At 38.2% G+C, this 576,716-nt stretch overlaps 3 protein-coding genes and 1 long non-coding RNA gene across 12 annotated transcripts; 2 read left to right on the forward strand and 2 right to left on the reverse strand.

The window, feature by feature from the left end:
* Positions 1–90,669: 90,669 nt before the first annotated feature.
* STXBP4 (syntaxin binding protein 4) lies at positions 90,670–274,036 on the reverse strand. 6 transcript variants are annotated; one of them, XR_007473320.1, is made up of 19 exons: positions 273,951–274,036; positions 262,337–262,413; positions 261,730–261,857; positions 257,873–258,005; positions 241,865–241,971; positions 241,472–241,691; positions 240,083–240,161; positions 234,552–234,646; positions 215,067–215,163; positions 212,628–212,719; positions 189,946–190,035; positions 186,586–186,651; positions 163,672–163,848; positions 157,134–157,250; positions 156,601–156,650; positions 154,905–155,038; positions 154,480–154,641; positions 114,935–114,992; positions 91,016–91,092 (listed from the first exon to the last, which is right to left on the reverse strand). XR_007473320.1 is itself a non-coding variant. In XM_004271799.3 (18 exons), the coding sequence occupies exons 3-18, from the start codon at positions 261,774–261,776 to the stop codon at positions 90,978–90,980; spliced, it is 1,677 nt and encodes a 558-aa protein (XP_004271847.2). In that variant the 5' UTR covers positions 261,777–261,857; positions 262,337–262,413; positions 273,951–274,036; the 3' UTR covers positions 90,670–90,977. The 6 variants fall into 6 exon arrangements, 5 of the variants coding, with proteins under 5 accessions (XP_004271847.2, XP_033287675.2, XP_033287673.1 ...); XM_004271799.3 differs by lacking the exon at positions 154,480–154,641 and having other exon boundaries at positions 90,670–91,092; XM_033431783.2 differs by lacking the exons at positions 91,016–91,092; positions 114,935–114,992 and having other exon boundaries at positions 150,178–154,641.
* A 30-nt stretch (positions 274,037–274,066) lies between these two features.
* LOC101276845 (cytochrome c oxidase assembly protein COX11, mitochondrial) lies at positions 274,067–283,365 on the forward strand. Of its 2 annotated transcripts, XM_004271803.4 has the most exons (4): positions 274,070–274,459; positions 277,681–277,836; positions 281,146–281,271; positions 281,663–283,365. In XM_004271803.4, exons 1-4 carry the CDS (start codon positions 274,109–274,111, stop codon positions 281,843–281,845), a joined length of 816 nt encoding a protein of 271 aa, XP_004271851.2. In that variant the 5' UTR covers positions 274,070–274,108; the 3' UTR covers positions 281,846–283,365. The 2 variants fall into 2 exon arrangements, with proteins under 2 accessions (XP_033287676.1, XP_004271851.2); XM_033431785.2 differs by lacking the exon at positions 281,146–281,271 and having other exon boundaries at positions 274,067–274,459.
* Positions 282,489–335,199, reverse strand: TOM1L1 (target of myb1 like 1 membrane trafficking protein). 2 transcript variants are annotated; one of them, XM_004271800.3, is made up of 16 exons: positions 335,060–335,193; positions 332,544–332,628; positions 330,570–330,648; positions 325,515–325,664; positions 323,660–323,785; positions 322,662–322,763; positions 321,583–321,699; positions 303,491–303,624; positions 299,062–299,122; positions 298,559–298,676; positions 297,163–297,259; positions 289,907–289,958; positions 287,590–287,695; positions 287,073–287,154; positions 283,813–283,877; positions 282,489–283,216 (listed from the first exon to the last, which is right to left on the reverse strand). In XM_004271800.3, the coding sequence occupies exons 1-15, from the start codon at positions 335,115–335,117 to the stop codon at positions 283,814–283,816; spliced, it is 1,431 nt and encodes a 476-aa protein (XP_004271848.1). In that variant the 5' UTR covers positions 335,118–335,193; the 3' UTR covers positions 282,489–283,216; position 283,813. The 2 variants fall into 2 exon arrangements, with proteins under 2 accessions (XP_004271848.1, XP_049557584.1); XM_049701627.1 differs by lacking the exon at positions 332,544–332,628 and having other exon boundaries at positions 335,060–335,199.
* A 140-nt stretch (positions 335,200–335,339) lies between these two features.
* LOC117202108 (uncharacterized) lies at positions 335,340–341,285 on the forward strand. Of its 2 annotated transcripts, none has more exons than XR_004484297.2 (3): positions 335,340–335,487; positions 335,584–335,770; positions 340,969–341,285. It is a non-coding gene; the product is annotated as an uncharacterized LOC117202108 (long non-coding RNA). The 2 variants fall into 2 exon arrangements; XR_004484296.2 differs by having other exon boundaries at positions 340,980–341,285.
* Positions 341,286–576,716: the final 235,431 nt, after the last annotated feature.

Consider the following 576,716-nt stretch of genomic DNA (forward strand, 5'->3'; position numbering starts at 1 on the left):
TTATTTTTTTCTTTCTAAATACTTTTTGTTTTTTTTTTAAGATGTTGGGGGTAGGAGTTTATTAATTAATTTATTTATTTTTGCTGTGTTGGGTCTTCGTTTCTGTGTGAGGGCTTTCTCTAGTTGTGGCAAGCGGGGGCCACTCTTCATCACGGTGCGGGGGGTCTCTCACTATCGCGGCCTCTCCCGTTGTGGAGCACAGGCTCCAGACGCGCAGGCTCAGTAGTTGTGGCTCACGGACCTAGCTGCTCCGTGGCATGTGGGATCCTCCCAGACCAGGGCTCGAACCCATGTCCCCGGCATTAGCAGGCAGATTCTCAACCACTGCACCACCAGGGAAGCCCCTAAATACTTTTAAAACTGGGTAATTGTTTGTTTCTGGCTTGTGTCCCCTACTAAAGTATAAGCTTTATGCAGCCAGGAATCATGCATGTCTTGTTGATCAGTGTAACCAGGGCACAAGGTCAGGCTCCTGGAAGGTGCTCAATATATATTTTGTGAATGAAGCCCTTGATCCTTGGCTGTCTCGGGGCCTGTGCGGAAGCTCCGGCCCAGGGCGTGTGTGTGGCCGCAAGGAAGAGAGCAGAGGCACTGGCCCAACATGCGGATTGGGAAGCACTTTGTGTCATTCCTAACCAGCTGCAGGTTCCACAGCCTTCTTCCCACAAGAGCCTGAGATAGTCTAGCTCAACCCCAGCACCCACGGCCTTCAGATGAGGACACTGAGCCCCGAGTGCCTGGTCCTGAGAACCCCTTTTCCTGGGCCCCACCCAGAACTCACATCCCTTCATCACAGTGTCAGAAGCCTGTGGGTGGGGGCAGCGTGGGTGGATAGAAGGAGCATGAGTTTTTAACAAACGCAAGAAAATCCGACTTCATAATTTCCTTGTTCAGCACTTGTGGACAAATAGCCCAGTCTCCTAAGCCTCAGTTTTCTCATCAATAAAACGGAGATCGTAACGACAATTTTATCCGGCTCTTGCGAGTAATGAAGGAAACAACGTGTGTAAAGCACCTGTCTCATTCTTGGTATTTAGTAGAAACCCTGTTGGCTGCCTTTTCCTCTCTGTAGTGGCAGCAGCTGGTGGAGGCTGAGCAAGGTGAGACCTCTCTTCACTATTCCACGGATTTTCTAGTCAGGGCTCTCACTGTTGCCCAATTTAATTAATGCCCTGGCAGTGGGCTGACATTCACAGGCCTTAACAGTGTAAGAAAAGAGCTTGTACCATCACACGGGGCTAACACATCAAGCTTCTGCCACTGAATGTCTAATGAATTCATTCCTGCAGGCGTTCTGAGAAGTGTGAGAAAACTAAGGCTTAGATTGGATGAAGAGCTATCTATGACAGTTATAAGGCATGAAATCAACAATGCCTCACTTTCCCAAAGAACTGGAAACTTTTTAATGTCAAAAATATAGCAAGATTTCTCCTGGCAAACATATGTAGTGATGCTATCCTCTTAAGAACAACCTTTTGTAGTTATCGGTATTTAGTTTCCCATTAAAACGTAGTCACATTGACCTTGGGGTTTCCAGGCATTAAAATGATGTGCTGAGTGAAGTGGGGGGAGGGGCAGGGCACTCATATTTTTAGTGCATACTTTGTTCCAAACACTGTGCTAGGTGTTGACCTCCCTATGCATACTGGTCTTCTCATTAAGGACTTCAGATTTAAGTGTGAAAGGAAATATATCAGTTAGGTAGGATCTAAGATGATGTAACAAAGAGACCCCAACAGTATAGAGGTTCCAACAGGTTAGAAGTTGGAAGTTGATTTGATTTCTCTCACAGAACTGTCCATAAGTAGGAAGCCTAGGATCAGGAGGTGGCCAGGCAATCCTTAAGACAATGCTTCTACTTCTGAACCCAAGGTGGCTGCTCCCTCCGCTGTTGTTGTGTTTGCATCCCAGACAGCAAAGTCAGGGAAAGGCAAGGTGATCTTTTCTTTACTTTATTCATTTTATTTATTTATTTTTTTGCAGTACGCGGGCCTCTCACTGTTGTGGCCTCTCCCGTTGCGGAGCACAGGCTCTGGACGCGCAGGCTCAGCAGCCATGGCTCACGGGCCCAGCCGCTCCACGGCACGTGGGACCTTCCCGGACCGGGTCACGAACCCGCGTCCCCTGCATCGGCAGGCGGACTCCCAACCACTGCACCACCAGGGAAGCCCTGATCTTTTCTTTTAAGGGCATGATCCAGAAGTACCACACATCATTTCTGCTCACAGCCCTAAATAGCAATGATTTAAGTAACACAGAAGTTTATTTCTCCCTCTGAAGGTAAGAGAAGGTATCAGTCTGAAGGTAAGCAGTCCAAGGACCTCCATGGTGTCAAGAACCACCTTTCTGGGCTTCCCTGGTGGCGCAGTGGTTGAGAGTCTGCCTGCCGATGCAGGGGACACGCGTTCATGCCCCAGTCCGGGAAGATCCCACATGCCGTGGAGCGGCTGGGCCCGTGAGTCATGGCCGCTGAGCCTGCGCGTCCGGAGCCTGTGCTCCACAACGGGAGAGGCCACAGCAGTGAGAGGCCCGCGTACCACACACATACAAAAAAAAGAACCACCTTTCTTCTTGTTATCCTATTCATCCCTCATAATTTGCCATCTTCTACATGGTAGAAGGTAGCTCATCACCATATGTTCCCCATGGGGACCAGAGGAAAGGAGAAGGAAAGGACAACTCTTTTCGTTTTAAGGGCACAATCTAGAAATTGTTCACATCGATTCTGTTCGCATCCTATGGCCAGAATTTGGTCACATAACCAAAACTGGTTGCAAGGGAAGTTGGGAAATGTGCCTAGCTAAAATTAGGTAATTCTATTAGCAGCGGAAGAAGACATAAATGTTTTCTGGTTGAAAATAATGCTCTCGGGCTTCCCTGGTGGTGTAGTGGTTAAGAATCCTCCTGCCAATGCAGGGGACACAGGTTTGAGCCCTGGTCTGGGAAGATCCCACATGCCACGGAGCACCCAAGCCGGTGCACCACAACTACTGAGCCTGTGCTCTGGAGCCTGTGAGCCACAACTACTGAAGCCCGTGCACCACAACTACTGAAGCCTGAGTGCCTAGAGCCTGTGCTCTGCAACAAGAGAAGCCACCACAATGAGAAGCCTGTGCACCGCAACAAAGAGTTAGCCCCCGCTCGCCACAACTAGAGAAAGCCCACGTGCAGCAACGAAGACCCAACGCAGCCATAAAATTAATTAATTGTTTTAAAAAGAAAGAAAATAACCCTTTCTGTCATAGAAAGTCATTGTAGGGATTTGTGCAAGGCAGTGACACAATGTGACTGATTCTTCAGAAGTTGTTATGGATACTAGAGGAAAGTAGATTCAGGAGGGAAGAGTGGAAACAGAGACCAGTGGAGAAATAAAGATAGCTTGGTCTAGGGTAGTAGCAGCTGAGGTGGTGAGAAGTGACCTGATTTGAGATATATTTTGAAATCTACTTTCAAAAACCCTCAGCTGGGCTTTCTGAAGGGTTAGATGTGAAGTGAGACAAAGAAAGAGGAATTGAGGGTCTTTGGATGAATGGCTTCTTCAGGTCATTCAGGGTTCAGCTCAAACACTAAAGTTACCCTCGATCCACTGCTTCCTGGCAGTCACACTGTTAACATCATCCTGGTTTTTCTTCCTAAAACGTATCTCTATCTGAAAGGATCTTGTTTAGTTTTCTGTTTAATTATTTACTACCTCCTCCCAATAAAAGGTATGTTCCATGGGGTGGAAACTTGGTCCATCCCATTCATTCCTCTACTGTTGTCATCTAGAACAATGCCTGCCACATAGAAATATTGAGTGGTAACCAACATTTAATATTTGTTGAATGGATGAATGAGTTAAGACAGATAGTTGGTGTATCTGAAGATAACAGAATAAAAAGAAAAGTTAAACAATATAACAAGAAAATGGAATGATGAAAGCCAATGAGCTACACAATGAAGGGTCTATGGTGTTTTTTAAAATGATTAAATATTGACCAATGCTATCACATAATCTTTGTGAAGTTGTTATTCTAAAGTTTACAATCTATAAGTGCCCCAGCAGAAGTCAGGTTACTCTAAAAGAAGTAGTAATCAGGCTGATCTTAAACCTCCCTTCAGCCCAATAGATAAATAACAGATTAAAAAAATCACATAAAGAAAAAGCAATCCCCAGAGACCTAAGCGGGCAAGGGAGTGACTCAAGAATTCTAAAACAATCAAATTGTCATTCTCCACCCAAAAACTGTTAGAACTAATAAATGAATTCAGCAAGGTTACAGGATACAAGGTTAATATACAGAAATCTGTTGCATTTTTCTACCCACTAATAATGAAATATCAGAAAGAGAAAGTAAAAAAAAAAACAATCCCATTTAAAATTGCATCAAAAAAATTTTAAATACCTAGGAAAAAATTTAACCAAGGAGACCTATATGCTGAGAACTTCAGAACATTGATGAAGGAAATTAAAGATGATTCAAAGAAATGGAAAGGTATCCCAGGTTCTTGGATTGGAATAATTAAAATTATTAAAGTGGCTATACTATCCAAAGCAATCTACAGATTTAATGCAATTCCTATCAAAATTCCCAGGACATTTTTCACAGAACTAGAAGAAATAATCCTAAAATTTATATGGAACCACAAAAGACCCAGAATTGCCAAAGCAATCCTGAGAAAAAAAGAACAAAGCTGGAGGTATAACCCTCCCAGACTTCAGACTGTACCACAAAGCTACAGTAATCAAAACAGTGTTGTACTAGTACAAAACAGACACAAAGATCAATGGAACAGAATAGAGAGCCTAGAAATAAACCTACCCACAAATGGTCAATCAATCTACAATGAAGGAGGCAAAAATATACAATACAAAAAAACCAGTCTCTTCAACAAGTGGTGCTGGGAAAGCTAGACAGCCACATGTAAAAGCATGAAATTAGAACATTCCCTCACACCATATACAAAAATAAACTCAAAATGGCTTAAAGACTTAAATGTAAGACATGAAACCATAAAAATCCTGGAAGAGAACATAGGTGAAACAATTTTGTACATAAATCATGGCAATATTTTCTTGGATCCGTCTCCCAAGGCAAAGGAAACAAAAACAAACAAATGGGACTTACTTAAAAGCTTTTGCGCAGCAAAGGAAACCATCAACAAAACTGAAAGACAACCTGCAGAATGGGAGAAAATATTTGGAAATGATGACGAGCGGTTAATATCCAAAATATACAAATAGCTCACACAACTCAATAGTAAAAAAACAAACAATCCAATCAAAAAATAAGCAGAAGACTTGAACGGATATTTGCCCAAAGAAGACATACAGATGGCTAACAGGAACATAAAAATGTGATCAACATCACTAATTATAAGAGAAATGCAAATCAAAACTACAAAGAGGTATCACCTTACCAGTCAGAATGGCCATCATCAAAAAGTCTACAAATAATGTTGGAGAGGATATGGAGTAAAGGGAACCCTCGTACACTCTTGGTGGGAATGTAAATTTGTGCAACCACTATGGAAAACAGTATGGAGGCTAAAAAACTAAAGATAGAACTACCATATGAACCAGCAATTCCACTCCTGTGTATATACTGGAAAAAAACGAAAACACTAATTCAAAAAGATACAGGCACCCCAGTGTTCATAGCAGCACTATTTACAATAGCCAAGATATGGAAAAAACCCATGCCCATCAACAAACAATTGGATTAAGAAGATGTGCAATGTGTATTTATATATATATGAATATTGCTCAGCCATAAAGGAGAATGAAACACTGCCATTTGCAGCAACATGGATGGACCTAGAGAATATTATGCTTAGCAAAATAAGTCAGACAGAGAAAGACAAATACCATATATCACTTATTATGGAATCTAAAAAATAAAACAAATGAATGTACAGAAACAGACTCACAGACATAGAATACAATCTTGTGATTACCAAAGAAGAAAGGGAATGGGGAGGGATAAATTAGGAATCTGGGATTAACAAATACAAACTACTATACATAAAATAGATGAGCAACAAGGATTTACTGCATAGCACAAGGAACTATACCTATTATCTTGTATAACCTATAATGGAGTATAATCTGCAAAAATACTGAATCACTGTGCTGTACACTGGAAACTAATACAATATAGTAAATCAACTATATTTCAATTTTTAAAAACTGTCATTCAAATATGAAGAACTCTGGGAATATATCACTCATATATCCCTTTTGGAATGAAAAGATACCACCAGGGCCACTGGGCATGATTAAGAATAAGGTATTTATGAAAGGGGTGATGTTGAGACACATAAGGATTATTGGTGAACATTGAAATATACTAAGCATAAAGTGAATTTTTTTTCTTTTTTTTTTTTTTTTGCGGTACGCGGGCCTCTCACCGATGTGGCCTCTCCCGCTGCGGAGCACAGGCTCCGGACGCGCAGGCCCAGTGGCCATGGCTCACGGGCCCAGCTGCTCCGCGGCACATGGGATCCTCCCGGACCGGGGCACGAACCCGCGTCCCCCGCACTGGCAGGCAGACTCTCAACCACTGCACCACCAGGGAAGCCCTAAAGTGAATTTTTTTAATATTTATTTATTTATTTTGGCTGCGCAGGGTCTTAGTTGTGGCATGCAGGATCTTTTTAGCTGCAGCAGGTGGAATCTTTAGTTGCGGCATGCAAACTCTTAGTTGTGGCATGCATGTGGGAATCTAGTTCCCTGACCAGGGAAGGAACCTGGGTCCCCTGCATTGGGAGCACAGAGTCTTAGCCACTGGACCACCAGGGAAGTTGCTAAAGTGAATTTTTAAATAATTATGGTTATAAAACATAATGTAAAAGTTACAATTCTCAAAAGAAAAGCTACACAATATAATAACAGAATATTGATTTAACAGATACCAACCTAATAGTGGTTTAAATAATATAGAAGTTTATTTCTCCCTCTTACAGAAGTCTGAGTGCAAACAGTCCAAGGCTGATCTAGGGCTCCATGGCATTAGGAACCCAGGTTTTCTCTCTCTTGTTGCTCTCTATTCCCTACAGGGGGGCCCTCTTTGGCTTGGTTGAATACGGCTTCCCACCATGTCCACTGGTCCGTATTCTAGCAGCAGGAAAGGTTAAAAGAGGGAGGAGGGGCAGAGGTTGCACTGACATCTTCTACTCACATCCAATTAGTTGGCTATCTACCGGCAAGGGGCAAAGGAGGCTGGGAAATCTTGTCTCTAGCTGTGTGGTGCATGTCTACCTAAAACTTCTATTATTATGGAAGAAGTAGAGAAAAGATATGTATGGGAAAGGGAGATGCCATCAATCTTTGCCATACTACTTCAGGGGTTCTTGTGAGGATGAAATGAAATGTCAGGACACATGCTTAATACCTATATCAACACAGTAAGTATCCAGAAATTATTTGGTATTATTTTTAAATGAAAATAATCTTACGTTTTCTTATAAAAATGTTGGTTATAAAGTATTCGAACAATATGAAAGAACACAGAAAAAGTAAATGTCACTCCTTACTCCACCTTTAGAGTTAACCACTGCTAATACTATGTCCATATCTGATAATTTGTCAGAGCCCAGTATGTATTTTTATAAATGTTTCAACACTTTAAAAAAAAAAGAATATGTATAAGGAGGGTGGGAGGGAGACGCAAGAGGGAGGAGATATGGGGATATATGTATATGTATAGCTGATTCACTTTGTTATAAAGCAGAAACTAACACACCATAGTAAAGCAATTATACTCCAATAAAGATGTTTAAAAAAAAGATAAACACAACAACAACAAAAGAACACGTATTCTCTATTTACAGGGTAAAACACTGATGTTTGTCTATGTTATTTCAACCATATTAGTTATGTTTTACATTTTTGTATTATGTTATTTGGTGCAAAAAGATTTATGATAGTTATACTTTGGGGTAGTTATACTTCCCCTTGGTTTTGAACGTCTGATGTTAACATCATTACCCTTCCTTATTTTCTACTTCCACTTGCCTGGACACTCAGGCTGTTATAAGAATTTGACTCAAGCAAATTCAGAACTTTAACAGGTTAATTTTTTTAAAGGGCTCAATTTTCTTCTTCCCTTTCCTCTTAACAACTAAGGTACAGTTTACAGCCACCTGCTTTGTACTTAGTAATCTTGGGTTCTATAAGAATCTGAGATCATGTAAATACTACATATCCTAGTTGAATCCACTTCCCCCATATTGAAAAAGATTGTGCCTAAACTCCAGGGAGTTTGAGTTTTCATTAGATTTCAAGTGGAGCTATCAATTCACAGCTAATGTGCAGTTCAAAGGAAGTTTAAGGGCTTCTTTTCACTCCCTTGAGAATGTCACATATACCATAGTATATGTAGACATTTTGTGCTTCATCTATAGAGAAGCAGCCACTTCAGAGTTGGCAGCCCTGCTTACCAAGAGGCAAGTCAGGGCTTTCCAAATTTATTCTCATTCCTTTTGAATTCCTCTCATTAAGGGGGAACTATGAAGAAAAAGTAAAGCCTTGCTTATTTGCACCTATTTTTTTCTTTCTAAGAAAATAATAATGATGATGCCAGGAACCGGTTGAGGGTACCTATTATGTGCCAAGCACTTTACATACATCATCTTTACTCTGATGCTCATAGCCACCCTGCCACATGAGTGTGATCTGCCATTGTGCAGATTCAGGAGCGCTGAAGCTCAGAAGGTGAAGACACAAATAGTTACACATGTAAACTAGTTGTAGCAAGAAGGAGCTGGAGTTCGAACCAGTTTTGTTTGACTCCAAAATATCTGCTTATTCCACTGCTCCAGGAGCTGGACTTCTGGGGGAAGCAGAAAATTCTTTGTTTTTCGATGTGTTGAGTAATGTTTCCTCTTTTTCTCTACTTGGATGCTTTTTACTGGAGTCCAATGAAAGCAAATTCCATATGCAGCCAGAGAGATGCAAGTCTGAAGGAGTGGAAAGCTAGAACCTGTTTAATTTACAGTTCAGCAAGCAAATATAATTTCCTTACATAAACCCTCCAGGAGAGTTGATGGAATCAAGCCTCTTTTTATTTTAGTGCTGCAATTCCAGAATGTAACTCAGTGATTTAACAAAAACATTGATACCAAATATTGCTCTGCAACTATTGCAAATGCCATACAAAGTTTTGTTGTTGTTTAGAGTACATCAGCTCTGTAGCAAAACATTACCCCTAGTTTCAGAAATGCTAACTGCATTTACAATGGCAAAATAGGCAGAATTTTATGAGTTACTTAGATTATTTTTCTCACAACCAACTAAAATTCCTAATATGTAACTTTGGGAAAAAAGAATTGTCCCTCAATTGCAGATATATTTCCATTAACATGAGCTGTATTTGTAATACAAGGTGTTTTAGCATCATTGGCCAAAAGGAACTGGGAATGGCTTATGGGAAGAAGGAAAGTGTTTGGATCAAACCCGCAGTTCGGAACTGGTTATGTGTGGCATTATACCTGTAGATCTTTCCACAAATTCAGGCCCTTCTCCAGAATCACTGATTCAAAATATTGAGAAATGGAGTCACAGGCATGTGTACTGAAAAACTGTCACAGGTGATTGTGATGTTCATCCCTGGTTAAGAACCTCTGGGATGGAGCATGCCTTCCTGGGATGGTACACTGAGAAGCAATAACAAAATATTCTCCTTAGAATGCTGGCTTCCACTATGAACAATTCTTCTTCCCTCCCCTTTCCTCACTCTAGGAAAAAAAAAAGTAAAATAATTGTACAATGAGATAAACATGGGCAGATGTTCAAAGATGGGATATCTGAATCATCTCATTCTTAAGAAATGTGCCTTCGTTATCTGTTGTGAGTACCTGATGCAGGTGGTGTTAATAGCCACTTGCTGGACTTCCTCGGTGGCGCAGTGGATGAGACTCCGTGCTCCCATTGCAGGGGACGTGGGTTCAATCCTTGATCAGGGAACTAGATCCCACATGCATGCCGCAGCTAAGAGTTCACATGCTGCAACCAAGGAGGCTGCCTGCTGCAACTGAGACCAAGTGCAGCCAATAGATATTTTTTAAAAATAGCCACTTGAATGCTGGGAAAGAGTTTTTGAGAACACTAAGTACAGTTTTTACTAATAAAGCCCAACAAAGAAACCAAAATACATTCTTTTCATCTAATCCTATGATAAATAGACAGAAACAACGGAAATCATGGAATCCAACTGCTTCACTTAACATTCAGAGAAACTGAGCCCAAAGGTGGGGAAGTGTCGTCTATGTCCCACAGCTTTTCCCTATAGTACAAAGTATGCAATTCAATGACCAACCTAGGAATACAAACTGAGCTCTCCATTCTTTTTTGGAATGTTGCCTTACTGAAATTAGAACACAGAAACAGCTTTTCAAGCAGGTCCAGAAATCAGATTCTACTCTTCAATAAAGCACCAGCAGTTTAGCCAAGAAGTGTTAAGGGAGGAAAAAAAAAAATCTGCCTGAAGCATATTCTTTAGCAAAGTCGCCCATCTTCACAAAGAGTAAAATAATCAAGGCTTCCTTTACCTTTGCTTTCCTGTCCTCAATGTGAATTGTTCTTTGAGGACAGATATTTAAGAGTAGATCTAGCCTGAGCTTCATTGCATGCAGTTTTTCTGGATCTATACCCTCAGGCATGCTCTTCCAACATCAGTCTCTCTCCCTTCCTGAGCCCCTACACACACACACACACACACACACAAACACACACACAAGCAGTCCTGAACAAAAGCCTTGGAGAAGAGAACTAGAATAAGAACTAAGATCTGATATTAAATAACCCATATTATATCATTAATGTCTTGTTGGATGTTATGAGCTGAATTGTGCCCCCCACCACTAAATTCATAAATATTAAGCCCTAGTCCCCAGTATCTCAGAATGTGTCCGTATTTGGAAATAGGACCTTTAAAGAGGTAATTTAGTTAAAACAGAGTCATTAGGGTGGGTCCTAATCCAATATGAATGGCATCCTTATAAGAAGAAGAAATTGGGAGACACACACACACTAAGGGAAGAACATATGAAAACACAGAGAGGGGATGGTCATCTACAAGCCAAGGTGAGAGATCTCAGAAGAAGTCAACCCTGCCAACACCTTGATCTGAGACTCCTAACCTCCAGAACTGTGAGAAAACAAATTTGTGTTGTTTAAGCCACCAGTCTTACCATCCAGTGGTATTTTGTTATGGCAGCCCTAGAAAATGAATATTTTGGGTCATTGTATTCATCTGCCATGGAGGTAAGATTTAATCCCATTCTTTAACAAGTTCATGCTCAGAATGGAATGCCAGTGTCATCATTTTAACCCTTTAGTTAAAATAAGGACCTAGGCATGGTTTCAGATAAGATGCTTCTGCTGGCAAATAACAAATAACCCAACTCCAGTGACTGAAGTAACAAATGGGATGTGTTTGGCTCAAACAACTGAACTGTCAAGAGGTGGTTGGTGCAGGCTACAACTGAAGTTTGATCGGGGTGTGGCCTCCTCTGCCCCCCTTGTTTATCAGGTGTGTGGTGGGTTGGCTCCCCTCAAGGTGGATGGATGGCATCAGTGGTTACACATGCTTCTTTATCCCCATCCTAGGAGAAAGAATGTCATCCTGTAACCACTGAAACAAGTTCAGGCTTTCTCTCATTGAATAGTCATTGTTACACTAATAATAACAACAGTATCAACAACAAATGTTCATTGCGCACTTAACATGTGGCAGTCACCATTCTAAGTGCTTTTGCTGAATTAACTCTTCTAATCCTCATAAAAAGAGCAATGGTACTACACTGATTTGTTAATTCAATCAAGGCCAGCCCCTGAAGCTGAGGGGAGGTAAGCCCTGCCCCCCAAAGTATAAGGTCATTACGCAATGTGCAGAATGGATATTAGGGAGACAACCACAGTATGAACTACAGCCACGTCTCTGCAAAATCATAACTGCACCATGCTTCTGTTTTCCTTAACCATCTAGCTTAATACAGGCAAAAAGTAAGAAATGTTCTGCTTTCATAGTCCGTATTACCTAAATTACTTTTCTCCTAAATGTCCTTTTCAGTGTCACAGTATTGTTTTCTCCTTGCAGGCACAGATGCCAACAGAGACCAAGCGGAAGCATGTTGGTTTCTGGAACTTCGTTCCCAAACACATGACCAGCCTTCCTCCTGTAAGTTATAGTGGCCTTTTGGGTCAAACTCAGGGCCTCTTTGATTCTGCTGCTGTTCTGACATTTGCAGAGAGGCGTGGAAACTTCTTGTCTTGTTCTGGCTTGTGTGGAGCTACTTTCCCTTCCTCTTGATTCACAGCAAGAAAGGAGTAATCAGAGTAATCAGGTATTTGTGCTGCTTTAGTATCACTCCTCTCCTCCCCTCCTCTCCCCCTCGTACATGCTACCTGGTTTCCTGTAAGGATGAAATGCATTGATCTGATATTTTCCATTTTTCAAACTTGAATTCATTCAGAATTTTATCACGAAAACTAGAAATGCATGTATTATGATTTATGGCATTCTAGTAAATCAAGTGTTAATCTCATCAGGCTACGTTGACTTGAAATAATTAACAGGCAACTTACTGCCTGAATGCTAAATACTTACATGCCACCTTGGTACAAATTTACAACAACTTTTTTGGAAAATAATTTGACAATGCTTTACAAAAGATACAAAATGTTTGTGTCTTCTACGCAGCCATCCTGTTCCTGGAGTTCAAAGTGGAGGGGGGAAAGTATCGTGCATAATGATGTTCATTAAACACTGGTTTAGAATAACATAAATGGAAACTATATACATTCCAACTACATGCACGGCTAAAACAATTATAGTAAAGAACTCCGTGAGGGAAACATTATGTAACTATTAGTAGCTCCCTTTGTTTGGAACACTTTTCCACCCCCTCTGCCTTACTTTTCTGCCAGCTAACTCCCACTTAGCCTTCAAGGCTCAGGGTACCCAACCCTGCGCTCGGGTGCCCCTCCTCCTCTGGGCTTATGTAACACCTGGGCACACCTCTATCGAAGGATTTACAGTCCACCACGGTGTAGACCATTGACTTTGCTTGTCAGTCTCTTCCACTGGATTGCAACCCACTTAGGCAGAGCCTGTCTTTGTGCAACAAGTTTAAAATCAGAAAGGATGGCACGAAATAAAATGATTCCTAATGCATAAAATTCAGACTTCAGTTGATTCAGGGCTGCCTTCACACACACCCAGCCCCATCGGCACCACCATCACCTCTGAAGTCTCTTGTAGGTGAGAAATGTGCCTACAATCCTTGTAGGCGGGTATATTTGGGCGGCGGTGGGCAGGAGATTAGAAATGGGGCCTGTAGAACATTCCTGCAAATGTTCAGGAACCATTCACATTCTTTTCTATTTCCTTTGACAAAGTTTGTTTCCTTGAATGTCTGTGTTCCCTTATAACATGGGGACCGCAAAGGATCGGTGGGATTCGTCTGACACCGAAACGCGACGCACTTCCCTTCCTTCCAGGCTGCAATGCTTCAAAAAGCCGCGTGCGGGTGTCAGGGACGCGAGGCCGCTTTCCTTTGCCGTGTGTTTCCACCCCGTTCTGGGAGGCTCAGTGCGGCGCTCCACTTGCCCGCCCGACTTCGGAGCGGAGAGCCCCAAAGGGAGGAGAACCGGCGAATCCTCGCGGGCGCCGGGCGCTCGCGGACCCCGCCCGCCCCGCCGCGCCCGGCCGTCACGTTGGGTGCGGAGCGCCTGCCGGCTCTGCCCAGGCGGCAGGCGCCGGGGTAGCTGAGGGGAGCGAGTCACGTGACAGGAGGAGTCTGACCTGCTTTTCCTGCGGCCGGCGCAGGCGCACTCCTCCTCTGCGTGCCGCTAGGAGCCTCACGTGGAATCGCACGTGCCGCTCCTCCGCCGGGGGCTGCGGGCAGGTCGCGTGCAGGGTGGGGCGGCGGGCGAGTGGGCCGGGCGGGGCGTGGCTCCACTTTGCTCGGCCGGAACCAGGGCTCGCTCTGCGGGTCTCCTAGTCCTCGTCCCAGTATCTAACCGGCAGCTTTAGAGAAGTGCTCAGGCTCCCCACGCGGCTGCCCGCGAAGTCATCGAATTTAACATTCATGAATTCAAAAATGAAAAAGTTACTGTACGTAAGCCCTTTGAATCAGCAATTCCACGACTCGGAATTTATCCTACAGATGGGTTCCCACTTCTGTGAAATGTCTCCCTAGAAGGATGATCATGACATCACTGTTTTACATCCCATTATCGTTTCCGCAAACGATGGGAAGCGTTCTAAGTGTCCAAAGGTAAACATGGTCTAATTCATGGAAGGAGAAATTACGTTTGGGCTATGTTTGGAATTCTCTGAAGTGGTTAAAAAGAAATGGACAGCCCTACAGACACTGATGTGGAGTAGGCCTCCAAAATACATTATGTGATCTAAAAAAAAATAAAATGGAGCACGGCAGTGTATATGGGATGCTACGGGTGCGTACAGAATAGCTCTAGAAATATGCACAAGAAATGCAAAGGAAGGTTTACCGGCTACTGAGGGCTAGGGGAGGAGAGAGACTACACTTACACACTTCGGTAACTTCATTACCCTGTATGATTAGTTTGTCTTTAAAAATAAAAATAAAATTTAAAAACAAAGAGTTATTTAGCACTGTGTGCTGGGCACCAGGTTTTATGTAAATCATTTCCTTCTAGAAAGTTCGTCATGTGCAGTACTTTTTATTCTGTTCAGCTTGTATTTTAATGTTTCAAGCTTTCTGATAAATTCTGTTGAGAAAAATGTTTAACTCCCAAGATAGCCACCCAACAAGACTTCTGCATCTTTAAGATCCTCTCCATATTCTATCTCCTAAGAGAAGACATCTTAACAGAGGGACTCTCAGCAACAAACATTTGCATGATAAAGCCTACACAGCAGTTACACATCCGTGATTAACTTTTACTCTCCAGACTACTCTGTGAGTTTGTAATGCAGCTATTATTGTCATTATATGTATACCAGTTATAATATATTTGGTTGCAAGGAACAGGAAATCCAACTCTAAGTGGATTGAGTTGAACTTGAACAGGTACCTCATTTAACTGAAGTCCAGGATAGGACGGACTTCAGGGATAGTCTGATTCAGCAGCTGAACAATGTCACCAAGAGCTGGTTTCTTTCCGTCTGCCATGCCTTCTATGATGTCAGCTTCCTCTAAAGCTTTGGGAAGGTCTTACTTAATGAAAATACTTCTCTTCCAGAGTCAGCGAGCAAATGTCTTCCCCATACTCTTTGGCCTGAGTTGGGGAAAGTGCCCACAACTGAGTCAACAATGGTAGCAGGAGATCGGATTATTCATTCATTTGGGTTAATCCATTATCCCACTTGCTTTGAGGGGAGCTACAGAGAACAAGCAAACATACTGGATGTAGATCTTGAGGAGGCAAACACAGTGCCCCTCACATCACTTTTATTACTACTATTGCTATTACTGTCCCCTTTTCCAGGTGTGGATTGGGTGACAGATCTTGGTTTGCCCCAAATTATGCAGCCAGTGTATTTGCAGTTTTTCCTGCAATGTACATCTTCCCATTGAGGGTGTGAGTAAGAGCGTCAGTACATCAGGGAAAATCTGTCTCCACTACTACAAAAACAAGTTATGGTGAGAGATTAAGTGGTGTCATTTTGGCAGAATCATATAAAGGAAGTATACAAACACCACATTTATGTACTATTTCTTCATCCACACATCCAATAGGTATTAGACTCCTACTATATGTGGAAGCACAAGGGCTCTTAGAGAAAAATCGAAGACATTTATGACCCCTAAACTCAAAGGAAATATAGTCAACTTAGGCAAACAAGATAGACACTAGGAAAACGTTAAAATAATGATATGAGACAGCATGCAATTAAGTGCCTAAGTGGATGATAATGCAGTGTGGCAGGTATTCACAGCAGAGAGAGACCACACAGGTAGATATTAGTTTAAAGAGATAAATAGAAGAGGGTCTTGGAGGATGGCTCAGATGGGGTCAGATAAACAGGGGAGAAAGGAAGGGCTATATAGATGGCCATACACCATATGAGCAAAGGAGTGGAGGTACAAATGAATCTAGCATTCTCAAGATTAGCGACCAGACTTACTGGCATGGGGAAGGGTTGTGTTGGAGAGGAGTGAGAGATGACGGAGTGTAAGAAACCAGGTTCCCCAGGTTTATATCCCTTGCAGATAAAGATGCACAGTAATTATTTGAATTGCACTGGCTCCTGCTCTTACCTGCTCATCCTTTCCAAATCTCATCCAGTTATATCAAAGAGTACTCAAGGGCCTTTCACATGTGCTCAGAGGTCAGTCAGCCAATTATAGTCACCCCACAGCAACTGCCATGCATTTCCTGTCCTGCTCTGTTCCCCTTCATATCATCCTTTCCTAGGAAGCAGGATGAAAGATGTCTCACCACCACTTGAAGGAGAAGAAGGAGTCAGGAATGATTCCAAATATATCCACTGTGTTTGTGGCGTGCTATGTCATCACATAGAGAACGTTACATTACACGGAGAACATGTCCATATAATTGGCATGTTCACACCGTAAGGGGAAGCTTCTCCTCCAGCCAACTGAATGTTCAAATATTCAACAACTATCAATTCAATATCAAGGCACACCCTCAAGGGCGGGGCCAGGGCTAAACTGAGGCAAATGAAGCTGCTGGGAGGACCTCACTTGGGATCTTGCAACTTTACGGGAATGGTGTGCCCCTGTCTTTGTCTTGTAATCGGGACAGGCCCAAACTAGAAACCTCAAAGTGTCCATCTGAGACATTAAGACTCACAGCATATCAAGGAAGTCAAGAGTTGGCTGTGGTAGATGTTGATTTTGACTCACATCCATGTATTTATTTGTCTGTTTTTTTTCCTCTTTCTATTTCTTTCTTTTGAAAATCTTTCTCATCCATCCTTTTTTCCTACATCCCAAATCATATGCTACACTTTGGATTATTAACTTGGTGTGTGAATTTATGTGGATATATAAGCTGTCTGTCCACCTGATAATTAAACATACATGCATTAATGGTCTGCAAGGGTAGACCAGGGATGCATTAGTTGTTAGGACTATGATGAAAATAAACAAAACTCAATGAAATGCTTGCTTTCCAGGAAATTCCACCTTAAAAGGAGGAGACAAGTGTGTAAACAAATAAGGGCCATAAGCAAGTGTAAAATTTTGCCAGGGTCATAGGGATACAAGAGAGTGAACAGCTCCCTCTACCACAGTTGGCAGCGGGTGGGAGGTAGAGGAGGTCAAGAAGGGCTTTCCATAGGATGTGACACCTGAGCTGCATCTTCTCCGAAGACACCACCCCCACCCCCCACCCCCGCATAAGCAATTTGGGTAGGGAAAGGAAGTGTATTTAAATCTCAGCTATTGAAAGCCTCACAGCCCTCTTGGGGACAGACCTGAAAACAAAAAATTGCAGAGGTCCTGAGAAGTGGTCAACAGAGGTTTCTGCCCAGTGCTATGAAGAGCCAGGAGAGAGAACCAGATGCCTGATATGTGGGAACTGGGAGACACATTTGGTGTGTGACAAAGCTACCCATTCTCCCAGTATAGAGAACTAAAAGATTACCCGACGGGGTTGAGCATATTTGCATGAGGAGCCAAGTTTTGAAAGGGCGGGAAACTCCCTTTTACTTTCCCTTTTGATGTTCAACACTGTTTGAAAAGTTCTGATGATGTAGATGGTACTGACTGAAGGCAGAGTAGAAAAGGGCACCAAAATGTCACGGTGACGGAGGGGTGACTTGGTTGGAGACAGGGCATTTGTCAAACCAAGGACGAAGCATGTGTTCGAGGCTGGACCAAAGTATCACCAAGTGAACATTAGCAAGGAATGACCATAACACCGGGAGCTGATAGTTGAGCAAAATACTGGAAGGGGGAGCCTTATTTCCCCTTCCCCCATATTTTCCCAGAAACCACCCAGCACCCCCCCACCCCAGGGAAATGCTGTGGCAGAAACAGCCACTGGTAAAGAACCTTTTTGAATTTTTGATAAGCCATGTCCCCCTTCTCTGGTGATATACTTGCAATGCAATAACTTGTGTTGGGATAATCGAGATACTGGTGTGTCAGTCAGGATAGGCTAGGGTGGGTCACAGTAACAAGCAAATCCAAATCCCAGTGGCTGAAAGAGTGAAGAATTATTTCTCGCTCATCCTATGCATCCATTGCAGGCTGGCAGGAATTCTACTCCATCTCGTCATTGTTCTCAGCTGAGGACAGAGACAGAGGGAGCAGCCCTCCTCTGAAACGTTACTGGTCTTCTGGCAGGTTCTGCATCAGCAATTAAAAGCTCCAGCCCAGAGGTGACATGCGTTGCTTCCACTCACAACCAGCAATCAGAACTAGTCATGTGACCCCCACCCAACCACAAGCCATTGAGTGAGTCCAGTTCTACCTGGTGCCAGGAAGACCAGGGAGCTGGAATACTTAGGAGCAGTTTCAACAACCACTGTGCCCGTGACATCCTTTTCCTCTAGCTGGCTCACCAAATTCAGCCTCCGATGGCAGACTGAAATACTGGGAATGATATTGATGGTGGGAATAATAACAAAGAATATTTATTGAGTGCTTGCTATTCTATTAGAATTGAGCTGGACACTAATGTAAACACTTTCCCTATAATAACTTATTTAATTCTCCCAACAACCTGGAATCACAGAAAAAGTAATTATAGGGCAGGAAGGAATTGTCTTTCAGCAGCAAGTGTAACCTTAGAGCCATATAGATTTTATTGTTAACAGAAAAATGAACTTATTTTATAAACCCGGTTTATGAAGTGGGATGTATAGATTTCACATATACATCCATTTTTGCTTTGTAAAAGATCGATTCAGTGTGTAACAGAACAAGGGAAGTATACACTCAAAGGCCTGAATAGATCGTTTCTTGTACTCCATTGTCCGCAGTAATACTAGTTACTTTATCAGTTCATGCACAGCATTTTATGACAGGCTTTCCTCATCCCAAGGAACCACAGGCTTCTCAAGGGAAACGGTGATGAGAATGCCTTCCTCCACATTGGCTCAGGAATCATCCCTGGAGGGGCAGAGCCAAGAGTGCTTGCTATGACATATTGTTGGCAGAATTCTATCCAAGGGACACCTGGAAAAGGGGAGTGTGTGTGTGTGTGTGTGTGTGTGTGTGTGTGTGTGAGAGAGAGAGAGACAGAGACAGAGACAGAGACAGAGACAGAGAGACAGAGAGACAGATACAGAGAATCAGGCAGGCCTGTGTATCCCTGGGTGTGTTTTTCTTTTTATGTCTGCACACCTTCCCTGCTACAGTTTGAATGTTTGTTTCCCCCCAAAATTCATATGTTGAAATCCTATCCCCAAAGGTGATTGTATTAGGAGGTGGGCCTTTGGGAGGTGCATAGGTTATGAGGGTGGAGCTCTCATGAATGGGATTAGCTGTCCATAAGAGAGCCTCCAGAGAGCACCCTAGCCCCAGCCATCATGTGAGGACACAGAAAGAAGGCATGGGCTATGAACAAGAAGGGGACTCTCAGCAAAGGCAACCATGCTGTCACCTTGATCTTGGACTTCCAGCCTCCAGAACTCTCGAACTGACTAAGACCCTGCCCAACCATTTATAAGTAGTTTATTGAGAGTCTTTCCTTCATAGCTATTTTCAGAGCCCCCAAAGGGCACTAGCTATCAAATATTTCTGAGAAATTGCTGCTCATTTGGGAAAATGTTTTATGAATTGCACACACAAATAATGACGTAATGGCTTGAGAGCTTATTATGTGCCCAGCACCGTGCTAAATACTCTACACGCATTACGTTGTTCATCCTCAAAAGAACCCTAGGAGGTGAGTAATATTATCCACTCACGTTGGCAAATGATGAGTTGAGGCAGAGAGAAGTTACACTGCTGGTCACTAGAACTCCAGGGCCCACACTTAGGACCTCAGCACTATTCTGCCCTCAGGAGCCTTCCTTTTGCCCACCTGAGGTTTGGCACTGTGTTCTAACCCTGACCCACAGTTGAAACTGATCATCCTCTACCCACTTAAACTTCCTGCTGCTGGCTCTTTGGCTGCTTTCTCAACACCTCCAGGTTGATTCACCTGACTTTTCACCCTTGGCTCATTCTGTCCTCTGTGCCTGGTTGGGATGCAGAGGTGAATAGCCTACTATCCATGCCCTCAAGTATCTTACAGCATAGTGACAAGACTCATGCATGACCAACTAGCTTAGATGCAAAGCAGGGTAGAATCTAATGCTTTGCCAGAGGAGGTGTGGAAAGCAACTCATATTCATTGAGTCCTTGAATGTGATGGAGAAATGGCAGCTTTGATCCAGCCACATGCTAAGTGGTGAGAATGCAGAAGTTGATAAAATACAGCCACATACCCTGCGAGGCCTGGGACATTGGTACGTGGCCCGTGTGCACACAGTGACCACTTTCCTGGATAGATCTCAGGTTCTCCTCAGTAACGAGCTTTGCTCCCCTCAACTCCCCTCCATGTCCGGCTGTTGCTGCTGTCCAAGCTATGAATCAGAAACGCAGATTAAGAGGGGTCCTCAGTGACCATCTGTGCAATGGATTCAGACTGTCCTGTGGGGCCATCGGAGGTTCCCAGGGGCTCTCACGGGGGCAGCTGGAGGTGAGGAAACCAGGGAAAGAGAAATCAAGCAAAAGGGATTAAACCACATCCCTTTCTATTTCAATCAGGACAGCTCTGTCTTTACTGCAGGTCAAGGTGGCATTAGGTGAGCCTGTGGAACATGGGCATGTGCTGGGAAAGAGCCCAGAGGTCTCTTCCTGATTCTGAGAAAGAGAACTCAGTCCGGGGTTCCTGGGAGCCAGAGAGTTGGAAGGTGGCAGTGTGTTTGGAAACAGGCATCGTTGACAATGTGTCCCAGAAGAAACAGAAGTAGGCAGCTTTACCCAGGGCACCAGGAACTCAGGCAGCTTTTAGGATAATGACCCCATTCTTCATTGATTTGCTAAGTGCGTCTGGGGGAAATAAAGGTGAATCGGTCATTTTCTGTGCCATAAAGAAGCCTACAGTCCAGGGAGGGAGTCAAGGTATCTACAGTGATAAGTATAACACGAGGGTGAAAGAGAGAGGGCCCCGCGCGCTAAGGCAATGGGTGCCAAGCGAGCTAGGCACCGGTGAAGGGGACGTGGTTGATGCTTCTTGGGGCAGGGTTGCTTCGAGCTGGCACTTGAAGCAAGCTAAGCCCTCAGGAGCTGGGAAAGGGGCTCCATCCAGAGGCCCCAGCAGGAGGCCTGCACCGAGGCAGTCCTCACTGGCTCTGAACGGGGAGTGGGAGTGCTTTAGTCTTGGGGGCACACTCTGGAAGGTTGTTTTCTTCCCAGAACCTGAGGGGGTGCCTCAGGGGGCCCTGTGCCTGGGAAGACTAAGTGGGCCACGGCCGACACGGGTAGCTTTGGGGGACTTGGTTTTGCTCCTCATGAGAGGAAGCTGGGATCAGATAGAAACAGTAGAAGTGTCCCAAGTGACATCACTGCTCACTATTCTTTGCCTCCTTCCTGGAGGGAGAAGCGGAGATGATCTGCAGGGCCCAACAGTGAGTCTGGAAGGGCGGTGTGTGGATGGCATTCACTAAGATCTCTGTCTTCCCTCCTACTTTGGCAAACAGCTTGGAAACCAGCCTGAAATCACCAGGAATTACCAGCTCCTGAGCCAGTTTGAAAACAGCGTTTATTAATCTTTGGCACCTCCCCAAGCAAGCCACCTGACATAACTCGCAGAGGAGAGAGGGAAGGGAGGGCACCTTCCTCTCGCCTGGAGAGAAGGTGGAAAAGGGCCAAAAATGGGGGTGGGGAGACATTAGAGCAGCCCTTGAATCCAGCAGCTGTGGCTGGATTCTGATGCATTTCATTTCTTAGAAATTAAGTCATTATCAAAGAAAACTTGGAGATAATGAAATGCCTTCCAACATATCTGGTTGCCCTTGACAAGACATACAAACAAAATAATTGCATGTCCCACTATGGATGTGTGACCAGGTGGACAAGGGTCACCATTCAGAGAGCCTCAAGCTAGAGATTCAGCTACGTGGACATCCTTTTGAACCAATTTTGATCATTTATGTTTTCCTTCAAAAAAATCATTGAAATTAGTGGAATGATGTGTGATATTTTTTTAAAGTTTAGAAATAAAAAAACCCTCTCTATACTTTTTAAAAAGTTCTAACGTGCATTCTTCAATGAACCTGCCATAGAAAAATATTTATTTTCATGGTCAAAACATCTTAATATATTATAAAGTACAAAAAGGCAGCAATAAAGTATGGATGAATTTTTATAAACATATATATGTATAGAATGAAAGAAAAAATTAAGATATATATACGTATCTATATGTATATATAGATATGTATATGTATGTATATATATATGTATGTATGTATCTATCTATCTATATATCTACTTTTGTGCTTATCTGTCTTCTCCATAGGTATGTGTCTTCATGGGTGCCAAGACTGGTCAGTGCTTGGAATGTTCTGTCCTTAAGCTATCTATTCTCAGAGAAGGTGCTGGTATGGGTCCCAGAGACCAGACTCAAAGGAGCTGGAGAGGTCAAAGCAGGGGAAATGGGATCATAGCAGCAGAGGGGAGCCTATGGTCAGAGCCAAAGGGCAAGTGTTCAGCCAGAGCCAGGGAATGGAGTAAGGGGTCAGGAGCTGAGGTAACAGACCAGGTCAAGAAATGAATTAGCTGTGACCTTGGGCAATAAGGCTCTAGACTTGGGCTCTGTAAGGTGTCAGGGACTGAGTTTTCCAGGATATTGGCTGTGCAGCTTGGGAGTGGCTTGGATGATTTAAAAGAACTCAGCTGGGTCAGATGTGTGATTGATTTGTTGAACCCAGGTGCACGACTTGATCTTTATCTCTGTTAAATTCAGTCTTGCTGTATTACATTCATTGTTACAGCTCAATAAGAGATTTATGGGACCTGATTCTGTCACCCATGTGTTAGTTCTTATTCCTAGGTATATCTGTGATCCACAGATTTGATCAGAATACATTCCAGGTACTTGTACAAAATCCAATGAAATCCATCACCAAAGACCCCCTCCTGCATCCTTCAGGGATGGTCATTCAACATTCAACCATATGCCAATTCACCTGTCTTTTCCCTTCTTGTCTGTGAGAATAGCCTGAGAGATCCCACAAAATCCTTTATTGTAGAACATTCCCCCAGATCCATCAGCTTAATGACCCTCACCAAAAAAGACATGAGATGAATTTGACAAGGCATATTTTAGTGAGCAGATTGTATCTCATCTCGGCATTTTATCCTCTAGGCTAAGTAATCCCAAGGGCTCTAATCTTTTCCTGACACCAGGACAGGGAATAACGAATTGTAATATAATTGAGTGACAGTAAGCTAGATTCACCTCCCCAGAAGTAATGTACACATTTCCATTCCCAAATGTTTTGTGGTTGTGTAGAGTCACTTTACCTAAAGATCCCAGCTGTCTGGATCCCCAAACAAGTATCCACAAAGTAACCTGATCTTGGTACCAGATCTTGTCAAGGCCCCAGTAATTAGCTTTTTTGGTCTAGAAATTCTTTCATCAGTTCCCCATAAATGAAGATATTCAGGGAAACCAACCTATGACAAACATCCATTCGTTCAACAAATTCATGTATTTATTTGAAAAAAAAATGTGCTTCTTTGTATCTGCTTTGTGAGTGGCACTGTTCTGAATGTTGGGATATAGCAGCAACAGGATAGTCTCCATCCTCATAAGCTTACATCAGGGGGAAGAGGCAGATAATAAATAAGTAAGAAAATAAATAAAAGATGAAATTTCAGATAGCTGTAAATGCCATGAAAAAATAAGGCAGGATGGAGGATAAAGAGTGACTGGAGTGGGACTGGTAGATAATTGATTTATATATGCATTGGTAATATGGATTTCCTTTTCTGTGGTCAATGCTTGTCCTCATTCCCGGGCTTTAGTTTTCAGTTATAGAGGGCAGGAAAGCTAATCGGAATACATGTTAGTTTGGAAATCAAGGAATTTGTACAAAGGAAGAAGGATGGTAGGATGCAGTAGGTTATAGCTTGTTGTGTTGCACTGATACCTCTAGTAGACCCAGTGGGGCAATAAGAAATGAAATATGGAAGTAAGAATATTATATAACTATGGTTCAGCAAAAGATATAAACCTAAACTCAAATGACATCTTAGAGAAATGATCTGAGACCCCCTCTCTCCTCTTCACCTACTAACCCAAGCTAAAGTGTGTGAAGGCTATTAGTCTATAGTTCTGGGCTCTTCTGACTTGACAACACCCTTGCTCTGTGTGGGTTGTTGAGCCCACCCCATCTATCACTTGGAAAGCAAGTATTGGAGACCTGCTCAGTCATGTTGGCATATATTCATCATCTCATTTATACCTTGTGTAGTGTTTTTTGGCTTATACGACAAAGAAAAAATGAAGAAATTTCAGCTGAGTCTGACATCAATTTTGTCATCTTCAAACTTGCACCAGCCCTAAAGGCATCTGGTTTAGCTCAGAATAAAAATAATAGCTATACATTTTAAGCACTTTCTATATAGCAGGTACCATCCTACAGGTTTTACATGGACTCATCTCTTTTTATGCAACAAAACAATTAGTAGTATATTAGTTAAGATGGCTAACTGCTGGAGCAAATAAGTCCCCAAAGGAATAATAGTTTACCCCACAGAATTTAATTTTTTCTCCTACAAATAGTCTAACGTGGTTCCAGATTGGTAAAGGGGCTCTGCTTCACACAGTCATTCAGGTCCCCAAAGCGTTGGAGGCTCTGCCACATCCAGCCAGTGGGAAAGTAAAGAGGATAGAAGATTGCATATAGGAAGTTTTTAATGGGTTGGGCCTGGAGGGGTTTCATGCCACTTTGGCTCCTATTCCATTGGGTAGAAATCAGTCACATGACCACTCCTAAAAGTTCAGGAGAGGTTGGGAAATGTAGTCTCACTGTGTGCCCAGGAAGAAGGGGCAACAAGGAACTATTAATATTATCTTGGTTTTACATATGAAGAAACCAAGTCTCACAGAACTTAAGTATCTTGTTCAAGACAGCAATTAAGTAAGTAAGTAAGTAAGCTATGGTCTTAGTGTTTGAACTACGTTAGTCTGACTCCAGAGACATCCTAAACAATGCGCTCTGTGGCCTCTTGAAATATATGCAGGTTGTGACGAATCTTCCAGACTTACAATCTCTCTCCCCTGGGTACTGTGCACACAAGGCCGAATTTTGCCTCTCTGATCCCCATTTTTCTACGCTTTTCTGGCTCACCAACTCTCTTCTCTTGCCATAGTCTTCCTTCAGATAGGTTAATATCAATTAGGCTGGGATCAACTTGCCTTTTCCCTTTGTCCAGGAAAATTTTCCATATCAAATTTCTGCATTGATTTTGTTGACAAAATGTCAGAATTCTCAGGTGCATTTCATTGTTTCTTCTACTTAGATGATTCTGCCTTTGGTCAATAGTCACTGTAGAGAATCAGGATACTTTCTAGGCATCTAGGTGTAACCTGTACATTCAAGGCTGTCAAGCCAGCTCTCTCTTTTGTGGTCATTGCCAGGATGTCTTATTTGCAGCTGCTACTCCTCTGAGATCCCTGGAAAACATGTTTCTGTCTGTCTGTCTTCAGTCAATTTTACTGACCTCATGAGCACACTCTCAGCGTGGGAGAAAGCAAGTGAATGACAGCTCAGAGGATAACACTTTCACAAAGGTTTATAATTGTTCACACCCTGTCCTGTCCACATTGCAATGTCTTTCTCAGTTCCTTCCCAGTTCTTCACACATGCTCTGCCAACCATAAAACCTACAGCCCATAATACATAAAAGGACTATTTTCAAGATAAAGAGGAGGAATGAGCCTGACTTTTGACCCCAGTTCAGAGGTGTTTGTCATCAGGTCCTCAACTGGTGGCAGGGTGGTCTGTGATACGGACTGACTGACCATTGACTGAAAACCAGCTCCTTCCTCAACTTCCTCCCCTTCTGACCTCCTTGAGACCAAACATTTCAGCCTCTGCATCCCAGAGAATGATGCTCAGAACCACAGATGTCTTTTCCAGCATGAATAGAGTCTGCAACTATGGACAAAGGAAAATTATAGCTCTGACTATAGAACTATTTTTTGACCAGAAAACCCTTTAAGAAGAAAGGGAATGCTGGTTGTCCCTGCAATGCAGGATTTTAGGAAGGATAAAAGCACTACCCTGAAGAGAAAAAGGTAAAGAAATTAATTGGATACCTTTTCTCTTTAAGCTGGAGAGTCACTATAGTTCATCCCAATTCCGTCTAAATATTCCCAATTTCAAAGCTCCCTAGATAGTAAATAAATTGTATATGATGGAAAGTACAAACCTGATCTTGTTACTCTTTTCTAAAATTCCTAATGGGTTCCTTACCATTCAGCTATGAGGAAAAGTGTGCAAAGTATAAAAAATGCATCCTCTATTTATTATTTCAACCAAGAACTTCAACTGTCCATTGCCTATAAAGTTTTTTTATAATATGAATATTCAACTCTTAAGGTTGGATACTCCTTCATATCTTCTCATATATAATCAGTATAGCTCTGGCCCACTAGGGCTGAAGAAATTCCACTTTCATAATGTCCCTCTATACCTCTTGGGAAAAATGGCAAGAAATGGATTGGAGAGTTGTTTTCTGTGACATGGTGATTAAAATATTTGAGAAAGGGACTTCCCTGGTGGTCCAGTGGTTAAGACTCTGAGCTCCCAATGCAGGGGGCCTGTGTTTGATCCCTGGTCAGGGAACTAGATCCCATATGCATGCCGCAACTGAAGGATCCCACGTGCGAAAATGAAGATCCTGCATGCCGCAACTAAGACCTGGTGCAGCCAAATAAATAAATATATTTTTTAAACTTTTGAGAAAGGTAAGTAGAAAAAGGCATTTGGGAGAAGTACCTGCGTGAACAGAAAGTTTGTTGCAATGTGGAGAAGTGAGAAGGTTCTGAGATGCTGGGCAACCAATGCCTTTTTTTTTTTTTTTTTAATTTTTAAAGTTTTGGCTGCGTTGGGTCTTTGTTGCGGTGCGTGGGCTTCTCATTGCAGTGGCTTCTCTTGTTGTGGATCACGGGCTCTAGGCACGTGAGCTTCAGTAGTTGCAGCACGTGGGCTCAGTTGTTGTGGCTCGTGGGCTCTAGAACGCAGGCTCAGTAGTTGTGGCGCACAGGCTTAGTTGCTCTGTGGAATGTGGGATCTTCCTGGACCAGGGCTTGAACCCATGTCCCCTGCATTGGCAGGCAGATTCTTAACCACTGCACCACCAGAGAAGTCCCGGAACAAATGCTTTTGAATGCCAGCCTGGAGAGTGCCCCCCAGATGTTCCTTGGCACTTGAGGAGGTTTTCTGAAGTTACTCGAAAAGGAAGAAAAGTGCAATGTTAGATTCTGTGCTCCACAAAGTCAGTGACCATCATTGTCTTGTTGTCCACTGTGCCGCCAGTCCCAACCCCAGTGCCTGGTATGTGGCAGCTGCTGATTAAATATTTGTTGAACACATGTCGAATGAATGAATGAAAATGGTGAGAGCCAAGCTACCCTTTGGGGTTGCTTGTAAAAAAGTTACATTATTGCTGAAGAGAGAACCTTCTCCCATTTCACTGGCAGTGGGAAGGTCAAGCTAGGCAGTGACAGCCCAATGTTAAGAATGCAACAGAGGTGGCAAAGAAGATCTGATGGTCAAGGCCACTACAGGGAAAATTGAGCTCACCTGACAACACGACAGAATGTCAAGCTAACAGCAAGAAGCAAATGAATGAATCCTTCCTCTCCCAGTACCTGCCATGGGAAAGCAGGAGACCAGAGAATTCAAGGGCCGATGATTCTACTGGAAATGTGATTTCAAGCCACTGTGGATTATTGCTTGTACCCTTAGCAGTGACTCAGCCTCTTTCCTCTTATCTTCTCCGTGCTTTCCACTCTGCTGCCTCCACACTAGCATGACTTGGGAGAAATGAGGGTAATTTGATATTTTAAAGTCTTCCTCCTTGAAAATGAAGTATAATTCTGCCTTGTGGGCCAAGGACCCCAAATAAATCTAATTTTTTCCCACCTGTTAGCCCTTCTAACAGAGAATATGTGATAGGAAAGAATTCCATTTTCCTTTTATCTTGGAAAGATCCAGAGATTATTTCTCCCTACTTATATTATATTGTGGTTGTTGGAGAATTTGGTTCAAGTTATACCTTCCAGTCTCACCATACCTTCTCGAGGCTCAGAAGAGAATTTAATTAAGACATTGCAAACTGATTAGTAAATAGAGGTGGGACGTCACACTCCCCAGTTCACTTTTCTGAGAATTCCAAAGTCATTTCAGGTTGGAGGCATATTAATCTGGTTTCATTTGTTACAAAGTTAAAATGTATTCACTGTCCAACGTATAGCACCTAGGTGGATAGACTTTGTCATTCATTTCGCGTTGTCAAATTCATAAAATTAAAAATGCAAGTAAACAAGTAATTTTCTGAATGCTTAAAGCAGATTCTGATCTCAATAATAATCCCCTCTGGGTATGATTGCCTTTATTTCTACCCTTTGTTTCCAGGGATACTTCTGATGTAGGAGAGCACAGATCTGCTAGAACCTCTCCCAGCTGACCTCCAAAAAGTGCACTTTTTGGTAAGTAATGGGCATATATATATGCCTGCTGCCGAGTTTCTTTCCCCACCCTTAGGCCCAGGAAACTGTAGAACTATATGTTTCCTCCTTGTTGGCTAGGGGTAGAGAAGAAGTGGGTGTACGTGTGGTGACTTTTGTTAGATAACTGAAGATTTGAAACACATGTATTACAGATTAAAATGTAGAAATGTTAAGTAACGTTTGTCTCCTTCCTTCACACCATGACCCTCTCTCCGTTGACTTAGCGGCATTAACAGCTCAGAGAGTACTCACTGAAAGGAGCCACAAAGAACTTAGAGAGAATAGGGGCAAATTCTTTCTTTCCTTCCTTTTTTAAATTCCAAACAGATTCTTGAAACTCAGAGCAGAGGCATTAGTCTTGAAATCTAAGGTCTTTTATTTTTGAGGCAAGAGAAGAAGTTGTTGGTGGGTTTTTTTTGGTTTTTTGTTTCTAGGCTGAAACGCTGATGGAAGGCAGGTATAGCGTTAACTCCTTCTATAGCTTTCTATAGAAAAAGGTGACAGTCTACATAAGGAGGAGTTTCTGAGAAGGATGAGGAAGCTTAGCTGCCAGTCGGTACCCGAGATGAGCCTGGCCCTTTACGCCTGCCCTGAATAAGCCTGGAAAAGCTAGATGACAGCAGGACACAGCCCAGGGGTGGGGGTGGGGGGGGCGCAATAACCAAAGTAGAGAAGATCTGTATCCTGCTTCCCAGATAAGTGTGAGGGGGTGACAGTGCTTTAGCGAAGTCTTTTACATCTGCTTTTGAAAGTGGCTGTACCACGTAAACGGGGATAGGGCAGGTCTAGGCAAAGAGAGCTTGAGATAGCACCAACCCCCCAACTCAGTGGCTCTTATGACACTGGAGAAGCATGAAATAATGGCCAAAAGTTCCACGTGCCCCTTAGAGCTACACAGAGTGGCTGACAGAGGATGTCTCACCCAGAGGACCAGGATGGCTCACCCTGGTCATCAGAATGAAGACAATGACCTCCGTGACCCTGTCAGCTGGAGGCAAGTCAGGATGGAGCATATGCTGGAAGACACAGAAGGGACCCAAGTAATGACAGAGTTTACACAGGGTGCTTTGTATCCCAGCAAACTCTATCAGATACAGGAGGAAATCTGCAGACCAGACACCCGTTCCACTGAAGCTCCTCTCAAAGTTCGATGCTACTTTAGGATTAGGATAAGTCTTAGCTTAAGGTGCCTGGAGAAAATCACTTAATTAATTGACAGTTTACCTGGACTGAATAGATTATGTTTTTTACATCAGATAGAATGAAGGCCCTGGATGAGTTATATTGGATGAGTTAGAGAAAAATTTTACAAAATTATGTTCTTTGTGTCCATGAGTTTTATGGCCTGAAAATTAATATCCACTATTTACATTAGGGCTCTTGGTGGCAAAGGGCCTGCTCAGAAACGGTTTGATTTTATTTAATTAAATCTCCCGTACAAGTTCTTAAATAGAGGGAATTTGCATATGACACAGATGGTTTAGTTGTCCTTGGTCTGTAGGCAGAGCAATGGACTAGATGGCCTGGACTGTTCGTCCCTAGGGTTTACTGGTTTGATCTTTGAGCACTTAAAAACATACCTGCTGCTATATAAACTCCCTAAGATAAATAATTGAATGTCACTTTCCTAATTTGCTTGACACCCTTCATTACTTTTTATGCTTATTATTAAAATAATATTGAAATTTGAACAAATGTAACTGTCATGTTGAACATCAGAATTAGAAGGATACAACAGAAAATGACTTGCTTCTGTTCTTACCACTGTTCCTGTATACTGATTTTGGAGGGCTAATTCTTTCCTAATCTCTTGGATAAAATCCAGGGCAGAAACCATGATGTTCTGGCCTCTCTGAGATAATTAATAAGGCTTCGGTCACTATAATCCTTAAAACATTCTCATTCCAATTCCAAGTCCAAACTCTCATTGAAGTTAAAGCTTTTCCCATTTCCCAGCTTTGGGTGTGTGTTTCCATTCCTCCACCACTCTACTTGCTGATACCAGTTCTCACCCTTCTAAAGTCAAAATGGGTGGCGGGAAGGGGTGGGAAAAAAGGAGGAGAGGAAAAAGGGCAGAAAATGTCTTATTTGGTTCATATTGTGCATTGTCACTCTCTGGGCTCAGATACTTCAAGGGGACTTTCTTTGGAGCACTTTGTGGCTTCTTTGAAAAGCCCCTACCACTGAGGATCTCATGTCTACTACCATGTACTGACATGGAGGATGTACACTCACACAGTCATCCCAACTCTTCCCTTGGCTGCCCACTTCCAGCATCTTGCTGATCAAGTCTTCTTTTTTTAAAAAAAAAAAAACATCGACCTCATGATTCTTTTTTTTTTTAAATTTATTTATTTTTGGCTGCATTGGGTCTTCATTGCTGCATGTGGGCTTTCTCTAGTTGGGTTGAGTAGGGGCTACTCTTCATTGCAGTGTGCAGGCCTTGCATTGTGGTGGCTTCTCTTTCTGCGGAGCACAGGCTCTAGGCGCGTGGGCTTCAGTAGTTACAGCACGTGGGCTCAGTAGTTGTGGCTTGCAGGCTCTAGAGCGCAGGCTCAGTAGTTGTGGCACATGGGCTTAGTTGCTCTCCAGCATGTGGGATCTTCCCGGACCAGGGATCGAACCCGTGTCCCCTGCATTGGCAGGTGGATTCTTAACCACTGTGCCACCAAGGAAGTCCCTGATCAAGTCCTCTTGTGCCACCAGATAGCTCCACTGATTCTATCTGCGCTCCAGGAGAAACAGATTTCTTAGATCTGCTGTTGGTGGATGCAGTTTTATTCTACCGTAGCTCTCTACTTTCTGCCTGAAGCTGCTTCAGACTCTCATCCTTTAGATTCCTGAGGCCTGACTCAGACGCCACACCATCATGCCGCCAGCTCCAGGGCACTCTTGACCAGTTCTCTGAGTGGTCCCAATGCATCCACTTTCACTTGACTTGTGTAGAGAGAAAAGCATCCTACACCTTTTACCCATGGGACCATGTGTGTTGTGTGTAAGAGGGAGGGGAGTGGAATGGGATGCATCTTTCAGACTATTCTCTTTTTAAAAGTCTCCATTTCCAAACTCTCCTCACCTCTCCAATTTAACCCTTGTGATGTTTGAGAAGGTAAAAAGACAAGGATCGTAAAACCGATTTTCATTGTCTCCTCTGCTAGTCCTTGAAGGTGAAGGTGATCTCACTTTGGAATACAGATGCAGTTGACACCTATCGTTTTGAGGTTTCAGCCATTTTAACAAATAACAATTAAAAGATGTAGTGAAAATGTCTTTTTTTTAACAGTACACGAAATACCTAGGAATAAGCATAAGTAAAAATGTATGGTATCAATCTTAAAAATGTACTGAGAAATACAAAAAGTATTTGAACAAGAAACACTCCAAATTCCTAGATAAAGGACTAAAGATCATAAATATAATATGACAATAATAACCAAGTATTGAACATAAAGTGTGTATCAGCCACTATGCTAGGAACTTAAAATTTGCTATGCTGGGTCTTCGTTGCTGCACAACGGCTTTTCTCTAGTTGTGGTGAGTGGGGGCGTCTCTTGTTGCGGAGCACGGGCTCTAGGCACGTGGCTTCAGTAGTCGTGACACGCAGGCTTAGTTGCTCCGCAGCATGTGGGATCTTCCCGGACCAGGGATGTGTCCCCTGCATTGACAGTCAGATTCTTAACCACTGCACCACCAGGAAAGTCCCTGGATTATATATATATTTTTAATTTAAAAACAGGAAGAAATTATTGGCAGGCAGTAAACTAATTAAGGATAGATGAGGACTTACAAGCATAAAAGCAACAGGAGAGACCTTTAAAATAAAGATTGTTATATCTGGCTACCTAAAAATGTAAGTAGTTTGTCACCAGCACAAAAAACAAAATTAAAAGGTAAATGACAAATTGGAAAATCCATTTGCAAACAAACAAAAAGAAGGGCTAATAGCCTTAAATTTAAAATTTAAAAAATTTGAATTATACTAACACTGGTATAAAAATGTGCAAAGTACACACACGAATTGACATAATTGGATGATGCTCAAGGCTGGTGAGGGTGGGGGGAGTGCTTGGCCCATATCCCCTCTCATGGCAGTCACACAGTAACAAATTTCATGGGGAGACATTTTGTAAGAAATATCCCAAAAGCTTTAAAATGAGCACTTCTTTGAATATAAAAATTCCATTTCTAAGAATCTAAAGCAATATCAGATTCCAAATTTATATTTAAACATGGTTACTTCTCATACATTACTGACAAGGATGATCAACTGGAAATGGTCCCTACAGACAATGACAGAGGCCTCTTCAATTAATAATAATTTATGCCTTATCTATAGTTAAAAATTGTTTTCAAATAACATTCAGTCAGAAGTAATGATAATAATATAGGATTAAGTGGGAAAGAGCAGGATACAATTTATGTATGATGTGTGATATCAATTTTACCACATACATGAATGTCCATGGATTTGCATGTGTATCTTTTCATAGAAAAATGCTAGAAGAAAACACACAAGGTCTATGCATATTTTAACTGGGGAAAAAACTACCTATCAAGAATTAATCTTTTTCTTCTTTATCTAATTTTGTGATTTTGTAATCTGATGAAAACATTATAAATTAGCACATCAAGCAAAACCATAATCTTATTTTTGGCATTTGTTATTTCTCCTTTGAACCCTGTCAAAGGAATACATCTAATACAGGCCTTTCAGATGGCAACTTGCCAACATCACAGATCAGGATTTTAATGAATTCCCTCCTTCTGAGGTCTAATTTAAGCCCAATTTAAAGAAAAAAAAACCCCAAACATATTACTCCAAAAAGGGGAGTGAGTGCTTCTTTGTTGTGTAGGCTTTGAATTTGAATCTCTTTATAAAATGAAAAATAGACCCAAAAATGAGCTTAATAAGCTAGACTTCTCCCCTACTCAGTCTTTTCTTATTAAGTTTTAATAATGTAAAATGCCATTAGAAAATTTAGATTTATATAAGACGTCAGTGATTCAGCTTTCTTCTCCCTGATGTTTAGAACAAGTGGATATTCTAGAGGCAGGGGTTTGGGATGTTTGTGAGATAATCTGTGGTTCATCAGTGACCTCAATCCTTTTCATCTCACTTTTTTCTTCTCACGAAACACACATGCACACACAGGTAAACATTTTTGCGTGCACACACACACACACACACACACACACTCACACGCTTACCCGGACTTGTTTTGTGGACCTACCCACCGCCAGGGGTGTTAGACCTTCCATAGTCAGCCTGCCTCTTGAGAAAGCACTGAATCCCACAGAATGAAAATTCAATGACCCTACTGACCCTGCGATGGGCATCCTCTCAGAAAATGGGCATAAACTGTGGGATGGAGAGCCATATTCTCAGCAAGCTGTCATTTCAGTACATGACATGTCCTACAAGGCAACACTAATGTGATGTGCTTTGTCGTCTTAGTCCATTTGGGCTGCTATAACAAAAATACCGTAAACTAGGTGGCTTAAAAACAACAGACATTTATTTCTCACAGTTCTGGAGACTGGGAAGTCCAAGATCATGGCAAGGGCATATTCAGTGTCTGGTGGGGACCTGCTTCCTCACAGACAGATGGCTGTCTTTTCGCCATTACCTCACATGGTCAAAGGGGCAAGAGAGATCTGTGGAGCCTCTACTATAAGGGCACAATCCCATTCATGAGCGCTGTACCCTTATGATGACCTAGTCACTTCCCAAAGACCCCACCTCCTAATACCATCACATTGGGGGTTAGTATTTCAGCATATGAATTTGGGGTTGGGGACACAAATATTCAGTCTATAGCATTGTCCAAAGCATCAGCAGCAGATGTGAGAGAGCACAGATTAGTGTGACACAGGTCCCAGACTTCTCATTCTTTATAAGAACAAATGTTTCAACAAAACAATTGACCCTGGTAAGGAAGATGCACAGCTGCCATAATTGTTTCTTTGAATTTTCAGCTCACACTGTGAGTCTTTTATCCCAAATGAGCAGGTGACGAAAGTGAGGTTCAGAGAAGGTTAAACCAACCCAAGTACTGGGCTGGCCAAAAATTTTGTTCGGGTCTTTCCGTATAATCCTATGGAAAACCCGAACGAACTTTTTGGCCAACACAATAGTTTGTTCATGTCTTTTATTCCCCAGCTCGAGTACTTTCTCCTCTGAGCTGAGCAGTCAGGACTGGATGAGCCTCAGCTGGGTCTGGACATGAAATGGCATCTCTGTCACCTCCCTGCAGCTTCCAGCTCAACACTTGACCCAAAACTCTACAGCTCTCTTCTTTACCCAAACTGTTGGAAAGAACTTCGTTTCCAGGGCATTTCTTCTTTGATGTACCGTTGTGTCTGTCAAGAGATGAAAATAAACAGAATTATTTTCCTTCAAAAACTTCAGCCTTCTCTTCCTTCCTGATAGCTCTCCATCATTCCCTTTTTATGACTTGAAATCACTAATTATAACAACTAAAACTCCTTTATACAGATATACTACTTCCCCGAGGTCTATTTTATTTTCAAGCTTCATGTCATTAATTGTGAAAAAGCTTTATGCACTCTACAGAAATTTGCAGGACAATAAAATGCCATGGATACATTTTCTCGCTTCTCTCCTATTCCCTCCCTGCCCTCCTTCTCCTCCCCCCTTCCCTCTTTCCTTCCTTCCTTCTACCAACAGGGTGACCATACCGCCTTGTTTTCCCAGAATGGTCCTGATTTTCATGTGCTGCACCTGTGTAGCTGTGAGTAGCACTCACTTGCACTATCAGAAGTGTCCTGGTTTGGATGATAAATTATACGACCTCTCAATCCATTCAGCTAGCATTTACCGAACACCTAATATACATCTATTACAGCTAGGACACTGTGCTGGGTGCTACAGATGAAAAGAGGCAGTTCACGGCCTGCAGTCAATCAACCACTACTGAGTGGCCTACTGCCTGTCACCCTGCTAAGTGCTAGATTAGAATATACCAGGAGAACTGTTGAGGATTTCTGGAGGTAGACTACATTGGTTTCTAAGCCCAGCAAAACTTAGAACGTTGGCCAAGTTGGCCTCAAAGAATCCTCATCTATCAAAAAGCCATAATCATTGTGCTGTGAAGAGGATTAAAACAGATAATGTTAACAAAGCATCTAGCACTGAGCCTGGTACTTTGAGACTTAAAAATGATAGCTATTATCAATATTTTATTATTATTATTAGCATTACTATTTTATTGTTTTCTTAATTACAAAGGAATTGCATGCTTATTGTAAGCAAATTCAATGATTGAGAAATATAGAGTGAAAAATGAAAGTCACCACTCTCACTGCCCCCCATTCCACTGCAGAGGCCACCAATGTTCACAGTTTGTGGGTATCCTACTCCTTGATCTCCATTAGCAAAGCAGATATATGTATATCTGTGTGCATGAGATTGTGTGTGTGGGGGTATAAATGTGACAGGGTGCTAAATGGGGTATTTCCTATTGTTTTGGATTTGCAGCTAATGCACCAAAGCTGAAGATAATAGGTAAAAAGTGACCCATATTCTAAAGAGAGGCATGATAGACACTTAGACAGGATTTACTAAAACAAAGCAAAATGAGACTAGTGACATCATTGCTAACAGCCTATGTAAAGGCACCTAGAAAGTAATTTGGAATACAAGTATTTGAAAGGAATTTGTAGATCTTTGGCTTTTCTCCTCTCTCTCAGACCCAGTAAGGGAGTTCCCTATGTAAATGGCTCATGCCCATGAGAAAGGAAACAGAGGTTCTATTTGCTGGATGAAGGCCTACTGAGCTGCACACTTGGTAAGGGCAGTGACGTGGAGTGAGGCTGGCTATGTGTCCCTCCAGGAGAGAGCTAGACTGTATGCCTGCCAGGGCAGAGGTCACTGACAGGACACAAGGATTATCACAGCAGCGGTCAGGTAAGACATCTGGCTCTTTTCATTTAAAACCTCCTTTTCTGTCACTTGACCCTATTGAAACCATCAGCAAGGGTGGGAGGAAAGGAAGACAGAGTAAGAGGATAGACATTTCCCCCCATCTCACTGCTGGTCTCCAAACTACAGTTAAGCCTTTGCTAGAAAGAGGGAGAGGTTTTAAATTGGATACAAAATTGAAGTTTTGATTTAGACTGGCTATATTTTTTAGTACCTTCAAGTGATCAGAAAAGAGGCTATGGGGGTCTGCCTGTTACAGTATCATACAAACTGGCATACATGAAAACAAATGCACGGGCATTTTCTGTTGATTACTGAATTCAACTCATTTAGTAAGCTACGTACACACACACACAGATACACATAACATATATATAATATTCACAGAAGTAGAATTTTTAAAACAAATCATACTAAAAAATTTTTATAACTTGCTTTTCTCACTAGCCAATATATAATATGATAGTAAGTATAGAACAACTTGTACGTAAAAAAAAAATTATTATTATTATTTTTGGCTGCATTTGGTCTTCATTGCTGTGCACAGGCTTTTCTCTGGTTGTGGTGAGTTGGGGTTACTCTTCATTGTGGTGAGTGGGTTTCTCATTGCAGTGGCTTCTCTTGTTGTGGAGCACAGTCTCTAGGCATGCGGGCTTCAGTAGTTGTGGCTCATGGGCTCAGTAGTTGTGGCTTGTGGGCTCTAGAGCACAGGCTCAGTAGTTGTGGCACACGGGCTTAGTTGCTCCATGGCATGTGGGATCTTCCCGGACCAGGGCTTGAACCCATGTCCCCTGCATTGGCAGGCAGATTCTTAACCACTGTGCCACCAGGGAAGTCCAACAGCTTGTAGTTTTTAATAGATTTATAGTATGCTATTTAACAGATGTGCAAAATTTAATTAACCGTTCCTTTACGTAGTGGACATTTAGATGGTTTCCAATTTTACACTGTTAGAAATGGTGCTTCAGTATATTTCCTTTTACCCAAGTGCCAATATTTCTGTAGGAGAGAGCCCTAGAAGTGAAATGATAAACATATTTTAAAGTTTGATAAATATTGCCAAATTGTCCTCCATAAAAATTGCATCAATTTATCTTCCCACCAAAAGTATATATGAGCTCCTATCTCCTCACACCCTTGCCAAGAATACATATAAATATTCGTTCATTTGAAAGCTGAAACAGACTTTATCTTGTTATTTTGTTTTTCATAATTTTTTTTTAAGTGTAGTGAAGCTGGGCATCTTCAAATAGGTTTTTGAAAAAATTAGTAACGTAGATTGTCTCTTCACCTTGCACACTTTTGTATTGAATCGTTTTAATCTTTTTATTGATTTGTGTTAGAACTGTTTCTCTGCCTCTCTCTGTCTCTATCTATAAATATCTGCCATTTATACCTTTCCCAGCTTGTTGTTTCCCTGTTTATTGTTACCTGTTTAACAGGTAACAATGTTTATGATATCTTTTGTTTAAATTTTATTTAATGTAGACAATCTGTTATTTGTTTTCTACTTTGTGTGTTAAACTAGGAAGGATTTCTCTACTTCAATTTTATGACTATTTGAAACTGTTTGAAACTTAGATCTTTAATTCATCTGGCATTGATTTTCTATGAGGTGAAATTCCTCCTTTATATGTAATATATAATACATATAGTATAACCAACATTTCTAGATTGTTTTCTGTTATTTGGATCTGATACTATTCTTCTCTCATCATCATACGGTTTTATTACTAAAACTTTATAGTATAAAGACTAATTTCCCTTAATTCAGAAAAATTTCCATGGCTATTCTCTTGCATTTACTCCTCCAGATAAAGTTTAAGGTTTACCCAGTCAAACTTTAACCTCACATAAAATCCTATAGTAGGATTTTGATTCTGGCAGTGGTAGATAACAAGTCCTCCTGTTAAGAACTACAGAAAGGCTGGACAATGTGTGTGTGTATAGATATACATAAATATATAGATGTAGATATAGATATAGATTTTTTTTTTTTCTGGCTGCACTACACGGCATGTGGGATCTTAGTTCCCCAACTAGGGATCGAACCTGAGACCCCTGCATTAGAAGCATGGAGTCTTAACCACTGGACCACCAAGGAAGTCCCAGGACAATGTATATTTTTTAAAAAACATTTGAAAGTATTGGAAAATTATCAAGATGACAAGAAATATAAACATAGATGTAGAAGTAGATATAAAAACTTTGGGAGGTTTTATATATAAAGTATGTGTGCATGTGTATAATCTTTTCGAAGGTATTGGAGAGCTACCAAAGGAGCAAGTACTGGAGGGAGCAGGAACTCAGAGAAGATGAAGTCCATAGAATTGAGCCCAGTTGGTGTCAACTGGTGGCTGAGAGGCTGAGAAGCTATGAGAATTTTCTTTTGATTCATATGAAGGGGGCAATGCCAAAAATTGAGTACAGAGTCCACCAAGGAGGACAGAACTTGGTAAACAAATATCCAAGACTTCCACCTGGAATCCTTGAAGGGCTATACTTTGGGATTAGATGAAGCCAGAAATAGACTAACCCTAGCTCTCACAAAGACTGAAGCTCAGCTATAAGAGATTAAAGTGATTAAAGTGATCTACTTCTAACAGTTGTCACAAGCAAATCAAACCTTTTCTGAGGAAGATAGCATCTGTTATAGTCTTGAATTATCTCTGTAATTTTTCACACACGATATTTAGAATTTGACAAAAAATAACCAGTCAGAGAAAGAGGTAAGAATTAACAAAAATTTAGATTAAAAAAAAAAAAACAACAGAAAGTAGAAATAAATCCACAGATGATCTAGATGCTGGAGTTATCAAGTGTGGACTGACTTTAAGTATGATTAACATGTTCAAGAAACCGGGTAACAAAATGGAGAATTTCAGCAGAGGTCAAGAGACTATGAAAAAGAATATAAAAACCGTGGAGGGCTTCCCTGGTGGTGCAGTGGTTGAGAGTCTGCCTGCCGGTGCAGGGTACATGGGTTCGTGCCCCGGTCCGGGAAGATCCCACATGCCGCGGAGTGGCTGGGCCCGTGAGCCATGGCCGCTGAGCCTGTGCGTCCAGAGCCTGTGCTCCGCGACAGGAGAGGCCACAACAGTGAGAGGCCCGTGTACTGCAAAAAAACCAAAAAACAAAAAAAAACTGTGGAAATGAAAAATACAGTTACTGAAATTAAGAACTAAATGGTTTAACATCACATTAGCCACATCTAAAGAGACAATTAGTGAACTGGAATATAGGTCAGAAGAGAATATCCGGAATAATACAAGGAAAGAATAGCATTAAAAAGAGGAGGATAGAGGGACATGGTGAAAATGTCTATCATACGCATATATAGCTGTAACCCTAGAAATAAAGGGAAGAGAAAATGGGTCAGAAGCATATTTGAAGACATATTGACTGAGATTTTCCAAAAATGACCAAAAAATAAATTACATTTTCAAGAAGTGCTATAAACTCCAATCATAATAAGTAACAAGTAAAACTACAATATGCAGAACATAGTAAAACTGATAAAAACCATAGACACACAGAAAATACTAAAACCATGTGTTTGATAAAAAACTCTTTTCTTATATTGTGGTAAAATATATCTGCCTATAATTTTCACTGGTTCTAGTTTTACCCATGAGAATTTAAGAAATTTTGGAATTTCTGAAATTTAAAATTTCCCTTTATTTCCTTGTGGAGGATAATTCTCAACAGCTTTTACAGTTTGGGAAACAGTTTTCAAGCTCACCTAATATCCACTACCATCCATACTTTTTGCAAACACTGAGCATCTATTATTACCTGTTACTTTCCCAAATGATGTGAATGCAATGTTAACCATGACATGCTCACTCTGTATGACAATCTCATCATGTAGAGAATGGGAAAGACAGTAGATAGTAATAGCAATGCTGTGTGATGATTTCACTTATAGGTGTAAGTACAAGATGCTTAGAGAGTATAGAGCAGGGGCATCTAACTCAACATGGGGAAGGAGGACAGAACTCCTGAAGGAACTGATACCTGAAATGAGATAGGAGTTAGCTATATTTTTTCTTTTTGAATGGAAAAGCAAAAGAGGTGTTCTAGATGTAGAGAATCATACATGTAAATGCATAGAGAAGGGAAATAGCATGCCATCTGTTCTTTCTGACTTATTCTCAACTACAACAGAGGAGCTCCTTCCTGTAGCTAGGAAATATAAGTTCCAGCAGCTCCAGAATTGCATTGTTCCAGCTTAGCAAACTCATTGGAAAGAAGCTTTTGCCTATAGTCCATTTATCATTTTCCAGAAATGGAAGTTAATTGACCTTGCTTGGCTCTTGTGTCCACTCCCTAAACCATTTGGTTTAATAGAGGAATGTAGTACCAGGATTGGACAGTCCTGAAGCATGTACCCAGCCTTTGGAAGATAAGAGGGTAAGATTAGAGAAGGATCAATAATTTCCATCTCCAATGGAATCACATGGAGGAAGAGAGGTTAGAATCCCAAGGCATAAGATGTTGGTCAGAAATAAGCAATGGCTATTACACTTTCTCAGCCTAAACAACAAGGGCTATCTGCAGTCCCATTCTTGAGAGTTCTTCTGTGTTGCCATGGAAAGAGCATTAAATGTGGAGTCTGAACTCCTGGACTGTTTCATCACTTACTACCTTTGTCACCCTAAACAAGTCTTTCTTTCTTTTTTCTTTCTTTTTTTTTTTTGTGGTACGCGGGCCTCTCACTGTTGTGGCCTCTCCCATTGCGGAGCACAGGCTCTGGACGCGTAGGCTCAGCGGCCATGGCTCACGGGCCCAACCACTCCGTGGCTTGTGGGATCTTCCCGGACCGGGGCATGAACCCGTGTCCCCTGCATCGGCAGGCGGACTCTCAACCACTGCGCCACCAGGGAAGCCCAACAAGTCTTTCTTTAAACTTCAACTTCTGTGTTTATAAAAATATGTGCAATATCAAACTGGCTAAACTCTTGAAAAATTCGTAACAGGTCATCCATATATAAGCACCTGACACAAGTTCTGATACTCAGTACCTACTTAGATTTCCTTTGTTTTTCCCTGGGACTCTCAGACATCTAAGAGATCAGGCCTGGAGGTGAGAATTGTATATATAGAGATCAGGTATTCCCAAGATTGAAGGACGTCAAAAACAGACTGTGGAAAGGGCTGAGTTGGTGGGAGAGGACCAGAGAGTTGAGTCATGGTGAAGAGGATTTGGGTCTGAAGCACTGGGTGTCTTAACTTACGAGTAAACTCTGTCACCATTTGTGTGTATGTGTGTGTGTGTGTGTGTGTGTGTGCGCGCGTGTGTGTCTATATCTATGTGTCTTGATTACATTGATCAAGTCAAATGTAAATTATTGATATAAATACAAATGATGCTGAAGAATAAAGAACAAAAGAAAAAAAGAAACATCTTGATTTAACAATGTAAATGTAATTCCACCCTTCATGTGAATTGTTTACCATTTATGCTAACTACTCTGTAGCATAATAACTCTGAACAGTATGATATATGCTTCAGATTAAATTCGTTGCAAGTTGCATTTGGTGACAACAGTCAACTGTGTTTATGCATGCTCAGCCTTGCAGCTGGCTCTCTGCTCAAAATTTTGAAACAGAAAGAAGACTGCTGAGGAAGCAAATACAGATAGAGCAGATATCCTCGTGCTACTTATCTTGGTCTTCCCTGTCTTTGCTGTGAACATTTCCTTCACTATGACCTTAGCAGTTGCATCTTGATTAGACTCTTTCTTCCCCAGAATATGTTTAGGTTTCCTAGGCATACTGAGAAGGGAATTGGAAGTTGATGGCAATGAGAAATGCTATAGTTACAAAGCATCTTCATATTGAAAAAGAAATTGGATCTTTAAATTTACTTTCATTAATAGCACAAGACACTGGCATTCTGGAACATAGCCCCCCTCCCCTCTCCTCTCCTAACCCCTCCTATCCTCTCATTTTCCCCTTTCCCCTTCCCTCCCCTTCCCTCTTTTACCTTCCTTACTCTTTCTTAATTTTGATCTTTATTGTTTGAATAAGACATAATAATAATAAAAATAATTTCTAAATGAACATTTATTATTTAAATAAAAACAGTACAGTCATTATGTGAAAAAAAATAAAGCTTAGCTGACTTTTAAAATTGCTCTTGTAATTACTGCTTTAATTTAACAGTCAGTGTGACTGTGGAGGGGAAGCTTATTTCTGCAGTCACAGCTTACATGCTGCCATGGAAGCATCTGGGTTAACAGTGAAGCTTGTCATAAAAATCAACTTTGGTGTGGGTAAATAACAATGAATGGAACAATTTTGACTATGGGGGTACTTTACTTAAGCAAAGCCTGTGTACAACTGTCTCCAGAGAAAAAATATGAATGAGTCTTCTCCTGCGACTATCCTTAATACGGATAGCAGTGGATTCCCCACTGGGTTAGAGAGAGAGTGTGGTCTCTGTTTACTCGGTCTCTTCCACTGTCCATTTTTTTATGGTTTAGTTTTGTTTTTAACATATGCACTGTGTTTATTAATTGTTTAAAATGTATGCTGAAACTGCTCCTAGAAGATGAATTTTCTCCAGCAACTTAATTTAGCTGTACATTCAATCAGATTTGAAATCAAACTATATTTCTCCTTCAGGGTAGATTCTTCCGAAAATCATCTCCAGACTTTGGCAGGAGTAACTCGACTGCAAGACAGAGAGACCAATGAGGCAGGGAAGAAAGACCAGTAAAATTAAGTACCTATTGACCTGGGTTTGAGTCCTACTTCTGTCTTTAATTAATTTGTAATCTTGGGCAACTAAGGAGGTACAGAAACTCTGTACTTAGTGTTTCTTTTTTTTCTATAACGTAGGGAAGATAACGGCAAAAGTACAAGGAAGCTTTGTGAGTTATAAACTGCTCTACAAATGGCAGTTATTATTATGGGTTTTAAGTTGCTTTGAAAATTTTCACTTCCTTGTTACAGAGAAAGATCCTTATTTAGGAAGACCTTCTTAGTTTCATTAGCTGTGACAGAGAAAAGATATCTGTTCCATTGTAAAACATGGTTTGATCACATTGTTAATTAAAATGTTAACATTCATGTATTCATTCATTTCTTATAATAGCTATCTGAAAATTTTTGAGATGCTAGTAAGTAAAAGCACTGTGTTAGGCAGTGGATATACTATTACATGATGAACAAGAATAACTTAAGCTCTGTCTTTATCTAGAGATTTCCTTCCACTAAGAGACAAAGGCCAAAGAAAAGTACACACAAAAAATGAATTACAGGGCTTCCCTGGTGGCGCAGTGGTTGAGAGTCCTACTGCTGATGCAGGGGACACGGGTTTGTGCCCCGGTCCGGGAGGATCCCACATGCCGCGGAGCGGCTGGGCCCGTGAGGCATGGCCGCTGAGCCTGCGCGTCCGGAGTCTGTGCTCCGCAACGGGAAAGGCCACAACAGTGAGAGGCCCGTGTACCACAAAAAAAAAAAAAAAAAAAAAAAAATGAATTACAAACTGTGATGAGTGGTACAAGAAATAGAAAAGGAAATTAGAAGGGCTTTACAATAGGAGGAAGGTGGAGCCAGATAGATATGATCAGGAAGGACTATCAGAGGAAGTAAAGCTCTAAAAGACAGAGAGGTAGGAAAAGTATTCATGAGAAGCAGCATGTGTAAAGGCCCTTGGGTAGAGAAGATGATGGCTTAATGGGAGACAGAACTAAAATTAGGCCAGTGTGTCTGGGGCATATGGGCCAAGGGGAGAGAGGCACAGTTTGAGAGTGGAGACACAGCTAAAGGCTAAATCATGCTGGGCCTTGGTAATTTTATTCTATGTGAAATGGAAAACCATTGAAAATGCTTTAAGCAGTGGAGGAACACAAATAACTTCTTGGGCTATTCTACTGTTGAGCCTTTTTGAGTTAGAATTCTAGATATCTTGCTGAGTACCTTGGCATACTTGAACATATAAGTATAAAGTGAATTCTGGTTACCACCATTAAGGGAAATCTGAAAAGTAGGTTGAGTTCATTTTCCTCACCTTAGAAGTTTAAACTGAAAACAAGAGATGGTTTTATTGGTGGAACCATCTTCCATTTGTAGTGGATGGCAAACTTAGGATGTTGATGGTCTTTTGGAACTGAGGAACAGGAAAGAACAGAGCGAGGCTTTTCATCAGGAAGACACGCATATAATGAACTGAAACTCTTTGAACTTAACTGTTTTCAGGGAAGAAACATTGTTAGAAAACTTTGTTAGCTTCCTATAGGTTTTTGTTTGGTTTTGTTTTTTCCCTAAGAAGACATTCAAGAATTCACAGAGTACTGTTTTCAGCAAGAATACCAATCAAACTTTCTGTTCTATTGTACTTTCTGTTTTAAATTTTTTGTTCTGGGCAGAATCCTGTCACTGAGCAAGAAATGCTAATTGGACATTTGATTCATCTGGACAGCTGTGAATGGAATTTTTGCTAACCAGCAGCAGAAGTAGACATGAAACAGCATGGCAAAAGGCCATTGGAATAGATGTGATGTTAGCTGCATGTGTCCATGCTCCAATCCACAAGTATCTCAAAGTCCTTTTTTCCCTTGAAAGATTTTATTGCATATTTCTATAAATGAATCTTCGTAATTCTAAGAGGCCAACCCAGTTCATTGGCATGGAAAGAGAGAATCTGTCATAGCATGTATAATACTCCAAAGAGTGAATCAGCAGAGTTAGATGGGAAATACTTGCTTTCCAGTTGAAAATGCAGAACAGATGCTGGCATTATTAACAGAACATTGCCTACTTGCAGTTCATGTCCTGGATGGAGTTGTATGCCACTTGGTCTCCAAGTAATGCTCTTTATTTTATTTAGAAATAAATATGCCTTTGGAAAAAGCAGGAATTCAGTACATTCAGAAGATGATATTGATCTTTCTTTTTGCTTTTCATTTTGATACGCTGGTGAATTGATTTTATACCAGATGCTGGTTCATTTAAAGTGCTTATATTTAACCAGGAGGGAACCCTGGAAATCACCCATGGAACTGACAATAAACAAATGCAAAAACAAAATGGATTCTACCTCCAGAGATTTTTATTTCAAAATTCTTCTTTGATGATTCTGATATACACCCCTAGCTGAGAATCTCTCATCAAAAAAAAAAAAAAAAAATAGCACTTGAAAACTAGTTTCAAGAGCTTAGTCGTTAGCTCAGTGCAGTGTCTATGATCCATCATGGCACACACACGTGGTATAGTTCCCATACTGAAGAAAGAGGTGGGAGGAAATCAAAGTGTTTGGAAAAGCTTATCACAAAAGAATGGATGATCAATTCTCTAAGGTAAATAAGGGAATACAATCATCCCTTCTTATTGGCGAGTTCCCCATCTGAGGATTCAATCAACAGCAGATACAAATTTAAAACACATACACAAATTTGCAGATACAGAAGGCCGGCGATGGGACTTGAACATCCTCAGATCTTGGTGTTCGTGGAGGGTCCTGGAACCAATCCCCTGCAGATACCGAGGGACAACTATATATTTATGCGGGAAAAAAATCCATGTATAAGTGAACCTGTGCAGTTCAAACCCCTGTCCTTCAAGGGTCAACCATACATAAAAGTAAAATAGGACAAGTTGAACCACGTGAATGGAAGCTCAAGAAGTAACTATGGTATAGGGTTGTATAGAAAATGCTAGGCAAAGGGAAGACATTTTGCAAAGCCATGAAAATTCTACATAGCAGTGTATGTATGTGAGCTGAATATAATTTAATGGAGCTGGCTGGCGTATGGGGTATGTGGTGGGGAATGGTACAGGGTGGGCAGGGATTGATCATGGAGGGCCTTGTCTGCCATCCTTAGGAGTATGCATTTTAATTTATAGGCAATGGAGCACCATTGAAGAGAAGAAAGAAGCAGACAGGTCATGTACTATCTTACAAAATGCAACTCACTATGACTGACCATTCATCCAAAAACAACCAGTTAAATTATCTGTGAGCCAACCCTTACTGAGGGGCTTCAAGCAAGAGATGAGCTACTTAAAAAATACAAACTGGGCTTCCCTGGTGGCGCAGTGGTTGAGAGTCCGCCTGAAGATGCAGGGGACACGGGTTCGTGCCCTGGTCTGGGATGATCCCACATGCCGCGGAGTGGCTGGGCCCGTGAGCCATGGCCACTGAGCCTGAGCGTCCGGAGCCTGTGCTCCACAACAGGAGAGGCCACAATAGTGAGAGGCCCGCAGACCGAAAAAAAAAAAAATACAAACCATTCATTCATCCATTTATTCACTGAACAAACATTTATTGAACACCTACTATCTGCCAAGCACTAGGGATACAGCAAGATTTCTCAACCTTGGCACTGTTGACATTTTGGCCCTACAGGACATTTGTGTGTGTATGTTGGGGGTGGTGGTGGCTGTCCTGTGCACTGTAGGATGTTTAACAGAATCTTTGGCCTCTACTAGGTGCCTATAGCACCCTCCCCCCGCCCAACTTGTGACAATCAAAAATTGCCACTGGTTGAGAATCATTGGGATACAGGGATGAATAAGGCATCCAATCCAGTAGGAAAGAGATGTGCGTTTAAAAAGCGTAGTTCAGGGTAAAAGTATAAACGAGATACAAACTGTTATGAGGGCTTATATAGAAGGGAAACAATTTAGAGTAAGCAGGGAAGGCTTCATAGGGGTGAAGAGGCTTTTGTACTGGGCCTTGTAGAGGTTCTGGATGCATGAACTGTAAAGACATGTTCAGAATACCCCTCAGCTCCACCATCCCATCTAAGGTGCTCCTTCTGTGTAGGTTGCCATGTGAGTACTGGCCAATTTGGGCTTTGCTTATTGGACCAGGGGTGAGCACCCAATCACCACTGTACAGACTGACTGTTGACCCAGAAGGTGGTCTAACAAAAATACTCTTCTCTTGTGCTTTCCACTAGATTTTAACTTTTCTCACCCATTTTCCCCTCCTGGTTGGTTTAAAGGTATGACTACTTAATGTCCAGGTCCCATTTTGATTGGTTGATACTTGAGCTGTCCAAGTCATTACATATTGCGGATATACCCCTGACCCTTCCACCCAAGGGCATCTCTCAAGTGCCCCTAGAATTGTGCAGCTCACTCTGCTTCTACCTGCCTCTACCAGCTATGTGTATGGTGGAGTAGAAGAGGGAAAGCCTGACATTTCTCCACTGGACAGGTTTCATGAACAGCTAAGCCTCTTGTCTCTGGTTCTCTTGACCTTTGACCCATCTGAACCTATGATGGGTGATTGTACCTTCTATCTGTACCTGCATCAGTAGACTGATTTAGTTCAAAGAGGAAGCTGGAAGACTCCACAGCTTTTTCCAATCTAGCCATTAGCAGAGGCCCATCAATAAAGCTGATATTTCAATCTGTGCTTTTCCTTGTGTACATTCTTAGAAGAGCAGGAAGGGCAAGTAATGAGCTGCTTTGCACTGCAATTGTGTTCTGATTGGGTTTCCATGGACAACCCAATGTCCGTGGAAACAGTGAGGGACAAGAGACAGGCTCCAGATTCCTTACTCTCACTGTGTTCCTTCGACCTGGAATAGTTCATCTCTTTTCCTTCTATTATCTACCTATCTATCTATCTATCTATCTATATCTATCTATCTATCTATCTATCATCTATCTGTCCATCTCCTGGGTAAGATTTAACTAGGAATAAAAAAAATAAGAATTTCTACTATTTAAAAACGTTTTAGAAGTGCTGATGTAATGGTTTGTTCATATTGCCCCAACTTCTCATTTTGTCGTTAGGACTAATCCTCTAAGAGCCACCTTGCTGGTTGAGATCCAGCTCGGCCACTTCTTGATGCTGTGACTTGGGGCAAGTGGTGTAATCTCTAGAATGAGAATTATGGTGTCCGCTTTGCAGGGTTGTTGTTAGGGTTGAATGAGGGCATGTATGTCAGTGTTCAGAAGGTTGCCTGGAGTGCCAGTAGTGCCTTACGGTAGGAAGCCCCACCATGACACCAGTTCCTAAGGCAGAGGGTCCTCCTTTCCCCTCAAATTCCTCCTCTGTTGGCTGCTTCTGCCTGGACTTCTCTAATTGGAATAATTAAAAAATATTTCCTTTCAAATGTCAATGTTTTTTCTTTTTTTCCCTGAGAGTACTGATGCCTTAATCCTTGCCTGTCATACATACCTCAGTGGGGGATTAATGAGGCCCTTTCCTGAGATCAGGTCTTTGTTAAGGTGATGACCGTGGGCCAGGAACAAAAGACACTGGGTTCCAAAGCCAAATTTTTATTTCTCCAATTTCTCCAAATGATATTTTCAAGTCTCTTAGTTTAGAAACAGGTATTAATTTTAACTTTTTTCCCTCCTCTTCCTCCCTACGTCATTCCTATCACCAAATTGCAGATGGCTCTCAGTCACCACTTCTTTCCAGGTGTGTTTTACTACCTTGTTCAGGCCCTCATCACTTCCTTTTGTTTGTTTTGTTTTCTTTTTGTCTTTTGGCTGCCCAGCATATGGGATCTTTGTTCCCTGACCAGGGATGGAACCTGCGTCCCCTGCAGTGAAAGCGTGGAGTCTTAACCACTGGACTGCCAGGGAAGTCCCGTCACTTTCTTTTTGTATTGAGGTCTCCACCCAGTTCTCACTGGGTTTCTTAAATTCTGTCTCGTCCTTCTCCCTGATGAGAATCACTGACAGGTTCTGTGGCAGGTTGTACTCTCAAACTGTGCTCAAGAATCTTACAATCCTAACTTTTTTGCCTGGTTTAAAATCCTGTAACTGGGATTTCATCTATTTCATCTACTCAGCTTTGGTTCTGATTCCCCGACATGTGGTCCTTTCATCTAATCATTGCTCCCTCCTCTACTCACGACACCTCCTAGGTCTCTGTTTCTTCATCTTCCTCATGGACTCAGTGTTTTATAAGCTCACTTCTAGCCAACAACCTAGGATTTGTTCTCGTCTCTTGGATTGAAATGGCTTCCTAAAAATATATCCCACCTACCTTTAAATATCCAGCTCCTAACACCAGCCCTCCATGTAACTTTCGTGAGTGCTCCAGGCTAAATTCATGTTTCTCTTTTGTGAGTGCCTCTGGTACTCAAACTTTTCTGAAATATTTTGTGTATTTGTATAGTGGTTAAGTACATGGTGTTTGCAATCAGATAGATCTGACTGCACATTTAAAACCTGGCTCTACCAATTCTTATATCACTGAGTTAACTTCTCTTGGTGTCAGTTTCCTCATTGGAGAGGATCTTCAGGGGCAGTGACATAAGACACAAAATCAAGGGTCATACTGTTCAGGTTTGAATCCTGGCTTTACCACACACTAGCTGAATCTTCTGGAAGGCTAGTTAACAGTCTCTAAGCCTGAGTATCTTCATCTGTAAAATGGGCATGCTATTAGTAGATACTTCAGAGAGTGATTGTGAGGATGAAATGAGGTAATCCATATGCAGTGTTTAGCAGATTCCTGGAAAAATAGGTAGGATTGTTAAAATGTGAGCTAATCACTCTTGGGAAGAGTGATTCTTCCCATCTCCAGATATTTCCTTCTGTGCAGAAGGAGCTTAATTGGTGTAAGAGCCCTCGTGTCTCTCCTCCCCTTTACTTATTGCAACTTAAAGGGGGTGAGTAGAGTGGGGTAACTGACTTGATTGGTAAATTCAGGAAGAACAAATGGATCAGGCTTGGCTCAGTTCCTCCCTTTCTTCCTCTTGAGAGTGAGTTGCCCACAAGAAGAATGTTTACTTCTCTGTTGCTTCATGCCATACATTTTATAGAAGATTGCCTCTCCATTAGGAGGTCTGTTCTGATGCAGGATACCTGTGCAAGTTCATTTACTTCTAGGATACAGTATTGGGAAATCCATTCATCTGAAAATATATACTCTATCAGTAATAAAGATAATATGTTTGGGATCTTTGTCTTTTTCTTCGATTCATTCAGAACTCAGAGAGCAAGAATATTCCTTATTGGACTCAACAGCACCTATGTCTTTTGATTTTGGAGATGATTTAATTAAACCTGCATAAAAGTACACAGCATAGAACCTAGCCAAATACAGGTGTTTCTGAATTAGAATTCTTTGATTTAAACAACACTCTGGCCAACTTACATAGAATAGGAATCTATTGGAAGGCCGTGGGATTGCTCATGTAATAAAAGGAGAAGCTGAAGAATGAGACTCAGAGAGGACAGGAGACAAAGTGGCTCTGGCAAGAACTGGTGGAGAGCTCTTGGGGCACTGCCATCCAGGGTGTCAGCTCTGGCTACTTTCAGTCTTCTTGTCACTCTGCTCAAAATTCAAATTCTAAGGAGAGAGCCTTTGATTCACTTGGCTCAGGTCACATGGTCACGCCTTACCAGGTGAAGCCAGCTTATCCTTACTGGGAGCCCATCATACAGTGACCAAGGAGGGGAATGTGGCTCCTGTCCACTTCGTCACAAAATGCTGGATCACAAAACAGGACAAATATACTAATAACTAACCTCTGCCATCAATAAAAATGAGCGTAATTGTTCTCATCATCAATTCCCCAGCTAGATTTAAAGCATCCTAGAGGGAAATAACTATGTCTTACACTTTTTTCCATACTTTACAGCATTGAACATATTTTCTTTCTATTCTTACTTCCAAGAACACACTTTAACTTATTCTGAATATCCCCTTATCTTATTCCTGATGCCATGTTTTTTTTGTACTTTTTGGTTTTTTTTGGTTTTTTTTTTTTTTGTCTTAAATCATCTTGTGTCTCGTTTCTAGGCAGGTCGTCTTGAAGCATAGTGCCTCCTGAGTACCTTGGAGCAGTCAGTGAGTAGGTATTGATTGATTAATTATGAAAATGAATTGTCATTGCCTATTATATTGAAAGGCAGCATGGTGAGTTGGCCTTTGCCCAGCAGACAGGACACAGTGGAGATGTGAGCCATTACTTGTCACTGTAATTCAAGAACATGGATTGATGGTCAAGCATCAGAGAAGGGGTAATACAGTCAGAGTCAGAGACTGAGATAGACCCAGCAAGAGACTAGAAGAGACCAAAACAAGGGTGAGAAGTGAGATAAATGAACTATAACAGAAGTCTTCCATGACCCACAGACGTCAAAGGAGACTACTTATTGCTTAGGTAAAATTGTTGAGGGACTGCTACTTGGTATTTTGAAAAAATAAGAAGGACCATCCACTTTCATAACCATTTGAAATAATTTCTTCTGGGAAACACAATTATGATAATCTTTTCTTGTGAAGAGTGCCCTTTCTCCAGCAACATCAGCATCATGGAGCCAGCTGGAAATGCAGAATCTCAGGAATCACCCCACACTTAGGACTCCAACTCTGCATTTTTGACTCCCAGGTGGCTCATGTGAACATTAGAGTTTGAGAACTGCCTGAGGGCATCCAAAGATCATTAGAGGGAAAATCAGAAGACTTGGGCGCTAATATTCCCTTCACCCCTCTCTAGCATGTGACTCTAGAAATGGCTTATTCCCTGAGTCTCAGCTTTCCCATCTGTATAGTGGGAATGACATATCCCCACTCCTTGTTTTCAGGACTTGTGGGGCAGAACCAATAAAATTTGAACGTAAAGGTATTTTGAAAACTGAAAAGCGCCCTGGAAATGGAAGCTCTTCAGTCACTCAGTACATGAGGATGGAGAGGAAACACTGATCTTTCCCCTGGCTGTCACTTGTGGGTTGTACTTGACTGCTGTATTCTTTCTTTCTAGCCCCGAGTAAACTTCACCCTGTGTGAAGGAGATGTGAACAAGTCAGCAGATGATGCATTTATTTTTGAACACATTAATTTCTTTATCAGCTCTATTTATTTTCTGAGGGCATCATTGTATTACATTAATGTCTCAAGTTGTTAACAGTACCAGCTGGCACTGCAGGCATCACTTATCCTCACCATGTAAAAGCTCAGAGGGTAGAATGGAAATTGCCACCAAAGCCCAATGCTGGCTCTCCTTCTTGGTGTGCTTTTAATCTCCCCTTGGGAGCAGATCCACCATTCCCTCCTTTGTTTCCAAAGCCTTTTATTCGTGATATCATCTGGCATCTCTGTCATTTATTTTGTTTTTCTTTGATGGATTTTGAGGTTTGAGGGGAGCAGAGACTGTTCATAGTTTCTTTTTTATTTCTGTCTCCTCAGGGCTTAGCACATAGTAGGAATGCAAGAAATATCTGTGTAATTTGAGTAGTGGAGGAAGATACAAAATCTACCAATTTGTCCTATTCATCCATTTTTTCTCAGCATAAATGGGGCTTTCAGATAAGCTACATTTGAGTTTAAACTAGACCCTGTGCTCCCACAGCACTGTTTCAAAACACTCATCACACATGTACCTCTTGAATGAATGTCTTTCCTGATAGCTTGTGAGCTCTCTGACAGGAGGGATTGTGTGTCTTATTCTTGCCCATATTCTGAAGGCTCAGAATAATGTCTGTCACATAGTAGGTATTCAATAAATATACGTAGAATTAAAGTGAGTGATTTGATATAGATTCCAATTTTTGAGGATTCCTACTTTTGCTGTTCCTTTCCACAACCAGTTTTTTTCAACAGTAAACGTTCCCCAGTTGGAAATCTGGGCAATTTCTTCCCAGTTTAGGAAGTTTCCCTCTCAGTTCTTTTTCCCTAGCGGCTGACTACATGGAGAGAAGGAAAGTAACATTTATTGAATGCCTACTTTCAAGAATATGTAGTAACAAGTGTTATTATCTCTACTTTTCTACTGACAAAAATGACGCTCAGGAGGCATGACCAAGGTCATAGAGTTACTAAGAGGCAGGATTTCAACCCAGGTCTAACTGAAGTCACAGTTACTCTTTTGCTGAATCACACTTCTTGTGCAGAGTTGCTTCAAGGTAGCAACTTTTTCTGAATAGAGGCCACAGATCTGGTCAGTGTTTGAGAACACAGATATTCTGAATTTAATTCCGTGTATAGATTTATCTTCAACAAGAACCGCTTCATAACTCAACCTTCACTCTTCCACATTAAGTCATCTCCTTCCAGCTGGCACCTGTAACTTGACCGTGGCCTTGTTCCATCTTTCTCAGATCTAGGGCAGTGATGGTCAGCCTGTTTCTCATAGACGTGTGTTGGTGATTCTTTCATCCAGTGGTAGGAACTGGGTTAAGGTTCAAAGTAAGCTCTGATGCAAATGTATTTGGATTTTTAAGAAGTACATCTTCCTCTCTCCCAGATAAACGATCTGTCCTTGGTTTCTACTTACACAGGGCCTATTCAAGTCACATAGTTCATAAAGCCTGAAGAGCAAAAATAATCATCAGTATAATTACTGTTGGGCTGTAGACCCACTGATAAGCGTCATCATGTTCTTAACAATATTCATATCATATTCTCATATCACATATCCTTGTAATTTATATTTTGTTTTATCTATTACTTAATGTTTTAATTGATTTTTTTGAAGCATCCTTTCAACATTCATTCACCAAATACAGGAGGGCTGGCATCCCAACCTCCCGCATTGTTCAAGGGTCAACTATACAGTAGTCCCTTGACATCAGCAAAGAATTAGTTCCAGGACACCCATGTGGGTACCTAAATCCACTCAAGTCCCTTATATAAAATGGCGTACTATTTGCATATAAACTATGCACATACTTCCATATACCTTAAACCATCCTGAGATTACTTACAATACCTAATACAATGTAAATGCTATGTAAATAGTTGTAAATACAAGGTAAATGCTTTGTAAATAGTTACTGATGTGCAGCAAATTAAAGTTTTGCTTTTTGGAACTTTCTAGAACTTTTTTTTTTTTTTTGCGGTATGCAGGCCTCTCACTGCTGTGGCCTCTCCCGTTGTGGAGCACAGGCTCCAGACGCGCAGGCTCAGCGGCCATGGCTCACAGGCCCAGCCGCTCCGTGGCCTGTGGGATCTTCCCAGACCGGGGCACGATCCCGTGTCCCCTGCATCGGCAGGTGGACTCTCAACCACTGAGCCACCTGGGAAGCCCTCTAGAACTTTTTATTCCAAATATTTTTGATCAATGGTTAGTTGAATCATGGATGTGGACCCAGCAGATATGGAGGGAGGGCTGACTGTGCCTACCTAACTGTGTGGATGCCTACCTTACATCAGGTGCTTTGCTAGGTGAGAATGCCAACTGGAGATATCATGGGCCCTGGCCTCAAGTATAATTTATTCATATGAAAAATGCCCATGTCTACCTGACAGACTCAAGAAAGGCTTTCTAGAGGAGGAGGCCTTGTTGGAGACTGGATAGAGAAGAATGAACGTGTCTGGGAGCAGTCAAGTGGTAGCTGAGAAAAGGATGTGGTGTAGTAAGGTCAGGGTACATAAGGACAAAAATAAAAACAACCAACTTTTTAGTCCAATAAGTTCTGTCCATGCAATCTTATTTAATGCCTTAAAGACAAAAAAAAAAGAATTTTAAAGGAGAGAAAAGGAGCTGTTGAAAACATTCAAGATTATAGTTTTGCTCTGAGTACATTCTAAGAGGTTTTTCCTGTCCTTATGTTGTAGTTTTGGTGGAAAAGAACCCTGCATTTCAATTGCCAGGAAAGAGCCATCCGGCTGAGCAAAGAGAGAAGCCCTTCATGGGGTCATTTAACATCTTGACTGAGACAAATGGGACAATCTGGTCACTGATAATGAAATGGCAACTGTGATAAGGCCCTTTTGTTAATGGCAGTGTCCTCTCCAACCAAGCCACAGGGTGCTCTAGAAAGATGTGTGTATTTTCCCAGCCTAGATGCATTCTTTCTCTTGGAAAAGAGACACAATTTCACACAGCTGAAGGGACTTGGGACAAAGTTACATTGAGAGCTCTGGTTTAGTTAGACTAGATGGATAGTTTTGTTTAAATGCTGGGCTCACCATATGACTCATTAATCATATCATATAACCCAGAGAGCATCTAGTCTAAACTTCTTTTTAGATGAGGAAAATGCAACCCAGAGAAGACAAGCAATTTCCACAAAGACACAAAGCTGATTAGTGCCAGTTCTGTATTAATCCAGTGCTGACCTTATAATAGCATTTGTTATTTAGTTAATTAGTTATTTTATTAATAATTATTTACTGAATACTTATGGTGTTACCGAACTCAGGTTCAGCTTGAAAGCAAATACTTGAGAGATGTATGTTGGTTGGAAAAGAAAGTTTGCTTTTTTCAGGAGGCTGGCAACCTGGGGAGAAGATGGCCTCATGTCCAACAATCAACTCCAAAGATTCTGCTCAACCACGAAAGTTTTAAAAGGGAGAATCATTTGGGAAGGGACGCAGAGTGTTTTCTTCCACTGTGTGAAGACTTTCTTCTGATTGGTTGCTGGTGAGGTAACAGGGTGGAGTTCCTGGAATCTTGTGCTCAGCCTGAAGTTACCATCCTCCACCTGGGTGCCAGCCTTAGTTTTTGCAGAAGAACTCAAAGATATTGTTATGTATATTCCCTGAGCAGGAACCAGGACCTTGCCCCTAGGCTGCACTATTTTTTCTTGACTGCTCCTCCTTTGCTTATGCATTCCTTCCCTTCTCTGATTAGCAGCTGTTTGAATCTGCCTTTTGGAACTTAGGGAAGGTCAAGGAGGTTGAATGAAGCCCATTTCCTATAAATAAGAAATGGGGAACAGGGAAAGGATTTGTACCCAGGAAGGCCCCAGAGGGTCCTGCTCCATTTCAATGGTGTGATAAATGCTTTGTTAGGATTATTTTTGTCATGGATTATTTTCAATGGAGAGGCAACATCCAGTTATGAGTTCAGTGCTCACTGCTGTTGGGTCTGGGGCTAGTTGCCCAGCCTCACTAAGCCTCAGTTTTCTGTCTATAAAATGGAGGCGGTAAGAGTCCCCGTTGCAAGCACATCATGAAGATTAAATGAGAGAATGCACGTAGAGCTCAGAACAGCATCTGGCTCACTTAATACCCAGCTCGCTAGGATTTAATCTTTCTGGGCTTTCTATCAGAGCACAAATCTTTACTCTGTAATTCTTATATCTGCCTGCCCTAAAGATGATTATGAAAGGTTTATTTCCTTTGAGTGCTTTCATTCTCTCTAGGTTCCTCTAAATCCCTGATTGACAAGTCTGGAGGGCTGGAGCTTGTCTCTCTCACAGTCATCCCCTCTCTCTAGATCCCCTTCCCCTCCTCCAGGTTCTTGGCGGCTTCCCCTGGAGGGAATTCAGATGTGTTCCATTAGAGCCTCAACCTTGGGAGGGAGCTTCATCAGTGGTGTGCCTGCATCTCCTGATCCATTCAGAGAGGAACAGGGGCCAGCTCCTGGATGGCGTGTCATCCATCTCTGAGCCCAGCCAGGTTTAGGTTGGCTCACAAGATCTGGGACTTGTCAAAACCTTTGGCATTCTAAGAATGGGTTCCATAGAGCCCTGGAGTTGAAACAAAACAAAAAACCCCAACATAATAAGCTGGACAGTACATCAGCCCTTTTGGCAAGAAGCAAGGGAGGAGCAGTTAAGCACATATCTGGCTATGTATGTTCCTAACAGCATAATAGAGCTTTCTTGGTTCCTTCCGAAGCTCGATCACTTCTAATGTCATAAGTCATCTTCTGGGCAAGGTTTTTGCAGATGCACGAACACCTTGCTTCTCTGCTCTCCTTTTGCAAATCATCCTCCCTATGAGTGAGTATGCAATCTACTTCTGTACACAACTAGTTGGGAGGAAAGCTGGCCATTCAGCATGCGTTTATGAAGGCAATACGTTCTGAAGGGAGGCAGAAGCTTCAGGAGAGGTCTGGAAAAGATTTTTAAAATACTCTATTTGCATAAGACAGTTCTAGCCATCAGTGCATTCCTTAGACCCTCAGTCTCTGAGGCTCATTTGAATTGTAACCTTTTGTGGTTTCTTTGTTCCTTTTGGTTTGAGGAATGAGCTCTTTTTATTTTGGATATCTTAAGGGAATTTTGGAGAATCTTGTCTTGCTCTTTTATTGTCACCTGTGAAAATGAAGATGTAGCTTTGAAGTGGGGCAAGAGGAATGAATGGAGACTTTTTTATGGGGGGAGGACTTACATGACAGTACACCCATTTGTCATTTAACCTTCATGGCAACTGGTCCTCAGAGAGGTTAATTGATTGGCAGAAGATTACAAGGGCCTTGTTTATTTCTCCCCAGGTTTGTCTGCCTCCAAAGACCATGCATACAACACAGATAAAATGATTTTGTCATTTTACTACCTCTTCTCCAGTTCACTTTTTTTTTATCCTGAAATTTGCCTCCTTCTTACACTTCTGTGTTCTTTTGATCTAAACCTCATGCATCCTTTAGGATCTGGGGCACTGCATGTTTTTCCCATTTGGATTCCAATACTTATTTCCTTACATACTTATTTTTTTTACAACACTACGTGCTTTGGTTTACTAAGCAAAACCACCCAAGTTTCTTCTAATTTTATTATTGTTAGAAGTATTAATATGTAGCAGAGCTATTAATTCTTAAAACTTCTTTTCTTATTTCTGTTAACAGCTAGAGCTTTTCTTTCCACGTATCGTTTTTAATCCTGAAAACTCCAATTCATGGCATTCAGTGTTTCAAGGCATTTATTCCAAACTAACTGCTTAATTCATATTTTTGTTCATTGATTTTAGTGTTAGCAACAATGTGAGAGATACTTGTAGACAAGTAATTGTACAATGGAAGTAGAATCTCTGTTTAATAAGAAATGTGTGGAATGAGGTTGGCCTACATCATTTTGCAGTTTGGCAAGCTGCAAATGGTTGACCATGGCTGGGACCCAGGTTTCATGTGTGGAGCCAGCAGACCACAAAGCAGCTTGGACTTATCCTGAAAGTGATGGTGCTTCACCCATAAGTATGATTTTTGCTGTAAATTTTTTCTTTTTGCCGTTCGCGGGCCTCTCACTGTTGTGGCCTCTCCAGTTGCAGAGCACAGGCTCCGGACGCGCAGGCTCAGAGGCCATGACTCAAGGCATGTGGGATCCGCGGCATGTGGGATCCTCCCAGACCGCGGCACGAACCCGTGTCCCCTGCATTGGCAGGCAGACTCTCAACCACTGCGCCACCAGGGAAGCCCAGCATCCTCTCTTGATTGTCCTGCTATTGATATTTTAGAATTTCCGTCCACAGGGAATGAATTCCAGCTGTTTACCCTGGAGGGGCCCATCTGTCTCCTGCCTCACTATGAGATTCTTAAATCATAAAATGGAGACAACTTCTGTTAAAAGCTTTTTCTGCACTGAGAAGACAATATGATAATTAGCCTTTATTTTGTTAATGTGGTGAGTTAATTGTTCCATTTTTTTTTGACAGTTAAACCAATCTTGCTTCCTTGGAATAAATCTTTCTCAGTCATAATGTATTAACCATTTTAAATATTGCTGGATTTTGTTTGCTTATATGTTTTGCATCTTCATGACTGAAATCATTCTGTAATTTTCACTTCTTGTAATGTCCTTGTCAGATTTTGGCATAAAGGTTTTGCTGGCCTCATAAGTAAGTTTTGAGAGTGTTCCATTTTATGCTGTTCTCTGAAACAGTTTGTGTATAATTGACTATGCCTTCCTTAAATGTTTGGTAGAATACACTGGTGAAACTCTTTGGTACTGGGTTTTCTTTTTAGAGAGTTTAAGATTATGGACTCAATTTCTTTGATGTTATAGGATGATTCAGATATTCTATTTTTCCTTGTGTTAGTTTTACATATTGTATTTTTAATGTAAGTTTTTCTATTTTTATCAAACTTTAAACTTTAATGACCTAAAATTGTTTTATAGTATTCTTTTGTGATCTTTTTAATATCTATAAGATCTTTAATGATTTTCCTTTTTTCTTACCTAACATTGGTTATTTTTCTTTTTCTCTTTTTTCTTGATTAATCTTGCTAGATAGTTATTAATATTACTACTTTGTCCAAATAACCAACTTTGGTCTTTGTTGATTCCTCTCTATTGTAAATTTATTCTCTCTTTCCTTAATTTCTGCTTCTACTATTTTTCTTCTTTATTCCATTTTTCTTTGGTTATAACTTGCTCTTCTATTGCTAGTTTCTTGAGATGATTACTTAGTTCATAACTTTTTAGTCTTTCTTCTTTTATAATGTGTACATTTAAAGGTAGAAATTTTCTGTAAGATGCATCCTATAAGTGTTTTTATGTACTGTTTCCTTGATCTTTTAGATCTTTTATTTAAAATATTTTCTAATTTTAATTTCCTTTGAATAATGTGTTATTTAGAAGGATATGCTTTAGTTTTCAAGCACATGGGAAATTATAGTTTTGGGATTATTGATTCTTAGCTTAATTGCACTGTGTTTAAAAATATATTCTGTATGATTTTAGTCCTTTGACATTGGTTAAGATTTGTTTTATGATCAAGGATATTGTTAAGCTTTATAACTACTTCATGTATATTTGGAAAAAAAGGTGTATGCTACAGTTATTGAGTAGAATATTCATATATGGTAATTAGGTTATATTTACCAATGTGTTGTTCAGATTATCTTTATCTTCATTAATTGTTTTGACTACATATACTATTACTGAAAGAAGTATGCTAAAACATCCACTAAGATATTGGATTTGTCTATTTCTTCTTTCAGTTCTATCAGTTTTTGTCTTGTATATTTTGGCCTATGTTATTTGGTGCATATAAATGTATAGTTGCCATACCTACCTAGTAAATAAAATCTTTTTAAATTATAAAGTTTATTTTTTATTCATTTGTAATACTTTGACCTTAAAATACATTTTTCTGATATTAATTTAGCAACACTAGCTTTTTTTTTCAGTTATTCTTTACATGGTATATCTTTTTCATTCTTTTATTTTTTATATACTGTTATAATACCTCCATATTTTAGATTACTCTTGTGAATAGTTGATAGTTGAGCTTTTTTTTTATTATAAAGCCTGGCATTCTTTGCCTTTAATTGGAAAATTTGGTCTGTTTACATTTAATTTATTACTGATATATTTGGTTTGAATCTCTCATTTTATTGTTAGCTTTCTATTTATGCCAAACAACATATATTCTTGTATTTCTTGTTTCTTGTCAGAAGACAAGAATATAAAATAATTTAGATTGTTTGAATTTTTTCATCATTTTCCCTCTTTTGTTTGCTTAATAATTATATACTTTTACTGGAGTTTTGATGGTGTCTTACTCAGTTTGGGCTGTATAACAAAACTAAGTGGCTTATCAAAACAGAAATTTATTTCTCACATTTCTGGAGGCTCTATGTCTGAGATCATGGTGCCAGCATAGTTGGGTTCTGATGAGAGCCCTCTTCTGAGGTGCAGATAGCAAATTTCTCCTTGTATATTTACATGGTGGAAACAGAGAAAGGAAACAAGCTTTCTCATGACACTTAGAAAGGCACTAATCTCACTTATGATGGCTCCACCCTCATGACCTCATCAGATCCTAATTCCCTCCCAAAGGCCTATCTCCTGATATAATCACATTGAGGTGTAGAGTTTCAGCATATGAATTTTGGAGGGACACAAACATCCAGTCTACAAGTGGTTACTCTAGAGATTACTACATGCATCCATAACCTATCAAAGGCTAGTGTTATTTGGTACTTTTTACCCTCTTTATGTTCAGTACAAGGATCTTAGAATATTTGATCTCTATCTTTTAACTTATTTACTATTGTTGCTGCATATAAATAAGTTTACAGATATTTTAAATCCTATCACAGATAATAATTATTGCTTTTCACAGTCAGTATTCACCAAGCATTAATCACAAATTTACTCTTTTTGTTGATGTGTGTTCCTTCCTTCACCTCTAAGCTTCCATTTGGGCTAATTCTTTTTTCCTAAAAGACTTCATTTATAATGGGTCTGCTGAATTCTATTTTTGTCTGAAAATATTTTTATTTCATCTTTATTCTTGAAGGCTATTATTGCTGGATATAGAATTCTAAGTTGACAAGACACTTTTTCCTTGAATACTTTGTTGAAATAATTCTGTTGTCTTATTTCATTATTCCTGTTGAGATGGTAATGTGTCTTTTTCCTTTCTGTTTTTAGTGTTTTGTTTTTGTCTTTGGTTATCAGCAGTTTGACTATGATGCGTCTAGATGTGGATTTCTTTGTATTTATCTTGCTTGAGGTTTGTAAGAATTCTTGAATTTATGACTTAAAACCTTTCATCAGTTTTGGAAAAAGTTCAGCTAATTGTTTCAAATATTTCTTCTTCTCAATTCTTTCTGTATTTTCTTTCTGAGATTTATTATACATGTTAGGCTTTTTTAGTGTATTTCATCTGCACTTAAGTCTCTGCTGTATTTTGTTCCCTCTTGCATAATTCTGGATATTTTCTTCTTTCTTCCTGTTTTAAGTTGTACCTAACTGCTGCTAAACACATCCATGGAGTTCTTACTTTTGCTTATTGTATTTTTTAGTTCTAATATTTCCATTTCATTATATATATATATATATATATATATATATATATATATATTTTTTTTTTTTTTTTTTTTTTTTTTTTTTGCGGTATGTGGGCCTCTCACTGTTGTGGCCTCTCCCATTGCGGAGCACAGGCTCCGGACGTGCAGGCTCAGTGGCCATGGCTCACAGGCCCAGCCACTCCATGACATGTGGGATCTTCCCTGACCGGGGCACAAACCCATGTCTCCTGCATCGGCAGGCGGACTCTCAACCACTGCGCTACCAGGAAAGCCCTCCATTTCATTATATTTTTGTAATTTCCAATTATCTGCCAAAATTCTGAATCTTGTCTTTTATCTCCTCAGAAGCATTATTATTCTAAAATCTATGACTAATAATTTTATTATCTAGAACTACTTGGATCTTTTTCTGTTTTCTTTGTTCTTGTGTATCTTGTCTTCTTGTTATGCCTTGTTTCTTTTGATTATGTGCTGGACATTGTTAGATAAAAATTAGAGGAAAAAAGCTTATCATGATGTTCTCTTTCTCCAAAAATGATTTATGTTTGCTTATGGAGGACAACTAAGTGCACTTGCAACCTAGGGTCATGTTAATCCAATTTCAGGGACTGAAATGGTTTGAATTTTGGCTTCAATTTCTTTAAGGGTTATTCTTCTTCTATTTTACCCTTACTCATAGGATCTTGAGCCTGTAGAGTTCCACAAGTTTATCAGTGTCCCTTTGGTGACTCTGGACTCCAATTTCTCTCTAACTTCAACTAATCTGTTAAAATTTCTGTTCAGTAACTCAGACTCTCATTAACCTCTCCTGAAATCAGCGGATACACAAAGGGTAAAGAGGTCCAGTTGTTGAACTTAACTCTGTTGGTTTCCATCTTCTTTCAGATCTCAGTCTTATGATTTCTTATTGCTTTTTAGCTCTCCATTGACTGCAGGCAGATTAAAATAAAATGTTGTCCAGATTGTTTAATTGTCCTCAGTGAGTGTGTTGGACAGACTACTTAGCTCACCATTTCAGAAGCTATTTAATTAGCTTAAAATGAAATTGCCCCCTCCCTGTTCTGCCTAAAGGAACCAAGGAGAGAAATTAGATCCAAGCTTGTGCAGTGGGTTTTAAGGTAAACATTTTCCAGGGTCTGGGCAAGATAGTGGCAAGAAGAATTATGAGAGCACTCCAAAGGGAAGGTGAAATTTATGTAGAAAAAATTCAGGACCACTGCTGTAATTTCTCATTTTACCATAGATGCCTCTGTTTTTCCTATAATAGAATACAATTTAATTTCAGGTTTTGTTTAAATTTTTTTCTATCTAACCACACTTTATCTAAGAAATATAGTTATTAATAGCAGGAAGACTTTTTCAAATTGTTAAGTACCTTGATAGATTTGGATATTCAAGAGGGGAGAATAACTACAAAATAGGATAAGGATTTGGAGTTTTATGTGGCAATCATAGATGGAGGAGGTGAGGGGAAACAAAGGGAAAGGTTGATAAAGATAGATGCCAGTGTGATAGAGGTTATGAGCTTAGTGGTATGGTACCTGTACCTCTACTTCCCCTTCCACCATCCTGCCATCTTCAGTAAGATTGAATAAACTCAGCCTTTATAATAGAAAGCAAAACATGGCTTATTTTGTGTCAATCAACATGGTATAGGATGAGTCTTGGAATAGAAACCCAGAAGGGGGTTTGGACTTCCATAGGCATGTGAGGCAACCTAGATATCCATCATAACCTCTGGGCTACAAGAAAAACTGTCTCTCCTCCCCTCTGGAGTCTCTTCATGGGACACTCCCCTCAATGTAAACCTTGGCCAACTCTGTGTTCCCTGTGATGATGGAGGCTCTCTTTCCACACCACATTACCATTCCCACATCAGTCATAGTGAGATGCTATAGCTTAAAATGACAGCACAGTGACCTAGGAGTCCAAGAACCTGTGTTTTAATTCTGACTCTGTCTCAAATGGTTGTAGGGGTTGTTACCTTACCTTTGGAGTCTTTGTTTCCTCATCTCTAAAATGGATTTGCATTAGATCAGTGGTTTGCAATTATTCTCTGAGGAATCTTTTGTTAAAATGAAATCTAAAATGGAAGCAGGCATACACAAAGCAAGTAAAATGAACTCTAGTTGAAGTGGAAGGTTGGGTAGGGTGGAAATCTTACCCAAATGTGCTCCCTTACCCCACAAGCCTTAAGAAGGCTCAGTAGAATATGGTTTGATAACCAGTGGAGTTGATGTTTTATTCAGTTCCAGCTATCTCCTTATACAGAGAAGAATGAATGTCATCTTTCAGTCATCTAAAAGCAGCAGTAACTTAAGAAAAGTTTACTTTTTCCCTTATTGAGGTGGGAGATGGAGAGTGGAAAGGAAGCTCACATTTATGGAGGCCTTATTAAGTGCCAGATACAATAAGTAATTTCCTTAACCTTTCTAAGGGCTCTGTGATGTTTATGCCCAATCGAGGGAGTCTCTGAAGCTCAGAGATGAGTATTTGGCTCAAGGTAACATGGCTAGAATGTGGCAGGGCTGCATTTCAAGCTCAGCTCTTTCTAACTCCACCATCAGAAATGAAGGTGGTGGGACTTCCCTGGTGGCACAGTGGTTAAGAATTCTCCTGCCAGTGCAGGGGACACAGGTTCAAGCCCTGGTCCAGGAAGATCCCACATGCTGCGGAGCAACTAAGCCCGTGCACCACAGCTACTGAGGCATCACTCTAGAGCCCGCAAGCCTAGAGCCTGTGCTCTGCAACAAGAAGCCACCGCCATGAGAAACCTGCGCACCACAATGAAGAGCAGCCCCTGCTCCCTGCAACTAGAGAAAGCCTGCGCACAGCAACAAAGACCCAACACAGCCAAAAATAAATAAATAAATACATTTATTTTAAAAAAAAAATGAAGGTGGTGAGTAGAAAATGGGCACCTCAGTAAATGAAATATAAGTTTGGGTGCAGAAAAATGCCATGGGACATTTTGTGCAATGGGTATATATATATACATATATATATATATAATACATACATATATATGTCTTTTTGTCTTCAGATTTAAACTAATTTTTTCCTTATTACTTAGGGTGATATGGGAGCATCTAATGAGATGCCTCAGCCCAAGGAAGTGCCTACTTTTAATTCATGGTCTAAGCTTTTCCTTGCTTGGTTATCTATACTCACAGCCCTAGCCTAGAGGGTTAGAAAGCTGTTACTTAGGCCTTTTTTTTCCCTTAGTGCTCTAGGGCTCAATATGTGGCATTCTCCTATTTCTGAATTACTAACATGCCTTCCCACCTTTTCCTGAGTTTTAGGGAAAACAGTCCCAGAGCTTGGAACCCTTGCCATGAATTAAATATGCAAGACGTTGAAGAATTCCCCAAGGGAAGAAAAATTTTATGTGGCTTTTGATTTCATTATCATTATACTGGTGACTCTTTTTGATTTTGAGGCAAAGTGAAACAAACAGTGGCTAGACAGGCATAGAATGCCAAGCATACAAAGCACCATTTAGTAAGTGTGATGGTTAATTTTATGTGTCAACTTGACTGGACCGCAGAGTAGTCAGATACTTGGTTAAACATTATTTCTGGGCATGTCTGTGGTGATATTTCTGGATAAGATTAACATTTGAATTGGTAGACTGAGTAAAACAGATTGACCTTCACAATGTGAGTGGGCCTCATCCAATCCACTGAAGACCTGAATAGAATAAAAGGCTGAATAAGAAGGAATTCTCTCCCTTCACCTGTTTTCCTGGACCCTGGACATTGGCTTTCTCTTGCACTCAGACTGGAACTTGGCACCCCTGGTTCTCAGGCCTTTGGACTCAGACTGGATCAACACCTCTGGCTCTACTGAATCTCTAGTTTGCAAATGGTGGAACTTCTCAGCCTACATAATTGCATGAGCCAGTTCCTTACAATAAATCATATTAGTCAGTAATCATTACTGACTAATGCACTAAGTGATTACTGTGTAGCAGGCCCTGCAGTAAAGTGCTGCACATAATATCTCATTTAATACGATCTTCTACACTCTTATGAATTCAGTATCTTGTTATTTCCATTCTGCAGATGAGGCTTAGAGCAGGTAAAAGTAACTCTGCCAAGGCCATAGAGCTTAAGTGGGGGGGACATTCACACATCCACAAGTCATGTGGCTTTGAGTAGGTCAATGAGTTTGTCTGCATTTATGTGTTAAATGGAGATGATAATGCCTACCTTGAAGGACTCTCAGGGACATTACATGAGGTGATAGGTGTGAATTACTTGGATAGGGTAGAATGCATGTCAGGGACTCAGAAATAGTAGCTTTTGCTATTTTATTTCTTACTGTGTTAAAAAATTCAGAGGATTTATAGCTTGTGGAAGAGATGTAATTTCTCCAATGTAATATATCAGTAACATCTGAATTTAATCTTTTGTTCATCTCCATTAATCTCCAATGATATTTCATGTTATCCTGGGGAAAAATGTGATCACTATGACATTTAAAATTCTGCACAACCCAGGGAGAGGGAGGAGGCACACCCCTGGAAACACGAGGATATCCTGGTTAGACTGCCCTGAGACTCCAGGTTGCTGTGCTTTAGGAAGCGGAACAGCTGCAAAGGTCATCAGGAGGTGCTTGGTTTCCCAAAAGGTGTTTGGTATTTACTTTCACTCATGCATGTTCCTTCTGCTCTGATAACCATTGTCATCTTCCATTACAATAAAAGATGTCAGAGGGATTTTTACAGTCATATGGCATTAATTTAGCTTTCCCTCTGTGGTCATAAGAGAGTTTGCAAAAAAGAAAATAAAACAAAACAAAGCCTCACTCAGCCATTCATCAATTCATATTTATTGAACAGTGATCATGTGCCACACAACAAGGAGGACAGGATCTCCATTTCAAAATCCATGGCATGCACACACTCTTTTCAGTGTGCTGGCTCTGGGGCTGCTTCATTCTCAATTTCCTCTCTGGTCTTTGGGAAATGGATCAGAGGACCACGCAGATTTCCTTGGGAAATATAACAGTATCAGCCACATTTTCTTTTTATCACGATGCTGGTGGGAATTCTGACTACACTTTATAGTTGCCAGAGCCCGTTCATGTCCCTCTGATTCTTGCCCCAATCTAGTGAGGTCAGTTGGGCAAGGCTGATTATTTTTGTCATATGGGTGAGGGAACCGAAGCTCAGGGCTGTTAAGGCACTTGGCCAGGGTCTCAGCCAGAGAAGGGGTCAGGCTGTGAAAACTCCTTCCACACTTGTTCCTTGCCCATCTGTCCTTCACACCTTGGAGAGCCTTAAAAAACATCCGATTATGCCATTACCCTGCTTATAATCTTTCCATTCCTCACAACTATTCTTAGCATGCGCACAAGGTTTTTTTGAGATCTGGCCCTTCTCACCTCTCTAGACTTCTTCCAGGCCATTCCCATTGCCCCCATCCCATTGTCCACTCCCAAAGCTATGCTCTGGCTATACTGAATCCTACCGTATCATCCTCGATCTCACCTCCCTACCATTACTCAGGAGGCCCTCTCTACTTACGCATTATTTAAATCTCCATTTAGATATAACTTCCTCCAAGAACCTCTCTCTGATCTCTTACATCTGGGTTAGCTGGCTCTACTCTGTGCATCTGTCACACCCTCTGCTGGGTCTATTTGACTGCCACTCCCACTGGGCTATAAGCTTTGTGAGAGTGAGGACTGTGTGCATCTCATTGATGGGCGACACCTATGCACCTAGAAGGGGGGCAGGAATTATCCATCAAGGAATGAATGGTTCATTTACTCATTCTGATGAAATTTCTCAGATAGCAGATCTTCTGTTGCACACAGATCAGGAATCCCTGGATTACTCCTTATGCTGGTTGTTTTGGGCTGACTTCATTCCAGCAGTGAGAAGTACCCACAGAAGAAGGGAGGGTGGGAGGAGAGAAAGGTCAGGACAAATCTTCTCCCTTTCTGCCCCTTCTTGCTTTCACACCATGTTCTGAGAGTAGCTGCATCCCTCCAGCAGGGAACCTTCTCCTCTACTGCCCGGTGCTCAGACTCCAGCAACATTATGTTTTCCTTTATCCCTCAGCCCTAAAAGTAGAAATAGCTTCTAACTCTTGTTAGTTTCTGTGTGCTTCACCATCACTTGCTTCTTCCCTGAACCCTCACCATATCTCCATAAGTAGCATCTTCATTTGGACCACCTGTGGTGGCTTTTGTTTCCTGCCAGGTTTCTGACGAAGTATTCTATTTGGTACAGGTAAGATTAGGATTTTCAAATTCTCTGGGATGGTTTCTAGCAACTTTAGATTCTTGGAGGTAATTCTCAAGACAGCTCCAGGTTGCTCCCTTATTGTACAGTTGTAGACAAGAATTTCCAGAAGGCTGGCAATATAATTTCCTCCCTCTGCTTAATTTTCAGTGTTTCATCTATGGGCATCACCAGGTATCCTTAGATCTGAGAAGTCATATTTGTTCTAAGCAGATTTGGTGTCTATATATCTATTTAATTCACTGGAAAGGAAAATCTCTCCCCCCTGCTTAGGAATGGTTCTGCAGTGTTCAAAAACGTTCCTTCTAGTTCACTTTGACTTCCTGTCATTTGACTCCCCTAATGGTTCTTTGTGAAGGCCACATCCACAGTCACACAATGTTTGTTAGAAGGGACACTGGTGTGAAAGAAGTTGTAGATGCCATGAGGTTAGGCTTCAGGGTTTTCCTTTAAGATCATGTAATCTTTTTATTTTTTTAAATTTTTTTAATTTTTTGGCTGTGTTGGGTCTTCTTTGCTGCGCCCGGGCTTTTCTCTAGTTGCGGTGAGCACAGGCCACTCCTGTGTGCGGGCTTCTCATTGTGGTGGCCTCTCTTGCTGTGGAGCACGGGCTCTAGGCATGCGGGCTTCAGTAGGTGTGGCACACTGGCTCAGTAGTTGTGGCTTGCAGGCTCCAGAGCGCAGGCTTAGTTGTTGTGGCACACAGGCTTAGTTGCTCCAGAGCATGTGGGATCTTCCCGGACCAGGGCTTGAACCCGTGTCCCCTGCATTGGCAGGCGGATTCCCAACCAATGCGTCACCAGGGAAGCCCCAAGATCATTTAATCTTAATAACAATTTTTTTAATAGAGCAAAAGTCATATTCTCTTAATGGAATATAGGGATAGATTAATTGCCCTTATAAGTGTGGGCTCATTTCTGGGCTCTTGACTCTGTTCCATTGATCTATGTGTCTTTTTGTGCCAGTACCATACTGTTTTGATTACTGTAGCTTTGAAGGAGAGTTTGAAATCAGGGAGCATGATACCTCCAGCTTCATTTTCTTTTTCAAGATTGTTTTGGCTATTCTGGGTCTTTGTGTTTCCATATAAGTTTTAGAATTATTTGTTCTAGTTCTGCGAAAAATGCAGTTGGTATTTTGATAGGGATTGCATTGAATCTGTGGATTGCCTTGGGTAGTATGATCATTTTAACAATATTAATCCCTCCAATCCATGAACATAGTATATGTTTCCAACTCCTTGTGTCATTTTCAATTTTTTTCATCAGTGTTTTAATAGTTCTCTGAGTACAGGTCTTTACCTCCTTAGTTAGATTTATTCCTAGGTAGTTTATTCTTTTTGATGCAATTGTAAATGGGATTGTCTCTGTAATTTCTCTTTCTGATATTTCATTGTTAGTGTATAGAGATGCAACATGTTTCTGTATATTAATTTTGCATCCTGAAACTTTTCCAAATTAATTGATGCACTCTAGCAGTTTTTTGGTTGTGTTTTTAATATTTTCTGTGTATAGTATCTTGTCATCTGCAAACAGTGACAGTTTTCCTTCCTCCTTTCCAACACGTATTCCTTTTATTTCTTTTCCTTGTCTCATTGCTGTGGCTAGAACTTCCAATAATATGTTGAATAAACGTAGAGAGAGTGGGCATCTTGTCTTGTTTCTAATCATAGAGGAAATGGTTTCAGCTTTTCACCATGTTACCTGTGGGCTTGTCTAATGTTACCTGTGGGCTTGTCATTATTATGTTGAGGTATGTTCCGTCTATATCCACTTCGTCAAGAATTCTTATAATAAATAGATGTTGAATTTTATTAAAAAGTTTTTCTGCATCTATTGAGATGATTGTATGATTTTTTAGGTTTAAAATCATCACATATTTATTGATAGGAGAATGATTTATTTAATATTTATTTTTGTATTTAAAATTTTTATTTTATTATTTTATATCATATTTTATAATATTTATTTTATAAATATAAAATATATATTTTATATTCATTTATTTTACAATATTTTATTTTATTTTATATTTATTTATTTTATTTTATAAATTTTATTGGATTATAGTTGATTTACAATGTTTTTTTAGTTTCAGGGGTACAGCAAAGTGATTCAGTTGTACATACACATATATTCATTTTTTTCAGATTATTTTCTCATATAGGTTATCACAGAATACTGAGTAGAGTTCCCTGTGCCATATAGTAGGTCCATGTTGGTTATCTATTTTATATATAATAGTGTATGTATGTTAATCCCAAGCTCCTTATTTAACCCTCCCTTTCATGTTTCCCCTTTTGTAACCATAAGTTTGTTTTCTATATCTGTAAGTCTGTTTTTGTTTTGTAAATAAGTTCATTTGTATCACTTTTTAAAAATTAGATTCCACGTGTGAGTGATATCATATGATATTTGTCTTTGTCTGACTTACTTCACTTAGTGTGATAATCTCTAGGTCCATCCATGTTGCTGCAAATGGCATTATTTTGTTCTTTTTTATGGCTGAGTAATATTCCATTGTATATATGTACCACATCTTCTTTATCCATTCCTCTGCTGATGGACATTTAGGTTGCTTCCATATCTTGTTTATTGTAAATAGTGCTGCAGTGAACATTGGGGTGCATGTATACTTTGGAACCATGGTTTTCTCTGGATATATGCCCAGGGGTGGGATTGCTGGATCATATGGTAGCTCTATTTTCAGTATTTTAAAGAACCTCCATACTGTTCTTCATAGTGGTTGCACCAATTTACATTCCTACCAACAGTGTGGGAGGGTTCTCTTTTCTCCACGTCCTCTCCAGCATGTATTATTTGTAGACTTTTTGATGATATCCATTCTGACTGGTGTGAGGTGATACTTCATTGTAGTTTTGATTTGTATTTCTCTGATAATTAGTGATTTGAGCATCTTTTCACCTACTTTTTGGCCATCTGTATGTCTTCTTTGGAGAAATGTCTATTTATATCTTCTGCCCATTTTTTGATTGGGTTGGTTTTTTTTTTTTTTTTTTTTTTTTTTTGACATACAGCTGTGTGAGCTGTTTGTATATTTTGGAGATTAATCCCTTGTTGGTCACTTCATTTGCAAATATTTTCTCCTATTCTGTGGGTTGTCTTTTGGTTTTATTTATGGTTTCCTTTGCTGTGCAAAAGCTTTTAAGTTTAATTAGGTCCCATTTGTTTATTTTTGGTTTTATTTTCATTACTCTAGGAGGTGGGTCCCTCATATTGGGTTGGCCAAAAAGTTCATTTGGGTTTTTCTGTAAGACATTACAGAAAAACCTAAATGAAAATTTTGGCCAACCCAATACACAAATTGTTGCTTTTCTTCTGCTGTTTTTAATGTTCTCTTTACCTTTAATTTTTGCTCTTTTAATTACAACTTGTCTTGGTGTAGTCCTTTTTTTTTAAATTTTTGGCTGCATTGGGTCTTTGTTGCTGTGCATGGGCTTTCTCTAGTTGTGGCGAGTGGGGGCTACTCTTCATTGTGGTGTGCAGGCTTCTCATTGTGGTGGCTTCTCTTGTTGCAGAACATGGGCTTTAGGCACACAGGCTTCAGTAGTTGTAGCATATGGGCTCAGTAGTTGTGGCTCGCAGGCTCTAGAGCTCAGGTTCAGTAGTTGTGGCACATGGGCTTAGTTGCTCTGCGGCATGTGGGATCTTGCCAGACCAGGGCTTGAACCCGTGTCCCCTGCATTGGAAGGCAGATTCTGAACCACTGTGCCACCAGGGAAGCCCTGATGTGTTCCTTTTTGAGTTGATCCTGTTTGGAACTCTCTGTGCTTCTTGGACCTGGATGTGTGTTTCCTTTCCCAGATTAGGGAAGCTTTCAGCTATTATATCTTCAGATATATTCTCTGCTCCCTGTACTCTCTCTTTTCCTTCTGGGACCCCTATACTGTGACTGCTAGTATGCTTGATGTTGGTCTCTTAAACTGTTGTCATTTCTTTTTATTCTTTTTCTTTTTTTCTGTTCAGCTTCAGTGATTTCCAATCCTCTGTCTTCCAGCTCATTCATCTGTTCCTCTGTATCATCTAATCTACTGTTGATTGCTTTTAGTATATTTTTCATTTTAATTATTATATTCCTTTTCTCTGCTTGGTTCTTCTAAATATTTTCTAACTCTTTGTTAAAAAATTCTAACTTCTTACTCTGTTCATCCAATCTTCTCTGGAGTTTCTTTGAACATGTTTATGATCATTACCTTGAATTCTTTATCAGGTAGATTGCCTAATGCCATTTCAGTTAGTTCTTGTTCTGGGGTTTTAATCTTGTTCCTTCATTTACATATTCCTCTGTTGCCTATTTTTGCTTAATTTTCTGTTTTTATATCTATGTATTTTGTAGGTTGGTTACATTTCCCAACTTTGGAGAAGTGGCCTTTTGTAGGAGACATCCTATGCAGTGCACTCCACTCTGATCACCAGAGATATATGCTTTAGGGGTGCCTTATTTTGGGGCTGTATGGGTCCTTCTGTTGTGCTGCACTGACTACTCTGGGTGGTCTAGTAAGTGTGGCTGGTCCCCAGTCTGGTTGCTTGCCAGGACCTGCCTTGTGGAAGCTTCTGGCCACTGGTGGGTGGGACTGGGTCATAAGCTGCTGGCCGCAGGCCCCAGGGAGTCCTGGTGCTAGTGATGGCCCTCTGGTGGGCAGAGTCTTATTCTGAAGGGTGCGGTTGTGGGCTGGTGGTCCTGGATCTAGTGTTGGCCTGATAGTGAGTGGGTCCAGTTCCTGACGTGGCTGGCTGTGGTGTCTGGCATGTCCTAAAGCTAGTGTCCACCTGCTGGTAAGTGGGGCTGGATCCTGGGGTGGCTGACTGAGGATTCCAAGGTGTCTCAGATCTGATATCCACCCGCTGGTGGGTGGGGGCTGCGGTCAAGGGGGTCCTGGGGCTGGTGCTGGCATGATGTTGCATGGGCTGGGTCCTGATACAGCAGGAATTGGGGATGTGGTGGCCCTGGGGCTGACGTCCACCCACTGGTGTGTGAGGCCAGATCCTGGGGCTAGTGCCTGCCCACTGGTTGATGGACCCAGGTCCTGGGGTCTCTGGCTGCAGGGCTCAGGGTTTCCCAGAACTGGTATTGGCCTACTGATGGGCAGAACCAAGTCCCAGAGGGTCCTGGGGCTAGTGCCAGCTGACTGGTGGGCAGAGTCAGGTCCCAAAGTCTCTTGCTACAGGACCCTGGGTACTGGGGGTGGTGTTTTCAGCCTGCTGGTGGGCAGGGTTGTGGCTCAGGGGGTCCGAGGGCTGGTGCCTACACATTGGTGTGTGAGGCTGGTCCCAGAGCTATTGCTGGCTCACTGGTGGGTGGAGCCAGTCCCAGAGTCTCCTGCTGCAGGGGTCTTGGGGTTCAGGGCATAGTGCTGGTGCACTGGTGTGTGCGGCTAGGTCCTGGGTCCTGTTGTGGACAGGGCCAGGTCTGGGCAGCCACGAGCTCAGGGAGTCTTAGGACTGCTGGTTGGTGGGCCAAGCTATTTGCTTGGCCTGAGGTGTCCCAGTATTGGTGCCAACAGTCTAGTGGGTGGGTCTGGATCTCAGAGCTAATAAGCTAGAGGTGGGATTCCAAAATAGGGCTTGCCAGCACCAGTGTCCACATGGTAGGACAAGTTCCCCAAAATGACTGTCACCTGTGTCTATGTCCCAGGGTGCGCTTCAGTTGCTTCCTGCCTCTTCGGAGGCTCTCTAAAATCAGCAGGTGGGTCTGAACCAGGCTCCTTTCAAATTACTGCTTCTGCCCTGGGTCCTGGAGTGTGTGAGATTTTGTGTGGGCCCTTTAAGGGTAGATCCTCTAATTCTCATAGCCCTCTGGGTTGCCCACAGGTGTTCAAAGCCAAATGTTCTGGGGGCTCATCTTCCTAGTGCAAGACCACTGGGCTGGGGAGCCCAATGTGGGACTGGGCCACTTGCTCCTTAGGGACAACTTCTGCGATTATAATTATCCTCTCATTTGTGTGTCACCCAACAGGGGTATGGTCTTGACTATACCCCACCTCCACCCTTGCTACCCATCTTATTGTGTTTCCTTCTTTATATCTTTAGTTGTAGAAGATTTTTCCTGCTCGTCTGCTGGTTTTTCTCATCATTAGCTGCTATGCAAATAGTTGTAATTTTCGTGTGTCTGTGGGAGCAGGTGAGCTCAGGGTCTCCCTACTCTGCCATCTTGTCCACTCCCCAGGGTGTGGACTTCGAAATGGTGACATTATCTTGGATTATCTGGGTGGGCCCAATCTAATCAAATCAACTGAGTCCTTAATAACGGAGACTCTTTCTTGTCTGGGTCAGAGAGAGACGTGACGTTAATGGCTTTGAAAGGGCAGCAAGGGGGCCATGAACCAAGGAAGTAAATAGTGTTCTTAGTTCTACAACTTCAAGGAACTGAACTCTGCCAGTAACTGAATGAGCAAGACAGTGAGTTCTTTCCTACAGCTTCCAGAAGGGAATGCAGCCCTACTAACAGCTTGGATTTAGCCTGCTAAGACCCATTTTAGGCTTCTGACTTATGGAACTGTGAGATAATAATACATTTGTATTGCTTAATCTACTAAGTTTGTGGTAATTTGTTATGGCAGCAATAAAAAGTGAACACAACACATACTCGAGCAATCTTGCCTCTGGATATTTCCCCTAGAGAAGTGAACTCTTATGTTTATACAAAAACCAGTATACAAATTTTATATTATGTGGGGTATTTTTTTTTTTTTTGCGGTACGTGGGCCTCTCACTGTTGTGGCCTCTCCCGTTTTGGAGCACAGGCTCCAGACGCGCAGGCTCAGCGGCCATGGCTCACGGGCCCAGCCGCTCCGTGGCATGTGGGATCTTCCCGGACCGGGGCACGAACCCGTGTCTCCTGCATCGGCAGGCGGACTCCCAACCACTGTGCCACCAGGGAAACCCTATGTGGGATTTTTTTTTTTTAACCACAATTGAAAAACAAACACCAAGACATGAATGTTTATTACAGCTCTATTCATTATCACCAAAACCTGGAAACAGCCCAACTGTCTTTCAGTAGGTGAATGCATGAATAAACTGTGGTCCACCCATACAATGGAATACTCCTCAGTAATGAAAATGAACAAACTTGATACATGCAATGACCTGGATGAATCTCAGAGGCATTATGCTGAGTAAAAGAAGCCAGTTTCAGGAGTTTACACACTCTATGATTATTTATATATTCTCAAAAAGACAAAAATTATGGAATTATTCTCTAAAAGTTATGGAGACTAGAGCAGTGATTGCCAGAATTTGGGGATGGGGCAAGTATGTCTACAAAAGGATGGAAGGAAGGGGCTTGTGGGTCAATAAAACTGTTCTATTTCTTCATTCTGGTGGTGGTCAAATGTGTCTATACATGTTACATTAAAAAATTCATAGAATTGTTACACCCCCCAAGAAAGTCATTTCTCTGTATGATTATTTAAAAATATCTTAAGTAAACCAAAACTATGAGCCCAACAATAACAAAACAAAACAGAAGCAAACTTGACACAGCTTTCTGCTCTGTGGTCTGGGAATTTTGAATCCTAGGGAATGTACCATAAATAGGGTTGGGGGAGGAGACCCCATCACTTTTCTTTCTTTGTGCCCTGGCAGCCCCTCTACATCCATCTCAAGAGTGGAAGGAGATCCAGCAGGGGTCCTGGAGACTCATACAAGTCTTTCCTTCTCCCTGCAAAAGGAGGGATTGGCTTACACATGCTCTACAGTCCTTCAGAGCAAGTAACTGGGACTCATCTCAGCCTCTTGCTGTAGGTGCAGGGTGACCAGCTACCCTGGTTTGCCAAAGACTGAGGGGCTCCCGAGATGTGGGACCTCCAGTTTTTAAAACCAGGAAAGTCCCAGGGAAATTGGAACAAGTTGGTAACTGTAACATGGCTTGAGAAAGTCACATAACTTAACTGAGCCTCAGTTTTCTCATATGCAAAATAGAAAGAATGCTTACCCTGACCACTTCACCATGTTATCGTGAGATGCAAACTTTAAATTGTAAATTCTCTATAAATGTGAGTTGGTGGCATTATTATTGACGTTTAAAAAATGGAGTTTATATATACACTACCAAACGTAAGGTAGATAGCTAGTGGGAATCAGCCGCATAGCACAGGGAGATGAGCTCAGTGCTTTGTGACCACCTGGAGGGGTGGGATAGGGAGGGTGGGAGGGAGGGAGACGCAAGAGGGAAGAGATATGGGAACATATGAATATGTATAAGTGATTCACTTTGTTATAAAGCAGAAACTAACACACCATTGTAAAGCAATTATACCCCAATAAAGATGTTAAAAAATAAATAAATAAATAAATAAAAATGGAATTTAGGGCTTGCCTGGTGGCGCAGTGGTTGAGAGTCCGCCTGGCGAGGCAGGGGACATGGGTTTGTGCCCTGGTCTGGGAAGATCCCACATGCCACAGAGCGTCTAGGCCCGGAGCCATGGCCGCTGAGCCTGCGCTCTGCAATGGGAGAGGCCACAACATTGAGGGGCCCGCGTACCGCAAAAATAAAAAAAAAAAAAAAAGGAATTTAGTGGCAGTTTTCAAATGCGCAAAGTGGGGAAGTTTTATCAGATGAAATCATGCAATTGAAGAGTACGTATGTGTATCTGATTGTAAGCATTGTTGAGATTGCACTTTCAATTTTGTGACTCTAAGAATATATGCACCAAGAATGTAACTTTCGTTTTCGGCAGGCTGCTCCCTGGGAAGTTTCAGTTACCTGGATTCAAAGATAGTCTAGGGCAATAATTCTCAACCTTGGCTACACACTGTAACCCCTTGGGGATCTTCAAGACATAGGTGCCTGGGTCCTACTCCCAGGGATTCAGTTTAATGGATCTGGGGTCTGGCTAGGCTTTGTGATTTTTAAATTCTCTCCAGGTGATTCTAACATGCAACCATGGGCCTCTTAAATATTGGCCTGAACATCACCCAAATGGGCCCCTTGGAGGTTTGTTCTTACTGTTACCCCAGTGGATCAGCTGGTGGTCTGTCTTGTGAGCTCACACCGCAAGGGAAGAGGCTGAGATGTGCCTCCAGGAGAGCTGACTTTTGATCTCAATAGGACAGAAACTCACCTCCACAAAGAATGACCAACAATATCAGTCACTCAGGTAGCTAATACTGTGATTATTACTGTTTTTCTAATTTAGAAGGGGCAGTTCTGGATTTGGGGGGTGTATTAGTCTGCTAGGACTGTTGGAACAAAGTACTACAAACTGAGTGACTTAAACAACAGAAATGTATTGTCTCACATTCTGGAGTCTGGAGCCAAGAGATGGAGGTGTTGGCAGGGCCATGCTCCTTCTGGAGGCTCTAGGAAAGGCTCTGCTTCAGGCCTCTCTCCCAGGGTAGTTCCTTGTCTTGTGGTAACATCAGTCAGTCTTCACATGGTGTTCTCCCTGTGTGTGTCTGTATGTTTCAAAATTTCCCCTTTTTATAGGGACACTAGTGATATTGGTTAAGGCTCACCCTAATGACCTCATTTTAACTTCATTATCTTTGTAAAGAGCTTATCTCCAAATAAGGTCACACCCTGAGGTTGGTGGCATAGCGGTTAGCCTAGTTGCCTTCGGGAATTTGGGGAGGGGGTGTGATTCAACCCCTGACATGAGAGGAGTCACAGTTTCCGTGTAGATGGCGCCATGTATCTTATTCACACGTACTATAAACACCACAGTGGGATGGGGGTGAAAGGGACTGGCATCCAGCTTAGTCTCCAGTGGGGAGGCATCCCCATCAGCAAAGGAAATCCATGTGAGGAGGTTAAGTCACAGGTTAGTTCTTGTGGATAGATCAATGTCTTTGTTGAATGTTACGAGATGACTTTTTAAAAAAATCATCCTTAGGGAAATGAGAAGTTTTGTAAGGAGTTAGTAAGTGCCTCCTCAATAGGAGTATCCCAGCAAAGCTCTGAATACCTATTGGTCAGGAGTGCTTTAAAAGACTCCTTTCATTTGAAAGATGGTTGGACAAAGGGACTTACAAGTCCATATAGACTCTAAGATTTTGTGCTTCCTGCGAAGACGTTATTCAGAGGCTCGGTTTTTAGGGCAGAGTCCTGTACCAGGCACTGTGTCCAAAGGCAGAATACTTCAGACCCGGCTTTAGGTGCAAATAATCTGAAAAACTTAATGACACATCAACTCTGCTAGAATCTGTTGCTGTTTTTACTGCATAAATATTTTCAGTGGAGAGAAAATAGGTCCAGGATCTTTGAAAATGGCAAGATACAGATGGCAAACTCGGGGTGTCCTGCAGGATGGTTACTCAATACTACTGCTCAGGAATATTTTAATTGACATCCACAATAGCAGTGAAGGTCTCAGTCTTTATGCTACCATCAAACTTGGCCCACCCTAGAGAATGAAAAAGGAAATATCACATCTGTGACAATCCTATTTTTCTAGCAAGAGAAAAATCCAGAATAAGCGTTAAGGCAGTGAATCTGGCCACACAAGTGCTGTAGAGAGAAATTTTAAATGCAATTTTTTGTTTGTTTGTTTCCACAATAACCAATTTAATTATTGAGGATACAGGTCAGGTCTCATTCATACCAACAACCCAATCAGTCTTTTTCCCAGCCCTTATGTTATAGCATTAAAAAATTTTACCTGGGTTTCCCTGGTGGTGCAGTGGTTGAGAGTCCACCTGACGATGCAGGGGACACGGGTTCGTGCCCCGGTCCGGGAAGATCCCACACGCCGTGGAGCGGCTGGGCCCATGAGCCATGGCTGCTAAGCCTGCGCGTCCAGAGCCTGTGCTCCGCAACGGGAGAGGCCACAACAGTGAGAGGCCCGCGTACCGCAAAAAACAAACAAACAAACTTTTACCTGGGCTTCCCTGGTGGTGCAGTGGTTGAGAGTCCACCTGATGATGCAGGGGACACGGGTTCGTGCCCTGGTCCGGGAAGATCCCACACGCCGTGGAGCGGCTGGGCCCGTGAGCCGTGGACGCTGAGCCCGCGTGTCCGGAGCCTGTGCTCCGCAACGGGAGAGGCCACAACAGTGAGAGGCCCGCGTACCGCAAAAAAAACCAAAGAAGACAAAAAACTTTTACCAGATTGTATACAGAGTTCTAAAGCAAAACTCTCCTAGGGAATGAAGGGGAAATAAAAAATATCATCAGCTCACATATACTTTTTTCCATACATACCTAAAATTACTAACATTTATTTTTTCTTATAAAATACTTACTGTAGAGAATTTTTAAAATATAGAAAAGTATAATGAATAAAATAAATATCACTAATAATGTCACCTAATATTTTCTTCAAGTTCTTCTATGGTACGTATATATAAAATGCTGTTGTATCATACTGTAAACAGACTTCTGTTTTCTTTTATTTCCACTTAATGTTATATTGTTACATTTTCCCTGGGTCATTAAATATTATTAAATATTTTCCATCATGTTAGATCTATTTTACTTATCAATAGATATTCTCCTGGTTTGAGGTCTATAGGTATTTATTTCTATTTTAAATAGTGCTTCAGAAAACCTTTTCAATACAGTTTTTTTCTGGTCTAAAATTGTGGTTATTTGTGAGGAAAAATTCATAGTAGTAGAACTATAGGGTCAAAAAGTTTGAATATTTTTAAGGTTCTTGATAGGTATTCCAAGACTGATTTCCAGAAACTTTACAGTGATTTATAAATGCCCTAAAAATACTTGAGAATATTGACGTCATGTACCCTCCCCAACATAGAGTATTACTGTGTTTTAAACATGTTTTTTTTATCATATCTTAGGTAATTAATCAATAATTCTAGGAACGTCTCATATCACAGGTGGGGGAAGTTTGTTTTTAATTTCTTTGAAATTGGCAGGAAAGACGGCACTGGTATAGATTATTGAGGGAGTTTGAATAGGCTTAAAGATTGACTTCATAGAGTAAATTATACGGTTTCTGTCCTGGATAGTTTAGACATTCAACTCCTGTCAATGTGGGGGTACAAATCACTTGATCTCTTCCAAGTATTTTCCATTAGGATTTTTAGGAATAGCTTTTAAAGTAATTTTGATTGAATTAAATAAGTTTTTAGAAAGGCCATTCTGTTTTCATTTGTTAAGACATTTCATCTTTAACTCAATTTCAAGGACGCTATGAGATGAGCCAGGAAGAAGGAAATTTGATCCTCAGTACCACATTTCATCAGTTCTAAGGCATATATTTTTCACATATAAATGTCTGAAACTGGGATGTGTAACAGTCATGGTCAGCGCTCTCGGATCCCTCTACAACTCTCATGAACATTAGCTCTGTGTGACTTTACTCCCAACATGCAGCACCTACATCTCTTTGTTGTAGGGCTGCATGAACCCACTTTGCCTACACAGAGCTAGAAGGACCTAGAAATTCATATCTCTCTCCCGGGCCTCCCATGCTTAACCAATGACTGTTGGTTCAGGGGTATAAATACTCCAGCTCCCTGGCCTCTACTTGGAAAACTGAAGCAGGACTTACACTTTCCCCAGAGCTCCCTTGTGGGACTGAGCCAAAGTGCCATCCCCGCCTCCACACCTTCTGATGGATGGGCTTTGCTTGACATCACACCCTTGTGTGGGCTTTTCTCCCTTCTCTATGTGTCAGTCCTATTTCTCTATTTTCCTACCATGTTTTTTCCCCCCACTAGTTCAAACAAATTCTCACCTCGGGGAACCGAACATACGACAAGGTGTGTCTTACAACCCATGATGTCTTCCACTTCCTGTTGGCCAGGAAGGCAGTTAGGTTCACCCTTATACCACCAAAACTGCAAAAGGCAACTATAATGATACAGTTGTCTTTGCCTGGGCATGCATGAACTTGGTTGTTTTTCTTGTGGTATGAATGGACTGTTACTTTACTTTTCAGTAAGTAAAGCATTTAACGACTATTTGAGGAAGGAATATGAATCCTGATTATTGTCTAAAAATCTTCTATTAAGTCCTTTTGAAAAGATCAAAAAAAGTACCAGCATCAAAACTCAGAATAGATGTCAAGACCTGGGGAGAAATTCCTAGGGATAGTAGTGGAACAGTCCTTTAAGAAATGCTTCATTTTGATGGCAGGATGTTATTGTGAAAAATGTGGATGAAAACTCTGATTTAAAAGAGAGGTTCAGAAGAGTTCCACTCTGAATATACAGAAGTTTTAGGAATATCACAATTTATTTGTATTTCATTTTCCTTTATATATATACATGATAAAAACTATGTTCAAATAGCTCTTAAGTTTACTTAAAAAGACATAAGACAAAAATCCAAAGTACTATGTCATATTTTAGATGCTTTTAAACAATTTTTGGTGATAGAAAAAATAATGGAAAGTCTTATAATTGATAGAGTCTTAAACTTGGTGAAATACTAATCAGGAATATGCTACTCAGAGACAGAAGGAATATAATCAATGAACAATCTTAGCAACGGTGGGAAAACTGAGATAACTTCATAGACTTTTCACCTAGTATGAGTCGTCGTAGGGGTTACATTTGTGAGTGAGGGGCCACCATTTCGTCACATTCTTGAAATTCTGTAGACGTTAGTCTGTTAAATATTTCTTATTCCTCTAAAGTGTGTATGTGTGTACATATACACATATAAATGTATGTGTGTGTGCACACACACATTACTCAGAGAAGTAATCCATGCCTTTAATTTGGTGCCAGCTTTTTATTTTTTAGTGGTGATCACAGAACTATATATAACTCATGTGATCACTGCACAAAAATAAAAAGCTGGCATTAGATTTAATGCATGGATTACTTCCCTGACTGATAAAACTACTCAGCATATAGAAGGAGGATCTCCCCACAAACATCTTTTCATATTCCATTTCAGAGAAATGCCTGACCTGAACTGTCTATATGCCAAGGTAACTTTATTATCCACCCAATTTGTTTTGTCTTCCTGTTTTCTCACCCCATATTTTGCTGATGAAAGATGTATTTCTCTATTGCGAAACAGCACACACAAGTAATTCCAATGGACTTATAGATGGGATAATTTCTGCACCTTCAAAGTACTGTGGCAATACATAACTCCCTTGTACCAAATCAACTCTTTAGCAACATGATTAATTAACCTGTAAGAATAGAAGTTCAACACTTCTATTCCGTAAGAATAGAAGTTCAACACAATTGAAATGCACATGTATTTTGGTTTTAGGCTTTACCTACCCTTCCATACTAAAATCATTCTGTTGTATTTTTCAAAATCTTGGGTAAATCAATAATATTTGTGTATGTGCTTTACAACCCTTCCACTGCAATCACACTGTGAGTTTTGTGGTCAAACTTATGCAACATACACTTCCTTCTTCTAGAAAAATCCATTACATCATTCCAACTCTAGTAGAACTAGCTGGTGTAGATGTTCTTAAACTCCCATCTCGTTTTCTTTTTCATTCACTTTGTTTTTTTCTGCCAGAAGCAGGAAACAGCCAAAAGAGTTTTTGAAAGCAATGAATCACTTTTAAAATGTATCTGTAAGTATTTATTGAACAATACTCTGCCATGTTCTGTGACAGGGGTAAAGAATAAGATATGGACTCTGACTTAAAGGGCTCAAAGTCTAGTAGGAGAGACACATGCCCCCCTTTCCCGCCCAAATTAATTGCAAGTATAGTGTGACAGAGGCTTTATTAAAAGGTTTGCAGCGATAGGGGGATGGGGTAGGATTTTAGAGCATGTCTCCTCCCAGTTAACCTTCTCACCCTCCAGGCTGTAGATAAAAATACCCCAATGTAACAATATATAAATAAGAAACAACGGACTATCTGAGCCAATCTTCTATCTTCCCATTTCCCTCCCAACTCCCCTGATTTACTCACCTAGCTGTGATGTTGAGTGGGACAGCCACAGTGAGAGGGACTAGTTGGCTTTAACCAGAGCTCTGATGCTTGTTACCACATGGAGACAGGAAGCACACAAGAGAGGATAGGACCAGACCTCAAGCCTTGATGACCCAGTAACCCAGTTCACGAGATAGAAATAAATTAGTAAATAAATGTAGTACCCCAATGGGTGTCTGGACAAATAGGTCAGCAACTCCTCTTGGGATGGAAGTTCGTACTCCACCACCCCCGAGTGGGAAGAGGGGCTGGACAGAGGTATGAACAAGAGATAGTACCTAGAGTGCCGGTGCTGGCTGGGGGGAAGCAGCATGTGTTAGGATCTTCACAGAAGAGGTGTATCGAGGGGTGTCTTGGAAGGATGAGAAGGAATCTGCTGAAGGAATGAGGCAGGAGATGTTCCCTAGACAAAACAGTCTATCTGAGTGACTGTTGGGTGAGAAATGATGCTGGAGGAAGAGAGGAAAGGGTCAGTTAATGGCAGGTGCTAGGAACTGAAGAGCAGCAAGGGGGCAATAGAATCAGATGTGTGTTTCAGAAAGATAATTCTGACAGAAGTGTGGTGGGTAGGTTGATGGGGACAGGTGTGGTAGAGAGAGAGAAAGGTATATTGCCTCCATGCCATTATGCAGGTAATAAATGAGAAAGACCTGAAAAACAAATAGGCAGTGTTTGCATGGATCAGAGAAAGGGGAATATATTAAGAAATGTTCTAGAAACAGTACATGTCTTTTTCTTTCTCCCAAGCTCACCAAGCATGTCAGTTACTACCTGTGAATGCGGAGGCAGACAGGCCAGAAGACATCAGGGGTAGGGAATAAGTGATCTCGACCAATACTAATCTCAGTCAACTTGCAGTTTCCCTCCATTCTGGGGAGTCATTGCTAAACTCTGGGAGGCTTACTTAGTGCCAGGGCACTCTGGGTTTAGATGGTCTGTTGTCACTATCCAAGTTGCATTTCACTGAGAGGCCATGTGGACTGAATAGAAAAAATCTTCATTTAGGTCCAGTGGGTCTTCCTGTTACTCCTGTGATCCTTTTGGGTTCATGGGAATCAATATGATGTTCCAGTTTGGACCACACTGGGCTAGAGGAAGCTCACTGAAGTTGTCTAAGCTCACTGAAGTTGTCCAAGGCTGTGCCTATACACAGCATGCAATCATTTCCATCCTAGGGTACAGTGAGGAATGGGTCTCCTCTGCTCTCAACACTAACTCATATAATTGTGTTTTGCTGCTCCCAAGAAGGTGGTCCAGGAAGTGGGGCCCAGCCCCTTTCTCTGAGTCACACCAACATTTTTGTTCTTTTTCCTCTCCCACAGCCAAGGGAATTATTTCCTAGACAGGGAGTAGAAAAGCCTTGCTCTTCCACATCATATGTGCTCTCAGATCTTTGATCTAAATCATGAATCCTTTCCAATTCCCTAAGGAGTCAGACTTTTGAAACTTAAAAGAGCATGTGCTCCTCTGCTTTCTGATGCCACACAGCTTTCTTGAGACAGTGAGCATTAAATGGACTAGAAGTTCAGCTATGGAATAAAAAAGGGGAATAAAGAAAATAAGTGTAAAAAGCTTTGGTTAATTTCAGTTGAATGTCCTTTGCATAAAATATAAATCACGGGCTTCCCTGGTGGTGCAGTGGTTGAGAGTCCGCCTGCCGATGCAGGGGACACGGGTTCGTGCCCCAGTCCGGGAAGATCCCACATGCCATGGAATGGCTCGGCCCGTGAGCCATGGCCGCTGAGCCTGCGCGTCCGCAGCCTGTGCTCCGCAACGGGAGAGGCCACAACAGTGAGCGGCCCGTGTACTGAAAAGAAAGAAAGAAAGAAAAAAAAAAAAATATATATAAATTACATAGGGGCTAGGATCACATATGTTTTGAACTGTATCTCTAGGACTTTGCAGTGTTTGCCATCTGGTAGCACTTGTGTTTAAAGTGAATAAAGGAATACAAGGGCATGAGAGTTAAAGTGGGAACTAAGCCTTAGCTATGGACAGCACATTATACATTCAATTTGGCAAGTATGCATTGAACACCTACTATGTGACAGGCACTGTGTTAGATCCTCCTCCATGGTGCTAGATCCTTCCTACAATGGTGAATGAGACAGATAAATCCCTGTCATCAAGGAACATACTCTCATTCTTACTCCCGTTATTAAGGAAGACAAAACACAAATAGATCATTACAAATTGATAAATAATGTATAAGGAATAAACAGGGTAAAGTGACAGATAATATTTTAGTGATGGGGGAACAGGAATGAAGAGGGGTCATAGCTACTGATCTGATTGCACTTTCCCTCAGACCACCCCTGTAAGCTGAGAGTGAAATTCAAACTTTAAAAAAAAAAAAAAAAAGTAGTATTAGTTAAATGTTAAAAAGTCATATGAAGAAAGCAAATACAGAACTGCATTTAATATTTACATAATCATCATGCAGGCACAATGATATTACATGTGGATAGCTATAGTTAAAACATCTTGGGATTTTATTTCTAAAGTTAAGTTTCATGGGTGTATTCTATTTAAAGTTCTTTTCATCCTCAAAATTTATATGCAATAAAGTATGTAAGTTGTTTTAATGTTAGCTTAGTTCTTTTTGTTCTGTATATTGTAAAATTCAAGTTTGTTGACTTTTGAAATAGTTGCATTTTACTTAGCAGAGAAAATTAAAATGTCCATTTCCCCCTAGAAAAAGGATAATACTTTCTAATTTTGCAAATACTTTATGAAAGTATCATTTGACTCTGTATTTTTACAGCTGCTTAGAATTTATTATTGGAGAGGCCCTTCATACAGTATGTTCCTTTTCTTTTATTTCTAGTCAAAGGGTGTTGTTAATATTATTTTGGAATTATTCAAATTTAAGAGAGTGATAAAGGGCCTCTCTTCAGGTGTTCTTATTAACCAAACCCCTAACTTCTCACTCCTTTAAGGAAAAATACAAGGTTTTTGAGAAAAAAGGAAAGAAAGGAAAAAAGGGTTTTAGACTATGAGCTTCTTGATTTGGGAATCAGAACTACTCAGTGTGTTATCTTCAAGACCTTGCATCTTGTCTGGCATCTCGCAGGTGCTCAGGAAATGGTTGCTGAGCTGAACTGGTTTGGGAAGAGTCAGGGGAATATTATCCCCTCACAGAGATGGGGAAACCAAGGCTCAAAGTGCATTTGTATCGTGCTTTGCACTTTACCAAGGCCGCATAGCACAGGGAGATCAGCTCTGTACTTTGTGACCACCTAGAGGGGTGCGATAGGGAGGATAGGAGGGAGACGCAAGAGGGAGGAGATATGGGGATATATGTATACGTACAGCTGATGCACTTTGTTATAAAGCAGAAACTAACACACCATTGTAAAGCAATTATACTCCAATAAAGATATTAAAAAAAATAAAATAAAAAAATAAAAGTTGGTCCTCACCACCATTATATATAAAGTAGGAGAGGTCAATACTTTCAAATAAAAAGATGACAGTAATTACGTGTTTGACATACAGTGAATTGGTCACTGCTAGACTCCCCTATATACAGAGTCAGCCTCTGCTGTCAAGGGACAACTAAAACCCAATGATGAAAAAATTCAGGTCTTTAGATAATGATGGAAAAAGGATTACTCTAAGGACAAAAACAATCAGAAAAGTTATTGGCAGTCTTTCGACTAAAAAATTGTTCTATAATATAGAGAAGAAAAGCTCTTACACACTATTGCTGGTAGTGTAAATTGGTCCTATTTTTATGGAGGAGAATTTGTGAATTTATACCAAAATTAAAATGAACATAACTTTGACGTAGTAATTTACTTTTATGAATGTATCCTCACTATAGACATACTGGCATAAGAGTACACAGATGTATGAGGAAAAGGATTTAATGAATATGAGAATGTTCACTGTGGCATTGTTAGTAACAGAAGACAATTTATTTTTATTTTTTTAATTTTTATTTATTTATTTTATTTATTTATTTTTTTTGCGGTACGCGGGCCTCTCACTGTTGTGGCCTCTCCCCATGCGGAGCACAGGCTCCAGACGCGCAGGCTCAGCAACCACGGCTCACGGGCCCAGCTGCTCCGCGGCATGTGGGATCTTCCTGGACCGGGGTACGAACCCGTGTCCCCTGCATCGGCAGGCGGACTCTCAACAACTGCGCCACTAGGGAAGCCTGACAATTTAAATTAGTCTAAGTGCTCATCAATAGATTGTTGGCTACAGAAATTAGGTGTTATTTGGGTAGTGATATTTTATGGAGACATTTGAGGTATAACATTAATCTATGTATCACCATGAAAAAAATGACCATAATATATTAAGTCAAAAGAAAGATACTTAACAGTATGATTTCCTTTGAGTAAAAATTCTCATGAAAGTATTAGTTATAGCTACCTTGGGAAAGTGAGATAGGCTATCTTTTGACTTTATTCAATTCCATACTACTTGATTCTTTTTTTAATGGAAATAGATTATTTTTAAAATAAAAAAATTAAAGAGAAGCTATTCAATTCTGACTACCTGAGAAGCTTTTAACTTCTCAGCCAACAGTAAGTAGACGCCAGGAAATGGTCGGCTTTTGCCCTACTTCACCATAGTGCCTAGTACTGTGCTTGGCTCATTGGTGCTCGGTCAATATTCTGAGATTAAATACAGAAGGAAGGCTAAGCCAGGTCACTCTTTAGTAAAGTGAGATGGAAGCATGTAAGAACATTGAGATTTCTAGATCCTACAATCTGAGTCAGTGGGTCAACAGAGAAGAGTTTACAATGACCACAACAATAGAGTTGACTTAAAGAAAGATGGGCTATATAAATGTCAACTCACTCTGAAATAATTGGGGGATTCTACTTGCATTGAATAAGGATTCTTAATGACTCCCCACCATATGTTTCTTTGAGCATCTCTTGGGGCATTCATCTGTGGGTTCAGAGGTCACAGAAGCATAAAGAGGAAGAAATCTCAGTCAGTGCTCAAATGGTCCAGCCAGTTCAGACCCTGAACTCCTCAGCAACAGTCTTGCAGTAAGGAGTTCAGCCTGACAGAACACTTCCTGGGACATGGTTTCCACTTACTCCTGGGGAATTCTTTCCTGATGTGTTCTGACTACGAGGAAGTTCCTTAGCACACTGAACTTGAATCTGCCTCTTTGTAAAACTGACCCCCGGACCCCAGCTCTGCCGCCAGTGTCACACACAATGGCTCTAACTGGCTCTGCAGTGGTTTAAGAGAATGGGCCCTGCAAGACTTGCCTTGAGCCCCAGTTTCCACACGTAGGTGATAAATCACCCTGAGGCAAAGATCAGCAACTCTCTCTAATCCTAAACTTGTTTACAAAATGAAGATGATCATAGTTTCTACCTCATGGGGTTGTTTTAAGAAGATAATGAAATAATACATGCAAATTATCCGTCACGAATGTATGGTACAAAATGCCCAATAAATAATTTCATTACGGTTTTTGCAGGCCTTTTCCATTAGGTATTCGATTAGGAAGCAGGAAGGAAAGTGGCACCAAATGGTAAAGTTAACCTATGAGGCGTCCGCCAGTGAACTGCTTCCTGAGGATCTTGATGCCAAGTGACTTGAGCATCTTCTGTGTCTTCCTCACTAGAAACAAATTAGAAAAACACTCCCAGGAAGGGGAGGGACACTTCATACCATTAATTTGGCAACCACAAATAGTCTGTACTTTCATAATTATAGATAGTAATTTATAAAAGTAACCTGGTGTGTTTGAGAATCTCACTCACCTCTGGGGGACACAAGGAAAGAGCTCCTTCAGGGCCTTCTCTCAAAACTTGTCTCCCTGCAGCTTCCTAATATTCAAAGAGCTGTCAGAGGAAACACAAGTTTCTCCAGCCATTCTGAAACTTTTCTCAGGGCTAATGACTACCTATCAGCCTGGATTTGACTTATGTTATCATTCAAGACATAAATTATAAATCCTACATATATTCAGGAATGTGTGCATGAGCATAATGTACACATATATTTACCACATAGATCTATATAATATACCATATGCAATGTAGTAGACTAGGAGACTCAAGATCTAGGTCTAAGTTTGACCTCACTGTGTGAGCTCTCAGGATCTCAGTTTACTCATGTATATAAATGGTTACAATGGATGGTTCTGACACTATATTCTAAGGAGTTTTAGGTTTGCATAGCAGTGCTGGGGGCTGTTTTAATTGGGCCTCCATCTTGTTTGAAGCAGGACAGCAATATTTAAAAAAAAAATCTGTTACAAATATTGAGATTCTGCTTAAGAATTCATTTGAAAAATGAGTCTTTTTCACCGAAAGATGTTTGAAAATCACTGAGTCAAGTGATCCTCAAAGCTCTGAGTTCCTTTTTCTTACTTGTATTTCAGAGGTGGGGAGGGCAGGAGAGAGAGAAAGAGAGAAGGGAGTGAGGAGAGGAGGGAAAGGAAGAAGAGCAGTGGTGGTGGTGGGGAGAAGAGGAGGCCAGACAGACACGGTAACGTCTCTGTGTTATCACGGATGGTTTGGGAACAGTATTCTGATTAATTAATGATTCTTGCTCACTGCTTCCTCAGTACAGTACATCACCTAACTATATAATAACACTGCGTAAGGATAAGTCCCTTTTTGTTATTCAGCTGGTACTTAATGCCCAGAGCATTTAAAATGACTTCCTCCTCCCTGCCCACCCCCCACCCCAACTTCCCAGCCCCAGGTTTAAATCATTAAACGGAGAGAAAATCTTTAGCACTCCAAGTCAATGGCTCATTCCTTCCAAAAACTGTCTAGTAGCATTCTTACAATAAGATGAAATAAGATCGGAAGCATAATCGGTCTGGAGGCTGATATCAGCAATAATGAGGTCAGTCTGGAATGCACAGCAGAGGAGTTCAAGGATGTCTCTTTTGATACATAGATTCCGGATGCCCCTCTATTCATCAGCTCCCCTCAACACTCCCTCTGGCAAGGACAACCCAGCAGGGCAAATCCCAAGAGGGAGTCGGTCCCTTTACTTGAGAAAAATGTGAGCTGCTGAAAGAAGCCCATTGAATCAACATCACAAAGCCATGCCCCTGCTTGGTGAGTGTTTGGGGGAAGGGTTTATAGGAGAACCATGAGGTTGGGTGGGGCCCATGTTTGAATGAACAAGTGCCCTCTGAGTCTCTGTGGCCCCGGGGGTACACAGCTGTGGAGCTCAGCTGCATCAACAGAGATATGCGACCCTGTGTGTCGGGCTGCGACCTGCCTCTGCAGGGACAGCAGGGTGTGGGGCAAAGGGGCCTGGACATGGAATCGGAAGGTGAGGGTGTGAGCCTCAGCTCCAGGACAAGGTGCTTTATTTCTCTGAACTGCTCTTTTCCTAACTGAAAAATACCCAGTGGAGTTGCCTCACAGGCGTGTTGTATGGTTTACACAAAACAGGGTCTGAAAAGCATTTTGTAAATTAGAAAGCATCATAAAGATGTAAGCTATATATCCAGTGGCCTGTGGAAAAGCTTGCTTAAATCACTTTCCTAAGGTACGCATATAAGAGATTAGTGAATTACCAAATAAATGAAGTGTTTCACTATGTTCACGTAATTTTCAATGTGTCTTAATTATAAAAACCACTGTGTCTGATATTCTATAAAGAACTAACTATAAAATTACATAATTACATATGAAAAATTATATATATTATAAAATCTAATTACATATGATTTCAAAAACAGGACTAGATTATTCCTAAAGAACTACTGTAGTGGCAATTAATTTTGTAAATGTATACAGTTATATCAGAAAGTTTTACAAAAATAGCTTAAATCCAATCTCCATTTCACTTCACTAAATAGTGTGTGGTTTACTCCTATTTTAGATGTCACGTGTCAGAGTCCTCCACGTCGACGGAGATGCCAGAAGACCATGGACCGCAGCTTCCCACAGAAAACCATCAATTCTTCTGGTCAGGAAGTTCTCTGGAGCAATCCTCTTCGTTCTCCTCTGAGCAGGACAGGGTCAGTGCGCTCATCACGGGATGCATCCAGGATGTAGTCTGTGTTACGTGACTTGGGAAGAAAAAGGGATACAATTACAATCTGAAAGACTGTACTTCTACCCACCATGCAAGCAGTGATCCCAGCGACACTGCTTCCACCCTACTGCAGTCTCCTGAATTAGGAAGCAGTTGGAACTGGATCCAATAGTTTTTAAAAGTCTTAGATACGTTTTTAGGTTCAACAAAACCCATTTTTTTCTTTATTCTTTGGTAAAAAGCAAAACCAAAAACAAAAGAATGCAGGAGAATGTGTCATCTTTGACTCCTCACTCTTCTTTATCCATCAGCAAGTCCTGTGATTGTCTTTCTGTAACATCTCTGGAATCTTTTCCTTTCTCCTTTTCCAATGCTATGGCCTGGGTCACTGAAACAGCTTGTCTCTTTGCCTCTGTTCTAGTTTTTTAATTCATCCTCCACTCCAGCCAAGAGATCTTCCTAAATGACAGATCATACACTGCTGCTCACCTGCTAAAAATTCAGTGCCAACTAATGCCTTCTGGATAAAATACATATTCCATAGTACGAAATACCTTGTTTCTTACCTGCCTCAACAATACTTTCTTCTCTGCTACAATCTTCCCCCTTCCCATCTTGTTTATTCAGCTAACTCAAACTAATTCTAAAGAACCAAATCTCCCTCTAGATTCCTCCAATCTGTGCCCATGGACTTATCTCTTATACCATATTACAAATGCCTGTTTATTTTTAGGCCTTTGTACTGCATACAAAGCTCCTTTAGGGCAGGAGCTGTTTCTTATCTCTGAGTCTATGGTACCAAACATATTCTCAGAACAAGTAACTAGGCGTTTCGGGGAAGAACACAAGCAGAGGTAAGGAAGGACATACAAACATATGGGGCATGTTCAGGAACTGGTGAAACATCACTACTTGTGCCCCTACCTGATGCATGGTGTTTTTTAGATCTAGTATCCAACTCCCAGCCTTCAGCTGGATGACTCACCTAAATCCACCACTATCTGCCCAGCTCCTGAGTCCTGGACAGACAGCTTCTGGAATAGGATGACTTATTCCTTCTCCTTGGATCCTTGTTCTAGCCCTGGCTTACCTCGCTGCCCTATCCATCCTAGATCAGTTTCCCCTGCCCCCATCCTACCCAAACTCAACCTCAGAGAAGCATCATGTCTTAGATCAAGTCCATCTGAGGGTTGGCACTTATGAGGATCAAATAAGATTGTGGATCTCAAAGTATCTCCTACTTCCTAAAATATTACAGAATAACATTTCTGAAGTGTGTTATAAGGGTTTTTAATACATATTATGTGAAGAAGAGAATTCTATGGTCAAATAACTTTGAGATACACTAGTTTAAACATAGTTAAGTAGGTTTTTTTTTACTGTAGGATTTCCCAGAGCCCTAAATATACTAATGTGTCTTACGACTCTCCAAGAGTTTATAATATTACTCAAACTAACATGCCCTATTAGCACGCATGGGACGAGTGTGCCTTTGAGCACAATTTGGGATCTGTCACAAAGAGGCACTTACTTTAGTGCCTGTTGATGACAATAACTGAAATGTTGCACTTAGTACCAATGGTCAGTTTCACTGTTATTACTAGATTTGGTTTGTTTTCAGTCCTATATTCTAAATTCTATCCCTATCCCCCAAAACAAATTGTTCCACTCTTCTGTTTAAATATTGAAAATGGAGCTTTCCATGGAAGAAGATCACTTATAGTTTCACGATAGAGTAAATGCACTTAAGTTGTTTAAGATGGAGGTAGAGGTGGCAAGGCCCAGATATCTTCATAGTTTCAAAACCTCAGAGTGTGGTTAAGTGATACAAAGAATAGTTATTCTCTTGACAGTAATCCATGTTACTATTACCTCTTTAAAATGGTTTAGTGCGATTTCTTATTATGCAGGCTAAACTTACAAAGCATTTGATTCTGCACAGGTTAACTTCATTTCAAGGCTTTTGTAAAGCTGGAAAGCTGCCTAAATTGAAAGTGGTTTTAAAGAATTACCAGTGAGTGTAACACAGAGGGCTAGAATACCACTGCAAGGGGAAATGAGGACACATTGTCCCGTACAACGTACCTGTTTAAAACTGAAAGGAAAAAACTTGATGGGATATCTTAGTATATTTACTTTACTGTTTATCAGCACATTTATAATATGTTAATCCAAAGAAGAGACTTTAATTTAGATTATTATAAATCCTTCCTCCCCTACAATGCTCCTTAACTGGGGAGGCTGGAAAGGAAGAAAAACAGGCACAATTAATTACCTGAGGGGTAAGGTTGGGTACACACTTTCTTATGTGACTTAAAAAAAATTCTCATGTTTGAAATATTATAACTGCCCATATATGGACATTCTACTGAATTGATAATATAAAATAAGCAAAAGTAAAATGTTTAAGAAGAAAATGTAGTTATAGACTCTGAACAATGAATATTAGAAAGTTCTGCCAGAAAGTCATCCTTGACAGCAAACTTCATTTGGCACTTTTTTTTTTTTTTTTTGCGGTACGCGGGCCTCTCACTGCTGGGGCCTCACCCCTTGCAGAGCACAGGCTCCGGACGCTCAGGCTCAGCGGCCATGGCTCACGGGCCCAGCCGCTCCGCGGCATGTGGGATCCTCCCGGGCCGGGGCACGAACCCGTGTCCCCCACACTGGCAGACGGACTCCCAACCTCTGCGCCACCAGGGAAGCCCCATTTGGCACTTTTTAATCAACAAATCAACATCTGATCTTTCTCCAAATACAAAATAATACCATAAAATATTAATTGGTTAATCTTATGTTCATAATACACTTCTCTGTACACAATTGAAAAACACACACCTTAGCGCCAAACATGCAAATACAATAGCCAATCACTAGAAAAAATAAAACACATCCAGAACCAATGCTTCTAAAACACAGGTAATGCATGTAAAGTGCCTGGTGAAGAGTAGATATTCAATAATGATCATGGCTGTTTTTTTGTTTTTTGTTAATAATTAGGGCTTTCTGAATATTGTAAGTAAAACTTGGAATTCTTCCTGTGATGCTGGAACGGGGCCATTTGTGTGTATACGATTCAATTTTATGTCCTGGTGAGCTTGGTGACTAAAGAGCTTTGACATAATCGGTATGATGAGATAATCCCAGATTTACTGGCTTGGAGAACATTCTACTATTAGAAATATTTCCTCTCTGATTTGTGTGCTTGGTAATTCAACTGAGAAGAGAGAGAATAAATCAACCCTGTTGACTCTGTTTAATTAATAAAGACCCCATTGTTCACAAAGTGAGATGCTGCTACTTAGTATGAAAAATTTAGAGGTCTGGAAAATAAATGAGGCTGTCTGTGAAACATGAAAATCTTCCATTTGAACATACAGTACCTCTGGGAAATGTTCCTGCAGAGAGTGTATCTGACCTGATTTGGGGAGCAATCAACAGCAGTTCAGATATATTTGAAAATCTAAAAAGCCTAATACTACTTGCCTCTGAATGACTGCCAAATCTGCTGTTGGAAAACAGTAATATTTGAGCTGGGGAGATGACAGTGTTGTGTGGTTTCTTTTATAATATTAGTAATTTGAAAGACATATTTTAGCACTTATAAAAAAATAAACCCTAAGAGAACATGCTTTATTTTATTGCCAAAGAAATGTAAGTGAATTATTTAAATTCCATTATAATTACCTTCCTTATGTTTCTTACCTCCTAGCATGCAAAATGCTTTCTTCCTAAATGAAAATTTAGGACAGCCAGTTAAGAGAAAAGTGGTTTAAAGACAAAAAGAACACTCGTTTTGTAGAGATTCATTCTTATAATAGTCTGTGATGAAGAAAGAGGTTCTTTTGTTAATCTTCCATTGTAAATGATACTATTTATATGTTATTGTGAATTTAGCAAGATTGCATATATTATCTATTTAAGATAAAGCTGCAGAATAATAAGCCAAAGTAATTAACTTACAATGTCCTTTTTTTACAGAGAGCAGGGTAATCTTATGTATATAATATTCATATGAGCCAGAAAATAAAGACAAATAAATATGTTAATCCAAAATGTTTCTGGTATCAGTACTTGGAATCACTGAAAAATTTTACAACTGGCCATAAACTTCAAGTAGTAATGAAAATAAAAGATTTAATAAGAAATATTCCCAATTGAAAACAAATCAGAAGGGAAGAACAGAAAGTGAACCATGTCAATAAAACTATAAAAAAGTCACCAAACCTTGGTGAGGCAGCATGTAATCTTGTCAGACACTGGTTATGAGAATGACTACAGATTAGTAATAGAAAATATCCATTCCAAAACATGTTTAAGAGAAAATTGCAAGCAGTTTATTTCCACAGATATATAAAGAGTTCCCTCTTACATAACTTTGGAAATATACTCCTAAAATCAAAATGAGTATTTCCCATTAATGAATTCTGTAAATATCACAGAATACTTTGAGAATTTTGTAATTAGGCATTTGGAAATCCAGTGAGGCTCTGATCAAACATTAGCAGGATCCCATTCAAATCTTTACATTCTTGAAGACAAATTTTATTTCTATTCTATATTTATGGCATTCTCTATAAAAAACATATCAGATATATTTTGCAATTAAATAATCCAATTAATTAAAAAATCTTTAGGCCTAGATAGTACATTATGTTACAAGAATCTAAAGCTACAGTAATATATTACTTATGCATAATATTGGAAAAAAATTACATCACTAGACTTGTAAAAAATGAACGCTGAAAAGTCCTGAAAAAATATGAATTCTATTTTTTGAAGTAATATACACAGGCTTAGATTGCTGTCAATTATTGTACAGAGGCAAAAACATACCAAGTCCAAAGGTGATACATTTTTCAAAAAAAGAAAATGTTTCTATGGTCTCAGACTATAGCTTTGGGTAACTTTTAAAAATTGATGCTGTTTTGGATTGTGATAGAATAAAAAAATTCAGAAGACCTCTAAGAACATGTCCTACTGACACTGGTGCCTAGACACTGGACTATTAGATAATAATAAGCAATTTTATAAAATTCTTTAGTTGGTGTATTTGTACATTCTCATATACCCCCTTTGGCAGTGTCCACCAAAATTTATGTTCTCCATTCCACACTGTGGAGTTGTTATCAGGAGGCTGCTCCCAGGCAGAGACTACATTTCTCAGCTCCCCCTACATCCTTATGTGAGCATGTAACTAATTCCCACCAGTGGAAGGGGAGAGAGTTGATGTTTACGTCTTGTGGACCAGGGGTTTTCAAGAACAGCGCTGGAATGCCTTCTCTGTTCTCACGCCTCATCCATAACTGAACGCAGAGAACTCAGAGGCCCTAGGGGATGGCAGAGCCATGAACTGGAAGGAGCTGGGGTCTCAAAATCACTACCCAAAGAAAAGAAAAGCCACCCATCGACCAGGGATTCCCGCACTGACTAGTGTGTGAGTGTTAAGCCACTGAAAAGCAGGGTTTGTAACAGCAGCTAGTGTTACTCTAAATGACTTCAAGAGAGTATTTCAAGATGAAGCCATGACTATTACTTTCCCATTAAATATATGTACAACTTTTTACAAACCAAAGAGCTTGTCTTTCTAAAATACAAAAAGCAGGCAATAAATATTATTTTCAGGCTACTTGAAATATGTTAGTAATCAAAAGACTGTCAGAATATAGATTAATGGAAACTAAATTTAATTAGAAGCAAGTTTGCAAGACCATTGCCAAAGTTTCCATATTAAATTCCCACTTAATGAGTAGAAGTGCATGAAATGTAGAAGATGTTTAAAATTTTAATGTTCTTACTAAAATGGTAAGAATTGTAATACAAGTTATAAGGCTTTCATTTAATTTATACAATAAAATAAGTTTAATAAACATCTAACTAAATGTATTTTTTTAATTGCCAAATTTGAAATCTTAAAAAAAAACCTAAAATTATTTGAAACATACAACTTCAACTTATTTTATACTTATCCTAATATTATTTTTCTATCAAAGTTAAGCTGATTACACTAAAAATATAAAGCTATAAATATACATATGATATTAGAAAACTGAGCATCACAAAACTGGGGACTTGGAGGGGTTCCACATGAGATCATCTTTAAACTCTTGAGGTATTTTGTCAGTATTATTGACTCCATAATGCTAAGTGCAAAAGCCACTTGAGAGTGAGTGCTATAACACAGAAACCTTCAATTACAGTAAAAAATTATGGGATAAAAACCATATATGCCATCAACCTTTACAGTTCTCTCATGAACTTTACATACTGATTGCTTCTAATGGTGCCACCTTGGACTTGTGAATAAATGGGCTTAACTGTTTGTTAGAACCTTATTTTATACTTATATTTTGTAAATATTATATATCCTAATTTACATATTTATATTATGTTTATATTTTATATATTTATATTATATATATTTATATTTTAAAGGAGAGACAGTTATATTTCTTATCCTCATTTTATATATGAGGAAGCTAACACTGAGAGAGGTGAAATAACTTACTCCAGGTCATAAAACTGATAAATGTTAGAGCCAGCATCTGGATCCAAATCTGACTTCTGGGAATTTTACCATTATGTTATATTCCTCTCTGAGGCTCTATTATATGGGTTGGTTTCAACAATATATATGGAGGCTTTGGGTTAGATTAAATGAGACCACCTGAAAAGAGGTCTTTAGCTTTACAAGATGAAATAATTAAAGATGTATTGACTGATTAATTCAATGATCATAGATTCTATCTCTAAAGCATTTTTAAATAATTTATCATAAAATTCATAAAACCTTTATTCAGTATGAATAAAAATTATTTGTGTGACACCTGCTTCTCCAGCAGTCTTAAACTTTTCACATCATGTGGCAATTGAAGAAATTGAGGCTAAGAGAGTCCCAGTGCCCTATCCAAGGTCACACAATAGTAGATCTCAGGCTTAGATGCAGACCATGGTCACTATCTTTTTGTATCAGCTTCACGGACCTGGTCTGAAATTCCGTATTGCCCAGGCACTAACTGGGTTACTTCTATGTCTCTGGGAAAGTTACTTAAACTCTGAGTCTGTTTCCCAATCTAGAAAACATGTAAGACCTTCCTCGATAGTGTTAAGAGAGAAAACATATAAATCCCCTAGTTTTATGCCTGACACATTCTAGGTCCATCATAAGCATCACCCTCTCTCCTCCACTTCTAACTTCCTGTATTAGTTTTCTCTTGGTGCAGTAACAAATGACCACGAATGTAGTGGCTTAAAACAATGCTAATTTACTGGCTAACTGTTCTGTAGCTCAGAAGTCCGCCACGGTTCTCACTGGCTCAAATCAAGAGGTTGGCAAGGCAAAATTTCGTTCTGGAGGCTCTAGGGGAGAATCCGTTTCCTTGCTTTTCCAGCTTTTAAAGGCCACCCACATTCCATGGCTTGTGGCCTCCATCTTCCAAGTCAGCAACACAACATATCTCTGACCCTGCTTCCATTGTCATATCTCTTTCTGACTCTTTCCTTCTGGCTCCCTCTTCTACTGCTGAGGACTCATGTGATTAGACTGGACCCACATGGATAATCCAGGATAATCTCCCTATTTTAAGGTCAGCTGATTAGCAACCTTAATTCCACCTGCAACCTTAATGCCCCTTTACCATGGAACCTAACATATTCAAAGATTTTGGGGATTAGCTCATAGATATTATCAGGGAGCCATTATTCTACTTACCACACTCCCTTGCCCCTCAGCTATTTCTCGCACTAAAGCCTAGAGCTTGAGGGAAGGGGCACTGGTTTGTATTAATTCTTGCAATTTGCCTGAAACTTGGCAAATGTACAGGAAGAAAGATTATATGCTATAATACATTGTACTGGAGATAACTGACTGAAGAAAAAGGTGCTAGAGATCTATGGAAAGTAATTTAAGGAAGAAGCAACTGTTACGGAATGAATTGTGTCCCCACCCCCCAATTCTATGTTGCAGTCCTAAACCCTAATGTGGCTGTGTTTGGAGGATGGGGCCTTTGTGGAGGTAATTAGGGTTAGATGAGATCATGAGGGTGAGGCCCTGGTCCAATGGGACTGGTGTCCTTGTAAGAAGAGGAAGACACATCAGACCTTTCTCTCCATGAACACAGAGAAGAGGCCATGTGAGGAGGTAGTTGTCTACATCCCAGGAAGAGGGGCCTCACAAGAAACCAATCCTGATGGCATCTTGATCTTGGCCTTCTGTCCTCCAGAACTGTGAGAAAAATAAATTTTTCACCCAGTTTAAGCCACCCAGTCTGTGGTATTTTGTCATGGAAGCCCTAGCAGACTAATCCAGCAACCAAATTTGGAAGGGAAAGTGACAAAAAAGTTAGTATTTGTTGAGAAATTTAAATAAAGGGTCTTGGAGGCAGAGAAAATGCCATATCCGGCTGAATAAAAGTATAACCCTAGAAAGGTGATGAATTTCCAAAGTACTTTACACAGTCCCAAAGGATTTTCTTATATTATCCCTCCAAAATGCTAAAAAACATGCTTCCTGCCTCAGTTATATCTGTTATTGGTTAAATAGGGGAAAAAAGAGCTTGATGTTGGCTGTCTAGATCTGGATATTTTATTCATTTCAGTGGGCTTTCCATTCTGAGTAACCTCGGTCAGCTGGCTGGCCTTCTGTTTAGATGACAGTTGCTCATACAGAGTTTCATATGGCTACACCCCTTTGTAGGTATTTATAGAAGATCCAGAGCAGGCTGTCTCAGGCTCCTGAGCCCTGCAGCCTCTTTGCTCCTGTCACAGGGCTGCTGACTGGCTGGGGAGAGGTATAAGTGTAGGTTTTGGTTGCTGGTTTCTATTTGCAGCTGTGCAAATGCTGTCGTATAAAGCTCCTCCACTGGCAAATAGCAGTAGAATAATATAAGGGAAGGGAAGGGGAATGAACATCTATTAGGCACTCACCTTGTGCCAGGTGAGTTATTTTGTTAAATTCTCAAAACAAGCCTGGGAGATATAAACTACTATCCTTGTTTTTTGATGAGAAAAGGGGTTACAGACAATAGAAATACTACTCATTATACCAAGGTCACACTCAAAAGTGGTGGTGTAAACATTAGAAACCAGGTCTGTCTGATACTAAAGCCCATATTTTTTCCCTATCAACTGCTTCCTCAATGACCGTATTCACTCATTTGATAAATACTTATTCAGTCCCTACACATACCAGGCACTGTACTAGTTACTGGATATTCTAAACCAGTTATCACATAGATGGGTACATCCAGACTAGTGGTTTTAATACCTTACAATTTAATCATAGCTAGAAGTACTTGGGAACAAAATATTTTAATAAGCTCCATACTTCTTCCTTCAAGTCCTCTGTTGATTTCTTCATTATAGTCTCATTAAGAATGAAATGCTCAGGATTGCCATACATGCAAAGGCAGTGAGGGGCTTACCCCCATTTCCCTTATCTACACTGAAGTTAGGTACATAGAAATTGCCCTGACATCTCATCAAGTGAGCCCTAGACTTCAGTAGTCTGCCCATGGCTATTTCTTAACTCATCTAAAATTAATCAAAGCAGCCAAATTAACGAGGTCTTAAGCGGGAGGGCTCCTGACAGTACCTACTAAAGTGGAGCTAAAATCATCTGCTAAGGATTTAGGAAAAGTTAAAAGTAGTAGCTTTTTATTTCCCATCCAGAAACCATCCCTCCCTCTCCACCCTCCCTTCCCCAGTCTCCTTAATTTCTAATCACATTAGAATTACCTAACATGGACTCTACGTGCAAAATAAGGTTGGAGGTAAGAAAAACAATCTCAAATTTTTCCTTTTGTGTTTTCCATTTTTTAATTTATTTTATAAATGAGATGATACAATGTAACTTAAGCCTTTAATTAATACAGAAGGCTGACAATGACAAATTTCATTCATATATAGGTTATGATCTACATTCTTTCCTACCTGGAAACAACCTAATAGGCTGTTCTACCCCAAGTTCAGACAATCATTTAGGGTTGTTAATGAACTCTGTCTGGAAAGATATGAGACAAAACATGCCTATTGGAAATCAGTTTTCCTTTGAAGTCATAAAGGCAAAGCTCTTAAATACTGACTATCTCATAAGAACTATTGGGGGGGAATGTCACTGTTTATTTTGTCATTCCAACCTACGGTTTGCATTATTACTGTTCATCCTGGCAGAGTTCCTGTGTTGGCAATATGCTCTAGAAGACCAAAGACTGAAAAAATGTGGTATGTGTCCCACACATCTCTTCCCCCGGCACCCACAGCAGACATCTCTGATGCATCAAGACAAATATCAGGGACTTCCCTGGTGGCACAGTGGTTAAGAGTCCACCTGCCAATGCATGGGACACGGGTTTGATCCCTGGTCCGGGAAGATCCCACATGCCGTGGAGCAATTAAGCCTGTGCACCACAACTACTGAGCCCATGTGCCGCAACTACTGAAGCCCGTGAACCTAGAGCCTGTGCTCCGCAACAAGAGAAGCCACCGCAATGAGAAACCCATGCACCACAAGGAAGAATAGCCCTCACTCACTGCAACTAGAGAAAAGTCCGTGTGCAGCAACGAAGACCCAACGCAGACAACAAAAAAAAAGACATATCAGTGAGGTTGAATATAGCCTCAGAATTCTTCACAAACAACACTTGAGAAAGTGAGTTGAAATCTATTTGCCCTCTCTGTTCTAGACAGAAACTTCTGTTTTATTCAGAAATCACAGGCTCCCTAGGTTTTACTGGTATGCATTTGTAATGTAAGTATAATACTTCCTATGTAATGGAGAACAGATTTTATAATACAAGGTGTGCTATCTCAGATTTCAGAATGTGATATAAAGGTGTATCAACACAAAGGAATTATAAGCCAGGTGTGAGTAACTTTTAAAAACCAATGAGTAGACGGCTTCATGATGGCGGAAGAGTAAGACGTGGAGATCACCTTCCTCCCCACAAATATATCAGAAATACACCTACATGTGGAACAACTCCTACAGAACACCTACTGAACATGAGCAGAAGACCTCAGACCTCCCAAAAGGCAAGAAACTCCCCACGTACCTGGGTAGGGCAAAAGAAAATAGAATAAACAGAGACAAAAGAATAGGGACGGAACCTGCACCAGTGAGAGGGAGCTGTGAAGGAGGAAAGGTTCCCACACACTAGGAAGCCCCTTCGCGGGTGGAGACTGCAGTGGCGGAGCGGGGAAGCTTCGGAGCCATGGAGGAGAGCGCAGCCACAGGGGTGCGGAGGGCAGAGCGGAGAGATTCCTGCACAGAGGCCCGGTGCCGACTGGCACTCACCAGCCCGAGAGGGTTGTTTGCTCTCCCGCTGGGACGGGTGGGGCTGGGAGCTGAGGCTCGGGCTTCGGTCAGAGCGCAGGGAGAGGACTGGGGTTGGCGGCGTGAACACAGCCTAAAGGGGGCTAGTGCGCCACAGCTAGCCGGGAGGGAGTCCGGGAAAATGTCTGGAGCTGCCGAAGAGGCAAGAGACTTTTTCTTCCCTCTTTGTTTCCTGGTACGCGAGGAGAGGGGATTAAGAGTGCCGCTTAAAGGAGCTCCAGAGACGGGCGCGAGCCATGGCTATCAGCGCGGACCCCAGAGACGGGTATGAGACGCTAAGGCTGCTGCTGCCGCCGCCAAGAAGCCTGTGTGCGAGCACAGGCCACTATCCACACCTCCCTTCCGGGGAGCCTGTGCAGCCCACCACTGCCAGGGTCCAGTGATCCAGGGACAACTCCCACAGAAGAACACACAGCGTGCCTCAGGCCGGTGCAACGTCATGCTGGCCTCTGCCGCCGCAGGCTCGCCCTGCATCCTCATTCCTCCCTCACCGCGGCCTCAGTGAGCCAGAGCCCCCGAATCAGCTGCTCCTTTAACCCCGTCCTGTCTGAGTGAAGAACAGATGCCCTCAGGTGACCTACAGGCAGAGGTGGGGCCAAATCCAAAGCTGAACCCCGGGAGCTGTGCGAACAAAGAAGAGAAAGGGAAATTTCTCCCAGCAGCCTCAGAAGCAGTGGATTAAAGCTCCACAATAAACTTGATGTACCTGCATCTGTGGAATACATGAATAGACAACGAGTCATCCCAAATTGAGGAGGTGGACTTTGGGAGCAACGATATATATATATATTTTTCCCTTTTTCTCTTTTTGTGAGTGTGTATGTGTATGGTTCTGTGTGTGATTTTGTCTGTATAGCTTTGCATTTACCATTTGACCCAGGGTTCTGTCTTTCCTTTTTTTTTTTTTCTCTTTTTTTAGTATAGTTTTTAGCACTTGTTATAATTGGTAGATTTTTTTTCCAGATTGGTTGCTCTCTTCTTTCTTTCTTTTTTCTTTTATTAAAAAAAATTTTATTTTAATAACTTTGTTTTATTTTACTTTATTTTGTTTTATCTTCTTCTTTCTTTCTTTTCTCACTTTTATTCTGAGCCGTGTGAATGACAGGCTCTTGGTGCTCCAGCCAGGCATCAGGGCTGTGCCTCTGAGGTGGGAGAGCCAAGTTCAGCACATTGGTCCAGAGGAGACCTCCCAGCTCCAAGTAATATCAAATGGCGAAAATCTCCCAGAGATCTCCATCTCAACACCAAGACCCAGCTCCACTCAACGACCAGCAAGCTACAGTGCTGGACACTCTATGCCAAACAACTAGCAAGACAGGAACACAACCCCGTCCATTAGCGGAGAGGCTGCCTAAAATCATAATAAGGCCCAGACCTCCCAAAACACATCACCAGATGTGGACCTGCCCACCAGAAAGACAAGATCCAGCCTCATTCACCAGAACACAGGCACTAGTCCCCTCCACCAGGAAGCCTACACAACCCACTGAACCAACTGTAGCCACTGGGGGCAGACACCAAAAACAACGGGAACTACGAAACTGCAGCCTGCGAAAAGGAGACCCCAAACACAGTAAGTTAAGCAACATGAGAAGCCAGAGAAACACACAGCAGATGAAGAAGCAAGGCAAAACCCCCCAGACCTAACAAATGAAGAGGAAATAGGCTGTCTACCTGAAAAAGATTTCAGAATAATGACAGTAAAAATGATCCAAAATCTTGGAAAAAAAGTGGAGAAAATACAAGAAACGTTTAATAAGGACCTAGAAGAAGTAAAGAGCAAACAAAAAGTGATGAACAACACAATAAATGAAATTAAAAATTCTCTAGAAGGGATCAATAGCAGAATAACTGAGACAAAAGAATGGATAAGTGACCTGGAAGATAAAATGGTCGAAATAACTACTGCAGAGCAGAGTAAAGAAAAAGAATGAAAAGAATTGAGGACAGTCTCAGAGACATCTGGGACAACATTAAATGCATCAACATTCGAATTATAGGGGTCCCAGAAGAAGAAGAGAAAAAGAAAGGGACTGAGAAAATATTTGAAGATCTTACACTTGAAAACTTCACTAAAATGGGAAAGGAAATAGTTAATCAAGTCCAGGAAGCATGGAGAGTCCCATACAGGGTAAATCCAAGGAGAAATATGCCAAGACACATATTAATCAAACTATCAAAAATTAAATACAAAGAAAAAATATTAAAGGCAGCAAGGGAAAAATGACAAATAACACACAAGGGAATCCCCATAAGGTTAACAGGTGCTCTTTCAGCAGAAACTCTGCAAGTCAGAAGGGAGTGGCAGGACATATTTAAAGTGACAAAGGGGAATAAACTACAACCAAGATTACTCTACCCAGCAAGGATTTCATTCAGATTTGATGGAGAAATTAAAACCTTTACAGACAAGCAAAAGCTGAGAGAATTCAGCACCACCAAACCAGCTTTACAAGAAATGCTAAAGGACCTTCTCTGGGCAGGAAACACAAGAGAAGGAAAAGACCTACAGTAAGAAACCCCAAACAATTAAGAAAATGGTAATAGGAACATACATATTGATAATTCCTTTAAATGTAAATGGATTAAATGCTCCAACCGAAAGACACAGACTGGCTGAATGGATAAAAAAACAAGACCCATATATATACTGTCTACAAGAGACCCACTTCAGACCTAGGGAGACATACTGACTGAAAGTGAGGGGATGGAAAAAGATATTCCATGCAAATGGAAATCAAAAGAAAGCTGGAGTAGCAATTCTCATAGCAGACAAAATAGATTTTCAAACAAAGACTATTAGAAGAGACAAAGAAGGACACTACATAATGATCGAGGGATCAATCCAAGAAGAAGTTATAACAATTGTAAATATTTATGCACCCAACATAGGAGCACCTCAATACATAAGGCAAATACTAACAGCCATAAAAGGGGAAATCGACAGTAACACAATCATAGTAGAGGATGTTAACACCCCACTTTCACCAATGGACAGATCATCCAAAATGAAAATAAATAAGGAAACAAGCTTTAAATGATACATTAATCAAGATGAACTTAATTGATATTTATAGGACATTCCATCCAAAAACAACAGAATACACTTTCTTCTCAAGTGCTCATGGATTATTCTCCAGGATAGATCATATCTTGGGTCACAAATCAAGCCTTGGTAAATTTAAGAAAATTGAAATCGTATCAAGTATCTTTTCCAACCACAACACTATGAGACTAGATATCAATTACAGGAAAAAATAATAACCTAGAGATAACTGAAGAAATCAAAGAGGAAATCAAAAAATACCTAGAAACAAATGACAATGAAAACACGACGACCCAAAACCTATGGGATACAGCAAAAGCAGTTCTAAGAGGAAAGTTTATAGCAATACAATCCTACCTTAAGAAACAAGAAACATCTCAAACAACCTAACCTTACACCTAAAGCAATTAGAGAAAGAAGAACAAAAAAAACCCAAAGTTAGTAGAAGGAAAGAAATCATAAAGATCAGATCAGAAACAAATGAAAAAGAAATGAAGGAAATGATAGCAAAGATCAATAAAACTAAAAGCTGGTTCTTTGAGAAGATAAACAAAATTGATAAACCATTAGCCAGAGTCATCAAGAAAAAAAGGGAGAAGACTCAAATAAATAGAATTAGAAATGAAAAAGGAGAAGTATCAACTGACACTACAGAAATATAAAGGATCATGAAAGATTCCTACAAGCAACTGTATGCCAATAAAATGGACAACCTGGAAGAAATGGACAAATTCTTAGAAATGCACAACCTTCCGAGACTGAACCAGGAAGAAATAGAAAATATGAACAGACCAATCACAAGCACTGAAATTGAAACTGTGATTAAAAATCTTCCAACAAACAAAAGCCCAGGACCAGATGGCTTCACAGGCGAATTGTATCAAACATTTAGAGAAGAGCTAACGCCTATCCTTCTCAAACTCTTCCAAAATATCGCAGAGGGAGGAACACTCCCAACCTCATTCTATGAGGCCACCATCACCCTGATACCAAAACCAGACAAAGATGTCACAAAGAGAGAAAACTAGAGGCCAATATCACTGATGAACATAGATGCAAAAATCCTCAACAAAATACTACCAAACAGAATCCAACAGCACATTAAAAGGATCACACACCATGATCAAGTGGGGTTTATCCTATGAATGCAAGGATTCTTCAATATACGCAAATCAATCAATGTGATACACCATATTAACAAATTGAAGGAGAAAAACCATATGATCATCTCAATAGATGCAGAGAAAGCTTTTGACAAAATTCAAGACAGATTTCTGATTAAAAACGCTCCAGAAAGTAGGCATAGAGGTAACTTTCCTCAACCTAATAAAGGTTATATATGACAAACCCACAGCCAACATCGTCCTCAATGATGAAAAACTGAAACCATTTCCACTAAGATCAGGAACAAGACAAGGTTGCCCACTCTCACCACTATTATTCAACATAGTTTTGGAAGTTTTAGCCAGAGCAATCAGAGAAGAAAAAGAAATAAAAGGAATCCAAATTGGAAAAGAAGAAGTAAAGCTGTCACTGTTTGCAGATGTCATGATAGTATACGTAGAGAATCCTCAAGATGTTACCGGAAAACTACTAGAGCTAATCAATGAATTTGGTAAAGTAGCAGGATACAAAGTTAATGCACAGAAATCTTTTGCATTCCTATACACTAATGTTGAAAAATCTGAAAGTGAAATTAAGAAAACACTCCCATTTACCATTGCAACAAAAGACTAAAATATCTAGGAATAAACGTACCTAAGGAGACAAAAGACCTGTATGCAGAAATTTATAAGATACTGATGAAAGAAATTAAAGATGATACAAATAGATGAAGAGATATACCATGTTCTTGGAGTGGGAGAATCAACATTGTGAAAATGACTATACTACCCAATGGAATCTACAGATTCAATGCAATCCCTATCAAACTACCACTGGCATTTTTCACAGAACTCGAACAAAAAATTTCACAATATGTATGGAGACACAAAAGACCCCGAATACCCAAAGCAATCTTGAGAAAGAAAACCGGAGCTGGAGGAATCAGGTTCCAGGACAGTAAATGACAGTAATCAAGACAGTATGCTACTGGCACAAAAACAGAAATATAGGTCAATGGAACAGGATAGAAAGCCCAGAGATAAACCCATGCACATATGGTCACCTTATCTTTGATAAGGGAGGCAAGAATATACAGTGGAGAAAAGACAGCCTCTTCAATAAGTGGTGCTGGGAAAACTGGTTACATCTAAAAGAATGAAATTAGAACACTCTCTAACACCATACACAAAAATAAACTCAAAATGGATTAAAGACCTAAATGTAAGGCCAGACACTATCAAACTCTTAGAGGAAAACACAGGCAGAACACTCTATGACATAAATCACAGCAAGATCCTTATTGACCCACCTCCTAGAGAAATGGAAATAAAAACAAAAATAAACAAATGGGACCTAATGAAACTTAAAAGCTTTTGCACAGCAAAGGAAACCATAAACAAGATGAAAATACAACCCCCAGAATGGGAGAAAATATTTACAAATGAAGCAACTGACAAAGGATTAATGTCCAAAATTTACAAGCAGCTCATGCAGCTTAATGTCAAAAAAACAAACAATCCAATCCAAAAATGGGCAGAAGACTTAAATAGACATTTCTCCATAGAAGATATACAGATTGCCAACAAACACATGAAAGAATGCTCAACGTCTTTAATCATTAGAGAAATGCAAGTCAAAACTACAATGAGATATCATCTCACACCGGTCAGAATGGCCATCATCAAAAAATCTACAAACAATAAATGCTGGAGAGGGTGTGGAGAAAAGGGAACCCTCTTGCACTGTTGGTGGCAATGTAAATTGATACAGCCACTATGGAGAACAGTATGGAGGTTCCTTAAAAAACTAAAAATAGAACTACCATATGACCCAGCAATCCCACTACTGGGCATATACCCTGAAAGAAACATAATTCAAAAGCAATGACGTACCAAAATATTCATTGCAGCTCTATTTACAATAGCCAGGATGTGGAAGCAACCTAAGTGTCCATAAACAGATGAATGGATAAAGAAGATGTGGCACATATGTACAATGGAATATTACTCAGCCATAAAAAGAAAATAAATTGAGTTATTTGTAGTGAGGTGGGTGGACCTAGAGTGTGTCATACAGAGTGAAGTAATTAAGAAAGGGCAAAACAAATACTGTATGCTAACACATATATATGTAATCTAAAAAAAAAAAAAAAGGTCATGAAGAACCTAGGGGCAAGACGGGAATAAAGACACAGACCTACTAGAGAATGGACTTGAGGATATGGGGAACGGGAAGGGTAAGCTGGGACAAAGTGAGAGAGTGTCATGGACATATATACACTACGAAATGTAAAATAGATAGCTAGTGGGAAGCAGCCGCATAGCACAGGGAGATCAGCTCGGTGCTATGTGACCACCTAGAGGGATGGGATAGGGAGGATGGGAGGGTGGGAGGGAGGGAGACGCAAGGGGGAAGAGATATGGGGACATATATATGTATATATATAACTGATTCACGTTTTTATAAAGCAGAATCTAACACACCATTGTAAAGCAATTATACTCCAATAAAGATGTTTAAAAAAACAAACAAAATAAAAAACCAATGAATATACCTACTTGAAAAATCACCAACAGTATAATATAATGTTTGAAGCAAGTATATGATATTGAGATTTTTGTATCGTTTATAGAGATGTATAGATTATATATATAATAATTTAATTATTGATTAATATATTATATATAGTACATTGTGAAACAGCCTTGTCATAGGCATCCTCTAAGATAGCTCCCAGTGGTCCTTACCTTCTGGCATGCACACTCTTGTATAGCTGCCTCCTACACTGTACCAGGGTGCTCTGTTTGACCAGTAGCATATGGCAGAAGGTATGTCAATCACTTCTGAGATTGGTTATAAAAGACACTACAGGTTTTATCTTGGTGTTTCTCTTGCTTTCACTTTTTCTCTTGTCCCTTGCTGTGGGGGAAGCCAGCTGCAATGTTTGTGCAGCCCTATGGCCCTATGGATGGAGAAAGGTCCACTTATGGTGAGGAACTGAAGCCTCACATGTGAGCCTGGAACAAATATTCCAGCCCCATTAAACTACTCTTCAATTCCCAGACCTGGCTAAGAGCTTGATTGCAACTTTATGAGAAACCCACATCGAGAGAGAGTCAGAATGATCCAGCGAAACCACATCCGGGTTCTTGACCCTCTGCAACTTGGGTAAGAAAATAAATGTTTATTGTTTAAGGCTGCAAAATTTTGGGGAAATTTATTAAGCAGCAATAGAGAATTAATACATGAAATCATGGCCAGTGATCACAGTGAATCTGAAACCTTCAATAGAAAAAAAGAGTTCAACGAAAGCAACGTAGCAGTTATGTCTAGTTTGTAATATTAAGTTCATTTTTACTCTCAAACATAGCTCATAATAATTCTGTTAAATTATATAACATACATATAAAGTATATGAACTTTTAAAGTGGAATCATATCAAAAGATTGTTATAAATCTGTAATAGTATATAACTGCAAAGGGAAGATAGGAAGTTGGGTGGTAAAATGGTCAGGTTTACCAGATAATTTCATTACAGCGCTATCAAGATAACTGGCATTTTGTCATTGAATTTAAGAACGCTGCAACTCTCTCTCTAAGGAGAAAATAAGAAAGTTTTCCCTTGAATGCACTGGTATTTATATAGCAAGTGAGTAAGCCCTGCCTATTTGCATATGTGCATACACATATTGGTGTATACACATACACATATATAGATGTATACTTTTGTTAGTTCTATGAGACACTGGCTCTAGCAATGCCAATATTTTGATTATGTTTGTTTACACAAGATAAAATGCTTTCTTCTCTTGTGTCAGAAGGTAAGTAGATGACTACACAGTATTAATGGGTGTGCAATGGACATGTGGGTGGATAGGAATATTCAATGAAGACCGTCTTTGTCTAGGCATTCTTGGGACAGCACTGACAGTTATTCCTTTGCCCAAGGCTTGGCTTCCATCAGATTTAACAATTCAGTTTCCGGGAAGATAGTGACAGGTGTCAATCTCAGACATTGTGTATACGTACACAGACCGGCATCTCCTCCAATGTTCTGGAAGAGGGATCTCAGTCACTGTTCTTTTTAAGCAAAGGTGACAGAGGCAATGAACTGAGTTCATTACTTGTTATTTCTTGCCTCCAAATTACCATTCACATGGTAAATGAACTACTCCTACCCAAAAGCTAACACAGGCTAGCCAGGCTCAAAAGTTTGGTTGGGGTAGTGAGAGGATGAAAAAACAAAAATCTAAATAGTTCCAAGAAAGACATATAGTGGATGCTTGCTTATGCAGACATTACTTATTTGGCATCCTATCTGAAGGCAGCTAAGAGCTGAGAGGAAACCCTCATCAAAATGTTAGGAGCAAGTGAAGAGGCCTAACCTTGGCTGAAAGTGTCTACTTTGGGTCAGGTGTTATGATAGGCTTTTTACATACATAAGCTCATTCATTCTGGGCAGGAACTCTATGAAGGGCTAATATTCTTTCCATTCTATACGTAGAAATTAAAGCCCAGAGAGGTTTAGTAAACATGCCAAGGTCATTCAGCTATTCTGTGGAGACACCAGCATTGGAACCTACCTTTCTCCAAATCCAAAGCCCATGCTCTTCTTTTCCTTATACCAGATGGCCTTCCTGGAATCAAATCCACCTGCACCAGAACTTATGCACTTGACTCACATATAAACACTTGTAGATGCACACTCCAGGACTATTTACAAGCAATTCAAATTAGTCTGATTATTTGGCATCCTGTCTTCCTCAAATAAACTCCTGGGGAAGATGGTGAAGTGTGTAGAGGATTGAAAAGGAGAATGGAGATGAGGAGATGGCCAGGCATGTTGAGATCGGGGAGAGATGACAGCTGTGTCTCTATTCTAGCTTATACAGCTTAACGTCACCTGCAGAACTCACTGTATTATGTATAAGATTGATGTTTATAATGATTTTGTTCAGGGGCCTCAGTAGAAGAAGGCAGGAAAGCACACAATACTTGTAAAATAAGACTTCCATTAAGAATAGTTAAACTAAAATAAATGTTGGTGCTTGAATGGGGTTAATGACTAGCAAAAAAGCCAACTCGGGCTTCCCTGGTGGCGCAGTGGTTGAGAGTCCGCCTGCCGATGCAGGGGACACGGGTTCATGCCCCGGTCCGGGAAGATCCCACATGCCGCGGAGTGGCTGGGCCCGTGAGCCATGGCCGCTGAGCCTGCACGTCCGGAGCCTGTGCTCCGCAACGGGAGAGGCCACAACAGTGAGAGGCCCGCGTACCGCAAAAAAAAAAAAAAAGCCAACTCATGGTAAGCAGTCCATTCCTCCATGAGACAAGATAAAGAAAACACTGGTATATTGTTAGATTTTCTTATCTTTACTGTTTGACCTTTCTAGTCTCCAGGAGATGACTACTTGTGCTTAGAACTAAGTTTCTATTCTGCTATTTAAAAATGAATAAAGTATAGAATTCTAACAAAATCAAGATCAGTTTAAAATATCTTTCTTGTCATATGTAAACATGCTACGTTAAAATAAGGAGATGGAGATGGTGCAGCGTGGGTGTGTGTTTTGGGGGGATGGCTTTGGACTCAGACAATCCTGGAACTGTATCTTGGCTCTGAAATTTTACTACGGCCTGACCTGGATGAGTTTAGCCTCTTTTCCACAGAGTTTCTCCAACTGTAATGGTGAGACAAGGATGCCCACCACTGTCCTTTAACAAATCTATCTTGCCTCTTTTCTGCTTTCCTTAGGAGTCAAGATTAAGGTCAAGGAAGATAACTCCCTAAAGAGTGTACATTATTTTCTATGACTGGAGTGGATTATACAAATGTGGTGCCGCTTTCCATTCCTTCTACGGGACTGAGTTAGATCTCAGGGCAGTCAAAGGGCTTGCTACTACTTCTCTTCTCTCTTCTCCTAGGATGCTGTTCTCCCTTATAGTAGGAGCCCAGCCCAAGGCTACTACTGTTCCAGTCAGCAAAGGACAGTGGCTTAAACCACTGGGTACCAGGCAATGGGACATGCTCACTCTCTGACTCACACTCACGTCTCTTTCTCCCTCCTTTTCCTTGGTAGTTGGTGATGGTGCCCTTATCCTTTCCTTTCCTGGTTAGGCTCTGACACAGCTTTGGGTTAGGATACTGACAGATGGCTAAGGCTAAGCCTTGGTGAAAGAGTTCCCCACAGGGTCCAGACTCATTTACTGACATTTTTCAAAGGCCTCTGACTTCAGAACCTGGGTTTACAATGAATGCCAGTTTGCCTTCCTTTGATGGGGCATTTCTTTTGGGGACCTTCTAGGAGACAGGCATGGCTGAGGGCAGGATGCAGCTCACCACCATCATAATATCGTCCTATTAAGAGCTGAGCGATGCCCACTTTCTACAGTGTTAAGAAGATTAGAGAATACAATGCGTAGAAAAATACCCCTAACATATGCCTGGCTGTTGAGCATCACCGCCCCCCCCCCCCGCCCCCACCCCACAACTCTCCCCTTATCCATTACAACGTGAACATAAGAAAGAAACCCAGTGCAAATTTGGATGTGGTTTTTCATTTTCTTGTCACCCCTACAGTACAGTGTTTCAAATCTCTCAGGAACTAAACATAGTTAATACAGCATATTGAAGTGAAACTTTCCTTCCAGAAGAGTTATGATTTGGGAAGTGAATAGTATGGCGCTAAATGTAATCTGTTCATGGAATTCCTGGGTCCTTTGCTCCAAAAGTCCCTTTCTCCTTCATGTATTATAAACTACACCTTTGCTTTATTAATTACTTTTTGCTAGAGACCACAAGAAAAAAAAAATCAAGAAAATACTTTGCCAGGTTTACCCCTAGCTTTTCCTTAAATCTTTTCAAAATATGAAGCTTCTGAATTTTCAATGTCTTTAATGGTCATACGATTTTTCCTGTTCTTTTTTCCACCATGATGTTTTCTCCATGTTGTAAATTAATGATGACTATTTTATTAGGTATCTACTGTGTTCCAAATTTTATGCTAGGTGCTTAACATTTAACAACTCTATAAAGTAGGTACAATTCACCTTATTTTTTGATGAGAAAACTGAGATGAAGAGAGATGGAGGAACCTGTGTAAAGTCACAGAGTTTGAGAATCCAAAATGTGGATATTGCTTTGAAAAATACTTGCACATTTGAAAGAACAGCAAGGATACATCTCTCTTTTCCTCCCCAAATGCATACCAAGTATCATTTGCTAAAAAAGGGTCATATAAGGAAGTCTCGTGGGATTTTAAGAGGATGCTGGGAATCCCCCTTGTGTTCTCATAACTCCAACTCTGACATGAAAAGAGCTACTCAGAACATAGTGGAAGTATACCAGATTGCCGTGTCCAGAGTAAAATTAACCAGTCCAGCAGCTAGAAAATGTATTTCTGTTGAGGCTTTCAAAGAGAGGTCTCTAACAGTCTAGTATACTAGAGAGAATCCTAGTGTCAGAAGACTTGGGTTCCCTTCTGGCTTGGTGATTTAGTTAGCTGTGGATTTTTTGGCAACTACTCTAGGCTTTTATTTTTTTCATCTATAAATGAAGGATGTTCTGAGACTCCATTGAGATGAGGTTTGTTCATATACTGTCTCATTTATCTCCTCAGTTATATATTGTATGTTTTTCCTCACTATTAAGTAAATTCCTTGATATCAGAGAATATATAGAATATATATAGTCTGTATATCTCACTGCTGTATCTCCAAGGTATGGAATACTGCCTGGTGCACAGCAAATGCTCAAGAAATATTTGCAGGGCTTCCCTGGTGGCGCAGTGCTTGAGAGTCCTCCTGCCGATGCAGGAGACACGGGTTCATGCCCCGGTCCAGGAAGATCCCACATGCCGTGGAGCGGCTAGGCCCGTGAGCCATGGCCGCTGAGCCTGTGCGTCTGGAGCCTGTGCTCCGCAACGGGAGAGGCCACAACTGTGAGAGGCCCGTGTACCGCAAAAAAAAAAAAAAAAAAAAAAATTTGCAGAATAAATGAACTGTGTACACTGCAAAGCATGAAAAAATGTTGATTATTATTACTATTATTGTTAATAAGTTTTGAGACAAAGCAGACTTTTTCATTAGATATTAACTTTGCATAAATATTAATACTTTTAGCCAAAAGTGAATTGAGGCAGCCAACATTTAGGTTCAAATGACAATCCTGTTCCAATTTTTTGATGTTTCCCTTGAAATAATTATTAGGTTTTTTTTTTTTCTAAATAATATCTGATATTAGCATTTAAATCACATGAAATGAAAATGGTGAAGTTTCACTTCTTGTTACTAATTTTTGTAACCTCCAAGAGGGTTTCTTGGTATTACTGATTATTCTGCAACTTCCAGGTTCTCTCCAGATGTGAAGAAAATTGCTTACTTGGTTGAGATGCTTGTACTTACTTGATGAAGTACTTGATTCCATCTGCTGTGTAAGCTTCCTCCCACCCGTAAGGTAGACCTTGAGTGAAAGGAAACCAAAAATACATTTAATAAGATGATAAAGATAACTTTATTTCCTGGACACAAATTTCCCACAGCTTTACAATTATTTGAGTACATTTCTTGTACAAAATAATTGTCTAGAAAGGAGGAATTAAAACAATTCAGATGAGCTTTCATACTCAGCATCTTAGAACACAATAAATAAGTCTTGAACAGTTAACAATCTGCTTTAGTTGCATTAAATGGATCATGACTTGTCATTTACATGTGGTGAGCATTTTTTTTTTTTTTTTTTTTTTCGGTACGCGGGCCTCTCACTGCTGTGGCCTCTCCCATTGCGGAGCACAGGCTCCGGACGCGCAGGCTCAGCGGCCATGGCTCACGGGCCCAGCCGCTCTGCGGCATGCGGGATCCTCCCGGACTGGGGCATGAACCCGCGTCCCCTGCATCGGCAGGCGGACCCCCAACCACTGCGCTACCAGGGAAGCCCGGTGAGCATTTTTGTCAGCAGGATTCAAGCAAAAAGTTTTGGTGCAGGGGATGTTTTTTTCCTGGCGGCAGAAAGATGGACAAGATGGCCTCTGCTTGTCTATTCGGGCTCAAAGTTTCTTTAATCGGCTCCCTTTACATTCTTTCACTCAGCTCCACAGGGAATCGACATATGAGTACCAGATCAGCAAGCAGTTTGAAAGTAGCTCTTGGACAAGACAAAATTCCTTATGAAGTCTAAAATTTAGCAAAGTGATTTACAATGGATTGTAGTATTTTATTTTGTTAATTAAGAATTTTGTGCATTAAATGTTAACGGCCAAACAATTTGCTAAACTCAGCTTCCATTTCAGTAATGGGATTGAGAATAATTAGTTAGCTATAAAGAGATGCAGACTGAAGTAAGCAAGCAATCATTTGGCCATATTTCTATAAATAAGTACATTTTTGTCCTCACCAACAGAACAGGCCCAGGTTGAGGCAGCCCATTCTCTATATTCCAATTATGGGTGGTACTCCTTTAGAACACAAGGGTTTCCATCCCTTGGCTCCACCCCTGAATACTGTTAAGCAGAGGTCCCCAACCCCCAGGCCACGGACCAGTATTGGTCTGCGGTTTGTTAGGAACGGGTCACACAGCAGGTGAGCAGCGGGAGAGTGAGCGAAGCTGTGTAATTGTCTTCCAGGAAACCGGTGCCAGAAAGGTTGGGGACTGGACTTTCCTGGTGGCACAGTGGTTAAAGAATCCGCCTGCCAATGCAGGGGACACGGGTTCGAGCCCTGGTCCGGGAAGATCCCACATGCCGCGCAGCAATGCCTGCTGAACCGGTGCTCTAGAGCTGATGCTCCACAGCTGGTGCTCCACAACAAAAGAAACCACCACAGTGAGAAGCCCTCGCACCGCAACAAAGAGTAGCCCCTGCTCTCTGTAACTAGAGAAAAGCCCGCGCGCAGCAACAAAAACCCAACGCAGCCAAAAATAATAAGTAAATAAATAAATTAAAAAAAAAAAGGTTGGGGACTGCTGCTGTAAAGGATTGTAATTGACCTTTTGGATCAGTCTTTGGTATTGACTTATCAAGGCTCCTTTGATGAGTATAAGAACATTAACACATCAAAGAACAGACTCCTGGTGCAGGTAGCCTACTTTAGAAAGTAACTGAGCTGTAACAACAAACCATTTCCCCAAGTCTCAGCAAGGGGCAGAGCAAAAATGCAGGAACAGCAACTATGAACAAAATAAAACCTTTCTCTATCATCATTCACTTCATATTCTTTGAGAATAGCTCTAATGATGTTATTTTTATAAGAAAAACAAAACAAGCTTTACTTTATATTTACCTCCAGTCTTTTAACACAGTTGTATAAAATAAGAGCCTGGCCCAGAATTCTGTAACTATTTCCTTTGTGGATTAACACAGGCCACCTAGGAGTTTCTTTTTTCCCTTAATGAATAAATGTTCCTATTTTAAGCACAAAATAAGCATATCTGGGAACTCAGCATAAGCAAATGACTGGCTTCTTAAAAGCCCCTGAAGTGACACTGTATATATCTCTGATAGTAACCATGGCCAGCACACGCTCAGCCAGACAGGCCATGATCAACTGCTGCTGCAGTTCACGTAGATTTATCGCCTTTACACTTTCTACACCTTTGTTACAGATCACTTCATTTTTCGCTGACAAGCCCCTCACCTGAAGGGAAGAATCTGATGACTGTACACAAAACCCCTGCTTTTATGACAAAAAGGTTCAGAAATTCCAGGAATGATGATCAATAGGGCAAAGACACGCTAAAAGTAGAAAGTCATTCTAATGTGACTAAGATTTTTGTTTAAATGACTTGTCTCTTCAGTGCAATTATAGCCATATTTCTAATTTATTAATTCACAGGTCTTTTTTTTAATGAGGAGAAAAAAATATGTATACTTTAAAGACACTATCTTTTAATCTATAGGATCATTTGAGAATTGAGATTGACATTGGGATACCACATCCCCATGCCATCAAAATAGAGTTCCTGCCCTGATTATTTTCTTACAATTAGTAAACAAGGACTATAACTTCACAACGGTCTTATTAAATGTACCAATTCATATCCATATAAGTCAAAATGGTTATTCAATGACTGTAGCCATCAAGATATTCCTGTTTATTGAACAATATTTGAGGATAAATTCTCTGTTCTGAAAAAATAGCATTTCTTTTTAGAAGACTGAGTGGTTTCTTCTTCTTCATGCAGTTAATATAGTCTGTAAAAAACAGACTTGGGGACTAAATTGATAGCGACTATCTTTCAGTGATAGTTCAGTAATAGAAAACACAATCACTGTCCAATTAATTATAAGTTAAAAACCACAATATATTGATACACCAAATAACCTACTTTATAGAAAAAGGGCGCTTTTGATTTCTACAAGCTTATATAACTATGATGGACGCAACTGTCCTTTAGTAAAGATTTTCATCCCTTCACAATAAGTGATTTGGGTATAATTACAACATACTATCTAAATACTTTTCAATAATCGTTATAGTCCCAAGGCATTAAAATTTTTCTACATTCCCCACATCTTTATACTTGCAAATATATAATGCTTCTATTTTTCCTTTTCATCTTTGCTTTAAAACTGTTATGACAACTATTGTTTCTGATTGGAAGTATTTGTTTATGAACCCTCACATAACATTCTTTCCATCAGAGATCATTTGTTTCAAAGTACTCTTCATGAGTATTTTGCCAAAGTAGGAGTCTCGTGCATATTCAGCTTAGAACACTGGCTGTCACCTAACACTCCACATATCCAAAGCCAAACTCATCACATGTCCATACAAAATACTTTCCCTTCTATTTTCCCAGTCTATTTACGTAGGAAAGTTCTCTTTGTCATATTTGGCCCTTTCATTAAATATTTATTGATCATTTTTTTTAGTGATTATTTTTCTGTGTTTAGCATTTTACCTGGTGTTCAATACATAATGATTAACAAATTAACATGTACCTTGGTCTTATGAAACATTAAAAAGTAATCATAAATAAAGACACCATTAAAAGTAGGAATAAGTACTAGGAAAGAAAAGTATTGAATACTATGAAAGAGTAACTCATAGCACAGACAAAGGTTAAACTCCTTAATACATAAATAACTCCTACAAATCAGTAAGAGAAAGGAAATGACAAATAGGAGTCTGTGAAACATGTGGAACATTCAGGACATAAATGTACTTAAACATATGAAAATAGGCTTAATTTCACTCTTAACAAGAGAAATACAAATTAACTAGTATGAGAGGCTGTGTTCATCATGTTAGCAAAGAGTAAAAGATAGTTTAATAAGACACTGTGTTGAGGGTATGAAGAGGCAGTCATTCTCATACTCATGGGAGTATACATATGATAACATATGTATGGGGAGAAACTTTTCAAGATCTACCTAAAATTTTAAATGCTAATAACAACAGTTCACATTAATGGAGTGGCCATGTGCTAGACATTGCATTACACATGTACCAACTCTCTTAGGCCTCACAACAATTTTATGAGGTACTATTATTATCCCCATTTTACAAATGAGGAAACAGGCATGGAGAGGTTCCATCACTTGCCCAAGGTTACACAGCTGGCAGGCAGTAGAGCCCAGACTCTTAACCACTACGCTGAACTGGCTCCATGGACCATTTAATCCAGCAATTCTTCCAGGAATTTATCTTATAGATAACCTTTATGTACAAGATTATTAATTGTAAAAGTAAAAGATTGAAAATAATCTAAATAACCACCAATGGGGACTGATTAAAGACTATATATCAGATAACGGGATATTGTCCAGCTGTGAGAAAGAATGAGGAAGTACTTTATGTACAGTGTGGATAAAGGGATGTAGGATGAAGGAAGGATCTCTGAAATTGCTGGAGTTATCCAGGTACAGATGTGGGCAAGAACACTAGGTTGAGTGAACAGCAAGTGCAAAGGTTCTGGGATGGGGAAGAGCTTGGCATGTTTGAGGAACTGAGAAATCATTGTTCCCAGAGAATAGTGAGTGAGTTAGGAGGGGACTGATACAAGAGTGAGCCGGAGAGACAGGCAAATATGACTATGCAGGGTTTTGCAGGCCATGTTAAAATTGTTTGAAAGTTTCTTAACAGGAAAGCTGGAGATATGCTACTGTTCAAGATGAAGAAAGCTGCAAGAGAATGTTGCTCCCACCATATGTGCGGAAAGCTGCACAACCTAAAAAAAATTTTAAAAATTTTGTTTAGTTCCTCAGAGACTGAGTTCCTCACCTGAGCTGACCCTCAGGTGAACCGAATTCCAAAGGGTGACAAGCCCCTCTGAGGGAAGATGGGGCACGTGAACTCTTCCTCTCTTGGCAGAGCACAGGAAGAAGTCTTGCCATAAAAGTGGGTAGGAAGAAAATATCTAAAACTGTAATAAATTTGTAAAGCCTGCTTATGGGCTAGCATGATAGTTTGGTGTCCCCGGGAGCCCTAGACACAAGGAGAGCCTGCTCTCCCTGAACAGCTCTTTGCTCATGAGAAAGACAAGGGGTAGGCAGGAGACCTGAGAGAGCCCCTGGGTAGTGTGGGCTCATGCAGGACCTGCAAAGGTTCGAGGGTGGAGCAGAAGTATCATCCATGACCTGGACCCTCCTCTGATATGAAGTAATAGCCGGCTGCAGTTCGGGGAGGAACAAGGGACACTCCCACATGTGGACAGGAATCTGAGTGACAGAAGGCAAGTCATCTGCTCCTGGGGGAGGGGCAAGAAACTGTCACACCCCCAGTCCCTCCCAGACTTCACAAAAACCTCATTTGTCCTGGTGGGGTGAGGTGGGTAGAAAACCTGATGTCTTCACCCTGCACTGACACTAAGTCATGGAGGGGTGAGGGCAGGAAACCTTTCAAATCCAGAATCCTGCACTGATGTGACGCAGAGTTTGACTTCCACAAGGAGCGGGGCAGGAAACCCACTTGAGCACTTAGTAGGAGGTAGGGTTGTTTGCCACTAAGGAGGGACAGGAAGGCTGGGAAAGTCCTACCCCTGAGACTTGGGTATGGGGCCTGTCTGAAACCCAGAGACCAGAGTAGGAAAGCCAAGAGTCTCCCCACACCCCGTCACTCCCCACATGCACCACTCACCTGACACTGAGCTGCCTACTCTGGGAGAGGGCAAGAGAGCAGACAGTAAGTGTCCACTGTGATGCAGGTGTGTGGAGCCTGCTGCCTGCTGAGGATGGGGCAGGCATACTGAGAACCCCTACCCCCAGCACCCCAGACCTCACATGAGCACAAGAGAACAGCAGACAAGCACTAGAGGAATTTGAAGTCTGTGGTAAACTCAATAGAACCCTAGAAACAAAATGCAAATCCAGCTTGCCTACAAATGAGAGTGAATAACCACCCTCCCCCGCAAACGCACACTAAAGGCCTGACAGAGAAGAGACAGACCCATTTCAGGGTTTAAATAACATTTACCCCAGTCTCTACAGTTCTGTACCTCCAAATACTGACAATCACAATTATGAGACACAGAAAAGCAAGAGAAAAAGATCCATTGCCAAAAGATAAAACCACCAACAGAACCAGATCCAGAGAAAATATTGAGTTTTAAAATAGTTATAATTACACATTAAGAGATCTAGTGGAATCTAGTGAACTATGGTTGTGTGACTGCAGTGATGCTCGTTACTTGGGTATATCACGCAGAAGGTAATGACTGAGCTTGTTGAGGCCCAGAGTCTTGTTAAACAGCGGGAGGAAAGGAGAGAGTGCCAAGTGAGCTGAGGGAATGTGTAAGAGTGATTGGAATAATGGACCCCAGGCTTTAAGCTGAATAAGAAGACAAGTAAAAATAACAGTGGAGGCTGAAGGATAGAGAAAATAGGAGATCTTATTGAGGAAAATAAACTATGTAGTGAGCTGGAAAGGTGGGAGGTTTGAGAGGGAGAGTCAGGAGTCTGAACCACTGTCTGTGGTGCCAAGGTTTGTGGTGGAATTGGAAGACCATGGTAAAGTGGGAAAAAATGGGCATTGGACAAAAAGAACTGAAAAGTAAAGGTGGTGGACTCACATGGCTGATAGCAGGAGCTGGGATGGGGAGAAACACTGGAGAATGAGAATTCCAAGAACACAATAGAGAAAGACAACACCATCAGTCTCAGAGGGCTCAAATAACCAAATTTATCTGAAAAACATTTTCTAGTGTAGTTGTTATGAAAACTCAAACACATTTAACTTTTAGCATCTGATATCTTGAGAAAAAGGGAAAAGAGAGGGAAAGAGCTTGGGCGGAAGGGTGGCTATAAGAAAGAAAGAAAGAGAGAATCTAACTCACAATTAATAAAGCTTCACTAAAGAATATGATATATATCACAGCGAAATTTTTTGCAGTCACAAAATCTGAATCTATATGTAATGTTCCTCAATTGTAATTGAAAAACTATGGGAAAGTAATAATCTTGTGGAGTCTATATGATAGTGATAATAGCAGTCAGCTTGCCTAGCTTACAGCGTTATCGTGAGACTCTTATTAGAGAATATATAACTATATGATATATATACAAAAGGAGACAATTATTATTCAGAGTAAGGAAAATAATAGCTCCTTCCTTCTCCTTTGTTTATGGTTCTAGAGATATAGAGAAATTTGGATGCTTAATATAGGAAAGGTGTTTAAATTATCTACAGGGGAAATCTCCATTAATATACTGGGATATTTTTTAGAATCCTCTCCCAGTACAGGAAATTACATAGTCTCTATTTCACTCATGATAACACCCAATAAAAGAATAACAGAAACCAGTGGGACACTCTGACCCTCAGTGAGTGGTATGATGATAAATGCGTAACAACCAGCTCTTGGGGGCAGGAGGAGCCCTAATTTGTAGCATTTGCTGATTTCCGTGGTGTAAATACTCCTACCATAACTGATTTCAAGCTACTTATGTGACGTCAATGACTACAGAGTTGGGAAGAAATATGTAGTAGTAAGCCATGATATAGTATTCCCGGATATGAGACATAAATAATCTCAATGATAAAGATAAGGAAAATAATTAGGGAGTGGTAAGTTTTGAGTATTTATTCCTCTTTTAAATGTTTAAACTGAAAATGTAATACAATTTTTAATTTTTAATAATGACTATGTTTCACAATTAGCTCACAGACTTCTTGTAAGCCAGTACTAGCCAGGTCCGGTATAACCACCATGGAACCATCTTACCTCCCTGGTCCTAATAGAAAGTTCAAAAATCAAAGGATACAAATATCGTTTTATCCAAAAGATGATAACATGAAACTGGTATCAGTCTAAAATGATGTGAGAATTACTGTCCTAATCATAAACTGTGTGTTTATCAAATGTTTACACAGAGATTTCTATATGCCTGGCATTTTTCTAGGTATTTAAAAAATATTAACTCATTTTATCCTAACAATCATTTGAGATAGGTGTTATTATTAACCTCATCTTACAGAGAAGAAACTGAGGGATAAAGAGGTTTAAGTAACTTGCCCATTGTCACACTAAAAAATGGTGCAGCCACAATTTGAACCCAAGCAATCTGGTGCTACAGCCTATGCTTTTAACTATGTTCATGCTGCTTCCATTTCCCTAATTCCTGTTAGCATTGCTAACAATCAACATTTTTAAATGGTCCAAAAGTATTTTGCTTAACTTTCTGAAGAACAAAAGAAAAAAACTCTTAACATTTCAAATTCTGCATTATTACCTAGAGAAATGCTCTTTTGAAAGAAACTGAAATAATGTTTATGCTTAAACACAAAGCAGTCTATTTTAGAGACATTTTAGTGTTAGAGTTACGATTGTACAAGTTAATTTGTAGGTATGAACTGCAGTGCCAATTTTTAAAGAACTACTAGCTAATTTTCCTATGAAAGATGAACCTATTATACTGACAGATGGTTGTAACCTGTAAATAACCAAATAATGCAGTATTTTAAGTATAAAAACTTTCTAAGGACATAATTTATTCAAAACCTATATAGATTTTGTGAATTGTGCTTTAAACTTTCCTTAAAATTAGACTTGCATAAACTCTATATTAACAGACAATTTAGGATCTGTGATCTGATTTTTTACACACGGTTACATACATCATCATTTGAACAAACAAACAAAAAATCAAATGACTATATAATGTAGGAAGATTTTATGTTTTTATATTAGTATGCCTTAAATTTAGGAGTTCAAATGTTAACATAATTAGATATATAAGTCCTTTCTAATTAGAGGTCATTCACTGAGCAGGTTAAAAGCTGTAATATATTAAAGAACAACATGGTAAAAATATCCCTAGAGGTTATTTGGTGGTTCATAATCCTCTTTATCTTGTCACTCTTTTTGGGTAAATACTACAATAATACCCAGTTAGGAGGAGGGAAAAAGCTAACATTTACTTTCTACATTTCTTTTCCCAACAGATGCAAAAGTCAGGATTTTTACAGCTGAAATTTTAAAGTATTTTACAGTTAAAATCATGGGGTGATTTCCTTGAACTCTGATATGCAGACATTCGAGAAGCCAGCTGAAATGTTCTTTCTTAGGCAGCTAGCTTTCAATCCCGTGACCCAGACTGAAGGTGAGAATGCAGAATTTCACTGGATGTTGTCTCTGGGCATTCAGACGATGCTGGGGGAATGATCTGGTTAGGTTTGTTTGGCTTAAAATCAATAACCTACAACAAACTTCATTTTATGCACTAATAAAACAGCATAAAACCTGCTGAAGCTTTCTTCACTGGAGTATGAGATCTCCCTCTGCATAATCAGCCTAAAGAGGTCACGTGTGTGTGTGTGTGTGTGTGTGTGTGTGTGAGAGTGTGTGTGTGTTCCTAATTCCCTTTAGTGTACAAAGATAAACAGGATTTCTTTAAAGCACCGCTATTGTTACAATAATAAAGATATTAAGAGGTCAGTGGCTGCTGAACATGAATTAATTCATGTATTAGAAGGGAAAAAAATGAACTGCCTCTTCTTTCTTCTCCATTCAGCAAGACTGATTTTAGTAATTAGAAGTGGCAAAGTTGCTGTCAAGCAAGCTTGATTTCCTCTGGTTAAGAGTACCAGCAATATGTTGGGTAGTCTAAAATGGATACTACTATTTGCCTGCAACTAACAGTTGCCTGAGAGTTATAGGTAGACAGACTTGAATTAGGAAAATAGGAACAGAAGAAGGGAGAGAGAGATAATACATAAAAGGGATTATGGCATCTTAAATTTAGGCACAGTAAACTTGGGCAGAAAAAGTGAGCTTGGAGATGGTGGACTCAAATCTCTAGATCCCATCTATCAATCTGATTTGGAATCTCATCCAAGCTATCCCTGATCCAGCTGGTCAAAATCTCCCTCACGCTTGGTAACGCATGGTAACCTCTTGAACATTCTCAGCAGTGCTTCTGGCTCCTTATACCTAGCTAGGCTCTGGATCTGTCAGAAACTTTACTCGACACATTTGTTGAGTGACTACTATCCGAGGCCCGGTAGAGTGGTGACCAGATTCAGAACAGTGCCTCACACATACAGCCTGGGCACCCAAGAAATATTTGTTGACCCACTGAAGAAATCTGCTTCCCATGAGGGCTGATGGTTCAGTGAATCCTGTGCATATTTGAAATTTTACTGTTGTTATAAGGTCTTTGTACTCACCAGGGGAACTTTCTTACAAATATTTGCACAACTGTTACTTGTGGATTTTGACAACAGGATAGTGGAGGACCAACAGACATGCAATTTTAGAAACACTATCATAGAGCAGATGAAATTAGGTCAAGATCATTTATGTTCCCACCCTAAGGACAAATAATGCAACTCTAAGCATCACTAGTCCCTAGTCATGTAGCATTTTGCTGTTAACATCCTTCTCTTTAAATTTTTAAAAAATGTGATTATCTGAAAATCTATTAAAGATCTCATATTACTTTCAGATAAAATTTGAAAAAATCATAAAAACAAGAACTCTTTTGGATATTTGCCTTTAAAAAGATTTGTTTAAATTTTTATTAAATGCATTTTTAAAAATATGCAAAGGAAAGCAATAAAAACACATTAGTAGAGCGGGTAAAATTTTGAAACAACAGCCTTCATGCAGTCAGATAAACTCAATACTGATTAAAGAATTATAAACTCTAATAAAAGATAAAAGATCTTTGCTTTTTTTCCTCTTCACAGAATATTAGTGCTCACAGAAGAGTTGATTACCACTTAAAAAAATCAAAAATCCATAGTGTGGCATTTAAAATCCTTTCAAAACACATTTCTTACAGAAAGACACATACTGGAATGTGCACAGAAACTTTACTCATAACAGCCCCAGCTGAAAGCAATTCAAATAACCATCAGTTGGTGACTGGATAAATAAATTGTGGAATATCAATCAATGAAATACTGCTGAACATTGATACAATTGCACACAACACCAAGGATGAATCTCAAAAGCAGTATACTAAGCAGTATACTAAAAGTATATAAAAGCAGTATACTAAGTGTAAGGTGTTACATTTATATGAAATTAGAAAAGGCAAAACTATAGTGACAGAAAGCAGGTCAGTGGCTGCCTGGGACCAGGGGTGATGGAGGGGACTGATTACACAGGGGCACATGAGAAAGTTTTGGAGTAATGGAAATGTTCTGTAATACAATTATGGTGGTATTACACAACTGTATATATTTGGCAAAACTCAGTGAATTGTACACTTACATTTTATTATATGTAAACTATTCCTTTTAATTTAAAATTTTAAAAGGCAGCGGGAAATCTCTCTGGGCAGCCGTATAAAAAACCTCATTAAAAAAAAAGAGACTTTAAAATACAGCTTTAATCTTTTTTTTCATTTTCATGTCCTATTAATCCCACCTAGTGTCTAGCCTCCTAGAATTATTGACTTCTTTCCTTCTGTGGATTTTTAGATACTGTTTTTCTACCTGGAATGCTCATCACTGTGGGATATATTCACTCAATAACCACTTTTGAATGAACTTCAAAGACAATAGTCATGTACCACAGTCTCTTTGTCAGGTTATAGGCAGTTCTCTAATTTAGGGACTTCTTCAGTTGTTCCCAACTATCTAGAAATTTTTCTTTGATGTACAATTTACATACAATAAAATGCACAAATCTTAAGTGTACATTCACTGAATTTTGACAAATGTATAATCTAAAACTCCATCAAGATATAGAACATTGCCATCACCCCAGAAAGATACCTTTCCAGTTGATTCCTACCACCATTCCCCAGGCTATCATTGTTCTAATTTTTAAAAATATTATGTTTTTTACTTTTAGAAATACCATTTAGTTTAAAAAAGGATTTCTGTTTCTCTGCTTAGATATCCTATCTTTGCATTCATTGTGAATATATTTTCCTCTACTTCATTGCACATAGTTATAACAAGTACTTTCAAGCCCTTGTTCCAACATCTGGATCTTTTGGGAGTTGGTCTCAGCTCATTGTCTTTTCGCTTAAGAATGGTTACATTTTCCTGTTTCTTTTTACACTGGTAATATTGTTTTATATTCTGGAAAGTATGAATGTTACACTGCAGAAACTGAATTCTGTTATTACTCTGAGGAGTGTTGATATTTTTGATTTTGCAGGAAATTTACTTGGTCGGACTCAAGCTATAGGATATATCTATCTCTTGGGCACAGGCTCAAATCTCAGTTCAGTTTTTTTTTACCCCTTTGGCTGGACTGTTACAATCTTCCCTGAGCTTGGGGTCAGGCAAAGAGTTGGGTGGAGTTTATATACAGAATTTGGGGGTCCTGTATCTGGCTGTCTGCTCTCTAGGCTTTCCTCCTTCACTTTCTGGCAGTGGTGGTTGCCTCAAACGTCATCTTCTAGTTCCACACGTCATAGAGATTTCAGGTTATCAGAGTCTTACTGTCCCATGGGTCCTGTTAGGTCTTGGAGTAGGGTGAGGCAAGCAAGGTGTCCATGGTGCAAAATTTACGAAGGTACTCATCCTCAGGCTCATGCAAGTGCAGTCAGCACACAAGAGTGATTGCCTCCTTAAGAAGGCCTTGCTTGCCTCACGCTAGTCCCAACCCTGGGTGCTGCCCTCAATCTGAAAGTGGAACAAACAAGAAACTTATGCCATGTTTGTTCCTTCTTCCAAGTTTTGACTATTGTCCAGAACCTGCCTGATTTTATTTACTCTCCAGAGCCTTCAGGTGGTTGTTTTTCTGTTTTGCCCAGGGTTTCTTTTTTTTTTTTGAGAGTTGTTTTATTTGGCAGGAACTTTTAGGATGCTTCAAGCAGTATCTCAAGTAACCCTGAGGGAACTGCTCCGAGAGGAAATGGAGGAAAACTATATAGAAGTTTTGCAACAAAGAGCAGGTAGTCAGGAACATCAAAAGATTATTGTTAATTAAAGAAAACCAGATATCCCAAGTTAAGGAATTTAGCACTTTTCTGTGTATAGGGAGATGCAAGAGTCTGGGCTCACTGGAATCATTCCTTTGATATGCACCTCAGCTATCTGGGGCCAGTATCCTGTGTTTTCACATCCTGAGTTTCCTCAGGGCTCACCATGGGGAGTGGCTGCAGTCTGATGGCTGCTAGATGGCAGGTATTCTTCCTGAGTTCCCTCAGGGCTCATCAGCTCACCATAGGCTGTGGCTGCAATCTCTGATGACTGTGACATCCTTTGTTTACTGATATGGCAGCCAGTATATAATTGAGTTATGAGGGATGGTTAGTCTGTCAGGAGATTATTTGGTCATACTGGAAGTGGAACTCTCAGAATCAAAGAATTTTTGAGTGGAAAGAGATCTTAGAAATTCTCTATTGGATTTTCTTACGTTAGAAATTGGAGACTGACACCAAAAAAGGTTAAAAACCTTTGTTATAGAGTCAATTATAGGGAAGGAAAGTAATGTAACTTCTAATCTAGTGATCGTCCTCTATGCCACTCTGTAATAATGCTAAAAGAGCAACTTCTGTGCAGAGTGTAAACTGTTGCACTCAGACCTCTTTCAAATGTAAACAGTGTATTAATTCTCAAATATTAATTACTGCCTACTTAACAGTTTGCTATTGTTATGGACTGAATGTTTGTGTTCCCACAAAATTCATATGCTGAAACCCGAACCCCCAGTGTGGCTGTAGTTTGATCTGATAGAATTACTGTCTTATAAGAAGAGATTCTGACCCCTCTCTTCATCGCTGTATGCGCACAAAGAGGAGATCACGTGAGCTAACAGAGACGGTGGCTGCCTACAAGCCAAAAGAAGAGGCCTCAGAATAAAACTTACCTTGCTTGTACCTTGACATTGGACTTTCCAGCCTCCAGAACTGTGAGGAATAAGTTGCTGTTATTTAATTCACTCAGTCTGTGGTATTTTGTCATGGCAGCCCAAGCTGGCTAATGCAGCTACATAAATGGATCCAAATTTTGCACACTGGTAAATCAGCTTACTTGACAGCATTGCTTTAGATTGACCACACAGAGGGAAATTCATACTCTTCTTTAAAAGAGCTTGAACTCATTTAAAAATAAAATCTGCCAATCAGTACAATAAAAATAAATTTCTTTTGAGTGCTAAACCCATCACTTTAGGTAAATCTGCTTTGAAGTGGGAGGGCAAAAAGTGTTTCTAAAATGATTTATCCTATTGTTTTTCCTACCTTATTTTTAAATGCATACATTTAAAATATATATATATATATATGACTATTAATATATATCAGAGTCTATTCTGCAAATGCCTTATAGACTCATACCTTCCAAAACAGCATGTAAACAGGCACTGTGTACAAGTAAGGCCCAAACACATACCCCTTATTTGCATCTTTCCATCTAGCAGCACTTAGTAAAGATCATCGGTACCATAAGAAGTTAAGAACTAGGAGAATTATGTCTCATTTGACCAGTGATGATGATAATTTCTGATAATTCAGAATACAAATACTTACATGCAATTATAAACAACTTTTATTTCTATATATTGATTTGGTTTGACTGATGTAGACAATGATTCCAAGTAAATCAGATGTCAATTCTGCCAACTCTCCCCTTAACTTTATACCATCATATCCAGCTTTAGTAAGGCCCCCAAGTATTTCTTTCTCCTTCATTTAATTATCTTAAGTTACTGAACAAACAGAAAAGCTGCTATATTTGGGGATCCTGATAACAAAAGTACTTAGGTAGGAGATAATCCAACTACTATGTTGGAATTTGGGGTCCTCTGGACATTGCAAGTTTTAGGACTGGAGTTTGAGCAAACCTCTCCAAAACTGTATGTCTGCTTTAATTAATAACAGAAAAGAAGAGGGATAATAAATAAACACAAGGAATATAAATTCAAATTTGAATTAAAAAAGGAGGAATCACTGAAATCTCTGAGACTTCCTAATTAAGAAAAGTTAGTTTCCTACTTTCAAGTACACTTTGATTTGAGATAATGATCTTTAATGATATATTTTAATGATTGTATACAATACTTTTAACTAAAAATGTTAAGTATTTATAGCTAAATAAGTGCTTCAAAAGTGCTTAAACATTTCTTTTACTTTTGGCAATCTCCTTCTAATTTTAATGGTTTAATTTGCTTAGAAAGTCATACATCAACACATACATCTAAATATGTGAGTTTACAATCTAAGGAGAAACTACTGATTAGCTCATGTTAATATTTTAATAAATTCAAGTGAGATAAAATTTAAATTAACTACCTTCTATTAATTATACAAGTATCTTCATGGGGTAAAATCTGTCTTATTTTAAAATAGAGTCATTCCTGAAAAAAAGCAAACTTAAAACATTCCATGGGCTTCCCTGGTGGCGCAGTGGTTGAGAGTCCGCCTGCCGATGCAGGGGACATGGGTTCATGCCCCGGTGTGGGAAGAGCTCACATGCTGTGGAGCGGCTGGGCCCGTGAGCCACGGCCGCTGAGCCTGCAAGTCCGGAGCCTGTGCTCCGCAACGGGAGAGGCCACAACAGTGAGAGGCCCGCGTACTGCAAAAAAAACAAAGAACAAAGAAAAACATTCCCACCACTCGCAACTTTTTGCTTTTCCCCAATACAGGCCACGTTCCTTCAACTCATCACCGCATTTGCACAGGCTATTAACTCTGCCTAAAGTTACTAACACTTTCTTCTCTGCCTTGTAAACTCTGCTCACGGATCTGGAACCAGCTTAAATTGTATTTCCTCTGTGCATCCTCCCCTAATTTCCTTGGCAGAGTTCATCTTCCCCTCCTCTATAGTACTTCTGTGGTTTGTACCAGTCTCCATCACAACACTTATCACTTTTTCATGTTAAACATGAGTTCCTTGAGGGCATTGGCCATGTTTTATCTTTGTACCACTTTCTGGTACACAGTACAGTCTTCAGTGCACAGTAAATGTTCAACAATGGTTTGTTGAGTATTCACATCTCAAGAAGTAAGCTTATCTTCAGATTTTTAAAAGTAAGATTGCCTGGAGAGATTTAGGAAAAATGTTGCATATTAGTTACGAATGTTTTCAGGTGAAAGTGACTGACTACCCAATTACAGGCGCAAACAAACAGGAGTTTATTTTTAAGGAGCCTGGACTTTACCCAACAATAATATCAAGGTCCCAGGTTTTTTCTCTCTTTCTACTCCAGCATCCTTAGTGCAACCTTGTAGTTGCAAGAAGGCCTCCAAAGCTACAGACATCATATCTATACTGAAGGCAGGAAGAAAGGAAAAAGAGGTAGTCCCAGTTCCATCTGTCCTTATCTATTAATTAAAAGTTTTACAGAAGTTCCTAAGAAGATTTTCCTTCATATCTCATTGGCCAGGAATGGGCTGTGTGGCTACTTCCAGATTCAGCAGGCTGAGAAAGCAAGTGTCTGGCTTTACAGTTTCTACTGTGACAGACTTGGTAGGGCAAACATTAAGTCTGCCATAGATGACAAAAACAAAACTAAAAAGACAACAGGAGAGTGGATGAAGGTTAGTTAAGATATTAAGGTACCTGGTTTGTCAGAATGAGAGTGCCTGAGAAATTGGGGACCCTAGGGTATCAGTGCAAATGTGCATACAGTTAATAATTCATGTTGCGATATTTTCTCAAGACTGTGTTGCTTATAATGGCATAAATAATGAAATAGCTGTTTCAGTCTTGTATCTCGCAATTCTTCCAGTGCTTTTAAATTATGACAGTTCTTCTTTATCTTCCATTTGCTCCAGTTTCCTTTTGATTCCATCACTGCCATTCAAAATTTCTCAGAGCCAAATCTTAAATGTTTCGTTCTCTATAAATGCTTTCCTGGTTTTAAAACAATTTCCCTCATTGTTCTTTTGAGCTATTAGCACTTTTTTACCATTCATAAAATACTTCATATCTTCAATTTAGCATTATGATAATTTGCACAGTTACTTTATTCCTCTCCTTTCATAGACTTCTAGCTCCTTGAGGGTACTGAGTCTTACTCAGACATTCTTGGTTCCAAAAAATTTATTTTCTGCGTTGAATATTTAATTCATTTCCTTTCATTTGCTTAGTCAGACTCTTAGTGTTGGAGGGAAGGAAATGGAAGGCAAGACTAACATGTATAAGAACAAGGCCACTGCTTGTTCTTTTAATGGTGACATTAAAAACTAGAGAAAAAAAGGTTGCATTCTGGGTTGAAAATGTGCAAGTGCTAGAAAATAGAAGCTCCTCTGAGCTGATGTAACTCAGGTATGGAGCTTGGAAGCTGGTGGTCCTGTGAAGATTATAAAATAACACTCCTTCCTCTAGAAGATGTGGTGTTGTACCACAGCATCTCCCTTGACTTGCACGAAATACTCAATGCTCTGTGGCAGCCATACGGAGGAATTTAAGAAGTTCCATTTTCATCCAATATATCTACAAGTCTTTCATGATTTCTCCAGGCTCTGTAGTGATGGGAAACATAGGACTTCACATTTTTGGATAGGTCTAATTGTCCAAGTTTCCTTCTCATAATTGAGCCAGAATTTGTCTTCCTGTTGCTCCTATCTGATGGCCCAAAGACTTAACTTCTGATGCTGTATATAATAACCATGTCCCAAAGCACTATACATGTCTCTGGCAGGAAGCTACCTCCTCGGCAACACGAAAGTAACAGAAGGGTGTGTAGCTATTTATAGGTAGGGACCATGGACATTGTATTTGGTTATTAGACATTTGTGCATGTGTACAAAACCCGGTATTTAAAATCCAACAAATCAAATCTACTTTAAGAATCTAATTTATAAATTCTGGGAATCTTAAACTTCATTTCTATTTTTCCCCCATTGGATCACTGTCCTCTATTATACTTTATTTTATTACCTACTCACTTTAATCACTTGCTGTCCCACATTGTTCACTGACAATTTGACTATTAAGTATGGAATTTTAATTTAAAAATATTATTATTGATAATTAAATACTTGCAGCTAAATTTATAGAGCAGTAAAAACTGATATTGAACATGTAGCAATACTAAATATTATTCTGTTGTCTTCTAAGTATCTTGGGTAAGTTCTGAAGTTAATTGTAAAGAGAATTTCAGAAAATAAGGGTTAAACCCTTTCAATTTATAATATTCTCTACTTGAGAAGTACACTTCAGTAACCTTAACTGTGGTTATGTTTAAGAATAAAAGTGAGACTATAATGTTGGTTGAAATTAATAGGTAATCAATTACATTCTTAAAAGTTATCAGTATGATTAAGGCAAAGAAATAAAGGCCAGGTGCAGAAACAAAGACTAGGTGCAATATACATATGCTTAGCAAATTCAAAACACTCAAAGGCTCATTTTCCTTGTTTGAGGTATTTAAATATCGAAACCATGAAAGAAAAGGAATAAACTTTTATTGTAAGATTCCATTTATTCAATGATAGTTTGTTAATGCATTTTGGTAATGGACATAGGCTGAGTTAAAGTTTATCTTTGTATTGTTTACAGAAGAAGATTAACCATCAGTTAAGGTATCATATATATATGGATATATTTTTATTTTATACTTATATATTTTATTTTAAATCAAAACATATAAATATATATTCATCTGCCAATCTTTATTAGGCTAGAGGCTTTTCTTTGTTGATCAGTCCTCTGATTAGGGTTCTGTGTTGTTTTTCTTGCAGAAACCACACCCAAAATGCAACAGCTATCATTTCCAGTTTCAGGTTCTTCAGAGTGGATTGAGAGTTAACAACAGTTATGAAACAACCCGAGAGCAGTAGAATCCTTCTAGACTTTTATAATTTCCCTCCAATCTTTTACAGGTGACTCTTTTACATCTAATCGATAGCATTATTAACTCACCTTTATTAAATCTCTCTAAAGTATTCAACTTAGTTTTTGTAAAATCAACTTTTTCTTTCCACTTTCACATTTCATCAAATTACAAAAATTGCAATTAATTTACAGTGGCAAATACAACTAGTATTAATCGTTTTGGAAACAAACACAACCAACTCTGAAATACATTTTAACTGGCAGCAGTTTAAATTCATGGTAGTACTAGAGAGGGGCCTATTAAGATTGGTTAAGATAGTTTCTAAATTGGAGAAAGCAGTTCTGAAATATATATACACACATATATATAATATAAAATGAATATAAATATAATATATAAAAATATATATTGGTTCTATATTTAGAACTATATTATAGTTCTATAAAGTAGTTCTAAAATATATATAAAAGAAATATGGAATAATTATATATCAGGTACTATGTAATATAAAATAAATATATAAAAATTTAAAAAATATATTTAAATATTAATATAATATAAAAATTATATAAATTTTAATATAAAAATTTTAATAAAAATATATAAATATTTATATAACATAAAATATATTATATATATTAGTGACCATGGGGTCTTTTATAATTTGCTGAGAATAATTTTTTAAAATTTATCTACCAGGACAATTATTTAAAAGCATTCAGTTTTGCTTGGTTTCCACAATACCACACACACCTAATTTTCCACCTAAATTTAGAAAATGAAAAAAGCCATCTAAATTTTTAAAAGATCATTCCTTTTTTGTCCAGCTTCTTCTTTCTCTACAGATCTCTAAATGTTCCTAGGGTTGAGTCTTGCATCCCCTTCTCTTCCCTACTAAGGAGAGAATGCTCTCTCCTCAGCTTGTTAGATAGTTGGCTCCTAGCCATTTTTCAAGTCTCAACTTAAATCTTACCACAGACCATTCTTGTCCTCTTCCAAATTTCCTCTATGAGGGCAGGAATCATATTGTTTCATTCATTCCTATCTACTATTAATATAGCAAAATGACTGACACATAGTTGGTCCTCAAAAATGTTTGCCGAATAAATAATACTTTATTCCTGTTCCTTAGAACACTTACCATAATTTGTACGTATATAATTAAACTTTAAAAACTATCCAGTTACCCCCTACCAAGTATATGCCCCAGGAAGGCCATGTCTGTTTTACTCTCCCACTCAATATACAGTGTCTGACACATAGTGGGTACTCAGTCTGAATTTGTTGAAGAAAGGAAGGGAGGGGAGGAAGGAATAGAAGTGATGATATGATTGAGTGAGAGAACAGAGGCTAAAGGAGAATGCTTTAGAGTAATACTCTGAGACTATGGTAAAAATTCAAACACAAGCTCAAAACATTCAATTAATCATTCAGTTGTTTTGCTCACATAAATGTAAATGTCTGTACCTTTGGAAACAGCTAGATGAGTCAATGTTTCATTTGTAATACAGATGTTTGATGTCATTTAGATACAGTTGTAACTATCATTTTATTTTCTATTAGTGCAGCCAATTTGGATAGACCTATATTTCTTTAAGATGCATAATACTTAAAAGACTGCTGTGCTATTTAGTCAAGGCCAGAGAGTCGGGAAGCCTTGACCATGTGATGCACGTTCAATGAAATAACCTGGAATTTGTCCAGTTTCCTAGCAGTAATGTTAAAGCATAATGGTTGCTATTTCACAACTAGTCTTTTTTATACTAATGGCTGAGCCAAGAGGAAAGGCTATACTATGGCTGAAATCTGCCAATATCACTTCACATATGACAGAACTGGATAGGTGTTTGTTTTCCAGAGTGTAAATACTCATTAAGAAATAATTAAATTATAATAGTAGATTGTAATAAGAAAAATTCTTTGAATAGATCAAAAAATATTTGTTTAGTACAATATTAAAAAAGTCACAGTTTCTGCCTACCAAGAATTCCAAGATTACATCAGACTTAGAAATAAGAAATTTCTTCATGCATAAAAAAGCATATTATTAAAAAAATTAAGAGTGAATCTTTAAAAATTTACCTCTTGAGAAATTTCTCTTTAGAAAGGTTCTTAATTATACTTAACTTATTAGCTCATCTGCATTATAATAGCACTTTGTACTTGTTTTTATTAATAAAAGGTTTTGATTAAAAAACCTTACACAGATAGTGCCTCTGCATAGCTGACTCATATTTTATTATTAGTGGAAGGTGCACAGAGAGGGAATACACTGGTTTTATACAGGAAATACTACAGAGATTTGAAATCTAGGTCACATAACAGAGCGCTGCCAAAACAGAAGAGCACAAAGGCCAACATTTTTTCGTCTTCCACCCAAACAAAAAAAATAAACACCTTTAAACAAAAGTTAACAACTGCTTTGTAATTACATTTGGTTAACTTACATGATAATTAGGTACAACCATAATTATCCTTTTTGACCTCTTCACAGTCTTAACATGTTACCTTCTTATTTAAGGAAGTTTATATTCAGTGTGTACTAAGAAGAACCACTAGACAGAAAGCCAGATAATAAAATTTGTGCTTCTGTGAAATTTTTTATCTATAAATCTCAAAACTGTTTTAAATACCAATTAATTTTCTGTAGCATCGTTAGGCATTAGAGTTAAGATGGGGGAACTTGACTTGTCACGTGGCAAGTCAACAACTAAACAAAAAAGAGAGCACACTTGCTGCCCTGTGCATTCCAACAGACTGCTTGCCTTCACGGCTTTCTGAATGTGGTATTATGGTAAACGTATCTCTGTGTTGTGATTTAGGCACTAACGGCCTTTGGAAAGAGTAGAAATACCACAAAATACTTTGGCTATAAAATATTTAAGCTATACTCTTAAATGCAAATATACTCCACAGTAATGTTTTGAGTGCATTTATAACGTCTTTGGGAAACAGCAATATCTCCTTTGAGCATTTAAAAAATATGTTTATAAATGTGTATGTTTCATTGAATTTTCTAGCTCTTGAGACATGAGAAAGTAGCTCAGATGTTTTAATTTAGATATAAACAATCGGGCTTCCCTGGTGGTGCAGTGGTTGAGAGTCTGCCTGTCAATGCAGGGGACACACGTTCGAGCCCCGGTCCGAGAAGATCCCACATGCTGCGGAGCAATTAAGCCCGTGCGCCACAACTACTGAGCCTGTGCTCTAGAACCCGCGAGCCACAACTACTGAAGCCTGTGCACCTAGAGTCTGTGCTCCGCAACAAGAGAAGCCACCACAATGAGAAGCCTGGGCACTGCAATGAAGAGTAGCCCCGGCTCACCGCAACTAGAGAAAGCCCGTGTGCAGCAACGAAGACCCAATGCAGCCAAAAATAAAATAAATAAGATAAATAAATTAAAAACATATATATATAAACAATCAAACTAGGCATTATTTCCTGGAGTTTGTCTTTATTCCTATACTGGACTTCCAAGACTAAGGTAGGAAGCCTGAACTAAATCCTTCGTTAACAATTCATAAAAGGATTGAAGAAGTCTTAACTCTGTCATTTCCCACCATGGTTAAGCCCAGCACATGAATCACTTCTGATTAATCAAGTTTAGTTCAGATTTGACTCCTGAATTGTAAATTTAAAAAGTAATCCAGGGGCTTCCCTGTGGTTGAGAGTCCGCCTACCGATGCAGGGGACACGGGTTCGTGCCCCAGACTGGGAAGATCCCACATGCCGCGGAGCAGCTAGGCCCATGAGCCATGGCTGCTAAGCCTGTGCGTCCCGAGCCTGTGCTCCGCAACGGGAGAGGCCACAACAGTGAGAGGCCCGCGTACCGCAAAAAAACAAAAAGCAAAACAAACAAACAAAAAGTAATCCAGGTGCTGGAAGATGATACCTTGCCATCCTAACAAATGTTCTCATTATTTAGGTCTGCTTCCCTTTGCAACTGCTTTAGAACTCTGAACTTCAGATTCACTGATGGCAGAACTCTGCTCATGAATTACTACTGTAAACTGTGATTGGGCTAGAGATCCAAATATTCTAGTAAAAGCTTATTTTTAAATAATCGTGTCATTGCATTTCATTAAAGAGAAAACAAATAAACAATGGTTTCCACTCCAAAGAATAAAAAAGAGGGTACAGTTAAAAATTCAGAAAATATGTAAATAAAATTTGCTTTTCTATTTGGGAAGAAGTACATAATTAGTCACTCTTTAAAAGAAAATTTCAAGACCATGAACTGAGGCAACACAAGTGGTCACACAAATGTGACCTTCCTCTTAGCCAACTCCTAACAAATGAAAACACACAAAGAACTAGGAAACTGACAGCTCTGCTGGATTAAGACCGTCCAAGCTTTTTGTTATCCAAATCTCTAGGAAGTCATATTACAAATTGATATATTTTTCTTATCTTTGGATTGAAAAAAAGAGCTAGATGATTTAAGAACTATGTTTAATATATTGCATTTATATTTTTAAAAAGAGCCAATGTGTTTCCTAAGGAAGTCTTTGAAGGTTGATTTACTGCAAGATACTTAGAAAAACCTGCAGCAGTCTGTTTCCTTAAGTTAATGTCAATTCACCATCTTCTCAAGCAACAAAACAATAGCACTTTGACGTTTATAAAAACTCTCCAACCCAAAGCACAGCGATGCACTTCACAGAACCTTGTCAGTACCTTATCAATAAAGACAGATCCACCTTTGGATAATAACCTACATTACAGTACTAGAACGGAGAAAAGAGGTTTCAGAAAAGAGTAAGGTTGATAAAAAACTTGCTCACAAAAAAAAGAATATTATAGATACTTCACCTGTTTTTTTCTGAGCCCCTAAACAGGAGAGTAATTGAAAGGGTGCCAAAACACTCAAAAGCAAGGTTGGCTTTGGGAAATATAACTATAATTGTCATACGCAAATGACCCATTGAGTTTGATTGGGAGAACTCAGGGCTTACTTTTGTTTTCGATCATGAAGCCATGAGAGAGGTGTTGCAGCTTTTATGGCCATGTTCTTCTGCCTTGATGCTATTTGACCAATTATTTTAACCAAGAGGCTAACAAGGCGATTTTTCTTAATCTCCCCTTTCTTTAAAGATACTTGAAATCAATTATTCGAATCCTTTCCTTAAGTAAACAAAAGAAGAAACTGCTTTCCCTTGGGTTCTCTATTACTTAAATAGTTCACATTTAGCCTAGTCTTAGAAACGTTTCTGTCACAATAGTCTGCACATAATGCACACAGTTGTGATGTGGTGCCCTAGGGACATATTACTGTTAATGGCCCATCCAGTCATTTGATTATCATTGTATGGTTAATGGCTTCAGGATAATAACTCTGATACAGACAATCAAATGCTTTAATTAGTTTATTATCCTTTTTAATTTCAGAACAGAGTCAGGCCATGTTTGACTTTAATGTGGGGGCACAGTGCAGTGCAACTTTAAGGCCACTATAGGCAAGTACAATCCTCAACAGGGTTCCTCAGTTTCTCATATTAGCTCAGTATCCAGGAGTAGAGGTGGCTCCCAACCTATATTATATTTGGAAACAATATTTGCATCTTAAAACCAATGAGAAAAGTAGAGAACATTAGGAAAATGATAACTAAAATAATGAAAGTGATGAAAAGTCTTGCAATTGAGTGCCAGTGGAGGGGGAAAATAGAACAAGTAAGTTTGGAAAGGTGGAAAGAGTATGAGATCAACTCTGTTTTATATGCCAGATATTAGGACAAATAAGCTTATGGAAGAATTATTTGTTCCTGCATTTTATAGATGAGGAGACTGCGGTGCAGAGTGGTTATGAAACTCATCAAGAGATGGGATTTGAACCCAGGCAATCTGATTCTCAAGCTCATGCTGTTGGCTACTATATTCCTCCTCCCATTATAGAAAAAAATAACACAAAAGTGTTAGAAGTTTTAAAAATCTGAAATAAAGGACTGAAAGTAATTAGGTCAAAATGCAAACAATGATTGCCTTTTGGTGGTGGAGTGTGAGCAATTTTCCCTGCTTATTCATTCTTTTCAGACCTTTTCAAAATAACAAAAATAAAGTTTAACCCATTTTTATGTCAGCAGATAACAAAATAAAAATATTGTTGGCTTAACTAACATTTTCCCTTTTATCTTAGCACTTCTCAATTTAAAAAACTATGCACACGCTTAATGACACTTTGTTGACAGCTATCAGAGCACACTGCATTCCTCACTAGAAAGTCACAGAAACCTGGGCACAGGCAGTAATTTGTTTAAATTAAGGAACTTCTACCATATGCTGTAAGATCCGTATAGATCCAGTTCAATTTCCTTTACCTTTTTTCCTTAATCCAATACTTTTTAAACTACTGAGTTACATAACTGATATTTATAAAATGACCAAGAGGTCCTTAGAGATGTTGAAATGCCTTATGAATCACAGAGGAAAGATTAAACTGACATTCAAGTCAGTGTTGGTGTAAAATGTATTCCTGCCCTCGCCAATCTACTGAAGCTTCTCTCTTAAAGGTCACAAATGCTTACAATCACAGCCAATCCATTTTTCACATGTTGTCCTCTTGTTATCAGCACTTAGAACTGCTTAACACTCCCTTTGTGAAATTCTCTTCTCCCTGAGCTCTTTTTTCTTAAGCTCCCCATAATCTCTTTATTCCTACTCCTGTCATCCTGACTGCTCCCCATCTGGCCCCTCTTCTTCTGAGCTGTCCCCAAAGGACTTTTCCTTCTTCTCCTTTCTCTGCCATCTTAGGGCTTCAACTATCAGAACTACATGAATTGCTCCCTAAACAACATCTCTAGTCGTGACCTCTCTCCCACCTCCCTCTCGATGTCTACCAGCATTTCTAACATCTAATACAGAACTGGTCCTTCTGTCTTTCCTTCTGAGTTCCTTGTGACGTTTAACGGTTCTACCACCCTCCAATAATCCAGGCCTGAAAATTCGTGTTATTTTTACCTCACTTCCTTGTTTCTCTCTTCAGCTGATGTTTAGTCCTACACAGGCTACCTCTATGATCTTAGTTTTTTTACTTAACACATATTGAATAACTGCTGTAGTAATTTTTGGGGCTACAGTGGTGAACAACACAGTGAGGACCCTGCCTTCCTGAAGTTTATGTTCTGGGGGGGCAGACACAATTTCAGATGGCAATCTGTGCTATTAGAAAAACATGAGTAGAGGGATCATGAGTGATTGGTAGTGATGACTGGGCTAGTATTTTAGATAGAGTGGCCAGGAAAAGCGTCTTTCAAAAGAAGACATTATAGCATGGACCTGAATGAAATGAAGGAGTAAGTCTTGTGAAGATCTGAAGGAAAACGATTCTAGGAAGTTGGAAAAGCAAGTGCAAAGGCACTGGGGTGGAAATGAGTTTGGCATGTTTGAAGAATTATAAAAAGATCAATGTGACTGGTGTAGCATAAGCAGGGGAAGAGTAGTAGAGAACTAGTCAGGGCCAGAAATGAAGGACCTTTCAAGCCATGGTAAGGAGCTTGGATCTTACTCTAAGTGTGATGGGAAGTGATCAGAGAGTTTTGACTTGGAGAGTGATGTAGCATGATTTATGTGTTAAAGACCACTAGACAACAGACTGTAGGGAGAAATAATATAGTGCTTGTTAAATTTTAAAAAAATAACCATGTTCTTAGGCATTACACATGACCCCTGAGCACTTATCAATTCATTTTTAAAAAAAGGTTTCAATTCTACAGGTATGTAATTTCCTAATTCATAAATAATGACATTATGAGTTGAAATAGTTTCATTTCCTTAGTTTAGATTAAAAAATTACCATGTTTTTGAAATGGACATTAAAAGCAATGGAGTATACATTTTTGCCCATTTTATACTTATAGGTTACATAAATGAAACTATAACAGGGCATTTGTCATCAGTAATATCCAACAAAGCAATTAGGAATTAATTAATGAAAGTATTTATAAAGAATTCACAAATTGTTAGTAATGAGGTACAATGTATCATGCATTCAATGTACCAAACAGAAATGAATAATGTTAAAATTATGTTTCCACTGGAGGTCTACAAAGAAGGAAGCTGACAATAAAATGAATGAAAGATAAAGGCATTCCAATTATTGTCAGGTTATAAAAAGTTTGTACTTTTACGTGATGTGAAGATAGAAAATGGAGACATAACAAATGAGTTCATTATGTCAGTATCATTTGGAATCAGACAATTAAGCTTTTGGCATTTACCAACACTGACCAAGACTCATAAAACTAAACATGTCAAATATATCTCAATTAAAAAAAAAACTAAACACAACTCTGTAGACTGAGAAGGAGAAAAGAGAATTATAAAATTATCAGTATTCATGTTAGGTTTTATAGATTCCTTTTATGAACAAAAAGCAATTCGCTCATCTCTGTACTCTCAGCATTCATTCATTTACTTCCTTGTACACATATAAGTGTCATGATTGCCTTTTAATTCCCAAAAGTCTAAGAAGGAAAAGGACCATAGTAGGGAGGGATGACTTTCCTTCTTTCTCATTGGATTTATAGATGAGGTAACTTAACAAGGAATTCATTCATCAGACAGTCACTGACCATCAACTTATGTGTCATGCACTGTGATAGGTAGTGGGAATGTGACTTGTGAGTGAGACATCACATGGGGAGGAGGAAGACCTGTTTCTCTCAGCTCATGCCACCACTTCTAGCATAACAGCAGCTGTCTGCTTCTGGAGGCCCTTGTTTTAACTATGCTTGTAAAGGAGTATCCTTCAAATTCCCCCAACCTTCCTTTGACTGGATAGAAAAGAGTTAAAGAGGTGGCGGAGATAGAGAAGAGTCATCTCATGGGGAGTCTGAAGGTTGACTCAAAGCTCTAAAAATGTAATTTGTATCTTTAACTCTAATAGAAGGAATTTTTTTTTATTCCAGGGAAAATTCTAGCCTTGCTGCTTTGAAGGTCATTTTCTCAACTAGGAAGGTAGAAGCAAATGGCAGTAGTTATGATATTCATTTTCTATTGCTGTGTAACAAACTACTGCACACTTGGCAGCTTAAAATAATACATATATATTTTTTAATCTCATGGTTTCTGTGGGTTGAGAGTCTGGGCAAGGCTTAGTTGAGTCCTCTGCTTAGTGTCTGGTAAGACTGTGGTCTCATCTGAGGCTCGACTGGGGAAGGTTTTGGTATTGTTAACAAAATTCAATTCCTTGTGGTTATAGGATCCAAGGCTTCAGTTTTCTGGCTGTCAGCCTGAGGCTACCCTCAGCTCCTTGCCATGTGGGTCTCCCAACATAGCAGTTCACTTCTTTGAAGCCAGGAAAGAGTGAGAGACTCCAGCAAAACGAGCACTAAAATCTTATGTAATGTTATCGTGTACATCCTGTCATCTTTGCTGAGTTCTACTGGTTACAAGTAAACCACAGGTCCTGCACATACTCCAGGGGAGGGGAATCACACAAGGGTACCAACACTGGGAAGTAAGGACCATGGAGACCACCAAAGAATCTGCCTAACACACTACTTAGACTTTTCCCCTCTCTATATTAACTTAACATAACAAATCTTCTTTCTCTTTGTTACTGCTTCAAATATAGCTTTTCTCATCTTTAATTAAAAAAAAAAACAACTTAAGTTAATACTGGCTTTAACATTCCTGCCACTGTTCCGAAGAGTTTATGTTAGTTCTAGGTTGTTTCTTTGTCCAATATTTGTATACTTTTTAAACATCTAAGCTCATCAAAGAGTTCTGTGAAGTTTCCCTTGATTTATTTGTATATCACTACCTTTTCTTTCCTACTGAGACTGTAAGTAATTGTGTACAATACAGTTCTTCTTTTAGGATTTCCTACCCCACAAGCCACATTCCCATTGATGGTTTCTAAACATGAGAACAAATTCATTTTATCTAAATTTAAAACAAAACAAAGCAAGACAAAACTGCTTTCATGGAATCTGTGGTATATGTCCAAATATGTACAAACATAAACAATCACATCCTTTCCATATTCTTTTGGAAGAACTACAATTCCAGCAGATGTTACACAAAACAGTTGAAGTGCTTCAGTGTTACAACAGCTTGGCATGCACTAGTTAATGATCTACTTTGAGAAAGTATCATTCATACTCTTTTTCTGCCTGGACTGTTGAGGTCCACTCTTACAGATTTACTTTGGTTTCTTTCTTTCTCATCTCTAATGCTCTTTGTGGTGCATCACTCACAGTTCATGGCTTTCAATAGTATTACTCCCCATCTATCAGACTTGTTGCTTTGAAAAACAAGGTTGTAGCTGATGATGTGTGGTACCCCACCTAGGGTCTGCATGTACAAGAGAGAAGAGGTGATTCCGCTGTTCCTCAAGTCTCACCTGCCTCATACCTCAGCCTCAGGGACATTCTCAGCGTTAGCAGAGCCAGCCTCTCTTCTCAGTGCCTGATACACAAGTATGTAATGAATATTTGTGGAAGGAACTGACTATTTGATATCTGTTTGCACATACAAGTGGATATTTCTGTATATTAGATTCATGCATATGAGTAGGCATTTATTTCCATAATAGGTTCCTAGAAGTGAAACTGAAGGGTCAAAGAAAATGTACATTTTAGATTCCTAGAGACACAGACAGACCGTTCTCCAAAAGAGCTGAACTGACTAGCATCTATCAACATTGTGTGAGTGTGCTGGTTTCCTCATATGCTCAACACTACAGACTGAGGGTCATTGTTAATAGATGGCCCTCTGGTGAATAAAAATGAGACCTCATTAGTTTAAGTTCACACCTAAGAAAATGATATTAAAACATATATGTTAAACATATACATTAAATATATATATTAAATAGATATTAATCACAATGTTGAAATATTAATATTTCATGAACCTACTGTGTGCCAGGTACTGCTTTAGGCATTGCCTAAATTGTGCTGAACAAGACAGTCAAGATCCCTGTTCTCAGGGAGCTCATATTTTAATAGAAGAGACAGAAAATTAACAAGAAAATAAACAAAAAATAGATAGTGTACAGTCGTAAGGAGAGAATAAAATAGGGGAGTGAAATAGAGTATTTGGAGGGAGAGAGAAGGCCCAAATTAAATAGGTAGTTAGGAAAGGCCTTGCTGAGAAGCAGACAATGAGCTGAGGACTGAATGATACAATGGGCTGGACCTCTGTGTCCAGACTGCTCTCTTTGTTTTTCTCAAACATACAAGGTACCTTCCTGCCTCAGGCCTTTGCACCTTTTGTCTGGAACATTCTTGCACCAGATATCTATATGGCTTACTCCTCCCTCATATGGGTGAAATGCCTGTCAAAGTTGTGCAGAGAACTGATGCCTAGTTATACCCATCCATGGGTACTTTCAGTATTTCTATCATCTATAGAAGGTCGGCAAGGCCTCCCTCTCCACGGACAAGACAGTATGAAATATGAGAGTCCTCGAGGCTGCCAGTTAGATACAAATTTTCTTTATTATTTCAAACTTTATATCCATGAAAAAAAATTGAGTTGAAGCTGGGTTTCCTATTCAAATTTTTACTGCTATATTAAAGAGTAAAATGATACTTTGGAATTGTTTTCAGGGATTTTAGCACATCATTTTTATGTGTGCTCAGTGATTTAATAATGATAAATTATATAAATCTACATTAATAGAAATCTTTCTTCACCTTCCAAGGTTTCCAGCTTTCCAAAAAAAAGAGGGAGGAAGAGAATAGTTGATCATATCAGATTAGGTTGCGAGGACAAAACCCTTTTACATAATGACAATGAATGATGAAGATTATGACTATAATGAGATAAAATAATGATATATTATAATGATGATATGAGCCACTTTATAAACATTAACTTTAATCAGCTAGTTACTTCAGTTAACATTATCTTTAATCCTCATAACAACCCTATGAGTTGGTGATATCTCCATTTTTTTTTTGCGGTACGCGGGCCTCTCACCGCTGTGGCCTCTCCCGTTGCGGAGCACAGGCTCCGGACGCGCAGGCTCAGCGGCCATGGCTCACGGGCCCAGCCGCTCCGCGGCATGTGGGATCTTCCCAGACCGGGGCACGAACCCGTGTTCCCTGCATTGGCAGGCGGACTCTCAACCACTGCGCCACCAGGGAAGCCTTCTCCATTTTTATAGGTGAGGTAAATGAGACTCAAGAGAGCTTACATGAACCTCTTTTGGGGCTTTTGCACAAATCTATTAGGTGTTAGAGCTGGAATTTGAATCCAGCATATGGTCTTTTCACTATGCTATTCTGCCTCTATAATAGTAAAAGTGAATCTATCTTTTTGACAAAGATATTCATTTAGGGTGCAAACAACTACTTTTTATGTAAAAACTAAGACAATTTCACAAATGTTACTTCATTTCATCCCGTAATGTAATAAGCTGTGATGCTCATTCTTTTCATTTTGTAAATGGAGCAAAAGTGCAGTTGAGGAAGTTACCTAAGGTTTAAAAAATCTTATCCAGGAATTAGGTTTTCTCACTCCCAATGCTGTATCTACTTTGACTTTAACTTTCATTAGCATTTGGGGGTTATTATAAAAGAAATGAGAAACATCAATAGTATTTATAGTCCCAAGATCTAATCATTTTAATGTAATTGGTAATCTTGGTTGGATGAGTTCAGAAGGTCATAAATTTGTGGAAAATATTATTAAAGATTTTAAAGTTTTTGTCTAGGTACATTTATTATTCTCTCTTTATACAATATTTTGTAAATGATTCCAAAGAGCTTTTATTTATTTACTTTAATTAATTTATTTTATTTTTCGCTGCACTGGGTCTTTGTTGCTGCACTTGGGCTTTTCTCTAGTTGAGGCGAGTGGGGGCTACTCTTTGCTGCGGTGCATGGGCCTCTCACTGTGGTGGCCTCCCCTGTTGGGGAGCACCGGATCTAGGTGTGCGAGCTGTAGAGTGAAGGCTCAGCAGTTGTGGCACACAGACCTAGTTGTTCTGCGGCATGTGGGATCTTCCCAGACCAGGGCTTGAACTTGCATCCCCTGCATTGGCAGGTGGATTCTTAACCACTGCACCACCAGGGAAGCCCAGAGAGCTTTTATTTTTTACTGTGAGGTTTCCATGGTGTTTAAAAATTTATTTTACTTAAGGATGCTTTAAATTTTAGAAGTAACAAATGCTCACTCTAAAAATAACAAAGAAAAAAACAATCAAACAATACAGAGATTTCTAAAAAAAAAAAAAAAAAAATGATACTCTCCCAATCTGACCTCCTGAGAAAACAACTATATCACTGAGTCAGGTATCCATCTATACCTGATTGAAATTTATTAAAGCTTCCTGAACCAATGTAATCTGTTGCTTTATTCTGAATATTTGTAAGACATGAAAATTAGTCAATGATTCTAATTAAAATAAAAAATGAACTCTAAAACATATATATATATATTTTTTTGCGGTACGCGGGCCTCTCACCGCTGTAGCCTCTCCCGTGGCGGAGCACAGGCTCCGGACACGCAGGCTCAGTGGCCAGGGCTCAAGGCCCAGCCGCTCTGCGGCACGTGGGATTTTCCTGGACCGGGGCACGAACCCGTGTCCCCTGCATCGGCAGGCGGACTCTCAACCACTGCGCCACCAGGGAAGCCCTAAAACATAATCTTATCTTTACATAGCACTTTATATCTTACAAAGTGCTTTTATACTAGTTCATTTAATCCTTGAAACAATCTTATGAAGATTGTATCCCCAGTTTAGAGACAGGAAACCAAGACTCCGAGAGGTTATCATATTTTATCATATCTAAGATAACAATGAATATAAGGCATCCTGCCATTTTAGATGCTCCCAAGGAAAAAAAAAAATTCTGCCAATTAATTGCGATATAATGACTTAACTATACCCCTGTGAGACTTATAGGACTTAATAGTAGAAGGCCTAGGTTAGGGTCCTGGCATTGTCCTTTCCAAGCATGTGACTTAAGTAAATTAAGTTCTCTGAGCCTTAATCTTTTCAAATCTTTTAAATTAGACATAATAATGCCTATCTCACAGGGTTGTGTGAGAACATATTGATGTAAAATGGTACTTTTAAACTGTAAAACTCATAAAATTTAAAAAATCTTCTATATATTTGGTATTATTATTTTAAAATATATTATTTGTAATAGTAATATGAATATTCTGTTGTTGAAGGCAGGAACTTCTGGATCTAAATTGATATTTTATCATATTAAATAATCATTAAAGCTGTAGCTGTACACAAGTGCTACTGCTGCTTTCTTGAGATGAGTTAATACTTTGTCCTCATATGAACTCTGGAGAACACCTATTCCATTAACCTAAAAGAACACATTCAGTTTGAATGAGGACAGTTTCAGGTCTTGAGGGAAAATATTTCTTTCTGCCACCATTTACATTTTGCTTGTCAAGTTATAGGATAGAAACATGAACTATACTTTAGACATCCTATTATTATAGTGAGTTCTAACTGTGCAAGGAATTAGTTTCATTTTTTGGAAGAGAGCAAATTCACTACACTTTACCATCTATGCCTCTGTAATTTCTGAAGCATTCCTTGTATTTTTTCTGCTTTTGTGTTGGAAATCATTTTATGTTATAGTCTGTTCACCATGTTAGTACTAAGGTATACAGCCTTTTACTTAATTAAATCCTAGATATTGTGCATTCTGCAACCCCCTTGACAACTATATTCCTGCTTTGTGTGAGAAATTAGGTCTTGCTTGTCTAGCCATGCCTTCATACCTTACGGCTGCTGGCAGTATATGTGATTAAAGTATATATCTGAAATACTGTCCTGTAAATGATCTTCTATGAAAATACATACGATGTGGTAGCTCTGGGATTGACTCACCCTGGATATCTGTTTGTGTATACTAAATACTGGAAACATGGTGGCTTCCTGATTTTTATGACTGACAAACTGTATTATGTTTGCTTCCTATGTACCAGTAGAGAATAGCAGATGGTTACTACAGATTTGGTATTATTAAATCATTTCAACACTTCAATTCTCAGTAACTTGTTTAATGAAAAAGGCAAATACCCGACACTTAATTAATGTGCAGAAGGGGCAGTAGGGAAATATGAGGTAGTCTGAGATCCAAGATGATGACAGGCAATTGCTTTGTGCTTGTGGACTTTTGGTTACTCATTGACCCGATATGCAATGAATATCAAGTTTAAACATTAATACTGAATTTCAAGTGTTCCAAAAAATTATACATGCTGACCAACTTCTCTTTTTAAAAATGAACATTTGTTCCTTGCTACTCCAAACCTAGCCCATGCTACTACCATCTCCTATGTAAATCATGTAATAGCCAACTAGTCTTCCTGCTTTCTTCACTCTTCGCTACTCCTACAGTCCAGTTTCAAAAAACTGCCTGAATGATCTTTTAAAATATAGACCAGATCGATCACGTTATTCCTTCTGCTTAAAACCATTAATGGCTTCTATAATACTCAAAATACAATCCAAACTCCTTCCTGTGGTGTTCAAAGCCCTATATGATCTGGCTGCTTCCTAAATCTCCACCCTTACCTCCTGCTACTCTCCTGCTTGCTCATATGTATCAGATACCCAGGCTTTTTTTCTGTCCCTCAAATATGTCAAGATCACTCCTATCTCAAGGCTTTTAGAGTTGGCCTAAAAAACTCTTTCCATATAGGTTTCCTCCTGGCTGGATCTTGGTTCAAATGTCACCTCTTCAAAAAAGGAGGAGTAGCATCCCCACTTACTCACATTCCCTTACACATCATCTGGCTTATTATATGCCTCACAGTCATCACTGTCTGGAATTGTCATGTACTTATTTGCTAACTTGTTTGTCCATCTCTGCCCTTACAATTTATTTAAGCAGCTTGATAGCAAGGATTTTGTTTATGCTGTTATCAAAGGGTCTACGTCAGGGTCTGGCACATTGTAGATACTCAATAAATAATTCATGAAAGAACGAAGTAATGAAACTAAGTGAATCTAAATGATTACCTCTTCTTAAGTGATATATTTTTCCCTCACTATTTTTTTTTTTGGAAATAAAATTGTGCCAGGAAAGAAATTACTTATTTTTCTTGAGGCTAATAATAATTTTCCCACTTAAAACAAAATTGAATAACTCAAGTATAGTTTATTTTCCAGAAATGACCCAAGATTAAATTTGATATATTTTCTTAATGGAACATTATAGCAGTAACTTACTTTCAATTTGCAACAATATAAGAGAATATGTGAGTTTGCCATTTTCCTTGAATGGTAAGACACCACAAATATTTACAGTGGTTATTATCTGGCTCTGAATAACCAAGTCACTAGAGAATAGGTCTGTCTAAAAAAACAGGTGAAACTGTCTCTTAAATGGCATCAGATCACATAACCTATTCCCTATGCGTGAAACATTTTCCCCAATTCTAGGAGAAGAAAGATATATAAATAATATGATTACTTTATGGGAAGTAAATACCATAATACCCATTCTAAATAGTATAGCTGACTTCCAAAGATATATATATATATATATATATATATATACACACACACACACACACACACACATGGCTATACACACATGGTATATATATATACACACATGGTATATATATATATACATGATAAATTCATGTTGGTTAATAAAAATATGCTTTGAAGGAAATAAGGAAGGCAAAGATGAGAGTCTGAGACCTCGAATAAGTACAATGAGAAGATGCTATATCAAGTGTGAGCTTTGGATCCAAAAGAAAAATTGTGAAGGCCTTTAAATATTGCAGTACTGCATTTCCCCTTTTTCTCAAAGAGCCTTTTTCCATCTGCCTAAATAACTTCTAATTAGCATCAGAATGTAAAGACAAAAAGCAGCTATTACTGACATTCTAATTTTAAAAGTTAAAATATTGCTAATTTCAGACAGGAATATCTAAATTGAGACAGGAGTCTTACATAGACAAATATGTGTAATCGGATGGTTGTTGCTTGGTAGGGGAAAAGTTCATCTTTATTTTCAATGGGTTGAGTAAAAGCTATATAATTATTCAACCAATATGTAACAGTTGAACATCCATACTTCTGCTTTTATAAGAAATGCCACAATGAAAATACTTGTATATACATTTTTAAGCACATCACTGATTATTTTCTTTGCAAAAATACTAACAGGTGGGATTATCAGGTTAAAATATTTGACCATTAAAATTTTCTTTTGACTTTCAAAAACACTTTTCAAATAGACATTTTAAAAGCTCTTGATATATACTGCAAAACTGATTCCCAAGAATGTTGTGTCAAGTTATATTCCCACCTGTAGTGATGAGAACACTTATTTTCAAATTTAATTGGTGGCAGGCCCAGATGGCTCCTAAACTGAAGGGATTTTTATTTTTGTTTAATGCCTTATATGTGAGTAAGTTGAGAAAAGAAAGTGTATTTTATGCTGGAAGGTTCCTGCTCCTTGCTTCCTTCGCTCTGGCATCATTTGGGCCCTCGTGGGTGTTTGAACTTTTGCTCCAGCTGCTCACGTCGATCCTGTGTATCTCAGAAGCTGAAGACCCCAGTTATTATTATAGTTTTACCCTCTGTTTTTGGTGCAGGGAGGCGTTCCTTTCTCGGTTTTTATCTTTTGAACACACACAAAATTTTAAACGGCATTTCTAAGTGTAGGAACAGAATGGCATGAGATCACCCTACCATCTTGATCCTGAAGTCTATTCTGAATCTTGACAGCTATCTCCTATTTTCTTGAAAGTGGACTTTTTCATAATCATATATTTCTATGTATACATATATATCTATTTGTTTATAAGAGCTTGAATGAACTGTGTGTGTGTGTGTTATATGTTTCTCTTTATACAAGCCTTGAATGTAGAGAGCTCTCTACTCAGAATTGGTTTTCGACCCTTGCAAGAAATGTGGATCTCTGGCTGCCCTGACACTCAACCAAGTTGTTGATGAGGGTATGATCTAAAGCTCAGGCTGGAGGCTGGCCCATGTGCATTGCATTGCAAGTATAAGGACAGTGCATCAGTCTGAGGGGAGTGAGTCGTGAGCCAGGACCAGAGGCGGCTGTGCAGAGCAATGTGGCCTGTGGTACAGAAGCTGCTGTGCCAGTTTCCCTTTATATTTATTTCTTTACATACATTTCTTGTATGCCCCAGTGTGTGTCAGGTCTAAAGTGTGTCTAGGCTGCCTAAAGGACCAAGCCCCAGATGGCCTTCTGCTTGACACAGAAACTGTGGGGACCCTGAGGATTTCAACAAATGACACTGACTCACCAAAATAATAGAGTAAAAAGAGTCCATCTACCCCCTAGCCAGTCTTTGACTTTATTCATTACCCCTTCAAATTAGAATGCATTAAGGGGTGCCCTCCTGTCAGGGTTCCCTCCAGTTATTCCCATAATTGCTATTGTTGTTTAGCAGAGGACCTTCATGCTTCTCTTCTATGTGGTCCTACCTGCCCTATGTTGAAAAGTTTTGGGGATTTGCCTGTAACTGCTAGTGCTTTTGAAGACTTCCCCCCTATTTTTATATTCCATTGATCATTTCCATGGGAAGGAAGGTAGAAGCCTGTGTTTACTCTGCCGATTTACCAGGGAGTCAATAAGTTCTCTTTTTATAAAAAAACCTCCTATTGGATATCCAGCCAGCTATTGTTTGTTTTATTTTTTTTTCAGATATTGTTTTAATATGCATTTTTATAAAATAGAACTGCCTCTTCCTGCTTTCATTACAGAATTTTGTTAATCTAGATGTCAATCAAATGAAGATTACACTTTAAAACATGTAGTTATTTCAAATAAAGATGACACTAAAGCACTGCAATACTGACCATGTAAATATTGATGGAGATCAATATAAGGGCCTCCAGGGGTTCCAGTACTGATTGAAAATGCCTATTATGTCTACATACTGTTTCACTGAAGGTAATGTAACAGAGCAGATCTAAGTTTCCTTATAGTTAGCAATAAACAACTGAAAGATAAGCTGCTGATTCAGACATTTAACCGCAGTTTCCTGTGATGATTACGTTCTAACTCAAAATCAATAATAGCAATAAATGTTATATATTAAGAAAAGGTCTCATCTATCACATTTTCAAATGTATCAAAGTTAAACAAAGCTTTAGAAAATAATTATATAATACTTACCATAGAGAAAAAGTATTCTTTAAATTAATTACTATAGATAGTAATGTGGTACCAGCAGCAGTAACAGCCATTTATAGAACATCTTATACTTTAAGGTACTTTACATGTATCTCATTTAATCCTCCAATCCTGCCACTTCAGATATTATAATCCCTACCTTTTATATGAGGAAACAGGCCCAGAGGTTAAGTAATTTGCCTAATGAAGTTGGATGACCAATTGAGGTGCTCTCTGGGGGACCTCCAGGGAACATCACAGATTCTGAGGCACATTGTTTACGTGGATTCAAAGTGCTGCTTGACTCTTGGCTGCCTATGTGATTCATATACTTCTCCACTGCTAGAGGTATTCTTGTGAGAGATGGATGGCCATGTTTGCAATGCTGTAGAAAGCATTCGTGTTCCCTGTAATTTTACATCAGGGGTTCTTAAGTTGGGGTTCATAAACACTCTGAAAATGCATGAAAAAAATGTGCTTAATTGCATATTTCTGGGAAGAGGACTTTCACCAGATTTCCATGGAGTCCATGATCCAAAAATGGCTCACAATTGTCCTCTAGATATTCCTTAGTGACTGGTTTTAACCTATAAGACCTAAGAAATCTTAATTTCATTTCTGAGGAAATTCCATAATATAACATCCTGGAGTATATTTAAATTAACAAGAAAGTGGAGGCAATTACCCAAATGAAAATTTCAAATTGAAACTTGAAATAATCGGATAGCCATGGCAAAGGAAATGAGATGGAGGCTGTGGCTGAATTATCTACCACATGATAGCAATTTTCTCCTTTTCATTACAGATGGAAAAAGCTACTGCTTAAAGAGAAAGAAAAATGAGCTGAGCTTATCTGAATTATCACACTGAAAAAGATATGTCACATATAATTACAAAAGTGCTGGGAAATATGCAAACATTAGCAATTGTATTTCTAAATAGGAAGACAACTTAGAAACAATTTGCTAGTTTTAAGCAGCGGAGTGGGTATAATCTTATGACAGATAAAAAGTGAAGATGTAATTTTCCACTTTTCTTCCAAAGAAGTTCTGCTGAACTTCAAAAATTTTCTTTGAATAATCATGTTTGACAAATATAAAGGTTAATGCTAGCAAGGTAATTAAAATTAATGATTGCAATGTCCACTGGGCTATGTCTGTGCAGGTGTTTTCCTCCACTGTTCCCATCCTAGCTTAAAAATGTCTGATATATAAAATTCTGATCTTACACATAATACATTAGTAGTGGCTATTTTCATCCCTCCTAAAAAATAGGAGCAATGTGGCCTGTGGTGGTTACTGAGAACACGGAGGTTACTGAGAACACGGCTGACTCTGGGGGTGTCCAGTGGTTACTGAGAACACGGCTGTCTAAATAACTTCTAACTAGCATGAGAATGTAAAGACTAAAAGCAGCTATTACTGACATTCTAATTTTAAAAGTTAAAATATTGCTAATTTCAGACAGGAATATCTAAATTGAGACAGGAGTCTTACATAGACAAATATGTAAGCAGGTTACTGAGAACACGGCTGACTCTGGGGGTGTCCAGTGACAGATCATGCAGTCCCTTGAGAGAGGTATTCTCTCAGCTCTGAAGAGTAGGGAACTCGTTCAGCTGCTCTACAGCCCTTTAATTCGTTACCCTGCTGACTGCCCCAGGGTTTGTTCCTAGCTTTCCCTGCTTGTGATCTTGAGGGTTTTTCATGGTTCTACTTAACTCACTGTCTTTCACCTTTATTGTGTTCTGGGGTCTCTTGCACAGCTGGGCTGTATCTTCAATCTTATTCCATCTGTTGTATATTATTAAAAATTTCCTCAATGTTGAGTCCAACCTTCTAGGTTTCCAGTGCTGTTGTGGATTTATTTTTATATTTATTCTTCCATTTCAGAGAGACTTTAGATGGAAGTAGAGGTAAAAAAAAAAAAAAAGGTCTTAATCAGCTATCTTCTGTTGGAAGCCATTTTGAGCACTTTAAATAAAGCAAGTATTCTCCCCCTACAATTGGTTGCATTAAGATTTTTATCGATAAGCTATCAATTTTACTGCAGGCAAACCAATGCATTTAACAAGATTAAACTATCAAACTTGAAATTTTCTTCTTTTGTTTTGCTAAATAAGTTATTTTTAAGCGCATGAAAAAAATGCAGAAAACTTACAATCCATATCAAGTATGGCTCGGACAGATTTAACAAGTTCCTTAGATTCAAGTGCCAGCGTTGCTGGGATGTTACGTCCACTCCTTCCCAGTGGTGTGAGGGACGTCTGGGAAGCTAACATAACTCTTCTTTCACTATGGAAGCAATAAAATAAAGCTAAACTTATTACACAATGAATAATATCTATCTTTGCTAAGTCTGAATTCTTCGTAGTTATGAAATTGTACAAAAATTTTTGATTTCTGGGAACATTGTATTCTTGTAGCCATAATCGAAATAATTCCCACAAAATAATATTTCTGTTTTCAATTCTTTATTATATAATAAATAGGCATATTTAAAAAATTAGGTTTACCTTATATATAAGGAGGAAGGGATAGAAGGATAGCTTCCTCCTAAATCATTTGTTTGGCTTATTTTGTGAGTGCTTGTGTTATGCTAACATGATTTGGCCTTTTATTTAGTTTTGTAAACACTTAAATTAAGCACTTAAACATAAATTTGTTAAAGAGACATTTACTACTACTTCTAGTAATATTAAATATAAATTCAATATGTATATTTGCTCCTGAAATTCTCTCTTAAACTCTTCCATTTGCTATCCCTAAATCTAAAAAAGCCTAGAGCATTTATACCACTTTTAAAAAATGCGAAAGTCACCTGAAATGAATGCATTCTGATACAATTAAAATGCAAGGTTTTACTTTTACCATTATGCTGAAACTTTTACTTGAAAAGAGACAATTTTAAAGTGATGACAAAGCCATCATTACTTATAATGCATCTTCCTAAGCATGATAGTATTAATTCACAAGGAGAAACTAAAGCATCAATTCTCAAATTCAAATACAGAGCCTTTATTCCGTGTAGAATACCAAGGCAAACATCCATTACAGATGATATAGTATATTAAAAAGACTGAGCCAAATTTTACTAGTGTTTAACTTTCCAAGATGTAGCAAAAAGTTGCTTAATGTTGCTTTTTTTTTTAAAGTTGATGTATAGTTGATTTACAATGTTGTATTACTTTCAGGTGTACAGCAAAGTGATTCAGTTACATATATTAATGTTGCTTTTTAAAGTTACTTTTGTTCTGTGAACCTGCAAGGGCAGGCTCTGGCTTTTAAATAGTCATTTTTAATACCAAAGCTTTTGAATTATTATTCAAGGTCACAATGAAACCTTGGGTGGTGGGAGTTTGGGATATGTCTAACCCATACAAGCGGAATCTGACTGCTGAGTATTTTAACATCATACTGAAAATAATCGTCATGGTATTCACATAATTATTTTACATCATAAGCAGCATAGATAACAATAAAAACATCAGATTTCACCTGAAGAAATAAAGTATTACATTAAAATGAGTTTAAAGGTGTACTACCATATGTACTACCATGTACTACCATATTTTTCTAAATTCAAAAATGCTATGTGGAAACTTAAAATATAATGAATCATCTTCATTTATTGAACTGCTGTTTTCACAGAAAAGGGTGGAGTGGAGTTTTCCTATGTTTCTGCAAGCATACGTTGCTAGAAGTAGAACTACATTGCTAGTGGTAGTCTTTATAAAAGGAAAAAAATTGCTTTGACTATCTTAAGACTTTAAGAGATTTTAGTATTTTAGCACAAGTACCAGATGAAGAATGTAATCAGTGGCCATACTCTGCAGAAAGCACTTAAATTTTCTTACCTTAAATTTGACAAAGGAAGAGAATTATCACAAAACACTTCTTGAATAGCCTAGAGACAAACAAGAGAGTGAAGGTGATAATGTAACTTTGATAGCTTTTAAAAATGTTTTCTCTTGCTTAAATAATATTTATAACCCCCTCCACCCATATGATTAAAAAGGTGTTATATAGGGGAAAAAATCAATTACATTAACATACAATTCTACTCAGAATTATAATACACAGAGAAACATTTCTTTATAGGGTAGTTATCAACAAATGTTTACATAGTATCAAAAGTTAAGAAAGTGTTCATTAAAACATAGTATATATTTGGGATCATATTACCCTGTCTCAATTATTTCTCTTAATCTGTATGTTAGCTGGTCTTTTCATTATCTAAGCAATTTAAAATCTGACTGTAAGTCACCATTGCTGTTTTGAGCCCAGAGAATGTTTCACTAGCCATCAAACGCCATGACATTTACCTGTATGTCAGTCGTCTATACATTTCTTAAAAATGGACATAAAGTGATGTAACAGGAAAATTTACCTCTACAAAATGAAGAAGCTTTTCAGTGGATGCCTCAAAAGTTTTTCGAGCCATTTCTGATTTTCTCAATTGGCAGTCAAGTACTGTGATTCTCTTTCTTAACTCCTGAACACTTTCCTGGACAGAGATATCAAAAGGAACATATTATACATTTCTTCAATTTTATACTAGTGGCTCCTATTTTCATTTTTTATTAACTAACATCCAACATTACTATATCATTTATTTTCTCTCTTCTTGTACATATCTTCTTGTTTTGGGGGGTACTTAACTAATTGCATATTTTTAAAAGTTAAACTGCACAGGAATGCTGCAAACTTTTTAAGATAAGCTACAAATAACTTTTATTCTAATAAAAGTTATATAATAATACATTTATTATATATAATGTTATATATAATACACTTTAATTAGTTTATATTATATTCTTATATTAAAATACATTTTAATTAGTTTATGGCATTTCTTGACAACATGGTTACCAGAGGCTGACGGAAACCCCTATTAGTGTGGCACAATCCAACATGCTGAAGATATACATAAATATTTTTTTTTTTTTTGTGGTACGCAGGCCTCTCACTGTTGTGGCCTCTCCCGTTGCGGAGCACAGGCTCCGGATGCGCAGGCTCAGCGGCCATGGCTCACGGGCCCAGCCGCTCCGCGGCACGTGGGATCTTCCCGGACCGGAACCCGCGTCCCATGCATCAGCAGGCGGACTCTCAACCACTGTGCCACCAGGGAAGCCCTATACATAAATATTTAATGTAATATGACCCAATGTAAAGCTGAGCTGACGGGGAAGTAAAAGAATTCCAGGAAAAGTGAAGGAATTTCATGAAGATAAGCAATAGCAATGCTGAGTGAACCCACTGAAGTTAGAGTACACTGTAGCACAGTTTGATCTCAGGGTATTTGCTGATCCTTGGAAGCCTATAGTTTGGGGTTTCATCAGGCACAAATGGCAAACATTGGAGAACTTTAATGGGTGAATTAGGGAGAAACAAAACTTTTGATTTCGCCTCTGGTGAATGGTTAAAAAAGTGTCCCCTGAATAATTGCCAACCACAGTCCCCCAACTCATGCAGGTTCCAGGTCAGAATTTATATTACCTGTGTGGTCTGTACATTCATAAGCTGAAAATTTAGTTTAAATTGGTCCCTGGCTGGTAAAAGCAAACAAAAAATTTCTCTAGTGGGGTTATTTGCTAAACTCAGACATCAAAGAATGCCTACATTTAATGTATCAAAAGAACATGATCTCAGCAAATAAGCTACTATGGATGAAAAGTCAGCTGAAGGAAACAAATTATAGGATCAAACCTGTAGAGATAGCAGCTACTGAAGTGATCAGATACAGAATATAAAGTTATGTTTAATATGTTTTAAAAATTAAGAATTTAAAGCATAATAAAGAAACAAGAAACTATCAAAATAGATCCAGGTGACACAAAAAATAGATCTGAAAAGTAAAAATACAGGGAGGGTGGGAGGGAGATGCAGGAGGGAGGGGATATGGGGATATATGTATATGTATAGCTGATTCACTTTGCTATACAGCAGCAACTAACACAACAATGTAAAGCAATTATACTCCAATAAAGATGTTAAAAAAGAAGCAGTAATAATTAGAAACTCAATTTATGCATTTACTATCCAATTAGATACAGATGAAAAGAGAATGGGTGAACTGGAAGGCAGAGGTAAAGAAACTTCTCATAATAGAGCATAAAAATAAAAATGGAAAATATGAAAAGAGAAAAAATAACCGGAAGAAGATCTAGCATACATCCAATCTGAATTACATAAGACAGACTAGAAATAATGAAAGAGGAATAGGTCAGGATAAAAGCTTAGGGTTTTTCAGAAATGGTGAAAGACACTGTTCCTCAGATCAGGAACCTCATTCCATGAACCTCAAGCAATATAAATAAAAATAAGTGAACACATGACTGATCATAGTCAAACTGCTGAACACTAAAGATAAAATCATCTAAAAAGAAACAACAGATAGCAAACAAATGACAGACTGACATCTGATATCACAACCATGGAATAAAAACACTGAAAGAAATTCAGTGCCAATTTAACAATCTAAATGTAGCAAAAATATATTTCAAGAACAAGAGTCAAAAAAGAAGTTTCCAGACAAACAAAAATAGAGTTTATTACCAATAGATACTCACTATTTCTAAAAGATGAACTTCTAAAAGATGTACTTCAGGAAAAAAGAAAGTAATTCTAGCAAGGATGTCAAATGAAAGGAAGAATGTTGAACAAAGAAAATGATAAACATGGAGGTCTATCTAAATGAAGGTTGACTGCACAAAATAAACTGTAATAGTATCTAATTTATGATGTTAAAAGTCAAGAAAGAACTACTTAGTTAATAGAAATTAAGCAGAAAGGGATGATTGGATTTATGTTTTAAAGTTCTTACAATATTTAGAAGAAGTGGAAAGCCAGTGATTAGTTTTATAATTTAAGTTAAAATAGATTGTTAACATTTCTAATATAATCTTTAAAAATTAGAAACCAAGTGTCTAACTTCTAAACTAGCAGAGTAAACTAAATGAAATGGGAGTAGGGGAACACAGGAGAAGTCTGACCCAATCTAAAAAAGAAAAAAAAAAAGGGAGGCAAGAAATGACAAACAACTAGAAAACATGGGACAAATAAAATGCACAAAATAAAAGGGTAGAAATGAAGCCAAGTGCATTTGCGAATAAGAACGTAAATGGAAAGACCTTTCCAATTAAAGGTCAAAAATCAGTAAAATGGGGAAAAAAATCCAACTACCAGTTGTTTATCATAGACACAATTAAAATATAAGGACACTGAAAAGTTGAAAGTAAAAGGATGGAAAAAATACATAGGTAGATACCAAAAGAAAGCTGGTATAACTATTTTAATATCAATCAAAAATAAGCATTAAGGGGGAAAGAAGATTGAAGAGTCACATTTTCGTAAAAGGATGATAACATAATTCTAAGCTTGTATGCAATTAAAAACATTACTTCAAATATATACAGAAAATTTTAAAAAGTAATCACAAGGGAAATTTTAACCTATTCCCTGACAAAGAAATTAATATGACTAGAGAAGAATTGAACCCCACAATTAATGATCCTGATCTGGTGGACTATATAAAACAACACATCAAATGATTGCAGAATTCTTTTCAAGCTCTCTTTGAATATTTGTAAATATTGGTCAGACAGTAAGCCATGAAGCAACCATCAATGAATTCTGGAGTTATCTATAGACTAGATTCTCTGGCCACATGCAATTAACCTTTCTGTTCCTCAATGATGTTTATGAATCAAGACACAATCATAAATATGTAAATTTCCCCCAAATTATATATTTAATGCATTTTCAGTAAAAATGGCAATCGTATTAATTTCTTTTGATGGAATTTATAATCTGAGTCTAAAATACATATAAAAGATCAAAGGGTTATATAGCCAACACACTTTTAAAGAAAAAGAACTAGACAGGTTGATCGGATCAAGATTTAGAGTAAAAGAGACTTTTGAATGAGCGGTGCTGGTATAGTTGGTCATTCACTCAGAATAAAAAAGAAAGAATGAAATGAATCCCCACCTTATACAATGACATAAAACCATGACAGAAGGATCAAAGTTTTAAAACTTTTAGAGACAAATATAAAAATATCTTTGGGAATGGAAGGACTTCTGGAAAGACACATGAGAGAAAAGACTGAAAAGTTTGATTACTTGAAAATAACACCTGTTCATTTCACCAGAGGGTGAAAAGGTAAGCTATAAATTCCAGAGAGGATTTTAACAACATAAAATATAAGATAGGTTAGTAACCAGAACATGCAAACAATCACTACATGTGAATATAAAAAAGACAAATAACCCAGTGGAAAATGGTTAAAAGATATGAAGAAGCATTTCACATAGAAACACAAATGCCTAATAAGTGCATAAATATTAACTCAACTGACTATCTGGGACAAGGGGCAAAGCCCTGGTTTATTGCATTTGGGGGTGTAAATAACCCCACCATGGCTGATTTCAAGCTAACAACATGATGTGTTGAACATGCAGTTAAGAAGAAATGCACACAGTCAGCTCTCATAAACTAGTACCAGCTGGTCCCAGCACATCAGTAGCTCAAAATCATTAGAGAAATTCAAGTTAAACCACAATGAGATACATTTATTACACCTAACAGTTTGATAAAAATTAAAAGTAAAAGAAAGCAAGCATCAGCAAGGATTTGGGGTAAACGGTAATTCTCATTCATTACTGTTGGGAGTAAAATTGGTTCAAACACTTTCAAAAACAATTAGGAATTGCCTAATTGTAATTAGTAAAGTTGATCATACAATCACCATTCAACCTAGCAATTCCACTCCAAGATATGAACCCAAGAGAACTGTTACACATGTGGAGCAGGATATATGTACAAAACTGTTTTCAGCAACATTGTTCATAACAGAAGAAAACTGAAACGATTGGACTGTCCATCAAATACAGAATGGACAAATATACTGTAATATATCCACTCAATGGAGTACAAAAAAGCAATGAAAAGACATGAACTAGCTATAAACTTCAAATAGATGAATCACAAAAACAAAATTTTGAGTGAAAAACCAAGTTGGAACAATAAAAGTAGTATATTTCTATTTACATAAAGTTGACAAACAGGCAAAATTAAACAACATATTGTTAAGGGATATATACATAGGTAGTAAAATTATCAAGAAAATCTTTAACACTAAATCCAGGAAAGTGGTTTGTTTACCTATGAGGGTGAGGGAGGGGGATGCAATTGGAAAGGGATATTGTGGGTCTTCGAAGGTACTGGTAAAGTTTTATTTCTTAAGCTGAAGGTGAAAAAAAAAAGGGAAATAAGTAAATATAGAGATAATATAAGGGAAAACTTGTAAGAAAAATAATATTGTTACAAAAAGAATATGCCTTAAAAATGAATATTGAATCTGAATCCTGTAATATCTTGGTCAGTGTCTCTTCAAGCAATCTCAAACAATTAAAAACAAATTTCCTTCTATTTCTCCACTGGTATTGGGTTTGGAAAATGTTAAGATGCTCATGTATAACATCTCCTCTTGGGAAAAAAAAAAAAGATTATCTTCAGAGACAGGTTAATGGTTTAGTTTAGGATTTTGTTAAGAGGAATGGCATGAGACACCATTATGCTAAAAAAGAGAAGAACTGAATTAATTATATTACTACACGACTTAGGACAAAAACGTTTCTCAGCTAGGAGCTGGAAGAAAGAATAGCAAATAACTTATGCTTTTAAAAAAATGAATAAATTCATGTGAACTCCTTGAATGTTATATTATTTAAAAAGTATTTTTAAAGACTTGATTATCCCTCCAAAAGTAAATCAAGTTATTATTAAAAAAAAGTACTTTTAGTGTTTTGAAAATTCCCAAAATATTTTCAGAATCATGTTAAAGTTACTCACATGAAATAAGCACATATCTCTGATTTCAGAATGTAAACACTGGGTCAAGAATAATAAATACAAGTAATATTCCTAAGTATTTCTGCTGTCTCAAGTAATGTTTTCCCCTTGGCCTTGTGGTATTATCAAAGGGTGACAGGAATGTCAACCTTCTTTTGGGATTGGTTTAAATGGACAGATGTGAGAAATATATTAGCGATTCTTAAGAGCTAACCGAAGAAAATTTCAGATTTTCTTCTGTATTTTGCTTTTCTAAAACTGGTTTCATTTCTACTTGGTATATTTAAAGTATTTAACTCTTTTATGTTTAAATAAATACACAAATTTTTCAAATTTGTTTTATGTTCTCTTGAAAGATGACTGTATTAGAGAGATATAAACACTATGGTTATAAATGAACTCTATGAAGTTATAAAATATCTATTTCAATTTATTTAATTTTCTACCTTACTTCAGTGAAATAAAAATGTCTGCTACAGTTTTTGAAGACCATTCAATGAGTGCAGTATGTCTTAAAAAATCACATAATGAAAAAATTCACATTAAAAAAAGTTCACATTGCCTTCTGGAAAGCATTCAGTATTTCACTATTGAAATTGGAGTCTGCTAAATTCAAACTCAAGTTTCTTTCTATTAATTATCTTGGGCCTTGAGCAAAAAATTCTTTAACTTTCACACTTCCTTGAGTGCTCTAATCAAAGAGCAAACCCCATCCCTAGACTCTCCTCCTCCCATCCCCACAGGACAAATTAGCAAGTTTAGGAAAAAGGAGGAAACCAATGTAATCAATTAAATGTTAAATAGTTCCAGGACTCAGTGCCTGAGCTGTACAATGTTGACCAATGACCTGAATAAATTTGGGCACATACTTTTGCATCCCAAAGCTATCTGGATAAACGGAGGCTCATAACCTTCACATTACCCCCATCATGACACATCATCCTATCACTGAATTACAGAAGACAAACACTGACCTAGTTTAGAAGTGCAGATGAAAAGAAAATGAAAACAGGATACATGACAACGGCAAGGAAACCATGGTAACTAGAAGAGAGAACTGTTTTGCTTACTTTATTTTGGTCAGAATAATCAGCAAGCTGAGCCTTCAGCTCTGTAATCTCGGCCTCTAACAGACGGATCACTTCTTCATAATCCATTTCCATTCCGTGTGCCTGTCTCTGTGCAGCTTCGGCAAGATGAAGCCGACTTCGCAGGGCTCTTGTTTCTTCGACCACAGCTTTGGCTTCCTAAAAATTTCAAAAAATAATGTCATTGAAAAAAAAAACATGTAAAAACAATTCAGTGGTTTAAACAAAATATTTTCCTCCTTCCTGGAAGTTCTAATTCTAAAAGTGAATCAATTATACATATGTTTCTCACATCTCAATTTGAAAATTAATATTCACATTATTTTATTGTACAGAGTAGCTGCCTGACCTTACTTTTCCTTTCTTGATTTCTTAGAAAACTTTCAGTATGGAATCTCCAACTTCACACATCTAGCATAGAATTTTGAAAATAAGAGAAACAAAGGAGAATTGAAAGTGGAAAATAGAAGATTAAGAATTAGCTGAAAAGATAAAAAGAGTAGGCTTCTACAAAAGTCAAGCAGGTGGTAGGCTCATGTTCTAGGAAGGCTCTTGCAGCTTCATCAGATACTGCTGAGAGATTTATAGTGTTGAGGGCTTCTCCGTGGTCCAAGTGCCAGGAGCCAAAGCTTATTCCTAGACATCAGTCTAACTGCTACTTCTCCATTTTGATTTAAGCCAAAAGGTAGCAAAATATACAGCTATTTCTATGGGATGCAATGTTCACAATACATTTATTAACCACATGTTACATCTCAGGTAATTCATGCGTCTTCTCCCATTTAACATTTAGAACAACACTGAGGGAAAGGCATTATTAAAAACCATTTTATACATAATCAAACAGAGGCTCGGAGAGGTTACATATCCTATCCAAGGACACATACTAGTGCCAGAATTTAAATCCAGGTTTACCTGACTCCAACATTAATGTTCTTTTCACCATTTTATTCCACCGCTAGATGACAAACAAACACAAAAACAAAACAAAACTATATAATAGCTACATTCTCCACCTTAGGAAGAGGATGGTATGGGCAAAACCACTTGCTCTCTCAAAAATGTGTGGTGTTGGGTCAATAACAGTCCCCCAGGACACCAATATAATTTAATATGGCACTTGTTATAATGTAAACCGCTTCTTTTTCTTCACTTGATGCAGAAATCTCTTTTCTCTGCAATGGAACTTTCTGCTACAATTGCCATGGCTAATATTCAACTGTGGCTATTTTAATTTTCTGGGAGCTATTATAGGATACTTGCTTTAGTTTGAGCCTAAGGGACGGTTAGAAGTATTTTTACTATAGGACATATATATATATATATATATATATATATATATATATATATATATGTATATATATTTTTTTTTTTTTTGCGGTACGCGGGCCTCTCACTGTTGTGGCCTCTCCCGTTGCGGAGCACAGCCTCCAGATGCGCAGGCTCTGCGGCCATGGCTCACGGGCCTAGCTGCTCCGCGGCATGTGGGATCTTCCCGGACCGGGGCACGAACCCGTGTCCCTGCATTGGCAGGCGGACTCTCAACCACTGCGCCACCAGGGAAGCCCTAGGACATATTTTTAAGGGCCAATTTTTCATTCATATATTCAATAACTATTAAGTACTTATTATGTGCCAGTTTCTGTTTCAGGTACTGAGGACAGAGCACCTAACAAAATAGACAAAAAGTCCTCCTTTTGTCCCCCAGAATTTACAATCTATTGAAAGTTTGGGAAGATAGACAGCAAATTAGGGATAATCAATGAAGATCTCATTGAGAAGACATTTAATTAGAGAACTGCAGGAAGGATGGAGCCATGAAAGTTTTCCAAGGAGGAACTTTCTGGGCAGAGAGAACAATTTGTGCAAAGGTCCTGAGACAGGATTGTGCCTTGCATCTTCAGAGAACAGCAAGGAAGCCAGTGTGGCAGAAGTGGACAGTAGTAGGGGACAGGAAGAAGGGAACAGTAGGAAATGAGGGCAAAGTGGTCACAGGTTTGGGCAGGGATGGTGTTGGCATGGAGTTGCAGATCTCGAGAGGCTTTGGAGGCCACTGAGAGGACTTTAGTTTTACTCAGGGTGAGAGGGGAAGTGACTGGAGAGTTCTGAGCAGAGACGTGGTATGATCTGACTTAAATTTTATGTGGGTTACTTTCACTGCTGTGTTGAGAGCAGACAACTCATCACAGGAGTAGGCAAGGGTGTAATAGGGAGAAGAGGAATGGGATAGGCAAGCTACAGTTACTTTAGCTTGGACAGGGTGACAGTGGTGGAGATGGTGTGAAGTGGTGAGATTCTAAATGTAGTCGGAGGGCTTCCCTGGTGGCACAGTGGTTAAGAATCCTCCTGCCAATGCAGGGGACTTGGGTTTGAGCTCTGGTCCGGGAAAATCCCACATGCCGCGGAACAGCTAAGCGCATGCGCCACAACTACAAGCCTGCGCTCTAGAGCCCGCAAGCCACAACTACTGAGCCCATGTGCCACAACTACTGAAGCCCGCGTGCCTAGAGCCTGTGCTCTGCAACAAGAGAAGCCACCACAATGAGAAGCCCACGCACCACAACAAAGAGTAGCCCCTGCTCACCTCAACTAAAGAAAACCCGTGCACAGCAATGAAGACCCAATGCAGCCAAAACCACATAAATAAATAAATAAATTTATAAAAATAAAAGAAATAAATGTAGTTTGAAAATAGAGCTAATAGGAGAGTTCTTCATCATTAACAACTTTTACTTAGCACTTACTGCATCCAGGCAATCATGTTATGTGATAAAAAATACAAAGGGGGTAAAAGACACTTTCCCTTTTTTGGCTCAGCTTAGAACAGAAGGTGTGACTTAGATAAGTGGAGGAAGAGAGTAGGACATATTAGACAAACGAACAGTGTGAACAAAGGAAGAGGGAAAATTAGGAATCTGAATGCGGTACATTTGAGAAATGACTAATTTTGAAATAGATCAACTTTGACTGGAGTAGATGCTTCCTCTAGGGGCACAATGGATAAAAAAAGATTGGGGAGAGGGAGGGAAAGGGCTGGGCTCTGGTAGAAATGGCGTGATAGGCAAAGGTGCTTGGATCTGGGGAAGGCTTGAAACCTTCTGAGCAGAATTTGGTATGAGAACACAGTGGTTTAGAAAGCTAGATCTGGCAGCAGCTGCAGGATGGAGACATGGCCAACCAACTGCCTATTGTACCCTTGACTCAAATAACTTTGCTTCCTTATTTTTAAAAGTAAGTGTCTTGTAATAAAAGGTACTTTTAGAAAGAAATATCTAAGGAAATAAAAGGACATTTACCTAACTACCACATCAGTCAGTTCAGCCCAGGTGATCAAGGGTCACCAGTGTCAGCGCAGGATCAACTTCACATTAGACTGTGCATACAGGAGGTAATGGCTTAGTATGTGTTGACAGAGCTCTAGATGTTTTACATGGATCAACTCAGATAAGCCACCTAATGCTGTGAGAGGTATGTCTATTATTATCCTCATTTAATAGATAGGAAACTGAAACGTTAGGGAGCTTGCTCAGAATCGCAAACTTAGTAAGTGGCTGAGCTGGGATTTGAACCCAGGCAGTATAGTTACAAAGTTCGGGCTCTTGGCTACCAACTACAGAAAATGTTAAAAAACCAAATCACCTGTAGATGACAATATCATCAGTGTCCAGCCCTGCATGAGCTTTTAGGATGTGGTCATTACAATAAACTCAAACACATTCGAGGCTGCTACACTGTTGCCCATTTTCCATTCACTCAGGCTAGGAAAAAAAAATATTGCTACTGAAGAGAAAGGGAGGGACAGAGAATTCTCCATAGCTGCAATAAAGAATAACTAATTTGGTGATTTGTCTCCTTCACACTCGCTTCATGCAGTTTTTATTCCTCTATAAAAACAGCACTTTTATTTTTGTTCAAAGAATACTAGTTAATTAAAAGAAGAATCTGGATGGAATTTATATAGCCATTATAGTGCACTGATGGCAATATGGTGTGAAAGGCAGTTGGGTGGTAAAAGATGCAGAGGTTTTGATGCTGAATAAATTCATGCTATTTCTTTAGTAAACGTATAATTGTCAGGTTGGTAAATGTGACCCCTTAGCAAAGTTCTAGCCCAATTCCCACCGAACGGCTGTTTAAAAGATTAGTGCATTGAAATGACTACTCTTAGAGGAAGCAGTAAAGAGAAGATAGCAGCAGTGTGCCGTATTTAGCAATACAGGATCACATAATCCATTTTTTCTTTTCCTCCTGGGCTGTCTTCTAATAACTGTAAAGCCTCCTATGTCAGTAACAATTGAGCCAGAATTTTCCCAGTACCTTACCATGAGCCTGAAATCCCATCAGGGTAAATGCGGCAGCCAGTTCACTGATTTACTTTGTATTAGGTACAGATTAATTCATTTTAGAAAGTTAGGAAATAAGAGAAACTAAGATGTAATAGTAAATAGAAAAATCAACATAAGCATTATGCTTTTTAATACTAAGCAGTACAAACAAATGCACTAGAAGGGAATCATGAATTATGAAGGCAGATCTCTGACTTAACTTTCTTTCAGTGACACTGAGGAAATGCCTTCAACTCACACTGTCTTATTGTAAAATCAGGATTTTCCACCTCACAATTTCACAATGAACCTTCAGGGAAGATCAGACCACATTCTTCTTTGAAAATATAGTTCAAACAAATGAAAATCTTTGTAGGCTACAAATACTTTGAAGTTAGCTATGTGATTGTGTTGAAACAAAGGGCAGTATAAACTCAAAGGGGAGCGTAAGCTCAAACAAAAGACAATATATTATCTGTTTTTCCACATATAGCACGTTTTCCCCCTTAAGGCATTAACATGATATTGAATTAAAAATATGGGCGTTTGATGAGATATACCTCAGAATCTTAGATATGTGATTTTTTTCATTTTCTGGCTCTGTAATTCTCCAAGACTCTGTTCATTTGTACAATGGTAAATAACAACACCTACTTTATAAGATCAAAACAACTGTCACAATAGGGTTAAAGAAACCACTACAGTTCTTGGTACAGTTTTTTTCCTGTTCATCTTTACTGCTTTTGAAATATATTCATAATCACCAATGTGATTAGAGGGCTAGACTACATCAAATGATTGAAGGCTTTCTTGAGGCACTGAAATAGTTGTTCAGAAATATAATGTGCACATGTCTTTTTTAATGTTAGCAACAATTATGTAAAACCTTTCCTCCTCTAGTTGTGAGTTTTTAACGGCTCCCTAAAGTAGAAGGAAAAAGCACTAACTGCAGTTGCTCATTTGTAATTAGGTAGTACATCCACATCACTAAACTTAGAAGTTCTGTAATTTTTAAGCTAATCAGTAAATCTTTCAAAATGTCAATGGTTGACAGGAGAAAAAGGAGACTGCAAAGAGATATATGTTTTAGTGTAATGTAACTTATGCTACCAAGCCCAAAAGAATACTTCTCTTATCAGCTTCCTACATCCACTCATTGGAAAACCCTTCTTGGTCTTGGTCCCATTACAGCTTGTGAAAAAGATTAAGGGTTACTGCAGGAAGAGGGCTGTTGAAGGAAAGCGTTTAAAAGCAAGTTATATCTAGTTTCCTTAACTTATGTGTCAAATTTATTAAAATATGTTTCATATTCCTCTCAATGGATGATCACAAAGTAATTTGCTAGATGTTCACAAAATGAACCTACAACTCATCCCTTAACCACGATGCACTTGGAGGAGAAAATGAATTCACAGAACTTTATATACGTCTCTGATATGTGCTCTCTCCTTTCCCTTTCTTTATGCCTTCTCCGTGCATACATCCATCCCACTACTCCACCTCCATACCTAACCAGTTATTAAGCACCTGTGAATTCTTCATTGATGATGTATTTGTACCATTCCTTAATATCCATTCTTACCATCATGTTACTGTTCATGTCTTTAACACCTCGCACTTAGGTACTATGAAAATCACAAAAGTAATCACTCTGCCTACTGTGTTCTTCACTCTAATGTATTCTGCATACTTCTGAAGGATCAGTTTTCCTGAAATACTGCTTAGGTAACAAACCTAAGGTAACTAGAGAAAATGTTGCTTAGGTAAGTACATGGTACATGATAAATACATCCTCAACCTCCATACTTCAAGGTTCTCCACTATTTGTTCCAAATCAACCTTTCCAGTTTTAGCACATTTGACTCTCTTACAGGACTACCATATCCAAGTACATTCACTTACCAAATTTCCCAGACTAAACTCTCCCACCTCCAAGATGCTTTTGAGCACATTATTCCTTCCACTAGGTGAATGCACTTTTCCTCTTTTTTCTTCATCCAGTTCTCATCTATCCTTCAAAATCTACTTCAGATTTTACTTCCTCTAATCTTTCCAAACCACGTAAGCTTACAATGATTTCCCCTCCTTTTATTCTTAATAATAGCTGTTGTCTTTAATTAATCACATACTACTTAATATCTCCTATGGCTATGTTGAACTGTCATTAAAATAGTATTTTACTCCCAAACTTTCTAATGTCAAAAGGTCTTGACTGCCCAAACTAGAACACAAGCTGTCTGAGAGTAAAACGCTATCTGATATTAACACATGCTCCATTCAGCATAAATATGAGATATAACTGAGTGGACAAACAGTGAAAATGACTATTTTGTTTTTCATATATAATAATTGCCTTAGAGAACTTTATTAGGTAAGAAGTTTTCACAGGAAGGTTTCAATTTTATGGGAATATTTGAGAAATGTATTTCATTTAAATAATTACAGTAAGAACCATAAGCCATGCTATGAAAAATACCACATAATGAAAAGCAAATCATTTCATTACACTCTCTTTATATATAAACAAAATCCTTTTATAGTATTTATCAAGTAAATGAGATTACATCTAAACCATGTGGAATGAAGACTACCAAGGTCGAAAAAGGACAGATAGCTACACTTTATTTGTGTTTGACAATTTTATTTCTTGCTTTTTCATTAAATAGATTTAAAAATTTAAAGATTTAAAAATTATGCAGGCTAGTTTATATTTCTCTAAAATTTACAATTTTCCACCATAAGTTTATATAATAAATACATGCTCCCAAGGACTATATAATCTTGAAAGTCCATTCCAATCCCACCCATATCCCTGATTCTGTGATTTGTGTGGTGACACTCCTTTGTAAAGTAAAAATGATAGATATGTGTCAATCCAAGAAACAAAGATTTTCTTTACTTTGTATGAAAAAGCAAAATCCTAACTTTGCAAAGGAAGACTTGGTTAAGCTTTCTGGAGGAAAAGCAGGTCAATCAAATTATAATTATCTCTAATTAACCCTCCCAAGAGCTGTCAACTTCTTTACCTGCAGCTGCCTCATCCTCCAAAAGGTGCAAAATTGAATTCTGCCTCTGAACATCAAAGAAAATCAAAGAAACAATGTTCAATCTCTGTTTATAAACAGAAATCCCTAATCAAAGACAGACACACAAGTACATCTATCTAATAAATTTTACCATGTGAACTTTGTTCAAAATATAAATTAGTTAAAACTCTGTTTTGACAATACATTTAACCCTGAACACATATTTTCCGGTTTAGTGACGGTTGACATAAAAGAAAAAACTATTTTCCTACTTCTCCAGTTCTGGTTACAAATGTACCAAAAGAGAACATTTACAGTATTAGAAATTCCTTTCATAATCAGAATTTATATCCTGTTCATTGAAACCTAGTACTGCTCAAAGGCTACTTTTGTAGCTATCAAATATTTAGAATTCATCTGAAGTTTGGAGTTTAAAAACAGAAATTTAGTCCTTCCAAATTAACTTTTAGAGAATTCAGTTAGAAAAAAAATTTTATCAAATTTTGTTTGTTTTGATGGCACTTGACCAAGAGTTCCAAATTTGAATCTAGATATAATAAGATCTAAATAATAAATAAGATTCTTAAATTGATTTGGAAGAAAAAAAATCAGTGAGAACTGGTAAGCAAATTCTGAAAAAACAACAATAAGAAGGAAAAAAAGAAAGAAAGAAAGAAAACAAATAACGTGGGACATGGCCCAAGAATTTAAGGCATATATAAACTACAAAAGTTGGTGCTAGCCAAAGAAGAGTTAGATAAAACATTCATTCGCCCAATATTTATTGACAAAGCAACTGGAAAGATTAGATAGCCCAAACAGACCCCTAGATTATATGAGAATTTAATTTATGGTAATGGAGATACCACATAACAATGAGTGGTTGTGACAACAAACTATTTGGAAAAAAAGTGTAAAGTGTAGACACTCATCTCATACCATATACCAAACAGAGTAATTTCTTAGGTGGGCTAAACAAAAACAGAGATGGGAGGAAAACCAGGTAAATATGTATCTGAAATTGCTAGAAATGAAATTTTTTAAAGTTAAAAAAAGGGGGGGGGAGAAATCACAAAGAAAAAGATAGATTTGACAATACAAAAACACCTCTGTTTAAAAACTTTTAAAAAATTAGAAAGACAATTTGTATATAGGGGAAAATATTTGCAACAGATTTGGTAGATATAGGGTCAATAACTACAATGTAAAGAGATCTTATAAAATGATGTGGGGAAAGTGGGAAAACAGTTATTGATTAAGAATAGAAGTGAAGAAGAAAAAGCAAGAGTGGGAAGGGGATACAAATGACATAAGGGGCATATATGGTCAGGAGTGGCAGAATGTCATGAGCAATCATATCAGGAAATCAGCTGCCTTGAATATGAAGAATTGTGATGGAAGTCACAATTTTATTTGAAACCCATGGTCATAGACAATCTTTGCTATCTAATGCGGATGACAATGAATCAAAGTACGTACAATATTTTCAAATAGGGTGATTTATTTATGTAAGGTTAGGTAGGACTAGAGAAGTCTTGTTTTTAGTTCTAAAGTAGTTTGTGAATAAATCATTTAACACAACGTCATGAGTCACACAGCAAAGTAAGAGTACTGAAAGTGTTTCTCACAGGTTAAACTGCCAAGACAGGAGTTTTATAGTATCAACTGCCTTATCACTACTTCCTCCTTGGGTAAAATTTACTAGTTTGTCAGCCAAGTTAATATATATTGCTCTTACATTAAGAAACATAAAATGTTTGGCATCTGCATAGATGTTTAAAATATACCCTGGAAAGGTGCTCTCTTAGCAACTGACTTATGGAATTTTACAGATTTATATTTGCTTGTTTTGGGTTAAATAAGGAAAATTATAGGGAGTAATGCCTACTTTGGTATACAATCATGTCTCTGACAACTCACCACCAATAGGGCACCTATTCTGAAGTGCTTTCTAGGAAGTGATGGTTTTCCTCTATTTTTCGTTTTTCTTACTAGATTGAGAGCTCCTTGTAAAAAGTATATCTAGCTTTCACAGTGCATTCACACAAAACGAGCATTAAATAAAAGAAGCTGAAACATCTCCCTTGCCAAGTTGCCCTTATAAGTTACCGCAGGCATGTGTGAAACAACTGATGAAAGAATGCTGAATGTGGTCCCTGAACAGCCAGAAAATAAGTGGCTCACAGTATGGAAACCAGAACCCTAACATCAGTTCTAACTAAGACGACTGATATAGAATATACTGTAATCAAATTGAACTGAAAGGTTTCTATGAAGAATAAGATCACTTTCCTCCCAAACTTCTCTAACATTGAAAATTCTGTGAGTCTAGTTAATCTAACACAATTAAAACAGTTCTATAGTATCAATAGGGTAATAAAATTTCTCTCAGAATTCTTAAAATGGTAAGAACTTTTCTACATTAAAAAGAAACAACTATTTGGAAATGGGTATCTGAAATAGACATCTTTGTTTGCCAAAGGTAGTTTAGAATGCTACATTCACCTCCAGTGAATCACTAGATAATGGCTGCTGTCTGCAAATAGGAATGACAACTGGGCTGTCTTCGTGTTCCTTTTCCAAGCAAGCTGTCTTTAACTAAGGAAGTTACTTGGGCAAAATTTAACATTGGAGAATACACGGGCCATTTCTTTGATTCTCATAAAGGGAATTAAAGTTGAAAAATAAATCCAACCAAGTTTGCTTAACAAGTTTCTCCACTCAGATTGCTATCATTGTAGGAGCTTTATAATCTTTTTTCTCAAAGAGGGTCCTTTTTTGTTTGTTTTATTTGCTTTTTAAAAATCATTTTAAGATCATTGTAGACTACACATGGTTGTAAGAAATAATACAGAGAGGTTTCCTGTACTCTTCACTCAGTCTCCTCCAATGGTTATATCTTTCGTTAGTATAGTAGAATATCACAACCAGGAAATTTCATTGATATGATCCACCAACCTTAATCAGGTTTCACCAGTTTTATAAGCACTCAGCAATAAAAAGGAACAACATAAATACACAAAACAACCTGGATGGATTCCAGGGGAAGGATGTTGAATGAAAAAAGCCAATCCCCAAAAGTGACATATTGTATGATAACACTTATATAACATGCTTGGAAAGACAAAATCATAGATACAGAGAACAGATTAGTGGTTGCTAGATGTTAAGAGATGGGGCATGGAAGGAGGTGGCTGAGACTATAACAGAGTAGCAGGAGGGATCCTTGCAAAGAGGGTTTTTAATAGAAAATACAGGTTGACATTCTGAGGTTACAAGTGACCATCTGAAATGGGAACACAGGAACATTTTACTACAGTCCCCTTTCAGAACAGAAAAAAACCTGACAAATACATGTATTTTTCTTTTTTTTTCCTCTAAAGATGAGATTGGCATCTTGGAATATCTACTAGTTCCATACAGAGCTATTGTAAAAAGTTCAGATCACTAAGAAGAATAAAAGGGGTGTAAGAACTCATATCAATTCTAAAAATTAGAGGCTTTACTGTTTCTTTAATAAATGCACAAAATTAACAAATCTCTTCAAGTGTGAAAATGTGAATATTCTTTAGTAATCACATATTATTCTTCCTTTTAGAGATATATTTAATCTGTTCTTAAAGTTTCCGTTGTTGCTTAATCCATAAACCAAAATAGTGCACATGCCAGCTGTTCCAGCTGTATCTAAGTTCATGCTCAACTGTCCACAGAGAATCCTGTGCTGATCTGACCTCGTTTCAGCCTCGGGACTTCACGCCCTCCTAAGGCGTTCAACCCAACCTTTACACAGGTGAGGCCAACTACAACTGGGCTTATCTGAACTTGGAGAAATTTCCCGTGTTTCTTTAGGGCAGAGACTGGTTTAGACAAGCTAAATATTTTGGCTTTGGACTGTTCACCAATTCATTGCTGCCTTAGGTCATAACACTGTGCTGAAAGAAACTTTAAAAACAACTTGTATGAGAGTAGGCTTTAGAAAGCTGTTGATCAAAGGAAGTTGCTAGAAAAATGGCCCATGCCTGTTAAAAGTTGTTAGAACTTGAAGAAAAAATAACAAGCAGTATATATAATTTCATGGGAAACTGTGCTCATGATTTTAAACAGTTAGGTTGGATTATTCTGTAAGGCATGAAAACTCATCAAAAATACTTAGATTTTAGAGAATAGTACCACCAATTCTTTACAAAACAGTGAGTAAAGTATTATGGTCACAACCAGGCCATCCCTGGTTGAAAAAAATACAAATGTACCTGATCCTTCTAGTGGAAAAGGATCCCTTCACAGCTTGTTCTTTCATTCTTTTAATTTCTTCCTTCCCTTGCTCTCCCTTCCTTTTCCCCATTCTTCCTATCTCCCTCTCTTTAGTTCTTCATTGCTTTCTTTTTGGGTCATTACACTAAATAAAGGTAAATTAATTTCCATAATTTAAAATAGCTATTGTACCTTCAAAAGGAGAGATTATTCTGCTTTTATGATCAGGTCTCACAATAATTAAATTAAAAGTTTTAAATGAACAAAGGATATCAAATTGTGCTCTCTTCTCCTTTGGAAGCAACTGGAAACAGCACTGTAAAATAAATTGAAAGTCAATCTAATGGTGTTTTAATAATTAGGTTACCTATGTATTTAAAGGATTTATATGGCATAATTATTAGTACTGTACTGATTTCATATCAAGATCTTCAAAAGGATACTAAAAAAGGAGAAAGAAATTTTGCCAAATTTCATACGACTCAAATTACTGGTTTTTAAAAGTTTTTAAGAGAAGAGTTAATCACAATTACTTTGTAATTTTTATTTTTTTTTACATCTTATTGGAGTATAATGGCTTTACAACGTTATGTTAGTTTCTTCTATACAACAAAGTGAATCAGCTATGTGTATACATATATCCCCATATCCCCTCCCTCTTGAACCTCCCTCCTACCTTCCCTATCCCACCTCTCTAGGTCGTCACAAAGCATCGAGCTGATCTCCCTGTGCTATGCAGCAGCTTCCTACTAGCCATACATTTTACACTTGGTAGTGTATATATGTCAGTGCTACTCTCTCACTTCGTCCCAGCTTCCTCCCTACCCCCGTGCCCTCAAGTCCGTTCTCTACATCTGTGTCTTTATTCCTGCCCTGCCACTAGGTTCACCAGTACCGTTTTTTTAGATTCTATATATATGTGCTAGCATACAGCATTTGTTTTTCTCTTTCTGGCTTCACTCTGTATGACAGACTCTAGGTCCATCCACCTCATTACATGTATTTGTAATTTTTAAAGACTTGCTAATTATGAAAAAAGAAATTAATCCTTGGAAAAATGGAGAAGTAGTATTTTCACTAAAGCATAGAAACTCTTTCATTAACAATAAGTCTGAAATCCCCTTAAACCGAATAATAACATTCTACATGAATAAGAGAAGATGAATGGTATGCAAGGTCAATATACTAAAAAAAAGGACAGTTTTGGGTTGATTTTGGGTGGCATATTTTTACTGCAAGTGTGTGTTTCTGAAATGAGTAGTTGTGCCAGTATGTATGCACATGTTTGTACACACATATATATTTTAAAAATTATTTTTGCTAAAACTGGAAAATATGCATTAATCTATACTATGAATTAAAACATCTTTACACTCAATCTCATTTCTCTTGCTTTGTTAATTGCATTATTATAGACTCTTAATCACCAAATTAAAAAGCCTCGACCGCTTTTTCTGATTATTACTGAACATGCTATCCCTGTTAAGTCTGGTTGACTTTACCCTTGTGGTATCTTTCACACTGACCGCCCTGGTATACTTGGTATAATTCCATTGCCACTACCCAGTTAAATCCTGCATTGCCTGTTATCTGGACTTCTCAAATTTTAAGGTGCATTCATATCACCCAAGGACTTGTTAAATGCAGATTCTATTTCAGTAGGTCTTGGGGTAAGACCCGAGACCCTGCATTTCTATGTTCCAGATGTTGCTGACACTGCTGGTCCTCAACCGCTCTTTGAGTAGCAAGGATGCAGAGTTCTAGACCTGCCCTGTCTAATATGGTAGCCACTAGCTACATGTGGCTATTGAGCACTTGAAATATAGCTAAGTAGGCTGAAGAACTGAACTTTTAATTTAATTTTCTTCAGTTTGCATTTAAATCTAAAAATTTTTTGTTTTGGTAGAATTGTATTTCACTTTTATCACTGCATCATTTAGGATATTAGTGTTGAACTGTAGTGTTTGTGTCAGGCATGTGAGTCATTTGAGTTGTATACATAAACACATAACTGATCTGGTCACTGTTAATGAATGAATTAATTTCAAAAACTTTTTACACAACAGTGTGCTTATCTGAATATTTTATACAGACAGCATGAGTTACAGTAATACTTGTGTAAATCATGATTTGTAATTAAATTGAAATACTTATTTTTATTAGAATATAGTTAAATTATTTTTGTATCTAAAAAAGTAGGTGAAGAACAAAAACATAACAAGTATAAAATATATAAGAAAGCAATCAGGAATACCAAAAAACTTATCCACAGACAGTGAGAGCTGGAGCATTAGTGGGGTGATGGTGCAGGGACGTCAGAGGGGCTGGAGAACTAGTAGGGGAGTGGGGGGAAGAGTGGTAATTCTTGAGGTAATTCATTGAGGTTAGAGGGGTGTAGGGATGCGGGATAGGACTGGCTTTTATTCTGAGTGAGATGGAAAGTTCTGGAGAGTTCTAACAAGTTTTAAAAGGCTATTTCTGGCTGCTGTGTTCAGATCAGACTGTATGGGGGTGGGGCAAGGGTAAAAGCTGGGTGATCTGGTAGGAAGCTATAATTACAACACAGGCAGAAGATGATGATAGCTTAGACCAGTGATGGAAGTGATAAAAAGTGGCAGAATTCTCCAATTTTTAAAGAGTAGGGCCAAGTTAGATGTAGAGTGTGAAGGAAAGACAGGGGTCAGATTATAGGTGGAACAAGTTGATCTTTCTTCTCCTCTTGTCAAGTATCTTCACTGGCAGTCCACTGTCTCAAATCTTAGATTGGTATTCAAGTGCCTATATGCTTTGGCCCCAACACAACACCTCCCCACAGCCCCCAAATGTTATTTCCTAATGCTTTCATCTTTCCATGTTTCCCTTATCTTCCTAGGCCTTTAATAATGATAAGATAAAAGAATACAAATCAAAACTATTATTTTTTAGGAACTTACTATATTACTGATAGTTTTAGGCTCTTAAACGCTAAAGAACTAGGAACAAATTATAAGACAGACATTATCATCACATTTTTAGATACAAACATATTAACAAGTAATAGTAAAATTAGCATACAAAAGAGGGCCCATTTTGACTCTCAAGATAAGACTTTCCCTTTCATACCACGATTTTCATGCTGCACCCTCTGCCTGGAATGCTATCCCCTTTCCATGTCTGGTCCACCTTCTCTTTAATAAAAGTCTCCTTATTCCGTCAGCCAGAATTAGGTTTTCTTCCTCTAAATCAAATCGTTAAAACAAATCATTTCCACCTCTTTCTCCACACCTAATATTACTTCTTCTATTATTAATAATAATGACCATAATAGTTAACATTTGTTGAGTGCTTACTTCGTGCTATATACATTTATACTATCATATTACCTTACTTTACTAAGTATGCTTGATATTCTAAAGCTTTTAAGATCCAAGCATTTAGGAGAAAACAAAATTTTAAGTAAAAATGTAGAAAAAACCCTACCCCTTAATTTATTCTACATGTAAAAATTAACAAAGAAGATTTATAAATGTCCACTTTGAGCATTCAAAGAAACACTAAAATGTAAATCGGCCTGGCCATATAAACTGATGCAAGTATTGAAGATACAGAACTAAAAAGGCATATCAATCAAAGTACAAAAAAACTTAATAAAATGGGGGTCTAAAAACTGGACAAAAATAGAGGACTTTTAAACACTTTTAATTTGGAAATAATTTCAAATTTACATAAGGGATACAAGAATAGGAATAGTACAAAGAACATCTTTATATCCTTGGCCCAAATTTACCTAACTCACAGATTCACCCTTTTGCCAACATGTCCATGAGTGAGAAATAAAGTATTCTTGTAAACCACTGATATTTCAAGGTTGTTGTTACCAAGATTTTGCATGTTCTCAATCTCTCACTTATATACATATGTACACATATATGTATACATATACATATTTATATACACATATGTATATAAATATATATACACATATACACACAATTTTTTCTAACCATCTGAGGGTGAGTTACATTACACTCATCATGGTTCTTTACCCCTACAAACGTTAGTATTTCCTAAGTATAAGGCTATCTTATACAACCATAGTACAGCTATCAAATTTAAGAAATTTAACATTGAACCAATACTTTTATCTAATCTACCATCTGTATTCCAATTTTGTTAATTGACCCAATAATATCCTTTATAGCATTTTCCCCATTCCAGTGCAGGATCCAGTGTAGGATCAGCTTTTTTTTTAGTTTTCATGTCTGTTTACCCTCTTTTACTCTGGGACCTTCCCTCCCTCTCTCCTTCCTCCCTCCCTCATCCTTTCTCTCTTTCTTTCTTCCTGTCTGTCTTTCTCTCTCCCCTGTCCATCTCTTTCTTATGTCCCTCCCCTCCTCCCTCCCTCCCTCCCTCCCTTCCTCCCTCCCTCCCTCCCTTCCTTCCTCCCTCCCTCCCTCCCTCCTTCCTTTCCTTTTCATTCTTTTGTTTCTTTATGTCATTGACAGTTCTGAAGAATATAACCCACACCCACACCCCCAACACACACACACCTTTAAAAAAAATAAAGCTGTCCCTCATTTGGGGTTTGTCTGATGCTTCCTCATGGCCAGATTCAGGTTTATACATTCTTAGCCATAATGCTACATAACTGATGTTGCGTCCTTTTCAAGGTATCACATTTGAAGTCATACATGCCCATCTGTTCTTCACTGGTGATATCCATTTTTAGCACCAGTCTAGGAGTTGTCTGATTTCACTACTGTATAATTACTATTTTCCCCTTGCAATTAATAAGCAGTTTATAAAAAGCCACTTTAAAACCATGTAAATATGTAAATGTTCTGCTCTTCATAAAAAAAAATGCCCCCTAGATTTAGCATTTTATGATTTGAGTCTGATCCAGCCATTACTGAAACAGATGCAAAATGCTGACTTCCCAAATCTGGCAGCTTCTCTGATAACTGTAGTTATCAGTCAGCACTCAACAGTCTATAATGAGAAAGAGCCCTCGGTTATCCTCATTAATTAATTCATCTCTTTACTATGGTATGGACTCATGAATCACAATGTTTTCAATGGTTCATTACTGTATTTAATTATTTTGGTGCTCAAGTACTTCCAGATTGGCCAGTGGAAGGCCCTTCAAGCTGGTTCCTTGTGACATGATCCCATCATTTTGGGCATTTCCTTATTTTCTAGCATAAGATGTTTCAGGCTCATTTTGTACTTACCCACCCCTGGCCCTGAAATCAGTCATTTCTCCAAGAAGCCTGGATTCCTATTAGTGGGAAATGGGTACTTAGATATGCTATATGCTCATTGCTATTGGGTTGTCTGCTTCTTGGCTCTTTCAGCTGTCAGAGCTAGGATTATATATATATATATATATGTATGTATATACACACACACGTGTGTGTGTATATACATACATATATATATGGGCACGTATTATTCATATTCACATATATACATATATATTTTAGAAATGATGCATTCACAATGATACCTCCAATTCTAGTACATCCACAGGATTCTTTTTTGACTTCCTTCATTCTGCTTTGAATGTCTTTGCTTTTTCATTGAGATTCTGGCTCTCAACAACAATCAACACATTTGCTGAGACCTATATTACATCTTAAAATTGTTTCAGAATGGCTTTGGCCACACCTCTAAAATAACAACAAGACAACAAAACATACTATAAAAGTTCTGGAATTTGTTTGCAATTCTTTTCTAACTCAACCCAACCTGTCAAACACTGAACATAAATACTGTGTTCATAGGTTACTGAAATTGATTCTTTCTTTTGTTTTCCTTTGGTATATTTATGGTATTCATTTGACATGCAAATGAATTAATTTATTTCACTTTGCTTGTAGTTTTAAGCTCATTTTCCCTTTCCCATCTTTCCTGATTTCTTTATATATTTTAAAAATATGTAGAATATTAACATGTCCCCCAAAGTAAAAATTACATAAAAAGGTATTCTCAGAGAGGTGTCATTCCCTCCTGCATCTTGTCCACTCTGTGCCCACCCGTGTTGTAGATAACCAATTTCATTGCTGCGTAGTTTATCCTTCCTTTGGTTTCTTTTGTAAAGATAAATAGATACACATGATAATTTCTCTTGTTTATAAATGATAATACTATATACACTCTTTCATCCTTTGCTCTTTTTTACTTGAAAGTATCTCTTGGAAATCACTTTGTACTACTGAGGAGAGATCTTCCTTCTCTCTCCTGCAGCGGCATAGAGCTCCATTGCACGTATGGACCATAGTCCATTCAATCACCTATGCTTAGGAGATGAAGGTAGTTTCCAATATTTCCTAATTACAAATAATATCACAATAAATACTGTGCACATGTATTTTAATATTATTAAAGGTATATCTTCAAGGCAAATTCCTAGCAGTGAGGTTGCCAGGTTGAAGTGTAAATGCATACATAGATTTGTTAGAAATGCCAAATTCTCCTTCATAGCTGCACGCCATTTTGCATTACCACCAGCAATGTATGAGGATGCCTGTTTTGAAACAGCCTCACCAACAGCGCACTGTCAAGCTTCTGAATTTTTGCTAATCTGATGGATGAAAAGTTGTACTGGCATATCTAAAAAAAAAAATAGCTTTGCTGAGGAATAATTTATATATATAATAGTAAAATTTACTAATTTTAGGTATATGGTTTGATAACTTTGCTTAACCCAATGTCACAAAAGTTTCTTCTGGAATTTAAGTTTTAGTTCTTACGTTTAGATCTGTAATCATTCAGAGTTAGTTTTTGAATATGAAATGAGGTAGTGGTTGAGATTCAATTTTTCTCACACTAATATTCCCTTGTTCTAGCACCATGTATTGTAATGAGCAGCTTTTCCTCATTGAATTGTCTGTGAATGTTTTCAAATACCAAGTGACCCCAAGTGAGGGTCAATTTCCACTGGTATCAGATTGCTGTTAGCTCCAGGCTTAAAACACTCGGAACAAGAAATGTAGTTCACATAGTTCCCCGCTTCCCAGAGGAGCAGCTTCTCTGCGTTCATTTTCCAGTTCCTTTGGTTGTTGCTTAGTGTGTAATGTCCAGGTTTTAGAGTTGTTCTCTTGGAAAATGTCCTCTGCAAGTGTCTTGCTCAGTACTAGAAGCTGGAAGTCCTGTCTCAATGTAGATTTAATTGGTATTTCTCTTATTATGAGAAAGACTGAATATCTTTTCATGTTTCATATGACCTTTTTATAACTTTTTGGTGAGTGGTCTGTTCATGTTTTTTACCCATTTTTCTATATAATTTTTGGTTTCATCTAAACTGTTAAAACTTCTGCTTATAATTTGTGTATATGGATGCAATTGAATTTTGCATATTAATTTTTTTAAAAAAATTATTTATTTGGCTGCATTGGGTCTTCGTGGCTGTGTGTGGGCTTTCTCTAGTTGCGGCGAGTGGGGGCTACTCTTCATTGCAGTGTGCGGGTGTCTCATTGCAGTGGCTTCTCTTGTTGCGAAGCGTGGGCTCTAGGCACAGGCTTCAGTAGTTGTGGCACACGGGCTCAGTAGTTGTGGCTCGTGGGCTCTAGAGCACAGGCTCAGTAGTTGCTGCACACGGGCTTAGTTGCTCTGCAACATGTGGGATCTTCCCGGACCAGGGCTCGAACCCGTGTCCCCTGCATTGGTGGGCGGATTCTTAACCACTGCCCACCAGGGAAGTCCCTTGCATATTAATTTTATATCTTGCTGGCTTGTGGATTTTTCCAATGAGTTAGTTTTATCATTGATTCTCTAGAGTTTTCTGGATTACTATTATGTTATCTGCAAACAGAGATAGCTTTATTTTTTCTTTTCCAATTTGTATGTCCCTAGTTGTCTTTCTAGTCTAACTGCATTTTCTTTTTTTGTGCTACTTTTATCAGGTTTACGCATCAAATGTTATACTTGCTCCCAGAAAAGAATTTGTAAATTTTCTTTCTTTCTTTTCTTTTTTTCTTAATACTCTGAAGCCATTTATGGGAGATTGATTGCCAGAGGTTTGGTTAGATTCCCCTGTGAAACTATTTGGTCTGGTCCTTTTCTATAGGGTGGCTTCTTGGTAACTTTATTTCTTATATGGAAATTGGTATATTAAACTTTCTATCTCTATTGAGGTCAGTTTTGGTAAACGATATTTTCCTAAAACATTTTAATAGGTGAGTTAATCCCAGTTATGTTAATTAAGATGACTATTATGTTCAGTCTCAATTTTGTCATACTGTCTTTTGTTGAAATTATTGTGTATATTTACTGCATTTCTTCATTCATGTGTCCCTTTTACTTCTTTAAAAAGATTTCTTTTGGTAATTAGGAAGATGTGTATTTTCATTCTACAGGTTACATTTGTATTATTGCTTTTTATAGTGCCTGATATTCCCTCAATCTTTACCTCATCTTTTTAATATTTGGTGTCAGTTTTAAATAATATTCAGTGACTATTATACTTTATTCATACAACAGAATGATCTTATGCTATTTTCCCTTTTTTTCTCCCTTCTCCTCTCATTAAAAATAAAATTGCATCTTTGATTTTTGTCAGACATGTAATGTTTACACATTATTCTTTCACCTGTGAACTCACTCTCATTTTAGTCCCAGCTATAAAATAACAGATAGGAAATGCTCACAGTTTGGAAATTCTTGTCAAAGTTATCCCAGGCATTTTTTGGCTGGGTGAAACTCACCTCTCCCAGATTCCTCAGGAATACTACATGTGTACATTATGCTCTGAATACTGGCACATTTTAAACTGTTTTTCTATGGCCTTGATATCTGGGAGTCAACTTGGTGGTATACAATATTCTTGGTTTACACATTCTTTCCTTTAGTTTCATGAAAATATTGCTCCACTAATGCCTTACTTTGTATGTTGTATCAAGAAGGCTGATGCTGGTCTAATTCTATTGCCTTTGTAAGTTATTTGACCTTTTCATTTGAAGGCACTTTGCATATTTTTTTCTCTATCTTTAAAGTCTACTAGTTTTACTAGGATAGGTCCTATAATTGATCTTTCCAGGCCAAATTTCCCCACTATCCATTAACAGTGTCAGGTCATCTTATTTCTGAAAAGTTTTCTTGGATTATAGTTCTAAATATTAGTGTTGTTCAGCTGTTTTGATTTACTTCTTTAAGAAAATCTTTTACTTCTTTATTTCATTCTTATTTTTCTGGTTTTCTTCAATGCCTTTTCATTTGATTATGTTCTTCCTTGGGAAACCTGTAATTTAGTTTTCATTTCTGGTATCATTTTGTCTTTTTCTTCTCTTTCTTTCCTAAGTTTTATCAACTCTCATTTCATTTATTCCTGTTTTTTGTCATTTTCTAAGTCAGTTTTAAATTTCTGATTTGAGGTGCTTTTCTTTCTTAATGCCAAATGCTTGTTTGAGGATATTAAATTGAGTTTGCAGTGATGTGTTACAGTTTTTGTCAGCTTTGTGGTAGAATTGTTTTGGAGTTTTCATTAGGAGGAAAGCTTTAATTCATATTGTCTGATTTTTACAGTTGTCTTGTAATGACAGGGACAGATTTTTTTTTTTCCAATTCCTTTTTCTTTCATAGAAAGAGTTCTTAGTTCAACAGCACCCTCTTCTGTGCAATTTCTTTTATGGATCATGTTGTTGACGGTCATAGTGGAGGGTAGATAGAGGAGGTTTGGTATGTCTTGTTTCTCTTTCATTTCTGCAAGATCCTTAATTTTCCCCTCTTATTTCCTTGTTTCTCTTTATTTCCTAATCTCCAAGGGATACCACCCCTTCTCTATTTGATTCTTCCCCAGAAGCAATGATTCTCGAAGGCTGCCACTTCTGGGTGCACACACTTTCTCAAGTCCTGAGAACCACAAAAACCTGGCCTCTGTTCAGTATTTTGGCATTATATAGTGGCATTTTTCTCTTTCTGGGGGTGATTTTATTTGTAGTATTTCATCTAATTGCTCTGTTTCTCCTTATTCTTTTTCAGAGTTTTTCAGCCGTAACTCCTCTGCTCTTTGTACGCCAGGTTTCAGTGGCAGGCAAGTTGCAAGAATTTGTTGGAATTTTTAAACTATTTGTATGTAGTTTGAAGGTTCTGGTGTTCCCTGTCCAATAGCCATATTTAAGGTATGGATCCTAGGAATTCCCTGGCAGTTCAGTGGTTAGGACTCGGTGCTTTCACTACCATGGGCCTGGGTTCAATCCCTGGTTGGGGAACTAAGATCCTGCAAGCCAAGTGGCACAGCCAAAAAAAACCCCAAACAAACAAACAAAAGAAACCAGTATGGGTCCTGTATGGTTTTATTTTGCTCTGTAAATTTTATGTTTTCTGGGAGGATAATGTTGGGGAGATTCAAAATCAGGTGATTGCCACTGATCTATAACAATGGTCTCTTAACTTCCTACTCTTATTAATATTTTATTTGTTTGTTATTTGTATCTCTATTTCATGATGATGCTGTTGTATTTTTTTGCTGTAAGTTACTTAAAATTCTCTGAAGAATGATGCAGAGTGAAAATTAATTTTTTAAAAATTAATTAGTTAATTAATTTTTTAAAAATTAATTAGTTAATTAATTTTTGGCTGCGTTGTGTCTTCATTGCTGTGTGCAGGCTTTCTCTAGTTGCAGCGAGCGGGGGCTACTCTTCATTGAGGTGCATGGGCTTCTCATTGCGCTGGCTTCTCTCATGGAAAATGGGCTCTAGGCACGCAGGTTTCAGTAGTTGTGGCACACGGGCTCAGTAGTTGTGGCTTGCAGGCTCTAGAGCGCAGGCTCAGTAGTTGTGGCGCATGGGCTTAGTTGCTCCACGGCATGTGGGATCTTCCCTGACCAGGGATCAAACCCGTGTACCCTGCATTGGCAGGAGGATTCTCAACCACTGCATCACCAGGGAAATCCCAAATTTTTACTTTTCATTATTAAAAAATAAAATTAAAAAATGCTCTGCTTTGGAGGATTTTGTTTTTTGCTTGTTTTGTTTTTATCTTTAATAAGATGAGTATGAGTAACAGAAGAAAAGAAAAAGGGAAAATAAAAGAGAAAGAAAAAAAGAAGAGAAAAGCAATGAGATGGGTCATTTCAGTCCATAGATACCTGGCTTTGAAAGCAATTTCCAAGAGGAGTTTTAACATTTCCTTTGGTAGCAGGAATTCAGCATGGGTACAGCCCCTATGAGTGATCGCTTTTAAGATCTATACATTTTATACTATACTGTTTACATCTGTAAGCTCTGGGATATTATACAGCATCAATACTTTGTAATTATACCTCATATGTTTATGCACACATATACAAAACACATATACACAATACATACACTTACTTGTTTCACATTTTGGAGTTCTTCTGTCAATTGTTTCCTTTGCCTTTCCGATTGAAATAATTTTTCCTATATTTAAAAACCACTGAATTAATAACTTGTTATGAAGGTATCAATGGGTATGATATTTAGGGCTTTGTTTCAAAGCTTATAAATTCCCCAAACATCTAATTTCTACAATTTGAAAATGTAGTTCCCAGTCATTTTTCTGGCTTTACACATACCATCTAAAAGTAATTAGTTATTTACAGTATAATTGTGGTGATGTAAACATATTTTCTGTTACTATAATTAGTCACTTTTTTTGGAGGGGGGTCCGGCACCATGCAGCTTGCAGGATCTTAGCTCCCTGACCAGGGACTGAACCCGGGCCACAGCAGTGAAAGCCCGGAATCCTAACCACTAGCTACCAGTGGACTCCCTGTTAGCCGCTTTTTAAAACCTCAAAATCCAAGGTCCAAAATAAGTCAATCAGGATCAGAATGTATAAATATTAACTAAATGTTGGGTAATAGCTATCATTGCCAAAGAGCTTGCAAATTGAAGAGCATTATTATTACAACTTAGAGTGTCTCTTACTATACTAAAGAGGACTATGAAACTGGGTTAACTATTATTTTCTTAATTTAGTTTATTTTTGGAAGATTATCCATAAAACTGAAGATATGACTGGTGTAACCAAAATATGAAATAACAGTTACTAAGGAAGAATAACATTAGGCATGTCAATCAAATATTAAAATCTTTGAACTTAAAATTCAGTTGAGCAAATATCCTAAAATGTTCAATTTTGTTAAGTATGTCATAAATAAATCTACATGTTTTTGATCAAATCAGAGATACTAAGAGTAATTTAAGAACCATTTTACTATAAACCCAAGCAGAGGAATTGCTGGAAGATTATATTGAGTGGTAAATATTCATGGCAGCATTGCAGGGTTTACAGGAAGCAATTCGCTTTCTGTTATACTTCAGCTCATTCTTGTCTAACAGATGAAATGAAAGTACATGACAATGAATATCATATAGCAATCTAATGAATCTGCCACAGACCAGAAGTCAAGAAACTGCTGGCTCCTGGGTTTTATGCAAGTCACCTTCACTTTTTGTGTCCTAGTTTTTTGCATCTGTAAATGGAAAATATATCTATTTTCATTCAGCTTTGCAAAGCAGTAGCAATGTGAACTCTGCAGAAAGGCTTTAAGTTAAATGAGGCCCATGGCACTTTTAAAAATCATTCTTGCAAAATAAAAATTAACCATTGGTATCAAATTTTCTTGGCTTCATTTTTCTTTGTACCTCAAATCAGACATGAAGAATAGAGATGTCACAGGATAATGGGAAGTGATGAGAGACCACCTACACACTCCATGAACTTCATTTAACAACCTCTGCTATTTGTGTGAGTGTGTGTAATATCAATACAAGCAGAAAAACTCAAAAGTGCAAACATTATCTCAAATGAAATATTTATTGCTTTGTACAATCTTTTCTATAGTTAAACAAGTGGTTCTCAGCCAATAGATAGGTTCTCAGTAAAGGAAATTATAAAATATAGAATATATTTCACCCGTGCTTTTAGGTTTTGTCACAGTAGGATATGCTCAGTTACATCTCAAAAATTTTAAATGTGAATCCTGATTTACTGAATAGCTCCTCAGGAAAACATTGTTTAAATGTTAAATTAAATTAAAATTCTAATAATTACTACTGATATTCCAATAAAAAACAGGAATATATCACTAAATTTAACAATGATAAACATTAGGGAAATAAAAAAGATCTGAGAGCCTCAGAAAATTCTGATGAACTGTAAGACTCAACGACTTATGCAGAGGAAATTATATAAAAATGCTGTCTTACCAATGTAACCAACCCTGGAGATGTTTTCTAAGAGAATATGAGGAAACTACTGTCAATATATTTTTAAAACTAAATTTATATTTTTCATCTTAACTCTTGTTACACAAAAAAATGTGGATAGTGGTTTCAAAGATGTAAAAAGAAATATAAAATATTCCTTTAGTAGTAAAATGCTTACATTTGGACGTAACATGAATTGGTAATATCTTTTGAAAGGGAATTTGGCAACATGTAAAATTTTATGCATCCATATTCTTTGATAAAAGCAATTCGGCTTTCAGAAATGTATTCAATTTGTACTTTTACAACTGCACAACGGCCCAAAGATACATCTACAAAGCTACTTATGATGGACTTATTTTTAATAATGGAAAACTGGAAATAGCCTAAATATCCATCAATAAAGAACTGGTTAAATAACCTAGAATAGAACCTTTTGATGATAGGAGAGGCATTAAAAAGAATTAGGTAGATCTGTATATGTTAACCTGAAAAGTAACCAAAGATCTAATGCTAACAAAGAGAAAAAAAGAAGGTAAGTTGTAAAAAAGTTGTATGCAATTTTGTAAAAGTTAAAAAATATATACACATGTATTTTTAAACATATGATTGGCTACATAGAGAAAGTCTCCCAAAGGATAAACAAGATATGTTAAACAATGGTTTCCTCTAGAGGTCAGAATTTAAAAACTAAGGTAGCAAGGGAATTTCTTTCTTTCTTTCTTTCTTTTTTTTTTTTGGTGTAAAGATTTTGCTTTAATAAAAATTAAACAAATAATAGAATTTCACTTATTTAAGAAAATAATTAAAAGTAATTTAAAAATATATTCCTATGGTGAATTAATGGTAAATCAAGTAGTTATATTGCTTTTCTTGAAGATTTGAAAAATATAATGGCTTTCTGTAAAACTTAGGATATAATGTAAATTTAATATTCTTCTAAACATGAAATGAAGACATATAAACAGAACGAAAATCTTAAAGTATATTTGGGATATACTGTGTTTTTATTTCCCTTAGATCACATTGCCTTAATTCTAAATTATGTTAGCGAAACAAGATGTCCCTGAAGCATTCCCATGAACATGGGAGAAAATGTATTTCCCAATGAACATCTGAGGATCCAAAACTGTCATGGCTTGTTTTGTGGGCTTCTCATCTAATCTTTGTTGGCTCCTTATTCTTGCCATCAGCGTAAGAAAAAACAGGGGTGAAAAGTAGCTAGATCAGAAGGGATAACTAAAAACCACTGTTCACACTGAATCTTAGACGGAGACTGTGAAATATAAATAAGTGTGTGAACTAAAAAATTAATTCTCTAAAGGTCAGCTGAAGAAATAAATATCAAATTACTTGGTATTAACAGTCAATGCTAAGTTATTTGATATTAATATTCTTTAAAAAAAAACTAAGCCCCGATACTGCAGAATTCAACAGAAGGTAATTTTCTTTCTTTTCATTTTTCTAAAGAAAATATAAGGAAGCTAAATTGGAGATTACCTTAAGTGTATTCACTTCTTCCAAGGCATCATTTCTTTCATGCTTAAGCCTTTCCATTTCATCTGCTTCTAAGGAATCACAGGGAAGAAGCTGTCAACATTAAAATATAAGAGAAAAGTTATACATTAGATACTAATTATGAGAACATAAAAATCCTTTTTGATGAGTCTTAGGCTTTTGCATTCCAATAACAAGATTCAGTTTCTTACTTTGGAGTCATTTCATTAGATAAAAGAGAATATTAAAATAATCTGGGGTAACTTAATTCATTTAAGCTTAACCTTATATTTTTGTTACTAATACAGAATTTAGATGATTATGAGATACATACACTCTGTTCTCATTTTTATTATTCTTATTTTAACAATATAATTTTTCCTTAAAGTCCAAATTTTAAGACTGTGTTTATAATGTATGTGTTTATATATATATATATATATATGTGTGTGTGTGTATACACACACAATGGAATATTACTCTGCCATAAAAATGAATGAAATAATGCCATTTGCAGCAATGTGGATGGACATAGAGAATATTATGCTTAGTGAAATAAGTCAGAAGAAAGGCAAATACTATATGATATCACTTACATGTGGAATCTAAAAAATAATACAAATGAATGTATATGTAAAACAGAAACAGAGTCACAGATACAGAAAACAAACTTGTGGTTACTGAAAGGGAGAGGGAAGGGGGGGAGGGACAAATTAGGGGTATTAACAGGGATTAGGGATTAACAGATACAAAGTACTATATATAAAATAGATAAGCAACAAGGATATACTGTATAGCACAGGGAATTATACCCAGATTCTTGTAATAACCTATAACGGAATATAATCTGGAAAATACTGAATCACTATGTTGTATACCTGAAACTAACATAATACTGTAAATCAACTATACTTCAATTAAAAAGACTTTATGAGTTATCAACATAAACTACTCCTTAAAGATGTCCACACCAAGTACATGGTATATAAGGCTAACAAAATGCTGGACATTATCAACCAAGATAGTTTACAGGAACCCAGTAAAGTACATTAATTGATTATGCCTATTATTGTTTTAACTAAATGAAATATAATGTAACAGTCAAAGTGGCTTAAAAAGATTTCTGCACAGGGCTTCCCTGGTGGCGCAGTGGTTGAGAGTCCGCCTGCCGATGCAGGGGACACGGGTTCGCGCCCCGGTCCAAGAAGATCCCACGTGCCTTGGAGAGGCTGGGCCCGAGAGCCATGGCCGCTGAGCCTGCGCATCCAGAGCCTGTGCTCCGCAACGGGAGAGGCCACAACAGTGAGAGGCCCGCGTACCGCAAAAAAAAAAAAAAAAAAAAAAAAAAAAAGTTTTCTGCACAGAAACTGTCTTGAAGATAATATTAATAATTCATGCACAGGTGAATAACAACAACAAAAAATAGCAGAAATGACAATTTCTCTTACTTCTAGCTTGAACTCTGACAGTTAATTATAAGGTAAAAAAAATGGCAATCTTATCAGAGATAAAAATCCAAGTCTAATTATAGCCATCTTCTATGCAGAAGTTATAATAGAACTAAAAATAAAGTATAGAAAATATGATTTATAGGACCAAATAGAGAAAGTGATTGCTATATAAGTATGAGCTTTAAAGCAGGGACCTTCAGATAGGAGAGGTGAATGCAGAGTAGGAAAAGATAATACAAATAGTTAATAATATCAACCATTTATTAGGAACTTTGTGCAGATACATTGCTAAGGACTGTATATATTCAATATTAAATCCTTACCATAACTTTGTGTCTATTTTACATGAGGGAATGGGCTCAAAAGGTTAGTAAAATGCCTAAGGTTTCACAGCTAGTAAGTGGCCATTCCAAGATTCCCACAGAGATCTGACATTAGTCTGTGATTTTTTACTAACTGCTCAACAAAAAATCATGGTGGTATGGATATGATAAACTCAGATTTGCTTTCCAAGTCTTAGAATAACAGAAGTTGGGGTCATTTCTCAAGTTTTTGCAGAAATATTTTTCCTAAAATTATTGGTTCCTTTTGTTCTGACACATTTGCTTTTGTGTATCTATGGCCATTGTCCATAATAACATGATCTCATATTCTTCATCTGTCTTTGTCATTCTATTTCATAAGTAGTCACAGAATTCATTCTTACACTGTTTTAGGTTACTTCCAAATACAATTTCGAATGTAGCAATATTTCCCAAAATGTGTTCCAAAGGATATTAATTAGATTTGTAGAAAAGCATAACTGGGTGATGGTGATGGTGATAGTGGTCCTGTAGGTCAGATAAGTTAGAGAAATGCAGGATTTAGAAAAAAATAACTTTCTTTCCTGCAGGGCTTCCAGTAGCTTTGATATGCTAATAAGCATTTTGAATATCCCAAAAGGTAACATAATGACTTGTTTTCCTCAAGTTTTCCAACCATATTACACACACACACTCTCCTTTATTTTGTAGTATCTCGTGGGACTAATGTCTACCAAGCACATTCTGGGAAACACTGCTACTATACATTCAGATGATCTTATTCTATTTTGTTATCTTAAGAAGTAAAAATAAACAATTCAGGAGTTTAAATGAGAATCTAGATAACAGAGCTATCATAATTTACTAAGATAAATTATGGATTGGGATTTTTAGGGATGCAATCGTAAATTTTTGCATTTAAAATGAAGGTAAGTCATGCATAAAAGAGTCCATGGTACCATTTTGGGAGGCAAAACACTAGGCGACAGACATAGAACACACCATGAGTTAAAAAAAAAAAAGTTTTATAACTTTATTGCTATTTTAGGGCTAAACAGAAAAAAACTGGCCATAGATATTACTTGTGAATTCTTTGAAAAGCCCCTTTGTACCCAGTGACTTTCCAAATATGCTTCAACTAAGGAAGCAGCAAATGAGATAAATACATTGTTGCTATTTAACATGAATGATTCCAGACAGATACCTATTTTCTAATATACCTCCAGTTCTTGGACTTTATCCTCCTTTGCTGCCTGGCTCCCATGATATAATTTTTGACCCTCAGGCCCCTTGACCTCTGCGATACCTGGCACATAACATTATACATCATTTCTACTCTGCTTTCTCACGTCTCCTATGGAGATATCAAGAGATACTTCAGAAAGTCACTGCACTGAGCTGAGCAAGTCTGACCTCAACTCTCTCTTCACTGTGCTCCATCATCATAATTTTTAAGTTATTTGACTTGTGCCAATTCTGGATAGCCACTATTGCACTGGCCACCTTCCTAGCCTCAATTCATTTTAGAACAAAACAACAACCTCTGTTTCAGCCTAATTTTATTGATAAACCCTTCCATTACGAATCCATCCAATTACGTCCTTTCCTTAAAATTTCTGTGTATTCCCCTTTTTCCCCTTCCATTTCCCCTGCTTACTCCTTTTACTTCTTATAATCTGGTTTACGTATCTTTCCTCCCATCCCCACATTTCAAAAATAATTACTTGTAGTGTCACCAAACAACCTGCTATTTGACAAAATAAATGCCTCTCATCAACTTGCTTAACCACTTTGTTACATATAACATTGCTCAAGCCATTTGTTCTTGAAACTTTCTCTTCCCTAGGTTTTTCATACTCCACTATCTCATCTACCCTCAGAATATTTAGGCTGTTTTGACTTAATTTCACTTCTACTCCTTAAATGGGGGAAAAGGGAGCTTCCCCAAAGTTTGTCCCTTTCCGCTGCCTTCTCTACAAGCTTTCCCTGAGTGATAACATTCACTGCCATGCTATCATAACTATCACCCTCCAGATCATTCTCAAATCCCTCTCCTGGTGTCCAGTTCCTTATTTCCAATTGCCTTTTGGTTATTTATACCTGTCAGCATCTTGAACTTACTCTTTCCAAAACACAACCCATCATCTTCTCTACCTTTCTCTTCTTATTCTCTTTCCAGTAAAAGTAACAACATGTCATTAATCATCCGAATAAAAACTTCAGAGTTATCTTTAACTCATTCTCCCTTGGTTCTGACATCCAAATGCAAGCCTCATTGACGAGATACTTGTTTCAGTAAATATCTTAGATCTGTCTCACCATTCCTTTCCATTCTCCTCATCTTCACCATAGTTTAGCTCTTTATTATTCCATATTTGGTAGTCTAGACTACCAACCACCACGTTAATCCCTTCCAAGATAACCAACACTATTTAAGATTACTATTTCTAAAATACCACTTTGATCATGTCATTATTCTCCTTAATGGCTCCTTACTTACCACAGGTACAAATTTCTAAGTTTAATATTTACTCTTCCTTCACTGACCTGCATGTACCCAATTATCTTATTTAAAACATAGATTACTCTCTGCTTACCAACATATTATACATATTGTTTTTCATGCTAATAAAAACACTTATCATTCTCTGTTCACCTCTTGAGCAGATAAAATCCTACTTATCATTCAAAACTCACTCAAATGCCAACTCTGTTATGAATCCTCTCTTAATGTTCTAAGGTCTATTATTACTATGGCCTTATCACACAATGCATTTTTAAATTTTATTTGTAAATTTCTTTACATTATACCCTAAATTCCTTGAGGGGCAGGCTCCAGTTTTATTTATCTTAATAACATGTGCTGGAGCACCTAACACAATGCCACACACACTGTAGTTGTTCAATATACATTTAATGTTTTACGTATGAGTATATAGTGAAGTGGCTATAAAGTATTTACTGCTACACATAGTGAGAAATACCATTTATATCAATGAAATATTATCATTCTTATTATATACAGTTCACTTTGATATTTTCCATTCTATTCTATTTCACTTGTTAAAATGCAATCCACTTAATTGATTTAGCACAAACCCCAATTGTGAAAAGTCTACATTCAGATACTTATGGTGTTCTGTGATTTTAATATAATCCATTTATGATACTTGATTAGTGTGGTAAAGCCATCACAATATCATGGACTACAGTCTGCTGTTGCTAATTTTAGAATACTGATAGATGTAGGCTCCAACCTTGCCTTTTCTGGGTGTAATCTTGTGCCAGTCACAGGTATAGCACTGTGTGAATTTTTTAATATAGCAATGATGACTAGAATCACAGAAAGATAATTATATTTTTGCTTCTAAACGCCATATTATTCCAAAACCAAAAGTTTTTTGTCAACTAAACAAAAGTAGGACTGACTATACTGACTCAGCAATTTTTTCTTCTTAAAAGATAGTATCTCAAGAAATCTTATGAGTCAGACAGAATGATCAGCAAATGAAGCTAGTTACAAAAGAGTACATACTGTATGATTCTTTTTTACTATTATTAATTTTTATTGGAGTATAGTTGCTTTACAATGTTGTGTTAGTTTCTGCTGTACTGCAAAGTGAATCAGCTATGCGTATACATATATCCCCTCTTTTTAGGATTTCCTTCCCATTTAGGTCACCATATAGCACTGAGTGGAGTTCCCTGTGCTATACAGTAGGTTCTCATTAGTCATCTATTTCATACGTCGTAGTGTATATAAGTCAATCCCAATCTCCCAATTCATCCCACCCCTCACTTACCCTCTTGGTGTCCATACATTTGTCCTCTACATCTGTGCCTCTATTTCTGCTTTTGCAAATAAGTTCATCTATATGATTCTATTTATTACTGTGTCCATTATGCTTCCATAAAAATATTTTTAAAAAATAAATTAAGAAAAATACAAGCCAAAAAAAGGGAAACATATGGGTAAAAAACAAGCATCCCTAACAGATGGATTATAAAATCTGACTCTGTTGTTTAAGATGAGATGGTTGAGGGAGTGACCAGAGGGAAATTTCCTCACCTTCACAGAATGTCATGTCAGCATCATGACCTCAGATTAATTGATATATTATTTCACATGAGGCACTATACTGTTTTTCAACTAAAAAAAAAAAATTGGGAAAAATACTAAAAAATATATTTTTAAAAATTTGTTTCTGGTGAGCTGTTTGACAAGTAATGATTTTTACAGTATTTTCAAACTGTGGTGCATAACTCATTAGTAAATTATAAGACCAAATATTTAATGAAATAAAATTGAATATTAAATAAGAACAGAAGGATGTAGAAAAGGTAAGTAATGCTTTGAGACTTTTGTTTCAGTTACATATGTGAGTGTGGTGAAGTAAAATGCATTCTTACTATGGATTTGTGGATTCAGGTCATTTTATGGGGATTCTTTCGTGTGTTGACAAGCAGAATACAACAAAAGAATTCTTGTAAACTGATATAATGACTCTTGCACAATATCTGATTTGAAGCCACAAACAGGAAATTATTGGCATGTGGGCCTTGCACCATTACCACCAGCACTTTGCTTTTGCTATCAAAATGCCACAGATTGAATACATTCTTATCTGCCCTAAAATCATATTGGCAAAAAGGAAGTAAATTACTAATTTGGAGCATGAGTATTTCTTTGCAGTTGCTAAGAAAGTTTTGTATGCTCATACAAAGTACTCTGAATTCTCTACTTGACTTATATTGTAAGCCACCCAACAACCTTTGCCTTTCCTCATCATAAATGGATATGGTAGCTTTTAATACTTTTTGGCAATTAGAAAACAATGTTCTGCTATCAACATTAGGTAGATAAAAACAAAACACCTGGATGAGTGGAAGGAGAACTGTGCTCTTACAGCTTCAGTCTTCCCACTCTAAATGCTACATTTAGAGTAAATCAGATCTGCTAAATCACTTCAATTCTGGGTGAACTAGGTAATCTCCTGAGAGTTTCCAAACAACCAGGTCTTTGGAAACTCTCATTCTCAGCAATGGGAACTCTCATTCATTGCTGGTGGGAATGCAAAATGGTACAACCACTTTGTAAGACAGTTTGGCAGTTTCTTACAAAACTACACATCCTCTTACCATATGATCCAACAATTGAGTTCCTTGGTATTTACCCAAAGGAGTTGAAAACTTATGTCCACACAAAGACCTGCACATGACGTTTATAGTAGTTTTATTCATAATTATCAAAATTTGAAGCAACCAAGATGTTCTTCAATAGGTAAATGGGTAAATAAACATCCAGATAAGAGAGATGAAAAGACACAGAGAAACCTTAAATGCATATTACTAAGTGAAAGAAGCCAATCTGAAAGGGCTATATACTGTATGATTCCAAGTATATGACATTCTGGAAAGGGCAAAACTATGGAGACAATAAAAGGATCAGTGGTTGCTATGGGTGGGGGGCAAGGTTGTGGAGAGATGACAGGCAGTGAACAGAGAATATTTTGTGTAATAAAGATATTCTGTATGATACAATAATGATTGATACATGTCATTATACCTTTGTCCAAACCCACACAGAATGTATACACCAAGAGTGAACTGTAATGTAAACTATGGACTTTGGGTGATTATGATGTGTCAGTGTAGGTTCATCAGTTATAATAGTCTATAAATTCAACGTAGCAAGATTTTGGCAAAAATGTATACAGATAAGATAAGCCAAAGTAATATTTGAAAAGAAGAACAAGGTGGGAAAGTGTGTCTTAGCAGATATCAAGACTTATGAAACCAAATAAACCAGCAGAATAAAGAGCTCAGAAATGCCCATGTAAATATGGAAATCTTATAAATGACAGAGCTGGACTGAAAATAATCCTTCCATCCCACTGAAATATGAATTTACGTTAAAAAAATTACCTTTATAAAAATAATTTAACAAAATTTATATCATATTTATATTTTTTGACTGTGAATCAATAATATAATTACTACTCAAATCAGAAGAAAATTTTAATATGTAAAATCTAATGAACATAGTAAATTGAAATAAATATATTACAATTTACCTAAATTTTTTGGTAACAAAATGATAGGGTGATCAATGAAAGATTTTTAAGCTTGAAATTATAACATATCAGGGTAACATTCTAGGGCAATATAGAAGAGAAGTAAGAGTTAACAGAGAAAAAGGAAAGATGACAAATTTCTGAGAATAAGAACTGATGCCTGAATTTTCTTTTAAAAGATAATATGGGTACCAAAAACTATAGTATTAGATTTCATTAGATATATTTAAAAGAGTTATATAATAGGTTTCCTTATAAAAAGAAAAATATTTAAGAGGGGTCCAAGATGGTGGCATAGGAAGACCCTGAGTTCACCTCTTCCCACGAACACATTCAATCTACACCTACATATAGAGAAATTTATTTTGAAGACCTGAAGGCTGAATGGACAGCTACTGCACATAGAAGGACCACATAGAAATGCGTAGTAAAGATGGAAACATGGTATCCATGAGAACCCCACCCTGACCTGCAGTAGGGAGAGATTTTCTGAGGGGCCTGAGCACAGACTCGCCCACCCTGGGACACGACCAAAAAACAGGAGTTTAAAGGGCACCTGGACTAACCCTAGAGCTTCTGCAAATGAGCAAGGAACTGCTGGAGATCTCTCTGGGGTCAGAGGGGCCAGCAACTGCCATCATTTGAGTTCCCCCATGACTTCCCCGGCCCATGCCCACTCCAGCCCGAGCTGCCCCACCAAGGCAGATTTGAGTGCAGCACTCCCCTGGGACCAAACCTGGCATGCAACAACTCCAACCACAGCCAACCCACTAAGGTGGTCTCAGATGCAGCATTCACCAAGGCCTTCCTCCAGCCTGTGCCTATTCTAGCCCCAGCCACCCTGCCGAGGTGGCCTCAGGTGCTGCACTCTCCATGGACTGCCTGCTCTAGCTCTATCCAGCCTGCCAAAGCCACCAGGCACAAGCAGTCTACACAGGGAATGCTCCTCTACAAGCCATTCTTTCAAAACCACAGAGGTAGCTGTTTTGCCCAATTTATAGAAACAAAAACTGAAAGTCAAATAAAATGAGGAGACAGAGGAATGTTTCAAACTAAGGATCAAAATAAACCCCCATCTCCCCCAAAAAAACCCTTAATGAAATGGAGATAAATAATTTACCCGATAAAGAGTTCAAGGAAACGGACATAAGGATGCTTACCAAACTCAGAAGAATGAAGGAACACAGTGAGAACTTCAACAAACACTTAGAAAATATAAGAACTAATCAGAACTGAAGAATACAATACAATAGAGGGAATACAATAGAGAGAATAACAGCATACTAGATAATAAAGGAGAATAGATAAGTGATCTGGAAGACAGAATAGTGGAAATCACACAATCAGAACAGCAAAAAGAAGAAAGAAGTTTTTAAAATGAAGAGAGTTTAAGAGACCTCTTGGGCAACATCAAGAGTACCACATTTACATTATAGGGGTCCCATAAGGAGAAGAGAGAAAGGGCTAAAAAACTTATTTGTAGAAATAAAAGCTTATTTGAAGAAAAAAATGAAATAAAAATTTCCCTAACCTGGAAAAGAAAACAGACATTCAGGTACAGGAAACACAGAGTCCCCAAAAAGATGAACCCAAAGAGATTCTCACTGAAATATATTATAATTAAAATGGCAAAAGAGGGAATCTTAAAGGCAGCAAGAGAAATATAGCTAATCACATACAAGGGAAACCCCATAAGACCATCAGCTGATTTTTCAGCAGAAAATTTACAGGCCAGAAGGGAGTGTCATAATATATTTAAAGTTCTGAAAGAAAAAAATAAAATAAAATATAATATCTGGCAAGGTTATCATTTAAAATTGAAGGAGAGATAAAGGGTTTCCCAGATAAACAAAAACTTAAAGGAGTTCATCACCACTAAACCAGTCAGACAAGAAATGTTAAAAGGTCTTCTTTAAGCAGAAAAGAAAAGGTTGTAACTAGAAATAAGACAACATATGGAAGGAAGAAAAAAATCCTGCTGGTAAAGGCAAATATATAGTGAAGGCAAGGGATCAGCCATTTAAAAAGCCAGTACAAAGGTTAAAAGACAAAAGTAATACAATCAATTGTAACTACAGTAAGTAGTTAAGGTATTCAGAGAATAAAAAGACGTAAAATATGACATCAAAAACATAAAATGTGTGGAGAAGATAAAAACGTAGTGTTTTTATAATGGCTTCAAAATTAAGTGACTATCAGCTTAAAACAGATGGCTATACACAGGTCAATATATAAGACCCTCACAGCAACCACAAACCATAAACCTTGAATAGATATACAAAAAATAAAAAGAAAGGAATCCAAATATAAACTAAAGAAATCCAACAAATCACAAAGAAACAAACCAAGAGAAGAAAATAGGAACAGAGAAGAACTACAAAAACAACCAGAAAACAACTAAAGTGATAATAAATACATACCTATCAATAATTACTTTAAGTGTAAATGGACTAAATGCTCCAATCAAAAGCCACTGATTAAAGAAAAAAAAAAAGACCCATCTATATGCTGCCTGCAAGAGGCTTACCTCAGATCTAAAGCCTCAAATAGATTGAAAGTGAAGGGATGGGAAGAGATTCCATACAATGGAAACAAAAGAAAGCTGGGGTAGCAATACTCATATCAGATTAAATAGACTTTAAAACAAAGACTATAACAAAGACAAGGGGTCAATCCAACAAGAGAATATAACACTTGTAAACATTTATGCACTCAACACAGAATCACCTAAATATACAAAGCAAATGTTAACAGACATAAAGGGAGAAGTAGATAGCAATACAATAATAAGGGACTTTAATAACCCACTTACATCAATGGACAGATCATCCAGACAGAAAATCAATAAGGAAACCCTGGCCTTAAACAACACATTAGATCACATGAACCTAACAGATATATACAGAACATTCCATTAAAAGCAGCAGAACATGCATTCTTTCAAGTGCACATGGAACATTCTCCATGACAGATCATATGTTAGGCCACAAAACAAGTCTCAGTAAATTTAAGAAGACTAAAATCATACCAAGCAACTTTTCTGACCACAGTAGAAAGACTACAAGAAGAAAATTGTAAAGAAAACAGGTGGAAACTAAACATCAGGCAACTAAACAACCAATGAGTCAATGAAGAAATCAAAGAGGAAATTTTAAAAAATACCCTGAGACAATGAAAATGGAAACACAACTGTCCAAAATCTATGCAATGCAGCAAAAGCAGTTCTAAGAAGGAAGTTTATAGCAATAAAGGCCTACCTCAGGAAACAAGAAAAAATCTCAAATAAACAATCTAAGTGTAAATTTAAAGGAAGTGGAAAAAGAAGAACAAGTTAGTAGAAGGAAAGAAATAAAGATCAGAGCAAAAGTAAATGAAATAGAGATTTAAAAAGCAATAGAAAGGATCAATGAAACTAAGAGTTGGTTCTTTGAAAAGATAAATAAAATTGACAAACCTTTAGCCATCAAGAAAAAAATAAACTCAAATAAATGAAATCAGAAATAAAAGAGAAATTACAATAGACCCACAGAAATACAAAGGATCATAAGAAAATGCTATGAAAAATGATATGCCAAACTAGACAATCTAGAAGAAATGGATAAATTCCTAGAGACAGACAATCTTCCATGAAAGAGTCATGAAGAAATAGAAAATATGAATAGACTGATTACTAGTAAGGAAATTAATACATAATCAAAAAACTCCCCCAAAACAAAAGTCCAGATCCAGATGGCTTCATAGGTAACTTCTACCAAACACTGAAAGAAGAGTTAATCCCTATACTTCTCAAATTACTCCAAAAAACTAAAGAGAAGGCCACACTTCCAAATTCATTTTACAAGGCCAGCATTACCCTGAGACCAAAAACAAAGACACAACACACATACAAAAAATTATAGAACAATGTCCTTGATAAACACGGATGCAAAAATTAATAAAATATTAGCAAACCAAATTCAATAACAGATTAAAAGAATCATACACCATGATCAATTAGGATTCATTCCAGGGATTCAAGGATGGTTTGACATCTGTAAATAAAACAATGTGATATACCACATGAACAAAACAGAGGATAAAAACCATGTGATCATCCAAAAAGATGCAGAAAAAGCATTTGACAAAATTCAACATCCATTTAAGATAAAAACTCTCACAAAGAGGATATAGAGGGAACACACCTTAACATAATAAAAGCCATACATGAGAAAACCACAGCCAACATACTATTCCACATTGAAAAGCTGAAAGCATTTCTGCTAACATCAGGAACAAGACAAGGATACTCATTCTTGCATCCACTTTTATTCAACACAGTATTGGAGGTCCCAGCCAGAGCAATCAGATAAGAAAAAGAAATAAAAGGCATCTAAATTGGAAAGGTAGAAGTAAAACTGTCACTATTGATACTATATATAAAAAAACCCAAAGATGCCACCAAAAAACTACTAGGATTAATAAATGAATTCAGTAAAGTTGCAGGATACAAAACTAATATACAGAAATCTGTTGCATTTCTGTACACTAATAATGAACTATCAGAAAGAGAAATCAAGAAAACAATTCCATTTACAACTGCATCAAAAAGAATAAAATATTTAGGAATAAATTTAAACAGAGAGGTGAAAGGCCTGTACTCTGATAAGTATAAGACACAGAGGAAAAAGTTGAAGACAACAGAAAAAAAAATATACTGTACTCATGGACTGGAAGCATCAATATTGTTAAAAGGTCCATACTGCCCAAAGCAATCTACAGATTCAGTGCAATCCCTATCAAAATATCAATGGCATTTTTCACAGAACTAGAACAAATAATCCTAAAATTAGTATTGAACCACAAAAGACCCCTAATAACCAAAGCAATCTTTTAGGATATATATATAAAGGATATATATATACTTTCTTATATTCTTTTTACATTGTGGTTTATCCCAGGACATTGAATATAGTTCCCTGTGCTATACAGTAGGACCTTGTTGTCCATCCATTCTATATATAATAGTTTGCATCTACTAACCCCAAATTCCCAGTCCAACCCTCCCACACACCCCCTTTGGCAAACACAAGTCAGTTCTCTATGTCTGAGAGTCTGTTTCTGCTTTGTAGATAGGTTCATTTGTGTCATATTTTAGATTCTACATATAAGTGATATCATATTGTATTTGTCTTTCCCTTTCTGACTTACTTCACTTAGTATGACCATCTCTAGTTGCATCCATGTTGCTGCAAATGGCATTATTTTGTTCTTTTTTATGGCTGAGTAGTATTCCATAGTATATATGTACCGCATCTTTATCCATTCCTCTTTTGATGGACACTTAGGTTGTTTCCATGTCTTGGCTACTGTGACTAGTGCTGCTATTAACATAGGAGTGCATGTATCCTTTGGAATTAGAGTTTTGTCTGGACATATGTTTGACTTCCATACTGTTTTCCATAGTGGCTGCACCAACTTACATTCCCATCAACAGTGTAGGAGGGTTCTCTTTTCTCCATACCCTCTCCAGAATTTGTTATTTGTAGGCTTTTTAATGATGGCCATTCTGACTGGTGTGAGGTGGTACCTCATTGTAATTTTGATTTGCATTTTTCAAATAATTAGTGATGTTGAGTATCTTTTCATGTGCTTATTGGCCAACTGTATGTCTTCTTTTGAGAAATGTCTATTTAGGTCTTCTGCCCATTTTTTGATTGGGTTGTTTGTTTTTGTTGTTGAGTTGAGTTTTATGAACTGTCTGTATATTTTGGAAATTAAGCCTTTGTCGGTTGCATCATTTGCAAATATTTTCTCCCATCCCATAGACTTTTTGTTTTGTTTTTGGCTGCCTTTGCTGTGCAAAAGCTTGTAAGTGTGATTAGATCCCATTTGTTTATTTTTGTTTTTATTTCTATTGCCTTGGGAGACTGATCTAAGAAAACACTAGTACAATTTACCTCAGAGAATGTTTTGCCTATGTTCTCTTCTAGGAGTTTTACGGTGTCTTGTCTTATATTTAAGTCTTTAAGCCATTTTGAGTTTATTTTTCTGTATGGTGTGAGGGTGTGTCCTAACTTCATTCATTTCATGCAGCTGTACAACTTTCCCACTTGCTGAAGAGACTTTTACCCATTTTATATTCTTGCCTCCTTTGTCGAAGATTAATTGACCGTAGGTATGTGGGTTTATTTCTGGGCTCTCTATTAGGTTCCATTGATGTAAGTATTTGTTTTTGTGCCAATACCATGCCACTTGCATTACTGTAGTTTTTTAGTATTGTATGAAGTCTGGGAGGATTATGCCTCCTGCTTTCTTCTTTTTCCTCAGAACTGCTTTGGCTTCCTTCTTTTTCTTCAGAATTGCTTTGGGAATTCTGAGTCTTTTATGGTTCCATATAAATTTTAGGATTATTTATTCTAGTTCTGTGAAAAATGTCATGGGTAATTTGATGGGGATTGGGTTAAATCTGTATATTGCTTTGGGTAGTATGGTCATTTTAACAATATTAATTCTTCCAATCCAAGAGCATGGGATATCTTTGGATTTCTTTGAACCATCTTCAATTACCTTTACTAATGTTTTATAGTTCTCAACATATAAGATTTTCACCTCATTGGTTAGGTTTATTCCCATTTTATTTCTTCTGGTGTGATTTTAAAAGGTATTGTATTTTTATATTCCCTTTCTGATATTTCATTGTTAGTGTAAAGAAATGCAACCGACTTCTGTATGTTAATCTTGTACCCTGCTACCTTGCTGAATTCATTTATCAGTTCTAGCAGTTTTTGTGTGGAGTCTTTAGGGTTTTTTATATAGAGTATCATGTCATCTGCATATAATGACAATTTTACCTCTTCTTTTCCAACTTGGATAACTTTTATTTCTTTTTCTTGTCTGATTGCTGTGGCTAGGAATTACGATACTACGTTGAAGAGAAGTGATGAGAGTGGGCATCCTTGTCTTGTTCCAGATTTTAGTGGGAAGGCTTTCAGCTTGTTACCATTGAGTATTATATTGGTTGTGGGTTTGTCATAAATAGCTTTTATTATGTTGAGGTATGTTCCTTCTATAACACTTTGGTAAGAATTTTTATCACAAATGGACGTTGAATTTTGTCAAATGCTTTTTCTGCATCTATTGAGATAATCATGTAGTTTTTGTCTTTTCTTTTGTTGGTGTGGTGCATCACATTGATTGATTTGCATATGTTGAACCATCCTTGTGAACTGGGGATGAATCCCACTTGGTCACGGTGTATGATCTTTTTTATGTATTGTTGGATTCAGTTTGCTAATATTTTGTTGAGAATTTCTGCATCTATATTCATCAGAGAAATTGGCCTGTAATTTTCTTTTTTCGTGGTATCTTTGGTTTTGTTACCAGGGTGATGGTATGGTGGCTTCACAGAATGCCTTTGGGAGTGTTCCCTCCTCTCCAGTATTTTGGAAGAGTTTGAGAAGGATCAGTAAAAGGTCTTCTTTTATGTTTGGTAGAATTCAAACAAGCCATCTGGTCCTGGACTTTTCTTTATAGAGAGTCTTTTTAAATTACATATTCTATTTCATTTCTAGTGATCAGTTTGTTTTCATTTCTAGTGATCAGTTTGTTCAAAGCTATCTTGAGAAAAAGAAGAGCAAAGCTGGAATTATCATGCTCCCAGACATGAACCTACACTTCAAAGCTACAGTAATCGAAACAGTATGGTACTGGCCCCAAACAGACACATAGATCAATGGAACAGAATCAAGAGCCCTGAAATAAACCCACACTTACATAGTCAATTAATCTATGACATAAGAGGCAAGAATATACAATGGGGAAGAGACATCCCTTCAATAAATGGTGCTGAGAAAATTAGACAGCTACATGCAAAAGAATGAACTGGACTACTTTCTTACACCATACACACACACAAAAAAAAAAAACACAGAGTGAATTTAAGACTTAAGTGTAAGACCTGAAACTATAAATCTCCTAGAAGAAATCATAGGCAGCACACACTCTGACATCAGTCTTAACAATATTTTTTTGGATATGTCTCCTCAAGCAAGGGTAACAAAAGCAAAAATAAATAAATGGGACTACACCGAACTAAAAAGCTTTTGCACAGAGAATGAAACCACCAACAAAACAAAAAGGCAACCTACTGAATGAGAGTCATTATTTGGAAATGATATATCCAATAAGGTGTTGATATCCAAAATATAAAAAGAACTCATACAACTCATTATCAAAGAACAGACACCCCAATTAAAAATGGGCAGAGGGGGCTTCTCTGGTGGCACAGTGGTTAAAAATCCGCCTGCTCATGCAGGGGACATGCATCCAAGCTCTGGTCTGGGAAGATCCCACATGCCACGGAGCAACTAAGCCTGTGCACCACAACTACTGAGCCTGCTCTCTAGAGCCCATGAGCCACAGCTACTGAGTCCATGAGCCACAACTACTGAGCCCGTGCACCACAACTACTGAAGCCCGTATGCCTAGAGCCAGTGCTTCGCAACAAGAGAATCCACCACAATGAGAAGCCCGTGCACCACAACGAAGAGTAGCCCCTGCTCGCTGCAAGTAGAGAAAGCCTGCGCGCAACAACGAAGACCCAACACAGTCAAAAATAATTAAATAAAATAAAGTAAATTTATCAAAAAAAGAAAAAAAAAAGGTGGGCAGAGGATCTGAAGAGACATTTTCCAAAGAAGATATACAGATGGCCAACAGGAACATGAAAAGGTGCTCAACATCACTAATCATCAGGGAAATGCAAATCAAAACCACAGTGAGATATCACCTCACACCTGTCAACAATGGTTATTATCAAAAAGACAGCAAACAACAAGTGTTGGGGAGGATGTGTAGAAAAGGAACCCTCATGCACTGTTGGTGGGATTGTAAATTGTTGCAGCCACTTTGGAAAACAGTATGGTATGGAGGTTTCTCAAAAAACTAAAAAGAGAACTACCATATGATCCAGCAATTCCACTTCTGGGTATTTATCTGAAGAAAAATAAAACACTAATTCAAAAAGATATATGTATTTTGTTGCAGCACTATTTACAAAAGCCGAGATATGGAAGCAACCTAATTGTCCAGAGATGGATGAATAAATAAAGATGTGGTATGTATATATAAACACATATATATATATAATGATATAATGTTATATATATTATACATAATATATACATACTATTACTCAGCCATAAAAAAGAATCTCGCCATCTGTGGCAACATGGATGGACTTGAAGGATATCATGGTAAGTAAAATAACTCAGACAGAAAAAAATAAATACTGTATGATCTCATTTACATGTGGAACCTAAAAAACAAAACAAACAAACAAATAAAATGAACAAAATATAACAGAAACAGACTCATAAATAGAGAACAGGTGGTTGCTAGAGGGGAGACAGAGCAGGGTGGATGCAGAATAGGTGAAGGGGATTGAGAGGTACAAACTTCCAGATATAAAATAAATAAGTCACAGGGCTGTAATTTATACATAGGGAATACAGTCAAAAATATTGTAACAACTTTGTATGGTGATGGGTATAACTGGTTTTATTGTCGAAATCATTGCATAATGTATAAAAATATCATTCTCAATGTTGTACACCTGAAACTAATATTGCATCTTAATTATAACTTTAAAAACTATATTTATGGGACTTCCCTGCTAGTGCAGTGGTTAAAAATCCATCTGCCAGGCTTCCCTGGTGGCGCAGTGGTTGAGAGTCTGCCTGCCAATGCAGGGGACATGGGTTCAAGCCCTGGTCTGGGTAGATCCCACATGCTGCGGAGCAACTAGGCCCGTGAGCCACAATTACTGAGCCTGTGTGTCTGGAGCCTGTGCTCCGCAACAAGAGAGGCTGCGACAGTAAGAGGCCTGCGCACCGTCATGAAGAGTGGACCCTGCTTACCACAGCTGGAGAAAGCCCTCACACAGCAACAAACACCCAACACAGCCATAAATAGATAAATAAATAAATTTAGAAAAATGTAAAAAAAAAAGAAAGAATCTACCTGCCAATGCAGGGGACATGGACTTGATCCCTGGTCTGGGAACATCCCACATGCCACAGAACAACTAAGCCCGTGTGCCACAACTACTGAGCCTGAGCTCTAGAGCCTGCAAGCCACAACTACTGAGCCCACACACCACAATTACTGAAGCCCGTGCACCCTAGAGCCTCCACACAGCAACTACTGAGTCCATGTGCCAACAACTACTGAGCCCGTGCCCTGCAACTACTGAAGCCCGTGCACCTAGAGCCCGTGCTCCACAGCAAGAGAAGCCACTGCAATGAGAAGCCCGCACACCACAAAGAAGAGTAACCGCCACTCCCCGCAACTAGAGAAAGCCCACGTACAGCAACAAAGATGCAAGGAAGCTAAAAAACAACAAAACTATATTTATAGTAATTGGAAACCAAACCAAACCACCAAACATTACACAATTAGACTAAGTTGATTTTAAGGCAAGACACATTCTAGAAATGAAGAGATTCAATATCTTGTCAGAATACAACAATACTAAATAGTATACACCTAATAATACAGGCTTAGGATATGCAAGGCGAAAATTAGCCGAACTAAATAGAGATTATAAAACACCTCTCTCTCAGTAACAGACAATACAATAAAAGGTGACCAAAGAAAGATTAATGAAATAGAAAATTCTAAAAGTAAATGGAAAATGTGAACCACATGATTAACAACTGTGACCTAACTGACATATAGGAAGCACTGCACTCAACAACTGTAGAATATACATGCTTTCCACAAGATGGGAAACATTCCATAAAATTGACTATATGCTGGGTATATGGTCAAAGGATCAATACCACATAGAATATGCTCTCTAAACTCTGGAATTAAACTGGAAATCAGTAATCAAAAGGGAACTATATAACTAGAAAATATTTAAAACACTTTAAAATAAGGAAACATTATATAATGTTGAATCATTATTAAAATATGACCTATAGAAACTTATGGGTGTGATTACTTGTAAAAATTGTGTTGTGAGTTCCCTGGTGGTCTAGTGGTTAGGAATCAGTGCTTTCACTGTGGAGGCCTGGGTTCAATACCTGGTTGGGGAACTGAGATCCCAGAAGCCATGTGGTGTGGCAAAAAAAAAAGAAAAAAGAAAAAAGAAAAAAGAAAAAGAAAAAAAAAAGTGCAGTACATCTATGAAATAAAAAGCAATATCATCAAAAATAAGGATTAAAAATCTAAAAAAATTCCATGTTAATGTTTGATAAATTTTAATATCTTGATGAAAGGAAAAATTTTCTAGGAAGATGTACATTAACAAAATTATTCAAGAAGAGAACAAAACCCTGAATAGAACAACCTTAGAAGACATTAAAATAAGTAGGAAATATCTCTTCTCCTGAAAGATCTAGGCCCAAATCACTTGGTATATGAAACATTTTCAAACCTTCAAGGAACAGATAACATTTCTATTACTTAAACTGTTTCACAAGAATTGGAATGGGGGCTTCCCTGGTGGTGCAGTTGTTGAGAGTCCACCTGCTGATGCAGGGGACACGGGTTCGTGCCCCGGTCCGGGAGGATCCCACATGCCGCGGAGTGGCTAGGCCCGTGAGCCATGGCTGCTGAGCCTGCGCGTCCAGAGCTTGTGCTCTGCAACAGGAGAGGCCACAATAGTGAGAGGCCCACGTACCACAAAACAAAACAAAAAAACAAAAACAAACAAACAAACAAAAAGAATTGGAATGGTATACAGCTGACCCTTGAACAATGTGGGGGGTTAGGGACACTGATTCTCCACAGGGTGGAAAATCCAAGTATGACTTTACAGTAGGCCCTCCACATCTGTGGTTTTGCACTTAAGGATTTAACCAACCTCAGATTGTATAGTATTGCAGTATATACCACTGGAAAAAAAAAAAATCCGTGTGTAAGTGTACACATGCAGTTCAAACCTGAGCAGTTCAATGGTGAACTGTAAAACTTATTAATTAAGTAAGATAATGCTAGCTTCTTTTAAAAAATTAAAAATGTAAAATGACTCAAATATCATGGAAATTAATTTCTTGTTCACTTTTGTAGCTCCTATTCAACAGTATTTAGAAAAAGTAAAAATTTGTGAAGGAGACAAAGTAATTAATTTCAAATGTCTACCTAGAAAACCTAAGATAAATAACTGAAAAATAACTGGAATAAGGGAGTTCAATAAAGTGGCATCACAGAGAATAACCATTCAAAAATTAATCTTTATTAATCATCAATTAGAAAATATAATGGTAAAAAAATTCCCATTTCCAAAAGCATCAAACTATAGCATACTTATTCAGATCTAACAAGAAATACTTAAGACCTACATGAAGCAAGATATATTTTTTCTTTCCAAAACATCAACAAAGATCTAAATGAATGGAGAAAAAAATCACGTTCGCTTCTCCCAAACCACCCTCTATATTCAATGCAATTCCAATTAAAAAAAGAAAGTCCCAATTGAAATTTTATTACCATGGCAAAATGATTCTAAAGATCATGCAGATGATCAAAATCAAGAAGTTAAAAAAAATTAGACTTAACCTAACAATAACAATGAACCTAGAACTAAACAATGAACCTAGAACTAAAAAGCTAGAGTAATTAAAATAATAATGTAGTGGCAGAGAGAAATGGATCAACGGAACAGAGTGGTTTGTTTAGAAAGAGAGCTATGTACATGTAAAGGAATGAAATTAGAACACTCCCTAACACCATACACAAAAATAAACTCAAAATGGATTAAAGACCTACATGTAAGGCCAGACACAATAAAACTCTTAGAGGGAAACACAGGCAGAACACTCTATGACGTAAATCACAGCAAGATCCTTTTTGATCCACCTCCTAGAGAAACGGAAATAAAAACAAAAATAAACAAATGGGACCTAATGAAACTTAAAAGCTTTTGCACAGCAAAGCAAACCATAAACAAGACGAAAAGACAACCCTCAGAATGGGAGAACATATTTGCAAACGAAGCAACTGACAGAGGAATAATCTCCGAAATATACAAGCAGCCCATGCAGCTCAATATCAAAAAACCAAACAACCCAATCCAAAAATGGGCAGAAGACCTAAACAGACATTTCTCCCAAGAAGACATACAGATTGCCAACAAACACATGAAAGAATGCTCAATGTCACTAATCATTAGAGAAATACAAATCAACACTACAATGAGCTATCACCTCACACCGGTCAGAATGGCCATCATCAAAAAATCTACAAACAATAAATGTTGGAGAAGGTGTGGAGAAAAGGGAACCCTCTTGCACTGTTGGTGGGAATGAAAATTGATACAGCCACTATGGAGAACAGTATGGCGGTTCCTTAAAAAACTAAAAATAGAACTACCATATGACCCAGCAATCCCACTACTGGGCATATACCCTGAAAAAACCATAATTCTAAAAGAGTCATGTACCACAATGTTCATTGCAGGACTGTTTACAATAGCCAGGACATGGAAGCAACCTAAGTGTCCAGTGACAGATAAATGGATAAAGAAGATGTGGCACATATACACAATGGAATATTCCTCCACCATAAATAGAAACAAAAACTGAGTTATTTGTAGTGAGGTGGATGGACCTAGAGTGTGTCATACAGAGTGAAGTAATTCAGAAAGAGAAAAACAAATACCGTATGCTAACACATATATATGGAATCTAAAAAAAAAAAAAAGTTTCTGAAGAACCTAGGGGCAGGACAGGAATAAAGATGTAGATGTAGAGAATGGACTTGAGGATATGGGGAGGGGGAAGGGTAAGCTGGGACGAAGTGAGAGAGTGGCATCGACATATATACACTACCAAATATAAAATAGATAGCTAGTGGGAAGCAGCTGCATAGCACAGGGAGATCAGCTCGGTGCTTTGTGACCACCTAGAGGGGTGGGATAGGGAGGGAGGGAAGGAGACACAAGAGGGAGGGGATATGGGGATATATGTATACGTATAGCTGATTCACTGTTATACAGCAGCAACGAATACAACAATGTAAAGCAATTATACTCCAATAAAGATGCTTAAAAAAAAAAAAAGAAAGAAACAGAGCTGTGTATCCAGATGCAATTTAGTATGTATTAAAGTTGTATTTCAAATTAGTGGTAAAAGTGGAAAAGGATGGTTATTGAATAAATGACGTGGAATAAGCGCACATGGTTATCCATTTGGGGCCCAACCTCATGAATAAACAAAAATAAGTTATCTATATATGATATGTTAATACATAATATAAATTGGGAAGACCTTCTTTAATAATGTAACAGTATCAAAAATTCATAACAGAAAGGACTGAAAGATTTGGCAATATAAGTGTCAAAGGTTTGTAGAACAAACTAGTTACAAAGTTAACTGACTTCACAATTCCATTTTATGTAAAGCACAAAAAGAGCAAAACCAATCTATGTTGCTGGAAGCAAAAGAGTAGCTGTTACCTTGACTGGGGGTGGGGAGGGCAAGCGCTAGTAATTAGAAAGGAACTCGGCGAGTAGGAGACAGATTTCAGGGTCCTGGTAGTTTCTTTAACGTTATGTTTCTTGATGTGGATGCTGATTACACAAAAATGGTTCAGATTGTAAAATTTCAGAGGGTTTACACTTACGATATGCGTACTTTTCTGTGGTAAATTTAAAGATGGGAATAGCATGAGGGAATAGTGAGAGAGGAGGATAGAGGAGATCAAGGTAAATTTTTACTTTTGATTATCTGTATTTTATATATTTATCCAAAAAGCATGTATCATCTGCATAATTTATTTTTTTTAAAAATAAAAAAAGCCTATATATGTGACAGATAACATTTAAGACTTACGATTTAAGTACAATCAAGACAATTCTATAGGGCATACTCTACCTGTGAGTCTAATATGTTGGAAATTTCATGTGCACCAACATTTGCTTCACCCAAATGCAAGGAAAACAAGTTTCTGGCAACCTGGACAAAATCTAAAATAGAACACATTTCAGTAAGAATACAGCATTTAACCTCATCTAAGCAAACCTTACCTTTTTCTACATGAAGCTGAAGCTATGTGTTATAACTAATGCTTAAAATTTAACTTACTTAAATTACCTTAAAATAGTGTTAACTGAAGTGACAGATAAATTTAAGTTCACATAAGAAGTAAGAGATAAACTGGTTTTCGCTCATTTCATTTAACTTTGCTGAAGTTAATAAATCAGATACGATAATGAAGCAAATAAATGTCACAGGCATAACTATCTCTCCAACTCTTTTATTATGAATAGTACTTTTTCTAAAACATATGATAATATTATGATTTACAGCTTTTCTAGCTGAAAGAACCTGTGGTTTAATAATGATAATAATAATAGCAGGAAATGTTTCTATAACAGCCTCTATATGCTACGCATGGCCCTTTGCGATTTCATGTTGAGAATTTTCTGCGGTAGTTCTTCTCATCCTCTCCATTTTACAGTTTGGGCTAAGATAAGTTAACTGTCTTAAACCTCCCAAGGCTACTTGGCAAATGAGTAGCAGAGCAAGATTCCATTGAAGTGTGACTCGAAGGCATATTCTCTTGTTTGTTATATAACACTGCCTGATGCCAACCTAGCAAACTATATGCTTCTTCAGACATGGAGTGTGACCTGCTCATCCATCTAACTTCAGTTTTTTTTTTAATTTGATTCTTATATTTTTAGTTTCCAGTAATCCTTTTAATTGTTCCTATTTTACAGTACCCTACTCTTATTGCGGATGCCTTAGTTTCGCTTATCTTTTTAAAAGATGCTAATTATGGTTTACGTGAAGTTCTTTTTTGCTCTTGTAATATTTCCCTTTTTCTGAGTTCCTCTTTTTCTATTTGTCTGATACTTTGGGGCTTTATATTTTATGTTGGAGGATTTCTCCAAATGTCGGGTGTTCATATTTAAGACGAATCAGGCACTAAATCGTTGATTGGAAATTTTGTGTGCATAACTCGCTTTGTCAATTAGTAGGTTTTACTACAGAGCAATAACGTGGTCAGCTATTATGATACTTTGTTCAGGTTCTTCAGAGAGAATCTTACAACCTCTTGCCTACAGAGCATACACATGGTTGCAAATATCACTGAGCAATCTGTGTGTGTTTTGTAAGTGATAATTCACCATACACACCCCCAAATTCCTTAGCTGCTGGCAACTATAGGTCCAGAATCAATCTGGTTTAATTTCTCAAGGGAATATACTTTTTTTCCTCTGCAAGGGTAAGGGATGGTAGTTGTGGATTACTTGAGAGGGGGCAGGGAACAGCATTTATAATTGCTCCTTAACACAGCCTTAAGTACTCAATGTTTTCAATTCCTAAGCCTTTCCAGGAATCAGCTTGTTTCCCATTGTGATTCTCCTATCTCTTCAGACACTTGGACTTTACATGCCTCTGCTCACTAATTCATTTATTTTCCTCATCTACTTTGTCCTTATACATTGTGGTTTTACATGTATTTTTGTTTCTTGTTCTCATTACACTGTATGATTTCAAGAGCAGAGGGGAACAAATACATCTTTTTTCATCACTTCAAACCCCCAAATTTCTTTTAGCAATGCAGATGCTTTTAAAATGATACAATGTTGCATCTACTCTATAAGAAAAAAATTAAATACTTAATGCTGTAAAGGATACAAAAAAACTGTTACATTCAAACATTACTAGTGGCAGAACAAATATGTGTGTAAAATGTCTCTGGAAAAAAATTTATCAATACATATCAAAAGTCTAAGCCACTTATGGGGATTTATCCTAAGAGAAAGAAGAAAAAAAAGCTATATTAAATATAGAATTATTTATATTGTCAGTTAATGAAAAACCATCAAAATTCCCAATAGTGGAAAAGCTTAATATTATAGTATATCAATGGAGTATGTTCACAATTTGCTATCTTTAATAATAATTATAAAATAAAAATAAGAATAATTATACAGCATAATGAAATATTTATTATATCGTACTGGCTGAAAAAAAATTAGAATTTCACAGTAGCAGAACTAGGGCTTCTATATATTGTACTGTTTCTTTTGTTATTACTAAAGCAAAGTTTGTGGAATAAATTAAAAATAAAAAAAGAATATGATTGAATGATATTTTAAAGCTGAAAGATTCTAAGAAAGTTCTCCTTTCTGCTGACCCAGTAAGACCAATAATTCTATCTGAGTCTTTAGAATACTGATTAAGGAACTTAAAATAGATGTGGTTTTATTTTTCTTTCTCTCCTTCGAAAGAAGAGGCACTCAGTGAATATGGGCCACAATAAGTTTCTGTGATGACACACATGATGAACCTAAATATTACCTCCAAAAGACACTGTCCCCTTTGGGTCTACTTGCACTTGCTGTCTCAGGGCTTGGTGTTGTTCTTTTGTGGGCTGAATACCAAGATAATTTAGAGCCTGGAAGGAAAAGGATTCATGTGAAGCAATTTTTCAAATCTCCAAAGAATAAAACTTTTCATTACAACTTTATTTTACAATCCAGTGAAAAGAATCAATATCAAGAACAGTGATCATGATCAAAGAAAGTCTGATGACTATTTATGGATTAATTTTCCATAAAATATTAGCTTCTTGATCTACCACCACCTCATTTTTTCCCCCAAGGCTAGCACTTTGGCCAATGCCAAATAGCATATCCCTAGAACCAAAATTCAAACCATTTCTTAGTTTAAAATATGTGACATGGCAGAAGAAAAACAGCAAGGAAATCCTAATAAATCCGATTTAACATTAATTTTTCTAACTAGCACTCTAAAACACTGATATTTTGTTGATATCTTCTTGTATTTGAGACCAAAACTAAGGATGACAGGAATTGGTTGGAATACAAAAAATTCTAATTTTTGGCTTGTTTATGGGCAGGCTTACATAAATAATAAACTAAAAAGCTTTCTCTGGAACCCTCTTCTCTCTACCTTCTCTTTTTAGTACCCATAGCTAATTAAAATTTCAGAGCCTGCTAGTTATATTTCAGTGTCCATTCTCTCCTTGTTCTTTAGTAACAGAACCAAAATCTTTAGCTAGAAACATTGTCATTCAGCTAAAAGATATTTCCCAGCCCGTTCTGCAGCTTGATAAGGCCATATGACCATGTACTACCCAAGGAGACATAAAGCAAACTTGCAGGGAACTTCTGGTAAGTCTTTCAAAAGTGGGGTAGGTACTTCTTGTCCCTTTTTTCCTTCTCTGTCTCTTTTCCTTGTCTCCTTTCTTCCTTCTCTCTTTTTTCCTTCTCTCTTTCCTTCTCTCTTAAGTAGTCATCTTGGTTCATGAGCCACCTCAACAAAGATGGTGGAGCAGAAAGATACTTAAAAGCATGTATAACCTCCATGCCAGCTCTGGATTACTTTCTTTCAGGTTTCCTTTTGGTGTAAGAAAAATAAATTTCTAATGGAAACCACTGTTATTTTAGGTTATCAGGTTATATACAGCAAAATCTAATCTTAACTAATGAATAAGGACTGACTAGATGCCCTATTATCGGATTCTGGCAAGAACATCAAAACTAAAATGTAGGTAAAGGTTAATACTAGTAATTGTCCTTATATATTCCTTCCTCCTTTGAAATCTGTTCAGTCATCCATCACTTCACTTACCAAGTATTTATTTAGTGCTTACTATTTGTTAGGCACTAAACTATACAAAGGGACACAAACAAGATATAGCCACTACCCTCAAAGAGCTATGGTCTCTAGGGAGAGGATAACATGTAAATAAATGTAATTAGTGCAATATGTAATTTAATAGAAGTGTGTACAGGATGTACTGTGGCAAAACCAAACTGGTCAATGTATAGGTGGCTGGGCACAGTGAGAAAAGGAGTCAGAAGGAAGGGAAAACATCAGGAAAGATTCCTTCAAAAGTGATTCTAGAGCATTTTAACCAAGCGTCATCTGCCTGCCCTATCTACACAGTCATTGCCTTGCATAACATGGAATAATGATTCTTAACTTTTGATATTCTTTTTTTTTTTTTTTTTTGTGGTACGTGGGCCTCTCACTGTTGTGGCCTCTCCCGTTGCGGAGCACAGGCTCTGGATGTGCAGCCTCAGCGGCCATGGCTCACAGGCCCAGCCGCTCCGTGGCACGTGGGATCTTCCCAGATCAGGGCACAAACCCGTATCCCCTGCATTGGCAGGCAGACTCTCAACCACTGTGCCACCAGGGAAGCCCAACTTTTGATATTCTTTTCCTTCAGTCATAGAAAATGTTCCAAATACACCCCCAAAAAATAAATAAATAAAAGGAAAGAGAATAATACAAAGAGCACCCATTTACTTCTTATCATCAAGTATCATCAAGTATATATTAGTATTTGTTTGAAATTTATATATATATATTTTTAAGAAATAAACATTATAGACTTGGTTGAAAGCTTTCTCCATTGTTTCTCAGCAGGAACCACTATCCTAAGGTTGGCATATCCTTCCTGTCCATGATTTGATGCCACTACTACATTTGTCCCCTAATAACATGTACTCTTTTATCAGTACATAAAAGAGTATTTTGTGCATTTATGATTTTACCTGCATAGTATAATACAAAAGGATAACCTTACAAATTATTTTTATTTTTTACCTCAATGTTAAAATTTCACAATTGCTCAATATTGTTAACCGCAAAACTACTTCACTTATTTTAAATTTAAATGGTATCTAACTGGATGAATATATTATAATTTATTATCCATTCTCTCATTGATGGGCTTTTTATAATTACTCCACTCTGTTTTTTATAATAAGACATTTTACACATCTCCTCATATAGATGTGTAAAAATTTCTCTACAGTACACCCCTACAAGAGGAAATGCTGAGTCATAGGGTATATATACTGTCAAATTTCTTAGATATTATAAAATTGCTCGCCAAACTGGTTGTATCAATTTATGCGCAACACTAGTATATAAGCAGCTCTATTTTTCTACATTCTTAACAGCATTTGCTGTTTTCACACTTTAATTTTTGTCAATACGTTGAATATGAAATAGTATGTTGTTTGTTAATTTGAATTCTCCTAACTACAAGTGAGATTTAGCTTCTTTTATATGTTTATTAGCAATGTTTTTGACATAAATTATTTAGCAATATGTTTTAAATTTTCATATATAAAGCTTGAGGAAGTATTTTTTGTTAGTGATTCTTAATTTGGTGGCATTCTCCCAATTGTAAAAACCCAAAATGTCCCCAGACATTGCCAAATGTCCCCTGAGGCAAAAAATGTCCCCTGAGGATGTCCCCACATCCCTGCTTTTGAGAAACACTCCTCCAGAGACAAACACTATTAATCGCCTGGTGTATAATTTTCCTGATTTCTTCTATGTATATAACACCTGTATATGTAAAAAAATAAATTATATATCTTTTGCAAGAATTAAATTATACTATATACAGTGTTCTATGTTTTTAAAAGAATTATCAATATATAACAGCCTTCTATTCTGTACATTTTAGATATTTTGCATGCTTTTAAAACTTGTTATAATAGTACATTAAACCTTAGTATTTAAGTATATTTACTTCAGATTTTGAATGTAACAAAACATTGCAAAAGCCCCTTCTGTACTTCTCCCCAAGTATTTTATTATATATTTGAAATATACTAAAAACATACATGTAACAAATATATGTTTTAAAACATCTATGAATCCATTTAAGAATTACAAAATTGCTAATACTATTGATTTATGTAACATACTCCTCTCCTACTATACTAGAGGTAACCACTACTAAGGAATTATGTCATTATTATTCCCATACTATTTACTTTAAAATGGTTTGTCACATACTATGTATCCTTAACATGTTTTTTTGTTTTGCTGTTTTTTAGCTTCATTAAAATGCGACTGATAGTCTTCTAAAACTTGGTCTTTTTACCCTACAGGATTGTTTTATCATTCATCCACGTGGTTATATGGTCTTGTAACATTAATACATTCACTTTGACTGAACTAATATTTGATTAGATGAATATGCCACAATTTATTAATCCATCCTCCTCTAGATGAACATTGGGGTTTTCTGCTTACCAGCAATGAACATTCTTCTACACATGTACTACAGCACATGGGTAAAAATTTCTTTAGGGTAGGAAGAAATTCTAGGAATTTCTTCCTACCCTAGGAATAGTATTGACACGTCTTTTTCTAATTTATTTCTAGGAGTTCTTCATATATTCTGGATATCAAAATTGTATATGTTATGTGCATTACGAATATTTTCTCCCACTTTTTGGCATAACTTCACTTTCTTACAATCTCTCTTTATGCAGTTTCTCATGGACAGTTCCCAAGTGTGCTTTTACACCATTACTTCATATTTTTATAAATATATGTGATGAATAGTTTTAAAAAATATTTTTAAGTTTTAATTTTTATATAAATGGTACCATACTCTATATCTCAATGTGACTTTTTTAAAAAAATAATTAATTAATGTATTTATTTATTTTGGCTGTGTTGGGTCCTCGTTTCTGTGCGAGGGCTTTCTCTAGTTGCGGCAAGAGGGGGCCACCCTTCACCGTGGTGCGCGAGCCTCTCACTGTCGCAGCCTCTCTTGTTGCGCAGCACAAGCTCCAGACGCGCAGGCTCAGTAGTTGTGGCTTACGGGCCTAGTTGCTCTGCGGCATGTGGGATCTTCCCAGACCAGGGCTCGAACCTGTGTCCCCTGCATTGGCAGGCAGACTCTCAACCACTGCACTACCAGGGAAGCCCCAATGTGACTTTTTATTAATAACAGATATACTGAGATATAATTCACAAAAAGTTCACTGTTTTAGTGTACAGTTAAGTGGCTTTTAGTACATTCACATAGTTGTACATCAATCACCTAATTCTAGAAAATTTTCATCACCTCTAAAAGAAACCCCATACCCATTAGCAGTCACTTGCTATTTTTCCCTATCCCACCAGCCCCAGTCAACCACTAATCTATTTTCTGTCTATATGGATTTGACTATTCTGGTCATTTCATATAAATAGAATCATGTAACTTTTTGTGCCTAGCTCCTTTCACCTAGCTTAATGTTTCAAGGTTTATGTTATAGCATATATCAGAACTTCATTCCTTTTACAGTCCAATAATAGTCCATTGTATGTATGTACTACATTTTGTTTATCTTTCTTAAGTTAAAAAAGGTGAATCAAGAATAAAATTAGGAACAAGATATTATTATAAAAATACTAGGTAGAAAATAAATTAGAAACTCAGTGGTTATGTGACTGAAATAGCAGGTGACTACAAAGAAAGACTGTGAATTAGAAAAAACAATGCATCACTAAAACTAAAATACTGGGCAATAAGAAGCATATAAGTTCGGTAGAGGTTAATCAGAGTTAAAGTATTATAAGCACCTTGTATATTTGAAAGAAGGGTAAAGATTCTGATTAACTTTAGACTAAGTTAAAGATGAATGTTAAATTTTTAGGGTAATCCTTAAAAGATTAGCAAGAGAAGGTACAATTCCTAAATAAGATGGGGGAGAAAAAAAATAAAATGCAAAAACCACCAACCAAAAAATCAAACATAATCAAACGAAAAAAATACAGTAAACATGGGGTAAAAAAGGAATTAAAAACAAGAACAAAGAAAAAAAATTTTAAATAAGATGGCAGAAATAACTCAAAATGCATTATAATTAGACTAAATATAAAGAATGTGGAGCAATGGGAACTCTTGCATAAGACTAGTAGGAATGAAAATTGGTAGAATTACTTTAGAAAACAATACACCAATCGAACAATTATTTTCTGAGCGTATACTATGAGCCAAACATTTTTCCAGGAGATGAAAAAACAGGAGGAAAATTCTAACAATACCTTAAGTTAGGTTGAAGATAAATAAACTCTTTGACCTTATTAATATTTTAGTAATCAACTTTTAAAAAGCATATAAATGATACTCAACATTTGGAATAGAGTTACCTCTTGGGGAAAGAGATATATACAATCAAGAAGAGAGACACAGGCAATGTCAAAGATTCTCATTCTTGGCTCGGTGCTTTGTGACAGCCTGTGTCACAATGTTTTGTGACACAAAACATTGCTAACTAAATTAGGGAAAAGAATCGATCTAAACACAGATCATCTTAACAGGAACTAGAAAATATAAAAAAGACCCAATTGAGGGAATTCCCTGGTGGTCCAGGGGTTACAACTCTGTGCTTTCACTGCCGAGGGAGGGTGGGAGGGAGGGAGACGCAACAGGGAAGACATATGGGAACATATGTTTATGTATGACTGATTCACTTTGTTATAAAGCAGAAACTAACACACCATTGTAAAGCAATTATACCCCAATAAAGATGTTAAAAAAAAAAAAAAAAAAGATTCTCATTCTTAGCTGGGTGGTGGAGTATATGTGTATTTGTTTTATTAATCTTTAAACTCTACACATAAAATATAATCATTCTTGCATATGATTAATATTCTCATATAAAGAAATAAAATAGAAATATTTTATAAAGAAATAAAAACAGGGACTTCCCGGGTGGCGCAGTGGTTAGGAATCCGTCTGCCAATGCAGGGGACACGGGTTCGAGCCCTGGTCCAGGAAGATCCCACATGCCGTGGAGCAACAAAGCTTGTGCGCCACAATTACTGAGCCTGCACTCTAGAGCCCATGAGCCACAACTACTGAGCCCATGTGCCACAACTACACACAAGTCTGTGTGCCTAGAGTCCGTGCTCTGCAACAAGAGAAAACACCACAATGAGAAGCCCGTGCACCACAATGAAGAGTAGCCCCCACTCACCGCAATTTGAGAAAGCTTGCACGCAGCAGCAAAGACCCAACACAGCCAAAAATAAATAAATAAATAAATAAAAATAAAGCTTCCTTTAAAAAAAAGAAATAAAAACAATTTTATAAAAATAATGCAAACAAAAGACCTATCATAGAAGGTACTCAATATACAGTGATTCTTATTGTATTAAGTAATAATAAAATTGCAAAATGCAGTTAACTACCGTGTAAATTTTTCCTGAGTTAAACTTAGTAACAGATGGAAGTTTTGTTGAAAGAAAAATTTACAAGAATACAGCATGTCAGTGAGGTAAGCTCATAAATTTAAATTGAAAGTAATTTGATGGGAGATGAAGATGGCAGAGTAAGAGGACATGGAGCTCACCTTTCCCCACAAACACATAAAAAATACATCGACATATGGAAAAATTCTCATGGAAAACTAACTGGAAACTGGTAGAAGGACTCCTGTACAGCCAAGGATGAAAGAAAGATATGCTGTACCTGTATAGAACGGGAAGAAAAGTGATTGGGTTGGGACCTGTGTCCATGGGAGGGAACTCAGAGGAAAGGGGGGATCACATGGACGGACATTCATCCTGGGGTGTGAGTGGGTTGAGCCACAGACTGGGCGTCCCAGTCCTGGGGTGCTATGCAAAGGAGACAAGCTCCCTTGGCCACTTGGAGAACTGCTGGAACAGACAGAAAGGCTGGAGAAGCCTAGACTCCACTCATGAGGAGTGGGTGGGTGCTAGCCTGCTCCCAGGCAGGGTGGAGAGAGGTCTGCCCTAGCAGCTGCCACCTTGACATGCTCCCCAGTCCAAGCAAAGAGAACACCCCACTCACTCTCCGCCACAGCATGGCACTGGATCTAGGGCACCCAGGACCTGGGAGAAGACTTCACTTAGGGATGCAGAGGCAACCTGGGGGAGCGGGGTGTAGCCCAGATAGGGCAACAGTAGCCATCGTTGGTGCTTACTCAAGAGATGTCCCAGAAGCAGCCCAGATTTCTTATAGCAGCGTGGTGGCCAGATTTCCTGTGACTGCCTCGCTAAGTTTGCCAGCCCAAGCTGAGTAAACACTCCAGCCCCACTAACTCCATGCTACCGTACAACACTAGATCTCAGGTGATCACAGCCAGGGAAAAGATGCGACCACGGATTGCATCTGAACGAAGCTGTAGATGCCTACACAGGCAGAGTATCAGACCTCTGTGAGCACACAGGCCCCATTCGCTTCAGGACTCCCCTCCTTTGGGGCAAAGGCCCCAGTGCAGGGAGAAGGAAAAACACATACTTAAAGGGAACAGAGCCAGCTCTAGCCCAACCCTCAGGGATTCTACTCCAGCAACTTGGGAGCAAATCTTGCCCCTGACAGGGTGATGACAGCCAATGAGCAGAGAAGTCCCACCTCACACCCTGCACAGACTTTAGCTCCTCCATCACCAGCCACAGGCCCTATCAAGGTGACAGCTGTCAGCACACCCTGAGGAAAGATGTGACTGGCATCCACATCAAATCCAGCCCTTCCATTAAAGGCACTGGGAACATTCAGTCAGCACAGCGATGCTCTCAAATAAGAACATGCCCTCAAGACCACAATGGATAACTGTTTCACCAAAATTCCTAGAGACAGAGAAAGTTAACTAAAATGAAAAGGCATAGGAACTACTCTTAATTGAAAGAGTAAGAGAAAACCCCTTAAAAAATAAATAATGAAACAGAAATAAATAATTTACCAGATAAAGAGTTCAAAACATTGCTAACTAAATTAGGGAAAAGAATCGATCTAAACACAGATCATCTTAACAGGAACTAGAAAATATAAAAAAGACCCAATTGAGGGAATTCCCTGGTGGTCCAGGGGTTACAACTCTGTGCTTTCACTGCCGAGGGCACAGGTTCAATCCCTGGTGTGGGAACTAAGATCCCACAAGCTGCATGGCTTGGCCAAAAAAGAAAAGAGACCCAATCGAAAATAGATAATTAAATATCTGAAATAAAAAACACCCTGAACACCCTAGAAGGAACAAATGGCAAACTAAATGACACAGAAGAACGCATGCATGATCTGGAAGATAAAATAATGGAAATTATCCAATCAGAACAGCAGTCAGAAAGGCAAATAAAAAAAAAAAGTAAAAGTAACATATGGCATCTCTGGGATACCATGAAATGTACCAATATTCACATTATAGAAGTTCCAGAAGGAGAAGATGAAGAGGAAGGGTATTGAAAATGTATTTGAAGAAATTATGGCTGTAAAATTTCCCAAACTGAAAGAAGGAAACAGATATCTAGGCACAAGAGGCACAGAGATTTGAAAACAAGATGAACCCAAACACACCCACACTAAAATATAATTAAAACAACAAAAGTTAAAGAGAGAATTCTAAAAGCAGCAAGAGAAAAAGAAAGAGTCATAAAGAAGGGAATCCCCATAAGGCTATCAGTTGATCTCCCTGTAGAAACGTTGCAGGCCAGAAGGGAGTGGCATGATATATTCAAAGTGCTGAAAGGGAAAACTCTGCAAACTAGGAGACCCTACGGAGCAATATTATCATTTAGAACAGAAGGAGAGAGAACTTTTCAGACAAACAAAAACTAAAAGAATTCAGCAATACCAGATCTACCCTAAAATAAATCCTGAAGGATCTTTTCTAAATGGAAGCGAAGTAAGAATCTATAGGAAAGGGTAAATCCCACTAGAAAAGACAGATATATATTAAGGATTGAAGATTACTTAAATAAGTAGATTAAAAGACAAAAAATTGTAAAAGAAACTCTGACTACAATAAACAGTTAAGGGATAAGCATTAAGTTGTAAAATATGACATCAAAAACACAAAATACAGGGGAGGGGAGTAAAAAATGTATATCTTTTAGAATGTGTTTGAACTGAAATGACTATCAGTTTAAATGAAGTACATATAATTATGGATCAACATATATGAACCCCATTGTAACCAGAAATCAAAAATTTACAAAAGATATACAAAAAATAAAAAGAAAGGAAACCAAGCATACTACTAAAGAAAATCATCAAACCACAGTGGGAGAAACAAAAAGAAGAAATGAACAGAGAAGAACTACAAAAACAACTGGAAAACAAGTAATAAGATGGCAATAAGTACTTACCTATCAATAATTACTGTAAATGTCAGGGGAATAAACACTCCAATCAAAAGACATAGGGTGGGGACTTCCCTGGTGGCTCAGTGGTTAACAATCCGCCTGCTAATGCAGGGGACACGGGTTCGAGCCCTGGTCCAGGAAGATCCCACATGCTGTGAAGCAACTAATCCCATGCGCCACAACTACTGAGCCTGTGCTCTAGAAACCATGAGCCACAACTACTGAGCCTGTGAGTTACAACTACTGGAGCCCATGCTCCACAACAAGAGAAGCCACTGCAATGAGAAGCCCATGCATTGCAATGAAGAGTAGCCACTCGCTGCAACTAGAGAGTGCCCGCACACAGCAATGAAGACCCAACACAGCCATAAATAAATAAATAAGTAAATTTATTTTTTTAAAAAAGGGCATAGGGTGGCTGATTGGATTAAAAAAAAAAAAAACCTTTCAATATGTTGCCTACCAAAAGACACACTTCAGGGCTAAAGAGACATACAGACTGAAAGTGAGGGGATGAAAGAAAGCTATTTCATGTAAATGAAAATGACAAGAAAGTGGGGTAACAATATGTGTATCAGACAAAATAGACTTTAAAACAAAGGCTATAACAAAAGACAAACAAGGACATTATATAATAATAAAGGGATCAATATAAGAGGAGAATATTACACTCATTAACATAAGCACCCTATAACAGGAGAACCTAAATATATAAAGCAAATACTAACAGACATAAAGGGAGAAACTGACAATAATACAATAACAGTAGGAGACTTTAACACCCCACTGACATCAATGGACAAATCATGCAGACAGAAAATCAATATGGCAATAAGGTCCTAAATGATACAATAGAATTGGATATAATCAATGTCTACTGCATACCCCCCCAAAAGCAGAATACACATTCTTTTCAAGCACACAAGAAATGTTCTCTATGATAGATCACATACTGGAACACAAAACAAGTCCCAACAAATTTAGAGGTAAAAATTATATCAAACACCTTTTCTGACCACAACGGTCTGAAACTAGGAATCAACTACAGAAAGAAAAAAAAAGTGAAAAGAACAAACACGTGGAGAGTAAACAACCTGCTATTAAAAAAAACAATGGATCAATGATGTAATCAAAGAAGAAATCAGAAAATACCCTGAGACAAATAAAAATGAAAACACAACTTTACAAAATCTTTGGGATGTAGAAAAAGCAGTTCTAAGAAGGAAGTTCATAGTGATACAGGCCTTGCTCAAGAAACAAGAAAAATCTCAAATAAACAATCTAACCTACCACCTTCAAGAATTGGAAAAAGAATAAACAAAGCCAAAGTCAGAAGAAGGAAGGAAATAATAAAGATCACAGAGGAAATAAAATAGAGATCAAAAAGACAATAGGAAAGGTCAATAAAACCAAGAGCTGGTTTTCTAAAAGGATAAACAAAATTGACAAACCTCTATCGAGGCACCAAGAAGAAAAGAGAGGACCCAAATAAACAAATTAAGAAATCAAAGAGGGGTAATAACAACTGATATCACAGAAATACAAAAAATCATAAGAGAATACTATGTACAGTTATATGCCAACAAATTGGACAACCTAGAAGAAATGGACAAATTTCTAGAAACATACATCCTGCCAAGACTGAGTCAAGAAGAAACAGACAATTTGAATGAACAATCACTAGAAGTGAAATAGAATCTGAAATAAAATAACTCCCTGCAAACAAGTCCAGTACCAAGAAGTTTCACTAGGGAATTCTACCAAAACATATAAAGAACTTATACCTATCCTTCTCAAACTATTCCAAAAAAATTGAAGAGGAGGGAGCACTGCCACATTCATCCTAGGAGGCCACCATTACCCTGATACCAAAACCAGACAAAGACGCCACAAGAAAAAGAAAATTACATGCCAATATCTTTGATGACTATAGATGCAAAAGTCCTCAAAAATATATTAGCAAACCGAATCCAGCAACACATAGAAAGGATTATACACCATGATTAAGTTGGATTCATTCCAGGGGCACAAGGATGGTTTGACATATGCAAATCAATCAATGTGATACACCACATTAACAAAAGGAAAGACAAAAACCACATGATCATCTCAAAAGATGCAGAAAAAGCATTTGACAAAATACAACATGCATTCATGATAAAAACTCTTGCCAAAGTGGGAATAGAGGGAACATATCTGAACATAATACAGGCTGTTTACAAGAAACCCACAGCCAACATAATACTCACTGGTGAAAAGCTGTAGGCCTTCCCACTAAATTCAGGAACACGACAAGAATGCCCATTCTCACCACTTCTACTTAACATAGTATTAAAAGTCCTAGCCACAGCTATCAGACCAGAAAAAGAAATAAAGATTATCCAAATTGAAAGTGAAAAGGTAAAACTGTCACTATTTGCAGATGACATGATACTCCATAGTGAGAGCCCTAAAGTCTCCACAGAAAACTATTAGAACTAATAAATGATTTCAATGAGGTAGCAGGATACAAGATTAATATACATAATTCTGCTGTGGTCTAAAAACTAATAATGAAATATCAGAAACAGAAAGTAAAAAATCAACCCTCTTTAAAATCACATCAAAAATAATAAAATACCTAGGAATAAACCTAACCAAGGAGGTGAAAGACATATACTCTGAAAATGATAAAACAATGATGAAGGAAACTGAAGCTTATATAAAGAACTGGAAATGTATCCTGTGCTCTTGGATTGGAAGAATTAATATTGTTAAAATGGCCATTCTATCCAAAGCAATCTACAAATTTAATTCAATCTATATCAAAATACCAGAACATTTTTTACAGAGCTAGAACAAACAATCATAAAATTCATATGGAACCATGAAAGACCCCAAACTGCCAAAATGACCTTGCAAAAAAAGAACAAAGCTGAAGGTATAACTCGTCCAGACATCAGACTATACTAAAAAGCTACCGTAATCAAAACAGTGTGGTACTGACACAAAAGCAGAACATATATCAATGATATAGAACAGACAACCCAGAAATAAACCCACGCAATTATGGTCAATTAATCTACAAAAAAGGAGACAACAATACACAATGGAGAAAAGACCATCTCTTCAATAAGAGGTGCTAGGAAAACTGGACAGTCACATGTAAAACAATGAGATTAGAACATTCCATCACACCATATACAAAAATAAACTCAAAATGGTTTAACGACCTAAATGTAAGAACAGAAATCATAAAACTCCTAGAAGAGAACATATGCAGAATACTCTTTGACATAAATTATAATAGCAATATTCTTTTAGATCAGTATCCTAAGGCAAAAGAAATAAAAGCAAAAATAAACAAATGCAACTTAAACTTAAAAGCTTTTGTACAGCAAAGGAAATGATCAACCAAATGAAAAAAACAACGTATGGGATGGGAGAAAATATTTGCAAATAATGCAACTGAAAAGGGGTTAATATCTGAAAGATACAAAAAGCTCACAAACTCAATATCAAAAAACAAACAACCCAATCAAAAAATGGGCAGAACACCTGAATAGACACTTCTCCAAAGAAGACATACAGATGGCCAACAGGCACATGAAAAGATACTCAGCAATACTAATTATAAGAGAAATGAAAATCAAAACAATGAGATATGACCTCACTCCTGTCAGAATGGCTATCATCAAAAAGGCCTACAAATAACAAATGTTGGCAAGGATATGGAGAAAAGGGAAACCCTTTTACACTGTTGAAAGTAATGTAAATTGGTGCAGCCACTGTGGAAAACAGAAAGAAAGTTCCTAAAAAAACTAAAAATAGAACTACCATATGATCCAGAAATTCCACTCCTGGGTATCTATCTGGAAAAAATGAAAACGCTAAATGGAAAAGATACATGCACCCCAATGTTCATAGCAGCTCTATTTATAATAGCCAGGACATGCAAGAAACCCAAGTGCCCATCAAGAGATGACTAGATTGACTGTTTGCAGATGACATGATACTATACATAGAGAATCCTAAAGATGCTACCAGAAAACTACTAGAGCTAATCAATGAATTTCATAAAGTAGCAAGATTAAAAATTAATGCACAGAAATCTCTTGCATTCCTATACATTAATGATGAAAAATCTGAGAGAGAAATTAAGGAAACACACTCCCATTTACTATTGCAACAAAAAGAATAAAATACCTAGGAATAAACCTACCCAAGGAGACAAAAGACCTGTATGCAGAAAACTATAAGACACTGATGAAAGAAATTAAAGATGATACAAACAGATGGAGAGATATACCATGTTCTTGGATTGGAAGAATCAACATTGTGAAAATGACTATACTACCCAAAGCAATCTACAGATTCAATGCAATCCGTATCAAACTACCAATGACATTCTTCACAGAACTAGAACAAAAAATTTCACAATATGTATGGAAACACAAAAGACCCCAAACAGCCAAAGCAATCTTGAGAAAGAAAAACGGAGCTGGAGGCATCAGGCTCCTGGACTTCGGACTACACTGCAAAGCTACAGTCATCAAGACAGTATGGTACTGGCACAAAAACAGAAATATAGATCAATGGAACAGGATAGAAAGCCCAGAGATAAACCCACACACATATGGTCACCTTACCTTTGATAAAGGAGGCAAGAATATACAGTGGAGAAAAGACAGCCTCTTCAATAAGTGGTGCTGGGAAAACTGGACAGCTACATGTAAAAGAATGAAACTAGAACACTCCCTAACACCATACACAAAAATAAACTCAAAATGGATTAAAGACCTAAATGTAAGGCCAGACACTATCAAACTCTTAGAGGAAAACACAGGCAGAACACTCTATGATACAAATCATAGCAAGATCCTTTTTGACCGACCTCCTAGAGAAATAGAAATAAAAACAAAAATAAACAAATAGGACCTAATGAAACTTAAAAGCTTTTGCACAGCAAAGCAAACCATAAACAAGACGAAAAGACAACCCTCAGAATGGGAGAAAATATTTGCAAATGAAGCAACTGACAAAGGATTAATCTCCAAAATATACAAGCAGCCCATGCAGCTCAATATCAAAAAAACAAACAACCCAATCCAAAAATGGGCAGAAGACCTCAACAGACATTTCTCCCAAGAAGACATACAGATTGCCAACAAACACATGAAAGGATGCTCAACAGCACTAATCATCAGAGAAATGCAAGTCAAAGCTACAGTAAGGTATCACCTCACACCAGTCAGAAAGGCCATTATCAAAAAATCTACAAACAATAAATGCTGGAGAGGGTGTGGAGAAAAGGGAACCCACTGCACTGTTGGTGGGAATGTAAATTGATACAGCCACTATGGAGAAAAGTATGGAGGTTCCTTAAAAAACTAAAAATAGAGCTAACATATGACCCAGCAATCCCACTACTGGGCATATACCCTGAGAAAACCATAATTCAAAAAGAGTCATGTACCACAATGTTCATTGCAGCACTATTTACAATAACCAGGACATGGAAGCAACCTAAATGTCCATCGACAGATGAATGGACAAAGAAGATGTGGCACATATATACAATGGAATATTACTCAGCCATAAAAAAATGAAATTGAGTTATTTGTAGTGGGGTGGAATCTGTTATACAGAGTGAAGTAAGTCAGAAAGAGAAAAACAAATGCCATATGCTAACACATATATATAGAATCTAAAAAAAAAAAAAGGTTCTGAAGAACCTAGAGGCAGGACAGGAATAAAGATGCAGACATAGAGAATGGACTTAGGGACACGGGGAGGGGGAAGGGTAAGTTGGGATGAAGTGAGAGAGTGGAATCGACATATATACACTACCAAATGTAAAATAGATAGTTAGTGGGAAGCAGCTGCATAGCAAAGGGAGATCAGCTCTGTGCTTTGTGACCACCTAGAGGGGTGGGATAGGGAGGGTGGGAGGGAGTTGCAAGAGGGAGCAGATATGGTGATATAAGTATACGTATAGCTGATTCACTTTGTTATACAGCAGAAACTAACACAACAATGTAAAGCAATTATACTCCAATAAAGATGTTAAAAATAAAAAAAGAAGAGATGACTGGATTAAGAAGATGTGTGTTTGTGTGATTGTGTGTGTGAACGTATATATAATGGAATACTACTCAGCCATAAAAAAGAATGAAATTCTGCCATTTGCAGCAACATGGATTGACCTAGAGAATATGTTTAGTGAAATAAGTCAAAGACAAATATTATGTGATATCACTTACATGTGCAATGTAAAACACAGTACAAATGAATGTACATGCAAAACAGAAACAGAGTCACAGGTGTAGAAAACAAACTTATGGTTACCAAAGAAGAGCGGGGTGGGGGGTAGGGACAAATTTCAGGTATGGGATTAATAGATATAAACTACTATATATACAATAAATAAGCAACAAAGATTTACTGTACAGCACAAGGAATTATAGCCATTATCTTCTAATAAACTATAATGGAGTATAACCTGCAAAAATACTGAATCAGTATGTGGTACACCTGAAACTAATATAATACTGTAAATTGACTATACTTCGATAAAAATAATAAATTGGAGGTAATTTATTTTTGATTAAAAATAGGTTCCAATAATTTCTTGTATAACTAATGTCATGTTTTCACCGTAAACAAAAATGCAACTTTGTTAATTGGACAAATAAATGTCCTTAACTTTTTCTGATATCTAAATGATGAATCTAAAAAATGTCACTTCCTTATAATATTAGTCACCTACTTCCCAATCTAATACAAAGAACACCTCATTAACTGTATTCAGACATTGGGTATATCATTGCTCACTACAGCTTTCTTCAAATGTTACATAAATGGCAAGAGGTAAAGTAAATATCAGCGAAATGGCATCTGTATCCCAAAGCATCTTTCTCAGATACAAAAACATAGATAGCGAGAAGGTGCAGTAATTCTTCTTCTTCAAGCCAACTAAAAGAAAAATCCCGGGCTTCCCTGGTGGCACAGTGGTTGAGAGTCCACCTGCCGATGCGGGGGACACGGGTTCGTGCCCCGGTCTGGGAGGATCTCGCATGCCGCGGAGCGGCTGGGCCTGTGAGCCATGGCCACTGGGCCTGCGCGTCCGGAGCCTGTGCTCCGCAAGGGGAGAGGCCACAGCAGTGAGAGGCCCGCGTACCGCAAAAAAAAAAAAAAAAAAAAAAAATTCCTATTTGCTATGTTTACCATACCTACTTATAAGTTTAACAGTGGGATCAAAGGAGATACATAGTATTAGTTCAGTGCTAGAAATTATTTTTCAGTATATACTGATACAAAATTGTCTACCTCAACTACTAAAACATGAAAGATTTCATGAAGTCAATGCCCCACAAACATACATCTTGAAGGTAATTTCCTTCATCAAATTCTAACCTCTTAGCCTTTCTTAAAAATTGTACTGTGTTAGCTAATGACTTAATAACCACATAATCAGTCAACACCTTTTCCTTGTGAAACCTTTTATATCACCAATTTCCTAGATACTATATGCAATATACTTATAAGCGATAAAGTAAAAAAATGTAATTTTATTACATTTTAAATACTTGAACATATTGGCCTTATCTATTACTAAATAGGAAATGTGTTAAAAATGTAATGGACAATAAAGTTGAATTTGTCTACAAAGTAGCAACTAAAATAGAAGGATCTATTTCAAATTAAAGTGATACAGATATTATTACATTAATATGTAACTATTCAAAAAAGTAAGAGTAGCTTAGGAAATGTATGGGCAGATAGAATCTAATATGGATTTTAGAAAAAAAATTATTAAGTGAAATTTAGTTTCAAACTCTGAAAAACAGAGAATGCTCTACTAAATATAGTCACTAAAAATATTTAGAATAAAAGCAGGGAAGCTGAATTTACACAGAATGTAGGTTTCCTTTGCTGTAAAACTGCCATTTTTTTCTACAAAAATCAATTTGCTAAGGCTCAAAGGAGGACCAAAAGTGGAATACTCAATGTGCAAGCAACTCATATTTCTCAGAATCAATATAAATTTAGATGATTTTCATATTTCTAAGAAAATTAATCAGATTTTAAAAATATCATGTGCTAGGGAAATTTAAACTGAGTCAAAGAATAATGACTGCCAGGTAAAGTCATTAACTGAATAGTTTTCTCCTTATCCAGAGGAATGGTTAGTATTAAATCTTGGATGTTCAGAAATATATATTACAGCAATATCATTAAAAAACAGTAATTATTTATTTTTAGATATTAATAGATATGTTTTTAAACCTCAAACATTCTATTTTTTTAAAATGTTATTATTAACTGATTGTAAAGCTTGCTATTATCCAGAACTTACATTTCAGCCACAAATAAAAAGAGAGTAAAACATAGGGAAAGATACTCAGGATTTCGAAGATATGAAGGAGACATCTCAAGTGCCTAATTAATAAGAATTTTATAGAGTACAAACCAGGTGTTTAAATGGTGGTAGGTACACAGAGATTGTAAGCTTTGACTTACTGATAAAACAAAACACAGAAGATTACAGGGTACTGCAAAATAATCTTCAGTGCTACAGATGTGCAAAATATGGCAATACTGGCCTGAACTATAAAAGTTAGCAAGAAGCTGTACAAAGGAGTTGGAATTGAGTCAGAATTTGAACAAAGAGTAAGATTCAAACTGGCACTGAAAACGGTATTACTATAGGACCATGCAAAGGTCTGAATATGTGAATGAATGGTAATGCATATTTATTCCAGCTATGCATTTTCATACTGTTCCTAAAAGTGTAAAAAATCATTATCCAGGGCTTCCCTGGTGGCGCAGTGGTTGAGAGTCCGCCTGCCGATGCAGGGGACACGGGTTCGTGCCCCGGTCCAGGAAGATCCCACATGCCACGGAGCAGCTGTGCCCGTGAGCCATGGCCACTGAGCCTGCGCGTCCGGAGCCTGTGCTCCGTAACGGGAGAGGCCACAACAGTGAGAGGCCCGCGTACCGGAAAAAAAAAAAAAATATTATCCACAAAAACTGATAGGAAAGTAGAGGCTGTGAACCTTCGGCATTATATCCATTTTCATATTAAAAAAAAAAAAATCATCTTTTTGCTGTCATCTTCCAGGTATCCTGAGAGGAAAAGTTTTAAAATCATTTTCTGCTTATAAGTTTTCTTTCTCTCTTTTTTTTTTTTTTTTTTTTTTTTTTTTTGCGGTATGCGGGCCTCTCACTGGCGTCTCCCGTTGGGGAGCACAGGATCCGGACGCGCAGGCTCAGCGGCCATGGCTCACGGGCCCAGCCGTTCCGCGGCATGTGGGATCCTCCCGGACTGGGGCACGAACCCGCGTCCCCTGCATCGGCAGGCGGACTCTCAACCACTGCGCCACCAGGGAAGCCCCCTAATTTTTCTTTTTTAATCATCTTATGTTTCTTTTATATACAGAAACTCTCAATATAATACTATTTGGTACATTGCTACCATCTTCTTTATATCTAGTAGGCTTCTATTTTGTTCTTTAAGATTTAGTTTCTCTTCACTTTTTAAACAATTGAGTAATAGAGTATTATTTCCTTGCACTTATTGCCATTACATATTTGAAGTCTACTACACTTTGTCATAATTTATCCCATGTTTCCTTTGATTCTATATTGTAAAACGTCACATTTGTCTCATTCCTACACAGGAGGAAACTGATTAATTTGAAGGTCAATTTAGTTACAGAAGGTTTTATTTCTATTTTGTACTAATGAACCACCATGAACTGCCCAAATTAAACATGAATTAAACAGTTTAAACCCAAACTGCCATTCATTTAACTGTAAATCGATAACTCTTCAAGAAACTAATGGCTCCAATCCCTTATCCTCTCAAAGAATGAGAATATTTCCTTGCTGTTGTTTTATGGAAGAAAAATGAAAATTTCAAGTATTTACCATTTCCAGTTTCTCTACTTTAAGGCGAACAGAGGGATTTAGGGAAATCTTCTTTCCTTGTGGTCCATAATTATCAGTCAAGGCAGGGGCAATATCTACGAGGCAACAGGGTACACATTAATTGGAAATTTAATTGGAATAGAATTTTTCATTTTACAGGATGTGTTCTGGGCTCCTGAGGTTCAGAAAGAATTCTGGCTAATCAGTTAGCAGTTTTCACTTTTGTTTTCATGATTTTTTGTTCTTTAAATCTAAAATGTATTATATAAACCAGCTTCACTTAAGCCTTAAAAGACATGATATAAAAAGAGTGGCCAATTATGCATTAAGTCCCACAGAAATATTAATACAACAAACATACATCCCACCAGTTACCTTGTCATCACAACAGCTTACTAATTGCAAAATGAAAAGTTTTTTTTTTCTTCCAAAATAAGCAAAATCATATTAGAAAATTTAAAAGGTCATGATTTTTCTCTGGCAAAAGTGGTTTTGCTACATGAATTCTGGAGGTACTATGGAAAAACTCACAAATGCAAACTGTTTCAAGTTTGCACATAAAGTATGATATAGGCTCAGAACTTCTTGAACTAAAAATCCTATTTCTTATTTTACAGAAGTTATATTCCAAGTAGCATAAATGGATTCTCAAGAGTTGAGTGTCATACACCTCTCACCCATTCTCTAACGCCTTCTCAGTCTACCCTGATTATTTAGACGAGCTTTGTCCTTGTTGCATGAGTAAAAAACAGGTGTCACAAGGGACTAGAACTTGAAAAATTATTTGCCTTAATATGCCAAAGTTTCTCAAGCAAATTCCTGTAATTCATGTCAATCCTTATATCTAAATTGTCACCATTCTAAATACACTTTTAAATGGTATTTTACTAGTTCTACATAGAAACAAGAGGAAGAGAAAAAACTTTTTAAAATGTCACATTTTTATGCAGCGTTTTAATTTTTTTTTATTTCTCAGAGCATCTGTCTCTAAGTACAAAATGATTTGCATTCTCTTTCTTAAGAACATAAGAAGTGCATAGGAAAATAAATAGTCTTCCTCTAAACCTTTAACGCTTCCTTAACATTCTATGTAAAATCTTGAATATAGCTTATAGGTGTCAAGATCATGAAAAAAAAATGGTTACTGACTTTTAGCTTTAAATGGAAGTCAAACCTAGAGAAAGACTGATTTTAGTATAATAAAATTTTTACAATTTTGACATAAGCAACAAAGACGCCTTAGTTGCTGTGATACCTAATTGTTGGCCAAGGGCTAAAAATACATTATACATATAAAATTTTTTTCCTCTTAAGAGAAATTTTGTGCCAAACCTAAAGTGTAGCATAAAATATCAGCATGGAGTGAAGTGGTTTGGAAGCCCAAAGAGCGGGTAAGTCAAACCTTATCTTTCATTTTTAGGGTTTGGACATGTGAGGCTTGACAACGACTTTCAGTCTGGTGCCTGACCTATCATTAAGGCACAGTAACACAAGGTGGACCCAAGCTAACCTAATTATGATCTCAGACCAAGACTAACCCTGGGTGTGAATTACTCAATTCAAGTGTGTGTGGAAGGCATAGAGAGAAGACAAAAGAGAGGGAGGGATAGGGACTCACACCAAGGCGTGGGTTCTCACTTATGTTTTCCTACATCTAAGCATAAAAATTTGCTATGTGCAACAGTGGAAATAACAGATTAACTCTTATTTATGCTTACTTTTAGCCAGGCATTACACTAAGTACTTTATATATATAAGCTCATTTAATCTTTACAATAACCACAGTGACACAGGTGTTATTATTTCCAACCCAAGAATGATGAGACTAAGGCCCAAAAGGGTAAAGAAACTAGCCCAAGATCATACAACTAGTAGGTGACCATGTTAGGATTCTAATCTCTTATGACCCCTGAAGACAATTTCTTAAATGTGTCAATATCTTTCATCATCAGTTTTCTCATCTGTAAAGTAGGAAGAATAAAACAGATCACCTTACAGGAATTGTAAAGGTAAATTAAAAATCATAGAAAACTACTATGAAAACTATAAAGTAGCGTTAATAGTAACACACACAGAGATTTAATAGGAGATTTAATGTAAACTTATAATAATCCCCCATTTAACAATATGCAATCATGGCTTAACAAAACCTCACTTTCTTCTAGCCAAACTTCCCCTAAATCTTTACATTTGAGCCAAAACCTTAGGAGGATGTGGACATAAATCCAGCAGGCTTCGGTAATTCAAGGTAACTTGACCTGAAAAGCTCTCCCACAGACAGTTTTCCTCATTTGCCAGTGTCCTCTCTCACTTTCATCCTTGGGCTCTTTATTTGCTCCTCTCTGGGAGGGGGTGAGAATTTTCAAAGTATGGCTTATTATTCCCTTGGCTCTTCTCTTCCTATTCCTATTTTTAGGAGCAGAAGAAAGGAAATGTTTTATAAGGGTAGGATCAATACCATTTAGTTAATACCATGAACCCTCACCATGGATATTTTTCCCCATCACTAGTTTGTTTTCAGTTTTAAAAGCCTTATTGCAGGAGAATTAAGGCTTGTCTGGTGGTAAAGTTAATGATCGTATTCCTTCACATAGTAATTCTTTACTGATTTCCTTAGGAATGCCGTTAGCATGTTTTTAGCTCACAAACTCACGCATTATTCAGCGTATGGCAGTAGTAAACAACTCTGGATTCTGAAATAAGAAATTTATATAACAGAATAGTTTCGAAAAACATACTCAAGTATAATGTGAATTTTAAACATTCTAACCAGTTTTACACTTTGGAATGCTTTTGAGATGAGAACAGGGGTAGACTTGCCTCATTAAGTTTATTTTTGTTGAGGTTAACATTAAAACTCATTTATGTTTTTTAATAAATACCAGCTGGCTGAAGGAGTCTAGATGTGATGGTTAAGGATCTAATTTGGGAACAATCTATAATTAACTACTTAGACAAATCACAAGGTATATAAGTTACCTAGAGATAATTTAGAGTTGACTTTGCTTTATTTTTCTACCCAGAAACATCTGGGCTACTACATTTACGTGGAAGAAAATGGTACTGAGTCAATTCCATTTCTACTCTAGAAAAATGTTCCATTTTAATTGCATTTTAATATTTATATACAGTTAACTCACTCAAATATGTTTTTCACTAAATTATTTTTCTATTACAAAATCTAGCATCATTTCTTATAGTCACTGATGTAAATTTACCTCAGTTTGTTCGTTACTACAGGATCTCCTTGCTCTAATCACATTTGCCTCCTAGGGTCACCTGACATGTAGCTTGACCTTACTTCTTTGCATTTGATGATGATGCCTCCTTCACTTAGGATGATCTGTTACCTTCATCCATCTGTTGATGTTTATCACTTCTTTCAAGATCCAGATGATGTCTGACTTTTGCCAAGAAATTTTTCTCTATTGATTTCTGCATATTTTGTGACAAATTCTTTACTATGTACTAGCTTCTGGGGTAGAGGGGGAGGATGCAAAATTGAATTAAAGGACAGAAGCTTTCACTTCTGCTCTAAAAAACATGCCCTGGAATATTATCTGAGCTATACTCTAAACTTCAGGTTCCGTAATATTAATAATAATGACAGCAAAATGTACTGAGCATATTCTATGCACCAATTACAAAGTGCTTGACATACATAATCTTGTTTAATACTCATAACAAAACCATGAGGAAACTATTTCAATATAATAAGCTAATTCAGCCAATAAGTTGGGAGCAAAGATCTGAATCTCTACGTTTGCATTCAGAGCCTGGTGACTAACCACTGTGTTTTCCCTATATCACACTCAGGTCACTTACTACTTCTTCCCTTAATCTACTTTGCTCATGTCTTTACACATCTTGTGCAAATGTGTTATTTGTCCATAAGACATATACTTCTTAGAGTACCAAAACCACCCACCCCCTGCTCTAGTCAACACAGAACACTGCAAATAGTCGAGTATTTATTCAATAAAATAATCACACACGCACACACATAAATAAACACACACATATATGTGCTTTCTAATCTGAATAATGAAGGTTTTTAATCCCATATTTTATTTCACAATATACTATTAAGTATCTCATGGAAAAAAAATATCCCAGTTCCTTCATATTTTCTACCGAACTATGACGCACATGACATACTCAGTAAATACTTACTGAGTAAATAAATTGGCTAAAAGAGGCATCAAGAGAATTAACATTAATTATGTAAAGGAAATAATACTAATAAAGTTTCTAAGGGTCAACAAATTCCACTAAGTAAAAAGGCATATAATTGACAGCTAAAGATTTTTCCTAACCCACTGGTAAATATTGCTCCAAATCAGAGAAACTACTATGGAATTCACTATAAATTCCTGTTAAGTATAGGAGCTATGTGCTATGGTCTGAATGTTTGTGTCCACCCGAAATTCATATGTTGAAATTCCAACCTCCGGAGTTGAGGCCTTTGGGAGGTGCTTAGAGCATGAAGGTGGAGCCCTCACGAATGGGATTAGTGTTATTACAAAAGAGGTCCCACAGTGCTTCTAAGACCTTTCCACCATGTGAGGACACAATAAGAAGCCTGCAACCACAAGGAAGCTCTCACCCAGACCATGCTGGCACCATGATCCTGGACTTCCAGCCTCCAGAACTGTGAGAAATATTTGTTATTTATAAGCCACCCATTCTGTGGTATTTTGTTAGAGTAACCCACACAGACTAAGACACTATATAATTGCTGCTAACTCTTCCTTATTTTGCAGTTTTGATCTACACAATGCTATTAAAAATTAAAGTATACGAGTAACAATTTGCTTTATAATTTAGACATGTAATTAACTCTTCCTTTCAATAAGTATAGTTTTTTTTGTTTGTTTGTTTTTATTGTTGTTCCCTTTAACTTTTGGAGATAATTTAAGGGAAGGAATTTTTTCTTGATATTTGAGCCTACAAACACTTTACAGATTGATAAAAATCCTTTTTTTATGGGTAGCTTACACAATTAATCCTTTACTGTTTTGAAAAGTCAATAAATCATTTCATGCTAATTAAGAACCAGTAATACTGAATTCACAATACTGATGTTCTTTCTAATTTATATCTATATAACCTCTTCCAAGAAAAACAAAACATACTTCTTTTCTTAAGCTATGTCCCTTCTATAATTTCTCTGAAAGGTGCATTTAATATACCTCACGAGGATTTCACTAAAAGGGCAAGGGAGCCTAATCTTGAGTTATAGAAGAGTTTTCATTATTTGGTTTCAACAGTTCATTGATTATTACAGCTTCATAGACACTGCAATGATAATGCATCTTTTAAAATTTCAACCCTTTGTTCAGGAAAATTTCCAATAAAAGTCATAATCTAACAGGGACCGCTGCACAATGGATTCATTTTGCTCTTTTATTCAATGAAGGAAAAAGGCATAATGCACCCTTCTTTAAAGTCTTTTAAGTCACATTATGTACTCCTCATTGAGAGAGTAATTGAAAAAAATAACAGGAAAGAGGAATTAAATGTGCATTTACCTGTATTAGGCATATCTGTAGGGCTGTTGTCTGAAGAAGTAATTGGAATCTGTTCTGTTTTCTTGTATCCAGTTTTTATCTATGAAAGAAAATGAGGAAGGTGAAATGTCATTTTCTAAAGTAGGTCAAAAACCACATGAGAAACTCACGTTAACATAAAAAGAATGATTAAAGAGATTAAAGCAATAGTCCCCCAAATATAAAACCTTTAAAATTTTGGTATATTCATCTTCAAACACAGCAATTCAGAATGAAAGTAACAACTGCTTTCAGCTCTACCATACCCAAGGACAACAAAATATAAGGCTATGCACTGTGTCTCTGAAAAGGTATTATAACCCCAAATGAGAAAGTATAAAGGGCTAAGAGAAAATCTTAAACTCTGTATCTGATTAGCATGGGCCTGAAACTGAAATTACTTTTGATGAATTTTATTGCACTAACTAAAAGCCTACCTGATTTTCAAGTTTGTTTTATAGGGTATACACTCTATTTTATGACTCATTATTTATGGCACCGTTGCAATTAGTAATTACAGTCATCCCTTCATATCTGCCATTTCTGCATGTGCAAATGCAACCAACAATGGATTAAAACTATTTTTTAAAAACTCTAAGAAGTTTCAAAAAGCAAAACTTGAATTTGCCACATTGGCAACTATTTACATAGCATTTACACTGTATTTATTTACAACTATTTACATAGCATTTACATTGTATTAGGTATTATAAGTAATCTAGAGATGATTTAAAGTATATGGGGAGGCTGTGCATAGGTTAAATGCAAATACTACACCATTTTATATAAGAGACTTGAGCAGCCTCAGATTTTGGTATCTGCTGTCGGGGTGTGGGGAGGTTATCCTGGAGCCAATCCCTCCACAGATGATGAGGGATGACTGTAATTATATCGATTTTGATGTGGGAACTCCCCCTTTTGTGTGATTCTAGGGTGAACTATTGATATATTCCAGCATACACACATGAGGGAACAAAATCCACCTACACTGTACAGGAAAGAGCTGAGCAACAGAAAGGAAGATTGCCTGTCTTCAGTCAAGCAGAAAACAGAAAAAATAATGAACAGAACCATATTAGAGACTATCTGAAAATAAATATAACTTTCCATATCATAGTTTTGAGTGATATCTAGGCATATCTTTGTGATGCCATTCCTGATCATGATTTTCTGGACAAACAATATATTGACTTGAAAAACTGTATTTATTGACAGCATAGCATAAAATCTTAAACAAAGAAAAGATCTTTCAAGGAAATACCAATCTGTTAACAAACTATATTACCAAAATTATAGTTCTATATGTATATGACAAACATAATGACACATAGGGGATTTGTGGACTACATAAATAGAAAAAGTTAAGATTACCTGATTTATCTTAAAAGAAGATAAAATGGCATCTGTAGATTTGGGAGTCGATGAGGTCTTTGGAATTAGTATTTCAGGGGAAGAAGAAAGAAGACTAAATTTTGAGGCTTGAGGTCCATATTCTCCTGTAGCTTGTAAAAGGGATGAACACGATGGATTTTCTAAATGACTGCTGTGAGATTTCTGTCTTATGAATGCTATCTCCCAAGCAGATTCTGACCTAGCATTAAAAAGAAATCACTTTATGGATATAGTACTATTGAATTCTAAGATATGTTTCATATATTATCAAAAAATACTTCTTTTGGGTCTAAAGTACTAGGACAACTTAAATTTCTATTTTTAGGGACACATGCTAAATGACTCATTCTATCTTACAGATAGAATAGTTACCTCAACTTGGCTCTGGTAATTATGCTTTTTGCTTCTTCAAATGATACACCAATCATAGACTCCTTGTTTATTGAGACAAGTTGATCTCCTGGCTTCAAACGTCCATCCTAACAAAAATAGTAACATTTGTAAAGAAACTGATTAAGGTGTTTCTTAAAAAGTTAATTGATGCAATTAAAGCAAAGCACAGTTTTAGTAAAGAATGTCTTAAAGAAAAGAGTAAAAAGAAAATTTTAGACAAAGAACCTCAACAGCAAAATGGTTTGATTAAAGTCTGGTTTGGTAATATACATGAATGAAATGGAAATGTTCAAGTACTCCTTGAATAAACTTTCAGCCTAAGGAATCCTGAATATATGAAGACATAGTCTGGTACACTAGGAAAGAGGCCTGTTTTAAAAGGTCAGTTGTATGAGACAAACACAGCTCTGAATGTGATAAAGTAGGTTAAATAATTCTGGTATATTTCAGAATATAAGCCTCATTCACTTCAGTTTCTGAGCATTCCTTTATCTTTCATCCCACCAAACACTGAGTTATTCCACAGGTAGAATTTTTAAAAATTCAGTCAAGGATCTTAATTATATTGATTCTACCCACATTTCTGTTCATGGTGAAACATCTTCTTCACTGGACCTACTGCCCCTCCTGTGACTCAGGCCCAGTTGGTTGGACAGGTAGCTTTATTCACATCCTACTAATAACGACCAATTCTAATTGGTTGCCTGGCATTGTCTTTGTCAAGTCCTGGCTCTGCCTGTAACTAGCCTAACTGAATAAGACAAAGCACAAAAGTTACAAAATTTAATGTACATGTTAGGCAAGTTTTCTCAGTCTTCATTTGCCTTTTTTTTTTTGCGGTAAGCGGGCCTCTCACTGCCGCGGCCTCTCCCCTTGCGGAGCACAGGCTCTGGACGCGCAGGCTCAGCGGCCATGGTTCACGGGCCCAGCCGCTCCGCGGCATGTGGGATCCTCCTGGACCGGGGCACGAACCCCTGTCCCCTGCATCGGCAGGCGGACTCTCAACCACTGTGCCACCAGGGAAGCCCTGCCTTTTCTTTTAATTCAAACTGGAAAAGAAGAATGAGCTCTCTTAATTTTCAGCTCTTAAGATGCTTCTCCATTTATCATTAGTACAAACACAGAAAGCATTATTTCTATAACTAGGGAAGAAGCTTATATGGTTAGAAAGCATTTTCACCCTTGATGGTATTTAAGTAAGTTCCACAAATTCAAGGAAAGATCTTTTAAAAAGTCTTATCTACTATGTATAAAATAAGTTTTAATTAATAGGCTTAACCAGGGAAAAGAGATGGTGAAGATAAGGGGATGGAAGGAAGTAAAGAAGAAACATATTACCATCAAGGAGGTAGCAGGATAAAGACACAGAGATGAGAAGCAACATATAGTGTGCAGGGGACTATAGCCTTCAACACAGTGTTCAATTAAAAAGTGTGAGCCAGAAATCATGAGAAATGAGGATGGGGAAGTAGGAAGAGTTCAGGTATCTGCAGGCCTTTAACCCCAAGCTATCCCTGGGATAGCTTCTGCACTTACTGTTTTTGTTTTCATACTGTAAACATTACCTAAGTATTATTTCCCACACTTCCTTGATGAAAAGAATCAACTGGAGTTATAAAAAAGGTCCATGTTATGAGACCCCTCTGTTTGAAAGTCTGATACAATATTGATATATCCCTGAATAACTGATCTTTGGTCTGAACTGCATTATATGTAATAAACGTATATAATATATAATAATGGTGATTTATGGTTACTTTACTTTTAAATAACAATAATTTTTAAAAAAAAGACCTTTACTGGGCTTCTCTGGTGGCACAGTGGTTGAGAGTCTGCCTGCTGATGCAGGGGACATGGGTTCGTGCCCTGGTCCGGGAAGATCCCGCATGCCATGGAGCGGCTGGGCTTGTGAGCCACGGCCGCTGAGCCTGCGTGTCCGGAGCCTGTGCTCCGCAACAGGAGAGGCCATGACAGTGAGAGGCCGGCGTACAGCAAAAAAAAAAAAAGACCTTTACTATTATCTCTCACACTGAATACTGAGTATACAGGAAAGCAAAATAAATATAAAATATTTATCAAGAATTTTTATGGGAACATGTTATTTCAAATATTGTGTAATGAAAGATATTATAATCTAAATGCATAATGACCCTATGACCCTTCTGAAATATAAACATAAAAAAATCCAAAAAGGTAATTTGATTTTAAAATATATAAAATTTGAAAACTAATTTGGATTTTATAGGTATGTGATTAAACATAATTAGCAAAGTCAGAGAACACACAATTGCTATATTCACAAGTGATGTTTTTTTCTCCTTCCATTTGATAGATGTATGGGGAATAAAACACAGTAGTAATGCTAGAAAAGACTAAGCAATATGGAGGAAGTATCTACCATATGGATCCTAAATATTCAGTAAAATGAAAGAGCTGATTTTGTAAGATTTTATAAACACAGTTCAGTATTACCTGGGCCCAAGCCTTATGACAGACTTTGGTTATATATGCATTTAAATCAATTATACCCAGACTATACTTAGAAACTTAGGTACAAGAGCTTTCAATTTAATATGCTAAATATTAGTTTGAGGATAACACATTCCTTAAGGTTAAAGTGAAATGGTAACAAACAAACAAACAAAAACAACCTTTTTGCCACAGGCAAAATGATAAGGCTAATAAAAATTAAGGAAGAACAAAATTCTGGAGAGTGCTTATTTCTGGGAGGGAGGGTGGGGAATGCAATGGGGTGGGGGGAAAACATATAGGAAGACTTAATAGTAAAATTTTCTACTTCATAAGTCAAATGTTGAACTCTAAGTGGATTCATAGGCATTTGTTTCATTATTATTCTTCATAAGTTAGATATATGTTCCAATATCCTTTTGTATGCATAAAATATTATATTATTAAAAAGAAAAGAAATTTTCCAGCATCAAAAGAAAGCTCATGACATTTGCCTCAACAATGTTCCTAACCAGATGAATTTTATTTTGGTTCTATATTCCAAAACTGGCATTGGAAGTAAGGGCCAAATAGAGGTTCTTAAAATCTAATTTTAAAATAAATAAATAAATAAAATTAAATAAATGTCATTGTTAAATCCAGCTCTAGACCATTTGGGATCTGCAAAAAAAATTCCTCATTAGAATCAGCTTAATAAGGTAGATTATAACTGAAATTTAATGACTATTCTACTACTGATTTATGTCCCAAAGCCTGGAAGTAATTTGAGTAAAGAAAGGGAAAAATGAAGAAAGCCTTGCTTCATTGGAGCAAAGCATTTAAAGGACACTGACAAGGGAAAAAAGGTTCTTTTAGAATTGGGGTGGTGGACAGTAAATATTAGGTTATTTTGTTTTAATCTAAATATTCTTGGTATTAAACTGCCTTTTATTGAACTTCCTTGAAAAGGGAAAATTCTATAATGAGGACTATAAGCCAGATGGCACCTCATCTGTCTTCTAGTTGGGCAGCAGTCTTCAGAGGCAGTGGACTGATGAGGAAAAAAGAGCACGAGTTGTGGCAACCAGATAGATTTGAATTCGAATTTGAGCTCCACAACTTGCTAGCTAGATAGTCATAAACAATGAAAGAAAGCTAAGGAAGGGGATAGGGGAGGTGCACAACCTCATCTACAAGGAACACGGAACTAAATTCTAAACTCTCGGAGACAGCTCCTCTATTCATGTGTCTTATAGAAACCACAGTTGGTTGACAGCATTACGGAGAAAAAGCTTCAGAAAACAGAAGCCTCCCACATTCGCCTCTTGGGTCGCACAGTATTAGCCATGCAGAGGAAAAAGTTCTCAGTAAGGCAATTTAACACATCTTATATTAAAGTACACCCATGTACTGAAGTAGCATTTTCCAGGAAGACAAGAGTCAGAGAAGAGAAGAAGAAGAAAGTCTCTGACTGTGGTTTCTGGTGTTTATATATATTTTTGTTTCTAAAAAGTACTCACAGCAGTTGTTTTTTTCTTTTCTTTGCCTCCTAGAATAAGATCTTAGCTGATCATGTGAATTTCTGAACCTGTTTAAAAGTCAGAACCTGCAAACTAAAACAAAGCTATTTCTGTAAAAGTCTGGCATTCAAAGCCAGTGAATTCTGCCCCAGCTGGATTAATGTGTCTGTGAAGATAGTAACTTCAGAGAGGCCTCTTCCACACTGTCTAGATTCTGGTTCAGCACTTATTGAGCAACTACACAACATGACAGGCAAGGTGCCAAGCACTTTCACACACCTAACTTCAGTCTGAATTCTTTCACATTGACATTTATAAAGATGTTGAAATAATAATGTATTCTTGAACACTTGCATACTTTCATTAAAAGCTGCCAACACTGTCCATTTCAGATTATAATGACCATTACAGTTTTCTAAATAATGTGTTACCATACCATATATACAGCCTGATGCTAACTCATTATTCCTAAATACTAAGGAATGCTCCTGCAAGCCTTTGGATTCCTTTCCCATACTTTCATAAAGGATGAAAGTCAATGGAAGTATCACTTTTTAAATACCAGTTATTAACATGAATTTAGGCAATTTGTTTAATCTCCATGAGACTCATTTTTTTAGCTGTGAAGTGGGGATAAGTACCTATTGCACAAGGTTGCTGTGATAAATAACATATATAAAATCCTAGTACATTGTAGGTGTTAAATTGAAGTGAGTTGAATCAGAATCCCATATCTGTTGCAGGCAATTTTTACAGTAATAGCAAATTTAACCCTCCCACTCCTCAAATTAAGAACCCTTTATGACTGCCCACTTGTGGGAAAAGCTGAACTGAACTTCCCAAACCTAGCACAACAAACTAGCTGCAACCTACTTTTTCTAGCCTCATCATCTACCTTCCCTCCTCCGCATATAAATTCTTCATTCTATTCTCAGAAAATGTTCTTCAAATCAGCCACGGTCTTTCAAACTTTAATTCACTTACACATATTAATTCCTATCTAGAATGCCACCACCCACCTTGCCACTTCTCTGTCTGATGAACTCTCATTTAAACTTCACAACCAAATTCAAATATTATTTCTGCCGTAAGTTTTCTCCATCTCCCTAGATTTACTTAATTGTCCCCTTCTCTTTGTTCCAAATGCACTTTTACTTATATATATTATTGCACTTACTCTGTACTGTCCTTATTTGTTTACATATCTTTTTTTTTTCCATTGGAGTATATTAATTCAGCAACTCCCAAATTAGCAGCATTGATTCTTTCAGTTGATCAGAACTATGTCTTTTTCATGGTTATATCTCTGAGCATAGTGCCAGGTATACAATAGGTCCACAATAAATGAATAAGGCCCAGGAAACACTTTGAGGAAATTAAGGTGGCTCTAACACAAATAGTAATGGCAAAGGAGAAAAGTGAGTGACATCTTAAAGTGAACCCTCTTGGCTGCTACTGCTTTAGCTCCCACCAATTGATTGGTTTCTTTACCCCCTGCCATCCAGAGGCCTTTGTCCTAATTATCCAAAAATCCTTGGTCCCAGTTCCAGTGAAAAAATGCTGCCAATTATACTATGACATTTATTGTAAGATCCATCTCAATTTCAGAGATGCTAGAGAGAGGAAAAAAAAAAAGATATATAGATATAGATATATAGAGATAGATAGAATTACACACGGGTAATTCTATACCCATATGTTTGTTTTATATATATGTGTGTGTACGTGTATACAGTAGTCCCTTGGTGTCTGAGGGAGAGTGGATCCAGTACCCCCTTGAATACCGAAATTCTTGGATGCTCAAGTCCCTTACGTGAAATGGCATAACATTTGCATGAAACCTATGCACACCCTCCCTGCATACTTTAAAGCATCTCTAGATTACTTATCATACCTAATGCAATGTAAATGCTATGTAAATACAATGTAAATGCCATGTAAATAGTTGCCTGTGCTGCAAATTCAAGTTTGCTTTTTGGAACTTTCTGGATTTTTTTTTTCTGAATATTTTCAACTTGAGGTTGGTTGAACCCACAGATATGGAACCCGAGGATATGGAGGGCTGACTGTATGTGTGTGTGTGTGTGTGTGTGTGTGTGTGTGTGTGTGTGTGTGCACCCTAGAATCAGGTAAATGAAATATGTTAGTTTTGAAGAAAAAATTTTGATTCCTGCCTGCTGTCCTTACAGTATTAGCAGAGAAACAAAGAATAAAACAAAAACATTCAAAGTGTGGTTCAGAATCGGTCACAAAGGGCTAAGAAGAAGAGGTACTTTTGTGTGGAGCCCAGATGGTGGCAGTTGAATGGTAAACAGGCAGATCAGTGAATTCTCAGAAATGTGACTAAAGGATTATTCATTCATTGGTATTAATTGAGCAATTAATATGTGTCAGGTACCAAGCTAGGGACTAAAGATATTATTGTGAATAAAATCAGATAATATCCTTGCACTTAGGAAATAATCTGAGACTTGTGGCTCAGGCAGAGTTGGTAAAACAGTCACAGATACTGATGTATGATCATAAACTGAGAAGGAAAGAAACAGGCACAGACAGGTGATATGAAGGAAAGGTGCACAGACAGGAAAACAACCTGGCCTAGACTTGGGATGGGGGAAGCACAAGGAATACCTCTCTTTGTAAGTGGTCTTTGAATTGATATTTGAAAGTAATGGGGGGAGCTGTTCTCAGTCAGAGGGAGCAGCATATAAGATGAGAAAGAACCAGGCCCCTTCCAGGGACTGAAAGAATGCTACTCTGAAAGCATAGGTAGGGATGGAGAGTCAGAGAAGTAGAGGGCAGAAGTCACATAATACAGAGCCTTGTAGGCAAGTAAGTATTAGTTGGATAGCTGGGAGGGAAATAGGAATGGTGCATAAGAGCAGACAAAGCTATTGTGAGGTCTGATAAAAACTGATGATAGTTTAAACAATGGTGATGGCAGTGGAGATCAAGAAGACTGATGGGTTCAAGAGCTATTGAGGGTAGAACAGTCAACAGTATGTACTAAGGAATTGGATATGGGTGTTAAGGGAGAGGAAGTAGTTAGGATGCTGTTAGTTTTCTGACTTTGTGCTACTGGAAGGTGTCATTCACAGAGATTGGGAACACTGGAAAGAGGTCTGTTTGGGAAGAAATGGGTAGATGAAGGTGTGATGTGACTATCATGAGTCCTGCCTCAGACATGTTGCATTTGAGATGCCTTTAAGAGATCCAAGTGGAAATGTTGACCAGGCAATTGGATATGTGTCAAACGAGTGTCCCCCCCAAAAAAGATCTAAGATTTAACACTGAGACTCCAAACTGATATCGGATTGGCTGGTGGGGTGAAAAGGGCCTTGGAGTTCCCATATTTCATATTTCCCTTAACTCAGTACGTAGTATATTTGTTCCCAACCTATAGACTACCTCTAGCTCTTAAAGCTGGGAGAATCTTCTTTCCTATTTGAACTAGCAAAACGTGTCAATATGTTCCAAGTTTGAACTCAGAATACGTTTTTCAAAGAGACAGGACGATTTTGGTTACTGAACCAGTGTTGCATTTCATATATTCCAGGAGGAGAAATACTTTTGCGTGTGTATTGGGATAAAGGGGAGAAGCTAACCATGGTTACTTAAAGATAACTCCTGCGTTCCAATAATCCCCTATCTATAAAGTTTGGGAATATAAATGAAATATAATCCATCTATAAACTTGAGATTGCCTATATTATTAGTTCTGAAACAATATAATGTTAAAATAAAATTACAGCAAGTGAAAGCACTCATATGCATTTAAAAAATATTAACGGTTGCTCAGTTCAGCAACTTAATAAGGATACCCTATGAACCATTGTTTCCTATTCCATGAAAACACCTGGAGAAATTTTGTACAGATTAGAAGTTTATTAACAAGCCTAACACAGTATTTAGAATACAGTAAATTCTATTATTACTATTCATAAAAAAATTTTTAAATAAAATTGCATTAATTTGTATTTGCAGAGTAAACATGTACATAACTCTCCAACCTGACGAAGAACACAAAAGTAAATGTAAGCACTGCAAACCTACTTATTCTTCTCTGTCTACACCTTTCTCTATTTTGGCTGTTTTCTTCTCTTGGACATGACCAGATACTGTCAAAAAACATTAATAACTCTGTGCTGCTCTCTAGTGGTAAATATAAAATATACTTTATTACATGGTTTTGCTTTCTAATACACTTTCAAACAATGAAATTCTCAGAAAATCAACAAGAGAAAATATACATTATAGGTATAATTTCTTAGTCTGTCATCACTGACAGGAGATGAGTCACTCAGCACCACTGCTATCAATTTATTACTTTAACTACAAGTATTTTTCATGGGGGAAAAAAAGCACAAATTGATGCTTGTCTTAAAAGTAAATTCTTTTCACTTGTTAGGTACCATGATCTACTGCATTACTTCAAGTATAGTCTAAGAAATACCTTAGCTATACTGAACACACACACACACACACACACACACACACACACAGACATATCTCAGCTTTAAAACTAAAGTAGTACATCTCAATTCTTACAAGAAAAATTTTGTTTTTCGTTTGTTTGAATTTGTTTAAATTTAGCATTTAAGTATGCTCTTAGTTAATAAATTAAATTCAATAGCCAAAAATTATATCATTATAATACCCTATGCTTATTGCATAATACTTACCACTTGGTAAGTGTATTTGGAGGAAACCTTATTATCTCAGCAAGATTGAAACAATTTAAATCTATTGTTTTGGAAGTTACTAGTTAAACTGATTTTTTTTTCTAACAAGGAAAAAAATCCAACTGAATAAACAAACTGCTTTCTAAACAGTGTTTGGTGTAGGAATCGGGGTGGGGGTAAGGGTAGGACTATTTATTCAACCAAAACAACTAGAATAAGGACAATGACAATATAAACAGACTTTATAAGGGTATCACTTCTCATGTTACATAGCGTGATATTAATAGACTGTTTTATTAAATTCTTTATGTCCTACATCTCTCCAAAAAGGGAGGCAATTTTCAACAAAAGACATGTAGAATCACATTAGTAAAACAGAAATAGCAAATAAAATTCAAGAGAAATGAGCATGAAAATATAGTAATCAATTTGTTAACTAAGTGCTTCAAATATGGATCTGAGCTTCCTAGCAACCAGAGCAAAAAGGAACTCATGCTTTACATATTTCTTACAGTGAAGAGGACAGTAAGGTTTTCTAACTCCTAAAATAGATATTTTCTAGTCTTAATTCTAAATCTAATTTCTCATATGGGCTACTAGTGACTGGCATAATTAACAAATTCAACAAGAATTACTGCATATTCAGAAGTGAGTGGATTTTATTTGCTCTGTTTGTTTTGTTTTGTTTTGTATTTAGAAGAGGCTAAATGAAGTACTTTAACTGATCTAAGTTAAACCTAACTGGGAGCAGTGAATAGATAACATGTCTTCAAATATAACCTCTCTCAGCCAGACTTAAAATAAAATTTGAACAGCATATAATTAAAAATATATAACATTTACTTACAGCTTGAAATCTGCTACTTTCATATTTATTTCCTATTCATTTGTTAGGTTAAAACGCCACGAGTATAAAGGTCTATCTTCCAATCCCTCTATATCTTTCACTAAGAAATGGTCACAGTGAACATTCAGTTAATATTAAAAATTTACTGAGATTGGTTCAAGATGGCGGAGTAGAAGGATGTGTGCTAACTCCCTCTTGCGAGAGCACAGGAATCACAACTAACTACTGAACAATCATCGACAGGAAGACAATGGAACTCACCAAAAAAGATACCCCACATGCAAAGACAAAGGAGAAGCTGCAGTGAGATAATAGGAGGGGTGCAATCATTATAAAATCAAATCCCATAACTGCTGGGTGGGTGACTCACAAATTGGAGAACAATTATACCACATAAGTCCATGCACTGGAGTGAAGGTTATGAGCCCCACATCAGGCTTCCCAACCTGGGGGTCTGGCAATGGGAGGAGGAATTCCCAGAGAATCAGACTTTGAAGGCCAGCAGGATTTGATTGCAGGACTTAGGACTGGGGGAAACAGGGACTCTACCCTTGGAGTGTACACACAAAGTCTTATGTGCACCAGGACCCAGGGGGAAGGAGCAGTGACAACACAGGAGACTGAACCAGACCTACCTGCTAGTGTTGGAGGGTCTCCTGCACAGGCAGGGGGCAGCGGTGGCTCACCACGGGGACAAGAACAATGGCAGCAGAAGTTCTGGGAAGTACTCATGGGCATGAGCCCTCCCGGAGTCTGCCATCAGCCCCAAAATAGAGCTTGTAGGCTCCAGTGCTTGGTCTCCTCAGGCCAAACAACCAACAGGGAGGGGACACAGCCCCACCCATCAGCTGACAAGTGGATTAAAGTTTTACTGAGCTGTACCCACCAGAGCGACACGCAGCTCTACACACCACCAGTCCCTCCCATCAGGAAGCTTGCATAAGCCTCTTAGATAGACTCATCCACCAGAGGGCAGACAGCAGAAGCAAGAAGAACTACAATCCTGCAGCCTGTGGAACAAAAACCACAGTCACAGAAAGATAAACAAAATGAAAAGGCAGAGGATTATGTCCCAGATGAAGGAACAAGATAAAACCCCAGAGAAACAACTAAATGAAGTGGATATAGGCAACCTTCCAGAAAAAGAATTCAGAATAATGGTAGTGAAGATGATCCAGGACCTCAGAAAAAGAATGGAGGCAAGGATCAAGAAGATGCAACAAATGTTTAACAAAGACCTAGAAGAATTAAAGAACAAACAAACAGAGATGAACAATGCAATAACTGAAATGAAAAGTACACTAGAAGGAATCAATAGCAGAATAACCGAGGCAGAAGAATGGATAAGTGACCTGGAAGACAGAATGGTGGAAATCACTGCTGTGGAACAGAATATGGAAAAAAGAAAGAAAAGAAATGAAGACAGCCTAAGAGACCTCTGGGACAACATTAAATGCACCAACATTGGATTATAGGGGTCCCGGAAGGAAAAGAGAGAGAGAAAGGACCCGAGAAAATATTTGAAGAGATTATAGTTGAAAACTTCCCAAACATGGGAAAGGAAATAGCCACCAAAGTCCAGGAAGCACAGAGAGTCCCAGGTAGGATAAACCCAAGGAGAAACAGGTCGAGACACATAGTAATCAAATTGACAAAAATTAAAGATGCAAAATTATTAAAAGCAACAAGGGGAAAATGACAAATAACATATAAGGGAACTCCCATAAGGTTAACAGCTGATTTCTCAGCAGAAACTCTGCAAGCCAGAAGGGAGTGGCACGATATATTTAGTGATGAAAGGGAAGAACCTACAACCAAGAATACTCTACCCAGCAAGGCTCTCATTCAGATTTGATGGAGAAATCAAAAGCTTTACAGACAAGCAAAAGCTAAGAGAATTCAGCACCACCAGACCAGCTTTGCAACAAATGCTAAAGGAATTCCTCTAGGCAGGGAAAAGACTAGCAACATAAAACAACCTTGTACATATAGACTACTATATCAAAACCTCATGGGAACAGCAAACCCAGAAACTACAATAGATACACACAAAAAAAGAAAAAAAACAACCAAACAACACTAAATATGATCATCAGAAGAAAACAAAAGAGAAAGAAAAGAAAAAAGACCTACAAAAACAAACCCAAAACAATTAAGAAAATGGCAATAGGAACACACATATCAATAATTACCTTAAATGTAAATGGATTAAATGTGCCAAAAGACACAGACTGGCTGAATGGATACAAAAACAAGACCTGTATATATGCTGTCTACAAGAGATCCACTTCAGACCTAGGGACACATACAGACTGAAAGTGAGGGGATGGAAGAAGGTATTCCATGCAAATGGAAATCAAAAGAAAGCTGGAGTAGCACTACTCATATCCATAAAAATAGACTTAAAAATAAAGACTGTTATAAGAGACAAAGAAGGACACTATGTAACAATCAAGGGATCAATCCAAGAAGAAGATATAGCAATTGTAAACATATATACACCCAACATAGGAGCACTTCAATATATAAGGCAAATACTAACAGCCACAAAGGGAGTAATTGACAGTAACACAATAATAGTGGGGGGCTTTAACACCCCACTTTCATCAATGGACAGATCATCCAGACAGAAAATCAATAAAGAAACACAGGTCTGACTTAAATGATACGTTAGACCAGATGGACTTAATTGATATTTATAGAGCACTCTACCCTAAAGCAGAAGAATACACATGCTTCTCAAGTGTACACGGAACATTCTCCAAGATTGACCACATCCTCGGCCACAAAGCAAGCCTCTGTAAATTTAAGAAAATTGAAATCATATCAAGAATCTTTTCTGACCACAATGCTACGAAATTAGAAATAAGCTACAAGAATAAAAAACTATAAAAAACACAAACACGTGAAGGCTAAACAATATGCCACTAAACAACTAATGGATCACTGAAGAAATCAAAGAGGAAATCAAAAAATACCTAGAGACAAATGGAAATGAAAGCACAATGATCCAAAACCTATGGGATACAGCCTAAGCAGTTCTAAGAGGAAAGTTTATAGCAATACAGTCTTACCTCAGGAAACAAGAAAAATCTCAAATAAACAACCTACCTTATACCTAAAGCAACTAGAGAAAGAACAACAAACAAAACCGAAAGTTAGTAGAAGGAAAGAAGTCATAAAGATCAGAGTAGGAATCATAAAGATCAGATCAGAAATAAATAAATAAATAAGACAATAGCAAAGATCAATGAAACTAAAAGCTGGTTGTTTGAAAAGATAAACAAAATTGATAAACCTTTAGCCAGACTCAAGAAAAAAGGGAGAGGACTCAAATTAACAAAATTAGAAATAAAAACAGAGAAGTTATAACTGACACCACAGAAATACAAAGGATCATAAGAGACTACTATATGCAACAGTATGCCAATAATATGGACAACCTGGAAGAAATGGACAAATTCTGATTTGTCCCAAGATTGATCCAGGAAGAATTAGAAAATATGAAGAGACCAATCACAAGCACTGAAATTGAAACTGAAATTAAAAACTCCCAACAAACAAAAGTGCAGGACCTGATGGCTTCATGGGCAAAGTCTATCAAACATTTACAGAAGAGCTAACATCTATCCTTCTGAAACTCTTCCAAAAAAATGGCAGAGGAAGGAAAACTCCTGAATTCATTCTACGAGATCATCATTACCCTGATACCAAAACAAGACAAAGATACCATTAAAAGAGAAAATTACAGGCCAATATCACTGATGAACATAGACACAAAAATCCTCAACAAAAGAGTAGCAATTCGAATCCAACAATACATTAAAAGGATCATACACAATGATCAAGTGGGATTTATCCCAGGAATGCAAGGATTTTTCAATATCCACAAATCAATCAGCATCATACACTACACCAACACAGTAAAGAATAAAAACCATACGATCACCTCAATAGATGCAGAAAAAACTTTTGACAAAATTCAACACCGATTTATGATAAAAACTTTCCAGAAAGTGGGCATAGAGAGAACCTACCTCAAAATAACAAAGGCCATATATGACAAACCCACATCAAGCATCATACTCAATGGTGAAAAGTTGAAATCATCTCCTCTAAGATCAGGAATAAGGCAAGGATGCCCACCCTCACCACTTTTATCCAACATAGTTTTGGAAGTCCTAGCTACAGCAATCAGAGAAGAAAAAGAAATAAAAGGAATCCAAATTGGAAAATAAGAAGTGAAAATGTCACTGTTTGCAGATACATAGAAAATCCTAAAGACATTACCAGAAAACTACTACAGCTCACCAATGAATTTGGTAAATTTGCAGGCTACAAAATTAACACACAGAAATCTGTTGCATTTCTATACACTAATAATGAAAGATCAGAAAGAGAAATTCAAGAAACAATCCCATTTACCATTGCATCAAAAAGAATAAAATACCTAGGAATAAACCTGCCTAAGGAGACAAAAGACTGGCACTCCGAAAACTATAAGACGCTGATGAAAGAAATCACAGATGACACGAACAGATGGAAAGATATACCATGTTCTTGGATTGGAAGAATCAATATTGTCAAAATGACTATACTTCCCAAGGCAATCTACAGATTCAATGCAATTCTTATCAAATTACCAATGTCATTTTTCACAGAACTAGAACAAAAAATTTTAAAATTTGTATGGAGACACAAAAGACCCCGAAAAGCCAAAGCAATCTTGAGAAAGAAAAATGGAGCTGGAGGAATCAGGCTCCCTGACTTCAGACTATACTAAAAAGCTATAGTAATCAAAACAGTATGGTACTGGCACAGAAGTAGAACTATAGATCAATGGAACAGGATAGAAAGCCCAGAAATAAACCCACGCATCTATGGTCAATGAATCTATGACAAAGGAGGCAAGACAATACAATGGTGGAAAGACATTCTCTTCAACAAATGGTGTTGGGAAAGCTGGACAGCTACATGTAAAAAAAATGAAATTAGATCATTCTTTAACACTATACACAAAAATAAGCTCAAAATGTTTTAAAGACCTAAATGTGAGACTGGACACTATAAAAGTCCTAGAGGAAAACATAGGCAGGACACTCTCTGACATAAATCACAGCAATATATTTTCCAATCTGTCTCCCTGAGAAATGGAAATAAGAACAAAAATAAACAAATGGCACCTAATTAAACTCAAAAGCTTTTGCACAGCAAAGGAAACCATAACCAAAACGAAAAGACAACCCACAGAGTGGGAGAAAATACTTGCAAATGATGTGACTGACAAGGGATTAGCCTCCAAAATCTATAAACAGCCCATGTGGCTTAATATCATCAAAACAAACAACCCAATCAAAAAATGGGCAGAAGACCTAAACAGACATTTTTCCAAGGAAGACATACGAATGGCCAAGAGGCACATGAAAAAATGTTCAACATCACTAATGATTAGAGAAATGCAAATCAAAACTAGTGAGATATCACCTCACACCAGTCAAAATGGCTATCATCAAAAATCCACAAACAATAAATGCTGGAGAGGGCGTGGAGAGAAGGGAACCCTCCTACACTGCTGGTGGGAATGTAAAATGGTACAGCCACTATAGAGAACATTATGGAGGTTCCTCAAAAAACTAAAAACAGAGCTAACATATGACCCTGCAATCCCACTCCTGAGCATGTATCTGGAGAAAAACATGGTCGGAAAGGATACATGCACCCCAATGTTCATTGCAGTACTGTTTACAATAGCCAAGACATGGAAGCAACCTACATGTCCATCGACAGAGGAATGGATAAAGAAGATGTGATACATATATACAATGGAATATTACTCAGTCATAAAAAAGAATGAAATAATGTCATTTGCAGCAACATGGATGGACATAGAGATTGTCATACTGAGTGAAGTAAATCAGAAAGAGAAAGAGAAATACCTTGTGATACTGCTTATTTGTGGAAACTAAAAAGAAATGATACAAATGAACATATTTACAAAAGAGAAACAGACTCATAGACTTAGAGAATGAACTTATGGTTACAGGGGAGAAGGGTGGAGGGAAGTTATAGTTAAGGGGTTTGGGATTGACATGTACACACTGCTATATTTAAAGCACAGAGAACTCTGCTCAATGTTATGTGGCAGCCTGGATGGGAGGGGAGTCTGGGGGAGAATGGATACATGTACTTGTAGGGCTAAGTTGCTTTGCTGTGCACCTGAAACTATCACAACATTGTTAATCGGTTATACTCCAATATAAAATAAAAAGTTAAAAAAAAAAGTAAAATTTGAGATTATTCTTCCTTAGCTTAATGCATGCTTAAATGTTTCTCTGTCTTATTAGTCAAAATGTTAATTCTTTCTACTTCCTAGATGTATACACCATCACAAAAAAAAAATTAAAAATTTTACTGATGATATAGGAAAACACACCTCATCACTAGTGGTTTTGTCTTTTAGGTGAAGGGTTATTTTTATTTTCATTTTTACCTTATAACAGTCTCCTCCAGGCATGATTTCCTGAATATATACCAAGGGACCTTCATTCCGGTTAATTCCTCCTAGGATCTTCAGACCAAGGCCTGTCTCCTTGGTAACTGTAATCATCTGAAAGGTAGGATCCCTAAGATAAAGTAAAGTAGCATGCACAGGTTAGCCTAGAGATGGGCACCTACTTTTTCTTTAAACTGTTTGGTAAATCAAATTCTTAGAACTAGACAACTCAGAATACTCCATACACACTAGCAACGACATTTTAAAAAGTATGATCATACAAAAGCAATCAAATGAATTTTCTTAGCTCTAATTTTAGTTTTTCTATAAAACAGCCAAACAGTACAAGAAATTACTGCAATAATGCTTATTTCTTTGGAGTAGAAAATACTTTAAAAATATTATTTAAACAACTTTAAAGATTTATTAAAGGTGACTGAAGAGACTTAGTTTTAACTGATTATTTTGACTACACTGAAGGATTCCAAAACAAAATACTTTAATGAATTAGGTAAGTGACTTTAAAAGACATGTTTTTGGCCACTTAAAGCAAAATAAATATGACCTTCATTTGAATCTCAAAAAAATGCAGTTTATCTTTTTAATTTAGAAAGAGTATTTTCCTGGTACAAATCACTTGCTCCAGCTGCAATTTCTGCCAGACATAAAAGTGATGCCATTAGAAAAGAAGGAACTGTTAAAAGAATTCTGCAAAAGGTACTCTCCCCCCTTCACCTCAGTTGTGTTTCTAAACAGTGGTCAGAGCAGACACTTTTACTGGTCCAAGAGAACTTGAATAAAGCGTGAAATGAAGCTCAGGGCCGTCTGCTTACTTATGGTGTAGTGGGTGTTGTGCTAAGCAATATACATATATTAGGCCGTTCAACTAATATTTATAAAATCCCTATGATGATTACCCTCATTTTTCTAAAAGAACCCAAATCTGGGCAGGTTAACTTGGTGGCCCAAGGTTACAAAGCTGGAGAACAACAATGTGAGGGCAGTCTGTCTAACTCCAGAGACAAAGTATGGTCTAAGGTCTACTTCACTGGTGCATTAAAGCCATTGTTGAATATAGGACTTCCAGCTGTCTTCAAACGTGCCAAAATACGGAAACCGCTCTTTAAAAAGAGTTACTTCATATCTTACATATGATTATAGCTTTAAAAAAATTTTCTTAACTTCTTCCATAGAAGTTCTGACTATATCTTTAAGAAGACTTGTATTCAAAAGTTAAATCATAAAAAAGTAGAATGAAAGAAATTAAAAATTTTTTAAAAACTTACAAAACTCCCTGTTTTTGAATATTTTGCCCTTTATATAGCACATCCTTTAGGGTTGCATTATACTGAATTCAGCTCTAGGGTTGGAGGGCCTATCTGGGGATACTAGGGTAATAGTCAATTAGCTAGGAAAAAAAGGCAGAAAATGTTCTACAGTCAGATTTCAGAACCTCAGTCCATTCTTGACAGGAGATTTAGACTGCAAGGATGTAAAGGGGTGAAGCCTAGAAAAGGGCAAGATGAAGAAAGGGGACAAAGGTCCTCATTAAGCACCTCCAATAACCTCTTAAACCCTCTAAATGTCAATTTCCTTCAATGGGGACACACACGATCTCCAGCATATGTTATTTCAGTAAGGGATCCCTCCTTTTCTAATCCCAACACACAGTATCTATTATTAACACAGCAGTGTATTTACTTGCTAGGACCTTACTTTAAAATTCCCTCATTGTTAAGAATTTATATTACTTCTTTTTTTTTTTTTTTTTTTTTTTGTCTATTAAAAATAGTTCTGCTGGGCTTCCCAGGTGGCGCAGTGGTTGAGAGTCCACCTGCCGATGCAAGGGACACGGGTTCGTGCCCCGGTCCGGGAAGATCCCACATGCCGCGGAGCGGCTAGGCACGTGAGCCATGGCCGCTGAGCCTGTGCGTCCGGAGCCTGTGCTCCGCAACGGGAGAAGCCACAACAGTGAGAGGCCCGCGTACCGCAAAAAAAAAAAAAAAACACAAAACAAAACAAAACAAAACAAACCAAACAAAAAAAACCAGGCAGAGACACTGCTTTTCACCTATCAGATCAACGTAAATTTAGAACTTTCACAATATAAGACAAGGCTTTAGGAAAGAGGTACTCTTTTACATTGTTGGTGGTAATGCAAAATGGCATAACCCCTAAAGAGGGGATTTGGTAGTCTCTAACCTTACCTTCTGATCCAACAATCCCCTTTCTAGGAACCTTTCCCAAAGATACTCTGGCAAGAAATACAAATGACTTGTATACTAGGTTCGTCATTTGGCATAATTTGTGATCACCAAAAATAGCAAACAATTCAAATGTCCATCAATAAGGTACTGGATGAATAAACTATGGTATATTAAGAACAGAATACTATACAGTTACAACAAGGTACAAGGAAGATCTTTATAAATTGATATGAAGTGATCACCAGGATATAATTTTAAGTTAAAAAAAAGTCTGGTCAAAACACTATATATAATATGCTACCTTTTTGTTAAGAATGCACTGGCAAGTGGAGCCTGGGAGCTGAATCCTCGGTGTTTTGGAACATTTTGCCTTGGTCATATGCTACTTCCTCATGAACTTGATTTTGCCCTAAGTAGTTGGATAAAACTCTGTGCTGTCACACAGAGTAAAACTGTTCAACATCAATGCATGGAGCTCTGTAGACAGAGCTCTTCACCTACCAACAGCTGGGCCTGGCTTATACCTCTATGAGACTGGAGCTTTCCACTGCTCCCAGGAGGAGGCATCAGAGAAAGATACCTTGAGTTTAACTAACCTGACACCCTTCTGCAGGGAAGATCTTCAAACCTGAGTCAAAGGGCTGGTGAACACCTGTTTACTATGTAAGCAAGAGTAGAAGAATGTCTATACAGTGGAACTATATACAGAATAAATAATAACTTTGAGAAAAAATATAATTATATACACACATTTATATATCACATGCATATATATTTATATGGATATGTATTTGCTTATGCAAAAAGAAACACTGAAAAAGAACTAAGAATAAAGATGGCTATTTATAGGAGGAATGAAGGCACAGAGTGAAAGACAAGACTGAAAGCAGGACTTCTCCAAATATACCTTGTTATATGTGTGTTACATGTTTGCAAAACGGCCAATTCTTCTCGTCTCTGTCTGCATGCCCCCAGGAATGTGACTTTACTGTTCCTTCCAATTAAAAAGTAAAGTCTGTAACTCTAGACCTTGAATTTGGACTTAGTTATCTAAATTGCTTTAGCCAATGGTGCATAAGCAAATGTGAGGAAAACAGACATTTGAAAAACACTTGTGTTTTGTTGCTGGGAACCATTCTACCACCACGTGAAAAAGTCTGAGCTAGCTGCCTGGAAGATGAGACGCCAAGTTGAAAGAGACTTCAGCTATCCAGCCTTCCTAGATGAGGCCCCAGAACATGTCAATGAGGCCACCCTACGTGATCTGGTGCAGACCAGAAGAACTGTTCACAGAATCATGAGGAAGAATAAATGCTTGCTTGTTTTAAGGTATTTTGAGCTGGTTTGTTAGTCAGCAAATGTTAATCTTAACATTGTTATTTTTATACTGGAATTATAAAATATTTTAGGTATTTAAAAAATTAGATCAAATTTTTAAAAAACAGTCTATATAAATAATTCTAAAAGAGAATGCATAATTGTCCTTTACCCTGATTTACACAGAAAGCTCTGATCAACCTTTTCATTACCACTATCTTAGACCACAGGTAGGTAGCTGTATAAAACCTTCCACCAAATGTTCATTAATATTCTACATATTTTAAACTATGATAGTTCAAAACATATTAAATTTAATTTAGCAATTACTTTTCAAGTAGACCGGATGATACTACAGCAGATGTATTTTTATTCATGGTTTCACCACTACTGTAGCCTTGGATTTAACAGCTGTATAAATGAAGATCTTGACGAAGAGTCTATAAATTCTTCTTTTCCTAAGATTGGAGAAGTAGAAAATAAACTGTTATGTCTTAGAACAGTCAAATTTGATTTTAACTGTGCATAAAAACATTACATATACTTGGCATGTAAACAATATGTGCCTGTGTATAGATGATAGATGTATTTTATATATATTGAGCTATGGAATTTTAGTCATTGCTGATAATATCTGAGAAATGTAAAGGCAGTTCTGTAGATAGAAAGCTAGATAGAGCTATAGGACTATATCTATATCATTATTAATATCTATAGCTATATAAAAATCTGTATATTCTAGCAGAAGTGAAGAATACAGTTAAGCTTTAGGTAACTATTATAGCTTCCACCGTTACTAAGCTTAAAAAACACACAATAATAAAAGACTAAGGAAAATGTCTCTTGTGAGCACAAGGCTAGGAATTTTACAGTCAGAATGTCTGCAAAATAATTATACAATATACTTTGAAGAAAACACAAATTCCTACTGTCTCACCAACTATCTTGAGGGACTTCCTGCAGATCCTATATTACTCTGACTCATATTACTCCATGAGCTTCTTAAATACTTTCCTATAAAAAGAAAAAAATATTATTTTAATGTCTCATATAGCTCCACTGTGAAAATTATAGAGAATAGTGCAGTTTCATTTAATTTAAAAACTGTATTTGAACAGATTTACCACTTCTGTATAAGAAACATAAAGTATAGAAACCTGAAGTTGAAAAAGACCTTAGGATCATTTAGCACAGCTCTCTTATTAAAGCAATGAGTAGCTAGATTCAGAGAGATTGTGTACTTTCCCTATACAAATGAGAAATAGTCAATGGTTTTTTTCCCAACTAGAACTCAGGCTTCAGAGCCCACAGCATGGAACTTGACATCAGACAGACCTGCATTCCAATTTGAGCTTCTAGGCTTCTCCAAGCATCAGTTTCTTCAAAGGTACAGTAGGTAGTAGTGATGGTTTTACAAATGGATACACATGTCAAAACTCACCAAACTGTCTCACTATAAATATGTGCTGTTTGTTATAAATCAATTATACCCTAGTAAAGTTAAATTTTTTTAAAAAATCCAATTTTCAGTTAAAAATGGCAGCTTGACCTTGGCATGTATCTTCTTTTCCTCCAAGAGCCCACTAATATAAGAGTAAAGGGTTACAAACAGTATAAACTCATAATGTTAGAGAAAAAATGAAAGAAGAGCCATGAGATGAAAAGTTTCAATAAATTTCTGGAAGACAAAAAATAGATGGTAGGACGATAATTGATAAAGGAGGCCTGAAGAAGCTGAAAGCTAGGGAAAGGCTTTGTAAATACTTTTAAGTTTGAGCACACATATAGAAAATGGTAATACTTGTATGGTGTACTGGGGTAAACAGAGGTGGCATGCTACCTCTAAGAAGCTGAGGGGCAATCACTAACTCAGCACACCATAACTGATTCATGGCAAAATTCTGGCCTAAAAAACAGCTAGAGATGTTGAGGAACATATCTTGTAGAATCCCAGAGAGGTTGGGGACTCAGGAACCCAAAGTACTAGGGACAGTGAAACTGAGGTGGAGAACTAAAATCAAGGGGATTATCCCATCTCTTCTCCAACTACTTATGTGAGAGAAATCCTAGATTCTTCTGTCAATAAATTAAATGGACTCTGAAGAAAGAGCCTAAAACCTTCTGGGATCCTAACACAGAATTGTATCACTGGTCTGGGTGTTAAAACCCTGCTTCAACTTTCACAGCCCCTGTGGTAGCAAGCAACAGAAACAGTGGGAGCACACAGATCAACAGTAGCAGGGAAATGAAGCCACCAAGCGCTGTCAGCAGCAAGAGTCTGATGGCCAGGAAGCAAGAAGGTTACTCAGTACCCCATGGGGGAAGGAGGGGAAACTTGAGGGAAGAGCTTACAATCCTAGGGCTTGACAGAGTAATGACTCAGAGTCAAGAGCTGCTGCAGTGGTCCACAAGACTAATGCAGCGGTAGAAGAGAGTTCAATTCTAAAAGTAAGTTTTTATAAGTTCATTATAGACTGCTTTAATAATATAGCAGAATGGAGCAGATTCCCAAACCTTCAGTGAGGAAGTTTTGATATAACAATAATAATAGCAACTACCATCTATTGGCACCATGTGTCACACACTGTGCTAAGTATTTCAAATGTATTTATCTTATTTAATATCATGAAAAATCCATTAGCTTTAAGTAAAACAAAGCTGAGTTCAAATGGCAATACCGCTATATGCTAGCCATACAGCCTTAGAAGAGTTACCTAACCTCCTGGCGTCTCTTCATATTAAGGTAGGAATAATAACACCTAGCTAAAAGGGTTGCCATGAGGATTAAGGGAGATGTAAAAAACTGGGCTGTCTTCACAGTGTTACCAAAGTGAGTAAGATCCCCATGCAGTAGTGATTTGTCTTAGCTGGGCACTGGGTCCCCAGGTCATGGAACATATCCAAGTATAATGGATATGTCATTGTTAAATTCTATAATAGATTCCATATAGTGTCATTTAATTTTTTTTCTACTTCAAACTATTAAAATGAAATTTCAGTTTTTAAATTATTTCATTCACCTAACATACCTGTCATTGTCCTAAGTGCTGGAGGTGAGATAAAAAGAAAAGAGTCTCTCCCCAGAGACAGTCAAATAAACAGACATCAGGAGTGTGCTAAGTGCTCTGACAGTGGTATTCGCAGGGTGCTGGGGGCATGGAGGAAGGCCATCTAACCCAGAATGGAGGAGTCATCATGAAACAGCAACACAGCCAGGCATCATACTACAGGATTTTATCCTCAGAGGAGCCCCAAAAGGCAGGTAATATTAACCCATTTTACATAAGAGAAAATCAGTTAATGGAGAAGCTATGTGACTTGCCCATGGCCACAGTGCTAAACAGTTATAAAGTGGAATTTGAATCCAGTTCTGCCTGGCTTCAAACACAAGCTTTTTCTGCTACAGGACACTAGAAAATTAATTTATGTGGAAAAATGTCATCCTCCAACAAAGTAGGATAAGGGAGTGTTAATTAATGCTGTCTCTCTTCTATGAAGATGATACTTTTTTTTTTTTTTTTTTTTTGGCTGTGTCACGCAGCATGCAGGATCTTAGCGCCCCAACCAGGGATTGAACCCGTGCCCCCTGCAGTGGAACCATGGAGACTTAATCACTGGACCGCCAGGGAAGTCCCTATGAAGATGATACTACTAATTAAACTTCTTTACAATAATGAAATGGGTTTAATCTTATCCATTCAAACATCAGGCTTTTTTTCTTCCTCTCCACATGAACAAGGTATCCATTGTCTTATCCTTAAAAATCATAAAATGCCTTTTCCTTCCCTCTCCTTTGCTTGTTTCCTACTCCTTCCTTTATACAAGCAAGCAAGGTCCTCAATTGATAGGAGTTCTAGTAATGTTACACATCCACCCCAATCCCCCAACTTCACAATATTAATGAATGACACAAAGAAAATATTCTATTCTTTTACTAAAAATACGACTATTCAAGGAAAATATTTTGTTTTTCTAGGTTGCTGACTCATAGGGGGAAAAGGTTAGGTCAGCAAAAACAGAGACAGTGGAACACTGGGGGAAAATATTTTGTTTTATAAGCTGACTCTATTCTGGAAAACTTAAATTAGAGCTTTACTTTGATACACAACTCTCTTATGACTGCATTAGAAGTTTTCATGCCATGCAATTAAAAATCTCATCAGATAAAAATCTGCCTATCATGCACATGATGTCTGAATAACAGACTTAATAATTTATGTTCTCAGAGACACGACATTCAGTATTTTCTAAAACTAGTTCTTTTTACCAGACCAAAAATAGAGAATATAAAAGGGAAAGGGATAAAAACATCTGACAGAAATGATGGTAAGTGTTAACTTGATTAAACTATAATAATGCCATATGAAACATTATATTTTTAAAATTTAAATAATAGTTAATACATTCCAATGTGGTTATATATTATGGATGCATATCTCTGTCCTATCCAGCTCCACACCATTTCCACACTTAGGTACCCACTGTTTTAGTTTCTTGTGAATCCTTTTAGTTCTTTTATATACAAATAAACAAATATAAATAAATATTCTGATTCCTTTACATTTTTTGGATGCAGAAAGTAGCTACAATCAGGCACAAAGCACCCAGCTGTTCAGGTTGTACACTGTACAATCCTGAGGGTTTGTATGGGTCATACAGACTCTGATGTGAAGAGGTACTCTGGAGTGTGTGGTAGCCCTGCATACTATATGCACTACTGTGCAACCTGTTTCTTTTTTTCTTTCACTTAATATATAACTTGGAATTCTTTTCATATTTTTACATAGCATACTAATTTATTTTCACAGCTGTATAGTATTCCATTTTATGGATGGACCATATTTATTTATTCCCTTATTGATAGATATTTAAATTGTTTCACTTTTTTTGCTATTGCTATAATGAAATCTTTATATATAGGTCACATTACACATGTACAAATCTATCTGTAAGATAAATTTACAAAAATCAGAGTTTATACACACTTGCTATTTTGACAGAAAATGCCAAACTGCTCTCCACCAGGGTTGTACTATTTACAATTCCATCAATAATAGTGCCTCCAACAATAACAGTGCCTGGTATTCCAAATCCTCACCAACATGGTATACTACATTACTTGGATTTTGACAGTCATATTGATGAAAATGGTATCTTAATGTAGTCTGAGTGAGGCTGAGCAATTTTTTTTTATGCTTTCAGAACCTTTTATGTGAACTGTGTTTTCCTATCTTTTGCCAATTTTCCTATTCACTGTTAGCTTTTTACTGTCTATTTTCTAGTTCTTAAATCTTAGGGAGATTATTCCTCTGTCTGCACTAAGGATTGTAAGTATATCTTCCTCCTTTTTTTCTTAGATTTTTTTTTTTGGTTATGCAAAAGTTTGTGGCTAAATTTATCTTTTCTTTTATGATTTTTGGTTTAAGTCAAATGAAAGTCCTTGCCGACTCCACAAAGTTACAAAGAACTCTCATATTTTCTTACAGTTTCATTCTAAAATCTTTGATCCATTTGGAAACCACCTACAGTATAAGGTATAGATCCAACTCTTATTTTCTCCCCCAAGAAGATCACTCAGTTGTCTTAACCACATTTATTAAATGTGATTTGAGATGCAACCTTTATCATACACCAGATCTCATAAGTACTTGGGTCTACTACTGTACATTTTTATTCTGGCCCATTTGTTATTCTACGTATTTATGTACCAACACTATTTTATTTTAATCATAGACACTCTATAATATGTTTTCATATCTGGTAAGGACAATACCCCCCTCACTGCTCTTTTTCATCCAAGTTTTCTGGCTATTTTTGGTTATTTTTACACATTAACATCTAAATCTCCTTGTTTTTTTTAAAAAAAGCTAATTGTTGGGAATCACGTTAAATTTGCAAATTGATTGAGGAAGCTCTGGTATCTATCTTTTTGATTTTTCCTGTCACAGTACTTGGCATATCTTTCCTTTTGTTCAAGTCTTCTTTTGTGACCTTCTGCAGTGTTCTAAAGTGTCTTCATATGGGTCTTGCACATTTCTTATTTATTTAATTCCTAGGCATTTTGATATTTTTTCTATTAACTTAATGCCTTTTAAAACACCTATTATTTTGAAAGGATAAAAACTGTTTTGGGAAAACTTAGTAAAATCTTCTAGAAAACAATCTCTTTCACCCCAAATTCTATCACATGATTTAATGTCTTTATTTTTTAATGTTACTAGTAAACTAGTTGAAGGAAAAACAGGCCCAATTCATATATTACATTTTAGTTGAAAATTGTGTAACTGCAGTATGTTCGTTTATATCCAAGTGCATCTTATTTAACACTTCAATACATATACACATACTCACAGCTTATAGACAATTAATTAATTAGAAGACTTACTGAGTTATCATTACAAAGATTAAAATAATAACTCTAGAATAGACTCATAAGAGCTTTATAAGCAAGAACCTAATTCTCATCCTCCCTTGACAAAGTATTTTTATTTATTTATTTATTTTTATTATTATTATTTTTTTTTGCGGTACGCGGGCCTCTCACTGTTGAGGCCTCTCCCGTTGCGGAGCACAGGCTCCAGACACGCAGGCTCAGCGGCCATGGCTCACGGGCCCAGCTGCTCCGCGGCATGTGGGATCTTCCCGGACCGGGGCACGAACACGTGTCCCCTGCATGAGCAGGCGGACTCTCAACCACTGTGCCACCAGGGAAGCCCGACAAAGTATTTTTATATCTAATTCAAAGTTCTTAACAAGCTATGTTGCCAAGGAACTCTAGTGTCTTTTAGTTGTTCCTCTAAAGTGAAATGGTAAACAGAAGAGACAAAGGACAGGTGTTGTAATAGGGGAGGAGAGATTTATTGGCTTAATACTAAACCCAAACAGTCTCTCCCCTCTCCCTCCTCTTCCACCTCCTCCATCATCATCATTATCATCATCATCATCATCATCATTTCCATCATCATCTTAAAAAGCACATGAGAAAGGTGCTTTGTCAGAAGCTATCGAGTCATATACATCTAAATGTCTTTGAAGACTCACCAGATTATTTCAATCAAGTGACTGGGGAACTTTAGTTCATTACTGAGTGTGACAGCTTATGCTTATGTCATTAGAAAGGGAAAAAAAAAAGAAAAAAAGGAGAACAAGGAGGCTTTTTCTTAGGAAACAGTGAAATTTTACATTAAGGTCATTTTAAGGGAGAAGGAGGGCTACCCAATAAGTTATCTGTCTGAATTCTGTGACTGACAAATTAGAAATGCCTCCTATTTATAAATTCACTGGAACTAATATTAAAAATGTCAATATCGCTTATTGTAAAGTTAGACCTATAGATTCAGTATTATACTTGAAGAAACACACATATAAGAAAATGACAGTGTTTAGGAACTGTGACAACTTGTACACCTTATGACAGCAGAAATTCTTCAAGACAGCATTAGCTATTTATATAATCCTAGGGTTGTTTAAGAACATCGGCAAAAATCAGGTATGACTCCCTTCCCTGGGCTAGACTTTAACTGATCTTTTAAAATGGCATGAAAGTTTCAGGAAATCAAGATATAAAAAATCGGCCAAAGGGTTATTTTACTATCTTCTTGATTCTGTACCCAAAGGCAATATTCCCCCTGGTGGTACATTTTTTTCTTAGATTTTCAAGAATCTAAGCAGGTCAGGAATGCTACTCATTTGTCTTGGAGGTGGATGAATAGCATCTGCTTGTAACCCACAGCACAACACAGTGGGAAACAACGGAAAACTGCTTCAAAGGAGTCCTGGGCTGCTTCTTTTTTTTTTTTTTCTGGGCGTCTTGAAAGATCTTCATGAGACCAACAGCTCACTGCTCTCACAAGTTTCCTTAGACTACCTGACTGCCTTCTGCTTGCCAATCACTGGCTCAGTACAATCATGTTCACGCACTGTGCTAAATACTTATGATATTATGCCAAAAAAGACAAGGCCTCTGCTTTTATGGCATCTACATGCTAGCGCTGGGAGAAAAATAACAAAAACGGAAACAACGTGAACTAGATTTCAGGTACTGAAAGGTGATATGATCATATGTGACTGGACAAAGGAGAGCTAATTTAGACTGGGTACTAGAGTTCCATCTAAGATCCAAATAATAGGTCAGCCAGGAGAAAAACTGAGGGAAAAAAACTGAGGTACCAAGTATTCCAGGCAGAGAACATCTCAAGGCAGCAAAAAATTTGGGATGTTTACAGAACAAAATAAGTGTGACTGGAGCATGACGAATGGGGAGAGAGGAGATGAAGTTAGAGAGAAGTAGGCAGGGTCTAGAGTACTTAGAGTCTTAGGCGTCATGTAAGAAATAAGAATTTTTGCTTGATCTTATTTCGTACAACCTGACTGTTCTCAGGAGATCTGAATTTGCCTTTTGCCTTATCTCTTTAACTTCTGCTTATTCTCGGTAGGCTGACTATACCCTAGCCTGAATTATGCCAGAATGTCAGTCAGTTCATTTGGGATATTATCAACTGGGGGAAGGGGGCAGTACAAAATGAAAATGCGAAGCCCTTTGTTAAAAAAAAAATATTAACAATTTCAAGAAAGTGACAGCAGAGGATTAAACCAAGTACAGGGTCCAACTAAGTGAGCAAGGCCTGTGTGACTGACTGCACAGGTCACATACCGATGAAGCTGGCCCTGATCTTGATAAATGTTACTTGAAAAAAATAAATGCTTTCTACTGATGAATAATTTCTGTTTTCATTTCACCTTATCTGTCAATCACATAAACTTATTCAAGATTTTTTAAATGGAGTAGCCTCTCAAACATGTGGTTTAAAGGAAGCTGCCAGGCTATATGGGAAAAGAATCAAAAAAAGAGTGGATATATGTATATGCGTATGTATAACAGATTCTCTTTGCTGTACACCTGAAACTAACACAACATTGTCAATCAACTACACTCCAATAAAAATTAAATCTGCAAATATTTCCACATTTTTAAAGTGGATTCTACATGATGATAATTTAATATAAACAATTACTTTTTTGTTTTCATATCAAAAAAAAATAAAGGAAGCTGCACAGAAATAAAAAAACTAGGATATCAAGACTCACTGCAGCAACTTCATGCCATTATTGTGTACTAATTGGAAAACAGTGATTATCCAGTCTATTCTCAGGCAAACTACAATTCATTTGTTCTTACTATTTACTCAAATGTATTACTCTTCCTCTTTTAGGTAGAAGGAAAGCACTGCAATAAATACCTACCAAATAAACAGTTGTTAGTACTGTTGGAATAATTGTTAGGTACTTCAAATTGCCAAATGGATCTAAATGGCTTTATTAGGCAGCCAGCTAAGAAATACAGCTCAGTGGCTAACATATTAAGATTTACATTGCAATGTCCTTAACTTATGCATCAAAAATACTAAAAAAATGTAATTATAAACCAATTTTTTAATTTTTGGCCACACTGTGCAGCTTGCAAGATCTTAGTTCCAAGATCGGGGATAGAACGCATGCCACCTGCAGTGGAAGCACTGAGTCCTAACCACTGGACCACCAGGGAACTCCCAGAAACCAAATTTTAAAAACAATACGTCTTTATAATCCTTAAGTCAGAAAGCCTGAAAACCAATAATCAGATAAGAAAACATTGTGACTATCAGGTTTTTTTCCCCATTTTTCCTTCTTTTTCCACCTGCACCCATTTCACTCACCTCCATCCCCCAAAATGGTTTGTATGAAAAATAACAACGTATTTTACCTACTATGTAAAATTGAACATGATCATAGCTAACTAGGAAGTGTTCACAAGGTTCAATTATTTACTGCTAAAAATGATATTACAAATACAAGATGCTGAGTCTGAAACGTCAGTCCAGCCCCTGATGTTTTAAGTTTGTAATCAACATCTCTACTTGCAGGACAGGGTTGTACTAGCCTTGCCTGAGTTGCTCCCATTCCATTCATGGTAGAACCCATTACTTAGCATTAGTTACCATAATGATTTATGCAACATCACAAGCACACTCAGACTCACAAGAACTGCAGCCAACACTGCTCTATTGCTATCGAGATTACTGTACCTTGGAAAAGAGTAATTTCATTTGCAATTATACACCAAAATAAAAGTACAAAACAAAGACATTATTAGTGACATATTTATGCTGCTACCTCTTGCTACATGGAAGGGTTGCCTGGAAAAAAAGAATAGTCAAAGGGAATGTTTTGTTGGTTTCAGTGACATTAATGTTTGCACAGGGTTTGAGTCTATGCTGTAAGGGATTTAAAATATGACAGGTCTTGTCCTGAAAGAGATGACAATCTGGTATAAGAACTAAGGTAGATACAGATGAAAAAAATTTTCAAACATTCTCATAACACAGGAATAAGTCTGTAGAATCAGAGAATCTTGAAATTTTCGTGTCAAAGTAGAAAAGTCATGAGGACACAGGGAGGGGGAAGGATAAGCTGGGACAAAGTGAGAGAGTGGTAGTGTATATATGGACATGTATACACTACCAGATGTAAAATAGCTAGCTAGTGGGAAGCAGTCGCACAGCACAGGGAGATCAGCTCAGTGCTGGGTCCACCTAGAGGGGTGGGATAGGGAGGGTGCCAGGGAGACGCAAGAGGGAGGAGATACGGGGATATATGTATACGTATAACTGATTCACTTTGTTATAAAGCAGAAACTAACACACCAAAAAAAAAAAAATGTAGAAAAGAAAGAAGATACTTTTTTTTTCCTTTTTCTTTTTTTTGGTTTCTAATTTTCTGGCCCTGTGACCACAGTTAATCAGTTACTCTCTCAAGGTGATCATCGTCACTCACCTGCACTACAGCAACTGCCTCCTAATTGTTCTATTTTCTTTTTCGCTCCCTTCCCTTTTCCACACCATAACCAATATCTTTTAAAAAATGTGAATCAGATATCACTTGTATGCTTCGTATTATTTTTAGAATAAAATACAAACGCTTGGACATGGCTTATAAGGCTCTGTATTATCTGGCCCCAGTATACCTGCGCTGACCCATTTCCTACCACTTTTCTCCCTGCTCACAAGGCTAGGAAGAGATGGCCTCCTTTTTGTTCTTCAGTGGTAAGTAGCTCTTTCTTGCCTAGGGGTCTTGGCATGACTTGGAATTGTCATTGTGTAGTTTGCTCCTTATCATCACTCAGGACTAGGCTCAAATGTCACATCCTCAGAAAGACCTTACTTTACCTCCCTTCCTCTTTTTTTTTTTTTTTTGTGGTACGCGGGCCTCTCACTGTTGCGGCTTTTCGCGTTGCGGAGCACAGGCTCCGGACGTGCCGGCTCAGCGGCCATGGCTCACGGGCCCAGCTGCTCTGCGGCATGTGGTATCCTCCCGGACCGGGGCGCGAACCCGTGCCCCCTGCATCCGCAGGCGGACTCTCAACCACTGCGCTACCAGGGAAGCCCTACCTCCCTTCCTCTTGACTTTCAGTCACACTGTACTGTTATCTGAAATTCCATTATTTATGTGTCTGTTGCTTTTCTCCTGAGTCCCTCAGTAGAAAGGACACACTCCATAATTGAACTGATCCTCTCTGACTTTCTCTGTGCTGTAGGCCCAGTAGGTTGAACAATGTCTGGCCCACAAGAGAGCACAGTAAATAAAATGTTGAATGACAAAGTCAGTCATTTAACTTCGCAGGACTTCAGCTTCGTCATCCATGAAGTGGGGATAATTATACCTGCTCTGGACATTAGCAATAAAAAGTAATGTTTACTAAATGTTTACACTGTGAAAATTACTTACATGCATATTCTCATTTACTGTTATGATTCGTATTTTACAAGTAAGGCCGTTAAGTTTTAAAAAGACCAAATAACCTAAGGACACACGGCCATAGTGAGGACCCGGGTATGAATGCAGACCTGCTGTAACCTCAGAATCTGAGCTCTTAACCTCTACTTTATAGTTCCTTGAAAGATTCTTTCTTCCATTACAGCAAAATTGCCTATGCCGTCCGCCCCACGCAGGTCCTAGTTTGTCCTGTAGCACAACTGAAGAAAGCTATTACATCCCCCATGCGTTTCTTTTCCAAGATGAAATCCCCATTTCCTTCAATCCTTCCTTAAATGATCCTCATATCCTGGTCACTATCCTCTCAAAAAACCAGTCTGACAACGTCTCTCCCGCCCCAGAACTGGTTAATTTTCACTGGGCAAATGGTTAAAGGACTTCAGAGCAGCAGAAGCCGATTCCCAGGGGCTGGGAAAATGTAGATGTTCAAGTGTTTGAGTGGGCTGTGGTTAAAACTGGAAGACTTCCTGGGAGAGGTGATCCTCGAGCCGGAGTTCAGGGCAGTAATAGCGGATCGACGGCCACGGTACCCCAGTCAAAGGACCGCGCGGGACAGCGGCCGCTGGGTTCCGCCGGGTCTAGACAAAGGCTGCTGCAGGTTAGGAAGATCGGGGACACAAACCCACGTGATGATGGCTAGCACGCGGAAGAACGCAAGTCGTTTTCCTAAAAGTAACTTAAATAGCGACTGGAGGGAAGCAAAGTGGGAGGAACAGTCAAGAAGCAAAACGCGAACTTACCCGGCAACCCGGCCCCCGTAGCCCCACTACAGACGCCACCACCTGAAGAGCCCCGTAGCCAAGGCAGCGGCTGGCTCAACCCAGAGATCGCGAGACAGAGCAGGCCTCGCGAGATCTGGCCTCTGTCCTCTGACAGGCGGGCGTTCTTTCCGGGTGCCATGGGAGGGCTCTGGGTTACGCGATGGACTCGCGTGCCTTTCTGTGGGTGGCCCTGGAACCACCCTGGAAACCCCACCAGGGCTGCGGAGAGGGTAGAGTCTTGTCTCAGGTCGGGGAGGAGCGGGACACGGGGTGCTGAGAGGGAGCTGAGACGGCTCGGGACATGGAGGCGCCCGAGCTTGGCTGTGCAGCCGCCGCGGCGGCCGAAGAGCACTAACCCCTTCACGCGCGCACAGGAGGAGGATTGGCGGCGGCGGAACAAGACCGTCCTCACGTATGTGGCCGCGGCGGCCGTGGGCATGCTGGGGGCGTCCTACGCCGCTGTGCCCCTTTACCGGCTCTACTGCCAGGTAGGGCTTGCGCTGCCCGTTGGGCGGCCCGTCTGGAGGGGCGGGGGTGCGGGCAGTTCCCTAGACAGCGATGCTCCACGGTGCCGTGTTGGAGGGATGTCCGAGATTATCTACCAAAGAAAATCGCTTTCTAAGGAAACAGGCCTTAGAAAGTGACTTACTTGCCCAGGGTCACTAAGAAGGTGACAAGGCTACCGGTAGAACCCGAGTTCTTATAGTGATCGTGCCTATATTCCTCTGCCTAGTGAAATTCCCCGATCTCAGCTACACCACCCGCAAGGTCTGCAACCTGTATTACGGTATCCAGCGATCTGCCTTACTCTCCTGCTGTTCACACACGGGCCCGCTTTTAAAATGTAATTTATGTTCATACATTAATTCTGTGAACCACAGAAAGCATGGTTTCTGTGCAAAGGTTAACCTTGGAAATGGGAGTGTGCTTGCTACTTGTAGTTAAACTGGGAGTAGCTTTTTATGTATACAAACTAGCATGAATTAGGACTTCGAGGCTTTTCTCCCTTGTTAATATGTAACTGTAATGTCCTTAAACAGGGCTCCTTTTTAGATAAGAAACTCTAGTGCAATGGTTCTCAAAGTGCAGACCCCAGGACTAGCAGCAGCATCATTACCTGGGAGGGGAAGTTGAGCACAGATTGTTGAGTCCGACTGCAGAACTGTTGAATCAGAAACTCTGGGGGCAGGGCCCAGCAGTCTGTATTTAATAAGTTCCCTAGCAGATTTTGATGCAGGCTAACGGTTGAGAACCGCGGGCAAAGGCAGAGTTCACCTATTTCATATATATTCTGCTAAGTTCTTAGGCAGTAGTTTGCTGCTTTATCTGGGCATTACGATCACCCATGGGGCTTCTTAAACAAACATGTCAGGGCTCCTGTACCCCAGAGATCCTGATTAGGAGACGTGGGTAGGGGTCAGGAATTTATGTTTTAAAAACATAAATGAGAGCTATACATTGGGTTCATTCAGTGAGTGAGTGATAGTGGTTCCCAAACTTTGTTGTACATCGGAATCACCTGGAGAGCTTTTCAAAATCCTGACACCCAGGTCACATCCCTAACCAATTAAATCAGAAGGTCTTGGAGTGGGAGTCAGGAAGTAATAATTTTTTAAAGATTCCAGTGCTCAGAAGAGTTGGGGAATCACTGGTTAGCTGCTCTTTCCTGCCACTATTGTTAATGCCTGGCTTACTTCTCCTGTCCTTATGAAGATTAACTTTTGCCTTTATTTTCGATAATGGCTGAAACAGCAGAAATCTGAAGGACTTTTCAGTCTCTTAATATCAGCATCTATGTAGGAAAGTGCAGTAGCTTGATTTCTGGAGGATGAGTGTAGAATGTGAATTAATTTTCATCAGAGGCCAGCCTGGACCAAGCATGAATCCCAGAACTACCAGTTGATTAAGTCGTAAGCAGACCTGAATCTAAAACAGCAAGTGTAGATCACCCCAAACCACCGGTGAGTAGGCAGGGGAAGGTGGGTGGTTGATTTTATTCTTCAGGCAATATTTAACAATGTCTGAAGACATTTTAGGTTGTCACAACCTGGGGAGTGAGGGGGGGAGGGTGCTACTGGTATCTAGTGGGTAGAGGCTAAGGGATGCTGCTAAACATCCAACACTGCAGAGGGCAGATCCATTCCCCCACCCCCACCAAAAAAACGAAAAAAAAACCCAAAGAATTATCCTCTCCAAAATGTCATTGGTTCCAAGATTGAGAAACCCTGCTCCAAACTGAAGTGAATGACAATATTTCATGCACCTGGGTGAAAGTGCAGGGCAGGAAAGTAAAAACAATTGTAATTTGTAATCCTAAACTTAAATCATAGTTGGATGTTTAGTAGTGACGTTTCCAAAAGAGCATCTCTTTTATTTTTGGAACCATGGAACTTTAGAGCCAAAAAATTAGGGATCATATAAACCACTTCATACACTGAGCTCATTTTATGAGTATGGAAAGTGTAGCCCAAAGAAAGTAAGATTTAGTGAGTTTTTAGAGCTAGTGACAGAACTAAACTGGAGCGCAGGACATTTTCTTTTCAGTGCCTTTTTCTATTGTTTAATTTCTCAAAGCATCACATTTACTAATTTGAAGAATCTGTATTCAAAGACAGCCTGTCAGAAAGAAAATATTCAGGAATCTTTATTTAAGTGACTCAGGTTCTTCAGGAAAACATCTTAAAACTTAGCCCTCTTGAAGAGAAGTATATACTTGTTTATTAAGCAAGAGTAAATAAAGGCTTGCCCTCTGATGTATCTTGTAGGGTTATAATGTAACTTTATATTGCATGGCAGCTAAGTGAAGCTGCTTGACTTGTGTAACAAGCTAAGATGGTAATACTATATTTTGCTGGGAGTCTTCCCTAGCCTCAAATTTGGTATTTTTTTCCTAGTATAGTAACAGGTTAATTATCTGGAGACCAGAATTCTGGCAACCTCAAGCATCAAAAGAATAATTGTTTTTAAGCTTCTCTGATAAGGAAATAATTAATGGCAATGAAGATAGACAAGAAGTATCACAGATTATCTTGATGCCTTATGATTAGTTGATTCAGTGGCCAAAGAGATCAGGTTCTCTGATTAACTGGTAATATATAAATATAAAAGCTGTACTGTACAAAAAAATACAGAAAAAAATTTACAAAAATATTTACCAACATGGAAAAATACTTATGATGCTTGAGGAAAGCAGACTATAGAAGTGAAGCTACAAACTAATCTGTGTTCTAAAAGTTACGATATGAAAAAGGACCAGACAGGGATGTGGAAAAATGGAATTATTTAAATAGTTTATTGAAATGACAGCGTTGTGGGTAAATTTTATTTCTAATAATAATAGTTGATATGAAATATTAACAATAAGGGGATATATGTTTAATGAAAAGTTCAACTAAAAATTCTGAGCTCTATTATCAGTGGAGAGTCCGCTCTCTTTCAAATGATTCATTTTTGACCATGCCATATAACCAAGTGATTACTGAATAATATGACTTTAACCAGTATAGGCCCTTGACACCCAAAAAGTGGTCAAACCATTGGCACATTCATAGGAAACGGCCAGTGATAGTATATAAACCTTGCTGCTACTGGATTATTAAAGTTAAATAGTTTTTAAAATTTTGTTTCATCCAATAAATAGGTCATCAGCACCTAAAACTACTGTATTGTTGTTTAGCATATTATATTGTACCTTGTTGTCTTTTCCTAGACTACTGGACTTGGAGGATCGGCAGTAGCAGGTCATGCATCAGACCAGATTGAAAACATGGTACCTGTTAAGGATCGCATTATTAAAGTCACCTTTAATGCAGATGTGCATGCAAGTCTCCAGTGGAACTTTAGACCTCAGCAAACAGAAATATATGTAAGTGATTAAAGCAGTTTTTAAAAGATTGCTTTTTTCAATGTAAAAATCCTTTCTTTCATCGCTTACTGGTTCACAATTTAGGAAACATTCATCTAAACTTAATTTCAAAATACTGACAGATTCCATTACTGTAATCCTTTTATTCCTGCAGACTACTTTTTGACAGTGCCCTATATTCTGACCTAATGTAACAGGATATACTTTTAAGTTACATGGCATTATAATAAAAGTCAGTTTGGAACTATGGAAAATGTCATGTTTTTATTAGAATCATATTAAGAATTCACTAAGAAGTTTTCTGGTCACTAATCTTGACAGTAGGAGCAGCTGTCATCCTTTATAGTTGACTTTACCTCAGGTATAGATGATACAAGAAAAATGTTGAAAATTATTGGTTACAATGGAAAGTAGTTTACTGATTTACATCAGAAGTATCCCTGTCCCTTAAAAAAAAAATTTGAGGATCTTTGAAGTAATCATGCTAAATAGTCATGTTCTATTTCAGAAAGATTATACACCGTAAAAGTTTCCTAAAATTGTGATTAGAGGATTTAACTGAAATTATCTCATGAACTGAATAGCCAGAAAAGCTTAATTGTAACTCTTATTGGAAAACCCTATTAATATTAGTGCTTCCCCAGGTTAGTAAGCTTCATTGAATCTCTTCAGTGATTTGAGGGTGTTATAGGTTATGGTTCTTTCTGTTTTTTGTTTTTTTTAATTAATTTATTTATTTTTGGCTGCGTTGGGTCTTTGTTGCTGCATGCGGGCTTTCTCTAATTGTGGCAAGCGGGGGCTACTCTTCATTGCGGTGCATGGGCTTCTCATTGTGGTGGCTTCTCTCGTTGCGGAGCATGGGCTCTAGGCGCGCAGGCTTCAGTAGTTGTGGCACGCTGGCTTACTTGCTCCGCAGCATGTGGGATCTTCCCAAACCAGAGCTTGAACCCATGTCCCCTGCATTGGCAGGTGGATTCTTAACCACTGCGCCACCAGGGAAGTCCTAGATTATGGTTCTGAATATTAGTTGCAATCACACAGTAGTATACAGTGGTGTTAGTTGCTAAATTGGTACATGCGACAGAGCATCCTTTGGACGTTGATTTCTTTTTTTTTTTTAATTTATGTCTCATTTTACGTTGACTTCTTTAAAGCCTTGCAATTTATTTTATCCGTTATTTTCTCTCAAGAAAAAAAAAACTATTAGTGCTTTTTGGTTAAATAAAAGTTCTATTCAGTTAGTTTTACTCTGGTTTACATTTAATTTACTCTGGTTGTAAACTAAGTTTAAGGTTGGTAACCTTTTATAAAAAGAATCTTTAGTCAATTATATAATATTCAGGGATAAGTGTTAAGAAGTTAGGCTTGGCTTGTTCTTGGACACATTTTATTTTCTTACATCTTTATTGAAGTATAATTGCTTTACAATGTTGTGTTAGTTTCTGCTGTACAACAAAGTGAATCAGCTATATGTATATATATATATCCCCTCCGTTTTGAGCCTCCCTATCCCACCCCTCTAGGTCATGATAAAGCATGGAGCTGATCTCCCTGTGCTATGCAGCAGCTTCCCACTAGCTGTCTATTTTATATTTGGTAGTGTATATATGTCAGTGCTACTCTCTCATTTCGTCCCAGCTTACCCTTCCCCCTCCCCATGTCCCTAAGTCCATTCTCTATGTCTGTGTCTTTATTCCTGTCCTGCCCCTAGGTTCTTCAGAACCTTTTTTTTTTTTTACATTCTATATATGTTAGCATACGGTATTCGGTTTTCTCTTTTTGACTTACTTCACTCTGTATGACAGACTCTAGGTCCATACACCTCACTACAAATAACTCAATTTTGTTTCTTTTTATGGAGCAATATTCCATTGTATATATGTGCCACATCTTCTTTATCCATTCATCTGTCGATGGACACTTACGTTGCTTCCATGTCCTGGCTATTGTAAATAGTGTTGCAATGAACATTGTGGCTCATGACTCTTTTTTTTTTTTTTTTTTTGTGGTACGCGGGCCTCTCACCGCTGTGGCCTCTCCCGTTGCGGAGCACAGGCTCCAGACGCACAGGCTCAGCGGCCATGGCTCACGGGCCCAGCCGCTCCGCGGCATGTGGGATCCTCCTGGACCGGGGTACGAACCCGTGTCCCCTGCATCGGCAGGCAGACTCTCAACCACTGCGCCACCAGGGTAGCCCCACGACTCTTTTTGAATTATGGTTTTCTCAGGGTATATGCCCAGTAGTGGGATTGCTGGGTCATATGGTAGTTCTATTTTTAGTTTGTTAAGGAACCTCCATACTGTTCTCCATAGTGGCTATATCAATTTACATTCCTATCAGCAGTGCAGGAGGGTTCCCTTTTCTCCACACCCTCTCCAGCATTTATTGTTTCTAGATTTTTTGATGATGGCCATTCTGACTGGTGTGAGATGATATCTCATTGTGATTTTGATTTGCATTTCTCTAATGATTAGTGATGTTGAGCATCCTTTCATGTGTTTGTTGGCAATCTGTATGTCTTCTTTGGAGAAATGTCTATTTAGGTCTTCTGCCCATTTTTGGATTGGGTTGTTTGTTTTTTTTGATATTGAGCTGCATGAGCTGCTTGTGTATTTTGTAGCTTAATCTTTTGTCAGTTGCTTCATTTGCAAATATTTTCTCCCATTCTGAGGGTTGTCTTTTCATCTTGTTTATGTTTTCCTTTGCTGTGCAAAAGCTTTTAAGTTTCATTAGGTCCCATTTGTTATTTTTGTTTTTATTTCCATTTCTCTAGGAGGTGGATCAAAAAGGATTTTGCTGTGATTTATACATCATAGAGTGTTCTGCCTATGTTTCCCTCTAAGAGTTTTATAGTGTCTGGCCTTACATTTAGGTCTTTAATCCATTTTAAGTTTATTTTTGTGTATGGTGTTAGGTAGTGTTCTAATTTCATTGTTTTACATGTAGCTGTCCTGTTTTCCCAGCACCACTTATTGAATAGGCTGTCTTTTCTCCATTGTATTTTCTTGCCTCCTTTGTTGGATACATTTTAAATAACTTCATCTGCAGATTATTGCTTGAAGACTTCAGACATACAAGAGGACAATCCGTATCTAAGTATGCGTAAGAGAACATTGGTTCTCCACTGACATATGCAAGTAACATTTGAAAATCAAATGTTCTTGGGTAGTATTCACAATTTATTTTGCTGACCCTTAACATTAGTTTAAATGAGGTATTATGGTCTGAAATGATAATAATGACTAATTTAAGAGGGAAAGAAGGAGCCATGTGAGATTTAAGGATAATGTATATTTTCCTTAAAACAGGTAGTGCCAGGGGAGACTGCACTGGCGTTTTATAAAGCTAAGAATCCTACTGACAAACCAGTAATTGGAATTTCTACATACAATGTGGTACCATTTGAAGCTGGACAGTATTTCAATAAAATACAGGTATAACTAAATGCAGACATTACAGAATGTGATAAAGGTACATGAAATTGTTTGATACTAAATCTATTTGTGTCTGTTTAGTAGGTACTAATTTTTTAAAGTTCATTTCTTCTAAACTTCAAACTTTATTTTTCATTGCTTATAATAGCTATGCAGAGGTTGAGAGTCAAACCATATAGATATCTGCTTTTTTAAGATTAGAAGAATTTGCTGATTCTCAATCCTTAAAGCAAAACTCAATCTGAGATAAAAGATGCTGTTATTCTATTACAGAATTTAAAGATTATAATTAACAGTAATGCTTATTAAAGCCAATAAATGAAGCATTAGTTTCTATTATAGGTAATAGAATAGAAATATTAATTAATGAATACCTTTCTATAACTTCTAGTGCTTCTGTTTTGAAGAACAAAGGCTTAATCCACAAGAGGAAGTAGATATGCCGGTATTTTTCTACATTGATCCTGAATTTGCTGAAGATCCAAGAATGGTGAATGTTGATCTCATCACTCTTTCTTATACTTTTTTTGAAGCAAAGGAGGGGCATAAGTTGCCGGTTCCAGGCTATAATTGAAGTCAGAACTAAGTCCTGCTTCAAATTTGTGATTTTTGAAAAATCATGTATCTTCTCAGAGGAGAAATATTTATAATAATGTGAAGCCTTCTATTTTACATTTTATATACTTATGGTTCTTTTTTCCCAACTAAGTTACCCTACTTAGAATGTGTAACTGTTCAAAACCATACTTAGAGTTTAAGTAGTATTAGAAGAAACTGCTTTGTTTCTTAAATATGTTGGCATGGACTTGATGGTTCAGCTTAATTCACTGGTCCCCTTTCAAATTATGAGCACTTCATACTTGTAGCAATGAATTTTTATTATTATTTCTACAATAGTTGGTTACTACTTTCATTATGAACAGTCACTATTTTAAAAGCTCAAAATGGAAGAGGAATCACTAAGCCCTAACAGCTTGCCTAAAGATTACATTCTGATTTCAAATTTGACTGTATTTTTCCTTTAAGATCTAGGGCTATTTTACATTCAGAGTACTAAACAAGTACTTTGAAATTTCAGTACCATGAAATTTAAATAAAATGCATAAGTATATCCGGTAGGTTTCTAGCATTTTTTGTGATAGTTCCAAGTCTCCAAATTTTAAAATATAAGTGGGATTGTGAAGATTTACTGACAGCAGAGTTCTTCTGAAAAAAGATGTATTGAACTGTTTTAATAGTAATTTATGACAAACCAAAGTACAATTTATTCTGAATGTTTTCCAGTAGTCTTTTTTCCAAAAAGAAATAAAAAAGGAGCATTTAGTGTTATAAAGAATTATATTTAAAGGCAAACAGTGTAGAATCCAGTAACCTCTTGAGGGTACCTGAAATATTAAACTACAATCATCAAGGCTTTTACAATTCATAATCCTAAACAAGAGTATTATTTATAAAGAAGTGCAAATTGACTTTTACATTCAACTTTAGTTAAATGAAGGCACTCAGTATTCTTCCTGAATAATAATAGTTTTTCACATTTCATGCTTTCATCTGTTAACAATTATTTTGTAATGAAAGTCTTCATCTACTCTTATCCGAGCTCTTATGATGATTTCTAAATGTAGGAAGGTCTGAAACATAAGGTGCTACACTTAATCTGGTTAGCCTCAGTACCATGAATTTTTCTTCTGCTTAAGTTTTAAGTGAATATATGTTACAACCAAGTTCTTTTGAGATAAAGCTTAAGCTGCTGTCAGGAGCCATAAATGTTACTCTGGAACTGTTACTCTTCTGTTTAAACCTCATTACTGCAGAGGAGAAATGTTCCACTGTGGCTTTGACGTTCTGGAAGGTCTTAACTTCTGGGTCTCAAAGCTGAACAGGGTCTACCTTTAGGAGAATTGGCACCCATAATGCTGCTAGTGAGCTGGTCATCCACTTCCACCTGGAATAAAAAGAAGAGTCAACCATCTCCATCTTTTCCTCTTTCCCCATTCCTTGTAACTAGAGAGCCACAGTCTAGTAGAGGAAAGGTGGGAATGTACTACTTCCATGGGGGAAGGTGTGGAGGGAATAAATAAGGTTAATAGGCTACTGGTGGCTGTGTGCATTTATTAGTAAATAAATGGAATGATTAGTAAAGCAATAGAATCCAGACCAATCTAGACTAACAATGAATGGCTTCTACCAGTCCCAGCTAACAGGTGTTAACTGCACATAAAAGACACATCTGATTCTAGTGCTAAGAAGTTTTTATTGATCATCGGTTTTTGTTAGCATTAACATTTCTATACCATAAACCTACTTCTGCATTCCCAAGATTTATAATTTTTAGCTAACATGGTCACAAAGAATGTATTTCATTAGTGAACAATATAGTTCATTACAATTTGAGTGACTCAGAGGAACTTGTGTAATAATATCTCACTCATCAGAGTGTCAGACTGTGATGGCCCTTACAAAATGTAAATAATAAATGTAGAAAGTGACAATTACACTGAAATCATGTGGAATGTAAGTTGCGTAAGCTGAAGCCTTTACCTCAACGGTCACTGTGACTTTGAGCTCCTTTGTGGTGGTGAACATCAATGTCTTCATAAATAGCTCTGAAACAAACAAGCCATAATGGCAAAAGGGTTATATATCAATTTCAATGTACTATTTTGGCTTTTAGCTGCCAACAACTTAACTAAAAATCTGGTGCTATTTTAGGTGTTCAGGAAATCAGGCTATATCAGTAAATAAAAACAAAGGTCTCTGTCCTGAAGCTTACATTATAACTTTCTTAGATCCTAATGCTGCTATTCCCGTACATCTTATAAATATGTATCTTATGTAACCATTTTACTTGTAATTTAATGAGAAATATGGCCCAAAATTTGGACAGTTTGCTTCCTGATTTAAGAAAAAGCAAAAATTGTTCAGCTTTCCCTGGCTTTATAAAAACATTAAAAATTAATATTCTAGCTTATTTAACGTATGTTATTACAGTCCAAACTCCTGAGCTACCTTTAGCATATAACTGTCATCTTTGTGCTTTGTATATAGTCCTTTCTATGACAGCCTTTGTTCAGTTCTTTATATTTGTCTTACATATGTCTGTAGATAGAACATATCTATACCTAGAAATATGACATTAATATATACAGTATAACAACACATGGCTAAGGAAAAAAAATCTCATAAAAATCACAGCACATTGAAGGCATGATCCCTAACCTCAAGAAGCCCCAGCATGGTCCAGAAATTTTAATGTTTTTCTAATAAGTTTTGTCTCTCGTTTTCCACAAAAGTATTTCAACCTCCTTCACTCTATTCAAATCTCTGATGCCCCTCCTCTCAGTCAGAAACCTCACATTTTAGTAAATTAAATGTCTGGATATGGAAACCTCCTCATGCTTCCATCACCAAATCTTCAAGTCTGTTTTCATCTGCACCATCATCTACTTCTATGATCCTATCTGTCTACCCCTAGGCTTCTCAAACACCTCACTCATTTAGGTATCTCCCCTCCTAAATCTTCAGCCTCTCATTCTCTACTAAATCCTACCCCTTAGGATTCACAGATGTTCCAGCATCTCCCATTTTATAAAATAATACAGTCCTTTATCCTATGTCTACTTAATCACCTCAGTAATCCTCTAGCTCCCAGGCCACTTTCCACAATCCCTTCATGTTTAAGTTTCTATGTAAGTTACCTGTGCACTTATTGTCTACTTCATCTCTTACATTTTAATGCACTGAAATTTGGTTCTGTCCCCATCGATTTACCAAAATGCTTCTACTAAAATCACCAATGATTTCCTGTTACTTAGTCCATTATTGAGTGTTTGTCTTCAGTAATGTTTACCACAGTTGTGTACTCCCTCCTTTTTGTTTCCAAACTGCAATTTCCACATCTGGTAATAGGTTGTTCCCCGTTGCTCTCTTTGCTCTTGGCTTTTCCACTTTCTTGAATGCGCCAAACTCTCTCCCCACAGGGTCTTTGTATAAGTTGTTACCTGGGCCTGCAACACTGATTCCCAAACTTGTCACACTAAAAACTGTAGGTCTTAACCTTAACGTCACTTCTCAGGCTTTCTCTACCCTCATTTAAATCAGTTCTTTCTGTTAAACACTGTCAAGTCGATATCTTTCATACCATTAACACAAATTGTAAATACATGTTTGCCTGCTGATTTAATTTTTGCATCCATTACTAGATTTACCCTCCATGAGTTTTAACACGATAAATTAGGCAGCAATCAATTCCCCTTGCACATAGACAGTGTTCAGTCATTTGTCAAATGAATGAATCATGTGTATGTATATGTATATGTATATTCATAAGTACTATACTCTCTGTTCTGCTGGAGTAGAAATTCTTAACCTGGGGTTCATGGACAACTAGTGATGTGAATATCCCAGAACTTTTCTGCAAGATTTTGTGCTTTTCCTTAGGCAGAAGTTCCCTGGATTTCATGGAATGTTCAAAGAAATTCAGACACCCTACCCTCCTGAAAGTAAGAATTGTAGTGGTAGGGAATTCCAGCTTCTTACTATCTCTCTTACCTTTAATATCTATTGCACCACCACATCTACTTACAACAATCTCATAATTAACTAAAATATAATAATATACTTTTCCGCTTCCTATTTGCCTGGAGAAACCGATAAAAACATCCGGTTTCCAGACAGCATACCCAGTTTAAGCAGTTTCTAATTCCTTAAACCACTAATATATTCATTGATACTTTATCAAGCAGAATGACCTAGGAAAGTTTCATAATCTTGTTAGGAAAAAATATTTAATGAATTCCTAAGCCTATTAAGATTCGTTCATAAATCATTCCAAAATAGATCACTACATTGAGGGTTTAAACCAGGGTCAAAACCTCAAATGCCTACACATGCCAGGCAGGTCAGATGAAGGTATGCAGTGGGCCAGGTGGGGCCTGGTGGACTGCAGAAGCTGTCTCATCTTAAAGAGGCAGCTACTATGCAGCCCCAAGCTATTGCTAACACGTAAAAATGCTGTTGTATCGAAAAGAATCCAGAGGTCCAGATATTTTTGGAAATATCCCACTTTTTAACTGTTGGCAGTTAGTGTTGAAATGCATATTTAAAATTCACACAGGTCAAACAAAACACAGCTGCAGGCAAAATAACAGCCTGCAGGCTGCTAGTTTCTAAACAGTGATTTCCATAAACCTGCTTTAATCATTTTAAACAATTTTGGGGGTAACCTTTAGTCAAAGTATATTAAAGCTCTAATGAGCCTACCATTCCATAAATATTTTTATATACTGACCAATATGAAATCACAAAATAATGCTGCTTTAAGGATTCCAAGTTAAAAAGTAATTTTTACACTAATAATCCATTTTAAGCACACTCTTGTCATAGGTAGTGAAGATTAAAAACAAGTTCTTATAGAAGTCTTTTTTGGCATTAGTCAAAGAACAAATAAAATACCCCGTCCATGTGGTACTTATGTCACTAATCAGTGAATAGTGCCCTTCTCAAGCTGGACAGAACCTGACTTTCCTCCAAGGCATCTACAAGGAATATACTAATGCACACGATGGTTCTGGTTATTTCTTAATGTGCAACCCCAGCATTTTTATTTTTTAGTCACAAGGCTGAGAATAACAAGACCATTAAGAGCAACAACCTCCAAGAAAACCTCACAAGTCATTTTAAAATAAGGTCATTGATTTCTGCCAAGACCTAAACAAAGTTAAATGTATGACCAAGCCCTGTTAGCTCTGCTACCAAAGGGAACCAAGACAAAAAACATAATCATTTTGTAAATGACTTACTCTGTGGTGACAGCAGGAGCTAAGGGATCAAACTCCATTACCTCGTAGTAATTGGGTGGCTGGAAATCATTCTTTGTCATCGCTGTAAGCAACAAAAAGAAACACACATTGTGCTTTTCGAGGAGATACACACAATTAATATTCTCTTTATGACTTAGACTTCTGACAGAAGATCCTAACAAACACTGACAACGAGAAACAAGCACACTGGTGTCCCAGTGCTACTCCCAAGTACAACAAATCTATACATAACAAAAAGGTTTCCAAACTTCGATTACAGGTTCATTTACCTCAGCACTCAAAATAAAATATTCAGTGCAACACAAGCATTTTTACAATCTCCTAAGGTCAGTAATAATGGTATCTGCCCTGAATTTATCTCATGTAGCTTAAAAATGTAAATGAACTCTAATTTTTCCTCTCTGTATATCTATTTTCAGTTACCAATAAATCTTTAGCAGATTCATATATTCTCACAAGTTTCCTTATTTGATGCAAATAATAAGGTGTCAGGTACCTGGATGATTGCTGGGCAGGGATGGTGGTCTCTGGTTTGATGGTGTTGCTGGAATGGTCTTTAGAGTAACTGGCTGTAGTAATACTGAATTTGAATATTCTGGAAACTGAAGAGAGCAGGGTGCATGTTCAAATAAACATTCTACATTAAGCTTTACTTTATAATTTAGATTCCTAGGCTTCCAAGGGGCAGTATTCCAAGAACCATATATTCTGAACTGGATAAGAATTAGTAATTATTAACTATTATTTTAGTTTTTAAGATAATAACCCCTTACAGAATTTACTGCTTTTCTGTCTGGCTTCATGCCCATTGCACCTCATTTCCCATATAAAATGTAAACTTAAAAAAAATGTTGCTTTTTAAAAAAAGAAGCAGGAATGTATGGCTCAGACCAGAGTCTGTTGTTCCACACTGAATAAAACCTGGGCCTCAAAGGACAAAAAACAATATTAACCACAAAAAAGCATAAGGTGAAGATATTAAATCAAGACTTAAAGATTAAAGTTTTAATTAGAAATATCTCTTCTTGTAATTTTCTTCATTCATTTCACAAATACGTCCTGGGCACCTACTGTATGCCAGGCTCTATAAATAAAGCAGTAAATAAAGCAGGCCAAATCCCTGCCCTCAAGAAGCAGACAATCAACAAACGTAAACAGGTGTCAGATAGCAAGTGCTCTCTGGAAAAAGCAGGGTAATGGGAGAAGAGAGGCTGGGGTGGGATATTTCTCTGACAGTCATAGTCAAGGGAATGCCTCACCACTGGGGACACTGAGCAGAGCCCTGATTCTGATGCGGGTCCTGTGATTAGCTAAGGTCATATGGTCATATGCTCTGAAGCAGGGGGGTGGCCAGTGCAGTTGGAGAGGCAAGAGGTGCAGCTAGAGAGGTAGTGGGAGGGGTCAGAGCAGCATTTCAGGCTTTTACTGAGTAAAATGGAGTCAGGAAGAAAATCACAGGTGGTTTTAGAGCAAATGGGTAACATAATACAAACTTTACTTTTAAAAAAGATTGCCATGGGGACTTCCCTGGTGGTCCAGTGGTTAAGAATTGGTCTTGCAATCCAGGGGACACTGGTTTGAACCCTGGTCAGGGAACTAAGATCCCACATGCTGCAGGGCAACTAAGCCCGTGTGCCACAGCTGCTGAACCCATGTGCCACAACTAGAGAGCCCACACACTGCAACTAATGAGCCCACGTGCTCTGGAGCCCGTGTGCCACAACTAGAGAGAAGCCCACACACTGCAACGAAAGATCCCGTGTGCTGCAACTAAGACCCGACACAGCCAAAAAAAAAAAAAAATGAAAAAGTAAAAGATTGCTCTGGTTTCTGTTTTAAGAATAGATTGTGTGATGGGGTGGGGGTGGAGAGGAAGGTGAAGGCTGAAGCAAGGCAACACTCAGGGAGGCCACTGCAATATCCATCTGATGGTAGCTTGAAATGGGATGTGGTAGTGGAGGTGGTGAGAAGTGGCTGGATAATGTATATATTTTGAAGGTAGAGGTAAAATGGTGGAGGTCAAGCATGATTTCTCAAGGTTTTTGACCTCAGCAACTGAAATAGTGGTCATTTACTGAGTGGGGGAGACAGCAGGAAGAGCAAATCGGGAGACAGGGCTGAAAGAAAACAAGAGGAGATGTGAAGTGGAAGGTGGAAATGTGAGTTCTGAGTGTAGGGAAGGCATAAGGTCTGGAGACAGCAACTTGTAAGTCGTCAGTCTGAATGGAATTTCAAGATATGAGACCAAAAGACCATGGAGGAATGAATGCCAGATTCCTGGGGTCTCCAATACTGAAAGGCCAGTAGAGGAGGAAGGACCAGCAAAGGGGATGGAGAAGAACTGAGGCAAGAGAAGAAGCCAAAGTGAGTGGTGTCTGAAAGCCACACGTGCAGAAAATAGGATGTGACTGACTGTCAGTTGCTGTTGATCAGATGAAGACTGAGAATTGCAGGACTACATTTAGTAAATCTGGAGGTCTCTGGTGACCTTGACAAGAGCTCTGCCAGTAAAGTGGCTGGAATGAGAACTTGTCTGAAGTCTGTCAGAGGATGGGAGGAAAGAAAGTGGAGACAGCAAATATAAACAGCTCTAAGGGAATTCTGATCCTTAACCATCTTTCTAACAGAAGTGAGACTACACTTGTCTATCTTAAATGATTAAAAAGACAGCAAGGAAAAGTCCTAACAAGGGCTGCATCAACACATTATAAAGAAACTTTGAGCAGAACATGAGAAATTAAGGACCAGGAGTTCCTTTTTAGCATGATAATTGCTCATCAGGTGCACTGCCAGGGAAGGTCTTCATTACTTACACTCTCATATGTAGGACTTGAGGCGAGGTTTTGGCTGGTCCTTTGGACAAACCTAGGATAGTGTGATAACACAGCATGATTACCCTACAGTGAGATCAAAGATGCCAAAAGATGACTTTCCTGGTCTAAAAACAAAACCCAAAATGTACCTTCAGACTACACAAACGTATTAATTTTATATATCAATAAAAATTACCATTGGTTTTAGTGCCCAGCAGATCATGATGCCCAAATACCAAAGACAGTAAAGAGAAAACCCTGTCCTCAGGCAATGGCAGCCTTGAGACCCTGGAGTGTGCACACTATACCAGTGACAGCAGAGCCTTCAGTCTTTGCATGAGCGTAGCTACCATCCCATCGTTTCCTAAAGGATGAGGGGCAATGCAGAGTAGAAGTTAGGAAGGGGGGACAGTTTGGAGTAAAGTTGGAATAAACACACTTCACCCTGTCTCTCCCACCAAATGCAGCTATAAAACATGGACAGGATGCGTGGAGCAAATATTTGAGAACTGAAAAGTTAACACTAGTTACAGGCTGATTGGGAAAGAAGACTAGAATTTGAGTATCAGTGAAATGTTGGTGAACTTACCATGTTCTGCCCCTCTGGTATTCCCTAACTGGAATGCAGTGCAGCCTAAAACCCAAGTGGGCAGTGAAGACAGAGCTCCAGGAGAAGCCTCTCATTCTCACTCAAGGAGCAGAAAAGGGAAATCCTAATGCTCAGAGAGAGTGTGGAAATCCCCCATCCCTTTTCTCCTCTTTGTTCTTTCACACCCCAAACCCTAGGCAATCCCAAGGTGGCTGCAGTGACAGCAGAGGCAACAGGGACCTACAGGGGCTTAAAACTCTGAGTGAGGGGAACCTTCCTCTCTAAGAGGTAGAACTGTGATCCTAAGAGGATATGGCAAACCTCTGTTGTTTCTTTTATCCCTTCTGTCCTGCCATTTGGTGCCCAACACAAGCATAGTCAAGGAAATGCATGGCATAGTAAACCTTCAGCTTTTTGACTGGAGAGCCAAAAAAGGGCGTCCCAGGAAAGCAAAGAACCAGAGAAATCACAATGAGGGAGGAATTCAGGAAAACAACCTTAAAGTTGTTTATGAAACAACTTTATGCATCTATGCATCCATGGCTGATCCCAATAAATGCCAAAGATGTTGAGAACTGAACACACAGCCTGCTATCCAGACCTTACATGAATACTGGGTGGCACACATGTGGGACAGGTCTCAATGGCACTGCCAAGGCTTTGAAAATTTAACTGACATCAGAACCGAAGCACACAGAAGGCAGGCTGAAACTGTGGCGTAAACCTCATGAGGTTGTTTGCCTACTAATCAAAACATCAACATTCTCAACAGGATTTAGATAAGATGAAGTGTCTCATATCATTAATAATGTCCAAGATACAATCCAAAATTACTATGCATATGAAGAACTGAGAAAATTTAAACTTGCAAGAGAAAAGACAATCAACAGTGGTTGACATCCAGAGTACACAGATGCTGAAATTATCTTACAATTTTAAAGCAGCTATTTATACAAATGCTTCAGCAAGGAACTGTGAACACTCTTGATAAAAAACAGGAAAATAGAGTCTCAGCAAAGAAACACAAGATTATAAAGAAGAGCCAAATGGGAATTTTAGAATTGAAAATTTCAGTAACTGAAATTTTTAAAAAGTTACAGAATGAGCTAAACAGCAAAGTGGGGATGACAGAGGAAATAGAGTGAGAAAAGCAATGAACAGAACCCTATGGATCTATGAAACAATGACAACAGATCTAACGTGTGCCATCAAAAGTCCCAGAAGGACGGCAGAAAGTGTGTAGTGCTGGAAAAAAACATTTGAAGAAATAAAGGCTTAAAACTTCACAAATTTGGTCAAAGACAAACCCACAGATTCAAGAAGTTCAGTGTAATAGGTTGAGTCGTGGCTCCCAAAGAGTTATGTCCTTGTCCTAATTCCTGGAACCTATGAGAGTCACCTTATTTGGAAAAAGGGTTTTTGTAGATATAATTAAGGACATTGAGATGATGTTCGAGTGGGCACTAAATTCAATGACAAGTGACCTTAAAACAGAAAAACAGGAGTGGGGGGAAGGAGGGACTGAGACACACAGGGGAGAAGGTAATGTGAAGGTGGAGAAAGAAAGTGAAGTGATGTGGCCACAAGCCAAAATAACAAAGGAGTGCCAACACTCACCAGAATCTTTAAGAGGCAAAGAATGGCTTCTCCTCTGAGAGCCCTGGAGGGAGACTGCCTTGCTTTCTCTCAGACTTCTAGCCTCCAGAACTCTATAAAGAGAAGTTCCTGTGGTTTTAAACCCACCAGTTTGTGGTGTTTTTATGGTAGCCACAGGAAGTGAATACACTCAGTAAAACCAAAAGACAGCCATGCTCAGACACATCATAATCAAACTGTTGAAAATTAGAAGAAAAGTTCTTAAAGCACAGACAGAAAAAAACAACACAGAATCAACAGGGGAAAATTTGAATGAATGTTAGCTTTCTCATTAGAAGCCATTTAGGCCAGAGGAGACTGGAGCAATGTTTAAAAACTGCTGGAAGAAAAGAACCATCTACCCAGAATCCAATGAGAATATCCTTCAGGAACAAAAATGAGAAAGACATACTCACATGAAATAATCTAAGAGACTTTCACTGCCAACAGACCTTCTCTAAAATAATGCTAAAAGAAATTCTTCAGAGAGAAGAGAAATTGTACCAGAATAGAAGGAAAGCAACAGAAATGGTAAATATTGGGTAAATATAATAGACTATTCTTCTCTTCCTGAGTCTTTAAAATTTATTTGAGGGTTGCAAGCAAAAACTATATTATGGAAAAATAATTGTCTAATAATTATACATTGTCTGGTTGTGGTTTTTTAACATACATAATACATACAGTAACTATAATTTATATTATTAAAGGGGAGCGCTGTATGATAATAAGGTTTCTACATTTCACTTCAAATGGCAAAATACTGGTTTTAAGTACCCCCCAAAAACTGTAATTCCTAGAGCAACCATTCCTCCCCTCCCCATATATACACTACACAAAGATACAAAATCACGATAAAATGGAATATTGAAAACATTCAAATAACCTAAAGTATGAAGGAAAGAGGAAACAGAAAAAAAACCCACACACACCAAAGGGAACAAATAGCAAATTACACAATGCTAGACCTAAATCCAAACATACTAAATGTAAATGGTCTAAACATACCAATTAAAGACAGAAATTATTAAAATACATAAAAATGCACGACCCAACCATATGTTATCAATTAGAAACTCACTTCAAATAATTAAGTTAAAAGTAAAAAGGCAGGGCTTCCCTGGTGGCGCAGTGGATAAGACTCTGCCTGCCGATGCAGGGGACACAGGTTCCATCCCTGGTCCAGGAAGATCCCACATGCCGTGGAGCAACTAAGCCCATGCGCCACAACTACTAAGCCTGCACTCTAGAGCCCGTGAGCCACAACTACTGAAGCGCATGTGCCTAGAGCCCGTGGTCCACAACGAAGAATAGCTCCCGCTCACTGCAACTAGAGAAAAGCCCACGTACAGCAACGAAGACCCAACGCAGCCAAAAAAAAAGTAAAAAGGCAGAAGATATACCATGTGAACACTAATCAAAAGAAAGCTAGAGTGGCTATATTAATATCAAAGTAAACATGAGGGCAAAGACAATTACAACGTATAAAGAGGGAACATTACATAATGATAAAAGGGTCAATTCACCAAGAAGACAACAATCCTGAATGCAAATGCACTTAAAGACAGAGCTTCAAATACATGAAGCAAATAATTTTACATAAACTTTTCTAGAAATACCACATACTGTATGACTCTATTCAGATGCTATTGTCACAAACTATAATGATAGAGAACAGACTTGGTGGCTGCTGGGGGTTGGGGATGGGGATGTGTGACTATAAAGGAATAATAGCATAAGGGAGCTTTTTGGGATAATGAACTATTCTACATTCGGACTGTGGGGGTAGTTACATGAATCTATGTATATATGTTAAAATACATAGAACTGTACACCAAACAAAAAAAGGGTCAATTTTACCATACGGAATTTTTTTTTTTTTTTTTTTTTTGCGGTATGTGGGCCTCTCACTGTTGTGGCATCTCCCGTTGCAGAGCACAGGCTCCAGACGCGTAGGCTCAGCGGCCATGGCTCCCAGTGTGCCTAGCCGCTCCGCGGCATGTGGGATCTTCCTGGACTGGGGCACGAACCCGTGTCCCCTGCATTGGCAGGCGGACTCTCAACCACTGCGCCACCAGGGAAGCTCCCGGAAATTTTTAAAATAAAATTAAAGTGCAGAAAGAAAATAAAGAGAGCAGGTATGGAAATCAGATCCACTTGAATTTGAATCCTCTTTTTGCACTAGTTAGCAGCCTTGGTTTCTTCACTTGTACAGTGAATATTGGGGATACCTATCTCATAGGCCTGTAGGGAGCACTAGTAAGTAATTAGTAGGCATTTCTTATTCTTCTTAGCCTATGGCCTGATACTAACTGGGCTATAAATATGACCTGTGGCTTTATCCCATCATCATCGCTTTTCAGGGATCCTTTCTGTTATGAATAATTCCATCACTCATTTGTTCTGTGATGATAAATTAAACTGCAAACACAGAGAGATGGAAAAATCTCAAGACTGTAAGATATTTTGATGGCTGATTTTGCCACTCATATGTAATCTTTGGCATATGATTTAACCCAGATTCATGCCTTAGGTAACTTTAGCGCTTCAATTTCCATCACTAAAAAACTGACTAGTGATACTTTCACTCATGTATCAATATAAGCTTCTTCTGAAAATCAGAAAAAAATAGATACAAAAGACATAGTCTAGAAAACAAAATATAGATGTCACACATTATTTTTTTTTTTAATTTTTTTTAAATTTATTTTTTTAACATTTTTATTGGGGTATAATTGCTTTACAATCGTGTGTTAGTTTCTGCTTTATGACACACACATTATTTTTTATTCCAGTAAATTCTAAGAACTATTATAATTATTTTGATATCTGGAACTTGGGCAGACAATTGTAACAGGGTTTCTAACGATCAGCCGATCACTGCCTTATGGTTCCCCAGAGACATTTTTTAAAACTAAAGATTCTTGCTACTGAATCAGAGTTTCTGGTGGCCAGCAATTTTACTGTTCAATAATCACTCAAGTGATTTTTATGCACCTTAGAGTATGAGATCCACAAAACTAAGCAGCTGTTAGCTAGGATTTGATCTTTGTGTGAGTTGTATAGACAGACATTTTTTTTGTAATGGGATTTCATCTTTATGGTCAATCTTTCCCAACAAGATTTGCAGAATAAAGGAAAACAGAATCAGCTACTTCAGACCACATTGTTTACTAAGCAACTTCACTGGAGTTCTGCCTACAACATTTCAACATTTACTTGCATCACAGCAGTCAAGACCAGAGGGAGTCAAGCTAAGGTAATGACCCAACCTGGTGGTTCAAGAGATAGCCATGTCCCAGCACATGAATCTTTCCTTTCTCTCTTCTTCCCTTACACATTTTTTTGCTTTTTTCCCCAGTTTGATTCTCCTTTCTCTTCTCCTCAGTCTGCCCCTCTCCTTTTTAATATAGAAAAGTAACTAAAAAATATCTAAGTCCATTGACATAAAAACACAGCCAAGACATGCTGTTGAGTGAAAAACAAAAGCAAGGTTCAAAACAGTATGCATAGTATGCTGCCCTTTGTTTAATAAAGGAGAAAAAGTAATTCATATTCTTATTTACCTAAAGACACTTTGGAAGGATAAATAAGAAACTAACAAAGGGGTTCCCCGGGTGGGAGCAGGTATGACCCAAGGGAGGGCAAGAGGCAGGATGGGGGTGGGATGAGATCAAGTATTGTCCTTGTACATCTTTTTATATTGCTTTGATATCTGCATCATGGAAATGTATTGCCTATTACCTAAAATACATATATTTAAAAGGCAAAAAAAGAATATAATAGGCTTTGATGTAAGGCAAATCTAACTTCTGTTTATTTTTTTGCTGTTTATCTGCTCCATTCTGCCTCTTCTTGACCTTAGGTAACCATGCTTTTTTTAGGTTCTTCTGCATCTTTCTTATGATTCTCTATGCAAAGAGTGGCAAATATTAGCATATATTATTTCTCACTTTCTTATACAAATTTGAGATAGTATACACACACTACTTTGCACCTTTTCTCATTTAATAATAAATACATTGGTGATTGTCCCTCACATAGAGGGCCTACTTTTTTCTCCAGAAGTATAATAATATATTGTGTAGATGTTTATTTAACCATTCCCCAAACTGAAGGGTACTTGAGTTGTTTCTAATTATTAGCTATTGCACAAATGCTGTGAAGAATAATCTTGTAAAGACCTTATTTTGCATAAATAAGCATAAATTCCTAGACTGCAAGTTCAAACGTAAATGCATTTATAATTTTAATAGATATTGCCACTTGCCCCTCATAAAAACTGCACAGTTTTGTGATAGTATCTGTCTCTCCACAGTTAACAAAGCATGTTAACAAACATGTAGACTACTGCCAACCTGTGAGGTTAAAAAAAGTCTTATTGCAGTTTAATTTATATTTCTGTAACTGTACGTAAGGCTGAGCATCACTGAGCAAAAATATGTTTCTAAATCATCTGTATTTCTTTTTTGGTGAACTATCAGTTCACCAGACCTGCTACTTAATCGCTACATGAACTTCTATTCCCTAGGTCTTAGCCTTTTTTCCTATAAAATGAGAATAATGATAATAGCACTGATCCAAGAACTTTTGCAAAGATTAAATGCAATAAATAAAAACAGGTCAGCAAAGTGCCTGCCACATAGCAAGTGCTCTGCAATCTGTGTGGTCGTTTCTGTTCCCCCACTTTGTCTTTGTATTTTTCCTACCTCCTGTTACCACTAAAAAAATAAGAGAAACAGAGAATTTATGGAAGGCTTGCTATGTACTGAGTGCTATACTAGGAGGTACATACAGCATTGCACAGAATCTTTTTAAGAATCCTAGAGAGTATTCTTAGAAGAGAAATGAAGGCTCACACTGGTTAAGTTTCTCATCCAAGGTCACACAGCTAATAGGAAGCAGTACTGAAATTCTAAATCAGTTATGTATGATTCCTAAGTCTCTACCTTTTCTATTATGTCATGTTTTCTTAAATATGAGGAATCAGAATGAGATGGAATTAGTTCTGGAGTATTACTGACATACTTACAGGGGTGTTTCTGTGTTTTCTGAGGCTAGCAAATCCACCTGTGGATGAAGACTGGGTTTCAAGTTGTTTGTTACAACAGGACTTGTAGAGCTGAAATCTAGAACACAAAATGTACTTATTGCTTGTCTCTAAAACATTTTGTCCATCAGTTCTGTTGAATTTTCTGCTGTTTTTTTTTAAAAAAAAAAACACCAAATTAAGGAGATTGAGATAGTTCTGTCACCGTAAAATCGTGGGATTTCCTCAAACAGAAATTCAAAAACATCATTTATGGCAACTGGAAAGAGAGAAATTCCCTGCCATAAAAAGAGGATGTTGTAAAGGTAGCAAACGTTATTGTGTTGGGTTTTCTAAAATCCCAAGCTGACTCACAATGGAAGGGATTTTATGTCTTATCCTGTCAAGCACAAAAGTAAAAAGCTATGGCATATATAGAGCTCTACCCTCACCTCTCCAAACTCTCAAGTTCCCATAATCATGAGACACCCCAAAGAGAATAATTATTTCCACCCCCACTCTGAAAATGCCTGATAAAAACTCAAGAAAACTCTTCAATATAATGGACTCCAAACATCCCACTGGTCTAAGCAAGCAGCCAACATTTTAGAAATGGGGTAAGTAATAAGAAAACCACAAATTGAGTGATACTGACTATTCTGATTCTAAAAAATCCTGCTAACATACAAGGAAAACAAACTGATTTTAATTTGGCAGAAAATTCTGGATTTCAGCATTTTTCATCATCTTTACTTTGTAATTTACCAAAACTCTTTGGGAAGGGTAACAGGAGACAACAAATAAGACAGATAAGGTAGGTAACCCTAAGCCTACAGTGCAACATCATTCATTTACCTTCACAGAAAACCATTAAAGCAACAATTGCTCTCATTTTATAAAGTAGGAAAGTCTCTAAGGTGGGTGGCTAAGAGGTGCCAGAACTGGGATTTCAACTTGAACTTCTCTGACTCAAAAGCTTGTGATTTGCCCTCCACATTTCGCCATCATGAGGCCTCATAATTCCTGATTTTGTCTATATGCATCAAATATTCCCCTTCCTGATGCTATAGTATGGCAGAGAAAACCAAAGATAATAGGGTTCAGAGTAGGTTTAAGTATTGGCCATGGAGCTGAACAAGCTCTATAAGCAGGCCAGGCGAATTTGTCAAAATACTAAGCCAGTGGGATGAGTTTCAAGGACCTCCTCCGCCAGACACATCCCATTCCTGTACTGGGTGTGACCTACCATTTGTCAAGAAGTACTTAAATCTCCTGATATAGTTCTCTGATATTCAAACTGACTTCAGTTCTTCTCAGGTTCCATTTAATCAAGAAACCAAGAGAACTGTTTCACATCAAGCTCTTCCACTGGTCTGAAAAGGCCCATGTGCTTATTTACTTAAGTCTGAAAGCTGAGCATTCAGGGTGCTGAGTTCTCCCAAAGTGGCCCTATGCATCAGAGGGCTGCGACTCAGGTCAAGGAGATCAGAGGATGGGGCAGAAGGTTCACTGGTAGTCTGAAAACAAAGCAAACAAAAACACAATTTAGAAAAAACTATGTCAGGCAGTTTGTCACAGCTTTCTCCCCAGACTTTCCTTTGGAGAAAGGAAGATCCTATTTGGAAGTATCCTGAGAGAGAACTCTCCATTCAATAGACAATGCTAGTACTAATCACATCTCGCCACTGACATGGGTCCCTGCTTAATTAGAGAATCTTCTTATGACCTCTTATCAATAACTCAATGAGTTATTAAGGCAGATACTCTACACTACTAAAACCACTCCAAATCATTAATGCATGTCTTCTCTTTTTTAAGACTTGTTTTATATAAGCTTTGCTCCTTGCTGTAGAATTCATAAAATTTTCAATTGTTTATTTTATAACAGTTCTATTTACTTACATTGGCATCTTCCCTCTGGTTCTTATTTTGCTCCAAAATCCTTTGTTGGTTTCGAATGAACCTGTTTGAATTAACAAAATGCAAGTATTTAAAAGAAAACAGATATGAAAATGCTACAATATTTAACAGAATTATTAATGTGCAAATATTTAGGGATAATCAGCCTCATCCCCAATTCCCAATAAAATACTTTAATAACTTTTTCCCAGTTTATAAAAGTAATAATGCCTTTAAAGAAAACTATGAGAAAATGGACAAATATTACAAATATGAATAATTCCATAATCAAGATATGGTTCCTATTAATATTATGATGTACTTCCTTCTAGTATTTTTTTCTGTAAGTTAATCTATTTTAAACTTAGTTGAAATTATACTTTACATAATTCTGTATTCTAATTCCATGATGTTCAGATCATTTTTCTAGTTATTCAGAAATACAACTTATAGTGGTTGCATACTTAACCTAATGAATCACATATATAAATATTCTCCTTATTCTCAAATATTTGAGTTGTTTCTAATTTTGCCAAAATTATCAAAAATGAACATTTTCCATAAAATTCACATACAATTAACATATTTTCACTGTTTAATCTTCATTTTTATAAGACACTTGACACCTAACAACATTACCTTTTACAACTTTGTTTTAATTTTACATTGTTCGTACACTGTGGGTAAAGGAGGAGCAGTTAAATAAATAAATAAGAGAATAGGTTTCAAAGAATAGTGAAGCTGAAAGCAGAAATCCAAGGCACAAGTGTCAGTATTATTACTGAGTAGTTATAAGACCATACATATGATCCTCAGTTCTCCATCTACTCAAAGAGAATAGCAATATCTGAACCATTTCCTCAAAGTTAATCTCAAGGGCAAGATACAGACAGATAATACAGGTGGATGAATGTGGAAATGCTTTGCAAACTAAAAGCTGCTTTAGAAATACATAGTATTACTATTACGACACATTGATTCCATGAACCTAAACACTTTCAAGTCTAAAAGCTTATACTGAATTAAAACATGACTTAGGTTTAAGGATTTTCCCCTTTCTAACACACGTACTTCTTCTTCCATCTACTCATGGTATTGGCTTCCTGCATGCTAGCTAGTTATGTGCAAGGTATGAACAACCTTCACAAATCAAGCCTTGAGTAACAATTTCTGTTACCTTATTTGCACAGCTATTCCCTGGATGTAATGAGTGGAAACTTCTGGGGATTTTGGAATAGGGTGAATGTATTTTGCCTGTGGGATGGATGTGAATCTTTAGGGAACAGAGGGCAGACTGTGGTGAGCATGGTAAGTAGGATGATTCCCCTGCCAAGATATCCACATCCTAATCAATGGAACAGTGAATATGTTAGGTTAGATGGCATATGGAGTGAAGATTGCTAATGAGTGGACTTTAATAGGGAGATTATCCTGGACCACACAGATGAGCCCAGTGTAATCACAAAGGTCCTTAAATGTGGACAAGGGAGGCAGACGAAGGAAGCAAGAGGGATACAATGTGAGAAGGACCCGACCAGACAACTTTGGCTTTGAAGATGGAGGAAAGGGGTCAGGAGCCTAGAAAAGTGGCATAAGTTGCACAAGTTAAGGAAAAGATTTCCTCCAAAAAGGAATGCAGCCCTGGTTCAAAGCTGAATCAGAAAAAGCTGTTCACAGAAATAACCCAGTCTCCTGATATCAAGACCAGATAAACACACATTCCCCCTTGGAGGAAGCTTTTAGTAAGTGGTCTTATGGTTTGTAATAGAATTCTCCAAAATGAAAACCATGAGTCAGCACTCTACTGAAAACCATATGGTTTTCCTTAGATATCTTCCCATTTACAAAGATTTATACCAACCACCCCCCGCAAAAAGACCAAACAAACAACAAAAAGAACCCAAAAAAAACGAAGGGCAAGGTTTGCTCAGTGATAAGGGAACATGGTCACAGGGCTCACATCCCTCCCTTGGTGCCCTGTCACCTCTTCACAGAACGGCCGCTCTCCCTGACAGTGAGACAGTGAGGGAAAGAACTTATTTTGCAGCTGTGGGTTTTACTTCCCTGATTCTCTTGGTTCATTCACGATGAGTGGGGAAAAAAAGTCTAGACAATAAATTAGAAGGCTCACTGGGACAAGAAGAGGAGGACAAGAAATTAATATTTAATGTGCTAGCACCCAGCTAGGTGCTTTAATATACATTATCTCATTTAATTCTTAGAAACAAACAAATAAAATAAACAAACCCTCTCCAAATAGGTAGTATTATCCTCTTTAATAAATAGAAAAAACCCAAATCTTAAAAAAAGTTAAGCAATTTGTCCAAAATCATCAGTAAGATTTGAATCCGGACCTGTTCACCTTCCCTTATGTCACACTGGTCCCATTCTTCATCTGTTGGTGGGAAATATGGCCACTAATTCCAGGGAATTCTCGACAGAAATGGTTCCCCTAAGGGCGTCTTGAAATGTCACTGTAACTAGGAGGAAAACCTCTGATATTTAGCAGGTAGGGGCCACATAAGGGAAAACTGCCCTTCCCAAAATGCCAATACAACTCTTATTTGAAACAAGGATCTAGAAAAAGTTTGGGGATCTCAGAGACTCCAGAATTTCTATGCTAGGAAGGCCTAGGTACAGGTTTGGAAAGAGACCAGGAGACTTGCCTGAAGCGATGTTTGTACATAGCACTTCTCATTAAGACTGAAGAGAAAGCCACCTGTCAAGCGAAGCATGCTGCCGCTATTTGGGGCCGGGTTCTAGGTGCCAGCTCTCTCCCCAGGCCTGTTGTGCCTTCCCATAGCTTCACAACCGTATGTGCTCTTACCTGCTCCTGGTTTAGTCAACTCCTCCTCATCCCATAGTTCTCAGCTTAAATGGTACTTCCTCATAGAAGCCTTCCTGTCCTTTTTCTGACCTGGATTAGGTCTGGCTGTTATTCTCACTAAACAGACCTCCTATTCACTGCATTTATTTCACTTTCCAAGTGTGTATATTTATATATATGATTGAAGGTGTTTTCCTGACTATAGGCTTGACTATAGATTACAATAGGTTATAAAACTATTACTTTGGGACTTCCCTGGTGGCACAGTGCTTGAGAGTCCGCCTACCGATGCAGGGGACACGGGTTCGTGCCCCGGTCCGGGAAGATCCCACATGCCGCGGAGCGGCTGCGCCCGTGAGTCATGGCCGCTGAGCCTGCGCGTCCGGAGCCTGTGCTCCGCAACGGGAGAGGTCACAACGGTGAGAGGCCCGCGTACCACAAAAAAAAAAAAAAAAAAAAAAAAAAAAAGACTATTACTTTGATGAATGAATAAATGACTTGGAAACAACTTAAATGCCTAATAAGTGAACTGTGAGAGAAACGTGGACCATTATGCAGCTATTAAAAATAATGGTTTAGCCAAAGCATTTAAGAACATAGGATACACAAATACTGATTTTACGGCAAAGAAAATCAAGGGAGAAACAAAAGTATATGTTCTTTATATGATCACGACTATAAAAAAGTTTAGAAAAATACTAAAATGTTAGAAACAAAATTATGAGTACAGTCGACCCCTGTATCCACAGGTTCTGTATCTGTGGGTTCTGCATCTGAGGATTCAACCAACCTCAGATTGAAAATATTTGAAAAAGAAAAATTCTAGAAAGTTCTAAAAAGGAAACTTGAATTTGCCATGAACCAGCATCTATTTACATAGCATTTACATTTACTAGGTATTATAAGTAATCTAGAGATGATTTAAAGTGTACAGGAGGATGTGCATAGGTTATATGCAAATACTACACTATCTTACATAAAGGGCTTGAGCATCTGTGGATCTTGGTATCCTTGGGGGGGGTTCCTGGAAACAATCCCCTACAGATATCAAGAGATGACTGTGTTTAAACTTTTTGCGTTCATACTTTTCTGAATGGAATTTAGAAAAAAAATCTGTGTTCATATACAGATTATCCTCACTGGCTACTCTGGTTTTGTGTAGACTATTTTCTCCATATAAATATCCTCCTCTCTTCTCTTTACCATTTCCATGTTGTTCTCCACCTCAAACTTAGGGTAAACCTCACTTTCACTACGACTCTTTGTTTATAGCATTGGTCTATTTGAGAGCTTACGATGTGCTCAGTGCAGACAACATTCCGTGATTAAGATCCAGGCCCTGCTCACAGGGCAGTACGTGAGCATTGCTTACACTGCCCGTGAATGCCCCTCACACTGCTCAGGCACACGCTCATTCCTGCAAGCCATATCACACACTCCCAGAAGAGCAGGACCAGGATTCCCTATCTTGGGAGGAAGGCAGCCATGTCCATAACTTGTTCCTGATCTTTCTGAGTGCTCACCTGTAGGCACTCTAAGAACACGGAGTACCTGGAGGTTAAACTAGCACTGGAGGAGGGTCGGAGAGGGCGTGCCACTGCTCACCTCTCATATCCAAGGATGGCGTTATTCAAATCCTCATTCACCTGAATTAGCTCAACAGTGACATCTTCATTCTCCACCACTACGAGCAGGTCCATGATCCTCTCCTGCATCTCCCGACCTGTCTTATAAAGTTTCTGTCAAAGAAGGAGAGAGATTTCTTCTTCAGTGCTAAAAAAACAACTGATTTGCCAATCTGTATACTACTGTGACCATCTCCACACTGAGTCACCTATGGGAGATTACCAAAGTATTTAACTATGGACAGCTCATCCTTTCTCTATGAAGGATATCAGAACAATATTTTCCTCTAAAAATCAAAATGGGCATCATAAGGACAATAATGTACATTGCATGTAATGCTGGACTAGAAATCAGAAGTGGTGTACAGGAATTCTAGGTTTACTACTTGTTAGCTGTGCTGTGTTAGGAAAAAAAAATCACTTGTTTTCTAAATCTGTTTACTCACTTGACAAGTGAAAAATATACTACTTGCCACATCTACCTCAAGGGGTGACAGAAAATCAAATGAGGTGTATAATGAGGAACTATATAACTATAAAGAACTACATAAAACATAAAATGCTATTGTTGTTATTTGTGGTAATAGAAGAAAGTAGTTAAAATGCATTTATAGCAGTATAATTTTCTTGTTATGTTTTACTTAAACATGTAACGTTTATAGTTACAACATCACATTCCAAGGTAAACTGAAGCAGGATTAAAAAACTAGTCATCAATGCCATTTTTATTTGGACTGCCTGGAATCACTGTATTACACAAGACTCTACTCCCCAAACCAGCTTTTTCTCATAAGCATCAGAGGCACCTACAACAGACTTACTGACTCAGAATTGCCTAGGCTGAGAGTTTGGGAATTTACACTTTTTAAACAAGCATCTCAAAGTGTTTCTTATGTACACTGATACTTGAGAACTGCTATCTTACAACTTACTTTCTCTTAGGCAAACCTCCAGTAAGCCTGAGGAGCATAAAACTGGTATTAATATTCCTTCAAACCCACCCTGGCTAGAATTTGTCCATGTAATAATACATTAACATCAGGCAAGAACACAGGGAAGCTCCCCTTTCAAAATGAAAGCAGCAGAACTTGCTAAATCACAGCACTATTACATTATCTGATCTTTTCCCTCAAGAAAGACAGACTTAAAAAAAAAAAAAAAAAGACCTGCTGAAAAACTTACACTTCACAAAACCATTTAGAATCTCAAACAATCTATCACAAGATTTCCAACAGGAAATCTCTAAATAAATAATAAATAAATAAACCAAACCACTACCAGCTGGCATTTAGACAGAGGTAAAGGCTACCATACCTCCACAAAATCTTAACAGAAGTATTTAGAAGACAGAAGAAAAGGGAAAGGAAAAAAAAAAGTGAGACAGACAGATGACAGACTCTAGGTTTTCATACTTGCACTGTGCAACCAGAAAAACTGTCCCGGCTCCTAATGATGTGGTCACTGTCTGCAGCAGTTGACAAACTTTTCCTTAAAGGTCCAGCTATTAAATATTTTCTGCTTTGGAGGCCACAAAGCCTGTGTTGTAACTACCCAACTCTGCCAAGGTGAGAGTAACCACACACAATATGTAAACAAATGGGTGTGGCCACATCCTAGCAAAATTAAGTCAGGTGGTTGCCAAATTTGAGTCACTTATGGTCCCCTGGTAGAGCACAAAGAGAAAAGACTTTAGACTCAGTGATCCAAAGGTCTCTCCCATCTACATACCTGATACGGGATATGGTTAAAACTTAGCCTCAGTTTACTTTTTTATCTGTAAAACAAGGATAACAACCATCTTACAGGGTTGTTGTCAGAACAGAAAATGATGCGGTTGAAACCCACGTATGGCATACAGGGTAGTCAATGAATGTATTATGGTTGCCTAAGGAGGTGTCCCTAGCAGCTTAACTAGCAAACTAATATTATACATTCCTGGGACTTCCCTGGTGGTCCAGTGGATAAGACTCTGCACTCCCAATGCAGGGGGCCTGGGTTCGATCTCTGGTCAGGGAACTAGATCCGGCATGCATGCTACAACTAAGAAGTCTGCATGCTGCAACTAAGACCTGGTGCAGCCAAAATAAATACATATATATATATTTTTTTAAAAAAGGAAAAAACTAAGAAGCATTTGGTTATAACCCCATGATGAACGAGAACTTTACCTCTGTTCTGCGTTAGTGTACAGAACAGTTCTCCTCCTTGCTCACTGGCAGCCTTGCTAGAACAATGTCAAGATCAAGGAAATACAATGGCTGTTAGATGCCTGTGACAAAAGTAGAAAGTAATCTGAAATGAATTTGCAGCCAACGTCAACAGCCCCCGGTCACATGAAGAGTGTCCCTTTGCCCTCTCAAGAGACAGATGGAATGGAAACATGAAAGGGGCACCACATTTCTCAGCAGGTTTGCAAAGCAGAATTTGAAAAACCTCTTCAAAAGCCAGCCCACTCTGATCTTTGCAATTGATGTCTGTCTCAGAGGAGGGCCAAGCCACCTGGAAACAGCACAGATCAAGTACCATGGACCAAAAGGATGGGTCAGAAGTTCCCCACAGCAGGCACCTGCAGGGCTGTGGATGTGGGGAGCAAGGGGGCACGAGTTAAAATACGGAGGAACAGCTGCTGGTGCATATGCCCATCACAGAGGCCCTGGAATCGCCTCCCTTTACACCATATCAAAGCCCAGGCAGGCTTCTGAGCTAAAGTGATTCTAACAATCAATTCAAACGTCTTTGGAGCAAAACAAAAAGGAGCTCACTAAGAGCTTCCTCTTCTGACATCCAGGTGGCTCCCACTCTTTCGCAGAGCATTCAGGAATTAAGGAAGAAGATTCTTCCACACTTTGAACTTCAACTGCAATTGTCCCACATTCACCAACACAGGGCAACTCAATAAAAAGAAAAACAAAAGTATCTGAACATATCCCTTGAAAAAGTAATAAAAGGAAGAAATGTGTTTGCTTAACAGCCTTCTCTGGAAATAATACCTCTGGCACTACTGCTATTACACATCTCCTCTCTCCCAGGACCTCCTACCAAGACAGCAAGAGACCCCGAGAACGTCCCTATATACTCAAAACCAAAACTGCCCCCGCTCACCATGAAACCAAACATTCCTCAGCATAACTTGCTCATACACTTTCTTCTTTCTTTTACAGGCTTCTATTGAATGAATGACAAGTTAACAGTTAACATAATCCTCCAGAAAATCATTAACTTCCAACTCTTTTTCGCAACTAAATATTGTAAACATCTTCAGTAACTCCTTAGCCCTTCTTTTGCCCTAAATCATTAATTCTTCAACAGAAGATCAATCTATTCAACTTAATAGACATTTGATAAGCTCACTCAGTACACAAAACATACACTCTAAATGTGCATAGCTGTATGGATTTATAAGTAGAGGTCTTGGTTACTGCCTTCAAGTTGCTTCCACTCTAGCTCAGGAGCTAATATATACCCACATGAACAGACAATAGGTTAGCCACCTATGCTAGAAAGTCAGTCCTGGGTTCAAAATGAGAAACAAGTGCTATCCTGGATAGAACACAGCCTCAGGAGGACAAGGTTCCCACTCCAGCTCCATCACTCGCTTGCCACTGTGTGGACAAATCATTCCCTTTCTGAATATGCAGCCTCATCTGTAAAGGGAGATGGTCTTAATGGCATTGAAAGTCCCTTCCACTCTTAACACCTTACAAGTCTCTGAATGGGAAAGACAGTAAGAGCAGTCAGGGCAGATGACTTTTTATTTTACTCTCAGGTTTTTTTTTCTCAACTGTTACCAATTATTCTCACAGAACCAAATTTTAGATTCACATGATTTGAAACTTCTCTAATAAGTTAGAGTAAGGCTTTTTCTAGTTGTGCTTTCAGAATTGGAGCTCACTTTATTCTACAGAAGACTAAAACATTCTCTTCTTTCATTGTCCTTACTGGGTCTAGGCAAAAACAAGACTAAAATGGGAGGTGAGCCACTCACGGTAAGAGTACGGTGATTCAGAGACAAGTACACAACACCTAGAAAACAAATGCAAGAACGTGCAGCAACATTTCATTGCTGTGACCAGAACAGATACTTTTAACTCATCGCAATACTCATAGACTAGACGTGGCCTCAGAATCTTCGCAAACCACTATGGCAAGCTAAAAGAAATCCTGTCTCTGCCCCTAATGAAGTTCAAAGTCCAGGAGCAACATAGTGGTTGGGAAAGGTGTCTTTCACCAAAATAGTTTCATTGCCTAGGAATCTAACAAAGAGAAAGGAGCTCTGAGAATAAGCAGGGCTTTGGGATCTAACCGCTCGGCACGGATTGGAGGAACAGATAGGGGATTCCACATAAGTATACCAGATTTCAGACAGAAGGAAACAGACAATGCATTTCAAATAAACAGAACAGCTGCCAGAAGGTATGCGCCAACAGACAAAACAGGAAATGCTTTTAATGTTAACAAACTGCATATAAGACTGTGATCACTGGTGAAGTATATGTACAAGAAGAGCCGAGAAATTTTTGAGCGGAGACTTTTCCTACCGGCTGCACACCTTTCTTTTGCCTTCCAGATCCACCATCCATACTCTGCCCTGCTGTGTGCCCTGGGGGCTGGCCTGTAGCGGGCATACCACCAGGTCCCCTGCCCTCTAGCTTTTGACTGGGTTCAGCCCACAGGATGCACGGGGAGGAAATGGGAGGGCGAAGGAGAGTGAGGTCTGGATATTATCTTCATTCCTTCCACCAAAGGCACCACTACTCTCAAGGCTGCCTTCCTCATATTCTGCCCACTGGGTTCTGGCAAAAGTTTCTTCTTGCCTATTTATGCCTAGGGGTATTAGCTAATAGCCCAGGGTAACAAACTTGCTCCTGTGGTTTCTCTGAGCCCTGTGGTACCTCACTAAATAAACAGTACCTTGATTAAATTCTTTTCAAATTACCCAAATGGAGCATGCCATCTGTTTCACTGATAAGCCCTAAAAGGCATGAAAACAGAGCAATTTAAATAGTATGATACCAACACAGGGATAGACAAACAGATCAAACCAAGAGAACAGCCTCTGGAAAGACATCCTTGCACTAGAATACAGAATATGATAAAGAGGTATTTGAAATCAGTGGAGAAGGTATAAATTGTTACTAAATGTTATTTGGACAACCAGCCATATAACTGAAAAAGATCAATGAAGGGAAAATCTCTAACTGATACCAAGGATAAAGATTTTAATTTTATTTTTTAAATTAATTAATTTTGGCTGCATTGGGTCTTTGTTGCTGCTCACAGGCTTTCTCTAGTTGCAGAGAGTGGGGGCTACTCTTCGTTGCGGTGCGCAGGCTTCTCATTGAAGTGGCTTCTCTCGTTGCGGAGCATGGGCTCTAGGCACACGGGCTTCAGTAGCTGTGGCACGTGGACTCAGTAGTTGTAGCTTGCAGGCTCTAGAGCACAGGCTCAGTAGTTGTGGCACACAGGCTTAGTTGCTCCGTGGCATGTGGGAACTTCCCGGACCAGGGATCAAACCCGTGTCCCCTGCATCGGCAAGCAGATTCTTAACTGCTGTGCCATCAGGGAAGTCCCAAGATTTTAATTTTAAACCACATAAAATCAAGGGAAAATCCATTAATTTATTAAAGATATTTTTGTTGAACGATTACATTGTGCAGCACTGCTCTGGGAGCGGAACCTGAGCAGTAAACAGGACAAGGCTTTGAAGCATCCATTCTAGAAGGCAAAGACAGCTGCACAATCATGCAGGAAAAGCATCAGTGTGCTGGGCAGAGAATGAAAAGGGGGTGAAAAAGAAAGTGATGACTTTAAACTGGGGAGCCAGTGAAGACCCCTCCGAGGAGGTAACATACTAAGTTGGAATGATGAGAAAAAGCTGGCCATTAAAAGACAGGGGAAGCATGAAGAGTCAAGGGTGAAACAGCTCCCCGACAAGAACGAACTCAGTGTGTCCAGGGAATAGGAAGGTGGTCGCTGTGGCTGGACCAAGGACACATGAGCTATGGAAGGAAAGGCGGGCAGGAGCAGACTGGGAGAGGTTTTGTGGCCAGAGTAAGAAAGTTGAGTTTTATTCCAAGTGTAATGGGAAGCCACTGGAGGGTTTCCAGCAAGGAGCAACATGATCTGGTCTACCTTTTAGAAAGCTATAGAGATGCTCAATATCATTAGTTATTAGGGAAACGCAAATCAAAACTATAGTGAGATACCACTTCACACCTACTACGTAGCTAAAAAACTCCAGAAAACCACAAGTGTTGGCAAGGAAGTGGAGAAACTGAAACCTGTGTGTTGCTGGTGGGAATGTAAAATGGTGCAGCCACTGTGGAAAAAAGTTTGGCAGTTCCTCAAAAAGTTAAACATAGAGTTTCTATATGACCTAGTGATGCTACTCTGAGGTATATACTCAAAAGAACATAGGTATTCAAACAAAAACTTACACGTGAATGTTCACAGCAGCTATTCACAATAGCCAAAAGGTAGAAACAACTCAACTGTCCATCAACTAATAAATAAATAAATAAATAAATAAAATATAGTATACCCATACAATGGAATATTGGGCCATAAAATGTGCTACAGCATGGTTGAACCTTGAAAACATTATAGTAAGTGAAAGAATCATATTTTATGATTCCATTTATATGAAATACTCAGAATAGGTAAATAAATACACAGAAAGAGAAAGCAGGTAACTGGTTGTCTGGGACTGGGCAAAGACAGGAAGGGAGAGAGATTGCTTAATGGTTATAGGGTTTCCTTTGGGGATGATGAAAATGTTTTGGAACTAAATAGAGGAAATGGTTACACTGTGAACATGAATTCCACTAAATTGTACACTTTAAACCGTAAACCTTAAAGTGATTAATTTTATGTTTTAACATAAAACTTAATGTTTTAAAATGTTTTAACATTTTTATTAATATTATGTGAATTTTACCTCAATTAAAGAAAAAAAAAGCTATATAGTTCTTGATTTTCAACACAGCACTGTACTCAATATCCTGAAAATATTTTTGACAACAAAATACCTAAAAATATTGGCTACAATATAAAAGTATTTTAATGTGCATGCCTAAACTTTCAAGAAAGCATGAGAAGTCCTCAAAGGCTAAATCCAAATAGGATCCAAAGATATGAGAGGCAATAAAGGCACAAGGGCCCGAAAGGCACCCATCTGTCAGTCTCTAATAATCCTGAGAGGCAGGAGACAAAGCCTGGGGCCCGAACAAGGTACTGAGATGCAGCTGGGACATCTGAATGGCTACGACCTATATACGAAATAAGAAATATACATATTGATCTTTGCCCCCCAGTGCTGACAGAGTTCCTAAATCCCTTGGAACTTCCTGGGTGATAGGAGCATCTTTTGTTCTGATGAGGCAACTCTTGATGGGCTCCTGGATGGGGGCTGGTCAACAGAAAGACTAAAACTTGATTAGAAGCTTGGAACTTTTAGCCCTATCCTCCATCCTCCGGGTATGGAAGGGAGGCTAGAGATGAGAGTTAACTGATCATGCCTACTTGATGAAGCCTCCATAAAAATCCATAAACTTTGGGGTTCGGAGGGCTTCCAGTTGGTGAACATACCCATGTGCTGGGACAGGGGTGCACCTCAACTCCATAGGGACAGAAGCTTCAGTGTTTGGGACCCTTCTAGACCTCACCCTTTGTACCTCTTCACCTGGCTTTTCATCTGCATCCTTTGTAACATCCTTTATAATAAACCACTAAATATAAGTAATTGTCTCCTTGAGTTCTGTGAGCCATTCACGCAAATAATCAAACCTGAGGAGAGGGTTGTGGGAACCCCCGGTTTATAGCCTGTTGGTCAGAAGTATGGGAGACTTAAACTTGCAAAGGGCATCTGAAGTGGGGCAGCCTTGTGGGACCGAGCCCTTAACCTGTGGGATCTGATGCTAACTCTGGGTACTTAATGTCGGAATTGAATTGAATTTTAAGACACCCAGCTGGCATCAGAAAATCAGTCAGTGTGGGCAAAAAACCCATACATTTGGTGTCAGAAGTGCTGGTTGTGAGTAGTACAAAAAACAAAGTTTTCCTTTTGTTATATAAGTTAAAAAGTTAGAAAAAGCAGCTCAGCCCCACAAAGGAAAACGGCAAGAAGGAGAAACCTCACCTTTAGAGGGAGAGAAGGAAACTACGTATTCTTCCTGAGAATTCTAACAGCCTTTCTGCATTATCATCTCTAGGGATGAGACCCTCTGCCTTCAAAGTTTAAAAGCCCTAGTGAGTGTTTTTCTTTTTTCTTCTGATTGCTGAAGTCCCATGTTCTCTTGGAAACCAGAAGTCCTTTTTCTCTGGTCTTATTAGTGACACTGGAAGTTCCCTGCTCCTGGAGGTATAGTGCTGGGACAGCAGAAGACAGACTCATGTCCATGTGAGTGCCTAAGGCCCATCCAATCTTACTCTGATTCTGAGGTTACTATAGGCTTCTTCTGAGGAAAGTCACACTGTAAGGGTCTCTTTCTTCTGGGACTGTGTGTACCTCAGTTGGCTGATCCCACCTACATTACTGGACTCTGAATATCCTCACTCTTCTGGTCCCCTGACGGTCTGTCTAGGCTCTCCTGTAATCCTTGGAATTTATTCTTATTTTCATATTTTGTCTGTCATTTCAAAGGGGTTTGGGGAAGAGGAGGTAAATTCTTTTAACAAGCTAAAAGAAAAAAAGTAGTAATTAGCTAGTTTGGGGAAAAAACAGTGTCTGTTTCACAACTATCACAGTGGATTTCAGATACTTTTAGTACTTCTTTACAGATAAACTCTGAATGCCCTGTAACGCTCCTGGGTCCTCAATGCCTCCCACCTTGCCCACTACCCCAACTCTGATGACCCCCTACCAGGCTCATGCTGAAGCCTCCAAAAGCCCCTGCGGTTACATGGGGAAGCTAGGCAGGAAGCCAGCGTTGTCTGGGGGCCCTAACTCCACTAATCTGTAGATTTTACAACAGGGATCCGCAACCCCCAGGCCACAGACTGGTACCAGTCTGTGGCCTGTTAGGAACCGGGCCGCAGAGCAGGAGGTGAGCAGCGGGCAAATGAGCGAAGCTTCATCTGTATTTACAGCCACTCCCCATCACTCGCAACCCATCGCTTGCGTTACTGCCTGAGCTCCGCCTCCTGTCAGATCAGTGGCGGCGTTAGATTCTCATGGGAGGACGAACCCTACTGTGAACTGTTCACGCAAGGGATCTAGGTTGCCCGCTCTGTATGAGAATCTAATGCCTGATTATCTGAGGTGGAGCTGAGGCAGTGATGCTAGCGCAGGGGAGTGGCTGCAAATACAGATTATCATTAGCAGAGAGGTTTGACTGCACAGAGACCATAATAAATCAACTGCTTGCAGAATCATATCAAAACCCTATCAGTGAGTGGAAAGTGACAACAATCTCAGGGCTCTCACTGATTCTGCATTATGGTGAGCTGTATAATTATTTCATTATATGTTACAATGTAATAATAATAGAAATAAAGTGCACAATAAATGTAATGTGCTTGAATCATCCCGAAACCATCCCCCCACCAGCCCCAGTCCCTGGAAAAATTGCCTTCCACGAAACCGGTCCCTGGTGCCAAAAACGCTGGGGGCTGCTGGTTTTACACAGTTGTGAGAAAACCTCTGAAAAAGTACAAACTAAAGAATTACTTTATTTCTCCATAGTCTGTCTTTGCTGGTTTCATTTTTAGATTCCATCACCTTATTTTAGATTGACCATAGTTGGACAGGATATTGTGATAGAAGAAATATATATTTGGTCTTTATCCCCAGTACCTAGCACAGAGCTTCTAAAACCCTGGGAATTTCCAGAGCAGTAGGATGAGAGAAGCATCTTTCGTTATTGATAAGAAGCCCCTTTCAACCAAGCCTGAGTTTATGCTAATGAGGTAACTCTTGGAGGATGGGGGCTGGCTGCCAGAGGAACCAACCCTGTGATTAGAAGGTTGAAACTTGCAACCTCCAGGAAGGGGAGAGGGACTGGGGGTTGAGTTAGTCACCAGTGGCCAATGATTAAATAAATCATGCCTCTGTAATGGAATCTCTATAAAACCCTAAACTACTGGGTTCAGAGAGCTTCTAGGTGGTGAACACACTCAGATGCTGGGAAGGTGATGAACTCCAACTCCACAGGGACAGAAGCTCCTGTGCTCAGGACCCTTCCACACCTTGCTGTATGTATTCTTTGTCAACAACGGAAAAATGTCACCTGCCATATCAGTAAACAAAGGATGTTGCAGCCATCAAGCCATCACATTACAGCCTCCCCGACGGTGAGCCCTGAAGGAACTCAAGATAGAAACAGGATGCCCACCATCTAGCAGTCAGCCTCTGCAGCCACCCCCCAAGAGTGTACCCTGAGGAAAGTGAGGATGAGAAAGCACAGGATGCTGGCCCCAGATAGCTGAGGTGTATATCAAAGTAATGACTTCAGTGAGCCCAGACTCCTGTATCTGTGCAAACATAGAAAAGCACTAAATTCTTTAACTTGAGATATCTGGTTTTCTTTCAGTAACAGTAATCTTTTGATGTTCCAATTACCTGGTCTTTGTTAAAAAAACTCCTATATATCCTGGCTCCTCCCTTACTTCTTCAGAGTAGTACCTTAGAGCTATCTGAGAGGCTGTGTCTTGGGCTTAAGTCTTCAGTTTTGTCCACCGAATAAAACATAATTCAAAACCTTTAGGGACTTCCCTGGTAGTCCAGTGGTTAAGAATCTACCTTCCAATGCAGGGGACACGGGTTCGATCCCTGATCGGGGAACTCAGATCCCACATGCTGTGGGGCAACTAAACCCACATACCACAACTAAAGAGCCCACACGCCACAACTACTGAGACCATGCACTCTGGAGCATGCGTGCCACAACTAGAGAAGCCCGCTATGAAAACCCAGCACAGCAAATAAAAAAACAAACAAACAAAAAAACTTTTAGGTTGTACATTTTTTCACTTGACATCTTCATCTGGCTATCATCTATATCCTTTATAATGAACCGGTAATAGTAAGTAAAGTGTTTCCCTGGATTCCCTGAGCCATCCTAGCAAATTACTGGACCTGAGGAGGGGATCACGGGGACCCCCGATTTGACTTGTAGCCAAAATGGGACAGAAGTGTGGGCAACCTGGGTACCCACTACTTGTGATTGGCGTCTGAAGTGGGGGCAGTCTTGAGGGACTAAGCCTCTTAACATGTGGGGTCTGTGCTATCTCTGGGTAGCTAGTGCCAGAATGATTTAATATGAGGGAAAAAACTTCAGACCTGGTGTCTGAAGTGTTGTGAGTAGAGAAATAGTTTTCTTTTACGAGGTTATTTAGATTACAAGAAAAAGTTCAAATACCTGTCAAAATAATTTAAAAATAGTGCTCCCCGCACCAGCTCTCTATCTGTTACTAACAAAACACGTTAAGAGAGAAAAATAAAGTTACACATTCAATAGGCTCCATAAACAAACTGACCTGGGGCCAGAACCATTCAACTGGAATTGGCCATGAGTAGTGTTCTAACATTGATTTACAGCCCAAGTCTCTTTACTATTCAAGGCAACACACAACCCTAACCTCTGGCATCAAAACAGCAACCAGCAAATCAGCATTATCCTTGCAAAATTCAACCAAACATCTGTACCCAAAGACTTGGACACAAAAAGGCATTTCAGTGCACTCCACGATGGCATCAAATAAAACTGGATGCGCATATTTGAATGGGATGTTTCAGTGTACATTTTACTGAAGGATTGATTGTTTGCCACAGATAGATAAAAACATGAGAGAAAAATCCTACCACTTCATCTGAGAGCTCTGAAAGGCTGGGAAGACTGTGTGGAACTAGGAATATTGCCATGTCCATTTTTGAAAAATATTATCTGCCACATACCCTTTTACTTTGATATTTACTTTTTAAATTTTAGTTTAACATGCTTGTTAACATCATGAGTCACAGAATTTATATCTGTGAATGCCTTTGATTGTGGATTTTTTAAAAGGGATTACTACACAGGAACTCTATAATTAATTTTCTTTTTAATCTCCTCATAACTTGGATGTATAAATGAAGAGCTAAGCTCTTATCTTAGCTCCTCATTTTATATATATATATATAGAAACTAAGTCCAATGATAGTAAATGACTTGCCCAAGGCCAGGAACCATAAGAATCATTAGCAAAATGATATAACGTTCCTAAGTAAAATATCTTAAAAATAATATACTTAAAACCACTGATCCAAAATACTGATTTATTTCTCAATGAATATTACTCTGATGTTCTATAGGATATTAACAGATACTTAGCAACTAGAGATTCTTTAGTCAAAAAGTCTGTAAATTTTGGGTTAAAGACTCTTTGCACAGATGCAAAAATCCTCAACAAAACATTAGCAAACCAAATCCAACAACACATGAAAAGGATCACATACCATGATCAAGTTGGATTCATCCCAGGCTCACAAGGATGGTTCAACATATGCAAATCAGTCAATGTGATACACCACATCAACAAAAAACAAGACAAAAACCACATGATCATCTCAACAGATGCAGAAAAAGCATTTGATAAAATTCAACATCCATTCATGATAAAAACTCTTGCCAAAGCGTGTAGAGAGGGAACATATCTCAACGTTATGAAAGCCATTTTATGACAAACCCACAGCCAGCATAATACTAAACGGTGAAAAGCTGAAAGGCTTCCCAATAAATTCTGGAACAAGACTAGGATGCCTACTCTCACCACTTCCATTCAACACAGTATTGGAAGTCACAGCCAGAGCAATCAGACAGAAAAAAGAAATAAAATGTATACAAATTGCAAGAGAAAAGGTAAAACTGTCATTATATGTGGACAATAGGATATCTATATAGAAAACCCTAAAGACTCCACATAAAAACTATTAAAACTGATAAATGAATTCAGCAAGGTAGCAGTATACAAGATTAATACACAGAAATCTGTTGCATTTCTTTCACTAACAATGAAATATCAGAATGGGAAAGTAAAAAAAAATACTGTTTAAAATTGCATCAAAAAAAAAACAAAACAAAACCTAGGAATAAGCCTAACCAAGGAGATGAAAGACTTATATGCTGAGAACTATAAAACACTGATAAAAGAAATTGAAGATGATTCAAGGAAATGGAAAGATATCACATGTTCTTGGATTGGAAGAATTAATATAGTTAAAATGGCCATACTACCCAAAGCAATCCACAGATTTAATGTGATCCCTATCAAATTACCCATAACATTTTTCACAAAATTAGAATAACCCTAAAATTTATACAGAACCACAAGAGACACAGAATTGCCAAAGCAATCCTGAGGAAAAAGAACAAAGCTGGAGGCATAACCATTGGAGACTTCAGACAATACTACAGAGCAACAGTAACTGAAACAGTGTGGTATCGGCACAAAAACAGACATATAGATAAATGGAACTGAATAGAGAGCCCAGAAATAAACCCACGGTCACACCTAAATAGGTCACACCACACCTACAGTCAGGTAATCTTTGACAAAGGAGGCAAGAATATACAATGGAGAAAAGACAGTCTCTTCAGCAAGTGGTGCTGGGAAAGTTGGACAGTCACATGTAAATCAATGAAGTTAGAACACTCCCTCAAACCATAAACAAAAATAAGCTCAAAACGGCTTAAAGACTTAAACATAAGACATGACACCATAAAAATCCTAGAAGAGAACACAAGCAAAACAGTCTCTGATGTAAATTGTAGCAATGTTTTCTTAGGTCAGTCTCCCAAGGCAACAGAAATAAACAAATGAGACCTAATCGAACTTACAAGCTTTTGCACAAAAAAGTAAACCATAAACAAAACAAAAAAACAACCTACAGACTGGGAGAAAATCTTTGCAAACAATGTGACCGGCAAGGGCTTAATTTCCAAAATATACAAAACAGCTCATACAACTCAATAACAAAAAAACAAACAACCCAATCAAAAGACATACATTTGGCCAACAGGCACATGAAAAGATGCTCAACATTGCTAATTATTAGAGAAATGCAAATCAAAGCTACAATAAGGTATCATCTCACACTGGTCAGAATTGCCACCACCAAAAAATCTACAAATAATAAATACTGGAGAGGGTATGGAGAAAATAGAACCCTCCTACACTGTTGGTGGGAATGTAAACTGATACAGCCACTACGGAAAAACAGTATGGAGGTTCCTTCCAAAACTAAAAACAGAGTAACCATATGACCCAGCAATCCCACTCCTGGACATATATCCAGAAAAGATGAAAGCTCTGATTCAAAAAGATACACACCCCAATGTTCGTAGTGGCACTATTTATAACGCCCATGACATGGAAGCAACCTAAGTGTCCATCAACAAATGAATGGATAAAGAAGATGTGGTATATACATATATACACAATGGAATACTACTCAGCCAAAAAAAAGAATGAAACAATGCCATTTGCAGCAACCTAGAGATGATCGTACTAAGTGAAGTAAGTCAGACAGAGAAAGACAAATATTATATGATATCACTCATATGTGGAATCTAAAAAACAGTCCAAATGAACGAACTTACAAAACAGAAACAGACTCACAGACATAGAAAACAAATTTATGGTTACCAAAGGGGAAGGGGTTGGGGGAGGGATAAATTAGGACAATATATAAAATATATCTACCATATATAAAATAGATAATAAGGATTTACTGTATAGCACAGGGAACTATATTCAATATCTTGTAATAACCTATAATGGAAAAGAATCAAATAAAAGAATATAGATATATACATATATATGTATTGATATAACCGAATCACTTTGCTCTACACCTGAAACTAACACAACATTGTAAATCAACTATACTTCAATAAAAAAAGACTCTTAGAGCCTTTACTATACTAATGAACTTTTTGACCCTCCAAGAGGAGAAATACAGTAAACAATTGGTTTTGGAACTTATTTGACCACAGATGTCATATTCCCCACATAACATACAACATAAGACCAGTAGGAAATGCTGTCTTAAATTGTTTCCAAGACTTGTGTCTTGCTTCCCCCAGAATTTGTCATCTCAGTGTTCACCAGAGGATTCTTTCTAAAGTTTTACCTGGTTATGCAGTCCTTCAGCTTATATCCCTTTAATGGCTTCCTTCTGCCACCTGGGTTAAGCCCACTCAGGCATAGCATATCAAGTCCGCAATAACCTGGGCAGACCAGATCTTGCCACCCTTCTCCTGGAACCTGATGCTCCCAAGCTGTGGTTTAAAAACCCTCTGTGCACCTGAGGGATACCACAAACTCAAATCCATTGATAGTGGGTTGGGGGTGGCAAGGGGTTCCTTGAGGGGTGTGTCTGACTCCCTTGTGGTCTCTGGAGGTAGGCTTGCATAGATATAACTTGAGAAATGACCTGTTTTTTTCTTTTTTTTTAAATCGTTTAAAAATGTAAAACCCATTCTGAGTTCACAGACAACCGAAGCCTGCATATAACCCACTGGCCACAGCATGCTGACCCCTGGATTAGAGGAAAGCACAATCCAGGACACTCAAGACTGCCCACAATGAGTACTGCCACAGAACATGGAAGGAAATGAAGGATGCTCCATGACTAGAGACCGTGGAAGCCAGAAGAAGACAGTATGAGGGGCAGCTAACAAACAGCTGAGGTACAGTAGTGAGACAACTGGACAAGACAACCTGTGCTCACGCCTCTCTCCCCATGTGAGACCAGACAGCTGAGGCAGGAGCATCTGTGTCTAGGTGGGAGAAATGCTTGGGACAGAGACATAGGGTACTGTTTCCAGTTGCTGGTAGCAACCAGGAAAAATAGGAAGCATATAACTTAGAAGATCAGCTACCAATATAACCCACCCAGCATCATCCCGTGCCAATGCTACGTACTCTGAAAACAGCAGCAAACACAGAAATACTCAGAAATAGTACTAAGAACAAGCTGCAGTAACAGTGTTTTCCACTTGGCATGGGCAAGGTGGGTCACAGAAATGCAGACGAGCTGTCAGGGATCTCACACAAAAATAAGCTCACTATCACCAGTCTATCCAGATACTTGAGAAATGAAATGAAAGAGGTGATGAACAAAAGAACTTGTACCCAAGGAAAGAGAATCCACAGAGCAAATGGAAAAGCACCTTTAAAAATAATTACTATCCTTATAAAGACAAAAGGGAAAAGCGTATCCATGAAAGAACTATTATAAAAATTGAAATAAATTTTTAAAATAAAAAATTGTTGAAATAAAACATTCATTAGGAGGGCCGAATAGACAATCTGATGTTCACATTTAAGAGAAATAATATATAAAATTGAGAAGCTTTGCTAGAACAACAGCGTAAAAGGAAGAAGAAACAAAACGTTTATAAAAGTTGAGATAAGAAAAATATAACTGAAAGTTTCATCATCTAAATCATGTTCCATACAAAGACAGAAAGAATACTAGAAAAGAAATATCTGAAATAAGAGCTGAGAATTTCCCAGAAGCAAAATACACTTAAGCTGACAGGGCAAAAGGCCTATCAAGTATTGATACTAAGCAGGTTAAGTAAGGTAAATACACACATGCACATACATGCACACATATCCCTAGACACAGTATAGTGAAATTTCAGAGGCATTAAAGAGAAATCACAAATACAATCAGAAAAGCAGATTATAAAACAAAGGTGCAAGAATACATAATATGATACTTCTCAATAGCACCACTGGGTGCAAGAACAATGGAGCAGTAGCTTTGAAGGACTTAAGGAAAATAATTCTGTACCTAGGCCAAACTGTGAGCCCTTAACATGGCAGCCAAAAGACATCTTTGGACACGTAAACACTCAAAGTTTACCACTAGTAACAATTTAAGGAGATAGCAGTTAAATACAGGTGGTAATGTTGAAAAAGGACATTTTTACACCATTGATTGTTTCCCAAACAAGCAATAATCAAGAAAAATGTTATTTACTAACAATCGAAGGACTTAAAGGAAAGATAACAACAACATGAGAAGTGGGGAGTGGAATCAGAGCAAAGTAAAAATATAAGTTTCTTAACTTTGGGGGGAAGGAAAAGATTTAGAAACTGATTTTTTTCCTCTAACTGCTTCTAAAATAATGTGTTAAAGTGTGTGTTAAAACTTAAAATTGATGGGCTTCCCTGGTGACGCAGTGGCTGAGAGTCCACCTGCCAATGCAGGGGACACGGGTTCACGCCCCGGTCCGGGAAGATCCCACATGCCGCGGAGCAGCTGGGCCTGTGAGCCATGGCCGCTGAGCCTGCACGTCCGGAGCCTGTGCATCCGGAGCCTGTGCTCCACAACGGGAGGGGCCACAACAGTGAGAGGTCCATGTACAGCAAAAAAAAAAAAACCAAAAAAAAACCTTAAAATTGAAAATTAGAAGAAACCATTAGAGGGAAAAAGTGCACTGGATGTAGAGACACAGAAGAGGGTCTCGGAGGGCCCCCACTCCAGTCATAATGAGCTGCCCGTGTCCTTCACATGCCCATACGCATCCAAATGCACTGTCCACTTGCTCCTCCACAGCGTCGGCACTGCCTCCACCTAAACCTTTCCAAAAACCCTCACCTTTCTCCTTGCCCCCACCCCTGAACCCACAGTATGATAAATACATTTCTATTATAGCATCAATATTTTATTAAACTTGTTGTTTACAAAACACTCTTGCTCACTAGACCTAAGTTCCTTAAGGACTAGGACAGCCTCCTCATTTCTATATCCTTTAACACATTATAGTTACTCATTATGTTTGCTGAATAGATAGGTAACTTTTACACACTGAAAACAATTAGAGATTAGTAGAGGCTGTATATGGCTAGGCTATGAATGATTAAATGATGTTAAATTATTTATTGCAAGAGGGTAAGTACCACGTCTAAGTTACCACGGCATTTCTGATAAAGTCATCCTTGCAGCTTCTTGTTAAGTTTAAAAATCAAGTAAACATGCTGGAGCATGGACAAGTCAATATTACGGTGCCTTCTATCTCCAAGGCTCTAAGTTTAGAGAATAACTTTCAGGGCCTGCTTGTCCCTGAAATCATACTACACCTGCAGAAGCTCTGTGTCTTCATGGTTTTCAGACCCAGGAATATTCTCCATCAATATGGCAGACATCACTCTCACATTCATTTTCACCATATCCAATTCACTGCGCAGTTTTCCAATCTGTCGAGAGCAACACAATCACCAGTAAGTGTGACACAAAGAATGGCTACCTTGTTTCTTGCTTGCAGAGAAAACACTTTTGTAAAATTTAATATTTTCAAATTTATACAAATGTACATATAATTATTTTACAAATGTACAATCTGTCACCTTCTAAAAGGTCTTGAGAGCTCTTGTAATAAATTTAAAACTATGCTCCAGGAAAGTTAATGAAGGGAAAAAGTCAGATTGGAACCAATATGGAGAAGGGAGAAGGTAACCCTATCAGCAACCTGAAGAAAATGGCAAATGTTAGTCTGGGTTTCTTAGAAACCAATGGGAGAGAAAAAAGTGAATGTTTTATAGTCCCACGGTATTAGAGAGGGAAGAATCAAGAGAGAAACACTTTTTTTTCTTCCTGGATTAAATTCTATGAGGAATTAATCACATGGATTGTTATATAATACCGAATAATAATAATATAAAGTCTTAAATGATAGTTCCCTTATAGCAGGACAGAAATGAGCTTCGTTTCATAATTGCTTGTCTAAACATTAGATAAACAGATATAGACAAACAAGTAAATGTAATTCAGTTGGCACAGTTAATAATAGTAATAAGATGACCACTTACTGAGCTCTCTGGTGTGGCATACAGACAGTCCTATCAGGAGCAACAGGAATCAACTTACACAAGATCCGTCCCACAGCCAAGCCTCCACAAAGCCACAAAAGCCACTCGACGAGGACAACTGTTAAAAGCTCAGGCTTTTATAATCAGGCAGAATCCATGGGATTAATTCCACTTAGAGTTGAACCATCATAACTTATACAGTGCCACTAAGCTTCAGTCCCCTCCTCTGTAAAATGAGGTTAAAATGTACCTCTACCTTATGATAATATTGTTAAAAATAAACAAACTATATATAAAGTACTTAGAACTTAGAAAAAGTCATCAATAAATACAGTCATTGCTGTTGTTACCTGTTCTGGGACCAATATAATAGTGGAGCTCTTGGAAACTACAGAAGAAAGAGCTGGTGCAGTAGGAACAGATGGTGGTGGATTTGGTGAGATCTGAGCAGTCTATCAACATGAAATATAGAAATATTATTATTTAAATTAACTCAGCCACTCCAAATCCAGTTTTTCCATTCAGATGACTCAGTCACTAGGGAGAGTGAGCCCTCAGGACAAAGCTTTCACAAAGATCAGACTTTTGGTATACACCTGAATTGCTTTTTCTACCAAGGCAGGACTCACCAATACGCAGAAGGAAAGAATTACTGTTTTTACGTTATGGAAATCATAGGAAGTTAGGAGATGAATTATAATCAGTCACTACAAGTGTTCTAAGTTCAAAACCTTGAAAGTTGCTTGCAAACTTGAGAATGAATACATGCGAACATTGCAAAACTCTTCTATGGGCACAGTATTAATAAGCAAATCTGTTATATGAATACCTATAATAGAGACCCCTGCCTGTCTAGCACCAATCTTTTCTTTTGAAAACTGCCCCTCTTCTGCTCTACCTAAATAATTTCTATATGGAGCAACCCCGTTCTTATATGACCTCAGTTAATTTGTGAAGAAATGGAAAACTGACCTAGGTTGGTTCAATGAGGCCCTTCTCTGAAATTTTGGACGTGGAATGTGAAAAAGCTAAGGCTATAATATGAAAATTTGGGAGCTATGTTGTTTACCATGTGGAAAAAGCTAGTCTGCAATGAGAGAGAAGAACGAAGCTGATGATCAAAGGAAGGTAGACAAGTAACAAGGCATTTGAATGCTTGGTTCTCTGTTCAAAGATCCAGCTAACACCACCCTTCTTGCGGCTTGTATTTTATGAGGTATCATAGTATCCTTCTAACAGATTAATCTTTTAGGTGAAGCTAGGTGGAGTTAGAGTGGTCCCTTTCAAAGAGAAAAGACCCATGCACTACACTGTCTTACTCTACATAGGTCAAAGAACGGCCTCCTACCTCTTGTCTGGCTGTTTCAGCCACTGCATCTGATGGAGGAAACTGAACACCTTTCTTAAGGAGGTCCAGGTACACTTCTTTCACTTCACTTACATCCACAGCTCCTGGGAAACCCTGCGACCATGTCTGAATTCAAGAGATGGAAAGTTCCAGAGATAAATAAGCAGCAAAACAAAACACAACTCCTAAACTGGTGACAGAAAATGAGAGATTGACAATTATGTACCTTACTCAGAAAAAGAAAGCTACTTTTGAATGTACATTTTTAGAGACTAGAATAATCATATATATATATATATATATATATATATATATAACATCTTTATTGGAGTATAATTGCTTTACAATGGTGTGTTAGTTTCTGCTTTGTAACAAAGTGAATCAGTTATACATATACATATGTTCCCATATCTCCTCCCTCTTGTGTCTCCCTCCCTCCAACCCTCCCTATCCCATCCCTCTAGGTGGTCACAAACCACTGAGATGATCTCCCTGTGCTATGCAGCTGCTTCCTGCTAGCTATCTATTTTACATTTGGTAGTGTATATTAGACCATGCCACTCTCTCACTTTGTCCCAGCTTACCCTTCCCCCTCCCCATGTCCTCAAGTCCATTCTCTACGTCTGCGTCCTTATTCCTGTCCTGCCTAGGTTCTTCATGACCACTTTTTTAAAAATTTAGATTCCGTATATATGTGTTACCATACAGTATTTGTTTTTCTCTTTTTGACATACTTCACTCTGTATGACAGATTCTAGGTCCATCCACCTCACTACAAATAACTCAATTTTGTTTCTTTTTATGGCTGAGTAATATTCCATTGTATATATGTACCACATCTTCTTTATCCAGTCATCTGTTGATGGACACTTAGGTTGCTTCCATGTCCTGGCTATTGTAAATAGAGCTGCAATGAACATTGTGGTACATGACTCTTTGAATTATGGTTTTCTCAGGGTATACGCCCAGTAGTGGGATTGCTGGGTCATATGGCAGTTCTATTTTTAGTTTTTTAAGGAACCTCCATACTGTTCTCCATAGCGGCTGTATGAATTTACATTCCCACCAACAGTGCAAGAGGGTTCCCTTTTTTCCACACCCTCTCCATTGTGTGTGTGTATGTATGTATATATATATATATATATATATATATATTTTTTTTTTTTTTTTTTTTTGCGGTACGCGGGCCTCTCACTGCTGTGGCCTCTCCCGTTGCAGAACACAGGCTCCAGAAGCGCAGGCTCAGCGGCCATGGCTCACGGGCCCAGCCACCCCGCGGCATGTGGGATCTTCCCGGACCGGGGCACGAACCCACATCCCCTGCATCGGCAGGCGGACTCTCAACCACTGTGCCAACAGGGAAGTCCTGTTTGTATATTTTTTGATGATGGCCATTAGAATAATATATTTTTAATCACCAAACTGCCATGCCTCAACAATTTAATGAAACTCTGGAATAAATACTATTGTTTTTTTTTTGCTATACTAAATCTAGAATTAACAGATCCTAAAACAGCATCAGTAGCTCTTTTGCCAAATAACTCTGAAAGCAGTGAGTTATCTACCCCAGAACATAGTTTCCACACCTGCAAAATGAACGTACACGTCACTCTCTCTCCTATCTGATGTAGATAAGATAGAAACTGAGAGACATGTATGGAAAAGACTACAAATTCTTCAGAAAAAGGCCACTATCCAATGCCAAGAAATTATTATTACATGGAAAACCGAATAGTAAAAACTCTTTGGGGCTCAATCCCAGGCTTGTAAAGGATCACTGAACCAATTGGGAGTTAGGTAATTAAATCTCCAATCTTAGACATTCACCATCCCATAAGATATATAATAGACTTACCTTAATGAAATTCAAAATTCTATTCTGAATGTCTATTGGCAAGGTATATCTGGGACTCAGCAGCTTAACTAGACTATCTTTAACGAATTCCTTCTTCACAATCAGAGACTGGAAACTCGGACCACAGTTCTGCATACACACGTCAATAAGCTAAAGAGAAAAATCAAACGTTTTATCTCTTTGCAAAACCACCTCCTAAATATAAGGTAAAAATTGCCAAGTAATGATTTCCACCAGCATTCCAATTAATAAACATAATTTAGTATCTACTAAAATACATGGCAAAATGTTAGGTTCTGGAAATGTGAGGAAATATAAGGCATAATGTAACTGCTTAGCGGATGGTCCTGTTGGGGAGCCAGGACACAATTATACGAGAACTAATAACTATGCAAGGTAGTAAATGCCAAGGGCCAATGGGAGGTGCAAACAAAGCATGTGGGCTCTATACAAGGTGACGTGTCCTAGTTTTGCCAGGAAAGTCCTGGTGAACTCCTGTTGTCCTGGTTTTATTAATGATGATACCTCCTTTCACTCTCAAAAATGTCCTTGCCTAGATGAAAAATTACATGGTTACCCCAGCTACAGACCTTTATAGGCAGATGTGATAATTTAGGGCCAGGTGGTCTTAAGACTTTTGGAAAAGGGTTGTTCTACGCTGGGCTTTGAAAAATGGTCAAGAAAAGTACAAATAAGTATAGAGCAATAGTCTAGACAGGTAAATGGTATTAAAAAATATAAGTACAGGTGACAAAGCATATGAGCTGTGAGGAGGAAGATAAGTACTCCAGTTTGTAGAGGCTTCTTTACATCAGCAAACTGGGGACATTGGGGAGGTGGGTGGATTAAGTCTGGAGGGGCTTCATCCAGACAGTAGAGAAATTTTGTGTGGCAATGTAAAGAATTTGAAGATTATCTTGAAGGCAGTAAGAAGCCACTGAAGGGTTCTTATTAGTTTTGTCACCATCACACCTCTATCCTGAACTTGAGAGAAAGGTTAGTGCATGCATAGTACTCTGACAAGGTTTTCAAGCAGCACCCTACAAAGGGAATTGGAGGGCAAAGACCCTGGAATGATAGAGAGATCCAGCAGTTACCCACTAGTACAGCCTGATGCAGAAAGGCCTAAACTAGGATGATGTGGGTACAAGGAAGGGAAAGACATGAGAATTATGAAGCAAGAACTTTCAGCAACCGGGGTTTGTTGAAAAGGAAAGGCTGAAAGTTAAGTGACTGCTACTCTGCATGAGATTGATGGAAATCTGGAAGTGGATGGGATACTATGACTAGTCGAAGGTCAAAACGGTGGGTTGAAATTTAGATATTTTGAGTTTATAAGTGCTGTGAACTGAATGTTTGTGTCCCTCCCAAATTCCCATGTTGAACCTCCTAATCCCTAATGTGATGGTATTTGGAGGTGGCACTTTTGGGAGGGAGTTAGGTCATGAGGGTGGAGTCCTCATGAATGAGATTAGTGCTCTTATAAGAAAGGGATGAGAGATCATCTCTCTCTTGGCCATGTGAGGATACAGCAAGAAGATGGCCATCTACAAGCCAGAGGGTGGGCCCTCATCATACACTGGATCTGCCGGCCCCTTGATCTTGGACTTCACAGCCTCCAGGACTGTGAGAAACAGATGTCTGTTGTTTAAGCCACCTAATCTATGGTATTTTGTTAGAGCAGCTCAAGATGACTAAGACAAAAAGGACAATGAGACATTCAAGAAGAGATTTTTTGCTGAGAGCTGTACATGCACAGCTATAGTTCAGGGGAGAGTGAGGCCAAAAGTGAGTAATCAAGCCTGCCTTGGATGAGCAGAGAGGAAGGGACAAAGGGGTTCACCTGTGAGGCCAGAAGGGCGCTCAGGAAAGGCAATCAACAGAAACTGATGCATAAGATAAATAGAACATAATGTTGGTAAAATCAAAAGAGGGCAGAGTTTCTAGGAGGATGGAGTGTCAAATGGTTAAGAATATGGGCTGAAAAACTCAGCTAGGTTTGTTGGTTAGTGGGGTCATCAGTCACCTTGAAAAAAAGATTTTCAATAAAGCAACATAAGCAGAAGTCAGGCTAAGAAAGAATGAGCTGGTATTGAAGAACTGCATGCAGAAAGTGGATTTCTAAAAGCGATCTAAAAACAAAATTAAATCTCTAGTTCCCATGCTAACACCTTCTCCGAGGTCACAAAAACCATAACGTGACCAGGATAGGTATAATCATCTTTGCAGAAAAGAAGCCCTGAAAACTGACTTTACACCATGCTCTGTATTTGTGTCACTTTAATGGCAATACAGAAATAAGAAGGTATGAAAGCTGCAGTTTTAAGGGCAATGTGGCTAAAAATGCAACCATAAAATACAGAAGCTGAGCACATGCAGCTTTGTGAAATATACAGGGAGAACCTTTAAGGCAAAGGAAAGTAAAATCAGAATCCAAAACATATTAAGATGAATCTATTGTATTTTAATGCAAGTTGTTTAGAAAAAGACAAGCTGAAAAGTTGAATAACAAATGAGTTTTTGCTTGATATACTGTTATGATGAGTTTTTATCTGATGAACTGCTGAGAGGAAAAGTGCCTCTAGTTCAATGGGAATTTATAAAAATACTTCATGTAACCAGATATGCTGTCTTAGGCAAGATACTCTGCCTCCAAATCTCATTTTCCCTAACAGTAAAATGAATGCTAAATATTCACGGGCCTAGTTGCTCCGCAACATGTGGGATCCTCCCAGACAGGGGCTCGAACCCGTGTCCCCTGCATTAGCAGGCAGATTCTCAACCACTGCGTCACCAGGGAAGCCCCTGGATGATTCTTTCTGTGACTAATCTCTCTCATGATTAAGTCTGGCTTAAGTTAATATTAAAGTCTGTTCTGAAGCCTTAAAGACACCACTACAATGCAGTGAGTAGCGTGAGGTGAGGTGATTGGGCCATTGACTATACAACTTGGGGAAATATGCATGAAGCTAGCAAGAGTCAAAGACCAATTCAAAGAAAATCCAAGAAGTAGGTACCTTAATGAACTCTGCCCCTAACAATGACCTCCAACCTGTGACTCTCACCCTTACTTTGGCACAGGTTTTAGATTCGCTTGTTCTCACGTACTAGTGTGGAAATTAGGAGGTGGAGGATGTCCAGTTACCTGAGGTGGAACAGGGAACAGGCAGCTAGCTGGGAGTAAGGCCTAAGAGATCAGACGACTGGAAGGACAGAAAGAGTGGGAACTCAGAGATGGAGGGCTGAAAGAGACAACACTCTGGAATAAATCAGATTCCCCAGGGAAGAGTCCTGGTTTATCCCCAGAAGGAAGGAACCGTGATGGAGGAGGATATGGAGCTGAGGATAAGAAGCAACCATGGAAATGTCACGTAGGCTGGCTACAACAGAGAAAGAGACAAACGCATTATACAGAATAAACAACTGTGAGAAGGTGAAATACCGCATGCTGAAATTCAAAAGTGGCATAAATTCATCTTCTGCCCTTAGGTTACTCAGTCAATTCTCCTAACCTTCAGCAGCCCTGAGATATCCTAGATCCACTTCATTTTAGGGCACAGCTACGTATCTTTCTACCCCAATTCTACAGTACATTCCTTGAGTCCTTCCTGGATGCTAGGAGAGTGGGATGGGGGCTGAAGGACACTCAATCATTTTAACCACTCAACACCTGGTACACTGATGCACTAGGTCTTCTACCATGTAGAAAAGAGTTGAAAACACAAATGAAACACAGCAGCCTTTTCTTTCAAGGGGCTTGATTTGTTCTGAGAAGCAAGGTGGTATGGGGCAAGGACATGGAATTTAGAATCAGAACCGGACTGAAATCTTGCCTATGCTACTTAAATCTTGGAGGGGGAAAAAAAAAAAAAATCACTTAACCTCACTAAGTCTCAGTTTCTTCATTTCTGAAGTGGAGTCAATAATACAACTTCTTAAAAGGGTTGTTGAGAGCATCAACCAGGTACCAGGCAAAGGTTTATTTCCACCACCAACCCATTGTTCTGACATTTCTACTGAAGTGCCTTACTCCTCTCTCTCCAGTTGCCTGCATTCTGTGACCTCCCTGAGGGGGCTGCTATGGTAAAGGACAGGGGAGAGGTCAAAAAAGATGAGAGAAGAAAATCCCTCCAAAACTATATTCAGACCCCAACTTGAAGGGTTTCTTCAGTGATAGTATCATTAAGACTTCAATTCATTTTCTCATTCAGTTACTCTCCAAGTAAGCAAGATGTGATAAATGATTTTCCCCCTGAAGCTAGAAAAGGGGGGCTGTGCTCACCTCTGTTCCACAGCCCTCTAGATAAACACGTCCAAGTCCCCTAAGAGCAGTGTGATGCTGGCAGAGTAGTGCCATAACCACATGTGGCTTGCGGCTGGGCTGAGGTCAGCAAAGGCACACAGAAGAAACTAGAAAGCCACACAGCTCACTCTCAGGCAGCAGGCAGGTTTGCAAAACATACTGAAGTAAAACGGGCAACTCACCAAGCAACTGAAGAGGTCACACGGCCAAGGTTGGGGGAAAATGGGAACATGTCAAATAAATGTCCACACCCAAATCAAGCGATAAGGTGCACAGGAGAATTGTTTAAATCAACAAAGAACATTCTCCAAATTATACCAAACAGCAGAACTTGGCGGAACCCTAAAGAGCCTCCAGCATCTCAGAATTCCACAGAGGTGTTCAAATGAGGTAGAAAGGTGACGGGGAGGCACTTCTCAAGCTTCAATCTTCCCCATGTGTAACACATACACAAACTTCTTGAGCAACTCAGTACCTACAGGTTTTTCATGACCAGTTCCCATCTCCTAACCAGGAAAATATGCTTTTCCAGGAACACTCACTTTCCACCGAATTAAATGCTATTACAAACAACGAAACTCCCTTGATTCTGCAATTCTCAATAAATGAATAGTTTTAATTCATACTGTAAATAACTTTTTGCTAACCTATTAATTATCTCAGAATATTTGTATCTTTTATACCCAAAATTAGAAACATGACTATAGCTTGGAAAATTCTGGTCTTAATTTAACATTAAAGTAAATACTTACTGACAAGGTAAGTTGTATTTCTTTATGATTGTAGTTTTTGGAAATCCTTTTCTTCAAAGCTTTTACTGCATCTTTTGGCCTGTGGCAATAAACACAGTAAAATCATCAATGTAGCCATTGCTGAAAGCAAGTAGTCTCTGAAAAGCAGCATGCAGTGTGGAAAGAGGAACGGCTAAGGAGATAACCAAGGTATTGGTTCTGTGTGGCACTGGGCAGCTGACTTAACATTTTTACACCCGTTTCCTCATACATCTAGGCAGACAATACCACCTACCTCCTTGTCAGAATCAAATGAAATATGCAGATGATGATCATTACCTAGAAAGCACTACATGTGAAATATACTCACACCCACGCCCGTATCAACGCATACTCACACCCACAGCCCATATCAACGCACAGAACCAGTTTACAGGAAATGTAATTTCCAAAAATGTTACCTATTTTTATTAGTATTTCCTAAGCATCCTATAGGCAATGGGATGTAGGAGGAGTTAGGACTAACCAGGTCAGGTTCTGATATGCTACAATGTTATGTTACAAAAGGAGGAACTATGTGTAAGTAGACAGTCTAAATTTACTCTGAGATGGTCAGTTATAGATAAGTAATGGGGATGTAACGTACAACATGATGACTATAGTTAATACTGCTGTATGGTATATTTGACAGTTGTTAAGAGAGTAGATCCTGAAAGTTCTCATCACAAGGAAAAAACATTTTTTGTAACTGTATGAGGTGATGGATGTTAACGAAACTTGTTGTGGAAACTGTTTTGCAGTATATGTAACTCAAGTCATTATGCTGTACACTTTAAACTTATACAGTGCTATATGCCAATTATACCTCAAAACTTAAAAAAGATACAAATATTTTTTGCATATTACCTTCCAATTTTGTTTGTTATGCTTGCATGGGTAGAATTTCTATTATATGATAACATAATTACATAATATTACATATACTTAAACTTGTAACTATTATAAAATATTATATATATTTCTAAAAAATCATATATAAAATCTAAGATGAAACCCTTAGAAAAGTTGAAAAGAATAAAGACACTGTTTTAAAAGAAAAAAATTTTACATTGCATTTCCCTTTTTGCATTATCAATGAAGAAATTAGTATTATCAGTGAAGAAAAGGTTTAGAGGAAACAAATATGGTAAACAAGATTACAGGGAAAACACCATAAATATTTTAAAGTACTAACCATAAGTACTTTCCATTGAGATAGTCAATAATTAAGTGTAATGTTTTCTTCATCAACAAAAACTAAGACAGTCTCCTTTGCTGTTCATTATTAGTTTAAATGCACAGGAAAATCAAGAGAATTGTATCCCTTATAACAACTTGTAGTTCAGACTAAATCACAAAATAGTTGGTCTTCTTAATGATTTTATTTTTTAAACTTCAATTCTCTAAAGTTTAAGAAGTGTAACAAAAGATAACACATTGTTTAAGAACTCAGCATAAACATGGGTGAGTTGGCATTCGGAAGAAAAAAAAAATTGTCTTGTGACAAGCAGAGGAAAACAACTGCTAGATTATTTCCTGGTTGATAATGACAACTGCCCAGAGACAGGTCACCACCAGGAGTCCACTAGCTTCTTGATAATATTTTTCAGTTACAGTAACATAAAATATTGCCAATCAGAGCAAGAAGAATTCCTAACAAAGGAAACAATATCTTCCTCTCTCCTTAAAGAACAAGGAATTTGAGCTTCACCGAGACAAAATTTGAAACTATTAAGGAAAAGGCAAAGAGGAGAAAAATTATAATGGATTCTCAGATATTCCACATGCTGAAACAAGCAGCTGTCCTAATATTTCAACCTGACATGTCTTCAAAAGGCAGTGGGTGCTTAAAGGGTGATGGAAACACTATTTCAACAAGAAAACCAGTTTGCAAGAGAAAATATGTTCTGACACTTTTTATGAGAGGCAAATACATGAACCACACACTGAACTCACCCATCGTGGGCAGTGTTAATTATGTAACAGATGTGCATGAACTGGCCCCAATCTTCAGTCTGAACTCCAGCAAATGTAGCCTTTTCTGCAAAGAAAAAGCTGTTGTGTTGAATCTGAGCTACAACAGAATAAAACATGTCTGGTCCTCCTGAAACAATCTGCCTGGAGTTTACTAGCAAGTACCATTAAGTTTATATCACCAAAGAGCAGAGAGATTTTTTTTTTTCTGAGCAATTCCCAGTAATTCAAGAATCAGTCAAAACCCAGGTGTTTCTGTTGCAACAGTAATGAGTGACCTATTAATAAAGGCTGCAGGGCCAGGACAGCCCAGCTAAATCTCCATCTGCCTGCCTGTCTTTCAGAGAAGGACAGTCACCTACAAGATGAAGTGCACAGTGCTAAACTAAGTATTTTATCTTATGCGATTTCATTTAACCCACTGTTTTGAGGTGATGAAATAGAAGTTCAAGGAGGTTAAGGAAGTTACCCAAGGCTACACAGTCAGTACACGGTAGAACTAGCATTCAAATCTAGGTTGTTTGATGTTTGATGCCAGTTTTTGTTTGCTTTTTAAAAGTCACTTATTCTCCTTTGGGGGTGGTGTTGAGAAAAAGACAGCTCTACTGAAACTGTCTATGTACCTCCTAGCACCTGTACTAACCAGAGCTGCACCAGGCAGACTTGAAGGCTCCTGTACCTGTAACCCCATCACTAAACAGTCAGATAGCTTTTCCCTCTTCTGACATCCTCCTTAAGAATACAAAATGTCACCTGGGAAGGATAATAGAACACTCAACCTGAATGAGCTTAACATCTCTACTACGAGAAAGGAGAATATCCCTCAGCATGAAAACATGAGGTTCTAGGGGAATTGAGCAAAAATTAAAAGGATAATGAAGAGGATAAAGGTTTGGTTAGGGGAACTCCAAAGCTTAGACTGCTCCTCATCTAGGAGAAACACTATTTGAATTTGGCATTCAAATGGACAAGGCTTACCAATCTTGTGTTCAGTTACAAGGTTCTTTCTGCCAGATTTCTTGCTCCCCATTCTGTCCTCCTTCTTCCCACCTTCCCATCTTCCTAGAAAACTCCTACTCATCCTTCAAAGGCCATGGCAGAGTTAAGTTCTCCCTTTTCATAAGTTTTGGGTGTTTTACACTTCTCTTCTATTGCAAAAGTACTGCACTATTGTCAGTACGAAATTGTGTGCGTCTTCCCTATAAGATTATGCGTTCCGTGATGGCTGAGACCACATCTTACCTTTGCCTGGTCCAGGTCCAGGGATATAGCTGGCAGTCAGTAAATGTTCACAGCATTAAAGAATAAATCAGCTTATGAAGATGCAGCCTGCATCCACTTCTGTTCAGGGTTCATTTTAATACCCAACAGAGATACAGCCAGCAACAGTTTAGAAAGCATCTCCTCCTCAATGATAGTTACACTCACCATCTTATAAAGGTATGGGAACTAAGCTTCAGGTTGAGTAGTGTTTTGGTTTTGGTTCTTTAATTTATTCATTCTTTATTTATTTTTGGCCGCGCAGCATGTGGGGTCTTAGTTCCCCGACCAGGGATAGAACTAGCGCCCCCTGCATTGGAAGGGTGACGTCTTAACCACTGGACCACCAGGGAAGTCCCTGGGTAATGTGTTCTTGTCATACAGCAGTTAACTGAGTTGCAGGCAAAACTGTTCAAATCTGAGCCTCCTTATTATAACTACCAGGTTTTCATGATTTCCTCATCCCACTAAGCTCCCCGAAGTGATGACGCTTTGCTTGGCATCTATATGCACTGGTGCCACACCCGGTTCCCAAGGGAGGTATCAGAGACCAGGGAGAAGGGAGCCGGTATTGTTAAACAGTCCAGGCACTGGCTCCGGCTTCCGCGTACATGGATCAGAGCACGGCCACGGGAGAGGGAAGGAGTCAGGCAGACACCTGTGTAGCCCCTAGTTGCCTGGAGAGGCCTCTTGTGTACCCAGAGCGCGCCTGGCTCCCCCTTCCTTCGCTCCAATGCTAGGCATGTTCGTTCTCTTTGTTCACCCCTAAAAAGTAACTCACGTTTTAAGGGCCTGGAGTCAGAACTAGTTTGGAGACCTGCCTGTCACATCGAGGTCACTGCACTTAACCTCCTGGAAACTTTTTCTCTTTGCAAAACGGGCAGGACAACACTTGGCCCTCGGGTGGACTCACTTTCTGAAGAGCTTCCCCTTACCCAGAAGTTGACACGCCTCCGTAGAGGCCCAGCCACGCCACACCTGGATCCCCTCGGTCCACCTGTCCGCTTCCACCCCACCCCCACCCCGGAAAGCACCGGAAGACGGGAGGTGAGGAGATGGGGTTCGAGAGAGGTTGGCGGGGACAGGTGCCGCTCGGGACCAGCGGAGCGCGGGGCCTGGGAAAGTTGCGGGGGAGGGGGGAGGAGTTCGTCGAACTCGGACCCACGCGATCCTCTGCGGCCGGGAACAGAGTCAACGCGTAGCGTCCCGGCCCCAAGCCGGAGGGGTCCCCCTTTTACCTATGAGCTGGCCCACGGAGGTCGCGTATGGGTCCCGGTGACTCTTCCCGAACGCCATGGTAGCGCAGGGAGCCGGCCCGGGCCTCCGCCACCGCGGCTCACGACTCCACCCGCACGGCCCTGGCTCCGCCCCCCGGGCCGCACTTCCCCTGGCCGCTGCGAGGCGCTGGGCTCCGGGCTGGGTCCTGGGGGGGCTGAGGCGGGAGCGCCGGAGGGGGCGGGCACACGCGCACCTGCCACGAGCCGCGGGACCGGCCGGGCGGCCCTGGGAACACCGCTGGGGACGAGTGACCCGGGGGCGGATCCTGCCGCTCACGGGGCGAGGTGCTGTTCTTCTCTGCGCTTCCTGCTCCCCGTTGTAAAGAAGGAAATATGGAGTTAACACACGTCTCGGGTTACTGTGAGCATTAACCACATAACCCGCTCAGGTCAGCGTTTGGCACCCACAAAATACATGTTTAACCACTGAGTGAATCGCCTAACTAGAAATATTTACCCCACCCCGACTTATTTACCCGCCCCAGAGATCCGGGAGGGAAGATGTGTCCCTGGCACTTTAAGGCTGCAGGTGATGGACAGGAGGAGGGACTGGCTTCAATCGAGAGGCCTCACAGGAGCCGGCGTCCTTTGTCTCGCCCCAATTTCCTGAGGGACCACGTGGCGTCGCCCAGCGAGTTCTCGGTTCCTCCAGGGAACTATTTTTCAGCGAAGGTGAGAAGAAGAGAGGGGCTTTCCTTCTGCTCCGGCAGGGAGTGTTTGGCTTTAGGACTGCTTTGGAATGTAAATCCGAGCTGGAGCATTTCAACCTCTTTCCAGCTGCCCTTTCAGAAGCGGAATTTATTTCCTTTTCTGGTGCATTCGATTAACATCTGATTAGCGATGGTAACAGTCTTCCACGATGATGCCGGAGCCTGCTGGGGAGTGGTGTGTCTCCAAGGTGATGGCAGTTAGCATAAGATGGGCTCCCTGTGCCTCCAGATCTTGCTTCCTGTGGTCAAGTGGGGCCCAGTTCGACAAGCCCTTCCTGGGCCCTGGAAATGGTGACAAGAGATCAAAGGGAGCTCGGTCTGGCTTATGTCCTTAGTCATATATTTAAAAATAGAAATCAAAACCAATTCCAGTGTGTGCCAAGGGGTTAACTTTTTTTTGCTCTAATTCTGTTATTTCTAATTTTTCTTGACCCATGTGAGCTAATACCTGGGATTCTAAAATCTAGAATGAATCATTTTTGTTGTAAATGCCTCCTGCCTGTAACTAATATTCTCCACCTGCTTATCCAGGGTGAATAACTACTTCTTTTTTTTTTTTTTTTTTTTTGCGGTATGCGGGCCTCTCACCGCCGCGAGCTCTCCCGCTGCGGAGCACAGGCTCCGGACGCGCAGGCCCAGCCGCCATGGCTCACGGGCCCAGCCACTCCGCGGCATGTGGGATCCTCCCGAACTGGGGCACGAACCCACGTCCCCTGCATCGGCAGGCGGACTCTCAACCACTGCGCCACCAGGGAAGCCCAATAACTACTTCTTGTGGTGCTACTTATCAACTACCTTAGTCATCGCTACAGCTTCTGCCCACACTGTTGAAAACCTCTTGTGACATCACCAACCTAATCTCTTTCATATTATAGACTCTACAAAATATTCCACTCTCTGAACCCTACAAGCTTAAAGAGAAAATTTCAGCTTAGGCTGCTGTTGGTGTCAGTGGCCTTCCCAGGGAATGAGAACTGGGAAGGAATCAACATACATATTTTTAACATAATTCTGCTACTTCTTATGGGAGAAGTTTTGTTTTTTATTTCCTTGTGCTACAGGATTGAGGCACTGAGAACATGGCACCAGGGAGCGTGTTCAGGACATTATGTCGGGGTAAACAGAACCAGGTTGATGGGTACTACCTGAAGCTCTTTTCTCCCCGTTTGCCTACGGGGGTGTTGTGGTGGTTGCAGCCTTCTTTCTGTGTTCTGCCACTTTCTCCATGATCTGCCAAGTCCCTGGTGGGATAATCAACCCAGTCCGTGTTAGTATGGTCTGAGAGTAGGATAGAATTCACAGCTAAGTTAAGGTCAGAGAAGAGGCAGAATCCCAGAAAGAAACAAGGGTAAAATTTCTGGATACCAGGAGCAAAATCTCACTAAAATTTCAATTCTAAAAACACTTACTAAGCGTTTATTTACACATAAGTCATAATGCTAGGTAGAAGCAAAGAAAATAACCTTTATTTTTTTATTTGGCCACGCTGCGTGGCCTGTGGGATCTTAGTTCCCCAACCAGGAATTGAACCCGGGCCACTGAAGTGAAAGTGCCAAGTCCTAACCATTGGAACACCAGGGAATTCCTGCAAATAACCTTTACAGTACTTTAAATACACTTAAGTGCCTGGAAGTGGAACTCCATCTGAATGCAGTCTTCCTAAGCCTGGAGACAGGTAGCATACACTTCATTTGTACAAATATGTAATCAGAGATTTAAAAATATAAAGCTAGGGCTTCCCTGGTGGCGCAGTGGTTGAGAGTCCACCTGCTGACGTCAGGGGACGCGGGTTCGTGCCCCGGTCCGGGAAGATCCCACATGCCGCGGAGCGGCTGCGCCCGTGAGCCATGGCCGCTGAGCCTGCGTGTCCGGATCCTGTGTTCCGCAACGGCAGAGGCCACAACAGCGAGAGGCCAACGTACCGAAAAAAAAATATATATATATATATGTATATATATAACTAATAAATAGCTTGACTAGAGTTTGAATCATGGCTGCCTGATTCTAGAGCCTGTATTTTTGCCACTAGGTGAATCTGCTTATTGAGCATGTTTCTCCTCATTTTTCTTTTAAAGATCTGTGTGGTTCAAAGTATATCACGACCCGTATTCCTATCTTAAAGAAGATATACATAGACTTTGCTGGCACAGGGTCCTGCTGTTCTTTCTGTACCTGTTCAAGAATGCTAATATTTTCTTTACTAGAACTATATGCTAGCTGTGCTGTAAATACATTACATGCACATGCATTCTCTCATTTAATCCCATGATAACTCTGAAACCAGTACTCTTATTACTCTGTTTTACAGATTAGAAAAACCAAAGTAAGTCATTTTTCATGCAGTCATAGTGAAGGACTGTATGATTCCAGAAGCTGTGACTTTAACCTATGTACTCTCATGGGTAGAGCATAGATGGTAGGTGGTACCCTTTCCTTTTTAAAAAGTGGGTTCTAGGGGATGGTACCTGGAGAATGAGGTGGCCGAACGTGGCAAACACACGTATCTGGAAACAAAGTTGACCCATCATCAGGCTTTATGCAGTTAAGAGTCTTTTTCACCCTCTCATTTGATTCTGTTCTTTCCACTAAATTTTTTAGATTGTCAGATCTGGACATACCCTTATAAATCTCATGTCTACTGCATCATCTTACAGATGAAAAATGGACAGCCAGCTAAGCGAAGTAACCGCCCCAAGGCCATTCAGCTCCAGCTAAGAGAATGCAACACAATAGCTTATCCCTGAGTCCCAAACTTTTCCCACTACAGGCACCTTTTCTCTATTTTAATATTTAAATGTTCTCCCCCATTCCTCCCCATAGTATTGGGTTGGCCGAAAAGTTTTTCATACAGGTTTTTCCAAAAGATGTTATGGAATGAACTTTTGGGGCAACCCAGTATTTTCTCTAGCCCTCTCTTTATCCTTCTCTTTTTCTAATGGGTCCAGTTCCAGACATCTCCCACTCTCTCTTCCCTAGCTGTTCCACTGTGGAAACTAATTTCCATAGCCACTTGATCATCAACTCCAAGCCATTTCTCAGCCTCATCCTCTTTGCCCTCTCTGTGCTATATGATGCCGTCCCATTAGCCATCCTTCTTTCCCCCCTCACCTTTCAGGGCACTTCCCTATCCTATACAGTACTCCCTTCTCTGGCTGCTACTTCTCATGATCTTCATCTGGCTCCATCTTCCTCCTTTCCTGTTAAAACTGTTAGCCTCCCCAGAGTTCTGTAGTCTCTCTTTTCCTCTTTCTCCATTTCCCTCAGGGTGCCTTCTCCTTGTCCCTTCTCTCTGAAACATTTTCTGACCACTCCCAAGAGAACTGAGTCCTCCTTTCCTGTCCTACATACAGATTTCTGTCTTAGAGCTCACAACACTTTGTACTGCTTGTTTGTTTAGAAATATGTTCCCCCCATGGGATGAATTGGGAGACTGGGATTAACATGTATACACTAACATGTATAAAATAGATAGAACTAATAAGAACCTGCTGTATAAAAAAATAAATAAAATTTTTTTTTTTAAAAATGGTATTTAACAAGAGCCTAACCTAAATAAATAAACACACAAATAAATATAAAAGAGACCCCAGAGAGCTCCCTGCTCCTTTCACCATGTGAGGACACAGCAAAGAGATGGCAATTCATGAACCAGGCAGTGGGCTCTCGCCAGACACTGAATTTGTCAGTGCCTTAATCTTGGACTTCTCATCCTTTAGAACTGTGAGAAATAAAATTCTCTTGTTTATAAGCCAAAAAAAAAGAAATATGTTCCCCCCTCCTAGATATAAGCCCCTCAAGGGAATAGAATCCTGTTTGTTGGGCTTGGTATCCAGGCACTTAACAGGCCTTAGGAAAGTTTATTGAATGCATGAATGACTCTCCAAAATCTTGAGCTCTATCCTTCCTGAGATCCAGTCCTTAATTCCTCCCTGGATGCCTTGTTGGAGCTCTGACCTTGACAGAACTAGAATTATACTCATCCCCTTCCTCCACTGTCTCAGTATGCTACCTGACTTCTTTGTTTTGATGAAGGCAGTGATGGATGTGTTGGAATCACCTGAGCTACTGTAAAGAGTACTGATGCCTGGCTCCCACCCTCAGAGATTCCGATTTAACGAACCTGGAATGTATCAAGGGCATCAAGATTTTTAAAAGTCCCCAGATTGGCTAATGGTATCATACTTTCCCAAATAAAAAATCTTGAAATTATCCTCAATTCTTCTCTTTCAATTAGTTTCAGATTCCTTTGTGTTCTTTATCTATCTCCTTGCCTTTTCTCCTCTATGAATACTGCTCAGACCAGCAGTTCTTAAATGGCATAAGACAATACTCTTTAAGGATGAAATTGGACTGAAGCTTGGGTTCTTTCAAATATAGCAAGACCCTATGCATCTATAGATGTATTAGTATTAATTATCTTTAAAAGTAACATTTTACACAATAATTATTGCCCATTGTTTTTGAAAACTATATGTACAAAGATGTATGTTGACTTTATTTCCACAGTTATTTTTTAGTATCTACATCTTGGAAACTTCTTATTCTGGAAATTAACTTCAAAGCTCAGTCTTTTCTCTCTTCCTGCTCTTGGGCTTTTGGCTGAACTTAGAGACGCAAGATGAGAGAGGCATAAGGAGAGTAATGGGAGCTAACACTGGTTGACTTCCTACTGTGCCAGCCACTCTAAAAAGTGCTTTGGTATCTCCAATAATAATAATAATTTTATAAACTAAGAATCGTTATTTCCATTTTACTAAATGACTTGCCTAAAGTCACTCAGAATTGGGAGATGAATTTGGGTTTGTCTCATTCCAAAGCTTAGGAATGAGACAAACTGTACCCAGAGCCAAGTTCCTGTCATTGATCTTGGGGAGCACCTGTGAAACCAAGCAAGACCCTGCAGGGTCTTCCCAGACACAAAAACCCTTTCATGTCCCCCATTCTTGTTTTTAGAAAAGGTTTTAGTCTCCTAGGCCTTCCCCATGTTCCAAAGAGCAGGGACAAGAAGTTAACAATTAGAGAATTGAGGGAATGCAGAATCAAAGGAAAAACAAGGCACTCAAGACAGGTAATGATAGCTGAAACAATAGTTCAGCAATAAAACAGAGTCCTAGTTCCTCCTCAAGGAATATACATAACAATTTGACCTGTATCTTTGAGTTGTTCCACAGAAATGCAGACCCCCACCCAGATGGAAGTTGGTGATTACATGCTGACCACAAACATGTAGACCCCAGGCTGGTTGGAACCAGAAGGAGGATGATTACAATTCCTGAAACATCACCCTGTTACCTCACCACCAACCAATCAGAAGAAAGTTCACGAGCTAATCATGCACCCTGCAATGCTCACCTCAAAAGTTGTCTTTAAAAGACCTTCCCTGCAAGCCATTGAGGAGTTTTGGTCTTTTGAGCACTAGCTGCCCATTCTTCTTGTTTGGTGCCCTGCAATAAACACTGTACTTTGCTTCTCTGCAACCTGGTGTCAGTAGATGTGTTTTGCTTGTGCATCCAGTGAGTGGACCCAAGTTTGGCTTGGTAACACCTGCAGCATCTAGTCAAGCACTCCTCATCTGGCAGTGCTAAGTAAAAGTTTGTTGGTTGATTTTAAACATTCACCCTTCCACCAATATTGAACTTTAAACCACACAAATGCTTTCATTAGCTTCCCTCATCATACTTATAATTAAGGAGTGCCACTGAGATCTGGGACTAAAGAGCACTTTTTGGCTAAATTTGTCATCTCAAAGGATTCCAATGAAGTTTTAAACCAAAATTTTATCTGAAAAGTAAACCAGGGGAACCAATATTTTCATAACCCAAGGCAACTTGCTTTTGGTGGGTTTCATGACCTCACCAGTTCACACTTAACTTATTTGAGGTTTGTAATTTAATTCCTATGTGTTCCTTTGGAAATCTTGCTCAGATATGCAAGTCAGATCACCTGGTTTCAAGTCCCAGATCTCAGATGATAAAAATAACTTCATAAGGTTATTTTGAAAAATGAGATGATGTATAGCACATAGAATGATGCTCAGACTATAATAAAACTCAGTAAATATTAACCAGTTTATTAACCTACTAGGTGTCCTAAAATGTCCACTATTAGAAAACAGCTTCTGAGGTTTGGCAAGGTCTCCCTAAACACCACTATTTAAATATGCAAGAGTCACCTATTTGGGAAAAGTATGTCCTACTAGCATTATATCAGTCACATGTTTAGTTTCTATTAGCATGTTGTGAATCATGTATGATTTGTTGATCAGTTTACTTGAAAAAATGTCTGGTGGGAATGGGGCTCAAAAAACCCAAGAGATTCAGCACTGGAATTTCAGGCTGGAGTGGGGAAAGGGCAGGCCTAGAGGGATGCTCCTAGGATGTTTGTTCTCCAGGAGAGCCTTGAAAGAAGAGGTGGACAGCAAAGGAAACAGGGACATTAATTTAGATGTTAAACTTGGTTCAAATGGCTTGGCTCACAGCCATTCACTGACTGTGAACTTTGACAGGCAAATCATTCTTTCAGAACCTGTTTCCTTATCTATAAAAGTGGAGCCAATTCCACATTTCTCAGTGTGTCTCAAGATTAAATGACACAACATTTGAACACTTTTAACAAAGGCCTTGGCATATTACTGGTGCTCAAAATTGTTAAAGCCCAAAGTCTAAAGTAGGCTCCTATTTCCTACTTTCTACCACGTCATTTTGGTTATGCCCTTTATAATGCTGATTATAATCTGAAATTGTTTTGTATGATTATTTTTCACTTGTTGCCTGTTTGCAAAAGTTAATATTGCCCCCCTCAAACTGCAAAGCATACCCTTTTGTTATTCTACATTGTGCTGCAGGGAAGGCCCACCATGTAGTTCCCCATAGTCTCTGAAAGCACACCTATCCAAAGAGATGCATTTTTGCTCCCCCCATGTTATCAACTCGGGCTTGGCTTCTCTCTGCTGGAAAGGCAATACTCAAGAGACAAGTGCTCGTAGGAACAGAAAGATTGCTTTATTCAAGAGGCTGGCAACCTGGGGAGATGGTGGACTCGTGTCCAAAAACCCAAGATTCTAACCCCAAATCCTAAGATTCTGATTGGCTGTGAAAGTTTTTAAAGGGAGAATTATTTGGGGAGGGCACCAGAGTCTTTGTTATCTTCCACTGTGTGCAGATTTTCTTCTTATTGGTTGGTGGTGAGGTAATAGGGTGGTGGTGCTCCAGGAATCTGGTGCTCAGCCTGAAGTTACCCTCCTCCACCTGGGTGGGGGCCTTAATTCCTGTAGAAGAACTCAAAGATATTGTTATGTGTATTCCCTGAGGAGGAACCAGGACCCTGCTCTGAGGCTGCACTATTGTTTCTTGACTGCCCCTCCTTTGTTTCTGCATTCTCTCCCTTCCCTGATAAGCAACTGTTTGAATCTGCCCTTTGGAACTCAGGGAAGGTCAAGGAGGCTGAATGAAGCCAAATTCCTGCAAACAAGAAACATGGGAGGGCCCCACAGGGTCCTGCTCCATTTTACCCACATCTTTGCCTCTCATTTGTCCTTCAACACACTTCAGTCCAGCTGTAAGCTCCCTTTTAAAAGATATGGTCTTGGAACTTCCCTGGTGGTCCAGTGGTTAAGAATCCACCTTACAATGCAGGTTAGATCCCTGGTTGGGGAACTAAGAACCCACATGCTATGGGGCAACTAAGCCCCCGCACTCTAGAGCCTGCACCACAACTAGAGAGAAGCCTGTGCACCACAATGAAAGATCCCATGTGCCACACCAAAGATCCTGTGTGTCACAACTAAGATCCAATGCAGCTAAATAAATAAATAAATATTAAAAAAAATAAATAAAAAAAGATATGGTCTTGCCAATACTAAGGACAGTCCTCTCAACTCATCTTACTTTTCCTCCTAATGCCAGTGTCACAGTTGACCTCTGCCTGCTTATTGAACACATTTCTTCCTTCACCTGTTGTGATGGGATGGTATACTCTCCCTTGCCCCTGCATTTCCCTACAGTGCTAATCTAAACCTCTCTCTGCCCTGACCTCCCTTTATCCTATTACTTTCTTTTATTGTCTTCATAGCACTTACCACTATTTGAAATGGTCTCATGCCTTTATTGTTTGCATGTTTATAGTTATCTCCCCCTCATGTGGCTCATGAGGGCAGAGAAAGCTCTGTTTGTTCATTGCCACGTTACTCAGTGACAGTGACATTGCTAGTACATTCCATGGTTCATTGAATCTAAGACTCTGTTGTAAGATGCACTATTATTTTAGGGACTATTAATTAGATGAAAGGTTTCCAATTAAACTGTGCTTCCTGATTACTTAGCATTTTTATTTTATATTTGTTTAAATAACCCTTTGAGATACAATAGTCCTAGATTGTTTTGCATATATGACTCCTATTTATATCTGAGCAGAAAAATGAAAGCAAAAAAAAAAATTAACAAAATTTTTCCCCCATATGTAACCAACTTTCCTGACTCACTCTTGGCTCAGAGATGTCAGTGTGTCAGTGTGTTTTTCCACACCGTGTCATCCTTCGTGCCATCAAGAGCATTGGTGTTTCAACATTCCTTAAACTGCTCCCCTGTTTCCTCCCAATATTTTGTCTTAAACTGTTGACACCCATTTTGCAAGTTTGGGTGGTGGTGCTTTCTTAGTCTTACCAGAAAGTATCAATGAAAGGTTTATCAGGCAACAAGCAGGATTGGTTTTCCCTCCCCAAATGGTCCTTAAATAGACTTGGGGAGGGATGACTGAATCATGAAGTAGTTGCTGTTGTCGTTATGAGCCAACAGCAGCAACAAGCAGACTGTATATGCCCAGGCAGTGACAACCCTATCCACGTCTCTAACTGCCACCTGGTGACAAGTTATAACACACCACAGTTTGTCAAATGCATCAGAAATGATAATATATGGGGGGAAAAAAAGTATTTTAGAATTGTTGAAATTCCCTAGTAAGTACTTTATAGATATTTACTCAATGAATGAGTATATGAATGGAACCCTTGTTGCTGCTGTGTAAAGCAACTAAATTCTAAAACAAATCACCTATTAAAGAAATCCCATGTTTTTAAGGATTACTTCATCAGCCTTTAAATTCTGAAACCAGTTATGAATTCTTGATGATTATTATAATTCAATCTAGAGCAGGCTTTTCAATGGACAATGTACTTTTTCGCTTACAATTTTACTTATTTATCTTATCTTAGAAGCTGACTTGTGTGCTTTAAATTATCTGCTTTTAAAAAGACATAAGCGGGCTTACCTGGTGGCGCAGTGGTTGAGAGTCCGCCTGCCGATGCAGGGAACACGGGTTCGTGCCCCAGTCCTGGAGGATCCCACATGCCGCGGAGCGGCTGGGCCCGTGAGCCATGGCCGCTGAGCCTGCGCGTCCGGAGCCTGTGCTCCGCAACGGGAGAGGCCACAACAGTGAGAGGCCCGCGTACCACAAAAAAAAAAAAAAAAAAAGACATAAGCATTACTCACAGTTTCAATAGGATGCCCTGGATTTCTGTGTTTGGAGAATAGAAAACATTTTATTTTATATAGCTGTTTTTTTTTTTTTTTAACCATGAGAGGGCAGCCTTGTTTAACTTATCAAGTTCTCCCAAAGGCCTCGCTGGGTAGCTGTATTCTGGCCGAATGATCCCTGGGAGCAGCAGGAGCGTTCTGGGAAGGGCAGGCAGCTGTGTTTTCCAGGGTGCTTTGCTGCTAAAGGCTCGCTGCTCTGCAGGGAGTTACATGGATGCTGCTCGCTGCTTTTCACATAGGCAGTAAAACCTGACATTCTTTAGTTAGCAGACAGGTGGGGGGCTTGGGGAGGTGGTTGTTTGGGGATTGACCTGTATCAGGAATTAGATAGCTGCAGAAAGGGATGGTTTAATAAAAGCCATGTCTGGGATTTGAACCTCTGGATGGCAAATATATACCTACAGTTGTGCAAACTTTGAAATACAGTAGAGGCTACCTGGAGAGGTTACACCATTAAGAAAGATGTGTAGAAAGAAGGTAGGTCTAGCAAATGAAGTATGTCATGATCAATTGGCATAGATGGTCAGGGAGAGGAGAGGATAAAGCCTTATATTTTACATCCTTTAGATCACTTATTCATTCGTTATTGAATTTTATCATACGGAGGTACAATATGAACTTCCAAGCTATTGAGAGAGACTGTCTGGTAAAAGATTGTGATTCAGTCTAAGTGCTGAACACAGAGTGGAAGTAACTTTGCAAGGAGGGTTGGCTGCTGGAATAGATTAAAGGTCTGGGCGACATAGGGTTAGAGCCAGGTCTGTTAGTATAGGCTTGAGCACAAATACTGCAATGACCAGGAGGGGAAGAAAGCACTAGTTAAGTCTGGATTTCACAAACTCCGCACCTGATTCCCTTATAGGGAGAACTTTTAAGTGATTTTTCATCTCTGTAGGGGGCATAGCACTTACAAAGTTGTGCCCAGATTCCTTTCCAGTTAAAGTTCATTCTCTGTCAGCTTTGTTAACTGAGCCATGAGAACATATGGCAACATTCACTTGTTTATTCTACAAACACATATTAGGGTCCCCAAATGTGCCAGTCACTGTGTTAGGAATCAGTGGTATATGAAGGAGATAAAATCCAACCTCTACATGCCAAGTGCTCACAATCAAATAAGGAAGAACTCATAGCTTAGTGGGCAGAGTTAATTTTGTTGTCAAATGGACAGAAAATTCACTTTTCATTAAGTTCTTAAGTCTAGTGATCACGTTTTTTCCTCATTGGCTTCTTAACATAAAAGAACCAGATGAGCTCCAAAATGGTAGAAATTATAGTATTTCATATTAGCCTTAACCCCATGTTATAAGGTGAGTGTCCTACCACGTTCCTTACAAAAACATAACAAAACAACATCAAATTGCATTCCAGAGCTAAACAGAAATGCTTTTCAGATCATGTACTAGTTTGATATTTCTATATCAGGGGTTCTCAACATGATTGAAAATCCATTCCAATTCACAGAGAAAAAAGAGTCATTGAAGAGATAGTATGGGATCAATATCACTTTCAAGTGAATTAATTTATATTTTACCCACAGCAAAATCGTCTATATAATTTGAATGTATGCATATTTATTCGGTCTGTAACGTGCATACAGATCCAAGTACTTCTCAAGATAACTCTGCAGCTTTCTCCTGAGGCTTTTAGCTTCAGAATACCTGCTCCACTCCTGAGCCTTTCCTAAGAAAACCCACTTATAGCTCCTTTTCAGAGTACTTCCTTGCTTGGCTGTGTTCTAAATCAGGGAACAGCAGACACTTTCCTAAAAGGCCATATAGTAAATATTTCAGGCTTTGTGGGCAACTACTCAACTGCCTGCCCTTGTAGTGAACAGCAGACACAGACAATACCTAAGTGAATCAAAGTACAAAAACAGCTGGCAGGCCAGATTTGGGCTGTGGGCCATACATTGAGTATCCTTGTTCTAAATCATTTGACTCCCCCATTTTAGCTGACTGGACCAGGAGAGCAACCTGAAGTAAGAATAGCAAATCTATGAGCCAGTCTCCACATGGTTGGCATCCTTAGAAGTGACCTGGTATGAGACTTTGTATCAGTTAGTGTCTCTTGTTAGATAGATGAATAGATCAAGAGATAGGTAAGTAGATAGATAGATAGGGCAATCATTAGTAGGATCAGATACAGCAGGAGCCAAGAGTAGTCAGAAGCTATCAGTAAACTAAGGCCAAAAGACAGAAAAATGATATCCAAATAGAGAGTGGGGTAGTGGGTTAATAATATCAACAGTAGAGAATCTGAGAGGATTACCATTGAGGAGGGTTGTCAGAGTTTTGATGCTGATGAGTCTTGCGAATTGTATGTCCTGAAAAAAACCTCACAGTTTTTAAACTATATTCCAGCTTCAGTCCAGCCATTCCTGGGTTCCTGGGAGATTTCTGCTGTTCTTAATTCCACATGTAACCTCACAGCTGATTTCCCATTGCTAGAGGTAACCGTAAAGAATCTCTATTTCTGATAGTTCTGTAGAGCCTAACACTCTCTCCTCTGCCTGTAGGTTGGGAACCAGAGTTGTACATGAAATATTCATCACCGAATATTGGCTATGTTTGGAGATTTTCTTAAGCATTCGTCTTAGACTTTGTGTCTAGTTTTTGAATGGATTGTGTGTGCCTAAATAAAGAGCTTCCGGGCTTCCCTGGTGGCGCAGTGGTTGAGAGTCCGCCTGCCGATGCGGGGGATGCGGGGGATGCGGGTTCGTGCCCCGTTCCGGGAGGATCCCATGGGCCGTGGTCGCTGGGCCTGCGCGTCCGGAGCCTGTGCTCCGCAACGGGAGAAACCACGGCAGTGAGAGGCCTGCGTACCGCAAAAATAAATAAATAAATAAAATAAATAAAGAGTTTCCCTTGAAAAAGCACAGACATTTTCTCTGGGGCATTTGACGAGGAGCAAGCATGATTGTGTATCCCCTTCAGACCCTTCGGGGCTGCTCAGTGAGGCATTCAGGCTCCATATGGTGAAAATTGTTCTGTGACAAGTCTAGTTTATTCCAGTTTTTGCTTCTATTGAGGATCTTGGGGAAACCTTTTCATATTTCTCATCTGAGTGCAGCGAAGGATTTTGGGCTACTTGGGAACAGGTTTAAAATAAGGTTACATTATTAATCAACATGCTTTTTTTTTTTTTGCGGTACGCGGGCTTCTCACTGCTGTGGCCTCTCCCGTTGCGGAGCACAGGCTCCGGATGCGCAGGCTCAGCGGCCATGGCTCACGGGCCCAGCCGCTCCGCGGCATGTGGGATCTTCCCGGACCGGGGCACGAACCTGTGTCCCCTGTATCGGCAGGTGGACTCTCAACCACTGCTCCACCAGGGAAGCCCCAATATGCTTTTATATCCAGTTATTCCTGGCCAGAGATGAGTCCTTCACATCACTCTTAACAGTCCCTGGAATTTAATTCAACCTTTGTCATTTCTGACAGTGTTTTATGGTCCCCTTCTCTGACTGCCAATCTTAAAATAACAGATTTTGGAAGAAATTTTTGTCCTTTTCTTCCACAATATGGGAAAGGAGGTGCAATTTTGCAGCTATTCAAGGTGAAAAGGTATTTTATTTTTGAAGGGCTGAATTCTTGGATTTGTTAATATATCTCTCTTCACAGCTATGCTGAAGGATATTTCATTTCTCTGATTCATTCTTACTATTAAAAAAAATATTTAGCCAATCGCCAAACATTGCATAAAACATGGCACCCTGCTTTTGGAAACTATTTCTTACAGATCTAGGAGTACACTGAAATTATTAATATGAATCTTTTAGCATCCCCTCTTGAGAGCAGGAGAAAACAGACATCATTACTATCATCATTCTGTTAGGGACTAACCTGAATTAATAACATACCTAAGATTTGAAAACTGGCCATGTGCTAGACACCAAGGCACAGAGTATTGGTAACTTGCCCAAGGGATCACAGTAAGTAGCAGATACATTTGATTCCAGTGTATGTAACCACTGTACTGTCCTGCTCCCACAGCCTTATGTCCATGAGTGCAGACTCCAGAAAACTTAAAAGAACTCTCCATGCACAGGGTGTTGGAGACCTGAAGAAGAAAACCCAGGTGTGAGCAACAAGATATTTGATCCCTCTAAATTTCTGTGTTTTTCTCTAAGCAGGAGAAATACACTTTTCTGGATTACATTTTAAGTAGCAAATCAGACAGTCAATGCAATGTATTGATGCTGCCATGTGGAGTCTTCCATTAGGCACCTTCACAATGAGGTTACAGGTCAGAAAAAGGCAGTTCAGGGACCAGAGACAGAGGCCTGGGGAGATGGACAGAGGCCTGCAGTACACCCTTGCTTTATATGAAGCTTGTTTTTCTTTATAGAGGCTGTGTTCCATGCTGCTCACATAGCTGTTTCCTGTCCTAATTAATTTTTGAGCTCTCTGTTGGATTTTAATTACAGACCTAATAATTCATGGGAAGAGTTGACAGGTGTTTTAGGTTGGTCATCGCATTTGAATAGGCAGGTAACGGGTAGAAAGTCCTGAAAACTCTTCAGTAATTGACTCACAGACAAGTTGCTACTTGGAAGTAGGAAGCACAACCAGGAAGAGCTTTAGTTACCTGGAGCAGCATTTTTAGAAGGAAAGAAACTGAGGTTGAAAACACAGATCCCAGTTTGGACTTGTGCTTTCCATTGGAGTGGGGAGGGTGAGTTGGGGTGCTATAAAGAGAAGGAATGGGTTTGATATTGGGCTGGGGCACCCAGAAAGACTTTAGCAGTGTCCCTTGGGAAGATATAAACACAATGGAGGCAAAAGAGAATAAACAGACACCTTATTTTTAGCAGGGTTTGTTCTCCAACCTCAATACAAAACTCTACAGAGTGCTAAACTATAGAAAGTTCCCTTTTTGCCTCTAGTTAAGAGCCTAGAATCAATGCTTGGAAAATGGCCAAATTGTTTTCCCCTAAGTCCACTTCCAATTTCAGAACTTTGTCCCATTGTCGAGAGAAAAAGCCATGCCAAGAGAGCCAGACTGCAAAAAAGCCCCCTTGCCCCACTGCAAAAATATCCCTGCTCCTGGCTTTGCCCTGGCCCAGCCCTAGCAAAAGGGGACATCAGAAGTTTCAAGCTGGTCAGCCTCTTTCCATTTGGAAGCAGCCCTCGCTGTTCCTGGTGCCTGAGGGAGATCTACAGAAAGTGGAGAAAGACCACAGTAATAAGGTGACCTTTTAACACTTTTAAAAACTCTGCCCATAAAAGCACAGCCCTCAATCTAAGAATGTCATCCTGATCAGCGATCCTGCCCCCTGAAGACTGAAGTGTCTTCCCCGTCACAGGCCTCATCCTTGGAAAGGTGTAAAATGAGGGTGGGGGACAAGCAAGGAGCCTTGAGTTGCCTGTAGAGGTCAATACTTGTCTGTAGGGAAGTCAAACCATCCAATTGCCATGTCCTTAAGGCAGGATTTCTGTCAACCAAAGCATCCTCTTAGGAATGAATTGGAATTACATAGAAAGGGATAAGAGCATTCAAGAAGAACTTTCTAATTAGTAGAGTGGTGAGATTGTGGAATAAACAAATATAACTAAGAATCTCTTTAAATAGTGAGATTTGGTAAATCTCTTTACCAAATAGTTATTTGGTAAAAATAAACAAATGCATTAAGTAGTTTTTCTAACATGCCCCCTACCTTTCTAACATAATTATTACCAATCTTTTAAGACCCCACCCCACCCCACCCCCAATGTATTTCTAGCATATATTTGCATATTTGCATATTCATTATTATACCTATTCATGGGCAGAGAATGTAGTTTATTCTGCTATTAATTATTAGTTGCATTACTTAAATGTGGTGTTGTTTAAAAAAGTGTTAACAAAAATGACTGTTTCAATGGTATCAAACATTATTTTTCCTGAAAATTTTCAATAATGAGGCTGTTTCTATAGGCAAAGTATGTAATTATAAACCCAAATATCACTGAGCAGATCCACATTTAATTGTCTCAAGTGAAATGGCTTCTTTCCCTTTAACCACCAGTATGCTCATTAGCAGAGCATTTCTTATACCCTCTCTTTATGACTTGATATATCCATTGTTATTGCAAAATAAAGCTCAGAGTCTCTCATACAAAGTAGCTGCAATAGGTCAGCAAAAGCAGTTTTATCATATCAGGTGGATGACAGATTTTTTTCCTTCCTACTGGCATTGTGAGTTCATGGTGAACCCTTTATAACTGATACTTGTCCTTGCAATGCAAATAGTGTTCCCCAAGTTTTCAATCTAATAGCCAAATAATGTTATGAAAACACAAATTAAAAGACAATTCCTGTGTCAGTTGTGCTTTCCACAACTGGCTGCACATTAAAATCACCTGGGCATCTTATACACAGTGCAGCTTCTTACCTGCATATCAGATCAACAGAATCAGAATCTCTGCGGAATGGGGTCTTGGAATCTACATTTTCTAAAAGCTTCCCCCAGGATTCAGACGTACAGCTGGATTTGGAAACCACTGTATTTGAATACTTAATTCTTATAGCCTCTCAAAGTTTAGAAATCCTTCAAATGAGAAAATATTCACTTTTTTGCCCAGTTAAGATTATTGCAGGTAATAGCTGCCTAATTAATAACTATGGAAGGAACATAATCTACTAATTCATATTCATAAAATGATCTTACAAGGATTAAATATTTCCCAATTAGCACTGAAATAAAGATGGCCAAGGAAGGTTGGTCAGAGATTTGATGACATGATGGACGTGAAAGTATCACAACAAAGGTTGGCATATAATAGCTTAATAGATGCTCAGTAATATATTTCTCTACTTTTACTGCTTCACTGACCATTTCCTTAGTCTCTAGCAAACTAGCCTCTCTATATTAGAAGTTAGTTCTTTTCTTTTTTTTTTTTTTTTTGTGGCTGCAGGTCATGCTGGATGCAGGATCATAGTCCCTGCAAGACCAGGCTTTGAACCCATGCTCCCTGCAGTGGAAGCTCTGAATCTTAATCACTGGACCACCAGGGAAGTTCAAGAAATTAGTTATTTTCTACCCTTCAATAAGACAGTCCCAATCCTATGTTTTTCTTGATGATTAGCAACAATTCAGACAAAAATCAATCCCTTTTTTCTCTTTGATCCCAAAGCACTTTGTACCTCTGCTGTAGAGTTATCACACATTGGCTTTTATTTTAATTACCTAACTGTGCATTCATTTTTCTATTTTGATTACTCTTCGTAAATGAACGGGTATCAGATTTTAGGTATAAACAACAATAGCAGCGAAACTGGTTCTTGTCCTCAGATGCTTATTTTTAGAATAGCTTGTGATGAGAAATGGGAGAAAGAAGCATTGGCTAGGGATTGAAGAGAACTTGGTCCTAATACCGACTCTGTCACCAATCGATGTATGATTTGAGACAAGCCACTGGACTTCCCTGGACCTTGATATTCCCACCATACAATGAAGGGTTTGGCCTAAACTCTCCTCTAAAATACCTTATGGCTCAATAAGTCAATAATCCTAATTGAGGAGACAGGGTATGCACACATAAACAGACATAAGAATGCTTACAAAGTAATTTAGCAGTAAGTACACACAACTGCAGGCAGTGTATATTAAGCATTTAGGTGGGTCAGCTGAGAGAGTGACGCCACTTGGTTAGGCCTACTCAAGAGACGTATTGACATCTTGACTGAAGAGTCCTATGCCGCTAAACTGTTTACAATAAAACACTTGAAAAGAAACGTTCATCACACAAGGCTGGAACTACGTGCACTGAAGTCTCCACATCAGATAAACAGATCAAGCAAAATTCTGCTTGGTGTCTGCTAGTGCCAGGCACTTTCATACTCATTATTTCACTGAATTTCAGATTAGTTCAGTAACTTGCTAGAGGTCACCCTGCTAGCAAATGGCAGAATGGAGATCCAAATGTAAATCTTCTGATTCCAAGTCCAGTGTTGTGCTGCTGTATCACTATTGCTTACCTTCCACTTGACCTCATCCATTGCATGCAAAAACCAGGTTTGACTCTAGACCTCAAAGAAGCTAGTCAACTGGCTAATATCTGTCTCCCCTAACCTTTGGCTTGCATAATGCTTTTACATTTTTTAAAATTAAGTAACACTTCTTGTAATTGCCTTGCCAGAGTTTTTTCTGTTGATGACATTCCAGGAGCTGGCAGCTGCTGTTTCAACTGCTTCCTGTGTATCAAATGGGACAAATAACCTCAATGCATATCTGACTTGCTTGAGCCTGTACTTCAATTCCCACCATATCCAGCTGATTCTTCCAACAGCGATTCCTTTACTGTGAAGCATTCTTCTCTATTTTGTGGTGGGGGAGAAAACATTATCATTAAGTTTCTTTGTAATGCTTTTCTCCTGTCCATCTTTTTAGTCTTTACCATACACCTGATCTTGCTTGGGCCACTGGAGTATTTCCTTGAGTTGCTACTAATAGATTAATGCATGGTGCTTTATTAAGATGTATGGATGTGTCACCCTAGTGCCATGCTAAGCATCAGCTGCTCTGGAGTGCAGCTGCAGTTCTTCCCTTGAGCTCTCTGCAAAAAAGTTAAATAATCAGGCCATTCCACCAATGCCTGGAGCAGCTTCCTGCATTTCTTCCTCCTGAATCCTCTGTGGAAAATATTCCATACAATGAGATGAAAATAAACTAAGAGAGAAGTATATCTATCACATGCAAGGCAAAATACCCTGTTTCAGAAAGCTCAGAAACAATAATGTGAAGTTACACTCTTTCTCAGTCAGAGGCAATTGCTGGTTTCAGATTGCACACAGAGAGCTGAAATCACCTCACGGATGGCGGCCTTCATGAGCCTGCGTTTGCAGCAGGTATTCACCCTTGAAGGCGTGATTCTTCTTTCAATACTGCTCATTAGAGAGTGTGCTACAGACCAGAGGGAACATGTCATGCACTCAGGTTGAAATAATCCTTAAAAATTACATAAAGGGTGCTCCTACTAATTACTATATTTTGTTCATTGTGAGAAAGCAGAAATGTAACCAGTGGAATCCATTTGGTTCAGATATCTATATTTTATAATCCTTAGGAGAAGTATATAACTTGGGGATTTTTGAAGCTGACAAAGCATTAGCTAAGAATGATTAACTCCTAAGTGTGTAATAGAAAATCCTACATTTAGTTTAATATACATTATTTTACAGATGAGGAATTTTTGAGGTTCAGTAGCTCATGGTTGATTACTTCTTAAAATAGAAAAACATTTATTAGTAAATTCAAGTAGTGATTTTATTTTACTGTTGAATAAATGATCGTTTATGATTTCTTACATGTGACAATTCTATTTGGGATCCATATTGTGTAAAATACTTTTCTACTACTAAACTTTAAAGACAAATGTAATAAATATATCATATATATTCTTTTATTAAAGTCAGGTTTAGGTATAACTTATATACAATAAAATTTATCCTGTTTTGGTATACAGTTCTATGAATTTTGACAGATACATTTTTTATATATATATATATATATATATATATATATATATAGTTATGTAACCGCCATCACAATAAAGATATACAATATTTCCATCACCCCCAAAACGTCCTTCTAGCTGCTTTGTAGTCAATATCCCCACATGAAGCCTTGGTAACTACTCATGTGTTTCTTTCACTATGGTTTTGCCTTTTCCAAAATGCCATATACATGGAATCCACAGCTTGTACCTTTTAATCTGGTGTCTTTCCCTCAACATAAAGCTTTTGAGCTTCCTCCTTGTTGTTGCATGTATCAATAGTTGTTCCTTTTTATTGCTAAATAATGTTCCATTGTATGGCTATACCACACATTGTTGACTCATTCACAAGGTAATGGACATTCTCTCACTTCCCCCTCCACCCCAGTTTTTGGCTATAAAGCTGCTATGAACGTGCATGAACAAGCCTTTGTGTGAACGAATATTTTTATTTCTCTCAGGTAATTACCTAGTAGTAGAATGAGTGGGTTATATGGTAAGTGTATATTTAGCTTTTTAAGAAATCACCAAACTGTTTTCCATGGTGCTGGACCATTTTACATTCTCATTAACAGTATGTGGGAGTTGCATTTGCTCCACATCCTCACCAACAAGTGCTATGCTCAGATTTTTTAACTTAGTCATTCTAACAGGTGTGAAGTAATATCTCATTGTGGTTTTAATTTGGATTTTCCTAACAACTAATGAAGTTATTAGTTATTAGTAGGTACTCAACAAATCAAGATATTGAGCATCTTTCCATGTACTTACTTGCCATCTGTATATCTTCTTTGATGAAGTGTCTATTCAAATTTTTTCCATTTTTAATTGTGTTGTTTTTTATTATTGAGTTGTAAGGGTTCTTTTTTTAAATAAATACTTATTTTTTAAAATTAATTAATTAATTTATTTTTGGCAGTGTTGTGTTTTGGCTGCACTGTGGGCTTTCTCTAGTTGCGGTGAGCGGGGGCTACTCTTCTTTGTGGTGCGTGGGCTTCTCATTGTGGTGGCTTCCCTTGTTGTGGAGCACGAGCTCTAGGCACTTCAGTAGCCGTGGCTCACGGGCTTCAGTAGTTGTGTCTCGTGGGCTCTAGAGCGCAGGCTCAGTAGTTGTGGTGCACGGGCTTAGTTGCTCCGTGGCATGTGGGATCCTCCTGGACCAGGGCTCGAACCATGTCCCCTGCATTGGCAGGCGGATTCTTAACCACTGCACTACCAGGGAAGTCCCAAGATTTCTTCATATATTATGGATATCAGTCTATTATCTGATATGCATTTTACAAATATTTTCTCCCATTTTGTAGGTTTTCTTTTCATTTTCTTAGCAGTGTTCTCAAAGAGAAGTTTTTAATTTTGATAAAATCAGATTTTCTAAATAATTTTTTTTAATACTTTATGCTTTTTATGCCTATCTAAGAAATCTTTACCTCACCTTCTTTGATAAGGACAACAATTCTCTACAAAACCTGGAGATAAAATCTCCATGGCTTCAAAACTTTCCTAAAATTTATGTCTGTGTAAATCAAAATAACTCTTACACAGAATAAATCTTTCTAGCTGCATTATTTTAGTTCACAGTGTTCTTTTCCTAATGAGAATTTCTCCATGTTGGTAGAGTCACCTTTAGGTTTTTTTTCTTTTTCTTTTTTTTCATCTTTTTTGGCCACGCTGCTCAGCATGTGTGAGGGATCGACCTACTCCCACCTCCACTCCCACCCCCCGCATTGGAAGCACAAAGTCTTAACCACTGGACCGCCAAGGAAGTCCCACACCTTTAGGTATTTTTATGCATGTGATTTATCATTAGGTATTAAGGTATCTCATAGTTCTTTTGTTTGCCTAATACCATGAGCATATTATCGGTTGCAAGAAGTTATTTGATATTCTTTGACCTATATTTCTTTTTTATTACTCAACTATAAGTACGTTAGCTTGTAGTTTAATGACATGATGAAAAATCACAGGCATTTTCTTTTTAAATTTTGAATAAAGGCAGAATCAGCTCACAATGGAGAATGCTGTGTGTATGTCCTCAAGTGCTGATTTAGTTAAGTAAAAGGGTGAAATTTCACTGTTAGTAATAATTGTGTCATTGAATATATTCTTGCTTTTCTGCTTCAGTTTTGCAAGGAGGCTTTTCCTACAGCTTCACTTTTCACAAGGTATATTTCATAAAATATTTCATGATTATATAGCGCTCTGCACAGAAACAAAGCACAAATAACAGAATTAGAAACTTATCTCATTAGGTATCACACATTATGCTCACCTCAGTCCTTAATCTTATTGTTGATTATGCCAGTTAAGAAGATCTACAGTCTTTTGACAAAAAAATATTTATTTTGATTTCTTCTCTACACAGGCAGTTGCTTCCTCAGTTGTATCACTGTATGGTGCTTGGACTTCTATGTTATACTTCATTGTGCCTGTGTCTATTTCTTATGCTAGATATAAGTTCCTTGAGGACAAGAACTATGCTTTATTCACTTTCATATCCCCAGAACCTAGCAGAGGACCTTCACTACAGGCACATCAATATTAAATTCATGTCTGAATTAGTGTAAACTAACAAAATTCTAATTTTCTATATTCGTTTTTCTGGAAACAGAATGCAGTGGCTCTTGGAGATCAAAAGCTAGGTTTTGGAGTCAAATGGACTTGTGTTCAACTCTGTCACATCCTGACTATGCCACCCTGGAAAGATACTTCACCTCCTATACATCGATTTTCTCATTTATAAAATGGAGATAATATTCAGCTTCAGGCTGTTTTAAGTGTTAAATGAAATGAGGTCATACAAAGTGCATAGCATAGGTTATTCAATACCTGACAGCTGCTAATAGTGGTAGCATCAAAATGTATTTCTATGTCTGTGTTCACACGATCACAGTATTCTGTCTCATAGAAGTTTAAGATATTGAGTTTTACAGGCTACTATCAAATTGTACATTTTTTTGTAGTAAATTTGGCTTTTTGTAGTCTCTGAACCATTCAGAATTTCCCCCTCTTGTCTGAAATTCCACTTTGAGTGTCTCAGACCCTACGGCATCTATTGATGTTTGCTTAGCTTGAATTTTCTTAATGGTGTGTTCTAGCTGAGTCTCATGCCAACTAAGGATTGTGACTTCCCAAGTGAAAAACTCACACAGTGGGTACCTAACTTTTCTTTATTCTACTCACAAATATAAGGCTCTCATCTGGTTTCTGCTTTACTCAGAGAGGGTAGACTCACTACCAAGTACTGAAAAGAGGTCATAATCATCTAAAATGTTTGTAAAAATGTTCTTATAATTTAAAAATATTTTAAAGTTATCTGCCTACACCTGCATGCATCTAGGATGCTCTAACTGAATGCATATGATACCTTTCATTCATTCACTCACTCATCTATTTTTCTGTTTAAACATTTCTTAAGTACCTACTACATACTAGGTACTGAACTCAGTCTTGGGAATTCTTAGTGGTATACAAAAATGCTTCTTACAAGTGTCCTATATCATAAAATTCTAGATTAAGTTCACCTAGAAAATCTGTATTTTCTGAAAAATAATAACATCTGATAGCATTTTTACATGTAAATAACTTAAAGGGCATAGTGTATATTTCAAAAGTTTAAAAAATTTATCTCCAGAGAGAGATGGATTTAAACTGGCTTCACAGGCACACAGTAGTTAAGTTCAGCCAGCCTTCAAGTTTACTCCTGACCCCTTCCAATTTCACATCCCCTAACCCCCCATGGATATTAAGACATTGTGTCTGGGCCATCAATTTTCAGATTTCTTGTGAACTGAAGAATTCAACACGGCAGAGACAGTCTTCCCTAGAACGGTCTGTTTTTATAATTTCTCTAGTGGGTGTTCATGCCAATTCCCAGTTTGGCTCAATAGAGCTAAATATATATCTTGTTGCATCTGATAATTTAACACAACAAAACCATGATTCCTGGAATCATTTGTGTTTTGTTTTCCACGAGCCTTTGTTGTTACCATCAGACGTCCTCTACACAGAACAGCCAGGTTATCTTGGCCTCAAGGGATACAATTTTGCCCGTTTCCCCTCCTTTTTACTCTGTGACCCTTTTCTCTGCCTCCCACCTCCTTGAAAACTCCCACACACACTTACAAAACACAAACATCGGGGTCTTCAAGTCTCCAATTTTTCTGAAGTCTTAGGCTAATGTTTCCATTAGTTTGGCTTTGCTTCCTTGAAGAAGGATCATTGATTTGCCTGTATCCAGATCTATACGTTACGTATTAATGGATGAGAAATCACGCACACATGGCAGGACTTGGCAGGAGGCATCAACACAGATTAGCTCTAGCTGATCAAATAATAACCACAAGCCAACTCTGCTCTCTGCTCAATGAGTCTCAAGAGGGAAATCACAGGAATCTTTTCTATTTTTCAGAATGGCTTTCCCTTTCTTGTACTTTTAATAAAAAGCATTTATTCCCTGGGCATCCTAGGGTAAAGTTTAGTCCTAATCAGTAACAGTCATCATAGCATTAAACATTAAAGAGGAGAGGGCTTCCCTGGTGGCGCAGTGGTTGAGAGTCCGCCTGCCAATGCAGGGGACACGGGTTCGTGCCCCGGTCCGGGAAGATCCCACATCCCGCGGAGCGGTTGGGCCCGTGAGCCATGGCCACTGAGCCTGCGCGTCCGGAGCCTGTGCTCCGCAACGGGTGAGGCCACAACAGTGAGAGGCCCGTGTACCGCAAAAAAAAAAAAAAAGAGGAGAGATACGTTGGGGCTGTCAGAGTTCAGGGAATAATGGAGGGAGAACTAAGCTGGTATTAAAGCACCAGTTAAGCACTTCCTGAGCAAAATGTGGAGTTCAGGGAAAGCCAGAAAGAGCTAGATGGCTGGCAGGTTGGTCCTGAGAAGAAAAGTATTGGTGGACCCACTGAATCAACCAACAGCGCCTGAGAAGGAGGAGTCGTGAGTATTTTCTGGCAGAGAGAAAATGTTTTCTCAGTGATGGTCTGGAGGCCAGCAGTGGAAATTTCCACTCAAACCTGAATATCTGAAAAGGGTCCTTGCTCTTTTTCTCTGCCACTTAACACATGGAATCTGCATGGGTGTTCAACAAGGCTGATTTGTGGCCTCTTTGGTAACCAAAGAAAAAGTGATGAAGGTTTTTGAACTCACCATCATTAGAATGTCTCCTTAGAACTGGAATGTTTACTTAGCCCACAGCTTTACTGCTCTTTCGGGACACTGTGACCTCCTGCTTGGGTGTTAACCCCACCGCAGTAGTGGGGTGGGAAGGATGGAGCTGAGGGCCAGCAAGTGAAAGGAAATCAGAGGAGTCAGAGGCTGATCGGTATGCTAAAGTTTCCAACTAAGGTTTGTGGAGTGGATATATTTTATAGCAACTGCCAGGTACACTGAGACTAAGAGAATTTACGGGGTGGAGATTAACATTCTAGATAAGGGAATTTAGAAAGGTCCCTGGACCAATCAAGGGAGACAGGATACAGGGATCAACTTAAAGGGAGCATGAAGCAGCATGGGAAAGCAAATGAATTGGCAATCCAGAGCAAATTGTCAGATATCATCTTCTAACTTTCTGCCCTTGCACGGAATACTTAAAGGTCAACTGGCAGATGCATTACTTCTACTCCTGACTTTGGCCTCATTGACCCCTCTTATGTCTTTAATTCCCTAGTGTTTGACCTCGTGGGGGTCTGGGCTATGTGGTAGTAAGTACTTAGGCTTAAGCACTGTACATACAGAGTTCAAATCCCACCTCTGACACTTAACAAGCTGTTCATTCACCCCTTGGAGCCTCAAACTTTTTGTCTATGAAGTAGAGAAAATAATTCCCATCTTACGAAGAGTTGTGAGAATTAAATGGTATGAGGCATGTAAAACTCCTATTATGAGGTCTGACATGGTGAGTAATAGGCTATAATTATTAATATGGCTTCTTACCAAGAATCTGACAACTTCTGACCTAGGATTGTATCTTGCAAGAGCCCATTAATTTTTTGGCTTCTTTTTAGGAAGGGTCATCCCTGGCCAGTACCAGTTCCCTGGATATTCCTAGAGTAGCATCTTGGCATTCTGCAAGCCAGGAATTATTTGCCATTTCATGGGTTCCACCACGGAGTGCCCTTTAGTTGTGTTAGTCATCCCAACTTTTGGTCTGTCCCTGTGATATTGTGATTTACAATAAGAAATACATATTTTGTTTTCATCCCTGTTTCTGGCACAGAGCTCCTAAAAATCTTGAAATTTCATTAAGTGATGAGAGCCATAAAGGTGTCTTCTGTTATGTCAGTCTCCCTCACCTCCACACACATCTGGGGGAGGGGACAGGAGCTGGAGGTCAAATCAATTGCCAATGACCAGTGATGTAATCAACTGTGCCTTGTAATAAAGCCTCCATAAAAACCCAAAAGGACTGAGTTCAGAAAGCTTCCAGGTTGGTGAACACGTGGAGTTGCAGGGAAAGTGGCAGGCCTAGAGAGGGCATGGAAGCTCAGCACACTTTCCCTATACTTGCCCTATGCATCTCTTCCATCTGGCTGTTCTTGAGTTATATTCTTTTATAGTAGACCAGTGATCTAGTAAGTAAAATGCTTATATGAGTCCTGTAAGCCTTTCTAGCAAATTAATCAAATTCAAGGAAAGGGTTTTGGAACCTCTGTCTGTAGCTTGTTGATCAGAAACACAGGTGTAAACCTGAAGTTGGCGGGGGAAGCAGTCTTTTAGGACTAAGCCCTTAACCTGTGGGATCTGACGCTTTCTCCAGGTAGATGGTATCCAAATTGAGTTGAATTGTAGGACACCAAGGTGGTGTCAGAACATTGCTTTGTTGGTGCAGAGAAACCCCCCTACCCCCTCCATAGTGGAACTGGGTACAGAATTCTTAGTCCCTTAGCCTTTTGTTAATCTTAGTAAAAGATCAGAACTTCCTTCAGGATATCACCTAAGCATATTCCTAATATTTCTTCTCCACTATTCAATGATTCCTCTACAGTTCAGGAATATGTTAGGCCTTACAGTTGCTCTTCTGTATCCCTGGGTTCCATATTCATTAATTCAACCATACATGGATCAAAAATATTTGGGAAAAAAGTTCCAAAATGTAAAACTTGAATTTTCTGCACACCGGCAACTATTTATATAGCATTTACATTTATTAGATGTTAAAAGTAATCTAGAGATGACTTACGGTGTACGGGAGGATGTGCATGGGCTATGTGCAAATACTATGCTATTTTATATAAGGGACTTGAGAATTCACAGAATTTGGTATCCTCGATGGGTCCTGGAACCAATCCCCTGTGAATATTAGGGGTTGACTGTGTTCATATGGTGCTGGATAACCAAGAGTTAACTTAAGAGCTAGTGAAAACATTCTGACATTACCTATTTTTAAACCTCAGCTGTTAAGTCCCAATACATATATATATATATATTTTTTTTTTCTGGGCATTAAGCATTTGGCTAAGTGTTTCAACATCAACTAAGATATAGGATAATGCACTTTGAATTCAGTATAAACAGCATATTTAAATAGCCAAGCACCATTTAATATTCCCAGGCATAGGTCATGGGAAATGATGTTTGTTCTTTTTTTTTCCTTTAGTAGTCTCCCTACATGAGGGAAACCAGGATCCATAAACACAAATACTAAGGAACTCACTTTAAAACAAATAGTTGGTTTCAACGACTCTGATCTGAGAGGAATACCTGACCTTTACTGGAGTACGCTTTGCTTTGCCTGAGAAGCTGATCATCTTCTTGGGTACATCTCCTTTTTTGAAAGCATATTCTTTACCCGCAGGGCTGTCAACTCCTTCCTTGTTCCTCCTGCCCTTGTTTTTCTTTCATGGCAAACTGAAAATATCCTACTTTAAACACATGATTTCTAGTGTCATTCCAACCTCAGTCTGGTGGAGGCCAGATACGCCCTGAGAATGATGACCACGGGACAAGCTTGAGCCTACCCTTAGACAAGGGACGCCACTCACTGGGCTTCTAGATTTTTTGGCCATGGTAGAGAGATCAGTGGCAACATTGCCACATTGTCCTCACCATTATAACTCTAATTTTTCCATTTTGTAAAGTGCGTGGACCTACACTTGTTCCAATATTATCATCCCTTTGAAATGAGTTATGTAAAAGTGAGAGAGAATTAAGATGAGATAAAAAATATCAAAGATTTGGTAATATAATAATGTAAGGACAGCCATATAAGGTATATGCCTTTTAAATTGTTTATTTCAATAATTCCTTTTTGTTTACAAACCAAGGCAGTATTGCCATGATTATAGGTATAGTCAGCACATTGAAGGGATATGAGCTAGAGAGAAAGACCTTTTGGAAAAGCAGTTTTTAGGGCCTGGAACACAGGACTAGATAATGGCCAATGATTCTATTAGATTGAGTCCATGTGTAGACACCCATGGCTATCAGGTGACAGACAGTGGTAACGGTACCAGATGCCTTCTACTCTATCACTCTTTGATTCTATTTTTGTTTAACTTGAGAGGTTAGTTATAGGTGTTTGGGTTTAAACACTTTCCTCTTAAGAAAACAGGCCAGATCCCTTATGAGAAATATTTGGGTAGGAGCAAATATGGAAGTTGTATAGACAAAGTCATTCTTTATAGAATGGGTGGGATGAAGGAGCAAACTGGTCCTGTGTTGATCATCCATGCCAGGCGCTTTCCATTCAGTATCTCATTTGCTACTCAAGCAAACTTGGAAACATTTAGGCATTTTATCAATAATAAAACAGACTCTCAGAGAGGTTAACTGACTTTGCTTAAGATCCCCTTGTGAGTAATTGGCAGAGATAAGATTTGAACCATGTCCGTCTGCCAAGAGCACATACTCTCTCTGTTGAAATCTACTGTATGTGGTAGATGCTGCAACAGAGGAGGAAATAAATGGAAATGGATGGCAAGACCTGGAGATGTGAATGCCAGCGTGGGCATCTGGGAAAACTTCCTGGAAGAAAGAGAGTTATAGTAAAGGCTTGAAAGATGGGTGGGACTTTGAGTGAAAGAGATGAGGGCTACGGAGAAGTGGGAGAGAGGTAGGTCATCGGCTTCAAAATGAGTGAATAGGGCTTCCTGGTGGTGCAGTGGTTGAGAGTCCGCCTGCCAATGCAGGGGACATGGGTTCATGCCCCAGTCCAGGAAGGTCCCACATGCCACGGAGTGGCTGGGCCCGTGAGCCATGGCCGCTGAGCCTGCATGTCCGGAACCTGTGCTCTGCAACGGGAGAGGCCACAACAGTGAGAGGCCTGCGTACCACAAAAAAAAAAAAAAAAAAAAAGAGTGAATAAATGATGTGGAGGAAAATGGGTTGTTCAAAAATGACAGAAAATTCAGTGTGACTCAAATATAGGCTGTGAGGGATCAAAAAGAGTGTGCAATGAATGATAAGACTAAAAAAGTGGGTGGAGGCTTTAATAACCCAGCCCGGTGTGTGATTACCTTCCAAGTGGCTTACACTGTAAGTGATGTAAGCTCAGAGGAGGAAAAGGCAATGTGAGCATTTGCTCCTTGAGTCATTTTTGTAGTGGAAATTCTATGCTGACAGTTCTTCTCCCTGGTTCTGTCTTCCTGAGTGATCTTTGAAAACACAGACCCTGTATCTATGTGTAGCAGAGAGCTTAGCAAATCACCTAGTGGATCAAGGAAAGTTCTGTCATTCCTCAAACCCAGGGTTATCTGTTCCCTCAGCCAGCATAGCTGCCAGAAACCCTGGAGAAGTCTGAAAGGGCTTACCCATTCATGGGCTTATCAGGCAGAGCAGCTCAGAGGCTGTTCGTGAGAAAGATAAGATAGCAGGTCTCCAAAGAGAAGGAGGAAAATGACAGAGCAAAGAAAAAATATGTGTATATATGTGAGTGTGTATATGTATACATGTGTACATGTACTTACGTGTATATGTATGTGTATATGTATATGTATATATGTACCTGTCTGCCTATTATCTATCTCTCTACCTATCTATCTATCATCTATCTATCTATCTATCATCTATCTATCTATCTATCATCTATCTATCTATCTATCTATCATCTATCTATCTATCTCTCTAATCTCATCTTCTTGGCTGGGCCTTCTCATTTAGCTATGTATCTCTTTTAAGGAAAGGGATTCTTCACTAAAAGAAAATTGAGATTGTATTCAGGTGGGGAATTTCCTGACTCAATCAGGGCTGTTTTCAAAAAACAGTATATGTAGTCTCAGATGAATTTTCAGGGTAAAATCTGAGCACATAAGCAGATGTCTGTGTCAGGGGGTTTCAAGAAAAGTCAAGTAAGCAGGCAGCCAGTTTGGTAGACAGGTATGGTAGACAGAAGGAGTGAAGGGGTCACAGCACATGGCACACACAGACAGGTTATTATTTTATTATCTGGTGAGAATTTTGTAGGTTCTAATTCAAGATATCCATGTGCCTGTGTGGCAGTGGGATAGAGTAGAAAGTAGATGGACTTAGTAGTCAGACTTAGGTTAAAATTAATTCATTTATTTAGCACATATTTATTAAGCATTTATTATGTGCTAAGCCCCGTGTTAGAAGCTGAGGATAGATTAGAACACAAGAGAAGAAATGTATCTCCTGCATGGAGTTTGTGTTACCAAGTCCAATCTTTCAATGCTCGCTGCATGACAGGCCGATAAGTCAAGAGACGAGTTGTTGGGGCAGGAATAGCGACTTTATTTGGAAAGCCAGCAGGCTGAGAAAGTGGTAGGCTACTGTCCCAAAGAACCACCTTACCCAAGTCAGAATTCAGGCTTCTTTTATACTAAAAAGGGGAGAGGGTGTGGTTGTTTGGTGCAAACTTCTTGGTGTTGGAATCCTTTGTTCTTGCAGCAGCTGTCCACATAGGTCAGGTCACAATGTTCCTATAAACTTCCAACAAGACAAATGCCGTTCTCTGTTCTGCAACTTTTTTTCTCTGTATGAATGGAAAAGTATTAGACCCTTAAAGGTCAGAGCCTTGAGAATGGGCTATCCTGTATATTTCAGGCTATAGGCAACATTCTCAACTCAAAGCAAAAGCAGTAGAATACAAAGGTTAAAGTAAAAGAAGCATCCAATATGGAGTCAGATTTGTTCTTCCCTATTATGCTGGCATTCCCTTCTGATCTATAGGTTCCCTGTTATCTACTCAACACCATTCACAGAAGAGTAGTTTATTGTAAGAGTTGACGTAGTATGGCCTGCCAAATCTGGCCTGACAACCATTTTTGTACCGCTCAGGAGCTAAGAATTTCCTGTTTGTAAATGGTTGGGGAAAAAATCAAAAGAAGAAAAGTATTTTGTGACGTGAAAATTATATGAAATTCAATTTTCATTGTCTATGTTTTATTGGAATACAGCCTTGCCCATTTGCTTATATCTGTGGCTACTGTCACCCTCCAATGGCAGAGTTGAGTAGCTGTGTCAGAGACCATAAGGCCCACAAAGTCTGAAATACTGACCATCTGGCCTTTTGCAGACCCCTGGTCTAAAGTCTCTGCACTTCCTCATAACACATTCTCCTCCCAGTTCACTCTCCTCAGGCTCCTGTATCCATCCATCCCATCTGACTGCTCTTGTCAAGGAAAACAATATTTTCCATGTTGCCAGGTCCAGAGATTTCCTGTTACTTATCTTTCAACAGCATTGTACACAGGTGGCAGCTCTCTTCTTGTAATACCTTTTCCTCCTGGCTTCCATGACCTGTATTCTCATTTCTTTTTACCTACTGCCCACTGTGCCAACCCCCCATTCTCAGTAAAGCTGAAGGTCTAGAAATGGCCATTGTACTTATATAGCCTGTACTTGCCTCCCATGAGATGTTCTAATGTTATAAACCCCCTCATGGAATTATGCCTACATCTGCCCACAGCCACCTTTGGGCTTGTTCCCCACAAGCTCTGGAATCACCTTGCTGTCAGTTACATGGAAAGAGAAACTGCGGTGCATTTTAGGATCACTGGGTCCTGTGGTTGGTGACCACACCCAGATCTCCGTCCCCTGTTCCTCTCAGGGCTATATGGTCTAGAGGAGAGATGTAGAGCAGAAAGTCCAGTAGTCGTCCTGCTACAACACAATTTTCCATAATGTGAATTATCCAATATGTGATTGGTGAGGGAATGTCATCACAGGAGGAGGACACTATATATTAGGTCACATGTGATTTTTCCTAGGCAAACTGAACAAGAATAGTAGAATTATAACCCTTAGCAGGAAAGAAAAAAGACATTCAGTCGTCTGAGGCAAAGACAGAAGCTTTTTCACCCCTATGTCAAGAAAATGAAACATGAGTATTTGTACAGGGGCATCCCTCCCCAGAGCGGGGCTCACTCAGCCTTGAGCAGATTGCACTTCCCTCTGTTTAGCTCTACCTGCATTGTCTCAGGCCTACAAGTCACATTTTTACTTTTGGGGTGGAAGATATTTTAGTATCCCCCAGAGCATTCTCCATCCCTGCTGACCTGGGGGTTTGGGTTCTCCAAGTTATCTCCTGAGGTTCCAATTATTGTTAACAATAGCGCTCAGGTTACAGTTACGTAAGTCTTGAATAGTTCGCTCTACAACCACAGGCAAATGCCATATTGATTAATTAATCTACCTCTTGAAATGGTTAGGGAGTTCTAGAATCTCTGAAGCTGATGACCTTGAGTTGATGAATAGGAGTGCTTTTACTGCAGAGCTGAGAAGACCCCAGATCCCTGTGTCCCACCACTGCCCTATGAGGTCCAGGCCAAAGAGCTGACTTCTAACACCAGGTGCCTCTTGGATTCTTCCAGGTGAGCAGCAGCCTCCTCTGCTTGCCTGCAGATTGTTCCTGATTACGTTCTCAAGCCAGAGCCCTGAGGATTAGCCAGAGGCTTTGTCCTTTATTCGGTTGCCTTCTCTGGGAACAACCAGGTCATTTTGAGCTTTATTGTTTTCTTTTTTGGTTTGGTTATTTCATTTAGGAGGATTTCCTGGAGTTAATACCGCCTTCATATCCTGTCCTTTTTGGGAGTGGGTCTCCTTTCTCCCTGCACTGCACTTGTGAGAGACAGATGCTGTCACAGCATCACCAAATACGGCTGCACCAGGTCTTAGTTGCGGCACTCAGGATCTTTAGTTTTGGCACACAAACTCTTAGTTGTGGCATGTGGGATCTAGTACCCTGACCAGATTAAACCTGGGCCCCCTGCATTGGGAGCACAGAGTCTTAGCCACTGGACCACCAGAGAAGTCCCTTTACTTCCTTTTCTATTATGTAGGGAACTGAAGATTCTCTGTGAAATCATGTTACTCTGAAAACATGTCCAGTGGACTTCGGTCACTCACAGCACATGTGGTAATAAAGTGGTGCAGTGTGGGGAGGACTAATAATCGGGGCTTGGGGGAGAAAGGCAAGAAGACAGTGGCATCATCTCAAAGCCCAGAGACTTATTTCAAGTTATGATTTCAAGTGAGCTGCTTAACTCTGAGGTTTATTCTAGAAGAATCCTTAAAGGATCATGTAAAATTTTTAATGTGTTTAAAAGCATATGTTGAGTTCTCCCCAGAGAGCAATTTCATTAATTGCTGGGGTTACTACAAGGTAGAATCATAATCCTTTTCTTATATTACAGAGCATGCTTCAACCAAAGTATGTTCCTTATATACTCTCATATTAAGGAATATTGTTTTTAAAAACAATAAACCAGAAATATTTTCAAGGATGCTTTTGACATAATTCTTTTCAAATATCATGGGGTTTCCAAATGAGACCAGTTTATGATAATACTATCATTCACAGTTACCCAAAACTCTCACTTATTCTTTTTTGAAATAGTCAGATATTAATTAGTAATTCCTCATATTGGAGGGACACTATTATTCCAGACGGGGCTACCTGGAATGCTTAAATGGCAATCGTACTGATACGGTATCAACAAACGGAGATGATACGGATTTGTCTCAATTAGGAAGAAACACAGACACCATGCTGTGTCATTATCAGCCGTGTTCTCAACTCGGGAGTATGTGGTTCCTGGGTTCTGTCTTTTCCTTCCTCCTGATAACTTCCTCAACACTTTCAAGACCCCCCAAATCCATCTCTGGCTCCCATTACCTCAAGAACAGTTAAAACTTTTTAATACGGCATCAAGATACCAGGCCTTCCATGACCTGCCTCCCCTACATCCTCTTCTCCAGCTCCCACAGCAGCCTCCCGTACATTTTATGCACAAGCCATACAGGACTCTTGTGATTCAGTAAACAAGCTGTGCTATTTTTATGTCTGTGCTTTTGGGCATGTCTCTTGCTTTTTCCTGAATGCCCTTTAACTCCTTGCCTGTCTGGAGAATTCCTTCTCAGTGCTTAAACTTCAGTTCACTTGTCACCTTCTCAGTGAAGCCTTTCCCAACCATCCCTGTCCATTCTCTACCTCCTGCCATGAAGGTATTATTTCCTTCTTTGCATCACCCCAAGACCTTGTAAACATGACACAGCAATTAGCGAGTATTTATATGCTTACCTTTCTTCTTTATTCTACTGTGTTTCTTGAGAGCAGCGGTTGTATTTTACTAAGTTTTGTCTTCTTAGTGCCTAGAATAATATCCAACATACAGTTGGCACTCCAAAAATAGAAACTATTATTAAGGAATTAGAATAATTTTATCAAACGATACATATTTACTGAAATGCTCTATTTTCTGCACTGTGCTGGTGTTATTAGGGATATAAAAGAGACAATTATTTCTCTACTCTTGGGGACTTTATGATTTAACCTGAGAGACAAGGCTGGCACACTCGAAACAATTAGACATTGTTTGCCAAAGAGTGTGCTGCAGAACACTAATCGTGGGAGAGCTGCTTCAGAAAGGGTTCTGTGGTCATTTAAATTTGAAATGTTGCAGATTATATAATCCTTCAGAGATTTCAAAGTACTTATGTACCCTAAAGGCTCTGAGAAATCTGATAAAGAAGCCTGTGTAATATCAAATTTCATGTGATCAGGAGCCTTTTCGGTGTGGGTAACACCTATTAACATCCTGTGCTTCCTAGGAATACACTGATTTAAAGAATAGAAATAAGTGTTAAACTGCATTAAATTACAATTATGTGCAAAGTAGTGCAAAGAAAGGGACATCATTGTGGGTTTGAATAGGTAGGGAAAGATCCTAGTATGAGTCTAACTTTGGGGAATTGAATTAAGGAATATTTTATAATCTAGGTCCTCTATGTTGCTTTTATTTTTCTGTTCCACAAGGTGAAAATAGTTACCCTCACCATTACCTGGGCAAAGTTAGATGGCTTCTCCTGCTGGTAGTTGTGGAGACCCATCACACAGTGTACTAGGTGCTGTGTCTCCATCACTTCATTGCAACTCTGGGAGTTGATCATTATAACCTGTATTTCACAAATCAGAAACCTTTGGGTAGAAAGTGAATGTGACTTCCCGTAGTCACAAAGCTAGTAAGTAGAAGAGCTAGGACTCAAAATCAGGTTTAATACCAAAACTCATAGAGTTAAGCATTAGTTATGTATCGTGCTGCATCCCCCCGAAGATCGGGACCTTCCCAGGGAAGGAGCAACATGAAAACATTTAGAGGCCACTGATTTTCCATCTTTTCCCTAAGTGAGTTTGATGGCTAGTTTTATGTGTCACCTTGGCTGGGCTACGGTGCCTAGGTATTTGGCCTTGCTTCTGTGAGGGTGTTTTTAGATGAGATTAACATTTAAATTGGTGAACTTTGAGTAAAGCAGATTGCTCTCTATAATGTGTGTGGATCTCATCTAATCAGTTGAAGGCCTGAATAGAACAGAAAACTGAGCTCCCCCAAGCAATAAGAAATTCTGCCAGCAGATGGCCTTTGGTCTTAAACCACAACGTCAATTCTTCCTGGGGCTCCAGTTTGCCAATCCACCTTGCGGATTTTGGACTTGCTGCTTCCATAACTGCATGAACCAATTCCTTAAAATAAATCACACACACATATACACATTCATGTACACACACACTCACACACACAACTTATTGGTCCTGTTTCTCTACAGAAACATAATACAGTAAGTCCCCTACATAAGAAACTTCAAGTTGTGAACTTTCAAAGATTTGAACATGCATGCCAGCCCCTGTATGCCAGCTGTTGTACTGTACTGCTGTACTGTACTGTAAGATTTATTTTTGTATTCATTTTTTATGTATGTATTATTTGTGTGAAAAGTATTTTAAACCTATTACTGTACAGTACTATATAGCCGATTGTGTTAGTTGGGTACCTAGGCTAACTTTGTTGGACTTATGAACAAATTGGACTTATAAATGTGCTCTCAGAATGGAACTCGTTCGTATGTAGGGGACTTACTATACAGAGAGGAAAGGAAGCCATATAAATGTCCTTTTGAGTTGCAGGTTCCACCCATGGAAATACTAACCCAAAGGAGAGGGTAGGCACTGTTTCCGTAAGTGGATAAGTCTGCAGCAAATGTAGCTCCAGAGGCCATGATTCATCGTCCTATGCACTGGGCCATCCTGCGGACAATACAGCATTCAGAGCATACCTATTGCTCTGCACAGAGCTCTCCAGGTCTTGAACTTCAAATGGAGTCATCTGCCTTCCTCGAAATTCTGCTTTCTTTTATGAAAGGTACACTTCCACAGAATTTATTGATTCACTTGTGGTGAAATGCCAAGCATGTTAGGAACATCATTCACCCTTTGTTCTGAGCCAAGGCTTGATGGTTGGTGTGGGTTCTAATTTTGGCTCTACCACTTCTAACCATGTGACTCTGGGCAAGTTTGGATACCCTTTTTTTTTTTTTTTTTGCAGTACGCGGGCCTCTCACTGTTGCAGCCCCTCCCATTGCGGAGCACAGGCTCCAGAAGCGCAGGCTCAGTGGCCATGGCTCATGGGCCCAGCCGCTCCGCGGCATGTGGGATCTTCCCGGACCGGGGCACGAACCCGTGTCCCCTGCATCGGCAGGCGGACTCTCAACCACTGCGCCACCAGGGAAGCCCCTGGATACCCTTTGTTTTTGTTTCAGGATCTACCCCATAGGGTTCTGTGAAGATTAGTTGAAACAATACATATAAGGTACCCTAAAATTAATACAAGATAATCATCCAAATGCTAGTGATTATGATATTAGTTATTAGATCTTAACAAGAATTGGTTTTCCAGCCATGCTAGGTAGTCTATTCAAAGCTCTTTGGTTTACTGACCCCACACCCTCATTAATATAACTTTCTATTCAAGCATGACTCTGTAGTAATCCATACATCTGCAACTACACTCAGTACACTTTAGTTGCGGGACATACCCAAGTGTGTATATTCTGCTCCTGCTCTCAGGAAACTTGGAGTCTTTATTAAGCCAGTAAGGACCCACTCCTAAGACTCCTTAGTTTCTAAGGAGTTTGGTGCTGCATTTCTAAGGCTACTAAAGCCTCTTACTTTCATAAAGATCTACATTACTGCTCAAGCCCAGAGTTGAGGCATTTACCTCGATTCCTCCCATTTCTTTACCCCTTACATCTAATCCAGTAGCAAAGTCTCATCACTCTCATCTCATTGCTTGTATATGTGTTCTGAATCTATCTCCTCACATCACCACTGCTCACACTTGTGGAATTCAAGCTGCGATAAAAATTGTATGTTTCCTTTTGCCCAACTTGACTGAAAAGGGAACATCTAAAACAAAGAATCGTTCACTGAAGGAAAATGCTGTGGAAATTTTGTTTATACAGATGCAGTGCTGTTTATGAAAGACTTTACTTTGATCTGATAAGAAACTCAAACTAAACGGAAGTTTTGACTATCCAATTATTCAAGCTGAAGGTGGTTTCCAATAAGACTAAATTTAACTGTTTTTCTCCCTGTCCCAAATGTTAGATTTCCTCTTTTGAGATTTTCTTTTATCTCCTATAAATCAAGATTTTTGTCAAATTCTTTTTATCTGAGTTTGCCTTTAAGTACTTGCATTGTAACCTTTGTTCTCTTCTTGAAAAAAATGGGTAGAATCATGAAACCCTGAAAAGGTGTTGATTCCTAAAATGTATGTTGCTTTTGTTTATGTTGCAAATGACATCATCGATATACTTTCCCTCCACTTTTTGCTTCCTTTTTTTTTCTTCCAAACGTATATGTTATGTCCAAAATTTTCTGAGTGGGGAGAAAGTAGTTCAACCCCTGTTTTTTCCAGTATCATCAGTTTTAGAATAAAGAATTGACTATGATGTTTGTGATTCAAAACCAATGTGGTTTATTTTTCCCACACACCCTAGTCTATGTCCCTGCCATTAGTCACCTGGATTACACTATTGTCTCATTTATGTTCCACCATTACCCAGTTTTCACCCAGTTTCATATAAAAAATATCAGAGTGGTATATATATATATATATTGTTGGCCGTACCTCTCAGCTTGTGGGATCTTAGTACCCTGACCAAGGATTGAACCCAGGCCACGGCAGTAAAACCACCGAGTCCTAACCACTGGACCACCAGGGAATTCCCAGAGTGGTATTTTTAAAACTTAGATAATGCCAACTCCAGCTGAAAACTCTTGAGTCTTCCTACCAGGTCCAGTGGGTTCTGGCTCCTCCTATCCCTCTGACTCAGTCATGAGACTCCAGCCACACTGACCTCTCAATTCTTGGACTATCCCAAGCTGGTATGTACCTTGGGTTTTGAACCCTAGTTTGTTTATACCTATTTCCTTCTCATCATTCATGTCTCATCTCATATGTCACCTCTTCAGAGAGGCCTTCCCTGACCACCTACCCAAAGTGTGTCCACCCCACTGCTCCCTATCACCTCACCCTGTTTTGTTTCCGTCATGACATTTACCTCAATCTGAAATCAGTGAGTTTATTTATTTGATTTTGTGGTATGTTCTTTCTGGTTTCTCAGTATGATTATAAACTTCTGAGAGCAATGATCTTGTTTGTCTGGTTTGCCACTGTATCCTGAACACCTAGAACAGTTCCTGGAACATAGTAGTTGTTCAATAAATATTTGTTCAGTGAATAACTAGTTACTAGCCATGTTTTCTAATTATATTTGGGTCATGGACACATGTGTGCCTCTTGATTGGTGGTTTGATACTAATTATAGGTTCATCTGAATATATCAAAACAAATAATGACAAATATTGTTTGGGTACTCTTATTTTCATGTAGTAGGTTGAATTAACCTTAAGTCTGGGCAGTCATAATATATTAGGATGTGTATTGATCAATAAGTCTAGCAGCATCATTTCTTGGACATCAGGGGAAATGCAGGAATGATAGCAGGGAACAGCAGGGAGGCCATTGACTAAAGCCTATAAATGTGTAGGCATCTGAAAATCAGGAAAGAGTATTTAATACCCCCGCAGCCCTCACCCCTTTCACCGCTCACATCTAAAATATTCCTTAAACATTCTTCAAGACAATCTATCCTTCAGGGTATGGACCCTTCCAGCCTAGGAGAACAAAGGAAATAAGTGACAGATTTTGTCTAGAGGCTCTCCCCAATGTAGCTGGAATTTCATTTCAATAAAGCAGATGACTTCTTAGGGAGGGTGAGCTGAGCTATTAATTCGTGGGAAGGAAAAGAGGAGGTTAAATGTGGGGCTGTCAATCTGAGCAATGCCCTTGCAAGACAGATGATACCATCTTTCCTTTTCAATAGCTTTCCTGGCATCTAATTTGCATGAGTTGTGAGATAACACTCAGCTCTGTCTCATTTGCAAATCTGGAAACATAGGGGACAGACACTGAGGCCTCCAACAGTAAATCCAGAAAGTGTAGCAAGGTTAACTCTTCTCATTTATAGACAGAAATGTTGTGCTGGTCACTTCCTGGATGAAAAAGAAGGACCTGCAAAATTTATGGGGAGATCTACTTAAGTAAATACTATTACAGCCCCTGAAACAAAAGAGTCAGATGAAGAAATTTACTGTCTCCAAATTGAGGGTGTCTGCAGAATATCACCCCCTAATGAATGAATAAAATTCTTATCAAGAAAAAGAGCAATCAGCAGGGTGGACAGTCATGGCTTCAAGATATTTTTGGAATAGTTACCAAAAAGGTTTTTGGATTTTTGTTTTGCATTTCCTGTTCCTCAATTGAACTGCTAGATCTATGGCCTTCATTGCTTCAAGTTATAGAGAATGAAAAAGAAAGCCAAGAGAAACTGGAATGTTTTACAAAAGAACCGTAAAGTTGGAAGTATATGAGTCAGAGCCAGGAATCAGGCCCCAAGACCAGATGGGGACTTGATAGGTTGGGAGCTGGAAACAAGTTTGAGGAGGAGCGCGCAACATGGGCTTAGATATTATAGGTCTCTTAAAAAGCACCTTGACTGGGCTTCCCTGGTGGTGCAGTGGTTGAGAGTCCACCTGCCGATGCAGGGGACACGGGTTCGTGCCCCGGTCTGGGAAGATTCCACATGCTGTGGAGCGGCTGGGCCCATGAGCCATAGCCGCTGAGCCTGCGCGTCTGGAGCCTGTGCTCTGCAGCGGGAGAGGCCACAGCAGTGAGAGGCCTGCGTACCGCAAAAAAAAAAAAAAAAAAAAATGTAGCAGGTGTGTCTGAAGACTCTGCATGCTGTTTCCAGAATAGAATCTTGGAGAGAGATGGCAAGATCATCCTTAAGGGAAAAAGTCGGAAGCCTGTTCAGATACTTATACCCACGTATTGCAAGGGTGAAACATATCTCTAAAATGTTTTAGCCAATCCACGTATGTTAAGTACGTCAGATTTTCCCAAAGAGAGTTCCATATCTAGCATTTATTATGTTATTTAACATGCTACACATTTCAGCAATAAAAACCCATTTCTGCTACTTCCTGTGCCAATTAGCCAAACTTCAAGTGTTGATTAAAATATGAATATAGAAGTGCTTGTAGTTATTTCCTGTGGACTGAGGCTCTTCTGATATAATGCCAGCTGACCACCCTCATTGATACACAGGTTTTTCTGTTCTTTCTTTTTATCACGGCAGGGATGTATTAGCAGAGAGCATAGGGGAAAAATGTGCCTCTTCCTGGCTTTTGAGCTTCTTAAGTTTAGGTTCTATGAGTCATATTCAGATTGTTAGGGAAAAAACATGACAAGTATCATCCTTTTCCTCAGTATAGAAAAAGTTCTCCAGGTCTGGGGGAGGAGGACAAAGGGAGAGAGCAGAAGTGATGAGAGGAAACGCTTGTTAGGGCTGAAGTCAAGGGTGCCCCCGAAGGGATTGTTGGGGAGTCAGCGTCCTCATACTCCACAGACTGTACTTGAGCAAGTAGTGTTTGCCCCCAGTGACCAGAGCCCATCAGTGGCATGGGTGATCATCCAGTCTCCCTGCTAGTGACCAGGGTACATCACCTGTGTCTAGGGTCTCTGTTAGATTTACCTCATGTCTAGCGAGATGTCCTTACTTCATTAGCACAAGGTCTACTGACCACCCAGCAGAAAGATGCTTTTTGTGCTTGGAGACTGCTCTGTCCCTGTCCAACCTATCTGATGTGAACAGCCTACCACCTTCCTCCATCTTGTAAGGTCCCCAATCATTTGTAAGCCCTAGAGGAAAGCAGGATACGACCCCAGAGGATGAAAGCAGAGCCCTGTATCCATCATGGCAGTAATGGTGAGAAAGGGAGTGTTCCCACCTGAGCTTGTGTGGGATGAATTGGAAACAGCTAGAGATCTTCTCTGAAGCAAGAAAGTGATAAACTATCTCCACCCTGACCTAGACTGGCATGTTTAATTCTCTGAATTGGACAAATAAGAATTTAATTACTTGCTGGAAATGCACCTCAAATAGCTCAGGCTGTGACCTGTGGAAAATATGCTGTGGACCACATAGCTACTTTTGTTTGGCTAAGCTTCTCTTTGCAGGGCCGTATGATCAGTCTTGAGTTGATCTTGCCTCACTTTTCCTTCACTGTTGGTCCCTACATTTTGGCCTGATCCTTGCTGGCAATTTGTGTGAACTAATTAATTATGACATACACAAAGCTCTAACTTTTCAAGAAGTTTCACCTTGTTTCCTCAGATAAAATTTACTTTAGTCTTTACATTTAGTGAAAATAAATATCCCAGCTTTAACTGCATATAAGGAGAAAGCCTATCTTAGGAAAATATAGTTTTCTTAAGCCTTCATCTCTGGAGAGAAGAAGTAGTTTGGAATAGAATCCAAAGGAAAAGGATAAAGAAAGAGCTAACTGCTCAGGTTTGGGCATTAAAAGACCATGTCGGTAACTCAACAACAGCAAAAAAACAAAGAACTTGATAAAAATATGTGCAAAGGACTTGAATAGATATTTCTCTAAAGAAGATGTACATGTGGCCAGTAAGCACATGAAAAGATGCTCAACATTGCTAATCATCAGGGAAATGCGAATCAATGAGATACCACCTCACACCCATTAGGATGGCTACTCTCAAAACAACAGAAAAAAACAAGTGTTGGCGAGGACGTGGAGAAATTGGAACACTTGTACACTGTTGGTAAGTATGTAAAATGGTGCAGCCATTGTGGAAACAGTATGACAGTTCCTTAAAAAATTCAAAATAAAATTACCATATGATCCAGCAACTCCACTTCTGGGGGTTTACCCAAAATAAGTGAAAGCAGAGTCTTGAAGACACATTTGTACACCTATATTCATAGCAGCATTTTTCACAATAGCCAAAGGGTGGAAGAAACCCAAGTGTCCATTGATGGGTGAATGGAGAAAAAGAATGTGGTATATACATACAATGAATATTATTCAGGCTTAAAAAGGAAGGACATTCTGACACATGCTGCAACATGAATGAACTTTGAGGATGCTATGCTAAGTAAAATAAGTCAATCATAGAAAGACAAATGCTATATGATCCACTTATATGAGGTACCTAGACTAGTCGAATTCATAGAGACAGCATGTAGAATGGTGGTTGCCAGGAGGTGAGGTAGGGGGCATGGAGAGTTATTATTTAATGAATATAGCATTTTAGTTTTGCAAGATAAAAAGAGTTCTAGAGAGGGATGGTGGTGATAGTTGCACAACAATGTGAATGTACTTAACACTGCTGAACTGTGGTGAAGGTGAGAAATTTTATGTTAGGTATATTTTACCACAATTAAGAAAACAAGACCATATGAAGAGTAGGCCATAGAATTTTGCATGTTTTCTAGTCCAGCTCATTGGAATAATAGAGCAGAAAGTTATTTGAGGCTGCAATCCGAGTCAAGAATAAAAGGTGAGAATTTTTATGAAGGGTTCTTGAATCACATATTTCACAGGAACTAGTAAGGAGAGAAGAGGCTATGTGATAACAAAATTACCTTTGAAATCTCAGTCACTTATTCAGAGAAAAAGTTTATCAATTAATTTATTTACCAAGTGATTTACCAATTAGTTAATTTGCCAATTAATTACCAATTACCCATTGAACCTATTAGTTATCAATTACCAATAGGTACCAATTATTTATCAATTTGTACCAATTAATTTTCCAATTAATTACAAAAATGACCAATTAATGAATTTACCAATGAATTTACTAATTATGCTAGATGTTCAACTTGGGAGAATAGAGGGCCTCTACTCCATCCACATAGTCACTTAGGGACCCAGGCTGATGGAGGCTGCATCCTCTTATGATGTTACTTTCTCATCATGCCTTCCAGGGTTGCTGAAGCAGGGGAAGAGAGTGCAAGGAGATAGCATGGAATGGTTTTAAGTGTCATGCTTAGAGTGATATACATTTGTTCTTCTAAATTTTATTGGCCAGAATCCACAGATATAGTACCACCTTAACTGCAGGTTGGGCAAGAAGTGAATTCTTCTTGCATGTCCAGGAAGAGGAAAATGAAATGGAGATTGGTAAATGTATAGCATTGTTTCTGCCACAGGGAACTTTCCTCAATATCCAAATTAATAAATGGATCTAAAATAAAAAATAAAAAAATAAATGGATCTAACCATGAGATGCACACTCATAAAAAAAGAAAACAATAGTGAAGCTATAATTATCATTCCACTTTTATTATTTTTATATTTACTTCCAGTATCTATTAATCCTATACTTCCTCTTTACAAAACTGACTTGAGAGAGCCTCCAATAAGACAGGAGTAGAGGAATATAGAATCAATAATGGAGAAGGTACAAAAATATTAGTTTTGAACTTCCTGGATGTCTTGGTAGAAAACCTCAATGACATCATTTTCTGAAAAAGTTTCTGTTTATTAGGGAATCTAATACTTCCCTTGCACTGATTTTGCTTTTGATACGTTTTATAGAGAAAGCATTACACAATGTACTATTTTCAATAGGAATTTTGCAAAAGATGACAAATTTTTGGTCCTTTCAATAAGAAGACATAATATAACACTGGGTTGTAAAGGCATTTTTATAGGGAACTAATAGAATAATCCTTGCACGTAGCTCTTCTGGCTACTTGATTTGATTCAGAGATAAAAGTTAGAAGATTGAGGGAAATGAATATTTAACAATTCTCTTAGCCTGTCTCTGTAGAATATCAGTTGTCTCATGGGGAGTTTTTAGATTAGATGGATAGAATATATTATGAAGATCAGTGTCTCCTTTCTTAATTTCAAATATTCTGTGTTATTGATTGAAAGAGATCCATATACTTTAGAAGAAAATGCACAAGGGGAAGAGTTAACATTTTGATAGGAAAACTAAGGAACCTGACTTGAATTTTTACTCTGAGTATAAATTTTAAAGTAGAGGGTTTAGAACTCAGTTTTTTAAAAATTTTAAAACACTGGTTAAGTTCTGAATTGACAGTGTCTGGAGCCCATTCCCGTGTGATCTATTTTTCACAGGGGTGATTTAACAAAGGCTTGGAAGAATCATTTGGAGTCCCTGACCTATTTTGAGACGACTGACCCATACACTGTTTCCATCTGTGTGATCAAAGGCTTCTGCAACCTACTTCTGATGTGTTAAGCCAGGTGGTTATGTCTTCCTAGCTGCCCAAATGTAAAAGCACACCACAGACCCTTGAAGGGTCTTTTTAGTTAGGACTTTGGATCTTCCTTGCTTGTTCTTGATGTATTCTTTGCCTGATCTAATCCCCTTCTGACCTTACACTTTTGACTCCTTCCCTCAAATCTTCCATTTCTGGCATTGTGGATTCCTTCCCTAATTTTTTTAATTGCTTCTTTGGTATCTTACTTTCAGCTATCATCAATATATTTTGACTTGTGTGTATGTTCCTGCTTCTTTTCATATTGCCGTAGATTGGTTGCTACCCTCTAGTTTAAAGGTTTTGGAAACTCCTAGCACTGAGTCTTTGCTTATCATGTGGACCAGCCTTACCTCCTAAGGAGAGTGTTTGAACAAAGTTATAGATAAATCAATTCTTACTTCTAAAAAGTTTTTAATTCTTATCAACATTCTCCATCAGGTAAAATTTGAGGGTACAAATACTCAGTGGTGTACCCGTTAAATCTATAACTTGACAATCCTTTATGAAGGCAACGAGTAGAGAGCAGCTCTTGTAAAAAGTATGGTTTACTCTACATCCATTCCCTAGAGACATATACTTGAGCCATTAATTAGATAAATTGTTTTGCAAGGATTTGAAAATACTTTCTTTAGGAATATTCTTTAATTTAAAGTGGTTGATCAGATACTCAATAATGAGTGGATTTAACATTTCACAATTAGATAGAAGTTGAATTCTACATACATGCCTTATACAGATTGTAAATTTAGGGCATTTAGAGTTAAAAATATTTGTGATTTTTTTTGAACCAGAAAATCACTAAGAGCTCTATGCTTCTGTGTTTATAGGCAGATTCTACAATACCTGGTATTTTGATCTATGTAGATAAGATTATATTAATGCACACCTTAACTTGTATCATAAAATTAGCCAGATAACTTCTATGCATCTACATTGTTTTCGTGTCTCTCTGAGTAGCTTTCATCATCTGCAACTGGCTGAAATAGCTCTGGGTGGCTGGAAGGAAAGAACCATCCTATCTACTACTGGGCTGATCCTTCTGCTTCAATAGCCATGTCTTCTCCTTTTCTATTAGGTATTATGGGCACTGCTCTACGGTTATTACTTACCTGGAGGGAAAAGAGATTGGGAAGAAATGAAGAATCAGCCCTTGTTCTTCAGAACAGAGCCCCACTCACAGAATGCTCATGTGTGGCCAGTGCCAAATGCTTCAGATTAGTCCTGTGGGACCCTTGAGTGTAAGCCCTGCTGGCCACCAGAGCCAGGTAATCTAGAGGTGGCCCCTAGTGGCAGCCACAAAAATCAGGGTATCAGAAGAGGGTACAAGCTCCTTTCTGGAGACATATTGAGTTGGATGAGGCAGAGGGAGAGTGGGAAGATGGTGCTGCCAGCCCCCTGCCTCCTTTCACAGGAAGTCTGAGCACTTTTCAACCAGGTGCCTCTGCACAGGGCCCTGGGATGGGTGAGTCTGAGTACAGGAGCTTTTGGAGCTGTTTCTCAGTTCACTAGAATCTTGTGGGTCTCATGGACACCAACCTTGTTGACTTTCAAAGCTAGATGTTTTGAAGGCTTAACTTTCAGGTGCGAGTCTTAAAAGTTGGGGTGCCCAATGTGACGTTCAAATCGTTTGCTTCGCAGACAGAGGGTTCCCTCCACTTGTGAGTCATCTGCTGGGGGTAGGGTTTATGACAACATTGTGTCTCGGCCTCTCCTACCCGCTTGATTGTGGGTTTTTCTTCATTTGCCTGATGTGTAGTCATCGGTCAGCCAGTTTGGGGTGTTTTTTCAGAGGAAATTGTTCCACACGTAACTGTAGATTCTGTGTGTCCATGGGGGGAGATAAGTTCAGGAACTTCCTACATCACCATCTTGAACGGGATGTAGTTCTTTAACTGAGGTGAGAAATGTGTCCTGAATACTCTGTGTTCCCAGATAAGCAATGGAAAGCTGACATTAACACAGTCCCACAAAGTTCACAAAGATTAATATGCTGTTGAATTATTTAAAAGGATCGACAGTTCTTTATCTTATCCATATGTATTGCTTGGTGATCCAGCAAACTTGGTACAGTTATGATGAGAAGATATTTTAAAGATAAGGTTAATCAGAATGTCCTTCTAAGCTAAAAATCAGCTCAGTGCTAGATAAAAATGTGTACTCTGTGGGACAAGAATTGACCTCATGAATATATTCCACTCCTCTTCAATAATCTCTCAAAATAACTTTGTTTGAACTGCACCCCCTTCAGGAAGTGCTACTGCTTGTCAATGGATTAGTCACCAGGGATGGAAAGGTAGGAGTCAGAAGAACCAGACATGGTCAGAAATACTCAGGATAAACAAGTGAATGGGACTGGATTGGCTTCGTGGTCCTGGGTTAAGCTGCAGCTTTACTGTATTGTTTTCTCCTCTAAAAGGGATGCCCATGAAACCCTGGGGTTGTGTGATGCAAATTAAGCTGTTTGTTCTCAGCCTCTCAGAGGTAACCCATATAGGCAAAGTCTAGCTGATTTATTGTTTCAGTATCCAATATTAGTGCTACCTTTTGTCATGGCCACGCCCTAGTGTTGATTCTGAAACCTTGGTGGGTAGTAAACACCTGAAATGGTGGAAGAGAAAGTCAACATGCTTCCCTTCTGGGGTAATTTAGGTTAGGCTTTGCATCTGGATCATAGGAGATTCGCTATAAGATATTGGTGAGTGGATTTAGTACTTGGCAAAGGCAAATGCTTAAGAATCCTGGCTGGGGAGAGGCTGTGAGGAGTCTTCACTGGGTCTGTTGGCGGGTCCAGCTTTGACTTGCCATATGCTACTTTTTAGCTGCAAGGCCTACTGGGAGCAGAGCTGGGTTGTCTCAAAAAACGCTGTGAGTCTGTAGAGTCTATGAAGAAAGTCATTCCAGAAAGAAGGAAGAGCATAATCAGAACCACCAGCATGAAAGCTTTTCTTTTTGGGGAGAGGGGGAGGGACATCAAAAAGTAAGCAGGATTCAGATTACAATGAACCTGTTTGTCATACTCAAGAAGGAATTTGAACTTTATTCTATGGATGTGTTTTAAAAACAGAAGCAACCTGATTAGATTTGAGATAAGGATACATTTGACAGCAGTCCTGAGAGTCCTTGCCACTTCTCCTGGGGGGAAGGGGACTTTTGGGGACAGTAGAATAGATCTGCCAAGGCATAGACACTGATGATCCAACAAGACCCCGCTAAGATCCGCAGATTTAAATTTTTTTTTAGATTATTTTTTGAAATAACTATAGATTTACAGGAAATTGTAAAATAAATACAAAGATGATAGTAGTTCTCAGTAGTAACATTTTACCAACTATATAGTACAATTATCAAACCCATGAAATTGACATTGGTACAATCTACAGAGCTTATTCAGAGTTTACCAAATCACATGCACATTTTTGTGTGTATGTGTAGTTCTATGCAATTTTATCACATGTAGATTCTGCTACCGTTACCCCAACCAAGACACAAAACTGCTCCATCATCTCAAGAATTCCTCATAATACCCCTTTATAGTCACATCCATTGCTATCCTGCCTCTCTGCCACTCCCCACCCTCCATTCCTAACCCTTGGAAAACACTAATCTGTTTTCCATTTCTGTCATTTTGTCATTTTGAGAATGTTACAGGAACGGAATCATACAGTTTCAAAATGTTTCAAAACAATTTTGAAATTGTTTTTTCTCCCCCACTCAGCATAATGCCCTTGAAATTTATCCAAATTATCTTCTGTATCAATAATCAGAGGATTTGAAAAGTCCACAAAAGTTTATTTTGTTCCTACAGTGTCTTAGTGGGTAACAATTTAAATATTTAAATAGAGGCCTTAAAATAGAGGACAAAGAAAGTGAAATGGTGGCTAAGTGCTGAAGGAATTTTGCATTCTGTTCTGAAGGATAATTATTACACGTGACATGTCTGAAGGGACTGAGCAACTTTTTCTCAGCCATGATAGTCATAGGTAGAGCTGCCATTGTTTATTTTCCCCTGTGATTTGTGGTTTTCCTAGTCATCTGTCCATATGCAAAATGAAAGCTGAAGTAACATACCTCTATTTTCTTTGGTACAGTGTTTTGGGAATCATGAAAACTCATAAAAATTAGACAACCTGGCTTTGTGTCTAGGCTCTGCCTTACACCAAATCTCAAAATCACTGGGTCACATATTTTTCCTCTGTAATGTGAGGGATTTAAAATCTGCCTTCTCTACTGACAGTCATTAGTAGGATTAAATGAGATTATGTATTTTCAAGAAATATTTAAACTATCAGAGATTATTTGAATGGAAGGATGATTTTTAACATTGATATGTCCTAATGAAGGGATTAAAAATTACTTTTCTATTCTAAAGCCATAGGTTTAAAACATGAGAGGCAATTTGGTGTAATAAAGAGCATGGCAATCAGATTCAAACCATTAAAATTTACCTAACTGGGCTTCCCTAGTGGCACAGTGGTTGAGAGTCCGCATGCCGATGCAGGGGACACAGGTTCATGCCCCGGTCCGGGAAGACCCCACATGCTGCGGAGCAGCTAGGCCCATGAGACATGGCAGCTGAACCCGCGTGTCTGGAGCCTGTGATCCACAATGGGAGAGGACACAACAGTGAGAGGCCCGTGTACCACAAAAAAAAAAAAAAAAAATTACCTAACATTTCTCAGGCTCGGTTGTTTTTTTTTTTTAATTTTTTGTTAAATCTTTATTGAAGTATAATTGCTTTACAATGGTGTGTTAGTTTCTGCTTTATAACAAAGTGAATCAGTTATACATATACATATGTTCCCTTATCTCCTCGCTCTTGCATCTCCCTCCCTCCCACCCTCCCTTTCCCAGCCATCCAGGTAGTCACAAAGCACTGAGCTGATCTCCCTGTGCTATGCAGCTGCTTCCCACTAGCTATATATTTTACGTTTGGTAGTGTATATATGTCCATGCCATTCTCTCGCTTTGTCACAGCTTACCCTTCCCCCTCCCCATATCCTCAAGTCCATTCTCTAGTAGGTCTGTGTCTTTATTCTTGTCTTACCCCTAGGTTCTTCATGACTTTTTTTTTTCTTAAATTCTATATATATGTGTTAGCATACGGTATTTGTCTCTCTCTTTCTGACTTACTTCACTCTGTATGACAGACTCTAGGTCCATCCACCTCACTACAAATAACTCAATTTTGTTTTTTTTTATGGCTGAGTAATATTCCATTGTATATATGTGCCACATCTTCTTTATCCATTCATCCGAGGAAGGACACTTAGGTGGTTTCCATGTCCTGGCTATTGTAAATAGAGCTGCAATGAACATTTTGGTACATGGCTCCTTTTGAATTATGGTTTTCTCGGGGTATATGCCCAGTAGTGGGATTGCTGGGTCATATGGTAGTTCTATTTGTAGTATTTAAGGAACCTCCATACTGTTCTCCATAGTGGCTGTACCAATTCACATTCCCACCAGTAGTGTAAGAGTGTTCCCTTTTCTCCACATCCTCTCCAGCATTTACTGTTTCTAGAATTTTTGATGATGGCCATTCTGATCAGTGTGAGATGATATCTCATTGTAGTTATGATTTGCATTTCTTTAATGATTAATGATGTTGAGCATTCTTTCATGTGTTTGTTGGCAATCTGTATATCTTCTTGGGAGAAATGTCTATTTAGGTCTTCTGCCCATTTTTTTTTTTTTTTTTTTTTTTAACATCTTTATTGGGGTATAATTACTTTACAATGGTGTGTTAGTTTCTGCTTTACAACAAAGTGAATCAGTTATACATATACATATGTTCCCATATCTCTTCCCTCTTGCATCTCCCTCCCTCCCACCCTCCCTATCCCACCCCTCCAGGCTGTCACAAAGCACCGAGCCAATATCCCTGTGCCATGCGGCTGCTTCCCACTAGCTATCTACCTTACTAAGTTTGTTAGTGTGTATATGTCCATGACTCTCTCTCGCCCCATCACAGCTCACCCTTCCCCCTCCCCATAACCTCAAGTCCGTTCTCTAGGAGGTCTGCGTCTTTATTCCTGCCTTACCCCTAGGTTCTTCATGACATTTTTTTTTCTTAAATTCCATATATATGTGTTAGCATACTGTATTTGTCTTTTTCTTTCTGACTTACTTCACTGTGTATGACAGACTCTAGGTCTATCCACCTCATTACAAATAGCTCAATTTCGTTTCTTTTTATGGCTGAGTAATATTCCATTGTATATATGTGCCACATCTTCTTTATCCATTCATCCGATGATGGGCACTTAGGTTGTTTCCATCTCCGGGCTATTGTAAATAGAGCTGCAATGAACATTTTGGTACATGACTCTTTTTGAATTATGGTTTTCTCAGGGTATATGCCCAGTAGTGGGATTGCTGGGTCATATGGTAGTTCTATTTGTAGCTTTTTAAGGAACCTCCATACTGTTCTCCATAGTGGCTGAACCAATTCACATTCCCACCAGCAGTGCAAGAGGGTTCCCTTTTCTCCACACCCTCTCCAGCATTTATTGTTTCTAGATTTTTTGATGATGGCCATTCTGACTGGTGTGAGATGATATCTCATTGTAGTTTTGATTTGCATTTCTCTAATGATTAATGATGTTGAGCATTCTTTCATGTGTTTGTTGGCAGTCTGTATATCTTCTTTGGAGAAATGTCTATTTAGGTCTTCTGCCCATTTTTGGATTGGGTTGTTTGTTTTTTTGTTGTTGAGCTGCATGAGCTGCTTGTAAATTTTGGAGATTAATCCTTTGTCAGTTGCTTCATTTGCAAATATTTTCTCCCATTCTGAGGGTTGTCTTTTGGTCTTGTTTATGGTTTCCTTTGCTGTGCAAAAGCTTTGAAGTTTCATTAGGTCCCATTTGTTTATTTTTGTTTTTATTTCCATTACTCTAGGGGGTGGGTCAGAAAGAATCTTGCTGTGATTTATGTCATAGAGTGTTCTGCCTATGTTTTCCTCTAATAGTTTGATAGTTTCTGGCCTTACATTTAGGTCTTTAATCCATTTTGAGCTTATTTTTGTGTATGGTGTTAGGGAGTGTTCTAATTTCATTCTTTTACATGTACCTGTCCAGTTTTCCCAGCACCACTTATTGAAGAGGCTGTCCTTTTTCCACTGTACATTCCTGCCACCTTTATCAAAGATAAGGTGTCCATATGTGCATGGGTTTATCTCTGGGCTTTCTATCCTGTTCCATTGATCTATCTTTCTGTTTTTGTGCCAGTACCATACCGTCTTGATAACTGTAGCTTTGTAGTATAGTCTGAAGTCAGGGAGCCTGATTCCTCCAGTTCCTTTTTTTGTTCTCAAGATTGCTTTGGCTATTCGGGGTCTTTTGTGTTTCCATACAAATTGCGAAATTTTTTGTTCTAGTTCTGTGAAAAATGCCAGTGGTAGTTTGATAGGGATTGCATTGAATCTATAGATTGCTTTGGGTAGTAGAGTCATTTTCACAATGTTGATTCTTCCAATCCAAGAACATGGTATATGTCTCCATCTATTTGTATCATCTTTAATTTCTTTCATCAGTGTCTTATAGTTTTCTGCATACAGGTCTTTTGTCTCCTTAGGTAAGTTTATTCCTAGATATTTTATTCTTTTTGTTGCAATGGTAAATGGGAGTGTTTTCTTGATTTCACTTTCAGATTTTTCATCATTAGTATATAGGAATGCCAGAGATTTCTGTGCATTAATTTTGTATCCTGCTACTTTACCAAATTCATTGATTAGCTCTAGTAGTTTTCTGGTAGCATCTTTAGGATTCTCTATGTATAGGATCATGTCATCTGCAAACAGTGACAGCTTTACTTCTTCTTTTCCGATTTGGATTCCTTTTATTTCCTTCTCTTCTCTGATTGCTGTGGCTAAAACTTCCAAAACTATGTTGAATAAGAGTGGTGAGAGTGGACACCCTTGTCTTGTTCCTGATCTTAGTGGAAATGCTTTCAGTTTTTCACCATTGAGGATGATGTTTGCTGTGGTTCTGCCCATTTTTGGATTGGGTTGTTTGTTTTTTTGTAATTGAGCTGCATGAGCTGCTTATAAATTTTGGAGATTAATCCTTTGTCAGTTGTTTCATTTGCAAATATTTTCTCCCATTCTGAGGGTTGTCTTTTTGTCTCGTTTATGGTTTCCTTTGCTGTGCAAAAGCTTTGAAGTTTCATTAGGTCCCATTTGCTTATTTTTGTTTTTATTTCCATTTCTCTAGGAGGTGGGTCAAAAAGGATTTTGCTGTGATTTATGTCATAGAGTGTTCTGCCTATGTTTTCCTCTAAGAGTTTGATAGTTTCTGGCCTTACCTTTAGGTCTTTAATCCATTTTGAGCTTATTTTTGTGTATGGTATTAGGGAGTGTTCTAACCTCATACTTTTTCATGTACCTGTCCAGTTTTCCCAGCACCACTTATTGAAGAGGCTGTCCTTTCTCCACTGTACATTCCTGCCTCCTTTATCAAATATAAGGTGACCATATGTGCATGGGTTTATCTCTGGGCTTTCTATCCTGTTCCATTGATCTATCTTTCTGTTTTTGTGCCAGTACCATACTGTCTTGATTACTGTAGCTTTGTAGTATAGTCTGAAGTCAGGGAACCTGATTCTTCCAGCTCCGTTTTTTGTTCTCAGATTGCTTTGGCTATTCGGGGTCTTTTGTGTTTCCATACAAATTGTGAAATTTTTTGTTCTAGTTCTGTGAAAAATGCCAGTGGTAGTTTGATAGGGATTGCACTGAATCTGTAGATTGCTTTGGGTAGTAGAGTCATTTTCACAATGTTGATTCTTCCAATCCAAGAACATGGTATATCTCTCCATCTATTTGTATCACCTTTAATTTCTTTCATCAGTGTCATAATTTTCTGCATACAGGTTTTTTGTCTCCTTGGGTAGGTTTATTCCTAGATATTTAATTCTTTTTGTTGCAATGGTAAATGGGAGTGTGTTCTTGATTTCACTTTCAGATTTTTCATCATTAGTGTATAGGAATGCCAGAGATTTTTGTGCATTAATTTTGTATCCTCCTACTTTACCAAACTCATTGATTAGCTCTAGTACTTTTCTGGTAACATCTTTAGGATTATCTGTGTATAGTATCATGTCATCTGCAAACAGTGACAGCTTTACTTCTTCTTTTCCGATTTGGATTCCTTTTATTTCCTTTTCTTCTCTGATTGCTGTTGCTAAAAATTCCAAAACTATGTTGAATAAGAGTGGTGAGAGTGGGCAACCTTGTCTTGTTCCTGATCTTAGTGGAAATGCTTTCAGTTTTTCACCATTGAGGATGATGTTGGCTGTGGGTTTGTCATATATGGCCTTTATTATGTTGAGGATAGTTCCCTCTATGCCTACTTTCTGCAGGGTTTTTATCATAAATGGGTGTTGAATTTTGTCGAGCGCTTTCTCTGCATCTATTGAGATGACCATATGGTTTTTCTCCTTCAATTTGTTAATATAGTTTATCACGTTGATTGATTTGTGTATATTGAAGAATCTTTGCATTCCTGAGATAAACCCCACTTGATCATCATGTATGATCCTTTTAATGTGCTGTTGGATTCTGTTTGCTAGTATTTTGTTGAGGATTTTTGCACCTATGTTCATCAGTGATATTGGCCTGTAGTTTTCTTTCTTTGTGACAACCTTGTCTGGTTTTGGTATCAGTGTGATGGTGGCCTTGTAGAATGAGTTTGGGAGTGTTCCTCCCTCTGCTATATTTTGGAAGAGTTTGAGAAGGATAGGTGTTAACTCTTCTCTAAATGTTTGATAGAATTTTCCTGTGAAGCCATCTGGTCCTGGGCTTTGGTTTGTTGGAAGATTTTAAATCACAGTTTCAATTTCAGTGCTTGTGATTGGTCTGTTCATATTTTCTATTTCTTCCTGATTCAGTCTTGGCAGGTTGTGCCTTTCTAAGAATTTGTCCATTTCTTCCAGGTTGTCCATTTTATTGGCATAGAGTTGCTTGTAGTAATCTCTCATGATCTTTTGTATTTCTGCAGTGTCAGTTGTTACTTCTCGTTTTTCATTTCTAATTCTATTGATTTGAGTCTTCTCCCTTTTTTTCTTGATGAGTCTGGCTAATGGTTTATCAATATTGTTTATGTTCTCAAAGAACCAGCTTTTAGTTTTATTGATCTTTGCTATCATTTCCTTCATTTCTTTTTCATTTATTTCTGATCTGATTTTTATGATTTCTTTCCTTCTGCTAACTTTGGGATTTTTTTCTTCTTTCTCTAATTGTTTTAAGTGCAAGGTTAAGTTGTTTATTCGAGATGTTTCCTGTTTCTTAAGGTAGGATTGTATTGCTATAAACTTCCCTCTTAGAACGGCTTTTGTTGCATTCCATAGGTTTTGGGTCCTCGTGTCTCCCTTGTCATTTGTTTCTAGGTATTTTTTGATTTTCTCTTTGATTTCTTCAGTGATCACTTCGTTATTAAGTAGTGTATTGTTTAGCCTCCATGTGTTTGTATTTTTTACAGATCTTTTCCTGTAATTGATATCTAGTATCATAGCATTGTGGTTGGAAAATATACTTGATACAATTTCAATTTTCTTAGATTTACCAAGGCTTGATTTGTGACCCAATATATGATCTATCTTGGAGAATGTTCCATGAGCACTTGAGAAAAAGGTGTACTCTGTTGTTTTTGGATGGAATGTCCTATAACTATCAAGTAAGTACATCTTGTTTAATGTATTATTTAAAGCTTGTGTTTCCTTATTTATTTTCATTTTGCATGATCTGTCCATTGGTGAAAGTGCAGTGTTAAAGTCCCCTACTATGATTGTGTTTCTGTCGATTTCCCCTTTTATGGCTGTTAGTATTTCCCTTATGTATTGAGGTGCTCCTATGTTGGGTGCATAAATATTTACAATTGTTATATCTTCTTCTTGGATTGATCCCTTGATCATTATCTAGTGTCCTTCTTTGTCTCTTCTAATAGTCTTTATTTTAAAGTCTATTTTGTCTGATATGGGAATTGCTACTCCAGCTTTTTTTTGGTTTCCATTTGCATGGAATATCTGTTTCCATCCCCTCACTTTCAGTCTGTATGTGTCCCTAGGTCTGAAGTTGGTCTCTTGTAGACAGCCTATATATGGGTCTTGTTTTTGTATCCATTCAGCCAGTCTGTGTCTTTTGGTTGGAGCACTGAATCCATTTACATTTAAGGTAATTATCGATATGTGTGTTCCTATTCCCATTTTCTTAATTGTTTTGGGTTTGTTATTATAGGTCATTTCCTTCTCTTGTGTTTATTTCCTAGAGAAGATCCTTTAGCATTTGTTATAAAGCGGGTTTGGTGGTGCTGAACTCTCTCAGCTTTTGCTTGTGTGTAAAGGTTTTAATTTCTCCGTTCAATGTCAATGAGATCCTTGCTGGGTAGAGTAATCTTGGTTGTAGGTTTTTCTCCTTCATCACTTTAAATATGTCCTTCCAGTTCCTTCTGGCTTGCAGAGTTTCTGCTGAAAGATCAGCTGTTAACCTTTTGGGGATTCCCTTGTGTATTATTTGTTGTTTTTCCCTTGCTGCTTTTAATATGTTTTCTTTGTATTTAATTTTTGACAGTTTGATTAATATGTGTCTTGGCATATTTCTCCTTGGATTTATCCTGTATGGGACTCTGTCTGCTTCCTGGACTTGATTAACTATTTCCTTTCCCATATTAGGGAAGTTTTCAACTATAATCTCTTCAAATATTTTTTCAGTCCCATTCTTTTTCTCTTCTTGTTCTGGAACCCTTATAATTCGAATGTTGGTGCATTTAATGTTGTCCCAGTGGTCTCTGAGACTCTCCTCAGTTCTTTTCATTCTTTTTTCTTTATTCTGCTCTGTAGTAGTTATTTCCACTATTTTATCTTCCAGGTCACTTATCCGTTCTTCTGCCTCAGTTATTCTGCTATTGATCCCTTCTAGAGTATTTTTAATTTCATTTATTGTGTTGTTCATCATTGCTTCTTTCATCTTTAGTTCTTCTAGGTCCAAGATTTTGGATCATCTTTACTATCATTCTTCTGAATTCTTTTTAGGTAGACTGCCTATTTCCTCTTCATTTGTTAGGTCTGGTGTGTTTTTATCTTGCTCCTTCATCTGTTGTGTGTTTTTCTGTTTTCTCATTTTGCTTCTCTTACTGTGTTTGGGGTCTCCTTTTTGCAGGCTGCAGGTTTGTAATTCCTGTTGTTTTTGGTGTCTTTCCCCAGTGGCTAAAGTTGTGTCAGTGGGTTTTGTAGGCTTCCTTGTGGAGGGGACTAGTGCCTGTGTTCTGGTGGATAAGGCTGGATCTTGTCTTTCTGGTGGGCAGGTCCACATCTGGTGGTGTGTTTTGGGGTGTCTGTGGAATTATTATGATTTTAAGCAGCCTCTCTGCTAATGGGTGGTGTTGTGTTCCTGTCTTGCTAGTTGTTTGGCATAGGGTGTCCAGCACTGCAGCTTGCAGGTCATTGAATGAAGCTGGGTGTTGGTGTTGAGATGGAGATCTCTGGGTGATTTTCACCATTTGATATTATGTGGAGCTGGGAGGTCTCTTGTGGACCAGTGTCCTGAAGTTGGCTCTCTCACCTCAGAGGCACAGCACTGGCTCCTGGCTGGTGCACCAAGAGCGTTTCATCCACACGGTATCACCTGGGCAGGCAGCAAATCCACAGCCATTCTTTCCTTCTTAGTTTTCCTGAAATAAATGTGTTCTTTTGTTTATCTCATATAATGAGAACTCTAGAAATGAGCAGCATAGGATCAGTATGGCAGCTCCATAATGTCATCAGAGACCAGCCTCTTTCTGTTTTTGCTGCTAGAGTTGGAAGGTCTCCTGCAGAGGCTAGGGGTTGCTGTGGCACACTGTAGCGACAAAGACACTGGCAGCAGAAGTTCTGGGAAGTACTCCTTGGTGTGAGCCCTCCCAGAGTCTCGGCATGTTTCCTTTTAACACTTGTTAGAGGTCAAGTGTCAACTTTTCACTTTCTTATGTGTTCAAACATATGTAAGGTGTTTATTAAAAAAAGAATACATGCAAAATTTACTATTCAGTGTATATAGTTCTGTGCCCTTTTGACACGTGAATAAAGCTGTGTATCCAACACCATGGTCATGATACTGAACATTTCCATTACACAAAATTCCCTTGTACTTCTTTGTAGTCAACTCTTTCCCCCAACTCTACCCTCTGGAAATCATGAATCTGTTTTCTGTGCCTATAGTTTTGCCTGATCAGACTGTCATATGATAAAATACAATGTGTAGTCTTTTGAGACTTTGTCTTTGGCCCAACAAAATGTATTTGAGATTCATTCATATCTGTGTGAATCAGTAGGTCACTCTGTTTCATTGCTGAGTAGTGTTCCACTGTGTGACTGCATTGCAGTTTGTTTATCCATTTGCAAGTTGAAATACACTTCATTTATTACTGGTTTTTGGCAGTTATGAATAAAGCTTCTCTAACCATTTGCATACATTTTGTGTGCATGGACATAAGTTTTTGTATTTCTTAGGCAAATACCTAAGAGTGAGATTGCAGAGTAGTATGGTAAGCATATGTTTAATTATAATAAACCATCAAACTATTTTCCAAATTGGTTGCACCATTTGCATTTCTACCAGTAATGTATGAGAATTCTTGACACCCCACATCCTCACCAGCATTTTGTTTTATCAGCTTTTTATATTTTAGCCATTCTAATAGATGTATAATTGTCTTTCATTATATTTTTAATGATGCTGATCATCTTTTTACATGCTTATTTGCCATTCATACATTTTCTTTGGTGAAGTGTCTGTTCAGATCTTATGCACAACAATGTACATTGTTTTCTTGTTATTGAATTTTGAGCGTTCTTCATGGATTCTGTTTACAAGTTCCTTGTCAGATACATGACTTGTAAATATTTTCTCCTAATCTGTGGCTGATATTTTTATTTAATAGTGTCCTTCCTAAGGCAAAGTTCTTACATTTTGATGAAGTCCAATTTATCATGATTTTCCACCTATGGATTACACTTTTGGTGTCATATCTAAGAATTCTTTACACAATCTAAGGCCACAAAGATCTCTTATGTTTTCTTCTAAACTTTTTATAGTTTTACATTTTACATTTAGATCTATTTTCTGTTAATTTTTCAATAAAAAGTAAAATGTACGTTGTGATTCCAATTGTTCCAGCATCATTACTGAAAAAAATTCTCCATTAAATTGCCTTTGCAATTTTGTCAAAAATCAGTTGTTCATATATAAGTAGGCCATTTATGAACTCCCTATTCTATCCTATTGATCTAAGTGGCTATCCATTCACTATACTCTTAATTAATGTAGCTTTACATTGTCTTGAAATTAGGTAATTTGAGCCTTCTTCATTCATTTTTTAAAATTTATTTGGTTATTTTAGTACCTTTGCCTTCCCATAAATTTTAGAATATTCTTGTCAAAAGTGTTGTGGGATTTAGAGTGGTATTTTTTTGGTTCTACAGATCAGATTGGAGATAACTGACAGCAATATTGACTCTTCCAATTCATTGATATAGCATATTTCTTCATTTCTTCAGATCTTTTTTGCTCTTTCTTTCATCAGTGATTTGTACTTTTTATCATATTGTCTTGCATGCATTTTGTTACGTTGATACCTATGTATTTAATTTTTTTGATGTTATTGTAAATGGTACTATATCAAGTTTTGAATTCTAATTATTCATTGCTACTGTATAGAAATACTATTGATTTTTGTATATTGAGCTTGAATTCTGACACCTTGTTAAACTCAGTTAATATTTCTAGAAGCTCATTTATAGATTCATTTAGATTTTCTATGTAGACAATCATATCATCTGGGAACAGAGGAAATTTGATTTCTTTTTTCTAATCTCTATGTCTTTTTAAAATTCCTCCCCCAAAACACTGGTTGGGTGTTTCAGAATACTATTGAATTGGAACGGTGAAAGCATGTATTATTCTCAATTTTAGGATGAAAGCATTTAGTCTTTCACCATTAAGTATGATATTATCTATGGTGTTTTTTTGTAAATGACTTTTATCAGGTTAAGGAAATTCCTGTACATTCATAGTTGCTGAGAGGTTTTTTTCTTTTTAAAATTATTTATGGATATGAGTTTTCTCAATTGCCTTTATGCATCTATTGAAGTGATCATGTGTTTTTCTTTTCTTTAGTCAGCTAAGATGATTAATTATATTGATTAACTTTTGAATGTTGAAACAACATTACATTTCTGGGATAAACCCAAATTGGTCATGATCCATTTCATATACTCTTTGATTTGCTTTGCTAATATTTTAAGTCTATTTTCATAGATTTTTGAATTTATATTTATGCACTGTATTTTTTATTTTGGTAATGTCTTTGGGTTTGGTATCAAGGTAATGCTGGTCACAGAAAATGATTTTGGACATCTTCTCTCCTTTTTTATTTTATGGAAGTAATTGTGTAGAATTCATATACTTTCTTCCTTAAATCTCTTGTGGAATTGGCCAGTGAAATCACCTAGGACTGGAGTATTTTTGTTAGAAGATTTTAAACCAGAAATTCAATTTATAGGAACATTCCAGTTATCTAATTTTCTCGAATGAGCTTTGGTAGTTTGTTTGGTAGTTTGGAATGAGTTTTCCTAGGAATTTGGACCATTTCATTTATGTTGTTGGGGTTATGGGCTTACTGCTGTTTGTAGCACATCCTTATTATTATTTTAATATCTGTGCTGTCTGTAGTGATGCTCTGCTTTCATTCCTGTTACTGGAAAATTGCATCTTCACCCTTTTTTTTTTCTTGGTCAGTCTTTCTTTAATGATTATATGTTTTATTAATCTCCCAAAGAACCAGCTTTTGGTTTCATTGAATTTTCTCCATTATTTTTATATTTTAGTTTCATTTATTTGTGCTTTTAGGAAAACTTAAGAGGAGAAAGGGTCTATTGTGTTTATCCAGATGCATGCCATTGCTGTTGTTTTTCCTTTATTCTTGAAGTTCCAAGCTTCCCTCTGGTTTCATTTCCCTTCCACCCGAAGAACTTCTTATTGCATTTATTTTAGAACTGATTTGCTGGTGAAAAATGTCTCTTCACCTGAAACTTCATACATTTTCCTCCATTTGAAAGTGGCTTTATTTTGTCTTCATTTTTGAAGGGTATTTTTACTGGTTATAGAATTCTCAGTTGACAGTTCTTTCTTTCAACACTCTAAAGATGTTCTTCCAATTTCTTGTGGCTTTAGAAATTCCTGAGGAGAAACTTGTAATTCATTTGAATCACTTTTCTCCTTTTATGCAAGATGTCAGTTTTCTCTAAGTGTATTCAAGATTTTTTATTAAGTGTGAGACACCCAGGGTGCAGAATTTTAGGAGCTGCTCACTCTGGTGTGGTGAATGTACTGAGCTGGCACTTGGATGACCCTGAGAACTAGTGCCCTCCTCAATTTTGCTCCCTAGATGCCTACATTGCCTCACCCTTGTCACAGCCCTGTCTTTCTCCCCAGCTCCTCAGGGCCTCCTCTCTTAGTTTCCTTGGACAGAACGACGAGTGCTAGCCTCTTGCACTGTCTTATAGTTCCACACAACTAGGGCTGCCTGTGGTGTGATGAGGCAAGAGGACAGAGAGGAAAACTTAACAGCGACATCCCTGTATACTCTTTGGACCACAAACATCCTTTTCCCCATTTTCTCTGGCCAGAGAGATGGGTTTTCCTCTCAAGGGTGCTGGTGCCCACACAACCATCCATGCTGTGATGACAATGCAGCTCTGTGACTTGGGCTGCCCTCCAGGCATGTCCAGGAGAGAAAAAATGAAAGAGATAGATAGATAGATAAATAGAGAAAGAGAGAGAGAGAACCCTCTACTTTGCAAGAGTGCCTTGTCTCAGTCCTCTAGCCAGAAAAATGATGTTTGTTTCAGAGGTTTTGTTGTGCATTTCCACACCACACTGCCCTGGGGTCAAAGAAGGAAAAAAGCAAGGAAAAAACAAGGAACTCAACACACTCTGGTTGCTCTTTAAGTTTCCTAATAGTGTTTATTTTTCAAAATTCTCAGGTTTTTGCTTTTTGTATTCTGTGCAGTGTTTAGTTGTAAGCAGTGGGAGAGAAGCTGTGTGGTAAGTTTATTCCATCTTGGCACACACTCGTACTCCTAAGGTAATTTTAAAAGTGGAAAACATACATAAAGATGAGTACATTCCTGACAGATTAAGGAAGTGATGGCCATATTTTTCAAATCATTTATCAGTGTACATAGATTGACACTTTAAAATATATCTATGGAGGCAAATTACTCAAAACTGGGTTTGTTCTGGAAAATGTAGGAGGTGTGTTTAGCAGGTCTTTTTGATCTTAAGACTGGGATGGGTGTCTCTTCTTTACATTGTCAAAATACTGTGACATTGTTTTCTTAGTTTTTTTCTAAACCGAATCGCAATAATCCATTTCCTTATCTCTCTCTCACATTAAACCATTCAGTTCTTGAGAAAAGGAGCTATGTCTTATTCTCCCGGACATTCTCAGCATCTAGTAATAATGCCTGGTAATTGATAGTCATTGAATAAATATTTGCTGAATAAAGGGATAAACCAAGCTATGGAAAGCTCATTCACAGCTTTTCCACATATAGATACTTACATATAAAGGATTCTTCACCCAGACATGTATTATTTACCCAGGTGTTGTGAAGTCAACCTGTCCTTTGAGCTAACTCTGATACTTTCCTACACATATTTTTTTTCAGATTCTCAGGGACTTATGTTCTCATGGTCAATTTTTACTTTGATATTTCAATCCAATTACAACTTACCTCCTTTGACACTGCTTTGGTTGCACGGTGAATCAAACATGGGATTTAGCTTTTTTCTTTGTTTATTCCCCACATCCTTTATGCAAGGTGTGTGTGTGCGTGCTTGCGAGCACGATGTTCAAGAAAGTACATGATGATGAAGTTTATCACCTGTAGACAAAAAAACTGAATAGTAGATGCTTTTAAGAGTCTGTCCACCACATTGCTACACAATTTCCTTTCCCCTCTCTAGTTTCAGTTTCCCTCACATCATTATACAGAATGATTTATCTTTTCATCCTTCTACAGAGTTTGGGTCTACTTTTGCATATCCAAAGACCCGTTACTGGGCTCTGCTAAAATAAAGAGTAATTGACTCTTTAGTCCAACAGAAGGACTGTCAGAGGCTTTAAAGCATCAGTTTTCTCTTGCCTTTCTCTTAAAGAGCATATAGACATTTATTTTTCAAGTGGTATGATTTAAGCCATACTCTCTACCCTGCTTCCTTACTTCCTCAACAAACACAGAAGAAGTTAAAGTCAGCTTTGAGTTTCAAATGACAATTTAACTATACTGCTACACATCCAGATACACATACATGTTCATTTCCCCAAGACCAAAAAAAAGGCATACCTCACTAAGAAGGGTAACCCTACCTGTTTACAAAAGAGCATGAGATTTGGAATTGGAAGACCTGTGCTTGAATCCTGGCAATAGAGCTTCCCACCTTATTTGAGATAAGTCTTTGTCGCAAACTGTGGAGGGCTCATTTATATCTTTTCTACATAAAGATACTTATACATAAATCTGCATATTTTGGTAATCTATTTATTATCTCTTTGAGTTTCAGTTTTATCACCTGTAAAATGAGAATAATTATATTTTTGGATGCAAAATTGCTGTAGGAATTAAACAAAATAATATATATATATCAAGGCATTTTGTAAAATATTATTTGTCCTATAAATCTTAGCTATTATTGTCATTATTATGTACCTGAATTTTAGCGGTGATTATCTCAAGAGGAGTTGTTATTTACTTTTCAACATTGAAGCCAAAGTCTGTCACTCCCAATCAATTCTGAAGCAACTACTTTATGATGGAAGCACCTGGAGGTCAAGTCGTGCCTGAGGGGACTTCTCCATACACAGAGGTGCCCTGTAATGTGAGGGCACTTCTTTCTATCGCATCACCATACCTCACTTTCTCTCCTTACTGTACTCCAACATAGGGGAAGATTTCCATGTGGTAATGGAGAGGATTAGAGGTGGGGAGGAGAAGACAAAAAAGTAAGTGTACAGGACCCTGTACGTTACTGGTCTCCAGTTATATCCAGGAAATTTAATCCGGGCTGGTAAAGATTCTGTCATCCTTGTAGAACAAATAAGTCTAATGCAAATATGTTTAGTAGCTAATTAGCTAATTAGCTCAATGTCCAAATCACCTTTGATGACAATTCTTGGTTGTTTTCAACTGTAGCTAAATTTGATCAAGTAATCTAGATATTACAGTTCAAAATTTAACTCCAGGAATGTTTGGACTGCAGGCAAATTGCAAAATAGCCTCTTGTTGGGGAACTATAGCTATACCCTATGAACCATAGAGCTTATATTAACCACATCAAATCTCCTATGAGAACAGCACTGGGCCTTTTGGAATTTCTTTGGTTTGTACATGAATTTGATTAAATGAAAAGGAAAAAATGTTCTGGAAAATTACTTGTAGTGATGAGTTACTAAGAAGCATATAACTGTGGCCAGATGCCTTGACATTATCGTTAAATAAATCCGTTGGAAGTTTAATGGTCATCTTTCAAATCCACTTACTGTGATAAATGTTCACACTAAAGTCATTGGATTTGAAAGGCTAGCTTGCATCACTCCTCACTTATTAAACCAATTTTTGAAAAATTGAAAGGCAATTTTACAACAAAATAAAAGGAAGCTTAAACAATGAAATATTAGTCATTTACTGTATGTTATCTTAACCCAGTAATTGATTTCCTAGTTTTCAAATGCTCTTTCAATTCCATATGCATTTGTTATTTTGTAGTTGCTGTCTTGGTAGTCAGATTTATAATCTGTTTTTACGTTGCTTGATAAGAGTATAATATTACATTATTTCATTAACTTAATGTGCCATCATTTACATGGACATTGAAATAGTTTTCAAGTATTTGCTGCTATAGATATTGGGGCACTATCTTCATGGATTTAGCTTTTCATTGTTATTTTGTTCTATTATTTCTTTAGGATCCATTTTCTAGTAGATTGAAAGAATTATTGAACTATCTTACAATGCCACAAGCACATAGGAGTATACCAATGTCAATACAATATTGCCATTTTTCAGAGTGAATATTTTAAACTTTTGAATAGTTCAAATAATTTAATAGGTAAAAATTGTTATCTCAAGATTGACTTTACATTTTTATTAATAGTGAAGTTGAACATTTTCCATATATTTATTCATTAGAGTTTCCTTTTGTGTGACTGAATTGTTGCTATCCCTTGTCCATTTTCTCTATTGGTGGCTTGAGCTATTTTCTTGTAATATATATTAACAACTTGCTGCAAATATTTTCATAACTTTGGTTTTCCTCTTTAACTTACTTTTTTATGCAAATGCCTTTTAATTTTAGATGGTCAAGCAAGTCTTCAATTCTATTTATGATTTCTTGTATTGCTTTAAATAGAGGAAATAATCATTTCTCCAAAGATGTGGTAAATAATATTTTAATTTTTTTCTATTTTCCTACACTAAAAAATTGTACTTTAACTCTTAATCTTTAAGTTTATTTTGAAGAGTTGGTACTCATTTATATACATCAAATTGGCAGCTTTAATAAAATAATATGCTATCATATTTCTATGTGCAAACATGGAGAAAGAGATAAAGTTACTAAGCAAACATGAAAAAGAAAAAAAATTTTCCAAGGGCAGAGAGTTATTACAAACTGACAAATGTATAACTATTTCTTTTTTTCTTTTTAGAAATTTTAAAAGAATTTTTATTGGAGTATAGCTGTTTACAATGTTGTATTAGCTTCTGCTGTACAGCAAAGTGAATCAGTTGTACATATACATATATCCCCTTTTTTTAGATTTCCTTCCCATTTAGGTCACCACAGAGCATTGAGTAGAGTTCCCTGTGCTATACAGTAGGTTCTCATTAGTTATCTGTTTTATAAATAGTAGTATATATATGTCAATCCCAATCTCCCAATTCATCTTACCCTCCTCTTCCCCTCTTGGTATTCATAAGTTTGTTCTCTACAGCTGTGTCTCTATTTCTGCTTTGCATGAATAAAGAAGATGTTGAAAAAATAAAAAAAAGAAGATGTTGTACATATATACAATGGAAAATTACTCAGCCATAAAAAGGAATGAAATAGTGCCATTTGCAGAGATATGGATAGACCTATAGTGTGTCATACAGAGTGAAGTAAGTCAGAAAGAGAAAAATAAATATCATACAGTATCACTTATTTGTGGAATCTAGAAAAATGGTACAGATGAACTTATTTGTAACTATTTCTTATTTCTTTACATGACCATATTGAGAAACTGATGAACACTTGAAAAAATTATATCCTATAAAATATTTCTCATGTTTCTATTTTCTAGAAGATTTTATGTTATGTTGAAATTATATGTATCTTGGAAATTTGGTGGAAATATTCTGCAGTATTACCTGAGTGTGGATTTTTGTGTGAAAATTTCAAAATAGTTATGAAACTTCCTACTTCTTCCTGACTGTTTTGATGTTATTATTATTTTTTGCTAGTGTATTTTCATTTCATCTAAGTTTTCAAAATGTTTGGCATACAGTTGTTCATAGTGCTTTCTTAACATTTAAAATATCTCTTATGTAACTATAGTTATTCCTCTTTTGGATCACATTTTAATTTGTTTCTTCCCTCTGTCTCTTTTTCTGAATTAATTTTCCAGAGAATTACTGTGCTTATCTCTTTAAAGAGTTGAATTTGTCTTTGGTGATGGTCTCTAATGACTTTGTTTTCTATTTCATTTATTTTCTGCTTTTAACTTGATTACTTTTTTCCAATTTTATTGTGCTTCACTCGTTAATTTTAGCTTTTTAATTTTCTAATATAAGCTTATTTTAAAGCTAAAATTTCCCTCTAAAAACCACTTTAGCTATATTCCACAGATTTTGATACACAATATTTTCTTCTAAGCATTTTAACATTTCTATTATAATTTCCTTTTCAACTTTTCAGTTATTTAAAAGAGATATTTACAAATTTCCAAATGTATGGAAATTCTTAATTTTTCTTTTATTATTGATTTTGAATTTAATTGCATTGTGGTAGAAGAACATAATCTGCATGATATCAGTTCTTTGAAATCCTTTGAGACTTGACTTATGATCTGTATTTGTAAATGCTAATTTTTGTAAATGTCCCTTGTATGCATGGAAAGAATATACATTTTAAAATTGACAGGTGCTGATATATATATGTTCATTAATCAGTCATGTTATTTATGTTGTTCAAATCTTCAGTATCTGTTTTTATGTGCTTGGCATATTGGTAGTATGGGAAGTGGGTTGAAATATTCCACGATAAGGGTGGTTTTTAATTTTTTGTAATCTTTTGTTTTTGCTGGTATATTTTTTATTAGGATGATACGTCTTTAGAAATGTTATATTTTCTAGGTGAGTCGACATTTTATCAATATTAGTGGTAATCACTGATAGAGGTTTTCTCTTAAAGTTTATTTTGTGTTATATTAATATCTTTATGCAAACTTATTTTTAAGGTGTTTTCCTTTTTCTCTCCTATTTTATTTTATGCCCTTCTTTGAATTAAAACAATTCAATCTAACAATCTGTCTTAAAACTGACAAATTTAGTCTTTATTAAGACTTTTTTATATCTTATTTTGTGCTTATTATTTTTCCCATTTTCCTATGCTTCTTTTTTTTCTGATGAACAGAACAGATGATTTCAATATCCTTTCTAGCTCTAACATTCTATGATATTGTAAAGTAGATAAAACTAAATGAAAACCAGTGTGGTTCAAGCTGTATATTTAGTAGCCACCAGTGTGAGGGAGAGAAGTCAGGAATTACTGCACTTGAAATCTTTCTTGAAGGATAGACTCTATCTGAATAAGCAGAAAGACAAAGATTAACAGTAGGAAACAAGATGAAGGATATACATTGCGAAAGAAGTTTACAACTTTGGGAGTAGATAATAAACTGGAGGTCAGGGAAGAGAGATGTTAGGTCATGTCTACCAGAAGAAAAAGACTTGCAACAGAAAAGAAAGGTGAAAGGGAAGAGGAAGACTGGGTGGAAAGCTGATTATAACAAGAAGCACAAGAAATACTACAAACATATCTTGTAGATGTTTACTCCAGAGATTGGAGAAGCAGCTTCACATCTTGCAGTGGGCTGTCCATAGTCTCAGAGTGGTCATGCAAAAGAATCTTTCCTGTCTTTTTGATACAGGAGAAGCAGGTTGGAAGTTAATTGTTTCTGGTAGCCTTGGGTGCAGGGAAAACACAGGTGCCATTTTTGACCATTGAAATCCCGTTTCCATAAGAATGGTGACACATATCATTGGAAGTGACATCCAAGTTGTCACAACATGCCAAGGTCCCCAACTGCTGTCAATCTGTGGACTTCTCCTTTGGGAGAGATGACCTTTTCTGAAATGTTTATTAGAAAGCTCAGAAAGTAAACTTGACTTCCTAGCACCATTTATAGTTTTTGTAAGTGTAAGGGCAAAGGCTATCTTACACAGTGTTGTAGAAAATGTTTGTAATTTTGGAGGAAGGGAATAGAAAATACTAGTAAATAAATCTCATTGTAAGAGAGCAAGATTTGTGTGCCCTCATTTACATTCCAGCCTAGGAAATGATCTTTCATTGGATGATAAGAAAAAGGCAGAAGCTTGTTCATGACCCTTCTATTAAAACCAAATTTATGAGTAAAAAAGAAATAATGATTGAAAATTTTCAGGAAATATGAGGGAAGAATTGGGGTGTGTGTTCTGCAGCTTTCACTCTTGCTATCTCTAAAAAATCTGCACTGCCCAATTGCTACTCTTAGCCCAGGGAGCTGAATGATAATGATAAGATATCTCTCCCACATGAGCAATCTGAACAGTGTAACAACATGTCACTTTGCTGAAGATTAGATGTCAGCAGGGGGTCAAAAATGCAAATACACGAGTCAGTTCCACAAAAACTCCCCTACTTCTTATACCAGCTAAAGGAAACTTGCTATTAGAGCTGAAATTTGTGTAACCTTCTTCAGGCTGCATTTGGTGTTTTGTCATTAGTTTTTTTAAAAGGTCACAGTAAGGGAAGCTGAACAACTTTGTGATGCTCAGCTGTCAAAACTCTTTTCCATAAAGTCCCAATTATTAAGAGCATGCTACTGGCACAGAGGTAGACAGAATGATCAGTGAACAGGCTAGATGACCCAGACCCTCAAATATGTAAACACTTAATGTACAGTTAAATCCTCATTTCACATCATATATCTAAAAAAGTGTTAGATTTTAATATAATGAACTACACAAGCATTATAAGAAACTGTCAGTGATTACTTCCCTGATCTCTGAACTGGAATATTGTTTGTAGGATGAATGCAGGCAGTATAGAATACTTTGATTAAGAGCATGGCTGTGGAGTCAGCGACCTGTGATTTAATTCTAGCTAGCAATTTACTAGCTTTTTCACTTAGGCAAATTGCCTAATCTTTCCAAATTCACAGTTCTGCAATCTGTAAAATGGGAGTGACAGTAGAAACTATCTTGGGCAAATTATATTTACTCATCTCAAATAGTAGTAAAATAATAAAGATTGTCACAGTATACAGTAACTGGAATAATAATAAAATCTAGTTTATTTTTACCAGGACAAAAATGAAATAGTAAGTAAAGCTATATCATAATAATTGTCTCATAATCACATCCTTTGTCATCTAGTATCATTGTTAATTTATACATTGGAACAAAGAAGGGAAAGATATGGCTATGTAAAATAACAACAATTTAATAAAAGAAACTTAAAGGGAAACAGCAAGCAAAAATATTTTTAAAAAATCTGTCTAATATATAAACTTCCTTTGGATCCAATTTTTTTGGTATAATTTCTAGTGGGTCTATTGGCAATAAATTTTTGTGGCTTCCTTTTTTTTTTCTGAAAGCATCTTTATTCTTTTCATTTTTGAGGGTTATTTTCGCTGGATATAGAACTCCAGGTTGACAATTCTATTCTTTCAGATCTTATGTATATCATTCTATTATTTTCTGGCCTAAATTGTTTTGATATGAAGTCAACTGTCATTTTTTCATTATTCCCCTCCATGTAATGATTTTTTTCTCCTGGGGTTATTTTTAAGATCTTTATTTTTGTTTTCTAGCAGTTAAACTCTGATGAACATACGTGTGATTTTCTTTGTATTTATCTTGATTGGAGTTCAATGATATTTTTGGATTTGCTAATATATTTTTGATCAATTTTAGAAAAAAGTTGGCCAAATTTTTTTCTACCCCATTCCCTCTCTTTCCTTCCAAGACTTTAGTTACATGAATATTAGAGTACTTGATATTGATTCAGATGTAACTGAAGTTTTGTTAGCTTTTCTCCCCCCAGTTTTTTTTTCTCTTTATGCTTCAGTTGGATGATTTTCATTGACTTACCTTCAAGTTCACTGGTCTTTTATTGTTGTTGTGTGTAATTTACTATCAATCTCATCCAATGATTTTTTTCAAAAAAATTTTTGATTTCAGATATTGTATTATTTAGTTCTTAGATTTACAGTTGCCCCTTGAACAACATGGATTTGAACTGCGCTGGTCCACTTATACACAGATTTTTTCAATAAATATGTATTAAAGTACTACATGGCCCACAGTTGGTTGAATCCAGGGATGCAGAACTGTGGATATGGTGGGCCGACTGTAAAGCTATATGAGGATTTTCAACTGTGCAGGGGTCGGTGCCCCAACCCCTGTGTTGTTCAAGGGTCAATGGTATTTTTTTTATTATAATGTTGAAATCTCTTATTAAATTCTCAATATATATATTTATATCTATATCTTTTAATATAACTGTGTATTATTTTTATCAATATCTTAGTTATTTTAAAATCCTATCTGAAAATAGCAAATCTGGATTGTTCTGAGTATGTTTTTCTTGAATAACATTTCTCTTGACTGTTAGTTACATGTTCCTGTCTTTCCCCTGTGGTCCCCCCTTCCCCCCACAGGCTAGTAAATTTTCATTGACTACTGGATATTTTGAAGGACACTTTATAGAGACTGGGTTCTGTTATCTTCCACTAGAGGATGTTTAGTTTTGTTTTAGAAGGCAGTTAAATTACTCACTGCTAATCCTGAACCTGTGAAGGCTTAGTTCTATAATCTGCAAGACCAGGTCCCCTTTCTTGCCATAATTCCTAGGGCAAATTCTTTAGTTGTGAAATGTTTCCTTTACTCCTTAAGTGGTTTTTCTGTGTTTCCATGAAAAGCTTGAGACGTTTTCCAAGTTCCTCCAATTTTGAGGTCTAGAATTACACATTTTCCCCTTATTCATCTCTTTTAGGTTTCCAGCTACTGTTTTCACCCTGGTATCCTTGGCGTCTCTCTCATGTATGTGCAGTTTGGAGATTAGACAAGCATTTGAAGGAAATCTCAAAGTTGCAAAGTTGGGTCCTTATGGATTTCTTTTTTATTTGAAATTTCCCCCTTTAATTTCCAATGACTCTTGCAGTTCCAAACTCCTTTTCCTGATTCCTTAGGTCAAAACCAAACCAAACCAAAACAATCTGTACCTTGCTTTGCAAGTTTTAGCCACTCCATGCTATGGAGTGCCCTCATGGAACAAATTATATAAACACATGTGATTTTCAAGAGTCAAATCCCTTCCATTTTCTGTTTGATTTTGGTTGCTTTCCTGTGCCTTCCAGCAGTTATTTAAAGAAATTTTGTCCAGAGTTTGTAATTGTTATTTGCAAGAGGGTTAGTCTGATATAAACGTTCTTCCATTATTTACTGGAATTCTTCTTATAAATCATTACATATGTCCAAAATATTCAGAGGTGGAAGCATTTAGATAAAAAAAGAAAAAGTTCGCTTGTAAAGAGTGCAGGAGAGTCAGACTTCAGGAGGACTGACTCATGAAATACAGAACACAAAAAGCATTTTAGGGAATCAAAGTGCAAAATTGCATGGTTACCAAGTTTACGTTGGTCTTCTCATAGTGAAAGATGACAACTCTGTCACAATTATGAAATTCAGAAAGTTTATGACATGTCCTCAGACAGCAGCATAGCAAAAACCTAAGAAAATAATTTTGTGAGAGTCCAGATTTACAAGAAATATTCAAGGTTTTATTATTTTAGAGACCAGAATTAGTCAGAGTAACTTTTGCTTGTTTTTCTTTGTTTGTTGTTTGCTTTTTATCTTAGAATGAAAAGTGTTGATTTTTCTTATTTTCTTTTTTGAATGATATTTGGTTATTGAGACATAGAGATTTGATCTTTGAGAGACAGAGATTTTATGAGTCTGTCTCATTTCTCATCATTACGCCATATGTAACATTCTTTCTTTTTAGGAAGTTGAAAATATGCATCAAGTTCCTTAAAGCTGTTCATATTCTTTTGTCAATAATTCTAATATACAAAAAGCTTACACAAACTGATGAGAAAAACATTAAAATTTGAATGGAAGAATAGGCATACATGAATCAGACAATTAACAGAGGAAATATAAATGAAAAACATGGGAAAATGTTCCAAATCATCAAACATCAAACAAATTCAAAGTAAAAAAATAACATCCAATTTTCCTGGTGTTACATTAATGAAGAATATAATACTTAATATTCACAAGGATACCATTAAATGGATAGTCTCATGTACTACTGGTAGAAATATAACTTGACAAAACTTTTTTGAAAACCATTTGTTTATATGTTTGAAAACCTTAAATATTCATAAATTTTGGCCCAGTTATTCTCTTTCCAAAGAGCTATTTTAAGAAAATAATCAAAATTCAGAGAAGATATATATTTATATGGAAGTTAATTAAGAAATTTTTATTCAGTGCTAGTTAATTATATATATGCTGAAATGTTTAGAGATGAGGCTTATTGTTATCTACAGATAACTCTAAAATGCATCAAAATTTATTGATGGGTGTATAGAGGAAGAATAAATGGATGGATATATTCTAAGCTAAATATAGTTGAACATTAATTAGTTAATGTTTAATTAATAGTAAACCTAGGTGGTTGGTATATTGTTGTTCACAGAATGATTCTTTCAACTTTTCTATATATTGAAAGTTTTTAAGTTAAAATGTTGGGATAGGGCTTCCCTGGTGGCACAGTGGTTAAGAATTTGCCTGCCAATGCAGGGGACACAGGTTGGAGCCCTGGTCTGGGAAGATCCCACATGCCGCGGAGCAGCTAAGCCCGTGTGCCACAACTACTGAGCCTGCGCTCTGGAGCTTGCAAGCCACAACTACACTACTGAGCCTGCGTGCTGCAACTACTGAAGCCCGCCCACCTAGAGCCCATGATCCACAACAAGAGAAGCCACCGCAATGAGAAGCCTGCACACCACAACGAAGAGTAGCCTCCGCTCGCCGCAACTAGAGAAAGCCCGTGTGCAGCAACAAAGACCAAACACAGCCCGAAATAAATAAGTAAATTTATAAAAAAAAAAAAAAAAGTTGGGATAAAGAAAAGAATAATTAATAACCACAAATATTTGAAAAGTCTAATGTATAATTAATTATAGTGCATACAAATGATATATTAATGAAATAGTTATTCAAATAATGTTTTAAATGAGTTTTTAACAAAGCTTGTTTAATGAGTTTAATATTAGGAGGGAAGTAGAGGATTCAGTGTACCCTTAATTAAAAAGAAACTATGTATATATTATCATTTTAAAAAAGCAAGCTAGAGAGAAATGTATCGACATTTTAATGTTTTTAAAAAGTTCTGGATGCTAGTGTTATGGATGTCTACTTTCTTTGTGCCTTTTTCCATATTCCAGATGCTCTGTAGATCACATGTATTCGTTTTTTATTGTTGGTGTAACGTATTCCTACAAAGGTCGTGGCCTAAAACAACATACATTTGTTATGTTTCAGTTATCTTACAATTGTAGACTGTAGACTCTGAGTCTGATATGGGTCACTATGGGCTAAAATTACTGGGCTGTGCCCCTTTCTGGAGAATCAAGGGGAGAATTTATTTTCCTGTCTTTTCCAGCTTCTAGAGGCCACCCCTTAAAACTTGGCATGTGCCTCCTTCCTCCACCTTCAAAGTCAGCAAAGTTGCAGAAGCTTACTCTTCTCCCTTAGTTACATCCTTAGGTGTCATTATTCTGCCTACCACAGCATGTATTACTCCTGTAAGCAAAAAAATATGTATTTAAAGTTAAAAACCACCTTAAATTATTTCTAAAGTAGTTCACTTACAGGACTCAATCTTAAGAAATTGCAAATATAATCCATGGTTTATGTAGAAGATTATTCATTGCATTTTTAATAATAATGGTGAAAAATTACAAAGAATTATAATTCCCCAAAACAGATGACAATAAAATAGTTTCATAGAGTATTATACTTCTAGTTGTTATCCTATGCAGTCATTAAAAATGTTTATGACTATTTCTATCTGCTTGGGAAATTCTCAGTTAAAATGTTGTATATAAAAAGCAGAATAAAAAATCTATGTACAGTTTGATTTCTACAGTAGAAATGTATATATTGGATGGATGTATGTGTAATCTTACTCTCTCTCTCATATGTATATGTATGACAGAGATGGAAGGCAGCACAATACAGCAAAATGTTAACAGTGGTGTCTTTCTTGGTGGTGGGATTGCAGGTGATCAAGACTATCTCCCTCTTAGTTGTGTACTAGAAAATTAATTATTTTAAAAGCATATACTTGAGTGTGTGTGTGCATATACATGCATGTACAGTTGACCCTTGAAAATCATAGGTTTGAACTATGCAGGTCCACTTCTATGGGGATTTTTTTTCAGTAGTAAATATTACAGTACTATGCGATTCTCAGTTGGTTGAATCCAAGGATGCAAAGGGCCGAATATAAGTTATATGTGAATTTTCGACTGCATAGAGAATTAGCATCCCTAACCCTTACATTGTTCAAGGGTAAACTGTATGTATATATGTGTACACACACACACACACACACACACACACACACACACATATACCAAATAATATATCAAATAATTAAGGTGGCATTCTCACTGTTCATTTTCTAATGAGGTATTTAGCTTCCCAATAGATATAGTACTTCTTATTTTCTACTTAAGAATGCTGTGATTTGTTTATCCATTTATTTTATATTTATGGAGCTCCCATGATGTAAACTACATTGTGAGGGTCCAATAGAGCTGTTAGATTTGTCTTTATCAATTTATATCTTTGATGAGCAAAGAAAATTCTATGCCTGTTTCTTCTCTCTGTTCTCTTTTTTCTCCTAAAAGTAAAATTTAAAACATTGATATGTTTCTAAACAGAAAGTAACTTTCACACTTCTCAAAATAGCTTTCTACAAGCACTTGAAATTCAGGTGTTTATTGGAATTTTCATAGGATGATCCCCTTAACAACTTCGGCAAGAACACTATATTTTTCAAATAGTTTCTAATGCAAACCATAATAGCAAGAGGGTATTTCGGAACTCATTCTAAAAGAGCTCTATCCCCATTAGAATGAAACACTGTATAACATTTAAAGATGATGTTTAAAAAAGATTGAATTTATTTTTTGAAGACAGTATAAAAAGAAAGAAGACAAACACACAGAACCTCAGGTGCTTATAATCAAGATAATAAAACAAGCCTGATACACATAAAATATTTAGATACTATGGTAATATTTTATTAATATACATATTATTAACTATGACTGGTTCATCTCTGGGTGATGTAGCTTCATCTCACTAAGGCTGAAAGAGAAGGAGATGAGGCTGTGGGCGGAGAAGAGGAACCCTTTTAATTTATCACAGCTCAATGGATTATTTTAATCCCTTAATGAGGCGTGGGAGTCTCTGAGTTCACATTGACTTCTTTCCCATATGTCTCCTCTGCTTTTTTCCCTATGTACATTTTAAATTGTTCTAATTTTCTATTGAAAGTATAAAACTCCAAGTGGCCAGTTAACAAGATTCCAACAATTTTTAGAGGAGCAGTTGAGAAGTAGGTTTTGGCATCTGAGAGATCTTTATTCAGATCCAAGCTCTGCTGTTCTGTGCACACACTTCAAACTTAAATTTCTTCGTCAGTAACAATAGGAATAAAATAACAAAATAATTTGGTATTTTCCTGTGAAATAACAAGTAATAGTTATTTTTACTTGTAAAAGTAAATAAATTAATGAAAGTCTTAGAGTCCATTTACCTATTAGGTTCTGAGGTTTTTCTGAGAAATCAACCTTATGTGGTATGCAAATTTATTTCTTGGGAAGGATAGATATGGGAAGTGAAGCTGTCCATAAAAAATGATATATATGTGTTCACAGAATTAAGGGTACTATTGATTAGCTGCAAGGATACTCAAGAATTTCCAACTACTTGTCCATGTACTCCATGTTAATAGAGCAAGGGTCACACCTTGTCTGTTTTACTCTTTTCTGTATCCCTCTCCTCTCTAAGTCTATCACACCTAATTCCTTTTTGTAGATTTAGGCTTACTCCATCCAATACCAGAAGAAGTTTGATCTGAGGCAGAAGGAATCAACCAGTTCTCACCTCACAGTCTCAGCATAATTTCTTCTAGGTATTGATACACAGGCCTGGGATTGTGTTTTAATCTTTATTTCTTTTTCAAATCATTTTCCTGTAAGCCATCTATGACAAGGGGCTAATTTTTGACCTTACTTGTCCTCCTGTAAACCAGAGTCCTTCTTCTGAAACTTTATCCAATGGCTGTAGCTCTTCTGTTCGTAGATGGAACATCCTAATTCTACTTACCTGTTTGGACTTGAGAGTATTGTCTGCCTTGGATCCTTTCCCGCTTTGTGCCGTTTACTTGTGGGCAAGCTCGTGCATGATACTAACTTTTCACCTGAATTGATATAATAGAGTTTACTAAAGAATATTTGTTAGCCAGACCAAACCTCTTGTGCTATTTTATTCTGAGTTCTTTGAACAAATATTTATTGAACTTTCTCTGTATGCCAGGATCCCAGAATATGGAGTTGACTACTACTGAGAAATTCTGATGTATAACACTGACTACCCACAGCAAGAATAAAACAACTGCTTGTTAAAACTTGAATGGGGGAAGGGAGTCTCTAAGGGAAGGATTGTGTTTGTGTGTGTGTGTGCAGGTATTATTTATCATGACAGACCAATGGGAGCCTCGTCGAAATATTTGGCATAGGCTGATGGCCAACATCTCATTTGCTTTCCCCATGAAACCAGAGGACCTTCATTCCTAGGCTGCCAGAGTGACACTTTCTGAGGTCAGCTCATGAGCCCAGTGCTGGGAAATGGCATTTAGCATAGCTGGCATGTTCCTCAGACAACAGTTACCTACTGAGAGCAGTGGTGGAGGCAAATTGCTTCTCAGTTTTATGCAATGCTGACTCATCAACCCAGTGGATGCATTTCTTTATCTGGGACTTTGCTGAGGATTAGTCTGGACAGTGTATTGAGGCAAATCTGCCTATCAAACCAATACTAGAGGCTTTTATTTATTTATTAAATCTTTTTCTCTTCTATCATAAAGAAAATTAAAAGCAGGAGAAAAAGTACAATTAAAAATATTGGTAAAAATTAGAAAAAAAAGAGAAAATGTAAGCTGTCAGAGCAGTCCACTTTGTAGATATCTAGAACAATTGCAGCGGTCACTCCTTTGCCCTGGGAAGGGATTCATGTGTTATAGAGTGATGAGCTTCCCTATTCTCTTTCCTTCCATTTCCCTCTGGTTATGGCTGCAGAGGAAGGATATTTTTGTGATCCATTCCACCATTTTAAGATATCAGGGTTTCTGAATTCTATACCCATCTGGCCCCATTCCCTTAAGGATTGTGTCACGTAAGCACCAAGACCTGAACCCTTACAGTACCCTCCTTAATCATTAATCCAAGAATCCAGGAAAAACTGTATGCCTATCCATTCATGCACCAGAAAAGGAAGTTTTGGAAACTACTCCAAAAAAGTTTTGATAACACTCTAAATAATAGTGGTTTTCAACTTTTTCTTAGCTCTGGAGCCCTTTGTTAAAATTAAAGTTTTCAAAAATATGGTGGAAATGGATGGAAACTTAATTCCTCAGTTACTACTCTCTAGTCTGGGCCCTTCAAGTAGCTCCTTGAACAAGTGCCTTAAAGCCATCTGAATATGTTAAATGTAACTCATGCTTATTATGGAAAATTTGGAACATTCAAAAAAGGAAATCACATCACACAATAACTACCTTTAAACATATCATGTATGTGTGCCTGTCTATGTGTGTTTGCTTTAAAAGTTTTGACAACATAATTTTATATTCCATATTTTATTTGGAATTTTAATATGAATAATATCTATTCTTCAAAAATACTTTATTTAATGCTATATCACGTGGCTCTGCCCTTTCCCTACTATTGTATATATAGGTTTTTTTCCCCAAATTTTGTCTATTATTATGACTAGTATTATGATAGATGTCTTTTTGTATATGTCCCAAGGATAGAACACAGAAGTGAAAAAATCTGTGGTCTCAGTAAAAAGTTTTTTATGAGAAAGAAAGAGTAAACCAAGCCTCATGTATGTCTGTATGTCCAGAGTTCTGGAGGGAGCCTCAGCCACCCCTCTGATTGGATATAGGCTTGATTGTTAAACCCAAGGGGTTTAACGGAAGCAGAAGTGAGCTGGTTGAGTAAGAAGGAAGTGCCCCTGCCTCTCTGCATGCTTCTCAGCCCTTTCCTTGCTTTTCCACAGAGAGGGTAATTAGTAAATCTGGGCACTCAGAGCAGGGGTTAGCAAACTTTTTTTTGTAAATGCCAAAGATAAATATTTCAGGCTTTGAAGACCAGATGACATTTTTAACCACTATTCAACTCTGCTGTCATAGAGTCAAAGTAGACATAGATAAGACATAAGAAAATGGTCACGTGTTCATTTAAAACTGTGTTTGCATAAAACTTTATTTACAAAGACAGACAAATAGAAGGTGGGTTGGATTTGGCCTGAAGTCTACAGTTTGCTGACCCATGACTTCAAGCCTGAGGTACTGATTGGAGGTTCACTAGTGGGCAGGTTCACTGTAAGTATGAGTACAGCTTATTCAATCTGGTTACCACTTCTCCAGGTCTTGCAACTAGTAAACTGAGAAGGGCCAGCTAACAGGGTTGGCCATCTTCCTTTTTCTTTTTCCCCCTGAACACTGGTCATTGCGCTGGGTCCTGGGGTGGTAAAAGTTGGAACCAGACTTGCATGTGAGAAGCAGGTGACCCTGCATAGGGCTTAAAACTAAGCTGCGTGTTATAACCCAATATTATCAGTACTTTTCTTTAAGGAGTATTCGGCAAAGCTCAGCTAAAAACAAAGAGAGATTTTATAAACCATGTGCTATAATTTCTTCTGTGTTAAGCTCCTTTGGAAATCTTGCTTGGTAAGAGGGTAGTAGGGCATGTTTGCAAATTCTTGGGTCCCCTGGTTAGATACCACTAAAAATTCACCCCATAATTTTCATGGAAGCAATACCTTTTCTGCATGCACTGTTAACGGGACATTTCAGCACAATGGGCTATATTTTCTTCCCTGGCTAAAACTAAAAAATGTCACTCGAGTGTCCATCTTCATGTTGTTCAGAGAACAACATTTAGAGATGGCGGGAAGCCAGATGGACTAATCTGATTGCACGTGGAACAGGGGCTTCTGGCCTGTCCCATGGAATCTTCTGTGAGGAAACTCTAATGAAAAATAGATTAGATTTTTACCAAGTGGAGCGTCGGGTGTCAAATGCCTAAATTGTACCACGTCCCATCCTCATTACAATTACTGTCATAAGAATTGATTCACATTGTGCTATTTTCTTTTTTTGTCCCTATTACAATTTTACCAGAAAAAAATAAGACCCAGGAGTGCATTATCTGCATGGCCCTGGGAACCACTGGTCCTTGTAATTATGAGGTTTATTTTTTTGCTCAGGCAATCTGTACGTGGAGGTGTTTTATGAAAACTCATGTTCTCAGTTGGGAAAAGCATGCCATGGAATGCGGAAGAGGGAGAACTTGTTTGAAGGAGAGAAAGTAGAGTCAGCAGCAGAAACTGAGGCATAATTTAAACATACAAAATGGTAGAGGCAGTGTGCTGGAGAAGCATTTTAAAAGGAAGTAAGGATGACAACTAATAATAATAACCAAGGCAGCAAAAAGCAAAATGGCAAAAGGATTCTGTAGTTATTTTTTTTAAGATCAAGGCATTTGAATAATGCTACCTCCAAGGGAATAATTTCAAAAAAGATGAATATTGGGATGGATGTGGAGACTTTCTAGTCCGTTCTCTGCATTGTGCAGGGTTACAAAGCTCAGTATGATCAAAATGTGGACCTGACCCCAGATCTCTGACTCTTGAACTCTTGTCTTCCTTTCGTCTATAATTTTCTGTCTTGATGAGCAAATGGTTTGGGGCTCACTTCTCATTCAGATCTGAGCTTTGCATTGCTTTTCCTTGAGTGGAGATGGGTCAGCATTTTATTAGGTATTCTAAAGAGTACTAGTCTTAAGAGATGATCCATGGAGGAAAAGAGTTTCTCGGTTAAATATATTTGGGAGATAGTTGAGAGAAGCTGCTCCCTACATCGCTTTCTTGGATGGAAAGACTCACATTAAAGAGCCTGCTTAACTTTATTTAACCCAGAGTGTCTGGAAAGTATTTTGCTCTGGAGCCCATTTTTGGTGTGTGTGTGTTAATAAGACATTACAGAATACAATTTGAGAAACTGATTTGGATGGGACTGTCCATGAGGGGTTTGGCCTCATTAACAGTGCTAGTAGTAGCACTGATTTAAATTGCTGTTCCAGAAAGAAGAGTGAACTAATAATATTTATTGGAATTCCATGATGTGACTTGCAATGCTCTTTATAATCATTGTTTCCTTTTTGTCCGCTCATAACCCCATACAGTAGATTTTATATTCTTTACTTTACACAAGGAGCTTGAGATTCTGAGAGACAAAGTGGGGTTTCCAAGGTATCTCATAAATTAGTTGTACAAAAGAGATACCAACTGAGGTTATTTTTCTCCAAAGATCAGTCTCCTTGAAATAGACCGTAGAAGGCAAAGGCAGGTAATCATTTCCTGGTAGAGTGAGAAACATCCTAGATTTTCAGTGCTAAAACCAAGAGAACCTCAAGGAAACTGAGGGCGAAACGCTGGTCATTCTATGTTTCTTCCTCTTACCCCCAGAATAAGTATAGATGAGCCATACTGGCACTCCTTTCTGCTGAGGCTACATATGGCCTCAGCATCTTTCTTGACACTATGCTCCAGGTGGCCACTACCAGTCAACTGAAACAGGGTATGTGGGTGGGGGTGGGAGGAGGGCTGAGGAGAGGGTATTTTTCATCTCCACCTTATATTACTTTGGTTCATATGAAACCTTTTGCCTCTCAGAAGCCTGAGTGCTAGGGGAGGGCGGCTGCTCTGGTTCTGTATTTCAGACTCTAAGTTTTATCCACCACAGAATGAGTTTAACATTTAGTGATTTTTACTTCCCTTCAGGCTGGTAGCTTTCATTTGTGACCCAAATCCATCCTTCTCAATTCCCTAACCCATTAAATCTGGACTAGTCTTGTTCTTGTATTTTGTTTTAGTCTCAGCTCTTGTCCTCAGAAGGTGCCTTAAGCAAGTGATCTACTCACTTAATAACAAAGAGCATGATTCTACCAATTTGAAATCAGAGTCAATTTATTGAAACTTTATTTTGTGTGTGTGGAGTAAAAATATGTTTCTTCTCTCCTTAATCAACATGAAATCTTAATTAGTTACATCATAGATCAAAATAAATATTAAAATGTGCATGAGAAACTAAATAACGAAGTCCTTCAAATCCCAGGTTATTTGTTACCTAAGAGAATATTTTCTGATATCCAAAGCTAAAAACCAACCCTAATTCTCTAGTCCTATACAGTTTTTTTTTTTAAATTTATTTATTCATTTGTGTGTTTTTCTGTTTTCTGTTTTTCTTTTGGCTGTGTTTGATCTTCGTTGCTGTGCATGGGCTTTCCCTAGTTGAGGCAAGCAGTGGCTACTCTTCATGCGGTGCACGGGCTTCTCATTGTCGTGGCTTCTCTTGTTGCGGAGCACGGGCTCTAGAGCGCAGGCTCAGTAGTTGTAGCACACAGGCTTAGTTGCTCCGCAGCATGTGGAATCTTCCTGGGCCAGGGATTGAACCCATGTCCCCTGCATTGGCAGGTTCAGCTTTAGTAGATAATATCAAACAATTTTCCAAAGCAGTTGTGTTCATTTACACTCCTAGCAGCAATTATATGAGAGTCCCAAGCACTCCACAGCTTCCTCAAGGCTAGGATTTATTACAGTAAAGGAAGTATTTTTCTTCAGTCTTAGGAAAATCTTTGTGGAAGTTGATCCCCTCATTGATGCCCCTTGCTTATCGCCTTTTATCTCTTTTTCAGAAAATTCTCTACTGCTTTAAATCTCCCCCTTCTCATTCTGCATTTTCTTTCCTACTCTTTGTTAGAAACATTCTATCTGCCTTTGCAAAGAGGAAAATTGTAATGGTAACAAGAAAAATGAATCACTGGAATTTTAGGCATCAGTATTGTGTGTGTATATATATTTTTTAAAGATTTCAGTTTTATTTATTTATTTATTTATTTATTTTTTGCGGTACATGGGCCTCTCACTGTTGTGGCCTCTCCCGTTGCGGAGCACAGGCTCTGGACGCGCAGGCTCAACGGCCATGGCTCACGGGCCCAGCTGCTCCACGGCATGCGGGATCCTCCCGGACCAGGGCACGAACCCACGTCCCCTGCATCGGCAGGCGGACTCTCAACCACTGCGCCACCAGGGAAGCCCAAGATTTCAGTTTTTAGAGCAGTTGTAGGTTCACAGAAAAATTGAGAGGAAGGTAAGAGAGATCCCATATACTCCCTGCTCCCACTCATGCGTAGCCTCCCCATTAGCAACATCCTCCACCAGAGCACTACATGTGTTACAATTGATGAAGCTACATCATTATCATCCAAAGTCCATAGTTTACATTAGGGTTCACACTGGTCTTGAACTTTCTGTGGGTCTGGGCAAATGTGTAATATTGTGTGTCCACCATTATGGTATCATAGACAGTAATTTCACTACCCTGAAAATCCACTGTGTTCTATCTGCTCATCCTTTCCTTTCCCCAACTCCTGGCAACCACTGATCTTTTTATTCTTTTCATAGTTTTTGCCTTTTCCAGAATATTTTATATATATATATATATATATATATTTTTATATATATATATAGTCATATGATACGTAGCCTTTTCAGATTGCCTTCTTTCACTTAGTAACATGCATTTAAGGTTCCTCCATGTCTTTTCATGGCTTGTTAACCCCATTTCCTTTCAGTGCTGAATAATATCCCATTGTCTGGATGTACCACAGTTTATCCATTCACCTACTGAAGGACATCTTGATTGCCTCCAAGCTTCGGCAATTATGAATAAAGTTTCTGTGAACATTTGGGTGCAGGTTTTTTGTGTGGACTTAAGTTTTCAGCTCTTTGAATACCAGGGAGCACAATTGCTAGATCCTATGGTAAGAGTATCTGCAAGATTTCTGATTGTCCTATCCATGGCCTGTTCCACTCACTTCCTGACCCCCCATCTTTATACCAGATATTTCCACACAAATATTCTTCAAATCCTTTAAACTCAACAAATCTAACATTGAAATCATTAACTGCCCAGCCCTACTCCTGTCAAACTAGCTCAACTTCTGGATTCTTTCTTTTGTTTTTAATAATCTCCATTCTCCTGTGGCTACCAGGCTTAGCAATGCCTAGTCATCTTCCTACCTCTCCCTTTCCCTCCGTACACCATTAGTAACCAAGTTTTCCAACTGCTTTCATTCCAAGTTCTCCTTTTCCACTGCCACTATCCTACTGCAGTACCCCATTTTTGCTTAAGCTATTACAATATCCTCTTCCTTGTTTCTAAGCTTCCAATTATTCCATTAATCTAATCCATTTTGTAAATTCCTATTTGCTAAATAATTCTTCATAAGTAATACTTTGATTGTATTGAAAAATTATCAGTTGTTTCCTAGTCCCTGGTGATTAAATTCAAAACTCACTCATATCTTGTCAGTCAAGACCCTCTATATTCTGGCTTCTACCTTCCTCTCTTGACTGATTTTTCTCTCTCCCCTGATATATTTTGTGACTTCCTGCCTGCGTGCTTAGCTCAACTTGTTCTATTTTAGAATGTTCCCCACACCTACATTTATCTCTTAATTGTTCCTCAAAACCAGATGAATAGCTATGACTTTCCTAATTGTGTACTGATCATTCCATGTATAAATTGTCTCACTCTCCAACTAAACTAAAATCTCTCTAATTGGAGCTCTCTCAAATTTGACTAATTATAAGAATCATCTGAGCTTTGTAAAGATATACAGATTTTTAGGTATACGGCAAGCCTGCTGAATCCTAATCTCTATGGAACATCAGGTAGGTGTGTGAAACATCATCTAATCATATAAAAGACACTGGTGTTCCTTTTCACATGTTGTCTATGGTGCCTTAATGTTTTTTGCATATAATACGATATTTTCTACTAGGTTACAAGACTGCTTAGGGCTCAGGACAGATCATTATCTCTATATGCCTTGCATTTCTCAGCACAGTTATTTGTATACACTAGGTGCTTAATGAGTATAGACTGAATAAGTAATGAGTATAGACTGAATAAGTAAATAATGCTTAATGAGTATAGACTGAATAAGTGCTTAATGAGTATAGACTGAATAAGTAAATAATATAGTTCCCAGGGTACTACAATGATTATTTTTAAAAAATTTATCAGCAGCATTCCAGCCAAACCCTATCTGTTCTTGGCCTTGCCATCTTTTTCTAAAATGTCTTTTATCACACTCTGATCTCTTCTTTTGGCTGACAGGACCTATATTTCCAGGATCGGTCTTAGGTTCAAACATCTTCCAGAAAACTGGGAAAACAATTAATCCTGTGTCAATATCTCTTATGTCTGGGAAACCCTATGCCTGAATCAATGCATGTACACTATTTTTGATGGGGAAAGGAGAATATTATTCACTCTAACAGAACTATGAGCCCAGAGTATGACATGAAAATCATGAGTATAAAATTATCTTCCCCATATGTGTGAAGACAGAAAGATATTGAAATGCCCTGGGTAGTTTGTTCTTACAATTGCTCATGGTGATTTATTCAACTTCAAATCCCTTCTAAGTTTTTCTGAAGAAAGATAAGGCCAAATTACCTGCTGGTGCCTAATCTTTCAGTACGATTACTTAAGAGAACAATTTGGGGCAGTTTTGTGCTTTGATGATATTATGGTGCATTCATGATTTAACAATGGTGAGATGATTGTCATTTATGGGACCCATCCTCACTGCACAAGTGTTTCTGATTAGGATAAGACCGAAATTGTTGCTGATTAGAGTCACACACTGCGGTTGGCTGTTAGTGCCCCATATCTCCTTAGAAAAAGGTGGCACCTGTAAAAATCAATAATGCATGAGTTGAGAAAGCTCTGAGATGGCATTTCTGTTAAGTCCAGAAGGAAAGACAGAATCACTTTCTCAGCCTCCAAGTTTCTCATTTTATTCACATCAAAGGGTTTATATGGAACACCTGTGTTGTGCTTTTTACTCTGCCAGCTGTTGTGGGTTAGACAAGAGAAATATGTCATTATTCCTACCCTCAAGTAGTTTATGATTTTATTAGGTGAGACAAGACATTTAAACATATGCAATTAAAAGGAAGTGCAAGGCAGTATGTGGACAGCTTGCAAATCATGTTATGTAAGGAGAGAATGGGATCAGATTTATAAGAGAGAGAAGGAAATGGGCCATCCTTAAGGAGAGTTGGATTTAAGAATGGTCCTGATTTTATGTGAGAGTAAAATGAAATAAGTAAGTAAGGAACAAAACCACTGATAAATGAAATAAGTAAGTAAGGAACAAAACCACTGATAGAGCTGAATGTCTTTCATCTTTTAGGCAGGGGGTTGAGCACTGAGTAGGAAATCTAAGAATTTTTAAGTGGACAACTTGGGTAATTCTTAATGTCTTGTATTCATTACCCTTGAAAATGCCAGAACATAAACAACCTTTTTCTAATGGGGGTGTCTCATTTTGCATTTTAAAGTGATTTTATTTACAACTGGTCTAATCATTATCTTCATCAGTGGCAGCCTTTGAGCCATTCATTTGCAGTCTTTGCATTCTGGTATTTTCCTGCTATTTCTCTTTGTGAGTGTACTTCTCTCTCTGCAGTGATCTATGGTGCTCAGGAAATGATTTTTAAACTGACAGCCTGAAAGATACCAGCACTGAGAGAGTTTATTAAACCCACAGCCAATGAACTTGGTTCAGCCAATGCCTTTAAAAGAATGAGTGTCTGAGAAACTGCAGGGCACTATATCGTTTTAGCACTGAAAAATGAGATGGAGATTTTGAACAGTGTGAAATGGACATTTTGTTCTGTAGTTGAAAATGTGTGTGAGAGAGGAAAGAGGTTTTGCCAGTGGAAGAATGAAGGAAGTATGAACAGGGACAAATTTATGTAAGTGGCAGTTTTCCAGGGACTCTTGGGAGTCTGTTCTCTCAAGGGTCAGGGCAAGGGAGCAGGATTCTTCTGGATAGAAACCAGAAATTCTACAAAGGCAATCTTTGCTACTTCTTTCTTCTCCTGTTTTAAGGGGGAAAAATGAAGCTTTAAATGAAGCAGAAAATGCCATGGATTATTTAGACACTCACTTACTTTCCTGTAGGCATGGATTGTATCAGATGGTTCTGGAGACTTTGTCCAGCCCCTGATTTTGAGAGTCTCTGTCTCCTGAGAAAGCAGTTTGTGTTTAACTTAGACATAAAATGTAGACTCTGTTGAACATTCTAGAACATTGGCCAATCAGCTCAAATAATAATGCAGTGAATTGTGTTAAATGTACATTCTCCAGTATATTACCTGGATTACAGCTCCCAATTCCTGCTTTCATCTGTCTGTTCAGTCTCAGTTATTAAGCACCTATACATGACAGGAGACCAGGATACAATGAAAGAGAGGCCCCTGACCTTAGGGAGCTTTGAGTCCAATAGGAAAATTACCAAATGTAATTTGTGGTGGAAACAGAGACTTGGAGGTCAGAAAATGATTCCAGAACTGAGCTGAGTTTTGATGCCTTTTAAGAGTTAGCTAGATGGGCTTCCCTGGTGGCGCAGTGGTTGAGAGTCCGTCTGCCGATGCAAGGCACACGGGTTCGTTCCCTGGTCCGGGAAGATCCTACATGCCGTGGAGCGGCTGGGCCCATAAGCCATGGCCACTGAGCCTGCGCGTCCGTGAGCCTGTGCTCCAGAATGGGAGAGGCCACAACAGTGAGAGGCCCGCGTACCGCAATAAAAAGTTAGCTAGGTAAAATGTGGAAAGGCCAATAGATTATGTATCACAGAGCTTTAATTAGAGAGTTAAATTCATATGATAGTGGAATATTTTGTAAATTGCTCTCGACTGTAATTGCTATACAAAAGTTACCTACATGTATATAATAATAATTTTTTATTTTTATTTTTATTTTTTTTGCAGTACGCAGGCCTCTCACTGTTGTGGCCTCTCCCATTGCGGAGCACAGGCTCCGGACGCGCAGGCTCAGTGACCATGGCTCACAGGCCCAGCCGCTCCGCGGCATGTGGGATCTTCCCAGACCGGGGCACGAACCGTTGTCCCCTGCATTGGCAGGCGGACTCTCAACCACTGCGCCACCAGGGAAGCCCTATAATAATTATTATTATAAAACACTGAAAGAAGAAAATGCCCAAAGGAAAAATGATTCAGTTAGCCATGTATAGTTTGATTATGTCACATATATTCAAAACAACAATTTTATCTGTAATAAGCTAAACTCTGACCGAAAAGATACTGTATTACATTGTCCTGGCCACTTACAAGAGACTCAGAAAGACAGATTACTAGCTCTACTGATACATATGTTCTCAAATGTTTAGTTGTTTCCTCTGGTTGCCTTTTGGGGTGAGGAGTAGAGCTGCTTGAATTAGTAAGTTTTAGTGGTTGTCTGAAACAGGCATTATGAAGAGAAATTATATATTTTGTGGGCTTTTAACACGTGTTCTGGTGGCTTCAAATGCATAACACATTTCTTAATGTGTGACTTTGGTCACAACACTTATTGTTCCCTTTCCATCTATTAAATTGGGGAAAATAACATCTTTTCTTCTTTATAGGGTTGCAGTGAGGATCAAAGCCATGTGTGTAAACGTCCTTCATAGACTAAAACTTGCCACATTCTGTTTTGGGGTCAGAAATATCAAGTTAAGCCCTCTCTGGAAAATTCTGACCTTTCAAACTATTCCACACTGCTCTTGATTTTCAGTTTTCTACCTTCTTACTTTATATATAAAATTAATAATTCTAGAATTCACTATATATGTATACAAACATGGAAGAGAGCTGAATTTTAGTTATATGTTCTCAGAATGTTTTTTTTTTCTTTTTCCATCTTCTTATCAAGCCACCTTTCATATAAAATTAAATGACCACTTAAGATTAACTGTTCAGGCCTAGCAGGCCACCTTCTCTTCTGAGAATTCTCCTATATAAATTGCTGCTCTGAGATCTCTCTCACTGTCATGTCATTAATTGCAGAACTAATTTGTTTGCTCCCTTGCCCAGGTTTATTATCATTAAAGACTCTGTGAATCGTTGGAGAGTCTGGGGGCTGAATTGTTATAGGGAAAATGTTGTAAGTGTGAAACCTGCATGAGCTTAGAGTCATTCAAACTCAGATCTGACAATACATCAGGAAAATATAAGGTGCAATTCTAGTTCAATGTCATTCATGGGAATCATGATGTTTTTAAGCATGGAAGGGATCTTAGGGAGAACTCACTTCAGCCATATCTCTTCCTCCTGTTCTGGAAATGATGCTGAAATGAATGAAGTGCTTTTGCCCAGGTTGCGCCTTAAGCACCAGAACTCACGTCTCTCAGCTTAGAGCTCTTTCCATGACATGCTTCTCCTTCCCCTTTCTGGTATTGTAAATTTCAGGGCCCAGGTGCTTCATAGTCGGTTGCAGGATTTGTCAGGGCTATATAGTGAGAGTGTGGCTTTTGGTTCATATTATTCAATTCAGGGTTTCATCCTAATAGGCAAGAAAATGGATTTTAATTTAATCTTTTAGTATCATAATCTTAAAAAATTGTTTAGATAAAAACATTTAGCTCTTTATGTGGGTATGGTGGGCTCTATTGACATAAGTTAATGTAGTTTATAAATTAAGTACACATATGTGGCGTAGGATTTAGAAAACCTGGATTCTATTTCTCCTCTCTCTACCATTTGGCTGTGAGACTATCAGCATTTCAATGTTTCAGAATCTTAATTTACTTTTCTGCAAAATGAGAAGACAACTGTCTACTACATAACATTGCTGTCTGGTTTAAAATAATTTGTGAATGTGGAAGCTCATGTTGTCTGTAAGATATAATGCAAATACATTAATATTATTACTTAACTGTGTGCTCCAGAGCCCTCCAGCTTTGCTGCCTCCTATATGTGGTTGAATCAAGTCATATACAATCCCAGCACTAGGTAGCTCCATAGGAAGTATCAAGGGTCTTCCTTAAAGGTTTTTAATTCTGATAATCGATTATCTTCCTTGTTGAATTTTAATCATATCTGAATTCTAATCGTTCAGAGCTTTGACTCTGGAAATGAGCAATGACAGGGAAAAGTCATTTCAAGTTAAAAAAAAATCACAAGTTAGGAGAGATAACAAGGAAACGGAGGCGATTAAATGGTAGAAGGCTTAGTATTCTGAGCCTTAAAAGAAACTATAGTTTATTTTGAATGTTTATTTTGAAGCAGAATTTTTGTGACTTTCGGCCATGCTCCGTGTCCATGCTAATGGTAACAGATGTCCCACCTTCCAAAACAGAGGCAAGCTTGGCAGCTCTTCTCAGCAACAAATTTAATTATGACTGCAAATATGATAATGGAGCAACCTTTCCAAGTTTTAATTGGATCTGCACTTGGCAGAAGCAACCTTCGTTTTTCCACCATATGGGTAACAGTGGTGCAAGGTGCTGGCTTGTGCCCTTGCTGTGAATTAGTCAACTCTTGATTATCTGCACAGGAACCAGCCATGTAGTGGATCAGTCATGACTCTTTTATAACCCCATCCAGTTCTCCCTGAACCTAATAGGTAGCTGGACTGCCTCACCACATTGTCACTTGGTTTAGTCTTGAGAACAGTAAACTCATTTTAATATTTATTTGGCAGAAAACCACATATTAATTCTATGTCAGCTTCTTCATCACTCGTTGCCATGAGATTCCATTCTAAATGTAATATTCCCATGATCTTAGATGTGTACTGTGTTTTATGATTTGCAGAATATAGTACAAATTGTGTCATCCAGACACCAGTCCTATGGCTAGGAAAGGTAAACATTGCAGGTGAAGAAACTGAGTTTCAGAAAGGTTGAGTGACACCTCCAGGGTCATCTTATAAGTAAGAAGTGTGACTTCAGCCTTATGTCTCTGAAGTTAGGGCTCTTGCTTCTGTATGACACTTTCCCCCAAAGGACAAGAGGGTTATTTAGATGATCTACTATTTGGAACTATGTATACTATAGCTTCCCTTTATCAGTGCAGGTAATGGAGAGTTTGAGCTTGAATAAAGATGGTAAGAGATGGATATGCAGGTAAAGAAGCAGGGAAATCTTGATATGGTTATGATATCCATTATCTTTCTAAACATTCCTCTCTGTCTCCCTTAGAACTATTGTCCTCTCATAGCTTCAGGCAGGTCTGTGGAGGTTCTTGGACACGAGGTACAAATGGAGAAGAAATAAGGTTTTTAGTATAAACAGTGCCCAAGGGCATTGAAATGGTTATCATGGACATGTAAAATTTTAATCCAACAACATATATATTGAGTAATGATTAGGTCCTTGCCAGGCACTTGATTAAGCTTCGGGGATAAAAAGATAACTAAAATATATTGTCTTTAAGACACTTATTGGCTAGAGGGAAAGGAAGACATAAATGATTTTGACGCCTAGTAAACATAAAGTTAAAAGGAAGTTTGAAGTGCTGTGGGAACCCAGAGGGTGGAAAAACTAATTCAGTGTGCTGGTGAATTTCAAGCCTTCCTGGCTTAATTTGCACATATGGGAGAGCTGAGACCTTTAATAATCATGAAATTAAAAAAATCTCTTGAGTCAAATGAAGCTATAATTCCAAATTAAGGCTGAGTGTATAGAAATAATCTTGTAACATTAAGGCTAAATCTTTTATGATCAACTCTTTAGAGCCATATCTGGAAGGAGTCTTTTCGCTCATAGCATGTATAGTCAGCATAAAAGCATGATGCAGAATAAAGCAGAGAAAGCGCTCTCAGTAGCAAAGCAGCATAGATCATTGTGTGGGAGGTGGGGTGCAAACCCAGATACCTGAAGGCCCTCGATTTAAAAATTTTGCTTTGGTCACAGCAACCGTCCTGGATGATTTCAAGGCATGTTGAAATAGCAATGTTCCAAGGCATCACACGGTTCTAAGGCATCACACGGTTCAACCATGTGGTCCAGGCTGGGCTGCGGGGGTGGAAGGAATGAAGCCACTTTACAAAATGCTACATGCTGTCTAGGTGCAGGGCAAGGAGGTGGTCTCTCCAATTTGTCAAAAACTCATTTTCAAGCCGCTAGGTCTCCTCGCAGCAGAATGGTTTCTGGAGCCTGCTTTTTCTTTCTTGGGCCAAAATAGGAGTATTTAGCCAGATGCAAAAGTTGAAAAATAATGACCTTAAAAAGGATTGGAGTGCTTAAAAATATGGACTTAATTAAGCATTTCTATCATTTGGGGTGGAGGGACTCTGATTTGGAGCTACATGTAAGATACAACTTCTATCTTTTCACTGCCTCTGGAACCATGGTCCTAATAGGCCACTCCTTGGCCTTTCTCTGGCTCAAATGGGTAGATAACATGGAAATGATCCTCTATTTTTGTTTTTTTGCTAAATATTACTTAGTTAAAACATTCCTCCTCTGGTACAAAAAAGAAGTGCTGTACGTGTGTGTGTGTGTGTGTGTGTGTGTGTGTGTGTTTGCATGTGCAGAATGCAGCAGAAATAGTGGACGTTGCAGTAATTCAGTTTATTTTTTAATTAAAAAAATTGTTTTTAGTAATTCAGTTTAGAGTAATATTCTTTCCCCATAAGTAGCTATTAGGGTGGTATGGGTACAATGTGAAGTAATTTGGCAGAATGATATTCTGAAAAAGGACTGGATCTTAAGACAGAGAAGTGAATTTGAATCCCACTCCTGTTGCTTACTAGGTGGTGAAATGTCCTGCTCCTGCTGAGATGGTTTTCTCCCCTGTTCCCATTGTACAGATTCATAGTCTCTTTCAAAGCTTTCCCTAGTTACCTCTGGGAGTCCTCAGGTTTGGGGCGCTTGTACACATGTGCTCAGGGAAAAGTTTGACCATGTTCTTTGGCTCTGCTTTCTTGTCGAGGCTTCTGATGTGGCTCTGCAGCTGCCCCACCCTCACCCTCATCACAGTATGGCTTCAGCAGGTTAGCTGTCATCCAGGGTGGAAGGGATTCAGAGTACACTGGGTTTGTGGTCTTGGAACATGGGTTTGGGGATGGGCTTCGTGTGATGAAAATGGCTCTCACTCTGATTCTGTCTCACTTCATAAAATGTCCTGAAGAAGCACAATTTGTTCCCAGAATCTCACATATCCTTTATCAGACCTTATCTTGCAGCTTCTGGCCTTAATTTCTCTCTCTATAGGACTTTGAAACCAGTCCTTCTGGCTAACAGGGAGACAGATGCCAAGCAATTCCCTCCCAAATCTAATTCTCCCCTCTATCTTTGACTCAAGCCTCCCTGTATTAAATTCTTCCCCCGCACTTCAACCCTGCACCATAAAGTCATACGAATAAATACCCAACAGTGTCACCAGCCTGCCAGATCCACAAACAGCTCAGCTCTGAATCTCAGGTTTCAATCTTTGCAACCCAAAGAAACAGCAAAGAAAACAGTCAAGCTCTGTTGGTAACTGGAAGGTTTCATGACTTAGTAGTATGTTACAGTAATAATTCAGGAAAGTAGTAATTCTGATACTTATCAGATCCATTTCAATGACAGATGAATGTAATGTACGTGGTCAGTGCAAACTGAGTTTTTATAAGTATATACTGGATTCATCCTGTTATAAGAACAGAACAACAAAATTATAATTTGGCAAATAATAATGCTTGGAAATATACAGTACTTTTTAAAACACTTCCAGAACCATCTTGCTTTTAAAAACGATTTTCTAAATGTTTATTTGAAATACACCTTGATTCAGGCATATCACTTACCATATCTTTATTGTACTTTACAATAAAGTGACAATAAAAATACTAAGTATAAGAGATAACTTTTATTAGATATTTACTGAGATCAGGCACAGTTCTAAACATTTTACATATATTAATACATTTAATCATCTTTACAACCCTATGAGATGGCTATTGTTATTATTAAACTTTTACAGATGAGGAAACTGAGGATAAGAGAGGTTAAGTAGTTTGTCAAAGACAGCCAGTGAGTGGTGAAGCTGAGATTTTTTTAAACCTTGGCAGTTCATTAAGTTTCTTCATCTTTCTTCTTTACTCCTTTTTCCTTTTACACTCTTTTATAAACTATTGCACTGCTTAGTAGGTATTTGTTTAGTTTCTTTCTTTCCCCACTAGATGCTCCCTGATAGAAAGGACTATAACTTAATGAAGCTCAGTGTTACACCTGGCACATGGTCAGGACTAAAATGTCTGCTGAACATAGAAAGGATTCATCAGTGAACCTCAGGACTATTTATCTATTTCTGTTTTGTGTATGGAAAATGTTGTTTAGAGAGTAATAACAAAGAACACATGGGCCACATTCTCATATTGTTCCCAACCAATTTGAGGAGAAAATCTCTTCCCAGATGAAGAGTGATGTGACAATCTGAAAGATGACATGAATACAAGACAACAAGCTGGTACAGCTAATGTGTGAGAAAGTCCCAAATGAATGACAAGGAAGGAAGGGGGAGCAGCCCTGGGATCTACCAAGTTGCTCAAAAGCATAGAGTGAGTTAGTGTTCAATCAAGGACTCACACTGGAGTCTTTCATCTGCCAGGTTATCAGGTTATTAGCTTTTAGATAAAACAGTTAGATCAATGTGGGTCAGTTAGATCTGGGTAGATTAGAGCCCAAAACTTACAAGAGGGTAGAAAAGAACTAAAGTTACTGATTTCCAAATGCTTGAATGATCCAAATAGCAAATTCACTTGATTTATAAAACTCTTGGGTCTGTAGCTTGTTAGTTCACTAAATTATTCACTCATTCATTCATTCACTCACTCACTCAACCTTCACATTTATAATTAGTGCTTACTATGTTTTAGTCGTGGATATTTCTGGGTTTGAAAGAGAAAAGTCGAAAGCCCTAAGTTTCAGAATAAGTTTTCTGGCTAGGCAACCATTTCTTGGCAGCAACGTGGCATTGTGGGAGGTGTTTAAGAAACCGCTGCTGATTTTGGACGTGAATCAGGTCGAATTGGGCACCTGACTAGTTTTATCAATTCAACTAGCATATTTTGAGTACCCACTATATTTAAGCATTGTAAGAATAAAGTGACAAAATGTTCCTGCACTTAAGTGGCTTGCAGTGTATTTAATTAGGTTTTATAGAGAGTCTGTAAACCAGAAACTCTGGGAGTACATAGATGAGGAGGATCTTTTCATGTAATATAAGCTGAAGAATCGCATAAGTTCATTAATGCCTTGGCTTAGTGTCTGTATCTAGTGCTCACAGCTATCCATGTTCTGCTCTCCCTCCTGGGTATCACAGCTTACCATTTCCAGATCCTTTTTGTAGTTAGCTACAACAATGTGATTGGGTGCTGTACAACAGAATGTGAGTAGAAGTGTTGTACCTCTGCCCCATCTGCCCATAAAATTCGCTCCTGGACTGTGCCTACTCTATTTCTTCATCAGCTGGTGGAAAGGAGAGGTCTCTATGAACCTAGAGTTGTGGGGAGTCATGAGATGCAAGAAGCTTGGATGAAAAACCACCTGCTGATGCATGATGGGGTGTGACATGAGTGAGAAATTGCAATTAGCCATGATAAGCCAGTGTGATCTGGGGGCTGTTGCTTGCAGCAGTTAAACTACCTTAATTATTCAGCATCAGTGCTTGACTTACACAGTGCCAAATCCTAAAAGCCAGGACACTAAGTCCAGGCATAGGAGGGGCAAAAATAAAACTTGTAATCATGAACTGTGTTCAAATTTACAAAGCACTTTCATGTACAGTAGTTAGTTTTGTCATTGGGTCATATAATAACCAAAGGAAACAGGGCAAGTAGTATTATGTCTGTTTTTCCAATAGGGAAACTAGGCTGTTTGTGTTAGTTAGGCTACTTGGAAATATAGGACTATCAAAATAAACTTTAGTTCAGTTAGGAAAATGCTGCTCTTTAGGACTATCTATGAACTAGGATTTTTTTCCTAACACAGAGTTTTACTCAATTTTTTTTCACAGCCTCTGCCTCCCTGCTTTAACCAGATACATGAGCATGGGATGAAGGGAGTAGAACATGAGAGAGGTAGGATCATCCCCCTGTGGGGGACCCCATTGACTGTCCTGGGACTGCTGTGAACTCCAGGAGCACAATTCCCATGGTAGCCTCCATAATACGGCAGAACTGGGCCTTTTCCCTGCTTGGATCACTATAATTATTTGAGGGCATCTGGATTCTTTAAATATAGCTTCTGACAGAATACCCTTTCTCTTTTCACTCCTCATCCAGTACAGGCAATTCTGTCCTCCCCAGAGCATCAAACCTTCCTGCAGCCTTTGGCATACCTTTTCTTATTTTAGACTTTGTCGATGTAATTGTGCATTTTATTCTTTCTTATAAAAGGAGAATTTTCTCATGCAACATTTTTACATAGCCTACAGGGACTCTGTACTGACAATAACTCACTTCAACTCCTCCCACCCAGGGGATTTTTCTAATTCAATTTAACTTCATTATTTTATGCAACTAATACACCTAGCATTTTACTAGGAATGGGGCATATAAAGAGACTAGGGTATGATTACCACTGTTAAGTGGATATTTTTCACAAGAATAGTTTTTTAAAATATTTAAACCAATCAGTATTAATATTCATTTGGAATGACCTTATAAATATATGTTATACACCTTCAGTAGACACCTGATTATACTGCATTGTTCTTCTGAGAATAGAACACATGACAGCAAAGGAGCTCTGAGGATGAAAGAGCAGATTCTACTCAGACTTGTCTATGTCTGCAAGACTAGATAAGCCTACTGTTGTGGGTCAGGTACTGTATTAGCCTAGACTCTTTTGGTAGCAAGGTATAGAAAATGTAATTCAAATTGGATTGAGCCAAAGTGAACTTATTGGCTCCTATGTCTGAAACATCTAGGCCATAAATCTGTGTATTAGTGGGATTAGAAACAAATCTTCCAGTTTCAGAGGTTGGAATTAGAACAAGTTCTTTTTCTTCTAGATATGCAGGCCTTTGCACACACAGAAATAGAATCACTTAATGTAGATAAAACAAAAGCAAGCTTTAGGGCAACTACCTATCTTTCTTAGATACAGCAGGAAACAAAATAAAGCACTCCAGCAAGAGGACAGTTAAAAGTTAACAGCTTCTCACCAATATGGCCAAGTAGATGGTATAGATGTCCTGATAGCCTATGGTCCTCAATCTTCAAAATAGTTGGGTCATAAGATGAGAAAACACTTGTCTAGTCAGTGACTTCCAGCAGGTATAGTAGCAGAAGGACAGGCTGGTGTGTGTCCTCCTACCTTGGGCTCCCTGAAGAGATGGACCCTCTTTTTTATAGCCTCATCTGTGTATGAGTTAGGTAACTCAAGCACACCAGGTTTTGCCAAGGCATTTAGGCAATGAGGCTGAAGGCAAAAAAATTATAAATCTTTTAAATATATAATTAAAAACCACCTACACACTATCATTTTAAATGTAGCAGTTGTACCTGAATTCAAATGCCATGGTATTGTCAAGTTATTGTCAAATTGGACTAGCCACCTTTGTATCAGTGGCCAAAATCTTTTAATGATGCTATTGAACTATCTAGATATCAAAGAAAGAAATTCTTTTTACAAAGAATTTAAAGGGCTTCAATGTCTTGTACCAAGATAATACTCAGGCTTGGCTGGATCCAAGTTCTCAAACAAAGGGTCATTCTCATTTCTCAGCTATTCTTTCCTCTGTGTTGATTCCTTCTCAGGCAGATTCTCTGTTTAATGTGCAGACTGCTGTTCCAGTGTTATGTTTCATCCCCTCATTTACCAATAGAAAGAGAGAGTCTTTCTTCCCCAAAATTGAAACAAAAGTCCTAGAGTTGAGTTATTGAATCCACTTAGGTCATGAGCCTATCCTGAAATAATCACTTCCAATGAGTCTCTAGTTATTTTTTTATTTTTTTTTTTTTTGCGGTACGCGGGCCTCTCACTGTTGGGGCCTCTCATTGTTGTGTCCTCTCCCGTTGCGGAGCACAGGCTCCGGACGCTCAGGCTCAGTGGCCATGGCTCACGGGCCCAGCCGCTCCGCGGCATGTGGGATCTTCCCGGACTGGGGCACGAACCCGCGTCCCCTGCATCAGCAGGCGGACTCTCAACCACTGCGCCACCAGGGAAGCCCCTATCACCTCTTTTTAAAGGTGAGAAAATGAGGTTCATGGAAATGAAATTTTCCAATGTTGCATAGCTAATAATAGCAGAGCCAGTATTTTCATTTAGTTCTGATTAAATTTTTTTTTATATATTCTGTATATAGTACCATGACTGTTAAACTAAGTGTAATAGGATTCTAAGCTTATAATTGTTAAATGTGATGATTCTATTTTTACATTTGTGTGCCTTCTTTGTGCTTTGTTAATTCTTTAGTTTTAATCAGGTCACACTTAAATATTCCAGTCTTTCCCAATGAGGCAATGTCCCTAGGGAGTACATATGGCCGGTATCAGGATTAAAAGTAGGATGTGTTTGTCAAAGGCAAAACCCCCTTGGACAACTGTCCTTCCTCTTTCAGTGATTCCTTCTCAGAGCTCTTCCCTTCTTACTTGTAGAATTTTGAGTTTAGGGGTTTTTTTAAAGAAATAATTCTCTTATCACACCACCCTACCCCCCATGAACATACATGATTTGAAAATTCCAAACTCTTAACAGTTTCTGTTCACAATATGTGGAAGGAAGAGTCAGAAGCACATTTCACAGTAAGCACAAAATGTGGCAAAACTAGACAGGAAAACACCCAGTGATGGCACAATTCTGTTAAGAGCAATGGGGCTCTTTCCTTTACCAGGCAGCAAAACTTATTTTAGAATCATACCTATATATCTATAAAACAAATTTAATTCTATACAATGTGGTTTTGTGTGTTTGTTTTTTAAGATGTGATCCTAAGGTTAACTTCTAACCCTCTTCACTAAAGAAAAGTTAAAGTGCTTGTGGTGGCCCTATTTGGCTTCTCTTTCACTATTCTTTTTCATGGATGGGTTTCTCCTGATTTCAGGCAGCTCTTATCCCATGCAGTTCATGCTGGGTTAGTCACTTCTTACTATTAGAGAATATTACAGTACATAAGATTCAGGGTCTCTCAGATGACAGTTGTTCATATTTCACTATTAAGGCACAAAGTCCTTGTCTTTGTCTACACATTCTGGAAGCTTCCCACTGCCACTGTACAATGTTTCAGTTTTCTGCTTGCTCTCTTTGATTTGTAGTACTGAATAAAACCATTTCCAAGTGTGGGATAGCTTGAGGAAAGCTCCATTTCTACAGAAATAAATCGACTCTGGCATAGCATCATCTAATATTCTCTTTTTCATTAAACTCTTTGATCCCCTTCTTTTCCCCCTGTCTCCTCTCTCCTCCTCCCCTGGCTATATGGGTAAGTGGAGCATTGTTGCTCTAAGCATTTCAGGCCAACATCAGTGTAGGCGACAAAAGCACATGTGGACATGGTCTGCAGACAGTACTGTGGAAGGCAAGAAACTTACCAGAAGATGTTGAGGATGATACATACCTCTGACGTCTGACCCTATCCAGGGCAATCTGGCTCAAAGGAGAGTAAGGTCATGTTCATGAGATAACTTTCCTTTTCTGTACTGGGAAAGTCATCAGGCCAACAAATAACTGATTAGCATCTTACAGTCTACAAAGCATTTCTAAATGCATTAGCTCCTTTAATCCTCGCAACTCAGAGGTAAGTGTTATTATGATCCCCCTTTTCAGACAAGTCTCAGATTCAAAATTCAGAGCCAGAGCTGTGTCTGAATCAAGATCTTTTAGCTCTGAATCTCCTCTCTTTCCCTGATGCTTCATAGCTGTACCAGAAAAGGGTGTAGTTTTTGTGCTTTTTTAACACAGAAACATACCCTGCATTGCCTTTTGTGTGAGGTACAGGTCTGTTAAATGATTCACTTAAAGAGGGACCCAACAGGCAAGAAGGGATCTACTTATAGGGCAAATGCAAGGAAATTTGATTTAGATAAAGGATCAAGAATAAGCTGTATGTGAAGATCAAATGATGAGGAATGGGGCAAAGAGGGGTTATTTTTTTCTGTAATCTAGAAATCCACGTAACTTGTACTTTCTTTAACAAATAGAGGCAAATAAACTGCGTTCTTCTGCAGGGAATATTCTGTTTATTCAAAATTATGAAAATCAGTATTTTAAAAAGAAATATTATGTCTATTGAAAAGACTCTTGAAATTCTCTAGAATAAGTCAGCTAGCAGAGGTTATGACTAGCAAAGGCAAAACAGAAAAGAGGAGGATTTTTCTTGCCAAGAGAAACTGCTGTGGCAGCCAGAGAAGTCCCTTCACATGCACTGTGAAAGGAAGCCCAGTCTGTGCTTGTCTTAGGTGATAAAGGAGGAGGTTTGCTAAGGCCTTTTCTCCATTTAAGGTTTTTGATTCTGTGGAGGTGAAATAAATTCCAGACATTTAAAGACAAGCCTAAAATATAGAAAGCAGCCAAGGCTCCTTTTCTCAGTGTGACAGTGTTGCTGACACACAGCTGGAGATTGATTTATCTTCACATTTAAGGAAAGTCTTTAAGAAACTACAACACATATGGACTAGGCAGTTCCTTTCCCCTGCATAAAGCAAAGTGATAAATGGTGTGTGAATTTTAAAGACATAAATTCTCCAGTAAAAACACTAAAACATGTGAACTAAAATATCTGAGAATTGCTAGTGATTCCCTCATTTCAAATGTACAAGGTGACTCATAGGAGAGGATTGAGAAAATTTAGTTGAAATCTATTAGTCTCTTATTTCAATGCTAGTCTTACATCACCCTTTCCGTGCCTCACATTTATAAAAAGTGCTGTGATTTTCCTTTAGAAGACTAAGGTGGGTTGGATTTATCATCAGTCTACCCCCTCTGCATGTCTATGATACCCAGTTTTTATTGTTGAGAATTAAATTAGGATGATTTAAAGCCGACCAGATCAGAAGCAGACCTTTAATCTTTTTTTTTTTTAATTTTTAAAATTTATTTTTGGCTGCATTGGGTCTTCGTTGCTGCGCGCGGGCTTTCTCTAGTTGTGGCGAGCAGGGGCTACTCTTCATTGCCGTGCGTGTGCTCCTCATTGAGGTGGTTTGTCTTGTTGTGGAGCATGGGCTCTAGGCACGTGGGCTTCAGTAGTTGTGGTGCATGGGTTTAGTTGCTCTGCAGCATGTGGGATCTTCCTGGACCAGGGCTCGAACCCGTGTCCCCTGCATTGGCAGGCGGATTCTTAACCACTGCGGCACCAGAGAAGCCCCAGACCTTTAATCTTTAAATCTTTGAATTTTATGGGAGTCAAGAAGACCAAGTCAAGAGAAAGGTCCAGGAATATGTCAAAGTTTTATATGGCATCTGTCAACAATGCATCTACAGTAACCCAATTACCTCCAATTCACACACGTCTTCTTCTTTGGACATTTCAGTTTGACCCCCTTAGGAGTCTAAGTAGCCAGCTTGGCATCAACATCTAGACCAGAGGTTAGTAAACTAAAATCCCTGGCCAAAATCAGCCCACTTCCTGCTTTTATGAATAAAGTTTTATTGGAACACAGCCAAGCCCATTTGTGTTGCCTATGGCTGCTCTCACACCACAATGGCAGAGTTGACTAGTTGTGATAGTTTGAACCTAAAACACCTAAAATATTTACTAACTGGAGCTGAACATAAGTAGTTTGCTGACCCCTGGTCTAGTCCCATTCAGGCAAGTGTTATAGGGCTGCAAAAGGGATTTTTTTTCCTTCCTGATTCTTTGATTTATAGAAAACTTAATTTTTTTCAATTAAGTATCTATTATTTGAAAATTCACCAGACCTGGATGTAGACAGATTCCATTCTTTACATTCAAATGACCATTAGACTTGGCAGACATTTCTGTCTGTGGTTCTCTATTTTACCATTTAAAAATACTTTCAATAGAAAGTATATTTAATGGAAAGATTAAAAAGCCATTTCTTGTCTACTTAGCTAGCTTACAAATCTCTGTACTCCCTGAAAATATCCGCAGAAATCTCCAAGTGATTTTTTCAGTGACTTGAAACCACTGTGTCCACTGCTCTCTGCCCCACCCCCCATCCCCACTCTAACCACGTCTTCAATGGTCAGAGTGCACGGTCCCAACAGAAATATGCAGGAGACACATAGGGCCCTTTCACATAAAACAGCTTTAATTTTCACAGTTTTCCTTGTTGCAGGAATTGAGATTCCCATGAGGAAATAACACTCTCTTTAGTGGGTTTGAGTTGGATCCTGAAACTATAAAGTTTCCTCCTAACAGTCTGCTCATAAATCCTTTTAAGCATGTAGCCCTTAGCACAAGTTCCTACTAAATTAAATATCAAGCAGCGCTAGGAAAGAACTGGTAGGTACATTTGATTATTTTATAAGGTTGGGAGAGAGAAAGTGTCACAGGAGTTTGAAACTATGATTGCTGCTTTTCCCTTGTCACTTTTCTCATTTCCTGAAGAATTGTAAGAAGTTCCAAGCTCGTGCTCTCCTGGCCATGCGTGTTCAGTCTTGTCCTCAGCTCTGATACCAAGTGCCAAAAGTGCTTACCCAGAGGACATAGTGAATTCAGGGTACTTTTCCTTTGTATTGTTGAGATTCTTCCTTTAAACAAGGAATATGCATCTTTGGGGCACCCCACCACATCATCTGAGGCAATAAAACAATTCACGAGTGACTCAGCAACTTTAATTTTCTCTCCCATATACCTCAAGTCTCAATAATTCTGCAAGCCAGAAGTGAAATTCTCCAAATTTCCCCTCCTTCTAATATTAAAGAGGAAGATAAAAATCATATTATCAAAAGAGAACTAGAAGCATGAGTATATCCCACAACACGAGGCACTTAGGTTATTTGGACAATATGCAATCATTGAGTTCTAATCCTTGGGCTGCCTTTAATTAGTCATACAACCTGAGGGAGTCCTTTCATATCACTGGATTCGTAAATGTAAAAAAGGAGAGAGATTAGGACATGATTTTTAAAGTACTTCTGGCTTATATATTCAGATTAAACTCAAATTCTGAACTGTGAGGGCTGTCAATCTCAAACAGTTTTTCAGTGAATGGCAGTTTTGGAAAATTTACTGTCCTATGTCATCCTCTCTCTGGCCCTAAATAAACCTTTTTAGAACTCGCAGTGAGAAAGAACAAATCCTTGAATACCCTTGATAAGATAAATGGTCCTTCTGTTTGGAAAACTGTGCTTCTTGACCAAATGTGCATCTTTGGCAAGGGCCCAAGTAGAATGATGAGAAAAAGAGGAAGTAGCTGCCTTTCCCACCAGATCAGCTGAAACCACTGTGACCCTTAGAGATGTGTTACAGATGGCCTCCACATACCAAAGGGAATTGCAGCATTTTACATATTGTCTCATCTAGAGCCAAGGGAATAGAGAATAAGCTATGCAACTTCCTTCCTAGGACTATAATTTTATGATTTTCTTAAGTCTACAATTGAAACTTTGATAAGCACACGTTTTTATTGAGATGAATCTTGTCTTAAGAGCTGCAGGTGGGACGTACTTTATTAGGGGCCTCTATGTTAAGGATTACATGTAATCCTCCCTTAGTTTTTGTAGAAAAAAATCTTGACAGTAACACTAATATTTGACCTTAATAACTGCACCTGGAGTCATTCACCAAGAATACCAGAGGAATTTTTCCAACAAATTTAGCTCTGCACATTAACAGTAAATCACATCCATCTGCACTTTTTAGGAGGTTCTAAAGCAGTGAAGTTAGCCTTGATGAATTAGTTCTTTCTCTGAAACAGGGAATCACATAACTTATTATTAGCACATTTTATGGAAACGACACTAATCCAAATTGTGAGTAATTTAAGATGCATATTTCAAAAGTGCATGATTTAATTCAGTGTAATGAATGAAATTAAGAGTAAATTTCCTCCCACTTCTTGTCATGAAATACACAGAGATGTTATAATGCATGGGAAGTAGATTTGGTAATACAGCATGCTTGGGGACTTAAATCAAAAGATGTCTTTTTACCCTGGCATTCCACTCAGTGGTCCTACGTAGAAGTAGACTGCTGTCTGCCCCTGGAGACCAGTGATTCTTCTGCACTCTTTCTTTCTAAGTCTACAAGCACTTAGAATGCATCATCATTGAGACCATTCAGAAAAGAAATGTCTGTTGAGGAACAGGAAGAAAAAGAAAAAAATCGACATTATCCAAACCCTAGAAAAAATGCACAAACACCTTTCTTCTTACACCTTGAACCCCGATATATGAGTAATGGATTTAAGATTAGTCTTTTAGGAGGTCGGAATAAGACCTTTAACCCAACTGCCTCACCTACGAGAAAGTTGTCCATCTTCACTACCCTGCCCTAGGTCAAGACCCTTAATATTTTCACCTGGAAAAGTACTGCAATAACACTGTAACTGATTTCTTTGCAGCCACTTTTGCCTCTGGCCCACATGCTTTCCACATTGTTAACAGAGTCATCTTGTTGAAATAGAATTTAGATCCAATCACTCTCATGCTTAAAAATCCATCAGTGTCTCCCATGACCCATAACCATCATGATAAAATCCGGATTAGTCAGTACTGGAGCCAGGCTCCTTCTGTATGATCTGGGCTCGATCTGTATCCCCAGAAGGATGCTCTGCTCCAGTCTACTCAATCTAAGTGCAGTCTTCCAAATTGTTCCGGGTTTTCATGCCCTTGATTTTTTTGTACATGCCATTCACTTCTCATTTAAGCTGAAACTGGAAGAATGAGAAATGACAGCCAAATTTGTTGGGCACTTAATTATGAGCCAGTTAGGATTCTGAGGGTTTTCATTTATTAATGCATTTAGTACACTCAGCAACAGCACGAGTAGGTACCCTTATTATCCTCACTTTATAAAGGAGGGACCTGAAGCACTTGCCTGAGTTTACACAGGGAGGAAGAGTCAGATCTGGGAATCCACACCACATGCTCATGACGGCAGTGCTCTGCTGCTTCTAGGTCTCAGGAAGCATTCACTCACCCTTCACCGTGCAGATCAGAGGAGATTCGCTGGGAAACTCCCATGATGCCCCTGATCTGAAGACAGTGTTGTGTATCTGTGCTTTGTATCCTGTCCCCCTGTTGTAACTTGTCACACAACTTGCTAAGTTCTGGGAGAGACAGGCATCTTGACAGTGTCTCCTGCCTTTTTATGCTTAGTACTTCATAAATATTTGTGGAATGGAGAAAATCTCATTGTTTCCTACCATAAACTATTTCCTTTTGTTTCAAGATTTTCTATATTTCTAGTGAATAAGTTAGCCCCTAGAAGACAGGAGGTATTCAGTAAATGTTGGGTGATGAAATGAAAGAGCAAATGAGTTTATGGGCTATTTCTTGGTGCCCACAGGAAGTAGGAGATCAGCTTCTATAATGGCAGTTCCCTTAGTTTTCTTTATCACTTTTTTGCCACTCCCTTAATTATAAATATCCCTACTCCACACATCTATGAACTGTAAAGAAAATATTCTCTTGTGTAGAAACTAGAAACTTCTCTTGTGTTACCTTTGACTTATAGGGTATAAGTATATTTTTAATTTTAACACAAAAATAAAAAATTACAACAGAATGTTTTCAAGATTGCTATTTGCTATAGCAATAAAAGTGAAGGAAACCCCTACTATATGCCAGGTCCTGGTGTAAACATTTTATATGATTTTATTTCATCATCATAGCATATTTTAGGATAAACATTATTACTCCCGTTTTGCAAATGAGAAAACTGAGGTGGAGAGTGATTAACTATCTTACCAGAAGTGACACTAAGAGTAATCTGCAGAGTATAAACCCAAACCCAGATCTGCCTGACTCCAAAGTATCTCTCTGATTTAAAGTCTATTCAGTGGCCTGGTGTCTGAGGCCAGAGGGTGCCTGTGTAACTGGCTACACTTTGGGATTACAAATTCAAGTAAATTCACCTATGTGACAAACCTATCCACTTCATTCTGCAGTGGCAGGCTCTGTATTGAGTTTGCAGTGTAATAGGAAGAAGGCATCATTTCCTAGTGATAAAGAGAACAATTCTGGTGCTAGATTGCTGGTTTGAATCCCTGCTTGCTTGTTGTGTCTTTGGGCAAGTGGTTGAACTTTTCTGTACCCAGTTTTTCCACCTGAAAAACAGGTAATAACAATAAATGAAACAGTTTATAATAATAAAACCTACCTTCTGGGGTTGTTGGACTCTGGCTCCTGATCTCTGATTTAAGTTACAGCTTCCCTGTCAGCATTCCAGTGCTGGATAAGCTGGCATCTCCATGCCTCCTTAGTTTAGTGCTCTGTCGTCTGCTTTTTCCTGACTCTAATATGCCGTTCCTCATTCCAGGCTCTGCCGCCGGAGGGAGGTATGTGGTCATGAATGCAAACAATCCTTTTGTTAATGTATTTTCCCCAAGAAATGATGAAAATTTCTTGCTTCAGCTCTAACCTTCTTGCAGTTTATGTATACACTCTGCTATATTAATTGTAGTCAATTACTTAAGGTTAGCAACTGAATTTCCCAGTAGTAGTAAAGAAGCTAGCCATTTGTAAGCCATCTGTAGTAATTTTTAGTAACCGATCATTAGACACTCATTAGCTCATTTGCTTAGTGTTGTTTTTACTTAGTAAGACAGTTAATGAGCTAATTACAAGGAAAAGAATGGTGATTAAATGACAATTAAAGGGTTTTATATGTAAGTAAACTACATTGTTTTAAATAACAACGTTTAAAACAATGGGCTAAATGATTGAAGGTAATGTGATAAGAATTGTTCTATCCCTTATTACCGATTTTCATGGTGCATTAGTCTTGCTTGGTGTGCAAAAGACTAAGCAAATCTCAGGTGATCAGAGTTTTTCAACCTCGGCTCTATTGACATTTTGAACCAGATAATTCTTTGTTGTGGGGACTGTCTTATGCAACATTGGATGTTTAGCAGCATCCTATTCCTCTACCCACTAGATGCCAGTAGTACACTCCCATTTGTGACAACAAAAATGTCTCCAGTCATTGCCAAATGTCCCCTGGGGGGCGAAAACGCCCTACTTGAGAAGTACTGGGTTATATTAAATATCACTTTCTATTTCTTTTTTCTTTTCCTCAAAGGTATTTTATTTTCACTACTTACCTGAAGCTGATTTTTTTTTTTTTTTTTTTTTTTGCGGTACGCGGGCCTCTCACCGCTGTGGCCTCTCCCGTTGCAGGCACAGGCTCCGGACACGCAAGCCCAGTGGCCATGGCTCACAGGCCCAGCCGCTCAGCGGCATGTGGAATCTTCCCAGACCGGGGCACGAACCCGTGTCCCCTGCATTGGCAGGCGGACTCTCAGCCACTGCACCACCAGGGAAGCCCTGAAGCTGATTTTTTAATGCTCACTGTAACATCTGTGGACTCCACTAAGAATTAACTGATAAAGGGGCAAGAGCACTGAATTTGGTACCTGAAACCTGACTCATAGTAAGTGTTCTACTTACACAGTGAGTAATGAAGCATTTTTGAATATTAGTTTCCTCATCTCTATAAGAAGGATAAGAGAATCATTTTGTTTTCAAATAGGGTTCTAAGAGTTTGAAGACAAAAAATGCTTTGCAATATGACATTTAACCTTTGGTCCTAAGGATCATCTAGAACCTTCCCTGACCCACTATTTTTTTCTTTTATTTTAACATACTTATTGAGTGCTTTCTATATGCCAGGTACTGGGGATACAGAAGTGAACAAAACAGACAAATGTATGTTGTGTTAGAGTGAGAAATAGCACAAAGACAAATAAGCAGAGAGTGGGGATGGAGAATTCAGTTTTTAGTAGGGTGGTCTGAGAAGTTCCAACTTAGAAGGAGCCCAGACTTGAAGGAAAAGGGGAAGTGAATCATGTGGATATCTGAGGGAAGAGTATTCAAGACAGAGGGAACAGCCAGTACAAAACCTGTTTCCTTTTTTCTTATACAAAATTTGAAAAGTTTATGAAAATAAATAGACATCATTACTGATCTTGTTGCTTATAAAATTAAAATTGGGTGTTTTATTACAAGCATTTCAGAATTTTTCCTTTTAAAAGTTATTAATGTACATTTTCAGGATACTTAAAATATGCATAATTATACCTCTTTATTATAATATTGGGATAATTTGAAGAAATAAGTAATATCTTTGTATATTCCAACTAAGGATAGTGAAAGTAAAATTTTATTGAGAGTCAGTTAAAAAATAGACAAACACTCTTGTGTTACTTTTAGTAACATTAATTAGTTGCTCTTGTCAATTTGAGTCTATTGACAAGAACTCGGCATGACATTAAGAAGTCATACTATGACCTATACAATTTGAAATCCTCAGAATACCTATAAAAGTACGTCTCGTTTTAATTAGAAAACCTAATAAAGTAGATAAATATTGGTTTTAGAATCTTAACCACACAATACAAATCAGTCATAACTGTAATAAAGACCATGTGCTCTCACTGCTAGATTTTCATATTCTTTGCAGGCCACAAAGTTCAAGGGCAGATCATAGATCTTCATTTTGTATTTGGAAGCACAGAGATTGATTTTTTAAAGTGATATTTCCATCAATTAACACTATGGTTAATTGTATGTTGGGCTGACAAACTCAGTCATTATTGGGGTCTCATAGACTATCCGTTCTGGAACTCTACCAGTCTTTATGTCAGTGTTTCTTGGATCATTTAGAATGTATTATTCTCTAGTAATTCTTCAGGAAAGGCACAAAGAAACAATATAGTCCTCAAATCCTTGCATGCTCATAACAGTTTATATGTGGGCTTTATACTTAAAAGTTAGTTTGCTGGTATGTAGAATTCTTGGCTCAGATTTTCTTTCCCTTCGTAACTTAACATGTTATTCCACTGTTATCTGGAATAACGCACTGGTGTAAAAATATGATGACACTTTTATTTTCCTTATAAGTGAATTGGTTGGTTTGCATGAACGTCTAAAGGATTTTTTTTTTTTTTCCTCAACAGTCCTGTAGCTTTACTAGAATAGATCTCAGTTTGGGTCCTTCTGGGCTGATTTTCCCGGGTAGATTGTGTACCCTTACAGAATATAATGTCAACTCTTTTTTTTTTTTCTTTTAGTTAAAACTTATAGGAAAGTTTTATTCAGGTAAAGTTTGTGTATTTGTTCTGCTCCATTGCTTTGGTTTACTTCCTCAGGGATTCTATTAGAAGTTTTGTGTCAGATTGTATTTTTCCAAAGATGGTCACACTCACCTACTTATTCCACCCACATATGCTCTTCTCCCATTATGGCTGATATGCTTCTCACCAAGAGGTGAGTCTCTGTTCCCTCTTCTTGAATCTGGATCATGCCTTGGAACTACCTCGACCAACGGATGACGAAAGAAGTGATACTATATAACTTCTGAGTCTAGGTCATACGAATAATGCAGCCTCCTCCTGGCTGTTTCTTGGGATACTTGGCCTTGGGACCCTGCCCTCATGCTGTGAGGAGGCCAGGCCACCTGGAGAGGCCACATTCCAGTGTTCCAGCTGTTACCAACCAGGGTTCTTGGCCTCCTTAATCAATAGAAATTGATCAGAGGCCAGACAAGAAATTTGGGCAAGGCTTTATTGGGGCCCCTGCTGCAGCAGAGGGGAGCGAGAATGAACAACAGGTTCCCTTGCTGGCTCGCTCCCTGAGTGGGGGCAAGCTTGTTCCTTATATGGGGTGAGGGTAGGGTTATGTCCAGGGGTCAGGCTGGAGGGGTGGCTTAGGTGTTTTGCCCACCCCTTAGGTGGTTTTGTGTGCAAGGGGCATGCACAGTACCCCGCTTTTGCTCCTGACCCCCTGCTTTTGCTCCAGGCTCTTCAAAAGTGGCAGTTTGGTTTTTGGTCTCTTTGTATCTTTTGGGTCCAGAATTTGCCCCAACTGCACATGCGTGCAGTTATTTTTAGTCCCATATAGTTTCTTTGTATTTTCTTGCTTGAGGAGAGGTGTGTCCATGTGTAAGCATTGCAGCACTGCAGCAAAGGGTCCCAGGTCCCAGCCTGTCTCACAGCCCTAGCCAGGCTCTCAGAAAAGAACCAACGATGACTGCCAGGTATATGACAGAACAGGGGTTTAGATGATTCCAGCCCCCAAGTTTTCCAGCTGAAGCCCTAGACATCATGGAGTAGGAATAATCTCTCCCACTTATGTACTGTCTGACACTCAGAAACCAAGAGAGATAATACATGGTTGTAGGTTTGGGGAATATTTGATACATAGCAACAGAAAGCTAACACAGGTGTGTTGGTTCTTCATTTTTTAAAAAATTTCTATTTCTGCTACTTTTTTTCTTTTTCAACTTCCATGGCCTTTTGTGTTTATTCACTTCTGTGTTCCTTCTAGTTTAGTCATTTAGTCTTCATTTCTGAAATGATTTTTAGCAATGTATTTTAAAATTTTCTTGAGCTCTCTTCTCTTATTTCACCTATTTTTATGTTGTACTCTGTGTCTTATATCAAATTCATGTGCTTTTTAGCTTATTTGAGGAAGTAGGTCACCGTTTTGGTTCATTTTGTGGAACTGTCTTTCTGGTGTGTTTTCATTATTTGTGGTGGTATTAGTTTGTCCCTCTTCTCTATTTTGCTTATGAGAACTTTGTAGGTTGTATTACCTCCATCCTTTTTGGTTGCTCACTTTTATGTGAAACTAGTTTTCCTGAATGTTTAGGAGAAAAGGGTTGGGTTGAAGTGGTCATTCTGGTTTCCTGTCTCTTGAGCTCCTTCTTTTATTTTTTTTCTTGAAGTTGTTCTGAGAGCTGCCCCTCAGGGATGCCCCCGACCCACCTCTATCGGTGTCTCTTTTTCCCTGTGTGCCCGCCATCCCTGCCCTGTCCAGTGGGGATTCTCCTTCCAGCAGCTTTTCCTCCATGAGGGCCTTTGTCCTGGAAGTGGAGTTTATTAGTTTTGAGAGTTCTTAGGGGCATATTTTTCAGCACTTTCAGATCTCTCCACAGATTCCTTGTACCTGGATGGCTACAGGAGGTGTTCAAACTCCTCCCAGGGTTCGCTGCTGTCCTCATTTGGCTTGCGATGTGTGCTGTCCAGTGTGCCCCTGTTAACAATTTGGGGTCCCCTGTCCTCAGGTGTGTGTGACGCCCTTTGGCTTCATTCCACATAGATGCTGATATCACAAGGACCTTTTGGCTCTAAGTGGTCATTCCCCACCTGTTTATATTCTCGGGTTCATAGGAATACCTTTGTTACCTGGTGTTGTGGGTGTTGTCTGTGTGAGTTTTTTTTGCTATTTTAGTGGCTTTATATGTTTTAATGGGGGAATTAGGGAGAATCATCACCATTGCTATGGTTCCAGTATTCCATCTATGATTTTCTTTTTTTTTTTTTTTTTGCGGTACGCAGGCCTCTCACTGCTGTGGCCTCTCCCGTTGTAGAGCACAGGCTCTGGACGCGCAGGCTCAGCGGCCGTGGCTCATGGGCCCAGCCACTCCGCGGCACATGGGATCTTCCCGGACCTGAGTACGAACCCGTGTCCCCTGCATCAGCAGGCGGACTCTCAACCACTGCGCCACCAGGGAAGCCCGTGACCTCACCTTACTTTTATTAAGGTGTTAAGGGAGATTAGACTTGAATTACATTTGGGAAAAAATCTCTACTTTACTACTATGAAGCAAATAAATCTTTAATGGTATTAGAACGGCACTATAAGGTTTCTTTCTGCCTTTTTTTCCCCCCACCAAATCTTACTTTCTAAACAATACATTTCCGACTTAAGTGTAAACCAATCAGTAGCATATGGCTTAATCTTCTCTCAAATCCCCTTTGGGCTCAAGGAATTAATTGACAAACTTAGCAGCAAAAGCTTCCTTGTAGTATTTGGAACCCCAAACTCAGGCAGCATGCCTGGAATCACTTAGAGACTCCAATTTCAGTTAATGGCCTTTTCTCTATCAAAAAGTCTTAGAGGGCTAATGGGAATGCAGCCTTCATAGCTGACTACCTCAAGCTCCTGTGTCACACTTTCCCCTCTGCCTTTCTTTCTCTAAGATCTTATTAGGAAACAAGCATCTGTTAAGTTCAAACCAAAGAGACTCTTGCTCTTGTGCTGTGAGGCAGTCAAGCAGGGGCAAATGCAGAAGCTGGGAAAGCTGAGCTGTGCTGTTTCTTTCCTGTCTACTGTTTCAGAAGTCCCCTGAATTCTAAACATCCCACAGAGAACTCAGAATGAGATAAAAGTTTCTCACTACAGGCAAATGTTAATTAAGATCCTTCTGTGTTTGCCAGAGCTTAAATAGGAAAGTCAGCTGGTATGCAGGAAAGACTATGGGCTTTGGAGTATTGAAAGACTGGAGTTCCAATCTCCTCTCTGCCTCTCACTGGTTACCTGGCTGGTTACAAAAGCTGAGCTGAAATGGCAGGTGCATGACGGGGGCTGTTGGGAACCCCAATCAGCTCCTGCCTGAGGTCTGGCAGGGGATGAGCTCTAAGGCTGGGAGAGTTTGGGCTAAGACGGCAAAATCAATTAAGACCACACACATTAGCTTCTGACCAATGTTAGAGTTGCTTCAGACATGGGGAATGTGTAAAGTAATTAAGAACAATAGAAATCAGACTATCAGGGACCCAAAGGCAATCTGCATTCGACTTTTTGGTGACCTCACTCCCACCACTTAAGACACAAATAATTGCCCTCGGGCCTCTAAAATAATTCATTTTGCTCTTGCCTAATGGGGTACACTCTCCCTGTTAGCAGGAGAAAGGGGAGGAGCTGTTATGTATGCTGTGCATGTGGGGACTCAGAGACACGCTGGACAAGTCTTTTTGGCTATGGGTCTTAACCTCACAGTATTAATTTCTTCATCTGTAACATGGGTATGATAACATGTACCTCATAGTATTGCAGTAAGAAGTCACTAAAATACTGTCTATAATATGCTCAATGCAGTAAATGCCACATCATAGGGGCTCATTGCTAGATCTCTTACAATCTGCTATCTCCTAGTTTATGAAGTGCTGTACATCAATGGCAAGGATTAGCATATCCTGAAGGTGATAGGACAGGTGATTGTGAAGTTCAGGGGGTTCTGCTTGTGTGTAATTTGATTGAAAGTTTTAGGAGTTGGAATGAATCTTGGAAAGGTTGGTTATTCCCAAAAGCCCTTTAAAAGACATAGCTATCAAAAGCAAGGTGCCCCTGAAACCTCAAGCTGCTGTTTTGTGACACTGTTACATGTGGGAATGGAACATCCCTTCCCCCAAATAACCACAAAATTCAATCAGTGTAATTACAGAAATCACAGCTGACTCATATTTTTCTTCTGCTTTTTTATGTTGCCTTATTATCTCTGTCACTAGTTGCTTTATAGCTGTTTTATTACCCTCACAATATTTTGAGACATCAAACTTCAAATAACATTTTTTTTTTAACTTGGGGGAAAAAAATGAAATAGAAAAGAACGTGGAGAATAATATTACTAACACCTATGTACCCACCACAGAAAATGAATAAATGTGAAATTGATAAATTTCTTTTTACTTCTGATCTTTCTTTTAAGTTGAAGTCTCTATCTCACTAATCCTGCTCTCCTTACTCAGAGTCAGTCCTTAATATACCTTTTGTGTGAATCCTGCTAGCCCATGTTTTTGAAAAATTTTCACTATATGCAAAAGCTGAAAACCTATGTGTATTTTGTATTTTTTAAAAATTATGTGAATGTTTCGCAACTCCCTATTTCATTCAACGGCATGTTAGAGAGTGAGCCATGTTGATTGACACATGCAGATCTATTAATTCACAGTAACCACTGAATTATATTTTATCGTGTAACTGTGTCAGGAGACTATCTCTTATTGATGTATATTGAGTATTTCTTAACTTTTTGCTATTTATTTCCTAATATGCTTTAGTAGTTTGACAACATGTAAACTTACAAAGCTGCAAGATAAATAAAGCATGTTTTTTTTTTTTTTTTTTTTTAACATAACTAGGAACAAACCATCACTTTCAGGACAGAATTCTGTAAGATGCAGCTTTGCCCACTTGGAGCACCAGAATCTTGACTGTAATGAAATTGGTTCAATATGTTTGTTTTATATCCGTGGTTCTCAAATTTTAGTTTTTGTTAGAATCACCCAATTTGTGTCTTTAAACAAACTCTCTAGCTTTTCCTTGGTTTATATTTCAGGAAACCCTGTCTTTAAAGACACGAGTTTGGTGTCTAGCACATAGAAATGCAATTGAGTTTTTAAAATTGTGCTTTTATCCTGAAATTTTGCCAACCTCAGTAGTTCGGGTAGCTTGTTTGCAGACTCTGTATGACTTTCTGCATATCATGGCATCTGCACATAAAGACAATTCTAATTCTTTCATTCCAATCTAGGTGCCTTTATTTCTTGTCTTGATTTATTGCACCAAAGACAAAAGGAGTGAGTAAAGATACCATTTCCCGCATTCCTGGTCTCAGGGGGAAAACACTCCATATTTCAACACTAAGTATGATGATAGCTGTAGGTTTTTCATAGATGACATTTATCAGGTTGGAGGAAGTATCATTTATCCCTAGTTTGCTGAGAGTTTTCATTAGGAATGGATGTTGGATTTTGTCAAATGTTTTTCTGCTTCTCTTCAGATGATCATGGTCTTTGTTTTTAACTTGTTAACACGGTTAATGACATTGATTTATCTTTAAATATTAAACCAATCATATTTATAGGATAAACTCACTTGGTTATTATGCATTTAAAAAATATTGTTAGATTTGATTTGCTAATACTTTGTTAAGGTTTTTTGTATTTTTCATGAGGGATATTGTTCTGTGGCTGTCTTTTCTTTTAATGTCTTTATTTCATTTTGGTATAAAGATAATTATGGGCTCATAAAATCAATTAGGAAGTGTTCTCATGTATTCAGTTTTCTGGAACAGTTTGTGTACAATTCTATGATTTTGTTTTAAAGTATTTTATAGAATTCACCAGTGAAATCATCTGAACTTTGAATTCCTTTTGTGGAGACATTTTTAAACTACAAATTCAATATGTTTAATAGGTGTAGGGCTCTACAGATTATCTAATTATTCTTGAAGGAGTTTTAGTTATGCTTGTCTTCCAAGGAATTTGTCCATTTCATCTAATTCATCAGATTATTTAGACATAAAGTTTCTAACATTCCATTATTACCCTTTTAATATTTGTTAGGATCTGTAGTTATGTCTTCTCTTTCTTTCAGGTGTGTCTCCTCTCTTTGGGCTGGCTAGAGGTTTATTACTTCTATTTACTCAAAGAACAAGATCTTGGTTTTATTGATTCTCACTATTGCTTTTATGCTTTCTGTTTCACTAAGCTCTGCTTGATCTTTATTTCCTCTTTTCTGCTCACTTTGGGCTTAGTTTTGTCTACTCACTAATTTTGATATTTTGTTTTTATTTAATTCCAAATACTTTCTAATTTCTCTTTTGATTTCTTCTTTTGGAGTTATTTTGGAATGCATTTCCATTACATAGAAACTATTTAATATTTTCTAGCCTTGCTTTAAAATTTTTAAGGTGGAATTAGAGCAGCCTTTAGTCTACAGCTTAGCTTTCTCCATCTTTCACAGTGGAGAAAGATACCCTTCTGAATACCCAAATGTCTGATGCATTACAAGGTTCTTCCACTCTGCCTGGTGGGAACACGAACTATTCTTGGTCCCATGTGAGCTCTGGAGACTGTTCCCTCTAGTCCTTTTGAATTGTTCTTTCCCTGACTTTTGGGTAGTGTTCTTAGTTGTGTACACTAAGTTCTCACCTGGAGCCTGGAGGGGAACTCTCCACAGACCTCCAGAGCTTTCTGTCTGTGCAGCTCTTCTCTCTTCTCTGGCACTTTGCTCTGAGAACTCTTGCCACCTTGACTTGTCGGGACTCCCCCATTCAGCTTCTTGACTCATTGCTCTGGAAACTCTACAGATGGTAAGCTGGAGCCATTGTAGGGCTCCCCTTACTTGTTTCTCTTCTCTCGGGAATCATTACCCTGTGCTATCTAACATACAATGTCTGAAAATCTTTGTTTCACATATTTCACCCAGTTTTTAAATTATTTCAAGCAGGAGTCAATCTAGTGATTCTTACTTCACCTTGCCATGCAGTAATTTTTTTAAAAAGTGAATATGACCCTAGATTTCCTTGCTGTACATACAGTATGCTGAGCAACTGAGGTACATAGTCTCATACTACTTGGAACTGGTTAGACAACACCCAAAATATTCTGTTTAATATCAATTTGAAGAAATTCATGAGTGACCTAGACTGTAACCCAAAGACTGTGATTAGAATGGAAATGTGTTTAGAGTGGGGGATGATGACTGTCTTCAGGAATCTATTCTCAATGTAGCAGTCAGAAGGGATACTTTTAATTTTTTTTTTAATTTATTTTTATTATCTATTTTTTGCGGTATGAGGGCCTCTCACTGTTGTGGCCTCTCCCGTTGCGGAGCACAGGCTCCGGACGCGCAGGCTCAGCGGCCATGGCTCACGGGCCCAGCCGCTCCACGACATGTGGGATCTTCCCAGACCAGGGTAAGAACCCGTGTCCCCGTATCGGCAGGCAGACTCTCAACCACTGCGCCACCAGGGAAGCCCCCAGAAGTGATTCTTTTAAATCAGAAGTCCAATTATATTTCTAACTTTCTTAAGACCCTCCCATGATTTTTCATTATACGAGAATAAAATCTAAACTCCACACAAAAGCCTACAAAGCCCTGCATGATCTGGCAAGAGCTGCTTTTCTGATTTTCTCTCCTAACAGTGTATCCCACTCCCTCTGAGCGTCACTCACGTGGACTTTCTTGTTGTTCTTCAAAAATATTAGGCTCGTTGCTACCTTAGGGCCTTAATTCTTGCTGTCCCCTCCACCTGGACCATCTTTCTCCATATGTCTCCAAGGTCAGCGTTTTAAAAAATCATTCATATTAGTATTCATATGTTACCTCTTCAGAGAAGCCCTCTCTACTGTATTTAAATAGCCAATCCCCACCCTACATTCTGTTTTTCAGAGCACTCACCACTTTTTTTCTCTGATTATATTTTGTATTTATTTGTTTACTTACTTGTCACTATCTTTTCCTCCAGCATGTAACCTTCATGAGGGAAGGGACTTTATTTGTCCTGTTTGCCGTTACATGCCCAGTCTCTAGAATGGTATCTGGCATAGTGTAGACATGCAATAAATTCTTATTTAACGTGTGAAGAAATGAAGACTAGATTTTTATGTGTGCTCCAGATTTAATTATATGCTCCAGAATATAATTATATTCTTCTAATTATACCAGAGATAGAAGAGAGAATGATCATTATTGAGCACCCATTAAACACAAGTCACTTTACATATATCATCTCACTGAATAGGGACAAAATAAAAATCATTTTATAGACCTCAGGTAAGGTTCAGAAGGGTTACTTTTTTTGTCTAGTTAATAGAGGAGCAGGGATGTAAATCTCAGCCTGATTTTCCCCAAATGCCATCATCTTTCTATTATATTCCAGTACAGATCCTCAGCTTGGCCAATAGAGCACTAGTGAGTTCATTAACTTCATCTAAATGAACTGGTCATGTAGGTCACATGGCATACTGTGGGAATGAAACAAGAGGTGTTTTTGCTTTGTGGTGGTTGACTCAGTGCAGGTGAAATAACTGAGACCCACATGGGTAAAGTATGTGCATATCCCCCCTCATTGTTTCTTGTCCCTCTTCTCTCTTTTTTTTTCATCCTTTATACACTCAAGACAGATTTAAAATCCCATCTTGAATTCCAAGAGACTGTCTAGGGAAAAATCGGTACAGCTAGTAGGAGATATTTGTTGTTGACGTTTAAGACTTTTTTTCCTGGAGGGCTCTCTAGTGAGGTAGAAAAGCCTTCTAAGAAGAATTACTCCTCAAAGTCTTCAGCTAAAACATTTGTAAAAATTGACAAGCACTGAATTTTTCACTGGGGACAGCTGCAGCGCAGTGGGTTTTCTTCAGGGTCATGGTTCTTAAGGGCAGAGCAAGTAACTTGACTACATTAGCACAACTTCTCATGTCCTGGATACACAGTTGCAGGAATGCTGTGGATTGATCTTATAGTCAGTGTGGCACCTCCAAATGGGCTGAGTGACCATCCCAGGAACATTTGAGCAGAAAATTAATGAGGAAGAATGTTGCATAAATATATTGGGCTGGGTAGTGGATATTTGATGCTTGTTCAGAAACTCAGTATCCATTAACCCATCCACCACCTGTTGCTTTGTAATAACATTGCAAGTAACTTTTGAGCAATAATTTCTCTGTGATTGTGTGTCATCCTGGTAGCACTGTACATCAGTATGGTCTCCTCTCCCCTATCCAAGGAGTGGTCATATGTTTTAATGTTGACTCAAGTCAACATTAGATAATGATATTAGTCAACATTGACTAATATCACTATCTTGTGATATTGGAGGTGCTGTGAAACATGGAAAAATACTTACTTTATTCTAGTGTGAGCACTTTGATCAATGTCTTACCGAGAATTCCTTCTCAGCGTCTACTTCTCCAGCCTTTCCATGGACTATGTCGTTATTCAAGATCTTTCCAATAAATATCGTGTTCTCTTTAAGCTTGTCAGAGTTCATTTCTTATAATTTATGAAAATAAATAAAGAAAACCTCATATAAAATAGAGTCAGGAACCCCTGAAGGGGGAGCTCTTACACACTCATTGCAGGAAGAAGGAAGATAAGAATTATTTTGACAAGTGAGGACATGAATCACATGGGAATTTTATTTCCTGCTTTTAAGAAAAAGAAGGAAGAACTCTCCTGCCCCAGCAACAAAGCTTTAACTCCAGAGTGCAGCCAATGAGAAAATGTCAAAATCTCAAACTCTTGCTCTTCTCCAAGGAAATTTTGTTCAAAACAACCCTCCCCAGTTTCCTCCTAAAACCTAACAAAAGCTGACCTTCCCTTTTTCTCTTGCCTATGTTTCACCATAGCTTGCTTGTCCTGAACTGCAATTCTCTGCTCTTCCCAAATAAACCCATTTTGCTGGTAAAATAACTACTGTTTTATTTTTAAGGCCGACAAATCAAAGAAGCTGTCTGCAGTGGGTCTGTGAATGTGTTTTGGATGTTGAAGGCATTTTCCTAATTATGGCACCCTGATTTTGACAGAGAAATGAATGAAACAGTGAAATAAGTTATTGTGAGTTAGCAAGGAGTTTCCTTATATGGTAGTTGGTAGACCCTTGAGTGATGCTTTGACCTTTCACTAAGCTAATGACTCTGGGTTGTTGAAACTTTGTGTGTTGCTAGATCACAAAGCTTTGGGGTCTCCCTGAGGAAAAAGAAAGTATTGTCAAGGTGTCTCCACTTTTTTGCATTTTAATTTCATGTATCCTTTTACACTGATCGTTTGCTGATTTGGTAGCAAACTGAAGTAGTAGCAACCGTGAACTAGATCTAAGTTATCATTCTCATACTCCTTGGAATTGAAATAGCCCTTTGTTATGTGACCTGGTTCAGCTTGTTTTCTCCTTGGCAATCAGTTTAAGACACGGCCTTGAGAATGGAGCTTTCATATTAAGAATGTGATTTATGCTATTTCTTCTTCAGCAAGAACACAGGGCACAGGAATCTACCTCAAATTCCAGGAAAGTTACAGACTTCCGGCAATACTTCCTTTACAGAAGTCATTTAGGGACATTCAAATTTCCGGCAAACCAGAAGTAATTTAAAAACTCAGTACCCTGGGTTGTTTCTCATCAAATCCGGTCTAGGTGTCCCATTCCTTATAAGAACTGAACAGAAAAAGAAAAAAAAATCTTAATATTCTACCTTAATTCTGGGATGCCTATTGCTTGAAACTAGATTTATATTTCAAAGTAAAATGGCTCTAGAAGGCAATGGAATCTAAGAAATGCAAATCAGAACCAAAGGAGCATGACTTGTAATTGCATTTCTGAAAGACTTCAGTGTAGTGTGGAAGATCTAGACTCAAAGATCTGGTAAGAGTGGGAACAAAAATGAATCAGGTTAGGTAGAGAGACACGTTTGAGACATCATCAAGTGAAAAATATTACTAGATCTTTTCAGGTAACTGGCAGTAAGCAGTGGAGAGTGCAATTATTACAAATATTTTTTCTTCCATCCATGCCCGTTGTTTACTTGGCCGTGCTAATGCTATATAATAATATATTCAAAGACTCATAGAATTAAGAACACTCATTCTTGAATGGGGTAGGTGCTATACTGATACTCAGTCAAGAGACATGGTATGTGAATTTTCTTTATTTCTGCTCACTGTCCCTTTGAAGAGTGATTAAATCCTCTTCTCAATTTACAGCTCAAGGAAAGTTTGAGGTGCACAGCTTCCAGCCCAGCTTCCAGTTTCTATCAGAGATTTATCTGGTTTGGTCTTGCTATACTGAGTTGAGATCTGATCTTACACCCCAGTGGCTGTTCATGATACTCTGAACTACAAGAGAACATATAAGCAACATCAGCAATAACACAAATGAATCCAGAGAAAAACAAAAAGTTTTATACTCTGGCTTCAGCCTGCAGTTTCATGAGTGTTTTCTCTATTCCTTGCTGCCTCTGCTAATGGTTTGGTTGTGGGAATGTCAGGTAAACTGGAAGGCCACTGCCTTTCAACCCTCAAATTCTTTTTCTCTTTCTTCCTCCACTTTCCCCAAAGGATATCAGCCCCAATTTGGACATGGAAAGCTGTCTTCTTCAAATATCAGTACCTGGTCAGGAGCAAGGTAGGTGTTCAGTTTCTGGCTGGCAGCAACCGCAGGTGTCTGAGTAGGGGGGTGTAGAGTGGGGAATGGGTATGACCGTGCTTTGTATATTAAAAAGAGCAACCCTATGAAAGGCCCTGGTTCCTCATTTCATCTTTATCCAAAAATACGCACATTTGGGCATGCCTATTATCTTCTGATTTCCAGAAATGGAGTTCAGGAAGGGATCTCTTGATTTTAAATATTAATACATATATATACAGTGATTTATTCCTGAGCACATGAGAATTTTTCTAGTCTTTTATCCATAAATGGATTAGCTACATTTTACAATCACAAATTGATAACACTCTTCTCCTCAGAAAGCTTTGAGATGCTGTAGTTTCTCTCATGAGTCAGTGTATACCCAGTGTGTCATATGTACATTCATGTCTGCAAATATAATTAAGGAAATTCTGCTCCTTAAAAATGCTATATCCCAAAACCTTATAGGAATATTTTTGATTATTCCCTTATTTGCATTAGAGTCTCCACTATACCCCTTTTCAGGGTGAGAGGTAGCTACCTTTACGGGAAGCTTCTATTTTTTAGGCAAATGGGGTCAGAAATAATTTAAATTGCCTCAAAGGACCATGTGTTAACCCTTGGGAAATGCTAATCCCTGCGTTTATGAACTGGCTTTTTGATAGTTATGTGAACCAACCCAGCGTATTTATTTCTTTTCTTTTCCCAGAACTATTTTAAATATAAAATCTAAGTGATTCTTTGGTGGGGGCCTGGATAGAAAAAAAATAAGCTCTTTTTCATGTTGATTACTTTCTTTTCAGAATGACAGCATCATTGGTTCCAGCTTGACACCAGACACAATAAGCAAACTATAAAGTGCTCCCCTTCCCAGCTGCATTTCTTTAGCAGCCCTTCAGACAGCCTTTCTGCTGTTTAAAGGTGTTGGAGATTTTCTGTTGTATTGGCAACTCTGAGGCCTGGTGAGGGTGGAAGGGTGGAAAAAGCTAGTAAAAGGGAAGAGCTTTGTTTACCTGCATCAAACTAATTCTCCATGGTTTAGTTTACTCACTGCACTTCAGAAAATGCAGTAAGAGAGAAAGAACTCCAAATCCCTTGATTGCCCATCTGTTTCACCTAAAGATCAGGCTATCCTCCCCTGGCCGCTATAATATTTCACCTTGCCTTCTGACTTTAGGACTTCACATAAAGTAGTCAAGAACAGTATTTATAACAGAAAAGCTTAATAAAACCAAAAGAGGCAGAAAATGGGTCACTGATGGACATCTATTTGTTCATAGATTTTTTGTTGTTGTTATTGTTGGTTTTTTTGTTTTGTTTTTAGTTAGCGGGTAAAATTCAAGTCTTAGGAAGTATGTTGTGAAATCTGCTACAGTGGGACCATTAGACTCCTCCCCACAGACATGCTGCCTGAATGACTCACCCACATTTCCTTGACGGAAAAAAATTATTGAAGCTAAAAGTGACTTTCACTTGGAATTAATCATTTTTTTAGTTACCCATTTTCTTTCTCCCTCTTTAGGATCAACATAAGAAGGATAAGCAGGCTGGCTTTGTGGGCAGGCAACGTATGTAGTCACAAAGTCCCCATGCCCTTGATTTGTTTAATGGTCTTCTGCCCCCTTGATTTGTTTAATGGTCTTCTGCCCCCTTCTTAAAATTCTTCACATTTGTTGTAAATTATGTAATTGGTCCTGAGGCTAAATTAGAGGTGATGCTTATTTTGATGGTGAACTAAGAGTAATAACAGAAGCACCAGACTTGAAGGTCTCACCTAGGAGGTATCACTAATTAGCAGTCTAACCACTGGCAGTTAACCATTTAATCTATCTGGTGAATTCTGTTAGTGAGTGGGCCTAGACGGGTAGTTTAAGGTACATGGTATATTCGCCTTGAGGTATCATGATTTTTGCGGCAGGGCAATGCGGGGGAGTGAGTGGACCGGCCTCTGGGTCCCTTTCCTGCTTCAGTGTGAAGAGTGGGTCTTTAATCTCTTCCATGTTCCAAAGATCTCTTCAGGGTCAAGATTCTATGAATAGTGTTCTCAGAGGACAGGACTTGTGATTGGGGATGAGGTAAAAACAGAGAAACATAGAGGCCAATGATTTTCCAGGATGAAATATTTGCATTGGGAGGGGCCAGATGCCAAGAAAATTATGATGGCAAATTAAACTCCTCTTTATTTTCCAGCTGAAATACTATCTTCACAAGGAATTCTTCCTTGACTCACCTAGTTTCCTGTGACATTTCTTGCTTCTGAACTCCCATAGGCCTTAAGATCTTATCACTCATTTGACACAAACTTATGCTGCTTTAAATAATATTTTGGAATAAAAATGCTAACATTAGCATTGCAGTACCATATATATATATTTTTAAAATAAATTTATTTATTTATTTATTTTATTTTTGGCTGTGTTGGGTCTTCATTTCTGTGCGAGGGCTTTCTCTAGTTGAGGCAAGAGGGGGCCACTCTTCATCGCGGTGTGCTGGCCTCTCACCGTCACGGCCTCTCTTGTTGCGGAGCACAGGCTCCAGACGCGCAGGCTCAGTAGTTGTGGCTCATGGGCCCAGTTGCTCCGCGGCATGTGGGATCTTCCCAGACCAGGGCTCGAACCCATGTCCCCTGTACTGGCAGGCAGAGTCTCAACCACTGCACCACCAGGGAAGCCCGCAGTACCACATTTTTTGTTTCTGGTAGAAAAAAAGTTTCATTTGTGTGGCCTGCCTCCCCAGCCAGTTATAACTTAGCACATGGTAATCTATCAAAAATAGTTCTGAATGCATTTATGGAATGGATAAATATATTATAAGCTCTTTGAAGACAGACAAAATTAATTTGGAGTTCATGTTTTTCTCTCAAGACCTAGCAGAAGATTATGTGTATTCCACTGATACTGGTTATGAAGTGATTTAACAGTTGCCTCCCTGGAATGTTGCCTGGGGAAACTTTTATGAAGGTACACAGAAAGTATCAGTATAGTATAAAATAGCAAGTCTATATTCATTTTAATTTCCTGAAGGAAACTGATTTTTCTTACAAAATATCTCAAATAACTAAACAAATAAATAAGAAATGTAAAAAAGAAGAAAAGAAAAAAAAGCATTTCCTTCCATTTCCTAGCACAGTGACCTAAGTGTACAGAAAACCCTGATCCTTCAGAGGGAAGTTATCCAAATGGAAATTATCCTCTAAAACAGTCCCACCTTCAGTGCTCAGGTTGTAGAGACACAGACCAGCAGCATCACGAAACCATAGCCAGGATTTTGCAGATCATACTGGAAGAAAAGAAAATTTCCCTTAGAAATCATTTGATTCACATTCAGTCCTTAAAGACCATATATATATATATATATTTTTTTTTTTTTTTTGCAGTACGCGGGCCTCTCACTCTTGTGGCCTCTCGCGTTGCGGAGCACAGGCTCCAGACACGCAGGCTCAGCACCCATGGCTCACGGGCCCAGCCGCTCCACGGCATGGGGGATCCTCCCGGACCGGGGCATGAACCCGTATTCCCTGCATTGGCAGGCACTCTCAACCACTGCGCCACCAGGGAAGCCCCTTAAAGACCATATTTTGACCAAACATATAAACCAAGAATTAAAGCTTAACACCCGTATATACACTACCAAACATAAAATAGATAGCTAGTGGGAAGCAGCTGCATAGCACAGGGAGATCAGCTTGGTGCTTTGTGACCACCTAGAGGGGTGGGATAGGGAGGGTGGGAGGGAGGGAGATGCAAGAGGGAAGAGATATGGGAACATATGTATATGTATAACTGATTCACTTTGTTGTAAAGCAGAAACTAACACATCATTGTAAAGCAATTATACTCCAATAAAAATGTTAAAAAAAAAAAAGTGCCAGCAGAATGAGTCAATCCACCGTACATTCCATAAAATCTTCCCTAGGACCAAGAAAATTTTGACCAGGGCTAGGCAATTAGACACCATGCTAATTAAGAATTAGCAGTTTCAGTTCAAGATGGCCATAAAGGAGGAGCCTATACCCACCTCCTCCCACAGACATCCCAAATCTAGAGCTACGTATGGAAAAATGCCCTTTGGGAAAAACAAAACAAAACAAAACAAAACACAAAACAAACTAGCTGAGCAACTCCTACACATTGGGTGAACAAGAAAAAAAACACATCCAAGAAGGTAGGAGAGACTGAAACACAATATTGCCAGAAGCCTCACACCTGGCACACGGTGACCCACAGTTGGGAGGAAAATCAAATTCCTGAGCTTCTCTGTAAAGAGTGAAGGGATTTCACCCCCACATCTAGAACCCTAGCTTTTAAGACTTGCACCTGGGAAACGAGCCCCCAAAACATCTAGCTTTGAAGCCAACAAGACTATCGCAAACTGAGAAACAGTCCATAAAGGGCTTGCGTGGACTCAGCCACCCTCGACCCTCGATCCCAGCACAGAGGCAGCTGACTGAAAAACACCCAGTCTCTGTGGAAGAGGCTTATCTTAAAGCATTGGCCTGAGAGGCAGGCGTCTAATTTAACACACATCCAGGGGCCTACTGAAATACTCTCCAAAGACAGAGGCTGAAGGGTGCCATCTTTGTGTTCTCCCTATATCAATGAGGTTTTCTTTTAATTTTTTTTGTTTTTGGACAAAAATCTTTTATTTTAACTAGAGATCAAATATGTATTACCTTAATAAAGACAGACAGGCAGCCAAGTTGTAAAAACAAAACAAAATGAAAAAAGTTTAGTATAAATAATTGTCTATTTTTCTTTGAGAATTTACCTTAGTAATAATTACTGAATGCATTAGTCACGGTGAAAATTATATTCTATTTTACATATACTTGTCTACTGGTACAGAAAAATGAAACTGGCTATGGTCACCACATGATACTGCTTTTGATAGTCCCAAATTAGACGAGCCACTGGTTTTGTTATTGGCAGAAAATGTCCCATCATAATTGTGAAACTCCTGCTGAAAAAAAGAAACAATAGTGTTTGTAAAGCCACTGCAAAATAGAAATACTAAATAGAAAAAAGAAAGTCTTATAATTTGGTACCATCTGTTAATGATTTTCTTTTCAATTTCCACAAGAAAAGAAATAATTTGATGTTATTGTTTGAAGAGGTTGAGAGAGGTGTTAATGTCCAGTGTCAGTTAATTGTCTCTTGGTAAGAAAATCACACACAAAATACTTTAGATAAGGGAGAAAACCTCATTGTAAAATTGTGTTGGATGAGAGGACAATTGTTCTATCAAGTTTAAGAGTTTTTGGCCTATGGAGATAAGATTCACTATTGCTATATTAGATGAATTTCTTTTAATAGACTTCAGTAAGTTAACTTCATCAGTATGCGTCTTATAGCAAGAGACACACTTTCCTTGCTATAGTATTTGGAGCATGGCTCTAGGGACCCCATTTACCTCTTTTTTTTTTAACATCTTTATTGGAGTATAATTGCTTTACAATGGTGTGTTAGTCTCTGCTTTATAACAAAGTGAATCAGCTATACATATACATATATCCCCATAGTTCTTCCCACTTGCATCTCCCTCCCATCCTCCCTATCTGACCCCTCTAGGTGGTCACAAAGCACCAAGGTGATCTCCCTGTGCTATGAGGCTGCTTCCCACTAGCTATCAATTTCACATTTGGTAGTGTATATATTTCCATGTCACTCTCACACTTTGTCCCAGCTTACCCTTCCCCCTCCCTGTGTCCTCAAGTCCATTCTCTACATCAACGTCTTTATTCCTGTCCTGCACCAGGTTCTTCAGAACCAGTTTTTTTTTTTTTTTAGATTCCATATATATGTGTTAGCATATGGTATTTCTTTTTCTCTTTCTGACTTACTTCACTCTGTATGACAGACTCTAAGTCCATCCACCTCACCACAAATAACTCAATTTCGTTTCTTTTTATGGCTGAGTAATATTCCATTGTATATATGTGCCACATCTTCTTTATCCATTCATTTGTCAATGGACACTTACGTTGCTTCCATGTCCTGGCTTTTGTAAATAGAGCTGCAATGAACATTGTGGAACATAACTCTTTTTGAATTATGGTTTTCTTAGGGTATATGCCCAGTAGTGGGATTGCTGGGTCATATGGTAGTTCTATTTTTAGTTTTCTAAGGAACCTCCATACTGTTGTCCATAGTGGCTGTATCAATTAACATTCGCACCAAGAGTGCAAGAGGGTTCCCTTTTCTCCACACCCTCTCCAGCATTTATTGTTTGTAGAGTTTCTGATGATGGCTATTCTGACTGGTATGAGGTGATACCTCATTGTAGATTTGATTTGCATTTCTCTAATGATTAGTGATGTTGAGCATTCTTTTTTTTTTTTTTTTTTTTTTTGCGGTACGCAGGCCTCTCACTGTTGTGGCCTCTCCTGCTGTGGAGCACAGGCTCTGGATGTGCAGGCTCAGTGTCCATGTCTCACGGGCCTAGCTGCTCCACGGCATGTGGGATCTTCCCAGACCGGGGCATGAACCCGTGTCCCCTGCATCGGCAGGCGGACTCTCAACCATTGCACCACCAGGGAAGCCTGATGTTGAGCATTCTTTCATGTGTTTGTTGGCAATATGTATATCTTCTTTGGAGAAATGTCTGTTTAGGTCTTCTGCCCATTTTTGGATTGGGTTGTTTGTTTCTTTGATATTGAGCTGCATGAGTTGCTTGTAAATTTTGGACATTAATCCTTTGTCAGTTGCTTCATTTGCAAACATTTTCTCCCACTCTGAGGGTTGTCTTTTTGTCTTGTTTATGGTTTCCTTTGCTGTGCAAAAGCTTTTAAGTTTCATTAAGTCCCATTTGTTTACTTTTGTTTTTATTTCCATTTCTCTAGGAGGTGGGTCAAAAAGGATCTTGCTGTGATTTATGTCATAGAGGGTTCTGCCTATGTTTTCCTCCAAGAGTTTTATACTGTCTGGACTTACATTTTGGTCTTTAATCCATTTTGAATTTATTTTTGTGTATGGTGTTAAGTAGTTTTCTAATTTCATTCTTTTACATGTAGCTGTCCAGTTTTACAAGCACCACTTATTGAAGAGGCTGTCTTTTCTCCACTGTATATTCTTGCTCCTTTATCAAAAATCAGGTGAGCATAGGTGCATGGGTTTATCTCTGGGCTTTCTATCCTGCTCCATTGATCTATATTTCTGTTGATTACTGTAGCTTTGTAGTTTAGTCTGAAGTCCAGGAGCCTGATTCCTCCCACTCTGTTTTTCTTTCTCAAGATTGCATTGGCTAATCGGGGTCTTTTGTGTTTCCATGCAAATTGTGAAAATTTTGTTCTAGTTCTGTGAAAAATGCCATTGGTAGTTTGATAGGGATTGCATCGAATCTGTAGATTACTTTGGGTAGTATACTCATTTTCACAATGTTGATTCTTCCAGTTGAGGAACATGGTATATCTCTCCATCTGTTTGTGTCATCTTTAATTTCTTTCATCAGTGTCTTATAGTTTTCTGCGTACAGGTCTTTTGTTTCCTTAGGTAGGTTTATTCCTAGGTATTTTATTATTTTTGTTGCAGTGGTACATGGGAGTGTTTCCTTAATTTCTCTTTCAGAGTTTTCATCATTAGTGTGTAGGAATGCCAGAGATTTCTGTGCATTAATTTTGTATCCTCCTACTTTACCAAATTCATTGATTAGCTCTAGTAGTTTTCTGGTATCATCTTTAGGTTTCTCTATGTATAGTATCATGTCATCTGCACACAGTGACAGCTTTACGTCTTCTTTTCTGATTTGGATTCCTTTTATTTCTTTTTCGTCTCTGATTGTTGTGGCTAAAACTTCCAAAACTATATTGAATAATGGTGAAAGTGGGCAACCTTGTCTTGTTCCAGATCTTAGAGGAAATAGTTTCAGTTTTTCACCATTGAGAACGATGTTGGCTGTGGGTTTGTCATATATAGCCTTTATGATGTTGAGGTAAGTTCCTTCAAAGCCTACTTTCCGGAGGGTTTATATCATAAATGGGTGTTGAATTTTGTCGACACTTTTTCTGCATCTATTGAGATGATCGCATGGTTTTTCTCCTTCAATTGGTTAATATGTTTTATCTCATTGATTTATTTGCATATATTGAAGAATCCTTGCATTCCTGGGGTAATCCCCATTTGATCATGGTGTATGATCCTTTTAATGTGCTTTGGATTCTGTTTGCTAGTATTTTGTTGAGGATTTTTGCATCTATGTTCATCAGAGATATTGGCCTGTAGTTTTATTTCTTTTTCACATCTTTTTCTGGTTTTCATATCAGGGTGATGGTGGTCATGTAGAATGAGTTTGGGAGTGTTCCTCCCTCTGCTATATTTTAGAATAGTTTGAGAAGTATAGGTGTTAGCTCTTCTGTAAATGTTTGATAGAATTCACCTGTGAAGCCATCTGGTCCTGGGCTTTTGTTTTTTGGAAGATTTTTTTCACAGATTTGTGATTGGTTTGTTTATATTTTCTATTTCTTCCTGGTTCAGTCTCGGAAGGTTGTGCATTTCTAAGAATTTGTCCATTTCTTCCAGGTTGTCCATTTTATTGGCATAGAGTTGCTTGTAGTAATCTCTCATGATCCTTTGTATTTCTGCAGTGTCAGTTGTTACTTCTCCTTTTTCATTTCTAATTCTATTGATTTGAGTCTTCTCCCTTTTTTTTCTTGATGAGTCTGGCTAATGTTTAATCAATTTTGTTTATTTTCTCAAAGAACCAGCTTTTAGTTTTATTGATCTTTGCTCTTGTTTCCTTCCTTTCTTTTTCATTTATTTCTGATCTGATCTTTATGATTTCTTTCCTTCTGCTAACTTTGGGAGTTTTTGTTCTCCTTTCTCTAATTCCTTTAGGTGTAAGGTTAGGTTGTATATTTGAGATGTTTTTCGTTTCTTGAGGTAGGTTTGTATTGCTATAAACTTCCCTGTTAGAACTTCTTTTGCTGCATCCCATAGGTTTTGGGTCATCATGTTTTCATTATCATTTATTTCTAAGTATTTTTTGATTTCCTCTTTGATTTCTTAAGTGATCTCTTGGTGATATGATAGTAGTGTATTGTTTAGCCTTCATGTATTTGTATTTCTTAAAGATTTTTTTCTTGTAATTGATATCTAGTCTCATAGCATTGTGGTCGGAAAAGATACTTGATACAATTTCAATTTTCTTAAATTTACTGAGGCTTGATTTGTGACCCAAGATATGATCTATCCTGGAGAATGTTCAATGAGCACTGGAGAAGAAAGTGTATTCTATTGTTTTTGGATGGAATGTCCTATAAATATCAATTAAGTCCATCTTTTTTAATATATCATTTAAAGCTTGTGTTTCCTTATTTATTTTCATTTTGAATGATCTGTCCATGGGTGAAAGTGGGGTGTTAAAGTCCCCTACTATGATTGTATTACTGTCAATTTCCCCTTTTATGGCTGTTAGCATTTCCCTTATGTATTGAGGTCCTCCTATGTTGGGTGCATAAATATTTACAATTGTTATATCTTCTTCTTGGATTGATCCCTTGATTATTATGTAGTGTCCTTCTTTGTCTCTTGTAATCGTCTTTATTTTAAAGTCTATTTTGTCTGATATGAGCATTGCTACTCCAACTTTTGATTTCCATTTGCATGGAATATCTTTTTCCATCCCCTCACTTTCAGTCTGTATGTGTCCCTAGGTATGAAGTGGGTCACCTGTAGACCGCATATATATGGGTCTTGCTTTTGTATCCATTCAGTCAGTCTATGTCTTTTGGTTGGAGCTTTTAATTCATTTACATTTAAGGTAGTTATCGGTATGTATGTTCCTATTACCATTTTTTTAACAGTTTTGGGTTTGTTATTGTAGATCTTTTCCTTCTCTTGTGTTTCCTGCCTAGAGAAGTTCCTTTAGCATTTGCTGTAAAGCTGGTTTGGTGGTGCTGAATTCTCTTAGCTTTTGCTTGTGTGTAAAGGTTTTAATTTCTCCGTTGAATCTGAATGAGATCCTTGCTGGGTAGAGTAATCGTGGTTGTAGCTTTTCCCCTTTCATCATTTTAAATATGTCCTGCCACTCCCTTCTGGCTTGCAGAGTTTCTGCTGAAAGATCAGGTGTTAACCTTATGGGGATTCCCTTGTATGTTATTTGTTGTTTTTCCCTTGCTGCTTTTAATATTTTTTCTCTGTATTTAATTTTTGGTAGTTTGATTAATATGTGTCTTGGTGTGTTTCTCCTTGGATTTATCCTGTATGGGACTCCCTGTGCTTCCTGGACTTGATTGACTATTTTATTTCCCATATTAGGGAAGTTTTCAACTATAATCTCTTCAAATATTTTCTCAGTCCCTTTTTTTTTCTCTTCCTCCTCTGGGACCCCTATAATTTGAATGTTGGTGCATTTAAATGTTTTCCCAAAGGTCTATGAGACTGTCATCAATCATTTTCATTCTTTATTTCTTTATTCTGCTTTGTGGTAGTTATTTCCACTATTTTATCTTCCAGGTCACTTATCCATTCTTCTGCCTCAGTTATTCTTCTATTGATTCTTTTTAGAGAATTTTTAATTTCATTTATTGTGTTTTCATCATTGTTTGTTTGCTCTTTAGTTCTTCTAGTTCCTTGTTAAACGTTTCTTGTATTTTCTCCATTCTATTTCCAAGATTTTGAATATCTTTACTGTCATTATTCTGAATTCTTTTTCAAGTAGACTGCCTATTTCCTCTTCATTTATTTGGTCTGGTGGGTTTTTACCTTGCTCCTTCATCTGCTGTGTGTTTCTCTGTCTTCTCATTTTGCTTAACTTACTGTGTTTGGGGTCTCCTTTTCGCAGGCTGCAGGTTCGTAGCTCCCGTTGTTTTTTGTGTCTGCCCCCAGTGGCTAAGTTTTGTTCAGTGGGTTGTGTAGGCCTCCTGGTGGAGGGACTGGTGCTTGTGTTCTGGTGGATGAGGCTGGATCTTGTCTTTCTGGTGGGCAGGACCGCATCCAGTGGTGTGTTGTGGTGTCTGTGACCTTATTATGATTTTAGACATCCTCTCTGCTAATGGGTGGGTTTGTGTTCCTGTCTTGCTAGTTGTTTGGCATAGGGTGTCCAGTACTGTAGCTTGCTCGTTGTTGAGTTGAGCTGAGTCTTAGCATTGAATTGGAGATCTCTGGGCGAGCTTTCACCGTTTGACATTACATGGAGCCAGGAAGTCTCTGGTGGACCAATGTCTTGAACTCGGCTCTCCCACCTCAGAAGCACAGGCCTGACACCCAGCCGGAGCACAAAAACCCTATCAGCCACACGGCTCAGAAGAAAAGTGTGAAAAAAAGAAAGAAAGAAAGAAGAGAGCAACCAAACCAAAAAACAAATCCACCAATGATAACAAGCACTGAAAACTATACCAAAAAAAAAAAAAAAAGGACAGAGAGAACCCTAGGACAAATGGTAAAATCAAAGCTATACAGACAAAATCACACAAAGAAGCATTCACATACACAGTCACAAAAGGAGAAAAAGGAAATATATATATATGTAATATATATATTCTTTTTAAAAAAAGGAAGAGAGCAACCAAATCAATAAACAAATCTACCAATGATAATAAACTTTAAATACTAAACTAAGATAAACATAAGAGCAGAAAAAAATTAGATGCAGAGCGCAAACCCCAAGTCTACAGTTGTTCCCAAAGTCCACCGCCTCAATTTTGTGATGATTTGTTGTCTATTCAGGTATTCCACAGATGCAGGGTACATCAAGTTGATTGTGGAGATTTCATCTGCTGCTCCTGAGGCTGCTGGTAGAGATTTCCCTTTCTCTTCTTTGTTCTCACAGCTCCTAGGGTTCAGCTTTGGATTTGGACCCACCTCTGCGTGTAGGTCACCTGATGGTGTCTGTTCTTTGCACAGACAGGATGGGGTTAAAGTAGCAGCTGATTAGGGGGCTGTGGTTCACTCGGGCTGGGGGGAGGGAGGGGTATGGAATGTGGATGAGCCTGTGGCAGCAGAGGCCAGCATGACATTGCAACAGCTTGAGGCGCACCGTGTGTTCTCCCAGGGAAGGTGTCCCTGGATCACGGGACCCTAGCAGTGGCAGGCTGTACAGGTTCCCAGGAGGGGAGGTGTGAATAATGACTTGTGCACAGGCTTCTTGGTGGCTGCAGCAGCAGCCTTAGAGTTTTATGCCCGTCTCTGGTGTGCACGCTGATAGCCACAGCTCGCTTCTGTCTCTGGACCTCGTTTAGGAGGTGCTCTGAATCCCCTCTCCTCATGCGCCCTGAAACAATGGTCTCTTGCCTCTTAGGCAGGTCCAGACTTTTTCCTGGACTCCCTTCCCACTAGCTGTGGCGCACTAGCCCCTTTCAGTCTGTGTTCATGCAGCCAACTCCAGTCCTCTCCCTGGGATCTGAACTCCAAAGCCTGAGCCTCAGCTCCCAGCCCCCACCCACCCCAGTGGGTGAGCAGACAAGCCTCTCGGGCTGATGAATGCTGGTCGCCACTGATCTGTGCAGGAATCTCTCCACTTTGCCCTCTGCACCCCTATTGTTTCGCTCTCCTCTGTGGCTCTGAAGCTTCCCGCCCCACCACTCCCTGTCTCCGCCAGTGAAGGGGCTTCCTAGTGTGTGGAAATATTTCCTCCTTCACAGCTCCCTCCCAGAGGTGCAGGTCCCATCCCTATGCTTTTGTCTCTGTTTTTACTTTTTTCCTTTTGCCCTACCCAGGTATGTGGGGAGTTTCTTGCCTTTTGGGAATTTGAGGGCTTCTGCCAATATTCAGTAAGTGTTCTGTAGTAGTTGTTCCACATGTAGATGTATTTCTGATGTATTTGTGGGGAGAAAGGTGATCTGCACGTCTTACTCGTCCACCATCTTGAAGGTCTCCCCTTTTTAAATTTTAGATTCCAATAAATGAGATCACACAGTATTTGTTTTTCTCTGTCTGACTTGTTTTACTCAGCTTGATGCTTTCAAGTTTCACCCATACTGTCACAGTGGCAGAATTTTCTTCTTTCTATGGCTGAATAATATTCCATTTTATATATATACCACATTTTCTTTATCCATTCATCCATCCATGGGCACTAAGGTTGTTTCCATGTCTTAGTTATTGTAAATAATACTGCAAGGAAAATGCAGGTTCAGATATCTCTTTGAGATAGTTATTTCATTTCCTTCAGATATATACCCAAAAGTAGAATTGCTGGATCATACAGTAATTCTATTTTTAATATTTTGAGGAACCTCCAAATTGTTTTTCATAGTGGCTGTACCAAGGTACATTCCCACCAACAGTGCACAAGGGTTCCCTTTTCTCTACATCTTTCCCAGCATTTATCTCTTTTCTTTTGGATAATAACCATTATAACAGGTATGAGGTGATATCTCCCTGTGGTTTTCATTTCTGTTTCCCTGATGATTAGTGTAGTTGTGTACCTTTTGGCCATTTACATATCCTCTTTGGAGAAATGCTTATTCAAGCCCTTTGTCCATTTTAAAATCAGATATTTTTATTTTGCTATCAAGTTGTCTGAGTTCTTTATATATTTTGGATATTAACCCATTATGAGATATATGATTTGCAAATATTTTCTCCCACTTCTCTCAGTTTTGTGGAAGAGTTTGAGAGGATAATCTCTGGTTGTACAAGGTCAGAGGTTTGTTCCCCGGCAGGGCTGCAAACTGGGCTCCACAATCACTTCTGGTCAAATAGGGTCTCAGGCTGTGCTCCCAGACTGCATATGGTGCTGCTGGCTGAGCTCTGTGTTTAGGTGAGGCTGTAGGTAGGGCTTCATGATTGGAAGGGCCTTAGGCTGCACTCCGTGAGCAGGTAGGCTCCTGGCTGTGCCTGGCTGTCAGGTGAGGTCGCTGGCCAGGATCTTTGGTTGGGCATGGTCACTGGCTGAGCTCCCTGCCTGGGCAAGGCACAGACTGTTTTCAGTAGTCTGGTGGGGCTGTAGGCTGGGCTTTGTGTTTTGGGTGGTACTGAGGCTTTGCAGGGTCACTGTTCAGACTCCCTGGCTGTGCCGGGCCAGTGGCTATGCTCAACATTTGGACAGGGCTGTGGGTTTGACATCCTGCCCAAGTGGGGCTGTAGGACGGGATCTGTGGCTGCCCATGCGTGACAGGAGGCTATGCTCAGCAGCTGAACAGAGCTGCAACTTTGATTCCTTGCTTAGGTTCTGTGGGTTTTGGCAATATTGAATTGACACGCATACTCTAAAAAATCTCACTATGGTCAACACAGGCTCAGGCAATGTTCCACAACCATTTCAGTTAAAATCTAAGTTAAAATACAAACTTATTTTAATAATTGAAATACTTGATCAAGATCCACACAGTAATTAGGCATTGAATCTGGAATTCGAGCCTCTTCTTTGTCTGATTTTAAACCCTGTTTTATTCCCAGACGTTGAGATATAGTAGTGCATGGAGCATTAATGTGTTTTGTTTGGGTTTCACAGTGTTTTATTTAAAATGTTTTTAATTATATATACATAGGATATATAGATGTAGGATATATATATATGTATATATACATATCATTTACATAAATATATGGATTTTCAGATTTTGGAAGATGAAAAATAAAATGTTTGAGATGAAATACACACTGGGTGGGTTTAAGGGATGATTAGATGGAGCAGAAAAATAGATTAATGAACTTGAAAACATATCCAGAATAGAACACAACAGAGAAAAAAGGCTAAACAAAAAATAGAGTGTCAGCAAGCTGAGAGATAAAGTCAAATGGCCACATAATTATGAAACTGGAGTCCTTGGGGAGACACGCTGACCATTAACACTATAGCACTATAGCATGTAGCAAGGAACTGTGGAGGGGTGAGGCCACTCCGTCTGGTTAGGTGCGGTACAACAGAGGCCCAGATTTGGGTCCATCCTTTAGCAAGGAGGCTTCAGTGGCCATGCCAAGGCTGCAGGTGCTACTTCCATGACACTAGGCATGAAGGGAAGCTACATGTGAAGGGTCACAGGTTCAGGGCCTTCAAGGGCCTCTGTTTCAAAGAGAGCCCAGTATGTAGTCAGCAATTACCACTTAATGGCATATAGTATGGGACCAAGGAGGAGGGCAGCTTCTTATCTGAGAATCCCATGGACAGCTTATGGCCATCATAGGTGGTCCAGAGACTCCTGGACACAGAAGGGAGTTTGCTAAAGTCTCTAGAATGAAGGAGTTTCTGGAGAGCCCTAAGGAGAGTACCTACTGTTTTGTAATTTGGATAGATTCTACAGACTTTCTTTGGAGGGAGCCCCATTCAAAGTGGGAAGATTTGCAAATAATGGCATTAATGGGCTTAAGCAAAAATTTGTATATGCTTCTAGAACCCTCCAAAGCCTGAAAGATGTTGGACTTGTTTTATAGCTGTAGATGCTGAAAGAGTCAATAGCTGTTTCCTGACAGTGTCAGGGATGGAGTGGCCTTTGGTTTACCAAATAATTTTAAGGAATTTAATTGAGGCTTTGAATCATATTTGGGGCAATGGCTCATCCCCATTTTTTTTTTTTTTTGGCAGTACGTGGGCCTCTCACTGTTGTGGCCTCTCCCGTTGCAGAGCACAGGCTCTGGACGTGCAGGCCCAGCGGCCACGGCTCACGGGCCCAGCCACTCCGCGGCACGCGGGATCTTCCCGGACCGGGACACGAACCTGCGTCCCCTGCTTTGGCAGGCAGACCCTCAACCACTGTGCCGCCAGGGAAGCCCCATCCCTATTTTTTGAGCTCTTTTATGAGTATTTGTATGTACTAATAAGTATATTAAATGAGTCATCTTGGAAGAGAATATCATCAATGTAATGTCATATCTGTGCCCCAGGAGAAAGCTGAATGCAGTTAAGATGTTGCCTGTAAAGATTACGTGTGATTAAAAGCTGTTGAGGTACCCAATGACCAGCTGGGTATAGGTCTGTTATGTCACTTCAGAAATGATGGCAAACTGCAGTTGAGAGACTGTTGAAAAAGACACTGAACAGAACATAGCCAAATCGATAATGGTGAATATTTACCAGTTCCTGATTAGATAGAGTCAATAATTTCAATAATATGCCTTAATTGTGGGAACATGGCATTAAATTTAAGGTAATCTACTGCGAAGCACCATTCACTCCTACCAAGTTTAAGAATAGACCAAATTGAGCTGTTAAATGGAGAAGCAATGGGGATAATCATCCCTTATGAAATAGATACCACTCTTTGAAAGCTCTGTTTTAATTTACTCTGGGCCATATTAATTGCACAGTCCCTACTGGGCTTACTTGTTTTCATTTACGTTAGCTGGCTGCCTCTTGTAGACGTTTATATACTACACTGCTGGAAGCCGGCCATCTGTATGAGTTAACCTCCCCCCACCACCCCAAACATACTAGCCTTCCTAAAAGAACCTCCATGTCACCTGTTTTTTTCAGATTCTCCATAGCAAACGGGATTCTTCTAGACACATGGCTGGCATGCAATCGATATGTTGAGTTTGAAACATACGGTTCCCTAACATCCTTCTGTGAAGTAAGCCAGTTTGGGAGACACTGTAATATAAAGGTCGTAAAGGTTAGTATCTGAACTGGGTTTGGTTTTTGGCTTTTCCTCTTATTAACATTGCAAAAAGAGCAAGTCAGTTCCCTCCCTAAGCTTCTCATTTATAAAATAGAGGTGTAATAACATGTATTCTAAAGTTACCATGTGTATTCAATGAAATCTAGTTTATTGACTACAAAGTGGTTAATCAATGTGTAGCCTCCAGGGCATCCCCCTTTCCACACTATTTCAAAGGAATGTTCTCATCTTAGACATTGTTTTAACCAATTAATTACATTTTGATTGCTTGTGGGATGCCCATTTCCTCTTTAGGCTGACTCTGTCAGCGCTGTTTATAACTTAGTCGGGCTTTACTTATACTGTGTTTAGCTACCTTGGTCAGTTATTTCTAGAATTTCCTCTGATTTTCAAGTGGATAATTTGAAGTAGAAATCTGAACTTGCTTCTACCTTAGGAAATTCATCTCCTGTGACAGTGCATGTGGCAGATGGCATCCTCTGATCCTTCTGCTATACTCTGAAGGGTGAAGGTGGTTTGCAGTTTTTTCTTTCTTGATGATACTATTTCTTGTGAATGAAGAACATGAAAATAGAATTCACTGCCTACTCTACTTCTGTTTAGAAAACTGTCCTTCAGCTTTGCTCATCTGCATCTGTCCTTTAAACCTTTCCACAGCCCACTTCTCTTCCTCCCCTAAGGCAGCCGTACTCCCGCTTTCCATCTGACAATACATCTCCCACACACCTTATATAATACTGGAAAAGAAGGGACCTTACATATCACTGAGTCTAATTTTTTGAATTATTATTTTTCAGACTAGATTTGCTCAATTTACCTTAGCCATAAGTGAAAAGAGGATTAGAACTTCATAAGCCAGCACTAAAGCAGGCATATATATCTAAATATTAGTCACTTAAATACAAATAATAGATGCAAACTATTATATATGGAATGGATAAACAACAAGGTCCTACTGTATAGTACAGAGAACTATGTTCAATATACTGTGACAAACCATAATGGAAGAGAAGAAAAAAATAAATACAAATAATACATGCCTGATGTAATAATTTAAACATTATGAAAGTATTTAGATTAAAATTAATAGTGTTTTTTCTCAAGCTCCAATTCTGCCCTCTTCAATGTATCCACTGTTAAACATAAAATTCTTATCATTCTATATATTTTTATTTGTTTATGCAAGATTACATCAATTGTATACATATACAATTTTATTATGAAACCAGGATCACAGTATGTGTTATTCTGGAATTTTTTTCACTTCACTCTATTTCATGAATACTTTTTCAAGACAGCACTCAAAAATATAACTCAGTTTTTAAAATGAATGCATTATATCCCATATTAAGAATGTATATCATTTACTCAACCATTCTCATATTGAAAGATGCTCCAATTTTCCCATGTTTTTTGCTAATAAAATAATGCTTTTATATACATTCATATGTCTATATTTTATTTTTATTTTTCAAATAAATTCCTGGAGGTAGGATTGCTTGGTTAAAGGATGCCTGCATTATAAATTTTAATCCATATTGCCAGAAGGCAATTCAAAAATTGTTGCAAGTTAAGCCTTTCAACAATGCATGAGTAGACTTCTTTACTTACTTCCTTGCTTCATGAAATGTTGCTAAACTTTTCCGGGTGGAAGGAAAACTTTTACCTTTTAAAAATTTGTATTTATTTTGTGTTTTGTCAACTATTGTGTTTGAGAGTATTTTCATATAGGTCTTTTGCATGTCATTTTTTGTGATTGCTTCTTCAGATACTTTTGCTCATTTTTATTGGTTTATTTATCCTTTCTTAATCAGTTTGAAGGAGCTCTTTGTAAATTAATGATAATTATTCTTTGTCTTCATACATATTGCAAATATTTTGTATTTTCCTAAGTTTATCTTTTATTCTTTGGTTTTGTATATAGTACCTTTTGCCATAAAAGCTTTTTTAAGTTTTACTGAATTAAATCATTTATAAAATACTCCTAGGTTTTCTGCTTTCCTTTAGGAAACTTTCACAAGGAGTGGGTATTTTAAATAGAAATGCATACAAATTCTCATATTTTTTTCATTTTTAAGAACCCATTCAGACTTAAAAGCCTTAGGCCAAATTTTCATTGCACATGAAGAATTTTCTTACAGTGCATTTTAATTTTTCTGGAAGCGTGTCCTCATGAATCACATCTTTAAATTGACTGTACCAGTTATGAATTTATTGCCTCTTAGCCTGAACTATACTCTTCTTCACTGTGCTTTGGATACTGGAGCTGGGCCCTGTAGACATTTCTTCTTTCCAGTTGGCACAATGTTTGTCTTCGATAATAAAGTGTGCTGGAGTGATTCTGCAAGGCCAGAGCAGGAAGAAGGGATTTCTTTTCCTTTTTCCAGTCTGCTGTGATAGCCACATATTGGTGTGTGTGTGTGTGTGTGTGTGTGTGTGTGTGTGTGTGTGTGTGTGTGTGTGCAGGTAATAGTGGGAAACATGCTCATCTCTACAGCCCTCATGGTTTGTTTGCAGCCTTCACTCTTCAGCAAATATGTCCTCCATTCAGCAGCTGTCTACCCCTGTAGTCTAGCTGTAGTGGCTGCCCTTTGGCAAGCTGATTTTCCACTATTGGCTGTGTGTTCCTGTAGCTGCTATACCTTTTCTTAGAGATCTGAATCTCAGCTTGTGGGAAGGCCTCCTATAAGTTTCTAAATCCCTTTCTTGTTTGTTCTCCCTTAGTCCTAGGAATAGTGCTGCTTCCTGCCATTGCTGCTTCAATTGCTACTATGTCTTAGAATCCTCTCTTACTGCTTTTAGTATTAACCATTCTTTATTCATTAATAATTCTTTATATTAAATTTTCCTTGTTAAATTACTGGTGTGGTGTTTGTCTCCTGACTTGGCCTTATTTGAAATGTAAGCATAATTTTAAGGTTTCTGGGAGAAAACGTCTTCTGTGCATCAATAAGGATTGGTATGTAGATTTACCTTAAAAGATGAAGTTACAAATGTTGACCACAGTGACAAATGAAGGCAACATGATAGGTAGATAAAACTCCCAAATATAGAACTTATAGGAATTTCCCAATCAGTAGTAGTTTGTGTTTTGCCTTATAATGTTTGCCATAACTATGGATCACCTGTGCTTTTATTTATTAATATATTTCCTTCAACCAAACCATATTTAATTGTCTTTATTTTTAATACAGTCTTAGATTTACAGAAAAATTAAGCAGATGGTGCAGATGAACCCGTTTTAACTTAAATAACTTGTTTAAAAATTAACTTTATAAAATAGTAGGTAGTAATACTATATATTTGCCATAAAGTGTCAACTGATAAAAAGTATTTAATTATTAAAATAAAGTGTTCACATATTAACTAAAATCATATCTTGTAACATTGTATGTTCTATGTTTGAGAAAGAGTAGACCAGAATATCTCTGGGGCAAGTCTCTGTCTCTAAACTATGGGCACACTATGTTCATGCACTTTTTGTTTGTTTCAGGAGAGTGTGAAGGTCAATTGTTCCAAATACTATCTTTTATAAACAACAAAAATACCTATCTATATATACATATATATCTATCTACATTTGCATTTGTGTATGTATCCACAAATCTTTCTGAATATATGGCTAATATCTATGTCTGAAATATCTTAATCTGTATACCATCATTTCCTTTTTCTTTGGAATTTGTTCACTTACTTGATGTACTGGCATAAATCAGACCCATCATTATCCCTCAGCTGTTCTTGACATTTTTATTTAAATCATAACCTTGAAAGGGCAAAAGCAAATTGCTTTCACTATACTCTGTAACCCTATAGCAGTCAAATAGTGCTATTCATGATTCATCAGCCATCAGGAAATGTTTTCAATGAAGATGATAAGGAAGAAATTTCAAGGATTTTCTATTGTTTATTGAGTTCAAACAAAGCACGTGGGGTTGCTGTTGCCACAGTAGCAGATCTGTCTGCATTAGTTCATAGCTTTGTCTTTAATAATAAGAAACTGGATTCTTTGTCTGTGTGTGTGTGTGTGTGTGTGTGTGTGTAGGCATGAATGTTTGTGTACTTCTATTCCACTTTACATTAGATTTGTGACCTTTATTGTAATGGCATATGCACATACAGATCCATTTAAGGACTAAACAGTCTTTTTTTTAGACTCCTGAGGCATAGACTGTTCCCTCTTTTTACTAATAGCAATAATATTGCAATGAACATACATGTACATATCTCCTTGAACATGGAAAAAAATCTTTAGAGAGCTTAAAGGGAAATTTCTGAGTTAGGGTTAGTATTATATTATAAATGTACAAGCAATATATGTTTCTATTTTCCCACATTGTTTCCAAAAGTTAATTTCATGAATATTATTAACTTCATTCAGTTAAATGAATGTGTGAAATTGTATCACAATTTAAATCTACATCTTCTCTGGACTTCCCTGGTGCCACAGTGGTTAAGACTCCGTGCTCCCAATGCAGGGGGCCCGGGTTCAATCCCTGGTCATGGAACTAGATCCCACATGCATGCTGCAACTAAGAGTTCACATGTCACAACTAAGGAGCCGTGAGCTGCAACTTAGGAATACATGTGCTGCAACTAAGGAGCCTGCCGGCCACAACTAAGGAGCACACCTGCTGCAACTAAGACCTGGTGCAACCAAATAAATAAAAATAAATATATCTACATTTCTTATTTAGTAGTGAAATATAATATTTTTTTCATATATTTATTGTCCATTTGTGCTTTTTTATTTGTAAACTGCTATTACAATATCCTTTGCTCATTTTTATGATCTCACGTCAGCCTGAGGTATGTCTTTTCTATTTATGACAGTTCTATTTTTCCTACAAGGAAGTTCATCAGTAAGCCTACGCTGGGTTCTGTTGTATTAACAACCTTCAAATCTCAATGGCTTCATGCAACAAAGATTTATCTTTTTCACAGGAAGTCTACTGTGGGTTCAGATGTCTCTTCAGGAAAGCTGTCCTCCACGTAAACACTCAGCAATCTAGACTGCTCTGACTTTTCAACACAAATTCTCCTCCACAATTCCTGTGCAGGGAAAGAGAGCTGAAAGGTCTCACACTGGCAATTAAGTCCTTATGTCTAGAAATGACACAATTCATTGGCCAGAATCAGTCACATGGCTTAGCTTAATTGCAAGGGGCAGGGAAGTGTAATCCTGCTACATGCCTGAAAGGAGAAAAGTGCCACTTAACGATGATAACTAGACATTGTTATCACAGGAAGATTTAAAACTTTGTGGACGTTTATTCTTCCTGATGAACTTTAAAGTTATTTTAAGTTCTCTCCCCAAATAGCATTGGAATTTTAATTAATATCGCCATACCATTTCAGAGTAATTGGTGACAAAGAAGGAGAAGGAAAACTGACATCCTCCATTATTAAGCCTTGCTATTCATAAGCATCTTCGTGTCTCCAAATATTTAAACTTCATTTGTATCTTACAGGGAAGATTTACAGCTTTAGCCATATTTAGTGTCTCTAGTCTTTAGTTAATTTCTAGGCACTTTATATTCTATGTTGCAACTATAAACAAGATTTTTTTTCTAATTGGTTGTTTCTCATTTATAAAAGGACGTTTAGGTATATTTATTTGTATATTACAACCTTAAGAACTCTCCTTTTAGTTTGAATAGGTTTTAATGGATTCTTTTAGATTTCTCCAGGTAATAATATTGAATATAATATATTCAATAATAATATTGAAAACAATATTTTTACTTTTGCCCAGTTCTTTCTCACGTCTATATATTTTTCATATAAATAAATATTATTTTTCTGTTTAAATAACAATAGTTTCAAATAGTAGTAATAATCACATGCAACATTACCTTGCTACTATAAAGAGAATGACTTTAGGATTTTACAATTAAGAATGACATTTATTACCAGTTTGAGCGAGTCTCACTCTTTACATGATTAAGGTACTAACTAAGATGATTAGGAATGGATATTAAGTTTTATCAATTATCTTTTCAGTATCAAGATAATCACATGATTTATCTATTTTGACCTACTGATATGATGAATTATATTTAAAAATTTTCCTATTAAGCTCCTTTGCATTATATAACAAAGCCAACTTGGTCATACTATACTATACTTTTAATTATGTTTATGGACTCATTTTTCAATTATTTAGAATTTTCCTGTGTTTTTAAATAATAATTGGCCTAAACTTTAGTTCTCTTTGTGCTATGTTACACCTTGCTGGCAAGATTATGCTAGCTTTGTATAATGAATTGCAGAGATACATCTTTTTTATTTGCACTACAATAGTTTAAGTGGCATCTGGATTTTCTGATAATTAAAAATTTGCAAGCAATCACTTATAACAATCTTTGGTACTGGAATTCATTTTTGACTATATTTCTCAATTCCTTCTTCATTCATTTTTTTATTAAGTTTGCCTACCCTTCTTAGGACAATTTTGGTCATTTTTGTTTTCTTAGAAAATGCCCATTTTATCATAATTTTCAAATACATAAGCACAGAATTGTAGACTATATTCAACTATTTAAAATATACCTCTGCATTGACGGTTATGTTTCTTTCTATACTACTTTTGGGGGTTTATATTCTCTTTATATCATAACTTTATTATTTCTTTCTTCCTGCCACTCAGTCTAATTTGATGTTAGTTTTTATAAATTACTGTGCTGAATGCTTAATTTATTTTTATCTCATTTAATGATAACACCAATTATAGTGTAAAATTTCATCACAAGAAATTAGTTCATATCTCATAAGTTTTGACATAAACTATTCCCTTTCCTATTGTTATATATATTGTCTTATAAAATCAGCTTTAATTTCTTCTCTTGCCCAATTGTTATCTTAAAAAGTCTTTTCTATTTTTAAATAGTTGAGTTTTTGGTTTGCAATTTTGTTTTTATTTAAAGTTTATTGCATTATTAATAAAGTCTTTTTTTTTTTTACTTTGAAATATTTTGAAGTTTCTTTAGCTTGTTCTAGTATGTGCTGATTTTAATGTGTTCTAGGGAAATTTGAAGTATGTGTTGTTCCTAGGGTACAAAGATTGCTATACATCCTTCTAATTTGTGTCCCTATTCCCATTGTTGACCCCATGCAATCCATGCTCCATGCTGCTGTTGGGGAGGATTAAGGAGGAGTGTTGAGCTATAATTAGGCACAGGGATAAGGATCAAACGTCTGTGGTTAACTGAGACATCAGAATTGCCTCAACATATCTCTTTTTATTTCCTTGTACATGCCTTAGCGTTCTGCATTTTTCATTATATCCTGAATTCCCTTCATCATAGAATGTTTTACATATTAAAAAATAGTGGGTACTAGTTAAAGACTTGGAGGCATGGTCCTTACTCTTCTTATATTTGTTAGGTTTATTTGTTGAAATGTGCATTGAGACATTGGGGAGAACCTTTATACTTCTGAACTGTTTTCCTGATGCCACTGAAATCAGTGCATTTTCATTAAAATCGGGCTGTTCTTAGTTTTGATTGGCCAAGGATATCAGTTTCCTGAAGACAAACACTTGAGAATTAGGAGACTGGTACATAACCATCAACAAATATTTTTTGAGTAAATAAGTTTGGGGGGGTACTTTTTTAATAAATAAAATTTAAAGTTCAAGTGAAAGGCTCTTCATTGTAAGGCTCATAAATGGTAAGACTTGGATTTGAGCCTAGGTCTTCTGACATTGGGTCAGATTTTCCCAGTGAAGCGTTGCTTAAAATTTTGCAAATTTCTTTTGCAGCCCAGACAAGAACAAGTGTAAAATTCTGCAAAATCTGCTTTTTTTGTGGGTTTTGCCAGTTTTGTCAGCAGAATCTTGTCATTTGGGGTCTATCTCACGTACATTAAGTTTTTGTAAAACAATTATACACACACACACACACACACACGTGCATACCTATATGAAATCTAAACAGTAATTAACTCAGTATTTTAAAACACAACAAAGGATTAACAAAGAATTACTGAATGGGATGAGAAATATATGCAGTTTACTAGTGAGTTAATCTATGCACATTTATATAAGAAACAACCAAAAAATAATGTAAAGTTTGGTTTAAGGATGAACTTTTATTCTGTTCTTACAGAAGAATTGGTTAAACCAAAAGTAGGAAACAGCAAAAGGCAATGTCTCTCTTGGTTTTATTTGGATAGCTTTAAAAAAAATTATTCTCATTCTATATTTTCCATTGATTCTTTTCTGCATTCTGTGCTATGTATATCCTATACCAACTTTTTTTTTTACAACTTCTTTTTTTTAAAGGGTTCTTAGTACTAAAACGAGAGAATTGTCAATATTTTTTCTCAGTCTGTAATTGATGAAAGTTCCGGCCTTAGAGAGTCATCACTGATTGTATCCCTGGATCTTCCCATCTCTATTCCTGTTTATAAAGAAGTTGAGGAGGGGCTTCCCTGGTGGCGCAGTGGTTGAGAGTCCCCCTGCCGATGCAGGGGACACGGGTTCACGCCCCGGTCCGGGAAGATCCCACATGCCGCGGAGCGGCTAGGCCCCTGAGCCATGGCTGCTGAGCCTGCGCGTCCGGAGCCTGTGCTCCGCAACGGGAGAGGCCACAGCAAGTGAGAGGCCCGCGTACCGCAAAAAAACAAACAAAAAAAGAAGTTGAGGAGATTTTCTCTTCTCTCACATTGACAGTATGCACACACACACACACACGCACACGCACACACACACACATTTCTAGAAGCCCTGTGTGGAGAAGCAGCATGTCTGCTTATTCACTGCTGCATATTTCTGCAGGCTCAACACAATACCTGACACGGAGCCAGTGCTCAACATCTGTCCAAGGTCTCTCTGGGCTATGCTCTCTGTTTCTCCGTCTGAATCTTCTCTCTCTGATCTGGGCTAAAGCAGGAGGTGGGGATGAAAGTAAAGAGTGTTCAGGTTGGATACATCTTGAAAACAGCCTCCTTCCAGAACTCGTTGACTCTCTCTTATTTCCGTTGTATACTATTCAAAATCTCACATGTCTGCAACTGCACAGGATTTTTCTATTAACCACTCATGTTTTCTGTATGAGAGCCAATGCTTCCACATGGACACATTGTTTTAGTCTAATTTCTGATACGAAAACATAAAACAATATCACAGTTTGTTTTGAAAAATGGGAACTATCATATAAAATCCCACCACTCTATCACAGTGTCCACTTTTGAGTATCCTCTTTGTTTTCCACATGTATCTCAGTCTTTCCAAAGTAGCCATCATCCTGCACATATTACTTTGTATACTCATTTAATACAACGTTGCAGCATTTATTCTTTTTTTTAATTGGAGTATAATTGCTTTACAATATTGTGTTAGTTTCTGCCACACAGCCAAGTAAATCAGCCCTATGCCTACATGCATCCCCTCCCTCTTGGACCTCCCTTCCCCTCCCCATCCCACACAACTAGGCCATTACAGAGCACCGAGCTGAACTCTTTGTGCTGTACAGCATATTCCCACTAGCTATCTATCTTACACATGGTAGTGTATTTATGTCAAACCTAATCTCCCAATTCATCCCACCCTCCCCTTTCCCCCTGTGTCCACACATCGGTTCTCCATGTCTGCCTTTCTATTCCTGCCCTGCAAATAGGTTTTTCTGTACCATTTTTCTAGATTCTACACATAGGATTTAATATACTATATTTGTTTTTCTCTTTCTGACTTACTCCACTCTGTATGACAGTCTCTAGGTCCATCCACATCTCTACAAATGAACCAATTTCATTTCTTTTTATGGCTGAGTAATATTCCATTGTATATATGTACCACATCTTCTTTATCCATTGGTCTGTCGATGGACATTTAGGTTGATTCCATGTCCTGGCTATTGTAAATAGTGCTGCAGTGAACATTGGGGTACATGTGTCTTTTTGAATTATGGTTTTCTCAGGGTATATGCACAGTAGTGGGATTGCTGAGTCATATGGTAGTTCTATTTTTAGTTTTCTAAGGAACCTCCTACTGTTCTCCACAGTGATTGTGTTAATTGCACATTCCCACCAACAGTGCAAGAGGGTTCCCTTTTCTCTGTACCCTCTCCAGCATTTATTGTTTGTAGATTTTTTGATGATGGACATTCTGACTGATGTGAGGTGATACCTCATTGTAGTTTTGATTTGCTTTTCTCTAATAATTAGTGATGTTGAGCATCTTTTCATGTGCCTCTTGGCCATCTGTATGTCTTCTTTGCTGAAATGTCTATTTAGGTCTTCTGCCCATTTTTGGATTGGGTTTTTTTTTTTTTTTTTTTTTTGGTATTGAGCTGCATGAGCTGATTGTATATTTTGGAGATTAATCCTTTGTCTGTTGCTTCATTTGCAAATATTTTCTCCCATTCCGTGGGTTTTCTTTTCGTCTTGTTTATGATATTCTTTGCTGTGCAAAAGATTTTAAGTTTAATTAGGTCCCATTCACTTATTTTTGTTTTTATTTTCATGTTTTCCTCTAAGAGCTTTATAGTGTCCAGTCTTACATTTAGGTCTTTTATTCATTTATTTATTTTTGGCTGTGTTGGGTCTTCCTTGCTGTGGCTTTCTCTAGTTGTGGCAAGCAGGGGCTACTCTTCACTGTGGTGCACAGGCTTCTCATTGTGGTGGCTTTCTGTGGAGCACGGGCTCTAGGTGTGTGGGCTTCAGTAGTTGTGGCTCGTGAGCTCTAGAGCACAGGCTCAGTAGTTGTGGTGCACAGGCTTAGTTGCTCCACGGCATGTGGAATCTTCCCAGACTGGAGCTCGAACCCATATCCCCTGCACTGGCAGGAGGATTCTTAACCACTGCACCACTAGGGAAGCCCTACATTTAGGTCTTTAATCCATTTTGAGTTTATCTTTGTGTATGGTGTTAGGTGGTGTTCTAATTTCATTATTTTACATATACACCATGGTCAAAGTGGGATTTATCCCAGGGATGCAAGGATTCTTCAATATACACAAAACAATCAATGTAATACACCATATTAACAAATTAAAGAGTAAAAACCATATGATTATCTCAATAGATGCAGAAAAAGCTTTTGACAAAATTCAACACCCATTCATGATAAAAACTCTCCAGAAGGTGGGCATAGAGGGAACGTACCTCAACATAAGAAAGGCCATATATGACAAACCCACCACAAACATCATTCTCAATGGTGAAAAACTGAAAGCATTTCCTTTAAGATCAGGTACAAGACAAGGATGTCCACTCTTGCCACTATTATTCAACATCATATTGGAAGTCCTAAGCACAGCAATCAGAGAAGAAAAAGAAATAAAAAGAATACAAATTGGAATAAAAGAAGTAAAACTGTCACTGTTTGCAGATGACATGATGCTATACATAGAACATCATAAAGGTGTCACCAGAAAACTACTAGAGCTAATCAATGAATTTGGTAAGGTTGCAGGATACAAAATTAATGCACAGAAATCTCTTGCATTCCTATACACTAACAATGAAAGATCAGTAAGAGAAATTAAGGAAACAATCCCATTTACCATTACAATAAAAAGAATAAAATACTTAGGAATAAACCTACCTAAGGAGGCAAAAGACCTGTACTCAGAAAACTATAAAACACTGATGGAAGAAATCAAAGATGACACAAATCGATGGAGAGATATACCATGCTCCTGGATTGGAAGAATCAATATTGTGAAAATGACTATACTACCCAAAGTAATCTACAGGTTCAATGCAATCCCTATCAAATTACCAATGGCATTTTTCACAGAATTAGAAACAAAAATTATACAATTTGTATGGAAACACAAAAGACCCCGAATAGCCAAAGCAATCTTGAGAAAGAAAAATGGAGCTGGAGGAATCAGGCTCTCTGACTTTAGACTACACTGCAAAGCTACAGTAGTCAAAACAGTATGGTACTGGCACAAAAACAGAAATATAGATCAGTGGAACAGGATAGAAAGCCCAGAGATAAACCCACACACCTATGGTCACCTAATCTATGACAAAGGAGGCAAGAACATACAATGGAGACAAGACAGTCTCTTTAGTAAGTGGTGCTGAGAAAACTAGCAACATTTATTCTTGCATGTACATGGCAGTTATAATTTTTTACCTTTAAGAATTTATAGTGTTATGGGCTTCCCTGGTGACACAGTCATTGAGAGTCCACCTGCTGATGCAGAGGACAAGGGTTCGTGTCCCAGTCCGGGAAGATCCCACACGCCGTGGAGAGGCTTGGCCTGTGAGCCATGGCCGCTGAGCCTGTGCATCCAGAGCCTGTGCTCCACAATGGGAGAGGGCACAAAAGTGAGAGTCCTGCCTACTGCAAAAAATAAAAATAAAAAATAAAGAATTTATAGTGTTACATCAAAATCAACATGGCTTTGAGCCTTGAAAGAAATGGAGAGGATATTTTCCTAATAAGTAAAATATTCAGTATACATATTGGGACAATATCACAAATTTAGTGTATGACTTAACTAGTTCTCCCACCCATGTTTTCTGACACCAAATCTAGAGCTTACTCCTAATACCACCTAATAGCTTCTCTGGATAAGAGGCTTCAAAACACCTGCCTTCCAAACACCACTATATTTGTTTGCCCCTTTAGTTTGTAAGAGTTGTAGCACTTTATCTGCACAGAGTGAGGATATAGAAATGTCTCTGTTCTAGTGCTTAGTTGTTCCAATAATGGCTCCCGAATTTCCTTCAGGAGTGCCTGCTTTGCTTTCTACCTTTCACCTTTAGTCTCCCTAGGTAAGTTGGGTTGGTTAACCACCATCCAAAGTGGGCCATTTTTCTCAGGTGGTCAAAATTGGGAAATTCTCCCTAACCCAATCACTTGTGCCAAAGGCATCAATACTCTTTTAGCTTGAAGCACATGATTTGCCTGTCACAGAATACTTTTTGAGTATTAGTTTCTTAGCAAGATTATTTGAGGCTTCTCATCCATTGCATCCCACCTCCTACCTACTGGGTCATACAGCTTCCTTCATAGTGATTATACAGCTCCGAGGATGCTCTGTCCTAGCACTGTAAAATGTTCTTGTGTAGCCACTTGAAGTCACATCCAGTTATTCCATCCAGAGGCAATGCTGTAGTCTTCCTTAAAAAAACTGTTTTTGTCTCAAAGTTCACAGTATCTCCTGGTTCTCTCATAATTCCATCTTAATATTCCACTCTTCTGTATAAAATGGCACACAATCACTAACACTTTCTGATTGTGGAGCAAAATTGCAATATTAGTAAGCTAAGCAAAAAAAATGCAAGTAGAATTCCTCTATAGAATAAAGGTCTACTAAAGATGACAAAAGAAAGCAGAGTATATCTCAAATTTAAATAATCTGACAGTGAGCAAGAAGAGGAAATTTAAAACATAACTTTTATTTGTGTAAGGGATTAGAGTCAGAATAGTTCCTGGAACAAAGCAGATGCTCAGTATATGTGCTGAACAAATGAATGAGTAAACAGCTGGTACATACAGCTTCCCTCCTTGTTCATTGATTCACAGATGCCTTTAGCCATCAGTCTTAGAAAATGGGTTCTTTTCCTACTGAATGATCCTAAACTTCTTTTCTGAGAGATCTAAGCCCTAATTAGTCTTCTATTTATCTTTGCTGTTCGTTACAGTTTTATAGAAAGTTTCCTGGGCTCTAAAACCACTGTTCCAGCTCCATGGAACATCAAAATCCTAGCTCCCCTTTAGAATTAAGGTCATTTCCATTGCATTGAAACCTTTATACTGTCACTTTCTGGATACCTTGTTAGGATCCCTTTTCTGGGCACTAAAACCTCTAAAGAAGCAAGGACTAGGGGAGTGGGTTTGGGGAGCAAAATATATTAAAATGAGTCAGTAGATACACTTGTAATTAGATACACCTCCACATTCGTCAGCAGCTTGCTGACCTCTCCCTCACTTCCTATGCAGCTCCCATTTGGAGTTTCTACCAGAGTGTTCTCTGTGGCTAGGTGACATCATTCTTGCTCTTTGACTTACAGGCCAAGTAGGTGTACAAATGAGGCCAAGACCATACATGGCTTAGTTAACAACACTTAGATGTGTCATTATATCCCTACCTCTTGCCATATTATACGTCACTAATTGCAGGAAAGGAGTAGAGTAGGACAGAAAATCCTTATTCAATAACAATTGAAAACATATGCCTTGATGCTCCAGTAGGTCATTCTTTGTATAAAAAAGGGAATCTAAAGATAATGATGACTTTTTCATTGCTTATCTTTACATAAATTCTGTTTTCAACACAGTTTTGCTTCTTTCTTTCTTTCCCCTTCCTTCTTCCTTCCTTCCTTCCTTCCTTCCTTCCTTTCTTCCTTCCTTCCTTCCTTCCTTCTTACTATGTATGGGTCCTAATTTCTCTTTGCAGGGGTTGTAATTCCCGTTCCTCCTGCCATCACCCCTCTCACCTGTCTATGGTAAATAATAACTATGTGCTTCTGTCAGTGCTTTCAGGCTGATCTATCTCATTCTCCAAGTGGGGCTATGTCATCTCCCAATAAGTAGATGGGACGGAATAATTAAATGTCAGACTTGGACCGTTAGAGAACTGTGTACTTAGACTGCATTATTTTGACTCTTTATAAACTGTCTTTACTGAGCTAGGTTTGGAGTGACACTAAGGTTAGTATTGAGGGATGTTACACAGAAAACAGCTGTGTGAATCTTGCAGCTGCATGTCTTGTAGGCATGGTATTGAGGCTTTACAGTCTGTTGTATTATATAGCTTCTTCTATGTAAGGATGCAGAAGAAATTCCGTTCATATCCGAAGCCCAGAAAGGTTGGACTTCCCCTCAACAATATTGTAACTCTAGTAATTAATCTTAATATTTTCACCACCTTTTGCCCAGGGAAATCAGATATAAATATGCACCTCCTTTTGTGAAAATGTATCACTTGTTATAAATCTTGTATCAGTCTTATCTTTGACTTATTTTTTGACTTCATTACCTTTTCACACCAATTAGCTCACTTATTTCAAGATTTTATATTATTCAATTGTTCACTTTTCTGTAAGCTGCCTCAAATTCTTCCCCATTTTTTTGAATGAGTCAGATAAGCATCTATAATAAAGTTTTTATAAACACCCATAAATAAATTTTAATATTCAGTAGTTGGTTCAATTAGTTTAAAAAACTTTATAAGAATAAAATTGAATTTAAAACTGATTATAGGGCTTCCCTGGTGGTGCAGTGGCTGAGAGTCCACCTGCTGATGCAGGGGACGCGGGTTCATGCCCCAGTCCGGGAAGATCCCACATGCCACGGAGCGGCTGGGCCCGTGAGCCATGGCCGCTGAGCCTGCGCGTCCGGAGCCTGTGCTCCGCAACGGGAGAGGGCACAACAGTGAGAGACCTGCGTACCGCAAAAAAATAAAAATAAAAAATAAATAAATAAATAAAACTGATTATAAAACACTTTTGATGCTAAACTCTTACTATTATATGCTTATCTTTACATAAATTCTGAATGAAAATGAAAATTATATTGTTTTAAATTTATATCCTGTTAATCCAAACATATATATTTTTCTACCATTAATTGCTTCTGAATTAATTTTTCCAAGCCATGTATTTTTAAATTATTTTAACTTTTTGTCATTGGATTATTATTGCATTTTCAAATTATTTATGGAGATTCATTCTGAAAATATGCAGATGAGATTTTATGTTTCTTGTTCAGACTTTTGATTTTTTATATTTAGGAATTTTCACATCTATATCATCTGTACCTTGAGACGGAAACCTCTTCAAGGTCAGGGCCCAAAATGACTCTATTCTTTATTATTAGTCACTAATAAACTGCCTTCACTACTTACTACCTCTGTGACCTTGAACAAATGGCATCTCAGCTCTGGGCCTCAGTTTCCTCACTGATAAAATGTGGATAATTATAATAACCATTTCATAAGGTTGTTGTGGTTGTTTTAAAGGATTAATCACATCAGGAATTTGTAACTAGTACTTTGGGTATATTAGTAATGGCAAAGTAGCTGCTTAGCTGACAACTCCCCAAATCTCTGTTGTTTTACAACATAGAAGTTTATTTTTCACTCCATAAATGAGAGAGGGTACTCCACACAGTAATTCAGGGGCCCAGGCTGATGGAGGCTCTGCCGTCATCAACATATAACTTTTAAGTTTTTACTGGGTGATCTATTATCTATCTGCCCTATCTATCTATCTATCTATCATCTATTTCAGGTGGCAGTGGTGGGATATATGCCTGGAGAGGAAAAGGGTTAATGGAGAATATCAGAAAAACATCACTTCTGCCCACATTCCATATGGTCTTCCTTATATTTGACTGTGACTGGGAAATGTAGTACCTATGTGGGCAGCTTCTTTCCAGCAGTAATTCTTCCCTTCAGAAGAGGAACATGAACCTTTGATAGACAGCTTGATATCACTACCTCACAGATACATGGGAAGTAATTGGTACATGTTGGGTATTGTTTATATATCTTTATATACCACTCAACACAATGTATCATACTTAAAATTTCCTTGTTAGACTCTCCAATTAGGCAGGAGTCCTTTGAAGTCACACAGGGACTATATCTTGCACAGAGTCCCTGATTGTTAGCAGAATTGAAGAACAATATAAGTTCTTAACAAATGCTTGGTGAATGGATGTCTGTGGATGGCACTCACTTAAATAAATAAATATCTGATCTGTTATTGAATATACAATCATAATCACCATTAGTATTAACTGAAAATTACAAATAGCTCCTCTACATTGGAAGTTTAAAGTTCCAAAAAAGTGAACTAGTCTCATTGCTTGGCCTCACTGAGTATCAACAATCTGAAGAAAAATAAGCCATCTGGGTGTGGATGGATTTGAAGAATAATAGATGCTGTCATGGCAGTTAATGACAACATAGTCACCCCTTTGAAGTATTGTATAATGGTTGCCACTGACTTCCCATTTCTCCACAACTTTTTTGGGAAATACTCAATAAACCTAGATGTGTAGTACAATTTATCAATGATTTTGTAATCTAAAATCAATATCTAGAGTTATGAGAATCTGCTTAGATTGACTAAGCTTTCCTCCACTGCTCCAGTTTTGTTAACGCCTGCTTTTCCAATTAGATGACATTTAATCTAACGGGGAATGGGCTGTTGAACACAGTGTCACGTTCCCTCACAATTTGGTCCTCATTACTTCTATTAAAATCACAAAAGAGGACTCCAGTAAGAGGTGAGTAACTTGTAATCTAACCTTTGCATTCTCAGAGCCTTATATCCATGTCTCTCGTGACGTGCAATACTTTCTCTCTTCTACGAAGGCGATATCTCAGAATGCTAGAGCTACAGAGGTAAAAATTGGCATGGACGGTTGTGTCACTATTCCTCTGGAACTTTCACATATCCTCCCCCTTTTTCTGGTTCTTCTGAGATCAGGACAAAAGGAGGGTTCTAGATGGTAGGAGAAAAGGTTTTTTTTTTTAGTTGTTTGTATTTCTCTTGTGGTTGTACATGCACTGTCTCATGGCAGGCATCCAGATATTGGCTCTTCTGTGGGTGTATCAACAGATTCTCCAAAGGGCCCTATGGGCACATCTCTCATGAACAGGTCCCTGATATGGATGCACCCTCTGGCTGGACCTGATGATACCCCCCAAAAGCTTTTGCCTGTAGCAGAAATCCCTATAGCTTCTTACCACTTGCTTGTCCTGTGCCAGCAGGGCATCCTTTTTGGTAGAAGCCCAACAAGACAATTCAAACATGGTTACTTGGCCCCTAGGACATACATCCTTATCCTGCCAAATCATGGAAGAGCAGTCTCCCCAAATTCTAATAGCCCTCTTTTAAACGTGTAGACAAAGGCTGATCCAGCCAGCCTGTCACCTTCAGATTTCCTCAGTGACTACTATTTGTGTTCATTTGTGCCCACAAACTCCTGGGGCTACATAGCAGACTCTTCAAATATCTCTCCCCATAGCTTCACTTTGGCTCCACAGAGACTTGGGACAGGCCTATGAATTTTTCTTGCTCAAAGGGCATTAAACTAGTATTAACCTCACTTCTTTTCTTAATCTTTAAGCTTTCTTTCTCTTGGCATGATAGAGGGGAGACACCACCCTTCCAAATCTTTTCCTAAGGGGGTAGGAAGAGAAAGAAAAAGAATTCTTCACTTGTATGAAAATTCTTCGACCAATTCTGTTCAATAAACATTTGAATTTCTAGTCTTATAAGACAGAAGCAGAAGATGATGGAAGGTTTCATAGTCACTGATTTGATGTGTTTATGTTTTAGCACAGCATGGATTCATCTTATATACAATAATTATCTGATAAAAATTTGTACAACTGCCACAGATGAAGCCATTTCAGGGTCTTTAATTATTTTAAATTCCAAAATCCCATACCAAATTCAATTTTTCAGTTACCCTGACTCTCTACTATATTCTTATTTTTGTGTGTTTTTATGTTTTGCTGCACGCTTGGACCATTTTTCTTTTCTTACAAACCATGTCTTGTAAATCTGTGTTTGGATTTAATTTTCTTTGCATAACTCAAGGGATATATATCATGAAAATCTGTTGCTTTGCCACTAAGTGGTTCTGATTCTGAAATTAAATATAGTAACTCGTATGATTATGTGTATATTGGCTAGATTTTTCTGTGTTTATAAGTTAGGTATGTTGTCTTCTGAGGTTGAATGGCAACTATTACCACTTGTCTCTCCTGAATCAGTCAGTTCATCATTAATTTCCTTGTCCATTGTGTCATTCATGATGGTGCTTGGATATTTAGCTCTGCAGGGAGAAAAAAATAATCTAGGAATATGTTTTATTGTTTTCTGTGTTAGAGTTTCAGCCAAAATCCTGAGATAATAGAAAATGTTCCATTTAATATATTGTTACTCTAATAGGAAATTTTAATGGCATATTTTCTTTTTTGTAAAGTATGAAAAAAAATCTTAACTAACTTATTTGAGACTTTTGACACATATTATTACTCACATGGCAGTTAGGTGATAACCATAAAGCTGAGTGAGATGCAGTTGCTGGGAGGTGGGGCTAAGTGGTCCTTTTCCCCACACCAGACTGACAGTACACACTTTCCAGCCTTCTCCTCAGCAAAACTGAAAATAGCCACACATCTTGAAACTTCAGAGTGACTTACAAATATTCAAAAATCTCCCATTGTTAAATAGTCAGTTGCTGAGGGTCTGCTAAGTGGAAGTAATAGGTTGTTTCAAGGATTAAAAGCAATTAAATTTTTTTCTGACCCTGACATCCTAAATATCTCTCCTGCTTGACTGAAACCTTTCTGAGGACTAGGGCTCACTTACTTATCTCTATCTCTTCCACCATCCCAGTGGGGTTGAACATATGATCTTTAGAGTGTTGCCAACTTGGATTTTGCTCTGGAACTTAATGGGGTCCTGAATCACCCTATGATTCAGGAAACTAGCCAGTGGTTTGATTCCTTTGTCAGGGTTTTCTCCCCTTTATAGAGAAATTCCTCAAAACCAGATGTCTATATTTGCTGTTTCCATTTCCTTTACTCTCAGTCTCTTTTGAACCCATATTAATTGGTGTTTTGTTCCCTCTTCCACTGAAAGAGCAATTCTATAGTCCTTGATGATCACCATGGTACCAAATCCAGTAGGTGATTATTATTCCTCATCATATTAGGTCTATCAACAACGTTAGGAAGAGTTGATCATTCTCTTCTTCTTGAAACACTTTCTTCACTTTGCTTCCAGGAAGTACCCTGGTTGTGTTTTCCTTCTATTTTGCTTGTTACCCTTCCTCGATCTCCTCTGTTTGCTCTTCCTCATCTCCCTGAAGCCCATTCTTCAGACCTCTTCTCCTCAGGTTCTATACTCACTCCCTAAGCTCTCTCTCCCAGTTTCAGGGTTTTGAAAGCCATGTGAACTCTAAAAACTCCTAAATTTATATTTACAACCCACATGCCTCTCCCGAAATCATTCTCAAACATCCAACTGCCTACTCAACACATCCCCCTTGATTTAAAGTTGTCATCTCAGACTTAATATGGCTAAAACATAACTCTTGATTTCTAAGCTCCCAATCTGCTCCTCCCACAGGGTTATCTTAGTGACTGGCAGCTCCATCCCAGTCACCCGAGCCAAGAATCTCGGATTCAACTTGAGTTTCCTCTTTCTCTTGTAAAATTCTTTCAGTGGTACCTTCAAAACATATCCTGAATCCAATCATTTCTCAAGACCTTCTTTACTACCTATTTTATCTAAAACAATATTGTCATTCACTTGGACTATTATAACCTCCTAATTTCCCCTCTCCACCCCAACACTTGGCAAAAGTAGGCATTCCAGTAATATGAATTAACTAAATTCATATTAAATTTGAATTCAGATTTTTGCTAAGGGAATGAATGAATGGCTGCTTATTGTTACTGGGTGGCTGTTTGGAGGTCATGTCCCCCAGGCTCACCCTCAGGATTTGAGATCATTTTGAGACTCCCTCACCAATCAACACATATGTGTGCACGTCTGTGTACACAGTTCTCACCTCTCTTATCTCTTAATAGGCTTTAAAGACTGCCTTTTAACTCTTGGTAAGGTTATTCCAGTAAGGCAGTGAATGCCCCTTTAGGTAGAAGAAGGTGAACTCCACCTTAGGAAAATTATGGGGCTAAGCTGGCAAGACATTCTAAAGGGTAGAAGTGAGAGTTTTTTTTTATTTGAAGACTAAGATTCTTTTATAATAGATGATGGAATAGGAAATTAACAATGAGTGGAATCTGGCAAAACTACCTATCTAGGTGGGATCTTAAATCAGATATAATTGGCCTCTGACTTCCCAGTGACAGGAACAACTTCAAGATCAATGACTACTGGTGGACATTTTCTTCCTAAAAAGAGCCCAAATCAGCATTTATGCTGGCTTGGTTTGTTTCTCACTCACTCTGACCCATTCCATTATTTATTGCCAGAGGTCTGAGGCTTGAATATTATCTCAGCCCTGATTTTCTTATTGCCCTACTTTTAGGCTTCATGCTATGTGGACTTGATCTGCCTTTGGCTATTAGGTTCATCAAAAATGTTCAGTTTTTAATAATAACTTCTAGTTCTTTATGCCAGGTGCCCTAGGGCCTTTGGATCCACAGCCAAATCACAAAAATGAATAAAAACAACTTTTCTACTTTCACTAATAGGAGTGCGAACTTCTCATCACATTTTCAGCAGAATTGTCCTTTCATCAAAGTCTCTTGTTTGGGGTGATTGGGTCTAAGATTTAATCAAAGGACATTTGGCTCAGACAGAAAGGTGTGGAATTGTTAACACTTCACTTCAACCCTGCTTTGAGTATTCAGATAATAATAATAATTATAGCTACAGTTAATACTGCTTACCTTGTGCTAGGCAATGTGTTGTATTTTTTACTTTTAACTCTACTGACAGCCTTATGAAATATGTACTATTTTTTATCTCTTTTCTATATATGAAGATATGAGGTTTAGAAAGGTTAAGTGACTTGCCAAAAGTCACAGAAGAGACAAATTGCAAAATGGATACTCACAAATGTACTCCTAATGCCAAAGACTATTATTTAAAAAAACTTCACACTACTATCTCCCTTAGAGCAAGGGATAGTGACTATGAGGCAAAGCATGTTGCTTTCTCCTCTTTCTGTAAGAGAAAAGGACCAACATGTGAGTCCTTTCCAATTATTTTCATTTCTGTCCTGAAAGAATAAGGTAACAGAGTCATTTAGATGCACCTTTGGTGCCCAAGTTGAGACAAATGATTTCCTAACGTTCCCTACTTGATAGAAGCTTAGGGAAGCTACTCACTCAATTATGTCATTGAACAAACCATGAGATCAGGATATTTTCTGTCCTGGCAGATTCTGAAAAAAATGGAGCCAGAAACCTTTTGGAGGAAAAAAGCCACATTTGAGAAGCATTCTCTGGCATTATCCTGTCCCAAGGCATCCACTTTCTGTGACTTATTAAAAGTAGCAAATGCTAATGTTTAAATTAGATTTTTAGTATATCAATTTCACTATTTTTTAGAAAAGGGCTGTAATTCTACCCCTGGGCCTTTTTAGCTACCTTAATAAGGCCAAAACCTATATAAATAACTTTTGATTGTCTGAAAGTGAAAATACTTCATGAATCAGACTGACAAAAACAAGGAAACCCAAACTCATTTAAACCAATAATTGGCTCATTCCTATTTTTGGCAATTCCTTATATATTTCCCAATAAATTAACATGATTACACTTGAGACCAGAGAACATCAATTTTCACTTTAAATTAAAGAGAAAGTACTTTGATTGATCATTTATCTGACCAGCAACAGGTCTCCAGAGACTCCAGGAACTCATTAATATATTGAGCTTTGAAGTTTTTGATTTGGTAGAATATCTATGTTGAGTCAGTATTAAATGGTATAATGCTCAAATTCCTTCTCAGCTAGTTAGGTCCATGGGTTAGAAAATGCTGCTAGCAAAGCCACTTATTCTTTGTAGAGTAGAGAAAGTTGCTGTTCTGAACTATTGGTTGGATTCTTAACTCCAGCTTGTAAATATTTGCAGTGTTTCACAAGGCGGGGACCAGGGACAATCGAACCATGGCATTCATTAGGTCCTTTTGTACTTTGCTAAGCTTGATCTCATCACTAAAGGAAAACAAACAGTGTTGCTTTCCTTCTACCTCCAAGAATCTCATCTTGCTTGGTCAAATCCACACCATTTTTTAAAAGATAAAGCAGAAGGCTCTTTGGGTTATATCTAAGGGCATCAACATTGGGAATGACCTAGTCAGGGCAAATTACTTTATATCAAGGACCATTTTGTCAATTACTCGATTGTATAGAAGAGACTCCTGTGACATCTGAGCAAGCATGGTTAGAGGAACGAGTGGTTGAACTCTTGGCTTCCACCATCATGTGATTGTTTACTCAACATCTCCACTCAATAAATTCAGATGAGTCTCATATTTAACATGTAAAAATAGAACTCTGGTTTTCCCTTTGTGGAGGGTTGAATGGTGCCCTTCCCAAAAGATATTTCTACCTGGAATCTGTGAATATGACTTTATTTGGAAAAGGAACTTTGCAGATGTAATTAGGTTAAGGATCTTGAGATGAGATATTCTGGATTATCCAGGTAGGTCCTAAATCTAATGACAAGTGTTCTTATAAGAGACAGAAGAGAAGATACACAGAGGAGGAGAAGGTCATGTGAAGACAGAAGCAGAGATTGTGGTCATACAGCTCTAAGCCAAGAAATGCCACCAGAAGCTGAAAAGGCAAGGGAAGATGCTCCCCTAGAGCCTTTGGAGGGAGTACAATACTGCTGACACTTTGATTTTGGACTTCTGTGCTCTAGAACTATGAGAGAGACTAATTTCTGTTGTTTTAAGCCATCAAGTTTGTGGCACTTTTTTACAGTCGCCCCGGGGAAACTACCTCCCTCTTCAAATCTGCTTCAGCCCCAGCCTTCAGATGATAGTAGCTCTGGTCTTCCAGCTCAGGCCAAAAACCTGGCAGTGGGGGAGGTCATCCTCGACTCCTTTCCTCTCATCTAATCCATCAGCAAATCCTGTTCCTCTACCTTCAAAATATTCCAAGAAGTCAATTATTTCTCATTATTTCCATTGCTACAGTCATCATCTCTTGCCTACCATATTACAACAGCCTACTAACTCATTTCCCTGCTTTGATCATGTCTTACTACACTTCATTTTCAACAGAACAACCGGAGGTAGACTTTAAAAACCAAATCAGATCATGGCATTTCTCCATTTAAATAATGTCAGTGGTTTCCTATTTTACTGAGTAAACCCCAAAGTTCTTACAATGCCTCTAAAGCCCCAAGTCAACTGCTCGTTACCCTTAACTCGCTGTAAGAACTGCCCAAAAAACCTTTTCAGAATGTGAAACTCCTCCCCTTAAACATGCCCCATTCCCCTTACCCTGATTCCTCTCTCCCATAACACTTAACTTTCTAACTGTGTGATTAACTTTTTACTTAAGCATGTTGACAGTCTTCTCCCATTAGAATGTAAGCACCATGAGGGTGGGGTTGTTTCTTTGGTTTTTTGTTTTTCCTATTTTTACCACTGCTGTATCCTAAGCTCCTAGAATAGTAGGCAGCAAATTCTTTCTACAAAGGGCCAGGGAGAAAATATTTTATGCTATGTGGTCCATATGGTCTTTGTTGCTGCTATTTAATTTTACCATTGTATCAACAGTATGAAAGCAGCCATAGACTGGGTGTGGCTATGGTCTGATAAAATTTTATTTGCAAAAATAGGCATTGGGCAGGATTTAGCCTGTGACCTATAGCTTACCAATCTCTGTTCTAGAACAACATCTAGCATGTAATATTTGTTGAGTGAGTAAATACATGAAATTCACAAAAGTGGGAAGATTATTAATCCTCTGGGAGCCTCATTTTATTTAGCTATCAAATCAGGATATTAATGTAATTCTCCTAGGGGTGTTTTCAGGTTTAAATGAGAAAAGATATGTGAGAACACCTGGATGAGTGTCACATGCATGAAATTCATAACAGGACTTTCTCCCTCTGCCATGTAGAGAGTAGGAAAACGTAAAATGGGTTATTGAAAAGCATCGTCTTAGTCCACTTGCCTTAAACAGTAAATAGTTATTTCTCCCAGTTCTGAAGGCTGGAAGTCTGAGATCAGGGTGCCAGCCTGGTCAGGTTCTTGGTTTGGGACCTCTTACTGGTTTACAGACCACCATCTTCTCATTGTATCCGCACAGGGCAGAGAGAAGAGAGTAAGGAAGCTCTCTCACTCTCTTATAAGGACGCTAATCCCTTCATGAGGCTTCCGTCCTCATGAAGCAAGCAAGTCCCCACCTCTTAATTCCATCATGTTGGAGATTAAAGTTTCAATATATGAATTTTAGGGGACCACAAACATTTAGTTTATAGGAAGCATCTTGTATTTGTACATTATTTTTAATTCTGGGCATTTCACATGTATTACTTCAGTGGATCCTCACAGAAACCCTCTGATGGGGTTGGGACCCTCATACTCATAGAGCTTATGTGATTTCAAAATCCCTCAGCTGGGGGCAGTGTAGTATGAGAATCTTATCTTGGGATCCTGATCTCTGATCATGTGTTATTCCCATCATGATGGCCTCAATCATTTAAAAGTTATTCTTCTTGAAAATAGTGCAGTTTTTCTAAAATATCAAGTAGTTCAGTTTTGTTCCAGTACCACAGTCTTTCCATTCCATGCCCCAGATCTGAGTTACATAGAACAAAGACCTAGAGGATTCTCTCTATGTGGTGCCTGCAACACATCTAGTTGTACTTATTTGCTAAATAGTTGCCACAGTGGGCTGTATTTCTAAGATATTTTCCCCCTCACTGTGAATTCAGAGCAATGAGAAATAGAGGGGAATAATCAGCACAGGAAAAGTACCTCATAAGATGCAGAGGGGGCACTGAGATATGGTAGGAGCAAAAATTTTGATTACATACAGAGCTCTGGCCAGAGGGAGTTGGAGGAAGTTTCTGCTGGGAATCCCCTTCTCCCACTTTTACTTGGCTGCACAGTACATTTGGATACCAGGCATCAAGAATGTTTTTCTGACTCACTGCGGGGATTTCTGGGAAGTCAGCTTGTCAATACGGGGCAAGAAAAATCATCATGAGGCCTGATGGCATGGAACCAGGAAGACTGCCCCAAAGAATGTATCTGTGGCTGTGCTTCCCTCATCCTTTGTGTGCATCCCATTTCCACAAAGAGAAAGCAAACACATTACTTTTGCTTCTTAGTCTTTTTACTCCTCTGGACAACTGTCAAAAAAAACCTAACCAATAAGACCTGTGTATTTCTATTTTGCAAGTATTATGTCTTAAGTATTATTTCTTAAGATCATTTCTCTCAACCCCTTTCTCGCTTTGTTCCTTTTCCAACCAAAAGAAATGCTAATTTCATTAGTTTTTGTAACCATAGTGGAGAGGTCCTTCATGATTCATGGATCATTGCTCCAACCCAGTCTCATTTATTTTCTGTGTCACATAAGACTTGAGGTCCATTAGTCTCAGGGTTATTGAAAAGAGGATGCAGTCGCTTTTTAACATATTAATGCTGTTTAAATGGGCCTTTGTATACTAATTTGGATTTAGTAAACGTAGTTAGGGTTGGGAAGAAAAAGATGAAAGGGACACTGTGACTAAAAAGACAGTGTTAGCCAGGAGCTACATTGGTAATAAGATAATTTGAATATATTTTGATAATGTGCAGGTGCCAAAAATATTTGAAAAGTGGGATGAAGAGAAGGGATAATATTGGAAATGGCAGGGGAATGATTTTCTACTGTATCTCAGCTCTGCCAACAAGGCAACCAGGGAAGAGAAGGGTTGAATAAACACAAAATTTTGGTTGCTGCACAAAATAAGATCAAAGAAAAGGGAAGAATAATCAGAGGTAATGATGGTAAATTGCTTTTTAGTTCAGAGATAATTGACCCGCACTGAAGACATAATTATGGTACCTTGAGGAGATTAAAAGAAAGACAAAGGCAAAGGCATGGAGTGACAACAAACATGATTCAAGATCCTATAATTATGATGTTTTTATAACCACAATATTTTGATAGTAGCCTTTCAACCTACAAAATGCAGGAACAGCAGAAAACCAAGCAGATTCCATTTCAGTTGTCAGATATGTTTTCTTTTATTTAATTTCTATTTCTTCTCCTTTTCAGTTTCTTCTAACAGAGGCCGGTACTTGAATGGTATCTGCTAGTAGTAAAGATGTGGAAAAGTAGAGAGAAATGATGGTGTATTTAGATGAGAAGGGTGAGTCTGCAATGAGAATTCTCCACTCCTGACTTTTCATCCAGCTCCAGCTAGGGTATTTTGGGCTCAGTCTGAAATTCTAGCAGCTCTCAGCTGGGCTTTCTATGAGATGTGAATTTTCCAAAGTGTAACTTAGGCACATAAGATGATTTTAGGTCATGTGTGAACAATTTTTTTTTTTTTGTTCCATCAGTTATGGATTTGAATGAGCATTTAAAAAGTTATTCATCCCTTAAATCTGTGTTACCATGGTTGTTATTTGCTTAGGATGAGGCCAAGTAAACATAGCAAGTCAATTTAAAGGATAATACAATTAAATAATTGTATTAATGGTGCATGACTTTGGTACAAATCATGATAGAAGCTATCATAAATTACTGACATTTGCAAAATGCTGGTTAGTTCCTCCCTTTTCTTCATCCCACGGAGCTGTCCCATCACTGCCCCACGGTGATACAGTGAGAGAGAGGTGGGATAGCAGTTCTGAAAAACCATCAGAATGGAAATTGTACTGCTATATACTGACCACATTGGTGTTAGTTAAGGCAATATGTAATCTCCAGAAATCTGGACTTGAATTATGTAACGAGTCAACTACTCACTGTTGGCAGGTTAGCTATTAATCTAGAGAGTATGCACAGAGAAACCCATAGGTGCCACCAAAGCTTCATGTTGTAGCAGGGATACATGTGTTTTCTGTCTCAATGTGTGTGTGTACGTGTGTGGTGCAAGGTTGATTGCAGGCAGAATGTGCCTCAATGTGGAACAGGTGGTGTGCTTTTCAGAACCAAGCAGACTCTTCAATCAAAATGGGATCTGTCAAGAATAATATACAGAACCCATTATAAGAAATTCAGTTTTTCCCAACTCAATTCTCTCCTTACCTAGCTTCTCCTATTACACAAATGAAGACACAAACCTTTTCTTTGATCCATGGCTCAATCCATCATTTTTGGAAGTGCAATTCACTGCTTGCTTCGTTTTTTTTTGTTTGTTTGTTTTGTTTTTTGCAGTACGCGGGCCTCTACCCTGCTGTGGCCTCTCCTGCTCTGGAGCACAGGCTCCGGACGCGCAGGCTCAGCAGCCACGGCTCACGGGCCCAGCCGCTCCGCGGCACGTGGGATCTTCCCGGACCGGGGCACGAACCCGTGTCCCCTGCATCGGCAGGCGGACTCTCAACCACTGCGCCACCAGGGAAGCCCCACTGCTTGCTTAGTTTTTTAGGAGGCTAGTATTCACCACTCATTGTACTTTCTAACTGAACTTCTAAAAATCTTTTCAATTACACAAAAACTAGAACTGACATCCAAACTACTTGCTCAGAAGGAAGTGAGATAATTTTTCTAAGTATACGAGGTGAGCCAAGTGGGTTGCAAAGTCTAGAACAAAAATGGTCTCCAGGTTGGGAAAAATAAGCATAAGAAATACAAGGAAAGTTGGTTATGAATTCTTCTTAGATGGAAATATCTCACCAGGTAGACCTCAGAAATGCTATTTAAAATTTTTTCAAGATTAGGTACACAATCCTCACATACCATTCTCTTTATGGCAAAGGTTTCTGTTTTGAAAGTTGCCATCTACTGCTCTCTCTCATTTGGAGCATCCTCCAGGGCTTGGTGCTCAGCTCACCAAGTCTACCCTTTGCTCATGTCTCCGATTGTGAGTATTCATCTTCCCTAAAACTCTTGCAGGACATTTTCCTCATCCAATTCCTACATAGTCACCTTTGGTAGGGGGCGTTATTCAGCCTACAACATGTGATTTTCAACTCATTTGCCTTTCAGAACTCATGTCATAGAAATGTTTAAGGTTGGACAAAGGAAAAAGTCCCTGGAAGTTTATATTTAACTTCAGTTAACCATTTTATTTAATGTCCTTGCAACTTACATAAATTCTTAAATATCTGTCATGTGTAGCACACCTATCTGTCTATCTATCTATCTACCTATCTGTCTATATTTGTAGTGTGTGGTATACGGGGTACCAGTTTCTTCACTGCAGTTGTCAGTCATACTCATATTCATTTATCATTAATTAACATTTGGAGTGTCTAACTTGACCTTAAGCATCTTCCTCTCCATTCTCAGCTTCCATTTCAGGCTTGTGTAAAGGGTTCCCTTCCTCTCTATATCTTTGTCTCATAGAATTTCTCCAGATTCTTACCCTTGAACTCTCTTGCTATTTGCTTGACCAGTGTTATCAATCTTTTGCTTCAGATTCTTTTCCTCCATGTTTTTTGACTTGATACTTCATTAAAAAAATTATTTCTCCCTTACTCAGAATACAGTCTTGATTCATCCACTTTGTTCCCATAAGAGTTTTTTTTTTCTTCCGTATAGTAATATCATTAGACGGGAAGGTGAATTTTGTCGAACAATAAACCTTTCCCTACAAGTCTACATTTTAACTTATTAACTACACTGAGCATGGCCCCACACAGAAACAGATACAACAGATCTCTGCCATACCCAGCAGTTTAGTTTACAGCCAACACCTGGCATTTGTGTTGACATTTTCAACCCACACCTCTGTGGCCAGACTGGATTGTGATACCCTTTAGTTTTAGCCTAGAAATGGCCTCTCAACACGGTGCTTGAGACAACCATCACTAATCGTCAAAAGGAAACATATGCATCCTTGGAATAAATCCATGGAAGGAAACTTGGTAGAATCATATGGGCATTTGTAGAAGGAAATAATGTATCATGTAATAATTTCACTTGCCCCCTTACTTCACAGGGCATTTTTAGTAGTTTTAATAAGTATTATTTTTCAAGTACTTTGTAACTCAGGTGCAAGTGCCTAGGTACATTAGTCTGTTTGAGGTCTGTAGGGCAAAAGTCAATATTAAACCTTCTAAGCTTGACAGCTCCATTTCAGACATGCCCAATTTACCATACTTCAGCTTTAAACAACCTGGGTCAGGATGAAGGCTGTGTTCTGCTCCTGTTTGACACCTTCTGAGCATACATCGTCAGCTTTAACAAGCTGTGTATTGACATTATTCAATATACCTTATCTGCCAAGATGCATGCTAGCCATTAAACAAGGGTGTACTTTTAAACTGGCAATGGGAATGACTAGTATAATGCTTACAGTGTCAAAACTTGAGCACACAATGTCACTCATTGGCTATATAGGTGTAGGGAAGATGCAAGATGCAAATTTTAGTTTCCAGGAATTTTACAAGGAAAAGGTAAGGACCTCCAAATCTTTTAATCAGTTCTTTCTTTCAAAAGGAATTACTTGCAAAACAAACTATCTATCTATCCATCTTTTATTTATACTTATATACTTGTGTATATGAATTGTATATATGTAGATATATTGTGTATGTATATATATATACATATATTTCTGCTATTCATTCTATTTCTGCACCTCCTCTTGTATTCAGTAGTGAGGGTTAGTTTCATATTCTTTTTGAGTCATGGGTTATTCATGGAATTGCTGCTCCTTAAGGTTGTGTGTTCTATATCTCACTCTGCTGAACACCACTTGTATCTCCCACATACACTCCCTTCCATAGTATGCTTGGGCACCAGAAAATCACACTAGCCTTTACTCCCCATTTTTCTTGTTGTCCAAAACACCACTATGCAAGCCTTCATGGGTATACCCAACATTTTTAAAAGATTGGAGTCTAAAGGAAATTACAATATAATAAGGGAAGAACAGTCAGTGGGAAATACAACTATTCCCATAGTAGAAAGCATCCAAGAATTTCAACTTTGGAGGGATAATGGTTGATTCTGAGTGTGGGGGGTATCTTTGGAATGTTTTCTGTTCCTTACTCTGTATCACTGTTCTCATATGCATCTCTTTCTGGGACCACCACCTTCTTCTACTTGCTGTGCTTCAGGCTACCCATGCTATTCCCTACCCACATGGAGGACATATGACAACGTTTTAATTATTTGTTTAAGTAATATTTAGAATAATGGTTCTGAGGTCTCCAGCACAACAGAACCCATGGCCCCTTTCTCTTCGACCCCACTGAATAATGTGTTAAAGAGTAATGGGGTCTGGAGGACATTATTACTCAAAACCCACACAAAAGTACAGGATAGTGTAAGGCAATTCCCTTTGAGTATTTTCCATCAGTGGGAGTTGCAGATTCATTTCTTCATTATTTTGGTTGTCCAGTAGCTAACTATAAAATCAAACAAAGAGAAATACTTACCTTTCAAAAAGAAACAACTCTTAGGGTAAGTATAGTCTAAAGCAGAGGTAACAAACTCAGTTGCTTAGATGGCCAGGTAAGGAAATTGATTGATTGGGTAGGGTAGGGGTTGTGTCAAACTGAAGACTATGTATTTCTTTTAAAGGTGTATTTCATAGCTTCAGGACCTCAGAAGTTGCTCAGTTCCAGGGAGTAACACATTTGTATCATATAAGTACAACTCCATTGTATTAATTTTACTTAGGTTACAAGCTAAGTGGTGCTCTTTGAATTTGTAAGACAACATGGCCCTGTGACATTATATTTGATTTTTAGTATGTGGAAATTCAAGCTTAGAGTTGTCAGGACTTTCTTTCTTTCTTCCTGAGAAAACACAATTCTATGTGTGAAATCTCCAATTAAATTTTTTTGCAAGTAATTCAAATAAAAAACAACTCTGTGTAATCCAACAAAATGTCTGCAGGCCAAATTTGTACTATAAGCAAAGCTACTGCAGTCCATCTAAATCCTTAAGGCAAGAGAAACATTTTCCTAACTTCCCTAATAAGTTGAGAGATTGTTTTTCTTACAGTGGGGATAGTACTTCACATTTTAATCAGAATGACTGTACCCCATGTTTTGCCTGAGGCAGTCCTGGTTTATGGCAATAATCATGGTATCCAGTTTCATTTAGCATTTGTCCTAGATTTTTCATTTTTTTTGTGCATAATGTCATTATAGATAACTGCATTCAGATAACCAGTGTGCCTTTGGTTGATTTCATTTCTACTTCTAGTTTCTGCCATCTTGAGTGTCAGATGCATGTGCAGTGAAAAGGGTTCTTACTTTAACACGTAGTTAAATATGAAAAATGGGTTAGTGATGACCTATTTCTCTTTTCTGACTCTTTCCAAATGTAAGGTAGCTAACACCCTAAATTCTTCCTTTGAATGATAGCATTAAGATGCTTGCTGTTGAACTCAAGTGCACTCTAGAGAAGCTAGGGACAGCTAACACCAACTTTTAGGCAGAAAAAGGAGAATTGTTTATTGCTGCTGTTTCTGCTGGCCAGTTGGTAAATTGCTGTGGGCTTGCCTTGAGATGCTAGACACACAAAATACCAATCACAGACAATGGGAAACTAGCAAAATTATAGGTGAGATATATGTAAAACATGTTTGAGAAATATTTATTGGAATGTTGTTTCTACAGTGATTTTTGTCATTTATTCTATGGTTACTCTATCTACAATGATTTATTTATTTTACTGTTTCATTATGCATTTTTAAATTTTGTAATAAATTATTGCTGCAATGAGCTAAAACAAAAAAGTGTATGTTTAATAAGAGATTAAAAATGAATTTTTGCTTTTTAAGAACATTTTAATGAATGTGAAGCTTTCATAAAATTTTATTGACAATTATTATTCACTAAGGAGGTTGTGATGATATTGATGACCACATAAAAACCAGGAGTCAAAAATATACTAAATAAATAAAATATTAAAGAAGCATCATCATCTATTTTGAAAGTTAGTAGTTACTTTAAGAATACTATCTCATTGGCAATGACTAAAAACATAGAGCTACAGAAAGTGCACTTACATTTCATCTTGTGAAGAATGACTTTTCATTTAGATCAAATGATGGCTTCAAATTAATTTCTTTTATTGTTGATTCCAACTTTCCTTGTGAGCATAATAAAAGTAGAGTAATTGTTGCTAATATGGTAATTTCATTAGCAGAAGAACTTTGCAAAGATTTAAATGATACCAGTTTTTTTTTCCCTCAGTGTAAACAAATAATTCAAGTAGAAAATAAATTTAGATAAATTCAACAATAGTGAATTTTTAATTCCCAATTAATGGAATCAAAATCATTCTGTCGAAATTACAACATCTGACAGTATTGTGAATACTATTATAAATTTAGTTAAATATGTCAACATTTAATATAAAATATTTATTATGTGGAGAAAAGATGAATACAGATTTTAGTGGAGTATGGTGGTAAAAATAATGTTCTTATTAAAATAAAAGGCCATGGAGCAGAAATGTACTTGAAGTTGGTTGTGGTACACACATTATTTATAATTGCATCTAAACCAAACATACTATTTTACCAATCAAAATGGAAGCTGTAGAAATCAAAATAACAAATGTTATATATATCTACTTAGAATAAATAAACTACAACTTTTTCTTTTGGTAATGAAGATTGTATTAAATTTTAAAAAATACTTCAGCATGGCAGTACATGCTTACTGCTCTTAGTTATCCAGTATTAGTCAGAAATGTTGGATTTGTGATGAGAAACTTTAGAAAATAAACTAAATGTTTTATGATGCTTTTTTTTTAAAAGTAACTCCTTTAATTTTGATTGCATTTTGTTCAAAATTAATTGGAAATCTTTAATCAAAATATTTAACACATGAATGCCAAAAAACTGCAGCTTTTGAAGTATTTAGCAAGCTTGCAAACAGGAAGACAGTGAATTTGGTCTCTCAAAAAGGAAAGGAGAAACTGAACAAATAAAACAATAAAAACCTAGATTGTAACTTTGCTATTCAAACTGTGGTCCTAGGCAGCATTGGCATCACCTGGGAACTTGTTAGAAATGCAGACTCTCACCCACCCCAGAATTACTGAATCAGAATCTTTGTTTTAACATGATTCATGGGGCTTTTGTATTTACATTATAATTTGATAAGCACTGGTATAAAAGGTTTCATTTAGAAATTTGGTAATTACACTTCAGAATACCTTGACAAATAAGAAGAATACTTTGATGATACTTTTTTATTAATTGGAAAAATTATTATTCTCTGCTAGGATGACATGAAATTGAAAAGGCCTATGAAGATAGCATAATTTGGCAAAATATAAAAAATAATCATAGAGAAAAAATCATAAATAGAGATTTGATGATTTTTTATTAAAGAAAATATCTAAATGGAAGCAAAAGTGACAGTATCCATAAAAATATTTGTTCTGAAATATTTACACATTAAAAAAAGCAAAGAATTAGGATTGAGAAAAACATCCATTTATGAGAAATTGCTCTGAGCTTGTCAGATACCTCAGTGTCTCTGGGACTGATTTTCTCAATTAAAGACATTTTGGTCTACAGAGAAAGGTCAACTGGAGGTGTCAACAATTTTAAATCTATTACATATAAAATGCAATGTTGAGGGTGATGTGTGAAATTTAATTTTAAAAATTAAAAAATAACATTTTGAAAAAAGCAACTTTAAGAAGAATACTAGTGGTAAGAGATTAGAGGTAGATATGGCTAAGAAAGTAAAGGAAATTAATCCATACCAAAATAAGTATTCCACTTACGTTATTTATACTTTTTTGTTATAACATCAATAATCAAACACTAAAGTTTCATAATAATCAGTACAATACTGTTTTATTTGCAGCTACATGGATATATATTATTGTAATTTAGAGAAAGAATTATATTTTGAAAATAATTTTTAATTCAATTATTTTAAGGTCCAGCAATATATTTGATAGTCAATAAATTATTTTAAAAATTATATAATTTTAAATTATCCCTCAAAAGTGTTTGGACAGTATATCATAATGCAGAACTGTGTTAGTTTCTTTCCATTTGTTTCTTTCACCTTACCCTTTCCAAATTATGCCTCTGCTGATCTGTTTAAAGAAAAATAAAGGTAGCTTTAAATTACCTATTTTCTTAAGGGTGAAAAATCTGGTTAAAGCCTTGAAATTGTCACTTTTAAGTGTTCAACTAAATTCTCAGGCAAGAACAATAATCCTCTTCAGTCTTGAGGGGTGGGAAAAAGAAAAGATGGGTAGTTTCAGAACTGCAGCTACATCTAAATTCATTTAAAATGATTTTAGTAACGATGCATTTATATTGACATTATGCCTAATACGGCTATTATACCACATTAATATGTAGTACCTACTATCACTGCTGTCATCATCCAGGTCCAAATCACCATCTATTACAGGGATTATTGAGGTAGCCTTCAAATAATACATCTCCTCTTGCCCTATTACAGTTAAATGTTAATATAACAGCCAAACTTTTTTTTTTTTTTTTGCGGTACGCGGGCCTCTCACTGTTGTGGCCTCTCCCGTTGCGGAGCACAGGCTCCGGACGCGCAGGCTCAGCGGCCTTGGCTCACGCGCCCAGCCGCTCCGCTGCACGTGGGATCCTCCCGGACCGGGGCACGAACCCGCGTCCCCTGCATCGGCAGGCGGACTCTCAACCACTGCGCCACCAGGGAAGCCCCAGCCAAACTTTTTAAAGTCCACTTTATAACACTTTTCTGCTCAAACTTCTGGTGACTTCCACATTCATTCACAATAAAAGCCAAAGTTCTTACAAAGTCCTATAAGCCCCTTCATGTTTGCTTTCATCTGGACTATACATACTGCAGTGAATGTAGTAATGTGATGACTTACATTTTATGTGGTCTTATTTCAGAGATCCTTGATTAGGATTTCTCCGTTGCTGCTACCGTTGTTGCTCCACATCTCACGCTCTGCTATCTTTTCTCTCTCCCACCATGAGACTCATCCCACTCAGTCTCTAATTCTACCTGCTCCTCTTTTAGAGAGAGCTCCATTTAGCCAGCTAGCCTTCCCCTAGAGTTCTGGAAAATACAGTTTTTTCTTTCCTGTTTTACTGCATGAGATTATTAGCCAGTGATCTATTTCTCTGGTAGATTGATTTTTGACAAGCATTTGTTCCCAGTTAGACTTCATCTTTCTAATTTAGGACTTGCCTTTCTGGCTACCAATCAATGGCTATTAGAGCAATACAGATCTGCTTGAATATGAGAATGAGCAAAATGCACTAAGGCAGTAGTTTTGCTGAGTCTCAAAAATCATCCAATAACCATTCAAAGCCCACAATGTCTTTTGTTCTGACCTTCTCAATTAACTCTGTTGTGAATCATCCATGTGTATATTTGAGAATTGATTCTGCTACAAAGGTAGTTTTCCAAGAACGATATAACTTGTGGCAGTCTCTCTATATTTTGATCTCTAAAAGAAACTATTTTCTGTACCATGCATTTGGACAATAGAATATACACTGCATTTTCTAATGTATAGTTGTTTCATTCATTTAATAGTGCATTCCTACTAGGTGTTGAGCACACTTAAGTTTCAGAGCTATTTTCAGGGTACCATTAGTCAAATGGCAAATTTGTGCCAATTTTTTAAAAAAGCAGCTTTTCTCTTAGAAGACATAGTTCTGTGTCAGGTTGCATAGTTTGATGAGCAGAGCATGGGTTATTTCAAACTTTATCTTACTTCCTTGGCTGGCCATCTTTGGGCAGTGAAAAACTTGCACCACAGTATGTGACAGTTCTAGAGATGAAAGGCATTTCCTTTGTCCTTGAGGAATTTCAGTACTGTTGGAAATTTCTGGAGGAGCTGGACTCTTGTTTGATCTTTTTTATTCCCACTTATACCTAGAAGAAAGACCTGAACACATAGTAAGCTCCTGACAAATACTTATAGGGATGAAACATCTAACTTACTAGAAATAATGGGATAGTATAGTCTAAAAATCAGCATGTGTTTTTTCACCAGCTTTTTTCTAGCTGTTGTGAAACTTTAAATTTTGACTGAAAGGGGAATATAAAAAAATTAGAAAGAGAATGAGTGAGAAGGATAAAGAGGAAGATGAAACAAATATACTTACTTGATAAATTGCAAATGGGTTTTTGTTGTCAATATTAAAATAATACATAATTTCATTTGGAGAACATAGTAACTCTTTGATTGCTTTCAGAGATATAAATCCCTGTGCATATAATAATGAAATGAATTCTTTGAAGTATGGGTGATAAAGATTATTTGATTTCAGATGTCTATTCAACCTCTTTTCACCTCTCTCTGCAGAACAGCGGTTATTCTTCTTAGCAGAGATGTCAGAGGATCCATCTGAATTTTACGGATACCTACTTAACACTCTACTCAACCAACCCTGGACAGATCCTTGTCTATCAATTATACAAAAAGAGATGTCACTTGAAGTAAAACCAATATCTCAGAACAGAGACAAACCTCTTCCATGTCCTGACATCTTCTCTCCTTTAGTGAGACTTAAGAACAGTTCTCTTGAGTAGCTTTATCACTTCTTTATCATCCTTATATTTGCAGTTGAAACACACTGGTGTGCCAGAATGTCCATGACTTCCCCGTGAATGTAGTACCTGTTCATACCAGCTTTTCTCTAGGGGGCTTGTGGCAGCCATGAGAATGCTCCTTGCACACTATCAGATATGGAAGGTGTAATTGAACAGGAGCCCCAGCTGCTGTGTTCTGAAATCTACTGCCACATTTGTACATAGTCCATGCTTCCCATGGCTGCTTCCAGCCAATGACTGAGCTTGGCCAAGATACACAGGCAGACCCATTCCTGGGAGATTTGGGACTGCTCTCATGGATACTTTGGCTCAAGTACTCTCTCAAGACCTTGTCAAACCTTCTTCTGAGAACATGGTGGTCTAGAACACGTCTGTCAAACATTGGGGTCAGACTGGCATCATGGTCTGAGGGCTCGCCCAGCATTTCCCATATCATTTTTCTATTTTTTCTCATATAGGTATTTCCCTAATAACTCCTTGTAAATTTAATCCCATCTTGGCACCCAGTTCTTGGATAGCCTGGAATAACACACAACCTGACTCTTGGCAGCATATGCCCAGAAATCTACTTGGAAAAAAGACATAGAGTCAACTGTCTTTGTTCTACCTCAGGTAGAATGTTGGTAACTCATTGAATGATAATCCCCATTTTCATAGTTTAATCTCATTTCTTCATCTGTTGCTTTTTACCCATTTAAACTAACCCCTGAGTCATAGCTGTACTCTAGAAAACCACATCTGTTCATACCTGTCTGTTGGGTCATTTGGTCACTGACTCTGTATGTGAGGCCCTAAATTCAAGTCCATGTGGTTGAACTTCCTAACTGCAGTCTGTCATGTGACCTTAATCTTGTCTATATCCTTGACTGGGATGAAACTGTAGGTTTGCCTCAGGGCCCACAGAATTTCTGCTCAAAGGTAAATTTGTTAAAGGAAGAAAGTAAAACTTCTATAATATTTTAAAATGGAAACCTTTACTAAAATCTTTATACCACTTTATTCTTATGTTCCAGGCACTCTGCTAATTAATATGCATGCATTATCTCTACTAATCCATATCAACCCCTTTAGGCTGGCATGATTACTGCTCCATTTTACAGATAATCAGCCTACCAGAGGTCTCACACTAATGAGTGGTGGGTCCAGGGAGTGTGACCACAGAATTTTGCTCTTGATTTTAATGTCTATATGCCATTTCTTCACTATTAAAAGCTGTGTGACCTTGACTAATTCACTTAGCTGTGGTAAGCCTATTACACATATGTAAGAGGAAGATAATAATACTACTGACCCTTTATTGAGTTTCTCATGTTTTTGTCATTTTAGGTAATGCATTATATTAGTCCTCATTACAATCCTAGAAGGTAGGCATTGTTCTTGTACCTATTGCTGTGTAACAAAACATTGCAAAACTTAGTGGTATAAAACAATAATATTTTATTATTTCTCATGATTCTGGGCATGTACAATCTGGGTGGTTCTTTTCCTGGCCTCACTGGAAATAATTCATGTGGTTGCTGTCATCTGATGGCTCCACTGGGACTGGAGTTTCCAAGAGGACCTCAGTCACATATCTGGCAGTTGAAGGGACAGAGGCTTTTCAGTTCTTCTACCTGTAGCCTTTTAACCTTCACTAAGCTAGACTGACCTTCACAGCATCATGGCCTAAGGATTCCAAGGAAGTGAAATTGAAAAGTATAAAATAATTTACAGCTTAGGTATCACACTTGTAAATATTGCTTTTGCTGGTCAGGGTAAGTCACAAGGCCAGTCCTGATGAGAAGAGCAGCAATGCCACATTCCAAAGTGGACATTGTTACATTCATTGGGAGTCATTATTACTATAAACCTCATTTTAAAGGTGAGAAAACTAAATAGAAAAGTCAGAATTAAAATCCAGATCTGTATTCTCACCTCTTTGGTTTTCTTCCCGCTCTGCCATGCTATCAGTAGTACCTCCTTCTCCACAGTTTTGGTATTAGGACTAGATGAGACTGATACTAGGGAAGCAGTCTGCAAACTCAGCTGTGTCATTCAAAGTCCTCTCAGGTCTATGTATTGAGTTTTTATTCTAGCACATATTTATTAAGTGTAAGACACTGTTTCAGGGCATGGAGTTATAACCCAATGATAAAGTAGGATTGGAACTTGAACATGGATCCTCTGAATACCAATTTATTACTCTTTTTACCATATCAAGGGATGATAAATGCATGGAACTTATGCTGCCACTACCATTCTCCCATGACCCTGGTACCACTAATTGATCAAAGTAAACACTCAAGATGAAAGATTTTTAATATATAAAATGGGGAAATAGTAGTCTCAAATAGTGCTGGGGAAACTGGATATTCATATGCAAAAAAATTAAACTGCACACTTATCTCATACTTCTCACCCAAAATAACAGGAAATAGATTAAGGACTTAAATTTAAGACCTGAAACCATAAAGCTCCTGGGAGAAAACATAGGGATTATGCTCCTTGTCATCGGTCTTAGGAATGATTTTTTGGATTTGACACCAAAAGCAAAGGCAACAAGAACAAAAATAAACAACTGGGACTACATCAAATTAAAAAAAAACTTCTGCACAGCAAAGGAAACCAGCAATAAAATGAAAAGGCGACCTATGGAATGAAAGAAAATATTTGCAAGCCATATATCTGTTAAGTGGTTAACAATCCAAATATATAAAGAAGTCACACAACTCAATAGAAAAAAACAATCTGATTAAAAAATAGGCAGAGGAATGGAACAGACATTTTTCCAAAGAAGACATATGAATGGTCATCAGGCACGTGAAAAGGTTCTCAACAGCACTAATCATCAAGGAAATGCAAATCAAAGCCATAATAAGATATTACCTCAGGGCTTCCCTAGTGGCGCAGTGGTTAAGAGTCCGCCTGCCGTTGCAGGGGACACGGGTTCGTGCCCCGGTCCGGGAAGATTCCACATGCTGTGGAGCGGCTGGGCCCGTGAGCCATGGCCCCTGAGCCTGCGCATCCGGATCCTGTGCTCCGCAACGGGAGAGGCCACAATTGTGAGAGGCCCGCGTACCGCAAAAAAGAAAAAAAAGATATTACCTCATACCTGTCAGAATGGTTATCATCCTTCACAATATATGAAAATCAAACAATCATGCTGTACACCTTAAACTTATACAGTGATATATGTCAATAATAAATAAAACTGGAAAAATAACATTATATAAAAAGGAATGACCATCCTCAGAAAGATAAGAGATAACAAGTGTTGGCAAGGCTGTGGAGAAAAGGGAAACCAGGTGCACTGATGATGAAAATGTAAATTGGTGCAGCCACTGTGGAGAACATCATGGAGGTTTCTCAAAAATTGAAAATAGAACTGCTGTATGATCCAGCAATCCTACTCCCACGTATGTATCCAAAAGAAATGAAAACACTATCTCAGAGAGATATCTGCACTCGCAAGTTCATTGCAGCATATTCACAAGAGCCAAGATATAGAAACAATCTAAGTGTTCATCAATGGATGAATGGATAAAGAAGTTGTGGTATATTACATACAATGGAATATTATTCAGCCATGAGAAAGAATAAAATCCTGCCATTTGCAACAACATGGATGGGCCTTGAAGGCACTATGTTGAGTGAAATAAACCAGACACAGAAAGACAAATACTGTGTGGTATCACTTATATATGTAATCTATTTTTAAAAGCCAAACTCATAGATACAGAGAGTAGAAAAGTAGTTTGCTAGGGGATGAGAGATAGGGGAAATATAGATTGGTAAAAGGATACAAACTTTCAACTATAAAATGAGTAAGATCTGAGGGTCTAATGTACAGTGTGGTGACTATAGCTGATAACACTGTATTATATAATTGAAACTTGCTAAGAGACTAGAAATTAAATGTTTTTCCCTCCCTATCTATCTATGTATCTATCTATCTAAATATGTGAGGTGAGGGATGTGTTAATTAATTAGATGGGAGGAACTGTTTGACAATGTATACCTGTATCAAACCATCACAATGTACACTTTAAATATCTTACAATTTTATTTGTCAATTATACCTCAATAAAGCTGGAAAAAAAATGGGTCCTACTTGAACTTTATCTATCTTTTCAGATAATAGACAGATATATAGTAAAATCATTGGTCATTTTCTTCTTAAAGGATGGAACTGCCCAACTCAGCTTCCTAAAATATCTAAGACAGGGTACTTTGCAGTCAAAAGAACACTTTTTCTTTTGTTTTCCCTTTTTAAATTAGGTATTTCCTTTCCTGGTAAACTGGGCATGGAAATATTTGGGGCCTCTTTACCACTATTCCATAAATCCTTTTCTGATTGTTCCTTCTTTTCCTCAGCCCCTGCCTCCATTTTTTCATCATTTCCTCTCTTTCTCTCTCTTTTCTTCTTCCATCTTTCTCTGTCTCTGTCAAAGGCATAATTAGCACATCTTGCATTTAGAAATGAAATCCTGCAGAGTGCACTATTATACTACGAATAATGATTACACCCTAATTGCAGTAAAATTGCCATTTGGAATAAGAAGTTTAATGCTCTGCACATCTGCAATGAATAAATCAAAAGAAACCATTGTTGATTTTGTTTCATGATTCCTGCAACAAATACCAATTTTGATCAAAGCAGTTGCTTAAATGTTTCCTTTTCAGCAGTACCTCACTGCAATAATGAATGCAAGCATTAGAATGATGGCCACTGTTTTTCACCATGCAAACTCAGACATTTCTCTGAGTCCCAGAGATCTGTTTGTATACAGTCGCTGCTGACTTCAAACAATTTAAAAATGCTGAAATCATAAAGGCGTCTGAAAGAAAATTAAAATTCTCATTGGTCAGAAAGTTTATCTGGACAAAATGGACCTCATATGTGAGTATTTATATGATAAACTGGATGTAACTAATCAGGCAATCTAAATATAGTCACAAATCTATTTTTAATCTATGATATTTTTTGTCTGAATGAACGTGAAAATTTACTTCCCTTACTATTGTTTTGAAATTGTAGAAATTGAAGTGAATTCTGAAGATCATTTTGTCTAGTTTCCTGTTTCTAGAACTTCATTCAAAAAACTTTTATTAAGCCTCTATCATATATCAGATCCTGGTAGTTACAGGGACATTTCAGGATGAATAGAATACAGTGTCCATTTTTACTAGCTATACCACGTAAGTCAGAAGGGCATTTCTACTTATAGGCATCTTTAGGAGTAAAAATTCCATGAACTCTTCACGTTATCCAAATGATCAAAGCAAGCAGTTCTACTTCACTTATATTTCTATGTAACTCTAATTATTACTAGGGGATTAGAGGGGAAAAGAAACCCTCAGCTCTCAGCTTATACACGAAAAATTAATTGTTATTTTCCTTTGCAACCAAGGAAAATAGCCTATTGACCTAGTGAAAAGAATTAAAATGCATTTGTTTCACAATTGCTTGGCATGAAATCTATTTGGCATAAATTCAATTAGTCATTTATTTGAGGGAAATGCATTTCCATCTGTGGCCATGTCAGCTAAATCAGCTACTGGGAGTCCACTTACTGTGATGCTCCAGCTATAATTATTTTTGTTTTTTCAACCCAGGTGGGTTTTAACGTACTCCAGTTAGTTGCTATATAGTTTTATGGTTATTTGTTTGCTTTTCCCCCAAAGATCTTAGTATTTTGTACTCTCTAAAATAAATAAATGATGTGTATACTTTTACCTAATCTAAAATCACATGCACATGAATCTATCATAGTGGTTTAAGCAATGAATTCGATGTGTATCAGAAAGAGAAGCATGAGTAAAAATGAAAAACAGTGGAACCTAATTGTCAAGTTTACGGAATAATCAGGGAATGCTGCCCACTGGTCCTTTCTGTGGCAGACGTGCTGGCAGCAATAATGGAACTACCATTTAATTTGCTTTTTTTTTAAAAAAAAAAAAATCTTTATTGGATTATAATTGCTTTACTATGGTGTGTTAGTTTCTGCTTTATAACAAACTGAATCAGTTATACATATACATATGTCCCCATATCTCTTCCCTCTTGCATCTCCCTCCCTCCCACCCTCCCTATCGCACCCCTCTAAGTGGTCACAAAGCACTGAGTTGATCTCCCTGTGCTATACGGCTGCTACCCACTAGCTATATATTTTACATTTGGTAGTGTATATATGTCCATGCCACTCTCTCACTTTGTCCCAGCTTGCCCTTCCCACTCCCCATATCTTCAAGTCCATTCTCTAGGAGGTCTGTGTCTTTGTTCCCGTTTGCCCCTAGGTTCTTCATGAACTTTTTTTTTTTTTTTTGGATCCCATATATATGTGTTAGCATACAGTATTTGTTTTTCTCTTTCTGACTTACTTCACTCTGTATGACAGACTCTATGTCCATTAACCTCACTAAAAATAACTCAATTTTGTTTCTTTTTATGGCTGAGTAATATTCCATTGTATATATGTGCCACATCTTCTTTATCCATTCATCTGTTGATGGACATGTAGGTTGATTCCATGTCCTGGGTATTGTAAATAGAGCTGCAATGAACATTTTGGTACATGACTCTATTTGAATTATGGTTTTCTCAGGGAATATACCCAGTAGTGGGGTTGCTGGGTCGTATGGTCATTCTATTTTTAGTTTTTTAAGGAACCTCCATACTGTTCTCCATAGTGGCTATATCAGTTTACATTCTCACCAACAGTGCAAGAGGGGTCCCTTTTCTCTACACCCTCTCCAGCAATTATTGTTTGTAGATTTTTTGAAGATGGCCATTCTGGCCGGTGTAAGACGATATCTCATTGTAGTTTTGATTCGTATTTCTCTAATGATTAATGATGTTGAGCATTCTTTCATGTGTTTGTTGGCAATCTGTATATCTTCTTGGGAGAAATGTCCATTTAGGTCTTCTGCCCATTTTTGGATTGAGTTGTTTGTTTTTTTGATATTGAGCTTTATGAGCTGCTTGTAAATTTTGGAGATTAATCCTCTGTCAGTTGCTTCATTTGCAAATATTTTATGCCATTCTGAGGGTTGTCTTCTCGTCTTGTTTATGGTTTCCTTTGCTGTGCAAAAGCTTTGAAGTTTAATTAGGTCCCATTTGTTTATTTTTGTTTTTATTTCCATTTCTCTAGGAGGTGGGTCAAAAAGGATCTTGCTGTGATTTATGTCATAGAGTGTTCTGCCTATGTTTTCCTCTAAGACTTTGATCATTTCTGGCCTTACATTTAGGTCTTTAATCCATTTTGAGTTTATTTTTGTGTATGGCATTAGGGAGTGTTCTAATTTCATACTTTTACATGTACCTGTCCAGTTTTCCCAGCACCACTTATTGAAGAGGCTGTCTTTTCTCCACTGTATATTCTTGCCTCCTTTATCAAAGATAAGGTGACCATATGTGCGTGGGTTTTTCTCTGGGCTTTCTATCTTGTTCCATTGATCTATATTTTTGTTTATATATCAGTACCATACTATCTTGATTACTGTAGCTTTGTAGTATAGTCTGAAGTCAGGGAGCCTGATTCTTCCAGCTCCATTTTTCATTCTCAAGATTGCTCTGGCCATTCGGGGTCTTTTGTGTCTCCATACAAATTATGAATTTTTTTGTTCTAGTTCTGTGAAAAATGCCATTGCTCATTTGATAGGGATTGCATTGAATCTGTAGATTGCTTTGGGTAGTAGAGTCATTTTCACAATGTTGATTCTTCCAATCCAAGAACATGGTATATCTCTCCATCTATTTGTATCATCTTTAAGTTCTTTCATCAATGTCTTATAATTTTCTGTATACAGGTCTTTGGTCTCCTTAGGTAGGTTTATTCCTAGATATTTTATTCTTTTTGTTGCAGTGGTAAATGGGAGTGTTTTCTTAACTTCACTTTTAGATTTTTCATCATTAGTGTATAGGAATACAAGAGATTTCTGTGCATTACTTTTGTATACTGCTACTTTACCAAATTCATTGATTAGCTCTAGTAGTTTTCTGGTAGCATCTTTAGGATTCTCTATGTATAGTATCATGTCATCTGCAAACAGTGACAGCTTTACTTCTTCTTTTCCAATTTGGATTCCTTTTATTTATTTTTCTTCTCTGATTGCTGTGGCTAAAACTTCCAAAACTACATTGAATAAGAGTGGTGAGAGTGGGCAAACTTGTCTTTTTTCTGATCTTAGTGGAAATGGTTTCAGTCTTTCACCATTGACGATGACGTTGGCTGTGGGTTTGTCATATATTGCCTTTATTATGTTGAGGAAAGTTCTCTCTATGCCTACTTTCTGCAGGGTTTTTATCATAAATTCATGTTTAATTTTGTTGAAAGCTTTCTCTGCATCTATTGAGATGATCATATGGTTTTTCTCCTTCAATTTGTTAATATGGTGTATCACATTGATTGATTTGCGTATATTGAAGAATCCTTGCATTCCTTGGATAAACCCCAGTTGATCATGTTGTATGATCCTTTTAATGTGCTGTTGGATTCTGTTTGCTAGTATTTTGTTGAGGATTTTTGTATCTATGTTAATCAGTGATATTGGTCTGTGGTTTTACTTCTTTGTGACATCTTTGTCTGGTTTTGGTATCAGGATGATGGTGGCCGTGTAGAATGAGTTTGGGAGTGTTCCTCCCACTGCTATATTTTGGAAGAGCTTGAGAAGGATAGGTATTAGCTCTTCTCTGAATATTTGATAGAATTTACCTGTGAAGCCATCTGGTCCTGGGCCAGGAATCTTTGTTGGAAGATTTTTTTTTTTTTTTTTTTTTTTTGCGGTACGTGGGCCTCTCACTGTTGTGACCTCTCCTGCTGTGGAGCACTGGCTCCATAAGCACAGGCTCAGCAGCCATGGCTCACGGGCCCAGCCACTCCATGGCATGTGGGATATTCCTGGACCGGGGCATGAACCTCTGTCCCCTGCATTGGCAGGCAGACTCTCAACCACTGCACCACCAGGGAAGCCCTGTTGGAAAATTTTTAATCACAGTTTCAGTTGTAGTGCTTGTGATTGGTCTGCTCATATTTTCCATTTCTTCCTGGTTCAGTCTCGGCAGGTTGTGCATTTCTAAGAATTTGTCCATTTCTTCCAGGTTGTCCATTTTTTTGGCATAGAGTTGCTTGTAGTAATCTCTCATGATCCTTTGTATTTCTGCAGTGTCAGTTGTTACTTCTCCTTTTTCATTCTTAATTCTATTGATTTGATTCTTCTCCCTTTTTTTCTTGATGTGTCTGGCTAATGGTTTATCAATTTTGTTTATCTTCTCAAAGAACCAGCTTTTATTTTTATTGATCTTGGCTATCATTTCCTTAATTTCTTTTTCATTTATTTCTGATCTGGTCTTTATGATTTCTTTCCTTCTGCTAACTTTGGGTTTTTTTGTTGTTCTTCTTCTTCTTTCTTTAACTGCTTTAGGTGTAAGGTTACGTTGTTTTAGATGTTTCTTGTTTCTTAAAGTAGGATTGTATTGCTATAAACTTCCTTCTTAGAACTGCTTTTGTTGCATCCCATAGGTTTTGGGTTATTGTGTTTTCATTATCATTTGTTTCTAGGTAGTTTTTGAATTCTTCTTTGATTTCTTCAATGATCTCTTGGTTATTAAGTAGTGTATTGTTTAGCCTCCATGTGTTTGTATTTTTTACAGATTTTTTCCTGTAATTGATATCTAGTCTCATAGCGTTATAGTTGGAAAAGATACTTGATACAATTTCAATTTACTTAAATTTACAAAGGCTTGATTTGTGACCCAAGATATTATCTATCCTGGAGAATGTTCCATGAGCACTTGAGAAGAATGTGTATTCTGTTGTTTTTGGATGCAATGTCCTATTAATATCAATTAAGTCCATCTTGTTTAATGTATCATTTAAAGCTTGTGTTTCTTTATTTATTTTCATTTTGGATGATCTGTCCATTGGTGAAAGTGGAGTGTTAAAGTCCCCTACTATGATTGTGTTATTGTTGATTCCGCCTTTTATGGCTGTTAGTATTTGCCTTATGTATTGAGGTGCTCCTATGTTGGGTGCATAAATATTTACAATTCTTAAATCTTCTTCCCTTGATCATTATGTAGTGTCCTTCTTTAGCTCTTGTAATAGTCTTTGTTTTAAAGTCTATTTTGATATGAGAATTGGTGCTCCAGCTTTCTTTTGATTTCCATTTGCATGGAATATCTTTTTCCAACGCCTCACTTTCTCTGTATATGTTCCTAGGTCTGAGGTGGATCTCTTGTCGGCAGCATATATACATGTCTTGTTTTTGTATCCATTCAGCCAGTCTATGTCTTTTGGTTGGAGCATTTAACCCATTTATGTTTAAGGTAATTATCAATATGTATGTTCGTATTCCCATTTTCTTAATTGTTTTTGGTTTGTTATTGGAGGTTTTTTTCTTCTCTTGTTTTTCCTTCCTAGAGAAGTTCCTTTAGCATTTGTTGTAAAGCTGGGTTGTTGGTACTGAATTCTCTTAGCTTTTACTTTTCTGTAAATCTTTTAATTTCTCCATCAAATCTGAATCAGTTCCTTGCTGGGTAGAGTAATCTTGGTTGTAGGTTTTTCTCCTTCATCACTTTAAATATGTCCTGTCACTCCCTTCTGGCTTGCAGGGTTTCTGCTGGAAGTTCAGCTGTTAAACTTATGGGAATTCCCTTGTGTGTTATTTGTTGTTTTTCCCTTGCTGCTTTTAATATTTTTTCTTTGTATTTAGTTTTTGATAGTTTGATTAATATGTGTCTTGGTGTATTTCTCCTTGGCTTTTTCCTTTATGGGACTCTCTGTGCTTCCTGGACTTAACTATTTCCTTTCCCATATTAGGGAAGTTTTCAACTATAATCTCTTCAAATATTTTCTCAGTCCCTTTCTTTTTCTCTTTTTCTTCTGGGATCCCTATAATTCGAATATTGGTGTGTTTAATATTGTCCCAGAGGTCTCTGAGACTCTCCTCAATTCTTTTCATTCTTTTTTCTTTATTCTGCTCTGTAGTACTTGTTTCCACTATTTTATCTTCTAGGTCACTTATCCTTTCTTCTGCCTCATTCTACTATTGATCCCTTCTAGAGAATTTTTAATTTCATTTATTAGGTTGTTCATCACTATTTGTTTGCTCTTTAGTTCTTCTAGGTCCTTGTTAAACGTTTCTTGTATTTTGTCCATTCTATTTCCAATTTTTTGGATCATCTTTACTGTCATTATTCTGAATTCTTTATCAGGTAGACTACCTATTTCCTCTTCATTTATTTGGTCTGGTGTGTTTTTGCCTTGCTCCTTCATCTGCTGTTTCTCTGTCTTCTCATTTTGCTTAACTTACTGTGTTGTGGTCTCCTTTTCGTAGGTTGCAGTTTCATAGTTCCTGTTGTTTTCAGGGTCTATCCCCAGTGGCTAAGGTTGGTTCAGTGTGTTGTGTAGGCTTCCTGGTGGAGGGGACTAGTGCCTGTGTTCTGGTGGATGAGGCTGGATCTTGTCTTTCTGGTGGGCAGGTTCATGTCTGGTGGTGTGTTTTGTGGTGTCTGTGGCCTTATTATGGTTTTAAGCAGCCTCTGTGCTAATGGATGGGTTTGTGTTCCTGTCTTGCTAGTTGTTTGGCATAGGGTGTCGAGCACTGTAGCTTGCTGGTATTTGAGTGAAGCTGGGTCTTGGCATTGAGATGGAGATCTCCGGGATATTTTCACCATTTGATATTACGTGGAACTGGGAGGTGTCTTGTGGACCAATGTCCTGAACTTGGCTCTCCCACCTCAGAGGCACAGCCCTGATGCCTCGCTGGAGCACCAAGATCCTGTCATCCACATGGCTCAGAATAAAATGGATAAAAGAAAGAAAGAAAGAAGATAAAATAAAATAAAGTAAAATAAAATAGTTATTAAAATAAAAAATAATTTTTTAAAAAATTATATTAAGTAATAAAGCAATTAAAAAAGAAAGAAAGAAGAGAGCAAGCAAACCAAAAAACAAATCCACCAATGATAACAAGTGCTAAAAAGTATACTTAGAAAAAAAAAGAAAAAGAAAGGACAGACGGAACTATAGGAAAAATGGTAAAAGCAAAGCTATACAGACAAAATCACACACAGAAGCATACATATACACACTCACAAATAGAGAAAAAGGGGAAAAATATATATATACTGTTCCTCCCAAAGTCCACCTCCTCAATTTGGGATGATTCGTTGTCTATTCAGGTATTCCAGAGATGCAGGATACATCAAGTTGATTGTGGAGATTTAATCCGCTGCTCCTGAGGCTGCTGGGAGAGATTTCCCTTTCTCTGTGTTTGCACAGCCCCCGGGGTTCAGCTTTGGATTTGGCCACGCCTCTGCATGTAGGTCACCTGAGGGCGTCTGTTCTTCACTCACACAGGACGGGGTTAAAGGAGCAGCTGATTCGGGCGCTCTGGCTCACTCAGGCCGTGGGACGGGAGGGGTGCGGAGTGTGGGGGTGAGCCTGCGGAGGTAGAAGCTGGCTTGATGTTGCACCAGTGTGAGGCGCGCTGTGTGTTCTCCCGGGGAAGTTGTCCCTGTATCACGGGACCCTGGCAGTGGCAGACTGCACAGGCTCCCGGGAGGGGAGGTGTGGATAGTAACCTGTGCTTGCACACAGGCTTCCTGGTGGCGGCGGCAGCAGCAGCCTTAGCATCTCATGCCCGTTTTGGGGGTCCGCGCTGATAGCCGCAGCTCGCGCCCATCTCTGGAGCTCCTTTAAGCAGTGGTCTTAATCCCCTCTCCTGGCGCACCAGGAAACAAAGAGGCAAGAAAAAGTCTCTTGCCTCTTTGGCAGGTCCAGACCTTTTCCCGGACTCCCTCCTGGCTAGCCAGGGTGCTCTAGCCCCCTTCAGGCTGTGTTCACGCAGCCATCCCCAGTCTTTTCCCTGGGATCCGACCTCCGAAGCCCGAGCCTCAGCTCCCAGCCCCCAGCCCCGACCCGTCCCGGCGGGTGAGCAGACAAGCCTCTAGTGCTGGTGAGTGCTGGTCGGCACTGATCCTCTGTGCAGGAATCTCTCCACTTTGCCCTCCACACCCCTGTTGCTGTGCTCTCCTCCGTGGTTCCGAAGCTCCCCCGCTCCGCCACCCGCACTCTCCGCCCACGAAGGGCCTTCCTAGTGTGTGGAAACCTTTCCTCCTTCACAGCTCCCTCCCACTGGTGCAGGCCCTGTCCCTATTCTTTTGTCTCTGTTTTTTCTTTTTTCTTTTGCCCTAACCAGGTACGTGGGGAGTTTCTTGCCTTTTGGGAGGTCTGAGGTCTTCTGCCAGCCTTCAGTAGGTGTTCTGTAGGAGTTGTTCCACATGTAGATGTATTTCTGATGTATTTGTGGGGAGGAAGGTGATCTCCACATCTTATTCTTCTACTATCTTGAAGCTCCCCAGTCTAATTTGCATTTGATAAATTTCAAAGTTACTGAAAAGATACCTCATAGAAGTGTATCTCTGTGAAGTTTTCAGCCAGTATAATGCACAAAGACAAACACAGGGTCACAAAAGTTCTCATGTACTCTAAATTGAAGTGTAGAATCAGACACACAGGAAGGTGAGTCAAGATTATCTCTGTCTTACATGGGTAATACAAGCCACTCAAATCCCTACAGTTCTGTCTTTTTGAAGGTATTTGAGACCACAAGAGAGTCTGCCCAACCCCCTTTTCTTTTCCCCTTACCCATCACACATGGGTTCCATTATTCCGCATGCTTGCCTTCTTAAAGACTGATCAGATTACCAATGCACAGGCTTTCTCTGTTATCACTGGTGCCACCTCTTGATACATATGATCATATTAATGTTCCCTTCATTGTTGGTCAAAGGGACAAATCGGCCCACCATTGAGAGGTGGTGATGTAAAAAGAAATTCAGATACATATAAATGTGCAATCTGATATACATGACTCAATCCACTTAGAAAGTGTATCTTTATGTTTTTGAGAAGTGGTAAATGTTTATTTTTCTTTTTCTCCTGCAACATCTGTTGGCTTACGCTTGGCATCCTTTGTAATGCACATGTGTAGGAAATGAAAATTTCAACAGAGAAGGGAGAAAGGTGGGCAGGAATAGGGAAGAAATGGGAAAGGCATTTAAAATGTTATCAATTTATGAATGCCAGTGTTTCATCTTGTTATACAAAAAAGTAAATGCATGTGTGAGTGTGTCTGTGTATACTGTCTTCGACTCACTTGCTCTTCTAATTAGGTGAACGCAAGATTATTTTTAAATTGTGTGTCACAGCCAAAAGCACAATTGGTGTCTAAAGTACAGGCTTAGTTCTGTATGACTCCCTCTGTCCCTCTTCCTTCTTGCTCTCTGAAGCAAACACCCATTCTTCTGGAAGAATAGCTCCTCAGGGAGTAGATTTAGTCCCTCTCTTTTATGTCCTTTGAGTACTTTGAATCCTCTCAAATTGCTGCCTTTTTTAGGGCTTTGTATGAGGATCAAGGATTCTCAGTGAGTCCTCTAGGGATATGTACATACAAACCAGATAAGTGCCCTTTCCAGGTCACCTCTTGGCCAGTAAGTTGGTCTGATTGCTTTTGGTGCTGCATGTTGGGAGTTCTTGAATAGTTTGGCAACAAATTAAGGATGCAGAAGAGTTGTTGTTGGTAAGGGAAGAGGCAGGTACTACTCTTGACTCCCACCTTAAAAAAACCCCTCCTGGTCCCCACAGGGAATGGTTGGTTGTAAACCTTGGCACCCTTAAGTTTTTTCTTTTATATAGAGGTAGGCAACATCTGTGCTTTAAGCACTTTATAGAATAACTATAAAATAAAGGAGAGCCTAAAATTAATAAAATACATAATGTGAAGGCATAGCAGGCATATTAGAATGTGCCACCTTAATCCTCACGATGTCCTTATAACCTCATTTTACAGATCGGGGAGCCGAGGCACAAAAAGTTTAAGTACCTCACCCAAGCTCGCACAGTAAGTTGCAGAGCTGGAATTTGATCTAAGAGTCAAATATTCACTACCCAAGAGAGAATCTTATAAGCCTGAAGCCAAAAAAGCAGTAAAAATAAACTGACATAAATACATAAATATTGAAAACCTGTATTCATCAAAAATTATAAACAAAATTGGAAATCAACAAACTGGAGAAAAATGCCATTGCACTGTATGGCAATATGTTTTGTAAAGGAGCAAAGTGTATTTTAATATTTGATTTGTACTGAAAAAGAGGAAGCTAAGTTCTATTTCCTTTGCATATTTAGAAAATAAAAGAATCAACTTCTAATGATTAGAGTTAATATCATTTTAAAGGAATTAAATTTTGGTGGTTCTAGAGATTATGTAGGGAGACCCAAAAGAAGATATAAAATACAGAAAGCTAGCATATTAGAATAAGGAGAGACTAAGGATATTAAATGAAGCCAGAAATTAAACAAAAAAAATGCAGACCGTAGACTATTTTACCCTTGTAAATGGGCTATGAACGGCCTTCTCAAAATATTTATATTACAGCAATGTCTTTCAAAAAGATTGTTCCCACACAGTCCCTGTATATAGCTGATAGCATCTCAACAGAATACAATTCCATAAATGCACATCTATATTGTACAGGAATGAATATGAAAATTCTTTTAGGTACAAGGTAAATGTACAAAATCAGTAATAATTATAAACTACTCAACCATTTACAGAATGTAATGGATGAAGAAAAAAACCTTATTTCACAATTACAACGAAGAAGATAAAAACCCAGCAATAATTTTAACTTAGACTACATGACATCTATATCAATGAAATCTATAAACACTACTGAGAGATGTTAAAAAAAGACTAAATCTAACCAACATTGTAAATTACCTATGATTCAATAAAAAAGGGTTATAAAATAAATAAATAAATACTAAGAAAAAAAAGACTAAACTATGGCAAGTCAATCTAAATTAATAGATGGAAAGTTCCAATATGATAAAATAACATGTCAATAAATGTATTTGTTAAAATATAGTTCTCATTAAGGTGTGTGTGTATATATATACACACAACTTAATTCAACATTTTATCATGTATACATAAGATTTTGGTAATTTGTCTAAGTGATTCTAAAGTTAAATTGAAGAATACATATATATCACTATCTGGGAGAGAATTTTATCAACCTAAAGTTAATAAAGCAGTAAAAAATCAATTAATAAAAATACATATTTAAAACATATATACATAAAACATTTATAAACAAAATGGGAATATCAACAAACTGGAGAAAATATACCAAAAATATAATTGTGATAAATTGTAAAAATAGGCATTGAAGAAAAGGGAAGCTGGATCCACCAGTTCCAGTGCCTCACTGATTGAGGGTTGCCCTTGGGAAGATGAATCCATGGCACTTTGGGGCGACCGCAAGCTCCCATGAGCCTGGAGAAAGTCTTCAAGCAGAAAAACGGAGATGCTGGTGATGGAGATAGGAAGCTGTCAGCGTATCTGGGAGCTGTCCATGTGACTGCAGGTGAACTCAGGGAGGGTGGAGGCAATATGGGGCAAGGGAAATTCAGCAGTATCTCTTCAAAGGAGAAGTGTCTTGATTATAGAATTTAATGAAAAATGCTGGAGAAAAACTGTATGTATGGAGAACAATGACCATTATGTAAGAAAAGTGCATAGGTTAAAGACTGGAAGGAAGCATGGCAAAACATTAAAAGTGAATGTCTTGGATTCTAGAACTATCACCAAATTTCATTTATAATTGTAGTAGCAATAATATAGAAATAAAGAGTTGTCATAATTATTGTTGTTAATTTTGTTTCGTTTAGAGCAGGTGTTGGCAAACTACAGCTCAGTTTCTATTTTTGCAAAAAGAGTTTTATTGGATGCATAGCCACACTCATTCATTCACGTATTTTCTATGGCTGATTTTGCTATAACTAGTTGAGTCGTTGCCACAAAGACTGAAAATCTAATATATTTATTTTCTGAACTTTTACAGAAAAGTTTTGCTGATCCCTAGTTTAGAACAATATACTGAACTAATAAGATAATTTGAGCACAATTTGAGTATTTAGGGGGAAAGAAAATGGACAAGGCAGTAAAGTACTGTATTTACGTAATGCACATTGTGACATAAATTTAAGAAGTGCAAAGGTAGGGACATAAACTATTCATAATATCCTCTCAGGTAATAATCAAATTCAACTTTTCTATCCTATATTTTGGCTGTTAATCTTTTATAGCACAGACTGGGAAAATTTGAGAACATCAACCATTCCTCTTGAAAGAGTTCAATCAGTGCTTGAGTTTCAAATCAATACCATCTTGAAATTATGTGAAGATAATGAAGTGGCCCACTAGCAAATTGCCTTTAAAATTGGGTTTGAAAAGCTTCAATTAAATGGCTTCATTAAGAAAAGTGAGACCCTAAATACCCAATAAAAGGGAGCAGGACTCCTTTGAGAAATGGATAATTCCAGGACTGAGGCAGAGAAAATACAAGGTGAACCTAGGAATGTTTTAGTGCCTGAAAGTAAGAAAGTGTTCAAAAACTATTGAGAACATGTCAAGTGGATACAAGAGCTAAACTGATGAGTCTGGCTAAATTTGAGACAATTTAAGCATAAAAAATAATGATGGCAATGGAGTATAATACAAGTAAAAAAATACATGAACTTATAACAATACCGAAAAATGGGAGAGGGGGATGGATGCTTTTCTTCATAGAAGAATGCCAGCTAATACACGTGGTGTTAGAATATAACCATTTAGATACCACCAATATAATAATTCAGGCAAGGATCATCAAGGATGCTAAAATTACTTGGTGAAATAGGGAGCAGCATATTTCATGGTCTCAAAATATCACCCTAGTGATTGCTTGTTAAATGACAGAGAAAGGGTACTTTCATAATGAAAAGATTAGACACTAATCTGACCTGGATCAAATATTTAAACTTGGGCCCCCATTAATAGAACAAATGCGACTCAGGAATTTATACAACATCACCTATGCAGTATTCTTATCAAAAATGTTTACTCTGAATTTAATCATAAAGAATCAGGCAAATCTATAATATGGAACATTGTACTAGTCAACTGACCTAAATTATTAGGAGATTGCTCTAGGTTGAAGGAGATTATTTTGGTTTAATAGGAACCAAATGCAATACATGTACTCTGGATTCTGGACAGGGGGAAAAACAGATATAAAGGACATTTGGGAAAATTTGAAGATGAATTTTATATTAGACAACATTATTAAATCCATGTTAAATTTCTTGACATTGTAATAACATTGTGGTTATATAAGATAATGTTCTTGTTCATAGGAGATAGATACTGAGGTATTTAGGGGTGAAGTGTCATGGTATTTGCTATGTACTGCACATAGTTCAGAAATGAGAGGGGAGTGAGAAAATGTAGCAAAAATGTTAACTAATATTTATTCAAAATTATCTTTATTTAAATTACTTTTTATTATTTAAATTGCATTTGTTATGTTTTGTAATAACATTATTGCAAACATTTATCATACAACTACTATGTCTAAAGACCTTTGTTAAGTGTTAGATCACTAAGAGACATAAACCACAGAATCCAGTTCTCAAGAAGGCATCTATTTGCATGGCAAACATTTCCCAATTACTATATGTTAGATGCTAAATAGATAACTCCAGAAATAGGTACTGGAAGAGTTCATAGGAGAAAGCAGTTTCTTGAGCTGAACTAATTTGATACGCTACAAGTAATAAGTGAGTCCTGAAGGAAATACCTCCATTTACTATGCTGAAAACTCCAACTAAAACCTTATACTCACCTTTCATGGTAAAATCTCTGAAATACAAATTCTGATGAGCTCACACTTACAAAATTCCAAATGTATTGTTTTATTCCTAAAATCTTCTATCATACTTTCTCTGATCACATATAGAAAGAATAAAAGTAAAGAGTGAGTTTTCTAATCCATTGGCATCTGGATAACCCTCACAAATGGACTAATTTCCTATCTGGTAAGAGATATGCAGCAGGTTGTTCTGACACTTTGTTGGATCTTAGCAACATTTCCTCCCGTCTGTGCTTTCACTTTATCACGAGAGACTAGAAGCCTACAAACTACATTTCTATGATTCCCTTGCCAGCTGGCTTCTAATTAGGTTCTTCCAATAGAAGATGCTGAAGGCATATTGGAGGGCTGGAGAAAAGAAGTCAGTCCCCCTGGTTGATTCCTCAGACAACAGAAGTCCAGGCTCTTGAGGTCCTGCTCAGGTAGAGTTCCACATGGTGCAGTGGCAGCAAAGACACAGCAGCCTCCACAGCATGGGGCTATCTGCTCTGGTTCTGGTAGGGGTGGCATGGCAGCTGTAGACACCAGTGCCTCAGTAGCATAGCCCTGTGGCCCAGTGTCTGTGATGATAATAGCTGAGTATGCCTTTGGACTTACAGCAGCATCAATAGAAGAACAGTGTCTTAGCTTTTTGTCAAGTAGCAGAAATGGGGGTCCAATAATGGCTGTGGATGCTCTGGCAACCTCAGTGACACAGCAGAGGCTTTGGGTACCACAATTTACCCTTTTGCTCCTTCAGTCCTATTAGAAAATGGAGGCTTCCTATCATTACCAATGTCTGAACAAACTAAACTTTTATTTTTCTCCTCTAGTCAGTCCAACACTTTGGAAATGCTGTATTAAATTCTCCCTACTTGGAATTCCCAGAGCCATTCCTGCTTCGTTTTTGTTTTGGACTGAACATTGACTGACACATCAGTGACTTTAAGGATTTGTGTATAATTGGGCTTCAGGACTTGGAGTCCTGGGAGCAGCAGATTTTAGGTTTAATCTAATACATTTTTCTTTATGACTGCCTCTTAGGTGTGTTTAAGAAACTGAAATTTGATTCACTCATTTAGATGGTTTCCTGATGCATTTTCTGCTGATGGCAGCAAGAGCATGAGGTATCAGGAAAGCTTTGAAGCATGGAAGCAGCAGAAGTGGTGGTGGTTGGTTTTGCTGGATGATACCTGTATAACTTTGGGAATTACTCCTGACAATATGTATTTAGCACCTCCAAAGTGCCAATACTGAACTACATGACTTCACATGTGTTACCTCATTTTTCTTCCCTGACCCCGTGCCAAGAAACCCCTCAAATCCATAGTCTAATGAGTATTATCATTTCCTCCTTAGGAGAAAGATATTTTGGCCACCTGCATTAGAATATATTGGGGTGCCTATTAACAATCAGGTTCCAGGAACTTACCCTACACTTACTAATCAAGAATCTCTGTGGGTGGCACCTGGGTGTCCTAGGTGATTATTATGCATCCCCCAAATTTGAGAAGCACCATCAGAGAGAAGTAACTTGTTCAAGGTCAGAGTATTAGAGATAACATTTGAACTTGTTGGTCTGACTTGAAATCCCATGTTTCTCCCACTCACCCCACTTACATAGTCCCATCATCTAAGGGAAGGAATTGTTGAGCAAAGATGAGAGGCCACATGCTCTCAACTATTATATTAATGTTCTACATTTGATGAATATTTTGAGGTTCCAAGATATTTTTATCCAGCTTTCCCATTTAACAAAGCATAATATGGTTTGATTAAACAAACACTTTTTCTTCAAATTTATTCCAAGTACTGTTTCATATTTCTCTTCTCTTGGCAAGTGATGAAACAACTCAAATTATCTATCATTAAATATATTATGAGAATATACCCCATGTCAATTTACTACACTTACTGGTTCTGAAATGGAGGGCAATTTACCTCTGTCTTCTTTATTTCTCCAACAACCTGCTTGTTATTTGTTGCTTTGACTTTTCTTCTAGTATCTCATCTAATTTAACAATCTTGATTCATTTCAATTCAGCAGGCATTCATTGACAGCCTATGTTTTTCACACTATCTTAGGCCCTGTGGGAGATAAAGACTCTGCCCCCAATGGAGCATGTTCTCCAAAGCTCCTCTTGGCGTGACCTCATATCCATGCTATGCTGCTTTCGGAGTGAAATCAATAAAAATCACCCTTTCATCTTTAAAATTATCCAAATTGACAGCATATGGCTCAGATATTTCTCAATTAAGAGGTCACTGAGGGCTTCCCTGGTGGCGCAGTGGTTAAGTATCCACCTGCCAATGAAGGGTATACAGGTTTGATCCCTGGTCCAGGAAGATCCCACACGCCACAGAACAACTAAGCCCGTGTGGCACAACTACTGAGCCTGCGAGCTTAGAGCCCGTGTTCTTCAACAAGAGAAGCCGCTGCAATGAGAAGCCCATGCACTGCAACGAAGAGTAGCCCCCGCTTGCAGCAACTAAAGAAAGCCCGTGCACAATGAAGCAGCCAAGAAAAAAGAGGTCAGTGAAAATGTCATAAAATATGCTAGGCAAGGAAGTTTAAGTTCCAATGTTAAATGTAATTGATGTTGAAGATGTTGCAAAACAAATTCCTTCTTAAGACATATTTCCCAGGAGTGGGACCACAAGCTGATTCACTTGGCTTTCCAGTGTGTTAAGGTAAGCAGTCTTTTCAGAATCAGAAATTCCCATTTTAAAGAAAAGTCTAGGCTATTCGGGGTCTTTCGTGTTTCCATACAAATTGTGAAATTTTTTGTTCTAGTTCTGTGAAAAATGCCAGTGGTAGTTTGATAGGGATTGCATTCAATCTGTAGATTGCTTTGGGTAGTAGAGTCATTTTCACAATGTTGTTTCTTCCAATCCAAGAACATGGTATGTCTCTACATTTATCTGTATCATCTTTAATTTCTTTCATCAGTGTCTTATAATTTTCTGCGTACAGGTCTTTTGTCTCCTTACGTAGGTTGAGAACAAAAAACGGAGCTGGAGGAATCAGGCTCCCTGACTTCAGACTATACTACAAAGCTACAGTTATCAAGACAGTATGGTACTGGCACAAAAACAGAAAGATAGATCAATGGAACAGGATAGAAAGCCCAGAGATAAACCCACACACATATGGTCACCTTATCTTTGATAAAGGAGGCAGGAATGTACAGTGGAGAAAGGACAGCCTCTTCAATAAGTGGTGCTGGGAAAACTGGACAGGTACATGTAAAAGTATGAAATTAGAACACTCCCTAATGCCATACACAAAAATAAACTCAAAATGGATTAAAGACCTAAATGCAAGGCCAGACACTATCAAACTCTTAGAGGAAAACATAGGCAGAACACTCTATGACATAAATCACAGCAATATCCTTTTTGACCCACCTCCTAGAGATATGGAAATAAAAACAGAAATAAACAAATGGGACCTAATGAAACTTCAAAGCTTTTGCACAGCAAAGGAAACCATAAACAAGACCAAAAGACAACACTCAGAATGGGAGAAAATATTTGCAAATGAAGCAACTGACAAAGGATTAATCTCCAAGATTTATAAGCAACACATGCAGCTTAATAACAAAAAAACCAACAACCCAGTCCAAAAATGGGCAGAAGACCTAAATAGACATTTCTCCAAAGAAGATATACAGACTGACAACAAACACATGAAACATCACTAATCATTAGAGAAATGCAAATCAAAACTACAATGAGATATCATCTCACACCAGTCAGAATGGCCATCATCAAAAAATCTAGAAACAATAAATGCTGGAAAGGGTGTGGAGAAAAGGGAACCCTCTTGCACTGTTGGTGGACATGTAAATTGATACAGCCACTGTGGAGAACAGTATGGAGTTTCCTTAAAAATCTACAAATAGAAATACCATATGACCCAGCAATCCCACTACTGGGCATATACCCTGAGAAAACCATAATTCAAAAAGAGTCATGTACCAAAATGTTCATTGCAGCTCTATTTACAATAGCCCGGAGATGGAAACAACCTAAGTCCATCCTCGGATGAATGGATAAAGAAGATGTGGCACATATATACAATGGAATATTACTCGGCCATAAAAAGAAACGAAATTGAGCTATTTGTAATGAGGTGGATAGACCTAGAGTCTGTCATACAGAGTGAAGTAAGTCAGAAAGAGAGAGACAAATACCATATGCTAACACATATATATGGAATTTAAGAAAAAAAATGTCATGAAGAGCCTAGGGGTAAGACAGGAATAAAGACACAGACTTACTAGAGAATGGACTTGAGGATATGGGGAAGGGGAAGGATAAGCTGTGACAAAGCGAGAGAGTGGCATGGACATATATACACTACCAAACGTAAGGTAGATAGCTAGTGGGAAGCAGCCGCATAGCACAGGGAGATCAGCTCGGTGCTTTGTGACCGCCTGGAGGGGTGGGATAGGGAGGGTGGAAGGGAGGGAGACGCAAGAGGGATGAGATATGGGAACATATGTATATATATAACTGATTCATTTTGTTGTAAAGCAGAAACTAACACACCATTGTAAAGCAATTATACTCCAATAAAGATGTTAAAAAAAAGGAATATTTAAGTGAAAAAAAAAAAAAGGAAAGCCTCATTTTGAAGGAAGAGATTTCCATAGTACCTTACCTTCTAGAGCTGTTGGGGTGATTAAAAGAGGTTTTGCATTAAAAATGCTCAGGATAGTTTCCACCTAAAAGTAAGAGCTCAGTATGTGTGAGTGAGTCACTTTAAAATTGAGGGCTGTGCTTGATAGGAAACATTTTCAAAATGCAGGAACAAACTTATAAAACATTTAGTACACATTTCAACACACATTTTTGGAATGTGCTTATGGGAGAGAATAACAATAAGACCTGGTTTTAACTTACTATCAAGTTGCTTACCATCTAGATTTATACAAATATATTCATAAATATTACCTAAAGCATTATTTTTAATGATCATAAATGAGGACATGTCCAAATAGTGATGATGATGATAAAGATGATGATGATGATAAATAAAATAAGGACAATATATTTTTATATGGCTTTATAGCTTAAAATGCTTTCACAAACATTTTTTCACTTAATCCTCACAATAATTGTGTGAGACAAATATTCTTTAATTGAGATAACTGAGCATTGATGAATTGATTTGTCTGTGGTTCAGAGCTTTGAGGGGACAGAGCTAGGACAAAAATCCAGTTTATTCCAAGGTTAAATCTGGACAAATGATATGAGAGAGAGGTATGAACTGTCCCTTGGATTTTAAGGGACAGTTCTAAGAAAGAAATGGAGTCCATTTGTTCAGATTAAAGAGTTAGGCTTTTTAATTTGCCAAAGGATGTACATACAAAGAAGTGATCTTGTTCTCTGGGCTTTTTATATCATCCAACAAATCATCCTACACTGCCTGTTAATAAACAACATAAAATTCCTAACTCATATTCAAGTGTGATTGATGGTTGTGTGATATTATGAAAACAATAAGTTAATATCATTAATTAGTCGATAATATCTCAACTGAGTCTACTAATTGGAAAATGAGCTTGGAAATGTTGGTCAAAAATAAATTATACCAATACAGTCATACAGTTTTGGACCTAGTTAAAAGAATTAAACATTTAAATCATTATATTTTCCAATTAAGCATCATCCTAGGACACCCTTAGAGAAAACACTGAAAGGAAGGAAATGCTGTTTGACTTTCAAGCCAATAGTATTTAAACTATGGCTAGGAAAGAGGGAGGGAGGGAGGGAAAGGGGGGAGAGAGAGAGTGAGGGGAAGAGATAGAGGTAGATTGAGGAGGGGATGGAGGGAGAGGGAGAGAAGGAAAGAGAGAGAAAATGTTTAGCTTTTAAATTCATATTCCATGATGCCTATGATATAGATATTTAAGACTGAGTTTCTGGAGAAAACATACAAGTAAATAATAGTACCATAGCTTTTACTTTAAACTAGTAGAGAACTTCTGTAAAAATATCACAGAGAATAGATGGCATTTTTAATTGTCCCCTATGTTTAGCCTACCTGAAACAATAAAAGAATAAACAGTTAACCTCCCTTCACAATAAAATTAAGAAATAATTATAGGGCTTCTGTGGTGGCGCAGTGGTTGAGAGTCCACCTGCCGATGCAGGGGACGTGGGTTAGTGCCCCGGTCCAGGAAGATCCCACATGTCGCGGAGCGGCTGGGCCCGTGAGCCATGGCCGCTGAGCCTGCGCATCCGGAGCCTGTGCTCCGCAACGGGAGAGACCACCAACAGTGAGAGGCCCGCGTACTGCAAAAAAAAAAAAAAAAAAAAGAAAGAATTATAAATTCACCAACTATGAAGACAATTTGCCAATAATAGACACAGCAGCTAAAAACTGATATATGATTCAAATGTAAGTTAAAACCCATGTGATCCAGCCTTTGAGCAGTATCTCAGTCTAGCAGCCAGAAACAATTAAAAATTAATTCATTACTAAGCTATTTTCTTTCAGAAAAGTCTAGCTCTTCCATTTGTAATCTGAATTTCTTTAATTCCTTCTAAACTCTTAGAAGACTTCAGTTCTACAGTTGGCCCCTCTCTTTCCTGCATCCCCATCTCTAATGGGATAAATCTAGTAAGCATATGAACAAGTTAGTGCTAACATCTTAATATGCTCTTGATCCCACAATCCTCTCCAGCTGTGCCTCATTTCTTCACCTTTCTCCTAGAAACATTATTTTCTTAGTTGTCCCCACACCCCAGATTTATTGAGATATAGTTGGCATATGACATCATGTAAGTTTAAGGTGTACAAGGTGATCATTTGATACACATATATTGTGAAATGTTTACAACAATAAGGTCAGTTAACACATTCTTCACTTCACATAGTTGCCATTTTGTTATTGTTGCTATGGTGAGAATATTAAAGCTCTACTTTCAAAGCAACTTTCAAGTAAATAATACATATTGTTAACTATAGTCACCATGCTGCACCTGGAAGTTAATCATCTTATAATTGAAAATGTTTGCCCTTTGACTAATATTTCCCCATTCCCTCCAATCCTCATCCCTTAGCAACCACAGTTCTACAATCTGCTTCTATGAGTTCATCTTTTTTAGATTCCACAGATAAGTACAATCATACAGTGTTTGTCTTTGTGTGACTTGTTTCATTTAGCATGATGTGCTCAAATTCCATCCATATTGTCACAAATGTCAGGATTTCCTTCCTTTTTATGGCTGAATAATATTTCATTGTATATATATTACTGTTACTGAAACGCAAGTCCATGTGCCCAATGCACAGTGAGGCCAAACAATACCAAAACGTCAGAGTTTGGAACAGAGAAAAGTTTATTGCAGGGCCGTGTAAAGAGATGTGTGGCTCATGCCTTAAAACCCCCAAACTCCCTGAAAGCTTTCAGCAAATCCCTTCTGTAGGAAAAGTGAAGGAGGGGAGTGGTTAGTTGTTGCAAACTTCTTGATGCCAGATCCTTTGTTCTTGAGGTCAGGTCATGGTCAGGTAATGATGTTCCCGTAAATCTTCAGCAAGCAAATGTTATTCTCTGTTCTGACAAGAAAGGGCAAGGTCCCAAGGCACAACTTTCACCCTCCGAGGTCCAGATCCTGGCTGAAGAGGCAGATCTCAGCTGATGGTTCCCTCAGGGTCAGGTCCCCAGATCCTGTCCAGCCACCATCACTGAGGGAGTCAGGTGCCCAGGACCCAACCAGTCCTCAGGCTCCCCAGGCCACCCAAATGGCGAGGGCCAGGTCCCACAGACTGCATCCTATGCAAACTGTCGCTGTCATTAGGTTGCAGAGGCAGGGATGCAAACTGTCGCTGTCATTAGTTTGCCCGGCCAGTGGGCAGCCTTGGTGAGGGCTCTGGAGACCTGCAGGACACAGCCCCCAGCCTGTTCCCTGGGCCCCACTAGCTCATCCACTGGCCTGAGGCCAGGTGAGCTGGAGGGCTCCAGGGAGAAGGCCGGGATCTATCTTTTACCTCACTCTCTGCCTGACGACCACCACTCCACCGACCGTTGGCTGAAGAGGCCCACAAACTGTTGCTCACTGACAGTTGCTTGCTTGGGGGAGGGGCCCACTGCAGCACCGAACAATGGCTGAGCAACCATTAGTGGTCTTGAGGTAACCATTGCCTGGTAACGGGGTGCGGGGTATCGGCGCAGAGCAACAGCTGCCTGCTAAGGGCTGCACACGGCTGTGCTCTATTATATTACCACATCTTTATCCATTCACCCATCAACAGGCACTTAGATTGTTTCCATGCCTTGGCTATTATTAATAAAGCTGCAATGAACATGGGGGTGCAGATATCTCTTTGAGATAGTGATTTCACTTCCTTGGAATATATACCCAGACATGGGATTGCTGGATCATATGGTAGTTTTATTTTCAATTTTTGAGGAACCTCCATATTGCTTTCCATAGTGGCTGCACTAATTTACATTCCCACCAATCGTGCACCATAGTCTGGTCAGCACTTTTTATCTCTTGTGCTTTTGATGATAGCCATTCTAACAGGTGTCAAGTGATATCTCATTATGGCTTTGATTTGCATTTCCCTGAGGATTAGTGATGTTGAACACCTTTCCATATACCTGTTGGCTAATTGTATGTCTTCTCTGGAAAAAAAATGTCTATTCAGTTCCTCTGCCCATATTTTAATAGGATTTTTTTTTATTGTTAAATTGTGTGAGTTCTTTATATACTTTGGATATTAATCCTTATCAGAGGGCTTCCCTAGTGGTGCAGTGGTTGAGAGTCTGCCTGCTGATGCAGGGGACACAGGTTCATGCCCTGGTCCAGGAAGATCCCACATGCCGTGAAGTGGCTAGGCCTGTGAGCCATGGCAGCTGAGCTTGCGCGTCTGGAGCCTGTGCTCCACAATGGGAGAGGTCACAACAGTGACAGGCCCACATACAATGACAACAACAAAAAAATCCTTATCAGATATATGGTTTGCAAACATTTTTCCCATTCTGTAAGTTGCCTTTTCGTTTTGTTGATGGTTTCTTTTGCTGTGCAGAAGCTTTTAGTTTGATGCAGTCCCAATTGTTTATTTTTATTTTTGTTGCCTTTGCTTTTGGTGCCAAATCCAAAAACCATTGCCAAGACCAATGTAAAGTAGCTTACCATATGGTCTCTTCTAGGAATTTTATGGTTTTAGGTCTTAAAGTCCTTAATCCATTTCCAGTTAATTTTTGTGACTTGTATGAGATAGTGTCCAATTTAATTCTTTTGCATGTGAATATCCAGTTTTCCCAGCACCACTTGTTGAAGAGACTATCCTATCTGCATTGATTATTCTTGGCTACCCTGTCAAATGTTATTTGAACATATATACATGGGTTTATTTTGAGGCTCTTGATTCCATTCCATTGGTCTATGTGTCTTTTTCTATGCCAGTACCATACTGTTTTGATTACTATAGCTTCATAATACAATTTGAAATTGGGAAGCTTGATATCTCTAGATTTGTCTTTCTCAAGATTGCTTTGGCTATTTGGGGTCTTTTTTTTTTTAATTTATTTATTTTTGCTGTGTTGGGTCTTCGTTTCTGTGCAAGGGCTTTCTCTAGTTGTGGCAAGCGGGGGACCCTCTTCATCGCAGTGCGCAGGCCTCTCACTATCGCGGCCTCTCTTTTTGCAGAGCACAGGCTCCAGACACGCAGGCTCAGTAGTTGTGGCTCACGGGCCTAGTTGCTCTGCGGCATGTGGAATCCTCCCAGACCAGGGCCCAAACCCGTGTCCCCTGCATTAGCAGATTCTCAACCACTGCACCACCAGGGAAGCCCCTGGGGTCTTTTTTGATTCCACACAAATTTTAGGATTGTTTTTTCTATATCTGTGAAAAATGCCATTGGAATTTTGATAGAAATTGCATTGAATCTATAGATGGCTTTGAGTAGTATGACATTTTAATAATATTTACTTTCTGATCCATGAACATGAGATTTTTTTCCATTTATTCGTGTTTTCTTCAATTTCTTTCCTCAGTGTTTCCTATAGTAAACTCAACTGATTTTTATATGTTGATTTTTTTTTTTTTTTTTTTTTTTTTTTTTTTTTGCTGTACGCGGGCCTCTCACTGTTGTGGCCTCTCCCGTTGCGGAGCACAGGCTCCGGATGCGCAGGCTCAGCGGCCATGGCTCCCGGGCCCAGCCGCTCCGCGGCACGTGGGATCTTCCCGGATCAGGGCACGAACCCGCGTCCCCTGCATCGGCAGGCGGATTCTCAACCACTGCGCCACCAGGGAAGCCCTATATGTTGATTTTTTATCTTGAAATTTTACTGAATTAATTTCTTGGCTCTAACAGTTTTTTTGTGGAGTCTTTAGGACTTTCTATATGCAAGATCATGTCATCAGTAAACAGACAATTTTACTTGTTCTTTTTCAGTTTAGATGACTTTTACTTCTTTTTCTTTCCTAATTCCTCTGACTAGGACTTCCAGTACTATGTTCAATAGGAGTGGTGAGAGTAGACACCCTTTTCTTTTGATCTTAGAGGAAAAGATTTCAACATTTTACCATTTAATATGATGTTAGCTGTGGGTTTGTCATACAATATATGGCCATTATTATGTAGAAGTACATTCCTTCCATATCCAATTTTTTGAGAATTTTTATCATGAAAGCATGTTGAATTTCATCAAATTTATTTTCCTGCATCTATTGACATGATTATATGATTTTTGTCTTTCATTCTATTAATGTGGTGCATTATATTTATTGATTCATGTATGTTGAACCATCCTTGCATCCAAGGATAAATCCCCCTTAATAAACTCTTGAATTTGGCTTGCTAGTATTTTGTTGAGAATTTTTGCATCTATATTCATCAGGGATATTGACCTGTAGTTTTGTTTTCTTGTAGTATCCTTATCTGGCTTTGGTATCAGGGTAATGCTGGCCTTATAAAATAAGTTTGGGAGTTTCCCTCCTCTTCAGTTTTTGGAAACAGTTTGAGAAGGGTAAGTATTAATTCTTTAAGTTTCTGGTAGAATTCACCTCTGAGACCATCTGGTCCTGGACTTTTCTTTGTTCATATGCTCCTGAATTGATCCCATTAAAGGGCAGGGGTTGGGGGACACATGATGTAGGAAAGAGAGGGTAACTGTAGAACTGAAGTTTTCAAAGAAGATAGAGGGGATTAGAGAAATTCAGATTATGAACAGAGGAGCTAGACTTTTCTGAAAGAAAAAAAGTTTAATTGAATTAATTATTGATTGTTTCTGGATGCTGGACTGAGATGCTACTTCAAGTCTGGGCCACATGGACTTGAGCTTCACCATCTGGCCTCTGCTCCCTCTCCCACTCACCTTGTGCTACTCTGCCCTCACCCCTTTGTCCATCTGGCCACACTGAGACATTCCTCATACCAGTTCACTACTCAGATGAGGCAAGTTATTTCCTGTTTTAGGGTTCATGTCCTCTGACAGGAACACCCCTTAACCAGCTTTACAAAAGGAAGCTTTCTTTAATCCTTCAGGCTACAGTTCAAATGTTACTTTCTCCAAGAGTACTTCATTGACCCCCTCAACTGTCTCTCCATCTCATCACTTCCATCCTACCATCTCGTTTATTTCCTTTTTAGAATTTACCACAAGCTGAAGCTAATGTTGTTTGTTTGTATGTTTGTTTATTTATTAACTATCTTCACCAACTAGAATGTGAGCTTGAGGAAGGAAACTTGATGAATCTGTTTACTGCTCTACCCTGCAGTGTCTAATATATAGAAGATACGTATAGAAGTTAATAGATATTTGACAAACAAATAAATGGAAGAAAAACACATCCTTTGTGACACTTTGTAAAATCACCTTTTCTGGTTTCTCTCCTCCCATTTTCTTCCTTCTGTTACCACATTTTCAGTCTGGCTGATTTCTTCTATTCTGTTGTTGCTCATTATGGACATGTAGAAATTGGTCTAGCAAAAATCAGACTCTACTCAAAATGCAGGAAATCGGGGGTCAGTGTGGACCCGAAGGGAGTTTGGAAGGGAGCTTGAACATGTTAATCAATTGACCCCCTTCATAGACCCATATTTTTTTAAACCTAAACAATGGTAAAAAATTCCTAAACACAGTGAACTTGTCCTAAAAGCTCTAAAGAAAGTGTCTCTTACTAGGAATGAGGATGATCAGAGTGTGAGTTGGCCTAAGGAGAAGCAAGAAACACATCCTTAGGATCCCAGTTTCATACTATTAGAAATATATGCCATCTTTCCTTTTCTTGAGATAGCCTCTGATCCAAGATACATGAACTGGGGTGAGGCAGAGTAGAAGAGAGGGAGAAGCAGCAATCAGCATTTTATTATAAGTTCCCTTCAGATTCACCTGAACAGAGATAAATAATACTAAACTACAAAGAAGTCCTGGGAGCTTTGAATAATCTTCTTAACTCTAAAAGTGGGAATTCTGAAAACTGAGGAATGATATTTCCCTAAGAAAGAGGACAATGTTCTAAGCTCATCCCTGACCCCAACTGCTATTTTTAGCAAATAATAGGACCAGAGAGAAATGCCTACATTCAGGGATAAATAATAATCTACACATAAGATGGGAATATATCTCATTACTATAAACAGTAACAGGAAGGACTGACCAAAGCCAAGAGAAAAGAGAAAGAAATGAGGTAAAAAAGATTTGATAGAAGGAGGGAATTCATCATTATCTTTAGATGATGTAGTGGGATGAATAATGACAACACTTTGTTTTACTTTACTTGGCAAAAGGGACTTTGCAGACATGATTAAGTTAAGGATTATGAGATGCAGAGATTATATTAGATTACCCAGGTGGGCTTAAGTAATCACAAGGGTCCTTAAAAGAGGGATGCAATACAGGTAAGGAAAACATGTAAAGATGGAAGTAGAGGTCAGAGAGGAAGAGATGCTATACTGTCGGCTTTGAAGATGGAGGAAAGGGCCATGAGCACGGAATGTAGGTGGCCTCTAGAAGCTGGAAAAGGCAAGGAAACAAATCCTTCCCTAGAGCCCTCAAAAGGAATGCAGCCCTGTGGGCTTCTGTGCTCCAGAACTGCTAAAATTTGTGTTGCTTTAAGCCACTAAGTTTATGGTAATTGGTTACAGGGGCAATAGGAAACTAATACAGATGATGTGTTTATAAACCTGGAAAGCCCAAGATGATTAATTTTCAGACTCTCTTAGAGATGAAAAAGTTCATTAAAATATTTCTACTTATAAATCAATGTGCAGAAATCAATAGCTTTTCTATATACCAACAGTAGCCACTTAGAAAATATAATGAAAGAACAGATCGGATTTACTACATCCACAGGGGGAAAAAAAAATGTTCCTTGAAATAAACAGTCTAGAAATGGGATACCTCAGTGGTTCTTAATCTTGACTGCATATTATTGTAATCTGGGAGAATTAAAAAATCCTCATGTTCAGACTGTACCCCAGACAAAGTAAATCGGAATTTCTAGGGGAGAGCCTTGATATTGATATGTTCTTAAAAGCTCCCCAGAGATTTCAATGTGCAGCCAGGTTTAAGAACCATTGGTAAACTGTATTTTGGGTTGGGGGTAGGGGTTGCATGGAGTTATAGTCAATTAGGATAGAATAGTCAAGCCCACACTTGAGGATTGAGCATCTGGACTGAGACGCTGATCATAGCAATAAAAGGAGATGAATTCAATAGGTGCTTTGCAGGCAACACTGAAAGGACTTGGCAACAAATTCAATGTGGAAAATGAAGAAGAAGGCTAATTCAATGATTATTCAAAGGCTTCACAATGGGCAGAACTTTATGTCGCTAATTCAAACAACTATGTAGGGGGATAGATGTCCATATTGAAGGAAGAAAACATGCTGACATGTGGAAACTGAAGCAACGGTGAGGAAAACACGTGCATTCTTTAAGCAACTGACAATAGGCATTTGAGATCTCAGGAAAATTGGCAAACCTAGAGAAAAAATTCAGGCATCACTAGCTCAGACATGAAATAGCAAGAGAGAGAAAAACAGCTTCACAGGAAAGCCTGTAAGAAAAGAAAGAGGAAACATAACCAAAAGAGAAAAATGAGTAGAAATAATAGAAGGTATGCTACTGCTACATAGAAGTGCTGTAACTAAAAGGAAATATGATTTTGGAAAGAGGTGTTTTTCAGGTTCAAAAATTAAAATAAATTTAAAAAAAGAAAGGAGGCTAAGGAAAGTCCTTTGGATCCACAACTAGCAAAGCTACAAGTTAAGTGACATTAAGAATAGATGAGAATGTGAAATCTATCTACTGAAATTACAAAGCATATTTGGAAATATTGATGATTTTAGCCAATCGAATCTAAGTTAAGAGAAATGGATGCTCCTTCCTAATTGACCAATTAAATTCAATAAATATGTACTGAGCATAAAACACAGTGCTTAGTGCTATGGAAAATACTGAATTTTGAAAGCATCATTCATGATGCCATAAAGCGCTTATATTTTGGAATGCGATATTTCAGTTGCTTTGATGGATATTTTGGTGGCTTTGTAGGTCACTAGTCACTTTGAATAAATGTCAGTGGGAAAGTGCTGGCATGTGCCAAAAGCCCAAATGTAATCAAAATTCTGTCTCATCTGTTACATCCTAAAACTACCTCAAGACATGCAATATTTATTTTCTCTGAAATAACAACTTTTTTGACCATAGTTTAAAAATGCAGTTTTAGTATTTCTGAAGATGTTTTCTGTGGGCATGTCTAACAAATTTACACTCTTGGCAGATAAGATTAGGGCTAGAAAGATTAGATGACTTGGCTAAGATCAAGTAGCATTTGGGAAGAGAAAGATCAGATTCCCAGACCTTTTAACTGGCCTAAAATGTTCTTATATTTTGGTAATACATAAAGAAATACATAACATTCAGAGACCCCATCCCAATTTATAATGGTCCAAACCCAGTAAAAGTTTACTTTTTCTCATGAGAAAGCCAAACGTAGGTATGCTTCGTCAGTAGGAGTCTGACTTCCCTGTTGATGACTCAGGGACCCAGGTTCCTTCCAAATTGTGACTTCCCCCATTCTGCAGGTCCTATGGTCATGCTATCTTCCATATTCAGTTGATGGAAGGGGAAGCAGAGTGGTAAGCAGGCACACACATTTCCAGAAAGCCTTGCCTGGAAAGTGATATAAATCACTTCTTACCACATTCCTTTTATGATAATTACTTACATGGACACAACTTGATGCAAGGTGGGCTTTGTGAGAGAATGGATTTTAAGAATAAAGGGCAGTCTCTCCCATACATTACAAATGAGACTTTAAAAATCAATAATTTAATTCAACATTTTAATAATACTTCTGAGTCAACACATCTAGAAGCTAGTTTCTAAGGGAGATCACTAAGCCCCACTGGTTGTTTGGTTTAATTTAAAAAATATAATGAAACCTGATTTTTTTTTTTAGTGGCACTTCTAGCCTAGTATCTAATTTGTTGATATGCACAATTACTCACTGTTTGAATACAGTGTAAAACATAGTAACATAAATTCTGCAAGTGTCATACCACTACTGTAATTACTTGTCATGTTCTCACCTTTTCCTTGGCCTGTCAATGCTTTTTTTTTTTTTTTTTTTTTACATCTTCATTGGAGTATAATTGCTTTACAATGGTGTGTTAGTTTCTGCTTTATAACAAAGTGAATCAGTTATACATATACATATGTTCCCATATCTCTTCCCTCTTGTGGCTCCCTCCATCCCACCTTCCATATCCCACCCCTCTAGGTGGTCACAAAGCACCGAGCTGATCTCCTTGTGCTATGCAGCTGCTTCCCAGTAGCTATCTATTTTATGATTGGTAGTGTAAATATGTCCATGCCATTCTCTCTCTTTGTCACAGCTTACCCCCCCCCCATATCTTCAAGTCCATTCTGTAGTAGGTCTGTGTCTTTATTCCTGTCTTACCCCTAGGTTCTTGATGACACTTTTTTTTTTCTTAAATTCCATATATATGTGTTAACATATGGTATTTGTCTTTCTCTTTCTGACTTACTTCACTCTGTATGACAGACTCTAGGTCCATCCACCTCATTACAAATAGCTCAAATTCGTTTCTTTTTATGGCTGAGTAATATTCCATTGTATATATGTGCCACATCTTTATCCATTCATCCGATGATGGACACTTAGTTTGTTTCCATCTCCGGGCTATTGTAAATAGAGCTGCAATGAACATTTTGGTACATGACTCTTTTTGAATTATGGTTTTATCAGGGTATATGCCCAGTAATGGGATTGCTGGGTCATAAGGTAGTTCTATTTTTAGTCTTTTAAGGAACCTCCATACTGTTCTCCATAGTGGCTGTACCAATTCACATTCCCACCAGCAGTGCAAGAGTGTTCCCTTTTCTCCAAACCCCCTCCAGCATTTATTTTTTCTAGATTTTTTGATGATGGCCATTCTGACTGGTGTGAGATGATATCTCATTGTAGTTTTGATTTGCATTTCTCTAATGATTAATGATGTTGAGCATTCTTTCATGTGTTTGTTGTCAGTCTGTATATCTTCTTTGGAGAAATGTCTATTTAGGTCTTCTGCCCATTTTTGGTTTGGGTTGTTTGTTTTTTTGTTATTGAGCTACATGAGCTGCTTATAAATTTTGGAGATTAATCCTGTGTCCGTTGCTTCATTTGCAAATATTTTCTCCCAATCTGAGGGTTGTCTTTTGGTCTTACTTATGGTTTCCTTTGCTGTGCAAAACGTTTGAAGTTTCATTAGGTCCCATTTGTTTATTTCTGTTTTTATTTCCAAATCTCTAGGAGGTGGGTCAAAAAGGATCTTGCTGTGATTTATGTCATAGAGTGTTCTGCCTATGTTTTCCTCTAAGAGTTTGATAGTTTCTGTCCTTACATTTAGGTCTTTAATCCATTTTGAGCTTATTTTTGTGTATGGTGTTAGGGAGTGATCTAATCTCATACTTTTATATGTACCTGTCCAGTTTTCCCAGCACCACTTACTGAAGAGGCTGTCCTTTCCCACTGTACATTCCTGCCTCCTTTATCAAAGATAAGGTGACCATATGTGTGCGGGTTTATCTCTGGGCTTTCTATCCTGTTCCATTGATCTATCTTTCTGTTTTTGTGCCAGTACCATACTGTCTTGATTACTGTAGCTTTGTAGTATAGTCTGAAGTCAGGGAGCCTGATTCCTCCAGCTCCATTTTTCGTTCTCAAGATTGCTTCGGCTATTCGGGGTCTTTTGTGTTTCCATACAAATTGTGACATTTTTTGTTCTAGTTCTGTGAAAAATGTCAGTGGTAGTTTGATAAGGATTGCATTGAAACTGTAGATTGCTTTGAGTAGTAGAGTCATTCTCAAAATGTTGATTCTTCCAATCAAAGAACATGGTATGTCTCTACATCTATTTGTATCATCTTTAATTTCTTTCATCAGTGTCTTATAATTTTCTGCATACACATCTTTTTTTTCCTTAGGTAGGTTTATTCCTAGATATTTTATTCTTTTTGTTGCCATGGTGAATGGGAGTGTTTTCTTGATTTCACTTTCAGATTTTTCATCATTAGTGTATAGGAATGCTAGAGATTTCTGTGCATTAATTTTGTATCCTGCTACTTTACCAAATTCATTGATTAGTTCTAGTAGTTTTCTGGTAGCATCTTTAGGATTCTCTATGTATAGTATCATGTCATCTGCAAACAGTGACAGCTTTACTTAATCTTTTCCTATTTGGATTACATTTATTTCCTTTTCTTATCTGATTGCTGTGGCTAAAACTTCCAAAACTACATTGAATAAGAGTGGTGAGAGTGGGCAACCTTGTGTTTTTCCTGATCTTAGTGGAAATGCTTTCAGTTTTTCACCATTGAGGAGGATGTTGGCTGTGGGTTTGTCATATATGGCCTTTATTATGTTGAGGAAAGTTCTCTCTATGCCTACTTTCTGCAGGGTTTTTATCATAAATCGATGTTGAATTTTGTCGAAAGCTTTCTCTGCATCTATTGAGATGATCATATTGTTTTTCTCCTTCAATTTGTTAATATGGTGTATCACGTTGATTGATTTGCGTATATTGAAGAATCCTTGCATTCCTGAGATAAACCCCACTTGATCATGGTATATGATCCTTTTAATGTGCTGTTGAATTCTGTTTGCTAGTATTTTGTTGAGGATTTTTGCGTCTATGTTCATCAGAGATATTGGCCTGTAGTTTTCTTTCTTTGTGACATCCTTGTCTGATTTTGGTATCAGGGTGATGGTGGCCTCATAGAATGAGTTTGGGAGTGTTCCTCCCTCTCCTATTTTTTGGAAGAGTTTGAGAAGGATAGGTGTTATCTCTTCTCTAAATGTTTGATAGAATTTTCCTTTGAAGACATCAGGTCCTGGGCTTTTGTTTGTTGGAAGAGTTTTAATCTCAGTTTCAATTTCAGTGCTTGTAATTGGTCTGTTCATATTTTCTATTTCTTCCTGATTCAGTGTTGGCATGTTGTGCATTTCTAAGAATATCTCCATTTCTTCCAGGTTGTCCATTTTATTGGCATAGAGTTGCTTGTAGTAATCTCTCATTATATTTTGTATTTCTGCAGTGTCGTTTGTCACATCTCCTTTTTCATTTCTAATTCTACAGATTTGAGTCTTCTCCCTTTTATTCTTGATGAGTCTGGCTAATTGTTTATCAACTTTTTTATCTTCTCAAAGAACCAGCTTTTATTTTTATTGATCTTTGCTATTGTTTCCTTCATTTCTTTTCCATTTATTTCTGCTCTGATCTTTATGATTTCTTTCCTTCTGCTAACTTTGGGTTTTTTTTGTTGTTGTTGTTGTTCTTTCTCTACTTGCTTTAGGTGTAAGGTTAGGTTGTTTATTCAAGATGTTTCTTGTTTCTTAAGGTACGATTGTATTGCTATAAACTTCCCTCTTAGAACTGCTTTTGTTGCATCCCATAGGTTTTGGATCATCGTGTCTCCATTGTCATTTGTTTCTAGGTATTTTTTGATTTCCTGTTTGATTTCTTCAATGATCACTTCGTTATTAAATAATGTATTGTTTAGCCTGCATGTGTTTGTATTTTTTACAGACCTTTTCCTGTAATTGACATCTAGTGTCATAGCATTGTCATCAGAAAAGATACTTGATAAAATTTCAATTTCTTAAATTTACCAATGCTTGATTTGTGACCCAAGATATGATCTATCCTGGAGAATGTTCCATGAGCACTTGAGAAAAATGTGTATTCTCTTGTTTTTGGATGCAATGTCCTATAAATATCAATTAAGTCCATCTTGTTAAATGTATAATTTAAAGCTTGTGTGTCCTTATTTATTTTCGTTTTGTATGATCTGTCCATTGCTGAAAGTGGGGTGTTAAAGTCCCCTATTATGAATGCGTTACTGTCGATTTCCCCTTTTATGGCTGTTAGTATTTGCCTTATGTATTGAGGTGCTCCTATGTTGGGTGCATAAATATTTTCAATTGTTATATCTTCTTCTTGGATGGATACCTTGATCATTATGTAGTGTCCTTCTTTGTCTCTTCTAATAGTCTTTATTTTAAAGTCTATTTTTTCTGATATGAGAATTGCTACTCCAGCTTTCTTTTGGTTTCTATTTGCATGGGATATCCCTTTCCACCCCCTTACTTTCACTCTGTATGTGTCTCTAGGTCTGAAGTGGGTCTCTTGTAGACAGCATATATATGGATCTTGTTTTTGTATCCATTCAGCCAATCTGTGTCTTTTGGTGGGAGCATTTAGTTCATTTACATTTAAGGTAATTATTGATATGTATGTTCCTATTCCCATTTTCTAAATTGTTTTGGTTTTTTATTGGAGTTCTTTTCTTTCTCTTGTGTTTCTTGCCTAGAGAAGTTCCTTTAGCATTTGTTGTAAAGCTGGTTTGGTGGTGCTGAACTCTCTCAGCTTTTGCTTGTCTGTAAAGGTTTTAATATCTCCATCAAATTCGAACGAGATCCTTGCTGGGTAGAGTAATCTTCGTTGCAGGTTCTTCTCCTTCATCACTTTAAATATGTCCTGCCAGTCCCTTCTGGCTTGCAGAGATACTGCTGAAAGATCAGCTGTTAACCTTATGGGGATTCCCTTGTGTGTTATTTGTTGTTTTTCCCTTGCTGCTTTTAATATGTTTTCTTTGCATTTAATTTTTGACAGTTTGATTAATATGTGTCTTGGAGTATTTCTCCTTGGATTTATCTGATATGGGACTCTCTGTGCTTCCTGGACTTGATTAACTATTTCCTTTCCCATATTAGGGAAGTTTTCAACTATAATCTCTTCAAATATTTTCTCAGTCCCATTCTTTTTCTCTTCTTGTTCTGGAACCCTTATAATTCGAATGTTGGTGTGTTTAATATTGTCCCAGAGGTCTCTGATACTGTCCTCAGTTCTTTTCATTCTTTTTTCTTTATTCTGCTCTGCAGTAGTTATTTCCACTATTTTATCTTCCAGGTCACTTATCCGTTCTTCTGCCTCAGTTATTCTGCTATTGATCTCATCTAGAGTATTTTTAATTTCATTTATTGTGTTGTTCTTCGTTGCTTGTTTCATCTTTAGTTCTTCTAGGTCCTTGTTAAATGTTTCTTGCATTTTGTCTATTCTATTTCCAAGATTTTGGATCATCTTTACTGTCATTATTCTGAATTCTTTTTCAGGTAGACTGCCTATTTCCTCTTCATTTGTTAGGTCTGGTGGGTTTTTATCTTGCTCCTTCATCTGCTGTGTGTTTTTCTGTCTTCTCATTTTGTTTATCTTACTGTGTTTGGGGTCTCCATTTTGCAGGCTGCAGGTTCGTAGTTCCTGTTGTTTTTGCTGTCTGTCCCCAGTGGATAAGTTGGTTCAGTGGATTGTATAGGCTTCCTTGTAGAGGGGACTAGTGCCTGTGTTCTGGTGGATGATGCTGGATCTTGTCTTTCTGGTGGGCAGGTCCATGTCTAGTGGTGTGTTTTAGGGTGTCTGTGGACTTATTGTGATTTTAGGCAGCCTCTGTGCTAATGGGTTGGGTTGTGTTCCTGCATTGCTAGTTGTTTGGCATAGGATGTCCAGCACTGTAGCTTGCTGGTCGTTGAGTGAAGCTGGGTGCTGGTGTTGAGATGGAGATTTCTGGGAGATTATCATCGTTTGATATTATGTGTAGCTGGTAGGTCTCTTGTGGACCAGTGTCCTGAAGTTGGCTCTCCCACCTCAGAGGCACAGCACTGACTCCTGGCTGTAGCACCAAGAGCCTTTCATCCACATGGCTCAGAATAAAAGGGAGAAAAAGTAGAAAGAAAGAGGATAAAATAAAATATAATAAATTGAGGTAAAATAATGTTATTAAAATAAAAAATTATGATTAAGAAAAAAATTTTAAAGTAAAAAAACAAACAAAGAAAAACAAACAAACAAACCAAAAAAAAGGGACAGATAGAACCCTAGGTGAAATGGTGGAAGTAAATCTATACAGATAAAATCTCACAGAGAAGCATACACATACACACGAAAAGAGGAAAAAGGGAAAAAATAATAAATCTTGCTCTCAAAGTCCACCTCCTCAATTTGGGATGATTCGTTGTCTATTCATGTATTCTGCAGATGCAGGGTACATCAAGTTGATTGTGGAGGTTTAATCCGCCGCTTCTGAGGCTGCTGGGAGAGATTTCCCTTTCTCTTCTTCGTTCTCACCGCTCCTGGGGCTCAGCTTTGGATTTGGCCCCGCCTCTGCAGTAGGTCGCCTGAGGGCGTCTGTTCTTCGCTCAGACAGGACGGGGTAAAGGAGCAGCTGCTTCGGGGACTCTGGCTCACTCAGGCCGAGGGGAGGGAAGGGTATGGAGTGCGGGGCGAGCCTGTGGCGGCAGAGGCCAGCATGATGTTGCACCAGCCTGAGGCGTGCCGTGCGTTCTCCCGGGGTAGTTGTCCCTGCATCCCGGGACCCTGGCAGTGGCGGGCTGCACAGGCTCCTCGGAAGGGGGGTGTGGATAGTGACCTGTGCTCACACACAGGCTTTTTGGTGGCAGCAGCAGCAGCCTTAGCATCTCATGCCTGTCTCTGGGGTCCGTACTTTTAGCCGTGGCTCGCACCCGTCTCTGGAGCTCCTTTAAGCAGCGCTCTTAATCCCCTCTCCTTGCGCACCAGGAAACAAAGAGGTAAGAAAAAGTCTCTTGCCTCTTCAGCAGGTCCAGACTTTTCCCCAGACTCCCTCCCAGGTAGCCGTGGTGCACTAACCCCCTGTAGGTTGTGTTCACACCGCCAACCCCAGTCCTCTCCCTGTGCTCTGACTGAAGCCCGAGCCTTAGCTCCCCGCCCCACCCACCCCGGTGGGTGAGCAGACAAGCCTCTTGGTCTGGTGAGTGCCGGTCGGCACCGATCCTCTGTGCGGGAATCTCTCTGCTTTGCTCTCTGCACCCCTGTTGCTGTGCTCTCCTCTGCGGCTCCGAAGCTTTCCTCCTCTGCCACCCGCAGTCTCCACCCACGAAGGGGCTTCCTAGTGTGTGGAAACCTTTCCTCCTTCACAGCTCCCTCCCACTGGTGCAGGTCCCATCCCTAGCCTTTGGTCTCTGTTTATTCTTTTTTCTTTTGCCCTACCCAGTTACGTGGGGACTTTCTTGCCTTTTGGGAGGTCTGAGGTCTTCTGCCAGCGTTCAATAGGTGTTCTGTAGGAGTTGTTCCACGTGTAGATGTATTTCTGGTGTATCTGTGGGGAGGAAGGTGATCTCCGCATCTTACTCTTCTGCCATCTTCCCCCGTCCCCCCGTCAATGCTTTAATCATGCAAGAGAGATATTTTTGTTGAACTTTTATGTAAGCAGTTTCATTAACAATAATAAAATACATCTCTCATCCGATTTGTTTTGGATAGGGTAGGACCAGCATGGATTTTCTATAGCTGGTAAAGTGCAGGGCTGAAGGACAAGTGGCAGAGACCGACACTGAAGCTATTGAACAAGCATCTGTGTATCTGTGCTGTCATCGGCCCCGGGTGCTTGGCTCTGCAATTCTGCATTGTGACACAGTAGATGCCAATTTTAATAAGGAAAAGAAAGAGAAGTAGTGCTAATATGCAAATATCTAAGCATTCTAGTGGAGCTGAGCTGATTAAATTGCTTATTATACTGAAGACTCAAACAGAAGGAAGAGAGAAGCAGGGAATTTTCCCCAAAGCAGATCTGATCATAGACTTACAGCCTCCAGGTAGAATATATATCCCGAGTACTTTTTCCAAGCAGGAGTAGATACTGCTGGGTTTTATCCTTGCATGTCAGCAACTGCAGAGTGAGGGGGGATGCTCATGGTTGCTCCCCACAGGTGGGGGAAAAATATTCATTTTGATTCCCCTTTTCACTGCATCTATGCTGATGTATTTAATTTAGCAGAATGAAATGAGTTGAAAGGAAAATAGAAATTGTGATAAAAATATTTTAGTATTACATGACAGCCTTTATTTTCAGAGAATTGTTGTCTCTCAGGAACTCTGAACTTGATTTCTTCTCTTAGTCAGAGAATGTGACTGTGAGGGCTGGAAAGGAAATATTTTGAGCATATCCTTTGGCCTACTAGATTCCTTGTCCATAAAATGAAAATAATAGTGTTGAGAAAGTTCATGGAGGAGAGTTATAATAAAGAAGAGGATGAGCAATATTGAATTTCCAATTTTAAGGTAGAACCTGAGGCCAGCTATAATCTGATTTTTCTTATTTTTCCAGGGGTTTAAAAAAATTTTCTCCTTAACATTCTGCATTTCATTGTGTTTTAGAGCGTATGCCAGTCATCAACTTGTTGCCGCTCAGTTCCAAATCCACCTTTCTTTGTCTTTAGTAATACCTGGCAACCCTGGGCTGGTATATTGTATACATTCCTCCTTTGCCAGCTGGAACAAAGATAGCCCTTATCAGTAGAGGGCGATGGAGGAACGCTGCAAGATGAAGGGGGTGTTCATTGATTCTGGTAGTGTTCTTACTCCTTTGGCAGTGGGCAGCTTGTCAGTGAATCTCAGCATAGCCACCACCCTGAAGAGCTTCTCAGGAAGTCCCGCTGGTACTTATGCAGGCACTTCCTACTTGCTAACATTGACCGGTATCACCTCAGCAAACATCTTCCCACTCCAAGGAGCCACAGTCACACTGCTCCAAGGAGATCTGGCTCTTAGCCTTGGGGGAGGCAGGACCTTTCCATTGTTCCTTCTTCGAGTGCTGTCTCAGCCTAAGGTAGTGGCTGTTTCTTAGGTTTGCCGTTCATTTATTCTTTAGCATTTACTTTCCCCCTATTAATAGTTAATCCTCTTTCACGTGATCAAAGTTCTTGTTATTAGTTTTTTTTCTGTGCAAATCACTCATGTAACTTTTGTCTTCTGACAGACCCTGACAGATAGAGAGTGCTTCTAGAATTTTCTTTTGTGACTAGGGTTGTCTGAGCAGGGACTTTGGGATGTGCTTAGGATACTGGGAAAAGCACATGTAGTTGGTTCTAAATTCTATCCTTGTCACCAAGATGCCTTGGTACCTGTTTCTAGTGGCAGGACCGTTTGATGTTGATGAATAGGTCTTATGCATTATTAAATATTAAGAACCTAACAGGAGGAGGTTAAGAAAAAAAACTCCACTGGATAAGACGGCAGTGGAAAGTTTTATTTCTAGGCTTGCACTTCTCAACTCTCTTGTCAAATGTCCCTGCTGCTCTATGTCATGTGGTGCATAGCGACAGGAAGAAAGTGAAATGGGGATAGAGAAAGATGTTGCAATGAATATATTTTGTTCCTTCTTTTTGAGTTGAGCCTGTTCATCCCACATCTCCTTCCATTGAACTGGTGAACACTCCAAAGAATCTGAAATACAGAGTGTTCCCTGTTGTCACTGTTTATCCTGATGACAACTAGGTGACCCAAGTCATGTAATTTGTCCTCAAGATTGAGCATTACAACAAAGATAGTGCAGTATCTGAAATGTATAGTGGAGTGATTTTTGTAAATGACGTGACATTGTATCTTTTCAGGGTATTGTAAACAAAAAAAGTCAAATACCAAAGAATGGATTTACTAAGAAGTGCAGATCACATTTGTGAGGAAACCATAAAACCATTATCTATTTCTGTATAAAAATTATCCCAAATCTTAGCAGCTTAAATCTGTAACAATTATTAATTACCTAACAGTTTCTGAGGGCCAGGAATTTTGGAGAAGCTCAGCTGGATGTTTCTGGATTGGGGTTTCTTATGAGGTTACATTTAAGATGTTGGCTGGGGTCATAGTAATTTAAAGGCTTCACTGAGGTTAAAAGATCTGATTCCAAGATGGCTCATTGCATGGCTGGCAAGTTGGTGTAGGTTGTTGATAGGAGACCACAGTTCCTCATTAACTGGACATCTCTGTAGGCTACTGTAGTGTCCTCACAACATGATGACTGGCTTCCCTCAGAATGAGTAATCCAAGAGAGAGCAAGGATAAAGCCTTTGAAGTTATATACTTTCACCTCTGCTGTATTCTGGGGTCACTCAGAACAACCCTGATAAAATGTGGGAGAGAGCTGTACCAAGGCATTAATTCCAGGAGGTGCAGATCATTGGCGACATATCTTAGAGGGTGGTTACCACTGGTATTTAAAGAAGAGATGAACACATTAAGAAAATTACAATGTTTCTGGATGGGAAGACCAATAATCTTCAAAATGTCAATTCTCCTTATATTCATATATTAATTTAATGCTATTCCAATCAAATTGTTTCTTTTTGGTCAAAGATTTTGACAAATTGGATATACTAGTTCATCTGGAAAAGTAAATGCGTTAGACATATAGTTTTAAAATTCTGAATAAAGGATAATTAGGTGGGCATTTGCTCTATTAAGCTGTTAAGTTTTTAAAAAGGTACAGTAATTAAAACATTGTATGTATCAGGACATGCTGGACATTAAAACATGCTGGATCAGCAATGATTTAATAACCTGGTTAAAACTGTAATAAGGGGTCTGACTCTGTTTCTGATGTTTGCAGACAATTTGAAGCCCCACCAATCTCTTTTCCCCTTCTGCCTTACATCTGGGCAAACTGATAAGAGACCCCAGGTGTTCCCTTCTTTGGCATCAGCATGAAGTTGAAACCACAGAAGATTCTGCCTGTCCATGGGAAAACCTCACCCTGGCCCCATCCCTAACCACCATAAAAAAAGCATCATTATGTACTGAATTGCATCCCCTCTACCAAATTCGTGTATTAATATCCTAAATCCTACTACCTCAGAATGTGAACTTGCTTGGAGATAGGTGTTTTTACAGAGGTAATCAAGTTAAAATAAGGTTATTAGAGTGGGCTTTAATCCACCATGACTGGTGTCCCTATAAGAAGGAGAAATTTAGACTCAGACAGACAGAGAGAATGCCATGTGAAGATGAATATGGCCATCCACAAGCCCAGGAGAGAGGCCTGGAACAGATCCTGCCCTCAAGGCCCTCAGAAGAAACCCACCCTGCTGACATCCTGATCTCAGACTTCTAGCCTCCAGAACTATGACAGAATACATTTCTGTTGTTTAAGCCAGAGGTCCTCAACGTTTTTGGCACCAGGGACCGGTTTTGTGGAAGACAATTTTTCCACGGACCAGCGGGTGTGGGGGTATGGCTTTGGGATGATTCAAGCACATTACATTTATTGTGCACTTTATTTCTATTATTATTACATTGTAATATATAATGAAATAATCATATAACTCACCATATTGCTGACAGGAGGCGGGTCTCAGGTGGTAATGCGAGTGATGGGGAGCGGCTGTAAATACAGATGAGGCTTCACTCACTCGCCTGCCGCTCACCTCCTGTTGTGTGACCTGGTTCCTAACAGGCCATGGACCAACAGCAGTCCGTGGCCTAGGGGTTGGGGACCCCTGGTTTAAGCCACCCAGTGTGTCGTGCTTTGTTACAGCACACGTAGCAAACTAATACAGACTTACTACCAGCACCATTTCCCTGTTCCTGAGGCCATCGTTGGACCTGCTTTGGACCCTACTGTGCTCTCTCCAGAACACTTCATTGTGTAAATAGTAAATCTTTTCCTATCCTCTTGAGGAGTGTGTGTGTGTGTGTGTGTGTGTGTGTGTGTGTGTGTGTGTGTGTCTGTTATCATCAGTCTCAGCTTATGAATCACATTTTGGATGCATGTTGCAGAGGGGGTCTTCCCACTTCTGAAATGACCACAACAGGAGTCCAATTAAAGGCTCACATGTTTGCAGAGGCAGCATAATAGAATGGTTTAGAACTTGCCCCAGAGCCAGATGCCTAGGTTCAAATCCAGTTCTACCAGTTACTAACTCCATGACTTTGGGTAATTCAGTAACCCTTATAGGCTGCAGTTTTCTGGTCTTTATAATGGGAATAATAATAGTAATACTTCATAGGGTTGTTTGGGAATAAAGTAGTTTAACTTTAAGTGTTAAAAAATTACCTGGCTTATAGTTAGCATTTAATTGAATTTGTTAAATAATATATACACTACCAAATGTAAAATAGATAGCTAGTGGGAAGTAGCTGCATCTCACAGGGAGATCAGCTCAGTGCTTTGTGACCACCTACAGGGGTGGGATAGGGAGGGTGGGAGGGAGATGCAAGAGGGAGGGGATATGGGGATATATGTTTACATATAGCTGATTCAATTTGTTATACAGCAGAAACTAACACACCATTGTAAAGCAATTATACTCCAATAAAGATGTTAAAAGAAAAAAAAAGTTAGCATTTAATTGAATTTGTTAAATAAATCTGAAAATTTAATGAATGATAAATGAAACATTTCAAATCAATAAATAAGAAAAGGATTATTTAATGTTTATTTTTTTAACAAATGTCACATTGTATATACTTCCTTATACAAATACAAGTTCCAGATGGATTCAATGTGTAATATTAAAAATAAAACCATAAAAGTAATAGAAGAGAGCCGGTAAATATTTTTATTCATATAGTTCCATTCTTTCATAAATAATACATGTGTATGAAATATGTATGAAACTAAATGTATGGAAGTAAAGCGATAGATATGTATTGTTTTATATAGTCAGGGGATGTGGTAAACTGGCTAGACGCTCTCAAGTCCTGTTTCCTTTTCTTGGAAATGCAGAGAGCCTAAATTTCTCAGTCTCCTTTATATCTGACTGGGATCTTGTGACTATGTTCTGGCCAATGGGGTCTGTGAAAAAGGGATATAGACTATTTGAAGGCCTGACCACAAATGTTTGTGCAGTCTCCCATAGTCTTTCATTCTCCTGTTTATCTGCCTACAAGCAAAGGACTCTGACAAGGCAAAAGCTACACAATGAGTAACCATTTCAAGCAGAGCCACTCAGAACTGTATTGTTCTGTGATGTGAATGAGAAATAAACTTTCATGGTGGTAAGCCACTGATATTTTGGGGTTGTTTGGAACAGCAAGTAACATTACATAGCCTAACTAATTTTGGGGGTGGCGGGGGTCCATTAAAATAGAGGGAAAAATGTTGCTTTATAGAACCAATCTTTGTTAAAGCAAAGCAGAGTAAAATAGTAATTAATTGTAGAAACACTACTGCAAGGTTAAAAATAGCTATGTTGTTGAAGCTGACCTTGGCTAGTAGGGAGTGCAAAACATACAATAATTAAAATGGAATGTTTATGACCTAATGTCATAAACACTGAATGTCTAAATGTCTGAGTTCATTATTGGCAAGTTGGTTTGGGGACAGCAGTGTAGTATAGGGAACTCCAGCTTGTGTGAAAATTAATCATATGAAGGTCAAGTGCTCTCTATAATTTTAGTTGGGGAAGACCCCAAGTCAGAAGCCATCAAAGAAGAGACTGCAAGATTTTTACCATATGATATTTTTAAAGTCTGCATGGCAAAATCATCATAGCAATATTTAAAAATAACTGACAAACTGGGAAAATAATTACATAGTATATAACTAGGCATTTTAGTAGATAAAAATGCTTATAAATAGCTAAGAAAAAATTAATACCTTAATGGAAAAGTTGGTAAAAAAACAAGAAAAAGTATTTCACATACACCTACATACAAAAATGCTGTTAACCAACAAACATGGGCTAAAATGTTTACTCTCATTTAGTATCAAAGAGATATAAATTTAAATAATAAACTGAAGATTAAAAATGAATAAAGCTCAGTGTTGACATGGATGTTGGGAAGTAAGCACTCCATACATATATTTTGGGACGTCTGGTTGTAATTATCCAATATTTTTGGAGGGCAATTTGTGCATATCCTTTCATCTGTCAGTTTTACTTCTACCATTTACACATTTATTTCAAGGAACCCAGTAATTATGTGTAGAATTGTTTACAATAGTGAAAACTAGAAACAAATCAGGTGATTAAATAAGTTATGGGGGATTCTTACAAGAGACTATCATTCAAATGTCAAACAAAATGAGGTAAGTATTTGTGACTTGATGTAGAAATGTTCCCATAATACATTGTTCACAGACTGGGGAGGGGCACAAGCAGGCTACAAAACATTTTGGAAATAAATATATATATATGATGTACATATATTTTGCTTCCCTTTCTTTCTAGAATTGCTTTCCTCTAATGTTTTGGGAGTGGGATTCTTATCTTCTATTCACTCCTGAGGTATTAGGATACAACAGTGCTCCTCCACTCTTACCTGGCTCATGCCTTCTTTCCAATCTGTTTTGAAGTATCATCCCCACTTGGGGATCACAATGTTTCTTCAGTATGATATTGTTGCCATCACATGCTGGCCTCAACATAAGGGCAGTGTTGGAAAAGAACTGAATGTTCCACACTAAGAACAATTCTGTTAAAAGAAACTCAAAGAAGAAAATGACAGAATTTAAGTCAGGGTAGAGAAAGAAGGCAGTACACACTTGTCATTATGTGTGTTGAACAGAACAAGGAAAGGGGCATTTGCTTCTTGACAAACTGGCCTGAAATGTCCTTCCTACAGGAGAGTGAAGAGAGAGGTGGAATAATTTCCAGGGGAGGGCTCAGTCCTTTACCTGAGGTCTCTCCAGCCTCCCTGGCTGGTTTGGTTCCAACATCTCCTCCCCTCTGCTAAAACTTACTTTGACTCTTGGCAAGAATGTCATTAGTGGAGGGAAGACAAACTTGGTCTGACAGATTTTAGAGTTAATGGTACCGTTAAAATAGCTGTCAAAGTAAACCCTGCCAGAATTCATGGCACTCATGGAATAAAGAGAGTAATTTGTTCAAAATCTTATTATCCCAGGAGCATGTATATTAGGAAAAGGAAGATGAGGTGCTGCTTAATGTTCCTTGTAACTGAGTATATCTCTTCCCCTAATTCTAACTCATGGCCTTAGGGAGTTGACTTTCAACTGAAATGGGCAGCAGGGTGTTCTTTATGGGGAAAAATAAATAATAAAAAATTATATATTTTTGTATCCTCAGTTTTTCCTTACGGGAAGCCACACACATATATTCAGAGAACACCACGATGCTCTTGTAGAACTGAGTCAACTCCTGGTCTTGGCTCTGTGTTAGACTAGGGGTGACTCAGTGGTTAGTGATGTACTGCCTAGTTAGGGTACATTGATGGAAAGAAATCACACAATAGAGGATGCTGTTGGGTGATGCTTTTCAATCACTGGAGCTGTTGTATGATAAATATTGTATTCAACAGTATGTATTATTCATGCTTTCTGCAAAAATGTCTGCAAACTAATCTCTGACAAGCACAGATGACAGGAAATACTTAATGCAGGGCATTGGCAGCTTGCTGACATGCTGCCTACACATTTAGTGTAGGCAGAAGCTCCCTTACAGACAGAGAGATGAAGTGCTTCACAAGTAGGATAATAATAGTCCTCAGTGCCCAGTGCATTTTTATTTATCCAAGAAACTGAAATGCTTCCCAAATGTTGTCCTATTCCTCAGTGTTTAAATCGGAGCAGAGAGAGTTTAAATGCTTTTCTACCATCTTCCAGCAAATCTAATGTAGGTGAGAGTCCTGACAGTATATGCACAAACTCTCCAGTAGGCACCTGGCAATTTCTGTGCCCCACTAACCTACATCAGAGGAGTAATGGGGCAACTTAAGTGTTAATTATAAATGTCAAGATGTTTGTAGGCGTGGATTTGAAGTGGTCTAGGTGACATAGAATATTTGTAGAAGTCATGCCCTGAGCAGCAAAAGTGAAAATGAAAATGTGTTTTCCTGAGAATTAGGAGAGATGGGGAGGTGTCAGGGAAGGGTGAGGCTTGTCATCAGACCAGATCTTTGAGACCTAAAATTTTATCAGCTCTGAATTCACACCCAAAGGGAGCTGAGAACTGAACAGTAAGGATTCAAGTACTTATACACTCTAGGGCTCTGAAAACTATTGAAAAAAATCAGAAGGCAAATATCATTGATTCAGAGGGCTGGAAAAACCCTGGGGATTGTCTCCCTTAAGCCACTGCCCCCTTTTCCTTTTACAAATGAAGAAATGGAAATCTCATAAGCCATAGTGATAAAGCGACTTACCTAAAATCATCCTATGAGTTAGCACGGAACCAGGAAAGAACCAATCCAGTTCTCTCTTTCTGCTTCTTGGACATTTATAGAAGTTAAGGAGACTAGATTGTTTTTAAACCAACTCTTCCTTGGAAATATAGAGAGGAGGTATCAAAGCTGTCATTTCTTCGAATATTCTTTCAGACCTACTCTCTATCTCTTCTCCTTCTGGAATTCCAATGACAAGAATATTGGATTTTTCATCATTGTCCCACGGGTTTCCAAAGGTTCTACTCATTTTTTTTTCCTGTCTCTTTTCTCTGTTGTTCTGATTGGGTATGCTCTTTTATCTGTCCTCAGTTCACTGGTTCTATCCTTTGTCATCTCCCCCCTATTATTCAGTTCATTCAATGAGTTTTTTAAAATTTATGTTATCATATTTTTCACTTCTATAATTTCCATTAGATTCTTCTTTATAACTACTATTTATTAAAATTGAGTTTTGCTATTTTTAGCTTGCTTCAGAGAATTTATAATTAACTGTTTAAGTGTTTTTACGATGGCCACTTTAAAATTCTGGCCACATAATTCCAACCTCTGATTTGTCTCAGCCTTGGTATCAGTCGATTGTCTTTTCTCCTCCAAGTTATGATTTTCCTAGTTCTTGGTATGATGAGTTTTTATCTACTATACTCTGGACATTTTGCCTATAACCTCAGGACACTCTGGGTCCTATTTAAATCTTTTATTTAACAGACAGTCACACCATTTAAGGTTTAAGCATGCAAGTCCTGGCCTACTTTTATGGGCTGTGTCTCCAATGAGAGTTTCCTAGTCAGAGTTTTTGCCGTGTCCTTTTGTCCTGTTTAGTGTATCTGGTGCCCCTGGGGCTCCATTGTTCCCTGCTGGTGCTGCCTGAGGGGACAGTAGGGACTTCTCCAGGCTGTGCCCCTCAGGTGTCTCTCAGTTGAAAAAGGGAGTCTCAGGACCACGGACAAAGGGGCTTCCTGGGCCCGACTACTTGTGGTGGTGGGAAAGGGGGATCCCCTTGCTAATGACTGGCTGCTGCTTCTTAGCTGGGTTCCCTAATGAGAAGTGGTGCCCAATTCTTCTGGTGCATGCAGGGGACTCCCGTTTGATCCTAGAAGAGGAACGACCCTGCCTGGACTGCCTTCTGTTGCTCAGTCAGGGGTCAATAACTCTTATGCTTGGTTGCTTTCTTCTGTTGGGATGCACTGGTAAGGTGTCCTAAGAATGTTGTTGTGTTGTTCCTACAGTCACGGGGCTCCAAACAAGTTTGTCTTCCTCTAACCGCCTTTCAGAACTCTCCTTTGGTCGCCACTGGCTTTATTTCCAGGGGTTATTGTATTTAATGGGGAAGAACATGGAAAAACAGGTCTATGCCAACATGTCTGGATCAGAATCTACTAGTTTCATTTTTATTACCATTTTATTCTTATTTATGGTGTGTGTGTGTGTGTGTGTGTGTACACATGCACATGCCTGCACGTGAAAATTAGCAGCAAAAGGAAGAGAAGCCAGGTGGAGTTGTGGTGACCTAAAGAACGGTATTATCCCTTTGGCCTTAGTCTGTCAGATCCTCAGGTAAACTCCACTACATTTGCTACAGTAAACCTAGAAAGCATAACTGAGTCACTGTTTTGGGGGATTGGGGTGTGGGGGAAGGGTGACAGCCCTGCAATGAAACAGTCACTTTGTGAGAATGTGATATGATTTCAGAGACTTCTGAACCCAGACATCAAAGAAGCTCAGAAATGAGACCATAGTGTTTCCTTATAACCAGAACTCTGCCTTTCTCATGTGAAGACTTCTGATAATTTTACGAAAGGGCTTGCAGTTACTTCTTTGTCCTGTTTCATACAAGGTTTTAAAAAAAAAGGGTTTCAAGTGGGTAGTCAGATCTAGAGAGGTTTCACCCTAAAATTTAATATATTTTTGGAATAATCTTACATTTACAGAAAAGTTGAAAGTACAGTACAAAGAGCTTCCCTTTTCTTCAAGCCATTTGTGGGCAAATTGCTATCACCTGCAAAAGCTGCAGTATGTATTTCCTACACAAGAATATTTTTGTATATAACTAAAATGTAATTTAAAAATTAGGAATTTATCACTGATACATTGCAACCATCATATTCTCAGCCCTTTTTCAAGTTTTGCCATTTGTCCCAATAATATATTTTCTGGCAAAAGGATTCAGTGCAGAATACTGCATCGCATTTGGTTGTCAGGTCTCTTTTGCCTTCAGTTGGGAGCAGTTCCTAAGTCTTCCCTTGACTTTGGAGACCTTGACTCTTTTGAAAAGACCAGGCAGGGGCAGCTTCATGTGTGTGTGACCTGTGTAGTCATACAGGACCCCGTGCTTAGAAAGACCCTGTACTTTGTTTAGTGTTCTAATGTTACTTCTTAAAAGTGTTGATACGTTTTGAACAAGGGTCCCTGCTTTTTCAGTGTGCACTGGGCTCCACAAATCACGTGGCTAGTCCTGAGTCTAGTTGTTTTACTGAATGTCCCTCAGCTTGTCTGATGCTTTCTTAGGATTAGATTCAGGTTATACACCTTTGGTAGAATATCATAGACATGGTACAGCATTCTTACTGCCTCCTTTCAGGTGGCACATTTTAATTTGTTGCATTACTGACGATATTAACTTTGATGACTTAAGTTGGTATCTGCTAGGATTCTTCAATTTGTAATTAATATGTATTTTGTAGGGGGTATTTTGAGACTATGTAAATGTATCATTCTTCATTACACTCTCAATTTATTTGTTGCTTTTTTTATATCAGTATGGACTTGTAGATTCCAGTTTTACTCAATGATTATAATCAATTATTATTATTTATTTTGATAGTCAAACTGTCTCAGATTTGACCAATGGTACCCCTGCAAAATGGCTCTATGTCCTTTTGAGAAATCTGCATCATTTGGGGGGTGTTGCCTTATTTTCAGGTATAAGAAGATATTCCAGGCTCAGCTTGTATCTTCCCAGCCATCTTTCCAAAAAGTCCTGATTTCTATAGGTGGAGAAGGGTATTTAAAATCATGATCTGGATGCTAAGTATGCTTCTTGGTATTGAGTGTTACTGTCAGTAAACAGAGCTAGGGACACACACCCGCACCCACACCATATCTATACATATATGCATGCATACATACATACTATACATACATTATCTATCATCTATCTATCTATATTAATCAATCAATCTATCTATCATCATCTATCCATCCATCCATTTTGAAAACCATGAGTTCACACTGATATCTACAACTCAAATCCTACACCACAAAATACATTCCAGTTTTCTCTCTTTCCATACTTGTAACTCCCTTCTCTGACAAAGAGAAACTTTGCTCTCATTATCTTTAATATATTCACTTATTTGATCTATTCCCTAATCTCCTGTTGCTGCTGCCTGTTACACACCCCTCTCCCCCTTCACTGGATGCCATCAGTTTGTCCCCTGTGTGGGTGCTTCCTCTCTTTACTGGGGTCCCCAAATCCTGGACCACTGTTGCTGCATCCCCCATGTGGATCCCCTCCTTTTCCTCACTTTGGTTTCAACATCCATTCCAGGGTCTACCTTATTCTCCTTCCAATATGATGCCTACCTGTTGAATTCTACCTAATAGCATTTTTTTTTTTTTTTGGATCTCAAGGTCTTTACTCTGGGTGAAAAAAGAGAACTCTTAAAGGTTACATACTATATAATTCTATCTATATAACATTTTTGAAATAAGATAATTATATAGATGGAAAACGTATTACTGGTCGCCATGGTTTAGGGATGATGCATAAAGAGGATGGATGTGCCTATAGATAGGTAGCATAAGAGAGAACTTTGTGAGGATAGAACAGTTCTGAATCTTGATTTTGGTGGTGGTTACAGAAATCTACATGTGTGATAAAATGACATAGAACTATACACACAAACATTGTACAAATGTCCTTTTCCTGTATATATATATATATATATATATATATATATATAAAAAATTGCTTTACTATGTTGTGTTAGTTTGTGCTATTTGACTGAATTGTTTTGGAAGGAAAAGACTGGGAAGGGAAAGAAAAAGAGGAGGAGCCTTAAGTTCAATCTTAATGAAAATCCCAATTATTTTCAAGTTCTGTTTCACTTCAGAATGTTACTAGGAGCCAAATATAAAAGAAATTTGTAATATAAATTTTGAAAATTCCATTTTAATGCAGGAAAAGTTAATCCTCTTTCCAGCATCTTAGGTCTTTAAGAGAATTAAGGTTTGTTTCTCCTCATTTTCTACTTCTTATAGGAAATTCGGACAAAGACATTTCAGGTTGGTTTCTTCTGAGTTCTACTACTTGACAAGTTACAAAGTAAAAATGTTCTGTCATAAAATCAAGGTCCAATGACAAATCAAGAAATTTTCAAAGAATGAAAACATAAGTAAATGCATATTTAGTCTGTATCTGAGAATAAATGGCTATTCCAAGTTTCTGATATCTATTCAGGAGTATTGAGTTTGTTGATCACACCCTACCGAGCTTAATACTACTCTTAGTAGGATATAAAAGAGTCTCATTACTTTCCTCTCCATTAGAAAATACTGTCTGGCTTCTCTGCCTGACTTCTATAAACTGCCTGATCCCAAGAACGGTATTATAATTTAACTGACTCTCTACCTTACCTTAAGAAGTCATCAGGATTAATCTCATCATGATGTGTGTGCCCATCCATAATTACCAGGCCAACAATAATACTCTCAATATAAGGGAAACTGAAATACATATAATTTATATATATTTATATATATTATATATTTATAACTTATAAGTACATATCTTATATGTATAAATTTAAAATTTACAGATATTTATAGACGTTTCAGTTTCTCTTATATTGAGCATGCTCATTTAAAAGAAGAGTATATCCAGTCTCCAGGAGGTTGATTGTGATTCCATCTGTGTAACTGCTAAATTTGAGGCTACAGAGTAATATTGACTTCATATGAGTAAGAATTAGTACAGACTTCTCTGATTCCACTTGGCAACGTCTGCCTGCATATACACATGTAAACACATGGCTCACATGCTACTCTACTTGTTAGAAAGGCAGCATGGTGGCATGCAGGAGAAGTTGGAGGTGACAAAAGAGTGAGTACCCGGAGGAGTATTGATTTTTTCAATGCTGGCCTTGGTTGTCTCTGATGAATTCCAGGTTGCTCTACAAAATAAAAGAATAGCTTTAGAGCAGCTATACCTGAATACGAAATAGAGTTGAAGGTGAATCATTTATAAGTTTGTTCAAAAGACTCTCCATTTCTGAAGTGAGCCTGTGTGGATTTGTATGGCACAGGTGAGAACTACAAACCCATTTGTTTTATGGCTAGCCACTCACCACTCCTCCAGTACTCTTCACATATTGGATTTCTCTTGATGACCCAGCCCAGAAGCACTGTTATTCCTTGAGGAAAGACACAAAGGAATATAAATGCACAGTTTCATGGTATTAATAATACCATCTGACTGCTTGCAAGGAAGCAGCTGTCACGCAGGTCAAAATATTACACAATATGTTCAGAATTAAAATTTGGAATTAATTTTAATAAATGAATTAATGTTTTAAAAACTATTCAGAAGGTCTAGAATGAGAATATATGAAAGCACTTATTATTGCAAGATGCATAATTAGGTAATAATGCATATCCTGAAATGTCTTAGTTATAGCAGTGCTCTATAAACTTTGTGTTGTTACTCCAGAAGACCCATTAAAATGAATAAAGGTTTGTCTTTTTTGACTCTGTTGGTACTATTGAATTCAGAGTAAAATTTAAGTGTATTGGAATGGGGGAAGAGAAACAGGAACATGAAAAACCCTGAAATGCAACAGTCTGTCCTAAGGGGATTTGGGTAGAAGTACCTAGAACAGTGCTGGCTTTTGATAAATATTTGATGAATAAATGGATGGAATATGAACAAAAATAAAGCAGTACATTCTACTGTGGTGAATCAAAACAACATATGGAAAACAATCAATTTAAGGGACATATTTTCTCTTACTTAAATCATGCTTAATCTTATCTAACATGGAATCACTTAAGTATCATTTTAATAGTTTATATTTGGGTTTGTTTAAATTTAATGAAATTCCTTTCATTAAACTTTCTAGAGCCTCAATATATTTTGTCTACCAAGTGAATGAGGTGAGAACACAGAAACTCACATTGATCCTGTACCTTTCCAATATAAAATTATCATATTTTAAATAAAGATTTGTGTAAAAGATACTAACCATAATGCAATGTGATTGTTGCTGGTGGGGATGTGGCTGTGTGAGATACAGACATGAGTTAGCTTAGCTCCTTCCTTCAATGATCTCACACTCTGGTTTCAGAAACAAACAAAAAATTTGTTACTATAATATAGAGCTGAACAAACATTTTGGAGAGGTAAAAGCCACATGCTATAGGGAGAATAAAGAGAAAGGGATCAAGTCAAGTTTCATGGATCAGGATGTATGTCAAGGTGATGGTGCTAAAGGATGCATAGGATTTTGATGGATAAAGAGAGCAATGAGAAACAGAGAATTTTCATCTGGAACAGACATAATCATTTAGAGATGAAAAAACAAAGGACCTGTTAAGGAAACACAGAGAATATTATTCCAGTTTGGATGGGACACAAGATACATGCAAAGAAGTAAGTTCAAAATGTAGCTTGAAGTCACACTGTGGAAACCTTAACAGTCAAATTAGAATTCAACTTGATACAGTAGGTAAAAAATAAGGACATTCATCTGTTATGGACACTTAGGCTGACTGCATATCTTGGCTATTGTAAGAATGCTGCAGTGAATATTGGATGCATGTAACTTTTTGAATTAATGTTTTCATTTTCTTCAGGTATATACCAAGGAGTGGAATTGCTGGATTATGTGGTAGTTCTATTTTTTATTCTTTGAGAAACCTCCATACTGTTTTCCACAGTGGCTGCACCAATTTACATTCCCACCAACATTGTACATGAGTTCCCTTTTCTCCACATCCTTGCCAACATTTGTTATTTGTACTCTTTTATTTATTTATTTATTTATTTATTTATTTTGCGGTAAGTGGGCCTCTCACTGTTGTGGCCTCTCCCATTGTGGAGCACAGGTTCCAGACGCACAGGTTCAGCGGCCATGGCTCATGGGCCCAGCCACTCCGTGTCATGTGGGATCTTCCTGGACCGGGGCACAAACCCGTGTACCCTGCATCAACAGGTGGACTCTCAACCACCGTGCCACCAGGGAAGCCCTATTTGTACTCTTTTTGATGACAGAAGATGTGACATATATACACAATGGAATACTACTCAGCCATAAAAAAGAATGAAATATTGCCATTTGCAGCACCATGGATGGACCTAGGTAATATCATACTAAGAGAAGTAAGTCAGACAGAGAAAGATGAATACTATATGACATCACTTATATGTGGAATCTAAAAAATAATACAAATGAATCTATATACAAAATAGACACAGACCAACAGACATAGAAAACAAACTTATAGTTACAAAGGAGAAAGACAGGGGAGGGATAAATTAGGAGTATGGGATTAATAGATACAAACTACTACACATAAAATAGATGAGCAACAGGGATTTACTGTATAACAAAGAAACTATATTCAATATATTGTAATAACCTATAATGGAAAATAATCATATATATATATATATATATATATATATATAACTGAATCACTTTGCTGTTCACCTAAAACTAACACAGTATTGTAAATCAACTATACTTCAATTAAAAAAAAATCATCCCCAAGACTGAATGTCAAGGAAAAAAATCTACTCCAATGTGTAAAGTAGAGGAAACAGATCTTAGAATAAAGGGAAAAATAATCTGTGGAAAAGACATAATTTGGAATATCTGAGTTTAAAATTTGGCCTTGTCTTTCTTTGATTTGTTTTATCATTGGAGAAATTTCTTTAACTTCTTTAGGCATCAGGTTGATTATTTTTAAAGTAATAATTACTTACCTTCTTATAATGCTTATTATTCTTCAATGCAAAGGCTTTTATTTTACAGTCAATTAAAAATGTTCATAAAGAAAATACTGGAAGACTTCTCAAAACAATTGCTGAAAATATGCTCCACGGTATTGCCCAAACTTCTTGTGTGGGAAGCCATGGATGAAATGATTCTCAGCATGCAGTGTTAGCTTGTCTCTCTCTCCTCTGATGACTGGCTAGAACTCCTTCCACATTCAAGCAGAACCCAGTATACTCCCCATTATTGAAATTTTCTCTGGACTCATTTATAGTGCTTTTACTAGCATTCTAAAGTCACACCATTATTAAACTTAAATTATACCCCTGTACTTAAAAACAAAGTGACATAGCATGGCTGAATGGATTAAAAAAAAACAAAATTCATATTTATGCTGACTACAAGAAACTCACTTCAGATTCAAAGACATACACAGACTAAAAGTGAGGGGTTGCAAAAAGATATTCAATGAAAATGGAAATAAACAAATAAAAAGGTAGGGTAGCTTTCCTTAAATCAGAAAAAAAGACATTAAAACAAAGACTGTAACAAGAGACGAAGAAGGACATTACATAAATGATAATGGGTTCAATCCAACAAGAAGATATAAGATTTGTAAATATATATGCACCCAATACAGGAGCACTTAAATATATAAAGCAACTATTAGCAAACATACAGGGAGAACTTGACAGTAACACAATAATAGTAGGAAACATTAACACCTCACTTCAATGGACACATTATTCAGAGAGAAAAATCAATAACAAAACACTGGCCTTAAATGACACATTAGATCAGATGAACTTAGTAGATATACACAGAATATTACACCCTAAAACAGCAGAGTGCACATTCATTTCAAGTGCACATGGAATATTCTCTAGGATAGATCATGTTAGGCCAAACAACAAGTCTCAATTAATATAAGAAGACTGAAATCATATCAAGCATCTTTTCTGACCACAAATGTATGAAACTAGAAATCAGTTATAAGAAGAAAACTTGAAAAAACACAGTCATGTAGAGGTTAAATGACATGCTACTAAACAACTAATGGATCAATGAAGAAATTTAAAAGAAACCTTTAGACAAAGGAAAATGGAAATACAGCTTCCCAAAATCTATGGGAAAAGCAGTTCTAAGAGGGAAGTTTATAAGATACAGGCTTACCTCAGGGAACAAGAAAAATCTCAAACAATATAACCTTATACCTAAAGGAACTAGAAAAAGAAAAAAATAAACAAAACACAAAGTTAGTGGACAGAAGGGAATAATAAAGATTACAGCAGAGATAAATGAAATAGAGACCAAAGAAAACAGTACAAAAGATTAATGAAACTAAGAGCTGGGTTCTTTGAAAAGATAATAAAATTGATAAACCTTCAACCAGACTCTTCAGAGAAAAAAAGAGACCTTCCCCAAAATCAGAAATAAAAAAGGAGAATTTACAACTAACACCACAGAAATAAAAAGGACCATAAAAATTACTATGAACAATTATATACTGCTTGGACAACCTAGAAGAAATGGACAAATTCCTACAAATGTAAAATCTCCCAAGACTGAATCAGGAAGAAATTGAAAATATGAACAGATCAATTACTAGTAATGAAATTGAATCAGTAAGAAAAAACTTCCAACAAACAAAAGTCCAGGACCAGATGGTTTCACACGTGAATTCTATCACATATTTAAGAAAGAGATAACACCTATCCTTCTCAAACTACTTCAAAAATTGAAGAGGAAGGTATTGTTTCCAAACTCATTCTGCAAGTCCAGCAATACCTTAATATAACATACTTCACAATCAAGTGGGGTTTATTGCAGGGATGCAAGGATTGTTCAATCAATAAATGTGATATAACATACTAACAAAAGAAAGGATAAAAATCACATAAAAATCTCAATATATGCAGACAAAGCTTTTGAAAAATTCAACACTCATTTATGATTAAAAACTCTCAACGAAGTGAGTATAGAGGGAACATATCTAAACATAATAAAGGTCATATATGATAGGCCTATAGATAACATCATACTCAACAGTGAATAAGTGAAAACATTTCCTCTAAGATCAGGAAGAAGACAAGGACGACCACTCTTGCCACTATTATTCAGCACAGTATTGGAAATCCTAGCCAATCAAACAGTAAAAAGAAATAAAAGAAATCCTAATTGGAAAGGAAGCAGTAAAATTCTCACTGTTTGCAGATGACATGATACTATATATAAAAAATCCTAGAGACAACACAAAAAACTGTTAGAACAAGTAGTTTTAATATAATAAATAATAATAATAAATACATTCAGTAAATTTGCAGGATACAAAATTGATATACAAAAATCTGTTTTATTTCTATACACTAATAATGAACTATCAGAAAGAGAAATTAAAAAGAACACAATTCTATTTACAACTGTACCAAAAAGAATAAAATTTCTAGAAGTATATTTAACCAAGGAGATGAAGAACCTGTACTCTAAAAACTATAACATATTGATGAAAGAAATTGAAGATGACACAAATAATGGAAAGATATACCATGCTCATGAATTGGAAGAATTAACATTTTTTAAATGTCCATACTACAGAAGGGGATCTACAGATTCAATGCAATCCCAATCAAAATATCAATGACATTTTTCACAGAACTAGAAAAAATAATCCTAAAATTTGTATGAAACCAAAAAAGCCCCCAAAGAGCCAAAGCCAATTTCATGTTGAATATAATACAGACAAATTACATTTATTAATTTAAAAAATATTCATTTAACTCAGAGGAAAAATAGAAGATGACTTTAGTATGCACTTTTTGAGGATAAGCCTTATTTCAATACTTGAAATAAGAAAAGAGTGTTAGGCTCTGAGTGAGCAGTAGTAAAATTTGACATAAATTTCATCTAAACCAAGAAGGGATGCTTTACAAAGGATTCTTAGTGGCTGATAGTTCTAATATCTTGGTGAAATAATAACATTTTTCTGTTGCTTGACTTGTATGCATGCCTTAGGCTGTAAGGAATATAAAACAATCTGTAAGTTATGACTTTAAGCAGATTTCTCTAAATGTTGTTTATGGTGCAATTTCCTAGTAGTTTTCTCAAAGTAAGGTCCATGGGTTGATGAATGAGCATCTCTAAGAGGAGTGGATTTCTGCTTCCAGTAGCAAAATACCTTTGCTCCAATGGTAACACGAGGCAAAAACAGATAATATAAGGATCATGCTTTTTTTTAAAAAAAAAAATCAGGTTACAAAGTAGAGAATGATGCCTTGATGAACTGAATTCTTGAGAAGTGTTCCTTACAGATGAGCAGAAAGTGTCATACCTGAAAGAACGTGTCTGGTTTAGATATGTCCAAGTGGAACAATTGATCTGATTTACATGAGATTTTTCAGGGATGAGGAGAAATCAGCTGAGTATTTAAATGAGAGTATTGTGCAATAAATTGAAATCTATACATATTCAGACTCAGTCTGAAAAATCGCATTGCTACACCTTCTTCCCACCAAAACTTTTATGTGTAGAGAATGTATAGACAAGGGGTTAGAAGGCAGATTTGTGTGTGTGTGTGTGTGCAGGCTTGCACATTTTCAGAGTATTTAGATTCTATAGCTCTTGTGCATTTGAATCAAATGATGAATCAAAACTATCTGAAAATGTGGCCAAGTACCCCTCCCATTTCAAACACTGTCAAAATCAAAGGGATTGATCCCTGATCTTCCTAGCTGTTTCAGGAAGTTGTCAGTGAGGTTAATGGGGTAAAGTTAATGTATTTAAAACTGCAGCTCAGCCCCAACTAAACTCAACTCTTGAAGTAATGTGAATGCCCAGCCATCCAGCATATCCTTCAGACATTCATTTTCTGAAAACAAAACAAAATGATATGATATTTCAATCCCCATTCTTCTTCTATATACAATGTCCAGAATACAGTTAAAAATTACTAGATATGTGAAGAAGTAAGCCTGGGCCTGGACCCCACCTAGATCAGCTAAATGAGACCCTGTGGAATAATTAGTTGGAAGAGAATGCTTATATGGAGGAGGTTTCATGTAACATAAAAGAAGGAACATAATAGGTGTGAAAGAACAAAGATTGCTTTCTGTCATGAATGCTGGGGAGGTGAAATGATTTAAGAAAGGAAGTAAGAAGCACCATATGTTGCATAAGAGAAGGTATGAACCAGACGAAATCATATTGGTTTCTTTATTCCTTAAAAATAGTCTCCTGTTTTGTCCACCAGAAGTAGAATTTATTAAAACTCACAACTCAATCCATGGAAGTTCAAATTTGCTGTTACAAGTTTGCAAGAATAACTTTATATTTCAAAGGTTGCTTTTCTTAAAAGCTTTATGCTTGTAAGACAAGTAATTTCTAATCAAAAAAGAGAAAGCACAAATTATATCTTGCAGCTAATTGTACTTTATCAAGCTATTAATTTTAATCAGAAAGCCAATATGGTAGGCTACAAGGAATAGAGAATTAACCAGATGCTCATTGATAAATTAGAAGAGAAAATTTTATGTGAGAAAGCAATTAATGTTTTCTCTGTTATCCTATTTAAACAGATGTTCTGCCCAATCTGCATTCACTTTACTTACTATTTTATCTTTGACCCTTTCTTTGAAGGTATTCATGGAAGAGAATGTCAGTGTTTACCTACCTACTGTGCTTCCATCTGTCTAAGCAGTGCATGGGTACACACAAATTATATTTTCTTTGTATGACTTTGAATGACAGAATGTAACCAAGACTTCATAGACATAGAATGGTCAAATATTATCTCTTTAGTCCCAGGATAAACTATAACAGCATCTTACATCTGAATAGTTTATGTTAGGAAGAGGTGTTTTCAAATACTTCAAACTAGAAATCCTGATTTCCAGATTCCTCAGAGGCCTCTCAAAACAAATTTTGTTGGCCTGCACATTTGGCCATTTTTTTATTAATTTTCTCTCCCTGGACACGTGGGCTAGGGTAGAAAGAGCAACAGTAATTATTTGTGATATGTGTTGATTATTTTAACTGCCCAGTCAAATAAGATCTCATGTTTGCAGTCTCAGGTGTTCATTGATGGTCTGGGGTTAAAAGCTCAATCTGAAAAGAGCTTGGGCTATTTGGGATTTGTTTCATTGTTCAAATGGCTTGATACTTTTCCAAGTGTACAGGGACCTGAAGCAGACAAAAGTATCTCTGATAAGATGTCTTTCCATATATCTTAAATAAAAATGTATTTCTTGCCCATAAGGGGCCTTAGATATCACTTTCTTAGTTGGAATAGGGGAGGAGACATTGCAGCTATAAATTGCTCAAACAAGAAACCTTAAAAAGTCAAGGATTCTGTTAAAGGTGATATCTTGGTATTCTGGACAAGAAAATATATTAACATTATGAAAATATTTCCAAGATGGTCTAATGATATAGCTCATGGCATAAATAAATTTAAGTTCTTAACACATACCTTATCTCTGACAAGTATATTGGGCATAGAGACTTTCTCCATCAGAAAAGGCCAAAATAAACTTGGGCTGGTGTTTATTGATACCATTTTTACATAATTTGGGCATAACCTTCTTGAAGTCTGATTTGCTTTATAGAAGTGATACAACAAAATTAATGCCTGACACCTTCCCATCCTAATGCATCTGTCTCTGAAAAAACTAGCATTGATAGCAATGCATAAGAAATTATGTCACAACTCAGTGTCTTAAAACAACAAACGTCTCACATATTCTGAGGAATCTGGGAATATTGTAGATTGTAATGGTTCATAGTCTCTCATAAGTTTCACTCAAGATGTTGGCTGGAACTTCTGTCATCTGAAGGCATGGCTGGAGCTGAAGGGCTCACTTCTAAGAGGGAAATTTTAGAACTGAAAAATATAATACATGAAATAAAAAACTCACTGGATGGACTCTATAGCAGACTGGAGAAGACAGAGATTGATAGAATCTGTCTAAAACATATGAGCCAATTGTATGATATCTTTAAGAAACTGACTTATAATAATGTAGGTAGGTTGAACATAAAAGAATGGAAAAAGATACACAATGCAAACACTAATTAGAAGAAACCTGGAATAGCTATACTAATATATTTTTCTCCCACAAAGTAGATTTCAGAGTGAAGAAAATTACTGGGACAAAGAGTGACATCAAATAATGATAAAAGGTTAGTTTACAAGAGGATATAACAATCCTAAATGTATGAGTACTAAACAACAGGGCCTCAAAATTCATGAAACAAATGATAGAACAAAGGAAAAATAGACAAATCTACAATTGTTGTTGGGGACTTCAACATCCCTGTGTCAATAACTGGTAGAACTATTAGTAAATCAGCAAAGATACAGAAGAACTAAACACCAAAAACTATAGGATGTAACTAGCATTTATGGTACATACCATCCAACATCGGCATACACATTTTTTTCAAGTGCCTATGGAACATTTACCAAGACAGATCACTTCCTGGGCTACCAAAAAAAACCCCCAAAAAACAAACAAAAAAAATCTTAAATTAAAAAAAGTGAAAAAATTAAAAAATGTTCTCTTACAATAATGGACTCAAACTAGAAATCTATACCAGAAAGATAAAAGAAAAATCCTAACAGCCCTAAATATTTGGAAATTAAAAGGCATACTTCTAAATATTCCATAGGTCAAACAAGATGTCTCAAGGGAAATCAATTCAATAGGTCTGGAGTAGATTCAACAATTTGCATTTCTTATAAGTTTCTGGTTGACACTTATGCTGCTGGTCTATTGTAGGTGTAGGGGTGGAGCAGTGGGGGACCACATTTTGAAAACCACTGAGGTAGAGCATTGGAAATGCAGAGTTCCTATTCCAGAGGTATTTATGTTGTGCATACAGACCACTATGCCAGGTCAAGCACTCCTCTTTACGGAATTATAAGAGCTTATGATCATGTATTTCCTACTTATAAATTATTCTCTAATAAAGCTTAATTTACAATTATACCCCCATGACACTAGTGAGAACCATGTCCCTTTGCCTGGCATCCTAGTTACTTAACATGTTTGTTACCTGTTCAGCCCCTGAAGACTTGCTTGTTACTCCTGTTTAGACAGTGTAATTGAAAGATGGCACATAGAATGCATAGTGTAATATTAGCCCTTACTTGATATGTTTGAATTGAGAAAACCAGCAAATATATAATTTGTTCCTACATCAGCACCATATTCACAATTAAGCTAACTTCTACTTTAATTTACGGTGGTGCCTGGTTTGGGTGGATCAAATAGCTAGATGGGTAACTGAGAGTGATGGAGTATTGATTGCACAATCCCCATGCAGTTGAGCGTTTTCTTAAGAAAAAGGAAAAGAAGAAAAAAAGAAAAAGAAATAAAAGAAGAAAGGAAAGAAAACAACAACCAAAAATCCTCTCTGTTAAAATTATAAGCAAATATGCAGCTATTCACAAGTACCTTATATACCTTTAAAATTTAATGAAAGGCTCTGTGTAAGACAGGTACCAATCTACAAATGGCACAGATCAATTCAATAAATGGTTATTATGTCCCTATGTGTGTCAGACGTTACATTTAAAATGGATAGGGAGTTGAGGAAGACGGCAGAAGAGTAAGACACGAAGATCACCTTCCTCCCCACAGATACATCAGAAATACATCTACATGTGGAACAACTCCTACAGAACACCCACTGAACGCTGGCAGAAGACCTCAGACCTCCCAAAAGGCAAGAAACTCCCCACGTACCTGGGTAGGGCAAAAGAAAAAAACAGAGACAAAAGAATAGGGACGGGACCTGCACCAGTGGGAGGGAACTGTGAAGGAAGAAAGGTTTCCACACACTAGGAAGCCCCTTCATGGGCGGAGACTGCGGGATGCTGAGTGGGGAAGCTTCGGAGCCACAGAGGAGAGCACAACAACAGGGGTGTGGAGGGCAAAGCGGAGAGATTCCCGCACAGAAGATCGGTGCCGACCGGCACTCACCAGCCTGAGAGACTTGTCTGCTCACCCGCTGTGGCAGGCGGGGGCTGGGAGCTGAGGCTCAGGCTTCGGTCGGAGCACAGCGAGAGGACTGGGGTTGGCGGCGTGAACACAGCCGGCAGAGGTTTAGTGCACCACAGCTAGTCTGGAGGGAGTCCAGGAAAAAGTCTGGACCTGCCAAAGAGACAAGAGACTTTTTCTTGCCTCTTTGTTTCCTGGTGTGCAAAGAGAGGGTATTAAGATTGCTGCTTAAAGGAGCTCCAGAGATGGGCGCAAGCCGCGGCTAGAAGCGCGGACCCCAGAGTTGGGCATGAGACACTAAGGCTGCTGCTGCCGCCACCAAGAAGCCTGTGTGTGAGCACAGGTCACTATCCACACCTCCCTTCCGGGGAGCCTGTGCAGCCCGCCACTACCAGGGTCCCGTGATCCAGGCACAACTTCCCCAGGAGAATGCATGGCGCTCCTCAGGCTGGTGCAACATCACAATGGCCTCTGCCGCCGCAGGCTCACCCCACATTCGTACCCCTCCCTCCCTGTGGCCTGAGTGAGCCAGAGGCCCTGAATCAGCTGCTCCTTTAACCGGGTCCTGTCTGAGTGAAGAACAGACACCCTCAGGCGACCTACACGCAGAGGCAGGGCCAAATCCAAAGCTGAGCCCCAGGAGCTGTGCAAACAAAGAAGAGAAAGGGAAATCTCTCCCAGCAGCCTCAGGAGCAGCGGATTAAAGCTCCACAATCAACTTGATGTACCCTGCATCTGTGGAATACCTGAATAGACAACAAATCATCCCAAATTGAGGAGGTGGACTTTGGGAGCAAGATATATTATTTTTTCCCCTTTTCCTGTTTTTGTGAGTGTGTATGTTTCTGTGTGAGATTTTGTCTGTAAAGCTTTGCTTTCACCATTTGTCCTAGGGTTCTGTCCATCCTTTTTCTTGTTTAATTAAAAAAGAATTTTATCTTAATAATTGTTTTTTATTTTAATAATTTTATTTTATATTATCCTCTCTCTTTCTTCCTTCCTTTCTTTCTTTCTTTCTTTCTTTCTTTCTTTCTTTCTTTCTTTCTTTTTTTTCTTTCTTTCTAATTTTTCTCCCTTTTATTCTGAGCTGTGTGTATGAAAGGCTGTTGGTGCTCCAGCCAGACATCAGGACTGTGCCTCTGAGGTGGGAGAGCCAACTTCAGGACACTGGTCCACAAGAGACCTCCCAGCTCCATGTAATATCAAATGGCAAAAATCTCCCAGACATCTCCATCTCAACACCAAGACCCAGCTTCACTCAATGACTAGCAAGCTACAGTGCTGGGCACCCTATGCCAAACAACTAGCAAGACAGGCACAGAACCCCACCCATTAGCAGAGAGGCTGACAAAAATCATAAGTCCACAGACACCCCAAAACACACCACCAGACGTGGACCTGCCCACCAGAAAGACAAGATGCAGCCTCATCCACCAGAACATGGGCACTAGTCCCCTCCACCAGGAAGCCTACACAACCCACTGAACCAACTTTAGCCTCTGGGGACAGACACCAAAAACAACAGGAGCTATGAACCTGAAGCCTGCAAAAAGGAGACCCCCAACAGAGTAAGATAAGGAAAATGAGAAGACAGAAAAATACACAACAGATGAAGGAGCAAGGTAAAAACCCTCTAGACCTAACAAATGAAGAGGAAATAGGCAGTCTACCTGAAAAAGAATTCAGAATAATGATAGTAAAGATGATTCAAAATCTTGGAAATAGAATAGAGAAATGCAAGAAACATTTAACAAGGACCTAGAAGAACTAAAGAGGAAACAAGCAATGATGAACAACACAATAAATGAAATTAAAAATACTCTAGATGAGATCAATAGCAGAATAACTGAGGCAGAAGAATGGATAGGTGACCTGGAAGATAAAATAGTGGAAATAACTACTGCAGAGCAGAATAAAGAAAAAAGAATG

Source organism: Orcinus orca, chromosome 19 (assembly GCF_937001465.1).
Source record: "Orcinus orca chromosome 19, mOrcOrc1.1, whole genome shotgun sequence".
Classification (NCBI taxonomy): Eukaryota; Metazoa; Chordata; class Mammalia; order Artiodactyla; family Delphinidae; genus Orcinus; species Orcinus orca.

Coding starts and splice junctions, on each gene's coding strand:
- TOM1L1 (XM_004271800.3), bottom strand. CDS start 335,117: ATGGCGTTCGGGAAGAGTCACCGGGACCCATACGCGACCTCCGTGGGC. Junction 297,260..298,558: donor TGCTCAGCTTTCAGACTTAA/GTAAATAAGCAC, acceptor TTTGTGTTCTAG/ATTTCAGCTCTACAAGTCCT. Junction 287,155..287,589: donor CCTGCCCAGCAATCATCCAG/GTACCTGACACC, acceptor TGTTGCTTACAG/CGATGACAAAGAATGATTTC.
- STXBP4 (XM_004271799.3), bottom strand. CDS start 261,776: ATGAATAAAAATACATCTGCTGTAGTATCATCCGGTCTACTTGAAAA. Junction 190,036..212,627: donor CCAACATATTAGACTCACAG/GTAGAGTATGCC, acceptor TAATGTTGACAG/CTTCTTCCCTGTGATTCCTT. Junction 156,651..157,133: donor AGCTTCTTCATTTTGTAGAG/GTAAATTTTCCT, acceptor GTTTGTCTCTAG/GCTATTCAAGAAGTGTTTTG.
- LOC101276845 (XM_004271803.4), top strand. CDS start 274,109: ATGGGAGGGCTCTGGGTTACGCGATGGACTCGCGTGCCTTTCTGTGGG. Junction 277,837..281,145: donor CTCAGCAAACAGAAATATAT/GTAAGTGATTAA, acceptor TCCTTAAAACAG/GTAGTGCCAGGGGAGACTGC. Junction 281,272..281,662: donor AGTATTTCAATAAAATACAG/GTATAACTAAAT, acceptor TATAACTTCTAG/TGCTTCTGTTTTGAAGAACA.